The sequence below is a fragment of the Lissotriton vulgaris genome, chromosome 6, assembly GCF_964263255.1.
Source record: "Lissotriton vulgaris chromosome 6, aLisVul1.2, whole genome shotgun sequence".
Taxonomy (NCBI): domain Eukaryota; kingdom Metazoa; phylum Chordata; class Amphibia; order Caudata; family Salamandridae; genus Lissotriton; species Lissotriton vulgaris.
The window spans coordinates 1,440,065,740-1,440,642,455 of NC_141694.1; the positions used below are offsets into that span (position 1 = coordinate 1,440,065,740).

The window sequence follows — 576,716 nt, forward strand, 5'->3', positions numbered from 1 at the left end:
TGTTGTAGGGGCCGTTGTGGAGATTAAGCAAGCTATTGCCCAGAGTTGCGGCGTGGGACCCATGATTAGAGTAGGGGGCAAGGCGAGAATCATCGAGTCCACGAACATTGAGCCCAAGACCCAGCCGCGTCGGGACTTGAACCCTGGTCCCGGTTCAGAGTCTGCCGCTCTAACCAGTGAGCCACTCGTCTGTTGCACCGGTTTTACAGGAGACGGGTGAGGAGGGTGACTGGGAGGGGTCTGAGGACTGGACATATGAGCTTGGGGAGGCCAGTGGTATTGACAATTCGCCAGACACTGGATTTGTCTCCTCTCCCACCGTGGCTTCGGAGGAGGGGGCTGCTTATAGTGTAGTGTTGACGAGGGCGGCCAAGGCCTCAAACCTTGAGCTCCCCGTCGCGGCCGTGAGGACTAACCTCCTCACTGAGGTACTCAAACCGCAGGCAAGCTCCAGTGAGCCTCTACTGCCGTTCAATGAGGCCTTGTGTGACGTTCTTGTGGGCACTTGGTCCAAGCCCGCCACAGGTCCGCCTGATAGAAACGTGGCCAGACGCTACCGCCCGGCCCCGGGTGACCTTTGCTTTTTGTCCACCCATCCTACCCCCCGAGAGCCTGGTTATCCAGGCCACTACTTCCCAGACCGCATTCCCGACGACTCTGCCCGATCGGGAATCCAAGAGATATGAACAATTCGGGAAGAAAGTGTTCTCGTCCCTGAGTTTGGGGCTGCAGTTTGTCAATACCGTGTGTCTCTTAGGCCGCTACACCCACACCCTGTGGGACACGGTCGCGGACGTGCTGCCACAATGTCTGGAGGAGGTCTTGGCTAAACTCGCCCAAGCCCTTGTGGAGGGCTGAGATGCAGCGCGATATTCCATCTGATGTGGGCTGGATACCACGGGCTCACTGGGCAGGGCGATGGCAACGACGGTGGCTGTTCGACGCCACGCCTGGTTGAGGTCAGCCAACTTTTCGGCCGATGTCCAGGCCACACTTCTGGACATGCCGTTCGATGGCAGTCGCCTCTTTGGCGGCAAGGCAGACCATGCGCTTGAGCGTTTTAAAGACTCAAGGGCTACGGCCAAGTCCTTGGGCCTCTCGACCACACGCCAGCAATCAGGTGCTTTTCGCTCCTTTCGTGGCCACGGGAGGGGCGCCCCCACAGGTGCTGCCAGCTACGCACTGCAAAATGTTCAACAGCGCGGTGGCGGCCGTGGAAACTGCCGTGGCGGCGGTCGGGGATAACGGCGAGGCCAGTCCACACCTCCCTCCGCAGCACCTGCCTCAAAACCTTCTGAGTTTTCAGGCCCATGTGACGCCAGTGGGGGGCAGGGTTCGCCATCACCTCTCCCACTGTTGCACTGTCACATCGGACAGGTGGGTGCTGCAGATCGTCCGATGGGGCTACTCCCTCCCCTTCGAGGCGACCCCTCCAGCCATGCCACCGCAATTCCACCGCGTGTCGGGGGATCACTTGCAACTTCTGCAAGAGGAAGTCACGGCCCTCTTGGCCAAGGGGGCCATCAAGCGCATTCCTGGGCCAGAAGTAGGGTGTGGTTGTTACTCCCACTACTTTCTGGTACCCAAGAAGGGCAAAGGGGGCCTTTGCCCTATCTTGGACCTACGGAACGTCAACGGCTTCCTCCAGAAGGAGAAGTTCAAGATGCTGACTTTGGCTCAGGTCTTAGCTGCCCTGGAGACTGGCTGGTAGCGTTGGACTTGCAGGACGCTCATTTTCACATCGCCGTCCTGCCGGCCCACCGGCGTTACCTGCGGTTCACAGTAGGCCACGAGCACTTTCAGTTTACCCTGCTCCCCTTCGGCCTTACAAGCGCCCCACGGGTGTTCACGAAGGTGATGGTGGTGGTCGCAGCTCATCTGCGCAAGTTAGGGGTGTCCGTCTTCCCCTACCTCGATGACTGGTTGTTGAAGGCGGGCTCGCCCCAGACAGTAGTCGGCCATTTCCAGACTACAGCCGACCTCCTGCACTTGCTGGGGCTCTCCATCAACGTGCCGAAGTCGCACCTGTGTCCCTCTCAGAAGCTCCTCTTCATCGGAGCGGTTCTAGACTCGGCACAGTTTCGGGTTTATCCTCCCGAACAGCGGGTTCGGGATATTCAGGCTCTGATTCCAATCTTTCAGCCTTTATCCAGAGTCTCGGTCAGATTGACGCTGCGGCTTCTGGGGCTGATAGCCTCCTGCATCCTTCTGGTGCATCACGCCCCTTGCTGGATGCGGGCTCTGCAGTGGGACCTGAAGTTTCAGAGGGCCCAGCATCAGGGCAACTTGTCCGATCATGTCTTGATCTCGGAGGGCACTGCAAGGCAGTTGCAGTGGTGGCTCACGGACCGCGATTGGGTCAGTGGCAGATCCCTCTCCGTACCCCACCGGGAGCACGTGGTTGTGACGGACGCGTCCCTCCAGGGCTGGGGAGGCCACATGGGAGAGGCGGAGATCAGAGGCCTCTGGTCTACGGCGGAGTCCCGGCTCCATATTAACCTTTTGGAGCTGCGGGCGATCCGACTAGCACTGAAGGCATTCCTCCCCTCTGTCCGGGGGAGTATAGTGCAGGTGTTCACGGACAACACCACCGCCATGTGGTACTGCAACAAATAGGGCGGGTGGGGTCATGGACCCTATGCCAGGAGGCTCTCCGCCTCTGGCAGTGGCTGGAACATCAGCGTGTGACCCTAGTGGTTCAACACGTGGCAGGTTCTCTGAATGACAGGGCGGACGAACTCAGCCGTCGGTGCGAGATGGATCACGAATGGCGTCTGAACTCGGATGTGGCGCAAGGCCTCTTTCAGCAATGGGACGAGCCTTGGTTAGATCAATTCGCCACAGAAGAGAACGCGCAATGTCATTAGTTCTGCGCGTTGGAATTTCCAAGGCGGCACTCGCTCGGAGACACTTTTCGTCGCGAGTGGAGTTGCGGTCTATTGTACACCTTTCCGCCTATACCACTTCTGCCCAGAGTGCTGAAGAAGATCAGGCGCGACCGGGTCCAGGTTATTCTTGTGGCTCCGGACTGGGCACGAAGATACTGGTATCCTGAGCTACTCAGCATGTCAGTCGATCCCCCGATTCATCTGCCTCTTCGGGAGGACCTTCTGTCGCAGCAGCAGGGGACGGTTCTGCACCCAAACCTGTCCAGTCTCCACCTACAAGCTTGGAGATTGAGCAGTTGAGGCCATTTGACTTGCCTCCCGAAGTCTCTGATGTCATTCTGGCAGCAGGCGTCCCTCCACAAAGTCGTTATACGCCTGCAGGTGGAACAGATTTGTGGCATGGTGCACAGCAAAGGCTGTGGACTCACTCTCTGCACCCCTTTCTGAGGTTCTCCTCTTTCTTCTTTCTCTTGCCCAGCAGGGCTCTGCTCTGGGCACTATCAAAGGGTACCTTTCTGCCCTTTCCGCCTTCTTACGGCTACCTGATCAGCCTTCCTTTGTTCAAGTCCCCCATTGTAAATAGGTTTTTGAAGGGCATCACACACATGTTCCCTCCTGTTCTCTTCGTGATGCCCCAGTGGGACTTAAATCTTGTACTTACTTACCTAATGTGTGTTCCCTTTGAGCCGCTCCATAACTGTCCTATCCGTCTTCTTACTTTGAAGACTGCTTTCCTTGTGGCCATCACCTCTGCCAGGAGAGTGAGTGAGCTGCAGGCTCTTTCTTCTACACCTCCTTTCCTCTCTCTCCATCCGGACAAGATTGTGTTGCGGACGAGACCCTCTTTCCTGCCCAAGGTTGTCACGGCCTTCCACATCGGGCAGTCCATTACCTTGCCCACCTTCTTTCCGCCTCCGTATCCCTCGAAAGAGGAAGAGAGGCTCCACCGTCTGGACCCAAAACGTGCGCTCTCTTATCTAGATCGCACACGCCAGTTCCCGGTGGATGACCAACTCTTTGTTGGTTACGTGGGCGCGAAGAAGGGAAAGCCGGTGCACAAGCGGACCATCTCGCGGTGGATCATCTTGTGTATCCAGGCATGTTACTCCTTGGCCAAAAAGGAGCTCCCTGTTGGATTGCGGGCTCATTCTACTCTGGCCACGGCGACTACAACTGCCCTGGGCCGAGGAGTGCCCTTGCAGGACATTTGCCAGGCAGCTACGTGGGCCTCGCTGCACACGTTTGCAAGACACTACTGCCTGGACAGAAAGTCCGGAGGGATGGCTTCTTTGGCCGTTCCGTCCTCGAGGACTTTCTGGTGTGATTATTGGTTTGCAGACCCACCACCGGGGTTGGTATTGCTGGGGTATCTATTCTAAGGTAAGGAATCTATCACTAACGTGTCTCTTTCAGATGCACAAGTTACTACTTGTGTAACGATATATCTGTAAGAGACATTAGTTAGTGATAGATTCCTTACTGACCCACCCACCCTGGTGATTTGTTGAAGGTATTCCTTCTGTATGAAAACTTTAAATTTAGTAAAAATTGTTGACCTCTGTCCGGCTAGACATGTCGCTCCAAATATAGAACTGATCTCGTCTATATTCATGGTTTCGTATATAACTTGTATGCATGGGACCGCTGTTGTTCTACAAACTCTGGTATGGCCAAACATGCCGCCCGCCTGGGGCTGGCGACACTGGCAGACCTCTACCCTGGGAACACATTCTATTCTCTCCCTGCCGCCTCTGGCCGCATGGACACTCTGCTTTTTTACCAGTTGCGGGCTATCTGTAGGGAGCTGCATCCCACGTGCCCTCAATCTCCTCCTTCGATGTCTACTCTTGACTTCATATACTCATCCCCCACTCCCCGGAAGTTGGTTACCAAACTTTATGCCCTTACGCTGGCAGCCACTTCCACCTCCACTAACAGCGCTCGTATGGCATGGAGCGAAGATCTTGGCATGGCTATCTCCCAGGCTGATTGGCTCTATTGCTGCCACCAAATGACGAAACTATCACCTAACTATCGCCTGCGTCATATACACTTTAAATATTTACTCAGGCTTTATCGGACCTCCATTCCGCTATATAAATTGGGACTCATCCCCAGCGATGGGTGCTTGCGATGTTCTGCCCCTGCCGCAGACTTCTCTCATCTCGGTTGATTATGCCCACGGGTGTCCTACTTCTGGCGGGGAGGTCTGTGCTGCCATTTCCGAGATCACCTCCATTCCGGTTCGGCCCGACCCACAGCTATCCTCCTAGGCTTTAGGTTTTGTCCGGATGTCTCCCGCCGCTTGACCACTATGCTACTTGTCCTTGCACTGCGTAGGGTATCCATATGCTGGGGTCGCAGACCTGCGCCTAAGTTCGCCCAATGGCTCGAAGATGCATCGCAATGCCAGACCCTACTATCTGAATTCTGGGACCTCATGCCTGCGAGATCTCGCCCACTCGACATAAGGGACCCCCTGATGACATACCTTCAGACTCACTCACATCTGCGCCAGACTGCCTCTCCCGCGCTCCTGCTGGCACCCCAACCGCTGCGGCCGCCAGTGCTGGTCAGTAGTCTCCTTCCCTGCCCTCAATCCCCTCCTGAAGGCCCTGCTCCTTCCCATGCAGTATTGTCACTCCATCCTACAACTATGTACTGATCAATAGTGCTTCTGTTGTTTTGTACAAGATATTGCTCATTGCCGATTGGCTTTTTGGACCCTCATTGTACTCCATAAATGATCCAATGTATACGGTGCTCTGATTCGATGCAAAAAAGTACTCTGTTCATGCAAATTTGTCAATAAAGGTTTTGAAAAGGGAAAAAAATAGTTAGTTACGCAGCGGGGTGACCTGACTTCTCTAGTGGTCAGATTTGTAAACACACTATACTCATATACTTATAAAAATCCAAGAATTAAGACACACTTCAACAGTTGAAGAGGATGGTGATGGTTGTCACAGAATTCCCCCACAAATGGACTGAAGGAGGCACAATAAGGAGTTTAACCCATCAATGGCCCTGTTGCACTCCCGAGTCACTCCTAGGTTTATCTCCTGCCTATGTCATATACTAGGACTATAATAAATAAATATAAATCCCCTGAAGACGCCTCCGCTTGTTTGACTTGCCAGCCGAAGCCATACTCTGTGATTACGCAGGCAGTACAGAGAAGATTGAAGAACCTTTCCACTCCTATTTCTGTGCCTCTGGACAAGGAGGGCAGACTCTTAGATAATATTTGCAATTGTTTTCCAATGTCAGGGCTGACGGAGCAGGAAATTCGCTGTCTCCTTTGGGGAGGTATGATCAGCAGCTCTGGGCTCGCATCGCTCCATATAAAGATCAGCTTCCAGAAGAGGCGAAAACTGAAACAAAAAAGATCATGCAAGAGTGGGAGAGGAGGGAGGCCTTTGTCCTATCCTAGACCTGCACTCTCTTTCCTTCCTCAAGAAGAATTTCAAAATGCTTATTTTACCTCAGGTCCTGTCTTCCCTGCACCCAGGAGACTGGATGGTAGCATTGGACTTGCAGGGTGCCTGTTTCGTATTCCTGTCCTGCCTGCCCACAGGCGTTCCCTGTAGTTCACGGTGGGCCAAACCCACTTTGTTTTCTGTGCTTCCCTTTGGCCTCACCAGCGCACTTCAGGTGTTCTGCAAGGTGATGGGCATGGTTGCAGCTCATCTGCGGAGATCGGGTGCCAGTATTCCCCCATCTCGACTAAAGGCAGGCTCGCTCCAGGCTGTCGTCGCCCACCTGCAGACTACAGAAGACCTCTTGCGTTTGCTGGGGTTCTCTATCCTTTATAAATAAATAAATAAAATAAATGTGCCGAAGTCACATTTGACTCCCTCTAAGATGCTCCCTTTCATCGGAGCAGTTCTGGACACGGTGCGGTTTCGGGCCTACCCTTCCAAATGGCAAGTCCAGAATATTCAGGCTATGATACAGATGTTTCAGCCTTTATCCTGGATTTTGGTGAGATTGACTGAGGCTGTTGGGACTCAGGTCCTCCTGCATCCTGCTGGTGACACATGCCCGCTGGCATATGACGGCTCTGCAGTGGGACCTAAAGTTCTAGTGGGTGCAACATCAGTGAAATCTCTCAGACATGGTCCATATCTCGAAGGGAACTGTGAAAAATCTGCAGTGGTGGCTAACAAACTGCGGTTTGATCAGCGGCAGACTCCTCTCCCTTCCTCCAACCAGATCTGACAGTATTGACAGATGCGTCACTTCTGGGCTCTAGGTTAGAAACACTTTTTGTCTTCAGTGGAGCTCATGCCTCCTTTCCGCCCAAACCACTCCTACCTAGAGTTCTCAACAAGGTCAGGAACAACCTGGCCCAAGTTATTCTTGTGGCTTCGTACTTGGCATGGCGATCTTCTGTGACAGCAGCCGGGGAGGGTTCTCCACCCTCACCTGTCCATGCTCCTCTTTCTTGTGTAGAGATTGAGCAGCGACCGCTGATGGCTTCCAACCTCCCACCCGAAGTCTTTGACTTCATCTTAGCAACCAGGCATCCCTCCATGACACTTTACCCCTGTTGTTGGGCATCATTTGTGGCATGGTGCACAGAAAGATAGTTGATCCCCTTTTTGTCCCCTTTTTTCAGGTTCTCCTGTTCATCCTTTCCCTTGCCCAGCATGGCTCTTCTCTGGGCACTCTGAAGAACTTTCTCTCGGCCACGTCAACTTTTCTGTGGCTGTCTAATCAGCCATCCCACTTCTAATCCCCCTATTGTACATAGGTTTCTGAAAAGTTTACAACATTTGCTTCCACCTTCTCCATTTGTTATGCCTCCGTCTCATCCTCACTTTCCTTGTGTTCATTCTTTTGAGCCTCTGCACAATTGTCCCCTCGGCTCCTTACCACTAAGACTGCCTTCCTGAATGGGATCTGTTGACTGGGCGTGAGTGTTTGATTGGTTCAGATGCTCCGTCCATCACCTCTCCCTTTTGTACTGCTGTGTTCGCCATAAGTTGGCAGGGTATGCTCAGACGCGAGTCCCTTGCTCACTTTGTCACTGGATTCAAGCAAGCCTGGCTGAAGACTGCTGTAATGCCAGAAACCAGTCCTAGGAAGCTTGTTTCCGGTCCAGGGAAGGCATGGCTTGGCAGTTCGTGCTGGACTGTTCCCATGAGGCACAGGGTCAGACTGATTTGCATATGGACATGTCTGAACTGGGGTGGGAGAGTGGGCTAAAGAACAGCGATGGATTAAACCCAGATCTGTTGACTGGGTGTGAGTGTTTGATTGGTTCAGATGCTCCGTCCATCACCACCCCCTTTTGTACCGCTTCCTGGTTGGGATAGCATCTGCCCATAGTGTCCGTGAGCTTCAGGCTTTGTCATCCAACCTCAACATTTATGCTGAGAAACTTTTGCTCTGCACAGGAGCCTCCTTTCTTGTTAAAGTGGTAACTTAATTTAAGTCAATACATTACGTTATTAATTTTTACGCTCCTCTACATCACTCCAAAGGTGAGCAGCAACTCCACCATCTGGACCCAAAAAGGGCTTGGTCGTTCTACCTTGACCACACATAAGAGTTCTGGGTGGACGACCAATTCTTCATGTCGGAGCGAAGAAGGGACAGGCTGTGGCTGCTACTCATTGGCTGAAAAGCAACACCCCTGAAGGTTTACGTACTCATTCCACCAGAGTTAAATCTGCACCAATTGCGTTACCTTACCGAACCACCTTGCTCTGCGAACGGATTTCTAGGGACAGGGTTTTTCCCATTTCAGGTCCCTAGTTTTCTACACCAGTGGTCATGTCATATAGCTAATTCTTTTCTATATACTGTGTTAAGTTAGCATGAGCTTATTAAATGTTTAAACGCCATTTTACCTTTCTGCCTCATTTTGCACACGACACATAATTGTTGTTTTAGCTTTCAACCCAGAAGAGCTTCTTGATTTACTTTAGAAATAATATGTTATTGCTCTGATATCAGTTTGCTCGGTACACTGTCTGCACAGTGAGTGCTGAAGGCTGCAAGGATAACTTGACACAATGTTGTTTGTGAGGTCTGATCTTCGCACCTCCATAGACATAACACACATGCTGCTGCCAAAATCTGGCTCTAGGCGGGTTTTATATTGTTGTGCTGAACACACACGTAACACACTTGATGGTGCTTTGCATGCAGAGAGCTGGTAGAAGATGATGTGATCCTCTGCCACTGAGATTCTGAGGTGTGGGCCCGCCCTGCTAAAACCCAAATGAGACCTTCATAAAAATAAAATACTATGCTAAATAGGGAGGGTGTGAATTAGGTGTTGTTAATTCCTATTTATTTCAGCATCTTAGTATGCTGTCACCATTCGCCTTTTATGGACTAATAACTATGCTGATAACTTTGTTGCTTATAATATGTTTGCTAGTATTGTACAAGATACTGCGTTTGAGAACCATGCATTAGTAAATAAATATTTCAAACATGCACGTGTCCTCATTTACTCCATGTTGTGGTTTGCAATGATTATATAACGAAAGAGTGTTCATGTGTTCCACAATACCGGAGGTAATCTAAGTTCATGTTCTGGTCTGTCTAAGCATTGGGAGTTTGTTATGACCAATGAGACACTGTAGATTGCTAGCTATTTAGGTAAGGGGATTTTGGGTACTGAGTTGAGTTTTGGGGCATCCTAATTCACCGAGGTTCCAGGTCTCTATGCACAGTTCGGTAGGAGAACGGAATTCCCGCTACAGTAAGTGTTCTTTAGGTCTCCACGCTTCTGGCGTGTACAATTGCAAAAAGTAACTCAGGTCAGCGTGCCTGGGTGGTGCCTATATAGGAACAGCGAACGTCACTTCTAGTCCAGATGATGCCACGGGGAGCGAACGATGCCACCTACTGGTACAGAGGGGTACTGCTTAAGAATTTCCAGATACAGTCTAATGCCTGGGCTTAATTCAAAGGTACGGAATCTGCGGCTAGTTGATCTGTGCTAGATAAGGCATTACTGAAGGTTAGTAACTTGTTTGTTTCCCCCTTCTCTCTTTGTCATGCCTCAGTGGCACCTTATGTTGATGCTAATCTTCTTTATGGTTCCACTGGTTCTTCGGTACTTCAGCTCAGTGTATTACTGAGCTGCAAGCTTTGTCCATTTGTCCTCCCTTTAGATACCACATATTTTCTGGATAAACTGGTTCTTCGAACCAAATGGTCACACATTTTCAGGTGGGTTAGAGCATCACTGTCCTGACGTTCTACATGCCTTCTGGGTTCACCAAAAAAGAGGAGAGACAATACTGCCTGGATAGGAGAGCTATTTCAGTTTTCGGGATCCTTGTAGCAGATTCTAGAATTGAGGAATCTGCAGGAAGAGTATCCGTAGGAAAGCTAGTTAACAAATATAACTAACGTGTTCCTCGCTGGAGATCTGCTGTGGTGGAAGAGTGACTTTATCTTTTCAGTTACCCAATTATTCATTTAATTTTAAGATTGTTTTTTCTATTCACAGTGGGAGACGGAAGAATGGGATATCCTGAAGAAGCTCCTTATGATGCTATTCACGTAGGCGCTGCAGCTCCTGTTGTCCCACAAGCAGTAAGCATTTAATTGTGGGATATGTGAACTTACTACTAGAAAGTTGCAGTGTTGTACAGTTACATCTTGTTTAGTGACAGCAAATTGTTTTTATTATTTACAAGATGCATAAAACCACAGTTGCAAAGTGTTTTAATGAATGTATCTGTGGTGAAACCGACAATACTTGATAAATGTGCACAATGTATTACAGTGGATCTATTGGTGATGAAGAAAAAAATTGATCACTTGGCATGACTAGAATCTTACCCTATCAACTTATGGTACCCATTAATAGGTTTCATTGGCAAGAACACCAGATACCTAACATTTTCCAGAATGCTACATGCTCTTAAAATCTTACAGCAGGGAATCCTTTGAGACGTGGGTCATCAGCTAGGTCCGCAACATGGACTAAAGAATAGGTTGTAGTTTTGAACATGCGTATCTTTGAAAGTCAAGAGTATGTTATGGTGGGACATTTTCTCTGGTCAAAGAAATATTCAGACTTGGAGTTGGCTAACAATGTTTCACTCAGTATTGTATGTTACATACATTTTCCAATCCTTTAGAAAATTGAGTAACTGAGTGAAAACATTTTCTACCTTACTTCTTGTTTTCAGCAAAGCCCCAAATCCCAAAAGTGAATTGGCCTTTTTAGTGGTGAAAGTGGAGCACCATAGAATACAGAGGACCCTAACCACATGCAAAAGCAGATTCACTAGTTAATGCTTGGCATATATGTGTTATCTAAGTCCCAAAGTGAATTACGGTCTGTTTTTTTAAACTAGTTATGTTAGGAAAGCGCATTTTGTTACTATTTCATATTTACGTAAAAGAAATTTCAAGCCCAGTTTGTCAAAACATTACCTTAAATGTTATTGATGAATAAATTGTCTCTTGTTCTAGCTTATCGATCAGTTAAAACCTGGAGGAAGATTAATATTACCTGTTGGTCCTGCTGGCGGAAACCAAATGTTGGAACAGTATGACAAACTAGAAGATGGTGGCGTCAAAATGAAATCTCTGATGGGGGTCATCTACGTGCCTTTAACAGACAAAGAGAAACAATGGTCCAGGTGGAAATGATTTTCTGTTCCACTCTTTCTTCTAAATCCAGAAAAGGTGAAAGGGTGTAGATTTTAGCAGGTGGATTGCAAGGTTTGCTTTTGCTGCTTGCACTGCATCCTGCCACAGCATACTATTTACATGGTTGCTGTAAAATTAGGCTTTAATGGCATAGAATCTTATGCTAACCTTGCACATCTTTATTAAAACACTTCTGATTATTATCTTTTCCTTTTGCATGTTTTTTTTAACCTTATAATGCATTTCTGCTTTCTATAATTCACTTCTCTCCGTTATCAATAAGTTCACAGTTGAAAGATGTTGTCCGTTCACCATAAAAGTCATTTTTCATTCTATAAATCTTGCCACTGTATAAGTGGTGCGTACAACTTTCAGTAAAAGCTTATGAATCTTTTTATGCGATTAAGTTAATATTGACCATTTAGAGACTCAAAAAGCACGCTACAGTTGTGTAATAGAGGTAGACTGCAGTTATTAAATCAAATTGCTTGGCATTTGTCGAAATTTACCCTAGGTATTTAGCAAGCTCGTTGTAGATAGCCAATGGACACTATAGAAATGTTTTTAAAATACATTTTTGAGAGTTTGAATTAGTCTGATGAAATGTGTGTGCTGTTTGACTAAATTATTTTTTGGTAGTCTGATGATGATTTATGGGCCTCTTTTACAGACAGAGCGTTCCGATTAACACAACTCCAGCATTTGATGTTTCATATATTCACATGATTACGTCATTTCACGCTGGGACTCCCTGGTAATCTTAAATAGCAGTGAACTGTGTTAAAATGGCCATCGGCCTCAACAACCGTGATTGTTAGTGGCATATCTACCGCATATGAAGCAACCCGAACTTCAACCAATAAGTTGGGAGTGCCCACTCTCCTGCTCCCCATAGAAGCCACAAAATATCAGATTTCTATTTTATGTTGTGTGTGAGGGAATCCCCAGGCTGATCTCTGTGACCTTATACTGACACTTTTTCTGGTCCCCCCAAGGACTAAACAGGTCCCTACCTAAAGAGTTCAGAGTAATGCAAGTTGTTTTTTAGGGAACATTTATCTTTCTGGGCAAGGGAAACCTGTTGTTTATCCTCAACTGTCACCATGGCGTACAGAGAGAAGAATCCCTGTTTAAGTCCTGTTCAGTTTGTGGCCCTAAAAAAATGTTGTACTGAAGACTCATGATAAATGTATTTATTGCCTTGATCCAGCGCTCAAGCCTTTACGTTGTGACAGTTGTAGTGCTTTTCAATATGAAACTATAAATGAGACCGAAAGGAGGTTCGCCCTTTATTGGAGAAGAAAAAAAAGACCCTACTAAGGGGGTTATTCCTCAATCTGCCAAGGGCTCCTCGAAGCACTTCCACGAAGGTGGTGCAAAAAAGGAAACCCAGTTTTCTGAGGTCGATCTTCAAATTAAAGAGCTCCAACCAGTGCTTCTCACAAAAGGTTTGGAGATTCCTAAAACAAAAATGCTTCAAACACGATGATCACCCTCCTGTGCAAAGAAATCTGTCAAAATAAAGCTTGCTGGACCCCTTAACTGATTTCCAGCCTCTTCAGATGTCCGCTTCGTTGATGTTGAAAAATCTTGTGTTAAAGACCAGGTTAGTTATCAATGGTGCCACCTTCCATGTCAAGACCACAATAAACAACCAGACAATTGTTGAAGCAGTTATCTGACTCCTCAACAATTAACTGCAGTTTTTTTTCCATGATAGTCACTTTTTCAGCTGTTCAAGTGACAGCAAACCACCCAACACAAATCGGATGGTGAATGCAGTGAACAGGATGCTTCACATACTGCTTGTAGCCCCACTCAGTTAGATGCCTTCTATTTACTAGAATATTGCTAAAACAATAGTTAAAGAAGGTGCACTCATTTCTGCTGTCCTTTTTGATGCTGCAATAGTTGTCCCTAACACAGGTTTACAACAACTCGCAGGAGCATCTGCATTAAGAAGACACGCATGACTCCATTCCACTTCGTTACGTCCTGAAATGCCAAACAGGGGACTGAACATGTCCTTTGATGTGGTCACTTTGGCAAACATGTTGACACTTTACATCATATCGAAACATTTCTACACAGTGAAATCCCTGGTAGCCCTCAAATAGCACCGCACAGGTTTCTGCAATTTTCAATGGCTTATGTAGACCTCCGACATGTAGAGGATGTTTAAATCACTTCAGACGTCAAGGGCATCAAAACTACCCTCAGACAAGGGTATGGTAGATCATCTACATGAAGGAGCGCATTCCAGTCTAGCTCCCAACACAATCAAAAAGACTCTTGATTTCTCACAACAGAATTTACCTTTTTGCCCCAACACTGGAGTCGATAAGTCAATTGATGAGGCACGTTGTTCATTTGATTCATTGCTTGAAGTTTATTTAAAAGCCACCTATTTGCGCACCAAGAAAAGAACATCTTCATTTGAGGGAGCTACAAAAACAGGATTGACTCCTTCGCCTAATCAAAGAAGCGATCAAGCCAGTCCTGAAGAGTTAATGGAATAAAGGATTTTATTCCTGATTATTTCTTGTAAAAAAAGAAGGCTGGTCAATCGAGACCTATCATGGACCTCGAGGAACTCAACAAATCCCTTGACAAAAAAACCTTCCACATATCGCTCCACAAAGTCCTCTTGATGGTCCAGGGAAAAAAAAACTTCCTGACGTCCTTGGATATTCACAATGTTTTTTCACATCCCAATGCACTGGGAAAACCGACAATACCTTCTCTTTGCAGTGACAGACCACCACTACCAGTTCAAGTCTGTACCATTCAGCCTCAAGTCAGCATCGCAGACATTTGCAAAGTGCATATCTCTAGTTACTGCTTACCTTCGGCAACAGGGTCACGAGGTATACCCGTACTTGGACAACCTCCTTGTCAAACGTGGAGACAAATGCTTCGATGGCTGCCTACCAAAATCCAGAGCTTGGGAGTAATATTAGACACACAAGTGGAAAAAGCTTTCCCCTCCACAGAAAGATAATAAAAATCTCAAAGCAAGGTAAAGATCTTATCTGGCAAGCAGTGTCTTCCATATAATATAAATCCCTGCTGTGTCTGATGTCTTCATACATAGGTCTTAAATCCTATTGGAGTCTCAGGTTGAGACCCGTCCAGCAAAAACTGAGCGGTAAATGGAAACAGTTCACAGGCCGTGGGATGGCACAGTCAAAGTCACCAGATGCTTAAAGCAAGTTCTACTATGGAGCTGGATCTCTACAAATCTCAATGCAGGGCTTCCACACCATCATATATCCTACATTGGGCATAGTGGTACTCAAAAATGATGCTGTGATGGAAGGCTAGGGGAGAACATGCAAAAACGTATGACTCAATCCTTTTAGTCAGATATAGATTAGAAGCGCCACATAACTATCCAGGAATGTCGAGCTAAAAGAATGGGTCTCCAAGTGTTCCTTCCAAGTCTGACAGGTAAAGTGGTCCTCATAAAAACAGACCATGTTGATGTTTTTCATCACCAACAAGGAGGAATGAGTTCCGACCTCTGTCAGAAGAGGCACAGTCACTGTGTGACGGGCCTGTCTCCAGTCAGGTGGACTTTGCCATGTAGAATCCCCCTGGATAGCAAAACAATGATGCAGTTCAAACACTATCGTAATATCATGAACGGGAACTCCACTAAGACTAAGCGGGGTCAACCCATGCTGGATTTGTTAGCCAACCTAAACAAAAAGAAATGCTGGTATTACACCAGCAGGTTTTGGCAACCAAAGTCCAAGGGCAATGCCTTTTTGATCAGATAGTTGAGCGTGCTTGCATACACCTTTCCACCATTTCCCCTGAGGAAAGCAAAGACAGATCATTGTACCCTGATTCTCATTGTCCCTGCCTGACCTCACCAGTACTGGTTTACAGAGCTCTTAATTCTCTACATGCCCTTCAATACCACTAAAGATGCACTCCAAACTACCCTTCAGCCCTAAGCAAAACATTCTGCACCACAATTTTAATAGTTGAGCCTGACAGTATGATACCGACCTAAAGTATGATCATCCTGATCTCTCGGCAGAATGTAGAAACATTCCGGTGCAAGTTCAAGTGTCTGCTATCACAAGAACTTACAATGTCAATGGAAATAATTTTGTGTCTAGTGCAAAACAAAAGCACTCCATCCAATGACAGTAATGCCTCATCAATTACTTCCTTATTCACTGAACTTGGCAAAGGATAGCCTAACATACTCATCAATTCGAGTTCATCTTGCAACAGTCGTGTAGTTCCGGAGTACAGAAAGCAACTCAGTCCCGCTTTAATCGCAGAGAATCATGAAGTGCCCTTTCAGAGTCTTCATCTACAATACCCTGGGAAACTAAATACTGTTCTCAGAAAACTAATGTTGCCTCCATTTGAACCTAACTATAAGGGATATTTAAGGTTCCTCTCCTAGAAAACAGAAACATGAATTTGCTATGAAGGAACCCTAACTCTTATTTCACAATGGACAAAGTTATCTTGCAAACCAATCCCAGATTTATTTCCAAGGTCCATACTGACTTCCTTCTCCTCTTGTGTTGCTATTCTTTTTTCAAAATTCTACAACTTCATCAGAGAAGTCTTTACACTCACTTTTTATGTTGGCAAGATGAGCCATTCGCTCTACGGACTCAATGTTTGTGTCCTTTAGCCATCTAAAAATAGGCCAACCCCTTTGTGAGCAGGGAATAGCATATTGGTTATATCTTGCTTTAGGGAAGCCAATCGTCCAGTCCAGAAGGCGAGAGAGGACAAATTCCACCTTGAACATGGCAACACAAGCAGCACTTTACACTGGTGTGCTTTTATGAGACAACTGCTGTGCTGTTATTTGGAAGTTGAGTGCCTTTTTTCCATCTTTTTTTCAGAGATGTCCCCAAAGAAACCCACTGCGTTCAAAGTCTTTTGGTACCTGTCATCTACTGATTTTGGTGACTGACCCAACTTGGTGTGTCTGTGGTTCCTGTAGAAGGACCACGACTCCACGTTGTGTGCAGGGTGCAATATTTTGAACCCCAAGGCCATCTGCAAGTGGGCCAGGAAGCTCTAGGCCTCTCACCAGGCATCTCCACACCACACCAGGTCTTGTTCGCGTGGGAGGCCTCTGTTCATTTCTAGTCACATACCAGAACTTCTTCAGGTAAGTCCCATAAGAAGTCAAAGCGCTCTTCAATATCTCTGTTTCGTTCCCATGTTGCGTACCACGCCAGGGAACAAAGCTACATATCGACCTGTGCCGCTGGAGTCGGAAACTAGATCCTTTCTGCCCTTCCCCAGATTTTGTGGGGCCAGAGCGACGCCACCCATTTCCAAGAGTTTCATGAGGCTTTGAGCCTTGATTTGGGTTGTTAAGACACTTCTGGAGCAGTTTCTGATCCTACGAGGTCTTCTACTTGGGCTCAGCCAGCAGAGTCTGCCCTCGGCGCCAATCGACCCTTCTGTGGATTGGCTACGTCTGCATGACCTCCTCCCTCCGTGGCTACCTCCTTCCTTTGTGACGACCTACTTTCCCCATCTCTTTGGTGACCTCCTTCCCCACCCCCTCCTTGGTGACCTCCTTCCCCTCCTCCTTGGTGACCCCCTCCCCCTTCTCCGTGGTGACCTCCCCCCCTCTTCCTTGGTGACCACCTCCTCCTCCTGGCAACCTCCTACCCCCCTTCCTTCTCCGTGGCGACCTCTTCCCCTCCTCCATGGCGACGCCCCTCTCCTCCTTCAACCTCTGTGGCGACCTTCTCCGTGGTGACCTCCTCCGACTTACATACAGAGCTGGACTGATTTCGTCCAGCACAGTACAGGCCCACTCGCCCAGAATTGGAGATGGAGCCTTATTTCACTGAAGGCCTTTCTGAGGAACATTAATGGAGGGGATCTGAGGATCTCTATACGTACAATCACACCTCTACCCCTCTAGCAGAAGGCCATGGCCAATAGCAACTAATTTGAGGACCTGACTGACGCTAGTGGTCTGGACAGCTTACCAGACACTGGTCGTCTCTCTCTTCTCACAGTGGTTACAGAGGAAGGGGCTTCCTTTTGTAATGGTGGGCCGTAGGGTGGCTGAAGGTCTGGACCTGCTGCCCACGGTTAACGACAGAACAATTGTCTTGATGGAGGTGCTTCAACTAGGGGTATCCCCATTAGTACAGTTACTGCACTTCAATGAAGCCCTCCCTGAGGTCCTGCTTGGGACCTGGGCCGAACCCTGCACAGGCTCTCCTGTGTACAGAACCATTGCGGTACACAACGGTTACCACGGATTTTTTAGAACGTGGTACCGTTACCACGCTACTTTTACCACGCACGTCGTTACAACGACATGCGCTGGGGGGCGCTCCAGGATAGTAAATACTTTAATTTACTATCCAACTCTTTTCCCTAGAGTCCACGGGGACTGGAGTTGGAATAGTAAATTAAATAATTTACTATCCAGCGCCCCTCCACGCAAGTCGTTGTAACGACTTGCGTGGTAAAAGTAGCGTGGTAACGGTACGCGTTGTAAAAGTACGCGTGGTAACGTCATACATCCAACCATTGCTCATCGCCATCGCTCGTTTCATATGGGCCTAGCCTTCATTTCCTATCACCCTACCTCTGAAGCCTAGTGGTCCAGGCCTCCACTTCCCGAATCAATCCCAGTGTTTTCCCTACCACACCACAGGATAGAGAATCTTAAGAGGCTGGATCCCTTCCGTAGGGGCATTTTCGCTTCTGCCAGCCTGGCACTGTGGTCCATGAACACTGCATGATTATTTGGCCATTATTTCAATACTGTGTGGGATACAGTGGTACAAGGGCTACTGATGGCCCCTTATGAGGCCCGGGCCATACTCTAGCCCGCCATTGCTGACTGGTGAAGCACAACAAAGTTCATGATCAGATGTGGTTGCATACAACCTGCTCGCTGGGCCGGGCCAACGCTTCTTTGCCGGCGCTTCTTCATCATGCCTTGTTGAGAAATACTGTCTTTTTGTGGCATGTTCAAGCCTTGCTCATGGACATGCCCCTCAATGAAACCCACCTTTTCGGTGACTAGGCAGATTCAGCTTTTGATAGATTAAAGCACAGTAGGACCACTGATATGTCTTTGGAGTTCTCTGGGGCCAAACAGTTGCATTCCACCTTACACCCCTTCTGCAGCAACGGAGCATCCAGTTGGTTGCGGAATCCAACCCTAAAATATTAAAAAGGTAAGTGCAAATAGATAAGTATAGATTTACTATTCTTCACTCTAAATCTGCATACCTTGAAGATATATACATCATCAAGGTACATATATAAGGAGATATATATATAGATGGATATATAGAGATATATATATATATATATATATAGTAAAATGTAACTTACGTAATTTGCCTTCACAATATTTGTGTTCTCTATATTCTTGACACGACTTTTTGATCCACGATATTTCTGTTTGTTATTCTATCTAAATAGTGATAATTACAACAGAAAACTGGGTGCTCTAGATTGTCCAATGGGCTCCCCTTCCAACAAAGCATGTTGCCTCTTCCTGCGTCCCCAGATCAGCTGGGAAAGGAGCGCTTTGCGCTCTTTCGACAGGAAGTGCTTGTTCTTCTGGCCAAAGGAACCATCAAGAGAGTGCCACTGTGAGAAGTAGGTCATGGTTGCTATTACAGCTACTTGCTGGTGCGAAAGAAGGATGGAGGCCTCCAACCTATATTGGATCTGCACCCTTTCAATTGCTTTTTGAAAAAAGAAAATCTTGGGATGCTCATCTTTGCACAGGTCTTATCTACCCTCGACCCTGGTGCACAAGGGATGCCCAGCTTCGAGGCATGCGGTTCCTGTACCGACTGTTGTCGGTGATGGATCCGCCCCACGTGTGCTTCTACTGCCTGGAGTGCGGCCATGACCCCAAGTCGTGCTCCCACTGCCGAACCGTGGCCCCGAAGCGTGAGCCGTCCCGGAAAGCTCCTCGAGGCCTGGCGTTCTGCTTCGCTCAAGGCCCCGGTCGCATGGAAGGTCAAGGAACCGATCGTGGAGTCATCATCCCTCCTCTATTAAGTCTTGGCACTTGGTCGAAGTACACGAAGTCAAGGAAGCATTGTCGCTCTTTGACTTACCCTCGTCCGACGGCCAATGCGATGAAGGGTGCGGGTGGTGCCCCTCCTGCGGCTCTGTGTGCAGAGCCTTCAGGTTCAACTCCAGCCTTCCTGGGAACAACCCCTGCCCAGCTTAATCAATTTTAGGAAGCGATGCATGCCATCTTTAGGTGGCCCAACTCCGTGGTACTTTTGTTCTTGTGTCCCACCCTGGGCATTTTCAGCCAGATTGACAACCAGAGGAGGGTGAGGAAGACTGGGATGGGTCTGGTGACCCTTTCAGACCAGTTAGATTACGATCCAGACTGGCGAGAGGACCTGGGGGACGCCAGTGGTCTTGACACCTCTCCTGACCTTCGCATGTTGTCTCCTACCGTGGCTACGGAGGAGAGAGCGTCATGTAATGTGTGTATATTTGTAAAGCGCACTATCACCTAGAAGGTATCTTGGCGCTGTATACCGCTGTGGAACCCTTCCTGGCTTTCCCTGTGAGATGCCCCTTACTGGGCACCTCCAAGGTGAGGCCAGGCATCCTAGCGCTTTTGGAGCCGATGTGGAGATTAAGCAAGCTATTGCCCAGAGTTGCAGAGTGGGACCCATGATTAGAGTAGGCACCTAGGCGAGAATTATCGAGTCCGTGGACATTGAGCCCAAGACCCAGCCGCGTCGGGAATTGAACCCTGGTCCCGGGCCAGACCTCTGCCTTAGGGTCTGCCGCTCTAATCGGTGAGCCACATTTCTCCATACGCAGTGGTGTTGCATAAGGCTGCCGAGGCTCTCAACCTCGAGCTTCCTACGGTGGTGGTCAGGACTAAACTCCTGACAGAGGTCTTTCAACCAGCAGCGAGCTCTTTGGAGCCCCTGCGGCTGTTTAATGAAGCCCTTACGGACATCCTTTTGGGCACGTGGTCCAGGCCCAACACAGGGGCTCCTGTGGACATGGATGATTGCCTGACGCCACTGCCCGGCTCGGATGACCCCACTTTCCTCTCTCAACACCCCACCCCTGAGAGCTTGGTGGTTCAAGCCTCCACTTCTAAAGGCGCCTTCCCTACCGCACCAACGGATAGGGAATCCAAAAAGCTGGACCACCTTAGGAAGAAAATGGTTTCTTAAGCCAGCTTGGGACTGTGGTCGGTAAACACTGCATGTCTGTTGGGCCATTACACCGACTCTGTGTGGGATATTGTGGCGCAACTGCTGCCTCAGTGCCCGGAGGGGGCCCGGGCCACACTCTCCTGTGCAGTTGCCAAGGGGAGAGACGCAGCAAAGCTTACCATCCTCTGTGGGCTGGATACCGCTGACTAACGCCAGTAGCCTTTCGACCCTACGCCTGGTTGCGTTGGACTGGTTTTTCCAGGGATGTCCAATCCACCCTTATGGACATGCCCTTTGATGGCCGTCCCCTTTTCAGGGACACAGCAGACAATGCGCTAGAGCACTTTAAGGACTCTCGGGTTACGGCCAGGTCCTTGGGCCTCTCCACCACCTACCCTACACAGTCTGCCTTTCACCTCTTTCGTGGCTATGGAAGGGGTGCCCCGCTAAGTACCGCTCAGAGCCACAGGCCGGCGCAAGCTGTTCAGCCCCAGCACGGCCGGGGACGTGGGAACCAGTGGTTCTGGGGGCCAGCAGGTGGGCCAGTCCACCATAGGCCCCTCTGCAGCAGCCTCCAAATCCTCCTTATCCGACCTTTCAGGGCCACCGAATGCCAGCGGGCAGCAGGATCCGCCATCACCTCCCCCACTGGTGCACCATCACGTCGGACAGGTGGGCTTTGTAAATAGTCCGAAGGGGCTACTCCCTCCCCTTCGAGACTACCCCTCCCCCTCCCTCCATGCCACCTCGGTTTGGAGGATCACCTGGTCTTTCTCAAACAGGAAGTTTCGGCACTCTTGGCCAAGGGTGCCATCAAGCGGGTTCCTGCCTCAGAAGTGGGTTGTGGTTGCTATTCCCACTACTTTCTGGTACCCAAGAAGGACAAAGGCCTGCATACTATCTTGGATCTCAGGAACCTCAACCGCTTCCTCCAGAAGGAGAAGTTCAAAATGCTGATGCTCACTCAGGTCTTGTCTGCCCTCGACCCTGGAGACTGGATGGTAGCGTTGGACTTGCAGGACACTTACTTTCACATCACCGTCCTGCCGGCCCAACGACGTTACCTGCGGTTCACGATGGGCCACGAGCACTTTCAGTTTACCGTGCTCCCCTTCGGCCTTACCAGTGCCCCTCTGGTGTTCACAAAAGTGTTGGCGGTGGTCGCAGCTCATCTGCGCAGATCAGGGGTTCCCGTCTTCCCCTATCTCGACGACTGGTTGTTGAAGGTGGGCTCGCCCCAAGCAGTCGTCTTCCTCCTCCAGACTACGGCCGACCTCCTGCATTCGCTGGGGTTCTCTTTTCAACGTGCCAAAGTCACACCTGAGTCGCTCCCAAAAGCTCCTCTTCATCAGAACGGTTCTGGACTCTGCGCACTTTCTGGTTTATCCTCCCGAGCAGCGGGTTCAGGATATTCAGGCTCTGATTCCCAAGGTGGTTCTGCCTTTTATATCGGCCAGACCATTACCTTGCCCACCTTCTTTCCGCCTCCGCATCCTTCGAAAGAGGGAGAGGTTCCACCGTCTGGACCCAAAACATGCACTTTCTTTTTACCTGAACCGCACACAACAGTTCCTGGTGGACGTCCAACTGTTTGTTGACTATGTGGGTTCTAAGAGGGGACTGGCGGTGCACAAACGGACCAACTCTCAGTGGGTCATTTTGTGCATCAAGGTCTGTTATTCCTTGGCTAAAAAGGATCCTCCTGAGGGGCTGCGCACCCATTCCACTCTGGCCACGGCAGCTACTACTAGCGCCTTGAGATGGGGACCCCCTTTGCTGGACATTTGTCAGGCAGCTACGTGGGCCTCGCTGCACACGTTTGCCAAGCACTACTGCCTAGACAGCCAAGTCTGGAGGGATGGCTTCTATGGCCGTTCGGTTCTCCAGGAATTCCTGGTGTGATCTTGGTTCGCAGACCCGCCACTGGGGTTTGTATTGCTGGGGTATCCATTCTAAGGTAAGGAATCTAACACTAACCTGTTTCTTTCAGATGCAAAACTTACTTACCTTCTGTAACGATATATCTGCAAGTAACAGTAGTAAGTGTTAGATTCCTTACCCCCCCACCCATTCTCCCCGTTCTGCGAACCGATATCTAGCGTTAAGGTTATCCCTTTCAGGGCCCTAGTTTCATGACACCAGTGTCAGTTTCCTGCATGGCTCTGCATTCCTGGCGCGGAAAGCTATGTACAGAACTGACGTCCTCGCGCGAGGGCGGCATCCAAGTACTTTGACAACGTCCAAGTACTCCCACGACGTCATCCCGGCGATCACTACGCCGACTATGGACGAGGAGCCACAGACGACGCCTACCGACATGCAGGGGTACTGCTGACGAAAACTTTCCCGGATCCAGTCGGTCGCCTTGAAGGACTGGGTTCTTTAAGACCCAGCGGTGCCAGGGCACAACACCTGAAACCTTCGTGGGTAACCTGCTCCGGCGTACGAATCACAGAGACACGGGACACTTCCTTCGGCGTCAAAGATTCAAGGTTTATTTGCTGCAGGGAACACAGAAGTCACGACAAGTACACCACGTGCAACTTGGGGAGACTGCTTCAAATTGGTTCTGTGGATCGCTCCTTTTATACAGTTTTTACCCATAGGACAACATGGCACACAAAAGTTTACAACCCGGTTCCCATCATTATCCCCCAGAGGGGTCGCTTTGGTCACTTTGAAACACATGAGGTCCGAAACATAAGTGCGGAAACATTTGGCGGTTCCCAACTGTAAAAACCCATCTTCCCACCATTAGCGAATTCCAATCAGCAGTAAAACAGATCGAAATAGGAACAAGGACAGGTGTAGAGGAAGACGGAGACAGTGGGGAGATCGGAAAGGGTGTAAAAGGGGAGGTATCGGGAAACACGAGATACAGGCATCAAAGGGACGTGCCTAATGAGATGCACGGCTGAGACAATAAGTCCGTGCGGCAAGATGAGCCTCGAGCGGCACCATCTGCCTTACAGTAGCATCCCCCTCGTCATAAAGACACTTACAAAGAACATGTGTCTTCCGCAAATATCTTGGGAGTCCCAGGGTCGCGAAGCGGACAACGTCCGTTCGCTGGCTACTTGAGGGCAAGAGACAAAATGGATGCCGTATCTAAGATGGAACCCGAGGGTACAGATGAAAAACCCACATAACAAACGAACGGTTTAAGTTAGCACAGCGAAACTGCGCACACTTACTAAACTCGTCATTTGCGGTTCATAGATACCAAACTCGACCATATTCGTATGAGTCGAAAACACCACTTACAATTGTCACGGAACCTCAGACGCTCCTTTTGCCCTCATGTAGGCAAGCACTAGTCGGAATCATATTCGATATTCATCAGACCATCGAGATGTTGCTGCAGCATAGCTCTGTACAACCGAGTCCCCTTGGTAACAGGTGGTTGTCTTATACACGTTGTAGCACAGAGGCCACATAAGGCAGGACCACACTGCACACAAAGGCAACACGTGAACAGGAACACTACAACGACTCCGATGATCATCAGAATCTTCCAACCCCAAGTCGACATCAGGCCCCAAAACCACCCAAGTAGCGTCCAATCCCCTACATCCACGTGTATGGATTCGGAGATCTTATGCAACCTCGAGATGGCTTGATAGACAGTAGGAGCGTTATCTGGAATGAAAATGCAGCAGCTCGAATGGATCACCTTACATACCCCACCTCGATCTGCTAAGATGACATCTAAAACCATACGGTTTTGTAACGTCATAAGTCTATCCGCCTGAAGTTCAGTGGTGATATTACCCAGGGCACTGGCAGTAATATTAGCTGTCGATTCTACCACTCGAGTCAACTGTCTCAGGTTCCTACTATTAACCATAGGTCCCCAAAACGGGAGGAAACCCTTGAAAAAGTCTCCTGCCTCTTGACCGGCAGTATCCTCTTCGCTAATTACGCCTCGCACAACTCTAGTCTTATGATAATCGGCATCTACGGTAAACGTCGGAGGCAACAGATTTGCAATGAAGCATGAGCCCATGAAGTCAGCGGGCAACCATGCATATGCACGATCATAGCAGATAAAGTATGTACCCTTGGCAGCCAGAAACACAGGGGACGAGAACATCGGCAGAATGTAATTTTCAGTGCAAGCACTTGCTCCAAGTCGGGCTTGCGATCTTCGACCACGACCCATGAGACAAAAATTACCAGTGTGGGGTACGACCCATATCGGAGGCGAGCTTTTAAGCTGCTTTTCGCTAGTGAACGCACTATATTCACCTCTACTTAGGACCCTATAGGCTTGTATCTCTTCTTCGGGAATAAGCGAGGGATCATAGATATCACTATCTAAATCCTCTATGGCTATCGACAAAGGTTTTTGATACGAGGTAGGACCAGAGTAGGGGGAACGTGGTTCTCGAATGGGGTGGAAACCCAGTGTGCTTCGAAACATTGTTTGAAATGCTCGAGCTGACCCTTGGGAACTATACGGTAACACCAGATATGGAATTCCCTTATCCGTAGTATGTGGCATCAACCCACACACCCAACAATTAGTAGTGTTAACCACTAACTGATGCTGATGAAGGAGCTGAATAAAGGAATTGTTGCGGAATTCTACACGTCTAGCCTGCTCGTGTTCCGGTAACATGTGAAAGGAATGGGGAGAAACAGTAGAGGTAAGTTTAGGGTCAGGAGTAGGAGTAGGTGTAGCAGAAGGCAAGAAGTAAGACAGCATGTAATACACCCCACCCGCCAATAATGCAGAAGCAGTCAAAAACAATACAAACAGTTGAAATCTAAAACATTTGGTACGACTGAGTTGCTGCAGCTTGAATCTGTGAACCTGAGCTCCCTCCAAATCATTCAGCTTCGAGAATGCCATTCCCTACGACCGTCCGCAACGTTTCTTGACGCACTTCGTTCTGTGTAGCAATAGTCAATCCCTAGGAGTTCCCAGGAACCGACGGCCTTTAACCTAGCGTCAAGACCTACTATCCAGAAGGAAGTACGCGCGCGGCCCTACGGCCTTCAATGAACAATATATATGTATGCAAAAACAAAGTCTCTCAGCTGTGGAAGCAAAAAGTACAAGGAATGAAGCTCAATATATATACAGAAATAATTACAGTAATACGAAGGTTCAAAACTGATCACGGAAAACGAGATAATGCAATTGGCAATACAGAAAAGCAGGATCTTTTATTTGTCCTTAGTGCGAGATCGCAAAAAGTATCGGGTTTTCCCAGGACGTGTCTGCTCGTCAAACAAAGGATCCGTTGAAGAGACAGCGTCCTGCTGATCAGTTGAGTGTTCTGGTCTTGAGTCTTTTGATGCTAATTGTTTAACAGCGTCTTTCTGCTGCGCTGAGGATTCTCCAACAGGCTGTGCGTCGCTAAAGGGTACAAACGCCGGCAATGTTTCTGTTTCAGTTGATGCAATGCCTCTCCTTACCCACGGGTCTGCCGGCAAAGGAATAGGGACTTTCTTGGTGTGCGTGGCATGCACCCAATTCTTACGTCCCTCGAGACGAACGGCAGTCCTCGTGGCCAGGAGCACTTGATAGGGTCCGGTAAACCTCGGGTCCAGGTTATTCTTGCGTGAAAAATTTCTCGTCACCACCCAGTCTCCGGGCTGGAGCTGGTGGCCTGGACCCTCCGTCTGCGTCGGCAATGCGTCGTAAACCTGTTGGTGAATTAACCTCAGTTTAGCAGTCAAGTCATGTAGATAATCGATCAACATTGGGTACTCAAGATCAGAGAACATTCCTGGCCTAGGAACCCCCCACACATTCGCAGGACGGCCGAACACTATTTCATAGGGACTAAGCCCTACTCGGGAGTGTACAGTCGCCCTAGTTGACAGTAATGCTAAAGGTAAAGCGTCAGGCCACGAAAGACCAGTCGTAGCCTGAATCTTCGCTAACTTTAGTTTAAGGGTGCCGTTGTACCCTTCAACCAATCCAGCTGACTGGGGATGATTGGCGCTGTGGAATTTCTGATTAATTCCAAGGCCCTTACACACACTCTTCATCACACTTCCAACAAACTCACTTCCGTTATCTGACCACACGACTCTAGGCATTCCATACCGAGGAAAATATTCCTTCAGTAGGATTTTCGCAGTAGACAAAGCAGTATTGTCTTTGAGGGGATAGGCCTCGATCCATCGGGAGAATGCGCAAACCACAACTAAAACGTATTTCAGGTTATTGCATCGCTCCATATGGATGAAGTCCAATTGAATCACCTCAAAGGGACATGAAGGGGGAGCAAAACTGTCAGGAGGAGTTGGGGTTCCTTTGCCAGGATTGTACATCATACACACCATACAATTCTTCACCAGACGTTCAGCACATTTCGTAATACCATCATTCTTCCATACAGGGGATAGCAACTTGCAAATACCTTTCGCGCTAATATGTGCTAACCCATGCGCCATTGTCACAACGGCCAGCACATACGCATCAGGCAACATCCATCTTTTCTGATCAGTCAAATCAATCCAACAACCATTCGCATCCAACTTTCCCGTGCTTTCTTTCCACTTCGTCTTTTCAGTGTCGGTGGCCTCATTCTGAATTGCTTTCACACTCTCGATAGTGTCCTCACACATACTCGATTCTGTAGGCCACCTAACCGAACTCGTCACATACATTCGAGTGCTAAGGTTCCGGGCAGTCTCCTTAGCAATCTCATCCGCAAACGCATTACCACGACCAACATCATCCGTCACCTTACGATGCGCACTACATTTAACAATCGCTACTTGCGTAGGCAACGTCAATGCATCCAAAAGATCATTCACAAGCTGGCCATGCTGAATCTTCGTACCATGCGACGTCAAGAAACCTCTCTCTCTCCACAATCGTCCAAAACTGTGAGCGACGCCAAATGCGTATTGGCTGTCGGTAAACACATTCACACGTTTCCCTTTCGCTAACACACATGCTCTAGTGAGAGCAATCAATTCTGCAGCTTGGGCAGAATTCTGATTCAACCTTGCAGTCTCAACGACAGTATTCAATGTTACAACAGCATAAGCAGTAGTCACATCGCCATTCGGCAATTTAAAACATGACCCATCCACATACAAAGTACCATCCGGATCTTCCAATGGGGTGTTTTTAAGGTCCACTCGACCTTTTGTTTCTTCTTCGGTCCTCAAGTAGCAATCATGTTCTGCTACTTCATCGGACTCTGTGCTAATTAGTAACAAAGTTGCCGGGTTCAAAACATTACAACGTTTTATCTGAATGTGGCTTGCCAACAGCGTCAACTCGTACCCAGACAACCTCGCACTCGTCAAGTGCTGAGTTTTCGTTCGATTCAAAAGAGTGTCGACTGCATGCGGAACCATCACCGTAAGCATATTATCCATGACCAATCCTGCTGATTGTCGGATGGAGACCGCGGCTGCCGCAGTTGCTCTCAAACAACTCGGCAGTGCTCTAGCTACCGGGTCCAAAGTCGAGGAAAAATATGCACATGGACGTTGCTTACCACCAAAAGGTTGCGTTAAGACACTCAAAGCACAACCTTCTCTCTCGTGAACATATAACGTAAACGGCTTGCTGTAGTCAGGAGTACCTAACACAGGAGCCGAACACAATGAATCACGCAGTTCAGAAAAACTTTTCTGACATTCTTCCGTCCATGGTAAAGGAGTTGAAACATCCTTGCACGTAAGAGCCACCAATGGTTTCGCTAGCAATGAAAAATTAGGAATCCATTGCCTGCAGTACGATGTAATACCTAGAAAGGCACGCACATCTCTTTGGGTTGTTGGCACAGCCATTCGCGCAATCGCTGCAATTCTCTCTGGGGTCAACCTCCTTCCCTCCTTTGACAATAAGTGACCTAGGTAGGTTACTTCTTGACAACAATATTGGAGCTTAGAAGGGGACACCTTATGATTCAACTCACAGAGATGTTGCAGCAATGACACTCTAGCAATTTTGCAAATGTCCTGAGTATCAGCAGCCACCAATAAGTCGTCGACGTATTGGATTAAGGCCGCACCGACCGGCAACCTAAACGCATCCAGTTGACCCTTCAAGGCTTGGCTGTAAATAGATGGACTTTCACAGTAGCCCTGAGGAGCGCGTTTGAACCGGAAGCTGCGTCCACCAAGAGAGAAACCGAAAAGGTCCCTGCTCTCCTCGGCAATCGGGATGCTGAAAAACGCATTTTTCAAGTCAATCACCGAAAACCATGATGCAGAAGCTGGAATCAGAGTCAGTAGCGCCGTAATGTCAGGCACAACGGGGAATTGAGGAACCACAATTTTATTCACCTCCCGTAAATCGATAACAAAGCGATAAACAGGCGGTTTTGAAGGATCAGTACGTTTAAGAATGGGCAGTACAGGGCTGTTGCACACGTTTCCCCAAGTCTCCTCAATAACGTCTTTCTCGATCAAATCATAGATGATCGCTAACAGTGCTCGTTCACCATCAAGGGAGATACGATATTGGGGAATACGTGGCAATCGCACATTCGATTTCAACTGAACAACATAAGGGGAGATATCAAGTAGGCCCACATCATTTGGACCCGTTGCCCACAGAGACGCAGGAAGAGAACTCAATTCCGGTGGGAGCTTATCGAGGGACAAGTACATGGGAGAGACAACCCTCTCTCCTAACGTAAGCTTTACACCCGCAGGAGAACAATACAAAGTCGCATACAAACGTTTAAGCAAATCCAGGCCCAGTAGATTTTCACCACAACCTGTGGTTAGAATCAATGGAGCTTCTAGCTCACGTGGCCCAATTTTGAGGGGCAAAGGGCGCGAAACTGGATTGCGAACGGGGGCGCCAGAGAATCCAACGGAAACATTTGTTAAGCCAGACAAAGGTGCGCCAGGGAGTTTCGAATGCATGATAGAACTTTTCGCTGCACCAGTGTCCAACAGAAAAGGCTCAACGACGCCCGATGTAGCAACTGCGACGTAAGGCCCTCTCTGATCAACCGGAACTGATACCACTCCCTCTCCTTGTCCTTGGCTGTCCTAGTAATTACAGTCGTCAGTTCCCTGATCGACGTAATAATCGTCTACATTGTACTGTGCAGATCGTCCTTGCGACGATCCACGTTGATCGAAACAATTATCGGAATTTGATGAGTTATCTGAGCGATCGTTCTGAGCACCACGACCTCTACCACGCGATGCCTGCTGCGAACCACCACGACCTCCTCTAGATGAGTTACCACTGTTACGTTCATTTAGAACGGGACAATTGAATTTAATGTGACCCTCTTGTCTGCAATAAGCACATTGATTGTACCCTAACGAAGATCTTTGGGAAGAGGAGTCAGTACGATTTTGAGATCTATTCGATTGTGGCTGCGATCTATTCTGTTGCGAATTATTCTGATTCGAACGTGGAGGATACGCTTGCTGAAGCAACACTTTAGTTTTGAGCTCTTTCGTCTTTTTATCCGCACGGTCGCTCTCTTCCTTTTCTCTATTCTCATAATATTGTGCCGTAGCCAATATCTGAGCTGAGGTAGAAACGGCCCATGCACTTTCTGAATTCTTCAATTTATTGCTCAAATCGGGCAATAAGTTCGAAACAAATTTATCCACGAACAACCTTTGACCACCCTCAGTGCTCATATCCTGCCCACTATGGTCGATGAATGCTTCCTCGAACCTCGTAAAGAAGTCGGAAACACTCTCGTCCTTCTTTTGTTTACAAGCTGACAATTTGTCCCAATTTACCCTCATAGCTGGCATAAGAGTTTTCATTAGCGTTATAATTCTTTGAGGAAGGGCAGCGATCAACTGCTCGGGTTTAGCACCACCAACTTGTCGCGCATCTGCCGCCACAATGGCAGCCCAAGCACCACCTAATTCGTTTGCGTGATTTTCCTGACGAATCTTAGCCCATACCGGTTGCGGTACGACATTGCCGAACAACATATCGATATCGGCTAGATTCATTATCGTAGCATCTACGAGCTGCGATAATTCTTTATAATACCCTGCAGGGTTTTTGCGAGGGTCAGGCAAAGATTGCTTCACCTGTAACACTTCCGATCTCTTCCATGGGAGATGTATCCATACTCTCTGGAAAAACGGCGGGATCGGAGGGGCAGCTGCAGGGTTACCTGGCATCCAAACCGGCGGAACTTCACGCATGGGATATTGGCCAGACTCATCTGTCTGTCTTTCGACATCCTCGACAAACAAGGCTTGAGGTATAGGAGTGGGACGAAAAGATAGCAACCGTTCAACAGCACGTCGAACATTAGTATCCACTATCAGTCCAGTCGAGAACTGAAGCTGTAGATCAGACAAAGCGGTCAGCACCTCGTCAGGCGCGTCAGCCGATATCTGATCACGAAGAACCTTACACATTTCCTCAAACACAAATCTCTGGGTTGGTATATTGAACTGACAAAACGTGTCGAGTACAACACATGGTGGATTTCTAAGGGGGTGCGTCATCCAACCCATCGCCATATTATATAGCGAAGCACGTTCCCTATTACCAGGAAGCTGACTACGTCTCTGAGGACCATCGGAACCAGCGGACCCTAGAACAGGTCCAAGCGAATGAAAAAAACTAGCCGCAAGAGGAGAATTACGACTACGAGTAGAGGGAGGAGTATAGGACACAGGACTGACAAGTGAAGGAGTAGAAACAGTAGCAACAGTAGGGGTTAACAAAGCAGGAGCAGTAGCGTGAGCAGGAGTATGTGGAAGCGGAGGAGCAGTAGGAATGGAAACAGACGAAGGAGCAGGAACAGTCGGAAGAACGGGTGCAGGTTGAGGAACAGGCAAAGGAAGAATAGGTGCAGGAACAGGTACAGGGGGAATCACAGGGGCTGTGGTACCCTGTACGTATGGAGGTGGCGACTTCATAAGATAGGACATTAAAGGATCCTCAACTGACTCATCCTTCGTTTCCGACTCCGTAGGCAAAGCGGGATAACATTTATCTACGGTCATACGCTGTAATCTGTCAAACACTTCCTTTTCCCTAACCTCCTTATCATGCTGGAACTGCTTTGCTTTCTTTACAATGGTACCAGCAGTATCTCGCTGATTTCGTTTAGTCTGTCTGATTTCTTTCTGTCGGGCTTCTTTAAGCCACAACCGAAAGGCATCAAACATGGCCGGCCTTGACTTTTTCGCGAACAACTTAACCTCTAGATTATCTAAGATCGGGGCCTCGAAGCTACCGTGAGGTGGCCAACGAAGGTCACCATCCTTTTTTGTATATTTGATCCAGTATTCATTAAAAGTAATCGGGCCTAGCCCATGTTTACTGTAGCGCTCATAAGTGGGAGTTCCAACCGGAGGTATCGGACACGAGTCCTCCAGTCGGGAATCCGTACCACAAGGCCTGAAACAACTAAACAAAGTACTACGACCAGGCATCTTGCACACTAGCCGAGTTTCACAAACTTCAAGGGTTACGGGATTTACCAAGTCCCAGCAAAGAACAAAACCCTCGGTTTTTGGCGGCTGCAGTCGTCAAACAACACAACAAAGTACGCTAGCAAAGTGTCACCGACAAAAACACTCACACAGCGTTAACAACAAAAACACTCGCTAAAGCGTCAACAACCAAGAACTCTGGGAGCGACCCACAAATACTTAACTCAAAGATCAATGGCGTCACCAGGAAGGCCCGTCAATCGTCTCGCTATACCAAGGTCTACGCCAGGCGCCAAAACAGGTCTACAGTCAGGGCAGCAGTCCGTCGCAGCCGTCAGGAGGCGGGAATCTTCGCGGGAAAAGTCTTCGAGCCACTTGTTTCGACAACAGGATCGATGAAGCGGAGTGCACCTTCCCTCGGAGATTTCACACGAAGTTCCTCACGATCGTCGGGCTTGGACCGGTACCACTGATGCAGCCCAACGTTGGGCGCCAACTGAAGGACTGGGTTCTTTAAGACCCAGCTGTGCCAGGGCACAACACCTGAAACCTTCGTGGGTAACCTGCTCCGGCGTACGAATCACAGAGACACGGGACACTTCCTTCGGCGTCAAAGATTCAAGGTTTATTTGCTGCAGGGAACACAGAAGTCACGACAAGTACACCACGTGCAACTTGGGGAGACTGCTTCAAATTGGTTCTGTGGATCGCTCCTTTTATACAGTTTTTACCCATAGGACAACATGGCACACAAAAGTTTACAACCCGGTTCCCATCATTATCCCCCAGAGGGGTCGCTTTGGTCACTTTGAAACACATGAGGTCCGAAACATAAGTGCGGAAACATTTGGCGGTTCCCAACTGTAAAAACCCATCTTCCCACCATTAGCGAATTCCAATCAGCAGTAAAACAGATCGAAATAGGAACAAGGACAGGTGTAGAGGAAGACGGAGACAGTGGGGAGATCGGAAAGGGTGTAAAAGGGGAGGTATCGGGAAACACGAGATACAGGCATCAAAGGGACATGCCTAATGAGATGCACGGCTGAGACAATAAGTCCGTGCGGCAAGATGAGCCTCGAGCGGCACCATCTGCCTTACAGTAGCATCCCCCTCGTCATAAAGACACTTACAAAGAACATGTGTCTTCCGCAAATATCTTGGGAGTCCCAGGGTCGCGAAGCGGACAACGTCCGTTCGCTGGCTACTTGAGGGCAAGAGACAAAATGGATGCCGTATCTAAGATGGAACCCGAGGGTACAGATGAAAAACCCACATAACAAACGAACGGTTTAAGTTAGCACAGCGAAACTGCGCACACTTACTAAACTCGTCATTTGCGGTTCATAGATACCAAACTCGACCATATTCGTATGAGTCGAAAACACCACTTACAATTGTCACGGAACCTCAGCCTGGGGGTTATTCTAAGGTAAGGAATCTAGCTAACGAATGTTTCTTACAGATATATTGTTACCGGAGGTAAGTAACTTGTGCAGTAGTGCTTGTTTTGGGTTGGAATGTGATGGGGACTACTGTACTGCTCGGAAACTGTGCGCAACCCAAAGTTCTCCACGGCTGTCAGCCCCGGGTTTCAAGCTCTTCCACAAATGCTGCTTCAACAATACTACTGCTATTCTCAGATTAGAAACCAGTGGGCATTCTTGGGCCAACTGCTGGCAGCCTTGAGAGATGGGTGCCAAGGTCATCTGCTGTGCAATCTTTGTGAACCTCTGCAAACTGGGAAAAGAGAATGCCTGTCAGGAAACAGTCAGTATCCTTGGTGAACAGTTTACACCACAAGTCAACCCTAACTCTAAAACTCTGGTGCCTATAGTACAGTAAGGGAGGGGGTGGGGGAGGTACCAGGATGCACTCTGTTCGCACTTGTGCAATCTAAAGAGCTTGTTTGCCACCACTGGTATTGAAGATGAGCTGGGGCTCAAATCATTTTTGAGTGGTGACCCTTCGAGCTACAGCAGCTCCCCCTTGAAGAAACTCCATGCCATGCAGGCGCCAGGGCAGACCTTCTTATGTTCATAACCTGCTCTTTTGTACCAGCCGCCCATTGCGCCAACATACACAGTGCACCAGCGAGGCAACCATGGCAAGCCATCTGGGCAATCTGTCTTTCCACCCTCTGGTATCCTTGAAAGTTCAGGCTCTCCCAGTAACTCACACAGTTCTGTTTTTAGGTCTCGCACCTGGCGACTCAGCGCGAAGCACTGTCACCAGCGAGATCTATTGTTGCTGACGTGCCTCGGAAGTGGGATAGGAGATGGGCAAGCGCAGTGCGATTGGAGCCTGTGAACGCGCTCGTGAACACATACGTTGCGCGGTGTTCCCCTCTCCTGTCCCTCTTCCGTCTTCACCAGCCTCATGTAATTTCTTATTTTTTTTAAATGCGAAAGTGTGCTCTAAAGGTACAGCATTCCCCACTTACTAGCTCTTGTGGGGACTTTGCGCTGGTCTCGTGTCTTCAGTGGCTTACTGCAGCACCACGCGGGGCTCTGTACTGATCACAGGAGCCCCGCCTGAAATCCTGCTTTGGCTGCATCATGCGGCAATCACAAAGGCGTGGTGGGCTCCCGCTGGACTTCTGCTTTGTTTTTCCTTGGTCGCTTTGGACAAAGGAGCACAGGAGCCGCGCAGCACTCATTAAAGTATGGCGGCTTTTCAAGTCTGCACGTGCCGCCACTGGGCACGAGCCGCAGAACCCACGAAAGTTCCAGGTACAGCGCATGCGTGGGCACCCCTCGCCCTCCCAGGTCTCCTCCCCAGCCCGGATGTGGAGCTGCTTTCTGATTTGCTTATTTGTTTTTCCATTGAGATATTTGTATCCAGAGTGTTGTAGTCCGAAGCGAAGACATGGCACTAACCTACAATATTGTCTATAACAATTAGGCAGTGAGAAGCTTTACTTGGTATGGAACTATAGAATGGTAACACCACTCGCCGGCAGTTACACTGTATAAGAAGAGCATTTTCAGCCATTGCTTCCAAATACGTTTTTGATTTCGGTTTCTGTGCAGAAGGTGCATTAACCATCCATGAGTTGTGTGGTAGGAATGTTTCATCCCCTGTGACGTCTTGCCTAAAGTAGCTTACTTTGGCCCTTGTAACAAATTGCCTAGAGTGATGCACCTAATGTTTGGGGTTTCTCTGGGCCCTGAATTATTGGGTCTGCAAACTCTGGATCTGATAAACCGGACTACATGCGCAAAAGCTTTTGTTGATGGCAGACACGTTCTTTTCCTTAGCATCGCATGACAGATTCACACAGTTTCATGCTGTTGGACCAGCGTTTCTCTAAAAATCCTGCTTTTACTTGTGGTGGTTGATAGTGACAGAAACCGGTCCCCGGAAGCTTGTCTCCTTCCCAGTATAAGAATTGGCTTGGTAGTTTGGTTTGCCCTGTTCCCATCATGCACTGGGACAGGAACAGACTAATTTGCATATAGCCAGGTTCTGAGCTGGGATGGTGCAGTGAGCTAAAAAACGGTGATGGATCAAGCCCTGATCTCTTGACTGGGTAGGAGTATTCTGCATCATTCAGAAACTCTGTCCATCACCTTTTCCAAAATTGATTTTATCCACACTAAGTGTGGGAGGGTATACTCAGACGTGAGTCCCTTGCTCATTGCACCATCAGGATTCAAGCAAGCCGGGCCGATGACGGCTGAAATGCCAGAAACCGGTCTCCGGAAGCTTGTCTCCTTCCCAGTATAAGAATTGGCTTGGTAGTTTGTTTTGCCCTGTTCCCATCATGCACTGGGACAGGAACATACTAATTTGCATATAGCCAGGTTCTGAGCTGGGATGGTGCAGTGAGCTAAAAAACGGTGATGGATCAAGCCCTGATCTCTTGACTGGGTAGGAGTATTCTGCATCATTCAGAAACTCTGTCCATCACCTTTTCCAAAATTGGTTGATAGTGACAGGACAGCACTTCGATTTCGAGAATTGTTGTACAAGCTAAAGACTTTACTAGAGCGCTTCTTCTCTTTGGATGTTGATACTACCTGGGCTGGAGGTCTGTGGCATCAAGTCAGGCTTGAGTTATTGAGTTTACGGCCAGCCCAGGACGTGGCCTTTCATACTTAGCACTGCATATATGAGAATCCATCCGATCCTGCACTGCGAGCTGCCAGAACACCATGTATAACTTGGGCAAATAAATGTAGGAGTTGTGTCACATAAGGAATGGAACTACAGTACAAGCATCACAGCACGTTGATGAGCGTTTCACTTGTGAAGCAGGAAAGGCCCTGGAAACATTGTTATACAGGTATGGATGTGACTCACTGAGAAGAACATGTGTGTCTGAGGTGAGAAACGTACAAACCTGCATTCTGGACGTCTTAGTTTAGTGAAGTTAGACAGGCTTGAAACAGGTTTTCATCTTTAGACCGTGCCGCACGAAAAGCTGTAAAGTTTGGGAATATTAATAAAGGCGTGGTGTAAAGACTGAGGAAATGGGGAGCCTAGTTAGGGTCTTGGGTTCAGCTTAATTAACATTCTGTGATTCTAGGCTAATCACTTTGTCACCCCTGCCTAATACAAGCATTTGCAATGCAATAGGTCTCGCATTTACGCGAGTTTGAGCTATTTCGCATTCTAAATGACAATGTCTTTTATTTATGTTTTAGTTTTTAGAACACATAAAAGGCATTGTCATTTGCAATGCTAGTAGCTTAAACTCTTGCAAATGCGAGACCTATTGCATTGCATTGCAAATGCTTGTTTCATTTGCATTCGGGCACCTGCAGTTTATCCAGTCTAAGCCAAGACTAGAAGTTCGAAAATGCACAGAAACTGACAGGATTGCCAATAGTCACTACTTTTCGAGAAACGTCCGACACTTGGTTGTTGGTGTCTTTCTGTGTATTTTTTTTATTTTAATTTTTTTGGAGTTCAAACTGTTTTATTGCATTGTTCATACAGTACACCGCTTTTTTTGGCCTACAACCCGGAGACTGGCAGCCTGATATTCAAAGCAATATAAAGATAGCAACTGGCGTGACACAGCCTTTCTTACCGGCATCCCGGAGGCCCGGTGGCGTTTTTGTGTTAACAGTAATTACTTGTACTGCATAATCGGCAAATATTTTTCTAATATGGCGTCACAGTAGAACATTTTGTAGATTTGTTATGTATTAACATCCTTAACTTTTTTTTTTTTTCCTAAACCTATTCTATTGGCTTTTACATGGTACATACAACACTTGACATTTCGGTTTAAATACCGAGCACATGCCATATATTCTTCGCAGGGTACCTCACTGTCTCATACATCAGGTAGAATGCAGTTATCCTTTGGTACAGTTAGAGATACCTCAGCACATTGGGCCTCGGGTGCTCCCAAACATCAACCTAAAGGGAGAGGGATATCTGTATGTCTTTCATATTTATTCGTTCCCCTTCAGGCCTGTTGATAGCTATCTAGGGTCTATGGTTCTTCCTTTGGCAAACATCCCCCCCCCCCCCCGGGTCACTGTGTCACTAGCACGTCAAGGCATTCCCTTCACGGGCTACTTTCAATATCAGACAGTTCTTGTGGGGGTCGCACAGCTGGCCTCTATATTCATTCCATTTCCCCCATATTTTAGTCCATTTTTTGGGCCATCCTCGGTGAACATACACTGCCTTTTCTGCCAACATAGCTATGTCCATATCTTTTCCCCACTGAGTGCATGTGGGTGTCACCCCCGATCCCCAATTCCTGGTAATGTTCCGTTTAGCAAGGGCTATACCCAAAGTTGCCCATGTCTGCAGTCCCCGATTCATGTCCGTGGGCGACCAAATATTTAATAAACAACATCTGGGTTCTCTTAATAATTCAACACCACTCTCTTCTGATATTTCAGAGAGTATATGGCCCCAGTATGATTGGATCCTGGGACAGTCCCATAGGGTTTGGAAGAATGTGCCCGGGAGGCTGCATCCTCGCAGGCAGATAGGTTCCGGGATGCGGCCCAGCCGCTGTAGGAGTGTGCGGGAGTAGTATATTCTGTGTAATATTTTCAATTGCACTAATTTGAGTCGCGATGGGATGGAAGCCTCCCTGGCAGATGCCAGCGCGTACAGCCAATCCTCATCTTCTCTATCCCCCAGTTCTATTTCCCATTTGCTCCGAAAGACAGCTGTGGGGTCGGGCATGTTATTGATAAGCTTGCGATATGTAAGGGAGATCGCTTTTTTCTCTAGACAGTCAGTCTGTCCTCCAGGGGGGAGGATTCAATCAATTGTGTGTCTGTCGGAATTGCCCCTTGTAGTGCATGCTTGATTTGCGCATAGCGATAGTGCTCGGTGTCTGCCATCCCGTATTTTTCTTTAAGGGCTGGGAAAGTGATTACTTCACCCCGTTCCATAAATCCCCTATTTTGGATATCCCAATAAAGTCCCACTGCCGGAACCCCTTTGTGTTTGCCAGTGTACCCAGACGCCGCGTCTCCCAAAGTGGCGTGGCGAGCGTGAGCACTCCCTCACATCCCAGGGCTCTCTGTGCTACATGCCAGATCTTGATCGTGTGGGCTGTCGGGCCTGTAAAAGCGTGGCGTCGTTTGTTCGTGTATAGCGCCCGCATGAGTCGGTCAGGTGGCAGCACAGTTCGGTCAAGGCGGAAGGCTGGGTCAAGTTGTGGGGCGTGCAACCATTGATTAACCACTATTAATTGTGCCGCCCAGTAATACAACTTAACACTCGGCAGGGCGATCCCGCCGTCATACCAGGACCTTATTAATTTGGAGTGTGCTATACGGGCTGGCTTTCCATCCCACAGTAGTGCTGAGATTTCCATGTCTATGGACTTAAAATAAGTGAGAGGGACCGGAAAGGGCGTGTTTTGCAATGCGTAAAGAAATCTAGGGAGGGATAGCATCTTAAATAATGTGGCCCTCCCCAGCAATGTAAGCGGTAACGAGCGCCAGTGTGTGACGTCAGATTTTAGCCTCAGTAGGGGTTTCAGCAAGTTTTCTGTCCTGAATAACGATTCCAGTGGCGTGACATAGATTCCTAGGTATTTGAATCCCCCGGTGACCGTCTGTAGGGTGCAGTCAAGAGGCAGCGTCGGTGTGTTGCCTTTTAAGACATAAAGAAGTGATTTGGTCCAATTAATTGTGTAACCGGATACCTCACCGTAGGCCCTGAGTAGGTCCATCAAAGTTGCCAGGGATTGGGTGGGGGACATCAAATAAATCAAGACATCGTCCGCATAGAGGAAGATGCGATCTTCCCAGCCAGTCCCCCATGTGATTCCTCTAATTACGGAGTCTACTCGCACCTGCACCGCCAGGGTTCTGTGTATTTTTTTTTTGGTTTATTGCACTCTATATGCTTTCTTATCTTATGCATTTTCACTGTCTACCATGGATAAAGTGCATCCTAGTTTGTCAAATTGTGTTCTCTAGGTGAATGTGTATAATTTAGGCTTACGAGAGTAAGGTCCTCCAGTGCATCTCTGTTGATCAGCACTATAATCAAAAAATAACTCGTGTAGTGGAAATTTCTATTATATATATATATATATATATATATTTATTTATTTATTTATTTATTTATTTATTCTATAGCGCTGCTGTAGCAAAATTGTAGTTTGTGTGCTTTACATATGCTGATAGATTACAGTGCAACATATTGAATATTTACAAGAATATAAACACTGTAAACCGAGACAAGCTGAGAGGATCTTTCAAGAGGACCCTGAAAACCTTGAATAAATGTGTATTTTAGCCAACTGAAAATACACACTGACCCTGGCCAGAGAACTACTGAGCAAGTCTAGAGGGGGACCTTTTCCTGATCTTTGCTGGGGGGCCCCTCAAGTTGTTACACCACTGACTGCCAGATCAGCCCTCTCTCTTTAGGTCTCCAATTGTAAATAGGTTTTTGAAAGCGCTGGCTATCTTGTTTCCGCCCACACCCTTTGTTATGCCGCAGTGGGACCTTAAATTGGTCCTCACTTTTTGTGTGCTCCCTTCAAATTTTTACACAACTATCCCCTCTGGCTGCTTAACTTCAAGACAGCCTTTCTGGTGACGATAACTTCTGCCCTGAGGGTGAGTGAGTTGCAGGTTCTATCTTATACGCCTCCTTACATGATGTCTTTCTCATACAAAGTTGTGCTTCGCACCCGTGCTTCATTTTTACTGAAGAATGTGACCCCATTTCATGTGTTAGTCTATAATGCTACCCACCTTCTTAGCTCCCCCTTGCCTTCTAAGGAGCTTCTCCACACATCTGGGCCCAAAAAGTGTTGTCGTTCTACCTTGACCCCACAAAAGGTTCCAGGTTGACTACCAACTCTTTGTGGGGTGCATGGGAGCGAAGAAGGGTCGGGCAGTGCAGAAAATAACCTTCTCTCGCTGGGTCGTTTTCTTTATTAAGATCTGCTATGTCTTGGCTAAGAAGCATCCCCCCTGAGGGATTAAGGCCATTCCACCAGAGGTGGGGAAAGGCTGGGGGTGTCCCAGTCCTGGACATCTCTCAGCAGCAACGTGGGCATCTTTGCACATGTTTTCCAAGCACTACTTCCTGGACAGTCAGGTCCGCAGGGTTGGGCATTTTGCTCTTTCGGTCCTGCAGGACTTCCTAGTGTGAGGTTTTGGTCTGCAACCCACTGTCTGGAGAGTATGGCTTGGGTGTCTAATTTAAAGGTAAGGAATCTGTAGCTAGAAGTCTTTATCGGATGAACAAGTTACTTACCTTCGGTAAGGCATTTGCTGGTAGAGACTATCTGAAAGAAACAGGTTAGTGTTGGATTCCTTACCTTAGAATATCCCCAGGCGTCAGACTGGATCCGGAAAGTTTTCGTCAGCAGTAGGTGGGGATCTCTGTCCCCACCCCAACCGGAGCACGTAGTGGTGACAAATGCGTCCCTCCATGGATGGGGGGCCACATGGGAGAGGCAGAGATCAGAGGCCTCTGGTCTCTGGCGGAGTCCTGGCTCCATATCAACCTTCTGGAGCTGCGGGCGATCCGTCTTGCACTGAAGGCATTCCTTCCTTTGTCCGGGGAATTGTAGTGCAGGTGTTCAGGGACAACACCACCACCATGGTGTACTGCAAAAAACAGGGTTGGGGGGAGTCGTGGACCCTTTGTCAGGAGACTCTGCGCCTCTGGCAATGGCTGGAACACCAGGGCGTCACCCTGGTATTTCAACACCTGGCAGGTTCCATGAACGTCAGGGCGGACGAACTCAGCCACCGTTGCATGATGGATCACGAATGGCGTCTGAACTCTGACGTGGCCCAAGGTCTCTTTCAACAGTGGGGAGTACCTTGGTTAGATCTATTCGCCACTGAAGATAACGCGCAATGTCATCGGTTCTGCACGTTGGAATTTCCAAGGCGACACTCTCTCAGCAACGCTTTTCGTTGTGAGTGGAGCTGCGATCTGTTGTACGCCTTTCCGCCTGTACCACTTCTGCCCAGAGTGATGAAGATGATCATGGCCCAAGTCATCCTTGTGGCTCGGGACTGGGCACGAAGATACTGGTTTCCCAAGCTACACAGCATGTCAGTCGATCCCCCGTTTCGCCTACCTCTTCAGGAGGACCTTCTGTCCCAGCAGCAGGGGGCGGTCCTCCACCCGAACCTGTCCAGTTTCCACCTACTTGTGTGGGGATTGAGTGGCGACAGTTGAGGCCATTTGACTTGCCTCCTGAAGTTTGTGATGTGATTCTGGCAGCCAGGCGCCCTCCACGAAAACGGTATACGCCTGCAGGTGGAACAAATTTGTGGCATGGTGCACAGCAAAGGCTGTGGATCCACTCTCTGCCCCCCTTTCAGAGGTTCTCCTCTTTCTTCTTTCTCTTGCCCAGTAAGGCTCTGCTCTGGGCACTATCAAGGGCTATCTCTCAGCCATTTCAGCCTTCTCAAATCTTCCTGATCAGCCTTCTCTTTTCAAGTCCCCTGTTGTAAATGGATTCTTGAAAGACATCACACACACGTTTCCTCCTGTTCCCTTCGTGATGCCTCAGTGGGACTTGAATCTTGTTCTAACGTATCTGATGTGCGCTCCTTTTGAGCCGCTTCATAACTGTCCCCTTCGTCTTCTGACACTTAAGACTGCATTCCTGGTTGCCATCACCTCCTTTCCTCTCTGTCCATCCTGAGAAGGTTGTTCTGAGGACTCGTCCTTCTTTCCTGTCCAAGGTGGTCACAGCCTTTCATATCGGGCAGTCCATCACCTTGCCCACCTTCTATCCGCCTCCGCATCCCTCGAAAGAGAGGCTCCACCGTCTGGACCCAAAACGTGCTCTCTCCTTCATTCTAGATCGCACAGGCCAGTTCCGGGAGGATGACCAGCTCTTCGTTGGTTACGTGGGCGCAAAGAAGGGACGGGCGGTGCACAAGCGGACCATCTCTCGGTAGGTCGTCTTGTGCATCAAGGTTTGCTACTCCTTGGCGAAAAAGGAGACTTCTGTTGGGCTGCGCGTTCATACCACTCTGGCCACGGCGGCTGCTACTGCCCTGGGTTGGAGAGTCCCCTTGCAGGACATCTGTCAGACGGCTACGTGGGCCTCGCTGCACACATTTGCTAGATATTACTGCCTGGACAGCCAAGTCCGGAGAGATGGCTTTTTTGGCCGTTCTGTTCTCCAGGACTTTCTGGTGTGATCTTGGTTCGCAGACCCATCCCCGGGGTTGGGAATGCTGTGGTATCCATTCTAAGGTAAGGAATCTAACACTAACCTGTTTCTTTCAGATGCACAACTTACTTACCTTCTGTAACGATATATCTGCAAGTAACAGTAGTAAGTGTTAGATTCCTTACCGCCCCACCCATCCTCCCCGTTCTGCGACCCGATATCTAGGGTTAAGGACATCCCTTTCAGGGCCCTAGTTTCTTGGCACCAGTGTTGGTTTCTATCATAGATCTGCGTTACTGGCGCGGAAAGCTATGTACAGAACTGACAGCGCGCGAGGGCAGCGTCTAAGTACTCCGACAACGTCATCCCGGCGATGCCGACGACATGCGCAGAGCCGCAGACGACGTCTACTGACGCTCAAGGGTACTGCTAACGAAAACTTTCCGGATCCAGTCTGACGCCTGGGGATATTCTAAGGTAAGGAATCTAATACTAACTCCTGTTTCTTACAGATATATCGTTACTGAAGGTAAGTAACTTGTGCATATAGCTGCAGATTCCTTACAGGCCCACCCATGCCTCCTCGCTTTGTGGACTGATTTTGTTAAGTCTAGGGTTACTCCCCCTTTTCTAGTTTTGCACACAACTACATCAGTTACTTCGTGGCTCTACACTTGAGGCGTAGAAAAAAACAAAGTCCTGACGTCAGGCGCCTATATAGGTGACCGTGACATCCTAAACGATGCTGTCGATGTCACGCGGAGCCAGTATGGAGCCACCTGGTGGCGCGCGTAAGGGGTATTGCTTGAGCAAAACTTTACTTGAGTTAGTAGTTAATGTTGATTTAGTAAGAAGGAGTTAGGACACAAGATAAAAGTTAACTATTAACGTTGTAGTTGTTATGGCACAGCCACTGTAAAAAATGGTTAATATTAAGAGATTTAATATATATATTTTTTTACGTTTAACCATGTTGTATTTCACCTTTATTACGTGAAAAAGGATAACTTGATTGAGAGATTTAATAGTTTTATATGTTTATGAAAGGATGCATGATGATGTGACCAAAGTTTTGGAGTGTCACTGTAGAACATTGTTAAATGCTCTTTGCATGGGTGCAGGATTGTTGGTGTATGATGCTCTGTGCGTGTGTATGTAAGGATAGGCAAGGACCGGCAAACGAAGGAGATTTATGTAGAGCAGGATTTAATTTTCTATATGCTCTTTTAGTGTAGTACGCAAGTCTGTGATTTCAGGATAATGCCTCTTATCCCTATTGTCTCTTTAAATGTATGCAAAAACAACAGTTGATGGACAGAATGCAGATCAATGTCATACATTCACCCCAGTACAGAGATCTGGGCCTAAATCCATTTTGCTCACCAAGCCACCCCAGTTCAGACATGGCCATATGCAAATCAGCCTTCCTGTGCCTCATGGGAACAGTCCAGCCCGAACTGCCAAGCCATGTCTTCCCTGGACCAGAATCAAGCATCCTAGGACTGGTTTCTGGCTATCATCCGTCATCAGCCAGGATAGCTTGACTCCAGTGGCGTGGAGAGCACAGGACTCACGTCTGAGCATATCCCCGTCCCAATCTGGGTGACAAATGCAAAAACAGTTGATGGACAGAATGCAGATCAATGTGATACATTCACCCCAGTACAGAGATCTGGGACTAAATCCATCGTTTTTGTATGGCTTTCAGCAGAAGGCTCAGGATAATTCCGCCTTATCACGTCTCCTTGGGGCCAACAAAGCCGGTCTCTCCTATCGCGTCCTTGCTTCCTCGGGGTCGTCCCCTCCCGATGGTTCTGCGGTTCGTTATGAGGAGAGGAAAGATATGGAGACTGAGGTTTTTAGAACTGTTACGAGTGAAAGGAAAAGGAGTGAGGGACCACCAATGCACAATCACACAGCTAGTGAGTGTAGTGTGAAGGGGATACGAGGCCCATGCAGGATGATGGGAGCTGTGAAGTTGGCCTGGTATATGGTGTTCACTATTCTAGTGATCACCCTGCTCCAGTCCAAACAACCCTTATGGTGATGGTTGTAAGTCAACCTTAAGGACCAGCTATCCTAGTGGTAGCGTGGACAGAACAGTCTTAGGCAAAAAGACTAGAGGCCGTGTAAAGCCAGCTGTTTTACCATATGTAACCCCTTGAATATCAAATGAAAGGTCACCACACAGGATATATTTAAAATATATATGTATTTATTTCTAACACACTCCTCTGAACTCTTTGAGGTCAGAGGCCAAAGCACATAACAAGACGCTCAGTTATTATACGTTAAGTTGCACAATTTACGGTTAGGCCCTAGGGGCGAAGCAAACCATATACTAAGAAAGTGATATAAGTACCACGTCACGAGAAAAGGAAAGGCCTAGGGAATCGCTGTGGCTACACTGTCTTAACAATAGTTTAGAAGACGGAGGCCCACAGGTGGCGCGTGCAGGGTCTTTACATACATGCGGGATTCAATGCAAAGTCAATGGGAACTTAGAAGTTAGATTTAGAAGGATTTAGGACACTTCTGGTTTGGCTAGGAGGAAACAACTAGAGACTTAGACACTTGGATAGTCAATACCCTTCGGAGCACCGAAGTACTCGTGTTACCTCACCCACGGACGGCAGGTGCATAGGTGTGAAGATGTGTCTGGTTTCGTCATTGAAGCCTATGGAAACCTGAAGAAAGATGCTGCAGGCGACCAGGAGGAAGATGCTCGGTTGGATCCAAGGGTGGATCGAGGATGAAGAGGACCTGAAAGCAGAGGGGACAGAGACTGGATCACTAGCCAGTGACCGTGTGGAACCAGGAAGGAACCGGACGACATCGAAGAGCAATCGGGTGCTGTCTTGAAGCTTGTCTTGGCAGCCACGTGGACCAGGAGGCGACGACCACCAGGTGCTGGAGACGGGCTGTCCCACGAAGGATCTTGCAGATGGAGGGGTTGACTTCTGGATTGGAGTCGACAAGCCTTGGCAAAGGCAACCCACGCAGGATACACAAAAAGGCTTCTGGTGCAGACCAGCAAGGTCTGGGGTACCTCACCTTTGCAGGGAAGCAAGGGCCAGTCTGGAGCAACCAGACCAGTGATGTGGTTCAAAAGGATTGTCGTCACAGAGGCTACTAGCCAAAGGGCCAGCAACCGGACAACGAGTCGAGCAGAACAAAAGCAGAAGGGCCCCACGCAGGTCTCTTGGAGTGTGGGGGGCTAATCTTCGTCGCAGATGGAGCTCGGGATCGGGGCTTCTCAATCCCCAGTGCACAGCTTCAAGGGTACCTCAGGAGCTGAACAGGTAGCAAGTTGCAGGCTTTTCAAGATGTCCGGTCCCACGTGTCTCGTCGCCATCACGGATCTCAGCTCAGCTATGCTGCAGTTGTGAAGGGAGGATCAGAGAGGTCTGGAAGTCTGGGTCTTGTCAGGCTCTGTGCTCGGGTTCCGGCGGGAACATCGACAAAGCAAGCCGTTGATTTGCTGGATGGTGCCTGGTTGCCCAGGGTGGTCACCTCTTGGCCACAAGGGAAATTCTTCAGTCTTCAGCTTCAGCAGAATGTCGAAGGTCCAGAGTTTTGTGTCAGGTTTCAGTCAGGATCAAATCTAAAGTCTCAGGACTCCGCTCCTACCTTTATACAATTAAAAGGGGCTGGATTACTGACTAGGTCCCTCCTGTGGGTGGGACCAGGAAGTGGGGTGGTTACACCCCCTCTCCTCTATCCAGTTTCGGGCCAGAGCTGGGGCTGGAGTGCCCCAGCAACCGGTTTGAACTGGGGTATGCATGGAGCACCTAGTGTGCCCCAGGCAGTGTCTCATTCTATTCAGCCCTCCCTGTCCCAATACACAAAGTCCTGCCTGGGGTGGTGCTCGCACCTTCCCAGGCAGGAAATCTATTGTAAACCTCCGTGACTGGAAGGACTCCCAGCAGCAGGAGGTCAGACTTGTGTCGGTGGCAGCAGTGTCCATTTTGTGACGCTGGGGCTCTGGTTAACTTTAACAGGGATAGTCGGCAACAACATGTCTTCTCCCTCTAGAAGGGTGGAATGCTACCCCCGTCGCCAGAATTGGCGAGTGGTAGTATTCCAAGGCGTATGACTCCTTACACGACATGTTTGGATAAAGCCAAACCAAAGTTAGCATTAACCGCGAGGATTATAATGCACTTAAGAGTATATCTTCTGATAGATACATCTGCCGTGTGGATTCCTCACCTTGTGAATATCCCCCTTGCGTCAGCAACATTCGGAAATTCTTTTCGTAGCCTCACGCCGACGTGGTTAGGACGTCACAGAGACACGGCTCCGCTCGCGACTCCGCTGACGTCACCGACGCCTATAATAGGCCCACGCCGGCGTGATGACATCAGTTCCCTTTTTTCCGTGTCGTCGACGCTAACGGTTATCGGGAATCTCTGTAGCCAACTGGTACTTTGTTGCCATTTTGTTGCAAATTTCTGCTTCTTTGTATCCTGTCTCTTCGACAATGTCATCCAAGAAGACCGGCTTCAAGCCCTGCAGGGAGTGCGGTAAAATGATGTCTATTACCGACCTGCATGATGACTGCATCTGGTGTTTGAGTTCCGACCATGATGTGGAAGATTGTTCTTCATGTCGGTAGATGAACCCGAAGGCCCTTAGGGAGAGAGAGGCCAAACTCCTGGTTGCGAAGATGAAGGCTGGGAAGGAGAAATCGTCGAGGTCTCGTTCTCGAAGGGCGAGGTCTGGTTCTCGGGAGGGGTCGTCTTCGAGGTCGGCATCGGATCATGTTTCGAAGTCGAAGAAGAAACATAAGAAGAGGAGACATGAGTCCCGACGTCGTTCTGGTAAGGAGTCGGGCTCGAGGTCACCGAAGAAGGTACGTTCGAAGGTGGTTGCTCTGGAAGTCTCTGAGCCTGAAGGTGAGGCCTCACCTTCGGAGTCGCATGGGCGATCTCCCACTCCGGCTCCGAATCCTTCTCCGGCTCCGAATCCGTCTCCGGCGCCGTCCCCGTCCCGTGAAGTGGAAGAGGCTCGGGAGGATGTGGATTCTGCGCCTGTTGAAGAGCCGAATCTGATCCCTCCTCAGGACCTGCCTGATGGTTTTCAACCGTCCTTTCCTGCCCCAGGCCAGGACCCTTCAGAGTTTCTTAACGCTATGTATGGCGTCTTCTCAAGGGCGTGGTACCCCTCTGGTGCACCTTCGGGTCCCATGGGTCCTTTGGCTTACAGCCTGGGAGTTCCTCACTCCTATCCTCCGGCTCCGTTCATGCCTTACATGCCGGCTCCGACGCCACATTAGCAATTCCCGGCTCCGCCGAAGTCGTCAACGCCGATTCCGGCGTCGCCCGCTCCAGATCATCCTCGAGGGCATTCCTCTGCCATCGGATTCGATACCGGCGTCGGCCCCGAATCCGACGGAGCCGCAGGTGGATCCGGCTGCGAGGCGTGTGAAGGAGAGGTCCAGAAGGGAAGCTCAACGCCTTTTGGAAGAGCAAAGGTACCTGGATTCACATTCTGATGTGGAGGAAGGTGAATTGGAGGAGAGCTGTTTTGAGGAGTTGGCAGATTCAGGAAGTCTTGATTTCTCTCCAGAGTGGGAGTTGCCCTCAAGCTCTGGTGCTCCTTCTAAGGATATCCAACCTTATCATCTGGTTATGAGGAAGGCTGCTGAACTTCTTCAATTGACTTTGCCAACGGTGGAGTTTAAATCCAATATCCTCACTGAGGTCTTGCATTCTCCGAGTTCCGTGGCTGAGCCTTTGCTTCCATTTAATGATGCCTTGACGGATCCCATTATGGAGGTGTGGAAGAAACCATTGTCTGTTCCTGCGATTTCTAAGAGTGTTGCGAGAAGGTACAGGGCTTCACCTGAGGACCCGGCTTTTCTGTCTTCTCATCCTTCGCCAGAGAGCCTGGTCATTCAGGCTGCCTGTTCTAAGAAGAGTCTTAGTGCCTTTCCTCAGGTTCCTTGTGAAAAGGAAGCGAAGAAACAAGACCAGGTTGCAAAAAAGACCTTTTCTTTGGCAAGCATGGCGTTGAAGTCAACTAATGCCACTTGTCTGATGGGGAGATATGTGCATGCCCTGATGGATTCTTTGCGTGTCCTGGTTCCTAAAGTTCCTGATGCCAGCAGGAAGGATGTTGAGGAAGTGATCTCTGATGCTCAGGCGGCAGCTCGCCAGGTTATTCAAAGCGGTCTGGACACTGCCGACTCTGTGGCTCGTATCATGGGCACTGCTGTTGCCACTAGGAGGTCAGCCTGGTTGAAGTCCTCAGACTTTTCGGCTGATGTTCAGGCGACTTTGCTGGATCTTCCTTTTGATGGTTCTGGTCTCTTTGGGAAGAAAGCGGATGCGGCCCTTGAGAGATTTAAGGATTGCAGAGCGACAGCTAAGTCTTTGGGTCTCCAGATCAGAGGCTCTTCGACCAACAGGAGGTTCAGGGGCTTTGGTCGCTCCTTTCAGAATTTCCGGCAAGGCCAACAGCAGCAAAATTCTATGTACAGATCGTACAGGGGAAAGCAAAGAGCGCGTCCTCGTGGACGTCAGGCCTCTTCCTCCTCCACCTCTTCCAACCCCCATGCCACAGAAAAGCAGCCCTAGATCCGCTGTTCAGGATCATGTGGGCCGGTTGGGGGTCGGCTTACCCATTTTCTACAGGATTGGGAATCTGTTACATCAGATCTTTGGGTTCTCAATCTTGTAGAAAATGGGTATGCCCTTCCCTTTCGGGAATTCCCTCCCAATTACCCTCCTTGTCAAGGCTTTTTCACCGAGGAACATCTGTCTCTTCTGCGGGAGGAGGTTCTAACTCTGTTATGAAAGTGTGCGATAGAGTTGGTCCCAGAGCAGGAAAGGGGTCAGGGATGCTACTCCCGGTATTTCCTGATTTCCAAGAAGGATGGCAGACTACGTCCAATCCTGGATCTCAGGATCTTGAATCTCTATCTGAAGCGGGAGAAATTCAAGATGCTCACCCTTGTTCAGGTTCTTCAGGCGCTGCTGGAAGGAGACTGGATGGTGTCGCTCGACTTGCAGGATTCGTATTTCCATCGCAACACTACCAGTTTGCGGTCCTTCCGTTTGGTCTTACTACTGCGCCTCGAGTCTTCACCAAGGGGATGGCGGTGGTGGCAGCTCATCTCAGGAGGTCGGGGATACCTGTGTTCCCTTATTTGGACGACTGGCTGATCAAAGCAGAGTCGTCATAGAAGGTGCTCCATCATCTGCAAGAGACAACTCAGTTGTTCAGGTTGGGTTTTTCGATAAATGTACCCAAGTCTCACCTGGTGCCCTCCCAGCGCAACCTGTTCATAGGTGCTGTACTGGACACTACTGTTTGTTGTGCATTCCCTCCTCCTCAAAGGATTCGCGACATTCAGGAAATGATTCCTTTATTTTTCAATGGAGCGGTCGTTCCAGTCCTGAAGGTCCTTTGCCTGCTCGGTCTGATGGCTTCTTGCATTCTGTTGGTCAACCATGCACGCTGGCACATGAGGGCACTCCAGTGGTGTCTCTGCAGGCAGTGTTATCAGCACAAACGAGATCTCGGGGAGTCAGTGAAGATCTCCAGAGAACTGCAGCGGATCTGTCTTGGTGGAGCGTGGAAGGCAACCTGTCGCAAGGAAAGCCTTTTCATCTACCTCCATCGGTGGCCACGGTGATAGCGGATGCATCCACTCTAGGGTGGGGTGCTCATCTGGGGGATCTGGAGGTCAAGGGTCTTTGGTCTCCAGAGGAAAGTTTGCTTCACATCAACCTTCTAGAGTTGCGGGCGATACGTTTGGCGCTCAAGGCCTTCCTCCCTTCCCTTCGCGGTCCGTCGATCCAAGTCATGACGGACAACACGACCGCGATGTGATACATCAACAGGCAGGGAGGAGTGGGGTCGCAGTGTCTCTGCACAGAGGCTCTGCGTCACTGGTCCTGGGCTCAGGACCACCAGATTTGTCTGATGGCAAATCATCTGGCCGGAGTTCAGAACGTGCGTGCAGACAGTCTGTCGGCAGTTCTCTGCCGACCACGAGTGGAGGCTTCACCCGGAGGTAGTTCGTCATGTCTTTCGGACGTGGGAGATTCCGCGGGTGGACCTGTTTGCCACTCGCGAGAATGCTCACTGCCCGTCATTCTGCAGCCTCCAGTATCCGAGGCAAGGAGCCTCGGGGGGGCGCGTTTCAGTTGCGTTGGGGAAGTCAACTCCTTTACGCGTTTCCTCCCATACCCTTGATTCCTCGGGTTCTGAGGAAGATTCGCCTAGACCGGGCCCAAGTTATATTTGTTGCCCTGGACTGGCCAAGAAGGGTGTGGTATACAGATCTACTCCACCTCTCCTCTCACCCGCCGCTCCGTCTCCCTCTCAGGGCAGACCTTCTCTCTCAGATGGAGGGGCAGGTTCTACACCCCCACCTCCAGTCATTGCACCTTCATGCCTGGAGATTGAGCGGGGCAACCTGATTTCCTATTCTCTCACGCCTGACGCGGTGGATGTCATCTTGTTAGCCAGGCGTGACTCCACTAAGACTGTCTATTCGTATAGATGGTCAAGATTTGTCACTTGGTGTGGTGAGAATGATATTGACCCTTTAAGAGCCCGTTTGTCTGATGTTCTCCGGTTTGCACTTTCTTTGGCGCAGCAAGGGCTTGCTGTTGCCACGGTTAAGGGCTATCTTTCGGCGCTGTCGGCTTTTATTTGTTTGCCTGACCAGCCCTCTCTTTATAAGTCTCCTGTAGTTTTAACGTTTTTGAAGGGTCTCATAAACAAGTTCCCTCCTACTCCTTTTATTGCGCCTCAGTGGGACTTGAATCTTGTCTTGACCTTTTTGATGGGCGCTCCCTTTGAGCCTCTTCATAAATGTCCTATGAGGCTTTTAACCTTTAAGGCAGTTTTCCTCGTTGCAATAACCTCGGCAAGGAGGGTGAGTGAGCTTCAAGCTCTTAGTTCCAAGCCCCCGTTCCTGACCATTCATGCTGATCGAATGGTTCTAAGGACCAGGGCTGCTTTTCTTGCTAAGGAGGTGACTGCTTTCCACCTTGGTCAATCCATTACCCTCCCTACCTTTTATCCTCCCCCGCACCCTTCCAAGGAGGAGGAGAGGTTGCACCGTCTGGACCCTAAGAGGGCGGTGTCTTTTTATTTGGACAGAACTAAAGACTGTCGCTTTGATGACCAGCTCTTCGTTGGATTTGCTGGCTGCAAGAGAGGGAGAGCAGTCCATAAGAGAACCTTGTCAAGATGGATCGTTCTGTGTATAAAGATCTGCTACTCTTCGGCCGGTAAGGAACCTCCAGAGGGTATTAGGGCTCATTCCAGTAGAGCTAAGTCGTCAACCTCTGCGTTGTCTAGAGGTGTTCCTGTTGAGGACATTTGTAGTCCGGCTACTTGGTTTTCCCTCCACACTTTCGCGAAGCATTACTGCTTAGATGCCGAGGTGAGGAGGGAAGGTCACTTTGCCCGCTCTGTCCTTCAGGATTTCCTGGTTTAGAAGAGTGGACACCCTCCTCCGGGAGTGGGGACTGCTGTGGGACTCTATTCACAAGGTGAGGAATCCACACGGCAGATGTATCTATCAGAAGAACAAGTTACTTACCTTCGGTAACGCTTTTTCTGGTAGATAATATATCTGCCTGTGGATTCCTCACTGACCGACCCGCCTCCCCGTTGTCCACTCTTCTTTACCAGAGTTACTGTTATGTATTGTTTATATATTGTAATGTTAAGGAGTTGTTTCGTTTTGCTTTCTTGCATTTGCTTCACACTATGTGTGTTTCTCCTTGGCAATTGTGTATTGTGTATACTATGTATATTTCTACTGTCATTGGTCCGTCCGTGTGCCTCGATGGCACGGAAAAAAGGGCGGAACTGATGTCATCACGCCGACGCGTGCCTATTATAGGCGTCGGTGAAGTCAGCGGAGTCGCGAGCGGAGACATGTCTCTGTGACGTCCTAACCACGTCGGCGCGAGGCTACGAAAAGAATTTCCGAACGTTGCTGACGCAAGGGGGATATTCACAAGGTGAGGAATCCACAGGCAGATATAGTATCTACCAGAAAAAGCGTTACCGAAGGTAAGTAACTTGTTCGAATGGCGATATCATAGAACAGCTATAAGGACATGGTTCCGAAAGCTTCAGACGGGCTCAGCTCATGCTAAAGCCACATCTCACACATAACCAAGCACTCTGCCTCCAGGATTGTTAAGGCCTGTCGTAGGAGTGACTTATAGGTTACTATGTGTCTATATATAAGTAGGTATAGAAATACTATACCTAAGCAAGGGGTGATTACACGACCTTGCCCCAGCTGAGTGATCAGCCAGTTGTGTCTATTTGAGTGGCCAGCCAGGGGTGGCATAATACATGAGGCAGCCCCTGGTAGGCCTTAGTTACACCTATGCCCTGAGTACCTAGGGTATACTTCTAAAGGGGCTGACAAGGTGAACCAATTCCCAATTGTGGATGTACCTAGAGTACATGGTCTAAATTTAGAGAGAGTGCGTCTGTGCTGTGGGTCTGATTAGCAGGCCCACAGCCATATCCAAGTCGAAAACCAGCAAAGCAAAAAGTGGGGGTGACCATAGGAAGCAGACCCTACTCTCCTACAGGAGCTGCTTAAAGAACAGGCTTCCTTCCCACCCACCCCGGGACATGGTCCTGTACCTTGTGTAGCTACGCTCCTCCGGGAGCGTGGTTGGGCGCATCACCGTTTTGGAGGCCTCCTGGCTCCCTGGTCAGTACCACCTTTGCGGGTTTAAGCAACAGCAGGCTTCTGTCTTTCGATTCCTCCAGCTCCCCGTTTCTCCAACTCCTCTGTCTTACGGCTTCTTACTTGTTGGTTTACCGGGCACCCTCTAATGGCTAGCTGCTGTATACCTCATCGTGATGTTGTGGGTCTCTGAGCCCTCTGCTCCGGTTAAACGGATCGGTCTCTATTACTGTCTCCTGTGGGATGCTGCCCTACTGGATGCAGTCTTCAGACTGGGGAAACAGAAAAGGACTTGCTGGGTGAGTGACATCTCCCTCAACTCTCTGTTGTCTTTGAGGGTCCCGAGGGGAGGTAAACCTGTGACACACCCTCTCCCCATGTTTCTCCCGTTTGGGGAGAGGCGGTACTCGCAACAAAAAGTCTGTGTTACCATTGTCATACACCTCCTATGTTTCACCTGAAATACATATGGCTGAAGGGACAAAAACCACTGCAAGGTGCGGGGTTGTGTCCTTTGTTGCGGCACATCCATTGGAGTGGGGCATGGTCTGTTTAAAGAGAGAAGGGGCGGCCATCCAGGTAATATTTCAACTTTTCAATTGCCCATTTTACCGCCAGACATTCCTTTTCTATGGTTGGGTACTTTTCTTCCCGGGCAAACCGCTTTCTACTGATAGAGTAGGGGGTGTTCTATCCCCGTAGGGAAGTGTTGAGAGGACCGCTTCTATTTCTAATTCTGAGGCATCAGTATGTAGGAGGAAAGGCTTACTAAAGTCAGGGGAGGCAAGTACCGGACTGGTGGTGGTAGCTTCTTTCAGTAGAGAAAAGGCTTTTTCCATCTCTTCGGACAGATGTAGTAGGGTCTGGGATTTCACATGGAGTATGTCCGTAAGGGGGGGCAGCTATCTCGGCGAATTGGCGTATAAATCGCCGATAGTACCCTAATAGTCCCAGAAATGCTCGGACCTCCCTCTTGGTGGTTGGAAATGGGGTGTCAGATGGCTTTGATCTCACTCAGAGTTCCAGTCCTGGACATCTGCCATGCAGAATCATGGGCATCTCTGCACACGTTTACCAAGCACTGCTGCTGGGACAGTCTGGTTCGTAGGGACTGGCACTTTTCCAGCTTGGTCCTACAGGACTTTCTAGTGTGAAATCATTCCGTAGACCCTCCTCTGGGGAGATATTGCTTGGGTATCTATTCTAAGTTAAGTTGTGTGCAGCAAGACGTCTGTAGCAGATGAACAAGTTACTTACCTTCAGTAGCGCCTTATCGGGAAGGGACTGTATCTAGCCACAGATTTCTCATTGACCCATCCATCCATCCGTCCTGCTCTGTGAATGGTTTTATAGCGTTTTAGGGCATGTTCCCCTTTGAGGGCCCTAGTTTTCACACACCAGTGGTTAGTACTCTTTTTGACTCTGTGCTTCTGGCACGTCACATAAAGAAACTGATGTCCGCACTCTGTGGTGGCACTAATATAGGCCTCGCTCTTGTTACTGTCAACTCAGACAACACTGACAACGACACGAGAAACCGAACAGCGCCAACGCTGGCACACAGGAATACTGCTTCGCAAAAACAAAATCCGGATCCAGTCTGACACTTGGGGATAATTCTAAGCTAAGGAATCTGCGGCTGGATACAATCTCCACCAGATAAGGCATTACTGAAGGTAAGTAACCTGTTCTTTAGTGTCTGAAGAGTATATTCATCCAGTTGTAACTTTAGAGATCCAATATAAAGGGCTAATCAGCATTCAAGAAATCCTCTGCTAGATGAAGGTTGAAGGCAATTGCTTTTGATTCTCATATTAGCCCCTAGACAACCATACATATTCATTTTTTTGGGACCAGTGAATGATGTCTTGTCTTCACTAGATACCAGGTAGAAACAAGCACCTCGACATTAATAAGTCTTAAATGGTCTCCTTTAAGGAAAATAGAAGCCTTAATTTTCAGTGAATGGTACAAGAAAGTCGCAAAGGATTTGCTTCAATACTGTTAGTGTGCCTTAGTTTGTGCATGGTTTGCGCATTTGACTAAACAAAATAATGAATTTAATTTGCATAAATGCTGACATCTAAAGAAGAGACACTATATCTAGTTTTACAAAAAAATTCTACATAGATCAAATATCGAACAGTAGAAATCATTATGGCATCCCCTTATCAAGAGTTTTCACCCTAAAACGGAAAGATCAACGACATTTGTGCTGATAATTTCAGACCGCTACGAATAAGTTAATGCAACCATTTGCTGGCATGCACAGTACTATTGCTTGCTAAATAGTTTTATATTTTTGTTTGGGGGTTGTGCTTGTTTATGTGCAATGGCTTTTGGCCTTCCATTTTGTTTAACGGCAACCGTTCTAACTACCACTTTCATTTCTTTTGCAGGGGTGAATTATAAAAACTCCACCCGTTTGATCCAACCGTAGTATTACAGTGGGATACTCATCTCCAATTCGAAATGCTTTTTGAAACAGCAATGCAGCTTTTTTGGACTTCGTTGTGCTGTTATGATCGGCATGGAAACGTATCGTGTTGTATCATTTTTTTTTAGAAGCTGAACGTGCTAATCTGGTAGAGAATGGTTCAAAACAATAATTCGGCAGCGTTTTGTTTACATGCCTTTTATTTGTCTAAAGAAGAGGAATCTGTCAGATTTTATTTTTATTTGTGGACACTTTCAATTTTAACTTAACTGTTCAGAATATTCGTGGTTCTGTTTGCTCATGCACTCCTTGACACTACAGTACGTGCACATTGCCAGATTCTATATATATCCAGACGTCTGCTAAATGCTATAGATAAAACCGAGATGAGCTTCCCTTTTCAATCATTTGAAGTGGTGTCATCGAATAGCATGTAGTGAATACAACCTGCTGCTTTGCTACATTTACACAACCCGATATTTGTACATAATAAACTTGAATAAATTCGGGATTTTCGCTTGTTATTGTAAGCTCCGCTGTTCAAAACGGGTATAATAGACACAGATTTTCATATTTCACTTTGCTCGATCAACTTCCTGATTTACTCTATTCATGTTCTGTGTAAGCTATGCCCATGCTACTGAACAGCGTATGCAATGATGCTTTGCCAAATAAAAATAAAAGCAAAACAAAATGTGTCCTTGCCTTTTGTGTTTGTGCACACAAGGTACAAAAGAAACATGCCATTCACGAAGATAAGCCTCATTAGCATTCGTAAGCAACAAACGCTTTCCAGCCCCCCAAAAAAAGGCCTTGGTGCATGGACCAAGACCTGCATTCTCCAGAACGACGACTCTTTTATTTTAAATACTTGGGCCTGGTTTATTTATTGTCCCATGTATCCTATTTGGACGAGTCATCTGAACACCGAAGTAAATTACAAGTACGTTAAAGATATCCATTTATAAGCGAGAAAGTTGGTGTTATATGTTTCTGTACATCAAAAGGCCACTAGTATTTTGTTATGCTTTACACACTTGTGTATTCAGTGCTTTGACTACAGGTAAGCTTGCTAGCGTATAGTGCTGATCCTCGCGAAACATACAAAGTGGCTAAATAAGCGCACTTGCACAGAACTCCTTTCCAAAATTCGGGGGTGGTGCCGTAGCAAAATCTTTGAACTAAGAAAAACAATGTGGAATATGTTGTGAAAATATGATCAGCACCCACCAATTATCATGTCAAATATGTGAGCATTGCAACATTGATTAAATACATAGCGCATAGACTCCATCAAAGTTTTTCTAAAAAAGATTCTTTTATTCTCATCTTCTTTAACACCTTAACCGTACGATTTACCGCGGTGTGCTGAAGATTTTAAAAACCCACTTTACATGACGAGCTCAGCTCGTCATCAGCATACGAGCGCAGTAGCTGATGACGAGCTGACCTCGTCATCAGCAGCGAAGGGGTTAAAAAACTTTTCTTCCATGTAGCAAACAAGTTTTGTTCCTTAGCAGAGACTTCAGGGATACAAAATAAGGACAAGATTTTAAATCATTTAATAAAATGCCTTACACACAACACCATTTGCCTTGGTACACATAGCGCAAGTTTGCAAATTGTACAGCTGAATACTGAACCATTGTGAGAACTTAAATTGCTATCCTAGAAAACCACAATCCCTGTGTACAATGTTATTCTAAAGTTCGACTCATCAATACTCTAAATACTGTTCTTTTCTTGAGGCTACTACACATCGTATTCAAGTCAGAATTATGCTGTACAAGTAGCACTGTTTATTGTTTGGGGAGCCACCCTGACCCTTTATTCTCTCATAACGATTAACACGTTATCACACGTACCATATTCCTCCAAATTTGCCAATTTAACAATCTACCTTTTAAATTCACGTCCTTTTTTCGGTAGAAAAGCTAGTTGATTAACTTTAATTTTCACATTCATGGATTTTAGCGTTCTTTCTCAAGTTTCTTGGATGAGCACCAAGTTCCTTTATCACATATCCTAGTATATACATATTTACTTTGACTTGTATTAATTGCTGTTAATCTCTCTTGTGCATTAACCCCTTCTAGTCCTCGGCAGTGGCGCTGGTGTGCCAAGGAGGTAACCAATACGTCCTCTGCACACAACCCAGAAATCCCTCTGCTGTAAACAGCAAACAGGAGGCATTTTCTTTTTCTTCAAAGTAATGTGAATCGAGCGCATGGTGTACTGGCGTTATTACATAGAAAGTGAAATTGAAATGAGCTGATGGGCTCAATTCCTGTTTCACTGCTTAGGTGCTCGTGGGGCTATCTCAGCTCCCCGAGCACCGAAACACAAAGGGGGGACTCCGCCTTCCAATGATACACTTCCCTAGTGAATCCCTGCTCGGTGATGGCCGCAGGAGGGTGATTCTCCAAGCAGGGTGCCACCACTAGACACCTGGGAGGGGGAAGCAGCCCCTTGGTCAAAGGCCTTTGCTTCCATCCCAAGTTTTTGGGCATAGTCAGTCTTTCTGCCTATGGGCAAATGAGGGCAGTAGCCCCCGATCTGCCTCCCTGGGGGGTAGGAAACCCGGGACTATTTTCTTTTTAGTAGTTATGGGGTGAGGGCTGCCCAGAATGGGGATGCCTGTGCCCCCCACCCCCAAAGTAGCCACAGTCTGGGAGCAATAGCCCCCATTCTGCCTCACTGAGGGGGGCAGAATGACCACTAAGTAACAGGAGGTTTTTTTTTAACCAGAGTAGGAGTGGGTGCTGCCCGGCATTGGCATGCCAATGCCCGACCCAAAAAGGGGCACAGTCTTTGGGGCATATGGGGTCAATCACCCCAGATCTGCACCCCCAGGAGAGCAGAAAGCCCATAGGCATAAGGGTCCTTTTATGTTTGTATGGTATGGGTGGGGGCTGCCCAGAATGGACATGCCAGTGCCTCTTTTCCCCACCCTTAAAAAATAGTGTAGGAAGTTGGTTAGTAGATGATGCTCACTTATTTAAGTGAAGCACCCTGCACAAATCCAGACAACCCTTATGGTGATTTTAGTGGTCTTAGACAACCATAGAAAGCTCTCTTAAGTGGTAGCTGTGGAGAGCAGTCTTCAGGCTTAGTCCAGAAGATGTGTTAAGCAGCTTGTCTTACCAGAACTAATCATATAGTGTAGGTTAAGTGAAAAAGAACCACACAGTGAACTTATAAAAATAGATATTTATTATAAACACTTACAAATTGGTATATCTCCTACTCGGACATATGAACACAATACACATAATATTTCAAATGTAGAACAGGTAAGTAGCACAAAAACACAATGGTCTCCAGGGGGAGACTGAACCATGTACTTAGAAAGTGAAATGCGGACTACGACTGAAGTCGGGACTGGACCCAGTAGTCTTAGAAGAGCCGAACCAAGGAACCAACCATGCAAGGTAAGTACCCTGGGACCCCACAGAGACCGTGTGCAGAGTGGAAACATGACCACATACTCAATACAAGTCAATGGGGAAGTTGCATTGCAGTTTTCAAGAAGAACCATTACCAGAGGACTCTGAAGAAACCCTGTGGAAGATGGAAGGTTGGAGAGTCACCCCACCCGTAGCTACCCCAGGAATCAGGATACCTACACCAGGGAAGCTGGGTGCATAGATGTGAAGTGACATCGGAAACCGCCGTAAACCACAATGGAGAACTTCAGTGAAGAAGCCGCTGGCCAAGAAGGTGAGAGTCCGGTGGAATCCAAGGGTGGATTCTTGAAGAGGACTACCTTCAAGCAGAGGGGACAGAGTCTATGCCACTCGGGAGTGACCAGGAGGCACCAAAGACCACCGGCCACAGATGTTGAAGATGCAGGAGAATTGACTGTGATCTTGATGCTGTAGCTGTGAGGACCAGGCGACACTGTGCTGTCCCACATCGGAAATTGGGAGCCAGGGGGTTGGTGTCCAGCAGGGGCACCAGCAAGCCTTGGCAGCAGCAACAGATGAGGAAAACAAAGAAGGTGCAGTGTTGGGACCAGCAAGGGACTCACCAAGTGCAAGACAGTCAGAGGAGGCCCTTAGGATGCAGGGAGCCCACTGGAGCCAAAGAGGACCCACAGGCCAAAGGCACAAGAGGACCTCGAGCAGCTCACCAAGAATGCAGGCCGAGGGTGCAGAGGATGTGGGGAGGACAAAGATCTTGGCAACACAAGGTGCTGGAGGCTTGTAGAGTCAACAAGCCTTAAGTCAACACGGTGCACAGAGGTACTGCTCCAGCGGTTCCGACGAGGGATAATGGCTTCAAACTTGCTGAGAAGACAGTGCAGGCATCGAGGGAGTTACAGATCCACCACCTCTGTTACTGAGCCTTTCGGAGCATGGGAACTCAGGAGCAGGAGACCGGTCAGCTTTGTTGCAGTGCCTGCAGATGCAGGGGAGTGACTCCTTCACTGCAAGGGAGATTCCTTTGGGTGTCTTTGATGCCCACAGGCTGGGAGAAGAACATAGATAGAGCACAACCGACTCAGAAGACTGGCAGGACGACGAGACCAGGAGCAGCAAGAGTCTTCCAGATTCAGTCTCTGCTCCCAAGGTGAAGTCCAAAGTGCCCAGATGATTAACAATGAACTGGTTTCGGATCTGAATCTTGTTCCCCACGACGAATCTAAAGAGCCACCCATAGGTAAGCCCTTAAGTATCCAAAGGAAAGGGTTGGGACAATCCAGGGGTCCCTCCCAGAGGAGGGGCTGGACAGAGGGGAGGATACCTCTCTGTCCAGTTTTGCACCTGAGTGGGAGCAAACTGCTCCCTGAACTAGTTCCAACTGGAGTATGCAAGCAGGGCACCAAATGTGCCCTTCAAAGCAGTCTGGTGGCGCTGCCAAGCGCCCCTCCCCAGCTCAATACACTGTCCTGTCTGGAAGGTTGTCACACCTACCTGTGACAAGAAACCTATTGTTCCCCTGCTCGAGCCTGGCTCAGCAGCAGGAGGGCAGAATCATGTCTGTGGTTGGCAGCAGCACTAGTTTGCTGTTGGACCCTGAAAAACTCCACACGGACAGTCAATGTCAGCCTATAGAAGGAAATTCAAGTTACTGGTAAGTACGGTTAGAATTACTTTTCAAGATCAGTACTGGGCTCAAAGATGCAGCACTGAGGTCTCTCCTGATAATAGGTAAGTAAATCGGAATTCGTAGTTCAGCTGATTTTAGAGGAATATTTGTAAGTTTCAAAAATCAACACAAAAACTTTTTCAGCAAAAAGCAGGCAATGATATCTATCCTATGGAAGGAAATTCAAGTTGCTGGTAAGTACAGTAAAAATCACTTTTCAGGATCCGTACTGGGCTCAAAGATGCAGCACTGAGGTCTCTCCTGATAACAGGTGAGTAAATCGGAGTTCGTAGTTCAGCTGATTTTACTTCGGTCCAGTATATATAGAGCCACTTTCCTACACCATCCCCTCCCTTCACCACTGCGGAAACACGCTCTGTGGCGCGTTTTAAACTGGGGAAATAATTCCCCTTTATCCCTGAGAGTCCCTAGAGTCCAACTAGCCCACTAGGTACATCCAGGAAGCGCCACAGAGCTGTGTAGGAGAGAGATGTAAAAAGGGGCACTGCCTGCACCACCTCTCTGCAACGCAGCAGCGCTTCCTGGAAGTACCTGGTGGGCTACCTGGCCCCCATTGTCCCTCAGGATTGAAGGGGAATTTTTTCCACAACTTAAAACGAGCCACAGGGCTTGTTTGCACACATTACCTCGGGCCCTGTCCCCTCCCTTCACCATTGTGTAAACGCGCCCTGTGGCCGTTCTAAGTTGAGAGATTAAGTCCCCTTGAATCCTAAGGGTACCTAGCGCCTAACTCGCCCACTAGGTACCTCCAATAAGCGCCAGAGAGCTGTGTTGCAGAGAGGTGTAAAAAGGGGCGTGGCCTCTGAACACCTCTCTGCAACACAGCTCCCTGGCGCATATTGGAGATACCTGTTGGGCTATTTAACCCTCAGGGACCCTCAGTATTAAAGATAACTAATTCCCCAACTTAAAACGTGCCACGGGGTGCGTTTGCACAGTGGTGAAGGAAGGGGGCATGACCTGAGGTGACATGTCTGCAAACACGCCCTGTGGCGTGTTTTAAGTTAGAGAATTAATTCCTCTGATTCCTGTGGGTCCCTGGGGGCCAACTAGCCCACCAGGTACCTCAATATGTGCCAGGGGGCTGTGTTGCAGAGAAGTGTTCATAGTCCACGCCTCCTTTTACAAAGCTCTGCAACGCAGCTCCGTGGTGCTTACTGGAGGTACCTGGCGGGCTAGTTGGCCCCCAGGGAGCCTCATGATTGACAAGGAATTAATTCTCCAACTTAAACCGTACCACAGGGTGTGTTTGCACACATGTGAACTCAGGCCCGCCCCCTCCCTTCACCACTGTGCAAACTAGACCACCAGGAACCTCCAGTATGCCCCAGGGGCATGCGTAGCAGATAGGTGTAAAAAGGGGCGTAGCCTCATTACACCTCCCCTGGTGCATTTCCAGAGAGGGAACTAAATCCCCTTGAAAACTGGGGGTCCCTGGAAAAGCAATCTGAAGCGAGAGCAGGTTTCCCTGCTCTCGCTTCAATGAAGCAAAGCAGTTTGCAATGACAGGGTGAGAGCCGCGAGGCACCCGCCCTGTCATTGTAAACTACAGTAACCGGGGGGTGGGTGCCCCGGGACACTGCAGGAGCCGGCCAGGGGGGACGGCGGTCCCCAGGGCCACCACAAGGCTCAAGGAGGGGGGCCACGCAGCCCCCCTCATATATTTTACAAAGCCCTGGCTGGTGGTGGTCCACGGGGCTGGAAGGTCCGTTACGGACCTTCCGATTTGAATCTTTAGTGCCTCGGGAGGTGGCGGTCCCTGGGGCATGTGGGGGGGTTGAGCCCCCCCACACAGGGTATTTATTCATTAAAAAAAACCAAAGGTGGCAGTCCCAGGGGCTCGGGGGCCGTGTGCCCCCGCAATTATTCATGCAAAAACCACAGTTGATGGACAGAATGCAGAGCAATGTCATACATTCACCTGGTCCAGGGAAGGCATGGCTTGGCAGTTCGGGCTGGACTGTTACCATGAGGCACAGGGTCAGACTGATTTGCATATGGCCATGTCTGAACTGGGGTGGTGTGGTGTCCAAAAAAACGATGGATTTGGGCCCAGATCACTGTACTGGGGTGAATGTATGACATTGTTCTGCATTCTGTCCATCACCTGTGGTTTTTGCATTTGTCACCTCGAGTGGGATGGGTATGCTCAGACGTGAGTCCCATGCGCTGTCCCCACTGGATTCAAGCAAGCCGGGCTGAAGACGGCTGGAATGCCAGAGACCGGTCCTCGGAAGCTTGTTTCTGGTCCAGGGAAGGCATGGCTTGACAGTTCGGGCTGGACTGTTCCCATGAGGCACAGGGTCAGACTGATTTGCATATGGCCATGTCGGAACTGGGGTGGTGTGGAGTTCAAAAAAACGATGGATTTGGGCCCAGATCTCTGTACTGGAGTGAATGTATGACATTGTTCTGCATTCTGTCCATCACCTGTGGTTTTTGCATTTGTCACCTCTAGTGGGATGGGTATGCTCAGACGTGAGTCCCATGCGCTCCACACCACTGGATTCAAGCAAGCCCGGCTGAAGATGGCTGGAATGCCAGAGACCGGTCCTTGGAAGCTTGTTTCCGGTCCAGGGAAGGCATGGCTTGGCAGTTCGGGCTGGACTGTTCCCATGAGGCACAGGGTCAGACTGATTTGCTTATGGCCATGTCTGAACTGGGGTGTTGTGGAGTGCAAAGAAACGATGGATTTGGGCCCAGATCTCTGTACTGGGGTGAATGTATGACATTGTTCTGCATTCTGTCCATCACCTGTGGTTTTTGCACACACAATTATTCATTCTTTGCCCCAGGGTGGCAGTCCCTGGGGCAGTGTGGGGAGATTGGCCCCCCCACACTTTATTTTCCACATGCCCCCGGGACTTGGCCCCCCCCCCAGTGGCTAATTAGCATTGAAGCGCGGGAGACCAGAGAACCAGGTCAGCAGAGCTGCTGTAGAGCCAGAGAACCAGGTCAGCAGAGCTGCTGTAGAGCCAGAGAACCAGGTCAGCAGAGCTGCTGTAGAGCCAGAGAACCAGGTCAGCAGAGCTGCTGTAGAGCCAGAGAAACCAGGTCAGTAGAGCTGCTCTAGAGAGAGAGAGAGCCAGGTCAGCAGACCTGCTCTAGAGGTCAGCAGAGCTGCTGTAGAGCCAGAGAACCAGGTCAGCAGAGCTGCTTTAGAGCCAGAGAACCAGGTCAGCTGACCTGCTGTAGAGCCAAAGAATCAGGCCAGCAGAGCTGCTTTAGAGCCAGAGAACCAGGTCAGCAGAGTTGCTCTAGAGCCAGAGAACCAAGTCAGCAGAGCTGCTCTAGAGCCTGAGAACCAGGTCAGCAGAGCTGCTCTAGAGCCTAAGAACCAGGTCAGCAGAGATGCTCTATAGCCAGAGAATCAGGTCAGCAGAGCTTCTCTAGAGCCAGAGAACCAAGTCAGCAGAGCTGCTTTAGAGCCAGAGAACCAGGTCAGCAGAGCTGCTCTAGAGCCTAAGATGGCCGCCTGGTAGGAGCTCCTGTGAAGAGCTCCCGGGGCTTGGGATCCCTCAACGGGCATTATCCCTGCTAGCACCCACCGGCACGACCACCAGCACGACGGAACGGAAACAGAAAAAGCAGCTCAAGAAGCCGGATCGCTCACTAACTGGATTAGCGGTAGCTGGAGTCTGAAAACGCAGACACCACCATCGCTGGAGCACCGGGAGCCTGCTGAACCCTCACCGAGGATCATCCTGTCATAAGACCAGCACTGGCAGCTGGAGTCTCAAAACGCAGACACCACCATCGCTGGAGCCCCGGGGGCCTGCTGAACCCTCACCGAGGATCATACTACATCACCTGCATCGGAGGGCTGAGAGAGGACCCCCTCCCCCCCCTCCGCCCGCTCAGCAGATACGTGGGCTGGAAAGTAAAGGAAAGCACCGGAAAGTAACGAAGGAGCCCCAGAGGCACCGGGGGACAGAACGGACTCAAAGGACTCACGGCAGTACAGGGAGGCACCCCCCGAACCGCAGAGGCGGCTGAAGCGCCGGGGGTCTGCCTAACGGACGTCGCCCGCACGCTCCTCAGCAGGGGAACAGTGAGTCACAGGGAATCACGGAGGCTGTGGAGTGGTAAAAAGACCGGCCGCGCAAAAGCAAAGGAGCCCCAGCAGCATCAAAAAGGCCCCCTCCCGCCCGCACCACGGGGGAGGACGTTGGCCACTGTGACTGCAAGGGACACTGCAGCAGACCCCCGCTCCCCCCCCCCCATCACCCAGCAACGCAGAGACGACGACGGAGGAGTAGTGACTGCCACCGACTGCCCCAGAAATTGGATGTGATCGGAGGATGTGGCGCCCTGCCCTGAGGAACGAGAGAAGTGAACCCCGAGACCAAAAAGAGCTGCAGGGGCAGCAGAAGTCCGCAGCATGCCCCATTGTCACTGTTGGCTACATGTAATCGTCTGACCGGCCTCATAGGGTAACGCGGAGCCCTGATTTGGCATCACGTTCACACAGTGCACACAGATCTACGAAGGAGATGGGTCTGAGTCATTTTCGGAATACAACATAACAGTCCTTCTGCAAAATTCTGCAAAACTCTGCTGGCAAGCGCAACAGGCACACAGTGTCTCAAGGTATTTATTTCTCCCACTCGCCCACCTAAAAAAACTACCTCCTTTGTTCAAAATGGCTGGGGCCATAAAAGTGTAGCCATAAATCCCTCCTTCCCCTTCCTACCTACCTCTGATGTCCACGAGGCCCCTCAGCTAACTCCCCCACACTGAGATAAGAATTCCTCTCAGCCAGACTGAGCATGGCTTGCTCAAACAGAAACAGAAAGCTACCCTTATGCTTAAAACAATAGCAGCAGACAGAGGACTGCGAAGGGAAACTGCTCCTCCCTGCTATCTAGATAACAGCAACAAACAGAGGACTACTGCCTCTATCTCACCTTTGTGTCGGCCATTTTAGACTAGTCTCTCTCCTGGGCGGCCATCCTGGTCTAGTCATTTTCGTCATTTTCATCAGTTCTGAGTTCTCTGCTCAGTGATCTATCTACACCTCCCTGGGAAAGGATACCTGCTCACTATTGCAATTTTGTACTTCCACCTATATTTTGAACACTTGTGTACCTTTATTTTGAGCATTTGCAATGCACAGATGGATACCTCATATTTAAAAGAATGTCTGCCTATTATTGTAGTATTATAGTTCTGCCGGGATTTTGAACAGTTGTAATGCACGGATTGCTACCTCATATACCTATACCTATTACGCAGTAGTTCCTACTGGTAATGTACAGAGCGCTACCTCAACTTCTTCTGGCTGCTCGCTAATGTCATTTCTGCCTCACGCAGATTTCTGGCCGCATCGGCACCTAGTCTCAATATTTCATTCCGGATTTGTTTAATGTACTTTTGTAAGTTGCACTATACCATGAGGTATACCTCGCACACATCATCATGCAACTCTGTGGTTGCACCGGTATCTTGTCTCAGTACATCATTAGTACTATTCTTGTATCTGTTTATTGTTCATTTGTAAGCTGCACCTATCTCACTTTTTCCTGGAATGCACCGATTGATTCCTCATATATTTACGTATATTACTGTAAACTATATTGTGTGCCACCTCATATTTTTTCTTGCATCCCTCCCTTATATACTATCAGGATTACACCTACACTTACACCTTGTAGTTTACCGTATGCTACCTCATATCTATTTTTGTATCCTGCCCGTATATTATATATTATCAGTTTTGTATCTACATTTACACTATGTACTCTGTAATTTACCATATGTATTTGCTCCACCGCACACGCTTATAGTCCTGGCTGTGGTGGGCCATCACTTGCACCACCTTGGTAATTTATAACTTATTAATGTGTAACCCACTGTACGCATTTGTCTTTCTGCATATCTGTACCACTATAGTGCATTAGTGCACTCTCCCATTGTACCCTACCCTTATAGATTATCAGTTTTATGCACTCTCCCATTGTACCCTACCTTTATATATTATCAGTATTATGCCTACTCTTACACCTTATGCCTTAGAATTTACTGTATGTACTTGCTCTATTGCTCTCTTATATACTGGTATGCTGCTTGATTACTACTGACACTTTGGTAATCTATAACTTATTACTGTGTAACCTACTGTATGCACCTGTTGTTTTGCACATTTGTTTTTCCGCACATCTGTACCACTATAGTGCACTAGTGCACTCTCCCATACCCATCTAACCCTTCAACGCGACATGGACTCTATCGGCAAACACACATACAAAATCAACTACCCACCATCACTCACCAAAAAAGCCGCCAAACGCTTTAAACACAACTTCCTTAGGTCACACCCGGAAACGCCCTTTGCTGACACCTACTTCTCACCGGTCAATGGATCCCTGAACACTGATATCATCTTCCACACCACACGCAGAGCACAATGGAGAAAAGCGTTCTTCACCCTACTCACCGTCTCCTCCACCAGAAAATCCGCACATAGTCTAACTCTCTCCATCACACCATCCCAAGTCTTCCCAGGCAGAGCCACCATCACTATTTACAATAACGGGATTGTCCTATCACAATCGACAGACAGGAACCTGGAACTGCTAGACAACTTGTTCCCCACTTTCAAAGAACACCTCTCCAACTCACGGACAAACACTCACACCTCCCCCAGTCACACCAATCATGACCTCACAGCTACATACGCTTCAATCAGGGACATACCTACCACCCCTGACCTCCCATCCCCTACCCACAACCCCACTACCGCAACTCAGCACTCACACACAGAGACAGATCCCCCCCCCCTTACACCGCTCTCTCCCCCGCCCCTTCTACCAACCCGCGGACCTCCACACATACCTTCAACACTCCTATCACACATACAGCGGGCATCAACACCCCGCTCGTCGCTGACAGCACAGCTCCCACCCATAACACACCTAACGTAGTCCAGCACCAAAATAACACGCACTCCGACAAGTCCCCCCATTTATCCCCCCCATTCTCAGTCCTCAGTACCCTCCAACCAACTTCGCCGAACATACCCAACCTCTTAATTTAACTCCCCCCCCCCCCCCCCTCAACAGGACCATCTCCAACCCCGCTTCCCCTCCTACCCTCAGCCCCCATTACCCTCCCTACACCCCCTCCACGGCTATCAGGCTCCCAGTCTACACCTTGACCCCCCCGCCTACCACCAATGCCCTCACCCATAACACCAACCTCCTCGCTACCTCATCCACACCCCTCAGCCACACCAATGCCCTCACCCATAACACCAACCTCCCCCCTACCTCATCCACACCCCTACCGCCCAAAACCCCTTGCCCTCCTAACTCCATCCCTCACACCAACACAACGCAGACCTGCTCAAACACCAGCCCTCTCTCCCACTTGCACACGAATTCCCTGGTCAGCCACTCACCCTTGACGGTCACCCCCACCCCCATCACCTGCCCTTCGATGGAATACATCACGGCCACCCTCACTCAGATCAAAGAAGAGATACACGCCATCAAAGAACTACTCTCCAAACACCCCATACACCCCCCACCCACTTCCACCTCCCCTCCCAACTTGTCCCCTACTCCGCCGGCTGACTCCCACCCTAATCACGCCCCACACCAGGCGTCAATCCCGGCTCATAGGCACAGCAACTGCCCTCGTCCCCCGCATCGCCCCCGCAACCTCTCACACATCAACACATCCCCGCCCAACTTGTCCCCCACCCCTCCGACTAACTCTCGCGCTCAGCTAACCCACCCCAATCCGACCTCAATCCCAGTTCTTAATCGCAACAACCGCCCTCGCCGCACCCACAATTCTTCCTCTGACCTCGACACACTCGTCCTTCTCCGCTCCTATGACCCAACACCCGAACCTCACTCATCCACACCACACCGCAACATTCCCACAATACACCCAAATCCCCTTAGACCACCTACACTAAACAGCAGATCCTCTATCCCCAATAACCTTAGAAAAATCCCTCTCTCCATAGAACCATCTAACACCCTCTACACACCCAGCCTCAAATGCACTCTTCTCAACTGCAGATCGGCCACGAAACATTCCGCCGCCATTGCTGAACTACTCTTATCACAGGACCTTGATCTAATCGTCCTGACTGAAACGTGGCTAACTGAATCCTCGACACCCATAATGGACATTCTGGTCCCTCCCAACTATCACATTATCAGGCTCGACAGAAAAGGCCAAATAGGTGGTGGAATCGCATGCATCTACAGGGACAACATCTCTGTTCAGAAAGTCAACTCCACATCCCTACCATCCCCAACATCCTGGGAATACATCTGCCTCGACATCATTAGTGAGGGCAAACCGATATGCTCTCTTCACAGCATCTACCACCCACCCAGGGACAATCTCACCTTTTCCCAAGAAATCATGGATATGATCTCAACCAATTCCGGACGGCAGCTCACCCAAATATACCTTGGTGACTTCAACCTCCACTGGAATGACCGCAACGACGCAGTGGTAAATGGTCTTAAAAATTTCCTCGCTGCCCTTAACCTCACCCAAATATGCAACAGCCCAACCCACAAGAAAGGCTCGACCTGATCATCTCCAAAGAGGAATCTATCCAACTCGAATCCATCCAACCCTGTGACTGGTCAGATCATTATATTATCACATTCTTTATCAATGAAAAAGTCAAAGACATCCCGGCTCAACTCTCCAAGCCCAAAGTCTGGAAAAGAGACTTGAAAAAACTCAAACCAGGCTCTTTGCCCCCTAACAGTTGCAATCTCCTACTCCCACCTACAGGCGCCACGGACGTCCAAACTCTGACTGACCACTATATCAACGCTATGACCTCTATAATTAATGAGGTCGCACCTATGCAGCTAAAAAGAGTCTCTACTAAAATCTCCAAACCATGGTACGACGGGAGTCTCAACGAAGATAGACGAGAAATGCGAATGGCAGAACGGACCTGGAGATCAGCCCCCTCTGCAATGCACTTAAAAGATCTGAAGAAAAAGAGAAACGCCTACTTCAGGAAAATAAAACGCTCAAAATCGGACTTCTTCAGCCTCCAACTCGACCAAGCAAAAAACCGCCCGAGAAAACTGTTCGAGCTAATCAAATCACAATCAAAGGAGCAACCGCAACCACTAAACACTGGGCGTGAGGCACCCTCCTGTGAAGACTTCGCTGCTTTCTTTATCCAAAAAACCGACAAAATAAAAAGCGATCTCCTCATTGACGCAAGCCTCTACTCCAAACCCCAATGCCTAGCACCCACTGAACCAAAAAACAATGCTACATGGTCAACCTTCAGCATATACTCGGAAGAAGAAATTGGCAAACTGCTCAGCACCCTGAAACCATCCAATCACCTCACGGACCCCCTCCCTGCCTCCGCAGTAAAAGACTTTACCCCTTTTCTTCTCCCTCTCTGGACTAAAATTATCAACAGCTCTCTCCAACAAGGCAGCATACCTGACTCCCTCAAAGTTGGCCAGGTCACACCTCTACTAAAGAAACCTACAGCCGACCCCTCGGATCTCAACAATTCTCGTCCCATCACCAATATCCCCACTCTCGCCAAACTGCTGGAAAAATGCGCACAACTACAATTGTCTAAACACATTGAGCAATTCGATCTCCTCAACCCTCACCAGTCAGGCTTCCGAGCAGGACACAGCACAGAAACTGCTATGACTCACATAATTGACGACGCACTTCAAATGCTAGACCAAAACGACACCTGCCTCCTCATCCTTCTTGATCTCTCCTCAGCATTCGACACCGTCAAACATGAGAATCTACTAGAACTACTAAACACAAGAATGGGCCTATCTGGAACTGTCCTCAAGTGGTTCACTTCCTTTCTTCACAACAGGTCGCAAAAATTCAAGAGCAACAACCTGATGTCCTCGCCAATACCTGTAACACTAGGCGTCCCCCAAGGATCTTCTCTATCCCCAACTTTGTTCAACCTAGTCATGGAACCTCTCACCACCTTGCTACAAGCATCCAATGTACGCTTTCACATGTACGCTGATGACACCCAACTTTACCTCAAGTTACAATCACCCAATGACATCCTGCTCCTGAACTCAACGATCAGTTGCACCCAATCCTGGCTTGCCGATAACCACCTCAAACTCAATGCCCTGAAAACAGAGTTCCTTCTGATCTCACCTCCAGCTAAGATATCAACCACTCAACATTGGCTTAAACTCCTAACCGCACTCAATGTCCAACCCACCATCGTGGACTCAGCAAAATCTTTAGGCATAACACTCGACACTAATCTCAACATGCAGCAACATATCAGCAAGGCAACAAAGGGAGCGAACTTCCAGATCAATACTCTGAGGAAACTCAAACCCTACCTCCCGGCCAAAGACTTCCAAACTGCAGTACAAGCACTAGTCATCCCACGAATTGAATACGGCAGCACCGCCCTCTGCGGACTCCCCCTAACTACAACCGCACCACTAAAAGCTTCTCTAAATGCTGCAGCGAGACTCATCACTGGGTCAAAAAAGTACTCCCACATTACCCCTGACCTGAAATCCCTGAATTGGCTGCCTTTTGAAGGCAGAATACAGCTGAAAATCGCCTGCATGACACACAAGGCGGTACACCTAAACTCACCCGGCTACCTCGCTCAGAAGTTGACAATCTCTGGGGGAATTAGAAACACGAGAGGCACAAACAATCTCCTGCTGAAACCTCGAAGATTCCGGAAGGAAAAAACATACAAGCGCTCCTTCTCAGGAATAGCGCCTAGGATCTGGAACTCACTCCCTCCCGAAACCAGGCTGATCTCCTCCACTACACTCTTTAAAAAAGAAGTAAAAGCTATCCTCATGGCTAAATACACTTGAGCTACTATTTCGAATCCTATTAACACCTCGCACCGTTATGTATTACATGTTTGACCCTTGACTTATTTGTATGAGTTGTTTTATCATCCACATGAGTGGTTTTGTCACTTAGTAGTACTATTATACTGTGATTTATTGAGTTACTCGTTTGAATATGCTCCCCCTTGCACCCTTCTATGTAAAGCTTGATTTGCCTGTTTGACTTTGCTCCCTCATGTACCCGTCTATGTAAAGCGCTCTGATATCTGTGAAGATCTTGTTTGCGCTATATAAAACTCTTTAAATAAATAAATAACCAGGTCAGCAGAGATGCTCTATAGCCAGAGAACCAGGTCAGCAGAGCTGCTGTAGAGCCAGAGAAACCAGGTCAGTAGAGCTGCTCTAGAGAGAGAGAGAGAGCCAGGTCAGCAGAGCTGCTCTAGAACTAGAGAACCATGTCAGCAGAACTGCTTAAGAGCCATAGAACCGGTTCAGCAGAGCTGCTTTAGAGCCAGAGAACCAGGTCAGCAGAGCTCTGGTAGAGCCAGAGAACAGATCATCAGAGCGGCTCTATAGCCTAAGAACTAGGTCAGCAGAGCTGCTCGAGAGCCAGAGAACCAGGTCAGCAGAGCTGCTCGAGAGACAGAGACCCAGGTCAGCAGAGCTGCTGTAGCCGACACTGACTGACTGACTTACTGATTGACACGACTGACACCTCTCTACTACTCACTCTCTACTACTCTCTACTATTCTCCCTCTACTACTCACTTTCTACTACTCTTTACTACTCCCTCTCTACTACTCTACTACTATCTCTCTACTACTCTCTACTATTCACTCTCTACTACTCTCTCTACTACTTGCTACTACTCACTCTCTACTGCTCACTCTCTACTACTCCACTACTACTCACTCTCTACTACTCACTCTCTACTGATCACTCTCTACTGCTCACTCTCTACTGCTCACTCTCTACTGCTCACTCTCTACTACTCACTCTCTACTTATCCAGTATTTGGGTGTCTTTCATAGATTCACATGCCTGAATCATTCCCCGTCGTCGAGACGGGAGCCTCCGGTATATAAAAAAGTAATGTCCTGAGACATACATAAAGAGATTAGGTCTAAGGGTCTCACCTTAGTAACCTATCTAGGTCCTTATGCAGAAAGAGTAGTAGAGAGTGAGTAGTAGAGAAGTAGAGAGTGAGTAGTAGAGAAGTAGAGAGTGAGTAGTAGAGAGTGAGTAGTCGTAGAGAGTAGTAGTAGAAAGTGAGTAGTAGAAAGTGAGTAGTAGAGAGTGAGTAGTAGAGAGTAGTAGAGTGAATTGTAGAGAGTGAATAGTAGGGATAGAGTAGTAGAGTGAGTAGTAGAGAGTGAGTAGTAGAGTGAGTAGTAGAGAGTGAGTAGTAGAGAGTGAGAAGTAGAGAGAGTAGTAGAGAGTGAGTAGTAGAGAGTATAGAGAATGAGTAGTGGAGTAGTAGAGAGTGAGTAGTAGAGAGTAGTAGAATGTAGTAGAGTGAGTAGTATAGAGTAGTAGGGAGTAGTAGAGAGTCGTAGAGAGTAGCATAGTGAGTAGTAGAGTGAGTAATAGAGAGTGAGAAGTAGAGAATAGTAGAGAGTGAGAAGTAGAGAGAGTAGTAGAGAGAGAGTAGTAGAGAGTGAGCAGTAGAGAGTATAGAGAATGAGTAGTAGAGAGTAGTGGAGCAGTAGAGAGTGAGTAGTAGTGGAGTAGTATGGAGTAGTATAGAGTAGTATAGAGTAGTAGATTGAGCAGTAGAGAGTAGTAGAGAGTGAGTAGTAGCGAGTAGTAGAGGGAGAGTAGTAGAGTGAATAGTAGAGAGTAGTATAGATATAGTAGTAGAGTAGTAGAGAGTGAGTAGTAGTGAGTAGTAGAGAGTAGTAGAGAGTGAGAAGTAGAGAGAGTAGTAGAGAGTGAGTAGTAGATAGTATAGAGAATGAGTAGTAGAGTAGTGGAGTAGTAGAGTGAGTAGTAGAGAGAGTAATAGAGAGAGTAGTAGAGAGACTAGTAGAATGTAGTAGAGTGAGTAGTAGCGAGTGAGTAGTAGAGAGTAGCAGTGAGTGAGTAGAAGAGTGAAATAGAGTGAGTCGCAGAGAGTAGAAGAGTGGAAGAGTAGTAGAGAGTGAGTAGTAGAGAGTGAATGGTAGAGTGAGCAGTAGAGAGTGAGTAGTAGAGAGAAGTAGAGTGAGTAGTAGAAAGAGTAGTAGAGAGTGAGTAGTAGAGAAGTAGAGAGTGAGTAGTAGAGAAGTAGAGAGTGAGTAGTAGAGAGTGAGTAGTAGAGAGTAGTAGAGTGAATTGTAGAGAGTGAATAGTAGGGATAGAGTAGTAGAGTGAGTAGTAGAGAGTGAGTAGTAGAGTGAGTAGTAGAGAGTGAGAAGTAGAGAGAGTAGTAGAGAGTGAGTAGTAGAGAGTATAGAGAATGAGTAGTAGAGTAGTGGAGTAGTAGAGAGTGAGTAGTAGAGAGTGAGTAGTAGAGAGAGTAGTAGAATGTAGTAGAGTGAGTAGTATAGAGTAGTAGGGAGTAGTAGAGAGTCGTAGAGAGTAGCATAGTGAGTAGTAGAGTGAATAGTAGAGAGTGAGAAGTAGAGAATAGTAGAGAGTGAGAAGTAGAGAGAGTAGTAGAGAGAGAGTAGTAGAGAGTGAGCAGTAGAGAGTATAGAGAATGAGTAGTAGAGAGTAGTGGAGCAGTAGAGAGTGAGTAGTAGTGGAGTAGTATGGAGTAGTATAGAGTAGTAGATTGAGCAGTAGAGAGTAGTAGAGAGTGAGTAGTAGCGAGTAGAGAAGTAGAGAGGTGTAGAGGAAGAGAGGTAGAGAGTAGTAGAGAGAGAGGTAGAGAGTGAGTAGTAGAGAGAGTAGCTGAGACTGAGTAGTAGAGTGAAAAGTAGAGAGTAGTAGAGAGTGAGTAGTATAGAGTAGTAGAATGAGTAGTAGAGTGAGTAGCAGAGAGTAGCAGAGAGTGTGTAGTAGAGAGTGAGTAGTAGAGAGTGAGTAGTAGAGAGTGAGTAGTAGAGAGTGAGTAGTAGAGAGTAGTGGAGTAGTAGAAAGTGAGTAGTAAAGAGTAGTAGAGAGCAAGTAGCAGAGAGTGTGTGGTAGAGAGTGAGTAGTAGAGAGAGTAATAGAGAGAGAGTAGTAGAGAGAGTAGTAGAATGTAGTAGTGTGAGTAGTAGAGTGAGTAGGAGAGTGAGTAGTAGCGAGTGAGTAGTAGAGTGAGTAGTAGAGTGAGTAGTATAGAGTAGTAGGGAGTAGTAGAGAGTAGTAGAGAGTAGTAGAGAGTAGTAGAGAGTAGCACAGTGAGTAGTAGAGTGAGTAGTAGAGAGTGAGTAGTAGAGAGTGAGAAGTAGAGAGTGAGAAGTAGAGAGTGAGAAGTAGAGAGTGAGAAGTAGAGAGAGTAGTAGAGAGTGAGTAGTAGATAGTATAGAGAATGAGTAGTAGAGTAGTAGAGTGAGTAGTAGAGAGAGTAATAGAGAGTGAGTAGTAGAGAGACTAGTAGAATGTAGTAGAGTGAGTAGTAGCGAGTGAGTAGTAGAGAGTAGTAGTGAGTGAGTAGAAGAGTGAAATAGAGTGAGTCGCAGAGAGTAGAAGAGTGGAAGAGTAGTAGAGAGTGAGTAGTAGAGAGTGAGTACTAGAGAGAAGTAGAGTGAGTAGTAGAAAGAGTAGTAGAGAGTGAGTAGTAGAGAAGTAGAGAGTGAGTAGTAGAGAAGTAGAGAGTGAGTAGTCGTAGAGAGTAGTAGTAGAAAGTGAGTAGTAGAGAGTGAGTAGTAGAGAGTAGTAGAGTGAATTGTAGAGAGTGAATAGTAGGGATAGAGTAGTAGAGTGAGTAGTAGAGAGTGAGTAGTAGAGTGAGTAGTAGAGAGTGAGAAGTAGAGAGAGTAGTAGAGAGTGAGTAGTAGAGAGTATAGAGAATGAGTAGTAGAGTAGTGGAGTAGTAGAGAGTGAGTAGTAGAGAGTAGTAGAATGTAGTAGAGTGAGTAGTATAGAGTAGTAGGGAGTAGTAGAGAGTCGTAGAGAGTAGCATAGTGAGTAGTAGAGTGAGTAATAGAGAGTGAGAAGTAGAGAATAGTAGAGAGTGAGAAGTAGAGAGAGTAGTAGAGAGAGAGTAGTAGAGAGTGAGCAGTAGAGAGTATAGAGAATGAGTAGTAGAGAGTAGTGGAGCAGTAGAGAGTGAGTAGTAGTGGAGTAGTATAGAGTAGTATAGAGTAGTAGATTGAGCAGTAGAGAGTAGTAGAGAGTGAGGAGTAGTAGTGAGTAGTAGAGAGTAGTAGAGAGTGAGAAGTAGAGAGAGTAGTAGAGAATGAGTAGTAGAGAGTAGTGGAGTAGAAATGCGTTACTTACCTGTAACTGCAGTTATCCAGTATTAGTGTCTTTCATAGATTCACATGCCTGAATCATTCCCCGTCGTCGAGACAGGAGCCTCTGGTATATAAAAAAGTAATGTCCTGAGACATACATAAAGAGATTAGGTCTAAGGGTCTCACCTTAGTAACCTATCTAGGTCCTTATGCAGGAAGGACCAAACAGAGTAGGCTCCAGGGTCCCACCTTGGTAGCCTATCTGAGTCCTTTTGTAAAAAAAGGACCAAAGTAAAAGAAACAACCAATCAGCTACCACCTCCCTCTAGAACCTTCCTGTGAGGAGCCTCAGTCTCTCAGATTTTCTACCGCACGTTGTGCTAGGGAGTCTCCACCTGAGTTCTCCTCAGGAATATTGGATTTTCTTCTAACTTCAGTTTTTTCGACTTTCTTGCTATGGCTGATGTCAAGAAGAGAGCACTTTTCCGTCCCTGTGCCTCCTGTGGTAAACTGAGGCTTCACGTGGACGACGAACATGAGGAATGCCTATATTGCCTCTATCCTCACCACCAGTCCATAGACTGCAGGATTTGCCGTAAGTTCTCCGTCAAGACCCAGAAAGACCGGGAAGGGAGACTTCTAATTTGGCTAAACAGGCTTAAGGACAAACCGGAAGGCGACCTCATTTCCGAAGGTGAGAGCATGTCTGGCGCCTCACAGTTTTCCCTGAAGAGGCCTAGGGCTTCCTCGCCTGGCCACTCAGCAACCCCTCCTAAGAAGTCCAAAAGGTCTTCAGAGGGCAAGCCTACCGTGTCTAGCAAGGACCTTCCTGTCCCCAGGAAGCAACCACTGCTTACGGTGACGACGGCGCAATCGGCGACCACCTCATCGCTAAAGACCGTCTCTACATCGACAACGACGGTATCGACGACGATGGCATCGTCGGCGTCCTCCTCATCGACGACTCTAACTCACTCGTCGTCAGCAGGAAGACCGCTTTCATCCTCCGCTCCGTCGACGACACGACCGTCGACGAGGACATCGACGACGGCACCGTCGACGACGGCACCGTCGACGAGGACGTCGACGACGACACCATCGACGAAAGTCACACCGTCGACGAGGCCGCCGACGAAGGGCACTCCGTCGACGAAGGGCACTCCGTCGACGACGGCGCCGACGACGAAGCAGTCGACAGCGGAAAAGTTACCTAAGGCACCGTCGACGAGAGCGTCGTCGACGGACGCACCGTCGACGAAGACCACATCGACGGCTGCTGGTACCTGGAAAGAATCCGAGCTCCTATCACATGCGATGGACGCTCAGACATCCCATGTCTCCATCAGAATCACCAAAATTCCGATTACTCCGGAGATGACATCGCCTAGTAAGGTCCAACAGCTGACGCCATCCTGCTTCTTACAGGACCAAGAACCGGAGGAGATGTTTACCCAGGCCACTAGCCCCTCAGACTTGATTGTCAAGTGCCAGAGTACGGACGAAGAGCAGGAGGTTGAAGAATCAGTTCCTCCAGTTGTGTCTACCCAAGTTCACACCCAGGTGACCCCAATGGTGTGCTTGCCTGCCTCCTTAGTTTCAGACTTGCGCTTCCTCGTTCAGGACTACAAAGAGCGGTTTCCACAGAAAGCCGCCCCTGCTGTTCCGCCAACTCCGCAGCCAGCTGTGACCGTTCCTGCGCAGGTGCCAAGACATAAGCCCCCTCCACTGGTTCTTCCTAGGACACAGGACCCTGCTCAAGACCCCGTCTCGTCCGAGGAAGAGGAAAGGGAACATGAAGAAGGGGAAGTCCGAGATGATGATACGGACGTGGATGCAGACCAAGACTATGTCACTCACAGCCAAAAGGTTCCATATGTCCATGGAATCTCAGGAAACTGAATGTTTCCTCTATGACTTTAAAGAACAAACAAAGAAAACTACAAGATCGATCCCGATCATTGATTATCTACTTAAACAGGGCAAGCAGCTCATGCAGTCTCCAGCCTCCCTGCAGGTGATCGTACCCAGGCTGGACAAAAAATACAGAGCTACGTCGTCAGCTCCAGCATGCCTTACGGGTCACCCCAAGGCGGACTCTGTGGTCACCCAGGCGGCGCAGAAGAACTCGCGTAACCCTGCATCACCTTTATCGACACCACCAGATAAAGAAGGCAGGAAGTTGGATGCAGTTGGGAAACGTTTTTCCACTACCTCTGCGACAACGGTGAAGATCGCCAATTCCATCGCCCTTCTCTGGCGTTACAACCGCCAACTCTGGGCGGACATCGCGCCCTACATTGCCGACCTGCCAGAAGATCTTAAAGTGGAGGCACACTCGCTCCTCCTCGAGGGCCAAACTTCGGCTTCAGAACTGATCGACTGCGCCATTGACGTGGCCATGACTGGATTCAGGCAGCTGGCAGGCGCCGCTGTCCTAAGACGCCAAGGCTGGCTTAAGGCCACCTCTTTCAGACAGGAGGTCCAGACCAAAATTCTAGATATGCCTTATGATGGTGATCATCTGTTTGGCGAGAAGATTGACGAAGCCCTCACCGCAATCAAGAAGGACACCGACACAGCCAGAGCCCTAGGCACTCTGCAATCTCGCAATCAGTCCTTTCGTACCAATAGGGGGAGGGGACAATCCTCCTATAGAGGCTCTTATCAAAATAAGTCCTCTTACTCATACTCACAGGGTAAGACGCAGTTTCAACAGCGCCAAAACCAGTCTGGACGTCAGTCTTCCTTCAACAAATCATCCTACAGAGGAAAAGGACAGAAGAGACCCGCAGGCAATCGCCAATGACTCTACCAATTGGCCAGCCCCTCCACCATCGCCTTCTTTGCGACTTGGAGGAAAACTTTCTTTTTACCTTCAAAATTGGCGGCAAATAACAATGGACCTGTGGGTTCTACAGCTTCTTCAATTCGGCCACTCTCTGGAATTCCTCTCAACCCCCCCCACGGACACCACCCGTCAAGCGCCCTCACAGACACCTGCGGCTGCTTCTCCAGGAACTGGCTTCCATGCTCCAGAAGGGCGCAATAGAAAGAGTTCCCCACGCCCAGAAGGGGAGGGATTTTATTCCCACTTCTTCCTCATCCACAAAAAGGGGAAGAAATGGCGTCCGATCCTCGACTTGAGGGCTCTCAATGGGTTCTTAAAGAAGCAGTCGTTCCGGATGGTCACGCTACAAGAGATCCTGGGACTCCTGGAAAAAGGCGACTATATGACATCACTAGACCTACAGGATGCCGATTACCACATCCCTATCCTCAAGGGACACAGGAAGTTCCTAAGGTTTGCAGTCGCAGGGGTACACTACCAATTCCGCGTCCTCCCCTTCGGCCTCAAATCTGCTCCAAGGATCTTTACGAAATGCCTTTCTCCTGTCGCAGCCTTTCTCCGCCAGCAAGGACACCAGGTCTTCCCTTACCTGGACGACTGGCTGGTAAAGGCTCAGTCGAGAGCAGCCGCAGCCGCATCTTCCAGCGCCTGTCTGCATCTTTTCCGCCGCCTCGGCTTGACTCTCAACAAGGAAAAGTCATCCCTAACACCAACCCAAGTCATCACCTTTCTGGGAGCGACCCTGGACACGGAATGCACCAAAGCCTTTCCATCACAGGAGAGAAAGTCGAAACTCATCTCCTTGGCCAGGTCAGTGGCATCCAAAAAGACTCTGACCGTCCGTATCTTCAAGTCGCTCCTCGGCATGATGTCGTCATGTATCCTGCTCATCCCGCATTGCCGCCTAAAAATGCGCCCCCTGCAGGAAGAACTGTCAAAACAGTGGACACAAACGACGGGATCCTTCGAGGACCGCATTCGAGTCACACAACCTATGATCAACAGTCTACAATGGTGGAGATCAGCCAAACACCTGTCGCGAGGACTACCGTTCCTGCTTCCGGCGCAACCACATATCATCACCACGGACGCATCCTTGGAGGGCTGGGGTGCAGTCCTGCAAGAACTACAGACCAACGGAAAATGGACGCCACAGGAATCCAAACTCCACATCAACATTCTAGAGCTACGAGCAGTCTTCCTGGCGCTCCAATCGTTTCTCCCGCGCATCCGAAACTCCCCAGTGCTAGTCAGGACAGACAACACCACGACGATGCACTACCTGAACAAACAGGGAGGGACGCGCTCGCTCTCTCGAGAGAGAGAGAATCTCAGAGAGTTTGGAACTGGCTTCTACAACATGGCATCACCCTCAAAGCCGAATACGTTCCGGGCAAAGACAACGTCCTGGCGGACGCCCTCAGCAGAGAACAGTCCCTATCCCACGAATGGGAGTTAGACGAGAGTGCATTGGGCTACATCTTCGCGAAGTGGGGGACACCTCAGATAGACCTCTTCGCCACCATGGAGAACGCCAGATGCCCAAGCTTCGCAAGCAGGCTTCCCCAACCAGGAACACTAGGGAATGCATTTTCCATAGCTTGGCAGAACGTGTTTGCTTACGCCTTTCCGCCATTCCCACTGATACCCAGGGTAATCAGGAAAATGAAATCGAAGCCCTGCACCCTGATCCTCATCGCCCCATCCTGGCCGAGGCAGCACTGGTACACGGAGCTCCATCGTCTATCGGTCCATCCACCTCTTCGCCTACACAGTTACCCGACGCTACTCACAATGTCTCACGGACAGGTTCTCCACCCGAACCTGGGCCCTCTGAAATTGTCAGCTTGGCTCCTGAATACCGCGAGTTCAGTCATCTAAACATACCGCAAGAGTGCAAAGACGTCCTGTCCAACGCTAGAGCTGACAGCACAAAAAAGACTTATACTCTCAAGTGGAAACGCTTCTGCGTCTGGTGTGAGAAGGAAGGTCTACATCCCTTCCAGGTCACTCCCCAACAACTCCTGCCATACCTCCTACAACTGGCGCACTCAGGCCTTGCCCATGCGTCCATCAAGGTCCACCTGGCAGCAATTTCTAGGTTCACTCGAACTTCTAGGGGTCCCTCCCTGTGGGCGGACAGGCTCATCAAACAATTCCTAAAGGGCCTTTTTAGGTCCTTCCCTAGACCAAAACCAGTCCCTCCAACGTGGCAACTCAACGTAGTTCTTCACCAGTTGATGAAGCATCCCTTTGAGCCTATCCACAAATCGGATATCAAATTCCTATCGTGGAAGACAGCCCTCCTACTGGCACTAACCTCGGCCAGAAGAGTGGGCGAATTGCAAGCCCTATCCATTCAGGACCCATTCTTACAATTCAAAGAGGACAGAGTCATCCTGCGTACTAACCCACGATTCATACCCAAAGTCCCATCGAACTTCCATCTAAATGAGCCCGTGGTTCTTAAATCATTCTTTCCGAACCCATCTACTCCGGCTGAGAGATCACTACACTCTTTAGACCTTCAGAGATGCCTCAAATTCTATCTTGATAGAACAAGACACTACAGGAAGTCATCCCAACTCTTCGTCGCATTCAGCAGACCTAGGAAGGGCATGCCCCTATCAAAGCAAAGTATATCAAGATGGATCTCTTCAGCTATAACTCTCTGCCACGAACAGGCAGGACAACCTCTGGACTCACGGGCCAAAGCCCACTCCACCAGGGCCATGTCTACGTCTGCGGCACGGTTTGCTGGGGTGCCACTCCTGGACATCTGTAGAGCGGCGACCTGGAAGTCCCCGCATACATTTACCAGGCACTACTGCTTGGATGCTGAGCTGACGAAAGACGCAGCAGTGGGCAGAGCGGTGCTTCGCCATCTATTCCAGTGAGGTGAGCCCTCCTACTTCCCACCATCCTGGACTGGTATGCACATTTCTTTATTACTAGATTCTGCATGACATTGTATGCTGTTGTTTATACAGTCACAAATGTTCCTTATTTGCAGGTGTATATGTTCTGTATCAACACAGGATGTGCATATTGTATTGCTTGCTACTCTGATTCAGGCATGTGAATCTATGAAAGACACCCAAATACTGGATAAGAAATGTGTTACTTACCTGTAACTGCAGTTATCCAGTATTAGTGTCTTTCATAGATTCACATGCACCCTCCCGCCTCCCCTGGCAGGACTCACCTCTCTCTAACAGGTTTACACCTAACCAACTTGGTGCGTACGAAAATCTGAGAGACTGAGGCTCCTCACAGGAAGGTTCTAGAGGGAGGTGGTAGCTGATTGGTTGTTTCTTTTACTTTGGTCCTTTTTTTACAAAAGGACTCAGATAGGCTACCAAGGTGGGACCCTGGAGCCTACTCTGTTTGGTCCTTCCTGCATAAGGACCTAGATAGGTTACTAAGGTGAGACCCTTAGACCTAATCTCTTTATGTATGTCTCAGGACATTACTTTTTTATATACCAGAGGCTCCTGTCTCGACGACGGGGAATGATTCAGGCATGTGAATCTATGAAAGACACTAATACTGGATAACTGCAGTTACAGGTAAGTAACGCATTTCTACTCCACTACTCTCTACTACTCATTCTCTACTACTCTCTCTACTTCTCACTCTCTACTACTCTCTACTACTCACTACTACTCCTCACTCTCTACTACTCTCTACTGCTCAATCTACTACTCTATACTACTCTATACTACTCCACTACTACTCACTCTCTACTGCTCCACTACTCTCTACTACTCATTCTCTATACTCTCTACTGCTCACTCTCTACTACTCTCTCTCTACTACTCTCTCTACTTCTCACTCTCTACTATTCTCTACTTCTCACTCTCTATTACTCACTCTACTACTCACTATGCTACTCTCTACGACTCTCTACTACTCCCTACTACTCTATACTACTCACTCTACTACATTCTACTACTCTCTACTACTCACTCTCTACTACTCCACTACTCTACTACTCATTCTCTATACTCTCTACTACTCACTCTCTACTACTCTCTCTACTTCTCACTCTCTACTACTCACTCTACTACTCACTCTCTACTACTCACTCTACTACTCTATCCCTACTATTCACTCTCTACAATTCACTCTACTACTCTCTACTACTCACTCTCTACTACTCACTTTCTACTACTACTCTCTACGACTACTCACTCTCTACTTCTCTACTACTCACTCTCTACTTCTCTACTACTCACTCTCTACTACTCTTTCTACTACTCACTCTACTTCTCTCTAGTACTCACTCTCTACTACTCACTCTCTACTACTCTTCCACTCTTCTACTCTCTGCGACTCACTCTATTTCACTCTTCTACTCACTCACTACTACTCTCTACTACTCACTCGCTACTACTCACTCTACTACATTCTACTAGTCTCTCTACTACTCACTCTCTATTACTCTCTCTACTACTCACTCTACTACTCCACTACTCTACTACTCATTCTCTATACTATCTACTACTCACTCTCTACTACTCTCTCTACTTCTCACTCTCTACTTCTCACTCTCTACTTCTCACTCTCTACTTCTCACTCTCTACTACTCACTCTCTACTACTCACTCTACTACTCACTGTGCTACTCTCTACTACTCTCTACTACTCTCTACTACTCTCTACTACTCTCTACTACTCTCTACTACTCCCTACTACTCTATACTACTCACTCTACTACTCACTCTACTACTCACTCGCTACTACTCACTCTCCTACTCACTCTACTACTCACACTACTACATTCTACTACTCTCTCTACTACTCTCTCTCTATTACTCTCTCTACTACTCACTCTCTACCACACACTCTCTGCTACTTGCTCTCTACTACTCTTTACTACTCACTTTCTACTACTCCACTACTCTCTACTACTCACTCTCTACTACTCACTCTCTACTACTCACTCTCTACTACACACTCTCTGCTACTCTCTGCTACTCACTCTACTACTCATTCTACTACTCTATACTACTCACTCTCTACTACTCTCTACTTTTCACTCTACTACTCAGTCTCAGCTACTCTCTCTACTACTCACTCTCTACCTCTCTCTCTACTACTCTCTACCTCTCTTCCTCTACACCTCTCTACTTCTCTACTCGCTACTACTCACTCTCTACTACTCTCTACTGCTCAATCTACTACTCTATACTACTCCATACTACTCCACTACTACTCACTCTCTACTGCTCCACTACTCTCTACTACTCATTCTCTATACTCTCTACTGCTCACTCTCTACTACTCTCTCTCTACTACTCTCTCTACTTCTCACTCTCTACTATTCTCTACTTCTCACTCTCTACTATTCACTCTACTACTCACTATGCTACTCTCTACGACTCTCTACTACTCCCTACTACTCTATACTACTCACTCTACTACATTCTACTACTCTCTCTACTACTCACTCTCTACTACTCACTCTCTACTACTCCACTACTCTACTACTCATTCTCTATACTCTCTACTACTCACTCTCTACTACTCTCTCTACTTCTCACTCTCTACTACTCACTCTACTACTCACTCTCTACTACTCACTCTACTACTCTATCCCTACTATTCACTCTCTACAATTCACTCTACTACTCTCTACTACTCACTCTCTACTACTCACTCTCTACTTCTCTACTACTCACTCTCTACTTCTCTACTACTCACTCTCTACTACTCTTTCTACTACTCACTCTACTTCTCTCTACTACTCACTCTCTACTGCTCACTCTACCATTCACTCTCTACTACTCACTCTCTACTACTCTTCCACTCTTCTACTCTCTGCGACTCACTCTATTTCACTCTTCTACTCACTCACTGCTACTCTCTACTACTCACTCGCTACTACTCACTCTACTACATTCTACTAGTCTCTCTACTACTCTCTCTATTACTCTCTCTACTACTCACTCTACTACTCCACTACTCTACTACTCATTCTCTATACTATCTACTACTCACTCTCTACTACTCTCTCTACTTCTCACTCTCTACTACTCTCTACTACTCACTACTACTCACTCTCTACTACTCTACTACTATATCTATACTACTCTCTACTATTCACTCTACTACTCTCCCTCTACTACTCGCTACTACTCACTCTCTACTACTCTCTACTGCTCAATCTACTACTCTATACTACTCTATACTACTCCATACTACTCCACTACTACTCACTCTCTACTGCTCCACTACTCTCTACTACTCATTCTCTATACTCTCTACTGCTCACTCTCTACTACTCTCTCTCTACTACTCTCTCTACTTCTCACTCTCTACTATTCTCTACTTCTCACTCTCTATTACTCACTCTACTACTCACTATGCTACTCTCTACGACTCTCTACTACTCCCTACTACTCTATACTACTCACTCTACTACATTCTACTACTCTCTACTACTCACTCTCTACTACTCCACTACTCATTCTCTATACTCTCTACTACTCACTCTCTACTACTCTCTCTACTTCTCACTCTCTACTACTCACTCTCTACTACTCACTCTACTACTCACTCTCTACTACTCACTCTACTACTCTATCCCTACTATTCACTCTCTACAATTCACTCTACTACTCTCTACTACTCACTCTCTACTACTCACTTTCTACTACTCACTTTCTACTACTACTCTCTACGACTACTCACTCTCTACTACTCACTCTCTACTTCTCTACTACTCACTCTCTACTTCTCTACTACTCACTCTCTACTACTCTTTCTACTACTCACTCTACTTCTCTCTACTACTCACTCTCTACTACTCACTCTACCATTCACTCTCTACTACTCACTCTCTACTACTCTTCCACTCTTCTACTCTCTGCGACTCACTCTATTTCACTCTTCTACTCACTCACTGCTACTCTCTACTACTCACTCGCTACTACTCACTCTACTACATTCTACTAGTCTCTCTACTACTCTCTCTATTACTCTCTCTACTACTCACTCTACTACTCCACTACTCTACTACTCATTCTCTATACTATCTACTACTCACTCTCTACTACTCTCTCTACTTCTCACTCTCTACTTCTCACTCTCTACTTCTCACTCTCTACTTCTCACTCTCTACTTCTCACTCTCTACTACTCACTCTCTACTACTCACTCTACTACTCACTGTGCTACTCTCTACTACTCTCTACTACTCTCTACTACTCTCTACTACTCTCTACTACTCTCTACTACTCTATACTACTCACTCTACTACTCACTCTACTACTCACTCTACTACTCACTCGCTACTACTCACTCTCCTACTCACTCTACTACTCACACTACTACATTCTACTACTCTCTCTACTACTCTCTCTTTATTACTCTCTCTACTACTCACTCTCTACCACACACTCTCTGCTACTTGCTCTCTACTACTCTTTACTACTCACTTTCTACTACTCCACTACTCTCTACTACTCACTCTCTACTACTCACTCTCTACTACTCACTCTCTACTACTCACTCTCTACTACTCACTCTCTACTACACACTCTCTGCTACTCTCTGCTACTCACTCTACTACTCATTCTACTACTCTATACTACTCACTCTCTACTACTCTCTACTTTTCACTCTACTACTCAGTCTCAGCTACTCTCTCTACTACTCACTCTCTACCTCTCTCTCTACTACTCTCTACCTCTCTTCCTCTACACCTCTAGCCTCTCTACGTCTCTACACGCACATATATATGCATATATATATATATACATATATATATACACACATATGCATATATATAATCTACATATCTATATAAATACAAATATAAATGCATGCATACATATACATATAAGCATACATATGCATGTTATGTACATGAAAGTTTGAAAAACACTAATAAAAGTAAAGCTAAAAAGCCACCTAATTACAAACAGAATTGCTTTAACTTAAACGAGGGCAGACCTATTGCATTTCAATGCTTGCTTACTTTGGTTCCATTAAGAGGGCATTCAGATGTATCGCATATTTGCCATTAATTGTGAATGTTAGCACTCTAGTTGCTCAATAGATCACTGTAGTAAAGCTACTGCTCACAAGGGAAGTATGCTGCTGGTATTCAAAGTGCATGTTTCAGCCTGCATGTTGGAAGACTCTTAGCGCTCTAGTTGTTCTTTAGTACACTCTGAGACATTCTGTCATTGGGCTATACTTGGGCTTCATCTGGGTGATATTTGTGCTACATTTGGGCTCTTTTGTCCCTGGCGGCCATCTTGGGAGACTTATTTGTTATGAAGTTTCCTAATTTCCTCCTTTCCTCCTTTACTACAGTCTCCTCAGTAGGAAATACTTTCAGTGTTTTATATTGGTTCCATCAAGAAGGCATTCAGATGTGTCACACATTTGCCATAAATCCTGAATGTTAGCACTCTAGTTGCTCATTAGATCACTGTAGTAAAGCTATTGCTCACCAGGGAAGTCTGCTGCTGGTATTGAATGTACATGTTTCAGTCTGCATGTCAGAATTTTTTATAATGAAATAGAAAAGGGTTTAAGAAGTCACTCAAAATGTGCCCTAATTTATTTTTCTGCAGCACTAATCGTACTTTCTATGGCAAAATGAACAACTCATTTTGTTGCTTTTTAAATTAAATGTTTTAAGAGTTACCACTTTATTCCAATCAAGATGGTTTCAGATGTGCTATACTTTTGTCATAAGTAAGGCTGTTCGCACTCTAGTTGTTCTTTAGAACACTCTGGGAAGCTACACTAGAACACAAAGGAATCAACTGACAATCTTTGCCCTTGTTGGATTTACTAAGAATATCAGACTTCATTCCCACATTACTGAGAAATATGTGAATTTACAGAAAATATGCTCTCGGTTTAGCTTATAGATCACCTTCCAAACCTCTGTGGGAAAAGCATGAGAAAACTGCTTTCTCTCAAACATGATTCATGATCTTCCAGCAGAAGGCTTTTTCACATGGTGAAATCACCTTAGAACACACCACAATTCCTAAAATGAGTATGGTACTATCAACAAATGATTTAAAATGTAACTAAAGTCTTAAAACCTATTAACTGCAATGCTTTTTAATGAGGTGCTATCATGTATATTGGTCCCAAGATGGCTGCCAACACTTGGACCAAGTGCTGACAGCCAATCAGATCTCACGATGAGATGTGTTGTTAGGCTCCGCCCAGATATATATGTATTTTTTCCTTTAATATCTAAAAAACTACTGAACAGATTTACACCATTTAACCAAAAGGCACGAGTGTGAACCAAGGACTACCTCTTTGCTAAATGTGGTGTAATTCCGTTCATCAGTTCGTGCTGTAGCTGCGATTAAAGGTTCCTATGGAAAATTACCTGGGGAAAACACGTTTTGAGACCCCCCTTTTTCTCAGCCCCCTCTTGATGAATCACCCGAGACTTTCAGGATAGGAGCGGACCGGAGCTGGCCATAATTTTTGAAAAATTCGCGAAGATTCCTCGACTGGTGCCAAAGTTATTTCAAATAGAATGTTTTGAATTTCCTATGGAAAATAGGTCCTAACTATAACTACCTACTGGCGACAGCCAGTAGATGATATATCCACATTTCAACAAAGTTCCAAAATAAGTAAGCTCTCAACCATATGGAATACGCAGGACAATCCACTGTTCAAGGGTGTTTATTTCGCCTACAACATGTTTTGGCTTCAAGAAGCCTAGTTCACGTAAGTGAGTGCCCATGAAAACCAACTGATAAAGCTTTATGCAAGATATGGACATAAACATAGGACTTGTAAATTCATACAGACACCAGGGAAATGGCTGACATCTTTGAATGTGCTGAGCATCAACAGTTAATAAGGTAAATACCACATGAATACAACTGAGTGTAATAAAAGAATAACAAAAGGTAAAAATAAATAAAATTCACAACTTTCCATTTCCGTGTGAATACACTACAGATGACGTACTGATTCATAGCCTCAAATGTCAGTCATTACGGAAGGTGTAACGCAAAACCATGGATAAGTGCAGTTACCTGATACGTGAATGCAGAAATAAAAGCATGATCAACCGGACATTTGAACTCCCACTTTGCAGAAGGTCATAGCAACTTGACATGTAAAATTGAAAATATTGGTTGTGAGAAGTTGGCCTGATATATGATGTGCACTAGTTCTAGTGGTCACCTTGTATCAGTCCAAACAACCCTTATGGTGATTGGTTGTAAGTCAACCTTATAGACCAGCTATCCTAGTAGCGTGGACACGAGCAGTCTTTAGGCTAAACTCTGAATGGCATGTGAAGCCAGCTGTTTTACCACATATAACCCCTTGAATACCAAATGAAAGGACACCACACAGGTTGTTATAAAAAATAAACCGATATTTATTAACTAACATACACCTCTGAACTCTGTATGAGATCAGAGGGCTAAGCACATGACAATACTAAAAATGAAATACGAGTTGGCACAATATTTACACGTGCACCCTAGGGCACGACAAACCATATACTGGAAACAATGGAATGCGAGGAAAGAAAATACTGTAAGGAGAGCCAGAGGCTGGAGGATCGCTGGGACTACGCTACGAACTAGGTAAGTAAGGAGCAGGAGGCCCACGGGACTCACGTGCAGAGTGGAAACTCTCACGCAGGATGCGTAACAATGTCTATGGATACTACAGTTTACAAAGTTACGGATTCCGGACGAACCCGGCTGGATGGAGGGAAAACAGTGGACCTGGACACTAGGATAGTGAACACTGACTTCAGCACCTAGAAGCTTTAGTTACCTAACCCACATGCTGCGGGTGCATAGGGCTGAAGTGGTGTTGGGTTTGCTGCGTTGATCCCGGTGATGCCTGAAACAAGGAGTTGCTGGCAGGCAGCCAGATGGAGGAGTCCGGTGGTTCCAAGGATTGAACTAGGAAGAAGTCCTGAAAAGGAAGGGGACAGAGTCTCGGTCACTAGCCAGTGACGGTGCTGGAACCAGGAGGGAACCAGATGCTGTCGCCGCGTTCAGGTGGAAGAAGGGTCGCTTCTCTCTGTAGCTGCGCAGACCAGGAGCTGTTCTTTACGACCAGGCTGGAGGCACGAGCTGTCCCACGTCCTCTGCTGCTGTTGGCGGTGTTGGATCGTCGATCTGGTCAACAGGCCTTGGCAAGTGCAAGCTACGTGGTGCAACAAAGATGGCGTCTGGTGCGGACCAGGAGGGTTCGGGGTGCTTCTCCTTTACAAGGAAACAAGGGCCAGTCTGGGGGACCAGACTAGCAGTGGTGAAATCTTCGGGTCGTCGTCTGAGGTCACTAGCCAGCCGGCAAGTGACCAGACAACAGGAAAAGCAGCAACCAGGCAAAAGGGCCCCACGCAGATCTTGTGGATGCTGGGGGGCTGGTCTTTGGTGCAGGAGCTGCGTCGGTGTGGGGCTTCTCAGACCCCAGTGCACTCACTCGAGGATCCCTCGGCGGTCGTGCTGTGCAGGTTTCTTCAAGATGGCCGTCTCCAAGTTGCTCGTCACACCCACGGGTCCCAGCTGTGCTGTGGATGTGGGTAGAGGTCAGAGGAGTCTGGAGGTCCGGGTCTCTTCGTGCTGGGTCGTCGGGTTCCAGGAAGGAAGGACTTGCAGCAAACCACACAGGAGCTTGATGGTGCTTGCGAAGCAGGATGGTCACTCCCTGACCATAGGGGAGATTCTTCAGTCTTCTGGTAATCAGGAGGTCGAAGGTCAAGAGTTTCTTCGTGGAAGTTGTCAAGATTAATCTAGTTTGGAATGGGACCAGCTCCTACCTTTATTCAGCTAAAGGGGGCTGCACTACGACTAGGCCCCTCCTCTGGGTGGGACCAGGAAGGGGGGGTGGTTACACCCCCTTTCCTTTGTCCGGTCTTGCGCCAGCTCTGAGGCTGGAGTGCCCCAGGAACTGGTTCAGACCGGTGTATGCACAGGGACACCTTGTGTGCCCCAGGCATGTCTCATTCCTTTCAGCCCTGTCCTACCTAATACACAAAATCCTGTCTGGGGTGGTGCTGGCACCTCCCAAGGCTGGAAACGCTTTGTCCGAGCCTCCCTCGCTGGAAGGACTCCCAGCAGCAGGAGGTCAGACTTGTGTCTGTGGTGGCAGCATCCATTTTGTGATGCTGAGGCTCGAGTCAACTTTAACCGGGGTTTACAGTTACATATACATGTCGTGTCCCTCTAGAAGGGTGAAATGCTACCCCCGTCACCAGAATTGGCGAGGGGGTAGTATTCCAATTCGTATGACACCTTACTCGACATGTTTTGATAATGCTATACCAAAGTTAGCATTTGACCGCGAGGTTCATAATGCACTTAAGAGTATATGGTATAGCGTTATCATGGAACAGCTATTAGGACTTGGTTCCGCAAGCTGCAAACGGGCTCAGCTCATGCCAGAGCACCATCTCACATAATTCCAAGCACACTGCCTTCAGGATTGATAAGGCCTGCCATAAGAGTGACTGATAGGAATATATGTGTCCATTTTAGGGTTAGATATAGGGATACTATATCTACAGCAAAGGGTGATTACACCACCTTGCCCCAGCTGTCGTGCAGCCAGTTGTGTCTGTTTAGTTGGCCAGCCAGGGGTGGCATAATACATGCTTCAGCCCCTGGTAGGCCCTAGGTACACCTATGCCCTGGGTACCTATGGTATACTGTACAGGGACTGATAGGGTGGCCCAGTACCAATTGGTAAATGCACCGAAGGTACACGCTTGTTAATTTAGAGAGAGAACAGCTAGGCTGTGGGTCTGATTAGCAGGCCCACAGCCAGGGAAAGTCATAAACCAGTGAAGCAAAAAGCAAAAATCGGGGGTGACCATAGGATTGCAGACCCTACTCTCCTACATTGGTCTGAAATACAAACAATATTGTAATTAATTTACCGCCTGTATGTACGTGCTAGACAATGTGTCCAAGATTAAACATGCAGTAAGTTCTGCTTGCTTGATAAATATAAAGCTGGTGGTTGTTGTGTTATCACATGCGTAACAACAGCTCAGAAATTATAAGCCACGACAATATGGAGCCCTAATTTTCCAATGGTAACATTAACTCTCATAGGGATAGAAGAGTGGAAACATCTCGTTACTAAGTAAAATACTTGTGTTCCGCTGCTCAGGGTAATAGTGTATAAATAATTTGCCTCTGTCCTGCTCAGTAAATTGTAAGCCATGACAAAACAAAGCCCACACTTACCAATGGTAACATACTTCTCAAAGGGCTAGGAGAGTGAGAACTTCAAGTTACCAAGTAAAATACTTGTGTTCTGCCACTCAGGGGAATGGCACATTTATAACTTGTCTATGTCCTTCAGAATGATATTTACATGGGGTTATCACAGTAAAGTAACAAGTGCAAACGCATATAGTTCTGCTGTATAGTCCATAGTACTTGCCACAGTTGCCCATCAGTGAAGGCGTGCTTGGTGATAAAAAAGTGTTGAAATGGTGAGAAGGGAGGATGCCTGTGATAGTGAGTGCGGTGAATGGGTCCCTTCTTGTTGTCCTTCTGTGGGAAAACATACAATAAAAACATTATTAATTCCATTAAAATGAATGTATAAAAAATGGAAATGTTCATATGCACTAAGACCGAGGGGAGAAGAGAGAAGGTGTTGGTTGTGCGTGATGCATCGCGATATTAAACATGCATATTCACACCAGTTGTTTTCTCCAGTATAAAAACACAAACCGGAGGGGTCACTACTCTTCCCTCAAATGTATTGCAAGTTCCTCGTCCTGATTTAAACCCCCTGGGTCCTTCAACTGAAAGTCAACAATGTACTTGGATTCCTTCTGTCTCAGTTTAATCACCCTGTTGCCACCCCTGGGGCTCCTGTTGATCTGTTCTAAGATGAAAAAACTGAGAGATGCAGTGTTGGAAAAGTGCTTGTCCCTGAAGTGTCTGGCCTCAGGGAATATTCCTCATCATTATGAGATATGGCCCGACTATGTTCTAGGACACGTTTCTTGGCAAGTCATGTAGTGCTCCCTATATACCACAACTTACAGGGACATTCAATCACATAAATCACGTGGGTGGAACTATAAGTGAGAAATTGATTGATGTATTTCTTAATCCCATTGTATTCAACCGCCTTCCCGAAAGTGCTGTTTTTACATGCTTTACAATGGCCACAAGGAAAAATCCCCTGAGGCTATGTCTCTGTTCTGTGGAGTGAGTGGTGATGTCACTCCGCACCAGCATATCCCTGATGCTCCTACCTTTCCTGTATGTGACACTGCGTCTGTCTGGAACATCCTCCCCAATTATGTTATCACACTTTAAAATGTCCCAGTTTTTGGATAATATCTTCTGAATATGTTTGGATTCAGCATTATATGTCAAAATGAGGCGGGTGTTGTGTCCCCTATCTTCGGTAGTGGTCAGAGTGTTTGTTGCCAATGTAGAAGATCTTGGAATGCCATCGGCTCTCTGTTTGGCCTTCCTAAGAACCCAGCTGGCATAACCTCTGATCTTGAAGCGCTCTAGCATCTGAGTGCATTCTAGTTGGTATGCCATCTCCGTGTTACAATTTCTTTTTGCCCTCAGCAGCTCCCCAAAAGGGATTCTCCACTTGAGAGTTTCTGGGTGACTGCTGAGGGCATGCAAAATGCTGTTGCCAGCCGTTGCCTTCCTGAAAAGTGTGGTTTGTAGTTGATTATCCTTGATGTCAACTTTGATATCAAGGTATTCTGCTGAAACCTTGCTGATATGACTGGGCTGGTAAGGGTGTACTAAGGGGGTAAATGTTAATATTCAGCATGTCAATAAATTGGATGGCTTCAGGTTCAGACCCCCTCCACACAATGAAGAGGTTGTCTATATATTGCCACCATGTGGCAACATGGGCAAGATATTCTGCAAAGGTGGGGTCAGCAAAAATCATCTGCTCCCAGTATCCCAGGCGGGGTCAGAAAAAATACTCTGTTCCTAGTATCCCATAAAGAGGTTCTCAAAACTAGGAGCGAAGCATGAACCCATCACGGTTCCGACCACCTCCTGTACATGACCCCATCAAAGAGGAAGATGTTATCCATGAGACAGAACTCCATCATTTCTAACAACATTTTGTTATGTTCCCTGAAGCGGAGAGGACGAGCATTAAGGAAGTGTTCACAAGCTGCAAGACCCTGCTTGTGGTCAATTATGGTGTACAATGACTGGACATCCAGTGTCATGAGAAGGCATTCATCATCCCACTGCATGTCCTGTACCTTAGTAAGGAAATCCTTGGTGTCTTTGATATAGCAAAGTAATTCACTAACCCAGTCTCGCAAGTAGTGGTAAACATATTTTGAGGCATGTTCTGACACAATGGGCCTTCCAGGTGGGTTGTCATGATTTTTGTGTAGTTTGGGTAGAAGGTAGAGTACAGGGAGGATTGGATGATCATTCTTGAGGTACCTGTACTGCTCCCACTCAAGAATGTCCCTATCCTTCCATACAGTAAGTTTCTCCCATAGATTGGTAATGCTACTGTTGTATATGTCATGCGTGAGGGGGATGTAAAAGTTAGTCACCAAGTTGCCTGTGTGCCTCCGCAACATGCTTGTCCCTGTCAAGGATGACAATGTTGCCCCTTTTGTCCACAGGGCGAATGACCACACTGTCATCATACATAAGGGATTTGAGAGCTTGTCTTTGTACGAAAGAGAGATTGTTGTCAGTATACCTGTATTTTCTTAACTTGTGCCTGTGGCTACAGAACAGTTTGCTGACACATTCATGAAACGTGCCAATAGCATCATGAGCACGCATGGGAAGGAAAATATACTTGGGTTTAAAACCTGAGATGGCACTTCTGTCAGTGATAAAATCTGCATTCTGTAGTATCTGTGTGTTACTGGTAATTACAGAGCCCCCTCTCTATCATAAGGGTGATTGTCATTGACTGTGTCCGATACATCCCCTCCTTCCTGTTCTAATTGAAGTATATTTATGAGAGTGCCGACTTCTCCTATGGTGAAATTATCTGAGTAGCTGGTAGTGTGGGGTTTGGTTTTCTTAGGACCTCGTAACCTTTTTAGTTTGTGCCATTTCTTTAACTTAAGCTTGCGCACAAACTAAAAAAGATCTATCCTGGACTCACTATAATTAAATGGCATAGATGGACAGAAAGAGAGCCCTAGACTCAAGGTCATTTTTTCTACATCACTAACAAAATGTTGTTAGAAATGATGGAGTTTTGTCTCATGAATAACATCTTCCTCTTTGATGGAGTCATGTACAAGCAGGTGGTCGGAACTGCAATGGGTTCATGCTTCGCTCCTAGTTTTGCGAAACTCTTTATGGGGTACTGGGAGCAGAAGATTTTCGCTGATCCCCACCTTTTCAGAACATCTTGCCCATGTTGCCACATGGTGGTGATTTATAGACGCCTCTTCATTGTGTGGAGTGGGTCTGAACCTGAAGCTATCCAATTTATTGACATGCTGAATATTAACAGTTACCATATCACCCTTACCAGTCATATCAGCAAGGTTTCAGCAGAATACCTCGATGTCAGAGTTGATATCAAGGATAATCAACTACACACCACACTTATTTTTTATGCATTCATTTTAATGGAATTAATAATGTTTTTATTGTATGTTTTCCCACAGGAGGACAACAAGAAGGGGCCCAATCACCGCACTCACGATCACGGGCATCCTCCCCTTCTCACCATTTCGACACTTTCTTATCACCGAGCACGCCTTCACTGATGGGCAACTGTGGTAAGTACTATTGACTTAGCGGCAGAACTCTGTGCGTTTGCACTTATTACTTTACTGTGATAATCCATGTAAATATCATCCTGCAGGACATAGGCAAGTTATACATGTGCCATTCCCCTGAGTGGCAGAGCACAAGTATTTTACTTTGTAACTTGAAGTTCCCACTCTCCTAGCCCATTGGTTAGTGTGGGCTTTGTTTTGTCATGGCTTACAATTTACTGAGCAGGACAGAGGCAAAGTATTTATACACTATCACCCTGAGCAGCAGAACACAAGTATTTTACTTAGTAACGAGATGTTCCCACTCTTCTATCCCTATGAGAGTTAATGTTACCATAGGAAAATTAGGGCTCCATATTGTCGTGGCTTATAATTTCTGAGCCGCTGTTACGCATGTGATAACGCAACAACCACTGGCTTTATATTCATCAAGCAGGAAGAACTTCCTGCATGTTTAATCTTGGACACATTGTCTAGCACGAACATACAGGTGGTAGATTAATTACAATATTGTCTGTATTTGCGACCATTATTTTGAATTTTACATGTCAAGTCGCTATGACCTTCTGCAAAGTGGGAGTTCAAATGTCAGGTTGATCATGCTTTTATTTCTGCATTCACGTATCAGGTAACAGCACTTATCCTGTGTTTTGGGTTTCACCTTCCTTAATGACTGACATTTGAGGCTATGAATCCGGACGTCATCTGTAGTGTTTTCACACGGAAATAGAAAGTTGTGAATTTTATTTATTTTTCCCTTTTGTTATTCTTTTATTGCACTCAGTTGTATTCATGTGAAAAGCGGCAACAAGAACCTCCCACTGCTGGAGGGGAAATTAACCAGAACTTTGTGTGCAAAAGGGAGGTGTTCCAACTATTTATATATCTTATATTACGCAAGTGTACCGTGCAAGGAGGTACACTAGGACTTACAACACCTTTATTCAGTATGAATACAGAAGCAGAAAGCTGGGCACTGGCAGTAACATTACTAGCATGAGCGCCAGGAATAGGAACGGGCGCTGTCAAAACCAGTAACCAAACCGACACATCACTGAATGCTAAACTGAGGCGATTGGAGAAACTCAAAAAATCTGAAACGGCTTAAAGGTGGGAAGCCATTTCTCTACAAGACTATGTGGACAAACATATGGTCCCTAGAGGTCTTTGTATTTACATTATGCCCTCCTATGAATCCCTGAACCCACAATTGTTGCAAGACTGGCAAGAGAGTTCAGCGAATAGCTCTAGAACAATGCTCAACATACTAACTAAATATGCTTGGGAGGATAGGGATGTTATCCTGTCCGAAATAAGCACATTAGAAGAGGAATTATCCCAGAGCAGTGAGCAAAATGCTATTAATACATTTCTAAAAGATCTGAAAACGAAACTGGAACAACAGGAGGAAGATATCAAAAACCGAAAACAACGGAAATTACATAGACACTGTGTGGATTACGAATCCTGCCACATTCTTACATATAGCAATAACTATGATTACCTCTATGATGATCTACCTAAACCTAAAGAATCAACTGTAGAAGTGACAATGGAAGTTAACAATCCCATGACAGAAGCAAGTGGATCGGATACCGATATCTCAATCTCCAAAGTGAGCTCAATTTCGGAAAGACAAGTCCCATCAAGAATGGCGACTTTTTTAGACGAGTTCAGGGTCCTACGAAAGGGCCTCCAGATACCAAGGTCAACACCCCAATCACCATCAGGAAGAGGGAAACAGCGGGGCTGAGGCCGTGGAAGAGGGAGGGGAGGAGCAAACAGACGCAAACAAAGAAAACAAAGGGAAACAAAAGAATATCACAAAAGTGCCCATGGGAAGCAAGACACGCGGCTCCAGAAGCAAGAAATAATGGATCTGGACACGGAAAACAAACCGATTGTTAATTTGAGCAAAAGGGAGTTGACAATCTCTGAGAAAAGTACATTATGCCTAGGTCTAACTTTTTGTCCTTCTGAAGTTTCGAACTATGCAGATACACGCATCGATCTATACAAATTTGTTAGAAAGGCCAAATTGAAAAAATGGCATCTTCTGTACAAACGTGACAATGGCAACAGACCGCCGAGAGATGACAATGTCAATTGTCTCTTTCCTAATCTTTATATTGAGGATGCCCAACTGTTACATGATATGCATGACCTAGCCAGAAGACTTGATCCTGATATATCTATTTGGAACGAAGATTGGGAGTTGGAAATACCTACAGACTCTATCACATCTACGAAATTCAAACCTCAGTCTGTGTTCTATCCAAATCTCCCTCACGACAATATAGATACCCTTCAGGAGGTTGTAACTCAAGCTTTGCTGAAACTCAAACACAGAACGAATAAGAACATTCAGTTCAATTTGTCCACCAAACAAAAAGAATTTCTCAAAATACTGGCCGATGATACTGATATCCTTATTTGCCCGGCTGACAAAGGGGGCAAAATTGTCTTGTGGGGAAAGGAAATGTATTTGGCAGAGGCACAAAAACACCTAGAGGACCACAATTTCTACATGAAAGCGAATATGGATATGTACAATGCTAGTATCGTTGACATTTGGGAAAAAACTCAAAGAATGGGAGCAAAGGGGACTTTTAACATGGGAAGAATACTATTTTTTAAAACGAGACTATCTAAAGTTGTCTATTTTATACCTTTTGCCTAAAATCCATACAAATCCCACTATACCACCAGGGAGACCTATAGTGTCATCTATAGGCAGGGTCTTAGAAAATGTCTCAAAGTATGTAGACTTTTTCCTATGTGAATATGTTACAGAACTCCCATCCGATGTGAAGGATAGTACAGATTTCCTTGGCAAACTCCAAGGGGTAACCTGGGAACCTGGTGATCTCTTGATTACCCTTGATGTCAATTCTCTTTACACTATCATAAACCACACTGAAGGCATTGAAGCATGTTATCACTATTTACAAAATAGATCCATCGAATACTTGGAACATACAAATATGTTATTGGAAATGATGTTATTATGTCTCACCAATAACATATTTATGTTTAATGGCGCCCTATTTAAAGAGATTCGTAGTACAGCGATGGGCACATGTGGTGCCCCAAGTTTTGCCAACCTTTTCCTGGGCAAATGGGAGGAGGACATCAGACAGGATGGCACCTTAAAGCCATATTTCACCAAAATAAAACTTTGGCTTCGGTATATAGACGACCTTTTGCTTATCTGGACAGATACTGAAGAGCAGGCCTTGGAATTTATCAATAAATTAAACATCAACACCAGTAACATAACCCTGACAAGCAATATGAGTAGGAACTTCATTGAATTCCTAGACATTCTTGTAACACCTAAAGACAATACCCTTGAAACCAGTCTTTTTAGAAAAATCACAGCTAGCAATACACTTCTCCACGCTCTCAGCAGCCACCCAGATACCCTTAAATGGAGTATCCCTTATGGGGAGCTGCTGAGGGCGAGAAGAAATTGTAGCAGCATTGCCACATTTGAAGATGAGAAAGAAATCATGATTAAAAGATTCCAAGACGGTGGGTACCCTAAATGGGTGCTACAAAAAGCTATCAACCGAGTAAATCAAGTTGATCATGTTCAAACCTTGATTCCTAAAGAGCATAAGAAGAATACTGATAATACCAATAGCCCTGAGCAAACCAATAGAGTAATACTCACATAAAGTGGCAATCATGGAAAGATACATAAAATATTGGCTGATGAATGGGATATACTCACAAGTGATCCCATTATTGGACCCACTCTTCCTCGACGACCAAAGATAACGTATAGAAAAGGTCGGAGCATTAGAGATATTGTCCACAACGACAAAACACCCAGTAGACCAGTTAGCAAACACAATCTCACAGGTTTTTATCCCTGTGGGCACTGCAAAGCCTGTCGTAATAGCAGTATGGTAAAAACTGTTCCTATCCCAGGTTATAGTTCACCCAAAACCATCAATCAATTTTTAACGTGTAGTTCTACATATTGAGTGTATGTTGTGGGATGCCCATGTAAAATGAGGTATGTGGGGAGTACCACACTTATGACAAAAAAACGAGTACTTGAGCACATTCGTGCCATAAACTAAAAAGACCCACATTATCCAATTTCCAAATATTTTGAGTTGTTCCATCTGTCTAACAAATCTTTGCTCAGTTTTTTCGCATTGGGACAAGTCCATACTGGCCCCAGAGGAGGGAACAGAACTTTGCTTTTACGTAAACGAGAAACCAGATGGATAATGGAACTCAAGACTAAATATCCAAAGGGTCACAATCTTGATGAGGAATTGTCCTCACATTTACGCTATGACTGATCCTGATTATCCCATATGTCCTGTCCTGCTATAAGTGCTATTACCTGTATTCAACTGTTTAAATTATTTGAAGTATTTTATGATATTGGTACTGAACTATGATGCAATAGTTTAGAACAACTGGATTTTAATATCACTTTCTAATTTTCATTTTCTCCTTACATAGGAGGAAAGGAAGGGTTGCTGTAGCTGCGGACTGTGTCATCCGTTCCAGACACCCTACCCTTTTCTTCCCCTGCCTATGGGTCCATCACATATAAGATTTCCTTTTTTCACTTAACTTGATTCTTTGGGCACCTCTTTTACTTCAGGAATCTTGTGCAGGCTAATTTGAATCCCATAAATTTTTGACTAGATGTAGTCAGTCAGTTTCTATCATCTGGAATTCTCAATTCTTACATGATTTTGTGTTATAATACTGCATTGCCTGTTTATATTTTGGTTGCCTTGAGAAATTGATGACTGCCTGATTTTGCCCTTTGTTCTTTTCTTTGATTTTCTTCTCATTTCTTTTACATACACAGCTGTTCATTTTTTTTTCTTTATTCTTTCTCCTTTGCCTTACATACTGTGATGCGCAAGGGTTACTGGCCGTTTTGAAAAAATTTAGCATGGTTTTCTTTTTCCTTCTGGTGTGGCAGGCAGCCGGGGCTCATGATGATTGCCATCATTTAGGTCTCACCTGATTGCTCGAAGAAGGGGGGGGGGGGCACTTTTATTGAAAAGACGGGCACTGGAAATTTATGTACTCACTTTTTCACTTTTTACACACATACACACTTACATTTAATCTTCACGGCATTGGACAGGGCTTTAGGCGCTTGGCTATCCATCACCTCTTCCTACTTTTCTCTGTCTTTTGTAAATGGCTAATTTAGAAACACTAAGAATCGTTTGTGTCAATATCTTTGGGCTTAACGATCACTCCAAAAGACACAATGTGGAGCTGGGGCTTTGATCTCTGGGGGGGACATCAACTGCTTGCAGGAAACCCATATCGAAGGCTCCCAGAAGCACTTACTAGATTCTTTGGGGTTCAAAGTACTGGGGGCTACCACTCAGGGCTCTAAAACTAGGGGGGTTGGTATTTTGCCTGAGAGAAGACTCTCTCTTAACACCCCTTGGGTCAAATCTGACTCTCTTGGCAGATGGGTTATAACCGAGTGCCATCTCTTCAACAGCCCCCCCTTCACCCTGTGTTCAATTTACGGCAGTAACTCGGATGATCCTGGAGTCATCAATCTGGTTTCAGGGGAACTAGCGCATTGGCCCACCACCATCATACTCTGTGGCTATCTTAATCTAAATCTGCCTTGTAACTGGGAGTCAGACAACAACTGGAAGTATAAGGGCAGGAAGCCCCTGGTATTTCAGGCCTTGGTCAATCTTGCACAGACACATGGCTTATGAGACTCCTGGGCCAGGTTAAATCCTTCTCAGCCCGGCTTTCACTTTCTTTTCTGCCCCACACCACACCCTTGTCAGGGTGTGGTGTGGGGTAACTTCTTTCTCTCATCCTCACTCATCAACAATAGCACCATCGAAGTGGCTCCACGCTTTATGTCTGACCACAACCCTCATCTTTAACATCATGGGGCTGGTTAAATCAAGAGAGGCCTCCACTTGGAGTTTTGAGAAAGCTCTTTTGCAGGACCTGACATATCAGACACATATGCGAGGAAGATTACAGGAATTTTTAGAAATTAATATTGGTTTGGCCTCCCTAATGAATGTTTGGGACACGTTGAAAGCAGGAATCAGGGGCGAGACCCTTGATTTCTCAGCATGTAAAAACAAGAAACAGAAGCTCCTGATAAGCAACCTGAAAGGGAAGCTAAAGCTAGCCGAAACCAAATTAGTTCAAACTGGACAAAATACGGAGGCTGTCCAGCAGGAAGTAGTCTTGGCCAGAGCTGAAATTGGGCCGATTTTTGCAGAGAAAACCGCTGCACAATGGGCAAGTTCACGCCAGAAAAATTATGAATGTAGCGACAGCATAGGACACCACTTGACAGCCAGGACCCGGCAACAGGTCTCTAGCAGCGAGATGCATACAATCAAACTCCCATCGGGATGTGAGACAAACGATTTTGATCTTATACGTAAGGGATTTCTACTCCAAACTATACACCGAGGAGAATCAACGGCTGAATAACACAATTGAGAGTGACAACACTCCTTATCTAAGTGAGATTGACATTAGTCTCCGATGACAGCATGCAGCAAGCTCCCGGTTCGCGGCCCCCCTTGTCTTTTCTTATTAAATTCAAGACCTTAACTCGGCCTCTCCTCTCCTCGCGGCACGCCACCTCTCCTGCCCCTTTGTTGAGATATCATATGTAGAAGAATCCTACCTCCATTAGACATTAGAACTCTTACCTCGGATAGCAGCGATCTATTAGATCTAACTCCTACTTGGGAGGAGATAATGGAATCCCTTAGTAGCCTCCCCGATGGGAAAGCCGCCGGCTTGGACGGCATCCCAGTAGAGTTCTACAAAATCTTTGCCCCCCCCAAATTAAAACGATCTTTACTGAGGTAGTAATAACTATTTTTAATGGGGCTTTGCCTCCAGCCTCCTGGTCCAATGCTAGAATAGCAATATTCCCTAAAAAAGGTTAGAGATGAGCTCCTATAGACCTATAACACTCATTAACTGTGACTCGAAGATCTTTTCCAAAGTGCTGGCAAACAGAATCTCTTCAGTGGTAGAACCCTTAGTGTCAGAGTGGCAACACGGGTTTATCCCGAAAAAAGGCACCACAGAGCATGTCAGACGTGCCATCACCCTGTTCGACGCCGCACAGGCGTCTGGACACCCCTATGTCCTTAACACTCTTGGACGCTGAAAAAGCCTTTGACCGGATCTCCTGGCGATTCCTGTGGGCGGTCATGAATAAGATGGGCTTTGGGCCGAAGCTCATACAGGCTGTACAAGCTCTGTACTTGAAACCAACAGCCTGTGTCTCCATCAATGGTCAACCTACCGAACAATTTGAAACCTCCTGTAGGCACTAGGCAGGGCTGTCCTTGTTCCCCTCTGCTGTTTGCCCTTTATTTGGACCCTATCATTAAGCAAATCGAAAGATTACAAGGCAGTAATACTAAAATATTGGCCTACGCTGATGACCTGGCTATCACTTCACCCGATCCTTCAAACGCTATAGTGGCTTTAGAAACTGAGGCAAAAAAAATTGGGAGGCTCTCTGGTTTTGCCCTGAACAAAAACAAAACTCAAATAATAATACACAGCCAAATTTCTTGGGCCGATCACAGGGTGGTTCCTAAGGCAAAATACTTAGGAGTCTCTATTTCCTCTAATTTAGATGAGATTGTTACTGACAACCTAGTACAGCTTGCCACACATACCAGGATGGCATTGAAACAAATCAACAACCTGCACTTAACTCTTGTTGGTAGATGTAATGTTATAAAGATAACTTACTTTCCCAAACTTCTTTATTTTTTCCGCACAATACCCCTGGAATTCAGTAAAGTAAACTTGCTGAAATTTCAACAAATATTCACACAATTTATCTGGGCATATTCCCAACCCAGGAGGGCACTTAGACAGTTAAGCATACCAAAAGAACGGGAGGCTGGTCCTTCCTCAACATCACGCTGTACTACTGGGCCTCGGTTCTGCAGTACAGCTCCTAACTGATAAGAGAGTCACCTGTCCACCAATCTTAAGGGCTGTCCTCTCCTTTTCAACTCTTGTTGGGAGAACAGCACTGAGGCGGTCTACTGCGAGAGACCTCTTTTGGCTATTTTAAGCGGGTGAGATTTAAGACACTACTAAATTCTTTTAAAGTCTTTCGAAGCATCCGCAGAATTTTTGGGCTGGGCAGACTTAATCATTACACACCCACCTTTAATAATGATAATCTTCCTGCTATCTTTGGAAGGGCCTATTTCTCGGACTGGCACAAGGCCAGTATTCAAAAACTAGGAGATCTCATCTTCAGCGAGGGAGCCATACCTTTCTCTGATTTGTCAGCCAAATTTAGTCTCAAGAAAGAGGATGCATTTAAGTATCTCCCTATTTATGATTTTCTCTCTAGGAAGGATGGGGGTGCCACTGGATTTATGGAAGTCGATCTCCTTAACGCTCTGCGCAACCCCTTGGCCCCTCGAATTGGCCTACTATACAACATCATAAATGGACAGACTCCCAACGACTTACAAACCATAGCTGGTAAATGGCATAGCAAACTGGACTCCCCCAGCAGTGTTTTTTTTATTCACTCACTCTCTCGCAGAACATCTTACTTTCAGCCAAACTAAAGGCCCAACACTTTAAAACTATATTTTTCTTATACATTACTCCTAGCAAGATTGCAAAGTGGGGGTCTGGCCAAGGTACTCTCTGCCTGAGATGTTCGGAATTTGGGGCCAATTCTATACATATATCCGCCACTTGTACAAAGCTTATACCACATTAAACCGCATACAGGAATTCTTAAGGGAAGTTACTACTCAGCCAACAACACTGAACCCCACCATTATCATGTTAGGCACTCAGTCAGAAACCTTGCGTGTGAAAAGCGAGGGTTTAATTTTCATCGCAATGGCAGTATGGAGGATCTGTGTGGCCACTGCTTGGCTCAATCCTGAGCCCCCTTCATTCTCTGACTGGCTTGCTAGATTTGTTGCTACTTATCATTTAGAAATAGCTGTCTACGCCAAAAAGGGATGCAAGGGCCGTAAAAAGGGCCTTGATGTGTGGGAAAATCTTACAAATTGGTTTGCACCGTTAGGTTAATTTTTGATTTTTGATGGCTTTACTCGCCTTATCTTCCTTAATTTGATGATTTTTTCTTCTCAAGGAAGTATGATTTCTCTTCACGAGCTGACTCCTGTCCTTCGCCTATTGTATGCCATTTCAATCACAGGATTCTGTTACCAGACAACCTTCTTCTCTTTCCTTTTTTGTCGTTCTTCTTTTTTCTCTTTCTATTCCTTTATTGTGCCTTTATTTTCACCCACTCAAAGTCTTTCTCCTCGGGGGGTTGTTAGGGGGGGGCGACGGCTCCCTTCTTTTTTTTTTCTCTGATGTGATTTTCTGTATTTGTACTTACTTTTGCAAAATAAAAAAGAGAAATTGATGACTGGTATGCGCACACAAGTTATGGATATTACATAGGCACTATGCCGCATGTAATTTAGTGCGTGGGAGATAAGCATATTGATTGTTCATTTTGACACTATGTCGAATATATGCATATATTTTGGGCACTATGTCTGTCGCATCCCTTATGTCTTTATTTTCGAACTTGCCTCGTAACCATACTGCAGCGTTTTCAGTTTGTATAGGCAGCATGGATACCAGCATGTAGTAAGCGCAGGTAGCTATAATGCATATCAATTTTAATTTCACTAATTGTACATCGTAAATAAGACATTTGTTTTGTTCTAAACTACAAAGGTTGTATGATATATAATAACATGTGGAACAGAGATCCATATAAAATTTATATATTTTCATGTTCGTGTAACGTTTAGAAATGGCCGCTGTGGTTTTCACCACCACTAGACAATTATGAGTCCATCTTCTATGTTAGCGCCTATGTATAGACTTCCTGTAAACACATTTTGTGTGAACAAGACAACTTGCTGTTGAAACGCATAACCTTTTGTGGAATAAATCCTGTTTTTTTCAAGTACTTCTTTGAAAGAGATTGCTGTGCGACATATATATATATATATATATATATATATATATATATATATATGCATATATATATATATATATACATACATATTACCTACTGGCGGTCGCCAGTAGGTAGTTATAGTTAGGATTATTTTCTATAGGGAATCTGCAACATTCTATTGGGAATAACTTGGGCGTTGATTGAGGGATCTGCCTGAAAATGTCCTGAAATTTGCCTCCCTGCGCTCCTTCCCTGAAAGTTTGGGGGGGGGAGATAAAAGGGGGGTCCCAAAACGTGTTTTCCCCATGTTAATTTCCATAGGGCGGTTGGACTCACTTTTAGCCCGAACGGCTGAATGGATTTTCACCAAACTTGGCAAAATTGTAGGGACTGGTAGCCTGATGTGCCTTTGCTATGTGCTCCAGTGGATTTTGAGTAATTTAGGTTTAAAAAATATATATATCTATAAGCACGCCCCGGTACGTGCACCGGGGCGCGCACCAGCGCGCTACGCGAGTTTGCGAGCGGAAAGCTGATTGGCTCTTGGGTGTCTGTCAACATTCCAAACAATCCGGAGCGGCCACCATCTTGTGTCTCGGTAGGATCGAGACACGAGGTGGCAAAAACAAAGGGGGAAATGACCAAAAGGGGGCAGGGTAAACCCCCCCGACCCCGTAGGTTTGATGTGGGGGCCATTTTTTTGATTTGCGCGGGGGGAGCGTACCGGGGAGGGTACCATGGGGAAAAAAGAATGACAGATTTTTAAAAAAATGTAGCATTTTTTTATAATTTGGAGGTAGTTCTAAAAAGAACTTTTTTTAATTCTTTTTGTTTTATATTTTTTTTATTGTTTTTTGGAACATTTTTTACTTTTTTTGGCTTTTATGAACAATTTTATATTTTTTTTGTTATTTTTATGGGGACAAACAAAAAACAGGGAATTGTAAACAGCTCAACTGGAGCAAAATAAATCAGGAAAAAATTAAGGTTTTTTTGGGCACTTGTGGTTGTCACCAGCATGGTTGATGAGTTTAATGCTTTGCTCACCATAGCAAATTATCCTTCCACAAAATATGCAAACTATTTTGAAAACTCCAAACTGGGTTTGGATGTTTGGGACCATCTCCCTTGTCTCTGGACCCAATAGAGTGGGTTGCTTACTTTAGGAGGTGCTGGGAGAAGATTGGGGAGGGTTTCTGGTCAGTTCCCTGACCTCTGCCACAGCAAAGTTGTTTGGGTGCCGGCGTTGCATGTGGCGAATCATGGTGTTGTTGCCAAAAGAATACTTTTTGGCAGGGTTCCCCCTGGAAAGTACAGTGCCATAGATCATACAAGTAACCTTTGGCGCATTAACTTTTTTGAGGCCCCTTGGGATTTTAAAAAACTCCCAAACAATGTGCTCCTTTGGCTTATAGGTGGTAGTATCTTCAGGCAGCTACCGCCTCTCCTCCTCTTCTTCTTCTCCACCACTGTGGTGGTCCTTGTGGTGGTGGTGGTGGTGGTGGTTGAGATGCTCCTGCTGCTGCTACTGTAGCCATTTCTAAGTACAAATAGGTACAAATAGGTCTGCAAACAGGTCTTCCTCACTCAAAGTACAAAGTGAGAATGAGGAAAAAAGGTGGGGGCTTTCATCATTTGGAAAACAAAACTGTCCTGAACCAATGAAAAGTGGTATTTTCAGGTCACATGACCCGGGCTTTCATCATTTGGAAACCAAAACTGTCTTGAACCAATGAAAAGTGTTATTTTCAGGTCACATGACCCGACGCACTTACGTTATGCGCCCCGGGGCGCGCCCAGGGCCGCTTTCGTAGCGCGATCGTATGCGCTCGAGTGCTTCCGGGTGCGCTTACGCTGTGCGTATCACTTGGACGCGGCTACGCGATACGTCACGATGATGTTTTCGTTCATGGAAATAGCGCAAAAGGGACGCTCACAGGTACGCGCAACCGGGGCGTGCCATAAAGACTGCGCTTACCGGTGCGCTCACCGGTATGCGCACCGGGAGCGCTCCAGGGCAAAAAAAATAAAAAACCATGAACAATATACATTAAAAAAATAGTATTACATAAATATACAATATAGGATTAATTATAATAAATATATTTCATAGCTATAGAAATTTGCTAATGAAAAACCTTTGAAATTCACTGAAAAAAAATAGGTTTGAGGCCCTATATATAGTTAGGAATTAGCATTTAAAAAACCTATGAAATTCACTGAAAAAACCATAGGTTTAACATCAGTTATAGTTGGGAATTAGCATTTAAAAAACTTATTAAATTTACTGAAAAAACCATAGGTTTCACACCAGTTATAGTTAGCTGGAAATTTTACTGACATAAAACCATTGAAATTCCCACGTTATAGTTAGTTGGACTCACTATAACTTGCGCGCCTGCAATGCACTGCTGATGACACCACATATTACGTCACTCATGACCCAATGTAAAGCCTGTAGTTTCAGCAGCAATAGGACCCATTTTGTAAGCCCCTTTCGTAAACATCCAATTGCCATCTCCAAGAGGCTCACCTGCAAGACAGAATTCGCCATCTATGTGTTGGAGTGTCCGTGTGGACTCCAATACGTGGGCAGTACCAAACTGCCAGCCCACAAACGGATACTCCAACACATACGTGCAATTTCGGGGCACAACCAAAATTATCCGGTTGCCAGGCATTTCCAGGAGAAACATCTAGGCATACCAGATAAACTCCAATATTTTTTAATTGACTGTGGTGTAGTTTCAAGGAGGGGAGGGGACCGTGAGGCTAAACTCCGTCTCCTTGAAACTAGATACATATTGGAGCTTAACACCAAAAATCCAAATGGATTAGATGACAGGGAAGACCTTTATACCTGCATTTAAAACTACCCTGTATGCCCATAAGACCTGTCCGGATATAAAAAGCATTCCATCTTCATTATGTCATTTTTCCATCTTTGTTAATTTTTGACATAGTGGTGACTCGTCTGCATTCATTTTTTTTTTAAATTATGACTTTTAGCACTTTTTAATATTAACAGGAATATCTGTTGTCACTCTTTGCACTACATATTGCTATTCTTGCACAATCACTTTAGCACTTTATTTGTTTCTAGCAGGCATTGTGGGAGGCCCACTTGGGCTCTATTTAGATTGATATATCTTTGAATCATAGCATGTAATGTGGGAAAGACGTTAAGGAGCTAGTTTCCAGGTTCCCCCCAACATGATTGTTGTTACAGTTTATCAGAGCATAATACATGGCTTACTGGATTACATTATTACTTTAAATGTTTGCATGTATATAATGGGTCGATACTCTTTGTACATACATACAATTATTTGTCATGTTCTAGCATCATCCCATTATTTAGAACGCTATGTAAATATGTTTGTAAATATATCAATTACTAATTCTGTTTCATACTATGGGGAAAAGTGTTTGGAAAATATATATGTTCCTCAAGGATTTTCCGCCATTGAATCAGTAACAACATCGTCATTTTGTATAGTATTTTTATCATGTCTGATTCAGTTTTATGCACTTCCACTTTAAATGCTCCGCTCTATGACGAGCAGTTTGTCATGTGATCAAGCCTTGTTCGAAGGCGAAACGCGTCATGGCGGCAGCACTGGCTTTACTGAAATAAACCACCTTGCACCAGCACTCTATGGGTCGACTCTTTGTCACTAATGAATGGGCAGTTGTTCGCTGTCGTTGGAGTGACAAGCCTCGTGAATATATATATATATATATATGTAGTTATATATATATATCCAAACAGAAAGATTGCCCTCAAAGAAGACGCCGCACACAGGAGGTTAACACCTTTACTTGAAGACTGCAGAGTTACAGTTGTCCACATCAAATCCTGTTCCACAAAGCCCTACGCGTTTAAGACATGATTGTCCTTGTTCACGGGCAAAAGAGATGTGCAATGGCAGCCGAGTGTGGAACACCTGATAATCATTCCAAGTCCCACCCTTTCGGGCGTATGCCTAATTGCATGCTGGTACTCGTAGCTCCATCACGAAATAGTTCCCAAGTGGGGGCTCCCATGTCACCCCAATAGTTCGTAATCTTACCCCAGTGGGTTGATTTAGAAGCAGGAAGAACTGCACACTTTGTTAATTCAATGTCTTTCAAAACGGACCTGCTGTTCCATCCGCACATTGTAATCAAGTCGCTGGATCTGCACTGGAGGCAGCGAGGAGTCTTCACAGCCGGACCAGCCGCTAACATCCAAACAGAAAGGTTGCCCTCAATGAAGACGCCTCACATAGGATAGTTAGCACCTTTACTTGAAGACTGCAGAGTTACAGTTTCTCACATCAAATCCTGTTCCACAAAGCCCTACGCATTTCAGACATGATTGTCCTTGTTCATGGGCAAGGGAGAAGTGCAATGGCAGCCAAGTGTGGAACACCTGATAATCATTCCAAGTCCCGCCCTCGTGGGCGTATGCCTGATTGCATGCTGGTACTCGTAGTCCCATCACAAAATAGTTCCCAAGTTATGGCTCCCATGTCACCCCAATAGTTCGTAATCTTACCCCAGTGGGTTGATTTAGAAGCAGGAAGAACTGCACACTGTGTTAATTCAATGTCTTTCAAAACGGACCTGCTGCTCCATCCGCGCATTGTGATCAAGTCGCCGGATCTGCACTGGAGGCAGGTGCGCGCCTTTGTGGCCATACCAGCCGCTAACATCCAAACAGAACGGTTGCCCTCAATGAAGACGCTGCACACAGGAGGTTAACACCGTTACTTGAAGTCTCCAGAGTTACAGTTTCCCACATCAAATCCTGTTCCACAAAGCCCTACGCGTTTCAGACATGATTGTCATTGTTCATGGGCAAAAGAGAAGTGCAATGGCAGCCGAGTGTGGAACACCTGATAATCATTCCAAGTCACACCCTCGTGGGCGTATGCCTAATTGCATGCTGGTACTTGTAGTTCCATCACAAAATAGTTCCCAAGTGGGGGATCCCATGTCACCCCAATAGTTCGTAGTCCTACCCCAGTGGGTTGATTTAAAAGCAGGAAGAACGGCACACTCTGTCAATTCAATGTCTTTCAAAACGGACCTGCTGTTCAATCCGCGCATTGTAATCAAGTCGCTGGATCTGCACTGGAGGCAGCGGGGCGTCTTCGGGCCGAACCAGGCGCTAACATCCAAACAGAAAGGTTGCCCTCAATGAAGACGCCGCACACACGAGGTTAGCACCTTTACTTGAAGACTGCAGAGTTACAGTTTCCCACATGAAATCCTGTTCCACAAAGCCCTACGCATTTCAGACATGATTGTCTTTGTTCACGGGCAAAAGAGAAGTGCAATGGCAGCTGAGTGTGGAACACCTGATAATCATTCCAAGTCCTGCCCTCGTGGGCGTATACCTAATTGCATGCTGGTACTCTTAGTTCCATCACAAAATAGTTCCCAAGTGGGGGCTCCCATGTCTCCCCAATAGTTTGTAATTTTACCCCACTGGGTTCATTTAGAAGCAGGAAGAACTGCACTCTGTGTTAATTCAATGTCTTTCAAAACAGACCTGCTGTTCCATCCGCACATTGTAATCAGGTCGCTGGATCTGCACTGGAGGCAGCGGGGCGTCTTCGCGGCCGAACCAGCCGCTAACATCCAAACAGAAAGGTTGCCCTCAATGAAGACGCTGCACACATTTACTTCAAGACTGCAGAGTTACAGTTTCCCACATCAAATCCCGTTCCACAAAGCCCTACGCGTTTCAGACATGATTGTCCTTGTTCTTCCTGCTTCTAAGTCAAACCACTGGGGTAAGATTAAAACTATTGGGGTGACATGGGAGCCCCACCTGGGAGCTATTTTGTGATGGAACCTAAGTACCAGCATGCAATTAGGCATACGCCCAGGAGGGCGGGACTTGGAATGATTATCAGGTGTTCCACACTCGGACGAAAATGGGAAAGAAAAGCCACATATCTTTCCACAAAGATTGTAACTTACCGGTTGTTGGAGTGCGGTCTTGCCTCCTTGACTTTGAACATTCTGATTCAAAGTCAAGGCCCTTTATCAAGCTTTTTTGTTGTAGCTACTACCCCGGCCAAAGGCAGTGGGAAATTTGCGCAGAAGAGGAGACTTAATTTCTTGCTCCAAGTTGTCAACTTGCTCACATCTTCTTTTATATTTCCATTTTAAAACACACACACACACACCAACATTTAAAAAGTTCAAACTTTATTTAAAAAGGCAGCATAGCCCTGTATTGGTATTTTTCATAACTACCTCCAGAGTCGGTGAGTGGGTAATTTGTGCTTCTGCTGCCTTCGTTGGATGTGGTAGCCGTTTTTCAACAGGAAACAGACTTTATTTCTTCTACCCAGTTGTCAACTTGCTCAAATCTTCTTTTAAATATCCATTTTCAAACCTGAAAGATTATGCATTCTGAGTCATGCAAAAAGTTATGGCTGTTTAAAAGAAACCAGTGAAAGGACGCCTGGAAGCAATAGTGTCGAGCATAAATTCCTATTTTAGTTCACTAAAAACACAACAATGGATAGTTGATAATGTTGGTTTCTATAACATGTACACATGTACATCCAAAATAGATGTGAGCTGGTTCTACACTGGTAAAGAAATAAACTTCTTCAAAGAAAAAAAACTTTCAAACATCCCAACACAACAAGAGATGGCAGGACTATGGAAAGCATCTAAATCTACAGCACTACATGCCAAAAAGAAATGCTTACTGTGTAAGTGACATTTTCCATCTGTAAGATGTAAGATCTGTGAGTAGTAAATAAACATGTTCTCAGTGAAGTGAAATGAGTTATTGTGATACATTGAAACTCTTTTCACAACTTCTTTACTGTTGTTTGATGTTACAGTTTGTGGTTCTCACGTTCAATATTTTGAGCTACACTGCAACTATTTTCACAACTTCTTTACTGTAATATCTAGGTTTGTGGTGCTCACATAAAATATTTTGTGATACCTTGAAACTATTTTTGAAACTTATTCACTGTAATATCAGTGTTTGAGGTGCTCTCACAAAACATTTTTGGATACATTGCAACAATTTAAAAAAAATCTTTACTGTAATATCAGTGTTTGAGGTGGTAACAGAAAATAAATGTGATACATTGAAAACATTTCGTAACTGTAATATCCGCATATGTGGTGGTTCATATGAAATGTATTAAATTATCTTGGAAATGAAGCAACAATATTTTGTACTTGAGTATATATTATTTTGAAAATATTCGAAAAATAAATAGAATAAATACAGTGTCCCTATGCATTGTGTCAAGTGCTTTATTTAGGATATACAGGAATATAATACCTTTGATTGTCATGACACACAAACCAAGACAAGATAGAACACTGCAACTCAAGCGCATTACATAATTGTACAAAGCATGTCATTGGAATGTTAGGTATTAGGATGGCATACAGGCTTCACTTATAAAGTGATTTCAGAAACTTGTTACTTTTTCGATGGTAAGGGTTGGTAAGGTCTTTCCAAGAAGTTTTGAATATTTAAAAGGGGAAAGTAGGAGGTGAAGAAGAGAGGTAGAAGGTTACATCTCAGGATGCAAGAATGGATGAAAAGGGTGGTCCAAGGTCTGCATGTACAATGGCCGGTGGAGACGTTTTGAGGGCGGGTACACTCAAGGTGTTCTATATTGTGCAATATGTGGTGGCGGTACCACCACACAGATGAAAATGATGGATTGTATGTCCTTGGACTATGATGACAATACACTGTAGGAGGACCACGGTCAGGTGCAGTGATTTAATACTTAAGACATAGCAAAGGAGGTGGCAACATAGACCAGGAGGGTCCAAGAGTGGTGGAGGCTGGGTTTCTTAACCTGTGTCCTACCTACTGTGTTGCAAGCTTAAAACAGTGACGACAGCAGTGCCTTACTTTGACTCCCCCCATTACGTTGTCAATTAGGGTAGAGGGAGGGAATGGAAAGGAGTAAACTACATGTCTTCAAATGTACTGCTATGTTCAGGACACTGGATCAAGCACTGAATAACCAAAATCAGATACAAAAGAAGATACACAAAAGAAGGTTGCACAAAAGATACTCCAAGGAAATCTGCACAAATAAGACAGCAGATCTTGTACACAAACTGGTAAGTCAGCAAAAGAACAAGAAGGCTAAGAACACTGCAACAGACGCTACACTGTGGAACTCATTGTGATGAGAGGTAGAAAGATGCTGTAAATAAAACGGAGTTCAAATAAAGAAAAAGTAAAAAAGATACATGGATGACAAAGACACTGGGGTAACACTCTTTTGCCCACCACAGAAAAGATTTTGCTGAAAAGATATGTTTGAATGTTTAAGGAGCTGCAAAAAGGGTACACAAACACCAGCACCCTAGTCAGCACACTGCGTTCTTCAGGAGCCGGCCCTGGGAGGTGGCAGACCCCAGGGCCATCAGAGGCTCCAGGACGGGGAGGTGGAGGTCCCTGGGGCTGGGGGGGTCCCCTGTATTTTAAATATTACTGCCCCGGGGAGGTAGCGGTCCCCGGGGCATGTGGATGGCTTGAGCCCCCCCCCCCCGCAACACATACTTAAAAAAATAAAAATGTTTAACTTCCCGGAAGGTGGTGGTCCCCAGGGCTGCGGGGGGGGGCCTTGAGCCTCCCCATACTTCAAAATAAAGCCCCGTGGGGTGGCGGTCCCTGGGGCTCGGGGGGCCTTACAGGCAGCCCCTTATAGAAAAAAATGTCCCCCGGGATTTGGCCCACCGGGGGCTAATTAAGAATAAAGCGGACTTCAAGGTTTTTTTTTCTTTTTCAGCACGTACGCGTACCACACGCGTACCCCGCAATTTATTTATTTTTAAAATTAAAAAAATGTTGACCTAAGGATTCATGTGGGACCCCCTGAGCAGGCCTAGGGGGTCAGGATGTTTCTACCCTGCCCCCTTTTCTTATTTTTCAACTTCGTTTTACTGTTTTCTTGTGACTCGGTTCTACCGAGGCACAAGATGGCTGCCAACACTTCCTGGTTTGGAGTGTTGACACAGTTGACAGCCAATCAGCATGCAGCTCTTACTCATAATTGTACTGTTTTGGGTACACTTACCGTACGCGTACGGTACTTCGTCTATAGATATATCTAAGATTTTACTTTTGATTTTCTCAGGAACTACTGAACGGATTTACACCATTTAACAAAAAGGGTTATCTGCGAACCGAATTCTACCTTTTTGGCAAATTTGGTGAAATTCCGTTCAGCCGTTCAGGCTGTAGGCCTGGCTAAAGGTCCTATGGAAAATTGCATGGAGAAAACACGTTTTGGGACCCCCCTTTTTTCTCGGCCCCCGCTTCAGGAATCACCCCCAAACTTTTAAAGAAGGAGAGGAGCGGAGCAGGCCATTTTCTTAGAGAATGTAGCGTGTATTCGTCGACCGGCGCTAAAGTTATTCCAAATAGAATGTTGCGTATTTCCTATGGAAACTTGGTCCTAACTATAACTACCTACCGGCGACCGCCAGTAGGATGGATATATATATATATATATATATATATATATATATATTTTTTTTTTTACACGATCTTCAAACCTCCACATGCAGCGGCGAAAGAAGAGACGGACCCCACGTTGTCCGAGTGCCTTCCAAAATGCAACATTTCGAGTACTGACGTACTCTTGTTCACACACGTGTATATATATATATATATGGGTTTTTTTTCCGATAAAGGGCCTTGACTTTGAATCAGAATATGAAAATCAAGAACAATTGATAACCCCAGCCAAGAAAGGCAGCAAGTGAGCAAAATTCCCACTGCCTTCGGCGGGGGTAGTAGCTACAACAAAAAGACTCGATAAAGGGCCTTGACTTTGAATCAGAATATGAAATTCAAGAATAATTGATAACCCAGCCAAGAAAGGCAGCAAGTGTGCAAATTTCCCACTGCCTTCGGCCAGGGTAGTTGTTACAACAAAAAGGCTCGATAAAGGGCCTGCACCTTGAATAGGAATATGAAATAGAAGAATAGTTGATAACCACAGCCAAGAAAGGCAGCAAGTTGGTGTGTGTACATGTGGATGATGTGTTGATTGAGTGGAAGATGAATAAGTTGAAACATAAGAAAGGCTGCAAGTGTGCAAATTACCCACTGCCTTCAGCCGGGGAAGTAGTTACAACAAAAAGGCTTGATAAAGGGCCTTGACTTTGAATCAGAATATGAAATTGAACAATAATTGATAACCCCAGCCAAGAAAGGCAGCAAGTGCTAAAATTTCCCACTGCCTTCCGCCGGGGTAGTAGCTACAACAAAAAGGCTTGATAAAGGGTCTTGACGTTGAATCAGAATACAAAATTGAAGAATAATTGATACACACACCTACTTGCTGCCTTTTTTTGCTGGGTTTATCAATTATTCTTCAATTTTGTATTCTGATTCAAAGTCAAGACCCTTTATCAAGCCTTTTCTTTGTAGCTACTACCCCGGCGGAAGGCAGTGGGAAATTTTAGCACTTGCTGCCTTTCTTGGCTGGGGTTATCAATTATTCTTCTTGTAATTCAAATTCAAAGTGCAGGCCCTTTATTTTTCTACTGCACAGTGTGTGTACTTTGTGCACTTGCTTGCCTCCTTAGATGTGGAACCCATTTCTCAGGCTCCCAATGCGGAATCTGACGCCTTCTACTCAATCAACACTTCATCCACACATACACACACCTACTTGCTGCCTTTTTTTGCTGGGTTTATGTGTGGATGAAGTGTTGATTGAGTAGAAGGCGTCAGATTCCGCATTGGGAGCCTGAGAAATGGGTTCCACATCTAAGGAGGCAAGCAAGTGCACAAAGTACACACACTGTGCAGTAGAAAGGACGCAAGAAAGGATGTAAGTATGCAAATTACCCACTGCCATTCACGGGTAGTAGTTACCAAGAAGGCTCAATAAAGGGCCTGCACTTTGAATTTGAATTACAAGAAGAATAATTGATAACCCCAGCCAAGAAAGGCAGGAAGTGTGCAAATTTCCCACGGCCTTTGGCCGGGGTAGTAGCTACAAAGAAAAGGCTGGATAAAGGGTTGTGCAAGTCGTGACAGCTGAAGGAAGTGTGTCTCAACATTACTACAATAATCCAGACACAACACTAGATGGCAGGAGTATGCAAAATATCTGGGAAGGTCGCGTGATGTGGATGCCCGATCCACCACGGTGCACTGCACTATGGACGCGTGGTCCCGTATTGCGACCACCCTGGGGCTCGCGCAGCTTTATTCCCCGGCATTGTTTCTTGCATATCACCCGAAATTATCCTTGCTACAGGAGACTGGGTTTCGGACTATGTGCAAACAAAACGGTGTGCTCACATGGGGCGACCTCTTTCTTGAGGGCACTTTTCGTACGAGGGACCATTTCTTCCGTGGAGAGCCACCCTCCCCCCTGGAGATTTTCTACTATGTGCGGCTTCGGCAAGGTCTACGCGCTATACTCCCACAATTTCCGAGTGAACCTGGGGTTGCCTTACCATTACGTGCCCTATTGGTGTCTGATGGCAGACATCTGGTCTCTAAATTATACAACACCATTAGGAAGCAGCGAGAAACTCTGCCTAGTCATGCGAGAGGACAGTGGGCTCTTGAGTTGGGTGTAGATATCACTGATGACCAATGGGCATATTGCTGTGGCGTTACTGCTAATATCTCTTCGAGTTGCAGATTGAAGATGATACATTATAAGTTTGTGCAGAGGTTTTACTATACACCTGTTCGGAAGTTCAGGTTCCGCCTAGCGGACGATGATAAGTGTGTCCGCTGTCGGGCGGAGGGGGCTGGTTTTCTACATCTGGCCTGGGAATGCGATGCGATCCAGTCCTACTGGATCCAGGTCCATGAGGCGTTAGATGTTATGACTGAAAAGGCTGTACTGTTTGATCCCATGGTTATGCTGTTGGGATACACGTGGGACAGGCCTCTTCCCTATCGCAGGTTTACAGATGTGGCCATGTTGCTAGCCAAGCGCAGGATAGCCTGTAGGTGGGGTAGGGGTAGGGCCCCGAAATTTAAGGACTGGCTGGATGACATGATGTATTGCCAAGACCAATATAATATTTATGCTGAATTGATGCCTGTACGGTGCAGACCTAAAGATTTCTGGAGTCCACTGCAAATTTACTGGCTGACCAGACCTGCCCACAGTGATGATTCTGATGATGCTGGCCGAGGGGAGCTGCCGTAGGGGGTTTCATCCCTGCTGCCGTTGCAGCCCTATTTTTTTTTCAGATTGTCCTTTGCTGATCTGTGTGTTGTATATTCTACTGGGTTGAGATGGGCATGTCATGATTGGTGCCAGTCGCTGCTGCTGCGGTGCTGTTCCCTACTGCTCCCACTTTTTTTGGCCTTCCTGTGTGCCCGTTTGGCACCTGCTATCAGCTGAGGATTGTTACTGTGACTCACTGCTCTGCTTACTACCTTGTTTTGTGTGGGACCCCGCTGGACTTATTGGCCTCCCTCTCCGGGGTGCCATGTTCCTACTGTGCTAAACCGTCTCTATTTCATGCTGCCTTGTGCCTCCAGGAACACTATGTATTATGTGATTTGAGTCTACCCGCATTCCAATTTCCTTATTGACTTTACTGTGTATCTGACATTGTACCTGGATTTCCTGTGATCAATCTGTGTATGTGCCACTGTATGGTTCTTTGTTTGTAATAAAGGTTTAAAAAAAAAAAAAAAAAAATCTAATTAGACATCTTGCATGCGATTACATCTTTACTTTAAGACATACATTTTGTACATTTGTAACCAGCAAAAAGGTAACCAGGATGTTACATTCGTTTTGATACATTCAAGGTGGACCCATCTGCGGCATTCGAAACACTGGGCCTGTTGGGAAGATAGTGAAAAGTAACTGTTATAACATTGCATTGTTTAAAGGTCAATAGCTTTTTGAAATTAACACTTTATATGTATTTACATAGTAAATATAGTGACCTCTCAACAGTCATTGGGAAAGTGGTAATGAGTCCATAACTAGGAAGGGTGCATAGCCAGCTAACCAACATGGCGGATGCAACTCTGAAAAGATCCTTGCAAATGCCTCAGTTATCCGAGTCACACTAACATACAACCTGCATCAGACGAATGTGAACTGGAGACTTTATGTCACCAAAACACCCCAAGTACTTATATCACTTAATTTTGATCTTCAGTGTCTAGAGTCATTGAGGGTACTTACCATTAAGTTTTGCATTTAAATTGATGAAGTATCTTGGTTGCAGAAACCACAATACTTTTTAACAGACTCTAAATGTAAAAAAAAATGTACTATTGCGCATCATAACAGCAATGCTAACTATTCAAAACTTATTTTGCAATATATCATGCATGATTCTGGGTGTTTTCAGATTCAGGAATAGAGACAGTCACAACTGTTCCAAACATATTGAAATGGTTACACTACGAACATCATTGAAAATTCACAACCATAATGACAATATCTTACTATACTATGTTAAAAATTAATGATATGCCTTTATCTATAAAACGATTCAGAAAAGGGGGTGGTGATGAACAGAGTGTCTGAATTAAGCAGACCACTCTTACCCAGTCCAAAGATCATCAGGGCTTGATCCATCACCGTTATTTATCTCACTGCACCATCCCAGCTCAGAACCTGGCTATATGCAAATCAGTCTGACCCTGGCCCAGTGCATCATGGGAACAGGGCAGACTAAACTACCAAGCCAATTCTTCACCAGAAAGGAGACAAGCTACCGGGGACCGGTTTCTGGCATTTCAGCCTTCTTCGGCCCGGCTTGCTTGAATCCTGATGGTGCAGTGAGAAAGGGACTCATGTCTGAGTATACCCTGCCACACCTATAGTGGCCAAAAACGATTCAGAAAAGGGGGTGGTGATGAACAGAGTGTCTGAATTAAGCAGACCACTCTTACCCAGTCCAAAGATCAGGGCTTGATCCATCACCGTTATTTATCTCACTGCCCCATCCCAGCTCAGAACCTGGCTATATGCAAATCAGTCTGTCCCTGGCCCAGTGCATCATGGGAACAGGGCAGACTAAACTACCAAACCAATTCTTCACCAGAAAGGAGACAAGCTACCGGGGACCGGTTTCTGGCATTTCAGCCTTCTTCGGCCCGGCTTGCTTGAATCCTGATGGAGCAGTGAGAAAGGGACTCATGTCTGAGTATACCCTGCCACACCTATAGTGGCCAAAAACGATTTACAAAAAGGGGGTGGTGATGAACAGAGTGTCTGAGTTAAACAGACCACTCTTACCCAGTCCAAAGATCAGGGCTTGATCCATCACCGTTATTTATCTCACTGCCCCATCCCAGCTCAGAACCTGGCTATATGCAAATCAGTCTGTCCCTGGCCCAGTGCATCATGGGAACAGGGCAGACTAAACTACCAAGCCAATTCTTCACCAGAAAGGAGACAAGCTACCGGGGACCGGTTTCTGGCATTTCAGCCTTCTTCGGCCCGGCTTGCTTGAATCCTGATGGAGCAGTGAGAAAGGGACTCATGTCTGAGTATACCCTGCCACACCTATAGTGGCCAAAAACGATTCAGAAAAGGGGGTGGTGATGAACAGAGTGTCTGAATTAAGCAGACCACTCTTACCCAGTCCAAAGATCAGGGCTTGATCCATCACCGTTATTTATCTCACTGCACCATCCCAGCTCAGAACCTGGCTATATGCAAATCAGGCTGACCCTGGCCCAGTGCATCATGGGAACAGGGAAGACTAAACTACCAAGCCAATTCTTCACCAGAAAGGAGACAAGTTACCGGGGACCGGTTTCTGGCATTTCAGCCTTCTTCGGCCCGGCTTGCTTGAATCCTGATGGTGCAGTGAGAAAGGGACTCATGTCTGAGTATACCCTGCCACACCTATAGTGGCCAAAAACTAGTCAAACCTGATGACTCCATTGGGTCCATTGCAATTTTCAGTCGATAATTCTCCAGAAATATTAAGTTAGTAAAAATCTGGGCAACTGGCTGCTGAGTTAGGCAGCATTCTGCAAACTGAAAACATAATAACAAATGTATATGTTGAGCAAAAGTCCAACCTGAATGTTAATGTACATGAAAACAATTAATCACAAAAGGTTTGAGGTTGAAAAGCAATCATAGGTTTCAGAGCAACTGCGTTAGACCATATGAGTGGTCAGACAAAGTAATCTGTGAATAGCAATATGCTTCCAACGGGCACTATGGACATGGTCGGTAGGCTTTGTCAAATGTCATTACTAAAAGCCCTTTTTCCTATTTAAAGTAAGCTATTAACATAAAGTAATGTATCTTCAACAAATTAAGGTTTAAAAAAACCATAATGGAAGTATCAATACCAGCTTGCAAAATACACCATCATTGTAGCTGTCCTGTTGCTTTTGGTTACATTGTACGACTAACTGCCATTGGTCATACTCGGGACGGTTCAATTGCTGTAGGAAAAACACTTTAGAGATGTACAAATGGTTATGTTAAATATTTCATTATGTTTAATTTCATAAAGAGGAATCGTATTGACAATTTTATAATCATGCACTATAAGAAATAAAAAGAGATAAATGAGGTTTTTTAGGGAAAGGTTACCTCCAATTTAGTAAAAAGTCTCGATAGGTAAAAAAGTTGCTACTCAGTGAATCATGAACTATTATTGTCTTGGTTAAAGGTTTCGAAATCTGGAAGAAAAAAAATTGAAATCAGATTTTTAGTATGTAGAGTTTACATTTTATGGTAAAGAGCAGTGCTCTAGATACATTACAAAATCATTTAGAAATATTAGCATTTAAAATATTTGAAAAATACTTCTTGGGCAATTTAAACTATTGCAACCAGTCATTTTCCAACAAGAGCTTTCAAAATAGATTGATAAATGTAAAACAATTTGCACTTACCAAATGTATCCAATGACAGTCAGTATTTGTCGGGCAAAGAACAGTGTCTATTTTGTCAAAAGGTATCTGAAGAGTTAAAAATGAGCAATCATGAAAAACTGTATTATATAACATACCAAATACATATGTTTAGACAATTCGAAAACGTGAATCTCAACGCAATATATATTAAAAATCAAGAAACTTCCGTTGAAAAACAGCTTACATTTCTCACTCTTTAAAGCGTTATTTAATTCTATCAAACATTAATTCAAAGAATCACTAACTTTCAATATTGCTTTGCACCAGTAACACTGAAAAGTCATATAACAGAAATGAATATTTACCCGAAAAGTAGAAGAGCGATATTTGCAGAGGAAGATACAGGACGAAACTGTTGCTGATATTGCTAAACACTAAGGTTAAAATTAAAGGATTTCAGTACACACATTGATGGGAAATTATTACTTAAAGATAGGTAACTCTATTAGGAATGAAAATATACATACATTTGGTCTTCACAAACATATTTTTGAGAGGAAGGCATTGATTACCTGTAAAAATATATGAAAGCACATGAGCTTCTAAAGAGGAACCAACATGAACATCATACGCCATTAGCCATACTATACACAATTTACATGTAGCAGAAACTAACCTCATCAACTATCCATTGGTCCGTTTTAAGTAACCAAAAAGAACTGTTGTATATTTTAAAGCTCAGCACTATTGCTTTATAAGGCCTCAACATGTCGACATAAGTTGTATGTAAAGGCATGTAGCTACCATTGCACGCTTTCCTTCCATTTCGGAAATATTGTAGGGTCCAGTAAAGTTGTGCTCCAAAATCCCTCTTTGCCTCATTGTTCGCCTGCAATTTTTTAAAAGCACTAAATCTCCTTCGCTGAAGGGGCACAGCTTATATTTCTTCGAAACTCTATATATTTTTCTTTCTGCTTTTTCTGGGCAACCTCAATATTTTGCTTTGTCTGCTTCTGCAACTCTGCTTTTTTAAAATTAGCTGAGCAAAAAATAGATCTCATGTTTTTAACAAGTATTGAACAAGTACATATCACAAACATTTGTCGATTAAAATACCCATTGGACTACTCTAAATTTCACATTGCAATGATAAATCAATACTAAAAAAACAGTCAACAGTGAATTTTTTAGATAGTCTATGCAATCCATGCTTCTGGAATTTACTGCAACTATCAGGATACACATTACAGCATATATGACCCAGAAGCTCTTGGTACTCTATGGAAAGTGAAGATAAAAGGGAAAAAAAGTTGAACATCAGTGATGTCATGAGTGATGTCACTGACCATGTCATGAGTGATGTAATATGTGACGTCATCATCAGCGCACTGCGTGCACACCAGTTATAGTTAGCTGAACTAACTATAACGGGGGGAATGTCAATGGTTTCGTATGAGTGAAATGTCCATCTAACTATAACATGTGTGAAACCTATGTTTTTTCAGTGAATTTCTTAGGTTTTTTAATTTTTTTTAAACATCTTTTTATTAAACAATAATAAAGACATTACACAACTCAAAACTGACCAGAGCGCATTGAGTGACTGCAAATGTATACAGTGAGAACATAGACCTCCACCAGAGATACATAAACAGATTATAAAGAATATGAAGAACAGACTTAGGTGTCCTCGGGTTCCACACTGTCGGGATCCACATCAGGTGGCGTACAGATATCACCCCGGTAAGCGTTCTAGGCTCCCCAGACCTTGCCCCACTTGCGGGGTCGCCCCCTTGACACATACACAGACCTCTCCAGAAACATACACCAGTCGAGGTCCTCCATCCACTTCCTAACCCGAGGCGCACGAGAAGCACCCCAGAGTTGTGCAATATTACGTTTGGCCATCGCGCAAGCCAACGTGACCCAAACCTTGCCATGAATCGAAAGGTCGGTGGGCTCCCAAACATTCAACAGACAGCGACGCGCCTCCAACTCAATCCGCACTCCCCAACCTTCACTCATCTTCAGATGTATCCTGTTCCAAAAATCACGGACCTTCTCACACTCCCATAGGATATGAAGGTATGTACCAGGCACTCCACACCCTTGCCGACAATCCCCGGATACGGCCAACCTCATTTTCAACAATCCAGGACCCGTAGTGTAGGAGCAGTGCAGAATCCGTAATTAGACCAATCAGAGCCTCATCGGAACGGCCACTACCCTAGTGGATGACACCACCTCCCTCCAATCTTCCTCATCCAGGACCAAGCCATCTGCCACCCACTGTTCCAACAGTCTGTCTTCAAGCGGGGGGGCTACTGGGGGTGTCACTCCACTGGGAAACACAGCATGTAAAGCGTGACTGACCTGAAGGTATCTAAACCGTTCCGTATCATGCAGTTGGTACTTGGCCTGTAACTCCTCAAACATCATCACCCTATCTTTACCCCACACATCACGCACCTGAGTAATTCCAATCAAATCCCAACGGTCAAACCCTTTCGTTTTCCAGAGAGAGACCAACATCGCCGAGCTCCACAAAGGCGTAGCTAGTGTTATTCGCCCTCCCCATTTGAGAGCCCTGTTGGCCTCGTGCCATACCCTCGTCGCCGTAGATGGAGGACCCACCAAAGGGAAACGACCGCACCTCGCATACAACACTCTGGTGTACTCTCCCCCAGGCACCTGGCCACGATCCATCGCAAAGCCCAGGTCAACCGGTGAGCTGTAAATGGCATGATTGATAGGAGCCAGTTGGGACGCCCAATAGTATTTCTTGATATTAGGCAGACCAATACCCCCGTCATACCAAGGCAACATCAATTTTGACAATGCAATACGCGGCCTCCCCTCCCACAGCAGGCCGCGCTGCACTAAGCCAGAGTACCTCCCGAAGATAGCGAGAATATCCATAAACACCACCAGGGAACTGCGAGGGGAGGTCAGATACAAAAGGATGTCATCAGCATAGAGCGAGATCTTATCCTTCCAATCCGGTGTCCAACGCAGTCCCCTAATCGAACGGTCCCACCGCACCCAGGCCACAAACGGTTCCAGTGCAAGGGTGAACAAGAGTGGCGCGAGAGGGCAACCCTGACGAGTGCCCCTCCCAAGTGAAAAGTTGCGGGATCTATGGTTGTTAATGACCACATGAGACAGGGGTGCTGAGTAGAGAAGGCGAACCCAACCAATAAATTCGGGGCCAAACCCCAACTTCTCTAAAACCGCAAAGAGATATGGCCACTCCACCCGATCAAAGGCCATTGTGGCATCCAGGGACAACAACTCCGCTGGTTCATGGATGCGAGATGCACCCGCCACCACCCCGTGGAGTCGTCTGAGATTGAGGGCGGTGTTCTGATGTGGCATAAAACCGGACTGGTCCGGATGCACCAACGTCGTGATGACCTTCACCAGTCGGGCGGCGAGCAGTTTTGCTAACACTTTAGGCTCTACGTTTAACAGGGAGATCGGGCGGTATGATGAACAATCCAGATGCGGCTTACCATCCTTATAGATAAGCACAATATTGGCTATACGTTGATCGTAAGGCAACTCGCCCCGGTCCCTGCTCTCAAGATACATATCTTTCAGGTGTGGGGCCAAACGGTTAGCGTGAATCTTAAACAGTTCAATGGGGAGACCGCTTGGGCCCGAAGCCTTGCCGGAATGAACACCCCTGATAGCCATCGCCACCTCATCGTTCGTAAGGGCGGAGTCCAGAAATTCCCTGTGTTCGGCAGACAGAATCGGCATTGGAATATACCGAATCATATCCACATTTTCTACCTCAGTAAAGTCCCCTGCCGAGGTATAAATCTCCTCAAAATAACGGGCAAATTCGTCAACAATTAACTGGGGGTCCGACGTGACCGCCGCACCCGCGATGCGCAGCTCCGGCACCCACCGAGATCCCCAGTCACCCTTTCCCAGCCAGGCTATTAACTTCCCGGCCTTGTCGCCATGTTCATAGATTCTACGCTGCGTGGTAGCATGTTGCGTCTTTGCACTGTCACGTGTTAGGGTCATGTACTCGTCCTGAAGCAACCCGAGGCGGTGCCTCGCCCCAGGGTCACTTCTTGAGGAGACAGTGGCTTCCAAGACCAATAGCTCCGCCTCCACCCTATCAATTTGGGCCCTCCTCTTCTTCTTCTGCCCAGATACTAGGGAGAGAACCTCCCCCCTTACAACAGTTTTGTACGCCTCCCACAGGGAACACTTCGATGTAACTGAGCCTACATTCTCCTGAAAGTATTGATCCGTGACACACACAAGTTCCTTCCTAACAGTGGGGTCTTTCAGACGCCACGCATTAATCGGTGCCACCCTACCCACATCTCCCTGTCCCATCCGCAATCGAAGCCATATCGGTGAATGATCAGACACCCCCGTGCCAAATGAAGCACTTCCTGAATAGGAGCCGCCTGAGACGCTGGTAACAAAACATAATCTATCCTAGAGAGTGAACGACATCACTAGGGTGCATAAAGCGCCATCCATCCACCAAGCCCGATGCGGCGGTGAAATCTGCCGGCCATCTACGAGAAGGCAAAAGCAGACGGGAGGGGTGCCTGTCTAGTTCACCATCCAGTACAGCATTGAAGTCCCCGCCCAACACTATAGTTCCAATGGGCAAAGTCAGAAACACACAGCCCAGGTCGCGGAAAGTGTCCACCTGTAACGCTGGGGGGACGTAGATAGACAAAAAAGTGACAGTCCTACCCTCCCATAACCCCAAAATACCAACATATCGGCCTCTGTATTCCGACCATGTCGACTGGATGGTAAGGGGAAAGGAATTTTTAACCAAAATCCCCACTCCTCTAGAGCCGGAAGTAAAGCCAGCATGAGCCACTAGTTTATAGCCTCCTCTGTGAAGCGCCATACAATGCTTATCCAATAGATGAGTTTCCTGTAGTTGCACCACATCAGTCGAGTGCCTTCTAATCAGGTGATTCACCATAGTGCGCTTGATCTTATCACCCAGGCCATTCACGTTCCAACTAAGGACGGAAAACCCCAAGCCCAACCTTGCGGAGGCCATTCCTGTCTCCAAAAAAGAACAGAATATCCCTAGGCACCCATAGCGAACTCTGGTCACACAAAACGAACAACTCAACAATCAAATCCTCCCCCCAATAACAATCCCCCAACCCCCCTCCCTGCACCCCTGCATGTAGCAAAAGCACATCCCCAACTCGCAGTGTGCCTGTCACTCCCAACTAACTACAGGTATCTAAAAGAAGAAAACTGAGGAGGACCTTACAACAGGCCACCCGCCCCCACCACCCCGAACCAACCATTGTCCCCCCATTAAGAAATACACAAAAAGGGAACCCCAAAAAATAGTCCGGGGGGGAATAAAAACAACCCTGACCAGTTCCGTTACGTCACTAGTAACATTAATGCGGTATAGTCACAGCGACAAGTCACTGTTCTCCATCGTCTGACCGGGCCTGACCCCCAGGGTCCGAGCCCACAATCTGGTCCAGCCAGTCCGCGCGACCTCAGGATTGTCAAAAAACCAAGTTTTTCCATCATGTTTGATCCGAAGACGAGCCGAAAACATCATCGAGTACTTTATCTCTCGGTTCCTCAAGCGTCGCTTGATGGCCATAAAGCTCTGCCATTGCCTCTGCACCAACTGAGTGAAGTCCGGGAAAAATGATAGTGAAGCGTTCTCATCGGCCAACGGGCCCGTGGATCTTGCCGTTTGCAGGATAGCGTCTCGATCCCGAAAGTTAAGGACCAGAGCTATTATGGGACGGGGAGGTGCCCCGTCTTCAGGCGACCACCAGGAACTCTATGGGTCCTCTCAACCGTAAAAAATTTGCTGAGGCCCTTAGGCTTGAGATGTTCCAGAACGAGTTCCTCGACAAAGAGGTCCGGAGTCAACCCTTCCGACCTCTCCGGTAATCCCAAGATACGGACGTTGTTCCGGCACGCCCGTCCTTCATATTCATCGAGTTTCCGATCGAATTGGGTCCAGGCTGCCTTAAGGCCCCACACCTCTTTCTGGAGCTCCGATACATCCTCGATGAGGCTCGTCTTCTTGATTTCCAAGCCCTTAACTTTTTCCGCCGTTTTGGTCAGGTCAGCCCTTATGAGGCCCACCTCGATCGACACCGAGTCCAATTTAGTGTCCATCTTTCCAAGGATGAGCGGACCCCCATGATCGCTGCCATTAAGTCTTTCATTGTAGGGTCCTCGACGACCGAATCGACATCCCGACCACCAGTCGGGGTACGCTTCGCATCAGTTGGGGACCCCTTAGAGAGGGCATACTTGTCGATTTTGTTGGTGTGGATCTGCCGGTTATTCTTCAATGACCTCGGCTGGGGCTTCTCGGTGTCTCCTTTCGAAGCCATTGCCACCACCGATAGGGTCCTGGCTACTTCCTCAGTAGAGTGACCCTAGGCCAATGTAGGTGGACTCAGGGCACCCCCACCAAGACACTCTCGCGATGAACCAGGATCCGACCGACCACTTCCGGTCCCAGAGGCGGATGTTGTCGCACTCCACTACGGACCCCACCAAACTCTGGGTCCCGGCTTCCACGTCCGTAGGCCTCAAAATTTCAGACAACGGTATTATGACACCAGAACGTCCAATCGAACCAGAATTTCACCTAGTGACTCAGGTGCTGATCCCCTACCCGATGGCAGGGACGGGTGTCAGGATAATATGCCGGATGGCTAGTCAGGATGTGGCGGCCGGCGGGGCCGAGACTCAAGCGGCCATCTTGGTCGCTGGCGCAGCTCCTTCTCCCCCTAAGGTTTTTTAAATGCTAATTCCTAACTATAACATGTGTTAAACCTATGGTTTTTTCAGTGAATGTGCAAGTTTTTTTTAAATGCTAATTACTAACTATAACGTGGCTTAAACCTAAGGTTTTTTCAGTGAACATATATATACATATATATATATATATACATACACATATCTCTGTCCAAAGTGATCCTTCAACTCCGCGCGCTCAACTGTGGTGTTCGGTACACGGGCCGGATCCTGACCCAATAATGCAATTTTTCACCAAAGATGCAGCACTCAGGGTTTAAGTTTTAACAACAAACGTTTATTTACTTCTCCAGCTCGGACCAATGCGTTTCAGCCTTACACAGGCTTTGTTCACGGTAAGTGAGCTTTTTTCTATGTTTATATTTATCCCATTTGGCAGTTAGGGTGCATTATGGGACTAGTAGTTTTCCATCATACAATTATACATTTTTATAACATGCAGTGTACATATATACTCATATACATCATTTAATATGATATTATGCTTTAGTGCTACTTATGCTGTTTTGTACGTGCCAAGGTGTGTAAAGTTGATGCTTTTTACATCTGAGACATTGTTTGGGTATAGTACCCAATGTCTGTCTTGCGAGTGCATATTTAATGTCTTTGGTCTCGTTGTTGCGTGTGTCCGGGTATAGTACCCCGTTTTTTTATGTCAATCAATTGATGTGTATTTAGAATATTTTTTATCTAAATGTACATAAAGTTCTTCATCAAAGTTCACCCCACGCGGCATTTTCGTTTTAAGTCTGATTATAAGCTTTGATTCAATTTGTCTCCGTTTACGGTGTCTGTTGCCTCCTCGTTCGTCCACATTGACCATATAGATTCTATAGTAGGACACGGCTTTCCAATTGCTATTTTGACACATGGCCATGTGTTTTGCTGTGGCATAGTTCAAGTTCAGGAATTTGTATAGCGCACTACTCACCCAGAGGGTCTCAAGGCGCTTGAGGGAGGGTGGGTGCTTTACTTATCGAATAGCCAGGTTTTTAGCTACTTTCTGAAGATGAGGTGGTTCTGTGTAAGGCGGAGGTGGGTGGGGAGAGAATTCCAGATTTTGGCCGCTAGGTAGGAGGACATGACATTGTTCTTTACAGCCCTAATGTGTTCCAAAATTCATTTTTTCAAAGCGCAGGTTGTGCTTCCAATGTATTTTGATCCATATTTGCATTGTATAACATATACCACATGTGTGAAGGAACATGTGATTCTTCCAACAATGGTGGTGTTTTTCCATCGGGTTCTTAAAAGGAGCTTTTATTTTGGCCGATCTTGCATGCCTTGCAAACATTGCATTTTCTGAAGCCATTTTGCTGATCCGTGAGCCAATTATTTTTCTTTCCAGATGTATTTACTTTGAAATGGCTGTGGACGAGTTGATCCCTCAGAGAGGAGGTTTTTTTGTAACTTATCATCGGTCCATCTCCTACCAATTTGCCTATATCAGGATCCCCTGATATGAGATGCCAGTACTGTTTTATTTTGCTTTTCATGATGCCACTTTCTTTGCTATAAGTAGTCACATAACGGGGTCGCCCTTGTGATTCATCTTTATTTGTTGTTTGAGTCGCTAATATCGTAGATCTGGTCTTAAGTTGTACTTTATTTTTACTTTTCTCCAATATTCTTTCACTGTATCCACGTGACCTTAGTCTTTCAGTTGTTTCAATGATTCTCTTCTCTGCATCTGTTTCCATCGAGCAATTTCTTTTCATGTGAATACATTCGCCATAAGGTATGCTTGCAAGTAATGGTTGTGGGTGGAAACTTGTCCCATGCAAAATACTGTTTGTAGATGTTTTTTTGCGGAAAAGAGATGTCTGTATTTGGTTGTTCTCAATATATATTTTCAGATCTAAAAAGTCAATTTCTTTTCTGTTGGTAGCATATGTGAATTGTAATCCCATGTCATTGTCACATAATTTTGAAATGTATGAGTCAAATTCAGTTTTTGTTCCGTTCCAAATTAAAAACAGATCATCAATATATCGGACCCATAGAATTATCCGGTCCAGATCCATTTGATTTAACGGGTTCCATGCAATGGTTTTCTCCCACCATCCCATTGTGATATTAGCGTAGTTCGGTGAGAACGAAATTCCCATAGCCGTTCCGCATTCTTGTTTGTACAGTTGGTGGTGGAATAGGAACACATTATTGGTAAGGCATAATTTGATCCTCTTCATGAGCATTTCAGTGTGTTTAAGCTCCCCTATGTTCCGTTGCTTCAAAAAGTAGTGACATGCATTTAAACCAATTTCATGTTTTATTGAAGTACATAATGACATTGCATTGATTGTTATCAGTAGGTAGTTCTCATTCCATGTAATGTCTTTGATTATTCATAGAAAATCCCCAGTGTCTTTAATATAAGAACTCATGTTCTTAGCAATAGGTGCCAAAAATAAGTCTACATATTGTGATATGTTTTCATAGAGACTTCCACATGAGGAGACTATTGGTCTACCGGGTGGATTAATTAGCGTTTTATGGATCTTGGGCAGAAAATAGATCGTGAGGATCACTGGAAATTCATTAGTTAGAAATGTTTTCTCATCTTCATTCAGTAATCCTTTCATTTGCCAGTCATGTAATAATCCATTTAATTACAGTGCCATTTGATTTATTGATTTGTTTGTAACTTGCTGTAATTAGTGGGATTGTCCAATTGACGTTTGGCCTCTTTTGCATAGTCTTGTGTATCCATCAGGACAATGTTTCCCCCCCTTGTCCGCCGGTATGATGGTCAGATTGAGGTCTTCATTAAGTGTCTTTATTGCATTTCGTTCCTTACTTGTTAGATTTTCTCTGTTGTTTTCTTTTCTAATATTGGTTAGTTTCTCTATCTCCTCAATTATTGCTTCTGAGAACATGTCAATTCTATTACCTGGTGACAGGGTTAGACAGAATCTTGATTTTTTTCTTCAGGCCGCTCTTAACTCTTTGATCCGTTCTGATGTCCAAATCGTCTATTAGTTGAGTTCCTGATATTTCAGGGGTCCCTTGGTCATACAGTAGTCTGATGAAATTCCTGATCTCCAAAATATATTCGATCTGCCAATTTGAATGATTATCTGGTGGCTCCCCACCTGTTATTTCCGGGCTCTGCTTTGGTCGTCTTGCATGGATTTTTGCTAATTTCAATTTCCGTATGTACTTGCATAAATCAATTCTTACTTCGGTTGGGTTGAAAAGTTTTTCAGGACAAAAGGAGAGTCCTTTATTTAATAGTGATCTTTCTTCCTCTGTTAATACATGTTTGGATAGATTCACTATCAGATTTTCTACTTCCGATTTCTTAAGGGATATTCTCTTTTTTCGTTTTGCTCTTCTGGTTTTCCTTGTTTTGCGGCGGTTACATTTGACCCTCTTCCTCTGGTCTGGAATGTTCGTCTTGCGCGGCCCCTTCCTCTGGATAAAGTTTTGTCTAGGTTCCAAAGCAGCACCTTTTCTAAAAAATCACGACCAGTCTTGCTAGCTCCACTATCAGATCCTTCCGTTTCACTTCTTTCTGATCCGCTAGTGCTGGGGGATATACCTGTCGTGTTTTTTGCTGGAAAGTTCTTTTTGAGATGATCAAATCGTTTGGCAAACGTTAGAATCCTGCCTATTGCATAGTCTGTTTCATCCCTTTTAAATTTTCTTTCTTTACGTTCTTCTGTCTCAGTTTCATATTTTTCCAGTCTGTCATCCATTTCTTTTCTCCTTTTTGATGCCTCCTCTTTATTGATCTGTTGTTTGATATTACCTTCTAACTCATTGATTTTACTCATGATATCTGTTATGTCTATTTTGGAGTGCTTTATTAGGATATGCATCATGTTTAGAGAACATTCTGTATTGTTTTCTACCCAGTCCTCAATCAGTTCATTCTTGGTTTCTGGGTGTGTTGGCATTGTGAAAATTCTGAGCCCCCTTGGTATCCTCTTTACTTCAATATATTTTTGCAGTGCTATTACTTCCCAACTCTTATTTATTTCCTTTTTGTATAGTTTCTCAACTTGGTTGAACATTTGTTTGACAATCTTTGATTGTGGTGCACTCGCATTGGTTGCGCTCGGCATTGCTTTTCCCTTGCTGTCGTGCTTTTAAACATATTGTTAGCCTTATCTGAACATTTAGCTGCTCGCGCTTCCATCTTGTCACAAGTCTTAACGATTCCAATATGTATATCCACTTATCGCATGTTAGTTTCAATTGCTCTCAAAAACCGAGCGTTTGGAGTTAGTTGTAGTTTTTGCCTCTTAAACCCTCTTCTCGCTGGCCACCTGAAAACCTCAGTATTCTTTACGGATCCAGTTTCACTTGCAGGCTTCACGAGAACACATCACTCAATTGCTGTTTTATTTCGTATGGCTAACAATGCCACTCACCTTCAGGAGACTCCCAATTCGGCGGCTTCCTCCGACGCCGTCTCACGGCGCTCAACCTCCGGTGATTTCTGTCAATATTTCCTTCACACAGCAAAAAGCGGGCACACTGTAGTCACTCGTAATCTCTGTCCAAAGTGATCCTTCGGCTCCGCGCGCTCAACTGTGGGTGCTCTGCCAGGGGCCGGATCCTGACCCAATAATGCAATTTTTCACCAAAGATGCGGCACTCAGGGTTTAAGTTTTAACAACGAACGTTTATTTACTTCTCCAGCTCAGACCAACGCGTTTCAGCCTTACACAGGCTTTGTTCACGGTAAGTGAGATTTTTTCTATGTTTACTATTTATCCCATTTGACAGTTAGGGTGCATTATGGGACTAGTAGTTTTCCATCATACAATTATACATTTTTATAATATGCAGTGTACATATATACTCGTATACAAAATTTAATATCATTATATTATGCTGTATGCTGTTTTTTACTCGCCAAGGTGTGTAAAATTAATGCTTTTTACATCTGAGACATTTTTAGGGTATAGTACCCAATGTCCCTATTGCGAGTTCATATTTAATGTCTTTATTTAATGTCTTTGGTCTTGTTGTTGCATGTGTAATATGTATGTATATATATATATATATATATATATATATATATATATATATATATATATATATATATTTATATAACAACTTCGCAGGTAACCTCAAATCGAGTGGAGCCTCAGACACCAAAAATGCTTGCTTACTTTATTGGCGATTTGCACGCAGGCAGAGGACAGTTTAAAGAACACCACAGCCAAAATAATGCTAAACGCGTTTCAGGAAACAAATCCCTTCGTCAGTGGTGTGTGCTCATGAAGAAAGGCAAAGTCAATCACACACCTCCTTTTATTCAAACAACCTCCCTCAATGGGCGTGGCCCTCTCACGGCATTCTGGTTGTTGTGGTGCCAATATTCACTTTCCCCAGTGGGCATGCCTCTCTTCGCGAAAAATAATAATACAAAGTTCAAATCCCAAGTGGGCTGCTGTCTTCTTCTGCCCGCCGCCTGTTAAGCTTTTCAATCGCCAATGTAAGTCCCAAGATGGTGCCATCCTGCAACAGCACCAAAACTTGTGTGTCTCCCCTTACAGCTGGCACCGCGTGGTGCTCTGAAAGACCCGCTATAGCAGTGGGCTCCACTCACGGCTTGGTAAGAGCCGTAAATATAACAACTTCGCAGGTAACCTCAAATCAAGTGGAGCCTCAGACACCAAAAATGCTTACTTCTTTATTGGTGATTTGCACGCAGGCAGAGGACAGTTTAAAATAATAATACACGTGAAAGGGCCACGCCCATTGAGGAAGTAAAGCCAGCATGAGCCACTAGTTTATAGCCTCCTCTGTGAAGCGCCGGCAAGAAGACATGCTGCTTATTACTCTCGATGTGGAACAATTATACACGAGTATTGCTCATTCTTGTGGTTTAAATGCAGTCACTCATTTTCTTGGTCAACGACCTGCTGAATTTTATGAACACAATAAGTTGATCCTAGGCTTGATTGAATGGTGTCTGGGTAACAATTATTTTTCATTCAACAAGGAGATTTGGAGACAGCTAAGAGGTGTGGCTATGGGGGCCTGCTTCGCCCCCAGCTATGCGTGTTTACACGTTGGCTGGTGGGAGGAGCGGGTCCTCAACGTCACACATCAAACATGGGTACGGGACGAAATTGTGAAGTATCTTCGCTATATTGATGACATTTTTATAGTTTGTCAAGGGGATGAGAATGAGGCACGTTTATTTATTGATGAGATCAATCACAACCCCCTTAACTTGAAATTCACTTCTAACATTAGTGCCAAACAAGCGGAATTTCTGGATGTCAAAATATATATAGATGACAACAGCCGGATACAAACCACCTTACATAGAAAGGCCACGGCGGGCAATACCACGCTCCATGCCTCTAGTCTTCCTCCCAGGCACACTATCCACAGCATACCTTATGGAGAAATCCTAAGGCTAAAAAGAATAAGTAGTTCTGCTGAGGATTTTCATAAATGTGTCTCTGAGTTAAAAGTCCGAATGAAGGCCCGTGGATACTCAGACCGGGTGTTCAACCAAACATTGACCAAAGCTGAAAGTCGCTCTAGAGCCAGTCTACTTTCAGAAACTGCAAACAAGAATAATGCGGTCACCGACGGTACCGAAGTAAATAACTTAGACTGTCCTAGGTTCATCACGGACTACAGTAGTCAGGAGACCAAAATTAGACAAATAATTAACCAGAACTGGTCCACTGCCCTGACAGACACTGTTTTAGGATGCATGTTACCAAACAAACCTTTGGTCACTTTTAGGCGGGCACAGAGTATGGGTGCAATTCTGGACCAAAGCAGTCCAGAACTACAACAAAAACCTAATTGGTTATTATCAGCAGGGTTCCGTAAATGCACAACTTGCAGAGCATGCAAGTTCGGAATCAATACAACTCATTACAGAACTCAATTCTCTACTGCTGAAATTCCAATTAAAGGCAGCCATAACTGCAAAACTGAATATGCAGTATATGTCCTAACGTGCACTTGTGGCCTTAATTATATAGGCAGCACAAAACAGCAAGTGCACGTCAGGATCCTGCAGCATATTCGCGCCATCTTACACTGTGATCAGGCATACCCAGTGGCTCGTCACTATGAGAGCACACATAACAAAGATATCAATTGCCTCTCATACTATGTGGTGGCATCTGTCCCCAAACTTAGAAGGGGAGGCAATCGTGAGCTCAAATTGAGGCGGCTTGAGTCGAGTCTGATCCTCGAGTATGACAGTAAGTGGCCCAATGGGCTAAATAATACTGAGGATCTGCGCCATTTTCTCTAAAAACTCGCTTCAGCAAATAATGCCCAGATATTTCTGATATCCTAAACAGCATCCAATTTGCTCCCTAGATATGTCAGGTTCCCTGTGATCTAGGGAGTTGGTCAATGTACTAGTCTTCTATCTACATATTATTGCGTTTCCGTATAACAGTAGAAGTGGCTAGTCAAGTTCCTTGTTAGCCACTCTAATGTAAATTTCATAATTTCTGCTTCCTCTTGTATATAGTAATTCATTTTGTATTCATATATTTAATAATTCTAGATGTGTGATCTTTTTAGCACTTATTTTACACAGGGTGTTTTTATCTAATCTTTTTATATGATGATGTATGTATACCAGTATCAAATGTTTTATTATATGCTTTTAATATGACATATGTAAGGTCAATATTTTCTTTCGATGTCATAACCAGCATTTATGCATTACATACACAGGTTACTATCATCATGCACTTCTAGCACTGTTTCCTTTCCCTCTGATTGCATCTTTGCGCACAATATAATCACTCCACGAATTACAGACTGTGATTCAATGAATTTTGTAATTTGCACCAATTTTACCCGCAACCCCGTTGTTTACAGGTCGCTATTTTGCACATAGCATAATGTTTTCACAGGGATTTATCCCGAAATAGTTATGGAAATTACACAAAATAGACGGTTTTTAACTAAAAATGTCCGTTAATTATTTTCCATCATGTTAAGTTATTATTTCATTGCAAATGTAACTTATTTGGTATATTATCATATGCTTTCATCAACATTGTAGAGTCTTTTCTCTACCTTCATGATCATGTGACCTGTTTGAAAATTGGCGGGGAGGCGGGCTTCACTGCATTATAAATACAAAACAAAATCATTGTGTCATTGCATGTGAACAAGGGCTTTGTAAGCCCGAAACGCGTCTTGCCCTCTTGCCTACCAACCTTTCCTGCAATAAAAGACCTGTGAATTGTGAGCTGTGGTCCGTCTCCTGTTTGCCTCGCTGGTCCTGGAAGTGGTGTTCCTGGGAGTCTGCGCACATATATATATATATATATGCGTGCAATAAAGAAGTAAGCATTTTTGGTGTCTGAGGCTCCACTCGATTTGAGGTTACCAGCTAAGTTGTGATATTTACGGCTCTTACCAAGCCGTGAGTGGAGCCCACTGCTATAGTGGGTCTTTCAGCGCGCCACGCAGTGCCGGCTGTAAGGGGAGACACGCAAGTTTTGGTGCTGTTGCAGGATGGCATCATCTTGGGACTTACATTGGCGATTGAAAAGCTTAACAGGCAGAAGAAGACATCAGCCCACTTGGGATTTGAACTGTGCATTAATATTTTTTGCGAAGAGGGGCATGCCCACTGGGGAAAGTGAATATCGGCACCACAACAACCAGAATGCCGTGAGAGGGCCACGCCCATTGAGGGAGGTTGTTTGAATAAAAGGAGGTGTGTGATTGACTTTGCCTTTCTTCACGAGCACACGCCACTGACGAAGGGATTTGTTTCCTGAAACGCGTTTGGCATTATTTTGACTTTGGTGTTCTTTAAACTGTCCTCTGCCTGCGTGCAAATCGCCAATAAAGAAGTAAGCATTTTTGGTGTCTGAGGCTCCACTCGATTTAAGGTTACCTGCAAAGTTGTTATATATATATATATATATATATATATATATATACATATACATATACATATACATACATACATATATATATATATATATACACATATTACCTACTGGCGGTCGCCAGTAGGTAGTTATAGTTAGGACCTAGTTTCCATAGGAAATCAGCAATATTCTATTTGAAATAACTTTGGCGCTGGTCGACGAATCTTCGTGAAATTCTCCAAGAAGATGGTCAACTCCGCTCCGCTCATTCCCTGAAAGTTTCGGGGTGATTCGTCCCAAAACGTTTTTTCCCCATGCAATTTTCCATAGGGACCTTTAAGCACGGCTCCAGCCCGAACTGCTGACCGGAATTACACCAAATGTGGCAAAAAGGTAGAGTTTGGTTTGCAGATTGTGATGTGACTGACCATGTCATGAATGATGTAATATGTGACATCATCAGCATTGGATTGCGGATGCGCAAAATATATAGTTAGTGCAACTAACTATATGTGGAATTTCATTGGTTTTATATCAATAAAATGTCCAGCTAACTATATAGGAGGAATTTCAATGGTTTTTTATATGTTAATTCCTAACTATATAAGGCCTAAAACCTATGGTTTTTTCAGTGAATTTCCAAGGTTTTTTAAAGGCTAATTCCTAACTATATATAGTCTATAACCTATGGTTTTTTCAGTGAATCTCATTGGTTTTTTAAAAGCTAATATATAAGATCACTCATGTCACCTGTGGGCGGAAAACCAAACCTTGTACATCTTAGCGAGAGACGCAGTTTATGTGGCAGCTGAGATGTGTTGTCTAAAAGTGCAGCCATTGCTGATAAGTGCTGGCACTCTCCCATAAAAAGTATGGTAGGTCTACTAATGAGTGCTGGCCCTCTCCCACTAAAAACGAAGCAGTGCTGATGAGAAGTGCTGGTTCTGTTTATTGCTGGATTGAGTGATCTACAGTGAAGTGTTCATGCTACCCCTCACTGAAGAAACATATCTACAAGAGCTGTTACCTCTGTCCACTATGTATACATAGCTGCCCAGGTAAGTGCTGGAGCGGTCAGTTAGGAAGAACATATCTGGCTTGAAGTGCTGACTAGCGCACTGAAAGTGTTCTTGCTCTACTGAAAAGCGCTGTTTCTAACCATAAAACCACTTCTGTCTTCATGTGCTGGCGCTGCAAGAGTTAGTGCGACACCCGTATTGAGGGGTGCCAGTATTAATCTAGCATAGAGCCTGGTAAAGGTACCGGGCTTCACCACCAGAGTATTTATTTATGCGTTTTTATATAGCGCTGTTCTTGATCCAAAGGTGTCAGAGCGCTTCACAATAGAACCAGTTACATTACAGGAGGACTTCAGAGTACATGGAGTTATATAAGATGCAAAACAGATACACGAGTCTAAACACAAAAGGGAAACGTTACAGAGGGTAGCCCCTCCTCTCTGGCCACCTCCCCCACACGCCAGTGAGCCCCCAGAGTAATGTGTTCCCATGTGCAGTAATGTTTTCTTTCCCGTGTGCAGCGCCCATTACAAAATTTTCAGGGCTGCTCTGCGTGCCCAGCCCCGCCTGCAGTGGGGGCTGCTGTGAGAACGGCCTGACTCATGGCTGGCGGTGGAAAGAACAATGTTTAAAACGTCACACATAGCAATCTGAAACCTGAATATATATATCCACACATCCCAATCCCGAAAGAACAGGCGGAGGCCACTTCAGGGGAAACGTTGGGATTTCTTTAATTCTTGTGATTTATTCAGCTTTGCATAATGCATTTCGGCCTGCCGGCCTTCTTCAGATGCTGCTGGGTTACAGGAAGTACTTTATCACCCCACCTTAAATTGAGCCAGTGTCTCTCCCATAGGCGGAAGTCCGCCGACCGTAGTCACATGATGACAACTCCACTGCAGTCTGCGCCCAAACTACAGCTCCCAGAGTGCTGTATTTCCGGGTAAGTGTTGATGGAGAGGACTGTTGGAAAGACACAGTAGGTGTCGGAATCCTGCTGACAAAGGCACGGGGTGTGAAATGAAAAGTCCTTGTTAAGAACAGAAGATTTCCCTCGGGTCCCCTTTTCCACGTTCGAACCCAGAAGTGCGAGTGCCTGCCGAGCTGTGAGACAGAGGAGGTTGCCTCTGTCTCCTCGTTCAATAACGAGCTGAATCAACAGCAGTCCGTGGCATGGCATGCAATCCCAGGTGGACCGGAGCCAAATCGATTCCTCGAAACAAACAAACTGCAGAAAGCAGCAGATGCCAGTGATGCTTCAGTCTCTTGGCAGAACGGGACCTCCCACGCGCCTCTGGCCAGCGCAAAAATATCCACACATCCCAATCCCGAAAGAACAGGCGGAGGCCACTTCAGGGGAAACGTTGGGATTTCTATAATTCTTGTGATTTATTCAGCTTTGCATAATGCATTTCGGCCTGCCGGCCTTCTTCAGATGCTGCTGGGTTACAGGAAGTACTTTATCACCCCACCTTAAATTGAGCCAGTGTCTCTCCCATAGGCGGAAGTCCGCCGACCGTAGTCACATGATGACAACTCCACTGCAGTCTGCGCCCAAACTACAGCTCCCAGAGTGCTGTATTTCCGGGTAAGTGTTGATGGAGAGGACTGTTGGAAAGACACAGTAGGTGTCGGAATCCTGCTGACAAAGGCACGGGGTGTGAAATGAAAAGTCCTTGTTAAGAACAGAAGATTTCCCTCGGGTCCCCTTTTCCACGTTCGAACCCAGAAGTGCGAGTGCCTGCCGAGCTGTGAGACAGAGGAGGTTGCCTCTGTCTCCTCGTTCAATAACGAGCTGAATCAACAGCAGTCCGTGGCATGGCATGCAATCCCAGGTGGACCGGAGCCAAATCGATTCCTCAAAACAAACAAACTGCAGAAAGCAGCAGATGCCAGTGATGCTTCAGTCTCTTGGCAGAACGGGACCTCCCACGCGCCTCTGGCCAGCGCAAAAATATCCACACATCCCAATCCCGAAAGAACAGGCGGAGGCCACTTCAGGGGAAACGTTGGGATTTCTTTAATTCTTGTGATTTATTCAGCTTTGCATAATGCATTTCGGCCTGCCGGCCTTCTTCAGATGCTGCTGGGTTACAGGAAGTACTTTATCACCCCACCTTAAATTGAGCCAGTGTCTCTCCCATAGGCGGAAGTCCGCCGACCGTAGTCACATGATGACAACTCCACTGCAGTCTGCGCCCAAACTACAGCTCCCAGAGTGCTGTATTTCCGGGTAAGTGTTGATGGAGAGGACTGTTGGAAAGACACAGTAGGTGTCGGAATCCTGCTGACAAAGGCACGGGGTGTGAAATGAAAAGTCCTTGTTAAGAACAGAAGATTTCCCTCGGGTCCCCTTTTCCACGTTCGAACCCAGAAGTGCGAGTGCCTGCCGAGCTGTGAGACAGAGGAGGTTGCCTCTGTCTCCTCGTTCAATAACGAGCTGAATCAACAGCAGTCCGTGGCATGGCATGCAATCCCAGGTGGACCGGAGCCAAATCGATTCCTCGAAACAAACAAACTGCAGAAAGCAGCAGATGCCAGTGATGCTTCAGTCTCTTGGCAGAACGGGACCTCCCACGCGCCTCTGGCCAGCGCAAAAATATCCACACATCCCAATCCCGAAAGAACAGGCGGAGGCCACTTCAGGGGAAACGTTGGGATTTCTTTAATTCTTGTGATTTATTCAGCTTTGCATAATGCATTTCGGCCTGCCGGCCTTCTTCAGATGCTGCTGGGTTACAGGAAGTACTTTATCACCCCACCTTAAATTGAGCCAGTGTCTCTCCCATAGGCGGAAGTCCGCCGACCGTAGTCACATGATGACAACTCCACTGCAGTCTGCGCCCAAACTACAGCTCCCAGAGTGCTGTATTTCCGGGTAAGTGTTGATGGAGAGGACTGTTGGAAAGACACAGTAGGTGTCGGAATCCTGCTGACAAAGGCACGGGGTGTGAAATGAAAAGTCCTTGTTAAGAACAGAAGATTTCCCTCGGGTCCCCTTTTCCACGTTCGAACCCAGAAGTGCGAGTGCCTGCCGAGCTGTGAGACAGAGGAGGTTGCCTCTGTCTCCTCGTTCAATAACGAGCTGAATCAACAGCAGTCCGTGGCATGGCATGCAATCCCAGGTGGACCGGAGCCAAATCGATTCCTCGAAACAAACAAACTGCAGAAAGCAGCAGATGCCAGTGATGCTTCAGTCTCTTGGCAGAACGGGACCTCCCACGCGCCTCTGGCCAGCGCAAAAATATCCACACATCCCAATCCCGAAAGAACAGGCGGAGGCCACTTCAGGGGAAACGTTGGGATTTCTTTAATTCTTGTGATTTATTCAGCTTTGCATAATGCATTTCGGCCTGCCGGCCTTCTTCAGATGCTGCTGGGTTACAGGAAGTACTTTATCACCCCACCTTAAATTGAGCCAGTGTCTCTCCCATAGGCGGAAGTCCGCCGACCGTAGTCACATGATGACAACTCCACTGCAGTCTGCGCCCAAACTACAGCTCCTAGAGTGCTGTATTTCCGGGTAAGTGTTGATGGAGAGGACTGTTGGAAAGACACAGTAGGTGTCGGAATCCTGCTGACAAAGGCACGGGGTGTGAAATGAAAAGTCCTTGTTAAGAACAGAAGATTTCCCTCGGGTCCCCTTTTCCACGTTCGAACCCAGAAGTGCGAGTGCCTGCCGAGCTGTGAGACAGAGGAGGTTGCCTCTGTCTCCTCGTTCAATAACGAGCTGAATCAACAGCAGTCCGTGGCATGGCATGCAATCCCAGGTGGACCGGAGGCAAATCGATTCCTCGAAACAAACAAACTGCAGAAAGCAGCAGATGCCAGTGATGCTTCAGTCTCTTGGCAGAACGGGACCTCCCACGCGCCTCTGGCCAGCGCAAAAATATCCACACATCCCAATCCCGAAAGAACAGGCGGAGGCCACTTCAGGGGAAACGTTGGGATTTCTTTAATTCTTGTGATTTATTCAGCTTTGCATAATGCATTTCGGCCTGCCGGCCTTCTTCAGATGCTGCTGGGTTACAGGAAGTACTTTATCACCCCACCTTAAATTGAGCCAGTGTCTCTCCCATAGGCGGAAGTCCGCCGACCGTAGTCACATGATGACAACTCCACTGCAGTCTGCGCCCAAACTACAGCTCCCAGAGTGCTGTATTTCCGGGTAAGTGTTGATGGAGAGGACTGTTGGAAAGACACAGTAGGTGTCGGAATCCTGCTGACAAAGGCACGGGGTGTGAAATGAAAAGTCCTTGTTAAGAACAGAAGATTTCCCTCGGGTCCCCTTTTCCACGTTCGAACCCAGAAGTGCGAGTGCCTGCCGAGCACACATAGCAATCTGAAACCCTGGCAGCTATGGTTTTATATAGCGCGAACATGAATCCTGAATCAGAGCGCCTTACATTACACAACACCTTCATTTTGGGAGATTAAGTGATTTTTGCAATGACTCACAGGATGTTTAGCATCGATACCGAGTCTCGAACCCACATCCCCGGTTCGTATAGCGTGAACATGAATCATGAATCAGAGCGCCTTACATGGCACCAGTTACATTACATCTTTCCCTTTCATTTAACGTCCCCCAGGTGACCTATAAGAGGACTGTTCGGGCTTTATTATGATGCATGGTATTGTTAGAATTGTGTGTTAATTATTTTACCGTCCAAAGTATTTTTCCATTAAGACGTGGCAATCAACAGTTACATTACATCTTTATCTTTCATTTCACGTCTCCCAGGTGATCTATAAGAGGACTGTTCCGGCTTTACTATGATGCATGGTATTATTAAATTTGCATGTTAATTATTTACCGGCCGAAGCATTTTTCCATTAAGACGTGGCAATTACTTTCAAAAGAGGCTATAAGCGGATTCATATTGGCTGAGGTCCGATTAGAAAGCGGAGAGGGGGTTAACTGCGGCCTTAACCTAGCACCTTTTAAGCCCTCATTCTGTCAGACACGTTTCTTGTACGGAAAGGGGCAGGAAAGCCACTTGACTCCTCTTACACTCCCTCAATTATTTTCTGCGCTCGAGCAGAAAATAATGATACAGTGGGGGAAGTGTTAAGAGATTACCGGCCCGTTTGGGAATTTTTTTTTTTTTTTGGTAGATGTTCTGTGCTGAGCGCCGGTCATCCCCCCACGAACCGCGGCCCCATTATTGCATATTTTACACTTAAATACACTTAAATTTTACACTTAAATACAAGGGGGACATGCTCAGGATCCAAGGTAGTATTTACAACAAGGGGTGGTGAGGGACAGAGTCTCTGAATTAAACAGAATACTCTCACCCAGTCAAGAGATCAGGGCTAGATCCAACACCGTTTTTTAGCTCACTGCACCATCCCAGTTTCAGAACCTGGCTGTATGCAAATTAGTCTGTTCCTGTCCCAGTGCATGATGGGAACAGGGCAAACCAAACTACAAAAGCCAATTCTTACACTGGGAAGGAAACAAGCTACCGGGGACCGGTTTCTGGCATTTCAGCCTCTTCGGCCCGGCTTGCTTGAATCCTGATGGTGCAATGAGCAAGGGACTCACATCTGAGTATACCCTTCCACGCTTAGGGTGGACAAAAATATTTACAACAAGGGGTGGTGAGGGACAGAGTCTCTGAATTAAACAGAATACTCTCACCCAGTCAAGAGATCAGGGCTAGATCCAACACCGTTTTTTAGCTCACTGCACCATCCCAGTTTCAGAACCTGGCTGTATGCAAATTAGTCTGTTCCTGTCCCAGTGCATGATGGGAACAGGGCAAACCAAACTACAAAAGCCAATTCTTACACTGGGAAGGAAACAAGCTACCGGGGACTGGTTTCTGGCATTTCAGCCTCTTCGGCCCGGCTTGCTTGAATCCTGATGGTGCAATGAGCAAGGGACTCACATCTGAGTATACCCTTCCACGCTTAGGGTGGACAAAAATATTTACAACAAGGGGTGGTGAGGGACAGAGTCTCTGAATTAAACAGAATACTCTCACCCAGTCAAGAGATCAGGGCTAGATCCAACACCGTTTTTTAGCTCACTGCACCATCCCAGTTTCAGAACCTGGCTGTATGCAAATTAGTCTGTTCCTGTCCCAGTGCATGATGGGAACAGGGCAAACCAAACTACAAAAGCCAATTCTTACACTGGGAAGGAAACAAGCTACCGGGGACCGGTTTCTGGCATTTCAGCCTCTTCGGCCCGGCTTGCTTGAATCCTGATGGTGCAATGAGCAAGGGACTCACATCTGAGTATACCCTTCCACGCTTAGGGTGGACAAAAATATTTACAACAAGGGGTGGTGAGGGACAGAGTCTCTGAATTAAACAGAATACTCTCACCCAGTCAAGAGATCAGGGCTAGATCCAACACCGTTTTTTAGCTCACTGCACCATCCCAGTTTCAGAACCTGGCTGTATGCAAATTAGTCTGTTCCTGTCCCAGTGCATGATGGGAACAGGGCAAACCAAACTACAAAAGCCAATTCTTACACTGGGAAGGAAACAAGCTACCGGGGACCGGTTTCTGGCATTTCAGCCTCTTCGGCCCGACTTGCTTGAATCCTGATGGTGCAATGAGCAAGGGACTCACATCTGAGTATACCCTTCCACGCTTAGGGTGGACAAAAATATTTACAACAAGGGGTGGTGAGGGACAGAGTCTCTGAATTAAACAGAATACTCTCACCCAGTCAAGAGATCAGGGCTAGATCCAACACCGTTTTTTAGCTCACTGCACCATCCCAGTTTCAGAACCTGGCTGTATGCAAATTAGTCTGTTCCTGTCCCAGTGCATGATGGGAACAGGGCAAACCAAACTACAAAAGCCAATTCTTACACTGGGAAGGAAACAAGCTACCGGGGACCGGTTTCTGGCATTTCAGCCTCTTCGGCCCGGCTTGCTTGAATCCTGATGGTGCAATGAGCAAGGGACTCACATCTGAGTATACCCTTCCACGCTTAGGGTGGACAAAAATATTTACAACAAGGGGTGGTGAGGGACAGAGTCTCTGAATTAAACAGAATACTCTCACCCAGTCAAGAGATCAGGGCTAGATCCAACACCGTTTTTTAGCTCACTGCACCATCCCAGTTTCAGAACCTGGCTGTATGCAAATTAGTCTGTTCCTGTCCCAGTGCATGATGGGAACAAGGCAAACCAAACTACAAAAGCCAATTCTTACACTGGGAAGGAAACAAGCTACCGGGGACCGGTTTCTGGCATTTCAGCCTCTTCGGCCCGGCTTGCTTGAATCCTGATGGTGCAATGAGCAAGGGACTCACATCTGAGTATACCCTTCCACGCTTAGGGTGGACAAAAATATTTACAACAAGGGGTGGTGAGGGACAGAGTCTCTGAATTAAACAGAATACTCTCACCCAGTCAAGAGATCAGGGCTAGATCCAACACCGTTTTTTAGCTCACTGCACCATCCCAGTTTCAGAACCTGGCTGTATGCAAATTAGTCTGTTCCTGTCCCAGTGCATGATGGGAACAGGGCAAACCAAACTACAAAAGCCAATTCTTACACTGGGAAGGAAACAAGCTACCGGGGACCGGTTTCTGGCATTTCAGCCTCTTCGGCCCGACTTGCTTGAATCCTGATGGTGCAATGAGCAAGGGACTCACATCTGAGTATACCCTTCCACGCTTAGGGTGGACAAAAATATTTACAACAAGGGGTGGTGAGGGACAGAGTCTCTGAATTAAACAGAATACTCTCACCCAGTCAAGAGATCAGGGCTAGATCCAACACCGTTTTTTAGCTCACTGCACCATCCCAGTTTCAGAACCTGGCTGTATGCAAATTAGTCTGTTCCTGTCCCAGTGCATGATGGGAACAGGGCAAACCAAACTACAAAAGCCAATTCTTACACTGGGAAGGAAACAAGCTACCGGGGACCGGTTTCTGGCATTTCAGCCTCTTCGGCCCGGCTTGCTTGAATCCTGATGGTGCAATGAGCAAGGGACTCACATCTGAGTATACCCTTCCACGCTTAGGGTGGACAAAAATATTTACAACAAGGGGTGGTGAGGGACAGAGTCTCTGAATTAAACAGAATACTCTCACCCAGTCAAGAGATCAGGGCTAGATCCAACACCGTTTTTTAGCTCACTGCACCATCCCAGTTTCAGAACCTGGCTGTATGCAAATTAGTCTGTTCCTGTCCCAGTGCATGATGGGAACAAGGCAAACCAAACTACAAAAGCCAATTCTTACACTGGGAAGGAAACAAGCTACCGGGGACCGGTTTCTGGCATTTCAGCCTCTTCGGCCCGGCTTGCTTGAATCCTGATGGTGCAATGAGCAAGGGACTCACATCTGAGTATACCCTTCCACGCTTAGGGTGGACAAAAATATTTACAACAAGGGGTGGTGAGGGACAGAGTCTCTGAATTAAACAGAATACTCTCACCCAGTCAAGAGATCAGGGCTAGATCCAACACCGTTTTTTAGCTCACTGCACCATCCCAGTTTCAGAACCTGGCTGTATGCAAATTAGTCTGTTCCTGTCCCAGTGCATGATGGGAACAGGGCAAACCAAACTACAAAAGCCAATTCTTACACTGGGAAGGAAACAAGCTACCGGGGACCGGTTTCTGGCATTTCAGCCTCTTCGGCCCGGCTTGCTTGAATCCTGATGGTGCAATGAGCAAGGGACTCACATCTGAGTATACCCTTCCACGCTTAGGGTGGACAAAAATATTTACAACAAGGGGTGGTGAGGGACAGAGTCTCTGAATTAAACAGAATACTCTCACCCAGTCAAGAGATCAGGGCTAGATCCAACACCGTTTTTTAGCTCACTGCACCAGGATCCAAGGTAGACACGAGATGGGCTTGGCAGACACCCTGTTGCCACCAGCAAGCCTCAGAAAAGGGGGGAGGCCAATCGGCCCCCACGGACACTTGGCTCAACCTCGTCGGGCTCTGAGAGCAGCTCTCACCAGCGTCGATCCCCTAGCAACCAAGCTCGTTATTCGAGCTGCATCACATCGGCGCCCAGTAAATTGCACTTGAGGCTACAGTCACAGCACTCTGATTCTGGTGACTCGAGGGCACCACCCGCCTACCTATGCAAATGGCTAGTGCTCCCACGCACGCTCCTCCGCTCTGCTCATCAGCTTCTCCTCATTGTCCCGACAGCCGAGGAGCCGCGCCGATGACCCTCGCAGCCTCAGTTCCGCCCCCGGCCTGCCTGACTTCCTGGTCGCGGCCAGGCGGCAACAGCGGGGACAATTTCAGCGGGCAATGCCGGGTGGGCACCGGCCTGAAAGATACATAAAGCATAAAGCGCTCCCAAAGCGCTAGTGGCAGAGTACAGCGCAAAATTGCGGGGTGCCAACACTTCTTGGATGAACTGCTGACAGCCAATCAGATCTCACGATGAGATGCTGACAGCCAATCAGATCTCACGATCAGAGATATGTGGTTAGGCTCCGCCCAGATATATAATTTGATTCTCTTCTAATTTTCTCAGGAACTACTGGAGGGATTTACACTATTTAACCAGAAGCGTGATCTGCGTACCAGACACTACCATTTTGACAAGTTTGGTGTAATTCCCTTCAGCGGTTCAAGCTGTAGCCGTGTCTAAAGGTCCTATGGAAATTAACATGGGGAAAACATGTTTGGGACCCCCCTTTTATCTCGGCCCCCGCTTGACGAATCCCCCCCAAACTTTCAGGGAAGGAGAGGAGCGGAATGAGCCATCTTCTATGAGAAATTTGCGAAGATTCATCAACCAGCGCCAAATTTATTCCCAATAGAATGTTCGGGATTTCCTATGGAAACTAGGTCCTAACTATATATACCTACTGGCTACCGCCAGTAGGTAATATATATATATATATATATATATATATATATATATATATATATATCAATCAATTGCAGGATGCACAAAAGTGAAGGAGTCTTTACCCGGAGAAGTTGAAACACAGGCTTTATTTATCTTTCCTGCCAGCAAAAGGTCTCTGCATCCCATCCATTTCAAATATGCGCCGGACGCGTTTCAAGACAGGAGCAATTTCAATGGTTTTTTAAATGCTAATTCCTAACTATATAAGGCCTGAAACCTATGGTTTTTTAAGTGAATATATATATATATATATATATATATATATATATATATATATATATATATATATACACATATATATATACATACACATACATATATACATACATATATTTATACATACATATATTTATACATATACATATATTTATACAAAACAAGTTTCACAGCAAAAACACGTTCTGCAAATGCACTCCGCTCTGATAGAATTACCACATCCACGTAAATCTGCAAGAAAGGATTAATTTATTCCAACATGTTCAGTTTTGAGAGATGGAAAAAACCCAACGCGTTTCAGCGATCACCTCGCCTTGGTCACGGGTGATTAACACATGGAACTCAATACCTTAAATAAAGTTACTTCAAAAACAAAGTGCATGACATCACAGTGTGAACAACATAAACAAAGGACTTCAAACCAACATTCCAACATCGCGGCCATTTGTAAACATATAGTTTGTGTAACTAATAGCACTTTGATTTAATCTAGTTTTGAATCAACTGACAATAAAGGCTAGAAATTCATTGTCCCAGGTCAGAAAATTAATGCAGCTGAAGGAGCACAAGTTATACGCGGAGAAACAAGTTAGATGTATCCCCGCTGGAAACAAGTCGGGACAGACCTCGTCAGTCGAAACCTAATGATGCAATCAATGCGGGCAAGTAAGTATAAATATTCATGTATGCCCAATATTAAACAAATAATATCCAAAGTGGGAAAATTCAAGAAATACAGCAAAAAGGCAATAAATGCGTCAACCCATAGAAAATACATCGAGTTTCATATTCCCAGTGGAAAAATCATGAAAGACTGCAGTGTAAACAAGGTCATAGACAATGCATCAAATCTCACAGTCCCAGTGAAAAAATAGCGGAAGACTGCAGTAACTATATATAGTCAGTGTAGCACCCTCTTGTTGCTTCATCCCCAGTGGGTATAACCATTTGAAATTCTCCACATAGAAGCCTTCAAGCTTGCATGACCTGGGCATGTCTCAGATTACGGCCATGGTATGAATATTGACACATAACAAATAGTGAAAGATATCTGCAATCTGTGAATTAAAAACATCAGAGCTCCAACAGCAGCAGAAGGCTCAGAGAAACATATATCACTTAAAACTCCTATACATAAATTGATAACATTGCCAATAACTGATCAAACCAAAGGAAAGGAAATCAAACTCCCAGGTGCCAGGCTAATTCTTCTTCTGAGTTCAACCCGGATGGAATTCTAGTGTCTAGGTCTAAGATGTATCTACTCTCCATTTGACATAGCTTACGTATCCTGTCACCGCCTCTCTTGCTGGGGGGAATTCTGTCAATTACAAAGAACTTCAGCAAATTCCGATTGCTGTTGTGTTCTTCGAAATGTCTGGCAACCGGTGAATGTTGGTCCTTATTTTGGATTGCCCGCATATGTTCGAGAACACGTTTCTTTGCCGGAAACATGGAAACATGGTACTCCACACATACTTCTTGGCACACGGGCAAACCAAAATGTACACACACTAGTCAGACAAACAAGAGAGATGTTTGCTGATGTTTTTTTGGTTTCTTCTACAGGATAGAAGACTTTCTTGACATTGGAACTAAACTTGCAGGCCTTGCATGTCATACAGGTGAAAAAACCTTGTATGTCAGGTTTCTTCTGTACTGCCTTGCTGATGTCATTCTTGCTAAGTCTCGTCCTTAAAGAGTCTGCTTTGCGAAATGTAACATTCGGATTGTTACCCAGAACGTCATCGAGCGTAGACTCAGTTCTGCGGACTTTCCAATGTTTTTTCAAACATCTCTGTACCTGCCATGAGTTGGAATGATAGGTAGATACAAATCTAATTGTGTCATTGTCGTTAATGGATGTAGTTTCTAATTTTGAAGTTAATAGGTCAGCATGGGAGATCCTACTGGCTTTCAAAAATGTCTCTTTGATCATATTGGGTTGATAGCCTCTTTTCAAGAAGCGTTCTATCATACATTCACCTTCTTCAATGAAATCTTGCTCCTGGCTGCAATTCCTTCGAGCCCGAAGGAATTCGCCAAAGGGTATACTGCGTATGAGGGACTTGGGGTGACTGCTGTCTGCATGTAGCAGAGTATTCCCAGCGGTGGTTTTTCTAAACAATTTGATTACAAGTTTGTCTTTGGACACCCCGATTGATAAATCCAAGAATTATGTTGTACATTCATTTATTTTACCTTCCAGTTTCAGATTTAATTTGTTCTGGTTCAGAGTTTGGTTAAATTGTTCTGCCAATGTCTGGGGTCCATCCCAAATGATGAACAAATCATCAATATATCGTAGCCATAATTTAACATGACTACGATATACTGATTGTGTCCTCTCCACCTGCTGCTCCCAGCTTGCCATGAATAGATTAGCGAAGCTGGGAGCAAAGCAAGTTCCCATCGCAGTCCCTTGTCGCTGTCTATAGTAGACATCATTGAAGATAAAGAAATTGTTCTCCAGACAGAAATCCATCATCTGAAGAAGCATCTCAGTATGGTTCAAGAATGATATAGACCTAGTACTCAAGAATTGTCGACAGGCCTGGATACCATCTGCATGTCTTATTGAAGTATAAAGGCTGCAGACATCTAAGGTAATGAGTAGATAGCTGCTTTTCCACTGAATGTCCTTGACTTTATTCATAAAGTCTCTACTATCCTTCAGATAGGAGGGGAGTTGTTCTACAAAAGAGCGTAAGAAAAAGTCTATGTATTTGGAGGTTCTTTCCAGCAACGAGCCCATAGAGGAGACAATCGGTCTTCCCGGGGGCTTTTGAGGGTCCTTATGAAGCTTAGGTAGCAAATGTAGGATAGCTACCTTGGGGTTCCGATTTAATAGGAAAGAATACTCATCCCATTCTAATGGACCCGTTGTGTGCCAGTTTTTTAACATTTCATAGTATCTGTTGTTGGATTCTTCAATAGCATTGAGCGTAGTTGTTTCGTAACACTCTACACAATTTAATTGGCGCATACCCTCTAGTACATAGTCTTTCGTATCTAAAATAACAACATTCCCCGCTTTATCTGACTGGCGGATGACAATTGAAGGATCACATTCCAAAGCACGTATTGCCAGGCGTTCAGGTTTACTAAGATTGTCATTGGCCCAACTCTTCTTTTTCGCCAAACTTTTTAAGTAGTTTACCATAAGGGTTTCGAAAGTGTCAATGCTGCAAGCTAGTAGGATAGGATTAAAAATAGATTTTGGCTTGAAAGAGTTGGGGTAATTCAAATTGGTATCAAATCCCGACGTGGTTGCATTTATAGTTCACTCTTCCAAATCATCAAATTTTAATTCCTTCAGGGCGATCAGGGCTTCGACCTCCCCAATGGTTTCACATGCCGGTTGGGCCGTGTTAGCTTCTCTTACAGTGCCCTTGACTTTGTTTGTGCCATTTGTGTAACCTCAGTTTTCTGGTACACTTGAACAGGTTAATACGTTCTTGAGAATAGGAAAAGTTGGAGGTGGGACAGAAAGAAAGACCAAATTGTAAAACATCTTGTTCAATGCTGGAAAGTAAGCGTGAGGATAGATTTACCACATTCTTTTGGTTCATTTTCCTCTTCTTTTTTGGCCCCGTGTTTCCATTCCCACTGGGGTTGTATTCGCCTTGCCTCCTTCCGCCTCTCCTGACTTGTTTTTGGAGTTTGTGGCATTTCCTCCATCTTTGCCTCCTCCTCTTCGAAATCCCGTTCCCCTTCTGCGTCCTCGATCTATCTGCTAGTTCTGTTGCTGAGCTGATAGGTTCATCATTCGGAATTCCTCCCAAAAATGTGGCGGCTTTGGGGGGTTTTTGTTGACAGGAGTAGTGCCCTCCTCTCTGTTCCCAGAAGTTGTACCATCTTCTGAGATATCACTCTCACTGACTTCATCATCACCTTCCCCACCAACTTGTACTGCATCCAAATTAGCTTGTACGCCCTTTCTTTTCATATTGTCGTACTTGCGACCAACTGTGAAAATTGTACTCGACTGGTAGTCAATCTTTTCCCTTAGGAATTTCCTTTCTTTCTTAGCAACGATCTCATCCTCGTGTTTTGAAATTCTCTTGTTTAAGTCATCCATTTTCTTGGTAAGGAACTCTGGTGTTTCCTCTTTTTTTATTTCCTCTCTTAATTCAGCGATTTGTTTCAGTAGTAGCAGTCTATCTTTCCATGCATGTTTGATCAGTATGGACAACGTTCTGTTCGAACAGTCCATGAGATTTTCAGCCCATTCCTCAGCCAATGTCACATCAGGTTCCTCATAAGAGGGGGCAATAAGAATTCTCAGACCCCTAGGAATTCTTTTTTCTTCCTGATATTTTTCAAGCGTTATAGCTTCCCACCATTTGGAGGCTTCTTTTCTAATTAGCTTCTCCAGTTTCTGATATTTGTGCTGGATGGAGGTGGGTAGCGTTGTAGTTTCCTTTGTTTGTGACTGGTTGCCTTGTTGAATAAACATGGACTGTGCTCTGAGCCTTCTGCAAGACTGTTTTTTCATCCATCTTCTCAATTAGAAACAGTGCAAAAGCACTTGTATTGCATGCCTAAGTATTCGGAATGATAATCTTCAACAATCTTAGCAACTATGTATTTAATATTTAACGTGGTATAAATCTGAGGTCCCTGCTCACGGTAACCAGTCTTACTGTTTGCTGAAAACCAGGCAGAGAAAAGTCGCGTTATGTGATTGGCGCTGGTTCACAGTGGAGAGTGTGGAATGCTGAGAGTCTTTGTCGAGTGTTGTTTGTCGAGTGATTTTGTTTTTATACACCCTCCTGACACCCAATATGCCACTACGACGGAGCATATATATATAGACATATACGTATATTTATACATATACATATATATACATATATTTATTTACGAAGTTTCTCCTCCCAAGAAGACAACAACGCAGGATACTTCTGGTTGCTGAAAAGTGTTTATTTAGGCAAAAAGTGGAAACTGCCTACCGACGCGTTTCACCAGTTACGGTTTGGTCACCGTGACCAAGCCTTAACTGGTGAAACGCATCCATGTCAAATATTGCGCAAGGGGCTTGTAAATATGCCCCTCTATTTTGTATATTGTATCTCAATTTATGCCATTAGTAAAATCCTTTACGCATCTCTCACAGCATTTCATGTTGTTTTCTATCTGCTATTCCTATCCCTCTCCATACATTCACTGCTTGCATCCATGTTAAAGGTAGGGCAAAGCGCTTGTAAAAAAGGAGCATATTTACAAGACCAATGAAAGCATTAGTACTATCTCTATACCAGCATTGAATCCAAGCATGAAAAACAATTTAAAAATAAGTCTACCCTATAAGGTAAAAGATACAAACTGTAAGCACACACAGCTAAGATTATGGAAAAAGATGAAAATATAATTCCTTAATTCACATACACACTCAGTGTGATGCTTGTCAAAAATCTTAAAGCCAGTCATTTCAGCAAAAAACATTTAGCATGGTAAATTGTTTTAGGCACAGAGAATGAGATGACACATACACACCAACAGACAGATGGTGTAGGCAGAGATTGAGATGACACACACATACAAACAGAGAGATGGTGGAAGGAGAGAGTGAGATGTGGCAAGCAAAGAGGGAGATGGTGCAGGCAGAGAGTGATATTAGACACCCAAAGAGAGGTGTGAACTAGTGTTTATAATGTTTAGTTAATGTAATTGCTATGTGCTATGTTAGTAGTGGTCTATAATATGTCACATTTTTCTTTTCAACAGATTGTAAATATCTACAGAGTCATAATAGATTATGCCTACAAAAGACCGCCAAAAAAGACTTTATAAGAAAGCTTTATCGACCAAGAGGACTCAATTAGAAGATTCATGCAAAGGACAATCTTCAGAGAAAAGAAAAAATGCTCCTGGTAAGCAAACCAAGATTTTTAAGGAAATTGTTAAAATGCCGAAAAAGCCTAGAAAGTGTTTCTACGAAATAAAAAAGTCTAAATACAAAGAAAAAGCAGAGGTCACCAAAAAATGGTATAACGGTACAAGGAGATCATAGTGTGTCTGGTAATCGTAGGACAAATCAGTTTATTGACATTCGTAGACAAATGTTTCGTAACAGAGTCGTTTTGAATTTATAAAAAAATCTTAAGAAATACAATGTCAGGCTCCACCATCGTTCTTCTTCAGGATTGCGCTGAAAAGCCTATACCATCCCCCACGCGACATTCCCAAGAGTCTGGATTATAGTCACAGACTACTAGGATAGTCAACTGAGGGAAGGAAAGGTAGGGGGCAGCAGGGGAGGAGACCAGAAAAGACAACAACATACACTAAGTATTTTCTTTCAATAACCACTATGTTCAATGTCCGCTCTCAACCCCTATGATTAACCCCTGTATAGTTCTTATCCCTACCTGTAAAGAAAAATAGTGAAGGCGTAAATCAGGGTTGAGGAATGAGGTAGAAACAGTGATTCATCTACTGTAATAGAAAGCACATAAAACAAACAGGTTTATATGAATTGCCTATTGAGTATGTGATGTACATCTATTCTTATTCCTATAACCACATATACCGATATATATAGGAATACACGTCTTTGTAGATAAACCAATCCCTCTGTTCTCCCCTCAATCAGCTCCCCTGTATTTTGAACATAAGGAGAACAGCAATCGTGAAACAATGAAAAGGAAATGATAATATGTCTACGTTAATTATTCTTAACCTTGCACAATGTACTTTGCACCTTGGAAGTCTGGTGTCTCAAATGTTCCCCTTCACAACACCTCCTCAGAGGAATTCAAGTGACAATAATGAGTATGGTTGGAGCCCCAACCAATCCTTAATCCGTTCGAAGGAACACCACATTAAATGTCAGCAAAACTAGGTTGACTCCATTCATACAGAATCAGAAGAGAGCAAATGTTTCCTGTCTGCTCCCCGTCTTTACGAACAACAGAATGTCTAGCTCTGTATACACGAACAACACCAGAAAGTGTTCCTTTTCGACGAGATACGACTCGCCTGCAAAAGACCCCAATTCATACATCCGGTACCGTGTCCTCCGGATACAATCTCTTTCAATAATGAGGCAACGCTTACCGGGACTGTTGACAAACCAGTCTCTGACTCCAGAAGAATTATCGGCACCGCCATTGCCGACGAGCAGGTATTTACTTCCGTAAATGCGTGCCATGCGTCAAGCACGCAACGTCCTCCCCGAGCATGCCGGGATCTGTAGTTTCCGATGTAAGTAGTTTGTTCCGATGCCGGTTAGCGACCATATTGTCAAATCCTGACAGTACACCCCCCTTACAAGGGGCGCTGACCGGCAGCGGGCTTGCACGGGAACCGACGATGGAAACTCGCCACCAAGCCAGGAGCATGCACCGCATTGGCAGGCTCCCAAGAGTTCTCATCGGGAGTCCGTGTAAACGGACTATGTGAACCAAAAGGAGGTGGGCCAACTGACCTGCTGTAGGGACCTGATGGCATGCAATAAAGTGACCCATTTTAGTGAGGTAATCTACTACTACAATAATAGCAGTGTTCCCTTGGTCTTTAGGTAGACCAACAATAAAGTCTACCGAGAGTCTCTCCCAAGGGTTTTCCGGAGTGGGCAATGGATGCAGCAGTCCCTGTGGTTGTTGGCGATCAGACTTCATACGGGCATATTTGGAACACTCTTTCACCCACCGACACAGGTCCGGATGAATGGTAGGCCACCAAAACTGTCTTAATGCCTTATCAAGAGTCTTAGCAAACCCCATATGGCCCGCACATGGGGTTTCATGGCACCAAGAAAACACAGTTTTCCTCAACGTTGCGGTTGGCACAAGCACCTGTGTTCCTTTAATTGGTACACCTTGTCTCACTGTCCACTCTTTATGATGTCTCAACCAAGTCCTCCATACACAAGTTTGTGCACCTCTTTTCACACCTGACAAAAAGTTCTCTGTTCTGGTGACACACAGTACATTGGAGGGCGCGATGATGGCCCGGACAGGTTTATTGGCATGCATCTCCGGGTTTTCCTGTCGGGTTAGTGCATCCGCTTTTTTGTTCTGGGTCCCAGGTCTGTATGTAATGATGAACCGAAATTCCTCCAAGAACAACATCCATCGCAACTGGCGAGGTGTTAAATGACGTGCCGCACGCATGAACTGTAGATTATGGTGATCCGTATACAACGTCACCTGGTGTTTTGCCCCCAACAGCCACTGTCTCCATTCCAAAAATGCCTCCCGGATCGCCAGTAGTTCTTTTTCCGCGATCGTGTAATTCGTGTCAGCAGGAGATAGTTTCCGAGACATAAAAGCAATCGGATGAAGGAGACCAGTGGTTTCTTTTCTTTCGGACAACACAGCACAATCGCCACCTCAGATGCGTCGGCTTCCACGGTGAATGGAAGGTCGGGATTGGCATGCATCAGAACAGGGGCCGTAGAAAAGGCTTTTTTCATCTGGTCGAATGCTTCCTGAGCCGACCCATCCCATATGAACGGGACGTTCTTCCTGGTAAGCTGGGTCAAAAGTGTTAATATTGCTGAAAATCCCTGAATGAAACGCCTGTAAAAGTTGGCAAATCCCAACAGGCTCTGGATGTCCTTAATGTTCAGTGGACAAGGCCATTCTATCACGGCTTTAACCTTTCTTTCAGCCATGACTTGACCAGACGGGGTGAGCATCACCCCCAGGAATTCAACCGTAGCGACATGGAATTCGCACTTCGTGATCTTGCAATACAATTGGTTATCCATCAGGGCTTGCAACACCGGACTCGCATGCTCCGTATGTTTTTTCAGTGGTATCTGAGTAGATCAATATATCGTCGATATATACCACGACATATTTACCAAGATAGTTCCTCAATACTTCATTTAAGAAGTATTGGAATGCAGCTGGGGCATTACAGAGCCCAAAGGGCATCACAAGGTATTCAAACAGCCCATACCGTGTTTTAAATGCTGTTTTCCACTCGTCCCCTTGACGAATGCGTACCAGGTGGTAGGCCCCCCTCAGATTCAGCTTAGTATAGATCTTGGCGGATCGTACTTGTTCCAGCAAAACCGGAATAAGGGGCAATGGGTATTGATTTCTCACGGTGATGGTGTTGAGGGCACTATAGTCTATACAACACATTTTTTCTCCGTTGGGTTTCAGCACAAAAAACAAAGGGGATGCAGCTGGAGATCTTGAAGGTCTTATGAATCCCAGTGCAAGGTATTTATCCAGATAGGCACGTAGAATGTCATTCTCCGGTATCGTGAGGGCATATATCCTGCCATTCGGAACTACTGCCCCCGGAACAAGATCAATACGGCAGTCATACTCCCGATGGGGTGGAAGCGTTTCAGCCTGGGTATCACTGAACACGGTTTCGTATGCCAAATAGCATGACGGTAAAGACACGTCTTTCTCGGCCGCTGTGGCTATATGGTGTATGGAGGCCAGTGTTCTCGAGGGACTGATCATCTGTGGATTACAATGTTCTGTACAATAAGTAGAAGTAAACCGTACTGTTCCAGAAGACCATTGTATAGACGGTTCATGTTTTTTCAGCCAGGGGAGTCCCAGGATGATTCCGTAATGTGGAGCATGTATGAGGTTAAAGGACAGGCATTCAGAATGGAAGGTGTTGCAAATCAGTTCGTATTCCAGGGTATGATGTTTAATAGGCCCGGCTTCCAACTCTTTACTATCCACAGCATATACCGTGTCGGGTATTTGCTTAGTAATACGTCCTACACCCAGTCGTTCGGCTTCAGCGAAGTCCATAAAGCAACCGGTGGCACCGTAATCCACCATCGCCTTTACTTGTCATTCTTCTGAGGCACTAACCATAATCATATCAAGAAACAGATGGCTCTTCTCTTGTTCCCCACCTGGCGTTATGAAAGGGATAACGTGTTTGCTTAAGGGCACCCTCTCGTCCACCCTCAAGCATGACAGTTTTGCGATTCCAAATCTGCAGTTCCTGCGACGGTTTGCCTGGGTCTGAATCTCCCTGTCTTTGGCTTAATCGGACAGTCACGTAAATAATGACCCTTTTTCCCACAATAGAGACAGAGACCCTGCTTTCGTCGGTGTTCTCTCTCACTCGCAGTCAATGATGCCCTTATTGCTCCAATATCCATCGGTCCTGGAGCCGCAGCATGTCCCACGCTTGGTCCTCCACGATCTGAGGGCACCACTGCTCGATCCTTGGGTTTGTGATCGCCTTTCCGCTCCCTCATCCTATGATCCAGGCGCAGTGTTAACTCAATAAGTGCCGTGCACGTACGCGGTTGTGGATCGATGTGCGCCAGCACGTCTTTCAAATCATCGGTTAGGCCTTGGTAGAACAGGGCGGTCTGTTTGGCTTCTGGCCAGTCGGTCTCAGCCACCAATCGGCGAAAGCTGTTAAGATAGGTTACCAAATCGGTGTTCCCCTGCTTCAGTGCCAACAGCTCTCTATCTACGGAGAAAGTTTCGGCCCTCCAGTCAAGCGTCTTCTCAAATTCAGACCGAAACTCATCCCAATCAAAGAGCAGAGGGTAATCTCGTCGAACCACAGGGACTGTCCATTGTGCTGCCTCACCCCCTAAGTAGGATATCAAAAAGGCAACCCGAGCCTGGTTCGTGGAGAACATTTTGGGTTTGCACATGAAGTGCAGCATCACCTGGGTCATAAACACCTGCACTTTCTTAATATCCCCATAGAACCTCTCAGGGGGAGCCAGAGGCATCTGAGTGGGCATTTCCACCACTACCGACAGGGCAGGGGCAGCGCTGGCACCACCACTAGCGTCAAAAGGATTCACTGGAATCCTGTCCATCCTAGCTCGTAATTGGGCGGTTTCTGCACGCGAGGCAGCGCCCTCCCTATTAGAAGCCGCTAGCTCAGTCTGAACCAAAGCCAAAGCGGCGATGACGTCATCCAAAGTAGCCATCACCAGGTCAGCGCAATCAGGAAGAGATATATTCGTGGGCCGATAATTCTGTCAGGCCCCACCGTCGTTCTTCTTCAGGATTGCGCTGAAAAGCCTATACCATCCCCCACGCGACGTTCCCAAGAGTCTGGATTATAGTCACAGACTACTAGGATAGTCAACTGAGGGAAGGAAAGGTAGGGGGAAGCTGGGAAGGAGACCTGAAATGACAACAACATACACTAAGTATTTTCTTTCAATAACCACTATGTTCAATGTCCGCTCTCAACCCCTATGATTAACCCCTGTATAGTTCTTATCCCTACCTGTAAAGAAAAATAGTGAAGGCGTAAATCAGGGATGAGGAATGAGGTAGAAACAGTGATTCATCTACTGTAATAGAAAACACATAAAACAAACAGGTTTATATGAATTGCCTATTGAGTATGTGATGTACATCTATTCTTATTCCTATAACCACATATACCGATATATATAGGAATACACGTCTTTGTAGATAAACCAATCCCTCTGTTCTCCCCTCAATCAGCTCCCCTGTATTTTGAACATAAGGAGAACAGCAATCGTGAAACAATGAAAAGGAAATGATAATATGTCTAGGTTAATTATTCTTAACCTTGCACAATGTACTTTGCGCCTTGTAAGTCTGGTGTCTCAAAAGTTACCCTTCACAACACCTCCTCATAGGAATTCAAGTGACAATAATGAGTATGGTTGGAGCCCCAACCAATCCTTAATCCGTTTGAAGGAACACCACATTAAATGTCAGCAAAACTAGGTTGACTCCATTCATACAGAATCAGAAGAGAGCAAATGTTTCCTGGCTGCTCCCCGTCTTTACGAACAACAGAATGTCTAGCTCTGTATACACGAACAACACCAGAAAGGGTTCCCTTTCGACGAGATACAACTCGCCTCCAAAAGACCCCAATTCATACCTCCGGTACCGTGTCCTCCGGATACAAGCTCTTTCAATAATGAGGCAACGCTTACCGGGACTGTTGACAAACCAGTCTCTGACTCCAGAAGAATTATCGGCACCACCATTGCTGACGAGCAGGTATTTACTTCCGGAAATGCGAGCCATGCGTCAAGCACGCAACGTCCTCCCCGAGCATGCCGGGAACTGTAGTTTCCGATGTAAGTAGTTTGTTCCGATGCTGGTTAGCGACCATATGGTCAAATCCTGACATACAATAGGAAAACAGCTTTTTACAAGAAAAAGAAAAGCATAGAAAAGTTTGTTGATCAGGCTTTTGAAGTGAAGAGAAAGCTGTATATTTTAGTAATCAATAGAGTTTTACACTAGATATGGCAATCAATGATTTGAAATCAAAATGTAAGTGGAAAAGTGTAATTAATTGGACTAATTTTTGTGATGTTTTTTCGGGAGAATGGAAGCATAGTTCAAGTTGTGAGCCATTTTTTAATGAAGATTGTTACTTTCAAGATAATGTTTTGGTGCATGCAGTTGACACCAGTGGTCGAGCATATGAGGTGAAGGACGGTTGTCCAGTTGAAAAAGAAAAAATTGTGCCTAGAAATGCAGATGAGGTGTTAACTGATGAAGTTTTAGGGAGATGTCCTAAGGCTCCGGTGTATACTTGGAATTGTAGTAGTATTTTTAGTGTGCGACAGGATTCTATTAATTTGTTTTGCAATTTCTTACGTACATATAGTAAGAAAAGTCTAAAACAAAAGTTTAAGATATTGCAAGAATTAGATCCTTGCAGAGTGAGGGAAAAACAGGTTTGCATGGTCATTCACTGGCTTGTCTTTCTAGAAAAGTATGTCAGAGTACTTTTCACCATTTTAGGATGTTAGGAGTGCATCAAACTAAAGTGAGGAAAATAGTGAGAAGGTTGTATTATGCAAAAAGTCCAGCACTTAAGCTAAAACAGTTAAATAGTGCTCTTTTGCATGGATCTGAATTAGATGTGAAGAAGATTTGTGAAGAAATAGAGTTTTGTTACTTTGGTGAAAAAGAGGACACTGCTGAAAATGATACAGTAATAGAAAGTAATGTGGAAGAGAATGTACAGATTGTAAGTACTCAAAATTTTGATCATGAAATGACAAAGTTTAAGGTCATTTCAAGTGAAAGGCCAAATTTTTCTTGTGTGTGTTGTCGACGAACTCATTATAAGAATCAGACTCTGTTAGTTGATTTATATGTTAAAAGTGAAATGGAAAATAATAATGAATGGAAGGATTTTGCGACTAATTTGTTAGTTGAGAATTGTTTTGATTTGAGTTCTGATCTATATATTTGTAAATATTGTTATAATAAATTAAATGAAAACAGAATGCCTGCTAGAGCTGTACATAATAATCTTGAGTTGGTAAAGATTCCGTCTGAATTGATGGGTTTAAATACCTATGAGTGTATTCTGATTCAATGTGTGCATCCTTTTCAGGCTATTGTTCGCATAGAGCCTAAGACAGGGAAATTGCCTCCTTCAGATTTACAGAGAGGATTAAAGGGAAGAGTTGTTTATTTTCCTTTAGATTTAAAGAAAAATATTGACACCATTGGCGTAGAAAAAGTGGAAGAGGAACCTCTAGTTATTCTAGTTAATGTTGTTCCTACAACGAGTAAGAAAGTCTGGCAAGAATTAGTGGATGTTAGGAAAGTCAAAAAGCAACGTTGTATTTAGTAAAAAACAATCAGTACTACAAAAATGTATATGTAGGCAAAGAGGAAACATCTGTAGAAGAGGACAGTGATTCATCAGCTGGACAGATTGAAAAAGTAGATGTGTCTAGAAGTGAACAGATTTATGAGCATTATAGTGTTCATCCTCTGCATTCCAAAGAAGTAATGGGGAATGCTATTGAGTTGTTCCAAATGAAAGAAGCCAACGGAAGTCCCATAAGTGTATGGGAAGAAAGCTTGGAAGCTCGTTGTTTTCCTCAATTGTTTCCAACAGATCAAGCTGGAAGATATGATGTCCGACCTGTTCAAATTCCTGCGTCGGAATACCGGACTTTAAGATTATATGCAGAAGATCCAAAATTTCGCCACTGCATTCCATATTTGTTTCATCTTCTGTTTGAGAGTGACTTCTCTGGACTGTCTTATGCTGTGAACCATATACTGAAATCTGGAGTACATCTTCAAAATGTTTCGGCAAGGGACTTTATGGATAACCTTCAAGTGGAAGACAGTATTTTGGAAACTCAGCTAATAAATCTCATGGCATGTCAGCGTGGTACGAATGAGTATTGGTACCGTCGTCATGAGGAATTGAAATGTATGCTAAGAAACTTAGGAACTCCTACATGGTTCCTCACTCTTAGCTGTGCTGAGTATGCCTGGGAAGACTTACTTGAATTTCTTCGAGAGGCAAATGGAAACATAGAAAATATAGAATTCAAGACACCTGGAGAACTGTGCTCTTTGGATCCAGTTAATGTTTGTGGGTATTTTAATCATCGATTTGAAGCTATGATGTCTTTCATCACAAAAAAAAAATCCTCCACTTGGAGAGGTTTTGGATTTCTTTTGGAGAAAGGAGTATCAAGCAAGAGGTGCTCCTCACATACATATGCTGGTATGGATCAAAGATGCTCCCAAATTTGGAACAGATTCGGATAACACAGTGATGAGTTTAATTGAACAATATTCAACATGTGTTGTTCCAAAAAGTACAGAAGAAGACAATTTACGACATCAAGTCTTACGCTTTCAAACCCATCGCTGTGGAAAGTACTGTCGTCGAAAGTTCAAATCCAAGGAGAAGTTCTACACAAAATGTCGTTTTGGATTTCCACGACCAGTAATATCTAAAGGAAGAGTGAACAATTTTATGTCTTCACTGCGACAAGAAAATCACCGAAAAATGCGTACAACTTGAAAAGAAATGAAGAGTCCAAATACATAAATGACTGCAACCAGTCATTTTGTCCATGTGGAATGCTAACATGGATATTCAATATGTTGCTGACAACTCTATTGCTGTGGCTCGATATGTAACGTCTTACATCACAAAATCAGAAAAGACGGAACTGAAGGAAATGTGGGAGGATATTTCGCATGAAAAGAGCCTAAGTAAGAAATGATACAGTTACAGTTTGAAGATGTTGTCGCATCGAGAAATTGGAGCATATGAATGTTCAGATCGGTTGTCATCAGCAAGTCTGTATGCCAAATTGAGATACATCATTTGGGTGAGTCTAGGTCTGGCTGTAACACGAAACCGAGTTTTGAAGTCCGCACAAGAAATTGAGTATTTGGCGGAGTTTCAACCAAACAGTACAGATATTTTGAAGGCAAACATGTTGGATACATATTAATCAAATAGAAGTAGTCATCTTGAGAACGTTTGTCTCTATGAAGTACTGAAAAGCTATACTTTTAAGAGAAATATGACAGAAGATATCAATAAAGGAGTATATGCTGTGATTGGATCTGAAGAATGTCTGGTGAAACAAAGAAAAGGACATTTGATTAATCATCGTAAATTGAGTTGTGAATCTCCTGATAAAAGGGAATTTTACTATTTAGCTCTTTTGCAACTCTTTAAGCCATGGCGTTCAGAAAAGGAACTACTTGGAGATTTTTTCAGTTTTGAAGATTCTTTCAATGCAACCAAGGATACCATAGAATGTCCTGTTTTTTCAAATTATCTGCAAATGTTGAACGATGAAATACAGCAAGAAGCTACCATTGCAGCAGAGATTGCTAGAGAGAGCTCTCAAGACAGTCAAAGTTCTGTTTCTTTAAGTCAGGATCCACTAGGAGGACCAATTATCCAAAATGAAGCTGCCACTGCCATTGAAGAGGTGGAAAGAGCCATGGAACAAGCTCAGGAGGATGTAGTTTTAATTTAGTTAATTTAGAAGATTTGGAAAATCAACTAAACGTGGAGCAGAAAAACATATATAATGAAGTCACAGAACATATTGAGCATGGTTTACGTCATGATAAAAAAGAGTGCTCATGTACGTCATTTGAACCTATCCGACTGTATCAGAGTGGAAAAGCCGGAACTGGAAAAAGTTTTTTGATTAAATCAATTGCAACTTATCTGCAAAAAAGTCATCACTGTCTTGTGTTGTTACTGCTCCAACTGGGTTAGCAGCACATAACATTAAAGGGATTACTTTACATTGTTTATTGATGCTGCCAGTAGAGCATGATAATAAATTACAATACCACAAGCTATCTGGAGAAGCTTGTTGTGAAGTTGGTAGAGTCCTGAAGAAAATGAAACTTCTTATCATTGATGAGGTAAGCATGGTTTCAAATGTGATGCTTGCTTTTGTGCATTTAAGAATGCAACAAATTCTTAAATCAGAGTATGATGTGTTATTTGGAGGCAAACATATCATTGTCTTTGGAGATCTACTGCAGCTAACTCCAGTGAAAGGACAATCCGTGTTTAAGATGCTTACGCATGAAGATACAAGAAAGTGCCTAGGAAGCATTAGAAATGTGAATATCTGGTTATATTTTAAATATGCAGAACTGCTTCAAAACATGCGACAGGCAAAGGATGAAGATTATAAAAATATTCTACAAGATGTAAGAATTGGAAAAGTACCTGAACATGGCAAAAAAGCTTTGCAGTCACGATTAATTTCAAATTTGTTTCCAAAAGAAAATATTCTCCCAGAGATTATTTATCAGAAAATTGCTGAAAACAAAACTGTAATATGCTTGATGCCAACTCTTCGAGAATGTTCAGTCTTCAACAACAAAATGTTAGAGTTAGAAAATCAAGAGATTGTGAAACTGGAAGTTATTGATAAAATAGAGCACGAAGGAGTTACTATTGTTTTGTCAGAAAAGTTGAAATCAAAGTTGGATTCTTTAGAGGACAATTTCTAAAAGTGCTGGTTTTGAAAAGACTCTATATGTATGTTTAAATTGTCGTATAATTTTACGGCGGAATTTAAATGTGGACAGAGGTTTAGTAAATGGAGCAATGGGTCATGTTGTTGATTTTGTGAATTACCGAAATAGAGATGGAATTGAATTTTTGAAAATTAAATTTGATGGAATTGAAGAAGTACAACAGTTTAGTCATTGTTCTGTTCGATATTTGCTTGTGAAAGATTTATGTCTGCCAAAAACAGTTTACTGTTTCTTTGTCATATTCAGTAACTATTCATAAATCTCAAGGTTTAAGTGTAGATAGTGCTTTGATGAATATTGGAAGTTCTGTCTTCAAGGAGGGTATGGCATATGTTGCTTTAACTTGAGTCAGAACTTTATCTGGATTGTACTTGATTGATTTTGATGAGACAAAGATTAGTGCAGATCTAAGTTGTGTAAAGGAATATAATAGGTTAAGAAGAGAGTATGCTCCAAATTTACCTCAATATCCTCTATTTGAAAAGTGTGTGGTAGGCCGAAAAAGAAGAAATGAGAACAATTGTAGCAAGGCTGTAGCAAAAAAAAGAAAAGTAGATGAACCAGTAATTGTAAGCAGAAACAAAGAGCATTCTGTTGAAGATATTGTTGGATTTCAGTTTGAGAACAGTTCTGGTGTCAACTGCTATGCTAATGTAGTGGTTAATGTTGTTTTTTTTCTCCTAAGTTTGCAGGAACAGATTGTTGAAAATTGGGATCAAAGTTTTTGTTGTTTGTTAAAAACTGTGTTTGAGAAATGTAGCAGTGATAGCACAAATATAGAAAGTGTTTCTGATATTCAAAATAATTTAGACATATGTTCTGGTATAACTCAATTTTCTCAGGATATTCAGCAAGAATGTCAGGAATTTCTAATGTACATGCGTGTTGTATAGCAAGAGGAAGGTATAGATGTTGAAAATCTTTTTGGCCTTTCTTATAAATGGCAACATGTCTGCGATAATTGTTCCTTTTCAAGTACTACAACAGTAGATACTGAAAGATTTATATATTTGACTTTACCAGACTGCAAATCAGTGTCTTTTAATACTCTAGTTAGAGCAGCTGATCAAAACATGGTTTGTACCCAATGTAACTCTGCAATGCTATCAACATTATTTATACAAAGTTATGGACATTACGTAATTTTAATAATACAACGATGTAGACCTGATGGAACTAAATTAAAAACTTTAATTAAAAATTTTGTGGCGTCTCAATTATCACTTTCAGGAAGAACCTTTGTAATTGTAGCAATTATTTTCCATGATGGTCCTTCAACAGCATCTGAACATTATACAGCTTATTTAAAATGTCAAAAAGGCTGTACTTATGTAATGATACTGTTTTGACTTTCCAAAAACGTTTGACTTTTGACTTAAAAAATTCGTACTTAGTGTTTTTACAACCTAAATTTTAGGAAACGTAATTAACCTAGAAAGATTGGAGCAATTAATAAAAGTTAGTCATCAGGATACTATATGATGTTCAGATTCTGATAGTTTACTGGTTGTTTAAGGTTTCATGGACATGATACACATCCTTGGGTGGAGATATAAATATTGTTTGGTGTTACGAAAGACGTTGGAGCTTTTCATGCAGAAGGTTGGGAAATGGAAGGTCAAGAGTATTATTAAGTATTTTCCAAACCAAGGAATTTTTACATGCTATTTGGCCATGTGGGAAAGTATATCAATGAAAAATTAGATTCTCGGGTAAATGTTGATAATATATGTTTTTACATACGTTTGTAATGATACTCAATTGATTTTCAAACAACGTTTGCCTTTTGACTTAACAAATTCTTACCTAGTGTTTTTAGAACCAACATTTTAGTGAAAGTAATTGGACAATGAAGATTGGAGCAGTTAATAAAAGTAAGTGTGTTGTTCACAATTAGTTTGTGAGTGAAAGTGATCAAGATAATTAGTAAACTGGTAGTTGTCATAGAGGTAGTGCAAGTGTATCACATAGTGAGTGATATCAGTATTATAGGAAATGTTATTCAAGAGTAAGTCAGAGGTGTAAATATAATTATTGTTAGATGATGAAATAGATGTTGGACTTTTCATTCAGAAAGTAGGGTAAATGAAAGTTTAAAACTACTATTAAGTAATTTCTAAAAACAGGACTTTCTGTATACCATTTGGCCATGTGGAAAGGTATTTATATGAAGAATATGTATTTCGGGTAAATGTGGTTAATATATGTTTCTATATCACTTTAGTTTGAGAGTATAATAATGAGATACTGTATCTTACAAATTGCTGTTTGGAAGAAAACATTTAAGATATGTTTTTTCTAAGTTTTATGGGTTTTTTAAACACAATCATTTTGATTGTGTTTTTTTTTGCCCGCTGTGATATGATGAGTAGTATTGAACTCACTGTTTCTAGTGAAAATCAATATATTCTGAGAACAGCAAAAATAAACCATATAACATGTTGTACAAGTTAATTTGCATTTTCTATTGTAAAATATATATTATAACTGGTTTGTTTACTCTCTTCCACAGATATTACATTTATAAGGTAAGTTCGACTAATAAAAAATATGTTTTCATTACTTTTTTATTTCTGTTTCTCTCTATCCTTCTCTTACTGCCTCTCTTAACCTCACTGCTTTCATCCCTTCAGTTTCTCACTCCCTTTCCCTTATGTTCACTCCCTTTAACTCATCCACATTTTGTCACTGACTTTTTTTGCTCCTTCACGCAGTCCCCTTCTCTCACTCTTTGCTTCACTCCCTCTATTTCCTCACTCTTTTACTCTTCTTGTCTCATGCTCATTTGTCTTTATTCATCCTCTATCACCTCTGTTTCGTCAAACTTACCGTCATTCTTTTACCCTACATCACCCCTGTCCCTTTATTGTGCTTCCCTCACTTATCCCCCTTCCCTATACTTCACTCCCCTTCTTCTTAGTCTTCTCACCCACTCATGTTAAGTCAGTTCCTCTTTTTCACTCCCCTTCACCTTTCTTTCCTTCCTTTGCTCACTCACTAATTCCCCTTCTGTCACTCACCTAACTGCACTTCAAACACACCTTTACAAAACTCCCTGTGTCCTCTTACTTTCTCTGTACTCTTCCATCACTCCCTCTCTCTTAGACTCACTGTTGTTAACGCATGTGCACTAATTCCACCTTCCCTCACCCTCATTTCCCTTCCCTAACTCCTCTTTCCTTTTTCTCCTGCTTTGTCTCTTGTATTATGAATAATGTATTATAACTGATTTGTTTTTTCGTTTCCACAGATATTTCATTTATAAGGTAAGTACGACTGACCCCCCAAACTTTTTTTTCTTTTTGTCAATCCTTCCATCGCTCCCTGTCTCTTAGCGTGACTCTCTCCATCACCTCTTTCTGTCACTTCTTTTCCCTTACCTACACCACCTCATTTTCCGTTCTTTGATCCCTCACTGAGTCTCCTTCTATCACTCCTTCCTTCACTCCCTGTGTGTAGTCAATCACTCCCATTGTCTCACGCTCACTCGACTATATCCACCCTCTATCATTTGTCTTTCTTCAACTTCACTGTCCTTCTCTCACTCACGTCACCCTTGTTTCGTTAGGCTGCTTCCCTCAGTACCCTTTATTCCTGTCTTTCACTTCCCTTCTCCTTTCTTGTTTCCCCCACTTACCTTTTCTCAGTTTATCTGATTTACTCCCCTTCACCTCTCTTTCCTTCTTTTGCTCCCTTACTCATTAACCTTCCCTCACTCACCTTACTCCACTTCACTTACTCCTTCTGTCACTCCCTTTGAACTCTGACATCCTCACTTCTCTTTCTTCACTGTCTCTGTGTTAGCCTTACTTCCTCTGTCCCTTCACTGTCTCACTGCCCTTCCCTTACACTCACGCTCTTTAACTCACCCACACTCCATCACTTGTCTTTCTTTGCTCTTTCACTCAGTCCCCTTCTCTCACTCTTTCCTTCACTCCCTCTGTGTCCTCACTCCCCTTGTCTCACGCTCATTCGCCATCTCTCTTTTGACTGTGCTATGTCTTCCTTTGCCTGTTTCATGTTTCTCTGTGTGTGTAACTAACTGACTGAAGGGAGAACAACGGTCTGAAGAGTGTGACAGAACTTATCTATGCTTGAGCACTTACAATTCACCAGTTGTACATAACTGTCCAATCCCAGACTAGAGTACGGTTTCCATCAGCCCACCCATTTGGCGGAACTTCGTCATCTGGAGAACCAGGAGAGAAGGGTCACATAAAGCCAAGATAGTACATACAAAAGTACTGGACCTCCTACTCTCTGAATGACTCAGCCTCTATGTTTGTCCAAGGTATATAAGGACTGGTGGAGTGCAGTGCAAGTGATAAGTGCAAGTGTGATAAAAATGACTAGAAGGGCAAAAAATATGTTTATTGGGGATTGTCCTAATGCCATATAATAAAAACCGCCTGATAGTTTGGGAAACTTTTTACTATCATTTGGCTAGGAGTGAGGTCAACATGTTTCAGCCGAGAGGGTTAATGACCCGGCTTTCTTCAGGACCCAATGAATAGTGTGTGCTACTGCAAATACGTGGGAACAAAAGTAATAATATATTTCAACAAAGGAAATGAATCAGTGGTTATGAACCACCCTAGCAGACACATATCCCATATGTGTGGGGTTCCAAAGTTACTTCCTCATCCCTGAAACAAAAAAAGAATATTATCAAGGATAATGCTACTTAACTTGAGGAGGTGAACAGTAACAAGTGCCCAAAACAAGGAGGTTCTGTCTGTCACATAGTCATTCTTACATTGTACACGACTGGTCCCATTAGCCATAAAGTGCTGGTGGTGGAGATTGTAAATTTATTAAACGGAAGGTACTCACCCAGCTTTTTGTGGGGGTAAGCCTCACCTCACCCGGCAATTGCTCGGCGTATGAGGCCCCACTCTAGTGGTAAAAGGAAAAACAGGGGAAACAACAAGTGGTTACATATTCTAACTTGAATACCCCTAGAAAACTCACAAAAACCTTTATCCTGTGTGCCCACAGACCGTGTTATTCGAAAAGGCGGACCCACCTGACCCCCACTGAAGGAGTTGCTTTTAATCTGACCAGGATATTATTGTGCCAAACTCTGTGATTACCATCAAAAGTAGGCATAGAAAGATAGCTGTCATCCTAACCAGAAAAGTTCATGCAGTATTGCTTTCTGGAAAAAGATCAAGCTATCTAAATAATTACAAATAATAATAATGATAATGACCAGCTAAAAATTAATTGTATTAGTTAAAGGTGTTGGTCATAATACATTGAATAGAAGAGTGGTATACTCTGCTGAACATAGTCATGCTAAATGTAGCTTCCATGCCCAAAAGGGGCGAATGGAGGGCAGTCAGAACAAGTTGACCCTTTACTAAAACTGGCTAGAACGAAGGAAACAAAACACCAGGCTGTAATTCCTTTAGAGCAACAGAACTTAGGACTTACCTGTCCGTCGGTACCTTGTCGCGGTCTGCGAACAATGTGGGAGGTACAGAGGAAGGCCAGGAGTCCTCTCTTATACTGTTGCTGATTGGTGAATGAGATGTCGTTAATCAATTAACCAATAAGATACCGCCGCTGTCCGAGAGTAAAACGGCTAGTATCGTTCTCGTTAAAGCACCTAATAGGCCTGCGCAGTTTCGCGGTACTGTTCTGTTTCGCGCATGCTTGTTGCGTTTTATCCGTAATGCGCATGCGCCACTGACACACTGCGCTTTTTTGTATGCACTGGGCCAGGAACGCATGCGCTCTTCTAGGACACTAGTTGGGTGCGCCTAGATATTCACTCGCCCTTGTGTGCATTCACTGCATGAGAGCCTGATGACAGCGTCAGAACAAGTTCTGAACAGGCGGCAACTTCGACAAATTTATATAAGCCATAGTGTATTCAGAGGATAAGCAAAAATCCTTTTATATGCACTAAGAGTCTCGAAGTTCTCAGCGTGATCATAATTCAAAAGTCAAAATGATCAGCAAAGTGTGCATAAGGAACTGAAAGTGTAAAAGAAGAATGAAGGAAAATCCATTTCAAATACTTTGTAAGTGCAGTTCATTATGAGATGGGGGAAAATTAGATCCTGGATGTTTACACGCGAGACTGCCTAGCAGAATCATAGACCAAAGGTTATACCCAGCCCAATAAAACAAGCTCTAAATAGCTGTATGAAATAGTACTATAGGGACCGTATGATCCGTGTGTATAAATCAGAGTCCATAATCTTTTGCAGATCCCTTCAGACGAGAGTGGTCTTATAGCTCAACTAATTAGCATCGAAGGGTTGCTTCTGACAGCTGTTCTCTCAAGTCTAGAGGGGGATCCAAGATGAGTCTCCCATAGGTCATGTGACTGTCAGGTAAATAACCAGCTCAATGAGTGGGTTGCAACGGTATTGAGGTTAGTAAAGACACGTTGCTGGAGCAATTGCTAGTATTAAGTCTGGTTAACAGTTATTGATAATGGTATGGCACTTCAGATGTAACAGGTGTCGAGATCCAATAGAAATCAGATCTGTACCCAAGGAATACTGTCATTCAGACCTTCTGTATCAGTCCTGAGTCTGAAAATCCATCTTTGCTCCCTGATGAACAGGAATCTAGAAATATCAGTCACATGTTGCGGAATCGAGGGGTGTTCAAGTACCACCCATCTCATGTCGTCTGCCTGATGTATAGCATTTAGAAAATGATTGGTTAGACATGTAGCTTGCTTACAGCAGTGTATAGTGCTTTTGTGCTCGCTGATACGTAACTTAATTTTACGGATAGTATGGCCCACGTATCTCAAGGAGCACGGACAAGAGATTATGTAGATGACCCGGTCAGTGTTGCAATTAGTGTGACTACGCAGAATCCAAGGGCGGTCAGTCCCAATGTCCACGGATTCAGTCTTCATCGTCTGGGGACAGACTGTTAGGAATTGGGTCTAGTCTATCTTCCATGTCCATGCTCCACCATCACATGATTAGCTCTGAGGGTATTTAGGAACCGCCCTTACCTTTGCTCAGTGCTTGGTATCTTTTAGCTTTGAGTTCCAGGTTCTGGGTCTTGTTATCCACATTGAAAGAAAGTTTGGTTCACAGGCTCGTGTTCCTATTTTCCTTAGTCCCCTTTGTGTCTTTAGTCCTGTTGGTGCCTTGCCCTTCCCGTTTTCTGGTTGTTCCGTTTTTTTTCCCTTTTAGTTTAGAGTAGTTAGAGGAAGCCTTAATCCCACCCCGCCCCCTCCTTTTTCACTTCCACTTCCCTCGTTTCTGTGATTTGAGCTGTGGTGTTTGTTTACTCGAGGGAACTGGGGCTCCGGTCCCCTCGTATCACGGCTCCTCGGACAGACAGGGATACTTTCCCCTAGAGACGCCAGCCAGCGTGTTAGCTGCGTGGATCCTTCGCAGCGTCCTTCCGCATTTTGGTAGGCTATCCGCCTCGTTGTGTGCTGCTTGGGCGCATTCTGTCGCGCTGAGTACAGAGGAGCTGCAGATCCCGGAAGAGGGACTCGATTGTTTGTTGTGCCCCCCGCCTTGATTCTAGGACTATTATCACGTACAAGGACATCAGCTGGGGTTTTTTATGCCATGGTTTATGGCTTTTTCCCCTTGACAATCCCGTTTTTGGCAGACATTGTCCTCGAAGTACTATCCCCTTATCCCCTAACGTTATATGGAGTTGGATGCTCTTTGTTAATGGAATACTCATCCTACCTGCTGCCAAAGACCTCCCGAGGCTAATCCTGTACAGCTCACAAGTTAGGAGGGTTTTTTTCTTATTGTATGGTGGAGTGTGGTTATGAGAAGGAGGGGTATTCCTTTGAGTTGGGCACAGAAGTAATTGTGTTTACATTGTCTCACAGGTACAGAAGCGTGGAGGTGGTGGTCGAGTCTCATTGTCCAGTCCAGCTCAGGGGTGAAGCTTTATTTGACGTCCCTTTGATTTTCCTGTCCCCTGCCCGGGGCTCGGGTGTTCTCTCATGGTTGTCTACTTCATGGGAGGCATTTGAGTCAGGGCGGTGGATCTGGTCGTACCTCGTTCCTGCAGTGTCTGGGCCCGTGGAATCCAACACAGACACTGCATGAGCCACAAGGATAGTGGCCACGTACCGGTGGAAGTCCCCAGAGAGTGTTAGACCCAGATGTCACATGTCGGGTATGTACAAGGCTATCACGTAGGCTTGGGCCTCGTTTGAAGGCAAACAACGGTGGCGGAATCTTATCTGTGGCGATATTAAGGATACGCCAATGTCTGCGAACCGTCTGATGTATTTTATTAGACAGTGTGCAGAAGGTATTGACAAACGTAAGCCTATCGGTTACTGGTTTAGTCATGCTTTGATCAAGCAGAGCATCCTGATTGACATTGGAGGCTCTCTTCCAAGCTCTTCGTACCAAACGTTTGGGGTACTCTCGGGCCTGGAGTTGTGATGACAAAACTTGGGCATGTTTGTGAAAGAGTGCTGGTGTTGAATAATTTCTGCGTACTCTTAAGAATTGACCTACTGGAAGATTCTCGCGTAGGGCTCTGGGGTGATGACTGTCAAAAGCCAGTAAGGAATTTCTTGACATGGGTTTTTTGAAGAGTTCACATTGTAGTGCCCATTCTCTTCAAAGATGGAAATATCAAGGAAGGACAGTCTAGCTTTGCTGGACTCGACGGTGAATCTCAAAAATGAGTTCTGTTGATTAAGCCATGTATGGAAGGTAGTGATCTCGGTGGCAGAGCCTGGACATATCACCAGCATGTCATCTATATATCTCCTCCACGGCAACACCTCTATATCTGTGTGTGTGTGCCATCTTACTCTCTGTCTGTACAATATATGCGTGTGTCATCTTACCATCTGCTTGCACCATCTCACCCTCTAATTGTTGTATCTCACTCTCTGCCTGCACCATCTTACTCTCTACCTGTGGCATGTGTCCCTCTGCATGTGCCATCTATCTTTCTTGACTCTTAATCTCCTTCCTTCTCTCTTGTATTGTGAAATATACACTGTATGCATTATAATTTATTTGGTTCTTGTGTTTTACAGATATTATATTTTAAAAAATAATTTCTTTAAGTTTTTTTATATCTTAGAAGGTAAGTATAAGAAATAAAAAACTTTTTTCGCATCAGTGTCTAAGTTTTCATTATTTATAAGGTAAGTATGAGAATCAAAAATAGGTTTGTTATCACTCTCTTATTGTGACAGAATAACTGCCTCAGTCTTTCTCAGTCCCTTGCTCCCTCTCTCTCTACATGTCTCTCCCTTACAGTTAATCTTCTTTGCGCTCTCTTTCTACCACTCCTCCTCTTTACCTCAGTCAGTTTCCCTCTTTCTTTATTTTGTTACGTTTGATCTTATTCTCCTTCCTTCACTCTGTTATCCATTTCTTACCTGCTAGTAAACCTTCATTTACTGGCACTCCACTTCCTCCAGTGCACTTACTTCTCTCTGTTTCTCACACCTCTTCCCTTTTGTGTTCACTTTTGTTTACACTTCTTTGTTTTGAAAACAGTGCCGCAGGACCTTAAATATTCATTAGTTACCACCGAATACTATACGGCGTCAAGGCCCATAGGAATCAATGGCAATTACCGAATCAGTAAATACCGATTCGGTAAAATGACTGAGAAATTACATACATCCCATTTACCTACTCTTAAATATTGAAGTGGTATGATTTGGGGCCCGATGTAGGTAGGCATTTCATTTACCGGTCGGTAACGGCCGAATTTGGCCGTTACCGACCGCTAAATGTCTTTTCCTATGTAGGAGGCATTTATTTACAGATTTGGTATTTTTACCGATTCTGTATTTACCGAATCGGTAAAATTACGAAATCAGTAAATACAGACTCAGTAAAAATATCAAATATGTAAATTCTAATGTAGGTAGCACTGTTGACAGTGCTAGAGACGTCTAAGAATTCGTTATTTACCACCCAATACAATTGGGTGGTAAATATGGAATTCCTGTGTACATGCACATCTGTGCAGGTACACCTGTGCCATGTGGCACACATACATGCCCTAAGGGCATGTATGTGTGTCATATTGCACAGAAGCCCAAAACAGGGGTGCTACAGAGTGTCAAAGTGACACCCTGTTCCCACTGGCAGGATTCGGTATTTACAGATTCGGTAATTACCGAATCAGTATTTGCCATTGATTCCTATGGGCTTCAAGGCCCATTGGAATCAATGGCAAATACAGATTTGGTAATTACCAAATTTAACTGAATCGGTAATTAATTCAGTAAAAATACCTACATCCCCATTGCCAGTTCTTAAATACCAAATCGGTATGATTCGGTATTTAAGAAGTGGTAATTTGGGATTACCTACATTGGGCCCTCGGTATTTATGAGTAGGTAAATCGAGATTACATCCATATGGCCCATTGAGTTGTAATATATTTATAGACATATGTTACATTTCAGTGCATTGGAAGTAGTACAGTATACTATAGGTCAGGGGTACTCATAGTACGGCCCGCGGGCCGGTGGCGGCCCGGCAAGCCTGCCCTGGCGGCCCGCGGGCCTCGCAGACATCATACCCGTGTTTTAGGAACACATTTTTATTAAAGAATGTCTGCAAACACTGCCAGGTGCAGCGGCGACACTCGGAGAGAGACTGCTGCTCTGTGGGGCCCGGGTGATTAAATCCAGTGATAGGCAGAGCAGCAGAGTCTCTCTCACACACACAGCCGCACCCGAGCACTTCACACGTCTTTAGAAAGACAATTTGCATGTTAGTGGCGCTTTGTGAATTTCACCTCTTCTTTGGCCCCCGCAGCTCCGCTCTGCCTATCACTGCAATTAATCACCCGGTGCCCACAGAGATGAGCTGCAGGGGCCTAAGAAGAGGTGAAATCAACAAAGCTCCACTAACATGCAAATGGTCTTTCTTTTTTTTTTTTTTTTTTATTGGCAAGAAAAAAAAATTCTTTTTATTTAACTTTATAACCACAGTGCTTAAAAATGAATAAATAGTGTATGCTGCACTGGTTGCGGCAGTGACATGGAAAATTAAAACAGTTGGAGGGTTGCAATAACGCTGGCAAAATGTTGATCCACAACAATATACAATCCACAATATTGACTGCAACTATATTGTTAGGGAAAGTAGATAGGAGTTAAGAATGATACATACTTCCCTAAATATACACATGTGGACTATATAGCTTAGATGTGATCTTTTTTACAGGTCTAGGTATTGACTGAGATACTGTAACAAATACTCTAACTGCCTCAAAGAGTTGTATGGGACACCCTTCAACCTCGAGTGGCGAGCAAATACAAAAATTTTAGATTCCACCAAGTACTCTGGTTTCTCCTTTAAACTTGTTTATTGATTTTTATAAAGTAATGATACCATTTATCAGTGGTACAGTCAACATGTTTCTACAATTTAACAACGATGCAATAAAATAAGTAAATGCTAAAGACGTGTGAAGTGCTCGGGTGCGGCTGGAAGTGGGAAGCTGTCTCAGCCCTGGCAGACACAGTCATGTTAGCTACAAAAGGTGACATTTTACCACAGAGTTGCACTGCTCTATATGTAATGCAGCTAATTCCTTCAATATCGAGTCAAGGGCAGTTTCCGATATGGTGGTGGGGGTCATGCGCTTCTTCATCCTGCTTGGGAGTGCCCAAGAAGAGCATTTGTCTATGCTGCTTTTGGAGAAACATGCAATGATTTTAGCATTAGAATATAATGCATCATAGTGTGGCAAGGGTCTCGGAAAACCTCAGGGTTCACAAGGTTGGTGGCACTCTGTATGGAGTGAGGGCACGTAAGAGATGCTACTTTCAGAAAGTGATGTGAATCAAGATTAGCCACTGCTGAGAATTAGTCCTATTGAATAGGAGTTCATGGGGCAAGAACATTCTGAAGGTAGTGAAACTCTTTACGTCAAGGGAGGTAGAGGGAGGGAGACAGAGACAGAGGGAGAGGGAGGGAGACTGAGAAATGGAGATAGAGAAAGGGAGACAGAGGGCGGAGGTCGACGGAGGGAGGGAGGCGGGGGGAAGCAGAAGTGAGTGAGGGAGGAGGGAAGCAGAAGTGAGGGAGAGGGGGAAGGGGAGTGAGGGAGTGAGGGAAGGGGAGTGAATGAGGGAGTAAGGAAAGGGGAGTGAGGGAGGGAGTGAGGGAGGCAGAGGGAGGGAGGCGGAAGAGAGGGAAGGGGAATGAGGGAGGGAGAGAGGGAAGGGGAGTGAGGGAGGGAGGGAAGGGGAGTGAGGGAGGGAGGGAGTGAGGGAGGGGGAGTGAGGGAGGGAGAGAGGGAAGGGGAGAGAGGTAGAGTGGGAAGGGGAGTGAGGGAGACAGAGAGAGAGGGAGTGAGACAGTCAGAGTGAGGGCGAGAGAGTCAGAGTGGGTGAGACAGAGGGAGACGGGGAGAAAGGGAGAGAGAGGGAGAGAGAGAGAGAGAGAGAGAGATAGAGGGAGTGTGACAGAGATAGAGAGAGGGATGGAGGGAGGAAGACAGAGAGAGAGAGAAACAGATAGAGAAAGAGAGATGTGTGTATGCCGGGTCTGGTGGCTCAGTGGACGACAGCGTCCGCTGCAGGGACCTGTGTTCAACCTAATAGCCACGTTTTTTGTTGTTGTTGCTCTAGCCCCGCCCCCTCCCCCACTGACCCCGCCCCCACTGGTGCGGCCCTCGGACCCAAACCACAATGTAAATTCGGCCCCCGAGAGAAAGTTTGTGAGTACCCATGCTATAGGTAAACACCTTATAGGTTTATGCTGTACCACATCCTTATAGTTTTGCACTTTGACATTCACTATGACAAACTTTTACATACAAACATAGAAATTTAGTTCTTTCTTTAACCAGTAGAGGTAGTTCTAAAAAGAACTGTTTTTTTTGTTTGCTTTTGTTTTGCTTGAAAAACGATGTAAAAAAATAAACTTTTTAAGGCAGATAATTGTTCAACCGGAACAAACTATGAAAAATAAAGAAAAAAATTATGGGGTGCTCCTGTGCTTCCTGTTTTTTTGCAGGATAACCTGAATGGACTCTTGTCCAAAGGCTATTAGTTTCTGGCAACGAATGCATTGCATCATCAAATTCTTAAGTTCTGATTGGATATTTGCAACCATTGATACTTGCATTGGTGGTGCTGTTGATTGAGAAGAAGTGCTGGGAGCAGAGCCCTGCTCCTCTGATGATCGTTTCATTACAGCTTTACTCCAATTGTTTGGGTGTATATTCTTGACATGGCGTTCCATGCTAAAAGTTCCAAAGCTGTACTTCTTCTGTGGATCCCCTCTGGAAAGTACCGTGTCACAGATTTTGCATGTGACAAAAGGTGCATTTACCTTTTTCTGTCCTTCTGGGAATATAAAAAATTTCCAAACTATGGACTCTTTTGGTGATCTAGGGGTTTCAGGAACAAACTCAGGTTCCTCATGTCCAGAATTCTCAGATTCCTCATGTTCTGAATGCTCAGGTTCCTCATGTCCTGAATGCTCAGGTTCCTGCTGTTCAGACATTTCAACAGACTTTTCAGGAGCAAAGAGCTGATGAAAATAGGTGTTTCTTCCTCGAAAGCCAAAGAGGAATGATGAACATGGGAGGGGTCTTTCAACAATTGGAGTAGGAAGTATTAAAAACCAATTAAATCTTTTGTTTTGAGGTCACATGGTTGGACGTAAGCTTACGTTGCATTTACGCTCTATTTACGGAGCGCTAACGCCACCTTACGATGCGTTTCCATAGTACGCACTCTCGCGAGATTTATAATTGCTTAAATAAAGTTATATATGGTCTTTAAAAGTTTACAATAACAGGTTCTTTATTATCTCAGATAATGTGTACCTTTACATTGTGCAATTAATACGTAGATAAAACGATTCAAAGTTTATAAAACTTTCGGGGGTAAGAGCTCAAAGTTTTTACGGTGCGCGGACGGAGCTCTTACGTTGCGTGCACGTGTGACCTACCCTCGCGAGATTTGTTAGTACTTCAAAAAGTAATATACTATTGTTAAAAGTTTTAAAAATATTACAATAAACAATTGGTCCTCGACGACAATTCACCATATAAAATAATTATTGTATTTTGTTGGATCAATTTTCAACTCGTTCATGAATAAATCTGTACAATTAATTAGATAGGTATACTAGCCCACATTGTCAAATTATTACAAAAACATGCACCAAGAGAATAGGAATTCCATAGAAATCCAATCGGATTATCATATTTAATAAACAATTCAAAGAAAAAAGAGTTTGGCAAATCTTTTTACAAATATTTACATTTACAATGAACGAAAAATCGTTTCATAAGGTAAAAAAGAGAGAAGCGTGCACAGAGAAAGGTCAAAGTGTATGCTCAGGTGATTGATCAAATAGATCAGAAAAACAGAACGTGGATTATTTATATACAAACATGAGCCTGCCCTCGAAAAAGCTTGCAAAAAAATTAATTCTTTTTTACTAGCTAGTACTTTCTGACACAACACCTCAGTTTTCCTAAATTTGTACAATTAGCAATGGGATTTGGGAAGGAGGGAGGTGGGGGGGGAAAAGAGGGGCACAAACTGATAGGTGCAGGCTCCCACAAGAGAATGTCGACGTTTCGACCCAACCATTAACCGGGTGGTTCAATTCCTCAACACAGGGTCTTCATCAGGACGGGGACTTGGGAAAGGGACGCAAAAAGGCTTTCAAAGTGCACGCAGGTTAAAAGACCATTCACATTGGGTACCCTTATGCGAAGTATCATCAAAAGTGCGACATTTTGTCCGCACCGATTACTTTTGTCTTCACCATTATCACCATCAATTATTTTCTGGACGTGCTCCAATGGAGAGAAATGAATTGCTATTCGCGTTATGGAATTCCATAACGCGAAGCCGGACCAGTGAGTCGGTTAGCGCGGTGCAGAGAGGATTCAGTCTAACACGCCTTGGACAGGGCAAATAGCAATTCATTTCTCTCCATTGGCAAACGTCCAGAAAATAATTGATGGTGATAATGGTGAAGACAAAAGTAATCGGTGCGGACAAAATGTCGCACTTTTGATGATACTTCACATAAGGGTGCCCAATGTGAATGGTTTTTAACCTGCGTGCACTTTGAAAGCCTTTTTGCGTCCCTTTCCCAAGTCCCCGTCCTGATGAAGACCCTGTGTTGAGGAATTGAACCACCCGGTTTATGGTTGGGTCGAAACGTCGACATTCTCTTGTGGGAGCCTGCACCTATCAGTCCGTGCCCCTCTTTACCCCCCCACCTCCCTCCTTCCCAAATCCCATTGCTAATTGTACAAATTTAGGAAAACGGAGGTGTTGTGTCAGAAAGTACTAGCTAGTAAAAAAGAATTAATTTTTTTGCAAGCTTTTTCGAGGGCAGGCTCATGTTTGTATATAAATAATCCACGTTCTGTTTTCTGATCTCTTTGATCAATCACCTGGGCACACACTTTGACCTTTCGCTGTGCACGTTTCTCTCTTTTTTACCTTATGAAACGGTTTTTCGTTCATTGTAAATGTAAATATTTTTAAAAAGATTTGCCAAACTCTTTTTTCTTTGAATTGTTTATTAAATATGATAATCCGATTGGATTTCTATGGAATTCCTATTCTCTTAGTGCATTTTTTGTAATAATTTGACAATGTGGGCTAGTATACCTATCTAATTAATTGTACAGATTTATTCATGAACGAGTTGAAAATTGATCCAACAAAATACAATAATTATTTTATATGGTGAATTGTCGTCGAGGACCAATTGTTTATTGTAATATCAGATACCCAGATCCTTTGACTTTATTGGGTCAACCCCGTCTTTATAACAAAAGTTTAAAAAAAACATTTTCTACATTAAAGCAGATATTGTCTACCTTTAAAATCTACAAAGAAAATGTGGAAATTATGTTTGAGAAACGTTAAAAAATTTGTCGGGGTAAGAGCTCAGAGTGTTCACGGTGCGCGGACCCTGTAATCATAAAAAAAACTTGAAAATAAAAATGATATATATATTATATTAAATATATATATATATATATATATATATATATATATATATATATATATATATATTTTCACTGAAAAAACAATAGGTTTCCAGCCTTACATAGTTAGGTATTAGCATTTAAAAAAACCTTGCAAATTCACTAAAAAAATCATAGGTTTCAGGTCATATATAGTTAGGTATTAGCATTTAAAAAACCTTGCAAATTCACTGAAAAAACCATAGGTTTCAGGTCATACATAGTTAGGAATTAGCATTTAAAAACCTTGCAAATTCACTGAAAAAAACATAGGTTTCAGGTCATATATAGTTAGGAATTAGCATTTAAAAAACCATTGAAATTGCTCCTATATAGTTAGTTGTACTAACTATATTTCGCGCACCTGCAATCCACTGCTGATGATGTCACATATTACATCATTCATGACATGGTCAGTGAGATTACTGATGACATCACTGATGACATCATCCAGTGACTGTGTGTTTCTGTAAAGTTTAAATATATTTTACATATTGAAGAATGAGTGGATGTATAAGTGTCTGGATGAAAGATTTAGTAGGTACTTGACTGAATGTATGACTGAGTGAATAAATGTGTCTTACTTATTGACATGTATAAATTCTGCCGTAAAGTAAAACTAAGGAAATATTTTGCTGAGAAAAAGACTACAAAATCTGTGACTACAAAACGCATGGAAGAGGTATCTCCCACAGCACAAAGGGATTTATCAGTGATAATAACACTAGCATCAATTAAAGAAACACCATCATTGAGTCAAGAAGATACCACTAGCTCATTTTTAACTGATATTGAATTTTGCAAACAAATGGGCACACCTACGAATATGGGTGGAGAAAGTGGCTTGAATCCAGATTCTGTCCACAACTCCCGCCTGGAAATAAAGTCGATCTTTTTCATGAGGTAATGATAGAAGAAATAGCGAAGATCTCTGGGAAATCGTCCAACCTGAAAAAGAATACGAGCAAAGAGAACAACTTATCACCTGAGGAGTATCAAGCAATATCAGAGTTAAAGAATGATTGCACAATTATAATAAAGTCATCTGATAAGGGTGAAAACATTGTTGTGCAGAATACAACTGACTATATTGCGGAAGCAAACAGACAGCTGGAAAATAGAGATCATTACGAGCCACTAAAGAGCAATCCACTGGAAAAATGGAAAGAAGAATATCACTCTTTTGTTGGCATGGAAAGACAAAGGTCTGATTGACTTTGACGATTACTCCTACCTAAAGACGGACAATCCCATCACAACCACAACCTACTTTCTACCCAAAGTACACAAAGCACTTGTGAAACCCCCGGGTAGACCAATTGTGAGCTCAATTGGATCATTACTTGAACAACATCTAGATTTATCGACAGATTCCTTATGAACTATGTAACCACACTACCGTCATTCCTAAGGGACACAATGGATTTCCTGAATAAAATCTCAGGAATCAAATGGAAAGCAAGTTATTTAATGGTGAGTATAGATGTAACATCACTCTACATGTCAATACGCCATGAGGATGGGATAAAGGCCATCAAAAAAGCTTTGGAAGTAAGATCCATCAGTTATTTGGAACATTCCGCAATGTTGATAGAAATGCTTACTTATTGCTTAATGCACAATGCATTCTTATTTCTGGGGAACTTGTACCTGCAGAAGAAAGGTACCGCGATGGGGACATCATTTGCGCCCACATATGCGAACCTCCTGATGGCCATGTGGGAGACTGGAGTGATGGAAGAGGAGAAAAAACATGAATCAAGAATTAAACTCTGGTGTCGTTTTATAGGCGATTTATTTATAATCTGGGACGGAAACAGCAATGATCTCCAAACATTCATTGACTCACTGGAGAGAAATGATCTTAACTCCACTTTACTTCATCAATCAGTGCAACTAATCTGATCTTTCTTTACGTTGAAGTTTTTGTCAAAAAAGGAACCTTCTGTACAAAAATTCATAGAAAACCGACGTCTTGCAACAGTTTGCTTCACGCGAACAGTAGGCATCCAATTAAACTAAAATGGAGCATTCCGTATGGACAAATGTTGCGAGCCAAAAGGAATTGCTCAGAATTGGATGATCTTGAGAAAGAAATTGATGGACTAAGCAAGCGATTCCAGGAACGAGGTTACCCTGTAGAAGTAATCGCAACGGCACGGGAAAAGATGAGTAAGAAAAGAAGATCTCCTTTTACCAGTGGACAGTAAAAGGGATGGAATGAGACATGATTCAGACAAAAAGGAGAATGCAACACGTTTGATTGTTGATTATAACAACCAGAGTAATGAACTTAAAAAGGCTCTAAAAAGAAATTGGAATATCTTAATTCTTGATGATACTTTGAAAGAGAGCTTGACCTTCTACCCCAGTATCACCTATAGAAAAACTTCATCACTACGTGACATCTTAACTCAAAGTCACCTACAGTTAAAACTCCCTAAGAAAACATCATGGCTAACAACTCCAGGGTTCTGGAAATGCTCCAAATGCAAGGCCTGTGAACATGGTACGAATATTACAGAGTACAGACTACAATGCGGACGTATTGAAAAAATAAGGGACCACATAACATGTGAATCTCAATGTATGGTTTACAGACTTATGTGCCGTTGCGGAAAATTTTACATAGGGGGCACAATCAATAAACTCAAACTAAGGATCCTGCAACACCTATGAGCGATCAAAAATGAGGATACAAGCTACCCTATGGCTATACATTTTGCGAAATACCATCAATCGAACCCCAATTTGCTAAAATATGCTGGAATAAAACTTAGCAAAACATCTGAGAGAGGGGGTGACCAAACATTACTTTTATGCAAACTTGAATCGAGAACGATCTTAGCAATGGACACGGAATATCCCTTTGGACACAACCTGGATGCCGAATTGTTTGTACATCTATAAAGCTTTTCATGGAACTATAAAATGAACTGTTTATCTACAAATCCTTCTGTAAATTGAGCAATACAATTGTAAATAGTATGAGATTCTTGAAAAGATAAATCGCCACAAAAGAGAACAATTTATTTCAATCTATATACAACTCCGGGATAAATTAAAAGAATAAGCACATGGATGAAAATGCCATTATGTTGAAATGTAATACTAAGTCCACTTTGAACAAAGAGCTCATATTGTATATAATGTACTTCACAGATTGAAATTGCTAAAACCGTGGGGAATATTGAATTGCGATATTCACTTTGAAACGCAAAAATCCAACTATGGTAGAGGATTGGTCTCGTGGACGTCTGAACCACTGTGTAAATAATGTAGAATATGTGCAGATTAGGTGTACTTCACACATAGGAATGGCGTTCAGATTGAACATGTGGGGATATGTGGGAGGCTATGAATTATGAGTACTTGACTGAAACTTAACAACATAGAGCTGTGAATGTATCCTCCCTCATTTGCTGGAAATTGTATATAGGTTGTAAATATTTGGGTGTAAAGTGTATATACTGTAAATCAACTACAATGAGTACTTTACTGTGAGTGGATAATGTACAAAGTTTGATGATCACAATGCATGATAAAAACACCTACAAAATGGCGACCGCCATGATGCCATCAAGTAGAAGCAAGGTTGACAGTCTAGACATATAATTGAAATGGAAAAGGGTTTTTTTGTACTGCACATAGCACTTTAAAAATGGTCTAGACACCAGGGACTCTATGGTCCAGTGGAAGGCTTGTAGTAGCCGAAACGCGTAGGCCGTCCTAATCGATGCACGTTATTTTGCACATGGTGTGTAAATAAATAATTCTAGACTTCTATCGCAAGGAGCGAACTGAGAAGAGTCTAAGGAATATATACATACATATATACATAAACATATGTATATATATATATATATATATATATATATATATATATATATACACACATATAAAAATAAACACATATATATATATATATACACATATATACAAAAATATATATATACATAAATATGTAAATACATATATATTCACTGAAAAAACCATAGGTTTGACACCAGTTATAGTTAGATGGAAATTTTACTGACATAAAACCATTGAAATTCCCACGTTATAGTTAGTTGGACTCACTATAACTTGCGCGCCTGCAATGCACTGCTGATGACATCACATATTACATCACTCATGACATGGTCAGTGACATCACTCATGACATCACTGATGACACCATCCAGTGAATGTGTGTCTTTCTGAAAATAAATAGGTTTTATATATGTATATGTAAATGTCGATGGAAGAATAAATGTTTAAATAAGTGTCTTAATGGATGTTTTAAAAAAAATTGATTGGTTAACTGGCTTATTAAGTATCTTAGTGAATACATATATTAGCGAGTATTGTTGAAATGTTTGTATCAGTGTTTCACTTTGTGTATAAGTGGCTGCATGGATTGGTGAGTAGCTACATGTGTGTGTATGTGGGTTATTAGATTTGTTTTAGTATCAGTATGAGTGGCTGTATGGTTTGGTGGGGGTGTTACTTAGCACATAGATGCATCAATGACTGACTCACTGTTTGTATGTGTTTTGAAGTCAGCATAAGTGCAGGACTGTATGGGTGGATGAGTGTGTATATGTGTGTGTTAGTGAGTGAATGACTGTCTCACTAGTGTCTTTATCAGTAACTACATATGTTTTAATCTAGTATATGTGAGTATTGATGTATATAAGTGAGTATATGCGAGAGTGAGAGATTGAAAGAGTTCTTGTTTAAATAAGTATGTGTTTCTATAAGTGATTGTTTAAGAGAGTAAGTATGTGTAAGTTTCCTTAGAAGTAAGGTGGTAGTGTGTGTATAGCTGTATATGCAAATAAATGGATGTTCAATAGTTTATTTGCATGTGTGATTATGTGTGTGAGTAACTTTTGGATGACTGTCAGTGTGTAACAGGATGTATAGGTGTTTCACTACATATGATGAGTGACTATATGAATGAGTGACTATATATAACTGTTGGTGAATGAGTGGATGTGTATATAGATAGTGGTATTACTGAATTGGTTGTTGTAACTGGTATGGGTATCTCTATTTTTTTGAAATTTTAGTTTCTATTTTTGAATATGTGTTTCAAGGGTTACATTACACTGAAAGGAGGTCTGTCACAAGGATGGCGTCATCAGTGATGTCATGAGTGATGTCACTGACCATGTCATAAGTGATGTAATATGCGACGTCATCAGCAGTGCATTGCAGGCGCGCAAGTTATAGTGAGTTCAAATAACTATAACGTGGGAATTTCAATGGTTTTATGTCAGAAAAATTTCCGGCTAACTATAACTGGTGTCAAACCTATGGTTTTTTCAGTGAATTTCATAGGTTTTGTAAATGCTAATTCCTATCTATATATAGTGCCTCAAACCTATGTTTTTTCAGTGAATTTCAAAGGTTTTTTAATAGCAAATTTCTATCAAATATATTTTTATAATGAATCCTATATTGTATATTTATGTAATACTATTTTTTTATGTATATTCTTCATTTTCTTTTTTTTGCCCTGGAGCGCTCTCGGTGCGCATACCGGTGAGCGCACCGGAAAGCGCAGCCTTGCAGCGCCCCCCAGTGCGCGTACCGGTGAGCATCCTGTTTGCGCTATTGCCACGAACAAAAACATTATCGTGACGTATCGCGTAGCCACGTCCGCGTGATACGCACGGTGTAAGCACACCCGGAAGCACCCGAGCGCATAAGATATAACCGCGAAATATAGTTAGTACAACTAACTATATACAATTTAACTTATACTTTGGTTCCATCAAGAAGGCATTCAGATGTGTCACACATTTTCCATAAATTCTGAATGTTAGCACTCTAGTTGCTCATTAGATCACTGTAGTAAAGCTACTGCTCACCAGGGAAGTCTGCTGCTGGTATTCAAAGTGCATGTCAGAATCTTTTTTAATTAAATAGAAGAGGATTTGAGAAGTCACTCAAAATGATCCCTATTTTTTTTTTCTGAAGCACTAATCATACTTTCTATGGCAAAATGAACCACCTCATGTTGTTCCTTTTTAAATTAAATGTTTTCAGACTTACCACTTCATTCCAATCAAGATGGCTTCTGGTGTGCCATACTTTTGTCATAAGTAAGACTGTTAGCGCTCTAGTTGTTCTTTAGAACACTCTGGGACATTCTGTCATTGGGCTATACTTGGGCTACATCTGGGTGATATTTGGTCTACATTTAGGCTCTTTTGTCTCTGGTGGCCATCTTGGGAGACTGCATGTCAGAATTTTTTAATGAAATTGAAGAGGATTTGAGAAGTCACTCAAAATGTGCCCTAATTTCTCTTTCTGCAGCACTAATAATACTTTCTATGGCAAAATATACCCCCTCATGTTGTTCCTTTTTAAATTAAATGTTTTAAGAGTTACCACTTTATTCCCATCACGATGGCTTCAGGTGTGCTATACCTTTGTAATAAGTAGGACTGTTAGCGCTCTAGTTGTTCTTTAGAACACTCTAGGAGGCTGCAGTAGAACACAAAGGAATCAACAGACAGTCTCTGTCCTTGTTGGATGTACATGTTTTACTGAGAATGTCAGACTTCATTCTCACATGACTGAGAAAGATAATGTGAATTTACAGAAAATATGCTTTCAGTTTAGCTTCTAGATCCCCTTCCAAACCACTGTGGGAAAATCATGAGATATTAGTTTTCTTTCAAACATGATTCATGATATCACAGCAGAAGGCTTTTTCACATGGTAAAATCACTTTAGAACACACCACAATTCCTAAAATGAGTATGGTACCATAAATAAATGATTTATAATGTAACTAAAGTCCTAAAACCCTCTATTAACTACAATGCTTTTTAATGAGGTGCTGTCATGTATATTGGTCCCAAGATGGCTGCCAACACTTCTTGGATGAAGTGCTGACAGCCAATCAGATCAGATCAGATGTGTGGTTAGGCTCCGCCCAGATATATATATTTTTTTGAACCTAAATTACTCAAAATCCACTGGAGCACATATCTTGAGACATAGCAAAGGCACATCGGGCTACCAGTCCCTACAATTTTGCCAAGTTTTGTGGAAATCCATTCAGCCGTTCGGGCTAAAAATGAGTCCAATCGCCCTATGGAAATTAACATGGGGAAAACAAGTTTTGGGACCCCTTTTATCTCGGCCCCCGCTTGACGAATGCCCCCGAAACTTTCAGGGAAGGAGCGGAGCGCAGCGAGGCAAATTTAAGGAAACTTACAGGCAGATTCCTCAACCGGCGCCAAAGTTATTCCCAATAGAATGTTGCGGATTTCCTATAGAAAACAATCCTAACTATACTACTGGTGACCGCCAGTAGGTAATATACACACATATATATATATATATATATATACATATATATATACACACACATATACATAAATATATATATATATGTCTAGACCCAAACGCAAACAGTCCCACTTATGGTACTGTGAGGCACTCTCAATAAAAAAAAAGCAGTGCAAGGTACTTGAACGTATCTGGAGGCGATCGTATGACTCTGTTGCCAAATCCAATTTTAGAAGTGCCACTAAAGCCTATCATAGGCTTATAGAAAAGACGAAGGCTAGCTATTACACTGATCTGATCAATGCCACCACTAATCGCGCTAAAACTATCTTCGCGCTAGTGAAGTAGCTTACTAAACCACATGTCGGGACTAATAACATCATAGTGTCTGACTTACAATGTGAAAATCTGGCGCACTTTTTTATCAACAAAGTTCAAGGGATCTATAATACATTCAATTCTGGAGGCCCGTCTATGACTTATAGATCTGTTACAGATCCACCAGATCTTCCCTATTCCCTCGTAACTTTCCCACACATCTCTCAGACAGATATGGAACTCCTGACTTTAAGAATCAAATCGGGGTCCCCGGAAGATCCTGTCAAACCAGAGATGTTTAGATTGTGTCAGAACTCCATCATGACGGAAGGGCGGGAACTGATTAACAAATCTCTGCAGTCAGCCACGATCCCGAAATCATGGAAGCACGCCAAGGTGATCCCCTTGTTAAAAAAAACCCACCCTGGACTCTTCCAAGCCAGAAAGCTTCCGGCCTATCTCTTTGCTTCTGTACTTGGCCAAAGTTACGGAGGCTCATGTAAATTCCATCTTGACGGGTTTCTTGGAGACTAACGGGATCTTGGAGGAGTCTCAGAATGGATTCCGTGCTAAACATAGCACAGAGTCGGCTTTACTAGCCAAAATGGAACATCTAAAGGTGGCACAGGACATGGGCAGCACCTCAGCTGTGGTGCTGCTGGCTTTGAGCGCGGCGTTTGACACAGTTTCCCATGGGATCCTGCTTAGGAGACTGTGGGAGATAGGTGTCAGAGATGAAGCTCTGGACTGGTTCGTGTCATTTCTATCTGACCGTTCCTTCCAGGTTCACGCTCCCCCATACTCATCCAGCAGTTATCCATTAGGCTGCGGTGTCCCACAGGGCTCTGCCCTCAGCCCTACGCTGTTTAATGTGTATGTCCGCCCCTTGGCCATAATGGGCAGGGAACGTAACATCAAATTAATATCCAATGCGGATGATACGCAACTGATTTTTACCTTTTCTAATAACACCGTGGGAGATCAAGCCAAATTTCAAGAGGACATTCTGGCCATTTCCAGCTGGCTAACAGAGAACTGCCTTCAGCTAAATTCATCTAAGACTGAAGTCCTCCTTATTGGCACTGATACTCAAAAGTGGGATGAGCGGTGGTGGCCCCCTACATTGGGCCCCCCTCCCACGCCCAAGAGGGAAGTTAAAAATCTGGGCGTGATTCTAGATGACGCACTCACCCTGGATTCCCACGCAAAACGAGTCGCTGGTACTTGTTATGGTCGCCTGCGCTCTCTGAAACCTATCCTCGGCTTCTTTGAACCTTCCATCCGTCAGACAATTGTCCAAGCTATGGTCTTATCCCATCTAGACTATTGTAATGTTCTTATGCTTGGGTCCAATCTGACAGTCGTTAATAGACTACAAAGAGCCCAGAACGCTGCAGCCCGTACTTTGTTCGGTCTGCCGAAACGCTGCCACACTTCTCAGGTCTTACGTAGACTCCATTGGCTGCCCGTTAAACAGCGCATTCAATTTAAAGCCTTGTGTGTTATTCACAGAATGTTGCATTGTTTAGGTCCCCAAATCTTGCAAGGAATTTGTTCCTTTTATGTCCCGCCACGTGCCCTCCGCTCTGCGGCTCTTTCCCTTGCCTGTACCATCAAGATCTGGAAGTGCAGAGCTGGAGGCCGATCTTTTAAGTTCCTGGCTCCAAAACTCTGGAACTCTATCCCTCTGGATGTGCGCTCCATCACTAATCACCTTCATTTTCGAAAACATGCTAAAACTTGGCTGTTTTCTTCTATCTAGGGCTCCTTTTGAGCAGGTACTTTATCATATCCCTCTGGGTGTTATGTAATTGGGCTTGTCTGCAAGCGCTGGGACGCCTCGTTGCTGGGGTAGCCATGCGCTATATAAGCGTTTTATAACATAACATAACATATATATACATAAAAACATAAATACACACATATATATACCTACAGACATATATATATATATACATATATATATATATACATATACATATACATACACACATATATATATATATATATATACATACATACACACACATATATATACATATATATATACATTTATTTCAACAATATATTGCAGTAATCATTGAGAATAACAAGATCACCACACAATTGTACCGCAAACCCACAGCAGGAAATTCCTTGCTACATGCTTCTAGCTTTCACCCACAACATACCATCACTAGCCTGCCATATGGCGAATTCTTAAGAATACGAAGAGCTTGTAGTACCACCATAGTTATGACAACAGCGCAACAAGCAGCCAAAAGCAGACGGTTGCAACGTGGATATTCAGCCAAGTTGTTGGAATCTGCATTAGCTAAGGCCAACTCTAGGGACAGGAATGAACTGCTCAACACACAACAAGACAGGAGCCTGACACAAGCAGTGATACCGGTGGGAGATACATCCAATGCTGAGTCTAGAGTCAGCACCATGGCATCATGTAGGTTTATATCAACATATAGTAGACCGGCAAAGGCAATAAAAGGCGTTATCAATGCCCAATGGCCGATTGCACTCAATGATACGGTCCTGGCACAAACACTACCTATAAGACCTAACCATACCTATCGCAAAGCTAGACCAATGCGCAGTGATTTGGTTAGAACTAGCCCAGAACTGGATATCAACAAAAATTGGCTTACAGCTAGCCTGGGTTTCTTTAAATGCAATACATGCCGTGCTTGCAAGTTTGGTGTTAACACCAAGACATATACTACTGGCTTTTTCGAATGTCCTGGTAAAACTGAAAGGACATTACGCATGCTGCACAGACCATGCGGTCTATGTGTTAAAATGTGGCTGTGGACTCCGCTATGTGGGGAGCACTAAGCTTTCAGTCCACCAAAGAATATTACAGCACCTTCGGGCTACTGTAAATTCGGATAGTACATATCCGGTGGCCCGCCACATTAATGAAGAACACAGCAGTAATTTAAACATGCTTCAATATTTTGTCATTGACTGTGTGCCCATGAGCAAACAAGGTGGTGATCGCGAGAAAAGGTTGCGACATACTTGAGACTAAATATATTCTCAAACTCAATTCAAAGACGCCCAATGGGTTAAATATCTGTGAAGATATTCATAATTTTCTGTAAAGTCATGGCTATGACCCCAGGATTATTGGTGTACCATTTAGGGCTGTATGATTTTTCTGCACACTGTAACAAGCTTATACCAACTCAATTGATCTAATATAATGACTAAGATTGATTGTAGATCTCGAGTTAGCAATCTATTGCTTTTCTGATACCTAACCCTTTCTTGATTTAATTCTTCCAATTTAATTTTTCCATATCAATTTCTCTTTATATTTTTTGATTATGTCTGGACAAAAAAATCCTTCATGTTGATTGATTCTAGTGTCTTCCTATAAATTGCCAAACATTCACCCTCGTAAAGTGACCCTATATAGGTCCAAGTGGTGATAGACATCTTTATGGAAGATTTAACTATGCCTATCCTTCTCAACTAGCACAACTCCGTGTATGATACACACTTGTTGGTTTAGTATGATGAAAATCTTTTTTTAAATTAGTACACGCTTTTGCACATAAATATCACTTTGCACATATTGTTTTTCCATACTGCGATTATATTGTTGAGTTAAGGCGTTATAAAACTGTGGGCACCAATAGGTATTGGATGTTTTGATTGAAAAGTTGATTTGGGTCGAAGTAAGGCCTTAACTATAAGATATACCTGCAAGGTAGTTGGCTACAGATCTCCTGCATTTGTGCATAGAATTGATTTAAATCTTGTTTTTCCAACTCCTTAGAGATCAACTATATATAAATTAAATTATTTTGATACCTTAAGATTTATAATGTATAGCCTTCAATTGAATATGCACATAACAAGATCACAAGGCACCCTATAAACAATTTGGTTGATTCCATGTTTAAATTAGAATTGTATTTGTACAAGAAATAATGCCTTATTGACGGAATTGTTAAAATCTCATGTTTTCATTTTGACAACAAATGTATCGGTATAGATAATAACTTCGCATTGCCCAAACCAATGAAGGGTCAATACAATGAGCGTTTAATGTTTAATGTTTGTGCATTTGATTCAGAATGATAAATTAGAAAACTATTCTGTAGTTTTTATTGCAGTATGTTTTCACTTTTTATTACCTGTGTAGTTCCATTAATCATGTGATCACCTACACTAATGTATTTAAATTCAGTTGTCTGAGCAGCGAAGTTATGTGAGCAAGGCTACACGTTAGCCGAAACGCATCATCCGGTCTGACATCTCGCACTAACTTTAATAAAAGTCACTGCAGCCAGCAGTGAGCAAGTCAATTTTGGAGTCCGTGTCTTTCTCCGTTTGGTGGTTTCAAGCTCCGGAGCGGTAATTGGATATATACATATATATACACATATAAATATCTCTGCAATACCTCGCAGCACTCCACCGTTTCTTGGCGAAACACAAGGCAAGGATCACTTTTTGTAGTTCTGTAATTTTATTCACCCCAACAGCTTGCCATGACGCGTTTCGGCCGTCCCTGCGGCCTTGGTCACATGACGATGCCATAAACTCAGCCTCTTTTTAAAGTGCAAATGCTCACATATGCAAATGGACATAAAAAAATACTTTCTGTTTTAAATACATTAAATGAAATGGATAGTTTATAACCGTATGAATACGTTATATAGACAATTTTAAACCACTTCCAAGTTGTAAATAATTTGTACCTTGGTCAGAAAAGAATTGTTCCATCAAACATTGAGTTTTTAAACTAAATATATATATATACATAAATATGTATATACATATATATATATATATATATATAAACACACACATATATATATATATATGTACATATATATACACACACACATACATACATATATATATACACACACACATATACATATATATATATATACATACATAAATACACACATATATACATATATATACATACAGACATATACATATACATATATATACATTTATTTCAACAAAGTGCCCGAAGCATTTAAGAGGCACACAACAGTTCTCCGCCCTCCGGTCTTCCTATTTCAGCATGCCTTTCTACTCCTCTAAATTCACTCTGCCCGACGCGTTGCAGTCCGGCATGTTATATTTAAATTTGGAGTCCTGTGCTCAGGGAGTCCCAAAAGTTCAGATTTCCGAGCCTCGTTAGGCTGACAGATGCGTTCCAGTGTCAGCCTATGGCGGTGCACTCTTCACGGCCAAGCTGCCGTACAGGCAAATATTTCAACAAAGTGCCCGAAGCATTTAAGAGGCACACAACAGTTCTCCGCCTTTTGGGCTTCCAATTTCAGCATGCCTTTCCACTCCTCTAAATTCACTCTGGCAGACGCGTTTCGGGGAAACATCCCTTTCCTCATGGGCTGCAGTAAAACACTCGATATGCTTCATTAACAATTCTTGACCTTTTATTCAAACAAGCCTCCAAAGGGGCGTGTGCTGAGTGCACAGCTCGCAGTGGTTAGTGGGACTTGTGGTCCTTAATGATGCAGATTACATAGCTTTTCCTACAGTGAGGTTGAGTGTTCTTAAACAATTATGCATTTTTATTTACTACCTTTGGTAGTACAAAATGGCTAAAACCACATTGACAAAGCCAATAGACCTCTCATAGATGATACATATTGGCTTTGCCAGTGCTTGTAGTTACTACTGGGTGAAGGTCAAGGCCCACCTAAGTGGTATTTCTGGAGGAGCAGTAAATTTGGAGCAGAGTCAGTAACTTGCGAGAAAGTGTTTCTGAAGGACTAGTAGGGCTGAGGCAGAGTTGGTCATTTAGGAGATAGTCTGGTATTTCTGAAAAAACAGTTATGATGGAGCAGTCAGTCTCAGAGGCAGTACTTTGAGGTATTTGCTAGTCTAATTAGGGTCTGGGATATGTCATGGCTAAAGGGGGGCATCTAAATGACAGGTATGTTGGGGAACAGCTAGTAAAAAGCTAAGCCAGAGAGCAGAGTCATTTGACTTAATAAACCTAGGGAAGTGGACACTGAGTCAGGAGTGTAGTGTAGTGTACTGTAGTTCCGATTTTCCCAATAGGCTCTGTGCATTGAATAACATAAACGATAGTTTAGACGTAGGACTGAGGTCAACTAGGTCTCTATTGAATATGTTAGACTTAATTTAGGTTTGCCAGCTAGCTCAGAGGTCACTAGAAACTTTCTCGAATGAACAGGGAGGAGTGAACTTCCCTGATTAGACAAGAAGGGATTCAGCTTCTGACAACCGCATAAACATGACAACTTTGCTTCCCCAGAATAAGAAGTATATCTCCAGAGTCGTGCAAAAACAATAGATAGCTATTTCACTCAGTCAATTGTGCATAATTAGTTTCACCAGAGTGCAGAGAAATAGAGAGACAGGCATTTTAGAATGAAGGAGGTCTTGTATCTCGCTCTCAGGACTCGATCTCCCAGTAACCCGCAAGGGTGACTGGAAACCCTGGAGCTGGATTTTCCCGGCAGGAGAAAAAGACAGCGTCTCTTTCAGTGCTTCAAATGGGAGGGACAGCTTCCTTCGGCACTCGCATCAGCTGGGCTTCGGATAAGTAGATAGCCGCTCTGCTCCAAACCACTGTGTGTTGCTTAAGGCAAACGCTGGTATATTTATACCTGGAAGGTGCCGTGTTTGACGTAAGGTTGGACATAAGACGTCAATAAAAGATGTCACTAAGAACTGGCCGTTCTTTCAGTGCTCGCAGGAGTTCTAGGACAAATCAAAACAAAAGCATGGGGAATTCCCAGGTTGCTGGAGGTTTGGTTTGTTGAAAGAACTCGTTGAACTTTCTAGGAGTCTAAGGAAGTAGCCATGCCATATTTAGATTGCATTTGCTATTACTAAATATGTATATGATTCTCATGCCTTTATAAGGGTATGATTTGTTATAACCACATAAGGGCATAAATCGGGAATATTTAATTAGGGTCCTAGATACGATCACAACACCCACTCCACGTATAATGTCCATCATTACTAAATACTAAGCAATATATAAACATATAGGTATGCATGTGTTTTCCAGGCCACCCCAAAATACATCAAATGCATTTGAAATGGTATAGATACACGAAAATGAGTATTATACTGTACGCTTTCAAGCAGTGGTATCATTCAGATAATGTAAATATAAATATCAGCTGAATGAATTGCGGAAATTACATTTATGAAATGGCTCTTAATACAGAAAAGAAGGTCGAGACCATTTCATCACGAATTTACACAAGATTGTACATGTGCTAGAGGCTGATTCAAAATATTGTAGTAGAATAGTTCTACTTTAAGCAGAGTACCAAGGCCCAGGAGACTCTAGATATATTGCATTTTGTAATACTGGAAGTGTGAATGAATCTGTGTAAAGGCTATTGAATCTGATAATCTGTAGCAACATTAGGTGCTCTATCTACAATAGGGGGTTTCTTTTGTGTATTACTGTATGATTATCTCTGATGATTTATGAAATGTATTTCCTCTTTTTCTAATATGCTGTACAAGTGTAATTTTACTATGTTTTTTTAAATCTTCTTTTCTACTATGAGATGTTTTTACGCTAAATGTTTTCAGTAGAATCCTATTGACTCTATACTGAAATTTAAAAAATATATTCTTTAATAAAAAGACTGTAAACGTTATAATCTAGTTCGTGACCAGTGATTTGAGCAATAGATTCAGTACATGCTATGAGTGAATGAGATAGGAATACTGTAAGTTGGGTGTTAGTATTGCTATCTACAAACCTTTCCAGGGATAGCCCTTTGACTTTCTAGTGTCTAAAGTACCCTGTTCCCTGGAACTTGTGGGGTCTTCTCTCATATTCTTTACTCTAAGCATACTTTGCCTCCGAAGCCTTTAGGTATATTAACAGAAAGTGAAACTACAGGGGAGGAGGGTGGGTAGGGGATGGTACAAGCAAGGATGCACAGTGGGGCAGACAGACAGTAAACACATGCACTCTAATGGAGTGCATAAAGCAAAAAAAAAAATAATTTAAAAAAAAAAGCACCTCCAGAAGCAACCGACTAATGGAAGGATACGGGCTGTGGACAGGAAGTGGTACTTGGTCCATGCTCCATGCAAGTGACAAGAAAAAGTGAAACTGGGGTAGGTTTGAAGGTGAAGGCCAATGAGAATCAAGATCTAAAAAAAACTATCAGTGCTGTGGTTGTAGCAGTACTTTTACAGGAGGTGGATGTCATTAAAGGCCCAAGCCTTGGAGGAGCTAGCCCAAACAAATACAATCCCTCATTGCCATGGCAATTCTTCTGTGTTTTCAACTATATGTGAATTCTCCAGATTTAGGACTTTGTCACAGGAACGTTTTAAAATGAACATTTGATAAATTTCCAATATACTCTCGCACAATCATCTTACTCATATCCTTTGCAGCCTCACTTAACTAGCATTATGTGTGCTCATTTGACTGGGATCACACTACTGGTCATGAATTTCACAAAAAGTTGCCATCTCTGCAGGGTCTGGGTGTCTTATCATTTTCTCTAGGGTATCTGCTTCCTATTTACAGTGGACGAAATGTAAATCAGAATTAGTCACGTTGTAACCACGAAATGGTCAAATTATTTCCGCTCTTGGCATCTGGGTCAAGGAATAAGGATATTTTCTCACACTTGGTTCTGGGCTCTCATCTGGCACAGTATCAGCTTAAAAATAAAGGCCATTTCCTTCCACACTGCAGCTCTTCGTTTCATCCACAACACCGTGGAATCTAGGTCTCTGTTGTGGTACTGGTTCTACTGAATATGTAGTTGGAGGGGAAAATAAGTTACAATGCAGAAGCATCCGATATTTCCATGCACTTTGGAATGATGTGAGAAATCGCTGAAGTCTCTGTTCAACATGAAAAACTATAGAGTGGATTAAAAAAATTAAATAATTAAGATCGAGGGGATTTTTCTAGCACAATTTGAAGTGTCTTTATCGTATGCACAGCAGCACCGTCCCAGCACTCAACCGTGACATTTCTGGCGTCCGAAACTAAATGAATACCCAGGTTGTGCTGCACATTTGCATTTTGTATATGTGCACTGTGGAGCTCCACCGCATAAAAGGTACATTCTTTTCATGCCTCTATGTTTAGCAACATGTGTTTTAATGAAGTAGAAATGCAATACTGGAAACCATATGCTTCTGCTTTCTTATACTTTATTCAGAATACCCTTTGTGCAGCAACTTGACATAAGAAAAAAAAACAGTAGCAGGTGTACAATTCATAAAACATTGATACAGTGGTAGACACAAAAGTTACTATCGAAATATATCTTCACACGGCCGTCAACCCTGAAAATAAACTACTTTGCCAAGTTTTCAAAAGATTTTTTTAGAACATCCACTTACATATATGCTTTCACAACACCAATGAAACATTCACCCAACATAGGCCTTGACACCACAGTTTGCAGGTGCAGCATCTGTCTGCATAACGTGTTCAGCCTAATCCTGAGTTTCACTAATGTCTTTGCCAGTAGCGGCTGGCACGTATCGGGAGTGGCGAGGCAGAGGGAGGGGGTAAAGAAAACAAATAAAACGTACCTCCTCGCCGGGTCGTGTCTCTCCTCCGTCGTCTCTCCGCGTTTTCGCTCCACTCGGCCAGAAAAGGAGGCACCCTGACCGTTCACTATGCTGCAATGCAGCATTGTGATTGGTCTGAGTGCCATGGTTTGGCGCCCAGCCAGGAAATGGGAGCCTGGGCATGTTCTCAACCCAGGCTGTAATGCAGCCTGGGTGGAGAACATACAACGTGTGCATGGGTATTTTGCCAGCCCAAGAGGGCCAGCCAAATAGTCATTGCACACTTACGGAGTGCCCACCACTCCTCCACCTGCTCTGAAGGCAGAGCAGCCCCACCCAGCAAAAATGCTGCTGCAGAAACATATGAAATGATTACAAGTTATTATCATTTTATTTTTCCTTTATTTACACTGCTGAAAGCAGTGGGGTGATACTATTCTGGCTTAGCGGAAGAGCCCTACGCCTTAGCAGAGGAGCCTCCACTGGTCTTTGCCCTCATTCATTTCCCATTGGGTGCAATTCTAACTAGAAACTGCACACTCATATTGATTGCTCGATGTCTCCGCATTTACCAGATGCGTCATTTGCTTGTCACTCCAATGTATGAACTTCAGAATTTGGGGATTATGCACTAATAATGTATCTTAGTCCCCATTCCGAGGTGAGTAAACTGTGCTATTTGTGTGCAAAAGTTTCACAAAGTTCTACCTGGTGAAAATCGTGCAGGCAAATATGCAACGACTGTAATTAGTATCCAACTTGGAATCCTTATTTAAGCGCAAACCAAAGTTTACGCAGGTATAAAGGCTTGCACCAGACTTGGAACGGGGGGCCTTGCATTAGCAGCAGTATTGGTTAGAATAACAGCACTCATTCTGGAAGAGATGGTGGAATACGATTCATTTCAAAAGGCAGATATGTAATAATTGAATATCTAGAAGTTAAAATAAAGTCTGTTTCCAATTGTCACGAGGCAACAAACTCATTGTCCGCACTATAAATGGGGTATAGTACATGTTACAATCCTGTTCATGGAGCTGGAAAAATCTCCCGTTTCAGAGGAAAGGTTAATTTAAGAGGCTGCCTGAGAAAGATGTAGGGACATGAGTGAGGGACAATTGAGATGTCTCAGTTAGGCTATGTGGAGAAAGAACCAAACAGTAGACAGCCCTGACAGCAGACACAGTGCAACTATCTATTCAAATCTTTAATTTACTTATGTCCCCAAAAATCTATTTCATGAGTACAGTAAAGGTCACTGTAAATTCAAATATTTCTTTGCACTTTTAGGAAACACCAATTAAATTAGCTCATTCAGATGAATTTGGATCAACACTGTTTTTGAGGGAACACATCTTTTCTATCGGTTACCTTAATGTTGAACAAGGAGGTCAAAAGTGTAACCTATCAAGTGACTAAAAGCCTACAAGAAAGTGAGTTCAGTAGGACTTCCTGTGACATAAATTCAGGCTCAGAATGACTGAGCTTTTGCTCAGTCCTTGTGTTGTGCAAAACAAAGGCTTAAGCAAGATTTATCAAGCCATGAAAGCGGCGATTTGAACCGCCTTGCATAACTTTGAAGAAAGGTAACAACGCTACATTTGCAGTGGTAGGCATCCCAAGGTTGGAGCATGGGCATTGCAAAGCATCCACCTACGGAATTTGAAGTAGTCCCAGGTTTACTGAAATCAGTAAACCTGCAATTGCAGCCAAATGGTACGCCACCCCAATCATGGAGTAACCAGGAGAAATAGGTTTATTTTTCCTTGTTACTTCCTCTTTCTATGCATGATGCATTCTGCCTCTCACATAGAAAGAGGAAACTGCCTGTTAGAATTGTTTTTGCGCAGGCAAGTATAATTTCCATCACAAAAAATAATCCAGCCTGTAACACAGGCATATTTGCACCATGATGCACGCTTGCGGGCATTGGTGCTAGGCAGCAAAACAAAAAAAATGAAATCAAATTCAAATTCAAATAAAGAAATACTACTACGGTTGGTAGAGTAGCTGAATTCTGTACAATACTGTGTTGCAATCATGCTTCCAACTTGTTCACAGCAGTTGTGTAAAGTATCATTGAGAATACAGTAGAACAAATGCAACAAAACAAATTATTTAAGCTGTCAGGTTTATGTACAGTAATGAAAACTCTGATAAAAGAGTAGGCTTGTAGGAATAGCCTGGAAAAGGAAGATTCTTCAGGGGGTGATATGAAACCAATAATAGTTGAAATAATTGCACGAAATACTGTGGATATGATCAAGAACTTCAAGACAATATGTAAATATTACGACATTTACCCATTAACTTTTTTTCTGGATACAACAGATAAGTGAAATTTGAGTAGTATTCAATTATTCTGTTATATATGTAGTTTGGAACACATTTTTCTCAATTTACTGCCAGTTCAGCTTTTCCTAGGGGCCTTTCTCGATCCAGTAAAGCCCTCATTGATACATGTGTAATTGAAAAAGAAGCCCAAACCAAAAATGGCGTTAAACACGAGGTGAGTTTCATCGCGTGTAGGCTTGCTGGCCTGCTTTGATGCACTGAGGTCTTCTGCTAGGATGTTGCCCTCTGAGTAGTGCACAGTACGGTGATGGACACACTTTTGCAACAGCCTACCGTTTGAAACCAAAAAAGGCATTTCAAGGACATATGCGTGCCATTCTCAAACGTTCATACAAGCTGGCAATGGACGGCAGAATTCGGAGAGTGTACGGACTGAACTTTGATTAAAAAACAGCTTTTGAGAAAATTGGGAATCGGAAAATTGAAAGCAACCAATAAAAACTATTGTGAACGTTGTACTTTCTGAAGTTTTTTTTTAGCACATTCGCAACGTATAGCTCATAGAATGTGCTTAATAATGTTAGTGTGTGCTTTGGCGAATCCTGTAAAAAAGACTGCGGACAGTGACGAAGGACTGAGTCCCACTGAACTGATCGGCACACTGACCCACCGAGTGGATCGCGCTCACCGCAGTGCAGTGATGAATCACAACGTTTACAGTTTTGGAATCGTGCCACATTTTTTTTTATTTCATTACGTTTGGCTAGCTGTACATGCAGGTAATGTCCAGCGAATGCTCATTCTAGATGTCTTCAATTTTGAGCTTTAGTGCTTGGAGACAAAGTGCTTCTTGATGATGCTGGACCCTTCTTCCTAAAAGTTGCATTATTGTATGTACTTGCAGGTAACGCATCTCTGTATGGTAATGGATCAGCTTACATTTAACTAGTGCCAGGTGAGTGTTTGAGTCATTTCGAGATAGCCTGAGAAAAAAAATATAAAATTCGAAGCTAACATGGGAATGTTTCCAGTCCAGGTAATGATTTACTTTATTATCTTTCAAACCTCTTCTCAGAAACAAACATGCTGCATAATTCCAGAAGACCGCAACATAGTCCAGTTTTGGCTGTAGAGCAGAAGTGAAAGTACTAGTCTCTAATGTGGCTTTGGCCTTTCCTTTAGACCTGGTTGAAGTCGCCTCTGCGGCCACAGCTGTAGATGCTAGACAGCCACTGGAAAGCCAGACATTGGTAACGTGTCAAAGAGAAAATGTTGAAGACCCACATGGAGATTCCTACAGGTACATGCCATTTATGAGGTAGTCAGACTCCTCGGAGGTTAGTGGGCGGGCTTTTTTCAGTTTCTGCCTTACCAACCGCAGTCGGCATATTACCATAAGCAACAGCAAGGCGGTGATGGCCAAGCCCAAGGCCAGAGGCAACACAGCACCTAGTAGAAGAGAAGATATGAAAAAATCAGAACACTGACACACAGGCATCACAGCCACTTTCATCACTTTCAGGTTAAACCCCTTTACAGCTAAATTGTGCCTCAGAGTGTAGTGTGAAAAGCAAAATATTATAATGAAGTGGTCATTGTGCAAATAGTACGTAGTTCTTAGCCCAGTCCTATTTCCGTAAACACATGGGATGTCCACATAGCAGGTCGGATAGAATAGAGATATTTATGCGAAGTATGAAAATAGAAAACTTTAACGCCTGGATGCAGTGTACCCCACTAAAGTCTCAACTGGTTCTTTCCTGCACTTTAAACCACAGAGAAGTTGGAAAAGTAGGATGGAACATCTGAAGAACGTGCTGCTCTAATAGGAGAGTTGAGTCAAACTTTTATACTCATTGGAACGTGCCGTCGCCTTTCTCAGAGAAGTATCGAGGAGGCAGCCCCCAACGGGGGCCTAGGAGGCCGGCGCCATAACCAACGTGGTGCCCCCGTACACAAAACCGGTTTTCTTTGCCGCCAAAAGCGTCCCCAGAGCGGGACAACACCCCCCCCCCCTCCAGAGCCGACAGAGAGGCGCCAACCCGCCCGGCCAATGGGGGCCCCCGCGCCGTACGAATGGCCCAATGGGGAGACAACCCATCGCCAGGACGAAGGACGGGATATAAACCTGCTCCCCCAGGTAAGCTCCTATCTTCAGGAGCGGTGGAGCAGCTGAGTATGGGCCACAAGGCGTACAGACATATTACTCCGATGTAAGAAGGCTTAAGGAAAAGTGTGCTGAAGCTCACAAAAGCAGAAATCAACTACTGGAAATCATAGCTGCAAACACTGCTCAAAATAATAGCCAAACCTAACTAAGAGTAAGCCAGCCTTTGCTTAGAGGAACTATGTGGAATGCACATTTTACCAATGGTGGGAAGAGAAAGAACAAAGCAAGTTGGAGATACACAGGCCATTAAACGACGAGGCCAAGTGACAGACAGAAGAGAGTGCGTATGTTGTTGTTTGGGTGTGCAAGTGCTTGTACGGGTCTGTGAGTGGCTTTAGGGGTGTGTGAGTGGTTGTCTGGGTCTGTAAGTGGGTTTGTGAGTAGTTGTTTGGGTGTGTGAGTAGTTGTATGGATCTGTGAGTGTGTTAGTGGTTGTATGGGTGTGTGAGTGGGCATGTGGGCGTGTGAGTGGTTCTGTGGATGATGTAATCAGTGATGTCATTTGAGATGTCATCAATGAAATCACTGACCATGTCATGAGCTATGTTCCCTCAAGGCTATGCATGTGTGCGCGCGCACAACCTTGCTTCTTACAGCCCCCAGACACTCTGTGCGAGTGCACTCTCCCATTGAGGAGCAGAATACATAACTAAAGGGCAGCGTTAAAACGTCCCTTTCCAGAGTGGGCAGCGCACACGGAGGCCCAATAAATCAATGAAATGACAGAGGGGCTGTTTCCAGTGTTCAGAGAGGCCCCAAGCAGGCAAGGTGAAACAATACATATGTGAATGTGTTTCACACAGCAATGAGAGGGTGTGGATGTGTCATTACACCAGGTCTACTGACACTGGAACTGGGGAATATTTCAGGGTCAGCTCTAGGGCAAGTATATTAAAGTTTAAAAAAGCACCTGCTGCCTCGGTCCTGACAACAAACATTTTACAATATCTCCAGTGATTACTGTTCTTCCTGGAGTGAGATCAGAGTTTTGCTAGCAGACGTTTTAACTCATTGTCAGGTAGCGTAAAGAGTTAATATGCCTGATGCAAATAACCTGTACCATGCAATTCACCAAATTGTAATTATGAAGATAGCTCAGTGGGTTACTGCTTTTGTTAGAGGGATCCTTTAGTTACTTGCAGTTTATAAGTTAAAATCCTAAAACAGAACAGCAAGATATTAACTGTTCTCAACGAGCTGCATGCAAACTGCAAGGTATATATTAGAGCATTATGGTTTTCCCTCCAGTCTTTCATTTTACTAATGTTGCAAAAAAGATTTGTTTGGGTAGAAAACAATTGTTATTATTAAAGAGAACCCCCCAACCATGATGTTACGTTTTAAGTCCTCAGCTTGCACTTCTCCACACCAAGCACTCTTAAATTATGCTGCCTTCTAGTATGGATGACTTGTAACTGGTACACCTTGTAATCCTCGGTCTCATGTAACGTTTCCTATACCCTGATTACACACATATGATGGATTGTCTCTGTGGAATGTGTGTGTGATGTAAAGTGCTCTGACACCCTTCACTGATATGAGTGGCGCTATAAAACTAGTAAATGCAGTGAGGGAATCTCTGGCAGAGGTGGTCACTGGCCGCTCCACAAACAGTGTCACACTGGGCATCACCAGCGCTAAAGCCAGTGCTGAAAACAGGATTCAGTCTTAATGCTCAAGCAAAGAGCTCCAATACTTTCCAGTCGTAATTGCTAAAAAAAACTGTAAAAAAAACAAACCATTAAACTTTAATCTTAAAGAAGAGGCAAATACTTTTAAACTGATCCTCTTTTTTTATTCATCATCATAAAGAATGCATCTTCAAATACATGAATTCAGGCTTTGCAGTGTACAAAAGAAATTTGCTCCGTCTATAATTTTAACGAAGGCCACATATGGGTGCACATAACCCCTGACTTGTCTTTTAGTTCACTAATAGCACTGTCTTTTGCGGGGAGATGGTGGGGGAGAAGGAATGATTCTATTTTCATGTTTAATAAATACTTTGCACATAATCTGATGTTCTAAGATGAGGTGCTTCCGATAGTTTACTATAGTCTAACATAACCTGTGCTGCACGATTGACAAACCACATATTTTCTAGGCTTTACTTGTGTATGGATTCTTAAAAGCCATAGTGGACCCTTGGCTCATCTGTCCCTGTTAATTTGTTGTTTAGCCCACCTTTGCCTTTGCCATAGTACAGGCCACTGAAAATATGCGCCAGGAGAGGACCAAATTATGCAGCAGGGTTGAATTATGCGCAAGAAAAGGCAAGCTATGAAGCGTAATGCTGCACATTTTGTGATAGCATTACTTTAGTATTTTGACATTTCACATATGCTAACACTAACTGGGAAAATGCGTCTCCTCATTAGTACCAATTTAACATCCAATATAACAATAAGCAACAGAAAGGTGACCAGTCAACCTTTGCGAAGGGTCTCCCACTTCACTTCAATATAGGCAGTTTTAGTAAATTTGTATCCATTCAAGCTAGAAGCAATGCTCAAGGATTACAATCTGCACATTATACAGCAGATGATGGATTATGTGGTACATGTGGAAACTCTATTCTCATGCAGAAAAGGCCATGGATGCAATATCTTATAATTCCAGTGCCTGACCTTAGTACAAGGATGTGACCATTCTGTCAAGCATAGATTTTGTACTAGATTGGGATCCTTCCATTACAAAAAATATCCATTAAGACATCTTTCACTGCATCTGTGCTGTAAAGTGCATCACAATTGCAAAGTTTGAAAATTATTGAGACTTTTTAAAAATTACTCCACTGTTACACCTGCCTTGAGGGGACATCATTTTTTGGCTCAATTCCCCATCTATAAATGTTATTAGGTAGGGCTTTGCCTCCAAATCCTTGGACGGTAGCATGGGATTGCCCATATACTGCCAATGGTATGCCCCTGATGCAAAGTACCACAATTTAGTGCATAGTGCTACTTTGCGTTACAGTGGGAAGCTTACCTACACAAATCATGATGTGCCTTGGGAAGTAAATCCAACCACAACACTAGGTGCTGGGTGTGTGTCACTTTTGTGATGCAAACACAGAGTTAATAGATCTGGATCAGAATCTCTAAACAGGTACATGTCAATATTATGAGGATGATTTGTGTATTGCAAGCTGATATAAGGTTACCAAATGACCAATGCAGAGCAATTGTCGCTTTACTGTGCAAAATCAGAAGGCAATGACGATGCCACAGAGAAGGGGCCAATGAAGCATGAGGGAAAAAGGATTTGCGTCTGGCATTGAGCGTGGCAAATTTCTGTAGACAGGTTTCGTATTGAAAGAGAACAGGGATTGGAAAGTAAGAAAAGGTACTGGATAGGAAATTAGAAAAGTAGGAAGGACAGAAATAATAGAGAGATGGAGAGGAAAAACGATTTGGGAGTGTGAGGAAAAGGGGAGATATGAGTGTAGAGAGAAAAGGAAACATGTATGGAGAGGATGAGATATGGAAGTGAGATAGAAAGCACGAAAGGGAGAGGAAAATAAAGAAAGGGGAGTGAAACACAGAAAGGAAAGGAAAATGGTATGGAAAGAAAGAAGGAAAGGAAAAAACAAACTAAAGGGGATAGGTTGACCAAGACGTGGCATACAAGGATGTCGGTGCCAAGGAGAGGAGCACAATGAGAGAAAAGCACAGTCAAAGATAAAGATTTGACAACTTGAGGGTGAAATGAGCGATTATAGGGAGATTAGAGAAACTTTGTGGGAGTGAGAAGAGTAGGACAAAGTGGAGCAGAGCAGAAATAGAGGAAGAAAAGTGTGACTGTAAGGAAGAGCAAGGAGAAAAGAAAGGCTAAAAAGGGAGGAAGGCTATAAGGACAAGCTAGAAGATCAAGTGGAAGTGGAAAGAGATGCGAAAAGGTGAGAGGAGGAGATAATAGTAGCATGGAGATAAGAAATAGAGAGGATTTATAGGTAGAATGATTAGAACACAAGATGCAGTGGTACCTATGCCCAGAGGGTGCAAGGAGCCCTTTGCGCCCCAGTAATGGGTGTCTTTTAATACCAACCCAGAGGAGTGTGTGAGTGTTAGGGGTTGTTATTTTTTTACTGGTTCGTATTAGGGCCCATGGCAGCCGTATTAGGCCACCGATTTTGGTAGCTTGCACACCGCACATGCGTGTATGCTAAGTATTTGCTTATCTTCAGTGCACGCAGCCTTAGTTGCAGTGCACAAAGCATCTTTATTGCCCCACACAGAGAAAGAAAATTAGAGGGAACATTGGTCTGAATTTTAGTGGTTTGTACGGGTAAAATCTAAGCCCAACTATAATGTCCCAGAGACCATTGTTTTTTCCAGTGTATTCCTAAGGGTTTCTTTAATTCTATTTCCTAACTCACACGTCCCTGTAACCTTTGTTTTTTTCAGAGAATTTCTATATTTTTTTTATTTTTGATCTTAACAGTAGCCTGTCACTTTTGAGAGTGGGTGTGTGAGGAAGGTGAGTGTCTGTTTGAGTCTGAGTAGGTGCACGAGTACCTTTTGAGTGTATCTGTGAGTACCTGTGTGGGTCTGTGAGTCAAGCAATCAATCATGTGGTATTAGTATAGCATAGAGAATCACCCCAGATCTATCAAGGTACTGTGCTGCAGGTATCAGTCAAAGAGCCAGGTTTATGTCCCTACCTGAAGTGGTTCAGCGACGGAGAAGTGCAGAGGTGTAGGGTGTTCCAGGCTTTGGCAGTGGTGAGACTTGGAGCATCCTTCAGAACAGTGGATACGTGGTGTCTAAACAAGGGTCAGGTGTGCGGATCAGAGGTGAGTCTCATCGACGCTGTGAGCGTGTGCGCTCTGCAGCCTGAACCCCACTGTGAGGATTGTCCAGTGATCGTGTGCACCTAAATCCAAGTGAGTCTCATCGCCGCAGTGTGCGGGTGCCTTGTGCACCGGAGACTTTCACAAAGATTTGCTGTGTTATCGTGTGCACCGGAGTAAAGTGAGTCTCAGCGACGCTGTGCACGTGATGTTCGTGCAACGTGAGACCTGTGTGTGGAGTGCCCGGTGATCGTGCACCCGGAGTGAAGGAAGACTCAGCTACGCTGTGTGCGTGCGCTTTGTGGCAGCCTGAGATCTTCGTAAGTGAAGCGGCCCGGACCGGCAGACCCGGGGGAGCTGAGTTGCCGGGCCGAGCCATTGCACAAAGCTGCATTGGAGGCCCAGCCGTTGGATGAGGAGAGGAGAGTGGGTTCGCGTTCCCCAGGTAACGGCTGTCGACTCCTGGGGCATGGAGCGGGCATGGAGGGAGACACTCTCAGTCTCTCTCCCGTGTTGGCAGTGCGAGCCTCTGCTTTGGCTCGTATCGCGGCCCCTATTGCCAAGGGAGTGGTGGTACAGGGGCGAAGCTGCACTTTGGGATTACATCGTACTGTGTTGGGGGCAACTGTGAAAGGATGACTGCAGGTCAGAAGTAGAGGTGGAGAGACAGCCTAAGGCCCGGTGATCGGGGCCTGTGTGTACTACGTGGTATTCCATTTCTGCAGAACGGAGTACCTGACTGACGTATTACATATTGCATCATTTCTGTATTACGAACTACCGAATTGTCGTATGACGCATTGCCTAGTTTCTGCATAACGAACTACCTGATTAGCGTATTGCGCAATGCATTATTCCTGCATAAAGAATTACCTGGTTAGTCTATACGCACTGCCTTATTTTTGCAGAACGACATATCTGGTGGTTGTATTACGCATTGCATTATTTTTCCTTGCAAAGTGCCTGATTGTTGTGTTACGGGTTGCATTGTTTTCATTGCAGTGTCTGATTGCTACATTACGCGTTACAGTATTTTTACATTGTAAAAGTGCCTGATTCTAGCATTACGAACATCGCCAGAACAAGGGCTGGCTGGCCTAACAACCGGCCAGGAGAAATATTACACAACATCATATGTTGATTTTAGATCATGTGGTCTTATCGTATATCTTTTTATATAAAGTTAATACTCGTTTCATTAAACTCGTATGGAGTCTATTTGTGGTGTCGTCATTGGATTATTGTGAGCGTGGTTGCGAATATTTTACACATTTGCCTTGAAGATAAGCCTGGCTGCTTGTGCCAAGCTACCGAGGTGACCTTCTTTTCCTGGACGTTGGAACACGGGTCCCTACTTGGCCTAAGGTACCTACCTCAGCCAACCAGGGATCCCGGGTCTAACTGTAGGTATATTACCTATATTGCTTTGCACTGTCGAGCATGGTATTTCACATTAGTAGTCCTACTACTCCACATCAGTCAATTTAAAATGAACTATGACACACTCCTCAGATCTTTGTATAGAACGTATGGTAAAATGCATTTTAAAAATAGAGAGACAATGCATATCTTTATATTTTTTCCTTGTCTTCTATTTTTTAAGCACCCTTTGAACCTGCCTTTTTATATTTTGATGAAATTTGAAAAAGCAATCTGAGAGGGACTTGGTTCAAGAAAGACCTTCATTCAAATGCACGATTATTTAATAATCCACAGCACTTTGTCCCTGTACTTAGCTATGCAGCGGAGAGTAAGGCACTATAAAGAAGATTTCTAACAACAACAGCATAAAGTCTGTAAGGTGCCAAAACCCTTACAAACTTTCGTTCTGAGACAAAAATTCCCTGTTTGAGATTCATTCTTGTTAGACCGTTCAGCCTTAGGGTGGTCTTCCCCCAAACTTTTTGCCTACCTGCCTCCCATTTTTGTTGAAATTCGTTTTTTTGGCTTTAGGACTCTGTGCACTTTCCCATCGCAAACCTGGGCTCAAGTCCAAGTGCTTACTCCCCTAAACATGGTTTGATTGACATAAACCTAATTGACATATTTAATTTGCATATAAGGCACTTATAGAGTTGTATACCACATGCACAGGGCCTGTAAATTAAATGCTACCAGTGGGCCTGCAGCACATATTGCGCTACCCCTTTAAATAGAACCTTAAAACATGTACCAGGTCTGCCATTGCAGCCTAAATGCAATGTCGCAATGCCAAGTTGACTGCCGTAAACCCCCTTGAAAAGCCTTAAGCTCCCTTTTTATTACATATTAGCCTCTCCTAAGGTAGGCGCTAGGTAGCCCATATGCATTGGTTTTTCCATTGGCTACGTTGATGTGAACTTGATGAATACTTACGAAGAATTCTCTGATGTATGACGAGAAAAGATAAAGAAAAATAAAAAAGGAACTGACTTTTTGGACTATTGAAAGTATCTTTATTTTCTCTAAAGACTTTATGGAGACTTCTTGTGCTCGGGAACTATCTACCCTTAGCCCATAGGCTAGGTGCTGTGATATTAAAAGGCTGGACATGTGCTTTTCAGTTTTACTTTTAATAAGCTGTAATTCCTAATTGAGAGGAGGTAGATATCTAATGTTTGGTACCTATGAAATTGTAATGATATACTCTCTTTAACGATAAAGTCAGACTTTTCATTACAATTTTAAAACTCGCACTTTTAGAAAGTTGCCATTTTTCTGTCCTGGCCCCTTTGTACCTGCAGCCTGTTTTGGACCATATGACTGGGTGCAGCAGACAGCCTTTGTGAAGTTCACCCAGACTATCACACAATCGAGGGCTTAATTGTGCCTCAATAGGCCATTAACTGGCAGGATTGGGGTGGGGAGCTGAGCACAACCACACTTGCACCTGAATAGGCAGTGACCTGTCTCCACAAAAATGGGACTCAAGACCCTGCATTGTCACTTCAGCCAGACTTGGACCAGGGCAGGGGAGACAAGACATTCCAAGCACTTCAAAGAACCTTTACAGAAGCTTCTCCCACTTTCCAGACAAAGGCCACCAGGTTATAGGAATAGGACCTTCAGAACCACTCTTCAGTTCACTATTGGACCCATGGAAGGACTCTGAGGACTGCCTGCTGCTCTGCAAGACTGCTGCTGTACCTTAGAGGATTGCTTTGCTGCCTAAAGCCTGACTTGAACCCTTAGAGGCCAGCCCTACTGTTGAGCCCTGCATCTTCATCTGCAACCAGGACTATTAGATTTGACTCCAAAAACTAGTTTGATGGCCTCCTCTTCTGAGCCATAGAGACATAGAAAGGTACCCAACATCTTGAATCCTCAACTGGATCTAGTCTGAGTGAGTCCTGAACCCAAAGAGGTGTCCTGCCAGTGCTGGACCCTTGGTTGTGGTGATAAAGGTACCCAGATGGCCAATTTCCAAAACTGAGGACTTAAAACAAAATTTGGCCAAAAGGTGCTCTGAGAGCCAGGAGAGGACTGGGATTACCCTGCTCACCTTTCTGCCTGAGGTACATCGCCATTTGAATTGACTTTGCGACTTCTCCTGCTACATTCCACTCCAAAGCAGAAAATCAATTTTAGTGGTCCTTTGCTGAAGGGGTATCCAACCTCGTGGAACTGTTTTCGGCTAAAGCCTTCTGCCTCGCCGGAGATTTTTTTACTTCTATTTCGCCGAAGAGTCATTCAGAGGGTAAAAATCTTCATTGTGGCTTTGTTCCAAAGCCATGCAACAGTGACACTCCCTCCTCGGACACTCCTGCAGGTTTGACCCACTTAACAGCTACCTTCCGAGACATTTTAATTCAAGACTTTTTTTAAGTTTGAATGTAAGTGCTGACTGGCCCCAATCCATTTCTTGTATCCGAACCGCACATCATCACAATCTTTTTTTTTTAAACCGTTTTTATTAGCATTTTTCTCCAAGAACTGAACATTGCAGTCATCTCTACAATAAAGTGCACTTTGTATTTCCCCCCTACTCCCGCCGTCCCCCCCATTCATAATCCATATTGAAGCATACAGTTTACATACAAAAGTGATCACAAGGTGGGCTCTCCATAGTATCATCAACATTACAATTATCATAAAATCTCTTTGTCCTCCAATATGCGCCTCTCGTAATGAACCATTATAGTCCGGCATCCAGTCTGTGATAGCTTCTCAATTTCACCCACACTTTTCGGAACTTCTTAGGACACCCCCTTGCTTTGTATGTAACTCTCTCAGCCGCCATATACATATCTAGGCCTCCCCTCCATTCTTCCAGAAGTGGTATCTCCGGTGCACCCCCCAATATTTCGCAATGTCCATTTTGGCCACTACTAAGGCCAGCACCAGGAAGGTCAGCAGAGGGCGTGGAAGATCCACATTGATTGTCATGCCCAATAGAGCTAGCTTGGGGTCAGCCTGTAATTGACTCTCCAGTACTGCTGACAGTTCCGTAAAAACATCTGACCAGTACCCCTGTATTTTAGAGCATGACCACAGGACATGAAAGAAATCCCCCTTGGGGTCCTGGCATCGCAGTCATTTAGCATTGTCTGTCTTCCCCATCTTCTGGAGCCTCACTCTATCAAAGTAGGTTCTATGTAATACGTTAAATTGGATAAGGCGGAGTCGAGATTTAACTGCCACCTCTCTGGGATGTGTTAAGACCAGTTCCCAATCAATGTCCTCCATGTCTCCCACGTCCGCCTCCCATTGTTGTCGAAGCTTGGCCAAGTCCCCCAACATGTTATTCGTGAGGGTCTTATAAGTTAGAGATACCGCCTTCTACTGGATGTGTTCCTGTAGGAGCCTGCTTTCAAGTGGGGCGAATTCTGCCAGGTCTACGGTGTCGATATTCTGGACCCCCATGCATGTTTAAATCTAGTGTATTTGTACCTCTGTGTGGGGTGTAGGCCGAATTCCGTGGTCAGGGCCGCAAATGTTTTCAGTTGCCCTTTGGCAATTACATCTCCCAACGTAGAGATCCCTATGTCGTCCCACCTCCTGTAACCCGTTAATTTGTGGAGCTCCGTCAGCCACGTGCAGTGCCAGATTGGTGTTTTTTTTGTTGGCTTCCTGTCCCACCCCATGCGTTTCGTGGATGCCCTCCAGGCTACAAGGGTAATTTCGGTTGCCGGTAGAAGACGTTTCTGGCCATGTCCCCCATATAGATAGGAAAGGATGTATCTGGGTGCTAGTTTGTGGCGCTCTAGTGCATAAGAGGGATGGTCTGCCTGTGCGTGAATCCATTCGTTGATCGGGGCCAGATGTTCCACCCAGTAATATGCTTCCAGATTCGGGAGCGAAATCCCCCCACTATATTGGTGCCTCTGTAGGGTGCTCAGGGCCACCCTAGGTTGTTTACCCAGCCATACAAAGGCACGTAGGTCCACGTGTATCTTGGGGAAGACTTTTGGGGGGAGGGGATACTACTCATTTTGAAGGGCGTACAAGTACTTGGGGAGAATAATCATCTTGTAGATAGCCGCTTGGCCTAGGAGGGTGAGTGGGAGTAGTCTCCAGCGGTCCATATCTGCAATGGAGTTCACCATGATACGCTCAATGTTACGGGTGTATGAAATATGTCTATCCAGAGTGAGGTAGACCCCTAAATACTGAATGCCCTCTGTAGTAGTGAGCAGCCCGTCTGGAAGGTCCGACCATGCATCTCTCCCTGCTGGGTCGTATAAGACCGACTTATGCCAATTTATTCGGTATCCGGCATGGTTGCCGTACATTATGGTCGCCGTACATTTCTAGTTCGTGAAATAGCTGCGGGATCGACGTCTCCGGTGAAGTTATATATAGAAGTACGTCATCCGCATATAGTGAGATCTTTTCCTCGCTAACATCTCCTTCGGTCCGTTGAAATCCCCTGATGTCTGGGTTCTGGCGAATTCTGGCCGCCAGGACCTCTATCGAGAGTGGGGAGAGGGGGCACCCCTGTGTGGTCCCTCTTCGTATTTGGAATTCCCGCGAGAGGACTCGTTTACTCTCACCCTGGCCCTCGGTTCAGTGTACAGCAGTTGTACCCATTTCTGGAATTTCGGTCCGAAGCCGAATTTCTGTAGGACGCCCTCCAGGAACGGCCAATGTACTGCATCGAAGGCCTTTTCCGCATCCAGGGACAGGAACCAGTGCGGGTCTTCTCTGTCCTGGACCTCTTGCAGCCAATTGTGAGTGCGCCTAAGGTTCAGTCTGGTAGCCCTGTCTGGTATAAATCCAGTCTGATCAAGGTGGATCAGCTGCGATATCACCAGTCGCAATCTCATCGCCAGGATAGTGGCCAGTAGCTTCGTTTCCGAGTTTAATAATGAGATGGGACGGTAGGACTCGCAAAATTCTTTTGGTTTGCCGTCATTGTGTATAGGGACAATGGTAGCCATGGTCAGGTCAGGAGGGAGCCTTCCGTCCCGGAGGGCATCCTCATATAGACCCTTCAGATGTTTCACTACAAGGTCAGCCGTTCGTTTAAAGAATTCGGCTGGGAAGCCATTGGGGCCTGGTGTTTCCCCCGGTCGCAGTTTGGCCAGTGCCTCAGAGATGTCGTCGAGAGTGATATCGGAGTCCATGGTATTTGCGTCCTCAACGGACAGAGTCGGGAGATCAGTTTGGTCCATATATTGCAGTGCCTCTTCACATGTCCCTAAATCTCTAGACTCATAGAAGTGTTCATAGTGGTCTGCGAATGCCTCTGCTATATGTGTGTCTGATTGTAGTGTCGTTCCCTGAGGGTCTTTAATCTGCTCCACCCATCTCTCCGCCCGTTCTTTTTTGCTGAGCCACGCCAGGAGCTTACCAGACTTGTCCCCTACATTGTATAGGCGGTGCAGGGTAGCTAATGCCTGTGTTTTCGCCTCTCCTGTCACAAGTTCTCTATACTGTGATTGTCTATCTGTGAGTCTCCTGATTGCCACTGGGTCTCTCGAGTTCTGGCATTCCCTTTCCAAATCTAATATGTCCTGCTCGATGAGTTCGGCCTCAGAGTGGAGCCTTCTTCGTTCCTCTGCCAACCTATTCTTCGCCCTATCTCTCATGACCATCTTGAAAGCCTCCCATAAAACCACTTTCGAGGTCACCGAGCCCTCGTTTTCGGCAATATAGACTTTGATATCCGCTCTGAGTCCCCGTATGACATTTGGGTTTTGCAAATCCCATGCCGTCAAGTGCAATTGCTGCCCATCCCCCTGGCGTTTCGCCCCCTGTCTGATCAGCAGCGGTGAGTGATCTGATACTCCTCTAGCTTTATATTCTGCCATATCTTTTATTGTCAAGTGTTGTCGGGCCATAAAGACGTAGTCCAGTCTCCAGAAGGCCTGGTGGGCGCCAGAGAAGAACGAGTAAACCCGCGCCTCATGCGTCCGTGAGACCTAGGTTGGTAGACCATTGGGACAAAGGGGTCTGTGTCCCCACCCGCCGTGTCGTGCTTGATCTGTCCTTAGAGACATCCAATACGTCATTAAAATCTCCCCCTACAATGTGTAAGGTGTTGGTTGTTTCCAGCAGTATATCCGCTACTTTCTTAAGTGTGGAAGCCTGAAGTTTCGGCGGTGCATAGACTGAAACTATAGTGTAAGCGCATCTATTTGATATCCCCTTGATAGCCACGAATGTTCCCTGGGGGTCTGTCCATGTTTGTGTTATGATAAATGGAGTGGTCTTTTTCAGAATAATGGCGACTCCTCTGGAGTCTGACGTGTATCCTGCATGTGCTAGCAGCTTAAAACGACCTCTGGTTAGGAAGCCGCACTTAGTACCTTTGAGATGGGTTTCTTGTAGGAGCGTGATGTCCGGGCCTACACGTTTGAGATACGAGTTGACCAGGCCCCTCTTAATCTTACTGCCCAAGCCATTCACATTCCAGGACAAGATGCTAATCCTCCCCGGCTCTCCCGGTGTATGTCGTGGTCACCTAACATGATTTGGGCTTGATGAGGTCAGGCGGACAGCCCCCGTATGGTAGGGAGCCCGGACATTCGTGCGTTGTGTTGTGGCGTACCCAAGGGCACTTCTAAGCATGTGGGAATGACGTTCAGTACTTCATCACAATCTCGTCTTAACTTTTGACTTTGACCTAGTCTCACATGACTAGATAATCATGATTGGCGCTTTGAACTTTTAGGCATTAGATCTTACAAAAAAAAATCATAATATAGTTCTAATGAATTGATTTATATTGCTTTGGTGTCACAGCAATATAATACACTCTACTGGAATATACTCTACTCTATTTTTTTTAATTGGTTTGGTATTTTTCTTGTCTTGTGTGTTCGATGATTACGGTTTGTGTGCTGCAAAAATAGTTTACACATTGCCTTTAAGTTAAGCCTGATTGCTTTGTTTGTGCCAAGCAACCCAGGGTTAAGCATAGGTTCTTTTAGCGTCTTTTTGTGGTTCACTCTGTAAAGGATTGTGGATGTTGTTTGACCAGGGCACACACCCCAGTCAACCAACAACTCAGTTTCTCAAAATTCCTTAGTACGTGGTTTACTAGTTTTAGGAAGCAAGTAAAGACAATAAGTTCTTGTGTCAGAGAACAGATTCTCAGGAGTGGCAACCATATATTTAATCTAGACCTTGGTGTATTTTCTATAAATTGATGTGAAATGTAGGTGGTATCCCATATATACGTGAAACCATAGTATTTGTGGTAGGCAAAAGACAGATAATATTTCTGAATTCTGGGAAATTATCTAGATTATTCATCATGAACAGTTACAAATCCAAGCTTGTAAAATGAGTGTATATTTGTGATCTAAAAGTAATCTTTTCAATGTATTAAAAAGAACCCCAAGTATTTGGTGATGTACCAAACATTTGTTACTAAATGGAAAATAATGTTCAGTCTCAAAGAAGCTGGTTTATGAAATCATGAAAATTCTATGAAACAAGCCTAGACATATATAAATGTTTGCTGTTAGCAGACAACACTTGAAGTAGGATATGTGCATTCACTTCCTATCTTAAGAGCACAGGAACATATCTTGTGACACAATATAGGGTGTGACTGTGTAAATTTAATTGTTTCAATTTCATATTCCTCTGTTCAATAAATCATTACATGTACCAAATATATTATTTTTTAGACATTGTAATGAATGGGGAACATTCCAATATTATACTGTCAGAGAAAACAGCAATGGTAAACAGGGTTTGTATCCGCTGTTTCTACCATTGAGTTTCCCTGCAACCCATTTTAAAAGACACTCTTTACACTTTTTTCAGAAGGGCACATTAAACCATGACAAGAAATCCACAACAAGGAATGCTGTACAGATGCCAAAGCAAAGGCACCCTATATCATTATGTCCAGGACCTGCCCACATGCGTTAGGGTCATGGCCATGCTGCTGTGGAGAAGAAGACCATCCATGCTAAAATAACCCCTGATATGTTAGTGTTGCATAAGGCCCCAAAAGGCAACTTGCAAAACCTAAAGGCACACCAGGCAGGTGTTTTGTTTGACTAATGCCTTGACTAGATATTATCAGATAGTTGCAAATACTTTTGATATATTCCAAGATGGAATGAATAGAACTAGACACTGGTTAGGTGTCAATGACTCATAAACAGAGTTCTTATTTATTGGGGGTGTGCACTGGCTCGAGACCCATAGATCTGCAAACTGTTCTTACCAGGATGGGAACTGATATTCCTGTGAAAGCCTTCTCAGGCTATTTTGATCACAAACACTTGATGGATAGCCAAGGAAATATCATTACCAAATTCTCTATCACTTGAAAATGCGAAAAAAGGGAAGACGCTTGAATTCTCAGAAGGATATATCGTGTATGGGTCAAGCTGTTATTAGCTATGCTGTATCAGTGGGGACATCTAAGGTCAATATCAGTAAGTTACAATTGTTGCAGAAATCAGATCAGCTATACAAGCAGTATGTGACTTTCTGGGATCTGCTCAGGTTTCCTCTTGCCGACGGATGTAGCACTGGCTAAAAGAAGAGCAAAGAACATAGTTCAAGAATCTTAAAGTAATTCATATGGCAATGTTTGGTAGTGACGTTGGTTATTTGATGCAACATGTCACTGCCTACTGATCTGTTGGCAATCATCTGCTGGTCCCAACCAAATTTATCTGAAATGAAAAAAGGCTGGGGAGAAACCTTTATGTAATGACCCACACACTGTGAAAAGCTCAGAATATAGAACTAAGACAATTGAGCCAGCATTCATCTTTTAGGAAAGCCTTAAATACTTATTTATTTAAGTGAATTGACTTCCTCTCAAATTCTACACACTGTTCTGCTGCTTGCCAAGTTTTAGGAGCTTTATAAATCAATTTGATAATGCAGCTGGGGCGGTCTGCACCAGTATTACGCTTCTGACAGATTATAATACTTGCAACACTAGATAGTTGTTTGTATCATAAGTGGGGTGTAGATACTGTTCCCCATTACAGTATGAGCAATTAGCAGTGTGATTGTACCCTTTGCCAATTAAATGGCAGAAGGATTAGTGGAAGGCACTACTGTTGTCTTCTGTAGGTATATATGTTTGAAGACATTGCCACATGGTGCCACCCCTGCCAGTCTCTTTTGATGGCGTCCGTTATGTGCAGTCTTAAGGAGGAAGTCTCCTGACACGCTCTAAACACACCTCGGATGGTGAATGCATAGGTGGACTCATGGTGTTGCCTTCTGGCTTCAGTGTGTAAAGTCTAGAGTCTTCGAGCAGGCGAGGACCTCTTTGTGTTGATTATCAGGCTCTCCATAATATATTCATCTCAGTTCCTGAGAAAGTGTGGAGCCCACCCCCCACCTCTCTGTGCAACAGATGGCCTTGTATGCCAACATAAATATGATGACCTCTCTTTCTAACCCACCATGATGGTCTCTGCCATTAGTCACCTTAGTTTAGAAATGGCTGCACAAGCCCAGAAGTTGGGTATGGAACAGTATAATCTATATCAAGTGTTAAGAGACTCACAATAATGGAAGAGATCAAAGTGAGATCGCAAAACTTTTTTCAATTAAGACACCCATCAAACCACAGACAAATGTGCAGAACTGCTAGATACATAAACACGCCCACAATGCAAGGTCTCTCAATGGCCTTCTTCACGCTCCCAGGACCAGCTAGCTGACATGTTACTCCGGGCCTGTGATTGGGCTGCAGAATACTCTTCTCTTTTTTCATGGTCTATATGACTATGGGTCTCATTTGGATGTCGGTCAGTAAGCCTCCGACCAACATCCGTGGTTTGACTTCCGACCACCTACATTGTTATTAGGCACTCATTCCGGCCGGCGTCCGATGGGCTCAAGGAGCGGGTCAGCCAGACGGAAACCACAACATAATCGCCAAGGACTACGTTTCCGATAGGATTTTCATGTCGGGCTGTCGGAAAAGGACTTTGGGAGGCCCTAACAGGGCCACGTCCTCCCTGTGGTTTCTGGTTGGGGGCACCTATGGTGCCCCCCCTGTTAATCCCTGCACCGTGTGGCAGGCACCACGAGGCAAGCAGCCGCAGCACAAGGTCCCATAGAGAAATGGGACTTTATAATGCAGAACTGCCAACCTACGGTTGATCGGTTCCCACACCGAAAGGTTATCGGGCGGACTTACATCATAATTAGGGCATATTTTCTCACCTCAGGCTTGTAATCAGAGAATAATCTTAAAGACCAGAGCATGTCCAGTAAGTATGGTTCCTCATCTAATGTGTTTCATTTTACTGCAGTTGCATTGCATACTTGGGACTCACTTAAATCAGTTTCTCACCTTAAAAGAGCTATAGCTAAAATAAGGCCCCACAGAAAAGCAATTTAGGACCTGAAAGGCCAAATACTTCAATTACAAACACAAGAATTCACACCTCCTGACCCACTAATACCAGAATTAAAAAATGACATAATGTGAGCCAGTTGATAAAACACACACTGCTCTGTCCCCGCATGAAGTCTCTGCTATAGAATAATGTCAAAGCATGTTTGAGATAAATTAAAATATATATATATATGAAAAGTAATTCAAGATCATGATACGAGTCTAAAAAAGTTTTATTGAATCGTGTAAAATAATAGTGAAAGCATCCTAAGTAGTTTTCTTGAACAACTTCTTAATGAAAAGAGCGCTATTTTCAACAAAAAAATGAAAACTTCATAAAAACCTCACCACCCCACCGGGCCGCCCGATAGTCTCAGGCTGCGGCTCCATATTGGAACCTCTAGGTCAATTTGTTGATTCCTTTATCAAGGATTTTGTACCCGAGACGCAATGTTATATCAGGGACAGCAGGGCGATGATAAACATGATAGAACATCATCCGTTTAATCCTTCCACTGATCTATGTACATTGGATGTTGAATCACTGTAAACCAATATCCCTCAGGTCTTAGCCCTCACAGTTATTAAAAAAACTTTGGACTCCAGACCCAGACCACACGCAGTCCCCACACTTTTCATACTTCAATTGCTTGAGCTATGCCTCACAAGAAACTTCTTCACGTTTGATAACGAATACTACCAGCAAGTGAAGGGCACATCAATGGGGGCGGTTTTTGCCCCCAATCTCGCCATTCTCTTCATGGATTCCCCATAGACCACCATGATTCTGTCACCTCAGAACCTGATCATCTCCGACGTCACATTGTGGCGCCGCTATATCGATGATGTTTTCCTAATTTGGCACAACAAGGCCAGTCTACATCAGTTTCAGCATTTGCTTAATAACAACTGTCTAGGTTTGCAATTCACACTATCACTAGACCAAGTCTCCATTGCCTTCTTAGATTTGACTATATATCGCTCAAACAGAGAACTTCTCACTAGACTTTACAGGAAGCCTACTGAACGGAATTCACTTTTGAGGTATGAAAGCAACCATTTAAGGGCACTACGAGATTCATTACCTTACTCTCAGTTCTTGCGCATCAGGCGTAACTGCTACAAAAAGGAAGAGTACTTCCAAGAACCATTAGTTCTATCCAACAAACTCAGGTCCCGTGGATACCCGAAGCGTTTAGTCCGTAATTCCCTTAAACTGGCTTGGTATTACCCTAGGGAAATATTGTCACCTAAACCAAAAAGTTAAACAAACAGGATAGTCTGCGTCACTGCCTTCTCAACAGCATCTAATCCTGTCCGCAAATCAATTCTGAATCATTAGCCCACACTCAATGCAGGTGCTTTAAACATGGAGCGCCCCTTGTTTGCCTTTAGAAAAACCTGCAATCTGAAGGACCATCTGATACGGGCAGCACTCCCCATGGTGACACCTCCCCTGACATTAGATGCACACTGGGGGTTGACATCTCTGTTGGGGCATTCAAAGTGCTGAAACTGCAATATGTGCGATTTCACTTTGGAAGACAAAACCTTCACATTTGACAATGTTGTAATTCAGTTAAACAATTTTTCAAGCTGTAACACGTGTAACGTCATCTACTTGATTCAATGTCCATGTCAGAAGAATTACATCGGTCAACCCACACAAGAAATCAAGACCCGCATAGGACAACACCGCAGCCGGATCCGCTGCAACACCCCTAATGCACCTCTGGTTGAACCCTTTAACCTTCTTGGACACAAAGACACTGATCTAAAATGGACTGTGCTCAAAACTGTGAGGCTACCTACAAGGGGTGGCAACCTGGGGCAGCTCTTGAATAAAGAGAAACTGAAACTCATTATTCGCTTGGATACTATATTAAATGGTTTGAACTGTAATGAAGAATGGACTACTCTGACTTGAAACTACTGATCTCTCTAATGCAAGTCATTTTATCTGAATATGCCTCCTACTTTTCACAAGGAGCCACTGAACTTATACATTGTTTTCTCTATATGTCAATCATCTATGTAGTAAGTTACTGTGGTAACTTACCTTGAGTAATAAGTTTCTCCATGTCACACAATTTATTTTCTCCTTTATTACTTTTTCCTTTAACCTTCAATTGCTCCATTTCACTTTTAAGAAGGGTTCTATTTTTCTACTTATTATTATAAGCTCCTGCATGAACATCACTCACCTAAGATGGCCGCCATAATTGCAAAGCTAATTGCACTACTACACCTTGTGACGCGTCCGATCACGTGAGTGCCCTCTTTAAAAATGTAACCACACACCCACCTCCCTCGCTCACCGCCGATCCTGGCAGCAGCGTTCCTTCTCCTTAATCACGGTAAGAGAGCCCCGCAACTGCTCCGTCACTCCTCCCAGCCATCAGTCCCACATGCCCTTGATGCACCTTTCTAATTTCAGGTCCCTCGTGGCTGGCTCCGCGCAACCCCCACTCGTCTGGCATTTACTGCTGTGACAGCCTCACACTTCTGAACGGAAATCTACCGTTTTCTATCCTTGAGCTTGGGTTCTGTCCGAGACCGTTTCAACTAGGTAAGTGTGTGTTTCCCTTAGGCGTCATTCCTTCCCTACATCCATTCTCGCACACTTATTTTCACGCTTCCTTCCTCCTCCAGCAAATCCGTCGGACTTCCTTAATTCCCTGGGAGTTTTAGCCCCCACATTCGCCAACCAGGTGAGTCCTTGGCTCTGTTTCTAGGCACTGACCAAGTTCAATTTCGACACTCCTTTGATTGCTTGCTACAAATTGACATAATCGCAGCAGCGGATTGGCCTTAGAGAATTGGCTCCGATGCTAGGCACCGACCGCAGTCAATATCAGCACTCCTTTGATTGCATGTTACAATTTGGCAACCTCGCACCAGCAGAATGATCTTGTGCACTCGTGCCTACTTTTTAATATCTCCACTGTATTTTCAATACCTCAACTGAACTTCTACTACGGCCTCACATAAGCACCTTGTATGCAAGTGTCCCATTCCCCATCTAAACAGCGAACCTCCCTATTTTCTTTATTCTCCTTAGCACCTTAGGCTAACCACTTCACGCAGTGATTACAGTACCTTCATTTCAATGTACCGCTTTGTTTCTAGCCATGTTTGACCACTTCACATAGTGATTACAGTAAATGTCAATGTACCGCCTTGTCTCTAGCCTTGTTTTTCTTCTCACGGCCTTAGTATGACCTCATTATGCACTCTTGTCAATTTACTTATTTTTTTATCAGTTAAAAGCACTGCCCGTCGAAATGTTTTCAGTTATGGAGGTCTCATATGTCAATCTTTTTACTTTTACCTCTAAATAATTCTAATGCTTGGCATTTTGCTTCCTGCCTCCCTCCCCGTTCTTCTATTCACAGGCAGTGCTATTTTTCAGGCGTGTGTAAATTTCCGTCCGGATGATGATCTATGTACCTTGGTATAGATCAAAACGTCGTTGACTACTTTAGACGGAATGCATGTTAACCTCATAGATGCTATTAAACATTCCTCCCCAGTGCTGCGCTGTCCATTGGAACTAGTGCTGAATGGACGTCCAATGGTCGTGCGCAGCACTGGGGAGGTAGTGCTGCCGTCGGCCAATGCACCGAGGCAGCACTTAAGGGGTTAAACACATTTGTTAAAACTTGTGCATTATTGTCCACTCCTCTACAAAGCTTGCCCTCGCGATTCATGATTTGGCGATGAGCTCTTTTTCGTGCCTGAAAATGTTTTGTGTAACTGTTATTGTCTTTATGTTGTGAACCTTGAAGGATACAGGATTGTGTCCCATTCTATGACGCTCGGTCTTGAACTTTAGTACTGAATTTTTTTGTATCTATTAAATCAAACAATGTCCGGCTGGACATAAGCGAATCTATATAGTACTGATTCTGGTCTATATTTACTGTTGTATTGCATAAATTATTGAAGGACCCACTGTTCCTAATAATTAGCTGATACCCAGGGTCCTTCCTACCTTGTGGGTTCCTTTGTCTTTTGAAAACATAGAATAATGTCAAAGCACGTTTGAGATAAATTAAAATATATATATATATATATATGAAAAGTAATTCAGGAACATGATATGAGTCTAAAAAAGTTTTATTGAATCATGTAAAATAATAGTGAGAGCATCCTAAGTAGTTTTCTTGAACAACTTCCTAACGAAAAGAGCGCTATTTTCAACTAAAAGACCATGAAAACTTTACGGCATTAGTAACGTATCGTACAATGATGTGAAGACTTCTGGAAACGAAATATTCAAATGTGTTTATTTGCACATGAACTTTGTTTTCAGATTATTTTGTGCTGAATGCACTATTTTTCCTTTCATCTGCTGAGCCTTGAAAAATTGTCTGGTGATGGGCACAGTGTATGCAACTTGAGATCCTAGGCACATGGTTAAATTACTTTACATTATTGAAATTGTAAAAATGTTGTTCAGGCCTAGAATAGCTAAGGCTTTCTAATGAATGTGGTATCCCAGATAGTGATTTTTCGTCCACTGGGGCGTGGTACCTCAGAGAGGTAGGCCATTCACCTCCTAATAAAAAAAGACTGCGATAAGGCACAGTTTAGCAAGTGCAAGAAGGATAAGCGCCCCACAACCCCTCCTGCCCTATACTCTTGCAGTATGCACAAGCCTAATCACATGAAAACCACTAACTCTTGGAACAGTAGCCCAATTCACAAGCCCACATACGCCTGTCGCAGAGGACACCTTAGTTCACAATATTATAATGGAAAAAGGGGAAATGTGCACGGCATTTGGCAGACTGACATTGTAAAGCAAAATTTGTGTCCATTTCCATTCAAATAAGTAACTTCTCTGTACCTTCCTCTGCAGAAAAATTACAGTACTCTTGCATTTCACAGTGTAGTACTGTGGTATACATAATGTACATCTTATGTTACCAACACCCAAGACATCAGCAAGCACAAATCTTTGTAGTATGGTTTAGAAAAGACCTTCAAAAGCAAAATTTAAAAGGCTAGCAAAGTATTTTACAGGACATGGATCAATCAAGTACAAAATCGACGTAAAACAATTTTCTTTTGTTCATGGGAATCACAACATGGCCCACTGAAATGACCTTCAAAATTGTTAACATTTTCTTTTTTTTTTAACATTAGAGATTGCACTCAACAACAAAATGAGCCACAGCAAAATATTGCAATGAAGTGAAAATCAAAGAACATTTAGTCACTTTTTCAACCCAAAGCCGTATCTATAGATTATCCTATATCGAAGGCCCACTCCTGTCACTAACCTAACAAAATAGCCCAAAACTAAAATATACTACAGCCTAATATCATCAAAGCATCAAATGAAAGATTAGTGGCAAACTCTGTGGATAAAAGTCACCTGCAACCGCTCTTTGAAAAATACAGACAAAAAAACCCGGAACACATGAACAACAAATAGCGATGGAAAAGAAGATAGAAGCTCTCCAAGACAAACGCACCGATTTGGAAGACCGGTCTTGCAGGGACAATATACGCATTCGCAATGTTTATGCGAATAAAGAAATCCACAAATAATGGACTACTGCAGATATTTATTTTACCACAATAATTTGTGAAGATTAGTCCTACGTAATACCCATTATGCGAGCGCACTGAGCGGGTGCACTCAGACACCAGCTGGGTTTGAGGCAGGGAGACATAAGTGCAAAATTAGGCTTATTTGAGCTGAAAGGTCAAAAAATGAGAGAAGCGAGATTCAGAAGAGAAATCATATTCAGAGATCAAACTCTGGACGGTTCAAGACATCTCACAAACAACGCGCTATGGCCCTGATCACGGCGGAACTACTACAGACACATCTGTTACTAATGGACATTTCCTTTTGGATTATGGTTCCAACTACAAATCAGATCACATATGGTTTACACAGTGGAGGAGCCAAAAGAGCTTATAGGGCCAGCAATGGAAATGCCAGAAACCTCCCAAAAACATGGAGCTAAAGGTGAAAACCGCATAGTAAAACTCAAAATGAATTGGCGACCAATCGTTGTGTATACAGGGATGCACCACCTTGAATACTTGTCAGTGCTTTGATGCCAATTAGAGATGGTTCTTGTTTTACAAAATGACATGTAAAATGCAAATGTCCTAATGTTTGCGGCTTACCTGTTTCTGGGGCAGGGTGACCTCCTGCTACTTTGCCTTGTGATCTGATTTTACTATTGTCATTCGTAGTTTCTTTAACTTTTCCCAAAGTACCGATAACTGAAAAACAACAAACAGGAGTTTAGAAAAAAGCGTTCAAGGGACATGTGCAGCTAAATTGCTCAGTTATTCATTTACATAGCTGGACATGCAAAGACAAAAGCAAGTGAAACTATTCAGCAATTTTAAATTGAACAGGAGAAGAACTTGTGTTACACATTAGTGAAGTAATTTCCCCCTCAACATCTTCCTTTGAGGAGATTTTCTCTATTGCCCTCCAATGGGCCCTTAAATTATATTTGGTGAATGAAACTGCAGTAAAGGTACATAGGACTTTCCTTTTTGGCACTCCGTTTAAGCTTGGAGACAGAGAATATTAGGACATGGTGATTTTGGTAAACATTCCCCGATAATGGGCAGTGCAGAAGAAAGAACTACTAGGCCATCAAGATACTAAGAGACTTGCAGACTTATCTGGGGGCACAGTGATTAAAACTGAGGAAGGCAAATGTGTCATGAAGGATGAGACACATTTTTGTGACAGTTACTATCCACTGCAGAATGAGACATATACATCAGAAAAAGTCATCACTTTATCCCTTTGGTAATGATATGGCTCATACTCAGTTTGTATTTATGTCTGTGATAATCTGGACAGATCTGAGAGGTATAACGAACCACTGCTCAGGGGATGTATTGCTGGCCTGCATTCTTCAAGGTACATCATCAAAATGGTCCTATGAGATCACACCTTGTGCTCAACCATCTTAAAAAGAATACAATCCCACCAATCAAGCTGATTTATTATCTTTTTGTTTCGGTACTTAGTTTTAGGTTGGTTAGGTCGCGCCTAGGCAGCATGCAAGTGCTGCTTAGGAATGACCTCTTGGAATCACACAGGATGTTTTGGTAAACTCGTGCATGTACTGTACTGTTTCCAATGAGCACTCGTGTATGTATGGCGTTTACCTTGCGGGAGCGAGCAGCTGCGCCATATATTTCCAATCCTCACGTCCGCTCTTGCGTTAATTGGAAACAGATGGCGGTCGCGTTCACTTTTGCGGCTGCTTGTTTGTATTATCTCAGTCACAAGCTATCTCTTCACTCCACAGATGGTCTGCTGCCCCAGTGCTCTGTTTCGGGACTAGGCTCTGCCGTTAATTGAAGTTAAAGATCTGCATTCAGTGCATTATCCTGTCCTTGCCACACAGCTTGTTTTTTGTAAAATGCTAAACAGATCATGTTGTTTCTACTCCGCATTTATGTATTAGTCAGCTGTTTGGAGTGCAGGTTTTGTTTTGTTAGGTTTGGCAAAAGAAGTAGGTCTAGTTCTGCGATTTTGGTTCTCCCTGAGCTGGTACGGAATCTTGGAACATGGGACTTTTTTCGTCTCTCAGCACAGTTTTAGGACTATGGCACGTCCAATCGACATCTGTGTATGGCATTCAAGCACTCCCGCCAAAACTGCGACAGGCATTGTGTGACGTTATCAGAGTCCTTTCTTTCACTGCTGGCGGAAAGAACACGAGTTAACGCTGAATCCCACTGAGTTACACATCAAAATGTGCGCCCCAGCAGCACTACGGAAACACGCATTGTGATGTTTTTTTTGTTAAGAAAATGGGAGGGGATTCTGTCTCATACACACGTGTCCTCTGCTGAAGAACTTAATTTATATTGTGGAAAAAGGAAAGTGCTGAGGCCACAACACTCGGGCCTGGAGGCTGATATGCATCTATTGTTAGGTATTTTATTTTGTCTTTTTTTACCGAGGGTCCTAAGGTTGTACGCTTGTACGCTTGTATACTATACGTTAAAAAAAAATCAAAAGCCGAGTTTCTTGAAAGATACTTATGATACAACCCACGTAAATTACTTTTTATAAAATAACCCAGAATTAAAGTTTGAGGTTTGTGAACCATCAAACCCTTTCACAAAGAGCACAAGAGTAGAGTAGAGTGGAAGTTTGTTAGAGATGCAAGGCCCCAAGCACTTTCCAGAAATGTTACAAAACCGTGCAAGAGTGGTGATTCAGTCGTTTTATTGACACTTATAAGGTCCCAAAGGCGAACCCTATTGGCTATGCCAATGCTGGTTTTTCTCTTAGGGATGCCTTGTTTGGGAAAGGAGGACGAAACATGTAATTTTCACATGCTATGTTACCTGGTAACCTAACTCTTTCTTAGCTGATCTCTCGGACATGATAATTATAACTCCGATATTGGCCTCTACACGATTATAGCCCTACCAGAGGCTGGGTGAAAATCCAACTAGTCCCAATGGAGCACAAATAAGTTACTTACCCTCGGTAAAGCTATTTGGGGTAGATACTTCCTCACAAGGGGAGCAATGCGTAGGTGTTAGACTGGATCCAGGAAAAATCTAAAGCAGTACTCTATTTTGATCTGGAAATGACAACCGAAGTTTCATATAAGCAGCACCCATGCACACTGTACCTGTAAGGAAACGCATCATGAATTGTGATTTGAACAAGGATGACTGGTCCTGCAAATGTGAAAAGACCGGAAGAGCTAACAATGTTTTGCAGTGCACACAGCAAGTTCTTGCTGGATCAAAGACAAAACACACAACAATACATCTGAAGTTTGGCCTGCAAAGACTCTGAGTGGTACCACACCAAACCATAAACTTGTCCCAGTGCTTGGCATACACAGATTTCGTGGAACAATGTTTAACTGCCAGGATAACAACCTTGAGAGTGAATCAAATGGAATCTCCATGTTTGGAGGTAGGCTTGCGCAGGACTGGATGCAGGCATCACTGGAAGACACTCCACCAATTATGGGTGTAACTGCCATTCATGACCTGCTCGGTGTCTGTGGCTGAGTTGACCCACCCTTGCATTGAAAGACCCAACCAGGTGGTTCACATTCAGGGATATTCCTCGACGACTCACTCAGTCCCAGTCAGAGAACCTCCTGACACAGGACTCAAGACCCCACTGCTTGTTGCAGTACCACATGACGGTGGCCTTATCCATGAGAACCTGCATCATCCTCCTCTTGATGGTTAACAGGAAGGTCTTCAAAGCCAAGCTGATAATCCCCAATTTTTAAAAGCTTGATGTAGAGCAGGGTTTCCGCTTGACACCCAATAACTCTGATTCCTAGATGGCCTCTCAACCCAGCAGCACTGCGTCCGTCACCACCATCAGGTCTGGGTCTGGGAGGGATAAGGACAGGGGTCTGCCGCCAGTCCGATCGCGATTGAGCAGCCACCACTGCAAATCTTTTGCGGTTTCCTACGAAAACCTGGATGGAATCTGTTAAGTTTCCATGGAGCTGTGCCCACTGAGACCTCACCTCCGTTTGCAGAGCCCACAAATGTCACCTGGCAAAGTTGATGAACAGGAAGCAGGAGGAACGAAGGCCCAGACGTCGGAGAGCCAATAGCCTCCAGGACTGAGGCTGAAAGATCAGGATCAGAGTCAGAATGCCCTGGACTGTGCAGTCCAGGGAAAAGGCACAGAATTGCACCATATTCAGGATGGCTACGATGAAATGTAGCATTCATGAAGAAGTCAGGTGTGTATTTAGCATGTTGATAGTAGTGCCCTAATGATGTTAGAAGGTTTATCACTGCCCGCAGGTGGTCAACGACTGCCTGGGGCAAGTCCACCTTCAACAGCCAGTTGTCGAGGTAGGAGAAGACTTGAAAACCCAACCTCCGAAGGTTTACTGCAACAACCATAAATAACTTTTGTGAACATTCAATGGGCTCTGGTCAGGTCAAAAAGGAGCACAAGCTGAAAATGTTCTTGGCCTACTGTGAACCACATATAGTTTCTGTGGGCCTGTAGGATGGTGCTATGGAAATAGGCATCCAACAGGTACAAGGCTACAACCCTGTATCCAAAATCTAGGGCAGACCAAACCTATGCAAGTATCTTGAATCTCACTTTCACAGGTAGGCATTGAGAGGTAAAAGTTTAAAATAAGACGAAGACTTCCATACTTCATCAGTACAATGAAGTAGGGGGAATAATACCCAGTTCATATTTCTGAGGCTCGAACCCTCTTCATAGCTTCTTTGACCAATAAAACCTGCACCTCCTATTGCAAAATAGACATATGGTCCTCCGGCAGCGGTTCGGATATTGGTGGAAGGTGTGGCACGGTAGAAAGAGATGGGAAGGAGTAGCAACATCTGGAAACTTTGAAAGGCATCTGTCTGAAGTGATGTCTTGCACCCCTGGAAGAAATGGCCGCTCCTGTCATCTACAGGTGTGGAATTTTAGTTTGCGAGCTAAACATCATCTGCGCCAGCTTGTCACCCACGTACAAACATGCACGATCGCCATTTTAGGTAACATGGTCTCCCTGTCCACAATCAGTCGCCAGCGCGCTCCTCTCACCCTGCAAGCATCCTCCGCGCACCCTGGCTCCCCCTCCCTCCCCCTCATGAGCATGACCCTTCTGCATGACCCTGTCCTTGGGAGTCACGCCTACGCCTGACTAGCATCTCCTCTCCTCCCATGAATGCCCCTCTGTTGATAAACCTCCCCTCCACGCTCGATTGTCCATGCGGCATGAATACCACCCCTTTGATGACCCCTTCCCCCGTGTCCAACTGTCCACACAGGTCCGAGGCCATCGCCTAAGCCGGGAGATATCATTTACTGCCCCTTATTGTATGAAGTCGACCTTCCTCAAAAGGACCCTCTATTGATCAAGACCTCCCCACCCCCTGGGACATGATCAGGCGCGCACGCCCTAAGACTCAGTTGCGTAATGACCCTCTCCTCTTATCAGCAGATTGAGGACCTCTATTGTGGAGGTATATGGGGTGGGATTGACACGAGGATTACGGGGATGTTTTCACAATGTTATGATTGTAATAAAGAAAGGTCACATGCCATAAACCAGTGTATAAGAGGCCAGGCCTCCGAGAGGCTGTTAGAGCACCTCGAGACGATACCTTGTTGTCTGATCTGATGTGTTCTGCTCCGTCGGAATAAAACTTCTGTTTCCTGCCTTCTGGTCTCCGGCGCCTGCCTCATTGCTTGGTAAATTTGAATGGTACAAGGGCGGTTAGCGCCGGGCAAATCTTGAGAAAGGTCCTAGCCCTACCTTTTTCTACAATTGGCGTCCCAAAGCGTGGGGCCCATCAGCGACACGTGGATCCAGTGGGAGAGGTCCCGACGACAGAGTGAACGACTGCAACGATCGGGAAGAGCTTGTGTCCGATAGACCCTCGTCTGACAGCCGATCATCCGACCTTCACTAGTTCTGAACAGACCTCTCTCGAGTGATCTACGGTCCTGACTGGGAACCATCAGGAGTGCCACGGGCATCACGAAGGAGAGAGGACGATCGGGCGCTGGATCCAGAGGACAGGAAACCGTCCATGCGGTCCGGGTAAGGTCGTGTAAACACGACGAATTGAGAAAAGATTGTTTTGTTTGGATAATACTAGTATTACGCTTTGTTGAAACCTCTGGAGATTCGCTGTCTGCAAACGGAGAAAACAACAGGCTCTCTCTTTGCAAACAGTGAAGGATAGGTAACGCAGACTTTTGTCCCCGTTGTAATCCGTCGTGCCTATCTTCCTCCCCCACTGTTTCCCGAACTGTCGTTCGTGGATTATTGTCTGGAGATTCTTTGTCTGCAAACAGGGAAGAACAAGGTCTCTCTTTGCAGGTAGAGAAAGAGTGGGTAACGATAACTTTTCGTGCCCACTTATTCTCCCCACTGATTGTTTGATTGACCGATTGTTCGGTATTGGTTCGTTTGAGGTATTCACCGCCGGCAAACAACGGAGAATAGAAATATTCTGTCTAGTCTTTGCCCGCCGTGATAAGATAGGTAGTGCAGACTTTTGTCCCCGTTGTAATCCGTCATGCCTATCTTCTCCCCACTGGTTGGTAGCCTGTTTAGCCCGGACCGCTTATTGGAGATGAACCATCCAGCCCCATTGGAGGGCACCCCTAATAAGGACATGTTCACTAAACATGGACTAGTCGCTATAGCTTATACTAAGCTATGGCATAAATATACAAAGAAGAACCCTGAAAGTCAGTGGCCACTGATAGGTTCCTTTGATGATCATAAAATAAAAGCATTAGAGATAGCGCTCCAGAAAAATAAAACTACGCCCAGTATGCTCGACAGTATCGGCATGTGGCGCAAAGAAACGGAACAACGAAAGAAAAGAGAAGAAGCAAAAATAGGGAAAGAATTACGAAAGGCAGCCCACCTGGCGGCAAAGCAACTAGAAGAGGAAATAAAAGAAAGAAAGGAAGCTACACAAAACCAAGAATCAGGGTCGACAGGCCAATGTCCTGTTAGGACCCCCTCTGCGCTCTACCCTGAATTGCCCTCCAAACAGCGGGCGAACGATGAGTTACTACTAGGTCCCCCAATCATCTACATGCCCCCTCCGTATGCCCCCTGCCAACAACACCCGCAGGCCCTAAGTGCAAACGAGAACGACCTTGGCGCTAGTGCACCGGCCCTCACGGCCTCCGCACCAGCCACATTAACAACTTCGTCAGACGATCCCGAGGCTAGCAAACAACCACCATCCAGACCAAATAGGTTGAGCAAAGATGAGCGGGATGGGATCGACAAAATAGCAAAGACATTAGTAGAACGAAGGGAGAGCGAAGATTACACAATGAGTGTATATAATTCACATGCCGACAGCCACAGACGGCATTTCATCTTGCGATTCAGCTACCACACCCTGAACGCATATGAAGATAGGTATCAAAGTAAGGGTCCCGCTAAAGTAACAACGCTGTATAGGAAGATTGATGTAGGAGATGGGACTGAACGTGAGGCGACGGAGCTCTTCATGCAGATGCTTGAGGTCTTCCGCCACCTCACGGAACAAAAACCAGAAGCCAAGGTTACAGTCCCTGAAACGACCTCGGTAGAAGTAGCCAATACTATGATGCCTATCAGAGAAGCGGCCCCTTACTGGATCCCGCCACGTGGCCAGGGAACAAGCGATGATATTAATAATGCAGATGCAAAAGGGAGGGTTGTGTACAATTGGGTTTACCAACCATGGGACCGACAAGATATCCTAACCTTCAAACAAACCCTGCCCGATTTAAGAAAGAACCCGACCGCATTTTATACCGAATTAGGCACAGCCTTGGGTTCGACAATAATGACTTTAGCGGACATTGACTAGTTCTTTGGGTTATGCCTGCCAGCTGACGTGTGGAAGCAAATCCGGAAGGCTGACCACACGGATCTGTTTGGACATACCTGGGACCAACTCGGTAAACTAGATAGACAACGAGAGCCTGGAAGGAAACCAGTAAAAGACATACTGGAACTCCCAGACAAACTAGTCCAGAAATTAAAGACACTGATCCCAGAAAGAAAGGTAGATTGGTCGATAGTCACGGCCTGTCGACAGAAACCGCAGGAAGATGTGTCAGAATACTTCTCCCGATTCGAGAAATTGTTCTCCGACTACAGTGGCCAAGACATGACCACCGCAACCGGACAGCACCTGTTTGTACAAAATTACGTAAAAGGCCTAACACAAGAAGTCTCCCAAAAGCTGCAGACGAGCGAGAGTAGTTGGGGGGCCTCCAAACCCGCAGCTATCCTTCAGATGGCTCAGTATTACGAGCACCAAAAGAATGAGAATGATAGGGCGTCCGAGAAAAAGAAGAAAGATTTAAAAGAAAGGGTAATGATAGCCCAGATACAAGGTATAACGGTAGGACGAGAACACCAAAGGGGGAACTACCAATCAACCACCCCCAGAGATCTACCTCCTAAAGATCACACCCCAACACCCCACACTGGACGTAGAGACATTAGCAATGACCAATGCGCCTTCTGCAAAGGGTTCGGCCATTGGAAATCCCAGTGTCCGGTTTTGCTAGAAGTGAATAGAAATAGGGACTCCAGGGATGTGGCAGGTGGTCCGAGAAATAGAGTACAAGGACGAGGGCACACCAACGACACCAACAATGACAGATCAGGGAGACCGAACACATTTGACCGTCCCCGACAGAACCAATATCAGCTGTCCGAAGGTGAAAATGCCCCCGACTTTGCATAGGACTGCCAGGGGCAAGGGAGGGATCCAGTCGAGCTCTGTGTTGACCAGCAAGGTCCTTATGTCACCGCTAAGGTCCTGGGTACAGAGTCTCCATTCTTGGTAGACACTGGGGCGACACGTAGTGTGTTATCAAAACGACTGATTCCAAGGGCACCCTTGTCTGGCTCACACATAACGTCGATAGGTTTCGATGGAACGCCCTCCACTAACCCCCTGTCCGTACCTATTATCTTTGACCTAGAAAACAACACCACTGACGCGACATTTCTGCTCTCCTCCAACTCCCCTGACGCCATTATGGGCATTGACTTACTGAAACATTTTCGAGCTACCATTAGGTGTTCCCCAGATGGAATACGAGTCATCCTGTACGACAACCCAGACATGCCCAGATCCCGTCCCCCACGACACATGTGCTCCATAACTGACGCTGACCTGTCCCTGCTTGACACCCTGCCTCAGTACCTGTGGGCCAAAAATGACTCTGATGTGGGGCGAATGATGATTGATCCTATTCACATAACTGTACGACAGGACGCTATGCTCCCGAAACTCCCGCAATATCGGATATCCCCAGAGGGTGAGAAGGCACTGGTAGCGATCATTCAGTCTCTGGTAGATGCAGGAGTGGTTGAAGAGGTGGTTAGCAACGTCTGCAACAGCCCAATCCTACCTATTGTTAAGAAGCAAGGTGAAGGAGATGAGAAAGCGTACCGCTTCATCATCGACTTACGAGAGATTAACAAAGTGGTTATACCCCAATATCCTGTAGTCTCCGATATCACCACCATTCTGACCCTCATCCCGTCCACTGCCACCACCTTCACTGTTATCGACCTTAAGAACGCGTTTTTCTCTATCCCCATCCATCCAGACAGCCGTTATCTCTTCGGCTTCACTTTAAAATCCCGCTCGTACTGATTTTGTAGAGCTCCCCAGGGGTACACTGAAAGTCCCAGCATTTACAGCCAGTATGCCTTCGGGGTGGTCCACCATTTTGGACTCCTGTGGAGGGAGAGGGGATTCCTGACGTCCCACGGCACCCCGATCCTCCATGGAGATCTAGTCTCCGCTCTGATTGAAGCAGTTCTCCTCCCCAAACGATTAGCGGTGATCAAATGTCAGGCACACAAAAGGGTGACAGACTTAGTCGGACGAGGGAATGCATTGGCCGACATCACTGCACGAACCACAGCTGAGAATAGGACGGTGACACGCATGTATGTGACCAGGTCACAAGCAGAAAAATGGAGTGACACAAGGGTAATGATCAGAGACATACAGTCGGTCAGCACCCCTCACGAGCTGACTAAGTGGGCAAGGGTGGGTTTGAAGGATGAAGAGGGCTGCTGGCGAACGAAGGATGCAAACAAGTGGTTGCTGCCCGACTCATATCTGATCCCCATACTGACGATGGCACACTCCCCCGCACACATAGGATCTGCACCCATGATCGAACTCATTTCCAAAGTCTGGCACAACGACAAAATCCCTGACTCAGCCAGACGCCTAGTTCAGCAGTGCCTTATCTGTCTGCAACACAACCCCGGGAAAGGAACTGTGGTACCCCGGGGAGGGTTTGGGACCCCCAATCACCCCTTTGAGGTCCTTCAGATGGACTACATCCAACTAGAGAGATGCCAAAGCCTGAAGTATGTACTAGTCATCGTATGTGCCTTCAGCAAATGGGTAGAGGCCTATCCAACCCGTGACAACACTGCCATGACTACTGCCAAAGTACTACTGAAGGAATTCTTCCCTCGCTATGGCTTTTGTCGAATTTTATGGAGCGACAATGGCCCCCACTTCATAGCTGAGGTTATCCAACTAATCCTAAAGGGGTTGGGGGTGAAGCAAAGGTTTCATGCGGTCTTCCACCCCCAATCCGCCGGTCTGGTGGAACGCCATAATGCCACACTGAAGCTGAAATTGTCAAAAATAGTGGCCACCACTGGACTTAACTGGCCGGATGCCCTCCCACTGGCCTTGTTATCGATGCGTTCCACTCCCACCAAGCACCATTTGACCCCCTACGAGGTCATGTTTGGGCGACCGATGAATCTCTGGACTGCTCCCAAACCGACCTCCATTCATGACGTCCCAGATGTCCTACTATCTGATTATTTGTGCAAGTTAACTAAAACGTTGTCTGTCATTCATCAACAGGTGCAGCAGGCCATCCCCGATGCTTCCAGGGGCCCCGGCCACGACATCCAACCGGGAGATTTCGTCCTAATACGAAATTTCCAGCGGACCAAGAGTCTGGAACCTCAGTGGACGGGCCCCTGGCAGGTGCTGATTACCACCCGAACGGCGCTTCGAGTGGAGGGGAAGAAGCACTGGCTGCACGCGCATCATTGCCGGAAGGTCTCTGCGAACCTGGCCACGACAGAAAGTGTCAGCACCCAAGAAGAGCTCCTGAGCAAAGATCGACCAATATTGGACTGTTATCCCGATACTGAGGCACTCGAACTTGCAAAATTCTCTGATCCCACTGTGCCGTCCAGAGAAGGGTATTTCCTGCGTCGAAAGGAGGGAGTTTCGGCTAAGTAGGCCACGGACCAAGTTGAATCTCAGAACGGTGACCTAAGCACAATCAAGGGTTACCGGGAGAGAAGCTAAACGAAGTCTGTGGTTCTGCCCACTATCGAGCCCCTTGAAGGTGATGGAAGCGCCAGATAAGAAGATGATGGAAGCGCCAAATAAGAAGATGATGGAAGCAACAGGAAATACCCAGTATAGAAATCCAAAGACTGACAACTTGCACAAATCAAAGACAATCGCACTCTTCATTGTCTTCCTCTTCTGCCTCCTCCTCATGACCTCCTTCTGGATTCTGGAGGAAAACACACCGGCCCATGAGGCACTGCTACCTACGGCACAACCGACACCCCTGAAAGAGCATCACCTAATCTCTCTGTCGCCCCAGCTCCGAGAAAGGCGCAGGGAATTTTGGAACAATTCCTTCGTGCAACTGTTGCACCAACACAACCTCGCTGCAAATGCTACGAACTGTTGGATCTGCGGGTTGCTCCCGCATGCCACTGGACACTCCATCCCCTTCGACCCTTCTCCTTTCTCAGTTCACGGCTCTTGCCTCGCCTGGTTGATCCTCATGCAGGAGAGCCACAAGGACAACGCCACCTCCAGCCGGACGGTGTCGCACTTCTACTCTGGGTTCTGGCTGAACAAAACCGAAAAGACCTCTACTGCTCTGTGTCCTGCGCTCACGGGCGCCACCTTCCTTAAAGACATTCCAGCCAAAGAACGAGTCGAAGTACAGGTGCTCCACAATCCAGCCAGGACCACCTTCTCTCATCTGCAAAAACAAACTACCGCTACTCTGACTGTGGCCCTGTCTGTTATCAATGTCACAGGCCTTGTGTGTCTCGAAGGCCATGGAACGCAGCTGGTGGGTCACAGCGCCTGCCGAATCACCAGAACATTGGACTCAGTTGACCCCCCTTCCTTTGTTGCTTCTCCGAATATGTACTTTGTGTGCGGCACCAAAGCTTACACCTGGCTCCCGAGAGGTTGGAAGGGCGCCTGTTACATTGCCTTCGTTCTTCCACCCACATATGTAGCCCCTGCCAACCATCACCGGCAGAGGCGTGGAGATGACATTGGACAAGCCGACTCCACCGGAGCACAGTTCCTAGATGCAGCAAAGGGACTTGTTCCTCTGTGGGGCCCAATGGCAAACAGCCGCGCTATCCGTCACCTGACCCAGGCAGTAGAAACAACGATCAACATCACGGCTGGCATCCTCGCCAACAACACGGCGGAGCTTCAGGCGGTCCGCCTTGTGGCCCTTCAAAATCGCCTTGTACTAGACGTGGTCCTAGCCGACCGAGGAGGAGCATGCCGCATCATCGGATCCAGCTGCTGCACATACGTGCCAGATAACTCGCCTTCAGTCTACAAAGCCATTGAACACCTCCACAGACTTTCCTCGGAGGTTCACCAAGAGCAGGAAGGATGGTCGCTTGGGAGCTGGTTTTGGGACACCTTGAGGAACTGGGGTTGGAGGTTGTTTTCCTTTGTACTGATACCTGTGGTGATATTATGTGGGTGTTGCTTGGGTATTCAATGCCTACCCTCCTTGTGCAGCTTTGTTTCTAACTGTATGTGCCCAAAGACTTTGGACTTCCGAAATGAGCACATGAGCCCCCTCTATGAAGTAGAAATACGTGGCCTTATGGGGATAAATCCAAACTGACAAGTTGGCGAGACATGTTAAAAGGGAGGACTGTGGAATTTTAGTTTGCGAGCTAAACATCATCTGCGCCAGCTTGTCACCCACGTACAAACATGCACGATCGCCATTTTAGGTAACATGGTCTCCCTGTCCACAATCAGTCGCCAGCGCGCTCCTCTCACCCTGCAAGCATCCTCCGCACACCCTGGCTCCCCCTCCCTCCCCCTCATGAGCATGACCCTTCTGCATGACCCTGTCCTTGGGAGTCACGCCTACGCCTGACCAGCATCTCCTCTCCTCCCATGAATGCCCCTCTGTTGATAAACCTCCCCTCCACGCTCGATTGTCCATGCGGCATGAATACCACCCCTTTGATGACCCCTTCCCCCGTGTCCAACTGTCCACACAGGTCCGAGGCCATCGCCTAAGCCGGGAGATATCATTTACTGCCCCTTATTGTATGAAGTCGACCTTCCTCAAAAAGACCCTCTATTGATCAAGACCTCCCCACCCCCTGGGACATGATCAGGCGCGCACGCCCTAAGACTCAGTTGTGTAATGACCCTCTCCTCTTATCAGCAGATTGAGGACCTCTATTGTGGAGGTATATGGGGGTGGGATTGACACGAGGATTACGGGGATGTTTTCACAATGTTATGATTGTAATAAAGAAAGGTCACATGCCATAAACCAGTGTATAAGAGGCCAGGCCTCCGAGAGGCTGTTAGAGCACCTCGAGACGATACCTTGTTGTCTGATGTGATGTGTTCTGCTCCGTCGGAATAAAACTTCTGTTTCCTGCCTTCTGGTCTCCGGCGCCTGCCTCATTGCTTGGTAAATTTGAATGGTACAAGGGCGGTTAGCGCCGGGCAAATCTTGAGAAAGGTCCTAGCCCTACCTTTTTCTACACAGGGGGACCGTTAGCTGGAAAGGACACACTAAAGCAGACTTGAAGTTGTTGTCAGAAGGGCTGAGGATTGGGCCATGTGTTGTCCCTAATGTCCTGGACATTGCCGTTAGGAACAGCTACCTGAACTCAAAAACGCTGGTCGCACTGGCAGTGGTGTCTGGTGTTGTCAATAGGTCTAACCCATTGGCATATTTCGGAAATGGAGGACACTGCATGACAGTTGTGGAGTGACTCAAAGAGGTCTGGGGCATGACTCTCTTTGAACCAATCTAGGGTTGTATCTAGGGTTGTATCCAATTTCTCACCAATGTGGCAAAAGCCATCGAACAGCATATCCATGAAAGATGCCTAGACATGCCAAATGCCTAACCCAAGCAACTGTCTGTGCCAAGGCCAGACTGGATGATAAATGTAGCTACTCCCTTGCCATCCAGAATAGTTTGTGCTAAAGAGGTCGGCAAGTTGTATTGTGTCGTTGGTAAGATCTGACCAACCAGGTCCCACAGGGCATGGGTGCAGAACCCAAGGAGGCTGCTGGCATTTACTTAGTATAAGGCAAGGCTGGTGCTGGCAAACGTGCTTGCTAAATGCCAGTCAGTAGGTTTGGATTCGTGGTCAGGAGGGTTTGTAGGAAAGACATTTGACTTTGCTGGTGAATGCCTGAGCCACGAAGCACTCTGGCGCTGGATGCTGCATGAGAAAGTCAGTGTGGCTCAGAGCTGGTTTGTGGCAACAAGTGACCTGTCTATTGATTGAAGGGCTAGAACATGGTTTTCTCCAAGTACCCAAGAGAGTATGCACAAGGGCTTCATTAAAGGGCAGAAGAGATTCAGTAGGTGCATGGTGAGGCAGAAGGACCTCTGTAAGGACATTAGTTTTGACCTCCATTATTGGGAGCTGCAGGTCAAGGACCTCTGTAGCCCTTCTGATAACCACTGGAAATGATACACTCTCCTCTGTGGCTGGATCAGAAGGAGAAACTAATCCAGTACTAGGGAAGTGCCCAGACCACTGGCATCCTGTTGGACTATTTGCCAGTTCGCTTTGTCATATTGTCGGACAAATTCATCATCATCGAAAGTCTGACTTTGATCTGAGTCTGAGCCAAAAATTTGATTTAGTGGATGGGAGCAACTGTGTATTAAGGGTAGTATGATGGAGTTGTAACAATTGCCAACAAGTGGTGCAACAATGGAATCAGGGTGCAGCCTTGGCTGAGAGGATTTTGACTCCGAATCGGAAACTATAGGTTGTGGATCCTCCTCCTGCGGCATTGATGTTGAAAGGAGCAGTGTAAATTGTAGCACCGGGACCAAAGCCGGCACCAAAGACAGTGGGGAACCCGAAGTGTGTTTGAGGGGCAGAGACAGGGCTGAGGGTAAACCCACCAGTGGCATCCCAACTGGCGGCCTTTGTGGCTCCTTGGGGCCCGAAGGTGTGCCAGAGGGATCCAGAAGTGTGCCTACAATATGCACAGCATTACCTCCCTAAAAGCCTTGATTTGATGAGACATTGCCAATGGACCTGGAAAGGCAGGGTTCATTGATACCAGACTCAGAATCAGCTCCTCTGGAGCTTGAGATGGCATGTTGACACCCTAGTGTCTTCTCGGGGATCGAGAATGGCCGGAAGGGATGGATTCCTGCTTGGACTTCTGATGCTTTTTCTTGGATTACCAGACGACCACAACGAAGAACTGCCACAGGAACAAATTCAAGAGTGCGAACAGGACCTCACTCTTGACTTCGACCAGAAACAGCATGGAGTATTGGTAATGTTTTGCAATGATGAGCTTCTCTTTGCAATCTCGTATGGGCTTTGGGTTCATCCTGCCACAGGAGTCTCCAGTCTTGGAGTCGAGCTCCGACCCAAAACACAAGAGGCATATCCTGTGGAGATCTATCACAGACATGTGTTTGCAACAATCCCTACAAAATTTGAAATCTGTCCTTTTAGAAGGGGACATCTCCCTTCCACTCTCGAAAATATATGAGTTGGAAAATAAATCTGAAAAAATCTTATCAGAGATCAAAGAGTAGAGCTCCGGATCGGTGTCAGAATGAGTGGATAGAAAGTAACAGATGTCGGCTGGGAAGGGTGGTGCTTACTGACACGCAGGGGTAATGCTTTAGAGTTTTTCTGGAGCCAGACTGGTTTGGTTTTCTCTGCAGGTAGCCAGGAGCCAGAAATGCCTTAGATCAGTAGATATGATGCCTTGAAGCTTCGCATGAGGGGGGAATCGAAAACATGAATGTAAAACTTAAGTAGGCTGAATGAGGAGGCTACCACAAAAGCCTAGAAACTGCAAAGAATGCTTTAGAAGAAGAATGTATATGGACCACTGCACCCTCAAACCGCTGAGAAAGCTTACAGTAGGAAAGAGTCAGCTTACTGAAATCACTATGAACAAGTCATCCTTACCGTCTTCTATCTGGAACAAGCTAACCCGGTACAGGGTAAGAGAGCAAGGAAATAAATACCCAGTGCTGACAGTGAAAGGTCACATGTGTGGCAACAAGTTTTTTCAGATGGCTGGACTCTGGATTGGCATTCCACTTGGGTCACTTCATATACCCGACCCTCCCAACAGTAGTTCTCAGAATTAAGACGTGGTGACCTCAATATTTATCAATCATGGAAACTGTTCTTGGAGTGACAGATATTAGGAGGAGACTACACGCATTAAGACTCTTGAGATGAACAAATAACTGGGCCTGGACAGGTATAAAGGGGGTTTTTACAAGATCGTTTTCAGGTTAATTAATTTAGCATTTAAAAAAACAAAAGCTGATTTTTTTCCCCTCTGACAGCTGGGATCATGGAACCCTTGAGGAAAGGAGACACCTTTGTCAATCCTGAACTATGTAGAGGCCACAAGAAAACCAGTCATGACAACCCCACTGATACTATTACTTAGGATCTCAAAAGGTTCACAATGCATTTGGCCAACACAATAAGCCATTGACTTTCCCACTTTAAATAAATTGTGCTTAAATGTAGATCGACAAAAAATAATAACATACTGAGAAAAGTTTTTCTTAGATATTGGAGGGGAGGGGGAAGCTAGCAATTCTACTCTCTCTAGGATGCTTTTGAAACTAAGAATTGTCACTTTTTCCTCAGGTTCTTCTGAATGCTGGTAGAGACATTGACTGATGGCCAGTTCTGCCCTTCCCAGAGGGTCAAGCCTGAGTTGCTGGGCCAGGTCGAACTGAAACTGGAACACAGGAAACCCAGGACCGGTTTTGCCCTTATTAGGGCTCACCATCCAGATATAGCTTGGATCAAGTGGCACAGTGAGCACAAGACCACTCTGGGCATACCCGCCACACTTAGGACAGGAAAAACAAAGTGATGAATGGTATGCTTAAATTTATCTTGGCTGGTCTGCTGAGTCCAGACTGAGGTGGCATGGTGGGTGAAAACGGATGGATTGGAGTGCAACCTGAGTGATTGCCAATAGCTAAGATTATTTCAAGAATTCCATCCATCATCTTGTTAATGTTGCAGCTACAGCCCAAAGTGCGCTGGGTACGCCCAGATGTGGGTCCTGTGCTCACTGTGCCACTGGAACCAAGCTACATCCAACCAAGGAGCCTCAATTAGGGTGAAAACCAGTCTCGGCGTGCTTGTAGTCCAGTTCAGGGAGGGCCTGGCCTGGTAGCTCAGGCTGTGCTGTTCCTATTGGAGAAGGATAAAGACTGACTTGCACATGGCTCGGTCCAAACGGAGGTGGCATGGTGGGTGACAAATGATGGACTGGAGTGCGTCCCGAGCAACTGCTAGTAGCTGAGAATAGTTCAAAGATTCCATTCATGAATGAATGAAGGTATTTATATAGCGCAGCAGCTGCTCCAAAATGATCATCCCACTGCTTGTTGCTGAAAAAACACAACGGACTGTAAGTATTTCTCCTCAGGAGTCCTAGAGATTCCATGAGGTGAAAGGTACGGTGGACTATCTAATACTGCTGGCTAGATTGAGGCCGGTGGGAGTGAAGGGGACGGCACACGCTTGGTTTAAGTCCTATCTCAGCGAACGCACACAAAGAGTGATATTACACCCTTTTAAATCAGAAGCTAAACCCCTCTAGTGTGGGGTGCTGCAGGGCTCAGCGTTGAGCCCCCTACTTTTTAATATCTATCTGGCTCCTCTCTAAATGGGGAATTAAAACCAGCTCCTATGCAGACGACACACAGCTGGTGTTCTCCTTTAAGGACCTGTGATCGGCTTATTTCTTCGAGAGGTTTAGGGGCTGCATGTGTGATGTCTCCAGATGGATAATTAACAACAAGCTAAAATTGAACACAGAGAAGAATGAGGTTCTGTTCTTCGGCAAGAATTCCCCCCACCCCCTGGTCTGTGGTGGCCGGAGGAATGGGTTCCCCACCCTGTCCGACCTCTACGGCAAAAAACCTTGGTGTAAAATGGGACACTGATAAGAAATTTGCTTCCCAAATATGGTCCATAATATCCACTTGCTTCGGAATTCTGAAGGGGCTGAGGAAATTTCTTTATCTACTTCCGGAGAGTTGTTGAAAAGGAGTTGTTCATGCTACGGTAACTTCAAGGCTTGACTATGCCAACAGTCTGTTTCTTGGTCTTCCGGCATATTTAATAAAGAGACTGCAGATGGTGCAGAATGCGGCGGTGAGACTGATCAGAAGCGTGCCATTTAGACAAAACATATCTCCACATGTCAAACAGCTCCACTGGCTGCCGGTAGTGAAGCGTATAGAATTCAAGGCCTTGACAATTGCGTTCAGGGCCCAGAAAGGCAGCTGCCCCAATTACATTAAAAAACGCATCCACTGCTATCAGCAAATGTGTTCGCTACGTTCTAACTCACAGAATCTGCTGTGTGTTCCCCAATTCGCGAAAGCACGCATCGGTGGCAGGGCTTTCTCAGTAGGAGCAACCAGATTATGGAACTCCCTTCCGGACAGACTTCGGTTTAAACCGGATGAAGGGGAGTTCAGGAAAGCTTTAAAGACATGGCTTTTTGGCCGTAATTAGCTCGATTCCGTTTTGGTTGGAGATTCGCTCTCTCCCATGTTTGCTGGATCACGCTAGTGCCGGGACACCTCTGGTTGAGGTAGTTGTAGCGCTTTACAAATGTTGGTGTATTGTATTGTAAGGTGTAGAAATCAAGAAAGATCATATCTCTTTTAAGAGATGGGTATTAAAGCTAGTCTTGAAAAATGATCTCCGCAGAAATAGTCCAAATATGATCAAGAAGAGAATTCCATAGCTTCAGAGCCAGGACAGAGAAGGTTAGACCTCCAGTTCATGATTTGTGTATCTTAGGGACGCACAATCAAATTCTGGCGAGTCGAACAAAGGTTTCTAAGGGGTTGGTACTTTTTAATCTTGTTTTTTTATGTACAATGGGCCCTCCTGTTTCATCGCCCTAAATGTAAAAAGAAGGGTTTGATTCCTATTCTGTGGCTAATAGGTAGCCAAATTAGGGTCTTAAAGCTCTTCATAATTGAATGGCATTGTGGAATGTTCAGCACCAACACTGCAGCAGCAATCTGGACCCGCTGCTACCTGTCAGGTATTGGGGGACCCAAGAAGCAGGACATTTGCATAATCAAACCGTGATTTGTTTAATGTCTGGATGATGTCCTTCCATATGTTTTCTGTCAGAAACTTAATGGTCTTTCTCAATGCTTTCACTAGGGCAAAGCAAACTCCAGCAGTGGTCTTGACTTGGGACTTAAAGGAGAGAGTGATGTAAATCTTAACCCCCAGACTTTTTGCAACAGCAGTAGGGGATGGAAGGTTACCCATTTCTTATGGACAAATTCTAGTTATGTCAAAAGTGGAGGATGTGCCAATAATCAGTCAGATTTTTCGGAGTTTAGGCATACACATACTCACACAGCCACTGATTCAGTCACTCACACAGCCACTAGCTCACCTATAAAGCCACTCACATACCCACTCATGTATGCACACTCTTTGAGCCACTCACTCATCAACACACAACCACTTACATACACATTGACACATCCATACAAGCACTCACAAATCTACTCACTCACCCTTACAGTCACTGACACAGCCACTCAATCTTCAATATAGCCACTCACACACACCACTCAGTTAACCAAATACCCACTCAAACAGCCACTCATTCACCCATACAACCACTTCCACACCATCGCTCACCCATACAACCACTCATACAGCCACTCATTTACACATCAACTCACTCACCAAAAGAGCCACTCACTCACCCATAGTCACAGACACACCCACTTATTCACCCATAGTCACACACTCACATATTCACCCAAACAGCCACTCACACACCCATACTGTAACTCACACACAGATACAACAGTCATAACACCAACTCATTTAATATATTTTAGATATATTATCACCCATTAGTAGTCCACTAAGTACGCTAATTCAACTTTGGTGGCACCTTTGTATATATGTTTAACACTCCTGAACATGTAGAAAATATTCACAATTACTGGATGATGTCATCAGTGATGTCATTTGAGATGTCATCAGTGAGGTCATCATTGATATCACTGACCAGGTCATGACCATGTCATGAGTGATGTAATATGCAAGGTCATAAGCAGGGCATTGCGGACCATAAGTTATAGGTAGCTCAGTTAATTATAACTGCTGAATTTCTATGGTTTTGTCTTTGGATAATCTGAGCCTAATTATTACATCCCCTTAACCTTTGACTTTTTCATTCAATGTCTAAGGTTTTTTTTTAGTTTCATTTCCTAACTACAACAACCCTGTGACCTTTGCTTTTTTTCTGTGACTTTCTGCTTTTTTAATGTTATTTTTTAACTATAACATCCGTGTACCCTTTGTTGTTTAGCGCATTTTCAAGGTTTTTTTTAATCTTTTATTTCCTAACTAACCAATATCCTTTGAGAGTGGGTATGTGAGCAGCTGGATACGGTGTGAGTGGGTGTGTGAGTGGCTGCATGGATCTTGAGTAGGTGTGGGAGTGGTTTTATGGGTGTGAGTGGATGTATGGGTGTGTGAGTGGATGTATGGGTGTGTTAGTGGATGTATGGGTGTGTGAGTGGATGTATGGGTGTGTGAGTGGATGTATGGGTGTGTGAGTGGATGTATGGGTGTGTGAGTGGATGTATGGGTGTGTGAGTGGATGTATGGGTCTGTGAGTGGATGTATGGGTCTGTGAGTGGATGTATGGATCTGTGAGTGGATGTATGGGTCTGTGAGTGGATGTATGGGTCTGTGAGTGGATGTATGGGTCTGTGAGTGGATGTATGGGTCTGTGAGTGGATGTATGGGTCTGTGAGTGGATGTATCGGTCTGTGAGTGGATGTATCGGTCTGTGAGTGGATGTATGGGTCTGTGAGTGGATGTATGGGTCTGTGAGTGGATGTATGGGTCTGTGAGTGGATGTATGGGTCTGTGAGTGGATGTATGGGTCTGTGAGTGGATGTATGGGTCTGTGAGTGGATGTATGGGTCTGTGAGTGGATGTATGTGTCTGTGAGTGGATGTATGCGTCTGTGAGTGGGTGTATGTGTGTGAGTGGGTGTATGTGTGTGAGTGGGTGTATGTGTGTGAGTGGGTGTATGTGTGTGAGTGGGTGTATGTGTGTGAGTGGGTGTATATGTCTGTGAGTGGGTGTATATGTCTGTGAGTGGGTGTATATGTCTGTGAGTGGGTGTATATGTCTGTGAGTGGGTGTATATGTCTGTGAGTGGGTGTATATGTCTGTGAGTGGGTGTATATGTCTGTGAGTGGGTGTATATGTGTGTGAGTGGGTGTATGTGTCTGAGTGGGTGTATGTGTCTGTGAGTGGGTGTATGTGTCTGAGTGGGTGTATGTGTCTGTGAGTGGGTGTATGTGTCTGTGAGTGGGTGTATGTGTCTGTGAGTGGGTGTATGTGTCTGTGAGTGGGTGTATGTGTCTGTGAGTGGGTGTATGTGTCTGTGAGTGGGTGTATGTGTCTGTGAGTGGGTGTGTGAGTAGCTGTATGGGTCGGTGACTGGGTGTGTGAGTAGCTGTATAGGTCGGTGACTGGGTGTGTAAATGACTGTATGGGTCTGTGAGTGAGTGTTTGTATGGAAGTATGAGTGGGTGTGTGAGTTGTTTTGAAGATGTGTGAGCGGGTGTGTGAGTGGTCTTTTGCATCAGTGAGTGGGTGTACGGGTCTGTGAGTGGGTGTGTGAGTAGCTGTGTGGGTGTATGAGTGGGAGTGCGAGTGCCTAGATTGGCCTGTGAGTGGGTGAGTGTCTGTGTGAGTCTGAAGTTGATGTGTGATTTCCTGTAAGTGTCTATGAGTGGGTGTCTTTGTGTGGGCCTGTAAGTTTGAGGGTCTGTGAGTGGTGGTGTGAGTGTCTGTGAGTGGTGGTGTGAGTGTCTGTGTGGCTGGGTGAGTGGCTGTATGAGTGTCTGTGTGAGTCTGTGAGTGGTTGCCTAAGTGTCGGTGGGGGTTTGCGAGTGGGTCTGTGAGTGGATGTGTCAATGCCTGCATAGGTCTGTGAGTGGGTCTGAGAGTGCCTGCATGGCTTTGTGAGTGGGAGTGTGAATGCCTGTGTAGGTCTGTGAGTTTGTGTGTGACTGCCTGTGCAGGTCTGTAAATGAGTGTGTGAGTACCTGTGTAGGTATCTGAGTAGGTGGGAAAGTGTTTTCTTCCCAAAAGTGCGTCAAGATTCGTGAATCCATTGCAAATTTACACAGGGGGTCACACTGAGCCTCACATGGGTTCGGCGGATTCCAGAAGTGAAAACCCCCTAGTTATAACTCAATTTCATACCTAACATGGGTTCGTTTGACACTTCTCCAACACACCCATGGGGTAAAGGTACACTCCTCCTCCTTTAATAAAACTCCTGGTGAATTGCAATTATTTCAAGACTCGCTACCTCCTCTTTTACAAGGCGAACAATGGCTCCCCTCTGTGCCTTGATACCGACATCAAGGTAGCCACAGGGCTTCACAAGATGTCCAGTGGCAGCATCACCACACACAAATAAAGGTAGCGCAGAAAGGAAAACTCAGACACAAGGGAGTGAAAGTTTATCCCATTCGAAATCCCCAAGCTCCATGCCTTCTCGACATCACAGAGCTTATTTGTATTCGCTTTTCAAGCATCTTTTTGGTTATTGGGTGCAACAGTTCACCTAAACCTTGTTCCGCAACTTATTCTCCCTCTTGGTCAAGCGTCTCCCAGCAAATGGCTTTCCAGCCCCCTCCAATGCTGCTCCTCAAACCAGAATCCATCCTCTCCTGTAACTCCCAGCACGGCAGCCCTGCCGTGCTGGGAGTACCATACACTCCTCTATCTTCTCTTAGTGCACTGAACTGCACTGCACTATTATACAGCGCTCTATTGCCATCAAGCTTGTTGGAAAGGGACCCAACTATGGTTTCAGAAACATGTAACCCGGTGTTGAGTAGTGGGGTTCTCCGATTCTGTAGATTAGAGAATGATTATTATACTTTAGCAAGCCAAAATCCTATCAAATAACTTACATCTACTTATCACATATACAGCATTAGTACTACAATTATTAATCACATAAGACATTAAATTTGGTGCTTACAGTCCACCAGTGTGCTTGCACAGTGTGCACAATAAAACTAGGAAGGCGCATTCATTTAATGCACTTTCCCAGTCCAAATAAAGTCAAATGCACATTTCACTGCACTGAAAAACCTTTTGATTTAATTACCAGTTCCATGAGTTTGGTCATACAGATCAACATATTTGTTACAATAGGAACATTTAATCAAAGTGCTAAGCACAGGTTCTTTAACATCTTCACTGTCTGATTGTGGCTCTGTTAATATCAATGTAATACATTTGCAACCACTTAATACAACAATCAAATCAAACCTGGTTTAATGTTTTCGAGGGATGGGGCCTTTGTTTCAGCCTCTTCTTCCACTGCCCCTGGAAAAAAAAGAAAAGTGCATAGTTTACTTTCTGTGCACTCTATTGAAAACTACCTTTGATGTAACGGTCTTTATTAATACATCACATTTCTTGCCTGCCAGCCATTACTACTGTATTTTAGGGGCCTGGCCTGGTAAAATGGCTGATAGCATGTACATGTATGGTGCTCCAATAGAAGCCCTTGAATGTCATGCAGAATCCTGCATACACTATATAAATCACAAACCTCAATAAAACAGATCTGAAAGGCATTCTAACCTACTGAACCTAAGAAAGGGCCTCCTGTTCCCATTTTTTGGTGGACTGGTAAGATGCAGAACACTGCGATGCAACACCGAGAGCATAAGTTGCGCAAGGGAGTTAATAATTGAAGATTCTCTTCTGTCAAAACCTCAAACTTTAGAACTCTGAAGGGTATGTTTTAGGCACTCATTGGTTGGGGTTTGATATGCGGAAAAGTTACTACGTTATAGTGTCAACAAAGTGTGTCTAAAGTGGTGCAACTGGGGAACTACCGAAACTCCTAAACTTAGGCAAAACAACAAAACAAAATTACACAGCTGCTGCAAAAAAAGCAGAAAATCCTGAACAAAGCCGCCATTATAGGAGAAGGAACGATTGCCTGAGCCCTCACCAGCAAACCTACTCAATGTCATCCAATGGTCTAGATCCAGCCTAGAGAAAAAAAGATACAATGGCAGTACAAATGAACTTAATTATACTGACATCATCAAGGTAGAAAAACACACAGATTGAAGCACCAATGGGAGCTGAAACTGAAGATGTAGAATAGTGAAACAAGATTAGGAAGTTCAACAAAATAACCCAAATGTCGGATACGAGGGTGAAAGATGTGTTAGGATGGTCACGGCAAAATAATCTGTGCTTCACACAATTTCCTGTGAAAGTAGAGATCAGCTAAAAATAACAAATTCCTGGAGAAATAGGTATTAACATCCTACAGCTAAAGGGGATGTCTTCCTCTTTGGTTCTGCGAAGGCACAGTACTCGCTCTCTCCACCTTACACAGACAGCACCGTCTAGCACCATTCTAATCCAGCAACTCCACTTCAGGGATAGGATGAGATACTTCAGCATGTGTGTAGAGAGGTGAAGATACCATCTGAAGGATACAATATCATGTTATTTATGCACAAGGCATGACATGGTGGCCTTAGCGTAAGGGATCATGGAGTACTTTTGTCCATTCCCTCCTCTACGATGGGTATAGGGTTCCATGCCATGGATTGCCTTAGATGTTTCCTATCTGATATTGTATTGTAATTGCATTTATATACAGCTTACCACCCCTGACAAGGTGTTGAATCGCTTCCTCCTGAACCCATTAAGGATTAATGGTGATTTAGTATAGTGAAAGATGAAATAATTTGATTGGTGGATATGTTAGTCAGTTATTTGGGTTGAGAAGGATAGTGGAGGCATAGAAAAGGAAAAAGGTTTGCATTTATATAGCGCTTGCTACCCCTGATGAGGTGTTGAAGCGCTTTTTCGCCGAGTAGCACACTACTCCCGAAACCCATAAAGGATTAGTGGTGAATTAGTAAAGTGAAATATGAAAGTAATTTGAGTGGTGTAGAACACCAGTTGTCTAGATGTGTTACCCCAAGTTGACCTACTTCGCCAATAAATCCTGACATAATTGTTCTTTAAGGTCTACATGGTACTAATTAAAAATGTTGTCAGCCCAAACGTATGCTGTCACCCAAATGTATCTATGGGTGTCATTTGCTGTGGATGTGCACCACCTGTGAGGTAGTCATCCTTTTATCATGGATTGAGGGTTGCTGTATTTATTTGAATAAATATTTGATTTAAACTATTTTTCTGTTGATTACACACCTCCTGCTTTTCAAACATTTTAGGCCTGGCTTTTCGCATGGTCTTAAATTAGTACTTGCCCAATGCCTGTTCCTATGGTTAAATCTCTAATTTAGACTTCATCCCTTCTAGAATTTACACCTCACATAGATATACTGATTACAACATATTTACTAAATGGTTGTTTTGAGCTGTAACAAGCATTTCCTTGTCTCTTTGTATTTAAAGACAACTGCCAGGCCCTTCATTTTTATACATTGAATGGTGATCACCTTGTGGTAGGATCTATTTCCAGAAAAGTTAAAATTGGGCTTTGCTGGTCTTATTTCATGAACACTTGAATATTTCACTCGCTTCATTGATGATTGTATGTATGACTCCAATGTTTAAAAAAACAAGAGCCAACCATCAAACTCAATTATGGGAGAAAGTAACTGCCGACCATATGAGAAGGGAGACCGCTGAGCTCACTACATCAGGAGTAGGAACTTACAGTGCCAAGGTGCTGATACTCATTTCTCCTCTTCCGTGTAGCATTCCAATATCATTCTAAATTATGATCAGACATGTGCAGGAAAACAGATAAGAAGGTATGGAAGGTAGGCCACTTAAATGAGGAATTAACATCAGCCTGAACCAAATCTAAAATAAAATGTCATTGAAGGGTTGGCTTAAGTTGATGTACAACAGCTAATGCATGCTTCATTCCACTTTGCTAAGCAAGAATACTCCAGGTACAGTAGCGCTTTTAAGTTTTTGGCATGCTATAAATTCATAATGTATAGGATTAATGTATTACATTCCATTGAATACCCCATGTTAGCTTTGGATTCCTTGTGTTATGAAGAGAGAAATAGTTCATGAATCTAGCTAGATTACTTATTTTTCATGTGACTTTATTCACGGTTAGATTGTTTCTGGAAAATATAAAAATACTGGTCCATCGTTATTACATTTAGCATGCGCCACAGGAGAGGGGAAACATCGTTGGAAACTCAAAGAATCCTTATTGAGAATGGAATTTGATTGAACAGAAATTGAAGGTTTTCTTAGTAGAGAGGAGCAAATGTCATATGGTTTGAAGCACAAAACTAGCATATAAAAAATCCTCAAACATTGGAAAAGTATTTAAGAGAGCTGAAGAATACGCGCTTCAAAGGCTATAGATACTTGAAGACAAAGAAGCAAAAACTAAAATATAAAATGAATAATATACAAAGACAACAGAATGCAAACTAGTTTGTCTGAATCAGAAATAAAGTCAACAAGAAGACAAGTACTTGGAGATTACTAGCCTCAAATATCATATAAACAATACTAGATAAAACCACTTTTTCGTGAAAAGGAAGAACATTTGTGACACAATAAATTTTTTTACAGTAACTTGTATGTAACTAAAGAGTGCAGTTGGAGTACTGAAGACGACTATTAGAATAAGAAACATATCCCAACTATTAAAAAACCGAGAGACAACTCTAGCGCCAGTAACATAATTTGAAGTGAAAGAAGAAATGCAGAACTTAAAAGGGGTTAATTGCCCCGTCAAGGTGGCTTCAACAGTCTCTTTTACAAAATCATGTGCAGAGAGAAAGTTCTACTCTTGTTAAACCATATTAATATACTGTGGAAATGACAAGTTTACAGTTGAGAGAAAACATCTGCAAATTTTTATAAATCACAAAACAAGTAGGATCTGCTGACTAAATGCTACGCTTCAGGTATAGATCAAGATGTGAGGAAAATATTAAATAAGGATCAATTACTATTAAAAAAGGAGGTATATTCATGACATGATTGGCTTTATTTCAGGTATTGTCAAGAACTGTGAAGAGGCGGAAAATCTGAGTGCTGTGGTGATTTACAAGAAGCTCAAAGAACGTTTGATAATGTAAACTGGAATATCCTATTATCAGTTCTGAAGATGTAGTATTTAGGTGTAATTCTCTAGGACTGCGATCTCAACAGTGAATAGAATGATCTCAGATTGTTTTCTACAGTTTATAAAGCACTGGCATCACTATTATTTAATATCACCTTGGAAACGTTAACTCCCATTTTGAGGAATTGTGAGGGGGTGTAAGGTAATGAATATGGCCTAACAATGATTCAAACTCTGCATTATGGGGTTTGCAAATAACTATTAACTTTTGACTCAGGTAATATAGTTGTAGTCATTATGTGGCCAATATGTGACTTGAGAAATATTTCACAATGTACAGTGAAATGGTGTAAAACAGTAAAAACGTTTCTATTGAAAGGGGATGCCAAACCCAAATATTGAACTTGGCCCTTTAAGTGAGATAAATACTTTGCCATAGCTAGAGGTTGGGATTACAAAAGGCAGAGAAAAAAATAACAGAACAAAATAAATGTAAAGTTCCTTGGTTGAAGGCAAAAAGGGAAAAATGGAAACTCATAACACTCTTAGACCAGGTTTATAGGTAAACTAAATTTAATAAAACAGATACTCCAATCATAAATCACATAAATATTCACAATAACAGATAGTAAACCATAATAGCAAGTGCTAATCACTATTAGTACATTTTCTACAGGTCTTTTGAGAGTAGGAGAAATATTAATCTTGCCCTCACGCATATAGACCTTACTGCAAAAAGGGGCATTTGGTTTATGAAACATCAAAATACATGAGATTTTTCTACAACCATAGACAAGCTGAATGTTTAAAACTGAAGAAGATCTTATTGACATATGTTCTTGGGAGAAGTTAAGCAATCTATAGCCATTAGAATTCATTTTCTTAGGTAATCATTCAAGAGGAAAATGGTTAATATCTTTAGGTTAAAGTTGAAAAGAGGTGTATTCTACAAAAATGAAGAGTGAAAGTGCTTAACACCAACAAGGCTGGAACTAAGGCAAAGTGAGACGTCTCATACATGTTATTTTAATGTTAAATGACTAAAGTCTTCCAGGACAAAACATCAAAGAAAATGTCCAGAGTTCTAGGAGAAGAGATTATGATGGATGAGAAGTTTGTTCATTTAAATGATATTTCATTCATGCAAATAAATAATTGCATATAAAGCTATGGATCATAAACATTTCATTGCTTACAAAAACAAATACAACATAAAATGAAAAGTTGAAGGCTATACTCAAATTAAGGACTGTATTAAGAAACAATCTCATTAAGTGACTCTAGAAAGAGTGACATTTTCAGTGAGAAATAGAAGTCTCTTTATGGAAGGTACATTGGAAATATTTCAAAACGACCTTGGTTAGAAATTATATGGTGGTGCTAATAAGCTAGATGTCACTAGCGGAAGACTGAATAATTTGCATGCATTTCACTGCACATTGCCCATCACAGTAATTCAACATTTATGAATTGTTGAGTAACCAAGAAATGACTGACATATTGAGTATAGTCTGTGTGAAATCCTACTTGCACTGGCTCACTAGGTATTAGGCATATTCTGCAATATCCCAAAACTTCTGGATGTATGAAAGGCCCTGCATAAGTCAAGAAGAGAGTATACTTTTTACTCCAGAAAACAATAATTTCTCCAGGACATATTTTTTTCTGATGAGCAGTTGGCTGCTTGGTAAGGTTTTGAATTGTAACCTCCACCATAGATTCATTTTGGTTTGCTACCGATGCTCAGCGGTATTTAGTTAGGACAGCATTATCATTTAGCAAAAAGATCAGGAGAGAGAATATTTGCAAGATTCCAACTCTGAGTTCTTTGCAACTAATGCTGGGTCACTCAAATCTCAGAGGCAGGTTCTCCCAGAAGAGTGTAATAAATTAGAAGCTGGGGAGGATCAGGTTGGATTCACTTGAGAAGGAAATAAACAAGCTAAAACCTCCATTAGAGGCTAATAGAGCTAAATCATTTTAGGCAAGTTGACCACAAGCTCAAATAAATTCTCTGCTGTCCTGGAAAGGCAAACAGAACAGGTTTATGAATCAAGAACAATACCAGTGTTTGAGTACCACTGAGTTCGATCGGGTATAAAAACTTCCAAATCTTCAAAGTAAAAGTACATCTGAAAGAATTCTTGATAACAGCAAGGGAGCGCTAGGATCCAGTGTGTCAGAGATTCTGAAAGCATTGTAAAGCACTATGGTACTAGGCATGATGACGATGAGCCCATCATAAACAGCATTATGAATGGTTTGGGTTTTCCCCAAGGTGGATGGTTGGATCACTAGAGATACGATTCTATCTGTCTTGGGTTTCGAAGTCTTTATTTAAGTTATTTTGGGGGAGTGTGTCTATCACAGACATTTGGCAATTGAGTTACGTCGATGGCCTGATCAAAGAGCCTAGAACATATCATTCAATCACCCTATTGACCTGTGAATAGAAGCTCTTTTAAAAAACGTTAGGTGCTCAGCTCACTTCGTATCAGGGGCCCAGATGTACAAATATAAAGAGGAGTCTATTGCTTAAAGATGTCCGTCATTATTGGCACATACCTTGATTCAGTCCTTTGACAGATCTAACACAGACTTTCATATTGTCTATTTACATATATGGCTCAAAGCAAACACTTGACTATGTACACTGGACTTACCTATCTATTCAAGAAACTAGGAAGGGAACTGACCCACTGGTTGCTTAGTGTTGGGGATTCACATTTGAAAATACTTTGCATTTAAAGAGTAACCAGAAAGGCTGTCCTCTGTTGCCAATACTGTTTGCTGTGACAATTAACCCCCGAAATGAACAGCTCACGTGGGACAATAAAGCTCTACTCTTACGTTTCAAGATGTTTATCTCCTATTAAAATGTACATGGCCAATTTGATGTACGTAGTTGGTATACACTATCTCTGTTCTGCAGAGCTGATAAAGTGGAAGAATTGAAGTCTAAACATGTTTGAAGAAAGAGAAAATGAGAATTTTAGATTATCGAGTAAGGAAAATCCCAGACCGAGGTTGCTGGCTATTAGCTTGTAAATGAGAATTAGAGATCAAGAATGTATTTAATAAATAGAGCCCCCTTTGCTCTGTTTTACTAGGAGGATAAGTGAGACTTGTACTTGTAAAGTTTCTATGGCTAATGTTAGAATACTGGTCAGAGAGGCTGCACCATCCTAGAATATTCCCATGGTATGCAAGAGGTGACTGTGACCTTAGTGCCAACAGACCACCCTTTTGCACCAGCAGAGCGCCTCAAGCAACCAACTCTACTCAAAGTGCAGCAGCCAAATGAGCAAGACTTCAGAAAAAAACAGGACAGCTCCTGTTGCCATAACTCTACATAATCTGAAATGGGCGCCAAAGCTTCTTATTACAAAGTGATATGAAACTCTGCATGCACACATACACAAACGCCTCCCCATCACATTCTCCACTTACCATGGAATAAATATAAATCATTTTAGTGGAAAGTTAAAACAATAGGATTCTGGAAGATTGATAAAGTCACGTGCCCAACTAAAAAAACTGCATACATCTATGCTATCTGATTGAAGGAGACGGAGAATACAGCATTTTAGAAATGTCAGATGAAAAATAAGTGCATGCAATACGTTATATAACAGCATGATAGGTAAAATAATGTAAAGGGTAATTTTACCATGCATATATTTTTAGATGAGTACTGCAGAAGCCACACATCCAGCAAACTAAAAGGGTGAGTGATGATTTAAAGTAAACATGAATTTACCATGAACATCTACACATTCACTGATGCAGTCCGCCTCTTGTAGGAAGTTGTTTTCATTGCCTTTGCAGCCACCATAGAAGAAATGCATGCACGTGCCAGAAGAGACATCGAAGTACCAGCGAGAGAAGAGACCCTTGCAGGGGCCAGTGACAGGGGGAGCTAAGCAGCGCTCTGATCGATCAGAGGAACACACAAGAAAAAAAAATATATCTATCATATCCATGGAGAAAACGTTGAAGCATGACAGTAGTAACTCAAAGTGGCAACTAAAATGAATACAATATAATCAACAAGCTTGCGACAACAATAATGGACATTTTAATAAACCGAAGAATTAAACAGACATTAACAGGATGAGCAAGATGTTATGTCATCCCTGTGCTAATGCTACTACCCATTACGCTTGGGGTGTGCATTTAAAAAAGGAAAGCAAAAGGGGAAATGGAGTTTTAGATTTCATTGGAGAGTTTTGAGTCGTGTCCTTTGTAATGGAAGAATTAAGCAGCATTATAATTCAGGTAAAGTAGGAATGGAAAATTACTGGCCATGCTGTAGGTTTACACGTCTCTTAGCAACAACAATATTCAGTAGGATACTCGACATTCCCAACATCATAAGTGTTACGTGTAAATTGACCCAGCAGAATGGTTCTTCTGTCTTCATTATAACTACCAATTACAGTAAAGCCACTTTTAGGCAGGGGCAGTGGAAATGGGAAATTCCCTCATTAGATAGTAACTTGTTGTCGTCCACGCTGCAGTACTGGGTATTAGGTGGAATTTTTGATGCACATTTTTGAGCAACTGTCATAGCCCTAAACATTGTTTCAGATCGCAGATTGCTGAGTTTATAAACTTGCACATCCCTCAACCGAAAGGTCCTTCCTTAAATTGTGTTCTTCTAACTTTTCCTTTATTACGTTTTTCATTTAAAGAAATAACTAATCCTGCAAATATACAATGATCACATTTGTGCTTCATGCATAGATGTATTCGTTTACAATACCTTGGCAGGACATCAATGCTCAAAGTAATCTTGCTCCCATGATCAGTTTGGGCCAATGTTACCTTGCCCTGCTCTCAAGACATCTTATATTATTGCAGGTCTCAGTTGTACGGACACTTTGGCTGACAACTCACATCCCTCTCTAAAATAGATCCACAGCAAACGTAGAAAGGTGAATGTAGAGTTGTGCCTTCTTACCTGGTATAAACTGCTCACTGTTTTCTTTCATTTCCGGTATCCTATTCTGCTCAGACCTTTCTTCATTAGGTGACACCAAAGGCTGCTTTCCTTCCCTGGTTTGTTGGTCATTTACTATGTTAGCAACTTTATCCGTTTTAGCCGATTCCATGGTCTTCTTCTCTATGTTGCTGTCCACTGAATGAGTCACTGTTTTTCTATCAGGAGGACCAACTGAAGGAAAAAGAAAACACTTAGCACAGTTCTGAATCTATCTCCACAAGTGGCACTCTCATGCCTAGGAAGGCCTATCTGAATCTTTGCATTTGTATTTTTCAGAGACACATGACAATATCATCAGCACAGGGCAAAAACAGCCCTTCCTTTTGTGCTGCCATCTTTCTGAACCAAAAGTAATTGCTGGGAATCTTGCGGTCTGAGACCCCAGCAGTGCTTTCATGTAAACATATGCAAATATTACTGCTACTGTAAGTCAATGCCGCAAGGCCTCCTTCCACTAATTTATTCTTCTTCTTGAAACTTCATTGCGGCTATTACAGCCATAAAAGCATAATTTAAAAATACAGTTTTTTCCATCAATTAAAAAAATTCGGAAAATAATCAATATAAGAGTGCGAAAGTACAAATTACTCAGACAATTATAAGTTCGCTTTTAGGGGGGACGGCCAATAAGGATGCGGCATGGTGGGAAATATAATTACTATAAATATCTTAAAATATAATATATCTAAATAATAAAAACAATATAAAAATGTAATAAAAAATTGACTGAAGCCCAACCTCACCCACGAACCAATGGACATTTAAGAATCATATGATTCACAAGTGCCTAAGTAGAAAGCCACGTCTTGCTTAATCTTCCAAGGAAAGGTAGGTGCACTGTGAGTGTTAAATATTTGCATTACAATTATCAAGCAGACGCCTACGCTTAATCCACATGGCAAATAGAAATTTAGCAATCACAACAACAAAAACCGGGTCTGTGTGCGTTTTCAAGATCCTAAACATTTCTAAATAATTTCTAATGCCCCGGTTTCTGCACAATTGGATCACCCACCTAGATCTAGGGCTCTTATACGCCGGACAAAATAGAACCATGTGAATTACGGTTTCTTCCTCCTCTAAACAACCAGGGCAGAGGCAACCAATGCTACCTGCCCACTTGTTGGTTCTTACGAGTAGTGGAAGGGTCCCATATCTAAATTGAAGGAACAGTTTTTATGCCAAGACAGGTTGAATAGTGTCTACAGCCTGTTCAAACCTGTATTGGCACTTAAAGTCGAGAAACCCATATGTTAGACTGGAGGAGTCAACCCTCTGAACTATACGCGGCAAATTAAATTCCTTGATGGCACTTGCGAAGGATTATTTTTTACTTCCTGGGCACGTTATTTCGGGAGTAGTCCATAAATTTTCCCTGCCCATAGCTCTTAAGGTATCTCTTATAAAAGCCAGCCAGGGGATTCTGTCTGCACCCAGTATGGGCAGTGCCGCTTTAAGTTCATCCCTATAATGGGCCAATTCCGGGGTACTCCAAAGCCTACGCCGGTACATCAGTGGGCGTGAAGATATTAACTCTGCAATAGGGCAGATGCCCAAGTCCATTCTCAATGGAACAAGGGGTGTGTTCTTAGGCAGAGTTAGAATCTGTCTCATAAAATTGTTTTCTGTTACTGTGAGGGCATTCGCAGAGCGATGGCCCCACAGTTCTGCCCCATATAAGGTGGACCCCCTAACCTGTATTTTAAAAATTTCAACTGGCGGGCTAATGGCCTTTGAAACAGAAGTTTTTTGGAGTTTTAAAATCCCTCCAATGGCCTGGATTAATTTTAAATTAGCCTTGTTGATTTGTGGATCCCACCCCATTTTGTTGTTAAGGGTAAGTCCTAAATATTCAAAAATGGAGACCCTCTCTAGAGTTCTACCATCCATTCTTGGGTGTGGGCAATTGGACATTTTGCGTTAAAGACCATATATTTGGTCTTTTTGATGTTAATCACCAAATTCCTCCTCTTGCAGAATTTACTGAATTCGTCTAAGCCACGCTGCATCCCCATTGAGGATTTTGAGAGGAGCAGAGTGTCGTCTGCAAACATAAGAGCAGGGATTTTATGGTTCGCCAATTTGGGTGGGTCAATATCCTTAACGGCAAGAAGGTCTTTGATTATTTTGTTGAGAAAGAGGGAAAAAAGGGTTGGAGCAAGGACACATCCTAATTTATTACAGGGTGTGCTGCCGCAGTGGTAGGTCACAATACTGAGGTTGAAATGATGTCCTGCAAAAATATTACTTCCACAATATCGACTACTAATGTATGTCAAGGCAAGTATGTACAGGTACCTTGCAGCAGTGGCTCCTCCACTAAGGCAGAAGAGCATCGCCCCACTGCTTCAACTGCAAGCTCGACACAAACAATAAAATGATAATAAAGCTCCGTTATTATAATTATTTGTTTTGTTTTGAGCTTGACGTTGAAGCCAGGTTATGTTAGGGCGGGTAGGGCGGGGCGCGGCTGGGCTTCCGTGACCAAGAGGGAGGAGGAGTAGTGGCTGCACCTTAAATGTGCATGACAAGTTAGCCGGCAGTCTCAGGCATGCATGTTCTCCATAGGCTGTATTGTACACTTTTTGGCAGGTCGAACTACAATACAGGTCAACTATAATTTGGTGATCTAACACAGACAGTCACTTTTTAAATAAGACTCCTATTGATAGTCATGAAACAATTGTTCAAAGGGCTTCATCAGCATATATGACTTTAAAAATGGAGAGAAGCCTGTCCCATTGGTAAAAATATTGACTTGCTTCACTCTGGTTAAAAGTGGGGGGGGTGTTTTTATTTTCCCGCTACTCACTTGTTAATGTGATATTGTGGTATGCAGTGTGTTTACGTGTGGCATCTCCACATCATACAGATATCATTTTGAGCGACACACAACTGCTACTTGAACGTCGCAGTAGTAATTGTAAATTGTAGCATGTATTGTTTTGAGTGTAAGGTTCTGGAGAGAGTGCAATAGTGCCATGAGATATGCTTGAGATGTATATTGTCTTTGTAGTTATAGGCCAGGTGCCCCCAAAATAACCTGTGTAATAGTACATCCCGAGTACCTTCTTCAAGGGAGCTACAGGAAAAAAACACCTTTCTGACCTTGGTTGGCCAGTGCAGCTCTCTGCGAAGCCCCCGTAAACAAAATCTGACTCCCGATTTTAGGCCCCACTTGCTGACACATCCATAATGCATTCCCTATAGTGTGCCCATCACAGCAGCCCCTCTCTTCGTTCACCACCAGAGCAAGACTTCTTTAGTAACATCCCCACAGCAGTGCCATGCAAGAACTTCTTAAATACTCAGAGAGTACATAAAACCAATTCTTTGGGTGTGAGTAAGGGGTCAGCTTCCAGTCTCTAGCTAAGAAACTGTGATGTTCCGCAGTAGTCTAGAGGCAAACCCAAATTGTTGATATTGTTTCTCTGTCCTGATGATACAAAGGCCTAAACTGTCATAGCAGCAGCAGGAACAAACAGCACTGGAATGCTGCTGCAAATACACACCTGCGTGAGCACACTCACACCACAGCTGTCCACTGCCTTATTCTCACAACTTGCATGACTAATGGTTCCACAATAAGTGCATCCTCAAACTTTCTTTTCTGTTACAGTAACTGTAACTTTCACTAGCACAGGCTTCCACCAGAGGAGGTATAAAGGTGCTTCCTTACGCCACACTAAATAGTGCATCCTGCTGTTAGTTCCTTGCATTTTGGAACGTGCCTTTTCATTTTTGCGTCATAAATGCAGTAGTACAAGATTTCGATTAAAGAAATACATCAAATGATGTATACGCTTGAAAACTCTAAAAACTCATGTTTTAAACACCCTTTCCAGTACAGGGCTGATTTCGACCCTTCTTTGATGCAGCCTCACATGAAGGTATGGGGACTTGACTAAAATACAGGCTTTGTTTAGTTTCTACAGAACACTGCTATCCTATTTTAGTTCTGACCTTTGATTTGTAAAGCTTTCAAATAAAAATGGAAAGGTGCATGCATTTGAACTCAACCTTATTACGCAACACCCTGTTGCATAATACTTTACCATAGTGATAGCATTCAATTAATTTTGCGCAATGCTTTGTAATTTTTATCATGCACTGATCTGGAAACAGTCAGTTATAATTGAGTAAGAAAAGCCATCTTTGTGAGATCGGTGCCTGGCTGATCTGTTCAAGTTGGCTACTGTAATCCACTTAATACATCTTTAAAATAGACTAACTTATTTAATTTGGGTATTTAGTCTATTATCCATGTTCCTGATATCCACACTAGGTCACTTAAGCGATACCAAAAAGCTCAATAGTCCTGTGGTGTCACCTTCTGTAATGACACTTTTTCTAATGTCACATGCAAATTAGAGGGCTTCACATCTTCCCTTTCGTTCAGGCCCCAAAAATCCTAGGACTGGCCCCTTGCAGTGCTACCCCTCGACAGATGTCGCTACTCCAGGGAGCGCGTGCACCTGTCTGAACACTATGGTGCACTGGTGACTTGAAGCACAGCAGTGCACACTTCTAGACTCTGCCATGTGCCCCGGCTGCTACACTTCATATCCCCTTCAAATCAACATACATACTCTACAAAAACAGACTCCCCTTGTGCCTCGTTGTTTACTGAGGAAATGAAGTCATGATTGTGCCAAATAATGACATTTTTAAAGTGATGAACCAGCCTTTGCAATCACTTCAATCACTTTCTGAAAGGTAGTGAAAAAAACAAAAAGGCGAAATGAAACATTTAATCAAGACCCTTCTCATAACACGATGATATTATTTACACGAAGGTTAGAAAATGAGGAGCGGCCTACTGCGTTCGAGCATCATAACTATGTCATCACTGTAACTTTTTAAATTACAATTATGCCAAGTATTTTATTTACTAGTTTACCGAACATGAAACACACAAGCGCATCTAAAAGTAAAATGTTATGAAGTGAAAAAAGACAAACTAAAGGCACGCAGTCACTGTCTGCATCAAGAAAGCACTCCCACCAATTTGTATCTTTGTTGTTCAACGGGCTAATAAAAAAGTTGTTTTTCAGGTAACATTTTCAAGTGTTGGCTAACAAGTGTAAAATGTGTGGGCACGAATTTCGGACAAAGGTTTCCTCGGCAGGTTAACTTTACTGCACCTCTCTGCACTTTATCAAGGAGATTCATTCGCTACACTTAAATAAAGGCGAGAAGTGGCCCAGTGGCTAAAGCTGCAGTTCTTGAAGCATGGCAACCCTTGAGTCGGTTGTAAAGTGCTTCAAATCCCTGGGCCAGGTTCGCACTATAAATAAATGCAATAAAATGTAAAGAGTAACGGTATATCAAGCTGTGAAGACAAGTCATGTAATGGCTATGACAGGGCCTTGACATGAAATAAAAAGGCAAATACAGAGGAGGAGCTACGGGCCGGTCTAAGATGGCCGTGTAAGAGCTCGTCCCCGCCGGACCTGTCCCCCTGCCATAGATCCTGTTGCCCATCCTGACCTTGGATCCCAGAGCTCGCGAGCGGAACACAAGCGACACTCCCGGCGATAACTCCGGCCCTTTTGCCACATTAGGGGCCAGCGATATGAGACTTGGAAAATACGGCCCCCCATTGAGTCCGAAGCCGGGGATTGTGGCACCATCGAGGCCGAAACGAAGTGCAACATTATCGGGGCCGCAGACCGGAAATCACCGGTCACGCCCCAGTCTCCCGAACCGGCATCGGCGGGCATCGCGGCAATATTACGGTAGTGGGGGGGGGGGGGGGGGGGGGGGGGGGAGTGGTGACGTCTTGGGGAGAGGCCCTGGAGGGGAGAGAAGGGCGCCATAGCAGCTGAGACGCCGCAGCGTCGGAGTGCGGCAGTCCCGAGGGAGGGCTGGGAGTGAGTGGGGGGCCGCTGTTTGTGTCCCCCCCCATCAAGATAACAGGAGGGAGGTATACCGCATACCGCACGCCCTGGGAAGACGGCCTCTGCTGCTCGGTGGAGTGATAAACTGCCTGGCTGTCCCGAGGTAGAGTCCTGGAAGTGCTTGTGACCAGTGTAGAACCCCCCGGGAACTCCTCTTGACCTGGGAAGACCGCAGTATCTACTGGCAAGCCCTGAGGAGGAGGCCCTGTGAAGGGGATTGGTGACACGGCCCGGAGGCTCTTAGTTGGAGGGGTCCGAAGGGAGGGGGCCCCCTCGGGTGTGGACCCAGTGTAGTAAGGAATGTCCACACGTGGATATATTTCTAGAACTTTATTCGGTATCAATCACTAGAAGGTGCTCCCAGCTTGACAGGACCAAATCTAACAACATTCTAACGCTGCCTCCAGAGACAGCTACAGGTCATACCAAGTGTGCAGGAGAAGGGAGGGGGGGGGAACAGGAGAGAGTGGAAGATACCAAGTGCCAAGTTGCAACACCCAGGTTTTAAGCAGAGTCAGTGTGAGAGGTGCTGTCTCTGGACACGGGGATACTAGTTCCGCTACGTATACTACGGGCCCCGGGGTTGTGGCAGCGGCGGACCCACATAGGCGCGGAGGAGCGCTATGGAGCCTTCCGCGAGCATCGGCCGGACTCACCCTGGCAGGGGAGTGGTGAAACAGACAGCCTGCAGCGAAGAAACTGGCTGGTTTCCCGTGTGATGCATTTGACAGGGGGAATACTGCTGACGTGCCCAGAGAGCCACATTCCTGATGGCGACCAAACCAGACGTTGACAGGCATCCGCCCAGAACATCTAAAGGAGCGAGACAAGTCCAGACCAATAAACTTGACCGGTACACGATGCCCAAGGGTTCCCCAACAGATTCCAGACACACCACACCGGTAAGGGGGTGGGGGAGGGGGGGGATTCCCCTGGACCAGCATCTGAATTGATGCTGCTCGATGTCATGGCGACAATAGATGGAGTTAAATTGTCGTTGGGGCAGAAAAAGGAATCGTTGGACAATAAATTGGACACACTTTCCATAGAAGTTAATCTTATCCACGCAGACCTCACTCAAGTTAATGAAAAGGTCAAATCGCTGGATATTAAGACCGCCAGTCTGACTGATGATGTGGAGCTGCTACAGCAGGAAGTGCGTGGACTTAAATCTTCCCATGAACTGGCCGAGCATAAGTTGGACAAATACGAAGGGAGAGCCCAGCGCAATAATATTCGTATTCTGGGGGTGCCGGAAAAGTTTGAAGGCCCGACCCCAGACCTGTTTGTCGAAGAACTTATCCTAACGCACCTTAAGCCCAAGGGACTGGGTAACTTCTTTACCATCGAACGTGCGCACAGGGTGCCAGGAGGGCAGCCGAAGACTGGCGCGCCCCCGCGTCCGATGATTGTTAGGGTATTGAATTTTAGGGACAGAGAAGCTATCCTGCCGAAATCCACTCTGCGCTATGAGAATGCCACCCTCTCCTTTTTCCCCGACTTCACACAAATGGTGCAGAAGTAGCGCCGGAACTTTCTCGCGGTAAAGAAAAAACTGCAGGACAAGGGGATTAAATACGCCATGATGTTTCCGGCGCGCTTGAGGGACGATCGTGGCTCTTTGATAATCCGGAGGTGAGCAAGCAACGCCGGAGCAAGAATGAGAGCCGACAAGTAATATTGGGACTGAAAGTATGTTGCCAGGTATCGGAGTGTAGGCTCACTGTTGGGTTACCGGTCTAACTACAGGGAGTGCCATGACTGTAGTATGTAAAGTGAGCTTCAAGGAGGTAACTCTGCCCGAGGGGACACAGGGTTGGGGGGAGGGGATGTTGCATCGGCCTTCCTCCTCTTTACTACCTTTAGTCATATAGTAGTTTAGTGAGTGGGGTGACAGGCACTCTGCCAGTTGGGGATGAGCAAAAGCCATGAGCAGTGGTGCAGGGAGGGGGTGGGTGGGGAGGGGGTTGGCTGCGATTTTTGTTTTTGAGATCGCATTGTTTGTAAGAATATTCTTCAATTTCGACCTTCACTTGTTTACAGTTTTCGTTGTTTCGGCATCATTGAACGACAATGCAGAGCAGGTGACACTTCCAGACAGGCATGATGACGAGCGATAGACGGGGAGCGGGGTTCAGCGTATTGAGTTGGAACATGAACGGTCTGGGAGACAAAATGAAGAGGGGAATGGTAAATCAATTTATTAGAAGGCACACTCCGGACGTGGTCCTTCTCCAGGAAACACATTTAATTGGGAATATGTGTATGGCCTTACATAGAGGAGGGTATAAGCAGGTGGCGCACGTGGGATTTACCTTAGGGTCACAAGGGGGTTGGGATACTGATCAAAAACTCATTTCCTCTTGCTGTACAGGCTATGTGGTCGGACAAGAGGGGTAGCTATGTTGGGATATCGGGCCAATGGGAGGGGAAAACAGCCACATTTGTCTCAATATATGTCCCACCTGGCCTACAGGCGGACACATTTAAGGACCCGAGTTCTATCTTCTTATCACTACCGCTGGGCTTCTTGGTGCTGGGGGGTGACTTCAATGCGATAATGGACTGAGACATGGACCGCCACCCAGCTCGTACACTTAGGCCCGCACAAAGGTGCCTTTCTGACTATGTGGACACAATGGGGCGTGTAGATAGCTGGTGGGCACATAACCCAGGCAGAACACAGTACACACACTTATCATGCACACACCAAAGCTTGTCGAGGATCGATTATGTGCTAGTCCCGGCCGCACAGGCCCATGCTCTCCGGGAGGTACGTCACCTGGGTCGGGGTATTTCAGACCATTCCCCGGTGTGGCTCAAACTGGAATTTGAACAGGTTAATGCCGGTAGGGTAGCCCCCATTAACCCATGGCATTTGAAGGACCCCGCTACAAAGAAAATTATTGCCACAGTCACTGATAGATACTTCCAGGAGAATCAGGGCACGGTTGATTCAGCGCAGTGCCTGTGGAAGGCATATAAAACTGTCGTTCGAGGAGAGACCGTTTCCTTCATTGCAAGAAAAAAGAGGGAACGACAGGTCGAACTGGAAAGAGCAGAAGACGAGGTGTTAAAGTCGGAAGAGGAGGTGGCCCGAGCGGTAACCCCGGAGGGCCTTCATCTTCTGAAGCTACGGCAGGATGACTTCAGCAGTCTTGCCAGGGATAGGGCCAGGGCGCAGAGCAGAGAGGTTCAGAGTAGAATTTATGAACACGGAGATAAGGTGGGCAAGCTGATTGCTTGGTTGGATAGAAGGGAATGGGCGTCGAGACTGGTGCCCGAGATATGGGGTGGACACTCCAGTGCCATCACGGACCCACAGGCTATTGCAGATGCATTTGCAGGTCACTATCGCGTGGTGTACACCACGGCGGGTAGATTCACGGAAGCAGAAAATAGGGAGATGGTCAGAGACATTCAGTTACCCACGCTATCGGGTGAAAACAGAGACTATCTGGAGTCCCCGCTGACAGATGATGAAGTGGCGCAGGCTATTAGAAGCGTACACTCGGAAAAAGCTACGGGGCCCAATGGCATTCCTATAGAACTCTATAAATTGAGGTCCAATAAGCTTGGCCCTTACATCCACTGCATATTCGAGGGAAACAAGGAGAGGGGCAACTCCTGTATGACCAACAAGTGGCTAACATTGTGGTCATATATAAAGATGGCAAACCCAGTACTAGCTGCTCGTCTTACAGACCCATTTTGTTGCTAAACGCGGAGCCCAAAGTCCTTGTGAAATTGCTGGTGACAAGGCTGGCAAAAGTCATTACCACTCTGATACACCCTGATCAGTCGGGCTTCATGCCCCATCGTAACACAGCCCTCAATCTGCTTCGTTTGCACAGGGTACTGGGTAGGACCCCCACGATTATGGAGCCGGCAGACTTAGTATCGTTAGAAGCCCGTGTGGTGGTGAATAATCTCAAATCCCCCGATTTTCGCCTGAGTAGGGGCACCCGGCAGAGGTTGTCCCCTGCCCCCACTTCTTTTCTCCCTTGCTCTGGAGCCACTGGAGGCATGGGTTAGACAGGACCGGTCTATAGGTGGTATGCGGTGGTCATTGGTGTGGGAAGATAAGATCTCCCTGTAAGCAGACGATGTCCTGCTCTATCTCACTGATCCGTCAGGGTCATTAAGCTGTTTTATGGATGTGCTGGCAATTTTCGGCAGGCACTCTGGCTTCGCTATAAATAGGTCTAAATTGGCGTTATATGTCCTTCAGGGTGACCCGCCGGTCATTCCAGGCACTTGAACGATTCAAATTGCTCCTGAAGGTTTCAGATACCTCGGCATCTACATAACATGGACTTGAAACTCCGTTACATTCGTAATCTGACTCCCCCCCCTTGTCGAGACTCAGAAACAACGTCGCTCGCTGGAAAGCCCTTCTGCTCTCCTTGCTGGGTAGGGCAGTGCTTTTTAAGATGATGGCTTTGCCTCGGTTCTTGTACCTACTCCAAAAAACAATGGATCCGGTCCGAGCGTCCCATTTCAAGGAAATTGAGAGTCTCCAGAGGCAGCTCCTCTGGGATGGTAGACCGCGTATAGCGTTTTCAAAGCTGACTCAATTGGTACGACAGAGGTATAGGGTTGCCCGACCTCAGGAAATATTACTTGGAGTCCCAATTGGCGCCGATTAATCATGGAATATACGGATAACTGAGCGATCCGGGATTTGGCATGGATAGGTGGCAGCTCCCAGGGGGAAAATACACCAGAGCGTTATACGCAGGGCTTTCCGCTTACTGGCCCCACGGCGCATGCCGTACAAGTATGGCATGCAGCCAATAGGCACCTGAAGTGGGAAGGCAAATTAACATTAGCCACTCCACTCTGGAACTCTGAGAAATTAGGGAGCTTCTGGAAATCCAAAGGGTTTGACTAGTGGGATCTCATCGGGATCTCACAAATAAAAGACGTCTGGGGGCGGGAACTGTCCACACTTTCGATTCACTCAAGCTACAATATAGTCTGAATGATAGTGAGTATTTCCGTTACCTCCAGGTTCGGCATGCGCTACTATCCCAAATACCTAGGGAAGCAGCACTTCCAGACACCTCGCCCCTAGAAGACAGGGTGCTAGATGGACAGCTTCCAGAGAAGACCATATCGCGGATTTATAGGAAACTAATAAACAACATGGAAGATCCACTGCTTAATATCAAACGGAATTGGAATGAAGACGGCCTTGAATTAGATGACGAAGACTGGCAGGTGGTGGTTTCTTCCCCCCGTGTAGTGGCTATCCAAACCAGGCTGAGGCTAGTGCAGCTTAAAATACTACATAGGATGCATGTTACAGTTCCACGTCTAGTTTGAATGGGTCGTACAGAGAGCGGAGAGTGCAGGCGGGGCTGTGTGGAACTGGGGACATTTTTTCATATACTGTGGCACTGCCAATAAATACAACCATATTGGAGGGAGGTTCATCACACGTTGAGGGCGGTTATGGGGATTGACTTGGAGCTGAAAGCTAGTAGATGCATCTTAAATGTCTGGAAACCAACGGTCTGAAAACCCACAGAATGCAATGGGCAAACTTATCATTTATGGTAGCGAAGCGTAACATTGCTCAACTATGGGGCGCTAGCCAATTGCCTGGGATTGGGAAGCGGATGGAAGATCTGGACTGATGCATGTTTAGGGAGAAGTCTGTCTATATTGCTAAGGGATGTCCGGGGAAATGGAATAGGGTGTGGGAGGCCTGGAACCGTTACAAGTGGGATATTTGTACCCCACAGAATTGGGAAATGCTGATGCGCTTGGATCCCCCTGATCTACCTAATACTATAACTGTGTACCATTTTGAGATGTGTAATATGTGATATGTTGGAGACACCTGCTTGTAATCATTGGATGTGATTTGGTCGAATGTTCAATAAAAAAAATATATAAAAAAATAAAAAAATAGGCAAATACATTTGAGGGTGTGAAGGTACTACATGCCTGGATAAATGCATTTAGCTAAGTGGCAAGTGACCACTTCAAAATACCCAGATCTCCTAACTATATATGTCTCAATTTGAGTAACAAATTTCCGAATTGAGCCAAAAACGATCATCTGTTTTGAGGGATAGAGGTTTAAAGAATTCCTAATTAGCCGATACTCAATTTACTGTATGAAAAGTTGAAAACACAGTGTGGAGGAGGTCTGAGATATTAGGCCCGAGGTATTCTCCTGATCAGTATTTGAATAAAGGAGAATAGATGTATGCCTCGATTGTGTAACTAACTTATTTTCACGAGGGTCTCAATACAGGCATCAATACCAAGCGGGCGGTGGCCTGTGGCACTTAACAGGCCATCTTGTGAGCCTAGAGGCTCAATGGAGGCACATGCTTGGAATGAAGAGGAGATTGAATTGGTGGCACAGATTCTATGTCAGTACCGGAAGAAGATTATGTAAATGTAAATGTAAATGTAGGTGTACTTATATAGCGCAACCTGTCACCCAAAGGGCATCCTGGCGCTTGCTTAGGGAACCCGTCCTGGTATTCCCCTGTGAGAGGCCCCGGCAGGGTGTCCACAGGGTGAAAGCCAGGCATCCTGCCGCGAGGGGCCGTAGTGGAGATTAAGCAAGCTATTGCCCAGAGTTGCAGAGTGAGACCCCGTGAGTCGAGTAGGCACCGGAGCGAGAATTGTCGAGGCCGTGGAATTTTTGAGCCCAAGACCCGCTGAGGCGGGGAACCGAACCCTGGTCCACGGTCGATCCCAGCTTCCGGGTCTGCCGCCTCTAACCACTGAGCCACACTTCTCCACTATGTTATGCTTTCCTTTCTTCACTTAATTACAAAGCAGCCATTCAAAGTTAAACAAACTACTATTCCCATGAACCAAAGGGAATAACAAAACACAAAACAATAGAGTGTCCATGGATAGATAGTCCACTTCCAATGCACCAATCACAGGGCTCCCAGGAGTATGTAGTCCTCTGTCCCTCTTCAATCTCCCTCTTTCTTCGCTGCTTGCAGCCAGGATAAAGTGCCTTCTTTTTCTCTATGGCTTTATGAATGTTTGTAGTCCTATACTTGGCTTTGACTGGTTTTACTGGGGTTACGCCTTATGGTTAAATCTTCCTTGAATGTATTACTGTATTCAGCTGCTCTTGAGCTCATGCTGTGATTCTTTTGTTCCCATCAGCGCTCGAGCGTGCCGCACGTTTCCTCATCAGCGCTTATTGTATTCTGTTCAATTATTGCTGTGCTGTTGATCTGTTTTAATTTTTGCTGTGCTATTGGGTTTTGAGCGTGTTTACCGCTATTTGGTTTGCGCTCGGCTGTGGGAAGTTTTTGCTCTCCCTAACGGCCGTTTGTTGTGGTGCGGGCTCGTGGCACCTTCCTCCCGCTGCTAGATGGTGCCGGTGTGCGTCCTCTCGTTCAGCGCACGTCTCCGACATTCCGTGCATTTCTGAATCGGAGACGCATGCTGAGCTGAGCCCTTGCCTGCCAAATACGCCAGTCTGTGGCCTGATTTACTGCTTGTAAGCAGCGTTCTGCCCCATTACGCCCCAGTGAACGCTCGCCTGCTGTTGACGAGTCTGTATCTGCCGTTAGGCAGTTTTTTGTGAGTGGTGGTTCCCACCCTCTGGGGTCCATATTCCTAGGCCTTTTTCCACGCTCCCTTGGGAGTCTGTACAGGGACAAGTTTGTTGGCAGGCTGCCCTTGTATTTCTTGGACCAGGGCCGACAGTTCCAGGGTTTTTTGGCCCATTGTAAACGGGAGCACTTCCCGCCTTCGGTTTGGGCTGACACCCAGCCCCCCCTTTAACTGAGGTTTGTTCCGCCTCTGCTGTAACCCACTTACCTGTCTAGTGCTTCTTCGTTCTTGTTCATGGCAGAGTACTAGGACGAGTCCAACCAGGATGGTCAGTGGGAGGAGGTTCCCCTCACTTCCCTACAATGGGATGAGGATTTTTACGACGCTGTGGACTACTCTATACATAAGGCGGTGGAGCAGGCCATCGCGCCCTTAGAGGACCGCCTGTCTCGACACATTGAGCAGGCTTGTGAAAAGTTAGCCAGGGCTGCCCAAGCCCTCCCCGCTCTTTTGCCCAGCAACGGCGGTGCCCCCACCGACTCACAACCCCCATCTTCACAACCCCCGCCTGCATCCTAGGGAGTCTGGCGTGGACTTGGACGCTTTTAGCAGCCTTAAGCAGGCATTCTTACCGAGCAAGGCGGCCACAGGGGATAATGCAGTGGACGACGCAGATGACGATCCTTCCCGCCCATGGCGCCCTTCCCATCTGGACCCCGCTTCGGACCCGCAGAATCTCTGCTCTGACATGCTTGACCCCGAAGAAATTCTCCATCCCAGGTCTTCTGACTGGGATCCTTCGGAGAAGGTCGCCCAGTAGTAGCCAGCAAAATCTGCCGGCCGTTAGAGGCCACAGCCAGGAACTGTCTAAGGGCGGCGTGTCCCCGACCTTCGTTGGAGGGGAAGATGGCGGAAACCCCGGAGATAAATCCACGCATGGCCACCTTTCTCCAGAAGTTTGTCAAGGTCCCCAAGAGGGGTATTGACAGATCCTGTATTGTTTGCCAGGACAAGCTTCTCGATATCCTGTGCCCCGCTACCAAGATATTGGACATGGCTGAGGAGGCCAAGCAGTCCTGGTCCCTTATCTCTCCTGAGAATCTGTCGGCCTGGGCCTAACGCGTGGTGGTTTTCCTGGGGATCGCCAACTGCACGATTTCTACCGAAAGGCACAGGAGCTTACTCATTAAGGTTGACCCCAAGTTGGGGGACTTGACTGACTCGGAGGCTGGCCCCGTTGCCCAGGGGGGTCTCTTCGGGGAACCCTTTACTAAAGAGTTGGGCATATCTGGCTTCCGTACCAATATGAGCACGGAGACAGCGCTGCTAGAAGTAACGGAGGCAATTAAGGAGGTCTTGGACTCGGGGGGTAAGGCGATGTTGGTGATGCTTGATCTCTCGGCGGCCTTTGACACCGTCCCCCACAGCTGTCTCCTCTCAAGACTCCGGGAGATTGGTCTGCGGGGGGCGGTGTTCAGTTGGTTCGCGTCCTTCCTAGCGGACCGCTGTCAAATGGTCTGGGCCCCCCGTTCTACACCGTGGTGCCGCCTTTGGAGGTAGGAGTTCCGCAGGGCTCTATTTTGAGCCCTACTCTCTTTAACATCTATATGGCCCCCTTGCCGGCACTGTCGGAGTCTTATGGTGCCCAGATCGTCTCGTATGCTGACGAAACCCACTCCTCTTCTCCTGCGAGAAGGGTTCAGACTTCAATGGGGAGAGTATTAGAGGTTGCCATGGGGCTGTTTTCGAATGGTTCCAGCTTAATAGCCTCAAGTGCAACTCGGACAAAACCGAGGTGCTCTTCTTCGGCTACCCTTCTGACCCTCGGTGGCAGTCTTGGTGGCCCGATGCCATGTTTCCTCCCTCCGCCGCTTCCGATATGGCTAATAATCTGGGAGTGAAGATCGACAATGGCCTTACCTTGAAGCCCCAGATTCTCGGCCTAGTTGGGAAATGCTTCGGCCTCCTTAAAATGTTAAGGACATTTTTTCCCTTGCTTTCTCAGGCCCATAGAAAAATTACTGTGCAGGCACTAATAGGCTCTTGCTTGGACTATGCCAACGTGCTCTATCTCGGACTTCCGGAGTATCTTCTATCACCTTTGCAAATAGTCCAAAATTCTGCAGCGCGAGCCATTTTTGGCCTTCACCGGAGAGCCACTACAAAAGACCTTTTGAAAACCTTGCACTGGCTTCCAATTCGAAAACGAATTGTTTTTAAGACGCTCACTCTGGCCTTCCAGGCTCTCCACGGCACTGGCGCCAAATATATCAGGAAACGGTTGGTTTTTTAGCAGCCATCCAGATCGCTTAGGTCAGCCTCGCTGGCCTTGGCTTCTGTTCCGGGTATTAGGCGAGGCAACTCTTTTAGACGCCTGGCGCCTCAGTTGTGGAATGCCTTGCCGGTTCCTCTGAGAAAGACTGTCAACCTGTTAGCGTTTAGAAAAGATCTTAAGTCCTGGCTTTTTGTTCAGTAGTGTCTGGCATTTTTGTCCTGCTCCTGGTCCGCATCAGGTTCGAAGCGCCGGGACACTCCTCGGAGTAGCTGAGCGCTAAATAAAACTCACCATAACATAACATAACATAACATATTTGTTAATAAATTTAATTTAATTGCGGGTTTATATAGCGCTAGGAATCGACTCCCGGAGGAGTATCTCCACGCTTCGACCGCTGGGGAACCCGTCCTGGCTCACCCTGAGAGATTGTCCATGATGGGTATCTCTAAGGTGCGACCAAGCATCCCCGGCGGTCTTGGGGGGCCGTTGTGAAGATGAGGCAAGCTAATGCCCAGAGTTGCCGAGTGTGGTCTCTGACTAGAGCAGGCACCGAGGCGAGAATTATCGAGTCCGCTGACCCTGGTCCACGACCCTGCCGCGTCGGGAATCGAACCCTGGTCCCGGGCCGTCCTCTGCTTACGGGTCTGCCGCCTCTAACCAGTGAGCCACACTTTACATCCCTAGACAGGGCCCAGTATTCCATTCGTAAAGTCTTCCGCCCTCTGGTTTTTTGTGGGGCCGGATGAGGCAGGGGCCGCTCGTCCGGCCGTCCGTCCTAATCAAGGCGAAGGGCACAGCTCTGGTACCGGACAATATCAAGACCAGGCCAGATTCTGCAACTTTTACCCAACCAGGGGACGTCAAGGGAAGCACCGAGGCGGTGGAGCCTCCAACAATTCTGGTGAGTGTTCTCTCTTCTTCCCTTCTAAAAGTGGGGAGCCATCTGGCGCATTTTTTCCAGGCCTGGGCTTCTATCACAGGAGACGCTTGGGTGCTGCAAACTGTCTGAGGGTTTCACATAGAGTTTCACAGGGAGCCCTCACAGCCAGTGCCTCCTCGCCCTCTATCCTTCTCGGCTTCAGATGCCATCTTGGTTGACCGAGAGGTTGCCTTTCTTCTGGACAAAGGGGCGATAGTGGAGTCCCTCCCTCTCCCCAGAGGTTTTCTCAGCAACCTCTTTTTAGTGGACAAAGCAGACAGATCCCAGTGCCCGGTCATAAACTTGAGAGAGTTCAATGGGTGGCTCGTTTACCGCCACTTCAAGATGGAGGGGATCATCTTCTGCGCGACCTCCTCAGACCCAATGACTGGAAGGCTCACCTTGACCTGAAGGACGCCTACCTTACGATACCCATTTTTCCTCCCCACAGGAGTTTCCTGCAGTTTCCCTGGCGGAACAAGGTGTATGAGTTCACCACTCTTCCTTTCGGCTGATCTTCCGCGTCTTGGTGTTTCACGATGGTCCTTCGGCCCGTGATCGAATGTCTGCAGGTGCCCGGTATGCGTTTAATTGTGTATCTGGATGACATCCTGTTGATGGCTCAGTGTCCCCGGGCTTTGATGCAGCAGCTTCAGACGGCAGTCGACCTCCTTCAGAGCCTGGGCTTCGTGGTCAACAAAGCAAAGTTCACCCTCGTACCGGCATAGAAGGTGGTGTTTTTGGGGTTCGTCCACTCTCAGTGTTCGGTCCCGGAAGTTGACGAAGGTCCGTCACAAGTTTAGGAGAGCCCTGACATAGACTCGCCTGTCTCACAGACAACTTGCCCGGATCGTGGGGCTTCTCTCGGCCTCCATCCAGGCAATTTTCCTGGCCCTCTGCATTACAGGGCCCTCCAGCACCTCAAGGCCCGCCATCTGCACATGGGTCTGTCCTACTCCCGGAAAGTAACCCTCTCGGCCGATGCCAGAGGGGAGCTCCAGTGGTGGCTTGCCAATATGGAAGCCTGGAATGGACGGGCGATTTTTGGTTCCGCGCCCGATCTGGTTATCAAATCAGACACCAGCAGATCCGGCTGGGGCACGTGGTGTGGAAAGTTCAATACCGGAGGTGTGTAGTCTCCACAGTAGCAGCAACTGCACATCAGTTGTTTGGAGCTCCTGGCGGGCTCTTTCGCGATCAAGTGCTGGACCAGGGATTTGGTCCAATTTTGTGTTCTCCTCAATATGGACAATGTATTGGCCGTCCGGTACATCAACAATCTTGGGGGCACACGGCCGCGAGCTCTGTCGGAGCTGGCAGCCCAATTTCTGGCAGTACTGCCTGGACCATCATGTCTCAGTGACAATCAGGTGGCGGATTTCCACTCGCGCCACTTTCACAACGCAAGCCTGTGGAAGCTTCATGCGGAAGTCTGTGCGGACCTTCAGAGCGTTTGGGGCCCATTCTTGGTGGACCTTTTCGCTTCTCGCTTGGACTTCCAGATTTCCCGGTTCTTCAGCTAGAGACCGGATCCTCTGGCGATTGCAAGAGATGCGTTCCTGCAGGATAGAACAGCGGGGCCAGGATATGCGTTTTCCCCGTTCGCCATGTGAATGAGGGTCTCGTCTCAGGTTCATAGCCAGAGGGCGGATGTGGTGCTGATATCGCCCATTCTCCAATCCCACTCCCCCGGTTTACGACTCTTCTACTCAGTCAAGACAGAGTTCCCCATCCGCTCATTGCTCAGGGCTCTCTGGCACTGATGGCGTGGCGGATTACAGGGGACGTTGGGCAGTCCCAGGTCTTTCGGGAACGGCTGAGAAATTCACGTCCAAGGCCTGGGCTGACGGTACACTCAAGCGGTACCGCTCCACATGGAGACCATGGCAATGGGTTTGCTGGTGTACGCGATGGGGTTTTGATCCAGTGGCAGCGGATGTGACGGCTATCCTGAATTTCTTGGCTGCCTTGGCGGAAGACGGTTTGGCTTATAGAACCATTAATACCTTCTGCTCTGCATTTCTGCTGGCCATTACTTGGTAGATGGCTCCCCGGTGGGTGAGCATCCCTTGGTTTGTCGCCTCCTTCGGGGCATTCGTCTCTCGTTGCCTCCTGAGCCTCGCTATTCACTCCTGAGGGAGGTCAATCAGGTTCTCAATTTGCTTTTGTCCTGGCAGCCCAACAGGTTCTTGTCCAGGAAGGAGCTATCTGCCAAGTTGGCTATGCCCCTCTGTCTCATATCCTGCCGCCGCATTTCTGATGTTCGAGCCCTGGACGTGTCGGGCAGGATATTTTCCCCTTCAGGGGTTACGTCATGGTCTGGAGACGGACGAAGTGCGGGACGACTTCTATTACTTACCCGGCTTTCCCGGACTCTCCTAAGCTGTGCGTCGTAGCCTCCCTTAAGGCATATGAGGAGATGTCAGAGGAGTTCGTCCCGCCTGGTGAGTGGCAGTTGCTTATCGCCCTCAAGAAACCTCTGGTGCCCATTCTGCCAGAGGGGCTATGGCCTCTAAAGCATTTGCCCTGGGAGCTCGTCTGGAAGACATTCTCAATGCAGCAGACTGGTCTTCCGACTCCACCTTTAAGCGGTTTTATTTTAAACCGGTGTTGGATAGGACACATTTGGTGGTGAGCATGCTTTAAGCGATCATAATCCTCGCCTCCGGTCCCGACATAGAATGAAGAATTTCCTAGCTAACGTAATGGAAAGTTTCAATTCTATTAAGGACTCGGATGCAAGGATTATCCCACCCAGGGTACCTGTTTTCATGGTGATCTTCCCACCCTCGTAATGAAGTAAGTAACTCATTTACGGTTTCTATGATATGCTTCTTGGGTATATGTTGTGCTTTTCATCCCTGTCAGGTTAAATCCTTAGCCACTGCTGTCGCTTACATTGTGCTTTGCTTCCGCAGATGATGCCGGCAAGCAAGACTCGTGAGAATTTCAGGGTGGCTGTCCTAGAGCGACCAAAGAGGGAGACTGAAGGGACAGAGGACTACATACTCCTGGGAGCCCTGTGATTGGTGTATTGGAAGAGGACTATCTATCCATGGACACTTTACTGTTTTGTGTTTTGTTATTCCCTTTGGTTCATGGGAATAGTAGTTTGTTTAACTTTGAATGGCTGCTATGCAATAAAGAGAAGAAAGACCAGTGGGTAACTACATACCACCAAAATAGTTATGGAGAAGAGTGGCCTCTGCGTGCTGATATACATTTCTTGTAACTTTCTCCTCTGCGTCTTCATATGTGGAGTGTAAAACAAATTGTATGAGAGAGTGTGCTGAATTCCTAACTTGGAAACCTTTTAGATAGTAAAGAGACCACTCCAAAGAATGGAGAGACTGAAGGGCAGTGAAGAATCTGCAGTTATAAATAGTATCCACCAGAAAGAGCATTGCCAAAACTTCTAACCATAAATTCCTCACATTTAGAATACATACCATAGCAGTACCTCCCAAAGGTGAAGGGTCTGAGGAGTGGATTCAGACCAAAGAGCCCTGCAGGGGTAAGAAGATGAAGTGACTTTCCCACCAGACCTACCTGCTAAGGCAGCATTGATTCTTGAACATATGCACTGATGCCCACATCGCAACCTGGCAGACATTTAGAACAAGACAACTCATCCTAAACCTATCTGAGCAACGTTGGCCCTGGTAGAATGAGTTGCAGACCTTCGGATGATACTTCTTGGCCAGTGTGTAGCAGATTTTGACTATCCACCTAGACAGGTTTCTCCTTTGCAGCGTTTTGTCCTATTTTGCCCCAGAAAATCCCACCAAGAGCTGGGCATCCATGCAATGGACTTGTGTGTGGTCTTTCTGAAAGCTCATCACCTATCTTCCTCTTTCGAGGGGTGTGGAAGGGCAAACAATGATGCCAGAGCCATCACCCGGGTCCAATTTGTCTGGAAAGAAGGTGGAGTAGAAAGTTATATCTAAAAACCCTGTGGTTTACTCATGCACCCTGCAAATGTAATGGCAATAAGGAAGACAGTTCTTAGTGTTAAGAACCTTATGGAAAAGCTCATCTCAAAGGGCATACACAGGAAAAAATGTCAAGACCAAGTTCAACTTGGTCTTGACATTTTGAAAACGTGGTCTCAGGCAACTCCACTGGCTCCCCGTACAGACGAGATGACAATTCACGCTGCTGATTCATGCGCTCAAGGCTCTACACAACCAAGGACCCGCCTACATTTACCACCAACTAAACGTCCACCAACCGGTGAGGAAACTACGCTCCGCCTCCCTTTCACTTGCCCAGACTCTCCACATCTAACGAAGCAGAAGTGGAGGACGCTCCTTCTCCCACATCACAGCAAAGACCTAGAACAGTCTCCCCCCACACCTCCGGACCATCACCTCACTTCTGGAATTTCGAATGGCCCTTGAGACCTGGCTGTACGAATAAGCCTCTGGGACCTGCAAGTGCCTGGATGCCCTATCGGGCGATTAGCCGCGTATTATAAATCCTAATTGAATGAACTCCCATTAATGCATAACACTTTGGGGGCGGGAAACAAGGGCCTCAGACCTTCTATAAGCTGCAATATAACTGGTGCCTTAAACAATTTGGTAAGGCTGGTAAACAGAGAAAGGCTAAAAGAGTCAACAAAATAACTATTCCCTTTGTAAACCACAAGGCTTTGCTGGGATAACAAAAAAAATTGAGGATTGCTGCCCTGCAGATGTTCCACCTGAAGTGAAAGCTTGCTCAGAGAACAAATACTAAGGCTCAGGGGCTATAGGTACCACACTCTGGTGGAAATGCAAGCTCTTGATAGATGAGGTCTAGCAAGGGCACACCCAACTGATCAAAGATGCCATGAGTCACTCAAGGATGGAGATGCCACTCATAGGCTGCCAGACAGCGCCTGCTCAATTAGTCTACTTTGGCATTCAGGGACCATGCAAGGCTATTTGAAACTTGGAAGATATTTTTCTGGTCCAGCCACATCCTGATGGTTAATGTCTCCTGGCACAAAATCCAGGAAACCATTCCACCCTGCTTGTTGCAGTACCACATGGTGGTGGTGTTGTCTGTAGGGACCAGCACCAGCCCCCATTTTATTGACGTCAGGAAGGCTTTCATAACCAGGTGAATCACTAAAGTTCCAGAAGAAGGATACAGAGCTGGTGCTGTGACAGAGACCAAAAGCCTCTGATATTCTCCCTCCCAGATCGCTTCCCAACTCAGCAGATGCATCGGTCTTCACTGTGTTTTCTGGGCACGGAAGCAAGAGTGGCCGGCCGCAAGTCAGGGCTAGCACCGGTCAACCACCACTGTACATTCTGAGCTGTCTCCTACCCTGATCCTGGGCCCAATGGGATCGGAGGGTCTACTGAGCACCTTGCATGTGTAAGCTGACTTTTGGGATGAGGTGAATTAATAGGCCAGGAGACCAAGAAGACTCATAGAAACCAGTGCTAATCCCAAAATATTAGGATCATATTCTGAATGTACTGGGGCAGAGGAAAGGCCTCGAACACCACTGTGCCAAAAACTGCAGCCAACGAATCGCACACATTGCAAGGGGTTCAGGTGGGACTTTGGCCCATTGATGGTGAAATGCAATGACGCCAGGAGTTCCACCGTTATGCACAAGTGGGCTAAACTGACTGTAGATAGCCTGTCTTTAGCAGCCAGTGAGTCGTGCCCCCTTGGGGGACATAACTCACTGCAGACAGAGTCCAGGTGTTGGGGACAAGGTAATGGGAGCTTTTTCTGTCTCTGAGGGTCTGATCAGGAGGCCAGCCAACTAGACCTTGCAGTCACTTTGTGGTTCTGGGTTCAAGACGCAGGTCCAGTCCTTCTCACTCAGGCAGCATGGCAGCAGAGTAGCAGTCCTTCTTGAATAGCAACACAGTAGTCTTCCGAGTCTTCCACAGGTCCCTTGCTTGCTGTGCCACTGGATTCAAGCTAGCCTGGCTGATGAGGGGTGATACCGTGATACCGTTCCCAGGATGCTTGTTTCCGTTCCAGGGAGGATCCTACTTGGCAGTTCGGGCTGGTCTGTTCCCATGAGGTGCAGGGTCAAGATTGATCTGCATATGGCTGGGTCCAAACTTGGGCGGCATGGTGAGAGAAAGAACAATGGATTTAACCTACCCTAGGGGTGAAATATGTATCAAATAGGAAGGCCTAGGCCTGGTATAAGGTTTATTTTGCCAGGATGAAATGGCAGTTTAAAACTGCATGCACAGATTTGGGCCCAGATCTTTTGACTGGGGGAATGTGGGACATTGATCCACATTCGGTCCATCACTTGTTGTTTTTGCAATTGCCGCCCTAAGTGCGCTGGGGATGCCCAGACGTGGGTCCCAGGCACTCCACACCACTGAAGTCAAGCTAGCCGGGCTGATGAGAGGTGTTACCTCGAAACCGGTCCGGTCCTCGGATGCTTGATTCCGTTCTGGGAAGGACATGGCTTTTGTAGTTCGGACTGGACTGTTCCCATGGGGCAACAGGGTCAGAGCTGATTTGCATATCGCCATTGTCTAACCCAGGGTGGTGTGGAGTGCAAAAAAACGATGGATTTGGGCCCAGATCTTTTGACTGGGGGAATGTGTGACATTGATCCACATTCGGTCCATGACTTGTTGTTTTTGCAGGTCTTAGTACTAGCATTTAATTTATAGGCCATTGGTACCAGTTTACTAGGGACCTACAAGTAAATGAAATGTGACAATTGGGTGTAAGCTAATTTTTTCATGGTTAAAGGAAAGATGACAAGTACTTAAGCACTGGTTAGCAGTATTAAAGTTTGCAAATTCCTAAGGCCAACAAAAACGAATATAGCAAAAAACAGGAGGAGTAAGGCAAACACTTTGGTGGAAGACCACCCTAAGGCTGACAGGTCTAACAATAGCCATTTCTTAATTGAATTGCTCTTTTTAGAGTAAATATTAGGATAGATTGCAATAGAAGTTAATTAGGTCTGTAAGACATCAGTAATAAACCCTCTTATGGGAACCCAAAGCTTAAAATACCGATCTTCTCTACTTATTGGTTGTTCTAGATCAAGAACTCCCACTTTATTAATGTACATTGCATTACTCACAGTTCTGGCAAAATGCTTCATCAGAACCATCAGGACACTGAACCACTCTGTCACAAGCCAATGTGATGTCAATGCAGCAACCGTCATCGCAGGTAAACTGATAGCGAGAGCAAGATCCCGTGCAGCCTGTTAGAGCAGAAAATACAAATAGCAATCATGTTCCAGAACTATAGGGAAAAAAAACCTTTACATGTTAAATAAAGGGAGATTCAGAGGAAAGAAGATATATGAACCAAAGTACTTCTGACTTCCAAGCAAAGATATGTAACTAACAGAAAACAAATAAAAGTTTTAAACAGTTTACTAGATAGGATTTCCTAGGATTCTCAAATCTACATCAGGAAATGTGAAAAATACACAAGCTAATAACTCGGGAGCTGATTACGATGGCGGAGGGATTGCCACCGCCAGCAGTGCGGTGGCGGTCCCTCTGCCATCTGAATACCCATTTCCCCAACCACATCAGGAGGGGGGGGGGGGGGGGAATCGTTCCGCAAGCATGGCGAGCGCAAAGAGCGCCTGCCACGCTTCCACCACCGGCAATTGTTCCGCTGTGCCAGGCAATCGCATCAGACCGGGGATATGGTGGCGGTGCCTAGCAGGCCCCGATCACAATGCTGGCATCAGCCAGCCTTTCCATAGCGAGGAACTGCCATGGAAAGGCTGGTAGAGGCTGGCCCGTTACGGGCCCCCTCTCTGGTAGTGGAGCCAGTTGTGCTCTCCCTGCATTTCCATGCACAAGGTGGCAGGCACCGTGCGGTGCCTGCCACCTTGTGTAGGTAAATGCACAACATGGTCATTTAACATTGCGCAGGTACTGCAACAAGCAGCACCCGCCGCAATGTTAAATTGCCAGATGCGACCGCCTCGGTGGCAGTCGCATTGTAATTAGGGGTGCGGGACCGCCGCATTACAGGCGGGAGGTCCCGATCCCGCTACGATGGCAGGCGGACTCAAGTCCGCACGCCATTGTAAACGGCCCCTTAGAGTTGATAAAACCTCACAAGTTGATTACTGCAAAGGACTCATTTGTAATCAAATCTCCTTGCCTATTAAGGGCAAGAAATAACTTCGAAAATCTCAAAAGTACTGTTGGGTCAAAAGAACAAACTGTTTTTTTTAAATCCGCAATACAAGCTTTCAGTTTTCTCAAAACCTGTTTTTACACTCATGAAACGATGTACTCACGCAAAGATTGCCTAGGAGTAAATCTACAATCAAGGCGGGAAGTGGGCATCATATGCCTAGAATGCCCTGTAAGCTTGTTCACACCCACAAACTTACACATCTGTCTCCAAACCTCTGTCAATTGTGAAAGGCAGGAGTAGATCCCTATCCAGGGTGGAAAGGTGTAGGGAACACCCAAATAATTGGTGGTAGGGTCGGGAAAGGTGTTTCTCCAATGAGGAAAATGTTTTGGGTTGACAACCAAAGGGAAAAGTGCATTGGAAGTTGTGATGCCCATTTTATTCATGCAGAAATATATGCTATTCGTTTTTCTCAGAGTACATCATAAAACCTGCAGCAGCCTTGAGGCTCCAAGTGTAACCTGGAAACATTTTGTTAATGCCAAACATTCACAATTCTATATTTATGCAAGATCAAATACATGCAGCTGTAGAATTGATACCTTTTGAGAACAAGGCCCAAAGTATTTATTTCCTTAAATGTGTATAAGAAAAAGCATACATAACCAACACCACCACTCCCCACTGGGTTTACAATACATTTGCTGAAAGAGTCTACCACAAATAAATCCGATTAAAAAACTCAGCGTATCTATGTATTACTAGCTGCCACACTACATTTTCTTCAAATATTAATATTTTAAAATCCCCTCATACTAATGTATCCAAGTAAATATCTCAGTAAACATGGTGTTGAGTGCTCAGTCCATGGCACTTAGTGGATAGCAATACACATAGGAAACAGGTCCCTTAAAGCCTATATAAGCAGGCTCGGCAACCATACAGGTGACTACCAGGCAAAGGAAGAACCCACATATGTGTCTCCAGCACAGACTGACCAGGAGCAGCTAGCAAATAAGACTGCTCACAGATACACCCTCTACCCTTAACACAGTGGTATGATACCACAAGCCATAAGAACTATGGTGGAATGCTATTATGAGACTAAGGATTATTTTTAACTTTTATTGTCTTCCAACGAAGTATTGTATTTGATTCAATTGGTCTTTGACCATTTTTATATTTCCTTTTATTCTGTGAAATGTACATGTATTCCAGAGAATTGTTAAATGTGTTTTATGTCTATTATGATTTAATTATCGAATAAAGACTTTCTGACTGACTGACTGCTATTATGAGGCCTAGGCTTGCAGTGTCTACAGGTGGTTTGCTTTCGTAAAGGGAACACAATTATTATACTACTTCAGAAGTGGTCTAGAATTGATCTGCGGTTGATGCGGTTGAACTTGATCAACTTCCATGACTGAAGAGGAAAACATCAATTACAAAAGTCACCTTAAGCACATGAGTAATCAAAATAATGCCAGACAGAAATGATCTATGTGCAAAAGGTTTTCAGTCTGTTTTCTGCACCAGCAAAAGGTTATGAAATCGAGCAGTGGTTCCTCTTGTTATATATTTAGTGATGATTCAATTAGCAAGACATAAAATATTACTAGGAAAAAGAATGTAAAACACATACAAATCACTGATCAGAGGAAGGCACTCCTCCTTTAAGCTCCAGCATCACTTTAAGGTGAAGCTTCTACTTGCATGAGTACTGATAAGAATTATTTTTCTCGATCAGCTAATTAGGTCTCCTAGCACAATGTTTTGTCACAGACCCATCTTTATTCAGGTATCTGCAGAATGCCAGGCGGTGCCATGAACCTCATGGGTTACTTATTAGAAGATGAAACAGGGTAGTAAAAACGCACCGTTGTCCAGATTATGATATCCATTTCAAAAAGATTTAGCAAAACTACACCTGTTAATACTGAAAGCGTAGAGCAAATCTGCACATCTCTCATGTGATTAAACGCAAGATGCGCACCTTTCAGTATCGGTATTAACGTGTGGGATCATTGTACATGGTGATTTTTCAAGTTTGGAAATCAATGATACATATACATATAACATTACAGTTTCAAACACATCTTGGATTATTATATCGCCTGCGCACGTATTTGATGCAATTTGCCACTAGATCAGCTCCAGATACATCGTCCCTATATTGATCTCAAATTTTTTTTCGATTCAATTTTCCTATTTTTTTCTTTAGTGTCAGTTAGTTTTTAGTGTTAAAGAGTTTTAATGTGTTTCATTTTTTCAACTTATTTTATTTTCTGTCTTATTGATTCTCTTATACTTACTCTATTTTTTATATTTATTGCCCTTCTTCCTCACAATTATACAACCATCTGCATGTTATTTCAATTCAAAATAGATTTTATCTGCAAATTACCATTTTACAATCACTTACCTATACCTCTAATTAAGACAATATTTTTTATTATTAATAACATCATTAGAATTGTTCAATTTTGAGTGCTAACCCCAAAAGCCACTTATTTATGTTTCAGCTTGTTTGCAATATGTTGCCTTTAATATCTGTATTTGTAATTGTTGTCATTAATTGTAATATTTTAATGATGCATTTTTGTTTGTGAGCAATGGCCTTATTTGTATTTTAAACCATGATTGATGATATTTTTAAATAGAACAGTCACCTTTTTTAAATTATTTAACATCCTTTAATGTTATTAAATATTATGCTTTATGATTATGTTATTTGGAGGTAGCCCACCTAAAACTTTCCTTTATTTTTTTACATGTATTCAAAGTAATTTTGAAATGTAAAATCTTAACAAATTCGATTTTTTTCATTTTAAATTCATATAAATACTATATATTAATATTATTTGTAAGTCATTTTTAGGCGTGTATTATTTTAATTCACAGGTTGAAAATAAAAAATATTGAGTTGTATATAGAGGAAATATATTATCAATTGATCAAAATCCATGTCGATAGTAAACACTGTATTGCAGTGGCAAGTTTTGATAATATGTGTGTGTACTTGTACTTGTAAAGCGCACTGCGACTCCATGGAGTATCCTGGCGCTGAAGACCACTGGGGAATCCGTCCCGGTTTTCCCTGTGAGATGGTCCCTTTCTGGGTATCTCCAAGGTGAAACCAGGCATCCCCGGCGGGCCGTTGTAGAGATGAGGCAAGCTTAATGCCCAGAGTTGCCGAGTTGTTCCCTGGTTAGAGTAGGCACCGAGGCGAGAATTATCGAGTCCGTTTTGACCCTGGTCCTCGACCCTGCCGCGTCGGGAATTGAACCCTGGTCCTGGGCCGTTCTCTGCTTACGGGTCTGCCACCTCTAACCAGTGAGCCACACCACTCCACAACATCCCCCCGCTAAAGTGGGGTTAGTGGTGAAAGAACTGGGCTGTGATTTGAAAACTTTATGCAACGACAACACTAAAGACACAATGTTAATTGTTGAAAGGGACTATAACTGTGCCTTCTGTCCAAATGATAATGGAAAATTATGTGGTTGTACAAATGAGGAAGGGACCAGTAATGCACATTTTCGATACTCTATACTGGGGGAGATTTATAATGAAATGGTTTTTGGCCTTGACTTGGGTTTTGCAAACAAGCTATGTGCTACTACACCTGCTCCCATGAGCAACACCTTTAATGGCAGAGGTCAATGCACTACCATAGATTATATACTACTGCATAAAAGCCATGCATGGATACTTCGTTCTTTTTCTATAGATAACTCATTGAGCGATCATTTTCTATTGTACTGCTCTGTATTATTGCCAATAAGTAAGTCTGACAGATACGACAAAGGTGACCAGGCTTTAGCAAATATACTTGATAAGACAAATTGCTATATACCCTGCGCTGGTCAATGGTTGACCTTTTAGTGATCACCAAACAAGTGGTAGGTATATGCAAACTGGCCTTTGAGACATGCCTGAGAGAAACAGCTGCCCCAGACAGTATTCGGTCTTTCTTTCAATCTATATCAGGTGATATAAGGGAGGCATTATTTGTTTAGAACCAGAAAAAAGGAAAATCACAGGGATGGTTTGACTCAAACTGTACACAAGCTTATACCAACTTAAAACAGGCACTACATAAGATCCCTAGACATCCTAACGATGTGAGACAAGCGAGAAGGGAGTACAGGTTAGCAATCAAGGTAAGAAAACTGCCCTGCGAAATGAAGCATGGGAATCTCTACACAAGGCCTCTTTAATGGGAGATAGCTCGCTTTTTGGAAAGCTGTAAAAACACCCTTTTTGGCTCCTGGAGGTGGTCCGATAATTGAAATTGCTATAACTGAGAACCAATGGATTGAGCACTTAACAAGACTATATAATAGTGAGGGTAACCTTGATGTGCAAGCATATAACAATCATGGGGGAAATCTCCCTGGACTCTTCAACCCAATATTCCGATCTCCAGTTTACACTGGAGGAAGTGAATAGGGCTATCTCTGCAAGCCTGGGGGGTAAGGCCCCTGGGCCGGATGGGGTTCCTGTAGACTTGTTCAAGTCAAAAATGACTCTAAGGGGGCCAATTATCACTCAGGCAAATAAAGCTAGTTGTTGTGCCCCTTTTTAACACACTTGGGTTGAAACAACTATTGTGCCAATATTTAAAAAGGGGAACCACCTGGACCCTGGTTGCTATAGGCCCATTTCATTATTGGACTCCCTGATCAAAGTAGTTGGTCGAATAATTTTAGAACGGCTACAAGTATGGGCAGAAGATAACTAAGTCCTATCTGATATTCAATATGGGTTCCGTGAGGGCCTAGGGACAATTGAACAGAGCTTAAATTTAGCTATCTTTGTCGGGAAATACACACAGGTGAAGGAGGGCAGGTTGTTTTTAGCTTTTGTGGATCTCTCCGCAGCTTTTGATTCTGTGCAACATGGTAAGCTTTGGGAGCTCCTGGAAGAGATGGGGTATACATCCTAATTAACCATTTTCTTAGGCGCTTATATAGCGATGCGAAGGCACAAGTTCGATTTGGCCCGAGTGGTGATCGCACCGCCCCATTTCCAATAAGGAGGGGAGTTAGGCAGTGATGTGTCCTAGCCCCCTTTCTTTTTAATCTTTATATTAATGGCTTGGGGGAGGCGCTGACTAAAGATAATCAAGAATTCCCCCAAATAGCCGGACTTCCAGTACCAACCCTTCTTTACACTGATGACGCAGTTTTGAGGTCACTAACGCAAGTAGGTCTGCAGAGGGGGCTAGATAGTTTTTCTAATTTTATGAGTAATTTTGGTTTCAGGGTGAACACCACCAAAGTTTATAATGAGGTGTGGCCCGGGTAGTTGGAGGTGTAGGGATATGTCTGTGGAAGGACAGAAGATAGAGCCCACAAAGAGATTTTCATATCTTAGAATACTCTTTTGATCCAAATGACTCATGGGTTCAAGTTGTACTAGTAAAAAAACTAGTTTTTTTAAGGACTACTGCCCCACTTGTTAACTTTTTTCAAGAAAGTTGGGCAGGAGACCGCCAGTAGAGCTTATTCAGATTTACAAAGCGAAAAGTGTCTCCACAGCTGTGTATGGGGCAGGGGTATGGGGGTTTTGTTGACACATATCTGTTACAAACGATGGAAAGTTCCTTCCCGAGACATATATACTTTCTGTTCAGAGTAGTACATCTTCGTATGTGTGCTATGCCGAGTTGGGCTTACCATACATTTCTGATTTTATCAAAATGGAGCCTATTTTATTATGTTATGTTATGTTAAATTAAATTTATTAAGCGCACGTACGCCCGTGGGCTTCATGGCGCTGTTGGAAGATTTGCAGAGACATAACATATAACAGAGAGAGGCAGAAATTAACTATGGGTAGGCTTGCCTAAAAAGCCAAGTTTTGAAAGCTTGTCTGAAAGCCAGCAGGTCTTCATGAAGTCTCAGTGTCAGTGGCAGAGAGTTCCACAGGGAGGAGGCCAAGAAGTGATAAGAACCGCCTCCCTGGCGTTGTTTCCTAATGCGAGGCACCACTAACAAGTTCTTTTGACCTGAGCGAAGAGCACGAGAGGGGGTGTAACTAACAAGCAGGCTGCTAATAAATCCAGGGCCCTTACCTTGTAGAGCCCTAAAGATAATGCATCCAGCTTTAAATGTTGCTCTCTGCGTTACTGGCAACCAGTGGAGACTGGCCAGACCCGGCCTGATGGACTGCCATTTGGGAATCTTACAAATCAGCCTGGCCGCTTGGTTCTGAACCAGTTGAAGTCTCTTGAGCTGCCCAGCTGGAAGACCCAAATACAAACTGTTGGAATAGTCCAGGCGAGACAGCACAAGGGCGATGATAACTTGGATCAGAGCAGGGTGAGTTAATAGGTGGGCAATCTTCTTGATCTTACGAAGTTGAAAGAAACTTGAAGATACCACAGTCCCTACCTGACTTTTAAGCGACTTTTATGGCACATGATATGGACAAAAACAGAGACACAGTTCAATAGGGATATTTTAATGGTCAGCTTGAAATTGGAAGGGGTTCTAAAGATCCCCTGGGTAAGGTGTGTCCGAAATTTTATGCGTAACTGAGGTCACATGGAAAATTTTACTGACCTGACTACGATGCAGACCGTAACGAGAAAGGACCTAAAAAAAAGAGGGTCTTCTGTTACTGGACATGTGAAGAACGTCGGCTGGGATTATAAAGCCTAGTGTCCAGTATAAGCAATTGTTTCTAACTACTTTTAATATTCAACCATATTAAACATTTATACCTGGTGGTCCCGATAGGTTCTTATTGACTAGATTTAGCTTTGGCATCTTCCACGGACTAGTAAGCTTCCCAAAAATGAATGACTGGGCTCGAGAATTACAATTGTGTCCTTGTGATAATCACTCAGATAAATCCACTATACATGCAGTTCTATTTTGTAGATTCTTTAGTGAATACAGAAAAGCTTGGATTATTCCGATTTTAAAATCACTGGAGATTAGACAATGTCGCCCGTCCTCATTGTATTACAAATTCTTGATAATGTACATATAGTGTGGAGGACAGGAATGTTCCTAAAGAAAGTATTTAGTCACAGGAAAAGCATTGTAATCTAAGTACTGAGCCTGTAAAGACATACAGGCATATTGTTATTAACTTTGAATTTTATAACGATTTATATATAATACGCTCTTTTATTGCTATCTTGTGTAAGACATTGATTGTTTGTATGTGCTTTTATGATTGTATGATACAGCGATCGAGTAAAGCTGCTCTTGATTTGATTTTACTTCTAATGTTTGGTAAACATATTTTTACATGAGATAACTTGCATTCCTGTACAGTTTTTAGGTCGAAACCCACCAAACAGAACAGCTGTCTGCGGGCAAAAGCCATTTAGGGAAATGCCAAAAGCTTATCTAAAAATGCATTTTGTCCATTGCTTAAGGCAAGGATTTGCCTTCTGTCATTCACATTTGCTTATATTCTATTAGGTGCTTTTCTTTGTTTTTTAGCCCGAGAAGCTTGTGCTTGTCCCGCCTGTGGAGCAGCATAGCCTGTTTACCATCTCATTGGCAGCTTCTATTTTTCCCCTACTGCAGACTCTCCAGGAACATTTTATTTTTAGTGGAGCACTCCATGAGAATGCATGTCATTTCCAGTTGTCTCCCAAGTATGCCCTTCCCTCCCACCCCCTTTGTGCTTCATGTCACGCTCTCGCATCCATGTGGATCTCTGCCCCACCTTCCTTACTCCTCTGCATTCACACAAAAACACGCTTTTGCACATTTTTTGGTGATTACTATCTCTTATACTATTTGTTCTTCATTTACTCCACAATTTCTGATTTTATTGGAGCTTTTACAGAACATTTTACACTCTGGCTTGCACTATCCCGTGTTAGTTTCCACTCGGTACTGGAATACGTTATTAATATCTCTGTAAACAAATCTCTCTCTTGATCTGATCAGTCAGTAGTCTGGCCACTTTCCGGACTCCTCTTCCTCAGCCACGTTGGAAGCAGCACACTGTGTTTGGATTAGGCAATGGAGTTTGTTTTGCTGTGTCCAGCTGTTCCCACACCGCCGGGTGTGCAGCACACAGACGTTTCTTTCCCTTTTGGGCTCCCTTCAACAGTGGTACACCACCTGAACATCACAGACAATGACCCAGCCCCATCGCCTGTTTAGTAGGAAGCCAGAGAAGTCAGTCATCACCAAAGCACAAACGAACCCGCAGCCACAGTAGTTCAAGGATTGCAGATTTACATGGGTAGGTTTTGAATAGACATTATGGTAGAAAATGCACCTACGTGTGGAACATTGCTTTCTGAAATGAATGTCAAGAAGGAATTATCAGCATCACTTTTTGATATGCTGTCGTGGTCTGCGGTGTCACTTAAAACAAATGAAAATGGTACCTAACTGGCACCCAAATAGAAATAGTAGCTCCTGTGCTATGCTTATTATCTATCTAGATAAGGAACTAATGCAACATCAATGATGTTGCATCATACCACTAATATGATTACAATTAAATCGATAATTGTATTTGCTATTGTTATTGTAATTGCTAATGTTAATATTAGCTGTGGTATTAATATTCGCTTTCATTATACCTTTTGTTTCTTTTTATTTACTGATCCAAATCTGATTGATCGGTAAAGAAAAAAGCGCTGCAGTCAAACTGGGGTGGTGTGGTGAGCAAAAGAATGATGGATTAAACCCAGATCCTTGTGACTGGAGGTGAATGTTTGCATTGTCCAGCATTCCCTCCATCAATTGTTTCTTTTGCATATGTCACCCTAAGTGGAAAGGCTATGCCCATACATGGGTCCCTTGCTCACTATACCACTGGATTCAAGCCAGCCTGGCTGATGAAGGGTGATGCCTTGAAACCAGTCCCAGGATGCTTGTTTCCGGTCCAGGGAGGATGTGGCTTGGCAGTTCGGGATGGACTGTTCCTGCAAGGAACAGGGTCAAGACTGATTTGCATATGGCTGGGTCCAAACTGGGGTGGTGTGATGAGCAAAAGAATGATGGATTAAACTCAGATCCTTGTGACTGGGGGTGAATGTTTGCATTGTCCAGCATTCCGTCCATCAATTGTTTCTTTTGCTTATGTCGCCCTAAGTGGGAAGGGTATGCCCAGACGTTAGTCCCGTGCTCCCTACACCACTGGATTCAAGCTAGCCTGGCTGATGATAGGTGATGCCCTGAAACCAGTCCCAGGATGCTTGCTTCCGGTCCAGGGAGGACCTGGCTTGGGAGGTCGGGCTGGACAGTTCCCACAAGGAACAGGGTCAAGCCTGATTTGCATTTGGCTGGGTCCAAACTGTGGTGGTGTGGTGAGCGAAAGAATGATGGATTAAACCCAGATCCTTGTGACTGGAGGTGAATGTTTGCATTGTCCAGCATTTGCAAATCAATTGTTTCATTGCATATGTCGCCCTAAGTAGAAATGTATTTATTTATTTAAGTAGATTTGTATAGCGCTAGCTGGACCAAAGGGTATCAGAGCGCTTTGCAACATATACAGTAATGAACAGACATGTGATACTGGAGATTGGGGGAACATGGAGGTTAGGGCAGGCGAGGGACTGGCCTATGGCCACAGGTTCATCCATCCATAATTGGTAATTGAAAAGTTTATACATAGAAGGATTTCTTGAACTGTGTCAAAGGTATGAACTGATAGTCTGATAGTCAAAAAGTTTGTACACAAAAGGATTTCTTGAACTGCATCAGAAGGAAGGATCTGATAGTCAACCGTATGTAATCGGTAATCAAAATGATTATACACAAAAGGATTTCTTGAGCTGCGACCATGTTGTCAGTCTTGTGTATTAGTAAAGATGGAGTGTCGGTTGGGTGCCTAACCAGGGTATGTCAGTTCCCTCGAGGGCGGTCGAGGAAGAGGGCTTTGAGTATGCTCTTGAATTTTGGAAACAAGGGGATTGTTCTGATATGAGGTTGGATGGAGTTCCAGATTTTAGGTGCGTTACCAGCAAACAATTTGGCTGTGGTTCTGTGCTTGCGAGTTTTTGGCGGGATGAGCAGTAGAGACCTGGAGCTCCTGAGGTTTCTGGACTGGCCTGCCTTTTTGAGCTTGGCGGCCAGATATTCTGGTTTACCTCTATGCAGGGCTTTGTGCGTGAGGCAGGCTGTTCTAAAGCTGGTTCGTAACTCCACTGAATTCTTTGAGGGCTGGAGAAATGTGCCCGAATCTCTTAGTTCCGGTGACCATTCTTGCTGCTGCATTGAGTGTAGTCTTCAAGGGGGCAAGGCGGGATTTTTGCTGTTCCTGCCAAGGTAGCGATCCTGTAGTCTATTCTGGAGAGGACCAGTGCTTGGGTGGCTTGTTGGAGGCCCTTAGGTGGGTGGAAGGGTTTTATTTTGTACAGTAATTTTAGGTTGAGAAAGGCACTTATTGCGGATCTTGCGATGTGTTTCTTCATGTCCAGTTTAGGGTCTAGGGTGATCCCTAGAGATTTCACAGCGTCTGCCAAGGAGAGGTTATCATTGAGGGCATCAATGGCTTTGAGCCATTCTTCGATTTGTGGGTTATCATCTTTGTTGGAAATGAGTAGTAACTCTGTTTTTTCTTGGTTCAGTTTCAAGTGATAGGTTGTGAGCCAGGGTTGGACCTCTTTGAGCGTGTTGTTTAGTCTCTGGATGTCATTAATTGAGGTGGTTTCCAGATATAGCTGCGTTTCATCAGCATATAGATGAAAGGGGATGTTGGATTTTCTGAGTAGAGAAGTGAGGGGTTCAATGTATATGTTGAAGAGCTGGGGGGAGAGTACAGACCCTTGTGGAACACCTCTGACGACAGGGTGGAGGTCGGATTCAAAGTTTTAGATTTTTATTCTTTGTGAACGGTTGTGAAGAAAGGAAGAGAACCAGTGAAGGACTGTCTCTTGTAGACCAGCCCTTTCTTGAAGAACTCTTAAGAGGAGGTTGTGGTTTACTGTATCGAATGCAGCCGATAAGTCTAGGAGGATGAGAAGGCAGCATTGATCCGAATCGAGTGACTTGAGTAGGTCGTCTATGACATTAAGAATTGCTGTTTCAGTGCTAAATCCCTTTCTGAAGCCCGATTGGTGGACATCTAGTAGTTTGATGTTTTCTAGGTGTTGGGTTAGCTGTGGGAGTACACATCTTTCCATGATTTTGGACAAAAAAGGAAGGTTCAAGCCAGGTCTGAAATTGTTCTGATCTTCAGTGTCTAGCCCTGGTTTCTTTAATAGTGGTGTGACTTCCCCTACCTTGAGGCAGTCTGGTACGATTCCAGAGCTCAATGAGCTGTTGATGATCTTGCACCATATTGGCGCTAGGACTAGCTTGAGGTCTTTGGCCAGCTGAGGTGGTAGCTGGTCCAGGGTGTGAGTTGAGGGCTTGCCGTTGGAGATTAGATTGACTATCTCTGCTTCTTGGATGGAAATGAATGATGACCACTGTTTTGGAGAATTCACAGAAGCGTTAACAAGGGTTTTAGACATTTTTATCTCACTGGGGGAGATGGGATTTTAGCCAAGTGCGAGGTCGATCTTGGCGATTTTATCGTTGAAAAAGGTTGCAAAGCTGTCGCATCGAGCTTTGGATGTCTGAGTTGAGGGAGGTGTAGGTTTGGAGGTTTGATTCCTTATGATATTGAAAAGTTCTTTGGGTTAGTTTTTTGCACTATCTAGTGCCGAGCAAAAGAAAGCGGACTTTTTGTTCTTAATGTGCTTTTTGTACATCCTGCGTGCTACTTGGAGTTGATCACGGTGGAAGGCTGAGGGATTATTCCTCCAGGTTCTGCGGCTCTAAGTTGTCTTCTTTCGTCGTTGATGTCAGTGGTGAACCATGTTCTAGATGGGATGTTCCTATATTTCTTTCGTTTCAAGGGAGCAATTTGATCCAGGGTAGGCGTCATATTGGCGTTATAGAGAGAGGTGAGATCATTGGTTGAGAGGTGGTCAGTGGAGAAGGGTAGCAGCAAGTTGATTCTTTCTTCTAGGTCCGTTCGTGGTATTTGGGCTGTGTTCCGGACTCATTTTGGGGGGTCTAGATTGGAGATTGGATTGGTCAAGATCGTCTGGTTGATGTGAAAGAAGACTATGTGATGGTCGGACCAGTCAACAGGGAGGATGTGGTCGATGGAGATAGCCTTGCTTTCGGCTATAATAGGGTCAAGGATAGCTCCTCTGTGATGAGTTTCTTCTGAGCAATGTTGGATCAGATTGTTAGCTAGAAATAGGTTATTTAAGGTTTGAATGAGCGGGTTCTTTGTTTCATTCCACCTTAGATTGAGGTCACCCAGAATTATGTTGTTAGAGTTGCCTAATGCACAATGGGCAATTGTAGGAGAGTAGGGTCTGCTATCCTATGGTCACCCCATTTTTTGCTTTTTGCTTCATTGGTTTTCGACTTACTGAGGCTGTGGGCCTGCTAATCAGACCCCCAGCCTGCTGTTCTCGCTCTAAATTCATAATACATGTGCTATAGGTACATACCACAATTGGAAATGGACTCCTTGTCAGCCCCTGTACCATGCACTATAGGTGCTCAGGGCATAGGTGCCACCAAGGCCTACCAGGGGCTGCAGCATATCTTTTGCCACCCCTGGCTGGTTCTTAAATTGACACAACTGGCTATATCTAAACCTATATCTGGACACATATAAACATGTGAGTCACTCCTATGGAAGGCCTTATCAATCCTGGAGGCAGAGTGCGTGGTTTAATGTGAGATGGAGCTCTGGCATGAGCTGAGCCTGTCTGCAGCTGTCGGGAACAACTCCCTAAGCTGATCCGGGATAATGCCATACCATATACTAGTAAGTGCCTTATAATCCTCGCGGTTATATAGCAACTTTGGTTTGGCTTTATCAAAACATGTCGTGTAAGGTGTCATACGAATTGGAATACTACTCCCTCGCCAGTTCTGGCGACGGGGGTAGCATTCCACCCTTCTAGAGGGAGAAGACATGTTACTTTGCTGAAACGCGGTTGATTTTAAAAGAGCCTCAGATCCACAAAATGGATGCCTCTGCCACAGACACGGGTCTGGCCTCCTGCTGCTGACCGAAACTCAGCAAATGGTGGCCTGGACAAAGGGTTTCCTGTCGCAGGGCGATGTTACACCACCCCAGACAGGAGATAGTGGATTGTAGCAGGGAGGTTTCAAAGAAACCAGACACTGCCTGGGGAGCACAAGGCTGCCCCTTGCATAATCCGGCCAAACCGGTTCTGGGGCACACCAGCCCCTGTCCCCGCGCGGCGAGGATCAAAGGAAAGGGGTGTATCCACCCCCTTCCTGGGTCCCACCCATAGGAGGGGACCTAGCAGGTAATCCTGCCCACCAGATTCGAATAAGAGTGGGAGCAGTGCCAATGCAATGCAGATTATCCTGAAGAAACATAAGAAACAAAACTCTGGACCCTTCGACATCCTACTTAACGTAGAAGACTGAAGAATCTCCCTTGTGGTCAAGGAGTGACCACCCTGTGCAAACAGGCACCATCCAGCACCTCGACCCTTGCTTTGTTGCAGTTGCCGCCAGAACTCGAGCGACAGAGATCAAGCTTGCCTGCTTTCCTCCAGCCCGATCCACAGTCCCTGCAGAGCTGAGACCCGTGGAGGCGACCGGAAGCGTGGGGCACGCCATCTTGAAAAGGCCACAAGACGCTGACTGCGCAGCCCATGAGTGACCCTCGAAGCTGTGCACCGGGGTTTGAGAAGCCCCAACCCTGAGCTGCTCCTGCACCGAAGCTACCCCCTCCACACTCGGCGAGTGCTGCGTGGGGCCATTCTGCTGGTGTTGGTGTTGGCTCGACGCGTTGGCCCGGTCACTTGCCAGCTGGCTTGTGGCCCCTGTGCCGACGAAAACCTTTAACCGACTTGCTTTTCTGGTTGCTCCAGATTTGCACCAGCTCCTGTGAAAAGGAGCCCCCTGGTCTGAGTGAGAAGCAATCTCCCGGTTCCGCGTGGATTGCTTTTGCCAAGTGCTGTTTGCTGCAATCTTGAAGCCGACGGCGCTGACGGCGAGAGCCTGCGTGGGACAGATCGTGACCTGCTCCTGGACATCTCAGATGCCCCAGAGCCCACGTGACAACGGAGAGAAGCTCCTCGACAACCATCTGATTGCGCCCGACATTGCCTGGTTCCGTCCTGGTTCCACCCTGGTCACTGCTGAGTGACCCAGACTCTGTCCCCTCTGCTTTCAGATACTTTTCGACTTCGATCCACTCTTGGATCACACCGGACACTTCTGCTTCCCATCGCCTGCAGCATCTTCAGCTCCAAGCACAAAGAGCCGCTGTGTCAAAACCCGACGCCACTTCGACCCTGTGCACCCACTTCCTGTGGGTGAGGTAACATTGCAACGCCGGTGTTCCTACACTGGTACACACCTCTAGGGTCTGTGTCTTAAGTTTTGTTCCTCTAGGTTCAGCGGAAGTATCCTTAAACTAACTTTGTGTAACTTTTACGCACCATGGACTTTGCATTGGTGCAAGCCGCACTTTACGTGCTGCACCCGAATCCCGCGGGCTTTTCCCGACTTCAGCATTGCTAGTCCTGACTGCTCCCAGCGATTCCCTAGGCCCTAGGCCTAACCACTGTTCAATTGGTATCTCTTATACCACTTTTTTAATATATGGTTTGAGTGGCCACCCGCCCTCATCCATAATTGTGCAACTTTGTATGTTATACTGTGCTTTTGATTTAACGCTTGTGCCCCTTTGCTCATAAAGAGTGCTGGGGATTATTTTAGAAATAAACACATATATTTTTATAATATATACTTGTGTGGTGTCCTTTCATTTGATTACAGGATTGTATGTGGTAAAACAGCTTGCTTAACACGACCTCTTAAGTGAAGCCTTTAAGGCTGCTTAGTCCATGCTACAACTAGGATAGCTTGTCTAATAAGGTTGACTTTCAACCAGACACCATAAGGGATTGTTTGGACTGATACAAGGTGGTTCCAGAATTGGAAACATCATATATCAGGCCAACTTCTCACAGCAATCTAGTCGGAGAGGTGAACCCCGAATTTTGAAGAGTTGCCTGGGGGGTGGTAGAGAAGATGGCGGAGTGTGGGTCTGGTATCCTGAGTTTTGATGTTGACCGAGAAGCATTCAAAGGAGCTGTAAACACAAGAGGAAATTTCCGTGATGGAGATGTTGTTCTTGTGGATGATCGTTATGCCCCCGCCTCTATTTCCTTTCCTGTCTTTGTTGATCATTGTGAATCCAGGAGGTACTAGCATATCCATGTTAGGGTAGGAGAGGTTGTTGAGCAAGGTTTTTGTTATTAATGAGTCATGTGAGAGTATGGCTTCCGCTAGTTCAGATGTATGCTTAGAGGCTGGTCTGCAGTTTATGAGCATGCAGTTGATGGGGGGTCGTCAGTTGGACTTTTGGGAGGAGGGCAAGGTGGGAAGGGGGTCTGGGGGCTCTCGAAGGAGGGTGTTTGCTTCTGAATCCCGTGATTACTTGGATCGTGGATTTAGGGGAGGAATTCAACGGAGGGTCGTAGGGTGCCGCTGTGTGTAAAATTCCCTGCGGGGAAAGTGAAGTGGTTGTTCTTCTAGGTCGTTCCAAGGAGCTGCTCTTCCCTTTACTGGGGTACCTGGGTTTAGGTCTGGGGGAACGTGAGGCTTGGTGGGGGGTGTTACCTTACCTAGGCTGGTTTGGGTGAGACTAGCTAGCTCTAAAAGGTGGCTAGGAGGACTTTCGGGTCAGGGAAAGGATGGGTAAAGTTTCATTCAAGCCTCGAATCAGGATTTCCAACTGTGTTTCTAGTAGGGAGAGGCGCTGCGTCGTGTTGTCTATGGAGGGAAGAGTCCTGATCTTGATTATTCTTGTGGAGGGTGCTGCCTGGATAGTTTTTAGTGGGGTTCAAGGGTTTAGGGAATGATGCCTCATGACAGGAGACAAGTCCCGAGTGACGAGGGGACGGAGGGCTGTAAGTGGGCTTAGCTGGAAGGTGGTGTTCCCACCTGGGAGTTAAGAGAGGAGGGGCAAGGATGGACGGGCTGTCTGATAGTCGGGAATGGTGCCTCATGGCAGGTGACGGATCCCGAGTGGCGCAGCGACAGGAGGCTGTGATTGGGCTGACCTGGAGGGTGATGTTCCATCCTGGGAGTAAAGAGAGGGGGTGGGGAGGGGCCTGAGTGATCGTGTTGCCTGATTGTCGGGGGGTAAGTGGTGAAGGGAGGGATAGAGTTACAATGGGGGCCTTAGGGTGATGGCTGTCTGATAGTCGGGGAGTGGGTGGGGAAAGGAGGGATGGAATTGCAGTGAGGGCCTCGGGTTGATGGCGAGGGGGATATCGGGGCAGCTGAGAGATGGGTCCAAAGAGTCTCATGTCGTGGGAGTCTCTTTGAGTGGGAGGCTGGGGTAGATCCTAATCCTGAGGTGGACAAGAGGGCTTTTTTAGCGAGGGGAAGAAAGAATCGAAGCTCTCAAGGTGCGTGTTTTTGGCCTGAATTAGGACTGTGCCGTTCGTGAAGATGGTTATGGAGATATAGCCACTCTTCAACTGGAGATTCGAGAGGTTGTTAAATTGCGACTGAGGGGGGTGGTGGTGGTTTTGGAGATGTTGAGATGTGTGTTGAGAATGTAGTGCCAGAAGTCAGGTCTGTCCGTGTGAAAGATGTGATCCATTTTGATCTGCCCTCTGGAGAGCCAGTGATAGGTGTCTGTGAATAGAGTCTCCGGATGTTGTCTGAGAAGTCCATGTTTGAAGAGTTTATTTGCTTTGCTGGAGAGTTTGGGGGGAAAAGCGATTGCGAAGGAGTTCGGACCATGGGGAATCAGGGGGTTTGGAGTTAGCAGGATGGCAGCAGGATGTGAGCTCTGTGGCATTTTTCTGTATTGTGAGGGAGTCGGGTTGACTTCAGAGGGTGATGGGGCGGGAAGTTGTTGAGGCGTGGAGAGTGAATTCTGGTCAGGCGGGAGGGGGTGAGGAGGGGGGTTGCTTTTCGAGAGGGAAAGTGGGATTGCCTCTTGTGGAGGGTTCTCTCACGTGGGGGAGGGGGGGAGTAGTAAGGTAGGGGGCGAGTTGGGAGGGGCTTCTCTGGACCTGGGATTGGGCGATGTGTTAATTGCTGAAGATTTGTGGTCTGTGTGGTATTGTTGGCGGATTCATCGAATTGTAGAATTGGGGGTTATGCTGGCGCTTGACTGGTTTCACTGTCTCTTTTGCCGGCTATTTTTGGGAAGAGGCGTCTTGAGCTCAATACATCAACCTTTTCTCTGCCGTAGCGCAGGAGATTTGGACTCTTTTGATAATCTTTGTTGACTCGTTTTTTCCTTTTATTGCTGTCTTAGCTGATAGAGACCATTTCAGACTTGGTTGTTGCTCAAAACTTCATTTGTTGACTAATTATGGCCTTTTTTACTGTCTATGCTGATAAAAAGCAATTCAGTTTCAGTTGTTGATCACAACTCTGAATATTGCTAGTTGTTGATTGATTTTTCAAGATTCTGTTTCTTGCTGGTTATTGGTTATTTGTGACCTTTTTGCTTTATTTCCTGCGGAGATTGGCTTTTGAAAGTTTGGGGGCTAGGTTGGTATTGGCTTGCATTCGATGTCTATTCTGGCGGCAATTCTGGCGGCCATTTAGGCCATTTTAGGAACAGGTGTCTTACATTAACTGACTGAGGTGAGAGACCCCAATGCCTGCCCTTGCAATGGCGCCTAATCCCCATCAAACAAAGGGCAGAAGCTTGCGCCACAGATCCAAGCGGCCTTTGTTTCAGTAATCCGCTGCCACCGCTCAACAGCCCGAGGCAAACGGGCCCAGAACACCTTCAATACAGACCCAGATATGCACCGGAGTTCATCCCATCAGCTCCTTCCCTGCCGCCATCTTGCCACGTTTGTCCCACGGGATTCAAGCTAGCTTTGCGATGAAGGGTGATGCCCTGAAACCGGTCCAAGGATGCTTGTTTCTGGTCCAGGGAGGACCTGGCTTGGCAGTTCGGGCTGGACTGTTCCCACATGGAACAGGGTCAAGTCTGATTTGCATATGGCTGGGTCCAAACTGGGGTGGTGTGGTGAGCAAAAGAATGATGGATTAAACCCAGATCCTTGTGACTGGGCGTGAATGTATGTATACGACGGCAAGATCTATGGGCTTCATCAATGCATATTATTAATTCAATCAGCACAGTAGCAATTTAATATGTGTATGTGATTGTGAACGCACAAACTGATTAAAGCAGGCAAGACCATGGGTCAGTTTTAATATGTAGTGACATATAGGAGGAATACACATTGTTGATTGGAGTGTCAGCTCCGCCTTTGAGGGCATGATATGTCACGAAGAGTCAGGAGGTACAAGTATGTTGCCAGTACTAAAGTTCATTATCTGAGGCGAAAGGGCACACTTCAATTAATTGGGCAAACCAGCTGGCCATACATACAAACTGGTGGATCGACTCAGACCGGAATCGCAATGGCGTAGGCAACTATATTGCACTAGGTTGAGCTTGCCTCGTGTCAAATTTGAATTTTATTGGACAGGTACTGAAGACATACTGCAAATTTTAGCAAATCAGTGGAAGTGGCAAAAGGTGTGCAGAAAACCGAAGTTGTGCAGGTGCGACCATCCAGCAGGATACCAGTGAGGATGAACACCCTTTCACCAGACATGGTACAGCCCAACCAGAGCTACCAGGCACAGGACAGTCCAAATTATAACCACTCCTGCACTAGAAAGAGGACCATCTTCTGCTGCTACTTCTCACATAGCCCCTGCAACCACAGCGGCTCTTGCTGCCACCGCCCAGATCGGTTACCGCTACTCCCGTGTCCGCATCAACATCAACAACAGCTCCTAACGCAATTGCTACAGCAAGCCATGCTGCTATAGACACACATGCCACTGCAGTCACCTTAACAGCTCCTCCTGCTGACACAACAGCCCCCTATGTATGTGCCACAGCCACTGTTGCCACTGCAAGAGCTATTCTGCTCCTGTCTGCACTGGAGCTTTCATCATGCCCAGGGAGGTCTGTGAGGAGGTAACCCCAACCCCACAAAAGTGACTTTGTGTTAGCCTCCATGAAGGAGGAAGGTGAGAGTGCTCCTCTCTTGGAGCATTCTGCCATTCTAGAGGCTTTGACTCCTTCACTTCCAGTGCACAAGGACACATCTGGGCCTTGCCCCGCCTCCAGATCCTATTGCACCAGTAATGCAGGATCTCGGACAGCTTATGGCAGCCACAGAGGGAGAACATGCGCCCCTTTTAGAGCCATTAGCAGATGGCAGCGTCCATCTCAACACTGACTTGAATATGGCACATAAAAAATCTGATGGGATCTATGAACCAGAAGGGGGCCAGATCTACACAGACTACACCACAGTCGCCAGATCAGGTTGGCACAGCAATATCCGGTGTAAGAACAGAAGTAGAGACACACAGTCTGCCGTGCATTCAACAGACTGACTGCATCAATCCGTGCCTTCACCAACCAGAGGGACAGGCAGCACTGCAAGCAGGACTGAAGGGGCTAAATAGGACCCTGGAACAACACAATATTCTGCAACAAGTAGGGTACTTCACAGCTTGGAAATGTAACAACACTCCTCAAACGCTGAATCCATCTGCTCCACTTTCTAATCCTCTTGGGCCCTCCCCATCCAGATCATGGAGGAGAACGTCTTGTGCTGTCCATCTCACAGGGGCAGGAAATACCCCTTCAACAAAGAGTGCTTAAAGGGATCACAGACCATAAGGGTGTTTGACAGAGCAGCTGGGCATGGGATACAGTGTTATGTGAGTGCAGTTTGGGGCATCCAGTAAATTACTGTAAATGGCTGGTGCAAGAAACCTCGCTATGACCACATTCGCTATGTGTGACGTCAAAGAAAGAGAATATACCAGTGGGTGGAAGGACCTTTGGAAAGGTGGGCTGCGACATGTCATGCAACAACCCCACTGGGTTCTGGTGTGCACCTCTATTAAAGTAGTGTAGTCCATGCAAAGTAATGCAGTTTTTACATGATGGGAGGTTGGCAGTCCACATGCCAATGTTTGTGCTCAGTGGATCCCCATTGGAAAAGAAGCGGCGTTGTTTGGCGGCCACAATCAATCAATCAATCAATCAATCAATCAATCAATCAAAGCATTTGTATAGCGTGCTACTCACCTGGAGGGTCTCAAGGCGCTTGGGGTGGGGGGGGGTCTGCTACTGCTCGAACAGCCAGGTCTCGAGTTGTTTCCTGAAGGAGAGGTGGTCTTGGGTCAGGCGGAGGTGGATGGGGAGGGAGTTCCACGTCTTGGCAGCCAGGCAGGAGGAGGATCTTCCTCCCGTTGTGGCTCTTCGGAAGCGGGGAACAGCAGCGAGGGTGGGGCTGGTTGATCGTAGCTGGCGGGTGGGAGTGTAGAAGGTCAGGCGGTCGTTGAGGTATCTGGGGCCTTGGTTGTGGAGAGCTTTGTGTGCGTGGGTGAGGAGTCGGAACATGATTCTCTTGCTGACGGGGAGCCAGTGCAGGTCTCTCAGGTGTCCGGAGATGTGGCTGTGTCGGGGGATGTCCAGGATGAGTCTTGCTGAGGCGTTCTGAATGCGCTGGAGCCTTTTCTGATGTTTGGCTGTGGTTCCGGCGTAGAGGGCGTTGCCGTAGTCCAGTCGGCTGGTGACGAGCGCCTGGGTGACCGTCTTCCTGGTTTCGGTGGGGATCCACCGCAAGATCTTCCGTAGCATGCTTAAGATGGTGAAGCATGACGCGGAGACGGCGTTGACTTGTCTGGTCATCGAGAGGGAGGAGTCCAGGTTGAAGCCCAGGTTGCGTGCGTGGTCCGTTGGTTTGGGTGCGCTGCCCAGAGCAGGGGGCCACCAGGAGTCGTCCCAGGCGGAGGGTGATGATCCCAGGATGAGGACTTCCGTTTTATCTGAGTTCAGTTTTAGGCGGCTGTTCATCATCCACTCGGCAACATCTTTCATCCCTTCGTGTAGGTTGGTTCTGGCGGTGGCGGGGTCGTTGGTGAGGGAGAGGATCGGCGGGGTCGTTGGTGAGGGAGAGGATCAGCTGGGTGTCGTCGGCGTAGGAGATGATGTTGAGGTTGTGTTGGCGTGCGATGGCCGCGAGGGGGCTCATGTAGATGTTGAAGAGGGTGTGGCTGAGAGATGATCCTTGTGGTACGCCGCAGATGACTTTGGTGGCCTCTGATCTGAATGGGGGGAGGCGGACTCTCTGGGTTCTTCCGGCGAGGAACGAGATGATCCACTCCAGTGCCTTCTCTTGGATTCCGATGTTGCTGAGGCGCTGCACTAGGGTGCGGTGGCAGACAGTGTTGAACGCTGCGGAGAAGTCCAGGAGGATGAGGGCCGCCGTTTCCCTGTTGTCAAGCAGGGATCTGATGTCATCAGTGGCTGCGATGAGGGCGGTCTCTGTGCTGTGGTTGGCTCTGAAACCAGACTGCGAGTGGTCGAGGGATCCATTCGTCTCGAGGAAGGCGGCCAGCTGTCTGTTGACGGTCTTCTCGATGACTTTGGCAGGAAAAGGAAGGAGCGAGATGGGGCGGTAGTTTTTGAGTTCGGTGGGGTCCGCTGAAGGTTTCTTCAATAGGGCGCTGAGTTCGGCGTGCTTCCAGCTCTCTGGGAAGGTGGCAGTGTCGAAGGAGGCGTTGATGATGTCCCGGAGATGGGGTGCGATGATTGAGTCGGCCTTGTTGAAGACGTGGTGAGGGCAGGGGTCGGTTGGTGATTCGGAGTGGATGGAGTTCATCATGCGGATGGTGTCTTCGGTGTTGATCGGGGTCCAGGCGAGGAGGGTGGTGGTGGGGGGCGTTGGTGCGGTCATAGGGAGCGTCGGTTGTGTGCTGAAGCTGTTGTGTGTATATCTGCGATCTTGCTGTGGAAGAACGAGGCGAGTGAGTTGTAGAGGTCTTGCGATGGGGTGATGTCATTGTTTCCGGCGCTAGGGTTCGAGAGCTCTTTGATGATGTTAAGAGTTCCTTGGTGTTGTGAGCGTTGTTGTCTAGTCGTTCCTTAAATGCGGTTCTCTTGGTGGTGTGGATCAGCTGGTGGTGTTTTCGGGTGGCGTGCTTGAGGGTGGTCATGTTGTCTGTAGTCGGGTCTCTGCGTCAGGCTTTCTCGAGGGCACGGCAGTTCTTCTTGGAGCTCTTGAGTTCGTCGGTGAACCAGGATGCTTTCTTGTTTCCGGGTCTGACGGGGGGGGGGGGTCTTCTGTGGAGCGAGGTCGTCTGCGCAGTTGGTGATCCATCTTGTGAGGTTGTTGGCGGCTTGGTTGGGGTTCGCTGATCTGGCGGGAGGGTTCTGGCTCAGGGATGTGGCGAGCTGGTCGGTGGTGATCTTGTTCCAGCATCTGCGAGGAGCCTGTTGCGGGTGGTAATGGAGCATGGTTCTTCTGAAGCTGAAGTGAACGCAGCTGTGGTCTGTCCAGTGGAGTCCGGTGGCGTGGCTGAAGGAGATGTCCTTGCTGGAGGAGCAGACGGGGTCAAGCGTGTGGCCGGCGTAGTGGGTGGGGGTGGTCACCAGTTGCTTGAGTCCGAGGTTGGCGAGGTTGTCCAGCAGGGTGGTGGTGTTGCTGTCGTTGTTGTTCTCTAGGTGGAAGTTGAGGTCCCCTAGGAGGATGTAGTCAGCGGAGGGGAGGGCGTGCGGGCTGATGAAGTCGGCGATGTCTTCGCTGAAGTGTGTGCGCGGTCCCGGGGGTCTGTAGATGAGGGTGCCTCTGAGGGTGGTCTTGGGGTCGGTGTGTATCTTGAGGTGCAGGTGTTCGGCGGCTGTGAGGGTGTTGTCTGAGTTGGTCGTGATGCGGATGGTGTTCTCGTGGACGATGGCGATGCCTCCTCCTGTTTGGTTGACGCGGTCCCTCCGGGTGATCTTGTATCCGTCCGGGATGGCGATGGCGATGTCGGGCGCTGAGGAGGCATTCATCCAGGTTTCCGTGAGGAAGGCGACGTCTGGAGATGTAGAGTCGAGGAGGTTCCAGAGCTCCACGGCGTGTCTGTGGACGGAGCGGGTGTTGAGCAGGATGCACCTGAGGTGGTTGGTACTGGGGGTCGGCTTGGCGGGTGTGGTGCAGGTCCGGATGCAGGAGAATTTGCAGGATTGGCAGGTGAAGGGTCCGTGGGTGCGTCCTGGGGTGGCTCGGTGGCAGCTGGCGATCCGGACGGTGTTGAGTGCGTTGAGGGTGGCGGCGTCGTAGGTCCGGCTGGTGGGCTGGCATCTGCGGGGGCCAGGGGTTTTGGTGCTGGGCGCGGTCCAGGCGCGGACGGGCGCTGACGGGCTTACCTTTGGCGCGCCTTCGGCGCACAATCGGCGCGCCCGCTGCGCGTCAACCCTGCAAGTACGCATGCCCTCTGCCATAAATGGAGAGTTGGGGGGCGGGCGAGGGAGGAGCAGCTGGGAGGCGGGAGCGGGGTGGCGAGTGAGGTGGGGGGAGCGGTGTGGTGATGCTGGAGGGAGCAGGGGGGGCCGCGGGGGAGCAGCGGCAGGGAGCGGGGTGGGGCAGCGGCAAGGGAACAACTGGCGCACAGGGGGCAGAAAGCGACGAAACACAAAAATTTACAAAATACGGCAAAACTCAGGCGAAAACAGGCGGAGGGGCAGGGGAGCAATATCAGGGCAGCACAGGCAGCAGAGACTTAGAAAACAGCGAGGAAGCAACAGAATACTTAGCCCACGTAGCGGGCGGCAGGCAGAGAGGAACGGGCAAGGGCAGGGGTCCAACCCACACAGGGGCAGGGACACAGGCGGCGGCAGCAGCAGGAGAGGACCGGGCACACTCGGGGTGGGCCACGCGGCGGGAGGAGCGACTGGGTCTGACCAGGTCAGATCAGGTCACAGCTCCTAGCCCCGTGAGCCTACCCTAAGTACTCTTGTGGGAGGGAGGAGCAGCTGGGAGGCAGGAGCGGGGTGGCGAGTGAGGGGGGGGGGAGCAGTGTGGTGATGCTGGAGGGAGCGGGGGGCCGCGGGGGAGCAGCGGCAGGGAGCGGGGTGGGGCAGCGGCAAGGGAACAACTGGGGCACATGGGGCAGAAAGCGACGAAACACAAAAATTTACAAAATATGGCAAAACTCATGCGAAAACAGGCAGAGGGGCAGGGGAGCAATATCAGGGCAGCAGAGGCGGCAGGGACTTAGACAACAGCGAGGAAGCAACAGAAGAAGCAACAGAATACTTAGCCCATGTAGCGGGCGGCAGGCACAGGGGAACGGGCAAAGGCAGGGATCCAACCCACACAGGGGCAGGGACACAGGCGACGGCAGCAGCAGGAGAGGACCGGGCACACTCTGGGTGGGCCACGCGGCGGGAGGAGCGACCGGGTCTGACCAGGTCACACATAACCCAAACGAAATCTCAATCTCGGATAACAGCATGGTCGGGTAGTTCATCCATGGCCTGTCAACAGGGGAGCTTCCTCTGACATCTTTGGACCAGTAGTGTCATTATTTGTCTTGAGTTTGCTCCTGCACAACCAACAGGATGACATGCTAGATCAGAAATCATTTGTGCTGTAGCTCACTATGAGGAATGGATATAAGGTGCGTCCATGGTTGTTCTTGCGAGTGAGTGTTACTGTAGACTGCATAGGTATGGCTCAGTTAAACTGCAGTATGGAGGAGATATTTCAGCCAGTTGGAAATTCGTTGAAGTGAGGAAAACTACAACCTTGGATTACTGGGTTCAATAAACATCACTTGGCTTCTAATTGCAATATTAATGTTGGAGGATAACTTTAGCCCTATTGTCCCGGATCACTCTCTGTCTGGAGAGTCCAGGCCCAAATTCCGCCTAATCCGGCACCAAGGTCGAGGCCAGTAGCCAATCAAAAACTGAGGGTATTATAAGATTTGTAAATGTCATTTTCAATCATTTTGTTTATTATTATGACCCTTGTCCTTGATACCTGCAATCTCTTTCCAACAAGTGCACAATATTAATTGCTATCATTTCATTTTCCTACAACCACTGGTAAACTCTTCAATATTTGTAGACCTCCACTTGTATTCACTGCGAGTCTGTTTCTGTGGTAGCTGCCTATGGTTACTTGTCACTGACCCTGCTTTAAATAATCACAATCGTTTTGCTGCTGTTTTTCAATATGTGCAGCTTGCGGCTACTTTCTGCCTCTGCTAGGGCGGGTTCCTCTTTGTCAGTTGATTCATATCAGTGTTGTCATGTCACTAAACCTCATATAATACATTTCAACAATTGAGACTGCCCAATCGCAGCACGGTCGCGGAGAAGCTGCAAAAGTGCCACTTACGCCATTCAAGGTTCCGGGTGCAGTTAGCGCCATCAGGGAAGGTGAGAAGAACATAGCGAGCATGACAACCTCATTTCAAGAAAGATGTAAAACGCCATAAAACAATGTAATCTACCGTTCATGATGCAACAACAAACTTGATCGGTCACTATCAGAGGTCCCATTAACGGTGGTCTACTGCAGTGACAACTCTCACTATGTGGTGTTAGCCAGACATATTTCTCGAGCCCAGAAAATGTCAATTCTGTGCAAAGTATGACCTAGTGTGCAATACAATTTCACTTACAATATATCTATACAAAGTGTACACATAAGTACAAATAGTCTTGCATGAACCAAAAAAATAAAACAAGCATTTGGCACAGCCAATAACTCTTGCATTTGGGACCTATTGCCTTTGCCAAAACTTTTTGCTGATGCTGACCAGCATCGGCCAAAAAATGGAAAAGAGTCATGATGTGATGTGTGCATGTGTATTGTGACGCTATTGGCACCCGCGATATTCAGCGGGTGTCAACAGGCACGATAGAGCTTGCATGTGCACTTACTGGACACAACAGTAAATCCAAGATGCTTATCAACATACTTGAGCAAGCGGAGTGGCATTGCAGCATATGAGAGCTACTATGTCTTTCAACAAATGTTAAAAACGTGAGATTAAATAAACAAAAATAATTCCGGGTGGAGGGGATAAAGGAGAGGAAAAGCATCATACAAGGTCGAGAGCAACATAACATGGTGGATTGGGAGGGGGGTATTTCGAGGGGGAGAAGCGCACAAGGGAGTGATCCGCAACACATGTACTCTCCTGGAGTGCTAATGAAAAAGAAAAAAAGTTGTTTCCTAAAGTGAGCAGTGGAAGGATACAATTCAGCCATTTGAAAGGATGGTACAAAAAAGCTACGCTCCAGGGAAGAAACAAACACAAAAAGAGGGAGGAAAGCCACAGAATAAGAAACAAGCAAATAGGAGTGACAATATCAACCAATGGTATAGCCCACAGAGGCAAGGCTAAAAAATAACAAAATGTGAGCGATACAGCAGAGTGTCATGTCTGCTTTATTTTTCTAGTGACCAGCCATCCAGTCATTGAAGTCCATTCATCTTAGGAACTTGAAGCAACACCATTGTTACTTGCCACTTTTAATGTAAACTCTCTGGCAGGCTGCACCTTGTCTGTAACAAAGGGTATCCTTTAGTAGAAACTGAGGAGGCCAACGCATGTAGCCATACTCTCTCTAGTTACAGAAATGGGGCTTTTTGTAAAGTCCTCCCGCAAACAAATGGTTGGCAGTCTTTGTGCCTCGCCCTGAGGAGCAGATGAGTGGTTAGGATCTGGGCGCACTCAGGGAAAGCTCATAGTCTGGGCATGCACATGGGGCTTATACGCCCAGGTGACCTCAAGTTGGTCCTATTTGTTGCTGCTCTCCACCCGGAAATTTCTGAGAATGGGTATTTACCACCGACTGGTCCCTTTAATTTAGTTATCATAGAGGATTCCATTAAGAAATATGGTAGAAATAGCGACATGCTTATTGCACCTGCAAGTGGTCTAATATGAATTTGAGGTAGGTTTGAAGCATGCTTGAGGTGAGGGTGGACTGATGGCAGCCTTAACCATTTAGCTCTTCACAGGTTTTATCACATTGTGGAGTTTCCGTTTGCTGGAAGGGACTTGATTGCGCTTCATCAAAGATGGCTCCCCAAAATTATTTGAGGTCAAAGTTTTTACATTTCCGGATTTGCTAAAGTGTAAAAGAGTATATATATCATATGCACATTACATTTACTAATGGTGAATCATGTTTGAAAAAGTGCTTAAATCAAAATGATTAAACAATGCTAGTCGCATTTTGTCATGATGTTTATCCATCATGCGTCTTATCTATCACAGACACCAAGGGCCATATGTATCATTCCAAATTGCAATCGCAACGCCGAAATTCGCAGAATTTCTGCGTTTGCGATCGCAATTTGGCTCAGTGGTATGTATAAAAGCAAAACAGCCTCACAAAATAAGGAATCACAAAATTTGTGATTCCTTACTTTGCAATTGCATTTAAGGAATCGCAAATTTCTATTCCTTAAATGCAATGTATGAAGCACAAAAAAGTGCAATTTGGCCTTAAGGAATCGCAAATTACCACCAACTTCAAGTTGGTGGTAATGTGCCATTTCTTTGAAAAATGCACTATTTTGCATTTTTCAAAGTGCCATGTGGCGGTCATGCATGCCCTTAGGGCATGTTTGTGTGCCACATGTGCACACATGTACATTTCAGGGGTGCAACAGGGTATCCTTTTGACACCCTGGCACCCTTGAAATTGCATTCTCAATTTGCGATTCTCTAATTGAGAATCGCAAATTGAGAATGTCTTCCCATTCATTACTATGGGCCTCTAGGCCCATAGTAATGAATGGGGAGGTATTCCTTTATTGCGAATTGAAATTTGAGATTTGCAATTAAGGAATACGTAGGATTCACAAAATTATTTGCAAATCCTACATACATAGCGTTTTGCGATTCTCAAATACAGATTCTCTAAAAATTGCTATTTCAGAATCGCAAAACCAAAGTTTCATACAAATGGCCCAAAGTGTTTCTGGCAATTCTTTTACCTGGTACTTCTCAAGTTGATATATGACGTAGTATAATAGGCTGAAGCCAAATCTACCAAATTGAGATCCTGTGTGTGAATAATACCGAGTGCCTACTAATGAGTGGTCTTGCTGCAATTTCTGTATTCTACGAAATCCACTTGCGGGTCTGTCTTCCAGCATGGTTTTTGTTTTAGCTATGTGTCCCAGGGCAAATCCTACCGTCTGGCCAGTAATGCATCTTTCATTGTTGTAGATTATTTTCTTAACTGTTGCACAGTGAGTAAAAAGTCTGGGTAAAAGCAAACCCTATTATTATAGTACTGAATATCTCTTTTCTCTCTGGCTGTGTGCATTATGGTTTGCCAGACATTGCGATTTTGCACCTGATATTTTTCTTTCTTTAGTTTTAATACAAAATGCAGCCTAGGATTAGGTTTCTAAACCTTCAAGCGAAAGTGCAGGCTCAATGACAATTTACCACCTTGAGACAGTAAACCTGATGGACTGTATCCCACAAACCGCCTGCACCAGTATTTCAGAATTTCCTGCTTTGGAAAGATGGAACCATTCCCTATTCTCTAAACCCCCCCCCCCCTCTCGTCTCTAGCTATGTTGTCTTAGCACCAAAGGGGCCTCTTTGAGTTTCTATGGTGGCCTGTCACTCGCATACCTTTACAGAAAAACAGATATGTTCTTCTGTATTGAGAAGGTCGTTCTTTCAGCAAGCCATGAAGGCCAGGCTGGCTCCTAGATGCCTGACTGTGGCCCTCATGAAGGAGGTTTATAGCTTTTGCTTGCTTGAACTGAGTTTCTCAGGAAGCCGAAGATTTCCTCTCTGCCTTGAACTTGCCTGAACTTGACCCCAGCTCAATTCACTTTTCTGATTATTTGTTAAAGGGCAGGCCTCACATCATATGCTGTCAAATGCAATATTTAACATATTAATCTAAAGTTAAATTAAAGTGAAGGAGCTTGCTAATGCTCTCGAAAAGTCGAAGGACAAGGCTCTGAGAGGCCCAGGTGCCTGCGCAGAGAATTTCAAGGACTGGGACAAGTCAGATGTGGAAAAGGTGGTGCCTTTGATGAGGGCCGGTCCAAAGAGCAGAAAGAAACCATCAGTCCTGTGGTTTTCTAAGAGCTCAAGGATCCAAAGACAACGTAGGAGGCAAGAGCGTAAACGGAGACTAGCTCGGGAGCCGGCAGAGAAAATAAACTGATGAAGCTCAATCTCAAATATAAAAATGAGATTAAAAAAGCCAAATCCGTGTATTTTCCCTTAGGATAAGGTCAGCCATCAATGTCCCAAGAGAACCTTTTAATACTGGATGTCTCTTGATGTCACCTCCCATGTATCATGGGGGTAAAAAATTCCAAGGTCTTCTGCAATAAAGTAGCTGAATTCTTCAAGGATAAGATCACAAATATCTATGCTGATTTTCCGCTGATCCTGACAAGCTCTGTAGACTCTGGGATATTGGCGCCTCTTAGTGAGGAAGGTGGAGCCCCTGAGCCTTTTAACCTTGAGGATTTAGCCAGATTCTCCCCGCTGACTGCACCTAAAATCTTGTTATCTGCCACTACTGTGGGTTCTCCCGATAGCCCCGGTTCCCCCAAGGTCCAGGGGCTAGTTCCAGATCTTATGACAAAGGCCTTGGAGAAGACTTACTAGGATGCCCTGAACGCAGGGGTTTACCCCCAGGGCTGGAAGGAGGCAGCGGTTGTTCCCTTAAAGAAATAGCCAAAAAGAGACTCATGAGATTTGAAAACCTTTCGCCCTATTTCCTTACTACCTGTTTGTGCTATGATCTTGAAGAAGCATTTAAACCAGGAATGAGCTAAGCACCTATTGGATCAAGAACTCCTATACCGTTCCCAAAATTGGTTAAGGAGAAATCATAGTACTGAATCAGCGCTTACAGATACCTCTGATATTATCCGGAGATAAGTAGATCAGGGAGGCGCACCAATCCGGCTTTTGCTTGACTGATCAGCATACTTTGACACCATATTTCAATGTTTATTGGTGCAACAGCTGCGACGGGCAGGGCTGAAGGGGGTGGCTCCTAGACTGTTGGAATCTTTCTTATGGAATAGAACGATCACAGCCGCAGAGAATTTAGAGCACCCCCCTTTCAGATTCCATGTGGGGTTCACCAAGGGTCATCCTCAAGTCCCACTTTATTTAACTTGTATGTTGCCCCTTTATCAAAACTAGTATGTTGTTTTGGTTTCCAGGTATCTTTCTACAAGGACCATACCAGTTCATCGTGTCCATATCTGATGCCTGGGATGAGGTGGCAGAGAGGTTCATGGCTTGTATGCGAGAGATCAACAGATGATGAGGGAGAACTGGCTGAAAATGAATACAAAAATACAAAAAAAATAGAGATCTTAGTGTTTGGAGCGGACAGCTCTATCTGGAATAACTGTTGGTGGCCAGAAACAGGTGGAATTCTCCCCACTCCGGCCGGTGGTTGTGGCAAAAAATCTGGGAGTGATTTTTTTTTTTTATAACACCTTGTCGTTCGACGCCCAGATTAATAGAACAGTGAGTTCCTGCTTCTGGATGATTGGTATTCTGAAGAAAATATGATATTTTCTTCCAAAAGAACTGAAGGTGGCAGAGGTCATTGCTCTTTTCATCTCCTGCTTAGACTTCTGTAACGCCCTTTATCTAAATGGCAACCATTATTCCTTAAATAAGCTCCAAATCATTTAGAATGCTGCCGTACGCCTGGTTCAGGGTATAAACAAATTCTCCTCGGTTAGGGAAGGACTGAGTGCTCTTCATTGGCTGACAATAAAGAAGAGAGTTCGCTTTAAAGCACTCTGCTTGACTCTCAAGGCTCTCCAGTCTCAGGGATTGAGTTGTCTCAGGACAACCTTGTCCTTCAGAGACCATTGCGCTCGGCTGGTCAGTATATGGTGATGGTTCCTCGGTGTAAGAAAGTTAGGTGGAGGGAACGGGCCTTTACGGTGGCAGCTGCCAGGTGCTGGAACTCTCTTATGGCGCATATCAGGAGCCTTAGTTCGCACCTGCTGTTCCGTAAGCAGGTGAAACTTGGCTTTCTGCCGATTAATACCTCTTCGGGGAAGGGGGTAGTTTTCTGCTGTTGCTGAGCTGCTTTTTTCTTCTCAGTTCTCCCTCCTGCATAGTGCTTTGATGCCTTGATTGGTCTAATGCGCTCTGTTAATCCTACAAAATAATCTTATTGCACCTTCGTTTAATTCAATTTAACATTTTAAATCATGTGAATACACACATGAATAATTGATGAACTAAAACTATTGTATACTTTATACACGTGCAAACAATACTAATTGAAGTATGCCTTTTTAAATGAGAAAAGAGCACTCAAATAAATGAATATATTAAATATATGAAATGCAACGGAGGAGTGTACACAAGCAGAAAGCATGAAGATTACGTCAAACCATTCCATTGAGTTGGAGTAGAAACCTAAGGCTACTGCTTGGTACTGGATTTGGCACCAAGTAGGTGTTAGATCTTTCAGTCAGACACCCCTCTGTCAAGTTAACTTGAGGATCTTCCCCATGGATTTCTCAACAAATTACTCTATGGTGTGAATTCTTATTTTCAGGGAGCCATAACATATGGTCGTCGGTCCAGTGAGTTCTCCCTTCCTACTGAGTTCACTGGTCTCCCATTTCATTGCTGTTAGGGTATTTTATCTGTTGGTGAATAAGGTTCGATTTAATGTAGGCCGTGTCCACTTTTCTCTCGAATACATCTTTTTTCAAATACTACTCCAGGCACAGATGCTAGACTCGATTCGGTCTTATCTTCTGTACTTTTTTTTATACTTTTCAAGACTGATAAAAAAAAGACAGCCTTGTGGGATTGTGGGCAGTGGGTGTAAGTAGTTTACATCCTTTAAGCACTTACATTTTCTTCTGTTTTAAATCTGACTTTCAAGTGTTGTGTTAAGGACAGGCTACCACATTCAAACATCCAAATATTTCACAGTTTCCATAAAAACAAGAAACTTCAGTATTCCGTTTATCGTGCAGTGATACAGAATAGTTGTGATAAATCTGCTTAGCTAAGAGGTTCAGATGGACTGACGATTTCAATCTGTGGTGCAAAATGGTCCCGGGTTGTGGCGGCGATTATTACATGTAAAAGTAAAATGAAATTAAGCTAAAGATCTTTTCACCACTTCTTCCTTTTCCCCTCATTTTTCAACAAGGGTTTTTGTCACTATTTTGGAAGGTGTGTTTTAGAAGTTACCCTATATGTAATATTTTCTTTGTACTAACATCAATTAATTTAAAAATACAGTTACGACTGCTGGTGAATTTCTAATAAAAGAATGGAATGTCCACAAAATGCCACAACGAGTTCATAAACTGACATTTGTGATTTGCAAATGGTTTTCCTAGCTTACTCAGGAAATACCCAATACAAGACACTGGGATCAGTAATCATGTGAGGTAACACTTGTTTTATTAGAAGTGAGTAACAACTGCAGCTGGTTGCAATTAATATAGGACTATAAGATGATATCAAGGCAAAATACTTGTCATGAGGACTATGGATTACTAGTTGACTATTTAACACATTCAAAAGAGCGAATGTCATGTTTCACCTTCTTTGTTCCGTTAGCTGAAGATATAAACAAATACATCAATTATATACATAGGAGATTTAACAATCAGTGGAAAAGGAACTTGAATTTTTTTTTTCCGGACATTGGTTCTAAAGGCGAGAGACCAAAAGATCAGTATTCCAACCTCCGTATGGTTTGTCGATTGTCTAACTGATATGTTTACAACTGCATGAATGTTTTTCACATTATCTGCTGCTCTTAACCTATGACGAATTAGGAGGTTCTTTGAAGTTGCACTTATGGACAAACGTTGCATTACACTTCTCATGCGGGTAACTCTTAAACTGTATTGGGCACATAGAAATGGACTTTGTTGTAAAGATCATGAAAAGACATCACCAGGTTGAATTCTGGTTCTCAGAACTCTACACTTAGGGTAAAAACAGTGTATGTCTATTTTGAAAACAGAATTACAGTACAATACTCTTGCATTAAGCGAGATCATTTTGTTTAACAGAAATAAATATACAACTTTTGCATTTATATAGTGATATGTAGAAAATGACGTACATTGTTATAGATTATAGCTCACTGTTGGACCTGGCCCTTTCTGAAGGGTCACCCCCTAACTTTTGCATTGCTCATCCTCCCCTTTTTTTGATGAATGCTTTCTTTTGAGTTTAGGACTCTGGGCACTTTACCGCTGCTAACCAGGTTCAAAGTTTAAGTGCTCTCTCCCAAAAAAAGTGATAACGTGGACTTATCCACAATTGGCATATTTAATTTACTTCTTTCCTGCCTCCCCTGCCCTGGCTCCAGACTAACTATCTAGGCATGTAGTCCTATGTGTGGTGGCAGGACAGAGCCAATTCATGTTTAAGTGGGAATACACAAAGACCAACTGCCAGCTACACCTAGTCATGTAACCCAAAAACAGATTGTAGGTAAAAAAAATTGATAAGGCATAAAATAGCCAACTTTCTAAAAGCTGCATTTTCAAAACTGTAATTCAGAATCTGTCTTTACCATAAAAGAGGATTGTTCATTACAATTCAAAAGAACTCGGTACCTGTTCCCATTTGGACGCAATCAAAAAGGCAATTTGCCATTAAAAGTAGAACGACGATAACCGCAATGTTGGTTCAGATTGCATAGTGACTAATGTGAACACTCCAGGTACAAACATTACAGTTACCATCCGTTGGCCGTTTGACTACTAAAATGTTTTCAACCCTTCCACTGCCTAAAACTTTGTAAAATTCTAGCCACCTTTTATTCCGAACTATTTCTAACCCGGAGCTCCTTCCTTCATGAGAAAGGGAAGGACAGATGGCCATGGAGAATCAAGGAGAGAACGAGAGAAATGAGAGAAACTGGACACGCACAAATAATGTTGATGACATGTTCACTGCATGTAAGCAGTTTGTAGTTCGGCTCTCTTTCATCGCTGGTTCAGTATCTTTTGAAACCTTGGAGGAACAATAAATAACATTTAAAACTAGGAGAGTTAGCACATCTCTACGAATGCCAATGTGGTGGTCACCTAGCAAAAGAAATGGAATTTCCTGTTGTGCAGTGAAACCTTCCAAACTACCACATTGCTTCTTTCAAACCCAGTCGTTCTTCAGGATTTGTTTGAAGATGTCACTGAAGCAGTGTGTGTGTCTACTCTTTTGTGCCGGACGTTTGCCTTTCTCGTCTTGGATTCTGTTTCCAGGACTAGACATCCCTCTTCTGCATTCGTCATGATTGCTATGACTGTCGCCTTTTTTGAGCTACCACTTTGAAAGGGGGTACAAAATGAATTAACAATGCCAGTGGTCACCAGTAGCCCCACAGGACGTCTTCCAAAGATAAGGAAGTATGTAATAAACTATCTCAGATATTTCCTCTTTTGTAAACTAGAGACATAAGAGCCTATGTTTGGCCAATCTCACCGAAGAGGTCAGTTGTTCACAGATGTGACTGCACATTCCTGGAAGTTAGTGTCTCTTTTGGTTTTCGCCATTTATGTGCTCTGTAACATAACATATTTCATACTGGTACTCATTACCTGGACCTATATCTTTCACCTGTGGATATTTTTATGCCCTCCTTTTTAACCTCTTTTTAGCATGGTCACTTTTGTTTCTATGTTTTGACTCATTTTCCACAAATCACTAAGAGCAATCGGTCAGAGTAACTCTTCCTTTAGAACTACCTCAGTATGTGTGTTTGGTTCCTACTTTTCACCTCAATGCAGCTTATCCACTGTCATTCTTCAAACTGGTGGTGATACTTGCCGCCAAGGAGCAGGAACAACCCCATTCAGCTGTAGCACCAGTGAAGGTACTGGCTCTGCCGGGCGGTGCGCAGGCAAGGCCTGCAGGTTGAGGGACCCGCTATGCTAATGATGACAATAGAGATAGTGGGTGCCCTGACTTGATCCTGTAGGGACATGGCAGAGGCCAGGAAGTGCTGTAAGCACAAAAAGGAGCAGATGTGGGTAGGTGCCAGATGGCATCAGTGGTTGTGTGTGGAGTTAAGGCACAAGGTCAGAAACCTGACAACTGATTCTGATGGGTTGCTACATATGTGGATGCGTGTAAGAGATTGTGATGTTGTGGGGCCCGGATGCACAACCAGTGCTAACTGCACCAAATCCTGTTACAACAGTTTGTTGATGCATTGATTCGAAGTAAAATATCATGCCATGCTGTAATGTGATGCACCTGGTATGACTATGAGGAGGAAGGAATGTTTTGAAGGTAGACAGTAAAAGACAGCAGATACTTCAATGACTTGTGGTTACTCTTCTCAATACAGGTCCTTGTGCCAGCTCCCCCGTGACAGTTCTCCTGTCCAGAATGCCCACAGTCTGCTACCCTCTGCTGCCTGTCTACCTGCAGCCCTCTGTTTATGTCTCATCTGCTTGTTACTTGCTCTGTTTTGGCTTCTGCTCGTTTTTCTGCCCTCTGTTCAGCCTTTCTGCTCGTTTTTCTGCCCTCTGTTTTGCCCTCTTCTGCCCTGTTTTGTCCTTTCTGCTCGCTTGTTTTCTGCCCTCTGTTCTGCCTTTTTCTACTGTTTCTTCCATCTTCCCTCCGCTTCCTCAAGACCTGGCTTTTGACAGTGACCTCGCACCTCAGCGCCCAGACACCCCCAGGACTGACAGTGCCACGCTCTACAAATGCTGATTGATTGATTGATTGATACATGCATCTGATGCATAGTGGCTACACAACCAGACCCGACACATTAAAAATGGTGGTAGAGGGCTCCGTGCCACGCATTCCTTCCACCCCACACAATATAATTAAGTAGGCGACAGTAGCCACTTGAGTACACTTTACAATATTTGTTTTTAGGTCGAGCAGACCTACATTCAATGCGTAAGCATTGATGGTGTCTGCTTTGGACCTATTGTCACCCGTATTTAGGAATGAAGACACGAGTCAGATGCGCGCTTTTGCAGTCTCAGTTTTGACCGCGGGAGCGCGCGTCTGAGCCGCGCTTGCGCAGACGAACTCCCAGCCCCTGCTTTCGCTTCGCTCGCATACATTAACGGCGCACACACACACAGACACAGCCAGCCCCCACCCCTCTGCATGCACGCACACACACACAGGCGCGCGCATGCACACGCAGGCACACACATACAGGCACACAGCCCCCCCCTTACCTCACCGGAGTCGGACTCGAGCTCGCACCATCTGTCAAGGGAGCCCCGCAGAGCACTCTAGCTCCTCTGCCACTCTACCAAGAAGCGGAGCTCTCCCCATAGGCATGGGGGCCCGCAGTCTCCCGCGCTGGTCTTCACCCGGGCCCCCTCCTGGGACCCGGGACTTCATGCGGCACTTCTCTTCTCCGGGCTCGCGCTCCGACCTCAAAACAAAACTGAAGAGTGGCGCGCAGGCAGCCCCCGCCCTCCCACAACTCACAGGCCGGCAAAGAGCTGATGGCAGCGCAGGACTGGTTCAAGTATTTTATTGATTTTTTCAAAAGAAATATATTCAGTGGCCAAATAGAATAAATATATCATTTGAGTATATATACAAAACTGATTGTTCGCTAGAAATCTATGATTATTCGTGCATCACATGTTTATTTGTAGCTCTTTACCACTTCTTTTGCCAGCACACCCCATGTTATTTCCTCACCAGAAGATAACGTGTGGTATGGTTTTGTCTGCTAGCTTCCTTTAATGCCCCAAGTTGCATGCTCCAATAAATGAAAGACATCCAACCAAAGTACGGTGTAGAAAACAGTCTTAGGTGCGCATCATATCCAAATAGCTACTTGACATTATCTCTACGCTCATTCCTCTGAAAACACTTGGGCGATTAATGCTCATCCAACTCACTAATTGCCTATCACCATAACCTACCAAATCAACTTCAATCTGTTTTTGGCCAATTGTGTTAAACCGAGATGGCGACTGCGCAAGCATCTGTCCACCACCACCTCACGTCTCATCCTCCTTAACCTCTCTCTAGTTTTTGGAAAAGTGTACATCACACCATCCTTGCCACTTACTTAAGGCATTGTTCGCACAGAGTTAAAATGAAGTACCATTTAAACTGCTGTTTCACCACCCCTAGCTGTTTATCACTGCCCTAGTTCCCTCCCTACCATTTGCCAAGAACCGGCCCCTAAGTCTCTCCTATTCTTATTTTGCACCGTGAACCATGTTATTTTGTGCATTCTCTTTTTAATTCCTTAATGATGACACACAGATCTTTTTCTCTGTATCCCCCACCTCCAAAAGAAACTCTTGGATTGCCTTGTAGCAATTAAACACTGGACAGATCAAAATCAAAATTCTTGTCTTCTCCGATCCCGCAACGTAGCACTGCTTATTCCTCAACTCCCAATTATATTTTTAATTCCCCATAAGGCCCGCATACTCTGTGTACAATGGTTGACCTCGTTCACACAAGTCCATCTAACCTTCTTTGCCAAACCTCCCAGATTCAAATTTCTTAGCACCTCCTTTTCATGGAAGTAAACGACTAAGGATGCGCAAGGAAGGCTCATGTGACACCAGGCTACCATATCTGCCACAGCACTCCTTCTGCACAAGAATATTGTTCATTCGCTCCAGAGACAGGCCCAAGCCAAGCTAGATGACCCTTTGCCAACACACTCACTACACATTTATGGCACACACACACACTGCGCTGCCTCACACACACACTGCGCTGCCTCACACACACACTGCGCTGCCTCACACACACTGCACTGCCACATAATTACACTGCACTCAATGCAACATACACTACAAATACAGCTCAGTGCCGCATAATTACACACCACATAATTACACTCTACTGAATGCAACACACACTCCACACAATACCACTCAGTGCCACATAATTATATGCTACATAATTACACAGGCACTCAATGCAACATACAACCCAAACAATACCACTCAGTGCCACAAAACTACATGCCACACAATTACACTCTACTGAATACAACATACACTCCACACAATACCACTCAGTGCCACATAATTACATGCTACATAATTACACTGCGCTCAATGCAACATACACTCCAAATACCACTCAGTGCCACATATTTACACGCCGCATAATTACACTGCACTCAATCCGACATACACTCCAAATACCACTCAGTGCCACATAATTACACAGCACATAATTACACTACACTGAATGCAACATACACTCCAAATACCACTTAGTGCCACACAATACACACCACATAATTACATTGCACTCAATGCAACATTCACTCCAAATACCACTCAGTGCCACATAATTACTCTACTGAATACAACATACACTCCCCATATTACCACTCAATGCCACATAATTACACGCCATATAATTACTATTCTCAATGCAACGTAAATACACTCCACATAATACCACTCAGTGCCATATAATTACACACCTCATACTTACACTACTCAATGCAACATAAATACACTCCATCTATCGCACTCACTCACTCTATCTATCGCCATCACTCTGTCTATCTATCTATCGCCATCACTCTGTCTATCTATCTTTTGCCCTCCCTCTATCTATCTATCGCCCTCCCTTTATCTATCTATCGCCCTCCCTCTATCTATCTATCTCTTCACCACAGTATCACTCAGCACCACCACAACATCACTCATGGGAAATACAACATCACTAGGCGCTACCATAGCATCACTGAACGCCACAACCTCAATCAGCACCACCTATTGCATCAATCTGTGCAACGATTCAACAACTGGTTCAAATATGTTCTCTCAATGTTTCAAGCTTTATTACAAATGTCACAAAAAGATGTTAATATTTCACTTCTGTTCTTGGATTTTCGTCACAATAAAATACAATTAACATAATCTTCCCAAAAATTATTTACAAAAGTTTAAGCTATTGCCAATATAAATGGCAATATCTTTTATTTAAGTATTAAATATAAAAAATGTAAAAGCCATTGTTATTTGTAATATCAATACATCTAAGTCACGTACATACAACACATATTGCATTACAAATGCTATAGGTGTCACATTTGCGAAAGTTAAAACTATTAGCATTGTAAATGACAAAGCTATTAAGTTCTCTATTTTCAAAACTAACACAAATAAAAACTGTGTAATTTACAATACCAATAGCTCAAACTTTCCTAATGCGAGACCTATTGCATTACAAATGCTTGTTTTCATAGTTGTAAATTTCCCAAAAATGGTTTTAAGGAAAAAACATTCATAGTAATAATCCAGGTTTACTTTCTAACTGCATTTAGATTACAGCAGAACAGCAATGCTTACTATGCATTGCAGTGATAAATTACAAGGTCAGAACGGAACGTACAGAAGGGAACCGCCTGGTGTTTATCCAGGGACTACAAAATATATTTGCACATTCTTTCTGCTCTCCTTGAAATAGTCCCACCTGTTGTCATCTTATCTTTGCAGGCTGAGGCTTTGAGAAAAAAAATGTCTGGAGGCAGAACGCAGGGCCGCAATGCACTACACGTAATGTGCTTTTGACTGCCCATTGCAACACCTACTTAGCACTACCTTCTAATTATAATGTTTATACGGTCTGGGGGAGGCTACGTGGGGGGGAGGGGGGCAGTCTTTGCTGAGGGCAATCTGCCTTATTTAGAGAGTCCCATCTGCCCTGAGGGGATCTCTGTGCTGCAAAGGAAGTCCCAAGCGGTTTGCATGTTTAAAGGGCACGATCGGCATTTTTTTCTATCGAGTACACTCCTAAAGAAGGCGTTGTTTTTTCAACACAAACAAATGGCCCCATCAGGCGTGGAGTTTTCTTCTTGTATGTGGGGATCACTTAAACATTTTCCCTACCCATGTCCCCATGCTTACAATGGGGAACCACCAAGGGAAAATGAGTGAAAGCAATCGAATCTCAAAAAAGTGAGAGGCACCGCAATTGTGACATGGTGGCTCTAGAAGACAACCAGGCTGCCAGGTTGGATGTTTACATTGACAGAGCCCACGGACGCAGTGCCGACGTAAGACAGGGCTTGCCTCCTGTCAGCAGACCGAGGGACCCGTGAGTTTGGAAGGAAGAAGTATCGCAGCTGTGCTCCTATTTCTCCTAACACTAGATGGATCCCAAGTATTAAGCAATATTTGTGAGCCGTTGTTAAAATTAGGCCTGCACTTTTTAATCCTATTTGTCCATGCAACTACCTAGATGCAATTTATTTTAGCAGAAGTAGTCATTTTCAGTTGGACATGGTTCATCTCTCGGACACGGTTATAATGTCTTAATGTGCCTGACCTTAGGTACACTCCTCTCAAACAGCTGCCATTTCGACTTTATAGGAGTTACTGTTTGCTCTGTCATCATGTCAGACCACATATCCGTTGTTCGGAATCCTTAGTACACGGTTATTATTAGATGTGCGAATTCCTGTAAATTAGTGGCCTATAGCTCAGTGTACATGGGGAGAGGATGTGGCCTTAAGGACAGAGCTGCTGACTTTGGAGCTGGAGAACCAGGTTCAAGCCTCGGAGTCGGCTCAACATCTTGTGATCCTGGCAAATTACTTCATCTCCCCGTGCTTACCAAAACTTAATGTGTCCTTGGTAACGTAACTGGTAGTTATTGCTTCAAGGGCCCAAAACCTTTGCTTCTTCAATTTTAATTTAATGATCAGCACTACATCATCTACGTGCATGTTTGTACTGATGATGATCCTCAGTAATTGGGGTCGAAATGACAATTGAGGCAGCAGTGTCTTGACTTTCTACATGATTATATATTTTATTTACCTTATCATCGTACTCATCATGTACTAAGATTTCTTTCAAATCTTTTTATGTATGCTGCCTTTTCTTTGTTTTTAGGTCTCGCATGCGCGCTTCAGAGGAAAAAGACCTTTAGCCATCGATTCAGGTTTGCTGCCAAAAACGTGCACATATTGCATTGCTTTGCATGGCAAGGCATGCACGTCTGGCAATTCCCTTGCGGGAGCAAGGTTTGACAGATGGTTCCTGCTCGCTCCTGCAAGGGAAACCGGCGCAGGCCCCCTCCTCTCTCCCCCTCCTTCCAACGCGAGGCGCGCATGCTTGATGCATGTGCCTCCAGATAAACTGTGCCTGTGTGTAAAATACTATACTGCAACATAAATAATACAAACGGCGGCCGCTAGAGGGCAGTAATGTCGTCTAAAAGATGTGGAAGTTAGAATAGTTTCACTTTCATTTCTCAGTCAAAAATGTCTTATCGGAGGGGTTATGTTGTGGGAAAAAAATGAAGGCTTCTGGCAGCACCAAGGAGAGAGGTTACTCGGGACCCTCCCCTGCTCAGCACCGTGATGGGTGGCCGGCTGAAGGAAACCCCTCAGAGGTAAGGGCAGAGTGGAGGAGGGGGAATGCAGTCCAATTTAGATGTGACATTCCGCTGACATTCTGCTTGCTGGGTGGTTTATTTGATCCTGCACTAATTACTAATTGTAGTCCACACATGGCATTCTCTTAAAATGTGACCGTTATTATCAATGCACCGCTCACATCTGAAGAAGTTCCAAAGTGCCAGGTAGGCGAGACAAGCCTTTACTATTATGAATAATAGAGCATAAGAAATCTAGAAGGAATTTTACTTAACTCTGCTTTCCTCCGTGTTCTTTTCTTCTAGTCTTGTCTTGGTGGTGGCATGGTCAGACATCTTATTTTCCTGATACTAAGATGGTTTCCAAGTCAAATCAGATCACATTTTGTTACCAATCTAAGAAAACTTTGAGAACATTTCCTCTAACAACAATTTCTGTCTAAACCATAAATAAAGAAAATAGTAGTGGGGAGGGATGTGTCACAACACACTTAACTTCAAATTTTTCATCATGAAAATCGCACTTGATGTACATTTTTGCCCCTGGCTTTTTTGCAGCCATAATCTTGTGGATTCCTGAATTTCAGAAACTTTATTGTTGACTATTCACTACCCAAATTAGCTGCAGGTTTACCTGGACTGCTTTTTGGGTGAGAAACGCTGCTGTTGGGCTCTCCATAACCGCGACTTTGCCCGCCCGCCTCCCGCTGACAGAACCCATCACCGGCAGTGGAGCGCGGCGCTGAGGCAGGAAACTACATTTCCCATCTACCCCAGCGGCACCGGCCGCGTCAGTTTCGCGCCAGGAGGCGCAGAAATACGGAGACACCCCGGCCGAGGGGGTGTAGCTGCAGGTTTACCTGGACTGCTTTTTGGGTGAGAAACGCTGCTGTTGGGCTCTCCATAACCGCGACTTTGCCCGCCCGCCTCCCGCTGACAGAACCCATCACCGGCAGTGGAGCGCGGCGCTGAGGCAGGAAACTACATTTCCCATCTACCCCAGCGGCACCGGCCGCGTCAGTTTCGCGCCAGGAGGCGCAGAAATACGGAGACACCCCGGCCGAGGGGGTGTAGCTGCAGGTTTACCTGGACTGCTTTTTGGGTGAGAAACGCTGCTGTTGGGCTCTCCATAACCGCGACTTTGCCCGCCCGCCTCCCGCTGACAGAACCCATCACCGGCAGTGGAGCGCGGCGCTGAGGCAGGAAACTACATTTCCCATCTACCCCAGCGGCACCGGCCGCGTCAGTTTCGCGCCAGGAGGCGCAGAAATACGGAGACACCCCGGCCGAGGGGGTGTAGCTGCAGGTTTACCTGGACTGCTTTTTGGGTGAGAAACGCTGCTGTTGGGCTCTCCATAACCGCGACTTTGCCCGCCCGCCTCCCGCTGACAGAACCCATCACCGGCAGTGGAGCGCGGCGCTGAGGCAGGAAACTACATTTCCCATCTACCCCAGCGGCACCGGCCGCGTCAGTTTCGCGCCAGGAGGCGCAGAAATACGGAGACACCCCGGCCAAGGGGGTGTAGCTGCAGGTTTACCTGGACTGCTTTTTGGGTGAGAAACGCTGCTGTTGGGCTCTCCATAACCGCGACTTTGCCCGCCCGCCTCCCGCTGACAGAACCCATCACTGGCAGTGGAGCGCGGCGCTGAGGCAGGAAACTACATTTCCCATCTACCCCAGCGGCACCGGCCGCGTCAGTTTCGCGCCAGGAGGCGCAGAAATACGGAGACACCCCCGCCTCGCGGGACGCGAGCGGGAAGCCGGGCTAAGCCCGGGCAAAGGGCGGGCCCTCTGTGGCCCTCAGTGGCCGAGGTAGGCTGGGCTGGGCCCGGTTATTTACATTCTGTTTTTGCCTAGACGAACTTGTTTTTATTTCTGCCGGTTTGAGAACGATCCATGTACTGACATTATTACACCGTTCTTCATACTAACTTGGCCGGACAGGGATTGACGTTACTCCAGGTTCACATAAGTTTTATCCTTTTACGAAATATCATTTTACTCACTGTACATTCTCCCTTGGAGTTTGTCCATTTCGATTAAGTTTATCTTTGTGGAAAATAGTACGGAAAATGTCTAAAACTCTACGCTCAGGAAGGGTAGTGGGAGAAAAACCTGGCAGAAAATTAACTACTACCCGCACAAGAAATAAATCCGTGAATAACCCACCGTTGAAAGGTCAATGCCAACTATCAGAACTTTGGGATCTATCTGCTGTAAAAAAATCTCAAATTGCTACTCCTGAAAGCTCTGATACTAAAGCCCTGGATGTTCATACACCAGCCTCCATAGACCCCCGACTGCCTCTGGCACACCCAGGGGCCCTACAATCAATGGTGGGGGGGTCTTCCCTGCGGGACTCAACAGAGGGGAAGGTGATGGCTGTAGGTGATCCTGTGCATATACCCCCGATGCCTCATTCCCCTTTGAATGATAGGCCGGGGGGCGATTTGTCTGCACTATCTATTGACCTGGAACTTTGGGGACGCTACGTAAGCCCAGCTAAAGTGGAGACTTTGGAACAGTTTAAGTCCTCAGGGGGTGCCACCCCTTCTGGGTTACTGCTGTATAGTAGCACCCCTTCGTTAAATGGCCATGAAATGTCCGACTTGTTAAATGTTTCAAGGAGCCCTGATCTTAATCTCTTGGATAATCGTTGCTCCGTGGAAGCAAGAGAAAAGCCGATCTCAGAGTCTATGATCGCCCTGGAACAACTCCTAGCCTCAATCTTACTTCTTCTGGGGAAATTTGTTGGCAGCTCGGACTGTATTTTGGAATCAGTCACTCAAATTTTAAAGACATTGCTGCAAAAATCGCCTGATATGAGGAATGCTTCCCCCCCCCCCAAGTCTGAGTATTACTTGTCTGAGGGGAAAACCAGAGACACCAGAGGGGAACTTGATAGGAAGGATGTAACTCCTACTCTGGAATCACACAAGGACATGCCTTTAACTGCAGCTCCCAACTGCATTAAAAACTCAGCTCTGGAGATAGAGGAAGATGATAATCCTTTGTCTGGCCCTAAAGTGGCCCAGGAGTTATTTCCTATTTTTATGCCTGAGATTGAAAAAGAACCCCTGGACGATAAACAGGAGGTAAAAGAAGTCAAGGGAAAAAATGGTAAACATATAAATAATAAAGGGAACAAGAGGAAACCAATTTGAAAATACAGAAAGAAAAAGCAGCGCAGGATTATTTTCCAAAATATTGCAGCGACAAGGGAGAATGATGAAATTGATGTGGAGCCCTCTTCTACTTCCCTAAAGGTGGACATTGATTTGAACTTAACTACCTTAACCTCTGTAAAGGGGGAAAATGAGCAATGTAGTTCTATGACTCAGGAAGTTATACCTCAAACGGGGGGCTCTCTCCTATGCTCTCCTCCACGGAGCGCTTTAGGAGAACCAATTTCATATCCACCGGGGGCTCTTAACCCTTTGGCCCCCCCCTTTACTGTAGCATTAGAGTCCGAAAATCGCTGCCCTCCTGCCCGGTCTTTAAATATTACTAAGGCCCCGGTGGATGTGCGTGTGTTAGACTTCTTACCTTTATTTGATACTGACCTATTGTTAAATAGAGCTTGGCTTCTCAAACGGTTTAGTGAGATTGAAAGTCTCTACCATATTCAATCTAGGGACATAGAATTGGTATCCCTGTTGGGTGGAAGTAGGGTATTGAGTATACGGGTGAAATTTTATTCGCCCATTATAGTAAATTTGATACTAGAACAAGCCGAAAATTTTCAGCGTTTAGGTATTGACATTCTCCCTATCTCTAACCCAGGCAAGCCAAATCTTTTATGTAACCAGGTGTTTGGGGGTGGTGAGCAAAACGGGGTAGCATCTCCCCTTAGAGACCTAAAAATTTGGGTCTCTAGGGGAAAACGCTCAGTTTCGCACGTGAAGCCACTTCTACTAACTGAGAACTCTTCACTTATAGATGACAATAACCGGTGGAATTGGCTCCATAGTGCGTTATCAACAAAAACAAAGGATAACCCCAAATTGTTTCATCATCTTTAACACCTCATTAAAAATAATTTCCTGGAATGCGGCTGGGTTCCACAGCAGCCCAGAGAAATTCGCCTTTTTATCTTCTCTGGGTGCGGATGTATTGTGTATTCAGGAAACATGGTGCATTGATATGCTAAAGCCATCAAAAGATTTCTATGTCCTGGAAGTACCCGCTGCGCCCTCTAAGAAAGGGCATGCCAGGGGGGGGATTGCCTGCTTATTGTCAAATAAACTGCAATGGAGATTCTCCCATTATATTGATCCTAGTAGACTTTTCCACACAATAACCCTAGAAAATTTGTTCCATAATGGCAAAAAATATCCTATGGTAATTTTTAATGTGTATATACCCCCTGAGGAGTCTTTTAATGCTAGTTTGCAGCAGGTTCTCCGATATATTGAACAGATAAAAAACACCCCATCTTCTCCGGTAATCTTGCTTGTAGGGGATTTGAATTGTAAAATTTCTAACGCTAGTCTGGAACTCTTCAGGAACAAAGTTAAGGAAGAGGTACACTTTATTCCCCAGACGCTTTTTCCTGAGAAGCTGGTGACAAACAAAAGAGGGAAGATCTTGTTAAAAGAATTAGCGACTGGTGATGGTCTTATTTTAAATGGAAGATTTCCATCCGACGTCCCCGCTAATTATACTCATAAATCCCCCTTTGGGTCGTCTATTTTGGACTATGCTATTGCAGACTATGGTCTGTTTCCCTATATTCAGGACCTTAAGATTATACCAACGTCACTCAGCGACCATAGTATATTGCTTTTAACAATGTCTTTAAATCCTTTGAATACTGTGTCTTGGTCGCTTAATGGCAGCGAGGCTACCTTCCATACCTCTTCTGGAAGGTGCTTCTGGAACTCTGCCGCTATTAATGGGGTACAGGACCTTTTGGCCGATACCCTAATGGTAATAAATGAGTGGAATGGTAGCGAATTAGTTTATTTTGAAGAATTTATGCGAAAGATTTTATTGTACGCAAAAAAAACTGTTCCCCCTAGGAAAGGAGAAGTGGTCCCTAATATATTGCGTACTCTGAATAGGGAAATAAATAAACTAGTTCGCGAACAGTATTTAGACAGAGTCCTGGAACGTGGGAAAGAAATTGCTAGGTTAAAAAGAAAGAGAAGCAGACTCAAGCAAAAAATTAAAAAGGAAAGGGAGGACAAAGTTTGGATTAATCTGAGGGAATCTGCTGTACATGGTAATATTAAAGATTTTTGGGCAATAATTGGGAAGGGGTGTGGTACGCGTCATAGTCCCACCCCCATTCCTATACCAGAAGAGGTATGGTCCTCTCATATCCGAGAGCTCTACGCAGGGAACGGGACTACAGGTATTGATAACTCCATATATGCTGCACCTGAAGACCTTGTATTCTAACCCTCAGAAAAAGAAATCGAGACAGCTATAAAAAATATGCGTCCCTCTGGGGCCATGGGCCCGGACGAACTCCCTATGACGGTCCTTAAACAAGATCCCTTAAGATGGAGTAAAATCTTGTACCCCTTGTTTAAGGCGTGCCATCTCTCCAAAATTGTTCCTGCTTCCTGGAGAGGAAGTATTTTGGTCCCCATCTTTAAGAAGGGTACAAGGGATAGCCCTGGTAATTACCGCTTGATTGCGCTCCTCGACTCCATCGGAAAGGTCTTTGCGAAATGCCTTCTTAGTTCCCTTTCTGATTGGGTCGAGGAAGGCAATATTTTGCCGTTTGAACAGACCGGTTTCCGTAGGGATCATGGCACGCTAGATAATCTCACCGCCCTTCATGTGATCACAGATAAATATGTCCAGGTGAGAGGAGGAGTGGTGTATGCCGCCTTTATTGATTTCTCCACAGCGTTCGATAAAGTAGATCGTGGAACGCTGTGGAGAAAATTGGCGACGCTTGGTGTCCCTACCCTCCTGTTGGAACTGGTTCGGTCTCTGCATACTGAGACCTGGTGCAGGGTCTTAATGGGGGGCGAAAGGGGGCTTTCTGCCAAAATACCATCTCGGAATGGCCTTAAACAAGGCTGCTTATTGGCTCCCCTTTTGTTCTCCTTATATACGGTTGACCTCCCTGCCGCCGTGTCTGCCAGTGAGGGGATTGCCCCGATGGTAGGAGGGACTCCAATATCCTGCCTGATGTATGCCGATGATGTTCTTATTCTTGACTTGACTCCAATCGGTCTTGCAAATCGGCTACAGGCTCTCCATGCTTTCGCTGGTGATCATCACATGAAGATTAACATTACCAAAAGTAAAGTGATGTGTATAGCTGGTAAGAAGAAGTGCCGCTCCACAAATTTCGGTTGGGCTATTGGGGGGCATAGATTGGAGGTCGTAACCTCCTATACTTTCTTGGGAAAAATATTTACGGCCAATATGAGTGAGAAGCTCCATATAGAGCATTGCTCTCGCAAAGCTCTTGCCCATGGCAATGGTTTAAAATCTCTATACCAGGCAACGGGGAAAAGGCATTTTTCCAGTCTTCTAGAAGTTTTTAGAGCAAAAATCCCCGCAACTATCTTGTATGGTATTGAATTAATAGAGGTGAAAAACTGGGACTTTTGCCATAAGATTGAGGGGAAACTCTTAAGATCCCTCTCTACTCTAAACAATGCTTGCCCACTAGCCGCTTGTAGGCTTGACTTTGGACTCAGGAGTACCTGGGTTCAGGGTCTATGTGCCCTAATAAGATGGGTGGCCAGTTTGGCTAGAGCGGGAGTAGGGACCCTGCGAGTCCTCCTCAAAAGCGAACTACTGGGCAACTTTAAAGAGTTCTCTAAACTCGTAAGTAACTTTAGAAGGGCTGTAACGCTACTTAAACTTGATGAAAGTGTTCTGTTCTCCTACTCTCCCTCACAGTTAAAACTTGTCCTTAAGGAGGCTTCGTGGGAGTTTTGTTTCCTCTCTGATAAAAAGTCAGTTGGTGACAAAAGGAACGTGGAACCTCTCATTTCTTCCTATAGGTTGAAGCAGCCACAACCCTATGCCCTATGGAATCTACCGCATGGTATACGTAGATTTTGGTTTTTGTTACGTTATGATTTAATTCCACTAAATCTACTGTTATCTAAATGGCATGGCACTTCTGCTTTGTGCAATTTATGTAAACTGAACACCCAGGACTGTATGCATGTACTATTGATTTGTCCCATGCTCCGTAATTTGCGCAATCGATGGCTAAAAGTAATTTGTCTCCGCCTTAGCATTGTCACTTTAAAGGACTTTCTTCATGCACTTTATGGCCCTCCGAACGAAATGTTCTGTTCTTATATTTTTAACTTTTTTAAAGGATTTTTAGCTATTTATTAATATGTAACTGGAGATATCTTGTCTGTCCGACCTTGTAGATTAATTTTCCGGTGTATATCTATTGTGGATTGAATCTTGTTCCTCAAACTTTTGGATTTTCTGTGTACTTGTTGTTGTTTATTGTATATTTTTATGTGGCCCTCTTTGAGAGCCAAAACATAATAAATAAATTTGAATTTACCCAAATTCATGATAGGGTTGGTACCTTAATATTACTCCTACTTTTATTGTTCTTTTATCAAGAACTTGAGACTGCCTAAACGTTATTGTCTACCCCTAAGGCATTTTCCTCTCCTTGGGACTGTTTCAAGAAGACATTAGTCACATTTCAGGTGTCTAGCTGAGCAGGATGGCACCAAGGCTACTGGCAAAGGTCACCTTGCATCCACTACAGGATTTGTGTTTGACCTCATGGTCACATGTTAGAATTTCAGAGGGTACACTCAGTCCTCCATCCTTCCAAAATTGATGATAGAGTTCAGTGATTTGGGTAAGAATAGTCATTCGTCAAGATAATATGCAGGGTGAACGAGTGGTTTACAAATACACGTTATGTTTATGTTATGGCAGGCAATTACAGTTAAACAGAAAGGACAGACCTCTTGGTCCAGCTCTTGACAAGTTGCAACAGTTTCAGAAACAACTGATCCATATGAATTTATCTCAGGGCATGGCTCACAAACTGCAATAATGGCCACAGGAACAGCAGCAACTTTGTATGGAAAATGTGCCCTGAACCAGACACTCACGGTCCTCTGCACTGATATTCAGGTAGTGCCATCTTATACTACCCATCTTTTTAGAGACTCTTTAAAACACAATGGGTTTTTGGACACTATTATGGAACATTATGCCCTCCAACGTGCACAGTTTGTTATGTATATGCCTAGGAAGGATGTATGAATGGGCCTCTATCTGGGGCAGTGCTGGCCTTGGCAACACTTTTAGTAACTGCCTCTGACCAATGTGTGGACAGCTATACTGCACTCCCTCTAGCATCTAAAAGAATGTCTGTTTAAGCACCCTGTTGTTGAATATTCTGCAGAATAGGCACGTTGTGATATCCTCCTAGGGTATATGGATGTTTTAACCTATGTCATACAGTCCAGTCAATTAGCGGCAGACACTACTTGGGTAAAAATAACCTAAATTACGTTGTTTCATGGTAGCTCAAAAGATGAAATAATGATGAATTATTTGTGGGTACCTCCCTGCCAAACCTGCTGATTTCATCAATGCCTTTATGCATATTCAAGACTGACTCCAAGAAAGATGTATTGAACAGAGAAAGTGTTGAACTGCATCAGCTGGCCCCTTTTAAGCCTTCCCTTCGAGTGAGGCAGACTGTACAAGTAATGTTTCGGTTCAAAAAGATGGCGGAGCCCTGGACTGCTTACACTGTGGTGATTCTGGACATTTGGTTCAAGCTTCCTCCATACACACGCAATGGTCCTTGCAAATTTAAACACCCGACCCTTATGAGGGAGGAAGAGATGGGTGAACCTATACTCCTGTACATGGACATGTCTGTAAATATTACAGATGATCAATTGTCCCTCCTACAAATTACCCTAAAGACCATGGAGGATTGGCTGTTAATATTTTTGCCATCTTCGATTGTTGATCCAGTGGTATGTTCATAGCGCATGACTGGGCCCTCAGAAATATTATTCCCACATTATCTAAATAGGTCCCAGACGTTGGTCATACAGATGGGATGGTACGGCCCAGGCTTCAGGAACGGTGAAAGATATTTTATTTTGTTTGATAGTCTCTGTTGGTGACCACAGTGATGCTTTCTTTTGATTTAATAGTATCTCTAATTTATAATATATGTTTTGCTATACCCTCATTCAAGGGACAAAATCCATATTAAAACTGGGCCACCAGACTGATTTCATTGTCTCTGCTGTACTGGCACGACCAAAGTTATGATACAGGAAGTTACAGGTCACCCATAGAGGAAGGTAAGGAAGTCAAAATAACAACACCTTCAAATGTAGCAAACCTCCCCTAGTTTACTTCTCTTTATCATATATTCTCTGCAGTCTTCATAAAACCATCAGTTCACTCCTTTCCTCCTCATCTGGAGTTTGCCTGTTCAATCCCTCTAAAACCAGGCTTCAATGTTCCTTTCAAATTAGTCTGTTCTTTTTCGGAAAAGGAACATGAGGTCCTCAAACCATACTTCCAGGGAAATCTATGGAATCAACTCCTTGTCCATTCTTCAACCTTCAGCCCATGTATTAAGTGTCGAGAGTAGAATCAGATTACCACTAGAGATAAGTACCATCTACACCCTCATCAAAGACATCTTAGGTAGAGGAGCACAAGTAGATACCAAGGTTAATCTGCACAGTGCTTGTCTTTTGCGCCTAGATGTGGCTATCACCTCCATTTTTAAACTGTCATTTCCTCAAAAAACTTCTGATTTTGTATGTTGTGTGGAGCTTCTGTTCTAGCCACACTTCTCCAGATAATCAATTAATTTAGCACGCCCCCCGCCCTTCAAATAACAAAAAAGCTTATATAAATTGTTAACGAGAACGACTGGGCAAAAAGTAAAATTCAACTATCATTATAAACCAAGATCCTTACTGAATACGTTTTCTGCTCAAAATCACTAGCTTACTCACCGATTCCACGTCTTTCCATAGGTAGAACAGTGACCGTGATATTATCAGAGCTCCGTTGGCCAGCAGTGTCAGTAACCGTTAGTTGAAAGGCGTAAGCTCCCTCCTGCAAATGAGAGACCTGAAGCGTTCCTGGCTGGGGCACCTAATTGGAAAGAATTTAAAAAAAAATCAAAATTAACCAAGGCTAGTCTTGAACTTTGTCCTGGAAAAAAAAATCGTAATCATTGCTTGTACATGTTAATAGTGAAATGGCAAGAAAGTAAACAATATACACTAATGACTCTGTAATTCATATTGAAAATAATCACATTTAGCATCACAAACCGTCTTTCAGGGGTGCTCAGCTTTGGATACAGGAGAAAAGTTCAGAATACCTACATGGGATGCAATTTATTCTGAAGATCAATTAATGAACATTTTGTAGGAAGTGAGATACATTCAAATTACAGACTTACATCTATGTTTAGATTATATTTCTGTTTTTCGAGTATAAAACTCCGCAGGAGAATGTAGACAACCAAAATGAGGAGGTGCAATGAATTAGTGTATTTTCACAGAAGGCAGTTCTTTTTTTATCTGCACAGGGAAAAGCAATTTGCTTGGGGGCACCTGAGCTCCTTTCATCTAGGAATTTATTTTTCAACTTTTAGGTAAGCTACTAAGAATCCAGAAAAATAAGCTAGACAAGTCCTAAAGTTGAGCAAGCAAAACCGCCTGCACCCAAAGCCCTACACTGGCAACCAAGAATGAGAAGAATCACTCTGCATTGCACAGCAGGCGATCTATGAAAGCGGATCCATCTTCCTACACGCAAAACCCACGCTGTACATTAAAAAAAGAATCCTAAGTTCCAAAATAGAGGCTGCTTCTCTGTTCACACAAAAACAGTCGGGAAAAAATTCCAGAAGAGAAGAAAGATCATAGAAAGCCATCTAGAACTTTGATAAGCAATAACAACTTGGCTGTTTCCTAAATGACTAGTGAGCTGACTTAATTCAGTTTTTAGACGTTTTCACTTTTTGCTGGGTTACCACGTTTGCATGGTTGTAGAAATCAAGCAGAGGAGTAAGACTGTTGAATATCATACTTGTCAAAATCATTTGAACTCCAGAAGAAGAAAAAAATACTTGACCCTGAAGAACCAGGGAGTGATGAATAACGAAAAGTTGACCAGCATTTGTTCAACATTATGACTGAAATGGTTCATAAAAATCGGAAATAACCAGAAAGGTGGCAAATGACTAATTAGGGTGGGGAGGAGGAGGGAATCTACAATGGAGGAAAATGAGTTGTCCAGACTAAGGTAAGAAACTAAGGTTGAAAGTTCCAATCATGGCTGCAGGGAGAAAGATATCTATGCAAATCTGTGACCTTTAGATCCAATATGTACAAGACTTTGTGCAGGCCTCACCAGGGAGACAGGAGGGAAACACAAGATGTTACCACCCACCTTACAAGTGAGAAGTCATTATAGGTTGAACTGCGCCTTTAAACTAATACTTTTATAAAGGAAATAACTTACCGCCAACATTGACAGCTGATGCCACTAGAATATTGGGTATTGATTAAGATGAAGATAGCTAAAGCTCCCACAAAGCAAAACTGTTTATTTTATGATAGGTGCGAAGGCGCCAAAGAAGGGCGTCTTCACAACCAAGAAAGGTAATGGGCAGAAGAGGCGAGAAGAAAATTACTCTATTACATTTAGATGGCAGTTACTTTTAAAGTTCCTCTATCTCATCTAGTGTACTTTACTAATGAGTTTATTATTGGTTGTGGCTTGCTGGGGGATGCTCAAGCTATTTACTACACAATGGGGAGTATGAGGTAGTGCTGTTGTGGTGCATGTCCCGAATAGGATGAGTGGGCACAAGCGCTTGCCACGCTTTAAGGGGCTCAGATGCCTGGAGGGTGAATTTCAAAACCTGCCCAGCCTGGTCATTGGCCTGCTGGATGTGCACCTTTCAAGCCTGTTTTGTTGCCATTTTTACCTCGCCCTCTCTTTCCTTGCTTAGGGGGCAGAGATGCCAATTCCTGGGCATTGTCCCTCTGGGGCCCACTTTTCCAGGCCTTAGCGTAGTTTAACACACTGGCACCTTCAGCCTCCCTTAAGGTGCCCGCCTCTGTTCATCCATGAGTAAACCCGTTTTTGGGATTATTCATTTTCTAAATGTATTGCAATATTGAAGAATCAGGCCGCATCTCACTCAATGTGTCATCCATGACAGTGAGGGCTAAAAATAAAACAGTAAGTATACTGCTGGTAGAGTCTATACTATTTGCGTTGCAAGGATTGAGGGCTAAAGTGGGGTCGATGTTTGGGGCATAAATTGCAAGGGCTGGCCAAGCTTTGAGCCGAGGAGTTGCTGGCTGAGGAAGATAAGCGGCGGGTAAGGGTCCAGATAAGTATGTGTAGTTGATTCAATGGATATAAAATCAGTAGAATGGAGTAAACAGAAAGTTAAACAAGCATTTCCAATGCAATGGTCTCGCCTTTGGGACCTTATACTGTATTTAGCTATGCAGCACATTAGCCTGGGTGCGGAAACATCTACTGTTCTTTAACATAGAGAGAAAGTAAGCACCAAACTGCATGACAAGGCCGGTATAGAAACAAATGGAGAGAAATATTGCCTTTCAGCGGGAAATGGTATAGTCCAAAGCTCCGTTTTTAATATAAAATCAGGGCCTTCGGTGGCCATATCATTGAAAATACAAGATTTGAAAAAAATATTATTGTCTACTGGTGCTCGTGGAAGACAATTTCTATGGACTGGAATCTAGAGAATGCTAAAGCGATTTGGGTATTTTACTAACCTCTGCTGGTCGTTTTCTATCAAGAAAGTTAAATGGAGGCAGTTGCCAAAAAAAAATCAAAAAAAGAAAGTCCCTCAGCAGAAAGCAATTCTGGTAGTTGACTGACCTCTGCTGGTCGTTTTCTATCAAGACAGTTAAATAGAGGCAGTATTAGAGAAAAAAAAGTCCCTAAGCGGAAGCAAACAAGTCCTAGGGCTGATCTCCAGAGCCCACAAAGTACATACACATATAAGTATATACTAAAGTATATACAAGAGGTGTTGAATGCTCGATCTAAAAAGTAGATGGTAAATATTAGCTATTCACAAGACTCAGTAACACGTAGTTACACTAATTATAGGTGATTAAAACCTGGAAGTTAAAAGCAGAAAATGTAGGTCTTATATAAGGGGTCAAAAGGTTTCGAAATATTAAAGCAGACGCCTTTCAAGACAACCGCCGAAAGAAGGGAAGACATGAGCTGCAGCAAGAAGTAAAACTAGTCTCTGCAATACCAAGGTTAAATCGACCTGCAAAGTACATTTCTACCTACCTATCTGATAGGAAAGTAGCGTTTGTTTTCTCCATGTGTTTTTCCAAAGGAAGGGTTGCTATGGCAATGGGAGCACCAGCGAGGAAATAAAATGTGTAATGCAAATAGGAGAGCTGTGAATGGCATTTCTTCTCAGTTTGGAGGTCATACGCAGATGGCTCAGGGAAGTGCCTTTTCTAACACAACTGAGCACTGTCAGCTGACATGAATCAAACTCGCCGAAGGTCAACTTTCCGTGTGTGTCTAGGTGCCACTGTTTGAGCAGAAATCTTACCTTCAGGTATACAGTGTTCCCTGTAATGCAGAAAGCTTACCTCCAAGTATACAGTGTTCCCTGTAATGCCTCATTGTATCCACAACTTTTTAAATCATGAGACAAAACTTCAAAAAACACAGTCACAAAAAGTTCTAGTAAACGTTTTAGTTTCAATAAAATCTGTTGCCAGAGCAAAGTGCAAAACTGCATCGCCTCTCTTTTTAGATCTTGCCTATTAGACAGAGCATGCTTCCAGTGGGCTTGTAGCTCTCCAATTACGTACAATTAGTGACTTCAGTGTTAATCTCATTTACTTGCTTCTTATTTTCTAGGTCGTGTGGGCTTTCCTTCTTCTTGCGTTTGTCCAATCCCCGGACTATGGACGCATTGATTGTGTCCTTCCAATGCTCGCTTTCCAAGCGCTACTTTTTTTTCTTATAAGCACTTCACGAGAGTGGGTGCGTTTTCCAGTGGACTTCCTCATATACTTCTCTCCCCCCTTAGCAGTGCTCCATGTTCCTCTCTCTTTCCCCAATGCTTCTCCTCAATAGCTCTAGAAGGCTCTCTTTTGCCAGTTTGCTCCCCAGTCCACACCCTTGTGTTGCTTAACCCCCACCAGGCACCCCGTTTTTCCTTCTGTCCTGCATTCATGTGTTGCTTCCACCCCACGGTGTTGCTTCGTCCCACCACCTGTGGTCCCTCATCGCTTCCACGCCAGCTGTTGTTTTAGCTAAACCATACTGCTTGCCCCAGCTTAAAAAAAAGCCCTCCTGCTTGTTTCTTCTTTTAGTTACTGATCCAACCCGAACTGGTAAATGAATAAAAAAATGAAAAAAAATTACATCCATGTATTTCGAAGGCATGCATCAGTGGTGCTGAATGGCGCAGCTGACCACATCAAAGGGATCTTCTTTTTAAATTCTTTAGCCATGCTGCACATCATCCAGGACGCTGTGCAGCATAGCAAAAGGAAACTGGCAAAGCCAATACGTCCCTAAGACCAGAATTACTGGCTTTGCCAAGGCTAGCTTCCCCAAGATTTTAGACACCATCTTTTTCTTGGTCTACCCTACTTGCCCTAGATAGCCTTAATTTCCATACTCACTCCACTGGATTGGATTGTGCTTTCAAAGTTCCATGTTTTCAACTACAACGCTGCCTTTCATTGTTGCTACCTGCAAGGTGAATACTACAAGGATGCTCTTGAAGTAAGGGTTGAGGGCAGGTCCCATGGAGAGATTTGTAAATCAGCCTAAACCTAAACATTAGATTACATTTTTTGCCCAACTGGCTGCCAGCTTATCTTGCCTCAGCACACATTTTGTGTGTTGAAATTGCCTCATACGAGTCTGGCATATGCACATTCAAATGACAGAAACTAACTGAAAAAAGAACACGCAGCACCCTTAGGTACAGCATTCTAATAAGGGGACATGGCCAAAATAAGAACGACTAAACCTGATCACAATTCCAAAGCAGGTCCGTGTGTAAAGGTCTGTGGAAATCCCATCTCTATCCTTGATGTGGAAAGTGCAGGCTCCTCAAGATGAATCCAACATACATCACTAAGCTGTAGAAAGACTTAGGTTTATTTCAGCAAGAGGCTCTTTCCACCAGTCTTCAACTAACTTTTCAGTTTCCACTGCTCACAGTTCCTCTCCACCTGTTGCATAGGATACTTCTCGAGAAGCACTGCAGTCAGCATTTTTAGCCCGACTAAGCTAGGCAGCTGCCCCGAGATACTGCACATCTCCTGAATCAAAAATAACGCACACAAGACTACTTGTGGGGGAAACAGGGAAAAAGGAATAGGAAACATGTAACCATGGCAGAATTAGGCAATAAAAATAACTCGAAAAAATAACTGCATGATACATGAGAAACCTTCAGTGAAAAAAAGAGATCATGAACTGACAAGAAAGTTTCTCGGATATCCTGGACTTCGCAGATCTTCCTCAAGGCAGCACTCACGTTGTGTGGTTGTTTTTTTCTTCTCGCGAATCCAAATCCAAATCTTCTGACCCAACGAGAGAGGAAGTTGCATCATTGATAACATATTTCTACTTGGAGAGATTGTTCCTTCTCTGAGAGGGCTCAGCTGCTACAGTGAACAGTGCTTAGTAGACCACGGACAATGGCTGTGGATATTATTCCATTAAGCACAAGAAGTGGCATGAGCTCACGAGCAACGGCATGTTCAACGTGTGTGGAGTGCCCTCATAGGCTGTGGCATACTCCACTGTTATCTAAAACACTGTTGCCGCTACATGCCAGCAGCGGGCAAGCACATGCAGAGTCACCCTTGACATAATCTGGATCCACAAATAGTATTTAGAGGAAGACCGCAAATGTCTGAATCCGACAATAGTAACCATAGCAAAAGTAGTGACCACAACGTTACCGAGAAGATGGCAAGTACCCTGAAGTAGAAGTCTTCTGAGACAACCACTTAGAGGGACCAGATTAGTTGCTCGTGAACATATATGGCAAGTGCTGACCCCTCAAGACGAATCCAACACAAAACAGTTAGTTGTAGATGGCTATAAGAACATTAAAGCAAGAGGGTCCATCAACAGTCATTCTCTCAAATGCCAGTTTCAACTGCTCACAGTTTATGTATTTTTTCACAACTGGTATTGCATAGTAAAGTTCTAGAGCAGAACTTCGATCAACATTCTTAGTGCCACACGAACTAGACCGCTGCCCTGGGTACCACAATGAGCTTGAGTTGATAGGCTAATTTTCGTACATTTTATTAAAATTAATTCATGTGAGTAACATGCCAACCCACTGTTTTTCCATTACTCTACATTCTGAGATCTGAGATTCTGCAGCTGCAGTCACAGATCAGAGGCATAAACATTAGTGTACACTGGGGGCCCTCAAGATGGCCCAAAGGATTACAGATTCAGCCAGGCAGTGCCAGCCACCACCCTAACATGAGCTTTGACTAAGCTCCCACGCAACCTAATCAAAGAGACCCACAAGGATATCTCACACTTTCCACAAAGGGTACCTCCTGGTTCACTTTTTGGTTCTTTGGCTTTGAACAAACACTACTCTGTGAGATGGATCTTGTCAGGAACATCAATTAAAACTATATGGTTCAGAAATCAAGGAGATAAACAGCTATATGTCATAGGAAAAAATGGTGCATACCAGAATATCATGAGTGGACACAACTATGGAAAGAGAAAACCATTGTATTGACTCATCAGTATAGAGTCCCACATATATCTCAATGTTTCTTCTCACTGATTTCTTCATGCTTGATCTCCCAACTGGATGTCTCAGACTTTTCCTCAGCCTCTATAATCCATATTCTCTTTGGCTTCCTTAGGAGATTTTGTAGATATTCTCCGCTCTTACATAAACATAAAACCAGTATCAGGGTCTTTGAGTCAGATTCATGAAATCGTTTCCCTTTTCCCTGTCTTGGTGCCTGATTGGTTCAAGGGAGAATTTGAGTCTCCTTGCCCCCACTCTCTCTCTTAATTATCAACATACTTGCGTCACTAACATTTCACCAATACATATGCCCAGCACCAATAGTGAGATGTGTTAAACACAAAGGTGTGCACTACCTGCCTGAAGCAAAGGGGCTCCCAACAGACCCTGGCAGAGGGGAAGGCAGCACCCTTCTCCCATTGGTCGCTGTGCTCAGAAGCATCCCCATCACTCTCGTGGCAGTGCTACTTTGTAATGGCTCAGGTCACCTCCGGCTAGCACTTCTTCTTTGGGCTCCACGCTCCTCTCAGCCTCCTCCCTTCCACGTTATTATCTAGACTTTTCTTTATCATTTCTTTGCATGATTCTAGTTTCCAACACACAAACTTGTCTTACACGCCCTTATCATCCTGCACTTCTGCTATTCTGCAGGTTGGCGTCTCTGACCTGGAAATGATGTCACTTGCGGATCTGGGATGCATTTCTTTTTCAGCTAGCAACACTGATGCGGGGTTCTCTCACAAAGTTTTGATAAATTGGAGTCTCTGTTTCGCCATATTTGTCGACTTCCACGCTGTTACATAGTAAAAATCAAATGCTAAACACAAAAACTTGAAAAGTGTGAGGTTCCTTTCACAAGTAATAAAGTGAAGGTAAATGATTGTTTTATAAAAACAAAAATCAATATGGGAAGGAAAAAAGGGCGGTACTATCACCTGGACCTACAGTTCAGGTTACCATCACTCTTGATGCAGGTGATCTGAAACAGTTGGCACTTACAGTTGTACAAGGATTTTACCATCCAATTTAATCTTTGCAAAGCAGCAAAAAATGGGCCTTGTTGCATGAGGCTAAATGCTGTATCTGAACAGATTTCCACATTTCTGGATATATTAAGGAGGAGCCATCAGTGAATAGCTTGTAAATAGCTCCAGCTGACAAAAGGTGCCTTGCAATGGCCATAGGATAATTCATGGTTATGAAATATCCTTTTGACAAGACCTGTTTAGTGAGGGTTCCACACTCAAGAAGTGGACATTGGCACTCAAACTGGACATTACATCAGATCAACACAAGGCACATGCTCTGTGCTTAAAGAACATATCTTTAAAGCTGCAAGACAGTCCCAAAAAAATGTTTTGTCCAGTGGAAGAAGCAGTAGCCAGTAAATCTTCAGGAGTCATTGTAATAATTTTGGCCTACTTAAACGTACTTTCTGTAGGATTGATGCAAGCCAAACAATTGGTCAAAAGATCTTTCTCAAACTGTGCTAAATGATCACAGGAGGAACTTTTCTCTGTAGGCCTCTCTATTCTGCACACCTCTTGGATATGGGATAAACGGAATGCCAAACAGGGGAGATCTGTTAATGATAAAGAGTGGAATGATAAAGAGTGGTATTAGACATGGCACCTTGGCGTGGGTCTCCCTTCCATTTTTTGCTGTTGCCTCATGTGTTTTTGCTGGTTATATATGCTTTGGGCACTGTGCCACTGATGTCCAGTGCCACAGTGTAAGTGCTCCCTATGGCAAATTGATGTATGTATTAGTGATTCCATGATTGGTGGTTTGGTTTACTTGTCAGACCCTAGTAAAGTGCACAGAGTGTGCCCAGGGCTTGTAAACCAAAGCTGCTGGTGGGCCTGAAGCAGTGGTTGTGCCACCCACAGAAGCAGCCCGTAAAAGTGTGTCCCAGGTCTGCCATTGCAGAGCCTGTGTGTAGTCTGGTACTGCCATGTTGACTAGGCAAGTGCACCCACTTGCCAGTCACTAAACCTTCCCTTTTCTGCATATTAGTCACCCCTATGGTAGGCCTAAGGACAGGGTGCAATGTAAGCCCTGATGTGTGTGGCATGTCCTAATAGTGAATTACAGCCATTTTCGGTTTTCACTATTGCAAGGCAGCTGTTCCCCATAGGCCAGAATGGGCAGTTTGATTATTACATCTTATAATCCTAACTGAATCAGGGAACTAGGTAGAATTTCGAGTTTAGTATGCCTGAACTCAGAATGATAAAATACATCTTTTAGTGAAGTTGGTTTTAACATTCTGTGTTTGAACATACCACTTTTAGAAAGTAGGTATTTTCTTGCCTAACTATTCAAGCCTGCCTCTTCTAGGTTGTGTATTCCTTGTCTGGAGTTTGAGTGACAGGTGCTGGGGGATTCCGGGAGACAGTGTGAGTCAGCACAGGGCTGAATAGAGAGATCTGCATGTAGATGGGTGGGAGGAGTTGCACCTGGGACCTGAATAGGGCTGTGCCTTCCCTCCACAATGCTGGCTCCACCTCCTGTGGTGCGTCTGATGTCCCTCGCCTACACTGCGAAACGAAAGAAGGAGTCTTGTCAACAAAGTGCTCCAGGACTGACCAGAACTGGTTTAGACTAGGCAAAGGCCTCTCTGCCTTCAGAGAACAAAGGGAAATGACTATAAAGAGGGGACCCAAACCCCAGAACTTTTGATCACTTTTGGGAAAAAAGAAGAAACCTTTGCTGAGGAGAGGAACCACAGTAACTGAGGAGTAGACTATCCCTAATCTGAGTGCTGTCTGGGGGATTGGCCTGCAGTGGTTGCCTGACTGCCAAAGAAAGGAGAAAGGACTTTTGTGCTACTTTCATTCAACTTGTGAAGGATCTCCAAGGGCTTGAGATAGAGCTTGCCTCCTGCTGAAGTCTAAGGGACAACAGACTTCACTAACCAGCTCCCCAAGAGTTTGTTGGAAGTGCCTGCTGTTGTGTTGGGCCTTCTAAGGGACTGCGTGTCGCAAGGAGCTGGAAGCATGACTCACGAAGGAGAAGCGTGTTGCTGCAGCAGCCACTGTCGTCGCATCACTGAAGAAGGGTGTTGCCGCTGCCACTGTCGATTCACAATGCAGAAGTGCCTCGCATCGCCTGAGAAGAGGATCGACGTTGCATCAGACGCCGCCGCATCATCGGAGAAGCGTGTCGCCGCAGCCGTCGTCGTCACATCGCTGAAGAAGGGTGTTGTGATGCAGCTGTCGCATCGCCAAAGAAGAGGATCGACATCGCATCAGACGTCGCCGCATAACCAGGAAGCATGTCGCAGGGCCTGTCTCGGCTCAGAAGGATCGTTGAGTCGCTGCACAGCTGTCGGGCGTGCACGCATCGTGTGGCATCAAGAAGACAACGCCATTTTGTTCATTGCACCAGATCTTCATCGCATCACGGAGCTGCTGGTGGCATCACCACGGAAGCACAGTAAGAAACCGACGCATCACCTCCCCACGCCGAGAAGAACCGACGCATCCCCTACGCATCAGTAGGGATCCGACGCATCACCATTCTTGCATGTAAGGAACTGACGCATCACCTTCCCTGCAACACTTTCGTTGTATAGCGTTATGCATCCAAAGATACATTGAACTCAAAGTGTCGCATTTGTCATCTTAAGAGAACTAAGCTATTCCAAACAGTTTTTAAAGTACCGTATTGTGGATTTTTGTTGTTTTTGGTCTTGTGTTAAGTCTATATAAAAATACTTATTTTTATACTACAACTTGTGTGGTGTCCATCTGTAGTGTTGTCACTGGCTTACTGTATGTGTTCAGAAATGCTTTACACACTGCCTCTGAGATAAGCCTGTCTGCTCGTGCCAGCTCCTGCCAAGCTACCAAAGGGCGTGAGCAGGGGTTATTTTAGGAGTGTACCCCCTTACCCTGACTAGAAGCAAGGGTCCCTATTTGGACAAAGGTCCTTACCCCTGCCAACTAGAGACCCCCAAATCTAACAAGTGGAATGCCACTATAGTTTAACTTCATTCTTTCACGGAATGCTTGTTTTAAAAATAGCCAATGCAATATCTTACATAGGGCATATTTAGCCACTTCTATATTGCATGAGCTATATACTGCCGTAACACCTAGGTGCCCAAGATTTTCTTTTGATGAAGCAGGTGTCATGCATATAATCTGTTCATGACCTATAATTGAAGATAACTGGAAGCACATAACAAGTACATCAACAGCCCTCATGGACTAGTAAATTTGTGTAGTTCAGGGTCTTGCCTATTGGGACTGTACCCTCGCACAGCAACTGGAAAAGTCATCTCTAGGTTTGTCAACCTTGCACTTCAGTTAGCGAAGAGTATGACTTCAATGAAACAGAAAGCCATGGGGTTGGCAATCAGATGTGCAGACATGGACAGAGACAAAACTATTCGAATATACCTCGAGGTAATTAAAGGCTTTAGAAAAAAGCCAATACTGGGCCAGTGGCAGAAGGTATTGATTGACTTGTGTGACATGGGCAAAGATGATGCACTTCTGCCCTGAACAATTCAGTTTGCACACTTCATACTGGTGTCTACGATATCATACATATATTTATTTATTCTGATGGAAATGTTAGACATAAACTAATGCTTGCAGTGAGCAGCCACATGAGATGTAAAATAGTGTAGTCCAAGGTGTCAAATGCAATCTGCAACCCACACCAGCATTATGCAATTGTCATTATCGCACTTACATTTCTGATTAAAGGATTAGTCAGTTACAAACTGTTAGTATTGGGTCTCTAGTTGGCAAAGGTATGCACGCGGTCCAAGCAGGGACCACCATTGTTGCCGGGGTAAGTCAGATACACAATCTAAATTGACCTGTGCTCACCCTCTCGTAACTTGGCACAGACCATCCAGGCTTAAGAGGAATGTGTAAAGTATTTGTGCACACTTTAATTACAGTAACACAGAGAAAACACCACAAAAGACTCAACACTGGTTTAGAGAAATAGAGAATATTTATCCGAATCAAACAAGACCAAAAAGACAAAAACCCAATGCGTAGAACTCAAGAAATGATTTTTTAAAGGTTCATTTTTTAAAGATTAATTGTGTAAACAGTGCTTTGAAGCCACTAGCGGTGAAAAGGTTATTTGAGGTCGCGAGGGACCAGTGCAAATCCAAAGTTCAGGCTGACAGCCATGCAGGGCAGACCAGCTATCGAACCCATGCAGGGTCCGCTGAAGTACAATATATGGAGCTAAGCTTCAACAACACATGCATCAGATATGATCCACACAGTCGGACCACTGCTTTGTGGTCGATCCTCGCAGACAGTGTCGAAGGATCACCTGTGATTAATGGCTGCTACTTTAACGGCTGCTGCTTTCAACTCGCTGTTTCCCATCTCAAGGTTTACTTTAATATGTTGTAAGATGTATGTCTGGAAATATGACAACTGAAGGAATTTTGTTACTGTTGGCAACCACAAACGAGAAAACCTGGCTGGGAGCCTCCATCCTGCAGCTGTGTAATCTCCATGATCCTCCTGACCTGACCTCTTTAATGTTTTCCTGCCAAGATCATTGCTGTACATTGTATTCTATGTAATCCTGAAATGTATGTATGCTTGTTACTTTTGTCTGCCAACAGACTCTGGTCGCAAGATGCAGAGACACTCATTAACCCCTTCGCTGCTGCGGCTATTCCGCCGCAGCGCTAAAGGGGCGGGGCGGCCGCGGGGCGGCCGCACGGCGGCCACATGCTGGTGACGGAGCCGCTCCGTCACCAGCCGCGGTTGAGCTATGCTGGTGACGGAGCGGTTCCGTCATGACCCGCCCCGCTCATTAGAACGCCCGCTCAGGCGCGAAATCAGCGCCGCGCAGGCGCGGCCGCTGGGCCATGACGGAACCGCTCCGTCATCAGCACAGCGCACCCGCAGCTGATGACGGAGCGGTTCCGTCATCAGCATGCAAAGGGTTAAACTAAACATGGTTCAGTTTTCTCATGTTGTTGAAGCTTCTTGGATTCATGGGGTTACCTCAGCGCAAGTTGCATAATTGATTTCCCTTATCGGAGCTAGCAGTCTAAGTGCTCACATGATAGTAACCATATTTACAGATAGTCAGTATGGCTTAGTTGTTGTCCATGTTTTTGGGCAATTGTGGTTACTGAGAGGATTTCTGATGGCCTCTGGTACTCCAATAGGAAACGGAATGCATGTTAAAAATTAGCTGGAAGCGTTACAGTTACCAGACAAAATTGCAGTGGTTAAGTGTTCAGCTCAGAGTGGCAATGGCTACATAGTGCAGAAGTGTGGCTCACTGGTTAGAGGAGGCGGACCTGGAAGCACAGGTCATCCCGGGACCAGGGTTCAATTCCCGGCTCGGCGGGGTCTTGAGTCCTAAAATGTCCATGGACTCGACAATTCTCGCTCCGGTGCCTACTCGATTCACGGGTTAACACTCTGCGACTCTGGGATATAGCTTGCTTAATCTCCACAACGGCCCCTTGCGGCGGGATGCCTGGCTTTCACTTTGTGGATACCCTGCCGGGGTTATCTCACAGGGGAATACCAGGACGGGTTCCCTAAGCAAGCGCTTAGAAACCGCTCGGTGATTTGCGCTATATAAATTGCTTTACATTTACATTTACATTGTTATGGGAAATAGATACCTTATTCAGAAGTTTGGTATTGTGCTCTGTTGGCCTACACAATAAATGAAAATTTCACATGCAAGTCAGAAGAGGAAACCTCTTTCACTTTGTTAATGAAAGTGACGGATATTCGGGATGAATTCAAAAGAGTACAGGAAAAAATGTTTCAGAAACAGAGCAAAAAAGTTGGATTAAATGGATTAAAACAGGTTGTAAGAAAAACTAAGGGCATTTAGATGTCAGCTGATGGGATACGTGTGTTGCCAGACAATGCGTTGTTTCCAATGACACAGTACTATCACAGATATGCACATTTAGGCAGAGATACCATGATTAGGCTTTTTCAACAGAATTGGTTCAGTCTTCGATTTAGGATTCTGGCAGAATAATAATCCACATTTGTAAAGCGCACAATCACCCGTATAGAACAAATTTGTCATAGATGTGTAATATGTGAAAAACTAATGCAGGAAAAGAAAACAAGTATTATACGGAGTCACTTAGGGAGATCAGGTGGTCTATTCAACAGAATGAAGATCAATTGAACCAATTGCTTGCTTACAATGAGCTAAGATAAATCCTAGTCATAGTTTGTCGCTTCTCGAGATGGGTGGAAGCCTACCCAACCAGAATCAATCACTCCGGGAACTGTAAGCGCGCTACCCACCCTTAGGGGTCTCAAGGTGCTGGGGAGGGGGGTCAGAAGTTCCGTTCAGGTTGTAAGAAAAACTAAGGGCATTTAGATGTCAGCTGATGGGATACGTGTGTTGCCAGACAATGCGTTGTTTCCAATGACACAGTACTATCACAGATATACACATTTAGGCAGAGATACCATGATTAGGCTTTTTCAACAGAATTGGTTCAGTCTTCGATTTAGGATTCTGGCAGAATAATAATCCACATTTGTAAAGCGCACAATCACCCGTATAGAACAAATTTGTCATAGATGTGTAATATGTGAAAAACTAATGCAGGAAAAGAAAACAAGTATTATACGGAGTCACTTAGGGAGATCAGGTGGTCTATTCAACAGAATGAAGATCAATTGAACCAATTGCTTGCTTACAATGAGCTAAGATAAATCCTAGTCATAGTTTGTCGCTTCTCGAGATGGGTGGAAGCCTACCCAACCAGAATCAATCACTCCGGGAACTGTAAGCGCGCTACCCACCCTTAGGGGTCTCAAGGTGCTGGGGAGGGGGGTCAGAAGTTCCGTTCAGCCGAAAAGCCAAGTCTTGAGAGTGGAGGGGGACGTCTGATGTTGATCAGGAGCTCGTTTCCAGTCTTGGCCATGATGTAGGATAAGGATATTCCCCCAACTTTGGCTCTGCGGATGCGTGGTGTTTTAGTGAGGACGAGGTTGGCTGATCGGAGGTTTCTTTTGGGTACGTGGAGGGTGATTCGGTTGTTGAGGTATTGGGGTCCGGTATTGTGCAGGCATTTGTAGGCGTGGGTGAGAAGATTGAAGGTGACTCTTCTCAATGGGGAGATAGTGGAGCTTCCGTAGGTGTTGGCTGCTGTGCTTGTGTCGAGGGATGCCGAGGTCGAGTCTGGCGGCGGTTTTCTGTATCGTCTGGAGTTCGCGGAGTTTAAACTGGTTTATGCCGGTGTAGAGGGCATTTCCGTAGTCCATCCTGCAGGTGATGAGTGCGTGGGTGACTGTCTTCCTTGAGAGGGGGTTCCATTTGAGAGTCTTACTGTGGATGCGGAGGGTGTTGAAGCAGCTGGAGGCGACAGAGTTGACCTGTTGGTTCATGGAGAGGGAAGAGTTGAGTATGATGCAGAGGTTTCTGGCATGGTCCGTGGGGGTCGGTGGGCCACCAGGTGTTGTCCCATGCTGATGGGGCGGTTCCGAGGACTAGGACTTCAATCTTTTCAGTGTTGAGCTTTAGTCAGCGGTTTGTCATCCAGCCTGCAACATCCTGCATTCCTTCTTGGAAAGTGAGTCTGGTGGTGGCGGGGTCCTTGGTGAGAGAGAGGATGAGCTTGGTATCGTCGGTGTAGGATACAATGCGGAGGCCGTGTTGTCGGACGATGGCGGCGAGGGGCTATGTAGATGTTAAAGAGGGTTGGGCTGAGTGTTGACTCCTGACCCAGCAGTCTGATCCTTTGGCTTCTGCCGGGGAAGAATGACCGAATCCAGTCGAGGGCGGTTCCTTGTGTGCCGGCATCATGTAGTCTGGCTACGAGTGTGCAATGGGAGACAGTGTTGAATGCTGCCTATAGGTCGAGTAGACTAAGGGCTGGGGTGTGGCCTTGGTCAAGGAGGGTGCAGATGACGTCTGTGGCAGTGAATAGGGCGGTCTCGTGCTGTGGTTGCTTCGGAATCCAGATTGAGACGGGTCGAGGACGGCGTTGTCTTTGATGAAACTTGTCAGTTCTGAGTTGACGGTTTTCTCAGAGACTTTTGCTGCAAAGGAAAGGAGCAAGATGGGCCGGTAGTTCTTGAGGTCCATGGGATCGGCTGAGGGCTTCCTAAACAGGGGCCTAACTTCTGCACATTTCCGGTCATTGGGGAAGGTACCTTTCTTGAAGGTGGTGTTGATGGGGTAGTTCGGGTGCGATGGCGGCTCTGTGGTAGATGTGTGGTGGGCCGGGGTTGTGGGGGCCCCTGAGTGGATGCCTTTCATGGTCGAGGTGATCTCTTTGGCCGGGATCGGTGTCCAGGTGGAGATGGTGGCTGGCTGGCTGCGGAGTCAGGAGTATGGTCGTTGAAGTTGTCAGAGAGGTTTCTGATCTTCAAGAGGAATAATAGTCTCAATGTTGCAAAACTGCTACGTATTGCTAGTTTCTCTTGAATCAGATAGGGGGACCCATTTCAATAATGAGGTCCTGAAGACGATTTGCACAGCATTACAAATTGAGCAGTTACAGCCCTGAAGCTTCTAGGATCGTTGAATGAGTCAATGGTACTATTAAAATGGCCAATACCTTTGGTATTGATGAGTATCAGAAGTATCCCAGATAGAAAGACTGACTTATCGCCCTACGGGATTTTAGTAGGCAGGGCAATGAGACTGCCTGCTGTACCTGCAAATGCACGTTTGAACATCACAGATGATAGGATACTCGATTACTGCAAAGGGTTGGCTGACATAGTCTGTTCTGTTCCCTATCAGGTTACAGCTATCACAAGAGAATCAAACCAATAACAGTGCCATGACCTCAATCCAGTTGATTGGGTCATGACCAAGAAGCACGTTCAAAAGACTTGCTTGGAACTGAGATGGATAGGCCCCTTATAGACAATACTTGTGACCAACACTACTGTTAAGTGTGCTGGAGTTCCAAACTAGATTCACGCTTCTCACAATAAAGTGAGAAACCCAGAAGAAGCAATTGTGGTCTTTGATCCAGAATGAAAAGCACTGGTGACTGCACTACCACCTGAGAGAATACCTAGACCAGTGGCAGCCGCCACAAGAACAGAAGGAAGAAGAGAGGGGTGAACATTAATTTGAAAGTTGGAAAACAGATTCAAGTGCCTGAAGTTACACAGAGTGGCATCAAAGTCTCGAACGAAATAGAAGCAGAGACTGTTCATCAAAATGGGGACATTACTGAAAATCAATCAGTGCTACTGGAAGATACAGGTGAGAGAACACGCACTGGAATAAGGAGAATCACCTGCAGAGCTGAATGGCCACACTCCTATGAACCAGAAAGATTGAGAAGTACATTGGTCGGTCAAAAACCAGCAACCATACCTGAAGAAACCGGGTCAAGTAATTAAAGTGGTATAGAGCAAAATAAACAATCTCTCAGAAGCTCAAAGAGAGCAAGGGTACCTTGTCAAAGGTATTCAGCACCTGAATGGACTTACTATGTTGATCAAGTACTGAACGTCACATTGGATGATCTGGGTGATGCGAGATCAAAACTGTATGAACCACCCTGATGCTTAAACTTTGAGAAAATTGGGAAAAGCTATGAAAAATAACTGAGAACTATCAAAAGCTGAAAAGAGAACAATAACTGAAAAATGAAAAAGAACCATCCTGTTGGACCTTCATTGTTTACATTTGTTATGTTACAGATCAACATAGGCCAGAGTCTGCAGTAGAAGAGCAGCGATAACAATATAGAAAAACATGGAGTAGGATTAAAGATTGTTTAATTAGAATGTGAAGTGCTAATGATGGAGCAAGGATTCAATAAGAAGAAACTTGCTCGGAGCAATCCTTCATTAACTTTTATTAACCATTAAAACTGTAGATGAGACAAAACTAATACGCACCAGACACCAACACATGGGGAGAAAGCTTTACGCATGCTTAATTAATGTGGAATAAAATGCAACGCAACTAAAACCTGCTTTAATTCAGAAATACGCTTTGCGCATGTGCAAATCAGAATTATGTACGGATAACGTGACTAACCAGCTTTGAGAGGGAAAAACTCTCACGCATGCTCAAGAAGGACTAACATGTGATCGTAAGGCACCACATGCCCAGCACATGCTTGCTTTAACTTAAAAGAAACCGGTTGTTGTTAATGCTATTGCTCAGAGAAATAATACTAACATGAGATAGAGTAGAAGTGTGTGGTGAACAGTGAAAATTATAAGTTTAAGAACATAATATCTGTTTATGATTCGTTTATTATTAGTGTGCATTTGGGCCTGCTATGCCTCTGACAGAGGGAGGAAAATGGAGGTGGATAAAAACGAGTCACTCATACTCAGTGAATTTGTGAGATGACACGATGACCGAAAAGCTAAATAGCTGCCAAACACCAAGGACAGAAGACATGAGAAAACGAAGACGTGCATCACTTGTCTGTGTAGCCTGTATTGAATGACATTATTAAAATGGCAACAATATATGTATGGTAAGAAAAAATCATCAATGAGCTAAAAGGGAAGGGTTTGCAAGACAATAGTACTTTATTAAAAATTAATATGTCAGTATAGTGTGATGAAGACTCCCCTAGACTTGTTCAATCACATTTCGTACTTTACTAATATTTGCAACTATTGAGGGTGGGATATGTTGAAATGAAGACTATAACTAGAGTAACTTAAATAGAGAGTGAGAATTCGAGAGCACAGAGAGAAGAGAACAAAGAGAGCTGCTGCTGCTGGGTCGAGAGAAAGAAGTAGACAGCAGTCTGGTAAGATTCAGGTCCATGAGACAGCCTGATTAGATTTGAAGATTACGGAAGAACATCGAGGAGGGAGAGCGTGTAGGAGAGGGATATGCCCTGGTGCGTCGGGTTTGTAGAGAAGATTAGTAAGTAATCTGCCCTGTCCGGATCTTGTCCTATAGTCTTTGTCTCCTGATTCTAATTCAGGGGATCGCCACCAGTCCTTTGGCCAGAGGGTGGTTTTCAGTATTCCTATTAGGTAAATATTATTCTTTCTAAAGATTTGCATTTTCTTTTGCAAATGTATTTTGATTTGCATCTTTTGTGTCTTCATCTACCCACTCTTATGCATTGATTTGTTGAATGAGTTTGTGTCAGTTAATGTATTCGCTAAATGAACTTTTCTCTCCCATATAAAGAATGATGGAGTTTGCACTGTGAAATTGTATTAATGAGCGTTCAATTTATGACTGAAAATCTTTAGATAAAATGTATGAATCTTACCCAGAGTCTTTGGTTATTTCGCAGAGATCTGTGAATTAGTTAGTGAACTGTTAATATCAACATCAACTAATGGTCCATCGACCAGAGAAAAGAGAGCTGATTTGTGAAAGATTAGTTAGGCATTGAATATTATATGAATCGTTTGTGGTTGGTGGGAATTAACTAATCAGAACTTAAGTTAGTTCTAAAACTTGACCCCCAGCGAATCTACGAGGGAGTGTGGATGAGCATTTGAGTAAATGTGTATGGGCCCCATTGAGACATTTGTTTTATGAAGTGTTCATCCCTGGGTTTGCACTGGATCACTAATACTAAGCCAATTTTTATAACTACTACTAACAAAATTCTGCTTTACTGCTGAATTTTTATTACCTAGCCTGATTAGAGAGAAATGTGTTGCATAAAGTAGAAGTGTTAATACGTCATGGGTTAGATTTTTGTAATTACAGTAATATTGATAAATATATTATTAGTTGGATTTCATTTAACACCAGAAGTAGATCACAGAACAAATAATACAACTAAGCCACATGTATACCTTAATGATGAAGACCAGCTAAGAGCTTTGTTTATTAGATACAAGAAAGGTGTTTTTCCACTAACGGCTATTCTAGACTACTACAAGAATACACTCATGCTATTAATGGAAAAGACAGCTATGTTTGCACTAATTTACCCATATCTGCATTAGAAGTCACTTAATTTCACATGCCATTATCATATGCCCTTTCCTGTAGTATTTTGCTTTCACATGTGTATAGGGGAAGACACTTTAAGTATATATATTCCAATTATGATCTAATTCTTTCAAGAGTACATCTGGAAGAGAGTATGAATTTACACCCAGAAGCTAAAGAAAGGGATACTGATCGGTACTATTTATTTCCCTATAGACCTAGTGAAAGTGTTAAGACTTTCAAAAATAATGTAAACTTCTTGATAAAACTTTAGAAAAATCTTACATAAGGGTGTTAGAAGAAAGATACATGAACATAACAAGTACTTAAGATGAGCATACTGATGTTTTGAAAAGTGTGTGGAAGAAAGAAGAATATACATTTAGAAATAAAATGATTTACCCCAAATTGAGGTTAGACACTCAATACAAAGGGAAAATGTAGGTTTACAGAAGAACACCCCCCAAAAGAACAAGACATGTAGGGATTGTAGCTTGGAACACACGTTTGAATTAACAGGGGGAACATGGCAAAATTTATAGGGAGAAGAATATGGGAATCATTAAGTTTATTTTATTGGTGGATAGAATGCTTATTTCTTGCTACCTGGTGAATGTGAGGGTATTGGCAATTCAGGTGTATTAATTCCTAAACTGTATCATGACCAGAGCTTAGATGCATTAACAATGACAGCCGCACACAGACATAAGCGTAGTACTGAAACAAGAGATGAATTAGTCGGCAAAATATTTGGTGCAATCATTCAACCTGTAGGCATCATATTAGATGGAGAAAAGATAAAAAAAATTGCATTAGACCTCTTACTCACAGAAAAGAGAAGAGTCTGCAAGACTCGACAGATGAGGAGTGCTCTCTGAACGAACTTGCATGTGAAATACCTTTAGTGTGATGGTTAAGATAACCATCAGGTGGGGGAATTGTTAAAGTATAACATTTGCGTAAAAATCAATTATCAACAATGAAAAACTGCCTCAGGTATTAATCTGAAAAACAGATCTTAAAATGACACGTAGTAAAAATGTGCAAAATGCCCCAGGCATTCATTTCCACTGGTAGGCCTCAGATAAACTTCTCTCTTAATAAATAGATGTTTTTACGGAATGCTGAACCATGCACAAATGTATTTTATGGTTTAACTTTAAAGTGACTTGCTTAGATTTTGTAATAACTGTGGAATGCGCAGAGTTTATAAAATGTATTCCTTTCTTAAGCCACTTATTCTTGATTGACCAAGCTTGAACTGCCTATCTCATGTTCATATAATATTGAATAGAGAATCGCACATTTAAACATTAAACGAATACTTACAAAAAATACCAATGCCATTACTTAACTCAAGATCTGCAAACAAATGCTTCTGTCTTTAGTGTAGTTCATTGTTCCCCAGTGAAACACTGAATAAACAACAGAATAGACACTTTGGAGGTGATGCTTCGTTATCCTTCCCTATTCTAACAGGTGTAGTTACTGCTGCATCTATTTCCCTTGTTTCTCCGTTGCGACTTACTTTGTACGGTTTGCTACTGCAACTGTAAACTGACGCTGAAGGAGAATTGAGACTCGGCTGAGTTTCATGAACTACTCTTTATGGGAAGTTCCATTACTCAAATTCTGACTTGGATTTTAATACTCCCTTCATCTCACTCTTTTTCTGGACTCTTTAAGGGGTCTATTTAGGTTATGTTTCCTCTTAGATAGAATAGGGATTAATTCCTTTATGGAACACCCTTTATTGATGACTCTTACTACATTTTTCATGATATTTTCTGAAAAATTATTTATTTCATTTAGTAACTGAATAAAGGAGAAATAAAATTAACTTACTAAACTCTTAAAGAGAATAAAGTTTTAAAAATCTACATAAAACTCTCATCATTGACTGAACTTAAACTGTAAATTATGATGACGATTGACTTGATTTAGCTTCCATTCAAAAAAGTCATCTTGAAGAAGAAGATTTAGCACGGAGTTGAAGCCCATTCTTGTAAGTCGCAGATTGAACTGGTACTGGAGAGAAAATGTGGACTCTTTCCACGCTATCACTGCCGTTAAAGCCTCCCCAAAGAAGCAACAGAAAACTCAGTGCAGTGGTCTACAATACAGTCATCACAGGGCAGAAAAATGCAGGCACAACTTGGAATCTTTCAACACAATCCGTGTGAATAGCTTATCCTATAGATAAGAACAATAGATTGTATCTAGGATTTGCAATTGAACTGCTCAGAACGGATGTGTTTATAAATTTCAAAATGTATTGTCTGTATTTGTATCTCTGTCAAATGTTTGTTGGCACACACTAGGTATCAAAAGTTTTTGTAATCACTTCTATGTTGAATTATTGTGTTTTTTCCCCTTTATGTATGTAACAAAGTATTTTAATGGTATATGAATTGGATGTCCTTTTCAGTGTAATTAGATGTATAGTATGTTTTAACCATATCAAGTGACGATTTTTAATAAAGCAATTTATTTTTTAATATAGATCTCACAGTTGTGTAGGAGTATCTTTAACCTTGCATGGTTTAACATATGGACTATAACTGTTTGTGCTGAGAATCTTGAGACCCAGTACTAGCTTATATTTCCACCAAGGGATTTTTACTTCTACTTGTTAAGAGTACCCTATTCCCATGGTCTGGTTAAATGGGTCCCTCATTTCTTTTACGCAACTTTGAATCTTCCAGGCATGTAACATGGTCCATCCAAGTGTTTCCTTTCCATTAAGCCCATACGAGTGGTCCCTTTCGATCTACATAAGGTAACCCATTATAGGTGTGTCACAATGACACCATGCTTCTGTTTCCGAATTTTCATTTAAGTCACTCAGGCATTCTGGGAATATTAATCTTCACTGACATAAGCCAAATTAATTGAGCTGAAGTATTGTATGTAAAAAAAAACCAAAAAAAAACACTGCAGCAAATGGGTTCTGGTTACATTAAGCCAAGCATACTGTGCCTCCCTGCCCGAATTTCTTTTTTTTAAAAAACATTTGTGCTACCAATGGCTGGAGTTGTACAAGATCCATGGTACAAGAGTAGGTAGCAGGTGTTCCATCAGCACAAGAGTTTTATAACGTCTCAACAAACACCAATTGAGAACGAGAGAGGACAATGAGACATGGTCTAACATTGTTTGCTGGGATTAGACTGTAGCAATCGTTTTCACTTATAAGTCAAAGACTGCAAGTACCACAATGGAAAAAGATTAGGCATGGAGAAGCCAATGAAAGTGAACGTTCACAGCTCTCATTAAACCTGCGAGTTGACCATGTGAAACCAGTGTTAATTAGATAGCAGGTTTGATTTGCGTCGACATACAGATGCTTATGGATATGTATTGGCACACTACCATGCCTTTCTAAAATATCAATGATTTGGCTTGGGGAAGCGTTTAATAATATCGAGAAAATAAACAGGTACTAAAGTGTATGCTATAACGAAAAATAAAAAAGCGTTTAAATGCAAAAAATGTAGTAGGTGACCACATATACTCCCACTAGGCCTCAAATGGCTGAAGTAACAGTGTCTGACAAGCTGACATGACTAGAAAATGCTTAATGTGCATAAGATGTTTATTTCTTGACCTACCCATCTACATGTTTTTCATAAGGAATAACAGTTCGGTAAATGCTTTAATCAAACTCTGTAAAATGTTTCTACTTACACAAAGAACCCTGTTAACTAATGATTAGAGATTTGTCATTTAGTGAAGTAATGAAGAAATTCACAAATGAAGATGCCGCATTTTAAAATGGAATGAATGATGTGAAAGTCTAAGAGAGTTAACATTGTATTTGATAAGAAATGTTTCACTCAACATGCGGTCTTTGGTCTACTGTACTCTTGGTGAGAAGACAAGGAGGGAGCCTGTTTCCATGAGAGCATCAGAAGCTGACTGGTCGACAGAAGAGAGAAGAAGCAAAATGAAGATTGCAACAATAATTTGTTGATATTAGTATGTGTTCTTAGAGTAGGTTACCCTCATTCATTTTCAGATCTCTCCAACATCCTTCCCCACAGCAAATCCATTTCCATCATGCTTTGAGACTCTACTAAGTTTCTTGAACCACTCATTATGGGAAGTTCTGCTTGATCAATGCTGAAGCTTTATGCTTTCTCTCTCACTCTCGAGCTGGAACTCTTTATGGATTCTGACTGACAACTTTTCTTCCTATTCGTAGAATAGGTGTTATTTCCTTTATAGAACACACTTAATGCACACTAATGTGATTTAGTAATTGCTTAGTGATTGATTATTGACTTCTAATGAGATTATAATGACTAAAATTGATTCATTCAACTTGTGATTTTAATAAAGATGACCTACAAAAGATCTGGAAAATAAAACCCTTAACTCACAACAAACTCTCACTGTTGACCAAAATTAGATTAGTAAATTGTGTTTATAATTTCATGTGATGTACAGCTCCTGATTATCCTTACTCAACGTCAAAATTCCATCGGCCCAGAGACAGCGGGGATTAGCACTGATGCTCGTGAACCGAGATTTTAATTGAAACTAATTCCTGTTACAGCAGGATCCATCTCTGATCTCTTTCTAAAGGTTTCAGGAGGGTTGTCTTGCATTTATATGTGCTAAGTACTACCAGAAGTGTACGGATAGGCCTTCACTTACAACTACTTTCATAATGTAAGTTTATGGTCTCTGCAGTTCCTATTTTAGTGAAAATGTCAAGTTTTTGTCAATTCTTGGAATGAGAGCCCTTCATAGGGATGAAATGTAATAGATTATTGGCTATTGTTTTTCAGAATTCACATATTGCTTTACTGTATGTTTTTACACCTCGTGTTGCCATCAATAGTTGCATCAGAATGTATGTGTAAATTGCAAAACAAATCAGACAAGTTTCTTTAAAAGAATCATTATACTTGGGTTTCTCATGTTTGACTTTTGAAATTATATTTGTGATAAAATTCAGAGGCGTCAAGTATGTCTGGGAGACAACACTCGCCTGCCACTTTCGGCTTGACTTTGTGTTCAATTTGGCAAGGTTTTAAGCATGGCCTTCCATGAAAACAGGATCTCACCGAAGTGGTCACCAGGTTGTTAATAACGCCTTGTTTTGATCTGACATTAGGTGAAGGATTTTAAGTTGCAGTGTCCACCTACCTTAATTCAACCTGGTTCTTAGTTTCTATTTCCTCCGTCCCTTACTTAGAAACATTTACTTTTTGGTAAAATACCAACAAAGTTGTAGTAGGGCTGCCTGAATGAGGATACGCTCGACAATAAAATCATGAGGCCACATGGATCTTCTCAGGACTCCACAGCCAACCACACGAAGGCTTATGGTTAGACATCTCAGTCATCTTCCAGGGTTTTCATCTCAGTAACCCAGAGAGAACAAAGAAGGGCCCAAATACCTACCACATTTGATAACAGTGAAGTAGCAAACCAGAAAAGTTGTAAATGTATCTATTTCTATGGAATTTGTAATGGCCCCATAGAACATTGGTGTTGTTTAAGCATTTCTGCTTCTGTGGGAAAAAAGTAGCTTATTTTATGTTGAAAACACTATTTATAAAAATATAACTGGCAACAGTTCACAACACATATGGTACAATGTGGTGTTCTAATGAAGCACCGCACATTTTCCTGCTGACAAGTCTGAATGTCACCAACAGCATCTACTGCTGCAAATTTCAAATACCTCAAACACAAATCTGTTTATATGATATGGCCATTACCATCAACAAATTCAAATACTGCAAATCAAACATATTCTCATAATAGTGCCCGGTATGATTGATTGTCATTTTCACAATGACACAATTTGGGTGCATTATAAAAAGTGAGAGTGAAGGTTCTACTAAGAAACCAAGCTGATTAAGACACACCATTTATGAGAAGTGTATCCAGGGGAATAAACGATCCCTCCTAAAGCAATCAAATCACTGGTACTGATTCTGGGAACAACAGGGATGCCTGCTGCTTTCTGCAGGACTGAAACACGGATACAGCACATACATAACTACTACCATATGTGCCACTAGGGTTGCTCCTTGTCTATTATTTTACAGGCTATATATAGAATACTATGCAAGGAAAATAAATGTGTTACATAAACATGTTATTTAATGCAACTGTCCTATTATACGAACATTAACACATTACTACAGTGTAAAAGGTCGAATTGCAATTATTTACCAGAGCAGAGCGAACTTGACATACTGAAAACACTGTTAACTGCCTAACTTAAAGCAAAACTGGATATTACAATTACTTAACAGTAAAAATGTAAACATGAAAAACGCCATGTATTAACCAGTGGTCTTCAAACTTTTTAATACCGCACCACTCCCTCATGGTGTAATAAACAAAAATCAATGGTATCTTGCCGCCCCCCAGAGTCACAAACGTATGTTTTCACAATAATTCTTTAACATTGGCAGGTCTTAAAATAGTTTGCCGTTCCAACAGTTCAGCACTGTCCAGTTATCCATTTAAAATGTTTTATCAAATACATATTTTCCACACTGCCATTGGCAGCCTGGCCTCAATAAGGTGCAAATGTATCCACAGTGTGTTCTTTCATCAGAAATGGGTGGGGGAGCGGGACTTTGACCGTTATTCAGAACCCCTCCCCCTTTGACAACAACTCCCAGCCAGGGCAAAAAGGGACACAAGATGTTACTTTTGGCCCATTTCGAAGTCACTCACTGACGCTCTTTTTCCCCCTAAAACACTGCACTGTTTTTAGCATCATACTCCTCCTGGCCAGTGTCTGGTGCACGCCCCAAGACCAATTTAGTCCCCCGCCTGGCAATATGAAGGCCTCAGGCATAACCATATATGCAGATGTGCAGAGTGTAGTATGCTATTTATTACCATCTTGAGACAGGCATCGTGACTTAGTTGTTGCTGGACCTCGCTTGAATTACGGCAACTCCCCACACTAAAAAGCTCAGTAATAGCTTATTATACTCTGTGCAGCCACATGTGTTTCTGCCAGAGCTCTCCAAACGGGGGAGGTCTGGGGCTGAAACTGATCGGGGAGGGAGGAAGAGTGTGGGGGAGGGGGGGGGGGTAGTTGCGGGAGCGCCAGGTCAGGTAGCAGCACACACACAACACCAGTATAAAAAAAAAGTGAGATGAGATTTTTATTAGAAATTAAAGCTAAGCGAGGTACCCCCTGGTGATTTGTACACAAAATAAACAAAGGCAGAAGTCCCATGGTGAAAAAGAATATAGGTATTTGTAGAAACACATATTCAAGCCACATTTTTGGCCCTTACAAAATATCGAAACATGAGCAAATGGCGGAATTGTATTCTTAGAAAAAGTAGCAACTTGAGCGGCTCGTACAATGTTGCCTAAATTGTTACCCCATTAGATACACATTGGTATATTTTATTGTATCAATTAACAAAAATTGTTACAAAAAGTGTCCTATAAAATATCCACAAGACTTGCTTGCTACAGTAATCATCGTTAACTGCTTCAAATTTGGATGCACTAGATCCTGTAAAACAAATCTAAAAATACAGATCATAGATAATAAAAACATTAAAACCCATGTGTCAATTATGAATTCAAGGCATTCAAAGGCCTATTTTGGAAGGGAGATTCCAACAAAGTGCAAAATAGATACAGCATGTCGCAGCGTGCAAATTGCAAAATAGATACAGCTTGTCGCAGCGTGCAAATCATTAGTCATTAGTTAGTTACACATTGGTATAAACAACTATGTACTTAACAAAGTGCCACTTAAAATCGAGGAATGGTTAAGACGACATAGAAAAGCGCCCTTCTGCTCGGCGTTATAATTTACTAGCACACTTCTCACACCAAACGGGTTGCAAGACGATTTAAAGAACGGCTGGCAAGCCCAAGCCCTCAATGCAGAAAGGTCACCAGCAGCCAAACCGAAATGTAGCTGGAAAGAGATCCGTAGCTCTGGCGAGTCCAGGTTGTACCTGCAGCATGAGTGCACCCGAAACAATTCCTCCTCAGAAAGTAGAAACATGACCCCGGGGACCTCTGTCATTTCAGACCCCCGTTATTCAGCCGCTGCTTTCTGCAGCCCAGCCCTTTGCTTATTTAGCTCAGTAAATATGACATTCATCGTGCAAAGCTTGTGAAGCAGCGAAATACATTCATGTTACTGGGTAATGGCTGCACGAAAGACATTATTCCCTGGTGGTAGACATCTTTAGGTCTGAGGTGAGAACTCGAAACTGGCCAGGAAAAATTTGAGTGCCCCACCACATAGTACCCTGCAGGAAACAAGGTACAACCACTTTTCTTTTAAGGACAGGAGATACAATGATCAACCCATTGTTTTAGTTTCACGACACTGTCAATATAGTCCACTACCTTGCACATAACAGTGTGACTGAATTTTAATTATGTCATTCTCCCGTTAGTTTTAACCGTCTGTAAAGATGCAACGTCTTTTTAACGACTGTAATGCTTGGAAATATGTATGTATGTATTTTTATGTTTGTACTTTTATGATACATGTATCGAATAAAGTATTACAACAACAGTCCACGACTGAAGCGTTGCGCTCCTAATACCTTGAAGCAATCCTAAAACCCTAACCAAACATGCATTCTTGACAGCTGAATGAATTGCTACAGCTATACAGTTCTCACACAAAGTGTACACGACTTTTCGAAATGTTCACATTTCTTTGCCTTAGATCCAGAAATTAAAAGAGGTGCTTTGTTCTACAGTCCATGACCCACAATTTCCAAGTGAAAACAATTTTCTAGAAAGCTTAAAAAAAAAAAAAAAACGATTAAAGATTTAAAAAAATTAAACAGCTTTGTTAGGTAAGCATTCACCACCATTTGATAGCAATCATAATTGTGTTCAATAGTAACCAAAGGCCTTAAAAAATCACATCACCTCCACCGGTGTTAAAATGCAAGGATGCACTTAATTTCAGTATAAATTAAGACGTTCCTGTGGGTTCTCTTAATTGGGTAGTGCACTTCAACACAGACTCAAACTATTAGGTCTCAGAGCCCTTGGACAGGGGATTGTGAAGAACTCAGTTCCCACGTGCAAGAGGACGGAAAGGATGGCCGATTTTCATGGCGAGATAGAGAGGGTGGAGAGGATAGTCCATGGGTAAGGAAACTAGGAGTCACACAAAGCAAGAGGTGGAAACAAGTAAACACTTCTTTGTCACATCTAGCAGTCTCCATAGCACCAGCCATCACTTAACCAGGCTAGACAAGTGGATACCGAGCACAGCAGGCATAAACAGCCAAAAAATGTGTAGAACAGCTCTATTGTACCTACTACTTTGAACTCGTAGCTTTGTTTTCGTTCCTCCAATTTCCTGGGGGCCAGGTTCCTTTACTTCCACGCCATTCCTTCAGGGAGGTCTTGTTTCCCCTCCTTCTAATCTGTTCCCAGCAAGACTATCCGACAGCTTCTTAAAATCCAGCTCACTTTTCTTTGGATCCCGAAGAGAAATCCCTGTAAGCCCAAGGACTTGTCACAGCTTCAGTTACCCAGAACATTTATGAACCAAATATTGTTTCTTGGTTATAATTGCGTTTCTGGTACAGGGATAGGGGCAGGATTCATTGTTGGTCATCTTATGTTCTCATATTAACCTAGATGGAGGCCAGAGTTTCTAAACGGGGATGGGAATACCCTCAGTACTCTGGTATGCTGCCCGGATACCTATGACAACATTAAGAGCATTTGTGTTTCTCTCTATCCCTTCACCCCCTTGTCCCCATTTTATGCTCGTTATTATAAATATTCTATAAATGGAAGTAAGACTGAACCTGGGAGGGGAGACAGATGGATCTACTTTGTATCCTCTCTACTACCTTGCACATAGCAGTGTGGCAGGCCCAAACGTTCATGGAATGAATCCTGAAATCAATCCATTGTAGCCCACGTCCCATACCAATTACAAAGATTCCATAAGGTCTCAAGGTTGCATGGCAGCATCACACCTTTTTGGGTACAATAAATCAGCTAGTAACTTGATCCCAACCTCACTGGGGCACTTAGGAGACCAGATGCAGCTTACTGCAAAAGGTGAATACGGATCCACATTCAAGCACTGGAGGGCAAGTGAGAATTACATCATGCAGCTCATTAGGAACAGCGCCTCTGGAAAAGTTTTCAGGGGAGTAAAAAATACTTCAGTCCATCATAGTATAGTGTACGTATCTCTTCTTGCTGAACAGATGCAGTTACAGACTGATCACAGCAAAATTACCTTTATTCTTTTGTGTACGTTGAAGAATGCCTTAGTGTGCACAGCTCCCTATTTGCAGACCATTGAATCTTTGTAGAAAAATCTGAGGCAATCTTTGGGAAAAAGATATACCCAACAGGCTGCCCAATTCACGATTTAATTTTAAAAAGAAGGCAGAGATGTAGTCTCATACATTAGTCATTTTCAACAATTGGCCAGGAAAAAGCTTGAGGCTTGTTTACAATCTTAGCAGATGGCATACTCTGTCAAAAACATGAAAGATGTCCAGTCCGCCAAAAACAAGTTTCATAGGATATTATGGAATTGCAATTTGGCGGACGGGGTGTCCATCACATTTGTGATGGAGTAACCCCGTCTGCCAAGATCGTAATGTTATGTTATGTTAAAAAGGGTAAACAGCGCTTACCACAAATCCTTTTCAACGCATGTAATTGCAACGCAGTTGTTATAATGACGGCGTTGTAACAACGGATACCATTACCCTGCAAGTCGTAACAACAACTTGCAGAGGGGGCAGAAGTTGTTGGATTTTATATCCAACACTTCCCTACTGTTGCACAGACTAGAGTTGGAATAGTAAATTATACTATTCCAACATCCAGCGCCCCATCTAGAGCGTTGTTAGAAAGCGGTGGTTGCAACGACCGCATTGCAATTGCATGCGATGAAAAGGCATGCGATGTAAGGAGGCATATTTGTTAAAAAGACTTATATAGCGCATGGCTGCCCCACCGACGGGCGTCCCACTACTAGAAACCAGGTACAATATTGCAGGGTGGGGTGCACAGGCGGTATGGATTAGCTCGGGAAAAGCCAGGTTTTTCTGGACTTTCTGTAAGCCAGATGATTCTGGATCAACACCCTAAAAATGCGCTCCCCCAACAAATCCCCCCCCCCCCCACCGATTCTTGCTCTTTTAACTCAGGGAATACATTCTAAGTGCAGGTCCGCTGAATGCAGCGTGCATTGCAGTAGATACGGCACTAGCAGATCAGATAGAATAGGCGGCGCTTGTTGGGGGAGAATTTTGTGGGCAAAGGATAAGGTCTTAAAATGGATTCGCTTATCGATTGTCAGCCAGTGTAATTTAGTCATGAGCTATGATATAGAGCAACATTTTTGGAGTGCAAAAAGAGAACGTGCTGCTGCGTTTTGTACCCTCTGCAAGCGCTGAGTCCCAGATTTGTTTGCGCCTAAATAAAGAGAATTGCAATAAACCAGTCTAGATAAAATTGTAGATTGGATAATGATCTGGGATGTTTGTGGTTCAAAAAACCCTAACAGGAGCTAAGTCCACGTAGAAGCCCAAAACAGACCCCTGCAACCACTTTTGTTTGTGCTTCGAAGGACAAGGAACTGTCCACCCATACGCCATATTTTTCAGAACCTCCTTGGGCGGGTACGTGGACCCCAACGCGTCTGGCCACCATTGTTCTGTCCAGTGATGTGTATCTTTCCCTAGCAGCAGAATTTCGATTTACTGGCATTTAGCTGCAGGTAATCTGGCCCTAGGACAGACAAATCCATCGCTGCTGCATTTATTAGGTGTTAAAATGCAATTTAGAAGAAGCTTTATCTATGGTAGTCCAAGCCACTCTGATTCAACATTCTGAATTAATGCCCAGCCACAACTACAAAGATTTGAGAGGCAATGATTTCTGAGACACCAACCAGAGCTGTACAGAGACAGCATATGCTGACATCTATGGAAGCAGAGATGCCCACATCTATGCAAGAACTATGCAGATAGGCAATGTTTAACATAGAGCGAACAAGGACACAGGCACATAGATGTTTTTGTTTTTACTGTGGCAAGTTCAAGCATTACACCAATAATTGTTGCAATCTGTTAGGAAACACATCTGATCAGACGTAAGAAATAATATCTGGATTTAGTAAAAAAGTAATCTTGAGTTTTAGGTACACAAATTGCAATAGACTCACTATGCAATTTACTACATCGGCAAATTAACCTGACAGTCGATTTGTTTGGCATTCTAGTTTGTGTTAGCTAACATTTGTTTGCCAATATGTGGGCCAGTACATTAAAACGTCCCAGTAAATTAAAATGGGTGGCACAGCCATTTTAGAAGGGTGAAAACTGGAAATGAGAAGAGAATTGGATTTACCAGTATGAACTGCTCCTTGGTCTGTAACAGGCAATGTAATTTAGCATGTGATTGATAAAAGGAGCCCAGAAATGAAAGGACATATGCAATTCAGATTCTGAAGTAATAAATATATCCTAGGCCAGAGCCTCATTGTACAATTTGCTAAATAGATACCTTATTGGGGACTGACTTACCAGTTGTTATTCCTTGAAAGAGGCAGCATCTCTGGCTGCCAGCTGCATTGCAGGAGAAAATGAGCTTTCCTTAGACATGCTGTCTGCGCCCCCACCTAGCAGATGCACAGGAGGTCGGTTCAATTAACTGCCATGTTGCATGTGCAAAGACAACTGGACTGCCACCAAGATGCCATCTATCAAGAAGGGCACGCCGGGAGACTATAAACAAGGTATAATCCGGGATTTGTAAATGTAAATGTAAATGTACAGGAATTTATATAGCGCAAATCACCGAGCGGTATCTAAGCGCTTGCTTAGGGAACCCTTCCTGGTATTCCCCTGTGAGATAACCCCGGCAGGGTATCCGCAAGGTGAAAGCCAGGCATCCCCCCGCGAGGGGCCATTGTGGAGATTAAGCAAGCTATTGCCCAGAGTCGCAGAGTGTGAACCCGTGAATCGAGTAGGCACCGGAGCGAGAATTGTCGAGTCCATGGACATTTTAGGACTCAAGACCCCGCCGAGCCGGGAATTGAACCCTGGCCCCGGGCTGACCTCTGCTTCCAGGTCTGCCTCCTCTAACCAGTGAGCCACACTTCTCCACGATTTGAGACAAGCTATTCAAGGCATGAGACTATTACCACTCCTGGATGACTAAAGAGCATAAAATGGGTTATTGTGCATCCTATAGATCAGGGGTCTCCAACCTTTTCCTGTAATAAGAGCTACTTCTGTTCAATTAAGCTTATTGAGAGCTATTAATATTAATTATTGCTGTGATAGTGACCATTTCAGACGAGATTACATTATTGCCACCATACGCAAGACAACTACCTCCTGAGTGCATCAGGCAGGGTTGCCAGCAGTAATGTAAAAAAGGCTTTGTCCATCGGGAATGCCTCTACATGAGTAATACATAACAGTCATTGCTGCAATGTCTCTTGCACCAAGGTAATAACATTTGTAAAACGTCTTCCCAATGCCAATTAATTCATGACTCAAATATCAGATTGTAATGCATTTTGGAAAGTTAGGCATTTTTTCCAAATTTCAGCTTATGAGTTCTGAAACTACACACACATTTTCATCTTGAATATACACTCAATTTTAGTATACATACATTATTTCAAACAAGCAAAAACTTCCAATTTAGTAGGCTGGTATAGCCTGGGCTGCACACATGAGCTACTTACAGGTAGATGGAGAGCTACCAGTAGCTACTTACTGGAGAAGCCTGCTATATAGAGATTCTGTTATATTGATTAAGAATAGTTAATGTTGTCTATAGACTGACAACATAAATACTATTTTTTATTCCACAAAATAGATTAAAAACATGAAAAGAACAAATCTAACTATGGCATGCATACAACCATAAAATGTGATCGTTTTCTGCACCTTCATGTCAAGTGAAGGATCTCCATGGAGCAAATTCCATTCGTATCGGATAATCCCATGGTCGTCTATGCTCTCTCGCCCATCCAAAATTGCCCAGTCTGTCGGTAACTGCAGCACCACATCTTGCCCCGCATTGCTACGTGGAGGTTCATCGATATCTGAGGGGAAAAAAGTACAGTAGATGAGGGAGACAGAAACGATTTCTGTACATAACAAATTGCATTGACCGTATTTTGAACATTTTGTTAGAAATAATAAAACTAGTTTTAGGTGTCAGAATGTGGAAGCCAGACACTCTTGGAAACAAGATAAACATGATTTTTTATGAGACAAGGTCATTGGAAAATAGAGAAACAAAATTTAAATGTAGCAAAATCAAAGAGATATACACCCAAATAATAATATAGTTGCAAGATAAATAATACGTTTTATGTTCTCTTTTAGAAATGTAATTTATTTACATCAATAGCATATTATATACATAAAACTTTATTTAGTCAAAAGCCCCGAGTAACAGATTTCATTGTAATGCCTGTAGTGAATAATCAATCACCGCTTTTACAAAGCAACAGGTAAAGTACCTTACTGTGTCTTAATGGAGTTTTGGGGGGACAATATGTAAAGAAACTACAAATTCTAAAGAAGGGGTTTGTGTGCAGTGGAGGGCAATAAAGTGTAGTGAAGTAGAGGGACTGGACTTATTAGTTGGTTATTGGTTTGTGCTTACCCTAATGCTAGTCATGAAAGGGCTGGGGAGGGTTAATGGACCTCGATCACAAATATAATATTATCTTCTTAATTTTTCCTTATATTGAGAACCATAAACTCACCAGGAGAATGGCTTCACCCCCATCACTGTCCCTTATATGCTATAATGTTCCCTTCAGTAACACAGCATGCAAATGAGTATTTTAACCTTTATGCTTCTTCCACGCCTTGCAAGATTTATTGTTTTACACAATTATTCCTAATAGCGCAACTAGGGGAGGATGCCACTTTTTGTTTGCTTGCCCAGAAGCACTTTGCCCCACCTCACACGCCCTTGGTCGAATTCTGTTTCTGGCAATTATTTTATTCTGAAAGATGTGAATTGAGAAATGCTTAATCTGCAGATCTTCGTTTTAGTTGGACGTTTCCATGTCAGGTTCTGGCATTAGCTCAGGTCAATGTGACCAGAGCTGTGGAGTCCTTCAGGGCTCACAAGGGCAGCAATTAGCTATATTCAGTCTGGAGGCATAACAGATCTCAACTCGATGGCTCCTCAAGGCTGATCAAATAGCTTTGGCATTACTACCTACATACAGCACGTAAGATCATCCACTTCTACTCTTGCTTATAAACCCAGAACGCTTACATCGGTGGCCCTAACTTTATGGCACTATTCTGAGAAGATCATCAGTGCAACCACCTTAACAGTGGTTTCTTGGAACTTCTAATACTTTTTCAGATATTACCTTTTCCTCAGTTGTTTTTTTTGCTCATCTTTACTGCCACCTACATCATCCTTACCACCACTTTCCTTGCCATCTTGCTCAGCTTATTGCATTTCTTATTGAGGGTCTCTGTATTTTTCACCGGTTTCATGGCCATCTTGCTCAGTTTATCACATTTCTTATTGAGGGTCTCTGTATTTTACACCGGTTTCATGGCCATCTTGCTCAGCTAATCACATTTCTTATTGAGGGTCTCTGTATTTTTCACCGGTTTAATGGCCATCTTGCTCAGCTTATCACATTTCTTATTGAGGGGCTCTGTATTTTTCTCAGTCTTTTAAAATATTCACAGGATATTTATTTTGGATGCAGACAAGTAACTGCAAAAGCAGCATTCTACTTTCCTATGCATCAACTCTGCTAAAACCACTCCTCACAGAAAAGTCATATTTTTCCCTTAAATGCTATCTTCTCCTAGTGTATCTCCACAGTTTATTGTTCCTGGCATTTTCTCTCTGCCACACTGGTCTCTGCCGTGCATGCGCCTGTGCATCTCTTCAGCTCCCACAATCCAACCATTGAACAAATCCCCAACGACCCACTAAGACGGGCAACCGGCTGTAATCTTTGGAGCCAGATGGTATATATCTGTAAGTATATTTCATACTACTCTTATATTTACACATTTACATGCACATATAACAAATTACTAGCTAAATTGGTGCTATTGACTTTGGCTGTAAATTATATCCAATCCCATTCAAGTGGAGGGTACATTTATAAACAGGCCTTGAACGTTCATTACTCCGAGGTCCGCAACAAAAAGAAACTCTTCCTATCCACTAAAGTTGAAAAGGCGAGAAACAAGAGTAAGGAATTGTTTAAAATTGTTAAAGACTTTACATCCCCGAATGCCATGAACTGCCCATTTCCAACCAGCGACTGGACTAACTATTTAGCGCATTATTTCTTTGAGAAGATTAAAAACATCCAAGATTCTTTTAAGGATCTTCTCCGGGTGGAGGGATTAAACACAGCTGTTCCCCTCAGAGTTAATTCTACGCCAGGTGTGTCTCTCTCACAATTCCCGCCTATCCCACTACATAAATCTCTCGAGATAATGAAGGTCCTAAAAGCCCTGTGGATCCCTGTCCAGCGCTAGTGCTGGCGCAAATTGCTGAAGTGATTAACCCAGCGGTGAATTGAGTTCTGAACGCCTCCTTGTCGGAGGGAATAATGCCTGAGAGCTGGAAACACGCTAGAATTCTCCCTCTGTTAACCCCTCCCCTGCTGATGACGGAACCGCTCCGTCATCAGCTACAGTTGGGCTGTGCTGATGACGGAGCGGTTCCGTCATGGCCCAGCCGCCGCGCCTGCGCGGCGCTGATTTCGCGCCTGCGCGGCGCCGATTTCGCGCCTGCGCGGCAGTTCTAATGAGCGGGGCGGGTCATGACGGAACCGCTCCGTCACCAGCACAGCTCAACCGCGGCTTGTGACGGAGCGGTTCTGTCACCAGCATGCGGCCGCCCCGCCCCTTTAGCGCTGCGGCGGAATAGCCGCCGCAGCGAAGGGGTTAAAAAAACCTACAGCAGACCCTCTGATAGCATGTAACTATAGGCCAATTTCACTGCTGCCTTTTTTTTTCAAAGTTTTGGAAAAATATGTAAACTTAGTGACTACGGAGTATGTGGAGGCTAATAACATAATGCATCAGAGTCAGTCAGGGTTCAGAGCAAACTTGAGTACTGAGACAGCTTACTAGAAGTCTCTGAAACTATCAAAACTACTTTGGATAGTGGGAGCAATGTGGTATTGGTGCTATTAGACCGATCTGCGGCCTTTGATACCGTGCCCTATGACCAACTCGTGGAAAGACTTCAGGACTGCAGTATTGGTGGCATGGTTCTCAAATGGTACACTTCCTTTTTAAGTGTCCGCCAGCAAACTGTATGGTCCCCCCTTTTTCAACCTGTATCACATCCATGAAAGTAGGAGTACCCCTGGGCTCAATTCTTAGTCCGGCCCAGTTTTATTTGTATATGCCCCCCCCCCTTGCACTCTTAGCGGAGAAATACGGTTCTAAAATTGTATCTTACGCCGATGAGACACAACTTCTGTTTACCAGCGAGAAGTGTACTATGTTCAGATGTAGTGAGATAAACACCTGCCTAACGGAGGTATTTTCCTGGCTCAGAGGGAACCATGTAAAGTGCAATCCCGAAAAGTCGGAGATTCTTTTTTTCTGTTCCAATTCGAGTGAGGTGTGGCACCAGTTGTGGCCACTAGACATGTCCCCGAGAAGTGCTCTGTTACCACAGAAAAAACCTTGGGGTGAAGTTGGGTTTGGACCTGTCCATGAATACCTAAATTCAAACTGTGGCCAGTACTTGTTTTGAGCTTTTAAAAATGCTGAAGAACTTCCTCCCCCTGTTCTCGGTCCCCCTCAGAAAGACTATTTCAGGCCCTGATTGCATCTAGGCTGGACTACGCAAATGTCCTATATTTAGGCTTACCAGAATATCTTATAGGTCGCCTACAGGTGATTCGGAATACGGCGGCCAGAGTTATTCTGATGGTAGGACCCAGGGCTCATATGACTCCCACTTAAAATCTCTTCATTGGCTTCCGGTGCATAACAGGGTTCAGTTTAAGGTTTTTACCTTGGCCTTTAAGGCCTTACACAATTCAGGGGCCCATTATTTTAGGAAAAGGATCCAGCACTATGCCCCTCAATGGACATTGAGGTCCTCGATGCAGTACCTGGTGACCATTCCTAGGTTTTTCCAATCTCGCATGGGCCGCCGCTCTTTTCAAGTGGTGGCATCCCGCTTGTGGAATGAAGGTGTGTTCAGGAGGAAATTTAAAACTAGGCTATTTCAACAGTAGTACTAGCTAGTAGCTGTGAGTTTACTCTGCCTGTTTCAGTGGTCTTTAGCGCCAGGAAACTCTGTGGAGTACCTGTGCGCTTTACAAATACCCAATTACAATTACAAAGGGTTGTACCCTCTCTTCTATAATGATGCACGTTGCATATGATAATAAGTTCCCCATCTTTTTAAAAAGTTTTTTCTTCACTGTTTTTGTGCATGGTAGGGCAATAAAATTAATAGCATTAGAGATGTATACATAGCTCAGGATTTTTTGGGAAAGTGGCAATTCCCACTCCTCTTCACTTGACATCAGGTTTATCAGTCAGGTCATCCTGTGGGCTGTGCAAGGCTCTGCTCTTGATGGAGTTCCCATGTGCTGACAAGAACTGCACGAATAGTTTGCTGACCTGGTTCCCATGCGCATTCACGTTCTGATAGATATAGAATGAACATTTGCTTTTATTTTACTGCTCATTTTCATTTCTTGTCCACAAAGGAAAAACTGATACTATATTTCCTTTAAATTTAAAAGAAAAGCCATGAGCTAGAACTGATTTATAAGCCTTGTAGACTGTAGGAGTGACCATCTGAAATAGAGGGAATCAGAATGTATATAAAAAGTTGAGAAAATGTCCCACCCTTAACAGGTTTTCAAAAGATTTCCAACAAAATGGAAAGATATGTGAGTTTTTTGTACACCACATGGAAAGAACTGAACCTCCTGCACAAACAGATTTTGTGTTTTAGGACGATGTGAGGGTGAGACAAGCATGTGACTAGCAATGGAAGATATTACTATTAATCACCATAGATCTCTTGAAGTAACAAATCTTTTATAAAGATAAGACAACATATGTCAGGAGTCTACTCTTATAGCCATTTTGAAAATTCTACTTCATTTGAACTCGGGCAATCTGTAACAGCACAATCAACAACAGAACTACAGGCATCATCACTACCAATTAAGAATTGGATTACATTTCCTTTGTTAGAAAGCAGCTCGGAAATCAAATATTTGGACACCGCCTTCCTTAGATGCATGATTCATCTCTAGTCACGATGTGGAAAATGGAGCAGGCCTCCAAGAAAGTACAAATAATCATGGAGGAGTGCTATGAGAGGGTGGGTTTTTGGAAAGAAATGCCTCCATTCCAGTTGGAGTTAACAAGACTGGACTGAAATTTAGAGTTGTATTCACTTTATGAAAACCTGTAGCTTGGATTAAAATGTGTGTCTGTTTTCTATCCACATGTATCGTTATTTGTTGTTTGAGTTTGTCAGGTTTAATTCATAGTGATTCATTGTTGATATGGCTGACATGGACATTGCAGCATGGTGTTTGCTTTTTGTACAACCAAGGAGTGACCAAAGGATGTAGAAGCAAACACAAGGAGATGATGGACTGAGCACTAAAACTTTTCAGACACCCCCAGTCACAGATCTGGTTTGAATCCATCATCGTTCTTTAGCTCACTTCGCCACTCCAGTTCCGATGTAAATCCAGGTATAAGCCATCCTCAGTATAGTGAGGGTTGGGCAAGCCATTACAATCATCCTCAACATCCTGGGGAGTCCTTTGCTCCAGCATAGATTCAAAATCAGAACCAAAAAGATAGTTAAGCCTCTGCTGGTAAATACTACATGGCAGAGGTAGTGCATTAGAGTAAGGTTGCATAACGACCGGTTGAGATTTTGTAGTACAACATCAGTCTGGCTGAGCCGAATTTAGTTCAGGGTTCCAACACTGACATCAACACTCAATCATCTTCCGGTGTCATTGTGTAGATGGGAATGGCTTTAAGCTCAGAGCTGAACTAGAAGTCCATAAAGGTGTCAATGCTGGCCTGATAGCGGATCCCAAGGGGACAGTTTTGCTGAAAACGGACCCACAGGCGGTAACCCGATTGATGGCCTTTGTAGTTCCCTGGGGTCCAAAGGTGTGCCAAAGCGAGTCAGCAGCACACTGAAAATTTGCAGTATTACCTCTTTGAAGGTCTAAATCTGCTGCAGGGTCAACAACAGCCTGGGAAATATGGGGAGCGCTGACACCAGCTGAGAAGTCAGTTTCGTGGCTAGTGACCTCAAAGGAGTGCAACTGACATCATGACACCCTCAGGCCTTCTCTTGGTTGTCAACGTGGCGGGAAGTAGTCGAGTTCCACTATGCGATTATACTTGTGATTGGACTTGGACTTGAGCAGTCCCATGAAAAGGATCAGGAGTTATTTGGGTCAGGAGCAAGAGGCAAAGGCCACACCTTCTTCTTGTATTTGGTGTCATACACCTTCAACTACAGGTCTCACATTGTATTCAGGTACATGAAGGCACACTTACTGCACGACTGACGTTGTAGCCGAAAGCCAGACACCAAAGACACACCTTTTGTAGGTCCGGACGGACATCTGATTCCTGCAGACACAGCATGGCTGGAAACATGTCGTTTGGGTTGGGCCATCATTCCCTAGCCCACTTGTCTGGTAAAACAATTTAGGAAGTCATTGGAATAAAACAAACCAAGGTGGGAAAGAATCTCTGGATTTGCATTGGAAAGCGTAGAAATAAAAGGAAATTATATCAGCAAGCAGAGGTGGCGCTTGCTCAGCTCCATTATTTCCACAATGGTGTGGAGTTAGTGAAGAGCCACATGGCACTACCTAGTCGCAGTTGTGAAGTTTTCCAGATCTAGTCTGATTCCGTGGGTATTCTAAAGTGAGGAAAGTGCAGTCAGACGTATCCATCAGAACTATCTTTTTGTTCACCATGAAAATATTTAAACAAAATAGATTTTAAGGACACACTGAGAAGGAGTAGGAAGGAGATCAAGAATTCCAAAGATCATCAGTGTCACTGGATTCATTCTGAGCGCCCCCAAGTTTGACCTGGGAGCTGCGCACCCCTTGAGTTAACCCGTGGACACCTGTAACTGGCAGTTGTAGCAGTAGAATTACTCAGTAATATGCTTGGGAACATGATGAATCTATTCACCATTAGGGAATAACATGGAATCAGCAATTCCGCACCAAATTACCCCAGTTACTCCTCATCTACCCCATATTTCATACAGATGGAGTCTCCAGGAGAAAGACACCAGATTTGCAGTTACTGCAGATCTCTTTCCTCATGGTCAGGCCCCATTAGAATGAAAAGGACACCCGCAATAAGGACCTGTTTAACCAGGTGTCCAATCAAGGGGTTCCAAGAACTCGCACACTGCTGCACACTGCTGACAACATCACAGCCTTTACTTGGTTTAAATGGTGTGCCAGCTACCTTGTGTAATATTAACACCTCCAGCTGATACTACTTCCATGAATGCTCATATTGCATTTACTTTCTGGAATCTAGACATGCAGGCTAGTTTGACCTGACAAAAAAGCCTCTCAAAATATATCTTTGGCTACCTGCCAGAGTTAGGGTCTCCATTTTATCTGGCAATCAGGGTCCATGTTTTAGGTGTTCATTGGCATCCCCGATGAGTCAAGGAATTTTTTTTATATATCGCGAGGTGTGACCCAGTTTTGATCAACAAGTAATAGGAGATGGTACTCCAGCTCAGACCTGAAGTAAGTCCAGCACCGCCCATGGTCACCCACTGGTGCTGCAAAAACCTCCTATTGAACGTAATGGAAGTAGGGACCTAAAATAAAAAGGCCAAAGGAACTGATGTTAAATTCAATTAACTTATTTTAACTTTTTAGAAATATAAATAATTTAATGTTAAACAAATGTTATATAAACATCATTAGTTTATTATAAAATTTGGTAAGAGCCTTTTTTAAAATTTTAAATTAATGCAACATCAATTTTTAACAATATAAAGAAATTAATTCTATACATAACTTGTAAAACTCATTAGAACATTAAAAATTACTTTTTTACATTAGGTGGGACTTTTTAATTTGAACCTTACGAAAATGCTTTTAATAATATAAATATTTTAAATTATTTTACATTAATTTATATTTATCTTAAAATATTTCTACTACTTGGATTTAAGCTTCAATATTTATTTTTATTTTTTTTTCCTTCAACATACTATAAGGAGATCTCTGCTCCAATTACGGATGTCTTCACCAAGTGTGTTGAAAGAAAAACGACAGTTCTAACGGCACTACTAGTAGTAGCTTTTCAGGTGTGTATGACCATTGTACAGCCTCCACCCCATGATTCAGGAAGCAGAGACATGCAAGTCTACCACTTTGAATAACTTTACACTCAAAAATGGTGAACGGCCTAAAGCAGTACATTTACTCAAAAGTATAAGAGTAAACATAGACATGTCTATTTACTCGCATGTAAGTTTGCCTTTGTGAACAGCCCTTATGTGTCAGACCTACATCAATTTTACCAACATAATCGAATATTAGGTTTGTGAACATTCAGATGCCCACTTCATCTTCCTATTAAGCATAAACCTTCAACTCTACAACCTCTACAGGCTGCGACAAATCTACTCACACACTCGCTATGGTGGGTCAGATTTTATCAGAGTGAGCTATATTTAGGGCCTACTCGCCCGTTGTAGTGATCTGACAACCGGTTGTTCAGTTTACTAACAAAGTGAAGGAGCATAAAATATTTCTTTAAATTTTGTGTCCAGATGCAAAGTTAGTTTACATCTGCAATTACTTTTCTTTCTCTGACTGCAAAGTTTGAGGACTTTATAAAGTGAACTTTCTGACAAATGTGCTGTACAAGAAGTGTGAAATTAAAGGCTGGAGGATGTCATGTGTTCTTACAACACATTTAAATAGCTAAAAGGTAACTATACAAAGATTTAAAAATACACTTCAGAATACTTTAGTTGGCGATGTCCAAATGAATAATGGTTTGTTGAAACCCGATTTCCATAGATTATTTTTATGCACTATATCGTTTGTTATATATTTATTAAAAGCGAGTTTTTAAAGAAGAACTGAGAAACATTCCTGCCCGATGGCAATGCTATTAGTGAACTAAGAGGCACGTCAGGGGGTATGTGGGCTAGATTCATAATATGCATGGAGCAAACCGTTAGTCTATTAAATCAAACCAAAAAGTTTTTTTAGACATATTGGAAGGTGCTCTTGTATGTGATAGTGAAGAAAAAGGTGGATCTGCAAAATAAAATATTTGCCTAGGGTGACATTCTGAGACCAGTTTATGGGTCAAGTACATTAATTACAGTTAAGCTGCGTAGAATATTCTAGCAGGTCTAGTAATCTTTTTATGATTTTTCGAGTCCTGCTTGATCGTAACTGCTTGAATTTGAGGACACTAACAGATAGAACAAGAATTTGCAAAGCCAAACAGTCTCACTTTACCAATGCTGACCAAGTACCGTAACTGGCTTTGCCACTCTATGGCCGAGTCCAGGAGCCATAAACTTAATTACAATAGAGGGCTCTTCTAAACAAAAGAGCTGGCATTCCTTCCAACCCAAGATCTATACTAAATTTGCGTTCTTGAAAGATCCAGGCACTATAATATTCTCAAAAACCAGCGATATTAAAGGACTGCAAACTCCATTGCTACCGAGCAATTTTACCTTCTCCTCTGAGACCGAAACAAAACCAAACTTAAAACAAACAGTGGTACAAATCCACACAATAGAGCCACAAAAAATACATCAAATGCAACAACTGGATTTGAGTGGGTCAAACAACAGGCACTCAACTAACATCTTGTCCATTAAAGAGCACAAATTGCATGGCAACCCAGAAAGGCTAAAGGTCTTAGAGCTGGAACCAGAAAACGTAGCGGAACCCAGCTCCGTAAAACAAAAAATGGAACTTGGGGACCCCGCAAAGCATTTCAACATAGAAAAAGCTCAAACACAACACCCTGCCTCTCCATACCCACAGGCTGCAAGATGGTCTATTAAGTCGCTGTTCACGACAAACAACGAAAATGAGCTAGCCACACAACCACCATCACGGCAAATGGCTACAACAACTATACCTCAACAGTACTCTGCAAAATTAGAGGACTCACACCTCACAACTAATACTTCTACTCTAGAACTACTAGGACCAACTCCAGTTGTTCATGCAAGCATGATTCAGGAGAGCGTAAAGAACACAGCACAAGCAAGAGATCAATCCCCTAGTGTGCAAACTACTAGTGGCCTTTCCCAACATTGGCCAACCACCAACGAAAATAAAGTGCGAACAACTGATGAAAACAGTACGCCTGGATCTAGCCAGGCGCAAATTACTAATGGTCTGTCTCAATGTTGGCAGTCTACTCAAATAATTGAATCAGGCCACAAATGGGAGGAGCTAGCGGCCACATACAACAAAGACTCTCAAAACAAAACAAAAAGCATAAAAGCAGAAACTAGTGAAAAAAATAAACATCCAAAGACGCTTTTTGGGAAACAGTCCTCAGCACGATGCAATATTCAACAGCAGCGCTTCAATATCAATCACGCAAAATGGATTTACAACTTACAGTGCTTCAAACCCTAACAGAGTTTACTTCTGCAATAGACAGGAAGCTGGCGGACTTAAATTGACTGATAAAAAGAGGACAGGAAGCAGCCTTCAAAGATAAACTACTACAGCAAGATTGTACCTGTGCCCCAATTATAGACAAACTCTCCCAGCTATCATCATTACTCGGCGTCTTACTATCTATTGCAACAACAGCGACTGGAACAGCAGGAAGCACGGATCAACCAGCAATGGGGGGGAACAGAATTAGAACATGGTCATATAGAGAAGCCACCGCCAAAGGGGTCTGAAGAAATAGGAGAGCATAGGTCTCCGCTACATCGAGAGGTTGCCACTCCAGATAAAGAAGTAACATAACTATTCGAATCAGGCAAAAAACTGACGCCAACGAAAATCGGCCGCTGAAACAAAAGAAAGGGGAGGAAAAGGAAAACTACAGCCCAGGCCCAACATCTGTCCAATTGGTTATCAAGGCAACCTACTGATACGAATCCCAAAGTCATAAGTAATCAATATTCTCCAGCATTATCCTCAAAAGAAGGCACCGCAGGTGACCTTATGAATTGCATACAAGGCCACAAGGCGATTCATACTCCTTATCTAAAGAAAAGCAAATGGAGGCAAACGGGGTAGGAAAGGAAAAAATTAATCCAAGTAGCCAATTAGAAATATTACCAACACCCAATACCCAGCTGTTTCCACACAAGATAAAAGCCCCAGTCAAGCTGTCCCTGGCTCAAAATCTAGAAAAGGAACATGGGAGTATAGTTACATCAGATCTCACGATTAGAGAATTATGCCAAGACCCATCAAAAAACACACCCCTAAGTAGAGCCCCGGAAGCAAATGCTTGGGATTGTCAAATCAAACGAACACCAAGTAACGAAACCATCGGAAGGACTTCCCTTGTCTCAGTCACCTCCAGTTTACATCAAGTTGGAGGCGCAGTAAGCCACAACCCTGCGCATCAGACTCAGTACCTCGCACAAGAGGAGGAGCCCGACATGATCATTTTTATTCATTTATACAAGTCGCGAGGCCGAATAGATACCCTAAACAGAGGGAACATATTACGGCTCTTGCAAGCCATCCCCAAGCTAGCTAACATTCAAAGCTCCGATCTACTGAGTGTTGAGTTCTTACCGAACAATGGTCTGCCAAACTCAGACGCCTCCAAAACTAGATGCAAAACTCTGGAGATAGCCAGAAGAATCACCCAAGAAAACATAAAATTTCAAACCTGGGGGATTCCATTAAAATCAGTCCCCAAACCACAATACCCAGCTCCATTTATAACCACAGACAGCCCCCTCCAACCAGCGACTTCAGTCCTAAGGGGAGCAAGGGGCCAGACTCCAACAGCAAGTCAATCCTACCCAAAGGAACTCCTGGTGACGAATGGAAGGCAAGGGCTTCAACGCACTGTCCTTTTAACGCACTCAAATTGACACAGGAAGCTACTAACACCAACACTCTGCTTGGGCCTCAACCACGTCAAAATCTGCATATGGAACATCAACGGCTTAAATTCAAAGTTGAGCGATCACGACTTCTTGAACAACCTCAAAACCTTTGACATTATACTACTCCAGGAGACCTGGGAAGATAAACCCTTCGACTTACAGGGATACACCACTAGCTTTACCTCTGCTATTAAACACTCCATATTCGGACGCCGATCGGGGGGGGTTTACTCCTTCTCTCCTCTATAGCAAAAATTGGTGAGACACATCCTATACAAACTCAGTTTACCGCCCCAAGCTGTATTCAGGCTTTAACGACTACGCGGTTCTTCAGCACAAAAGGTAATTTTGATAAACAGCTACCTCCATCCAAAACCCAAACTACAAGCAGCAAAAGAAGCAATTAAAGATGTAACGAGAATTATAGAAGAGGCTGACACAGACAAAGTCATCTTGGCAGGAGACTTTAATATGCATCTTTTAGGGAATAACCCAGAAGATGACCACATGCAGGATCTAAATGTAATATGGGACATCCCGTCCCAGGTCCGCACAACGGTAACAAAACCATCAAAGAGCTCAAATGACTTACTCTCAGAACTAGAACATCTGAATTTGAGGGCAGTTAACGGCCGCCTAAAGGAAGATAACCCTCCGGCACCCACATTTCATTCATCTAAAGTATCCTCCTATCTTGATTACACCTTTACAACACTGTCTATGTTCGACAAAATAACCTCATTCGAAATAGGTAACAGTACACTTAGTACTACAGCAATATTATTTCAGGAGGCCGAAAAATCCATTGTTACAGTAGGAACAACCAACCTTCATCGTATTAGGTGCAATTTAACAAACATAGAAAGAGTAGCAGTAACAGCAAAAAAAGTGCTTAAGGAAGTACATGACCACTTGGGTCACCCGCTGGAAACCTGAGAAAAATTCACCGTCGCATTTAGCAAAAAATTTAACATCAACAAAGGTCCAAAACGAAAGAGCGCAAATGAGCCTCCAAATTTGATAGCAACGAGCCCAACCTCAAAGAAACTGAAAACATCAACAAACCAATTATTACGGCAACTCCAGAGGTCACCTGGAAATCAAAATTTGCAGCAGTCTTTACGTGCCTCAAAGTCCCTTCTTAAAAGAAAGAAGATGGGCCTGGAAAATGACAGTGAACAACGAATTTTGGGCTAAACTGTATCACGATGCCAAACAGAAAAACAGCGCCAAATTTTGGCAAACAATAAATAGACTACACCGGCCGAACCATCACGGAATCAACTCTAACATCTCCGAAGAGGTTTGGACAGTGTTCCTCTTTAATCATGTTAATAACAAAGAAGAAACAGTCTCACAACTCAAAAGTCTAGAGCTTGTGAACTGCAATAGTGAGGCAAAAGAGTAAGAACCACTCTGTCAATCCCCTACTGAAGATAACAACAGATCTGTACTAATCCAAGAACGAGTACTAACAAAATCCCAAGCACAAAATGCCAAGTGGAGATTAAAGGAGGGGCACACTACCCAATCAATTAAACAGATAAAGAAACAAATATCAAGGGGCCGACTGGCAGGAACCCCGAGTCCTAATGGAATTCCACCTATGCTGTTTAAAAATGATCCGGACTACTGGAGTAACGCTCTTGAACCTGTTTTCAAGTACGAAATTAGCCTAATTTACAAACAAGGAACAAAGGCTGACCCGAAAATCTATCGCCTAATAGCTTTGATTGACATCGAGAGTAAATATTTTGCAGGACTTCTCCTAAACGATATAACCATCTGGGCTGAAAAGAATCAAATAATACCATTAACACAAACTGGTTTTCGGAAAGGGCAAGGATCCATAACCAACATAATGGCCCTGACCCTACTCATGTACGCAGCTAAACAGAGGGATGTTGTTTGCTGGACCAAAACAATTAATCAAAACCACAATTAGAAACCCTGCGGAGAAAGGGGGTAACGACCTACCTAGCTATAAAGCCCTTAAAGAAGTTTTTACCAGACCTGACATTCGACCCACTACTAAGGATCTTGCAAGCAAAACTCCAGCCAACGATTACTTACGGGAGCGAAGCGCTGAAGGGAAAAGATGCAACAACTCTCGACAATATAATATCTAGATCATACCGCGCAATTTTACAACTCCCGAAAACGGTCTCCCCAGCTTAAATTCGACTGGAAATTGGGCTCCAAAAACAGTCCCTCGAATGCATGGGAGCATTTGTGAAATGTTGGCACAAAATTAAAGGGGATGAAAAGGGAACCCTGAACGACCAAATTTGGACGGAGCTTTCCTGCCCAGAAAAATCACCAGCAAGCGCTCACCTGGAGGAATCTATTAAACATCTAGGTATAAGAGAGCTGTGGGACGTTCAGGTAATCCATTCAACATAAAAAAAAAGGTGACAAAGGTAACCTGTTTATTATCCACAATTGAGGACCAGAAAACATTAGCAAAACGATCACACGGCTGGATGGTCCTGCATACATACAACAAATTAAAACCCCAGTTTTACCTGAAGATGGGATTAAAAATTAATATCAAGGAAAGATTCCTAAGACTCCGACTGGGGGTCGGCCTCTTTAAACGATTCCTGCCGCCTTGGGAGAGAAAGGAAGGAGCTCAGCAGTGTAGTTTATGCGGCAGCGGTGTTGAGGACGCAATTCATGTTATTTGCATCTGCAACACGTTAAAAGATAGAAGGGTTACTCTGCTAAAGCCAGTATTCATACAGTACGGAGCCAGATCATGCAGACAAGCGCTAATGCTGTGCTTCAACCCCAATCTGGTTCAGCTAAATTGCCAGCTAATTAAATTCCTCGATATTACCTGACTGACTAAAGAATAAAACACGGGAAAGAGCTGCAAAAAGACTAATCTTTACATGAACTGACTGGATTGCAACAAGAATAGCCATATTCAAAATAATATTAGTAATGCGCAAGGCAAATTTACAGAATGTCTTAATTTGTGTTATTTTAATACGACGTAAAACCTTTTTTATATAACAATTTTTTAACGCAAGACATTTTATCCTTTGTATGCAATGGTTTTAATTAATCAAGCATAATAAAATAAACTTCAAACTAAACTTCAAACTTCCCTGTGGTAATTCACAAACAGTCATGTTGTCTCAAGAAAATTTAGCAGAGGCCCTCAATGTTTTCCATCCTTTTTAGGACAGAGTAGTCTAATTTCGAGTCCTGACCATTGCATTTCTCTATGAGTTCCGCTAACATTGCCTTCGTCCAAACTTGCTTGACAAAGGACGCTCTAGTTTGGGTGACACCTTCAGTTTTGATCAGGAGTCCTAAGCTACACCAGTATAATGTGTTCATTGACTAATTCAAGGCTGTCTTCAGACAAGGACAAGCTACTCATTCCACTCATACTGGCTTGCTGTCTTTACAACAAGGCTCTAAAGATATCAGTACATATATCAGCTTGTTCAGTCAATTAACATTGGACGTACCTTGAAAGGTTTAGTTTTCCACCACAGAATTAGATCACGGGCGAAGAAAAGACCTAATGGACATGTTATTAGCTATGGTGAATTCTCCCACTATTGCAATCGATAACCAACAAAGAGAAAGATGGTTAAAAATATGAAATAGTGGATTTCAAGTTTTCTTATGGAAATTCCTCCAGTTATGCTTGTTGAAGAGCCCATGCCGATAAAATATTTACACAAGCCCCCTTATAAAGTCGAAAGGAAGAGCATAGATGAAGGAGCAGACAATTCATTTGTTGTAGATAAGCAGGCCACTTTGTGACAAAATATCCTCAGCGGCAGAGAAACAAGAACAAGCAGACCAGGGTTGGCTGATTCCTGCATTAAAGTGTCTGCTGAAAGTAAAGCACATTTTCTGTTAAATGATATACTGGTGAATAGTTAATTAAGGCCCTAAGTGTGGTGGACATTAATGGACTATGAAGCCACAGGTTGTCTCATGGGTAACAGAGTTGCAGACTGCCTGATATACCCGAATGATAGAAGAGCAAACATGAACCTATTAAAGGAATTGACATCTGTCTTTTAATTGAAGGTAAAGTCTGTAAAGAAACGTATGACTTGGTGATTGTTACAGACTAGGGGTATTGTGAACCCACTTAGATGTAATTCATTCATCAAACTTCCATATTGTGCTTTGGACTTCATGGCTACATCAGCACAGTCCTTTGCTGAGAAAGGAAATTGCCAAGTTTCCATCTCACTTCAGAGTACTCCAAAGGCAACTGTTTTCCTTGCAACACATATCTATCCTTTAACAAGGTGTTCACTTTGAACCCAGAAGAAAACAAAGACAGTCTTTGAAGTTTTTACCAATTTCCCACATGTTTTTAGGGAAAAGGTGTGGACATCTAACCTCTTACTAGATTACTGAATCAGTGGATCTTCTTACTGATTGATGTTATTTTGTATGTCATAATTGTTTTATTAGATGTCACAAGATAAAGAATATGACAGTGAAAAAATGGTACATCAGTACATCATGGTGCATAAAGTTGGTTGAAACATGGTGGATACATCTGTATGCTGATGGGGGAGGTGTTGGAGGTTGGGAAATGTGGGGTTGGAGGGGGAGGTGGGTAAGAGGAGAGAGGAAGAGGGTGGAAGGTAGTTGAACTTATACAATTGGGAACATCTTCAAGATCAACATTGTAACAACTTGGAGCATTTGATAAGTGGTGGCGTTTGTCTGGAGGCAGCAGGCTTCATAAATGGTGTCTGAGGAGTATCCTCCGGTGAGATCTGTGCTACGACCTCTGTGGTGAATGCTCTAGGCGAAAAGAAGGGGAAGGTCTCGTGTTGGTGTAAGTCGTCAAGTGAAGGGGGTCAGGAAAGAGGGGGACAGATGGGTAGGGACTTTCCCTTATTGGATTCGGGTGTGAGAGGCATTGTGAATATCGAGGGTGGTGGTAGGCGTTGAGGTGAGGGGATGAATGTACAGTGTAACAAGGGGAATGTTTCTGTAGATTGATGTGAACATAAGTTTAGTGCACTGCTAGGAGGAAGGAAAAAGCAGTATCCCCAAGCGGAGAATTAGTGCGCTAGATTTTGATTATGTGATGATGGCGATCCGCATTGGGTTGTAGAAGGAGGTAGAAGGTGCCTGCCTACGCGTCCGGGTACGGATTAGGAAGTCAGTCAGGTAAAGGATGAGGTGGTTGGAGGACAGTGGGGATGTGTAGAGGGGTGTGGGGGGGACGGGCCAGAAGAGGGGGAGGTGAAGAAGAGAAGCAGGGGGAGGAAAAAAGAATGGTGGGAAAACACCATTGTGATTGCCTGTAGCTTGTTATCATAGAATATGTATTGCTGTAGATGTCCAGCTGTGTAAGAAGAAGGCTACTAGATGCACAGCTTCAGTACTTGGGGCGGTCTCTCCCAGGCTACTTATCTTCCAGGGCAAACAAAGATGAATCAGTTTCTGTTATGAATAGGAGACTATGATCTTATTTTTACAAACAAGTCATCCCTAAGGTTTCCCCTAGGTTCCCCCAGGGGTAGGGTGCCTTGTAACTATAAGCAGGACATTATAACATATATTTTATATTCCCCGATGATGGAAAAACTTTCCATTTCGTATTCCCCCATTGTAATGCACAGGCTCCGTAGGCTAACAAGGGAATACGTTAATAACATGTAAATATTGATAAGAGTGAACTACAAGTATAATTCAAGGACTTAAAAGAATAGTTATGATAAAGCCAACAACTTGCCATTCTTAGATTTGTTATAACTCTTACTGAAAATAAGTTATAGAACTTTATTTTCAGTAAGCCTAAATGCAGCCTTCCAGCTGCCCTCTTCTGATTGGTGAGCCTCTGCCAGGCTGAGCCAAGCTGTCTTAATGAGGTGTGAAGGGGCCTCCGAAAAGAAACAGCATGAGCAGGTCGCAGGAAGGGGTGGCATAGCCAAACTGGTCTTCAAAGAGGGAACCCCAGCCACAAAGGAGCTCCTGTAGTTAGATTAGTAAAGTGCCTGGAAGGAGAATGTTAGAGAATCTTAGTCATGTCAGAGGGCTGGCTTAGCCACATCTAACTCTTTAGAAGAGACCTTCTCCATTTGGATTTTGGAAGAATGGTGCTTTCTGAGAATATGCCACACTTTAGAGGACGCGGTCATACACCTGGGTGGAACCCTGTATCCCACTGGTCAGGGGTGACCACCTGCTTGACACCCAGGAACACTGGATAAATATGTAACATCTGCATGGGAACTCTGACTGCTGCCTGGAGAAATCAAGAGAAGAAGGACTGCCCTGCTGAAATCCCTGGTCTGCACACCAAGAGGACTTCAATCGTAAGGGCTGCATCTGCTGCACACTTTGGTATTAAAATCCAAAGGACTTTGAGTTGCTTCAAAAGGATTGAGGAGGGGCTGCCTGAAACCAAACATGAACAAACGAGCTGCCTAAAACAACAAGGAGATATAGGAATGTCCTGCTGGAACCCTAATCTGAAATTAAAGGACTGCACTATGAAGGACTGCACTTGCTCCAAAATGTGGTACTATAGCCCCAAGGACGTTGCCTGGCTTCACAAGGAGTATTTGAACGGTGTATTGTGGGAATGTTAGTCCCAGCATCCCTATGACCATCTCAAAGCTTTTAGACCAGAGGTCTTCAATCTTTTGGATGCCGGGACCCCCCTGTCAACATTTTGAGGTGTAAGGACCCCCTTATGACAAACAATTTCTAAACCTGTAGGTAGGGCTACTAGAATTATGAGGTAGGTGAGGACAAAATTACGCGACAGGCTTGACTAAATAGTTGTGGGAAGACAATGTAAGTGATGTTATGTGATGCCTCCTATTTTGGGATAGCATTGCTTCATTATTTTGACATTTTTTACACACAGTAACACTGAGGAAAGATTTCACCCCATCAGTACCCGTTTATAACCAAAATACAGCAATTAACATCAGAAAGATTTCTAGTCAACCTTTGAGCAGGGCCTTCCACCCCGCAGGAATACCTGCTGCCAGATTCGAAACTCACTTGGCCCTGGCCAGGAGAAGCAGGGGTCCCTAAAAACCTGGCAGTTTTGTGCAGAGCTAAGCAGTTTATCCATGCAGCTTTCCTCTCAGCCCCTCCCTTCCATTCCTCTCTACTCTCCTAACCCCGGGTCCCCCTCTCACTTCGCAGGCTATTTTCTTTCATCCCTTTTTACAACACCTGAACTCTGCCCATTCAACCTCTCACTTCACCTTTAATAACCTCTTGCCATTTTGTCTTTTCACTGCCCTCATTTCGAACAGTCTCTCACCTTTATCTCATAGCCTCTCTGGTCCCATCACCTCCCGTGCCCCTCAGCACTTCTCATTCACCTCGTCTCTCAACGTTTCAAATTTTTGTCTATTTGTATCTTACACCTCTCCAGTCCCCCCATTCAACTTTCCCATCTCCCCTTTGTTCTAACTTCCAGTGCAAGGAATGGGAAGTGCTTGTGGTTTATCGCCTCACTTATCGGCTGGTCGGAAGTGAAGGTGGCGCTAGTGAGCAGTGCAGTGTGCAGTGAGTCGGGAGAGAGCTAGGGCGGCGGCGACGGCGGCAGCAGCAACGGCGTGCAGCGTGTGCTAGGCTGCAGCACCTGCGCCAGCCGTGTTTTGTCGAAACCGGGTCCGGGGCTTCTCGTTGGGTCCGCGACCAGAAGTCAGAGAGCCGGAGGCAGCCTCTGCACCAATAAACTGTTAAGAAGCCGCACAGGGTCCGGCGTCCTGAGCGTCCAGAGCTCACGTTCAGAGCTCACGATCGCGGAGCACAGCGCGGCGCCGGAGTGGAGTGCAGCGAGTGGAGGGGCGGCTGTGCAGTAGTAACTGTGCGGTATTGTGCAGCATAGACATTTTAACTGAGCTCGAGAGCTTGAGCTTCGAGCATTGCGAGCCGTGCTGCCTATTGGGAGGTACTAGGAGTACTGGGGCACTTTGGAATATCGGGAGCCTGGAGCGTTTGGAGTGTCTAGAGTCTGACTGCAGCCAGTGCGGGAGGTAAGTGGCAGTGGCGAGCGTGGCCACCATTAGAGGCAGTCGCAAAGTAAGAGCCGAGGGTGCGGACCAAGGGGTTGCTTGACTAGGTCTCCCAGCCCGCGGCCCCCCTGTGTTCACCACTTGCCGCCCCCCTCTCCCCCTGTTAAGACGCTGACCAGTACAGTTCGCGTGGAGAGGCAGAAATACTAACCAGACTCACACAAGTAATATAAGGCCCCCACAGGAGAGATACTCCAACAAGTAAGCACACAGGAAAACGAACTTCACCACGTAGAGTCCCAGTTCACGGCGCTTAAAGGATGATGCTCAAAAAGATCAAGTCCAGCTCGGAGGAGGGGGCGGAGGTGAACCCTGAAAACACCGCACAAAGAAGAGTAACTAGAAGAATTAGCACCCAAAAATCTCAGGACTCAGTCTCGGGCAACTCCCTCCCACAGGGTCTCATTACACATTTCTTCCAGGCCCCCAGTGGACCAACAGCCCTGGACGTGAGACAAACAGGACCCGAGGGCAGTGCCAAACCGGGGTTGCCAAAGGCAAACCAAGATCAAATTGGCTGTCACTCCAGCGAGCCTTCCTATACCGAAACAATCGGAAGCCCGACACCAACCTGTCGCCAGGGTGAAGAGCCCGTTAAGGATCATAGCTGATGTTCACACGAGACCCACTGAGGGGGCACACGTGGATACAGGCATTGCAAAGCAAAACACGGGTACTGCACCCTCTCCCCCAAAGAGCACTGGGATGCGACCAAGCACAACGGTGACACCCCGGTCAATAACGAAGTCGACCACTCCGGGTATGGTCGCGCTAACGGCAATGTTCCTACAAAAATTAGAACAGTCAATAGAACACGCACTTGAAGATACACCTATAAACTCAGGTAGAATCAATGCCAGGAGAACATCGCAGACGGAGGAATGGAGCCCCTTGGGCCTGACACAACATCAAGACTCTATTGACCAAGTCACGGTCAAATGGGTAGGGCCTTACTATGGCAGTCCACGAAGATGGAGGTTCAAGTCGATCTCCTGCACTCAATTGCCCAGCACCTGGTGCGTCAAGATGACAAATTAGCAAAGCTAGAAGCGCTGTTCGAAGCCCACGAGGTTAATATGAACTCTTGTGCCGCTATTATAGAAAAATGGGCAAGTCTACCCGAAGTCTACCCGAAGTTTTGAAAGACATGCCAAGGGCCTGGGTGAGAGGTCTCCTCAAGTACAGGCGGCACAAAAGTCACCAGTTCTGACGAAAGTGCATGACGAAATGACCGACCATTGCACCGCGGTTATCAGCCCACCAAAAGTTCTACTGGTAGAGCCATGCAGTAATCACCGAAAGTGACGACTCATCCGCCAGCATACCTCTCTCGGAGAAGGTCAAAGGCGCACCGGCTAGAGAAAATGCTCCGCTGTCAAGGAGAGCCAAAAAAAGACTAAAGAAACAACTAAAAAATCTAAAGTCAAAAGCAGGATCATCCGAAGGAACAATCCAACGTGGAGGTTCAATTAAGGTCTTCACAAGTGGTAACCGGTGGACAACCCAGCACCAACGGCCCAACTGGTTGGGCACTTCAACATAAGACAGAAACAAACCTTTCACTACACCAGGGGGCGCAGTTGGGACCGCCCTGCCTGGTAGGCCTACCAACTGAGGTACCTGGCAGTCAGCAGCCAGGAGTTACATACAAAAACCTCCCATACCAGAATGCAATCAATGATGAGTGGCAAGGATCGTCAAGAGAGGTAGGACTACCAATCGTGGCGTCGGACAGACTGCGGCCAGGAGACACCCATAAAAACCTTCCACATCTAATTCATCAGAGGCCCACGTCCCTGGGAGAAGGGGTACAACGGCGCTCCACCGAATATAAAAATCCATCAGAAATACATGAGCTGCTGTTCACCCCTAGATTCATAGCCATAGGCTCCTTTGACATCCTGAACAGGTCCAATATTGTTCGACTCTTCCGCCATATTGATTCTCTGGCACACATCACCTCGGAGATGATCGAATGGGTGATGTTCAAGAGCCTGGAGACAGACACCCACGGTGACTCCAACATAGTCGGATTTGTGAATCAGCAAGTCCGACAAGCTGTCCTCAATGAAGCAACACAACTGGCAGAATGGGGCATAGAAGTCACCGCCCCCAGGGCACCAAAATACCCGCATGTCCTCAGACCGCATTACAGCCGTCAAGAACCTATCTCTGTTCTCAAAGGCACAAAATCCACCAGTCAAGACGGGGGATTGAAATCAGGGAGGCCAAGAAACCCGCTAAAAATGAAAATCCTGCTAAAAGAAAAGCAGCGCAGCGTGCAACGGCCTCAGCAAGGACTGGCTCACACGGAGGACACATGGAGACAGGGCTCCTAACCCCGCCTACACCCATGAAAACAGAGCACGCGTATATCCATTAAGGGGCCAAGATCGCAAGTTAACCATCATTTCATGGAACATCGCGGGGCTAAATAATATCCGCAGGGACACAACCACCCTTGATTATCTGGCTCAGGGGGACATATTATGCATCCAGGAGACCTGGGCGAGGTCAACGACCCCAATAGCTGGCTTTTACGAACATTTTAAATCAGCAACCAAAAGGACGATCTTTGGTCGTCCGTCAGGGGGTCTTTCCATCTTCGTAAGCCATGCCTGCAAATTTAACGTAAAAGAACTAAATCTGGAGTCACCCGAACTGCAAGTCATCACAATAGAAGGGTTGAGAGCGGATCAAACACCCATGCCCGCTTTTAATAATCAACTGCTATCTCAACCCAGCAAAACTTCTTTCCCCTCACGCCTTGGAATCACTTACCATCGCCCTCGAAGACCTATTAATAAGCCGCTTGCACTATGATGTAATAATAGCGGGTGATTTCAATCTGAGAGGCCTGGACCTGATCCCTGTGGCACCCCCAAGTAAGAAGTCAGCTCCATTGATTGAACTTCTAGCAAACTACAATCTGCAATCCACCCACGGGACACAAAAAATGAGCCACCCCGCATGGACCGCTAACCCGAACTTCAGGAATGTCTCCACTATAGATGACATCTTTACCAATGAAGGACTGACTCACAAACTTTGCAATTTCACCGTGGATGACAGAGTCGAAAGTGACCATAGGCCCCTCCGTGCCACATTCAACCCGACACGAGAACAGGCGGACCCCTACGAAGTAATTAGTACGACCACAGGCGAAGAACATCATCTAGTTCTCGAAAGAATAAAATAGTTGACCAATCTCATCCATAGACTTTCGGCATTTGTAGCCAACAGGGTGGCAGAACTAAGGCCACAAGACAGTGAGAACACCATACACATATGGGAAACACTGACCAAAGATATATTGAAGTGCCTGGGCACCACCTATCAACCAAGAAGTAGTCAAAAAAAACACCAGGCCATGCCGCCTAAAAACACAGAGCCTGAATCAGATTCTGCATACACTCAACAAGGCAGTGAGAGCGAAAAAGAAAGGCATCCACCTGCCAGGGGGGCCCCCCATTGCCATTCTGCGAGCCATCTACAAAAAGAAAATCTGGGAATTGAAAAGAAAGCGGACCGAACAGAACTGGCTGACAGTGTTTTCCTTAATCAAAGAAAAAGATAACAGCAAGCTCTGGCGCTATATCAACAGCTTGTCATCTGGAGGCGCATACAGGGAAAACAGTGTTGAAGGTAAAGTATGGGAACAGTATGCAAAGGGGCTGTATACCTGTGTGCCAAATCGGCCAACTCTCTGCAACACTGCGTGGTCCAAGGCGGCAGCCGCTACCATCAAAACTGAAAGCGGCCTGACAGAGGAATTAAGATCGACCCAACCCGGAAAATTCTCGGAGGCGGAGATAGTAAAGCACATCAAGGCCATCAGAACCGACGGCGCCCCTGGCCCAAACCGGATCCCCGCCCACGTTTTTAAGACCGCCCCAGCCTTCTTTGCAACCAAACTTACTTCTTTATTCAACCACTCATTCGCAACCACAATCTTGCCAACTTCCTGGAGAGGCTCAATTCTATTTCCAATTCATAAAAAAGGTGATCACTCGAACCCGGCTAATTACAGACTCATAGCCCTTCTCGACATTGAAGCTAAGGTATATGCCCGCCTTCTCCTAAAGGACCTGGAGACCTGGGTGGATAAGAATGGCATTCTTCCGCCCTCACAGACTGGCTTTAGGGCTAACAGTTCCACGCTGGATAACATCATAGCGCTCACTTACCTCGCGAAGAAGGCTAACACAAGGAACAAGTTGCCTCTGTTCTGTTGCTTTATAGACTATTCAACAGCCTTTGACCGAGTGAACAGAAGCCGGCTATGGGCAAAACTAGAGACCTGGGGGATCCCCAAAGTCCTGCTAAAAGCCATAAAAGCACTTTATGAGGGGACCTGCGTCCAGGTGAAATTAAGCCCTACAACAACAACCACAAGAATCGCCACCAACTCTGGTTTAAAGCAGGGGTGCGTCTTGGCCCCCCTACTTTTTAATCTGTACACAGCGGACATGGGGCAAGCCCTGAAAGATGCCAACCTAGCACCCCCTAGACTGGGGAAGCTGGTCCTGGGAACGCTCCAGTACGCAGACGATACAGTAATAATGGACCACACCAGGATAGGGCTTCAAAGAGCCTTAAATAGCCTTGCCACCTACAACAAGGAGAATGAGCTATGTATCAACGTGAGAAAGACTAAGATAGTAATCTTTGGCAAATACCATCACAAAACAAAAGCTTCATGGTCTCTGGGGGAGCACCGAATCACCACAACCCCATCCTACAATTATCTGGGCACATGGGTATCTGAGAGGGCCACTGCAGTTAAACACCTGAAGGAGCTTAAACCAAAAATAAACAAAATAATATCGTCTTTAAGAAGCTTAAGCCATGGCCTGGCCAGTCATTCTGCAGATCCGATGTTGACAGTACTCAGGGCTAAACTGATCCCCGCCATCACGTACGGCCATATAGCCTACCCGAGGGCTTTTGAGAAAGTGGTCCAAGCGGCCCAGGTGAAAGCATACACAATGGTGCTACGGGCCCCTAGACAGGCACGGAACAACAGGCTTAGACTAGAAATAGGCCTGAAACGACCAGAGCTGGCACTACTGGGAGATGTGCTAAAATATTACATTAGAGTACTGAAATCGCCCGAAAACACCTTAACGCACTCACTAGAAACCATCTTTGGTGATGCAGGCTCCCCATGGCACTCCAAGGTGGAACTAGCCATTGAAGTTCTGAAAATCGAGGAAAGGAGTCTGTATCTTCATAAAATTCCATATTCCGCCTGGGCCCAAGCCGATAAGCGCCAAGTCCAGTCCATTTCTTTTGAGCTTGATCTTTCTTCGCTCCGGCATAACCCACCAACTCTGGCCCTGGACAAGTCCTACATCTCCGGCAAACCCCAACCATACCTGCATGATTCATTAACAACCCAGGCAAGACAGAAAATTTTGTTTATGCGCCTCTTGGCCCTCAGGATCGCGGACTTCAACCCAATTTGGGCACGTACGGACGGAGCCATTGCTTGCCAACTTTGCAACTAACGCAGAGAATCCTGGCTACATCTGCTATGTTGCTGCACAAAGTTGGCCAGCGACCGACAGCGATTGATACGTCCGGCATTACGGAATCTGGGCCATAGAACATGCAGAGAGGCCTCGGACTGGTGTTTCTCAGAAACCACGACCTGCTTATTAGCCAGGGTCGGCAAGTTCATCCATCAAGTTAAAATGGCACTCGATTCCCAACTAAAGGCTACAGATCCGATGGGCCCCGACAGTGGGCTTAGCGCTTTCCCCGTCGCCCCAAAGTTGTCAGCCTTTAGTTAACCCAGGGAGTCGTCGAAAAGTAATTGGAACCATCGGACTGAGGTACTTAATCTGGGTCGGCTAAGGGTCTAATGCAAAATCCATCAGCTGTCATCTGGCTCCGCAGCGTGTGTGTGGATGTCGAATTTCTATACGTCTCTCAGACTCTAGCAGGCGTGGTCTCATGGAGAAATTATAACTCTTATTCTTTTAATAGAACCCTGACTGGACAATAGTAGTTAATACAGTCAGTCTTGTAACTATATAGTTGCACTAATGGTTTTACTTGGTTTTGGCCGAGAATTAGGGGGGGGTATTTTATTGCATTTTATTGTAGTTCATTGTATCTTACACTGTAAAGATTTTAAGTAATCGCACAGTTTACTAATAAAACACCTTTGTTCTAACAGAAGCCCTCACCTTTGGCTCACACTCACTTCTTGCGTGTCCACGCTTCTCTTTGGAAATTCACATTTCTCCTCATCCCTGTTCTCTTCAATCGAATTCTCTCACTCCCTTGCTATCTTCTCTCATCTCTCCTCACCAAGCATACAGGTCAGACTCTGCTTATTGTTCCCTAATTCAAGAGCGCATGAGTTGTTGTTGCATGAGGACGCCTCAGGGCAACTGCTGCGCTATATAAAACTGCTTTTCATTTCATTTCATTGTCTGTCTCGCTGTTTTGGTGCAGGCCGCGCAGTTATGGAACATGCACCCTTCTTTGCTTCGCTCCACCAAGAATCTATTATTCTTTAGGAAGATATAAAAACCTTTCTCTATGCTCTGTAGGTTACCCCATTTGGCTGGTTCTCCTTCTGTGTGTTTCTCATTTGCCTAAATGCAGGAGATGATTATTAGCCCCAGGACATCTTTTGGTAACAGTAGTGTACTACAAATGTAAATAATAATAATAATAGCCAGAAGCCGGGGAGTCACTAGACCAGAAATTCGGAGGGTACTAACATTCCCAGCCAGGGCTGGCCCTAACACTGGTCGCACACGGTGCAACAGTCTTCTTTTCTTTTTTGGTGGCCCACCCCCGTTTCCTCTTTCTCTATGAATTCCTTCGCTGCCACGCACCAACAATGCACCTTTCTGACAAATATTTCATTTTTTAGAGCGCTATTCATAGTTTACTCACACTCAGTTCTGTGATCTGCATGGTGCACGTTCTTTGTAGCAGGCACATTAACCCTCTGCACACTGTGTGTGTGACAAGAGTGCCCATGTGAGTGCACGGTGAGCGATGCAACAGTGCGAGAGTAGGGTAAGAGGAGTGACTGCAGGGTGAGGGAGGTGGCGTATGAATTTGGGTGCGGATGCAAGTTCAGAATAGGACGAATGAATGTATGATTACTGATGGGCTTGTTTGAGTGAGTGGCATATTGAGCAGTGAATGGGTCAGGTGAGTGAAGTGTCACATGAGTGCAGGATGAGTAGTGTCCTCATGTGACTCCAGGGTGAGGTATAGGGTGAACAGCGCAGAGTGATCACTGTGAGTGCAGGGTGAGCGGGTGAATGGTGTGAGTGCATGATGATCAGTGTGAGTGCAATGTGATCACTGTGAGTGCAGGGTGAATTCTGTGAGTGCATGGTGATCAATGTGAGTGCAGAGTGAGTGTGAAAGTGAAGGGCGAGAATGAGGAGTGAGTTGTCTGAATGCAGGGTGCATTCCCAGACACTTGAAGTAACTCCGCATGTTATTGACGGCGGTGTAGGGTTTAAGATCTAAGTTAAACTACTGCGCATTAATCGGGGATCGAAGGTGGAGGAAATAAATAATTTGCTGATCCTGCAACAAACTTACAGTCCAATGGTTAGGTTTGCCAGCAGATTATTTTGATGGCCCAGTCGGTACAAAAATAAGCAGTCACCTAAAGCTGTATTTTCAGCACTTATGTGCATACTTCGAACAGCAAATATAAATAGAAAGCACTTTTAATTGTGTTCTAGGGCTGCCTCAATGATTTATGACTGACAAAGAGAAAAAACGACAGAAAAGTCACATAACTAATGCATACATACATTTGTATTTAAACGTCCATTTAGTGTCAACAGGAGGTCTTTGCAGGCTCTTTAAACAAAACAGGCAGGCATTTTTATTTTGGCAACCCTACTTTATATTCCTTTTCATTAAATGCATTCTCACACTACAGAAGTAATTGTAAATTACAAATGTAAGGCACAGTGGGGGCCCAGGAGGTACTGAAACCAGGAAAAAAACTAAGCCTTTGTAACCAGTTTACAAAGGCATGTAAATATGCAAATGGTCTTTAAAGAACTGTGAAAAACATGGGCCTGCCGGAGATGACTTCAGACACTGCCCAGCCGAGCCCCCAGCAGATCAAGTTGCACTGAAGCAGCAGCCTGGCTGAGAGACACGACGAGGGAGGAGGGGGGCTGAAGCCTTTGGGCCTGGGCAGAAGTTTGACTGTGAAGGCGCGACCCCCTTTGCATCACTCCACGGCCCCCCTGGGGGTCGCACCCTACAGTTTGACGACCCCTGTTCTAGACCCTTGGGTTGGTGTTGTGAACACTTCGAACCCACAAGAGGAACTTCAGAAAGACGTTTCAGAAGTTTGTAGCAACTTTTGTAAAAAGCTTCATAGGTTGATGAGATACATTGTGGGAGTTGTAGTCCCAACCCCCAAGAGGCAAATCAGAGCATATGAACGAACCCTTGGCCGGTGCTGTGGACCACTATCCTGAATCAAGAAACACTTCTGGAAGGAAGTGTAAAAGTGTTACATCGTGGGAGACCTGTCCAGAGTGACCATTGTTAAGACATAGAACGCTATTTACTTTTAAGAGCTAGTTTTACGTTTAATCTTTAAAAATGCATTTCTCTGGTTCTACACATTGGATTTGTGTCATTTTGGCCTCTATTTGTTCATAGGACTATAACCTATTTCTTTATAAATTGGTGTTAGATTTTTCTTGTGTAATGGGTCTTACTTATTTAATGCACTGGTGTTTTTAAATGCTTTACACACCTGTGTCATAAGTTAATCCCGCCTGCTCATTACCAGCTACCATGGCTTGAGCAAGGGAATCATTTATTGAGACCTTGACTGAGGCTACTAATAAACCACTTTCCAACACAGATTTTTCTGAAGCACCCTGTGTAACACTGATACCATGTCCGAAAAGAACTACAAAGACTTTGAAATCATTCTTTGTGAAAAACTGTATAAATGTATTTTTTGAGACACACTTAGTGGCCTTCCCAGGCTTAACATTTGAAGATCAAGGCCTTAGTATGAATACACAAAAGGTCTGGATATGGGGAATTACCTGGTCAACATAACGTAAAAGACTTGCAAAGGTTTCTATGATTCACAAACTGGTACAGACACTTTATTGAGGTGTTTCTAAAGCAGTATTCCCTCATTATGCGCTTAACCAAGAAATTTACATCCTTCAATGGGGACCTGACACATCAAAAGGCGTTTGAACATCTCAAGATTGTATTTAGTGCAGCTCCTATTCTGAAGCACGTAGATCATATTTACAAAAAGGGGTGGTGAGGGACAGTGTCTCTGAATTAAGCAGAAAGCTCTCACCCAGTCAAGAGATCAGGGCTAGATCCAACACCGTTTTTTAGCTCACTGCACCATCCCAGTTTCAGAACCTGGCTGTATGCAAATTAGTCTGTTCCTGTCCCAGTGCATGATGGGAACAGGGCAAACCAAACTACAAAAGCCAATTCTTACACTGGGAAGGAAACAAGCTCCCGGGGACCGGTTTCTGGCATTACAGCCGTCTTCGGCCCGGTTTGCTTGAATCCTTTGGACTGGGTAAGAGTGGTCTGCTCAATTCAGACACTCTGTTCATCACCACCCCCTTTTGTAAATCGATTTTGGCCACTATAGGTGTGGCAGGGTATACTCAGACATGAGTCCCTTTCTCACTGCTCCATCAGGATTCAAGCAAGCCGGGCCGAAGAGGCTGAAATGCCAGAAACCGGTCCCCGGTAGCTTGTCTCCTTTCTGGTAAAGAATTGGCTTGGTAGTTTAGTCTGCCCTGTTCCCATGATGCACTGGGCCAGGGACAGACTGATTTGCATATAGCCAGGTTCTGAGCTGGGATGGGGCAGTGAGATAAATAACGGTGATGGATCAAGCCCTGATCTTTGGACTGGGTAAGAGTGGTCTGCTCAATTCAGACACTCTGTTCATCACCACCCCCTTTTGTAAATCGATTTTGGCCACTATAGGTGTGGCAGGGTATACTCAGACATGAGTCCCTTTCTCACTGCTCCATCAGGATTCAAGCAAGCCGGGCCGAAGAGGCTGAAATGCCAGAAACCGGTCCCCGGTAGCTTGTCTCCTTTCTGGTAAAGAATTGGCTTGGTAGTTTAGTCTGCCCTGTTCCCATGATGCACTGGGCCAGGGACAGACTGATTTGCATATAGCCAGGTTCTGAGCTGGGATGGGGCAGTGAGATAAATAACGGTGATGGATCAAGCCCTGATCTTTGGACTGGGTAAGAGTGGTCTGCTCAATTCAGACACTCTGTTCATCACCACCCCCTTTTGTAAATCGATTTTGGCCACTATAGGTGTGGCAGGGTATACTCAGACATGAGTCCCTTTCTCACTGCTCCATCAGGATTCAAGCAAGCCGGGCCGAAGAGGCTGAAATGCCAGAAACCGGTCCCCGGTAGCTTGTCTCCTTTCTGGTAAAGAATTGGCTTGGTAGTTTAGTCTGCCCTGTTCCCATGATGCACTGGGCCAGGGACAGACTGATTTGCATATAGCCAGGTTCTGAGCTGGGATGGGGCAGTGAGATAAATAACGGTGATGGATCAAGCCCTGATCTTTGGACTGGGTAAGAGTGGTCTGCTCAATTCAGACACTCTGTTCATCACCACCCCCTTTTGTAAATCGATTTTGGCCACTATAGGTGTGGCAGGGTATACTCAGACATGAGTCCCTTTCTCACTGCTCCATCAGGATTCAAGCAAGCCGGGCCGAAGAGGCTGAAATGCCAGAAACCGGTCCCCGGTAGCTTGTCTCCTTTCTGGTAAAGAATTGGCTTGGTAGTTTAGTCTGCCCTGTTCCCATGATGCACTGGGCCAGGGACAGACTGATTTGCATATAGCCAGGTTCTGAGCTGGGATGGGGCAGTGAGATAAATAACGGTGATGGATCAAGCCCTGATCTTTGGACTGGGTAAGAGTGGTCTGCTCAATTCAGACACTCTGTTCATCACCACCCCCTTTTGTAAATCGATTTTGGCCACTATAGGTGTGGCAGGGTATACTCAGACATGAGTCCCTTTCTCACTGCTCCATCAGGATTCAAGCAAGCCGGGCCGAAGAGGCTGAAATGCCAGAAACCGGTCCCCGGTAGCTTGTCTCCTTTCTGGTAAAGAATTGGCTTGGTAGTTTAGTCTGCCCTGTTCCCATGATGCACTGGGCCAGGGACAGACTGATTTGCATATAGCCAGGTTCTGAGCTGGGATGGGGCAGTGAGATAAATAACGGTGATGGATCAAGCCCTGATCTTTGGACTGGGTAAGAGTGGTCTGCTCAATTCAGACACTCTGTTCATCACCACCCCCTTTTGTAAATCGCACGTAGATCATAGTCTCCCATTCACCACAGAAACATATTCATCTCCGTTTGCCCTGGAAGCTAAGTAGTCTGAGAGAGACCCCCAAAAAACCGAAGATGTGCATATAGTAGCCTTCTTCTCACACACCTTGACAACGACAGAAATACATATTCTATGATAACTAGTTACTGGAAATCAAGGTGGTGTTTTCACACTGGTGTCACCCCTAGATGGGGCTCTGTCTCCAGAAAGGTTTACAGCCAGATCATAAAAACGTTGGTTTCTTGAAATCTATGAAGTGTTCCTTCTCTGGGATTGCGAGATGGATTTTATTTTTAACCTCAGTTCAGTATCAGATTACTTATAGACCATGGAACCGCCATGGAGAAGCTCGTGCTTTATGTCAACAGGCAAAACCAGAAAAAGCCAGCTAGAAGCACCATAGATTTTTGCTATACTGAAAATAAATATATCAGAATTGGAGAATTGCTTAGATCCGAGATAAAACCCTGGAACAAGGCTAACTGAATTCGGGAGGAACCTCAAGAAAGGATTGTCATGGAAGGACTTTTCTTACATAAACACAAATTGTTTCTCCCTACTAGAGATCTGGAAGAGACAGCACTATTCTGGTGTCATAATTCTCTAAATGCAGAACACTTTCTGGAAAGAAACATTATAGACCTATTGAAGAGACATTTTTGGTGGCCCTCGTAAGATGTTGGGCGGTATGCAAGAACATTTTTAACCTGTGCTCAAATTAAATTTTCTCATAAGAAGATCTTCAGCAGGTTGATCCCTTCAACAACTCCAGATAAACCTTGGCAAAAAAAGATCTCCATTGATTTTATTGCTGATTTGTTACTGGATCCATCAATCATTAGAACAATATTTCTAGCATTACACCATCATGAACCATCAGGAGCAGTGGATCACATGTTTGACATTGGCTGAGCTAGCTTCTAACAACTCACTGCTTTTGAAGACTCTATTTTTATGCATTTTTGGTGTTCATCCAGTTACTTCATCTGTTACTTTAGTCACAGCTCTCCTTCCCAAAATTTCCACAGTACAGGCTAGAACTCTTGTCTATTTGCCACTCGCCGACTTATTTTAAACATTTCATTACTCGCCATCGCCAACAATCACCACTGTACAAACAGTGGGACTTGGTCTGGCTTTTCATCAATTTCTGGTCCTTGCTAGGATTAGACCCCACGTTTACACTGCAGTTTGTGGATCTCTTCCTCATATTGCAACTAGTGGGTCAAGGAGCAGAGCCTCTAGATCACCCAAATGGGTGGCGGAATAATCCAGTATTCCATACTTCAAGAATTGGGCTAACAACACCAGAAACTACTGTCCTCCCCCACACCAGTTATTACAGATGGGTACACAGAGTTTGAGGTGAAAGCCATAGTGCATTCTAAGAGAGTTGAACGAGATTTGCGGACTGGGGCAAATGAGGGGTGTGGAGTCCTGTCAGGAATCAAAGAGGGACGTGAAGACTTGGAACTGCCCCAAAAAACACCTAAAGTTAAGGGTGAAACATTTCATGAAGAGACTGTGGCGGACTTGCCTACAGAGGCAGGGGTGCTATGACATCTTTCAGAGTAGTAGAAGTGAGAAGTGAGTGGTGGGATTTCCAGGATACTGTAGGCAGTGGCATGACAAACAGAGAAATGGCAATAGGAAGCTTTTGGTGTTGCACTGCCATTTTCGCTTGCTTTTACAGTTAGCTCACCATTGTCCCAACAATCACCTTTTTTCACGGACGTTGGTTCTTGGATTCCGATTTGGCCTGGTCGCACTTGCTGTGCATTTTGTCTTGTTAGTTTCGCTTTGCAGAATTACCTTGATCTGGTGTTTGAGTCCTGTCTTACTGGTTTCCTTCCATGTTTGCCTAGACTCACAGTAGCCAGCTTTTTCGAACCTGCGAGTACTGAACCCATTGGAAAATACCGGATATAGTTTCTGAGCAGAGTTGTACTTAAGAAGACCTGCTTGCTATCTCCATCTCTCTCTCTCATTCCACCTTACCTCCAGTATTTTGTGTAATTACCATCGTAAATAACATCTAGAGAGTAGGACAGTTCATCATCAGAACTAGCTGCCAAACACTTACTAATCCTAACATCCAGAAGCAGTTATCAGGGGAGAGGATGGGAATGAGTGGGCAACTACAGGGCCACAACCTTTGGGGTACAGAGGCAGAGCAGTGGGTGGGGGGGGTCGGGGACTCAGGATAGGTTATCTCAATACACAACCTAACGTCCGACCTATCTCAAAAGCTAATCCAAAAATATAATAGAAAATCCATGTAACAGTCATGAAATGTTATGGCCTTAGATGACAGTCCAGCCAACCCCTAGCAACTTTTAAAAACTTCAGACAGCCAATGGTTGAATGAGGTAGACATATAGCTACAGATGTCTGAAGGCGAGGCCAAGAAAAGTAGTAAATCCTGTACTGGGTGAGGAATGAATCAATGGAATCACAGCCACCTTTGCCACTTCCAAGAATCTCATCATATTTTATAACTTTAGATTTTCCATCGTGGTACACCACAATTCAAGGATTATGGCAGTGAGCCCATGGAAAAAAAGTATTAACAAAGTCAATCGGTTTTGTATTTGTATGGCAAGTGGATTGAGTGTGCAAATACCAAACAAACATCATACCTACAGAAAAATAGATGCAACATGAACTAATGGAACCCTTTTTTGGGGCATGCGTTTTTCAGACTTTTTGAGATAATTTGCTCAGAAGTGCTATTGATTTCACACATTAAATAGTCACTCATGCGAGCCAATGGAGGCATAAGGACACCCTAAAAATGCAGATAGAAAAATGGTGAGAATAAAATGCACCTGTGGCATGACCCAAGATGTGAATGTCAGTGCCTCAAACCAATGGCTGAAATGGCTGAAGGTACCAGAGCTAAAGAAGCACATGAATGAAGGAGCCTAAAGCCCCTTAATGTCAATAAGGAATACAATTTGATCGCCAAGAATAGCTTAAGCACCCTACACATTCTCAAAAACAAGATCAGAAACAGAGAACACAAGGATGGCTTCCGTGATAGGACATAAAGTAGAAAATTAACATGCCGATTACTGTGGTATCTTCAGTGTTAAGAAAAAGAAATGAAAAAAGGCAAACAGAAAAGTCAAGTCAAGTCAAGTCATAAAATTTATATAGCGCACTACATACCCAGAGGGTTTCAAGGCGCTTAGGAAGGGGAGGAGGATTATTTGTCAAATATCCACGTTTTAAGCTGCTTTCTGAACGCTAGGTGATTCTGGGTGAGGCGAAGGTAAGCGGGGAGTGAGTTCCATGTTTTGGCAGCCAGGTAAGAGAAGGATCTGCCTCCCATGGTGGTCTTGTTGATGCGAGGTACAGTGGCGAAGGCTTGGCTGGAAGAGCGTAGTTGGCGGGAGGGGGAGTAGAAGGACAGTCGAGAGTTGAGGCAATCTGGTCCGATGTCGTAGAGTGATTTGTGTGCGTGGGTGAGCAGTCGGAAAGTAATCCTCTTATTGACGGGTAGCCAGTGGAGATCTTTAAGGTGACCAGAGATGTGTTCGTTGCGTGGGATGTCTAATATGAGCCTGGCTGAGGCGTTTTGGATTCGTTGTAGTTTCTTCTGGAGTTTAGCGGTGGTACCTGCGTAGAGGGTGTTTCCGTAGTCCAGTCGGCTCGTGACCAGAGCATGGGTGACTGTTTTCCTTGTTTCGGTGGGGATCCAGCGAAATGTTTTTCTGAGCATGCGAAGAATGTTAAAGCAGGAAGAGGATACGGCGCTGACTTGTCTGTTCATTGATAGTGAAGAATCCAGGATGACGTCAAGGTTCCGTGCGTGGTCTGTCGGGATGGGTGCATTTCCGAGGGCTTCCGGCCACCAGGAGTTGTCCCATGCAGAGGGGGATTTACCTAAGATGAGGACTTCTGTTTTGTCTGAATTCAGTTTCAGTCGGCTTTGTTTCATCCATTCGGCGACTTCTTTCATTCCTTCGTGAAGGTTAGTTTTGGCGGTGCTGGGGTCCTTGGTGAGAGATAGGATCAGTTGAGTGTCGTCCGCGTAAGAGATGATGTTGAGGTTGTGTTGGCGGGCGATGGCCGCGAGGGGGCTCATGTATACGTTGAAGAGGGTGGGACTGAGTGAGGATCCTTGTGGTACGCCGCAGATGATTTCAGAGGCCTCGGACTTGAATGGTGGGAGGCGGACTTTCTGGGTTCTTCCGGTGAGGAACGAGGTGATCCATTCCAGTGCCTTTCCTTGGATACCGATGTTTCTGAGGCGTTGTAAAAGGGTGCTGTGGCAGACTGTGTCGAAGGCTGCAGAAAGGTCGAGGAGGATGAGGGCGACTGTGTCTCCATTGTCCAGTAGAGTTCGAATGTCGTCTGTTGCTGCGATGAGAGCGGTCTCAGTGCTGTGTTTGGCTCGGAAGCCAGATTGTGAGGGGTCGAGTGAATTGTTGGCTTCGAGGAAGGCGGCGAGCTGGTTGTTGACAGCTTTCTCGATGACTTTGGCCGGGAATGGAAGAAGCGAGATGGGGCGGTAGTTTTTGAGTTCGGTGGGGTCTGCTGTTGGTTTTTTCAGAAGGGCGGTGAGTTCAGCGTGTTTCCAATTTTCTGGGAAGGTAGCGGAGTTGAAGGAGCAGTTGATGACGTCTCGGAGGTGCGGAGCTATGACGGAGTCTGCTTTGTTGAAGATGTCGTGAGGGCATGGGTCTGTGGGGGATCCAGAGTGGATGGAATTCATCAGGCGGATGGTGTCCTCAGTGGAGATAGGGTTCCAGGCGTTAAGGGTGTTAACGGGGGGAAGATGTTCAGCTGATGGTAGGGTGGGTTGGCTTCCGGGTTGGTTGTCAAAGCTGTTGTGGATGTCAGCAATCTTGTTGTGGAAAAAAGAGGCTAGGGAATCGCAGAGGGTTTGAGAGGGGGTGATGTCGTTGGAGTTGGCCGAGGGGTTGGAAAATTCCTTGACGATGTTGAAAAGTTCTTTGCTGTTGTGGGCGTTGTTGTCAAGTCGATCCTTGAATGCTGTTTTCTTGGCTTTTCGGATCAGTTGGTGGTGAGTACGGATGGCACTTTTGAAGGCGTCCTTGTTGCTGGTGGATGGGTCTTTTTTCCAGGCCTTTTCAAGGGAGCGGCACAGTTTCTTGGACTTCTTGAGGTCATCGTTGAACCATGAGGCCTTCTTGATGCCAAGTTTGTGTTGACGTTTTTTCAGTGGTGCTAAGGTGTCGGCGGTGTTGGATAACCAAAGGGTGAGGTTAGAGGCGGCTTCGTTGGCGTTAGAAGAGAGGGCTGGGGAGGTTTGAAGGAGCGATGTGGAGATCTGCTCCGTGGTGATTTTGTTCCAGTTTCTTTGTAGAGTTGGTTGGGGGTGGACGATGGGTTTCGGTTTGTTGTAGGTGAAGTGAACGCAGCTGTGGTCAGTCCAGAGGAGATCCGTAGTGTGGCTGAAGGAGACATGGCTGCTGGAGGTGAAGATGGGGTCGAGTGTGTGACCTGCGATGTGGGTGGGGGAAGTGACCAATTGTTTAAGTCCGAGGTTGGCTAGGTTGTCCAAGAGGGTGGCGGTGTTGCGGTCGTTGATCTTTTCAAGGTGGAAGTTGAGGTCTCCCAGAAGGATGTAGTCTTTGGATGGGAGCGCGTGTGGGGTGATGAAGTCCGTGATGTCTTCACTGAATTTTGCGCGGGGTCCTGGTGGTCTGTAGAGGAGGGTGCCTCTGAGTGTGGTCTTGGGGTCGATGTGGATCTGGAAGTGAAGGTGTTCGGAGTTAGCGAGGTTGGCGTCAGAGCTGGTTGAGATGCGGATTGATTTCTTATGGACGATAGCGATTCCACCTCCTGTATGGTCGGTGCGGTCCTTGCGTGTGATCTTATAGTCATCAGGGATGGCAATGGCGATGTCAGGGGCGGAGGAAGCGTTCATCCATGTTTCCGTTAGGAAGGCGACGTCAGGAGAGATGGTGTCTAGTAGGTTCCAAAGGTCAATGGCGTGTCTGTGGACCGAGCGGGTGTTGAGAAGGATGCATTGTAGGTGGTTGGGGTCGGGAATCTGTGTTGTGGTCGTAGCGGAGATGTTGTCGGTGCCGATGAATTTGCAGGAGAGGCAGGAGAACGGTCCATGGGTGCGTCCAGGAGCGGCTTGGACGCAGTTGGGGGCGCGACCGGGGTTAAGGGCTAGGAGGGAGGCGGCATCGTAGGTAATGCGGGGGGGCTGGGCAGCGCGAGGAGCAGGGGGTCTGGCGCTGGGCGCGGTCCAGGCGCGGACGGGCGTAGACGGGCTTACCTTTGGCGCACCTTCGGCGCGGATTGGGCGCGGATTGGGCGCGGTCGCTGCGCGTGGACGCTGCGCGCGGGAACTACTGTCATATATGGATAGTGGGGGGGGAGGGGCGAGGGCGTATCAGCTGGGAGGCGGGGCGGGTGCACGAGGACGACGAGGAAAACAAACAAAATGGAGGCGGAGGGGGGAGGCACAGCGTAGCGCTACAGGAAAATGCGCTGAGAGCGTAGGGGAAGCAGTTGTGATGTAACAGAGCGCAAATGAAGGCACAAAGCAAGCACAATGTCAAAAGCGGCACAATTTCACAAGCCACAGAGCGCCAATGCTAAATACACTTTGATCAGCTTAAACAGCGCAGATCAGGCAAAGCGCTACTTAGCTATGCAGCAGGCGAGATGAACCAAGTCAATAAATAAGGCAAACGAGGCAAAGCAGCGCGGAGAAACCAGCTGTCTGCAGGGACAGTGGGAGCGACTCCTCAGCTCGTGGGGAAGGAGCGAGTCACGGCGCTTCCAGGGGCAGGGAGCTGTTTGAGGACAGTGGGAGGGCGTATCAGCTGGGAGGCGGGGCGGGTGCACGAGGACGACGAGGAAAACAAACAAAATGGAGGCGGAGGGGGGAGGCACAGCGTAGCGCTACAGGAAAATGCGCTGAGAGCGTGGGGGAAGCAGTTGTGATGTAACAGAGCGCAAATGAAGGCACAAAGCAAGCACAATGTCAAAAGCGGCACAATTTCACAAGCCACAGAGCGCCAATGCTAAATACACTTTGATCAGCTTAAACAGCGCAGATCAGGCAAAGCGCTACTTAGCTATGCAGCAGGCGAGATGAACCAAGTCAATAAATAAGGCAAACGAGGCAAAGCAGCGCGGAGAAACCAGCTGTCTGCAGGGACAGTGGGAGCGACTCCTCAGCTCGTGGGGAAGGAGCGAGTCACGGCGCTTCCAGGGGCAGGGAGCTATTTGAGGACAGTGGGAGGGCGTATCAGCTGGGAGGCGGGGCGGGTGCACGAGGACGACGAGGAAAACAAACAAAATGGAGGCGGAGGGGGGAGGCACAGCGTAGCGCTACAGGAAAATGCGCTGAGAGCGTAGGGGAAGCAGTTGTGATGTAACAGAGCGCAAATGAAGGCACAAAGCAAGCACAATGTCAAAAGCGGCACAATTTCACAAGCCACAGAGCGCCAATGCTAAATACACTTTGATCAGCTTAAACAGCGCAGATCAGGCAAAGCGCTACTTAGCTATGCAGCAGGCGAGATGAACCAAGTCAATAAATAAGGCAAACGAGGCAAAGCAGCGCGGAGAAACCAGCTGTCTGCAGGGACAGTGGGAGCGACTCCTCAGCTCGTGGGGAAGGAGCGAGTCACGGCGCTTCCAGGGGCAGGGAGCTATTTGAGGACAGTGGGAGGGCGTATCAGCTGGGAGGCGGGGCGGGTGCACGAGGACGACGAGGAAAACAAACAAAATGGAGGCGGAGGGGGGAGGCACAGCGTAGCGCTACAGGAAAATGCGCTGAGAGCGTAGGGGAAGCAGTTGTGATGTAACAGAGCGCAAATGAAGGCACAAAGCAAGCACAATGTCAAAAGCGGCACAATTTCACAAGCCACAGAGCGCCAATGCTAAATACACTTTGATCAGCTTAAACAGCGCAGATCAGGCAAAGCGCTACTTAGCTATGCAGCAGGCGAGATGAACCAAGTTAATAAATAAGGCAAACGAGGCAAAGCAGCGCGGAGAAACCAGCTGTCTGCAGGGACAGTGGGAGCGACTCCTCAGCTCGTGCTAGTTACTTTGACACAGTTCAACTCTATGCATCGGAACTAACTATAATCGAACTTGTAACTCAATCAATCAATCAATCAATCAATCAATCAGTATTTATAAAGTGCGGGAAATCAACCATGAGGGTGTCAAGGTGCTGGAGTTGCTAGTTGCTCGCTGGTGCGAGGTGGTCTGTTCATTTGAACAGCCTGGTCTTGAGTTTTTCCCTGAATTGCTTGAATGATGGGGAGGTCCTGAGGTGCAGGGGAAGGTTGTTCCAGAATTTAGCTACGAGGTGTGAAAAAGATCGTCCTCCACTGTTAGGCGGATCCAGGGAGGCTCTGAAAAGACTGCGGTAGGTTATAGGTGTTGGGTCAGTTAGTAAAATGTCCTGCATTTGTTGATGTATGCTGGTCCTTCGTTGTCCAGGGCTTTGTATGCGTTGGTCAGCATCTTGAACTAGCATTACTTCTGGATCAGGAGCCAGTACAGCTTCTTGAGGTGGGGAATGATGTTGGTCATTCTTTTGGGAGGTCAAGGATAAGTCTTGCCGCTGAGTTGTCTCTAGTCTCTAGTCTCTTCAGGAGGCGGTCAGTGATTCCTACGTAGAGAGTGTTCCCGTAGTCTAACCTGCTGGTGACAAAGGCCTGTGTGGTGCTTCTGGTGATGACTCCGAGCCATCTGAAGAGCTTTCGGAGCATGCGTAGGATGTGGAAGCAGGCTAGTTACCTGCATTAACAGGTCTATTCATAGATATCTTGCTGTGCAGGATGATGCAGAGGTTGCAGGTGTAGTCTGTCAAGGTGTGGGGGGGGGGGGGCTGAGTTCTGCGGCCCACCATGCGGTGTTCCAGGACGAGATTTTGTTCCAGAAGATGAGAAATTTAGTCTTGTCTGTGTTGAGTTTGAGATAGTGGTCCTTCATCCGTTCAGCGACCTCCATCATACATCTGTGGAAGTTGGCTCTGGTGGTGGAGAGGTCTTCTGACAGTTAGAGGACGAGCTGGGTGTCGTTAGCTTAGGAGATGATTTTGAGTCGGTGTGATCTGACGTGGAGGCCAGGGATGGGGGTCATGTAGGTGTTGAAGAGGGTAGGGCTGAGGGACGACCTTTGGGGACGCCGCAAATGATCTTCAATTCAGAGATGAATTGTGGGAGATGGTTTATCTGGGTTCTTCCCGAAATGCAAAAGTCAATCTATTAGAGGGCGTCTCCCTGGATTCCGATGTGGTGGAGTCCGTTGATCAAGACATGGTGGGAGACAGCGAAGAAAGTGACAGACAGGCCTAGAAGGATGAGAACTGCCATTTCGCCGCAGTCTTAGAGGGTTCTGTTGTCATCGGTGGCTGCAATCAGGGCTCCTTTGGTGCGGTGGTTGACTCGAAATATGGATTGAGAGGGGACCAGGAGGTTGTTGTGTTCTATGTGTTCAGTGAGTTGCTGGTTGATTGTTTTCTAGAGGACTTTTGCTGGAAAGGGGAGCAGAGAGATTGACCGGTAGTTATTCAGTTCTGCTGGGTTAATGGATAGCTTCTTCAGGAGGGGCGTCACTTCAGCGTGTTTGCAGACCTCAGGGAAAGAGGCCATGGTGATGGAGGTGTTCAGGACTTTCCTGGGCTTGTCAATGTCAATGTCAAATGCTTTTATATAGCGCACTTATCACCAAAAGAAGTCTCAAGGCGCTTCTCTCTAATCATCTTGCTCCAGAGATTAAAGATGTGGTGGGGATAGAGGTCCATGGGTGCTCTAGAATGCACAGAGTTCATGATGGATATCCTGGCTTGAGTGGTGAGGAGGTCCCAGTAAGTGAGCAGGTGTTTGGGGTATGGGTTTGTGGGTGCGAGCAGGTTGATGTGTCGGCAGCGGGAGTTGGGGTTTGACGGTTTCATAGATGGCTGAGATCTTGTCATGGAAGAAGTCCTCCAGGCTGTCAAATATATCTTGGGAGGGGGTAATGTTTTCGGTGGTTTGAGAACTACTGCACATTGGCAAAGTAGTCCTTGCTGCGGTCTGTGCTGGCTTCAATGTGGCCTGCTCGGGCGTTCTTCTTTGTTTCTTATAGGAGGGGGTGGTACTGGATGGGTGCTCTTTTGAAGATGGTGTGGTCTTCTGTCTTTTTGCTTGTGCGCCTCTTCCTTTCTGTCCACAGTTGCATTTGGTAGATGTGATGGTTTCCAACCCTCACAAACCATCGACCAACCCAAAATGGCCGCCGTCGACCCGGAAGCGGGGTCGGCGGTCTTGTGTCGGAGGTAGGACAACGAGAGGAGACCAGTGAAAAGGGCGTCTGGCATCCGGAAGGGCGTTCAGCTGTTCTAAAAGCGGGAAGAAGAGGAGGACACAGGGGGCGGAGCTAGCCGGCAAGCGAAATGGCTGCCTGATCCCACGGCTCCGCCATGCACAGGCTTTAATATCCTAGATCATCCTTAGCCAGCAACGATAGAGCGCCGATTCCGGGTCCCACAAGCTTTCCAGCACGTGAGGATAGTGCGGGCGCCCCGGCGGCGGCGAGGGAGAGGAGGCACGGCTGTGCGGAGCAGCAATCGCGTCTCCTAAGAACCAGGCCAGGAAACCACGGGCCAGAGTTTCTACAGTGTCCGGCCGGCGTAACGAGGCGTGCGGCTGTGCGCTGCACAAGGTGCCGGTCCAGTGGTCTCCCCCTCGCCCGTGTGCGGGGGGCACACAGGAGGGGTTTGGGAGTACTGCGGCGTCCCCAGCGCCACTGCTCATCGGAGCGGGACCCACGTGGCCTGTCCCCGCGCCCACGAACAATTGCTGTGGGGTGGAGAGGAGCCGTGGCCCCTCCCGGGACGACTGGCGGACGGAGGTCCGGTCTCGGCTAACCAAGGGGGCATACTGACGGATAGTTAACGTCGGGGGCCGCACTGGGGGCTCCCACCCTGGTAGACTTGTGTGGTGAGGCGGTCTACCCCCGGAGGAGTTTCGTGCCATTTCCTACTAGCTCACGCATGGTGAGACAGTGAACCAAGGCAATTTCGGGGATGAACAGGCCATTGCGTCTGGAGTGCAGAGTGCCCCCTGGTCGGTATAGGGCTTGATATTCTGGCGACTGAGAAGTGCTTTGGGCCCTCCATTCCATCACTCCCCTGGCTGGACCTCCATTCGGGACCTCGGCCCGCTCTACTTGGCAGCAGAGACACGCATTCGGTTGGTCTGAGCCGAGGGTACACTCGGACCTCGCGGTGAGGCGGCGATAGCATTGGGCTGGACATTTCTCCCATTTGGCTCACAACAGAAGGCTGGTTGGGGGTGCGAAGACGACCTTGAGTGGTATAGTCCTGTGTCTATGCGTACTGCATCCTGCTCCAGACACTCCACGCTTCCTTGCGGACTGCAGGCGATCATTGCGGCGTGATGGGCAAAGGCGATCGCAACCAAAGTAAGCTGCCCTTCTCGCAGAAGCGGCTACTACAGCAAAGCCCGAATACGGAGGATAGCCCTACGACGCGGTCGGAGGAGGCACGGAGCACTGATTCGGACATTAAAGCCATGCGGCTCTCTATGGAACAAGGCATACAGACTAGCATCTCTGCCCTGGGGTCCAAGATAGACACCATGTCATACAGAATGGACTGGATGGCGGAACGGCTGGATAAGCACGCCGAGAGACATGATATGGCGGAAAGAAGGATGACGGAAGTGGAAGAGGCGCAAACGGACCTAGACACTGCGCAAAAAAAGATGGAGAGGATGATGCGGGCCCTGAGCGACAAGACAGAGGATTTGGAGGCGCGCTCTCGGCGCTGCAATCTACGCATCACGGGCCTTCCGGAGAGGACATCCACCGGCCCTATGGAACGCTTCGTGGAGCAGCTACTCACGAAACTACTGGGAGACGGAGTGTGTTCAGCAATGTTCACAGTGGAGAGGGCGCATAGATCGTTGGCTCCCCGACCGCAGCCTGGAGCGCCTCCACGCCCTATAATAGCGAAACTTCTCAACTATAGGGACAGAGACACCGCGCTCCGCCTGGCGAGGTCAAAACAACACCTGCAATATGAGGGGTCCGCCATTTTGTTGTACCCAGACTTCACAGCGAAGGTGCAGGAGGAGCGGAAACAGTTTATCCCACACAAGAAGCATCTACGGGAGATGGGCCTGGACTATGCCTTGCTGTACCCGGCCAAGCTGCGCGTCAACAAGGGGGGGCATTCTCATATCTTCACGGACCCCAAGGCACTGCAACAAGCTATGAAGAGGTGGGCGAAAGAACAGAAAACTAGCTCTGAAAAGAACCCCGAGGACGAAGAGGCTGAGAGTCGGCTGGACGATCAGGATTGATCTCTTTCTTCGTCCGATTGCTTCCCTTGCGTCTAAGCACCGATGCCCTGGGACATACGTGAGCAGCTTCCTCCTGGAGAAGAGATGGGACAATCGACGCACCTTATGAAAATTGCAAGCTATACAGATAAGTGGTATAGGTGGGGGGTGTACAGGGCAAGGGAGGCCACTCTGGTTACAGTTTAATACACATTTGGTCCCTGTACACTCTGGGGTTTAACACATGAGTCTACTTGGTTGACATTCAGTGATGTATGGCCTGGAACTGGGAACATTTACCGGACATGGTCTTGAGCGCGCTCTGCAAGGGCGAGGCGCGAAACAGACAATCTTCACAGTTATGAAACGTTGCGCTACTCATGGTTAATGTGCATGGCGGGAGCGGGTGGAGGGCACACAAGCGTTCTGAGAAATAGGTAGAGACTATGTCACTTGGCTACCTGGTCCCCAGCCCGTTAAGCACACTGTTGTGGTGGGTGAACCTAGTTGGGGTGGGATTGCTGGGGTGTGGGGTGGGCAAACTACTGTCGGAACGGGTTGGGGTGGGTCTGCTGTGGGCGGGGGGATGGAGTGCAGTATTTTGGGTGTTAATGTTTTTGTGGGGGGTGGGTGGGGGTCGGGGGGGAAATGGACAGTTCGCAGGATGTTCGCTGACTTATTCAGATGACACGAGTGAGGATTGTAGTATTGAAGCCGTGTACTATTGTATTGCATTATGTTGCCTCCGATGTCTAATGCCCCTGTGAGGAATTTGTAAAATCCTGTTGATGCCTTGCGAGTGTTGACTTGGAATGTCAGAGGCCTAAATGATCACAGGAAGTTGAGGAAGGTGCTCCACTATCTACAGAGACATCATATAGACCTGGCTCTCATACAGGAGACCCATTTACCACTCACAAGCAAGATGCTACAACATAGGGGACTGCTAGGGAACTCTACAGTGGCGGGTTTCACTACACACTCTAGGGGAGTTTTGACATGGGTGAACCCACGTTCCAATCTAGGTCTGCGGCTCATTAAAGCTGACACTGAGGGCCGCTATCTAATTTCGAGATGTGAGGGTAAAGGGCACGACTTAATAGTAGTTAACGTCTATGGCCTGAATTACAACTCCCCTGATTTTTACGGCCAGTTAGCTCTGAGCTGTAGAACATATGCCTCGGCTCACATGCTCTGGGGAGGCGACTTTAACCTAGTGTTGGACCCAGAGTTAGACAGGTCCTCCGGGCCCATGCGTAGCCCGGCTGCAGCGGTGGTGACTCTCCAGGCTGAGCTGCTGACGCTGGACCTGGTTGATGTGTGGAGAAGCAGGAACCCGGGCAGGGGTGGGTTCACTCACTACTCTTCCTTTCATAACATACACACTAGGATTGACTACTGGTTGGCCTCTTACTCCCTCACTGGCCAAATTTTGGAATGCACCATACTAGCGCGTACTTTGTCGGACCACTCGCCGATACTACTGGCCCTAGAGACACCGACTCGTATGATCCCCCCATTCACCTGGCGATTCCCCCTGTACGCCCTGCTAGATGACACCTTTAGAGGGGAACTAGCAGAGGAAATCGACCTCTTCTTTGAGAAGAATATAGGATCCGTGGATACCTTCCACACGATCTGGGAGGCGTTCAAGGTATACATTCGTGGTATTGCTATGACCAAACACTCCAGTGTCTTAAAGGCCATAAGACGGAGGCTGCGCTCCCTGGAATCCCAATTAGCTGACCTGGAGACACAACTTGTGACTGACCCAGATCCCTCTACAGCGGATAGACTAAGATCCCTTATCTCGGAATTCAATGAGGAGGCGGACAGGGAGGTTTGCTACATGGGGAAGTATGCCACAGCGAGGACTTAGCTCGCTATTAGCCAGAATACTGCGCTACTCTGGGAGAACTCCCAAAGTGACAGAACTTGTCACCTCAGGGGGACACACGGTAACGACAGACAAGGAGATTATCACGGAATTCCACGACTACTACTCCAATTTATACACTACTAAATCAGTAGATCTAGAGTCAGACATGGACGACTACCTGGAACATATACAACTACCGTTTCTAGCTCAGTCGGACAGGGAGTTCCTCATGTCACCCATACAGGCAGACGAGATCTCTGAAGCGTTAGTTAGCATGCGTGTGCACAGTGCCCCAGGGATAGATGGCTTGACAGTTGGGTTCTACAAGACATTCAGAGATAAACTCATTCCTCACCTGCTGTCCTTGTTCGACGAGATATGTGAGGATGGGAGCATGCCCCGCACGATGAGAGAGGCCCTATTGGTTACCATCTTGAAGCCGGGCAAACCCCCTAATGTCTGCAGTGCGTATAGACCGCTATCCCTACTGAACGTAGACGCCAAGTTATACGCCAAGGTCCTGCCACCCGGCTGTCCCTTATAGCGCCGGAGATTGTGGCCCCAGAACAGTCTGGATTTGTGCCTGGAAGGAACTTGACCTACAATATACGCACTGTGCTCGGCACTATGCAACATGTGCGACCGGATGTGAAGGCTGTCGCAATTTTCCTGGATATGGAGAAGGCGTTCGATTCGGTAGAAAGGCCGTTCATTCTGAGGGTCTTGCGCCGGATGGGACTGGGAGAGCAGTTCCTACAAATGGTTGGTGCGCTGTATTGGAGACCTGTCGCCAGGGTGAGACTGGGGGATCGAGTATCGGACCCTTTCAACATCAGCAGAGGAACAAGACAGGGCTGCCCCCTGTCTCCGCTGCTATACGCCCTCGTTGCTGAGCCACTGGCGTGCGCGTTGCGTGAATACCACTGGCACCGGGGGGTGAGCTTCCCGACATATAAAATAGTCATTTCGACGTACGCGGATGATACATTACTTTATGTGCGAAACCCGGAAACGAACCTGTCCCCCGTTCTGCGGGAGGTGGTGCGTTTTGGCGCGCTCTCGGGTCTAAAGGTTAATTGGGAAAAATCAGTGGTACTTCCACTGACCCCGGTGACGGATCGTTTTGAGATGGACTACCCTTTACACTGGTCAACGGACCCGGTGCGATACCTTGGCATTAGGATTCACACGGACACGGAGGTGTTATTTAGTGAGAACTTTGGGGTGGCTTTCAGCAAATGTGAAGACGACGTGGAAAGGTGGTGTAAGCTCCCACTCTCCCTTATAGGCCGCATAGCAATTATGAAGATGGTGATACTACCGAGATTTCTCTTTCTGTTTAACACTCTGCCTTTATACTCTCGAAAGCCTTCTTTGTGAACCTAACGAAACTCATTGTTCGATTGGCCTGGGGTGGTGGGCAGCCGCGGGTCAAGTGGAACACGCTCACGCTTCCGTACGAGCTGGGTGGGCTAGGTGCGCCTGATCTAGTGAGATACTACAGGGTTGCTCAGGCCACTCATCTGCATACGAGGATTCATGGTGATAGGAACATCCCACACGTGCGGATGGAGCAGCTTTTTGCGGACCCCCTTCCGCTCCCAGCCACGATCTGCACCCCAGCAGACCGTAGGGTCGGAATTCTTGACTCGATCACGGCTACAAAGCACGCCTGGAACGAGTTACTAAAGGCCAGGGAAGGAGAGATGCTCTACTCCCCCTCGATGGCGGTGGAACGGCTGCAGTGGTTGGGCCCCATTGGGGACAGAAATGTGATCCGAGCCTTACATGAGCTGTGGCTTAAGACTGCGGGAGAGCTGTTTACGGACGGGAAAGCTAAAACGTGGGACCAGATCGTTCAGGGAGTGGACAGCCCGACGCTGTTACAGCGGTTTCAATTCCATAGAATCCGGAGTGCCTTGAAGGATGCTCTGGGCCCAGATCTGGCAGAGCCGCCGGACCTTCCGGAACTCTCACATGTTATTACTACTGAATCTCCAAAACATATGACAGCGCACCTATACAAGAGCATAGTTTCCCACAGAGCGCAGGTACCTTCTAAGGCCCGTTTGGCCTGGCAGAGTGACCTGGAGATTGAGATAGATGACTATGTGGTCATACTGTTGCGTCAGCACTAGGAGGATATCACTGAACGGGCGTCACAGATTGATACATTTTAAATTCTTGCAGAGGGTGTATCACACTCCAGAGCGCTTACACCGTTACGGTCTCCGGCAGTCCCCTGAATGCGAGCGCTGCCATGCTCCGGTGGCGGACTTCTTACACTTGGCGTGGGGCTGCCGTAGAATACACGAGTTCTGGGTGACGGTAATCTCGGAACTAAGTGAGATACTAGATCACAAACTCCTGGTCGATCCGGCGTTGGCACTGATGGGCTATTCGAAGCCCCTGCCGGTGGCATACAGGAGATTGACAGATATGGGGCTATTGCTGGCGAGACGTGCGGTGGCACAGTGTTGGATGAGGGGGCCGACACCGACCAAGAAACGGTGGGCTAGAGATATGGTATACTGCTGCACACAAGCGGAGCACTACAGCGAGCTCCTCCCTCCCACTAGCAGGACGAAAAACTTCTGGGGCCTATATAACACTTTTAGATACACTAGGGAAGACACGGCGGACACACAACGGGAGGGGGCGGAGGATACGCACTAACTTTCACGCAGACGATAGACCCCCATGGAACCATGGAGTGGGGGGTGTATCCGACACCTGGGGAAAAAAGCGACGGCTGGGTGGAGTGTTGAAGCTCGGCTGTCCAGTGTTGTGAGATGGGCAGTGACACACACAGGATATTAATCAGGTGGGGAGTGGGAGGCACACCTGGCGTTCCGATGGGAACACACTCGGGGTGGGGGCTATGGACATTAGCACATGCTACAACGTGACATTCCTTGCAACACGTAGGTCAGCGAACTGGTAGCATAACGGGGGGGGGGTGATTGCTTGGGAGTTCGCGGTTGGGGGGTGAGGGGAGTTTACTCTTTAGGAGGGGGGGGGACTCTTATAATATAAAATACACCTCCATTTCTCACTTAGCAGCACGCGGCCTACACGGACCAACTTCTATGCGAATGGAGGCTTTAACATTTGTTTTGTCACGGCACCTGCAGTTTCTAGCGGTCCGAATGCCTTCCTTAAGGTTCTAGTGCGCCGCCGTACCCCAGGGTTGACGGCATATGGCTGTGTACTACGAGATGCCTGTTTTATTGAACAAATTAACTACTATCGCAGTGCCGGCCCGAGGGGGTTGTAGGCGGTATGCTGTGTATGTCCTAGTCTGTATTAATAAAGGTGTTTAAAAAAAAAAAAAAAAAAGAAGAAGAGGAGGACACAACCGGAGCCGAACGAGAAGAACAGGAGGGCACCACGACCCCGACGAAGGAGGAAGACGCCGAGAAGGTCTTCGCGGGAGCCGATCGGGAAGCACGCAGCAGCGGACAGGAGCCAGGGAGAGAAATCAGCTCGAGGAGCACTGCGCCCGGGACCAAGGGGCCCCGTTACTTTTCAGCGACTAATGAACACTATACTGACCCCCCCCCCCCCCATCACAAATTTGCAGTTGCCTAACTGGGCGATATTGTCTTGTATAGACCTGATTGGGAAGCACACCTGGGACACCTGAAAGCGGTGCTTCAGTCGTTAAAACAAGCAGGTCTCACCCTCAATCCCCAAAAAAACACTTTTGAAACAGAACATATAGAGTACCTAGGATATACTATCAGCGGAGGTTGTATAAGGCCACAGGTTACCAAAATAGAAGCCATCTCCAAGATTCCCCATCCCTCTTGTAAGAAAGATGTCCGTTCATTCCTCGGGTTGGTGGAGTATTACAGGATATTTATACCACATTTCTCTGAAATCGCCAGTCCCCTCACCGATCTACTCACAAAGACCCACCCACACAGGAAAACACCTTCCTTGGCTGGCCTCCCAAGAGGAAAGCTTTCAGAAAGATTCTGTGTACCCCTACTGTGCTTACCTGTCCTGATTTCAGTAAAACATTTGTTCTCCAAACAGAAGGAAGGGGTCTTGGGGCTGTACTGTCACAGTCCCAGTCAGATGACCCCGGGGACTGGCGCCCTATTCTATATCTCAGTAGCAAATTGTTTCCCAGAGAAACCAGATGCGCAACGATTAATAAAGAATGCTTAGAACTGAAATGGGCAATGGAGGCGCTCCAATTATATCTTCTGGAACGTTCGTTTCTTGTATTAACTGATCATGCTCCCCTTCTTGGCTATCAATACATAAGGACTCTAAACCTAAAGTTTTTAGATAGTTACTTGCATTGCAGCCCTTCACTTTTGAGGCCATATATGTACCAGGGAAACTCCAAACAAATGTGGACTATCTCTCCAGATTTCCGGTCCTTGAATGGCCAGACTGTCCATTCCGAAGGGGGGGGGGGGGGGGGTCAATGTGATGGTTTCCGGCCCTCACAAACCATCGGCCAACCCAACTTGACCGCCGTCGACGTGGAACCTAGAAGCGGGGTCGACGGTCTAGTGTCGGAGGTAGGACAAAGCGAGGAGACCGGCGAAAAGGGTGGCTGGCGTTCAGCTGTTCTAAAGCGGGATGAAGAGGAGGACGTGACCAGAGCCGAACAAGAAGAACAGGAGGGAACCACGACCCCGAAGAAGGAGGAAGATGCCAAGGAGGTCTTCACGGGAGCCGAGCGTGAGTCACGCACCAGCGGAAAGGAGCCAGGGGGAGAAATCGGCTCGAGGAGCACTACGCCCGGGACCATTGTACTCCCCGGCGGCGAGGAGGCTTGGTCTCCCAACACCACGGCCCAGGAGGGTCGTGGGAGCAGGCAAGTACCGGCTGCATGCTCAGGGCTTGTCCAGGGGTTGTGGGCGCACACAACTGGGCACCATTAAAAGCACCATTGTTTCCCCCTCACGTTAGGCACAGCACGATAGGAACGGGTGACGGTGCACTTTTCCTTACCTCCTATATTCATTGCTTAACAGGAACTGTAGACTGAACCCGTTTTTGTTTTCATTTCTTTTGGGTCCACGGTCGCATGCCACATAGAAGGGGTCGGGAGCCGAGGCGAAGGAGTCTTCACTGAAGGGCCCCCACATCCAACCCCTCGACCTGTGTTCTTGTTTGTTCTACGCCGAATGTTGCTAACCTAAAGAAAGCCCTTTTGTTGATATCTACATCCTTAAAATAAACCAAACCTATAAACTTACATAGCCTTGGGACTACTTCAGTACCAGAAATGGGAGGGGGCGGACAGACTGTTGAGGGTCCCGACCACTGTAGATTTCAGGTCCATGGTAAACCGTCTGGCTCTTCTGGTAGGCCCTTTGAATTTGGCTGGCTGTGCGGTGGCAATTAAGTCAACGCATTCTGTGATCCACTGGGAGAAATTCTTCCCTGCCTGTTCTGGGTTGGGTGTTGTGTCTGGGAGTTTGGAGTCGAGAGCGTTTGTTCCACTGGTCTTCTGACATTTTTCCAGTCTCCGCGCGTGGAGCTGGAGGGCACGGTGCTGGTGGGTCCGGAGATGGTGAACTGGACACTTTAGAGGTCGTTAAGGGTTTTTCTTGGATTCCTTAGAGCAGACAACTGTATGGAAAAACCATGTTAACTAAAGCAAACAACATCTACCTCCAAACTAACGTAAATATTACTTGGAAGTGTAGAGCCTTCTGTGCCATATTCATGCAGATAATATTTCGCTTCATATGAGCAAGTGAGATAAATCAGCAAGCTAAGTGCTTGTCCCTGAAATTTGTTAATCCTTCTATACAACAGGGCTGACTAAACATTCATGCCTATGATGCTGAGGAACGGAGTAGCACTACAGTGATTAATTCTGGGTATTTACAGCACATAAAACAGCAAAAGATGCATTGTGTTGCCAAGAAATAAATATATCATGGAGTAAAAATAACCTAAAACTTATTATTGGCACAAAAGTAATGTAGAGTTCAATCAATCAAAGAGCTTTATTCGATTTTAGGTAGTAAAATCATAAAAGCATATACATGTAAAACAATTCATCCTCAATACATCTATATACATCAGTCTATTTTATCACAATAACAGTTTCAAACATTACTTCTCATCTTGAGGATCAAGCTAACAAAGACCCAGTCCACAAAATTCAATGATTATTTACTTTCCTATTTTTCATCACGTTCTTTAAAAACGCTACCATAGAGCTGATACAATAAAAACTATCCAACATCTGTAGGTAGATGAAGGCAGGCCGACATGGTCTCCATCCTCCCCTTTTTAGTAATGGCTTTAACCATCTTTGTCTCTCTGCGTGATAATACTTGCAGAATAATACCACGTGAATCGTGCTTTGTTGTGATGCATTATCGCACGGGCAGTGGCATAGATGTCTGGTCCAATCGTTAATATTTGGATATGAGACAAGGTGAAGAAGTGTTCCAAATCTAAACCTGGTCAGCAGATATCTTTCGTATCCGCTCAATACATGTTGCAGATATGGTTGAATTCTGCATGTAATAGTGATCTGCTGATGACTAATCACAGTTGGTTTATTCAAGGCAAGGGCTAAGCTATATGCATCTAAGTGTGCCATGATGATCCCTTTAAAATCTTTGCGTGTGATAGCCTGTAGGGATTCCGGCGTAGAAAAATAGTCAGGGTTGCCAATATCAGAAATGAAATCTTCCACGTATTTTAGCCATGGAATTTTACGGTTCTTATCTAGCTTCAAGGCATCCCTCATTATTTCCCTGTTTAAGGTGGTGTTCTCTGTGATCCAAATTCTATGCCATAGGAAAACTGGCTGGGCCCGGATTGTGTCAGAAATGTATGTAACCCCCAGCTCAGAATGACAATTAAAAACATGTGCGCTATTTGGCACACTCAGTAGAGCCCTCAAAAAGGCATTTTCAGTACGCTGGATTGGGGTACAATCTTGAAAGCCCCAAATTCCTGCCCCGTAAATGAATTTCTTAGAGCAGACAACTGTATGGAAATAAACATGTTAACTAAAGCAGACAACATCTACCTCCAAACTAACGTAAATATTACTTGGAAGTTTAGAGCCTTCTGTGCCATATTCATACAGATAATATTTCGCTTCATATGAGCAAGTGAGATAAATCAGAAAGCTAAGTGCTTGTCGCTGAAATTTGTTAATCCTTCAGTTAATTTTCTATACAACAGGGCTGACTAACATTCATGCGTATGATGCTGAGGAACGGAGTAGCACTACAGTGATTAATTCTGGGTGTTTACAGCACATAAAACAGCAAAAGATGCATTGTGTTGCCAAGAAATAAATATATCATGGAGTAAAAATAACCTAAAACGTATTAATGGCACAAAAGTAATGTAGAGTTAATAATCCTTGGTGCTATGTCAGTGTGATAACATGCTACCAGTTTCATCATTCTGCCTGGCCTAGTATGTTTTCTTGTGTAGGCGACAGAAACATTGTGGGATACGTCTCCTGACAAGTGCTCTAAAATGCTTTTGGTTGTTGCTTTAGGCATTTCTCATCTCTTTTTAACAAGGGTAGCTCCATCTCTATGATCAGTCCATGACACATAAAACATTACGCAGTTGATTATGATTATAGAATGGGGTACAGCCTCTTAATCTTGACCCAAGTGGGGAGACAACCTACTGGCTCTTTCTTGAAAATATGTGGAGTCTGCCATAACCGGGTTCCTTGCTTACCAATTACTGTATGTGGTGTGCCGGAGAGTGCTTGGGGTACCCACGAGCAAGAACGCCCCGACAGGTATGTAGTCACTAGGATTGTAGGGCGCTCCTTGTGATTTAGCTGTTGTTAGTACTGTAGTCTCCCTCCACTGCTTCTCCAAATCTGTTCTCTCTATATACATCTTTGTGAAGCCAAGTGCATCTGTTTGACATTGGATCCATATAAGGTGAATGGAGCACTATTGATCTTTTATTGCACTGGGCCCCGACTGTGCCAGTTCCAATCAGTCAAACTCCGGCCTGACAACAGCAACACCTAAACAATGAGGTGGCAAAAAGACATGTCTAGTCTACACATCATATACAAAGAAAATAGACCACCTTCCTAATCCTCAAATCTTATGTTCTATCGTGATAAAGACAGAACCCCAGCAACCACCTCAATTGGCCAGAAATTTTTCAGGAAACTAGTACAGAAAATGGGAGAGTCTGATCACCTGTGTCTTGTAGCCACGGAGCTGTGGCAGACCTGAAAAGAAAGTGTGCTTTGTTAATAATGGTTCACCTCTAAAAATGGGAGGCTAAATCTGACTGGGAAGTTAGATTTGAGCCTACAAGCCTAAGACAGAATGTAAGAAGACCCTTTTTGTGCATACATCGTTCACCTCTACATCAATACGCTCTGCACCCACTAAGACAGGGGACAGAGGCAGATTCCTGGATGCCTTCGTTCTAAGAATAAATGACATACCACCATGACTAAAGAAAATACTTGTGACCATGAAATTCCCTGCAAATAGACCACCTGCTCAGTTTTGCCCAGAGGCTAGATCCAGCAACCCTGAGCCCTGCTGTCTGGAGGATGGCGAGACAGTGAGCCTGCAACTTTGGCCCAGCTTGACATGGACATTCACCCTCTCTCGAATCTGCTCCAAAGCTCTCTATGCGCCACACTGATGCCACTATGTGTGAGTTGTATCAAGCAGAGTTGATGTCTGCGAGCCTGTACATTGCAATGATGCCAATCTCTCAGAGTAATGTTGATGTCCATGTGAGGGTTTTGGGCCCTGCATCAGAAAACAACCTTACTTCACACAATATTGACACCACTGTGCTGTCCGAGTGCTGCACCATCAGTATTCCCTCTGTGACTCATTCCCAGGTAAACAGCCATCCAGGCACTAATGTCAGGGGACCTTTGCCTGCCACTGCTATCCAGACACTTCTCATTGCATCCTTAGACTGCTTTTTCTGTGTCCCCAGCTGTCTCAGAAAAAGAGACCGCTGCTGACCACCAGCACAGCTTATACCCGGTGACACCTGTTAACAACTCTTTTAGAGCCCTAAAAAAGCCAGTCGAAGAGAACGGAAATGGTTAGTACACTGCACAGAAAACACTAAAAAAGATGACAGTACACTAGGCTGCAGAGATGGGATTAGCCAAACTTCTGTATTCCAGATAAGTGTGCAAAGGTATAAGACACAAAGAGCTCGCAGAATATCAGAGACACACATGCATTAGAATGAATCCCATAAAACCTCTTGAAGGTACTGAGAAAATTGCCTTAATGACAATAAATCCTTGTATCTTGTTCTGTTAGAGAATAAGATAACTTTCACATTACATGTACAGTAGGTGATACAGGTGCTTTCAGAACATGTTGTACCCAAAGTACCGCCAAGAGTAAGCCTGACTAACTACCACACCACTAGCCCTTGAAAGGCAAAGTTAAAGATTAGGTATTTGGCAATTACGTAAGCTTGCAGTAGTACATGTTTCCTTATTTCCTACGTCGACAGCAATACTCGTCACAGGAGTGGCCTAATCGTCTTTAAGTCACACAGGCCCAGAGAACGGGCCTGACAAGGAGTTTGGACAATGGGAAATATTTCTAATTGCTTGGAGACAGACCCAACCAAACAATGTACTTTTTCAGGTTTATAGAAAATGTGGCTCTTCTTAATGTGCTTACATTTCTAACATTCAGAAAGAACGATAGAATCTATGCCACCAACATCATGCGGATAATCCATTGCAATGGAATTAACTAAACATTTTAATTGGCCGTTTGCTTTCACTTAAACGAATATCTGCCCTTTAATTCGTATGATGGAACTATATTTTAAGTAGCTCAGCCTTCATTGATTATATATACATTTTTCAGGGTGTAGGGTGTTGTCACAGTCCTCGTGGACCTCTGCATGGCCTTTGATCTGGTTCCACGAGGGAAACTCTGGTCTGTCCTCTTGGAGTTAGGTATCCCATCCCCACTTTTGAACATAATAATGAGGCTTCACAAGGAGAATTTTGCACGGGTTAGATATGGGAAGAATGGATCGTTATCATCAAGATTCCCCGTTGACAGGGGGGTAAGACAGGGCTGCGTCTTAGCACCGACCCTGTTCGGCCTCTTTGTCAATGGGGTAATCGCCCACTTGAACGGGGTATTGAATAATGACGCACCCAAGCTTGCGGGCAACAGGCTGGTGACGAGTGCCTGGGTGACGGTCTTCCTGGTTTCCATGGGGATCCATCTGAAGATCTTGCAGAGCATGCGCAGGGTGTTGTAGCACGAGGATGAGACGGCGTTGACTTATCTGGTCATTGACAGGGAGGAGTCCAGGATGAAGCCCAGGTTGCGTGCGTGGTCCGTCGGTTTGGGAGCGGTGCCCAGGGCCAGGGGCCACCAGGAGTCGTCCCAGGCGGAGGGTGATGATCCCAGGATGAGGACTTCCGTCTTGTCCGAGTTCAGTTTAAGGCGGCTGTTCCTCATCCAGTCGGCGACGTTTTTCATCCCTTCGTGTAGGTTGGCTCTGGCGGTGGTGGGGTCGCTGGTGAGGGAGAGGATGAGCTGGGTGTGTCGGCGTAGGAGATGATGTTGAGGTTGTGCTGGCGTGCGATGGCTGCGAGGGGGCTTATGTAGACGTTGAAGCGGGTTGGGCTGAGTGAAGATCCTTGTGGTACGCCGCAGATGACTTCGGTGGCCTCGGATCTGAACGCAGGGAGGCGGACTCTCTGGGTTCTTCCGGTGAGGAACGAGATGATCCATTCCAGCGCTTTTTCTCGAATTCCGATGTTGCTGAGGCGCTTCACTAGTGTTCGGTGGCAGACGGTGTGGAATGCCGCAGAGAGGTCCAGGAGGATGAGGGCCGCTGTTTCCCCATTGTCGATCAGGGTTCTGATGTCGTCGGTGGCTGCGATCAGGGCGGTCTCGGTGCTGTGGTTGGCCCGAAACCCGGACTGCGAGGGGTCGAGGGATCCGTTCGTCTCAAAGAAGGCGGCCAGCTGTTTGTTGACGGTCTTCTCGATGACTTTGGCCGGAAAAGGAAGGAGCGAGATGGGACGGTAGTTCTTGAGGTCGGTGGGGTCCGCCGTTGGTTTCTTCAGGAGGGCGGTCAGCTCGGCGTGCTTCCAGCTCTCCGGGAAGGTAGCTGTGTGGAAGGAGGAGTTGATGGTGTCTCGGAAATGGGGTGCGATGGGGCGTCGGCTTTGTTGAAGACGTGGTGTGGGCACGGGTCGGTTGGTGATCCGGAGTGGATGGAGTTCATCATGCGGGTGGTGTCTTCGGTGCTGATCGGGGTCCAGTTGCAGAGGGAGGTGGTGGCGGGCGTTGGTTCGGTGGTAGGGTGCGTGGTCTGTGCGTCGAAGCTGTTGTGTATGTCGGCGATCTTGCGGTGGAAGAACGAGGCGAGTGAGTTGCAGAGGTCTTGCGAGGGAGTGATGTCGTTGTTTCCGGCGCTGGGGTTGGAGAACTCTTTGACGATGCTGAAGAGTTCCTTGCTGTCGTGGGTGTTGTTGTCCAGTCGTTCTTTGAGTGCCGTCTTCTTGGAGGCGCGGATCAGCTGATGGTGTTTGCGGATGGCGTGCTTGAGGGCGGTCCTGTTGTCTGTGGTGTGGTCGAGCCGCCAGGCTTTCTCGAGGGTGTGGCAGTTCTTTTTGGATTCCTTGAGTTCGTCAGTGAACCAGGGGGTTTTCTTGCTGCCGTGTCTGCTGGGAGGTTTCTTTAGTGGTGCGAGGTCATCGGCGCAGGCGGTCAGCCACTTGGTGAGGTTGCTGGCTGCTTCGTTGGGGTCTGTTATGCTGGTGGGAGTGTTCTGGCTGAAGGAGGCGGTGAGCTGCTCGGCGGTGATCTTGCTCCAGCATCGGCGGGGGACCTGTTGCGGGTGGTGGTGGGTTGTGGTTTTTTTGAAGCTGAAGTGGACGCAGCTGTGGTCGGTCCAGTGGAGTACGGTGGCGTGGCAGAAGGAGATGTGCTTGCTGGATGTAAAGACTGGGTCGAGCGTGTGTCCGGCGTAGTGGGTGGGGGTGTTCACTAGTTGCTGGAGTCCGAGGTTGGCGAGGTTGTCCAGCAGGGCGGTGGTGTTTCTGTCGTTGTTGTTCTCCAGGTGAAAGTTGAGGTCTCCTAGGAGGATGTAGTTGGCGGAGGGAAGGGCGTGCGGGCTGATGAAGTCTGCGATGTCTTCGCTGAATTGTGTGCGTGTCCCGGTGGTCTGTAGATGAGGGTGCCGCAGAGGGTGGTCTTGGGGTCAGTGTATATCTGGAAGTGCAGGTGTTCAGCGGCGGTGAAGTTATCGTCGGAGTTAGTTGAGATGCGGATGGTGTTCTTGTGTACGATGGCGATGCCTCCTCCCGTCTGGTTGACGCGGTCCTTCAGGGTGATCTTGTATCCATCCGGGATGGCTATGGCGATGTCGGGTGCTGAGGAGGCGTTCATCCAGGTTTCGGTGAGGAAGGCGACGTCCGGTGCTGTCATGTCGAGCAGGTCCCAGAGTTCCACGGCGTGCCTGTGGATGGAGCGGGTGTTGAGCAGGATGCACTTCAGGTGGTTGCTGCTGGTGCAGGGCTTGGCGGGGGCCGTGCAGGTCCGGTAGCAGGAGAAACGGCAGGCTTGGCAGGCGAAGGGTCCGTGGGTGCGTCTCGGGGTGGCTCGGTAGCAGGCAGGGTTCCAGCCAGTGTTGAGTGCGTTGAGTGTTGCGGCGTCGTAGGTCCGTCGGGTCGTCTTGCTTCGGCGGGGGCCAGGGGTCCTGGCACTGGGCGCGGTCCAGGCGCGGACGGGCACAGACAGGCTTACCTTCGGCGCTCAATCAGTGCTCCCGCTGCGAGCGTCCGCTGCGCGTTCGCTCAGGGGGCGTCATAAGTAAGGAGCCGGGAGGGAGGAGCAGCTGGGTGGCGGGAGCGGGGCGGCGAATGGAGTCGCAGGGGGGCGGGGCCGCAGGGAGGCAACGGCGGGAAATCCAAGGGTCTGCGGGCAGCGGGGATCCCAGGAGCTGCGGGCGGCGCTCGAGGGAAACTGCAGGCAGGAGGCGGCAAGGCAAGGCAGGCAGGAGCGGCAGCAGAGGGTGGAGCGACCAAGCCCTGAGGAGAGCTGAGCGGTCACCCAAACAAGATTTCACCCACCTTTGTCAGTCACTTTTACTGCCTTTGTAAGTAACCTTGTTGTTCTAGCCTTCTTCCTTTGCTTTGGCTGCTCAGCTTGAACCCACTTCAAGCGCCCTGAAACAATACCAAGTACATTTGCATCTCTACAAAATTACTACATCAATTAATAAACTAAATAAATGTTATTTTCCAATCAAATGATATACGTATAGAGTGATACTTAGATAAACCAAAATGAGAAAGTATAATAAATTGTTCATCGTGGGACGCGCTGAGAGACTTGCTGCCTACCCATTCTTAAGCAAAACGGAGCAAATAAGAGCGAAAACAAATGTTCCAGGGTGCATAAAAGAAGAGATTAAAAGAATGAATTGTGACTTTGTGACTGCACCTGCTCCCTTCCCTGTTTACTCCCTAATCTCTAGAGGCAAAAGGGCCTCGGTGAGCAGCCTGAATGACAGATGGCAACAAACACAATTGACTGCAATTTCAAAGGAATATGCAGTATGAAGCCTCGTGGCGTTAACTTGTAAGCTCTTCTGTGATAGGTTAGCACCACTTCATGGCAAAACAAAGACACAGGTAGGTTCGAATACACAACCTAAAACAAGACAGCCCACGCGACGCACCGAATGTATTTAATAAGCATTTCACAGTGAATGATCCAGCAAGGGAGGCCTCTGACATCAAACTGTGACCACTCATCGACCACCTCCTGCTCGGTGACAGATTTGCATGACAGTGTGTGCCAGAGTGCTATTTTGAGGAATTTCTTATCTGGCAGACAGGGCAACAAATCTGCAAGCGAAAGAAATGTCAAATCAACCTGTGCTGAGACGAAAAGGGAATTGTTTCTCGTTTCCGATTGGTTGAGAATTCTTCTGCATACCCAGCAAAAGCTCAAATCATTTAAAAGGGAAAGTTGGATTCATTATGCCTGGGAAAACCTTAAATCCCTGTTCGCACAAAAATACGCAGGGACCAGAATTCATGCGTAATCCAGAAATTATTTTAGTATATTCCGTGGCAACACCGTCAAAGATAACGCGAAGGCAAGCTGAACGGCAGCTGCAAAGCACAGTCCTCTGTATGCCATTGTGTAGCCATAGCTTCCAAACAGACAGTAAGTATAAAGACGTTTGACATTTCAAGCACAAATGCTTTCTGAAATATTACGCCCTATTTTCATAAGCACGAGCGCTAGTAATTACAAAATATCTCTGCAAGAGCAGAATTTGTGAGTCAACAGTAGCAGAACCTGCCAACATGCCTCCTAAACCATTTGAACAGCCTAAATCACAATGTCATATATAGTTTGAATACTCAACCAACTCTTCTCAGTATGATTCTTTATGTTTATTATTTGAAAGACAAGTCTTGTCCTAGAGCTATTTTTGGACTATACGTTTGCTTACGCACCTTTGAAAATTAGGAACTGGAGTCATTTTATTCATGTAAGGAGTTAAGGCGGTGGTTGAGGGAGGAAGGAAGCCCGCAGCTCTCCCGTCTTCTAAAATGTATGCCACTTTTCCAAATGAACTTCTGTGATGTGCCCACAAGAACCCTGGCGAAGGCAACATAGACTTGCAAAGCTGTATACATCCCAATCCCCCAAAAAGCTCATTGCTACAAAAAAGAAGTCTTTGGAATGCAATAAGTCTCGAAATTGCGAGATTTTGTGCGATTGGCATTGTAAATGGCAATGCTTTTTACAATAATAAAATGCATTGTCATTTACAATACATATAGGTCAAAGTCTGTATTGCAGAGCGCGGTGTCCCTGAAGCGGGCGCCGCACTCACCATTGAGATAAAAACAAATATTTTGAAAGTAAACAGAGCGCAGGTCCCTGAAGCGGGCCATGCTCATCATTAAAGTAAAAACAACAAAAAACAGAGCGCGGTGTCCCTGAAGCGGGCACCTCGCTTAACATAAAAGTTTAAAAAAAGAAAAAAAGCTGAAAGAAAGTGCAGTGTACCAGAAGCGGATGCCACATTCAGCTTAAAAGTGGTAAAAAACAATAAGCATCTGCCATTGTATTGTGAGTGCTGTGGGCGTAGGAGGCAGCCACTTTTAAAGTTAGAGTTAGAGCAGCATAGCGCTCCATACGAGAAGAGACCACCATTGTCCTAGGTGGGCGCGCTGCAAATACAAGAGAGGTTATGATATAAGTTTTATGCTTTATAATTTTTCGAATTATCAGTTGTGTTTAGATTTAACTTAGGACCTGAGTTTATTGAACAGTGTTTCCGTAAATTTTATAAAATATGTAAAGAATAAAATATTATTGTAATAACTGGGAATGTAAAATTAAACTATACATTATATTTTATTTTCAGAAAGTTGTTAATTGTCTTGAGAAAGGCGCTGGCCGCCGAAACGCGTCGACACACAACTTACTCTTCTATGCTCAAGAATTTTTATGTTATGATTGATGTAAATTCAACTTTTTATGACTTGTATATTTTATTTATTGTTTATGTGATTGTAATAAACTTATGTATTTAATTGGAAGCTGTTCATTCTCAGTGTTGGTCCTTTTCGTATTGTGTTTTTAATTTTAGAATTACTGCCTAGGTGGTTTTCTCCATTGATTTATTTCCCTGACCTAGGGGTTGATTGTTAATTTTCATACAGGGAACCCTTGTTGTTTTCAAACAACTTCCAGAGGCACCACACATGGGCCAAGCACTCCAGGAAGGACAAAACTCTCTCAGTAGAGCTCAGGGGAAGCTGGGGGTGAAGTTCTTTTGTTCCTGGGACTTCAGAACAGGGAGCCAGCTCTTCTCAGGCCCTTGGAGATTCCTTCAAGCAAGGGGACACAGCACAGCAAAGTCCTTCCCCTCTCCTTGGCAGCAAAGCAACAGCAGGGCAATCCAGCAGAGCAACAGCTGGACAATATTCCTTCTTCAGTTTCCGCTTTCTCCTTGGCAGAGGTTCCTTCTTGATTCCAGGATGATCTAATTTTCTGATGTCAGGGGTCCTGTGCTTATACTCCTAAAAGTCTTTGTTCTCTTTGTGCAAGTGGGATGCGCCCGGTCTGAACCAGTTCTGGATGTTTCTTGAGCACTTTGTTTTCCTGGCTTCTCCTTTCCTTTCAGAGTGAGGGGCAGGGTCGTCAGCCGCCCAGCAGGAGGTGGAGCCGGCATTGTGGAAGGCAGGCACAGCCCTATTCAGGCCCAGGTGCTATCTCCTCCTACCATTCGAGTTGCAAATGCAGTCATTCAGCCTAGGGCTGACTCAGCCAGCCTCCTGGGCAATCCCCAGCCCCTGTCACTCTCAAACTAGACAATCAATACACAAACAGGCCAAGGCACACAGAAAGGTCAGACAAGAGAACAGCAACTTTCTAAAAGTGCTGTTCTCAAACACAGGATTCAAAAACAACCTTTACTAAAAGATGCGTTCTTAAATTCTGAGTTCAGGGATACTAGACTCTTATGTCCGATCTTGTTCCTATGGGAAGAAATGCTGGTAGCCACTGTAGCCAGCATCCCCCATGTTACCCTATGGAGCAAGATAGCCTTACAATAGTGAAAACGAAAATGGCTGGAATTCACTACCAGAGCAGGCCACCTGCACCAGTACATGCTCTACCTTTCACAAACACTGCACCCTGCCCAGGGGGGTACCTTGGGCCTTCCATAGGGGTGACCAATGTGCAGAAAAAGGGAAAGGTTAGGCCTGGACAGTGGGGACACTGAACAGGAGGACATGGCAGGTCACAGGCTGCACACAGGCACTGCAGTGGCAGGCCTGAGACACCATTTTAGGGCTACTCATGTAGGTGGCACAATCAGTGCTGCAGGCCCACTAGTAGCATTTGTCATCACCAGCCCTGTCACACCCAGTGCACTTTACTAGGGACTTCATGGTGATACAAATATGCCAATCAGGTAAATCCAATCATAATAACAATTTACACAGGGAGCACTTACACTCTGGCACTGATCAGCAGTGGCAGAGTGTCCAAAGCATCTAAACCCGCAAAAATGAAATCCAGCACAGCATCAAAAATACAGGAGGTAGAGGCCAAAAAGACAGGGGAAACCACGCCAAAGATGCCAGGTCTAACAGGCAGTAACCAAAAACAAAATAATTCCTTACAAAGGTAATCAGTGGCAATGCCTATCTGTAGGCTTTAACACAGTGAAACAACAATTTACACTTAAATGCCTATTTACATATTCTTTTCACAATAAATAGGTCAGGCCTACTGACTTTATTGTAACTTTTCATTATAAACAATCAGGCCTATAACCTTTATCATTAGCTTGTCACCATAACCAACTCAAGCACAATGTACTTAGTAATGAATGAATGACCAACTTATAAAGCGCAAACAAATGCCCGAAGTATAAACTTTCTACAACACAACCATCCATATGGCAACAGTGATAAAAGTACAAATGTATACAAAATTAAAACTGCTGACAGAAAATACAATCTCTCCTAGGACAGTATAACAAGATTATTTGTAATGGATAGCTCCTAGTCCCACAGTCTGTTCCGGTGGACTACCACACCAAAACAATTGTAAAATTCCTTGTAACAAAATACCTGCCTACAAGTTTTGCACTGTGTAATAACAATCCATCTTTAAAATCCTTATCAAATTATCTATGTCCTGTAACACAACGTAATAACAACCAACGGTAAAGGCTTACTGTCCTTAACGTATGCTTTTCACAATTAATAAGCAAGACCAACTGCCTTTGTCATTAGGTTTCATAATTCGCAGATCAGACCTTTGGCAGCAGACAATGTTTCCAGTGCACAAAACAGGCAAATAGCTTGTTATTATAACCAACTCAGGTCCACAGTTTTGAGCGCAAACTTTTCCACAAGGCAACCATCTGACACAGAGTCATTAAAAAGGTGTAAAAATTACAGTTGGCAAAGCAAAATACTCCTTCTCCTAAAAAGGCCTAATGAGAATTCTCACAGAGCAAATCTTCTATATCCATGGTTTGTCACACTGTGTGCCCAACACCAGAAGCATTGCCTACTAGGGTAATCTGTGAGAATCCATATGACAAAATACTAATCTGTAGTTTTACATTCCACACTTAACCCCTTCCATGCGGACTACGAACCCCAGCCGTCATGCACTACGGTGCTCGTGTGCTGATGACGGCTGGGGTTCGTCACGGCCCGCCCCTGTTCGTGTTGTTTACAGCACACCAGGGGAATCGCGGCCGCATGGAAGGGGTTAAATGCCGATCAACCATAACATATGATTTTCACAATAAAAATTTCAAACCTAGTGCCTTTGTCATAACATATCAGGCCTGTAGCTATGATCATCGGCTTGCCACTTTAACCAATTTAGTCCTGCTATATGGAGTATAAAATTTGCCAGAAGCCAAAAAAGTGCAATGCAAGCAGTCTTTTTAGTGGAACCACATAAATTGGACTCAATCAAAGCCTGTAATCAGAGGTATCAATGTGTGGATGGATCCTCAATCCCTATCTCAGAAGGACTCTGAAAGCTCTTTTTTGGTTTAGAACATAGGATTTGGCACTCTTTCAACGTTCAAGGCAGACCACAAAATCCATGTAGACTAGTATATCCCTGGGCTCAAACAAAAACCAGCATTCAGAGGTCTTGAGTTAATGATTACGTTCCTCCCATCTGTGCTACAGCCAGAGTAAAAAAAACGTCAATTATCACTTATCTAAGACCAGGGCAATTGAAATTACGCGGAGGAAGCAAAACTATGTGCAAGGGCTGACTAAATTATGTGGCAAGAAAAGGGAAATTATGCGACATAATACAGCATATTTTGACAATATTCACTCATTATTTCATAATGTTTACACAGTTTGGGTAAAGGTAAACGCCTACATACAGAAATAAGCAACAGAGGGGACCAGTCAACCATTTCCAAGAGACTTCTAATGCGTAGCAACACATGATTGCATGTTTTAGTAATCATCGAGGCAAAATCGAATTATTTCAGAGGTCTTGTCTAAAACAACATAACAGCACTGCAGTGCATTTTGTATGCCTTTGAAAGTTCAAGATCAGACGGCCTTAGTGCTACTGGCGTAGCCAACTGGATAAATAAAACACAATGTTCAAATTTGCTTGGAGGGCACGCATTTTATGTGGTAGACCATACGTTGTGCACAATCAAAACATGTACTCCGGCTACCAACATATGGGTTGAGCCAAATCCCCTTTCCTAGTAGTGCTGCTTAAAGCTCTTGTTTAAGCTGATCACCTAATGTCTGGCGACAGCTTCTGCGTTAAGCCAGGCCTAAAACATATGGAGACATGTAGTCCATTTTCTCAACAACCTAACCTTAAACACTGCGGGTGTGCTGTGCCACAGGTGCCAAGTTGCACTTTAAGCAGCTGGTTGCTCTTACCCTCCTGCTCTGCGGTCAGTGCCAGCCTCTGCAGGGCGTTGCTGGGGGGCTCTCTCTGGCGGGTGGCACTCTCGTTTACCCGGGAGCTGGTAAAGCTGTTGTAGCCACGGTGTAACGAGAAGGTGCAGACGCTGTGGCCCCGGTACGTGCAATCGAAGAGGTAGCAGCTCAGGGCGGGCACATGCTGGTGGCTTGAAGAGGTGGCCAGCTCCACCACAGCCACAGAGCAGCGTGGCTCTTCACAGCATGCCCCCATGCACTGATGCCAGGTCGTCACACCCCCGGGGGCGGCCAGAAAGGTGGCTCCGGCAGCTAGCGAGTCTTTGGTTCGGATGATATAATCCTGTAGGGTGGTGAAGCGTCCCTCGCAGCCGTCCTCGCCCAGCTGCGGTCGCCCCTCTTCCTGCACGTGTTGCAGGTGGTGCAGGCCTTGCTCGTCCCCTGGCACCCGCAGGTTGTTTTCGGTACCCGCTGTGGAACCACCCCTTTGCTGTATGTCGACTGGCCTACGTGCCTCCCCTTGCACACGGTGGACTGCTCGTGCATCATTTTGGGTTTGCGGTTCTTCCTGCAAGTGGTGCACCCCTTGAGTCTCGCTTATCCCCAGAGGCTCCCCCTGCAGGCGGTGCAAATCCGGCGCCTCCTCGGGGCTCAGCGGCTCTCCTTGCTGACGGCGTAGGCTCTGTTCCTCCCCGGTGCTCAGGGGCTCTCCCTGCCGCTGCTGCTGCAGCTGCTGACGGAACTCCTCCAAGAGCTCCTCCACACCGGACACCTGAGCCCGGAGCTGCGAGAGCGGGGCCGCATCGTCCTCGGAGGCCCTGCACTCCCCGGGTCTCCAGGAGCAGCAGACCAGAAGCATCAAAAGGAGCGCCGAGCGGAGACTGACCAGGCCGGCCGCCGGCCCCTGCATGCTGCTGTCAGACGCACCTGCTAGGATGAGCCGCACCTCGGAACAAGCAACATTCACCGGCCGTGCCGCACCCGGCGCTGCTAGTGTGTCGGACCCGTATATTTCTGTCCGCCGTTCATTCCAGTCCCCTGTATGAGGGAGGCAGAGATTAAACCCCGTCACGGCGCTGCTCGCATCTCCCCCTCTCTTTACTGTGTGCTGCTCTCTCTGTCTTCCATGACCCGGAAATAGAATCAACGTACAAATTAAGTCAAATACTGTCGTGGAAAACCTGAGCTTCGCAGCATCTGCGCACCTGTCAATGTGGTCGGAATGAATGGGAAAAGAGCGTGCGTGGCTAGAAATTTCAATAGAATTATTTAATGAGTAAAAAAAATCCTTGAACAATGCAGCAGCCCTGATGCACCTTGCCTTTATTTTTTTTTTATTTTTGTATTAAACTGGATACTTAAGGGGCGGCGGGGGGTGCAGCCGACCTTAGGGAAGTAATTTAGAAAAGTGTAGTGATCAGACGACTGCTAGGTTTTGGGTGTGTTTTGGGCTACATATCGGTATATAACCGTACATTTTAAGTTACCGGTGTAGTTAGGAGAGGGGCGCCGTATTTGCAAGTTTATTATGGTTTTAAAGCACCTGCTGCCGCATTTCTTTCCTCCAGCAATTTCCGGTTCATATACCTGTTGCAAAGAGTACCGTAAAGATTACCAAGTGAATATAATGTAAATAGGTCAGTGAGTTACTGCTTTCGAAAGAGACAACCTTTTACTACTTGCAGTTAAAAGTTAAAATCCTAATAAAGAACAGGGAGCTATTCATGAAAGAACTGCATGCACACTGCAAAGTATAGATTGGAATATAGATTAATGTTGTAGATAGGGTACCAGGCGCGGTTCGTCCATTGGGGTGTGGGGGCGTAGCCCCCCCTGCCCGACTTCCCCGACGCCGCCCGCAGCTCCCTCATGACAATCATGTCAATGAATCAACATGACGTCAGACCGCCGGGCGGGCGTCATGTTGATTCATTGACATGATTGTACAGACGGCAACACAAGTACGCATGCGTGGGGGCGGAGGGTGAATTTTTACCCGTGCCCACGCATGCGCACTTGTGTTTTGGCGGCGTTGCGCATGCCCATCAGGAGCCCTAATGGGTGTGCTGCGGGCGAGAGGGTACCTGTGCCCCTGGCGCCAGGATTGGCCAGGGGCGCTGTGAGCCTGTGACATGTGCGGGACCGGCAGCAAGGTAAGAGTGTGTGTTTTTCGGTGTTCCAGTAAACTAGCTTGCACAAATGACTTGAGATAGTTCAGTGTGTTAAAGCATCTGCTGCAGAAATGTGTGTGTCTATTCCAGGTCACCCGTTTATTTCACGGCATGGGGTTTTGGAAATGTAAAAATTCTCGGAATTTCTTTTTTGATAGTTGCAACAACAGCCTTCAACAGATTTCATTTTATAAACATTTTCCAGAAAATGAGTTAACAACTGTCACCACAAATATAATGTACTCTTTGAACTAAGGTTATAAAATTTAAAAATGTTCACTAACGGTAGAGGCGGAATAGCATGATATATGCATTTATTTTTGCATGCATGTTGGTGTATGTTTGTATGTGAATTTGTATAGTACATACCTAGGGCTTACAGGATGGCAAATACATGGGCGGTAGAAGGTTTCCAGCATAAAAAGGTAGGGGTGACGTAATATGTAAACGGGCACATCCTTCAACATCGATCCTAAAGGCTTGTTAGAGTCCATAATTTATTTGTATATGGTCATAAAAATACATGAATGATGGATGGATGCAGGGTGGGTGCATTAATGGTTGTTCGGTGGATGGGTGGGTGGATGGGTGCATGGATGGATGCATGCATGATGGGTGGATGGATGCATGAATGATGGATGCAGGATGGATGGGTGGGTGGATGGGTGGATGCATGAATGAATGATGTATGGATGCAGAATGGGTGGATGGATGGGTGGATGCATGCATGATGGGTGGATGCATGATGGGTGGATGGATGCATGAATGATGGATGCATGGATGCATGCATGATGGGTGGATGCATGATGGATGGATGCATGATGGATGGATGGATGGGTGGATGGATGGATGGGTGGGTGCATGAATGAATGATGTATGGATGCAGTATAGGTGGGTGGATGGATGGGTGGATGCATGAATGATGTATGGATGGATGCATGCATGATGGGTGGATGCATGATGGATGGATGGGTGGATGGATGGATGGGTGGGTGCATGAATGAATGATGTATGGATGCAGGATGGTTGGGTGGATGGATGGGTGGATGCGTGAATGATGTATGGATGGGCGGATGGATGTATGGATGCATGAATGATGTATGGATGGATGCTTGCATGATGGGTGGATGCATGATGGATGGATGGGTGGCTGCATGAATGAATGATGTATGGATGCAGGATGGGTGGGTGGATGCATGAATGATGTATGGATGGATGCATGCATGATGGGTGGATGCATGATGGATGGATGGGTGGATGTATGGATGGGTGGGTGCATGAATGAATGATGTATGGATGCAGGATGGTTGGGTGGATGGATGGGTGGATGCATGAATGATGTATGGATGCATGCATGCATGATGGGTGGATGCATGAATGAATGATGTATGCAGGGTGGGTGGGTGGATGGATGGGTGGATGCATGGATGCATGCATGATGGGTGGATGCATGATGGATGGGTGGGTGCATGAATGAATGATGTTTGGATGCAGGATGGGTGGGTGGATGTATGGGTGGATGTATGAATGATGTATGGATGCATGCATGCATGATGGGTGGATGCATGATGGGTGGATGCATGAATGAATGATGTATGGATGCAGGGTGGGTGGGTGGATAGATGGGTGGATGCATGAATGATGTATGGATGGATGCAAGGTGGTTCGGGCTCGCTCGCTGCGCTCGATCGCTGCAGTGCAATATGCAAATTAGTTTACGCTCCACCACTTTCAAATGTCACCAGCCGCCCCTGTAGGGTACATTTGGGTCGAAATGAATTCTTATTATTAAAGATAACCCCAACTATGGTTATCCATTTTAAATTCTGAGTTTGTGGTTCTCTACGCCAAGCACTCTTAAACTATACTGCTTACCAGTATGGATGACATGCCACTCCTACAGCTTGTAAACCTCTGACTTATGTAACATTTCCTATGCACTGATTTAAAAATGTACGATTAGATGTCTGTGTAATGTGTGTGTGATGCAAAGTGCTCTGACACCCTACACTTTAAGTGGGCCGGGTCTTGCCGGTGCTGAGCTCCAGCAGTTCTAAAAAGCAGGTGCCGAAATGGGTCACTATCGGGCTCTCCATTTTTGCTCTCACCCTCTATGAAAAAAAAATTCTTAACTCTGCAGCAGTACCTCTCTTCACAGCCTATGAGGTAACTTCAAAGAGACTCGTTATAGTTCTTATAGAGTCTCATTTTAGAACTGAAGTTTTTTCAGTCTTATATACCACGAAGCCAAAGCTGTTGCTTATGTATCTTATGCAACTAACAGCCATTGACAAAGCCAATAGCCCTGACTTGTTGTAGGTAATCTTACTTATTGTATTATATATCTGTCCCTAAGCTTCCTGGGTCTGCGGCCTGCCAGGGTCGCGCTGGGCCCCTCCAGGTGCTGTCTCTCCCGCCCTCGCTTGCGCCGGAGGTTAAGGCAAAGGTGGCTGTCCACCGCTTGAGACATAGTTTGATTCGACAGGCGGGGCGCCGCTTGTCAGGTGGACGGCTTCCTCGTCATCCTTCCTTTCCTGGCGAGTGTACGCTGCTTGACCTGAGTGGAGGCCGAGGTACGCCCTGAAGGGGAATCAGTTGTGGACCACCACCTGGGTGAAGACTCCGGCTTGGATCTAACCATCGGGGGCTCTCCGGAACCCGGCTGCCAAGAAAAGACAGTGTGCGCGGCAGTACTTTGGTGCCTGAGTCCTCCTCCTGCGCTTAGGATGACCAAAGACAAGGATCCAAAACTTCCCAGACAAGGGAAAATGGATAAATACACTAAAAGTAGTTACCCCACAAGACACTGCGCAACCATTGCCAGATGCGGCTACTATACTTCATGCCATACAATCATTCAGAGAAGCGCTGGAAAAGAAGATCGGAGAGGTATGCTCAGAGGTTACACTACTGACGCAGGACCTTCGAAACGTCTCTGAGTGAGTCACAGACATAGAGAACCAAGTTTCTGAGGTAGAGAACTCTGTCAAAGACCTGCAGAAGGCAGTGATGGAGCTCCGTAGTTCAAACAATATATGGCAATGGCGTATTGATGACGCCGAAAGCAGGGCATGAAAGAATAACCTCAGCATTGTGGGTTTTCTGAAGGGGAATGAGGGGTCTGACCTGCTTGCGTTCCTGACCACTTGGCTGAGAAGCATTATCCTACCCAAACACTTCTCTCCCTGCTTCGTGCTCGAACGGCCACACAGAGCGTTGAGTGAAAGGCCTCAGCCTGGTGCCCCCTCAAGGCAGATCATAGTTAAAATCCTTAACTTCCTAGATCGAGATATGATTTAACCGAGGCACGCAGGTTGTGGGGACATTAGATATGAGAACTCTAAGATCATGATTTTTCCAGATTACAGCAGAGATGTACAATGGCAAAGAAGGACTTTCAACTCCGTCAAAGCCAAACTAAGGACAATGCAAATACAATATATGTTATTATTTCCAGCAAAACTAAAGGTCCTATATAAAGGCAAGGCACATTTCTTTCAGACTCCGGAGGACGCGTGGGTGTGGATCGAGGAGAGGCTGGTATTCTGCCCCCTGGATGGGCAGAATGGAGACGGCAGCCGGTCTCAGAAATCCAGGACCAGACCGGCAGATAGCCAGCGCCGCATCAGAAAAAGTAAAACCGGCCTCAGGCGAGCAGGCCAAGCAAAACCTTATGTGCTCAGGGGTCCAGCAAAAAACCAGAGGAACCTGCCAATGAGTCGGCCCGCAACGAAACTATGGAGGGTGAAGAGATGCGCTGGTCTAGTCGGCGGGACACACAGGTAGACTCAAAGGATTTGAGAGACTCCTCCCGGGACGAGAGTACACACCCCTTGGTTGCAGAAGTAACTGCCCTGGAGGGTGGCCTATCTCTGCCAATGGGAGACAAGTAATTGTTCCGTTTTCCCCATGGGCGTCCGCAGGGGAGGGCAAGGGGGGCACTTGCCCCCTCCTGGAACGCCGGTCCGTCACTATTGACAGACCCCACAGTGATGTTTGTCTGCAGGGCCGTCAATTTTAAAAGCGTGAGAAAGCGCTTAATGACGGCCCTGCTTGATGAGCAGGAAAACTGCTGCTGATGGGCAAGAGAGAAGGTCGGGGCCTGGCTGCTCCCACAGCTTGAAGCAGAGGCGCACCTAGAGTCAAATTTCGGGGGGGGGGGAAGGGGGGGGGCGGTTGACATTTTCCAAGCTAAGGAAGAGTGGAGCTGCAGCTAGGGGCCCTAGGAAGGGGTGAAAACCATCAAAGCCTCATTAACGCCGGCACCGAATTACGCAATTCGCCCAGAGATGCAATGGGTGTGTCTGCCTGTTTTTTGCGAGATCAATTGGAAAGTCCTTATGTGCACTCGTGATTTATTCGTACTCAAGCTATATTCCTTTCTTTTATTGGTGCTACTACATCCTGGTACCTAGTCTTTAGGTGCTCTTTCGTACACCATATCGTGTGTGGTGCAGACACTTCTGTTCCGATGCATGTGTGCACTTTTCAGCGAACATTAAAGTTTCATCAATTTCTTTTCCATGGTAATAATCAGTTTTAACTCTTTTTCAGTTATCAACAAAATATTTTAATTCATATTTTGGTTTCCATTGTTAACTGTTGTTATACGTTTTTTAATATACCCATTATTTCTAAACTAAAATAATGGATATATTAAAAAACGTATAACAACAGTTAACAATGGAAACCAAAATATGAATTAAAATATTTTGTTGACAACTGACAAAGAGTTAAAACTGAACAGAAGTGTCTGCACCACACACGATATGCCTGTTTTTTGCACCATAAGCACTAGTGATACAGAAGGGTCTGCAGATGAGATGGATTAAAGAGTTTACGCCTTGAGCTCCAAAGGGGCAGTCCCTACTGTTCATTACAGCATCGAGTGTGGCCCCTGGACCACTGCCTGTACTCACTGTCGCCTAACATGATTCCCGAAGGGAAAGCTGTCCCACAGAGACAACTTTTCTTTTCTGAATCATGTACCAACTGCAGCTCAGTGTTGGTATCAGATCAACGGTTTGCGACTGCCATTGCGTTTGAAAACCATTGATACATGTCATTGTAAATTGCAATTTGAAGATAGCGCCCTTTTCACTGCCCCTCCAAAGTCCAATATGGAGTAAGATGAAGAGCCCCTTTTGTCAATCGTGAAGGTTATACACAACTCTAAAAAGGGGTTTTGCAGTAGCAACCACTGTGATGCTGCAAATTGTAAGCTTTATGACCACAACATCCTTTTGTATATGCGGGCCCTAGTGATTTAGATAAAGCAGGAAGTGCAGTGAAAGGAATAACGTTACAAATGAGTAGTGCCTTTAATGCTCTGGAATTGCTAGGTTCTCCAATCTACCTCTCTACCTCTCTACCTCTCTCTCTCTACCTCTCTCTCTCTACCTCTCTCTCTCTCTCTACCTCTCTCTCTCTCTCTCTCTCTACGTCTCTCTTTACCTCTACCTACCTCTCTACCTCTCGCTATCTCTCTCTCTCTCTCTACCTCTCTCTCTACCTCTCTATCTCTCTCTCTCTACCTCTCTATCTCTCTCTACCTCTCTACCTCTCTACCTCTACCTCTCTACCTCTCTCTACCTCTCCCACTCTGTTCTCTCACTCTCTACCTCTCTCTCTACCTCTCTCTCTCCACCTCTCTCTCTCTACCTCTCTACCTCTCTACCTCTCTCTCTACCTCTCTCTCTCTACCTCTTTCTCTCTACCTCTCTCTACCTCTCTCTCTCTAGCTCTCTCTCTACTTCCCTACCTCTACCTCTCTACCTCTTTCTCTACCTCTTTCTCTACCTCTCTCTCTACCTCTTTCTCTACCTCTCTCTCTACCTCTCTCTCTCTACCTCTCTCTCCCTACCTCTCTCTCTCTACCTCTACCTCTCTCTCCCTACCTCTACCTCTCTCTCCCTACCTCTACCTCTCTCTCCCTACCTCTACCTCTCTCTATCTACCTCTCTCTACCTCTCTTTCTCTACCTCTCTCTCTACCTCTCTTTCTCTACCTCTCTCTCTACCTCTCTCTCTCTCTCCCTACCTCTCTCTCTCTCTCTCTCTCTCTCTCTATCTGTACGTCTCTCTCTCTCTACCTCTCTCTATCTCTCTCTACCTCTCTCTACCTCTCTTGCTCTACCTCTCTTGCTCTACCTCTCTTGCTCTACCTCTCTCTACCTCTCTCTACCTCTCCCTCTCTACCTCTCTCTCTCTACCTCTCTCTCTCTACCTCTCTCTATACCTCTTTACCTCTCTCTCCCTCTCTGCCTCTCCTACTCTATCTCTTTACTTCTACCTCTACACCTCACTCCCTCTACCTCTCTCCCTCTCTCTCTCTCCCTCTCCCTCTATCTCTATACCTCTCTCTCTACCTTTACACCTCAACATCTCTCTCTACCTCTCTCTCTCTCCCTACCTCTACCTCTTTCTACCTACCTCTACCTCTCTCTCTCTACCACTCTCTACCTCTGTCTCTCTACCTCTCTACACCTCTCTCTCTCTACCTCTCTACACCTGTCCACCTCTCAACCAATTGAATTCCGGGAAGCCCAAACCATCAGTATTTCAAATCTGCGCATGAAACGTGGGTAGGATGAGCCGTGCAGCACAGAAAGGGATGTTCTTTTTACATAATTTGTATTTAATAGAATTGGGAAGCAGGAGAGTAGTCTCACAGTTGAGATAGGGATTAACATACACTGGTGACAGCTTTTGAATTGGCTTTAAAACCATTCAAAGATGGCTGCAGCATCTACGTGTGATGTGGTGGACTAAGTGGCAGCCGGAGCCATATAGCACTGCTTGTCATTTTAAAAAAAACAGCATTGACATAGCCAATAGGTCTCTTCTTTGAGACCTTATAAGTGTTTAGTTGTCTAGGACAATATCCTTGGTCAAACAACATTAAGTGTTGCATGGCTAAACACTTATAAAGTCCCAAAGGCGAAACCTATTGGCTATGCCAATGCTTGTTTGTTTTTTCCTCTGTTTCATTGTGGTTGCCAGGTAATCTGCTGTGAAACCTCACATGATTTTCCTCCCACCCCATGGGTTTCTTTGTTTATTTAAGCTCTTTGTCTTATTAGATTTTTTTATTTGTTTATTTAATACTTGTGCTCAAACGTGTCGGTGGATGGTGATAAAGTAAAAATGTTGCCCCCCCCTGGAAAAATTTCTGCGGACGCCCATGGTTTTCCCTCTCCTGAACTCTAAAACCAGGCATTACTTAACCAGCTGGGGACTGGTAAGCTCCAAATAAAGCAATTCAACATGCAGCCTGTCCTTCCTGGCGGCACTGTTGAGAACAGTGCTGAAGTGAGGTCTGCTAAAGATTCCTTCATTGAGTCCCTTACATAAAAGTTGTATGCAGCAGGGGCTGGTAGGGCATTGTTTTGTTGATCCTTGGGGGGTGGGCGACAGACCTCTGTGTCTTTTCCTACACGAGGTTGTTGTACTATTACAGGTTTGAGTTTAGAGGAAAGAGTTAAGGGGTGGGGTAGGGGGTTGGGAGGGGGAAGAGAATGTCAGTTCAAGAGTATATGTTGTTTGCACCAGACCGTCAAACACCAAACGCACACCTAGGGGGACCTGAATACAGACATGGGCAAACATGGGTAAGATTGCCTCTCTCACAATGCGCTATTCATGCCATCTCATCTAGAAGACCGGACCCTATCTGTCCTGACCTGGAACATGAATGGCCAAAGGGACAGGATTAAACGCGTACTAGTCACACAATACATAAAACGTCAGTGCCCAGACGTCATACTGCTCCAGGAAACACACCTAATGGGCACACACTGCAATTTCCTCAGGAGGGCAATGTACACAGTTCTGGCACATGCTGGCTTCACATCCTGCTCAAAAGGTGTTGCTATCCTGATCAAAAAATCACCCTCTTTGAAATAACCAGCAAATGATTAGACCCAGATAGTAGGTTTGTGGGGTAACAGGTATATGGGGCAGACGTAACACCACCATTATTTGTGCATGCTCACCCCGACTGCAATCGCCTGTGCTCCTCAAGGTAGCAGATATTCTCCTGGAGACCCCCTGTCCTTTCATGTAATAGGTGGAGACTTTAACGATGTCATGAACACTGAGATGGATCGATCGGGAGGGTCAGACAGAAACAACACCACACCCATAACCTGCTTCGCAGACACCTTACCGACGTATGGAGGTCTCAACATCCAAGCACCAACAATATTCCTACTTTTCTGGGGCTCATGGGGTATACTCTAGGCTGAAATATTTTTTTTGCCCCCACAGGAGAGCTAGGGATGACCGGCAAGACGGACTACCTCGCTAGGGGCCTGTCGGATCACTTGCCGCTCTAGGTTTCACTAGGGCTGAAGACCCGAGACTCTTGTGCCACGTGGAAACTCAACGCATTGGATTTACATAAAGATGTAATAATAAAAGGTCTTCAGACTGAGACTGCGATTTTCTTTCAAGAAAACCTTGGTACAGTGGACTCTGGGGCCGCACTTGGGGAAGCGTACAAAACTGTACTGCGGGACCGGACACAGAACCTGATATCATGGGATAAGAAGAAAGAGCGGGAACAAATAGAGCAGATGGAAAGCCAATTGCTTACCCTAGAGAAGAACGCTTTAGATAGGCCAGACCCATTGACCCCCCAACAATTAGATGCCCTTAGGATAGAGTATCGTGAATTGGCTTAGGAAGAGGCAAAGAAACAGAGACTTGCGACTCTGCATCGCTTATACGAGGTAGGGGATAAGGCTGGGAAACTACTGGCCTGGCTCAGCAAAAAGGAAACTGGTGCCAGATGTATTACTTCCATTGTGCCGGGGGGAGACTCACACTACGGACATACAGATATCATCAGCATTCGCTCAACACCACACAGACTTTTACAACAAGAAAACATTCAGTACCACTGACGAAATAACAACTATCTTGCAGGTATCTCCACCCCTAGAATAGATGAGGACAACATTAAGATATTGGAGGAGGACCTCACATTGGCAGAGGTGGGGGATGCTGTGAATTGGCTAAGACCCGGCAGATCTCATGGCCCAAACGGACTCCCCGGCGAATTGGAAAAAAAATGCAACAATCTCCTGGGCCCTCACCTCCTGGGCCTTTACTGAGATGCCTACACAAAAGGAATTCTACCGCCGGATCTCCGAATTGCCACTGTGGTGGTCATCCCCAAGAAGGGCAAACCTAGGGATAGGTGCAACTCATATCGCCCAATATCCCTGTTGAGCACGGAAGTCAAAATCCTTGCAACTATCCTGGCCACGTGACGCCTGAAAGTTGTAACTCTCATCCATTGTGACCAATCTGGTTTTATGCCAGGTCAGGTGACCAGATGGAACCTCCGAAGAGTACATAATTGGGTTATGGCCGTTCAGAATCGTACCACTCCGCACGCCTTTCTGGCTCTAGATGCAGAAAAGGCCTTTGATTTGATGCGGTACCCTGGCCTTTCCTGGATGCCGTCCTGGTTAAATTTGGCTTCGGCTCGAAATTCAGGAAATGGGTTACCATTTATACACAGAACCGAATGCAGCAGTACGATTTAACAGCAGACTCTCCCTTGCTTTCCCCATTTTCCATGGGACCAGGCAGGGATTTCCCCTTTCTCCACTGCTGTTTGCTTTTTGAATAGAACCCCTAGCATGCATAATTAGACAACATTCTGGGGTAGAGGGTTTTTGGACGGCACCTGCTAACCAAGGGGAGTAAAAAATCTCTCCATATGAAGATGATACTTTTCTTCATCACAAACATAGCCCAGAGTGTTTAAAATCCTGGGAGAATATGGCAATTTTTCAGGGTATAAGGTCAACTACCGTAAATCCATATTATACAGCCCAAAACAAGACATGGCCTGGTCACCGCTACCTGGAGATCTGCATATCGCCACAGGAGGCTTCCTTGGGATCTTTCTAACCCCTAACCCAATGATTTGGCACACACACAACATACAGAGGGTACTATCTAACTTTAAACATGGACAGGAGGAGAGACCTACCACTCACCATAATGGGGTGGGATGCCATGTTTAAAATAATTTCCTCGTCCCAATTCCTCTACACATTAAAAAATACATATTATACCCTCCCCAGATCGATATTTAGGAAAATTGAATCTGAACTTCGTGGGCTACTCTGGCTGAAAGGACACCCAAGAATTGCCCTGAAGTCACTACAACGTAATCCTTACAATGGGGGACAAGCACTTCTGGACATCAAGGCATATTACTGGGCAACCCACCTTGTACCCATAAACGACTGGATACTCGCACCAGGAGACCATCCCACCTGTAGATTGGAAAGGGAGACACTAACACCAAATACATTTATGCACCACCTATATGGAGGGAAAGGGACTCATACACTGTTTCCTGCTGTGAGAGTTACTATAGTGGTCTAGGATAGGACCACTAATGTTTTGGGCTGGACCCACAAAATAACCAGGACTACCCCTCTGTGAAAGGGAACATGGTTCAAAGAACTGAACAGGCTCCGGGGATTTGAAACATGAGACTTTCCCGGGATTTCCATTACTGCTAGAGGTAAACTTAAACCCTTCCCCGCCCTCCAAGCAGAATTCCATCTCCACACTTCCTAATTTCTTAAGTATGCCCAACTGCGACATGCATGAGGTGCAGAAGATATAGAGGACAAGGAATTCCCAGAATATGCATCACTTGAAGGGAGGATTTACCAGGAAGAATTAACAGCTAAGGCAGTTTCTGCCAGCTACAAAACAATAAATAACAATATGCCCGATACTCTGGGCAAATTAAGTGGGACATGGGAGGGAGACCTAGGGTAAACGGAAGATATAGACTGGGAGGCTGCCCTGTTGCACCCTAGTGAGGTCCCGATCAAGGCTAGGCTCCGCCTCATTCAATTTAAAATCCTCCATCGGGTCTACTATGTTAGAGAGAAACTGCATAAAATGGGTCGTGCTGAGTCTCCACGATGCCCGTGCTGCCAGGCCACCTAAGGCAACTTCCTTTATATAGCTTGGGATTGTTCACAAATTGGGGCATAGTAGCGGGAGATAATCAATGAGCTGGATAGAATCCTGGGAATCTTTCACTAGGCGACAAATTTATCCTCTTGGGAGTCCCATTCAACATTGACGTACTCCGACCCTAATTACTCCTCAGTGTACTAGGCCTGTGGCCAATAGGGACATTACACAACACTGGGGCGTGCAGGAAATTCCCACACTATGAGAATGGAAGTGGGGTATGGATCTCTACATGGAAGGAAAAAGGGTGGCATATAAAAGCAGAGGGTGCTAAAAAAATTACAAACAATCTGGGGCAGCTGAATGAGATACTATGGCCTAACCCAGAGCATTGGGAACTCACATATTGCTGCAACGGAGACATTGGACTAAAGGGAACTTGTTGAATCTAGGAAGTATGGGGGAAGCGAGCTGGGGGTTACAGTCCAATTCCGTTATATACTGGGGTTATGGATGTGATTCTGCTTTTGCTATGTACCATGTTGATTATACGGTCACCAGAAATGAGGGACAAATTGAGCAAACGTGTACGGTCTGGATGCAACTTGCTGTTACTGTTATGTAAACATTTTACATTTTTACAGCTATTGGATAGAGTCAGAAAGGAAACAAGCTTAATTGAATAGGAAAGTTTTTATTATATTCCTAAACTGAGTAGGGTTTTGAAGGCTACACAGCTCCAGGGAAAAGGAGTTCCAAGACTTAGCTGCTAGATAGGACAAGGAGCTGCCCACCTTTCATTTCAGATGGATTCTGGGTATGGAGGCCAGGCACATGTTCGATGAGCGTAAGAGTCTGCCCGGGACATAAAACGAGAATCGTTTCCTCAGATACGCTGGGCCGTACTCGCAGAGCGCTGCATGGGCCGTAACTAAAGCCTTGAACATGACCCTAGCTTTTATCGGCAGCCAATGCAATTTGCCTAGATGTTGCCTCATGCTAATGTGTTTGGGAAAGTCCAGCAGCAACCGCACAGCGGCGTTCTGCACAACATGCAATTTACCAATAAGGTAGCCCGGGAGACCCACATACAATGCATTAGCATAATCAAGACGGGAGATGACTAAGGCCCGGACCACTGTTTCTTTGGCTGGGAGAGGCAACAGGGGCAAAGATTTTCTAAGAAGCTTCAAAATGCTGAAACATGTACCTGTCAATTTACTGATGTGATTGACAAAGCTGAGTTTTTCGTCAAACCAGATCCCAAGGTTTTTCACTGGAAGACCCGAAGGGGATGGTCGAGCGGCATCAGCAGGCCAGCAGTCATGCCAAAACAACTGAGGGAATTCCCCAAAGAACAGTATCTCTGTTTTATCTTCGTTGCATTTCAACTGGGCAGAAGTAAACCAGTTGAACACAGCAGTCAAGAAGGTTCTGACGTGAGAAGTAGCAGACTAGTGCTTTTTCCAGGTGAATAAGAGCTGAGTATCATCAGCATAAGCTACCACTTTAGGGCCAAGATCGTCGGCTAGCTGGATTAGAGGGATCATATACAGGCTAAAAAACAAAAGGCTCAGTATGGATCCCTGAGGAACCCCTGTTTGCACAGCTTGGATAGTAGATGCAAAAGTGGGGATCCAAACTTGCTGGGTTCTACCGTCGAGAAAGGACTTTAACCATTTCCATGCGGCACCAACGATACCTAGCCTCTGAAATCGAGCCAGGAGAAGAGCACGGGGGACAGTATTGAGGACGACAGAGAGATCCAATGGGACCAGAACTGCCCTACCCCCAGCATCTAACGTCTCCCAGATGGCCTCTGTAATTTCCACCAAGGCAGACTCAGTGCTATAGGAAGCACGAAATCCAGATTGAGCTGGATGCAGCGAACCCTGCTGTTCAATGTAGGAGGTCAGATATTTATTACCAGTTTCTCACAAACTTTGGCTACGCCCGGCAGTAGAGAGATAGGATGATAGCTGGATGGAACGTGGGGATCCAGAGTCGGATTTTTTATGAGAGGAACCAGCATGGCCTGCTTCCAGGTGGGAGGAACCGAGGCCAACCCCAAAGATGCGTTAATCAGCAGGTTCACCAGAGGATTGATGACTCCAGCTGCACAGGCAATGAGTGTGGCGTGACACAGATTGAGAGGGGAACCAGATTTTAATGAGGTCAAGGCAGCTAATGACTAGGCAAAGGGTATGACGGAGAAAGAGGAAAAAACAGCTTCTGTGTCAGAAGCGGAATTAAAATTCGCAAGCACCTGCGTGGTCTGGGCTACTGGTGTGTTAAGGAGCAATTGGAGTGATATAACTTTATTCATAAAAAAGTCAGAAAGCTCTTCACACCAGGCAAGGGAGGATGTGTGGGCATTGTTCGTGGCTTTCGGAGAGATATAACTTTTAACAATATTAAACAGTTCCTTGGCATTATTGCCCGACATGGCGACTCAATCGGCGTAGAAACAGCGTTTTGCTGCAACGATCGCCGCGTAGTAGGATTTTGGGGCTTTTTTCAATTCAGTCTTGTCAGCTATGCTGTAGTTCTGTCTCCATTTTCTTTCCAGCCATTTACACTGCTGTTTCTGGGATTTAAGCAAAGGCGTAAACCAGGGTTTGGACAGAGACGTATTAAGGCGTCGAGGTGTGACTTGTGGCGAAGGATCACAGACCACCTTTTCAATCCAAGTATTAAACTGTCCCAGAGCCGAGTCCAGGTCCTCAGGGAGATGTGGCCGACAGTCGGCTAGCACACCGCACAGAGCCGCAGGATCGATTTTGTGGGGAGCACTACGTGTAGTAGCACAGTGTGGCCTAGACGAGGAGGAACACTTGGCAATATTCCAGGAAAAGGAGATTAAATAGTGATCTGACCAGGTAACGGGCTGCAGGGGGTTCACCAGCAGTGGCAAACTGGAGCAGACTACGTCAAGCGTATGGCCTCCACTATGAGTTGGAGAGGAGACATACTGTTTAAGTTCGGTCGAATGCAGCAAGGTTAAGAAATCACGCGTGTCATTCTCATCCAAGTTATCCTTGTGGATATTACAGTCCCCGAGGAGCAGGAAGTGAGAGTAACACAAAGCTCTGGGTATGATCCAAGTATCCAGCAACTTTGGGAAAGGGCCTATAGGGCCAGGAGGACGGTACAGCACAATCCCACCCGGGCAGTAGTGGGTGAAATTTTTTATACAAAAATCCAAAGCTTCAACATCAAGAGAATCCATAAGTTCAGTGAAAAGACACTCAAATTCCTCTCTAACTACCACTGCCACTCACCCCGCTCGTTTTTCCGATCCGCATGGGCAATTTTAAAGCTGGTGGGGATGGAAATTTAAATGACTGGACAAGAGAATGGAGTAAGCCAAGTTTCTGTCAATAAGAGTATGTCAAGAGACGTATCAGTGATTAGCTCAAAAATGTCCTGGCAATTAGGGCCGGCGCTAGGCATGGGCAGATTGGGCAGCTGTCCAGGGCCTCACACTCAACCCACCAGCATGGGGCCACGCACCGGTGATGTGTCCTGTCGGTTCCCTGGCGATCCATTTCAAAGAAAGGTGTCACCTTCCTTTGAAATGGAGGGCCCCCCCTCCCTTGGCCTCTCAGGGATGGTATCTGGATACATAAGGGAGGGAGACGCTCCCTTCAATTGAAAGGAGACCCATTCACAGACACTGTGGGAGGCCCATTGTCCATCATTTTGGCGCCCCCATAGTTTTAACTTTTAGCCCACAAGAAATTCTCACACCTATCAGACTGAAGGTGTGAGAAATGCATGTGGGCTTAAAGTTAAAACTGTGGGGAGCGACAAAAGGCTGTACAATAGGCCTCCCAGTGTCTGTGAATGGTCTCCTTGCAAGGGGCCACTTATCGACATTAGAGGGGCCTCGCACATTCCCTTTTAGCCCAGGGCCTCACAAATCCTAGAACCGACCCTGCTGGCAATGTTTAGACATAGAGCGGGCATTTATAAGTATGGCCTTAATAGTGACCGGCCCCTTTCCTGTCCTGAGCTGATCAACAGAGAAAATGGGGGACTGGGAAAAAGCAAGCTCACACTTAACACAAGAGTAGGAGCGGTTTAACGTAGCATCCCATCTCACACAGTTATATGACCAAAGAATGAGACAGAATCGGTAAAGATAATTCAGGAAAAACATTTATCTATCACCTCTGATTGCATGAACAGATCAGAAACACATTTGACATTGGATTTATTGATAGGTTTATTAACCCCTTCGATGCTCATGACGAGCTCAGCTCATCATGAGGTACACCTCTTGTACGCTCATGACGAGCTGAGCTCGTCATGATTGCATTGTTTTCTAAGTTCTTCAGCACAGCAGGGGAATTGCTGCAGCAATGATGGTGTTAATGCAAGTAATCACACCGTTTTGCATAGATCAATTTTAACAACAACAATTCAGTCTACAAAAGAGCATGAAGTGGAGTGGTGTGGCTCACTGGTTAGAGGCGGCGGACCCGGAAGCAGAGAACGGCCCAAGACCAGGGTTCAATTCCCGACGCGGCAGGGTCGTGGACCAGGGTCAGCAGACTCGATAATTCTCACCTCGGTGCCTACTCTAACCAGGGATCACACTCAGCAACTCTGGGCATTAGCTTGCCTCATCTCTACAACGGCCCCTCACATTCGCTGGGGATGCCTGGTTTCACCCTGGAGATACCCAGTAGGGACCATCTCACAGGGATAGCCAAGACGGGTTCCCCAGTGGTCTACAGCGCCACGACGCCTCAGGGCAGCAGCGCGCTTTACAAGAACACATACATTACATTACATGGAAAGGATACAGATTAAGTTTATTAATCATACAGATCAAGCAAAGCAGTTCGATGCAGGTCTGTCCTCAGAGAACTCAGTCCAAGTTCAAGCTTCAGCATTGCATACAACAGCAGGAGTCAGATAACCCCTCAGCCGAAAGGTTATTTCCCGCACCCCTTTGCCAGCCCGCAAAGCACAGGATTAGAGGTTGCAGATTGAAAAAAGTTCAGTGCATCTGAGTCTTTCATCAAGAGTAAGGGGTAACGGACGTAGAGTGTGATAATAGGAATTCGAAAGTCAAACAGACAGCATGCCAGGCAGGAAGATAAAAATGACAGCCAACCCCTGTCTCCTCCTTTATGGGGCAATTATAGTCAGAATGTTCCAGGTTTACACCCCTTAACGTATCAATTTCATCAGTCCATTGGGTTTTCATTGGTCACTCATGGTGGGTTGTTGTGGGGTGATCAGTAAATCATAGAATTCTGGATGAGTTAAGTAGTCCTTTTTTGAAAATCTCATTAATATTCATTTACTCCATTTGGTTAGAATTTCATCACTTCCACAGAAGTAGGAGGTACTTGTATTTGTCCATAGTTCGTTCCTGGGTGCCTTTCCCTGGGTTTGCAACAATATTTGTTACAGTTCAATGGAATATGCTTCTAGTGAGAAGTGATTTCATTGTTAATCAGACCAGAAGTGAAACTTTGCAGAAAGTTCTCATAGGACTTAGGTGACTACCTCACATGATTTTACATTAGCGTAAATTAATGGAAAACTCTGAGGCCTACATGAAAAACAGCTGAATCATTATCGCGTTAATATTCATTAAAGGAAAAGTCATACATTTGCATCTTCATTTAATATTCATTTATTCAGTTATGACTAATTCCCCGAATTACATGTCAGTGTTAAGCAGTAATAAAAAATGGCCTGCCTCGTCTTTATTTGGCACATTATCAGGCAAGCATCATTTTTCAGTGCATGTATTATTTTTTCATATGCGTTTCCAAGACTCATAATCATTCTATGTCAATTTTTCCTAGCAAAGAACATTTTCTACATTTCTCTAGTACAACTATGCATATATTGCATTCCTGTTAATGCACATTTGATTGTTAGTCACACAATTCTCCATTTTAATTTCATTTTCATCTTTTCTCCCATCACACAAATGCATCCGCATGAAATTCTTGTCTTTTCTTACTTTATTTATATTTTCATATCATCATTCGTCTGAAACTCTGCATGCTTTCACAAAGCAGTATGCAAACTCATGTTCTCGACGAGTACGTTATTATGTCTCATCCAGTAAAACGTGTCGTAAATGATTTTTCCAGGTAGGAATTGGTAAACATAGATGCCAGAGAACATCCACACTCTATCAGGTGTGCTAGTAGTGCTCATTGTGCTAAGTATGACAAGTGTCCTGCTAAATCAGCTAAATGTTTGGAATGTGGCTTGATAGGACATTTTGCTAGGGTGTACAAATATAAGGAGAAGAAGATTAAAAGTAGTAAAGTCGCATGTGTCAACAGGAGCGATGAAGAAGACTCCACATCGTATGAAGGCTTTCCCTATTATGGGAAGGGGTTGTAAGGGAACTGACAGTGGTTTGTGTGGATTTTTCTTCAGGCAGATTTCACACTCTTGGCAGTATTTAGCAATGCTTGCAAAAATGCTGGGCCAATAAAAGTGTCTAAAAATATTCCGGGTGTTTTTTCAGCACTAGTATGTCCTGCAAGGAGATGGGAGTGGGCGAAAAAAAGTATTTGCTCCTCAAAAGTCACGGGGACTACTAGTTGGGGTGAGTCATTTTTCTTTCCTATGCAGTAAAGGAGATTGTTTCTAACCTCCAACCAAGGGTACGTATTTTGGAGGGAAGTGTTAGTTTTCTTGGCTTGTTGCCATGCCATCTGAGGCATGGGGTCATTGGCTTGGGTTTAGCGAAAACTCCTATCTGATGAACAAGGATCCTGTGTGAGAAGAGTCGAGTGGGCATTGGGTTGGGCTTTCTGAGTATTCATCTTATACATGAACAATATTATAAAATGAATGTTATCTGTTCCTATATTGAGTTCTTCAGGGATTGCTTCTAGAAAATCTACCCTAACTAGAGTGGTACTCTCATTGAGATTTTCAGAGGAATCTCAGCCAAAGGATACACCTTAATATCACCATGAACACACATTATGGACACTTTCTCTCTGGGGATAAGTTGGGACTTATCTACTAAATTGGTTTGGATGACTGACTGTCTACACCCCAAATCTAGTAATGCCGTAACTTTCTTATTATTTACCCATAGACTTACATAGACGCAAGTTCCCAGTTCTTCTGTAAAAAGAATGGACTTAGGGAGGTAACTGAAGTTCATGAGTTCCTCCGTACTCCGTACTCTTTTTGAGGGGGCAAAACCGAGTGATAAGCCCCCAGTCCCCACAGTAGAAACACTGAGGACACTGAGGACCCCTGGATAGGAAGGTTTCAGTTTTGTTATTTTGGGGCTTTGTTAGTTCCGGTATGGCTCTTGGGGTTTTCTTGTCTGTTTACATTGTTCCTGTAGCGGGACGTTGGTATTTCTGGTTTTTCCCAAGGAGACAACTGGGACTAGGCCTGGAAAATGGTCGTGGCCATATCGATGGCTTGTTCAAGTGTTAGGTGAGTGTGCTAGTGTACCCAGCATTGAGTGAGAAATGGAAAAGTTTCTAAATATTGCTCCAAATAAATGAGAGCCATTATCTCTTCTTTGGAGTTTTGAGCAGTTTTAAGTCACTTATCGGCAGCGGTCTTTAGCCTTTCTTTTCTGAACTTAACTCTATACACTTCTGAATCCATGCTTAAGTGGTCCAATATTATTTATTTAATCTTTGTGTAAGGGGTGTTTCTGCTAGTGTTGACCTCAATACGTTGCTTGGGCTTCTCCCATTAAAAGGGGGGCTAAAAAAATGGAAATTTTGTGAGTAACCACAGGCTCTAGCAGCTTTCTCATAGTTTAGCAAAAAAGCTTTGGGTTCCTCCCCTGGTATAAACTTTTGAAGCACTAGGGGCCCGATGTAGGTAGGGCTTTACCGATCGGTATCGGCCGAAAATACCGATTTTTGGCCCTTACCGATCGGTAAACAGCCATCGAGATGTAGGGGACCAAAAACAGAACGAATCGGATAGAAAACCGATTCGGAATGTGTACCGAATGTGAAAGAATCCGATACGTACATACCGAAAATCGGATATGTAACGAATCGGAAAAACACCGATTCGGTTACAAAGACCGAATCGGTCCATGTACCGAATCGTTAGTGACACCGAATCGGAAAATCACCGATTCGGTCCCACTACCGATTCGTTAGCGACACCGAATCGGAAAATCACCGAATCGGTCCCACTACCGATTCGTTAGCGACACCGAATCGGAAAATCACCGAATCGGTCCCACTACCGATTCGTTAGCGACACCGATTCGGAAAATCACCGATTCGGTCCCACTACCGAATCGGAAAAAATACCGATTCGGACATGATCCGATTCGGAAAACATGCCGATTCGTATAAATCTCCGATCGGGAAATTCCCCGATTCCGACAGTTGGGGAGATGTAGGGAGGCACAGAAACACCGAAATCGGCTCAAAATCGGTAGAATTCACTCGGTATTTACCATGGATTGCAATCAGGTGGTAACCAACTCCAACCCATATAAACAGTCCCAAAATGCATTGCAACTTGCAGGATGGCAGCTTTCTATGTCATTGCGAGGCGGCTACGGCTACAGCAGGAAGGACTGAGGGAATGGCTAAGAAATGAACAGGTCTACAGACAGAGGATAACCCTGTTCATGCTCACTGAGGCTGAGATCCTACAGAGATACAGGCTGGACTCTGACACCATACTTGAGCTCATCAGGGACCTTAAGCCATACTTGGACCACCACACCCCAAGGGCACACGCCATCCCTGCGCACGTCCAGGTGCTATGCAGCCTACACCTGGTAGCGTCTGGCAGCTATCAAAGTGGAGCAGCAGCAGCAGGAGGGGTGAGCCAGAGCAGCCTGTCAAGGTTCTTCCACATATTCCTTGACGCCATGATAGACAGGATGGACCAATACATCTCATTCCCTGCAACCCACGCAGAACTGCTACAAACCAAAGCGGACTTCTACCAGATGGCACACTTTCCCCAAGTCATCGGTTGCATAGATGGCACGCATATTCCGATTTGCCCACCAGCGGACACCGAATACATATACCGCAATCGGAAATCGACACACACCATCAACGTGCAGGTGATCTGCAATGCCAAGTGCACCATCACAGACCTGGTAGCAAAATTTCCAGGGAGTACCCATGACTCCTATATATTCCAACAGAGCGGCATATATGCACGGCTGATGGCTGGCGATTTTGGAGAAGGATACCTCCTAGGTGAGCCACATCATCAGACCCCCATAACACATAGTAGGTAGGTGTAATACATGTATGCATGTGTCTAATGTGACCCCTTTCTCTTCCAGGCGACAGTGCATATGCCCTCCGCTCATTCATACTCACCCCCTACCTCAACCCCTCCACACCCAGCCAAAGGAGGTATAACCGTGCCCACATACGCACCAGGAATGTTGTTGAACGGACCTTTGGCATCTGGAAAAGTAGATTCAGATGCCTGCACAAGAGTGGAGGTGCAAGGCAGTATACCCCCATCACCTGCTGCAAGATCATAGCTGTATGTGCAATGTTACACAACCTTGCGGTCAAGAAGGGCACTGAGGTGGAGTTGTCTGACTACGAGGACTATGACGACGACGAAGCTGTGCCACTGACACAGCCAGCTGGGGCGTGTACGCCATGTGATGGCAGATACAGACGTGAGGAGATCACTGAGAACTATTTCTGACTGAGTACAGATGCAAAGACAGCTAAATGTTGGTTGGAAAATAAACTTTTTAATAGTGATGCACCACAGTTACATCACTGAAGTGCATAAAAAAATGGAGTCTGTCAAAACAAATAAAGTCCAGGCTTCTGGTATGATCACCCCCCCTTGCCAGCCTATTTTTTGGCCCGCTTTCCAGACCCACTGGGGTGTCCCTCGGCCCCCTCCGAATGGCCAGCAGCATCAGCGGAGCGCCTGGTGCTCCTCCTTGGCTCTGATGCAGCGCTGGCCGGGCTGCTGCGGCTGCTGCTGTCACCAGCATCACCCAGGTCCAGGGCAGGATTGGAGGCGGCGTTCGATATTAACATGGCCTCCATGGCCGTGGTGATCTTGGCCATCCCCCTGGTCAGCTCTGCAGTATGCTGACTCTGCACCGACTCCTGATTTGCGCTACGCTGGCACAGCTGTGCAGTCGCCGCTGCAAGGCGGGCCATGGCCCGGTTGAGCACCCGGGCATCCCTCCTGCGCGCAACCTCATGCTCCTCCTGCCTGGCAGAGGAGTGGGTGATGGCAGTGGTCAGCCTGCCCAACCCTGCTGCCACCTCCTTGTTGCTGTCCACAACAGCCTGGAACCCCTTCACCAACTCCCCCATCTGCAGGTTGTGCTGCAGGAGCTGGCGTTGGCAGGCCATGGTGGATCTGGCCTGTTGGCGCTGGATTTTCACCATCTGGCCCTCCAGGCCCAGGAACACACTGCCCTCCCGTGCTGGTGCAGCAGTGGTGGTGGTGGTGGTGGTGGTGGTGGCACGGCGTCTGGCACTGCTGCCTCCGGCCTGCTGAGTGGGCTGGGGTGCCACTGGTGGTGGTGTGGTGCTGGCCGGTCCCGGAGCCCCTGCTCCCAGGACAGGTAGGACGGGTGGCAAGGCCACGGTTGTGGCAGGAGATGTTGTCGGCGGAATGGTCTGCCGTGTTGGGGAGTTGGATGGGGAAAATTCCAAGGGGGGTGAGCTGGGCAGTACTGGGGAGTGCACTGCCTGGAAATCAATCACCAGGACTCCCTCCATTCCAAGCCCTGGGGTGTCTCCTTCCTCATCCTCTTCCTCCTCCTCCTGGCCAGGCTGGCTGGTGCTCGGCCCTGCCACTGCAGTATGTGAAGTCGTAGCTCCCTCTGCTGCCACAGTGGTGCCGCCTGATGGTGCCCCTAGGTACAAAGAAGCATTTGTAAACTGAGTGCCGATGTATTACAGTCAGTACAATTATGGCATTCCACATGTCCTTGCATCTCCTTACACCGTGTCACACTGTTTCCTGTCTTGTGATTCTGCACTGACATATTTGGCTAACTCCTGCTGACTACATGTACCATGATGCTTGTCTCTTGTATGTTGGTGACAGTACAGTGCTGGTGTTTGCCTATGCATTGTGTATAATGGGGAGGTGTCTGGTAGGGTGTGTCATGATGCGCATGCTTCTTACCTGTAGCTGTGGCCATCGCTGTGCTGTCCAGGGTCCCGATCCCTACAATGCTCTCCCTCTCGATGGTGCTGGAGACAATTTCCTCCAGCTCGGTGAGGGGTGGCGCCGGGTTCTTGCCTCCTCCGGTGAGTCCTGCCTGCCTTTGGAGGTCGGCCAGCTTCCTCTTGGTGAGGCTGCGGAGGTCATAGAACCTTTTCTTGAGTTCCTCAATGGACCTGGGGGTGACTCCAGCAGCATTTACCTTCTGGGCGATCTCTGCCCACAATCGCCTCTTGGTGCTGTCTGGCACGTTGAGGGACAGCTTGCCAAAGAGCTGGCGGTGCACCCTCACCACCTCCTCAACCAGCACCTGTAGTTCTGTGGTGGTGAATTTGGGCTTCCTCTTTTGGGAGGACTTCTGGCTTCCTGCCTGATCTGCCATAATCTCTTGCTCCTGCTCAGTCTGCAACCTCCTTCTCCCACTGCTGCTAACTGTGTGTTGGGCTCAGGCAGGCTTTCCAGAAACTTCTAGAAACTTCTTAATTGGCTGCACCTGCCAGGGTTGCCACTCCCTGTTTGGGTGGGGGAGGGGGAGCCACCTCATTGGCTGAATCGCCTATTGCCGAGTCTGGTTTTACCGATTCGGTAAAATCCGAATCGGTAAAATCCGATTCGGTAAAATCCGATTCGGTAAAATCCGATTCGGTATTATCCGAATCGGTAAAAGCCGAATCGGGTCATGCAATGCATTCCTATGGGCTTTTTCGCCATGGGTCTATGATTGCCGAATCGGTTTTTACCGATTCGGCATTTACCGAATCGGTATTCGCCGAATCGGAAATATCCGATTCGGTGGTAGCCGATTCGGTATTTTCCGATTCGTTGTTGGCCGATTCGGTACTTTCCGATTCGGACCGAGCTGAATCGGAACGTACCGAATCTCATTACCGATGCCGACCGAATCGGTCTTCAGTCGGTATTTATTTCCTACATCTCGTTTTCCGATTTCAGAATACCGATTCGGCCCGCCTCGGTATTTTGAAATCGGAAAATCCCGTTTACCTACATCGGGCCCTAGATTCGGGATTCCTGTGTGTTCACCTTTCGGGCTCTGAATGGGTGGTAAATTGTACCAGATTCCCTGCCACTGTGTGGATCCATTCAACTTGCTGTGTCATAGAGTTCTAAAACAAGTCTCTGTCGGCCTCTACCAATGTCATTTGCCTTTCTCGGGTCCATTCCAGCTTCTCCTGCCCTTTTATGAGTTTTAAATACTACATATTCGCAGTCCAATGGAGTGTTTCCTGCATTCTCCACCACATGTGGGGAATTAGCTATTAAAGAAAGATAGAGGAGCGTTAGAGGTTTCTTGTCACTATTTTATTTCATAGTAAAAACGTCACATGAAGGACTGTAATTATACTCCTTTCTTCTCTTCTCTTTGTTTCTCCTTTAGGGTCTTCAGGGAACTACCTCCTTCTGTCTTCTGCCAAGCGGTGTGGGTGCCTCAAAAGGAATGGAAACACTGGTCGGTATCCTTTAGAGCCAGTGTATGTAACAAGGACCCCCTGAACATTAATTAGTTAAATTCCTAGGTCAGGGAAAATTGATTGAGGAAAAATAATACCTAGGCAATTGTATATACGTGTCTACACAGTGGTATATGGGAAAATTAACAAAACAAGGAAAAGTCTGTCTTTACCGTCCACATTTTAATAGTTCGCAACAAAGTATTTTTGTATACACCAGTTAAAAAACTGTATAAAAATACAGTATATAATACATAGCACATACAGTTGTAATAAACAATTCATTAAAAATGACAGTATAAAAAACACAGATAAAAAATACAACAAAGGAAAAGATAAGTGGCAAAACAATTATCGACGCGCGTTTCGGCGAACCAGCGCCTTCTTCAGGAGTAGCCACAGATTATTGGGCATACGTTTATTATGGTTGTTGATAAATAATAAAAATGTCATCTGCATTCATTGATGCAAGAATTTCCCTGTTTTAAACAGAAATCACTGCTGCATGTGTCTTCTGGTAGACAGCATAACAATGGCTCCATGGAGATCACTAAAAGAATGGAGGTAAGTGGAGGGCGCTGTCAAGTCTCCCATTCCACCGCAAACGGTTCTGACAGTAATCTGTTAATGGGAAAGAAATTTCACCTGAGATGATCTATTTAACAAACCAAATAGTTTTAACCTGTGTTCACCCAGCCCGAGTCTGCGCAGTGTGGCCAACAAAAATGGCCATTCAGGAGGCTCCATGTTACGAGTAGACAAAGTATTGTATCGTGGACCATGTAATTTGTCTGTATGTATAACTACGTGCTTTATAATTTGCATATATGTATATGTATTTACTTCCCCCCCAGTGTTTTATATAGCGCAAAATTGACCAGAAGGTATAAGGTGTCAATGCTCCGTCTATGACTCTTCGGAGCTGTGCTGAAAGACCTACACCTTCCCCCGTAGAACTACCCCAATGTCTGAATCAGAACACAGATCACTAAGGCAGTTTCACCGGGGAGGGAAAGGAAAGGGACAGCGGGGAGGGAGATCTGCAATGACAAAGGAACAGGCTATTAGAACAAATCCCCCCGTACCCGCCTTACTCTAACACTCCTCCTAATTAAACACAATACATTTGCTACATACACTTCCTCATACTTGTAAAGGAAAAGAACGGGGAATAGTGTGAGGAGAAGAGACTCGAGGTGGTACCAGGGATTCTGCTTAACTGTGTAAGAAACAAAAGAACGTGCATGAGACCCTGCTTCAAACGACCACTACGCTATATGCACATAACGCTCCACACATACCATCTCATGGATGCACACACCACTGTAGCAGTACCTCTTGACTTATACCCCTCACTCGATTCTCCTGCTTGGAAGAGAAATAAACAGGGTTGTGGAGAAAACAAAGACAGCAAACAGGGTAATTCCTCCTTAACGTTGTTTGCAGAACAGAAGTTTGTCTGCCTCTATTCCATGTGCTAGCAGAAGTCACTTGAGCAAATCCGGCTATCGATATAGCCTTGAGGTACCACAGCACTTCAGTGTCTCAACAAGAAACAAGAAACAATCCCCGGTCAGGTTATCGAAGTGCGTCTTGTAGGGCACAAATAGGAACAACTCTCTCAGCCGACAGATACACGGGCGTCTGGAACACACGCTGTCTGCGTGTTCAAGTCTGGAGTTCTCAAAGAGCCGTTTGAAATATCCAGTGCACAAGTAACAATGATCCGAGGGCTTACCACAATAACAGCTTACTACCTTCACCTCTGGGATATTCTGAATTATCGGCGCCGCCGATGGCTCTGGCGCGGTATTTATTTCCGGGTTTGCGACGAGTTCAGCGTCTCTTGTGTGACGCGATTCTTGGCAATGCCGGGAATTGTAGTTTCAGTTCCGACCTCATGCCGGGAATTGTAGTTTCAGTTCCGACCTCGGAGGTCCGCCACTGCACGGCGGCGCTCGGCAAACAGAGAGAGAAGCCGCGGCTCTTCGCCCGTCCGTGGCGAGGTTTGACATAAGGTATCAGAGCGCTTGACATGACCAATGGACTTTGCTGCAATTTATTTTCTGAAAGATCAATGGTAATGTATATTAGTGAATATGACTGTTAAGGTTTTTAAACCAATACGTTCTATTGAAAAATGACAGAGTAGAATGAGTTTATAGGAGAGGCAGAACCCTCCACTAACACCTACACCCTAATCTGAGCCAAGGGGAGAGTGATTCAGGAGGCAGCAGGTTATGGACCTTTTCTGTGTAAGCGCTTAGAGACCAGTGGTGATTTGCCCTATAGAAAAGTTCTTTAACATTAACATTAACAGTAGTTAAGTTGATTTGAAAGTAATCGAACCTTGAGGTTTTTGACCCTTTTTTTACACAAAGTTTAATGGTGTTTATGATGATGGTTGTGTATTTTTGATTTATATTCAATAAACTTAGTTTAATTTGATTTGCTTTAGCACTAAACAACTGTCCAAATATTAAGTTCTCTTGCAGGATTTTTGGATGAAAACTGTCACACTTTAAGAGTGATTTTGTTTTCAATATGTTTTGTAAGCATTCACCCCATCTGCACGACCAGTTTCTCACGCACCAAGGTGATGACAATGGAGAAGTAATTTGTATTAAATGGGCAGACCACCTCCATTCAAAGGGGCAGATTTACAAGACCCTTGCACCACTTTTGCGTCACTTTTCCCATGATAAAGTGACTCAAAAGTGGAGCAAGGGGTGTTGAAATCTAGTTTGCGACATCAACATTATCGGCGCCATCTTGTCCCTTTTTAGGCTCATATGTGCGCGTAAGTAGCAGCCATTTTGAATGTCATGGCCTCTCTGCCCACTGCCGATAGCCAGCGCGTCTTTCTCTCTCTCCCCCTAACCTCGCAAGCATCCCCCGCACGCTGACAGCCCCCGCTCTCACATGCTTGGGCCATAAACCTCCCTTTCAGCGCGACCCTGCCTCGGATCCACATCCCATACCCAGCCAACACCTCCCTCCATCCCTTTCATGATCATACATCCTTTGATAAACCCCCTTTCCTCTGTGCCCGATTATCCTGCTCGTTCCCAGGCCACCACCTGGCCCTGCGGATACAGGTTATTGCCCCCATACAGTAGGAAGCTTCCCTCTTCAAAGGATCTACAACCGATCAAAGCCCCCACCCCATGAGATCCGATTAACTGCACACATTCCGGGAACCGGCGGAATGTCCAGCAGCGCGACAGTCATTACCTAATGAGATCGGAGTGGGGACTTCTACTGTAAATGTGTGTGGGAACCGGTTTGGAGCGGGGATTCCGAGGATGTCTTTCCGTACTTCAAAGTGTTTACAGGAATGTGTCACTGTGATAAAGATCATAAACTTGTGTATAAGAGGCCAGGCCTCAGAGATGCGAGAGAGCACCTCGAGAAGATACCCTGTTGTCTGATTTGATGTGTTCTGCTCCGTCGAAATAAACTCCTGTTTCCTGCCTTCCAGTCTCCCGCGCCTGCCTCTTTGTTTGATAATTTCGAGTGGTATGAGAGGCGGCTAACGCCGGGCAATTCTTAAAGGTTCGTGGTCGGCATCGGCCCTACCTTTTACAAATTGGCGTCCCAAACGTGGGGCCCATCAGCGACACGTGGATCCAGTGGGAGAGGTCCTGACGACAGAGTGAACGACTGCAACGATCGGGAAGTGCACCTGCCCGATAGACCCTCGTCTGGCAGCCGATCATCCGAACTTCACCGGTTCCGAGCAGACCTCTCTCGAGTGATCTACGGTCCTGACTGGGAACCATCAGGAGTGCCGCGACAATTACGGAGAATAGAGGACGATCGGGCGCCGGAAGAGGAAGACGAGAAACTGTCCATGCGGTCCGGGTAAGGTCGTGTAACACAACAAATTGCGAAACGATTGTTTGATTGTTTGAAAATACTAGTATTGCTCATTGATTGTTTTTGAGATATTCTCTGTCTACAAACGGGGAAGAATAGAGATATTCTCTCTTCCTTTGCAGATAGTGAAGGGTAGGTAACGCGGACTTTTGTCCCCCGTTGTAATCTGTCGTGCCTATTTTTCTCTCCACTGATTGATTGATTGTCTGAACATTGACTGTTCGAAGTTGGTTCTTTTGAGATATTCTCTGTTTGCAAATAACGTAGAATAGAAATATTCTGTCTAGTCTTTGCAAGTATTGAAGGATAGGTAGTGCGGACCTTTGTCCCCCGTTGTAATCTGTCATGCCTATCTTCTCCCCACTGATTGGTAGTTGGTTCAGCCCGGACCGCTTATTAGAGGTGAACCATCCAGCTCCACTGGAAGGCACCCCTAATAAGGACATGTTCATGAAGTTAGGACTAGTCGCTATAGCCTATAGCAAGCTATGGCACAAATATACAAGAAAGGATCAGGAAAGTCAGTGGCCACTGATAGGATCCTTCGATGATGATAAAATGAACGTGCTGGAAACAGCCCTTCGCAACAATAAAACAACGCCCACTATGCTTGATAGTCTCGGCATGTGGCGCAAAGAAACAGAACAACGAAAAAAGAGAAACAAAGTCAGATTAGAAAAAGAGCTATGAAAAGCAGCTCACCTAGCTCCCAGAAAGTTAGAGGAAGAGATAAAGGAGAGAGAGGAAGCCAAGCAGAAGCAAGAGTCCGAAACATCGAACCAGTGCCCCGTTATAACACCCTCTACGCTCTACCCCGAGCTACCCTCGAAACAGCGAGCGAAAAATGATCTATTACTAGGTCCTCCAATCATCTACATGCCCCCTCCATATGCCCCTTCCCAACCGTTAGTACAGCACCCACAGCCCCCAAGCACAGATGAGAATAGTACCAGGGCCTCGGTCCTCATGGCCTCTGCGCCATCTGAACCCCTTGCACTCAGCGCAGCGCAAGCAGCAGCATTAGACAACCCTGAGACCTGGAAGAAAGATTCCACTAGAATGAACAGGTTGAGCAAAGATGAGCGAGCAGGGATCGATAAAATAGTAAAGACACTGGTGGAAAGGAAAGAGAGTGAGGAGTACGTAATGGAAATGTACAATTCATATGCCGATGGCCACAGACAACACTTTGTCGTGCGATTTTGTTACCACACCCTCAATGCTTATGAGGACTGATACCGAGACAAAGGTCCCGGGAGCCTAACGACCCTGTATAGAAAGGTTGACATCGGGGATGAGGACGAGTGTGACGTGACGGACCTCCTCACGCGAACGCTTGAAGTTTTCCGCCACCTCACTGAACAGGGGTTGGAAGCTAAAACTACGACTCCTGTAGCGACCGAACCTCGAATAGAACAAGCTAATACAATGATGCCTATAAGGGAGGCCGCTCCCTACTGTGTTCCTCCACGAGGTCTGGGAACGCACGATGATGTTAACCATCAAGATGCGAGAGGGAGGGTAGTTTATAACTGGGTCTACCAACCATGGGATCGACAAGATATCCTGGCGTTCCGAAAATCCCTACCCAATTTACGGAAAAACCCCACTGCCTTTTACACTGAATTAGGTACAGCCTTAGGTTCAACGATTATGACCCTAGCTGACATCGATTTGTTTTTCGGGTTATGTCTGCCAGCTGATATGTGGAAGTAAATCCGGAAAGTCGACCACCTAAAGCTGTTCGGACAGACCTGGTCACAACTCAATGGCATAGACAGACAACGAGAGCCTGGACAGAAACCTTTGAAATCCATTTTAGAACTCCCAGACAAGATCGTGCAGAAACTGAAAACCCTGATTCCAGAAAAGAAGGTGGACTGGTCGATAGTAACTGCCTGCCACCAGAAACCCCAGGAAGACGTATCAGAATACTTCTCCCTGTTTGAAACGGTGTTTTCCGATTACAGCGGCCAGGACATGACCACTGCAACCGGACATCATCTGTTGGTTCAGAATGATGTTAAAGGTCTGTCGCAGGAAGTCTCTCAGAAACTACAGGCTAGCGAGAGTAGTTGGGCGGCCTCCAAACCTGCGGCTATCCTCCAGATGGCCCAGTATTACGAGCATCAGAAGAACGAGAATGATAGGGCGACTGAGAAAAAGAAAAAAAGTACCTGAAAGAAAGGGTGATGATCGCGCAATTGCAAGGAGTGACTATAGGAAGAGAGCAGTACAAGGGAAATTATCAATCGAATGCTCCTAGAAACCCACCCCCTAAAGACCGTGCACCGTACCCTATGTTGAACATAAGGACATTGACGAGAACCAGTGTGCATTTTGCAAGGGATTTGGCCATTGGAAATCCCAGTGTCCGGTCCTGTTAGAAATGAATAAGAATAGGGACACAAGAGATGTAGCGGGTGGACCTAGAAATAGAGGACAGGGACGAGGGTCCACGAACGACACCCATAATGACAGACCAGGCAGACCGAACACATTTTACCGTCCCCGACAGAACCAGTACCAGCAGTCTGACTGCGACGACGCCCACAACTTCGCATAGGCCTGCCAAGGGCAAGGGAGGGATCCAGTCGAGCTCTATGTTGACCAGCAAGGTCCTTATGTCACCGCTAAGGTCCTGGGTATGAAGTCTCCATTTTTGGTAGACACTGGCGCAACACGTAGTGCGTTATCTAAACGACTGATTCCAAGGGCACCCTTGTCTGGCTCACTTGTAACATCGATAGGTTTCGATGGAACGCCCTCCACTAATCCCTTGTCCACACCGATCTCCTTTGACCTGGAAAATAACACCACTGACACAACGTTTTTGCTCTCATCCAACACCCCTGATGCCATTATGGGACTTGACTTACTGAAGCATTTCCGAGCTACTATTAGGTGTTCGCAAGACGGAGTTCGACTCTTTCTGTACGATAAACCGACTCTGCTCAGACTTTGTCCCACCCGACGCATGTTTTCCATCTCTGACGCTGACTCGTCCCTACTTGACTCTCTACCTCCATATCTGTGGGCCAAGACTGACTCGGACGTAGGGCGAATGATGATCGACCCAGTGCACATAACTGTTCGACAAGACGCAATACTCCCGAAACTTCTGCAATATCGGATATCGCCCGAGGGCGAGAAGGCATTGGTAAAGATTATCCAGTCCCTAATAGATGCAGGAGTGGTAGAGGAAGTAGTTAGCAATGTTTGCAACAGCCCTATCCTACCCATCATAAACAAGCAAGGTGAGGGAGATGAGAAAGCGTACCGCTTCATCATCGACCTACGAGAGGTCAACAAAGTAGTTGTACCTCAGTATCCTGTAGTCTCAGACATCACCACTATCCTGACTCTGATTTCTTCCACGGCCACCACCTTCACTGTCATTGATCTTAAAAACGCTTTCTTCTCTATCCCCATCCACCCGGACGGCCGATACCTCTTGGGCTTCACCCTAAAAGCCCGCTCGTATAGATTCTGTCGAGCACCCCAAGGCTACACTGAAAGTCCCAGCATCTATAGCCATTCCCTTAAGAGACAACTGGACGCAGTCCAGTTACCCGATGGAGTGGTGTTAATACAGTACGTCGATGATATCCTTTTGGCGGCCGACACCACTCCACTTGCAGTCACAGCCACCATCCAACTCCTGCACTTCCTTGCAGAAAATGGCCACAAGGTCTCCAAGAAGAAGTTGCAATTCTGACAACCCCAGGTTACCTATCTAGGCCACCTCTTGTCCAAAGGCGGGAGAAAGCTTACACCAGAATTCAGACCATTCTAGAAACTCCTGTCCCTAAAACCCAGAAACAAGTCTGCTCCCTGCTAGGCCTCACCTCCTTCTGCCTACAGTGGTTGCCAAATTTCAGCCTCATTGTGAAACCACTGCTTTCCCTGCTGGCTAAAGATGTCCCCTTCCCGCTCCCTTGGACCCCTGAGTGCCAATCCTCCTTCATATAACTACGAGATGCCCTCTGCTCAGCCCCCGTCCTAGGAACCCCCGATTACACAAAGCCCTTCTCCCTCTACACTCACGAAAGGGAGGGATGCGCTTTGTCTGTCTTGACCCAGTCCATTGGCCCAAAACAATGCCCATGTGCCTACTTCTCTGCCACTCTTGACCCCGTAGCCAGAGCTTTGCCTGCCTGCCTTTGAGCTGTAGCTGCCGCTGCTATCTTTATCAGACAGAGTGAGGGGATGAAACTCTCGAAGTCCCTCACAGTGTTAGTACCCCATGCGGTCGACACCCTCCTGAACCAGACTAAGACGCAACACCTGACTCGTGCACGACTGACTGGGTACGAACTAACTCTGCTTGCACCCCACATCACACTAAAAAGCTGCACCACGCTGAATCCGGCCACTTTGCTGCCCCTACCTGAGAATGACCCTAATGTGTCCCCTATACATGACTGTGTGACCCTCACGGACAAACAGACTAGGAGTAGGGTTGACTTCCGAGACACTGCCTTCCCAGACCCTGACGGAGAACTATGGGTGGACGGCTCTTGCATCAAATCCCCGACGGCACCACCTCAGCTGCTTATGCAGTTACCACAGCCCGAACTGTAGTAGAGACAGCCCGCATCACACAACGATCTGCACAGGCAGCAGAACTGATTGCCCTCACACGAGCATGTATCCTAGCAGCCGGGACGACAGCAAACATTTACACCGACAGCCAGTATGCCTTTGGGGTGGTTCATCATTTTGGGCTCCTATGGCAGGAGAGGGGATTCCTGACCTCACACGGCACACCCATCTTGCACGGAGATCTAGTCTCCGCCCTGACTGAAGCGGTCCTCCTTCCCAAGCAACTTGCAGTAATCAAATGCCAGGCACACAAAAAGGTGACAGACATCATTGGGCAGGGGAATGCACTGGCCGACATCACTGCCCGAACCACAGCTGAGAATAGGACAACGACGCGCATGTATGTGACCAGGTCACAAGCAGAAAAATGGACGGACGCTAGGGAAACTATCAGAGACATCCAGATGGCCAGCTCACCACACAAATTGACTGAATGGGCACGGGTGGGACTGAAAGACGATGAAGGCTGCTGGCGGACAAAAGACACAAACAAATGGTTGCTACCCAATGCATACCTGATCCCCATACTGGCCATGGCACACTCTCCTGCACACATAGGATCTGCCCCTATGGTCGAACTTGTCTCCAAAGTTTGGCACAATGACAAGATTACAGACTCTGCTAAACGTCTGGTCCAGCAATGTCTGATATGCCTGCAACACAACCCTGGGAAAGGAACTGTAGTACCCCGGGGAGGGTTTGGGGTTCCCAACCACCCATTTGAAGTCCTGCAGATGGACTATATCCAACTAGAAAGATGCCAAGGTCTGATATACATACTTGTTGTTGTGTGCGCATTTAGCAAGTGGGTGGAAGCCTATCCAACTCGCGACAACACTGCCATTGCCACTGCTAAGGTACTACTGAAAGAATTCTTCCCTCGCTACGGCCTGTGTCGAATTTTGTGGAGCGACAATGGCCCCCACCTCCTAGCCAAAGTTATCCAACTCATCTTGAAGGGGTTGGGTGTAAAACAAAAATTTCATGCAGTCTTCCACCCCCAATCTGCTGGGCTAGTTGAGCGACATAAAGCCACACTAAAGCTCAAACTAGCTAAGATAGTGGCTACCACAGGACTGAAATGGCCAGACGCTCTCCCACTGGCATTGCTATCGATGCGTTCCACCCCTACCAAACACCATTTGACACCTTACGAGGTCGTTTTCGGCCGGCCCATGAGCGTCTGGTCTGCACCAAAACCAACTTCCATTCACGACATCCCGGACGTCCTAATGTCTGATTATTTGTACAATCTGACTAAGACACTGTCTGTTATCCATCAACAGGTGCTGTATGCCATTCCTGATGCTTCCAGGGGCCCCGGGCACGACATCCAACCCGGTGACTTTGTGTTAGTCAGGAACTTCCAGTGCGCAAAGAGTCTGGAACCCCGGTGGACGGGCCCCTGGCAAGTCTTGATTACCACCCATACAGCTCTTCGAGTGGAAGGAGAGCGGAATTGGCTGCATGCGCACCACTGCAAAAAGATCTCCTCAACCCTGACGGCGACCGAAGACGTGGCCACCCAAGAAGAGCTCCTGAACAAAGATCGACCATCCCTGAGCTGTTACCCTGATACAGAGACACTTGAACTGGCAGAATTCCCCGATCCCACTGTGCCATCCAGAGAAGGGTATAACCTGCGACGAAAGGAGGGAGCTTCGGCTAAGCAGACCACTGACTAAGTTACAATTCTCAGAGCGGTGGCCTAACACTACTAAGGCTGCAAGAAGAGAAGCCAAACGAAGTTTGTGGTTCTGCCCGCTACCGAGCCCCTTGAAGATGATGGAAACGCCCGATAAGAAGATGATGGAAGCGCCCGATAAGAAGATGATGGAAGCCCCCGGACATCCGAAGACCCCCTACAGAAACTCAAAGACTGACAAAATACACAGCTCAAAGACTATTGCCCTCTTTATCGCCCTTCTCTTTTGCTTCCTCCTCATGACCACCCTCTGGATTATGGAAGAGAGCGCACCAGCTCATCAGACATTTCTAACCACCGCACAGCCTACCACAATGAAAGAACACTACCTGGTCTCTCTTTCACCTCAACTCCGAGAAGGACGTAAGGAGTTCTGGAACAACTCCTTCGTGCAATTGCTGCACCAGCACAATCTTGCCACCAATGCCACCAACTGCTGGATCTGTGGGTTGTTACCCCACGCCACTGGACATTCCATCCCCTTCATCCCTTCATCTTTCTCTGTTCACGGTTCCTGCCTTGCTTGGCTGATCCTCTTGCAAGAAAGCTACAGGGATAATGCCACTTCCAGCAGAACTATGGCACATTTCTTTCATGAGGTCTGGCAGAACAAAACAGGGAGAACTGCTGCACACTTTTGCCCTCTGACATCCAACGACTCTATTCATATGGACATCCCTGTCAAAGAACGGATTGAAATGCAGGTGTTCAACAACCCAACCAGACCCACCTTCTCCTACCTCAGGAAATGAACAGCTGACACCCTGACTGTGGCCCTATCGGTCGTCAATGTCTCAGGCCTTGTGTGCATCGAAAGACTTGGGACACAGCTGGTAGGCCACAGCGCTTGCCGCATCACCAGAACTTTGGACTCAACTGATCCACCCTCTTTTGTCACTTCTCCGAATATGTACTTTGTTTGTGGTACAAAAGCTTACACCTGGCTCCCCAAAGGCTGGGGGGGTACCTTTTACATTGCCTTCATTCTTCCGCTGACCTATGTGGCTCCAGCAAACCATCACCGACAAAGGCGAGCAAAAGACATTGAGCAAGCCGACTCCACCGGAGCACAGTTCCTGGACGCAATGAAGGGACTTGTTCCACTCTGGAGTCCGATGGCGAACAGCCGTGCCATCCGACATTTGACCCAGGCAGTTGAAACGACAATGAACAGTACAGCTGACATCCTCACAAACAATACAGCCGAGCTTCAGGCGGTCCGCCTGGTGGCTCTTCAGAACCGCCTTGTTCTAGATGTAGTTCTAGCGGATCGTGGAAGAGCATGCAGTATAATTGGGTCCAGCTGTTGCACCTACATACCGGACAATTCACCCTCAGTGTACAAAGCCATTGAACACCTCCACAGACTTTCCTCAGAAGTTCACCAAGAACAAGAAGAATGGTCGCTTGGTGGTTGGTTCTGGAGTACTGTAAAGAACTGGGGGTGGAGGTTGTTTACGATCGTATTGATACCGGTTGTCGTAATATGTGGATTCTGCCTGAGTATTCAATGCTTGCCGCCCCTGTGCTCACTTTGTGCAAACTGTATCTGCCCTAAGACTCTGGACTTCGAAGCCGAACGCATGAGAGCTATGTACGAGGTCGAAGTGGGCAATATAATGGGGATAGACATAGATTGACAAGCTGGCTAAATATGTTGAAAAGGGAGGACTGTTGAAATCTAGTTTGCGACATCAACATTATCGGCGCCATCTTGTCCCTTTTTAGGCTTATATGTGCGCGTAAGTAGCAGCCATTTTGAATGCCATGGCCTCTCTGCCCACTGCCGATAGCCAGCGCGTCTTTCTCTCTCTCCCCCTAAACCTCGCAAGCATCCCCCGCACGCTGACAGCCCCCGCGGGCCATAGCCTGCGCGACCCTGCCTGGGATCCACATCCCGTACCCAGCCAACACCTCCCTCCATCCCTTTCATGATCATACATCCTTTGATAAACCCCCTTTCCTCTGTGCCCGATTATCCTGCTCCTTCCCAGGCCACCACCTGGCCCTGCGGATACAGTTTATTGCCCCCATACAGTAGGAAGCTTCCCTCTTCAAAGGATCTACAACTGATCAAAGCCCCCACCCCATGAGATCCGATCAACCGCACACATTCCGGGAACCGGCGGAATGTCCAGCACCGCAACAGTCATTACCTAATGAGATCGGAGTGGGGACTTCTACTGTAAATGTGTGTGGGAACCGGTTTGGAGCGGGGATTCCGAGGATGTCTTTCCGTACTTCAAAGTGTTTACAGTAATGTCTCACTGTAATAAAGATCATAAACTTGTGTATAAGAGGCCAGGCCTCAGAGATGCGAGAAAGCACCTCGAGAAGATACCCTGTTGTCTGATTTGATGTGTTCTGCTCCGTCGGAATAAACTCCTGTTTCCTGCCTTCCAGTCTCCAGCGCCTGCCTCTTTGTTTGATAATTTCGAGTTGTATGAGAGGTGGCTAACGCCGGGCAATTCTTAAAGGTTCTTGGTCGGCATCGGCCCTACCTTTTACAGGGGTCTGCCCCAAACAGTGTATGGTCAACAGTGGGCCATGCAGGGAAGAGCGGTGAGCCCGGTGGGGGTAAATAATACATTTTCCCTCGTCGTCTGTCGAAATCCCCCCAATCCCCCAACCGGGTCTCGCCGTTCTTATCTGCACGGGCCGCAGCTGTGTATCGAAATACAAAAGTTGGAAGAACAGGGAATAGTGGCAGCTAGCGTTTCACAGTCGAAATATCAGTTTCTTCTGAGAACTGAAAACACAAAAAAAGGTTGTCTCTAAGGCAAACATACTCAAATCCACCACACAGAAATGTTACACAGAGGAATTGTAAACATAAGGGTATCCGGGACCACAACCCTAAAAGAACAGGAAACCCTAAAACTTGCTGTGCTCAAATTTAAGTCACTCACGAATATCAAAGTCAAAATCCAACCTTTTTGTGTTTTGGAAAAACCATAGAAGCACAATAATACACGACTATGGGCCAGATGTAGGTGGCCCAATACCGGTCGGTAACGGCCGAAGTTACCGAATTTCGTCTGTTACCGACCGGTATTGGGCATTTGGGATGTAGGTGGCCTAAATTGCAAATTCTTTTTTTTTTTAATTTTTGGAAAACCTTTATTTTCAAATCAGTGCACACAGCTATTTAGCCTTACATCCCGGAGGCTAGGCAGCATATTATCAGTCCATCGGCTGGTGTACAATGAGCATATTACCAAATCGTACAGAGGTTTTTTTTTACTTTTTGAAAAATAACTAAGATGGAAAAAGGGGAAGCACCAAACTAGTGCTAGGAAAACAAGGCAATTAAATATTTGTGTAACAGAGCCCGATCATAAGAAAAGCTAGGCCTAATAGCAGAAAAACAATGTGATCAGCACCAATTGCAAGACCATGGAGGGGGGGAGGATACAGGAGACATCAGCTAATAGGACGTATGTTGGAGCCATAGGCTACGGGGACATTCGTTCTTCCAGGGGGGCGGTGTCAGGCGGCAGGCAAATGTCACCCCTATACTCGTTCCAGGCCCCCCATATCTTTTGCCACTTTTTGGGTTTACCCCTGGCCATGTACACCGTCTTTTCTCGGAACATGCACCAATCCATGTTGGCCTTCCACTGTACCACCTTTGGGGCTGTAGCAGCACCCCACATCTGAGCAATATCTCGTTTCGCGACCATGTTCCCCAAGGTGACCCATTGTGTTTGTGCACTACTATAATCAGTAGGACCTCACACATTCAGGAGGCAGCGCCGGGCCTCTGCCATCAAGTCTACCCCAGTCACCTCACTCATGATCATATGTACACGCCTCCAGTAGGAGGCGACCACCTGGCACTCCGAGATAATATGCATGAAGGTGGCCAATGCGCCACAGCCACGCCTGCAGAGGCCGTCCACTGAATGACCCATGTGTATCAGCCTGGGACCCGTCACGTACACTCTATGGAGAATCTTTAATTGAACCAGCCGCAACCTGGCCGGGATCACCACCTCCTTGGGGGAGGACACTGCATATTGCCAGTCTTCATCATCCAGGTCAATCCCATCACGCACCCACTGGTCTCTCACCCCAAGGAGGAGGGCTGTACGGACATTGATGAGTTTTTTGTATAATAAGGAAATGGCACTGTCTGGCATATGGCCGTCCAGCACCCTGTCCTCCAACGGGGAAGACTCAGGGATCTTCTCGCCCTCCGGTATCGCTGCCAGAATGGCATGACGCAATTGGGCGTACCGGAAATATTCTGTTTCACCCAACTGGAACTCTGTCTGTAAAAGAGTAAAGGACTTTATCTCCCCTTTCACAATCATATCTTCCATCTTGGATATGCCTATCATGTCCCACCTGTCGAATCCCTTCGTGTGCCATAATTTGCCCAGTATTTCAGATTCAAATAGAGGAGTTGCCATCGTAAGCCTACCCTTCCACCCCTGTGACTTTGTGATTGCCCGCCATATATGTACAGCTGTCTTCGTCGGCCCCGACATCCTACCATCCAGAGATCTCGAGTGTAGCGCTCTATAATACTTCCCGTCGTCTAGGAGCCACCGATCCATGGCATAACCTGGGCTTACTGCTGGACCGTAGAGGCCGTGATTAAGGGCCGCTAGCTGAGAAGCGCAATAATATCTCCGGATGTGAGGCAACGCTATGCCTCCGTCATACCATGGGAGCGTAAGCTTCGTAATAGCGATGCGTGGCCTGCCATCCCAGAGAAGGGCCCACTGTAAACCCTCGACCTCCCTAAAGTAACTGGATGGGACCGGATCCTGGGTATTTTGGAGAGCATACAGGAATCTGGGCAGGGACATCATTTTAAACAGTGCCGCACGCCCGGGCAGGGAAAGCGGGAGCTTCCGCCATCCCTCTACGTCATGTCGGAGACATGCGAGAGGGGGGAGCAAGTTATTCGTGTAGCGTACCTTGGGATCCGTTGAAATATAGATCCCCAAGTATTTGAATCCCTGCCGCGCGACCTGTATGTTGCATTCCCTTGGAAGACGAGGTGTCCCACCTCTCAGCACGTATAGGTGTGACTTCGACCAGTTAATAACCAGGCCGGAGTGCTGACCAAAAAGACATAGCACATCACACACCACGATGAGTGACTTACAAGGAGAGGTGAGATATAGCAAGATGTCGTCTGCATACAGCGACACACGGTCCTCGAATCCAGGGGACCAGCGTATTCCGTTTTTATCCGGGTGGAGTCGCAGCCACGCCGCCAGCGGTTCAAGCGCCGATCAGGACGCAGATACACGTACGTTGGCAAGCGGGCTAGCGTACAGGAGCTTGACCCATCCTATGAATCCCGGACCAAATCCGAACTTCGCCAACACTGCCCACAGATAGTTCCACTCGAGGGAGTCAAACGCCATCGTAGCATCCAAAGACGCCAAGACTGCAGGCTCCCTGAGCGTGTGGACCCTCGCGAGGGCCCCATGTAGTCTCCTGAGGTTAAGGGCAGTGTTGCGGTGTGGAATAAAGCCCGACTAGTCTGGGTGAACCAAGTCGCCAATCGCTCCAACCAAACGGTTGGCAAGCAGTTTAGCCAGAATCTTGGGTTCAGCATTCAACAGAGAGATGGGGCGATACGATCGACACAGGTCTCTGGGCTTCCCTTCCTTATGAATGACCACAATGGTGGCCAGTCTCTGGTTCAAGGGAAGCATGCCTGTCTCCCGCGCCTCCAAGAACATGTTCCGCAGGTGCGGGTAGATGGCATCAGGCTTAATCTTGTAAAGCTCCACTGATATTCCATTGGGGCCGGGCGCTTTGCCAGATCTCAGGGAACGTATTGCAAAGGCAATCTCATCGGCGGGAATATCCCTATCCATGTCATCCCGCTCCGCTTCCGACAGGCACGGGAGCTCCGCATCTGCCAGGAGCTCCCCAGAGTCAGTCTCGGACATGTCGGAGACCGAGGTGTAAACGGTCTCGAAATAGTCTGCAAATGCCATGACTATGGCACTCGGGTCGGTGACTGTCACACCGTCCCCCCCCAGCACCTCCGGGACCATACGGCTGGCTCTCTCTTTTTTATCCAGCCAAGCGATGAGTTTGCCCGCCTTGTCCCCGACATCATAGATCCTACCCTGTTGCTCTCTACCCATGACCTTGGCGGCATCAGTAACAGTAGCTCGATACTCTGACTGTTTAAGTGAGAGAACATGGAGTAGGTCCGGAGTCGGGTCGATTTCCAATTGGGAGTCCAGATCTTCAATTTCAGATTCAATCCGCACCACATCCGCATCCCTGCGTCTCCGAACCTCAGCTATAAGGGAGAACGCCTCACCCCTCAAGACCATCTTAAAAGCCTCCCATAGGGAGATAGCCGATGTAACTGACCCCGAGTTTTCAGAGAAATATAGCTCAATAGCCTTAGCCATGAGTCCACGAGTCTTGGGGTTGCGGAAGTACCACGGATTAACCGATACCACCCTCTCGGTTGCCACGATGTCGAAGGACACCCAGACCGGAGAATGGTCGGAAATGCCCCTCGCCAGTAATCGGGCCTTGGAGACTGCCGACGCGTGGGCCGCTAGAGCCAGAACATAATCGATTCTGGAGAGGCTTCCGTGTGCCCCTGAGTGGAATGAGTATTGACGCTGGGTAGGGTGCATGAGCAGCCAGCAGTCAATAAGTCCCATAGTGTCCAGGAAGTCGGGAAGCCAGGATTGCGAACCTCGGAGATCTCTGGATGGATGTCTGTCTAGGGTCCCCGAACAAACTGCGTTGAAATCTCCTCCTACAATAAGCAGACCCTCAGGGAGACATAAAATGGCGCCCCGATGTCCTGAAATGTGTTGTTTTGCAACCCAGGGGGAACATAAACCGAAACCAGAACCAGGGACCGTCCCTCCCATCTCCCCGAGACGGCAACGTACCGCCCCCTCTCATCGGCAACACTGGAGTCAATCTCAAATGAGAGAGACGCGCGCACCATGATCCCCGCGCCCCGGGATCCCGAAGAGAACCCCGAGTGCGCCACCATCTTGAAACCCTTCCTGTTAAGCGCTTGGCATGTGTTCCCCACCAATTGTGTCTCTTGTAGCAAAATAACGTCGGGCATACATCTTTTAAACAGTTGCAAAACCATACCTCTCTTTATGCGATCCCCCAGCCCATTGACATTCCAACACAATACTTTTAGGTTCCTACCCCCCATCGTCGAATTGTGGGCCTTCGCCAGTCCCGGCAGGCATCATAGTTACAGAACCAGAAGAATTACAGTTTTTACATTGCCTTGGAGAAGAGAAAGGGAAAAAGGGAAAAAACATACAACCAACAACCAAACCACCCCCCACCCTGCACCCCTGCATCAGACTAAGTAGCCCCCCCAACTAGCAGTGTGCCTGTCGCCCCAGAAAACTACGCTACAAAAAGACCCTAGAGGAGAATGGAGATCACACAGGCCCCCCGCCACCCTCCATAACCAAGTGAAGGATATTCATTATAAAGTGCAGGAATGTGATACCGGTTGTCACCAGCAGTCCCATTGTCCGACAATGTTCCGAAGATAGACTCTACTCCTGTTGTTCAGCGCCTCCCGAAGCGCCCTCCGATTGTTCCTCACGTTCATCATGTCTCTGCGGCAAAGTGTCCAACCACTCGCTGACCACTTCAGGCAAATCAAAGAATATGGCACGGCCATCATGTTCAATGCGCAGTTTCGCGGGGAACATCATCGAGTACTTCATCCCCAGTTCTCTGAGTCGCCTCTTCACCCCGTGAAGCTTTGTCGCCACCGCTGTACCGACCAAGTAAAGTCCGGATAAAAGTTTATGTCCGCATTTTGTAACTTAAGCGGCCCGCCTCTTCTTGAAGCCTGTAGGATAGCATCCCGATCCCTAAAGTTGAACAGCCTTGCTGTAATGGGCCACGGCGGGGCACCCAGTTTCGGGCGTCCCCCTGGCAGTCTAGGAGCTCGTTCCACTGAGAAGAAACGGCTGAGGCCCGCAGGGGCCAGATGAGTTTGTATCAGGTCTTCCACGAAAAGATCGGTGGCTGAGTCCTCTGCCCCTTCTGGTACGCCGATGATTCGGATGTTTTGTCGCCTGGCACGTCCTTCAAAATCATCCAGCCGTCTCGCGAAAAGATCGTTGGCCGATCTCAAGTCTCGGACCTCTGTTTGTAGGTCCGATACATCGGTGGTGAGGCTCGCGGTTTTAATGTCCAACGATTTGACCCTATCGTTGGTCTTGCCCAGGTCGGCTCTAAACAAGTTGACCTCAATCGCCAGGGTGTCGACTTTATGCGTTAGGACCTCATGTTGTTTATGCATCTCCGTTTTGATGCCCGCGATGGCGCCCATGACGTCCCGGAGTGTCGGGTCCGACGTGTCTGGCGACTCGTCCCGATTTGAGTCCTTAGGCCGGGCAGCTGCACCCGTAGAGCTCTTCTGCTGGGCATAGCGATCCATGATATTCGATTGGGAATACGTAGTTTTCCTACTCACACGGACCCTCGCCTTGTCCGACTCGCCTCTGCCCGCCATGATGGTTTTGGGTACCAGCACAATGGATCACACACCGGGGCCGCTCCGGCTCTTCGATGCGACTATTGGGCGTCACGAACACCAGTTGCTGTTCAGCACCGTCCCACTCCGCAATTCCGCGTGCTTCATTGGGCCAGCGGAGTGGACACTCACACACCACACCGCTTCCGTGCGATACTGTCGCCGTCATCAACCACTGCACGGGCAGTAGCACGTCCCTGGCACGAATCTTCTACACAGTGTAACTCCACCTAGGAGGGTCGGATTTTGAATCGGACAACGAGTCCTGCCTCAGCAACCGTTCACCCACAATATTCCACAATCGTGGATCAGGATTCTCATCAGGATTTATGTGGAGGATCGGAGGGTCTCCGGAGCTCCGAGCTTACGTGGCCATCTTGCTTGCCCACGAAGCTCCTCCCCCTAAATTGCAAATTCGGTAATTTACTGATTCGGTATTTTAAGGAATCAGTAAATTACCAATTCCTTAAAATACAGAATCAGTAAATTACCGAATTTGCATTGTAGGGAGCACTCAAATGAGTGCTTTTCCCATTTTAGCATTCGTTATTTACCACCAACTATAAGTTGGTGGTAAATAAGGAATACCTTTGAAAATGCAAATCAGTGTATTTTCAAAGGTGCCATGTGGCAGACATACATGCCCTTAGAGCCCATGTGTGCCCATACCCATTCGAGGGGTGCAACAGGGTGTCAAAGTGACACCCTGCCACCCTTCAATTTTTTCCCCCTTTTACCGAATCAGTATTTACCGATTCGGTAATTGCCATTCATTCCTATGGGCCTCCAGGCCCATAGGAATGATTGTCAATTACCGAATCAGTAAATACCGATTCGGTAATTACTGGATCTTACCGATTCGGTAATTTTTAATGAAAAATGACCTACATCCCTTTTACCTATTCTGAAATACCGAATAGGTAAAATTCAGTATTTAAGAATAGGTAAATTGAGATTACCTACATCTGGCCCTATATGTTTGAAAAACAAATGCATGCGTTATAAACACAAATCACATAAAAACCTAACACATTTACAGTTGTTTCAAAATTAAACAGCTTAATACCGCATTGTAATCCAATATAACAAAACTAAAAGTGCAATAGATAATACAATAGTTAAAAAAAGAATAAAAGATTGGCTCAATTTCATCGCACCAACTGATAACCTACCCTCTCTTAAATGAATTTATCAGACTAAAACAGCATTCACTTCCCAAGTACTCTAGCAAACACACAACTGAGGCAATAAATCGATATATAATAATGTAGACCATCTTCATCTGAAGCTGTTGCAGATAAAATAGTGCTTCTTTACACTTTCTAAAATTAAGGTTACTCACAAGCGATTTTAGAGGATTATCAGTCATTGGACACATAGTAAACTGGAAGGAGATTGGCAGTTCCTAGACATCACACCTAACAATGACATTACAGACCTGGCACAGGCTATAGCCTCTAATAAACCATTCAGATCTAATCCAAAATATACAACTCCCTCAATAAAAAAAGTTCTTTGGGTCTTTGGCTGGCTCTCATGGAACATTTCTTGACTATGGGAAAATTGTGATACAGCTGGGGATGAATTGAACGAACTGTTGTGAAACACCAATCCATATGCCTCCAGGAGACTTTGAATACTGTTGGCCTGAGGATCATCAATTTTCAACCAATAAAAAAAACTGGCTAAACCTGGCACCAGTGGTCAACAATTTATTGAAGTACAAAACTAAATTAATTTCAGCTATTTCAAAGCAGATTTTGGTAGTCGAAATTAAAATGGGAGGCATCAAATTGCTGGTAAAATATACATTTATAATCAATATTTATCTACAATCTCACCTGAAGCTCAAACTACAATCAAGTTCTAAGTTTCCACAAATCTCTTAATGCTCCTTACAAATACAGGCAATTTTAGCTCCAGTCTCTTCCTAGAGTAAACCGTATGTGAAACCCTACTAGAACAGAATACTTACTACCAGATGCTCAATCAGCTTAATGCCACAACAAATGTCCACTGTGCAAGAAAACACAACAATCAAGATAGCGTATAAAGCCTAAGGTGTGTTTAATGCAAAGTAGCCAGCGAACAATCAAGAATAATGCCGCTACCATGGACCAGAGCTTCGCTCTTGATCAGTTGGAGTATATAATGCCAAAATACACACAACTTGTACACGTTTTTATACATTTTCTCCCAATGCAACTGAATGGTAGTGAGACCACATGGTAAAATAGAAGTTTGAAGATAACAACTAATGACCAAATGTCAGGATCTTCTTGTGCGAAGGAATGTGAGTAATACTTGGCAGTGTGATCAAGTAACACTAACAGGAGCTAACTTCACTATTTTCTAAAATCCTCTCTTTGGTGAGCCAACCTCAGATTGAGGCTACTTTAGGCTACTTGCCTTGTACTTGAAAGGTAGAATGTTGCCAAATTCTTAATCGGAAAGCCAATAGCATGGTATAAAGAGAGCAGACTACTGAACTTTACTCAAACAGGTTTCTACTCCCAGTAACATAATTAAATTAGCTGTGTTGGCCAGCAATGGACAATTTACCTTCAGGAGAAACTTTCTGGATGTTTTGTACACTTTGGTGAAGCAATCAAGCTTGACTGTGGTCTAAATTGCAGGTGTGGGTAATTAACAGAGCATTAGTGACTTTAATATTACTATTTCACACTGGAATGTGGATGAGGGTGAATTATGTACCAGGCAGCATACCACCAAAGAATCCAACACTTACTGGACTGAAAAATGGGTGCTTTCTTGCACCTGTACTCTATTGCCTATACTTATCTGATCTTCCTTGATTCTTGAACAAAAATACAAAATGTTGGCACACAATCCATTTCTAGCCTAACATGCGCAAATGAGAGACTGCAAGGTGATTGAATGTGTAGTTTAACTTTAGGGCCATTGCGCAAATTGGTGGGCTCCTCTAGTTATGTGTATTGCAGTTTGTGCTTTGATCAGGCTAGAGTGTGATATATGAATCTGGGGTGGCATTGTGGTGGCAGCTCGCCTGACTGTATACATTTCTGTCTTACACGCACCACACACTTTGTGGCAGGAAGTGAGAGTTACTGTTTGTTAGACCAGAGATCTTTGGTGTGTGTTTCCCATGTCTTTTTTGCTTCTGACCGCCTGTTTTTGATTGTGTGCTGCATTTTGTTTTTGCTGGTTTTAGGACTCTGGGCACTTTACCAGTGCTAAAATGCAAGCGCTCCAGTGCTACCTGTGTTAAATGTATCAGTAATTGGTTTATCCATAATTGGCATATTTGATTTACGAGTAAGTCCCTAGTAAAGTTCACCAGGTGTGCCTAGAGTGGTAAATCAAATGCTATAAGTGGGCCTGCAGCACTGATTGTGTCACATACATGAGTAGCCCTGAAAACACATCTCAGACCTGTCACTGCAGTGTCTGTATGGGCAGTTTTGAACTGTCATGTCGACCTGGCAAGTGCAACCACTTGCAAGGCCCTAACCTTCCCTTCTACTACATATGAGGGACCCGTAAGGTAGGCCCATGGGCAGGGTGCAGTGTATTTAAAAGGTAGGACATGTACTGGTGTGTTTTATATGTCCTGATAGTAAAATACTGCTAATTTTGCTTTTCCCTATTGCAAGGGCCATCTCTCTCATAGGTTATCATTAGAAGTAGCCTTATTACCTTTTAAAAGTGTAACTTCCAATTGGGAAGAGATAGTGATTTTGATTTTGGGTTTCCTAAACTCACACTTTAAAAATACATCTTTTAGTGAAGTTGGTTTTTATATTGCGCGTTTGAAAATGCCACTTTTTGAAAGTAGGCCCTTTCTTGCTTTACCATTCTGTGCCTATGCGTGTCTATAGAATCCACGCCTGATTTAGGCTGTTTGTGCATTCACTCTAGACAGTCACACAAAGGGAGCTAAGGTGTGCCTTATATATCCTGTTGGGAAATCACCCGGCTGATGGGCTTTCCTTAGCTAGAGTGGTGGGAGGAGTTGTCACTGACACCTGAATAGGGCTCTGCCTGGCCTCACATAAACCTGTCTCCACCTCCCTGGAGTGTGTCTGGATCCAGGTCAGGGAATGGCAGGGTCTTGTGCACTACAGAGACTTTCCTTTGAAGTATGCCTACTTCAAAGGCAGAAACTGGTATAAGTACTGGAGCAGTGACACCATAACTTCAGAACACTTCTGGACTAAAGGAAATTCTCCCAATAAAATGAGCTGGATTCTGTAGGATGTACTGACACTCTGCTGGTTGTTTTGTTGCACTGGCCTGCTGCTTGTTGCTTCTGTCTTGGGCAGTGAAAGGGCTCCAATGTTCTACAAGGGCTTGTGTGTGATTGCTTCCTGTTAAGAAGTCTCAGGGTCATCAAAGACTTCACCTACCAGTGCCTGGGGTCTTCTGCTGAGAGCCCTGACTTGCCAAGTTGTGCCAAATCCAGATCCTGCACCCCTGAAAGTAGAATCTGGTAAACCTAAGAAGAAAATCCCTGCTTCGACTCTCAGTGCCCATTTTCCAGATTCACCACTGTCATGCAGCTGAAAAATCAACGCATTGCAGCTGTGTCGTCGAAGAATCGACACAGCACCTGCAGTGTGGATGAAGAACTACCCGCTCTGACACAAGCCCTGCTGTGCAGCTGAAGAAATCAACGCATCACCTGCTTCATGGCTGTGAAGTTAACGCAGTGCCTGCTACGCTGCATCAACACAGCGCATCTGGATTTCCGACGCATTGTCCCTGAGCGGCAAGTTCTTCTTCGACCTTGCCCAGCTGTGAAGAACTGAGGCCGGGTGTCCGAAGATTGAGGCTTCACCTCTCCTCACAGTAAGAAACCGACACATCACCTCGCCTAGCAGTAAGGAACCTATGCATCACATCCCCTGGAAGGAAAATTTCCAGCCAGTTCACATCCTGGATTATCCACCAGCATTTAGTGGAAGCCTGGAGGGAATTTCACCCAATCAAGAAAGAATGCTCCCACTACTCCAGCAAGCACCAAATCCATACTAGATAGGAAATGCTTCTGTTTTGACCCTAAACTGAGCTAGATATTGGTGACACTGATGACAGACCTTTGTCACTGCTGGTGGAGTGCAGCAGACCCCACCCAGCAGTGCTGACTTTATGACTACAGGTAGAGGTGCTTTGGATACCCCACCTAAAGCAGTAGTTGGCGATTCCATTACTCCCTATTTCACAGAAAAATAAGGGCACAGGTAGGAATGTTGCCATTGAGACAAGTCCGACACTCACATCTTTAGATTTTATCAGGCACAAGAGATAAACAGTTTTCTTATGAATGCTGTTAGCATTCTACAACTGGAAGACAGAGCTATGTTTAGTCTTGGATGACATTGTAGCATCCTCCCCTGCCCCGTTACTCGCCAATGACTTTGAGACTCATGGATCTTATTATAACGTCCTTATTCTTCGGCGTGTAACCGCAAACCCAACATTCTAAACCTGCATTCACATCTCTACGCTTTAATGCTTATATCACAGTTCCACAGAGTCCAACAGGAGCCATAAGTGTTCCATCATTACAAACTCACACAGCACTGCTGACATGATGGTTGATTTCCTCATAGTGGAAAGACTAGTGATGAGGTTTGCCACTGGTGTCAGTACAGAGTGAAAGTTCATTTCGGCAACAAACTTTGCAGTCTTCACTATAAGTTCCTGTCAGTTCATGACACTGCTCATTCCACAAAAGATAACAGGAGCAGTTGGTGTTGATGGATTGCCTTCCTTAGGTCTTTGATGTCTGTATAGGTCCTGTGATGCATGCCTGCTCTGTCAGTAGATGACTGTGAACAGTTCTGGTAGTGAAGAAAGTGCCATCTTTGCAAAAGGCAGCACCATAATTCCACTATTTGCATATGGTCATTTTCCGATATGAGAGATGCTGAGAACGCTCCCTCAGCTAGAGCTTGATTCACAGCTTCATGTTTGTGTTAAACCACCTATAAATCCTGTCTCTCAAACTACGGTTTTGTCATAGCTTATTAGCCGCTGTACAAATCCGAGCTTTTCTTTCAAGCAGTGAATGTCTATGATGTTATATATGACCCTTGCAAGATTATCACCTCTGTCGACTCTAAAAAATATATAGAAGCTGGAACATCCGTGTTGGCACCGAATGTTGCCAAATCCCGTAGCTCTGTTTACGTGTGTGGCATGCATGGCCGGACTGGGAACCAAAACTGGCCCTGGCAAAGCGCTTTGCTAGGGCCGGTTTTCAGCCGATTTTGTTGCAGGGCCGATGCTGCAAAAACGGCCCTGTAATAAAATCGGCCCCCAGGGACTCAAAACCGGCCTTTACCCTTGCGGCGCACCAGGGGATTGCCCGGTGCCCGCTATGGCTAGTCCGGGACTGGCGGCGTGGTTTACTTAGGTTTGCATTCAGCACGTTTTCAGCTTTCCTTCAATGCACTTTTGCGACGGGACTGAAACATTGCCAAAGGTTGATATATGGCAGTGTACAAGATCAAACTATTTCCTTAATATTTTATGTAGATAAAAATGAGTGTCTTATCCACAGTTGAATTTTCATATGGGTCCTTGCCACAAGTGTCGAAGTTATTCAGAGAGCCTCCCAGGGACAGGGATGTGGCAGAGGTTATTATAAGACTCAAGGAGTGTGAGCTGTTTGCACTGATAAAGTACTGCCCATGCTGCTGCCTGGCAATGCACTGGAGGTGTCTGTGGCCAAAGCCCACGTTTTCTTGAACTTTCAGCTACAAATGGAAAGTACAATGCTGCGCTGATAATGTTTGGAAATGGTGATTAATGCAGACCTGATCTCTTCAAATTAATTTCAGGTCCTGTGTCTTAAATGTTCAGGCTGATACTTTGTACTTGGAAACAACCTTTACAATGCAGTCATTACATCGCACTACACTTACAACGCAGTCATTCCTTTGCAACATCCTTTACAGTTCATGTCACTACAACACAGGCATTACAATGCATACCATTACAACGCATGACAATACATCGCATGTCACTACAACGCAGGCATTACAACGCATACCATTACAGCGCATACCATTACAACGCATAGTACCCCTACACTATCCAATATTTACCCTACTGTTGCGTTGACCTGGCAAGCCTAAAGCTATTGTTCCACGGAACTGTGCCTCTATTATCTCGTATTTAACTATGTCTGTGGGAGCACTAACAGAGGAGATCCAAAATGCTGAGGAACAGTTGGGTCTGGGGCTGAGCAAGCAGCCTCGAGCATGTTACCAGCTGCTGCTTCACTGTACGTAACCTTATGTGAGGCAGCTGTTACTACCACGGAGCAAGTTGTTTTAATGCAGGGCACGCAGGACCCATTACGGGGGTCATCCATAGCGGAGGGGGTAAATCTGTTCGGGGCTGTTCCTCCTCCACCTCACCTGCTCATGACCCCAGTAAAAAAGAAAGGGAAGAAGAGAGGTACAAAATCCGGCTCAGCCATGGTTGAACTTCCGCTGTGCCAAGACCAGGGAGGGATCCTGGACTTTGATCATTTATTACATCCTGCTGTGAGACCTTTTTCAGTCGCGCTTGAAACCACTTCTTGCAACACGCCTGGAGGATATCTCCGAACTCGTTAGGACAACGGTAGTGGGGCTGGCGGGGAAAATGGCACGAATAGAGACTCAACTGGTGGATTTGAACACTAGGGGTGTGAATAAAACACTCTTGATGCACGCATTTTGATAAATACCACTGATAGTAGAGGGGGGGGTCAGTGAGTCAGGAAGGTCAGAGCACCCCATGCCCTGGCTTCGCCATCCATGATAAGGTGAAGTCTGACGAAAATCTAGGTTTTGGGGTGGCAGACACGAATACCAATTATGTGGGAGTTCACATTCCCTCAGAAAACCAACTTCATGCTGGGCATGGTAAAATACGCACAATTTGGATTGTAAATAGGATTGCTAATAGCTGTAGGTTACATCTACCCCCTGAAGCCACCCCTTTGGTAGCAGTATTAACAGGAGTACCCCCGCTCAAAGATAAAACCATTAAAATCTACTGAAGAGCTCATGGGTAAAACAAAATGATGGTGTAAACAACTGTCAGGAAATGGGCCTCTAGCGTCCATCCATAACATCATAGCCATACGGGTGGGATGGGATGGCTGGAGAGAAAGATCCAGAGATGGTGACTGCATTATTATTAATTTCGACCAGCTCAACATGGCAGGGAAGTTGATTCAGGGAGGCCTAAACCAGGGCCCAGGGGTTTTAAAGCATTAAATCTTTTTTATCCCCAGACAGAGGGCACCCAGGTTAAAGGCTTGAGCGATCCGTGGAGATTAGTCCCCGAGCCAGCGAGGGTAAGACCGGCAAATAGATCAAAAATCAGGGATTGCCTCCCTCTTTTGGCCGATTTTTGCACTGTTCTAACAGCACCCCAAGATCAGGGGAGTTAAATGGGGGATGGGTAGGGGATAACAGACCTGAAACTGCTAACAGATTCTTTCCTCTGAGCCAGCTGGATAACAATGATTTACTGGCTTAATTTCCTCCCCACCTGAACCAGAGAACGGCTGACTTAAGAACTACCATCCCCTGCCCCATTAAAAGGAATCACGAGGGAGTTAAAACACATCTAAGGGTTCTTAGCTGGAACATAGCGGGACTGAGAAACAAAAGAAATTATCCCAGGTGGTCTGAAATTTTGAGGGAGTATGATGTGGTGGGCCTACAGGAAACCTGGGAAAGGGAAAACAACTGGATGGATGGGTATACAACCTACTGGGAACCCCCACGACCCTCCCCAGCAGGTAGAGCAAAGGAGGGTTCAATAACTTAATTTCCCTTAACCTCTCAGGTACCGATTGCATATTGGACTCTGGCTCCTGTAAATGTTTAGTGAATGAAATAACGCCTGTCCATGCGCCAAAATTACTCATTGTTAATTTTTATAATTCTTTTGTAAGTACTTTTATGAATGAATATTTATCTAATTTAAAATGTTTTTAAGACTCATATAGGGAGAAGCAATCCACTTTGTATTCGGTAATATTATTAGGCAATTTTAATATACATTTTTTGCACAATGAATTGTCTTGTCGCTGATGTTCTGGGCCCTGAAAACTGTTCTAGCCTGCATTTTGATTATAAGCAGTAAGGAGGGTTTCGTCAGGGCCTTTTGGCTGATTTCGATCTATTACAAGCAAATGTAAACCCAGGAGAGTCCAGGATCCCCACCTTTAAGAGGAGAGGCTTGAATTCCACAATTGATTATATCCAGGCTTTCCTTGTTTTCAGTTTCTATTTTTGGTAAATTCTGGTGGGGGTTTTTCAATGTTTTACAGTGAATTCAATACTTTAAGAAAACTGTGGTTGTCAGTGGGTACACATTTTCTCGCCATTAAAAACAGCAGAAGCCGTATTTTTCCGGTGTTTATGGAATGTTTTGCTTTTATTATTGCTTGCTTTCTTCACTGATAGTGTGTGGTGTATATACACAGTGTACTTTCAGTGTATATGTGGATCAAATACATTTTCAAAAATCAAACTTATTGTAGTCCAGTATAGACTACTTCTTTAGTGAGTCTTTGGTCATGCATGCTCACTCTTCCTTCCCATGTAAACTTTATCTGTAAAAAGGTCCTTTCAACATTGGCACTTGAGCGAGGCAACTCCAAAACATCCAATACACATGTTGCTAACTCTGGCCACTGACAAAGCTTTCCATGCCAATACTGATGTTCCTGAAGATTGCAATTCTCTGGGACAGGTTCTGCAACATATGCGTTGAACTGGGTGCATATGCCCTTAGAGTTATCAACTCAGTCAAAAATGAGGCAGTACTTTTAAAAGTCAGGAGAAAATTCCCTTTAGCTAGATCGAGAACATGTGCAGACTACCACAGTGAGGCTTCATTGACTTCAAATGCCATCGTTAGTAAAGGGATAATTCTAAGTATCCTTGCAAGCCATTTCTCTTGCATTGTAAAATACAATTTCCTGAATTGCTTTTCAGCATTTCTTTGCTTACCAAGAAGTCTAACATGGAACATGTTGTAGTGCCAAAGTCACTAAAAGTGTCATCCAGCCTAGTCTGAAGGAGATGTTTCAAATCCACACCAATTACTCTGAACACTTGGTAAGCAGCAATCATGTTTTCCTGTAAAAATCTAATAAATGCAGTAGAGTGTACTTTTTCACATCACTATCAAAATGTGACCGAAGATCCTCACGTCTTGCCTTTGGCATCATCACTTAGCAACATTTCTGTAAATGGTTGCCACATAGATAATACAGCATTCACGACCTTTAGGACTGAGAACCACAGGCTAAATGACACAGTTGGCATGACTCTTTCTTTGATGCCACACAAAGCACAAAGGAGAAATATTTGCATTTTAGTTCCCACGCATGACAAAACAGTGCTCTAGAATTGACAATAAAGTCAATAGCATTCTTCATTAACACTTAAGATTGCACAGATGCTTTCAGCATACCATCTAGCAAGTGGCAAGGATCTCTTACAGTGAAGCACTTCAGCTCAGGTATCGATTTTGACAGGTCATCACACAACTTTTTCATATACATAGCCGAATACCTACCAATACAAACAACATCACTCCAATCTTTGTTGAACTTGGTAAGAACATTTTGCAGCAGCATTCCAATGGGCAGTGTGTTGCATGCTTCTACTACATCTAGATCTGCCACGATGGTGTGTCGGAACCACCCATTTTTGCATCGCACAATGTGATTAACACTGCCACTGCTGGGTCGCCACACATCTCTGGAGTTTCATGAATAGTAACAGAGATCCTTACATCACCTTGGAGTAACGCTGAAATATATTAAATATCTTCGGGGGACACCTCTGGTAGGTATTTCTCATACATTTGTGTTGTTTTTACAATGTTTTGCACGTTGGTTCACACTTATGAAACAGCAATTGCTGCTTGGTTGAATAATTAAACAAAATGAGCCCTGGCTGTCTCTTTTATTCTATGTGGATAACATTTAAGAGGAGAAGATTGTGGTGAAAATTTGAGAGGTTAGCCGTGGGAAGAGGCAAGAGAAATGGCTAATATTCTAATTTTGTGCAGTGCAGCACTGTCTGAGCAGAAAATCAGCCAGTTACTTGGGCTAAAATGTTTTCCACTGCGAGCAGCAATGCCAACCCAGTGCCAAGTATGGAGTCAAAGATTCACTAATGCTGCAGATACGATAATGATTGACAGTCAGCATCTGCTCAAACAGGAGTGCCCACCATAGGGTGAGAAGGGCCAAATCACCGTCAGATCTCCTGGACATCCACATAAAGTTGCATAAAATAAATTAAACGTTTTCACCTACTGAATAGTAGTCCTGAAAATGTGCTAGGACACTCTACTAAGAAATGCCCTATACACAATGCTCTAAGGCAAGATAAGTTTTGCTTTTGTTAACATCAAGAAAGCATGTAGTGCCAATTTAGGAAGAATAAGATTTTAATTTGGAAACACAGACAATATAGGTGGCTAAGCATTCCACGTTCCTCTACATGGAGGAGTGAATATTAAATGGATCGAAGTAAAAAAAAACATTCAGGCAACAACCTAACAATAATCACCTCCATTTTTTGTCAATATTTAAGAATGTATTCTCATCATAAAATCTGGATGACAGAATTAATTGTGGGATACTAAAAACAAAGGAAGAGGTGTCTTAAATGAATCCATTCTATACCCGTGGTTGTCAGGCTATACATAACATGAAAAGTGACAAAAATTAAAAGAACGGCACTAGCTGTGGTTAAACTGACAAGAAAGTGCCTCAAAAAAGAAAACGTGTTATCTGACATTGTGGGGTTTAGCCTGAGGGGGTGGCAGTAAGGATTTGAAAATCAGAAGAGGCATAGTCTCTATACTAACATCCTATAGATTCTTTTTGCATCAGGTGAAATAACATGCTGGTTGAATTTCAGGTTTATAAGTGATTACCTCTCCAGTAACTGACTACAACACAATGTGACAATTTCCCTTGCAGTGGTGAATGATTTTCAGTATACCTTCGACCCAGTTGTAACTGGAAAACAGTTACTGAGCGGTGGTGTGGCAAGTCTTTCCCACCGGTTTTGAAGCACGTTTCAATATTCCCCTCCCTCCGCAGTGTCGAATCCCCTTCACTTCCCCATAGACTTCCACGAAATGTCCCCTGGTGTCAGGGGTCACATTCAGTTTCCCACGAGGTCTTTCGCAGTGTCAGCCCCCAGGTCACCGCCGTGACTCAGGTGCAGCAGGCACTGCATAGTTAAAAGTTAACAATTTGCACATTTTTAGGCAGAACGAGTGCTGGTTCTAATTTACCATAAAAATCACAGAACTGGATACGTTGCCATTAGATATATGAATGAAATATGCACACGTGGGCAGGGACGGACTGGCCATAGCAGGCATCGGGCAATCCCCCGGTGCGCCGCACGGGTGGGGGCCGATTTTGGGCCCCTGGGGCCGTTTTTGTTACAGGGCCGTTTTTGCAGCATACCCAAAATCGGCCGAAAACCGGCCCCGGCAAAGAGCTCGGCTGCACCTCCAACCCCCCCGAGTGGTGGGGGGGGGGGGCCACAGGCACGTTGCCAGGGCCGGTTGTGGTTCCCAGTCCGGCCCTGCACGTGGGCAACTGTAGGGGTAACAATTGGGGTGGAATTCTCTAAAAGGGGATGGGGATTGGTCTGGGCAAAGAGTCAGACAGTAGCTCTCGCCCATGATACAAACAAACAACCTGTGCACCCCAGCCCAGGCTGCACTGTTTATCGAGCAATTTACCCAGGGACTTAAATAGGAATTAGCAAAGTGGTATGGATTTATAAGTGAAGTTGAAGACAAAACGAGACTCCGACTGCACAAAGGATAGAAAGGAAACTTGAAGAATGAATAAATGATCTGTTAAAACACTTTAATCCATTGTTAATCTACCTGCTATCAAAAGGAATCACCTTTTTTACTTTGCACAGTGCTGTCAAAATGAGGAGGTAGGGGGCAGGGAGAGTACATCAGCATCCATGGGGGTGAGGGGAGGAGGCAGATGAGGTGTGCGTTCAGCCATCTTCACTTCAGTCACACTCTCCCCCCATCTGAACCAGGCTGTGGGAGTCAGGCGTTGCTGTAGCCCATGGGCCATTCACACCTTGGCATCCCATGTGTCAGACCGGCCAATCAGCAGTAATTTTCCCCTGACGCCTTCCTGGCAGGCCACCATTTTCAGGCCCTAGTGGGTGAGGAGGAAGAAATATGCATGGGTCTCGCTGGGGGCCAAGCATTGTCACTTCGGCCCCAGTGCGTTTAAGACCTTGGTGGAGGGGTGTGCCTTTGCTACAGCCTCGCTGTGACGCCACTTTTCCTAGAGAGAAAAATAGAGAGGACTGTTTCCTCTTGCATTCAGTAACACCCCTCCTTTAGTTTCGTATTGCAGGTAAACTTTTAGGCGGTGTACTTGAGTAGTGTATGGGTGCTGCAGCATCCTTGGGCCCACCCTGTTAGCTTGGACAGAGCCCCCTTCCTAGACTGGATTAGGACAAAGGCAGACAGGCCATAGCTTGCGAGAAACACCTGGGACCCAGGTTTCATTGAACAAGACTGGTGCCCAACACCCCAATGGAAATCCTTGCCTGTGTGCTTCATTGTGCACTCTACTATAGGGCCTTTTGTCATAACGGCTATAAACACTTTTAAGATCTAGGGTCATGACTACACCAGAGGTGCTAAGGCTTTCATGTTTTCTGTCGATTTTACTTCAATCCCTGAGCATCTTCTAACGTAGATAAATGCATTCCATATTCCATCCTTTTTAAAAGGTGTTGCCCTTTCATGAGTCTGATTACTGTCTCTTCTGTATTCCGGTTCCATACCTTCTTCTTACTACTGGAGTATGCATTTCACTGCTCACTTCCCAAGGCCTTATAAGAAAAATATATTAGATTTTATGTTATATAATTGGCACACACCTAAATCACTCCAATGCCTTTTGACCGAGATCACATTATATAAATCTACATAAAGTATCCAGCGTTTGACCATTCTAGACCCTTCTTAAAGTCTAGTCGAATGCACTGGCTCACTATCTGGCAGCCTGCAGGGTGCTCTGCAGATTTGCAGGGACGCGCAGAGGGACAGTGGTGAAAAGTGGAATAGTTCAGCTCCCTTGCAGATCTTACCTGCTGTGTCTTGGAGCGCTGGCGGTCGTAATTTTCTTGGGTGTGGATAGGTCTGTGGGGCCATAGTCTGGACAATAATTAAAAGAGGACCTGACCCCGCCCACCAACCTTGCCAAACCAATGTGTCTCCTAATTTAATGAGGGTGACTCACATTGTGTCTAGTTTCTAAATTGCCGTTTTCAGTACAGTTTCAGTATGTTTGTACTGCTATGGCTCCCCCAAGTGGCCAAGGAGTGCAACAAATGTGAGAAATCAGTAACACTCGGTTTAAACCAGGTCAGCTGATTTTCAGTCGGTATGGTACTGTCGGGGACAAACAGGTTAAACCGATTTCCGGACAGCCTAATTATATCTTCATTACTTCAGGCCTGTTATCCCAGGTAGTATCCTACACCGCACAGTGGTCACATTTTAGTGATCATAATCCTATATACCTTATATTGGGTGGGGGTACCGGAGTAGTTGGAACATCTAGGGAGCCCACCACTGGTAATTCTCCAAAGCTAAAAGACCAGGGCCCTAGGCTGAAATGGAGCAAGGTCACCCTGGGCCCTTTTCTTAATGATTTGTATGAAATCTCACAAGGGAGGATATTGGTCTTTGTCTTGATAACACTAAGATAGGGGTATAAACCCTTACATCCTTTGAAAGGATTTGCAAACAGGTTGCTAGACATCTCACATACCCAAGGAGGAATTGTAAGGAAGGAGGTGAGAGGTGGTTTAATCATGAATGCACTGAAGCCTACCAAAAGCTCTTTAATGCCCTAAAGCAAGCACCTCAAGATAAACCCCAAATAGCGGTTCTTTAAAAAACATATAAGCTTGTGATAGAAAACCGTAAAGTCGAAAACAAACAAGAAGCCTGGAAGGATTTACTCTCTGTGGACATTCTTAAGAACAGTGCTAGGTTCTGGGAGATTGTACATAAACCCTTTTTACTGGGATCACCAACTCCCCAGTGGAATGTAGCATATCTGAGGATCAATAGTTCACTCATTTTAAACATACATATGATGACCAGGAAGATGTTGGAACCCCAAGTACCCCTATATCGAATACGGGTACACATAGCCTGGTTTTTAACAAAGAGGAATTAGAGGCGGCAATTATGCAGATGACTAGTAATGAAACTCCCGGTCCGGATGGTGTTCTGGCTGACCTTTATAAGCTGAACACAGCACTTTTGTCTAAAATTGTAATGTGGCTTGTCAGCATGGTTTCCGAGTTCTTGGTCCCAATCTATTATTAGTCCTGTTTTTAAGAAGGGGCAGAGGGAGATCTGCGATGTTACAGGCCCATATCATTGATTGATTCTGCTGCGAAAGTATTGGGGAGAGTGATCCTTAGCAAATTAACTGAATGGCTTGAAGATAGTCATGTAGTATCAAATTAGCTGTATGGTTTTAAGAAGGGTAGGAGTACAACATACCAGTGTTTAAATCTGCAGCTGTTAGTTGAGAAATACACAGTTGCTAAGACCGAGACACTACATCTGGCCTTTATGGACCAGCCCTGACCTTTGACCAAGTAAACAGATCGATATTATGTGTCTTAATATTCGAAATGGGAATGGACCGGTGCATAGTAAATTGTTTGCCAGATCTGCACAGGGATCTCTCGGAGATAGACCAGAGGGGTAATCATACTGAGCACATTCGCATTGGAAGAGGAGTTAGACAGGGGTGTATTCTAGCTCACCTTCTTTTTACTCTATATATAAATAATCTTGCCTCCTCTCTGTGTACAGCCTGCAAAGATATCTAACGAGTGGCTGATCGGTTAATCATCACTCTCTTATGATTCAGTTTTACTAGCGCGCACAGCGGTTGGGCTCCAGAGTCTCCTGGATTCCTATGCTGATTTTCACGTACCTAGGGCTATTGTTTGACAAGAGGGGCTCATGGGTACCACTAAAGAAAGCAAAAAGGCACGCTATGGCAAGATCTACAGTAGCGGTTCTTGATTTTGCACGCAGGCTCGGGCCAAGCCAATTGAAGCCATGCTCAATATTTACAGAGCTAAATGCATTGCCATCTCTAAGTATGGTTACACAGAAAGGGTTAAACCCAGTAAAGTCAAGGGACCTGGGTAGTTGTAAGGTATAAGGGAAAGGGGTCCCAGACAAAGAACCAATACTTGCAATTTAGTGTACTTATTTCAAAAAAGACAAATTATTCGATGCAAAAAGATTTATTTCAAAATTGCATTATTACCTTTCATTGGTTATGTTTCATCAACAAATCAACAAACTTATTATATATGTGCCCACATACACAACAGGGGAGGGGGGTGAAGTGAAAGAAAGTGTCAAAGGTAAAGTGGGATTAAGGGGAATAGTCAGAGTCATTCGTGACAGGTATTAATCATAACTCCAACATATAATATTCATGTGGTGCCTTGAACCAAGGGCCACAGTATCATGCTCGTATAGAGTCCAGAAATCCAATGATGTATACCACCTAACTGTCCTTCAGTTGCTTTGGTCTAGCTTGGGGGTAGGAGTTGGTGAAGTTTGTACGGTCTACGTTTCGACCCAAAAAGTTGCGTAGGATAGTAGTCCTTACCAAAAGGGTCTTCTTCAGGACAGAATGGTTGTGGGTGGGCAACCTCCTATCGCACAGGAAAGAAAGGTTGTTGTTCCTTAGTTTTTATGGGCCTTGTAATTAGTTCCTCACAGGTGCTTGTGTGTGCTATTGAAAACTCTCAGGAGGCAGGGATCTTGACGTGTTTCTGATGTAACCTCAGGTGGTTTTTGGAGGAAGCAGGCACAAGGAAAAATCGATATACTTGCTCTCAGGGTCGCAAACCTCCACAAAGATGAAGGGACAAATGAATCGCTACTCGTTACTCTCGAGACTCGAGGCTTCATTACATTGATTCCTGTACTAGCGTTTCAGGAGGGCTCGTTTGGTTTATTCCACATATTGATGCGAAACAGATCCCCCCTTCTTTTGAGAGTAACGATACGGAGGTTTTGAAGGAGACTCCCCTAACTACACTGCCTCCTGTACCAGCGGTTCAGGAGGGCTCGAATGGTGTAAATCAGATCTCCCCTTCATTGAGGGTATCAACATAGAGGTTCTGAAGAATACTGCCCTGTGTTTTCATTTTGACGCAGGCGATAGTGGCATTTTTGATTCATTTGTCCCTTCATCTTTGTGGAGGTTTGCGACCCTGAGAGCAAGTATATCGATTTTTCCTTGTGCCTGCTTCCTCCAAAAACCACCTGAGGTTACATCAGAAACACGTCAAGATCCCTGCCTCCTGAGAGTTTTCAATAGCACACACAAGCACCTGTGAGGAACTAATTACAAGGCCCATAAAAACTAAGGAACAACAACCTTTCTTTCTTGTGCGATAGGAGGTTGCCCACCCACAACCATTCTGTCCTGAAGAAGACCCTTTTTGTAAGGACTACTATCCTACGCAACTTTTTGGGTCGAAACGTAGACCGTACAAACTTCACCAACTCCTACCCCTAAGCTAGACCAAAGCAGCTGAAGGACAGTTAGGTTGGTCTACATCATTGGATTTCTGGACTCTATAGGAGCATGATACTGTGGCCCTTGGTTCAAGGCACCACATGAATATTATATGTTGGAGTTATGATTAATACCTGTCACGAATGACTCTGACTATTCCCCTTAATCCCACTTTACCTTTGACACTTTCCTTCACTTCACCCCCCTCCCCTGTTGTGTATGTGGGCACATATATAATAAGTTTGTTGATTTGTTGATGAAACATAACCAATGAAAGGTAATAATGCAATTTTGAAATAAATCTTTTTGCCTCAAATAATTTGTCTTTTTTGAAATAAGTACACTAAATTGCAAGTATTGGTTCTTTGTCTGGGACCCCTTTCCCTTATCTCTAAGTATGGGTCAGAAGTCTGGGGCTACAAGGAGGCTGAGGAACTACAAATCGTGGAAAACAAGTTTCTCAGAAATCTGCTCTCGGTCTCGCAATCCACTCCCTCTTATATTATTCATCAAGAACCAGGTATAGGCTTTGTTTCCAACCTGATAGGATTGGCACCACTCATGAGCTGGATAACTATCTGGAATAATCCAGAATTGGTGGAGAACCGTGAGATTGCCCAGAATTGCTTATCCATGGATAGAGCACATAGCATCCTGTGGTTAAGGTATGAGAAGAACGTAACAAAGAAATTAGGGTGAACCGAACTTTTTGAGTCTCCAACCAATCTTAGGAAAGAGGACCTAACTTGGGTTAAAAAACATTGTTTAAATGTGATGCAAACTGAAAGAGAGGCTAAAGAGCTAATTAAACCCATGGTACGAGCCTATCTTTTGCTGAAAACAGCCCCAGCAATAGAACCATATCTAAATGCAGTAACAAAGCCTTATCACCAATTTCTTTTAACCAGATCTAGATTCAATCTTTTGCACTTTATATTGGCTGAACCTCAGGGATGAAGAAAGGTGAAAAATGTGGGTCCTTGTTTGTGTGACAATTTCGCTGCCCAAGACACCATGCATTTAACTATGTTCTGTGACTACTTTCAGAATATTCGTAAATGTTTTTTAGTGCCTATTTTAAAGGACACAGGTTTTATTCAGGTAACACCTGCATTAGTATATTAACAGATGGTGAGCAATACATGGGAGAGTTTAAATATGGCTAGTTTTTTTTTGTTGCAGTCGTAAGGGAAAGGAAAAGATGACCCTCCTTGTCATGTAATGTTGTAGAGTACTTTTTTAATGAATTCTGTGATTAAATGTTTTTTTTTTAAATTGGTTGTCTTTTGTGCCTTAGGGAAATTTTTTCATGAATTTTTGTTTATGCTTATTTCAAAACAACTAAAAGGCTGAGGACAGTTTTCTTGCTGAATCTTTATGGTGCCTAAGATTATTTCAATATGACCCTTGTATATGTATTAATGTAGTGCATAAGATGTTCTTAGTGTACTTTTATGGCTTTTATTAACAGAATAAAGTGAATATGACTGACATATTACTACAGTAAAGTACTGAGTGCAGACAAAAGCTTTTACTGTTTAATATTATATTGTACCTGGATATCATCTCTATGTAGTAGGTGCAGCAATTAGTGAAATATCTTAAATTATTTCTTTACGGTGTCCAATCACTGATCAGTGGTCACCAGTCAAATTAACATAAATCTCCCTTTAAACATCCGGTGCTGCTCAATAGTGGACTGCAGTGTCAAGGTGGGAATTGATCCTAATGTGCCACCTATAGAAATGGTTTGTAAAGTTACCATCCAGTAGCACTGAAACACAGAAGATGGCGGCTGCCACGTCTTACCACAGTTGTCTTGTGGTTGCATCTATCCAACTTTGATGTTATCTCATAACACATTTCTTCTATTTTGTTTATTATTTAAGTGCAAGTCAATTACCTGTGTATTTCTACATTTTAGAGAGCTATAATTCTGACTATCCATTGCACAATTGTAGCGAAAATCCATGTCTTATGAAGATTCTTCTTGCTGGATGATGATGTAAAAAGGACGTAAAAGGCAGAATCATCAGATGTCTGATGGTGGTACATATGAATGCTTAGTGAAATTAACTGAATTGATGTCATTTAGAAGCATAATTCTCTTAAAAGAAAGTGGTGTTTGTGTAGCACTGCTGGCTGTATCCAATATTGTGAGATGTGTATTATGTTCGGTTTTACAACCTTACCTTTCTCAATTAGAGTTTCTGTTGTAATAATAAGTGATAAACTGCTTGGAAGGTGCAGTATGGAACAATGAAAAGACGACAATGCCATAAACATTTTTTTTTAATTCGAGCCCCAGGCTCATTGTATAAACAGGTGTTTTAAACTGAGTCTCATATGCATATTCTTTCAGCCAATATCCAGGAAAGCTGCAGTATTTGCTGTTCCACTGCCTTTTTTAAGAAGTCCACGTGGGAAATGCAAACTTTAACACCTCTTGGCTGGCACACCAAAATTATTGGAATATTTTCTTAATGATCCTTCAGAACCTCTGGCATTGTAGCCAGTTACGTTAAAATAGTGCAATGAAATGCGCCATTTATCCCTATCATTTCCAGAATTTTCTCTGGACATCCCTAATGACACTTGGAGTAGAAGTGGGGCCTATTTGCTGTGCCACATGTGAGTCCTATTATCCTCAATGTATCAGCCTGACCTATATTCATATAGAGGTAAGAGAAATAAACCTTTTGCCCGCTGCACACATTCGTAAAGGAGGAAGTCTGGCTTGCCTGCTAAGCCAGGAAATTTCCAATATACTTTAAGAATTCTTGTTCAAAACATATGAAAAACTATTGTTTTTCTGTCTTTTAAAATCTTTTGCTGGAATATTCATCATTTTATCCCATTGTTTTTTTAAAAAAAGATATGCACAGCAAATGGGGACTGGCTTCCCAAAAAATGCTGTGTCCCCTTAAAATGAACCCCAACACTGCCCACCGCGCGCGGCCCAACCCCACCACTCTCAAATTTCACCAGCCGCCATAGCTTCACTGTATATCCCAGTTAACACATATCATGGGAGACTTGTCCCAGAGATGCATTTGCTAGAAGTCTACACTAGTGTCATTAAGAAAGTGTGATATTCAAGTTGTGAGGATCAAAGATGTGGTGGCCTATGAACCTCATTTAGATATTATTTCCACCCCTTTTGACCGTACCTTGTATTTCAAGTTTCGAGTGGGGACTCTTCCAGTAAGCGAGGTAGTCGCCCGCTGGAAACGGCCTTACCAACTTTCCCCGTTCTGTGCGTTTTGTCCCACTCGAGTAGAGTCGGTAGCCCACATTTTCTTCGAATGTCCGGACTATTGTGCACCCAGGACCCGGTGGTTAAAACTTTTATGTAGACTCTTAGGCACCCGTCAGTACACAGTGGCGATGCGTATTTTAATGTCTGACACATCCACTGTGATTGTTTGTGCTGCGTCAAAGTTTTTAAAATGGTCTTGGTTGATTCGTACAAGAAGGCTTTCTTTGTCAATTTAATCCGGTTTAAACTATTTTAAATATTTCTTTCTTTGTTTAAATCTTTGTGTGTATTTAGAATGTGATTGATATTGACGGTATTTTGTATTGTTGTACAAGCTTTTATGGTATTTTAATATCGAAATAAAGCCTATCAATCAATCAATCGATATTCAAGTTTCTGCTCTGTAAGCACGTTAGTCACACTCCTAAAGTCTCCAAGTGTTGTATGAGTTTAGACAAGTCCTGCCCGGGCTTGATGGGGATGGTGGAATTACAATGTTCCTCAAGTAGTTCCACAAAGTTCTTGTGACCTGCTTCACAAGTTAAATGGGATATGTGTTTGCATTTTAGGTTGTAACAAGGATTCAGCTGCAGTGGTTCTGGAATTGCTAATATCTGCAGCACAGTCCGTGGAATGACAAACTCCTTCAAAGCAGTTAACAGTCTCACTACCACTGTGTGGAACATAGGTGGACTTTGGCCCTTTTTAGAATGTGGCTGGACATGAAACGGAGTTTGAGTTTCTGTGTCCTCTTTTATTTTTTGTCTGCCATTCCATTTTAACCGCTGCATCTATAGAGCAAATGCTGTCTTCTCTGCTCATGCAGCCAGCCCCCAGTGTTCAATGGCTAAGATGCTGAAATCTTTTTAGGTCGAGTCTGCGAGGCATGCTGTATTGAGGTATGGAATAGAAGCTCTGCCCCTTTACCGCCCATCTCCTGTTACTGTCCTTTCAAAATCATTGCTTTTGTTTGATAAATAGGCTTACTAGTCTTTCCTTGGTACCACCTTGCCTGCATTTGTAACCTCCCATAAGGACTGGACTTTTTACTTGTGCTGTAACACGGACTGCTTTATCTAGTGTGTGAGCACTATTTTCTTTAATGATCTTCCACTATTCAACCCACGACCTGCTCTACTACAAGGCAGCACGGCACCTGCTTTTATATTTTTAATAGTAATGGCGGCAAATCCGCTTTAACTATAACGGCTGCGCCTATTTATTTATTTAATTTGCAGTGGCTCAGTGAAATCTACAAGATTTCACTCAGACACTTTTGGGCCTATGCTGCGTCAAAACCCTGCGCCTGCTTGAAGCAGGCGTAAGGATTGACGCAGCATTGTGGAGACAGGGGCCCCCAGAGCATTGCTGGAGCTGCGTCTCGCTTTGTGATGCAACTTCAGCAATGGCCCAATTTTACGGCACAAATGCGGGACGCATCTGTGCCGTGTTTGCCCCATGGTGCGCCTCATTGTAAATGTGGCGCTTCAAGGGTAGCGGAGCTGCGGCGCACAATAACTGGTGCATCCCTGCTGATATGCAAGGATGCGCCAGTTACTGTAAATCTGCCCCATAATCTTTACACTACTCTTGACAAGCAGACCAATCAGTCCCAGTAACCAACCAGTATTCTCTCTGTAAAATAAAATGAGAATCAAAGTTTTGTAGTTAGAGGTATTTTAATGAGCTTTGAACTTGTTAGGAAGAAATTACAATTGTAAAGTGTAATGGTGGGGATGCAATTATTCTATGCCTTGAAACATGAGAGTTAATTCCTCGCTAAAAAATAAGGTTGGAGTAACTCATGTTTTGAATTTCCCTGCTTCGTTTCTGCTTTGAATTTAATGAACCTGACCTGAACCTGACCTGACCTTGTCAGAGCCGGTCGCTCCATCCGCCGCGTTGCTCCTCCTGAGTGCACCCAGTGTCCCTCGCTTCCGCCCCCGTTCGCCGCTATCCCTGTGGCCAAGGTTCTTGCTTTATTCCCTGTCTTCTGTTTTCTCTGTGCCAGCTTTTTTCGGATTGCCTTTCCCTGTGTTGTGCCCCTGAATTAGCGTTTTTTGTTTCCTGCCGCCTTTTCCCGCAGTTTACCTCGCTCCCCGCTCCTTGCCGCTGCTCCCCTGCAGCCCCACCCCCTTCTTCCTTCTTCCTTCTGTACCTCTCCCCTTACCTCTCGCCACCCCACTCCCGCCTCCCAGCTGCTCCTCCCTCCCACTGGCCATTTAAGGACGAGTCCACGCAGCGGAGAGCTGTGACCTGACCTGACCTTGTCAGACCCTCCCTCCTCCCTCTGGCCATTTATGGCGGAGTCCGCGCGTACGTACAGCGGTCACGTGCAGCGGGCGCGCCTTTTGCGCGCCAAAGGCGAGCCAAAGGCAAGCCCGTCTATGCCCGTCCACGCCCGTCCACGCCTGGACCGCGCCAAGCGCCAAGTGCCAGGAACCCTGGATTTCGACGATGCCAATGCACCCGTCGAACCTACGATGCCGCCACCCTCCGCGCACTCAACACCGGCCTGAACCCCACATGCTACCTGGCTACCCCGAAACGCACCCACGGACCCTTCACCTGCCAAGAGTGCAAATTCACCTGCAGCCGCCCCTGGCCGGCACCCGCCAAGCCTACCACCAGCAAGAATCACCTTAAGTGCATCCTGCTCAACACCCGCACTGTCCACAGAAACGCAGTCGAACTCTGGAACCTCCTAGACACAACAGCACCCAACATCGCCTTCCTCACAGAAACCTGGATGAACGCCTCTTCAGCCCCCGATATCGCCATAGCCATCCCAGACGGCTACAAGATCACCTGGAGGGACCGCACCAACCAAACCGGAGGAGGCATCGCCATCGTCCACAGAAACACCATCCGCATCACGACCAACTCGGAAGACATCCTCACAGCCGCCGAACACCTGCACTTCCAGATACACACCGACCCCAGGACTACCCTCAAAGGCACCCTAATCTACAGACCCCCTGGACCACGCACTCAATTCAGCGAAGCCATCGCAGACTTCATAAGCCTGCACGCCCTCACCTCCCCAGACTACATCCTCCTAGGAGACCTCAACTTCCACCTGGAGAACAACAATGACATCAACACCACCACGCTGCTGGACAACCTCGCCAACCTCGGACTCAAGCAACTAGTAAACACCCCCACCCACTACGCCGGCCACACGCTTGACTTCCAGCAAGTACATCTCCTTCAACCACTCCACCGGACTCCACTGGACAGACCACAGCTGCGTCCACTTCTCCTTCAGGAAAACCACGATCCACCACCACCAGCAACACGCACCCCGCAGAAGCTGGAGCAAGATCACCACCGACCAGATCACCACCTCCCTCAGCCTGAACCCTCCCAGCATCACGACGGACCCCAACGAAGCAGCCCGCAACCTCGCACAATGGCGCACCAACTGCGCCGACGAACTCGCACCACTGAAGAAACCACCCAACAGACCCCACAGCAAGAAAGCCTTGTGGTTCACCGAAGACGTCACAAACTCAAAGAAAACCTGCCTCTCCCTGGAGAAAACCTGGCGCCAGGACCAGACAACAGAGTACATGACAGCCCTCAAGAGCGCCACCCGCAAGCACCACCAACTGATCCGCACCACCAAGAGAACTACATACAAACAACGTCTGGACAACAACACCCACAACAGCAAGGAACTCTTCAGCATCGTTAAAGAGCTCTCCAACCCCAGCGCCTGCAACATTGACATTACACCCTCGCAAGACCTCTGCGACTCACTCGCCTCGTTCTTTCACCGCAAGATCGCCTACATACACGACAGCTTCGGCGCACAGACCACGCACCCAACAACCGAACCAGCGCACTCAACCACCACCCTCTGCACGTGGACCCCGGTCAGCACCGAAGACACCGCCGCAACAATGAGCACCATCCACTCCGGCTCCCCTACCAACCCTTGCCCCAACCACATCTTTAACAAAGCCGACTCCGTCATCGCACCCCAACTCCGGGATGTCATCAACAGCTCCTTCGCATCCGCCACCTTCCCAGAGAGCTGGAAGCATGCCAAGCTCAGCGCCCGCCTGAAAAAACCCACCGCAGACCCCACGGACCTCAAGAACTTTCGACCCATCTCGCTCCTCCCTTTTCCTGCCAAAGTCCTTGAGAAGACGGTCAACAAACAACTCTTCGCCTTCCTCGAGACAAACGGATCCCTCGACCAGTCTCAGTCCAGTTTCTGAGCAAACTACAGCACCGAGACCACCCTCATCGCAGCCACTGACGACATCAGGTCTATGCTCGACAACGGGAAAACCAATGCCCTCATCCTCCTGGATCTCTCAGCAGCCTTCGACACGGTATGCCACCACACCCTGATACAACGCCTCAGCGACACTGGAATCCAAGGAGCTGCCTTGGAGTGGATCATCTTGTTCCTCGCCGGAAGAACACAGAGAGTCCGCCTCCACCGTTCCGGTCGGCAGCTACCGAAGTCATCTGCGGCGTCCCACAAGGATCCTCGCTCAGCCCCACCCTCTTCAACGTCTACATGAGCCACCTCGCAGCCGTTGCACGTAAACACAGCCTCAACATCATCTCCTACGCCGATGACACCCAGCTGATCCTCTCCCTCACCAACAACCCGGCACCGCCAAAGCCAGCCTCCAGGAAGGAATGAAGGACGTCGCGGAATGGATGAAGCTCAGCCGTCTGAAACTGAACTCAGACAAGACGGAAGTCCTCATCCTGGAACCATCCCCCTCTGCATGGGACGACTCCTGGTGGCCACCTGCCCTGGGCACCGCCCCCAAACCCACAGACCACACACGCAACCTGGGCTTTATCCTGGACTCCTCCCTCACGATGACCAAGCAAGTCAACGCTGTCTTGTCATCCTGCTTCAACACCCTGCGCATGCTCCAGAAAATCTTCCGGTGGATCCCCACCGCAACCAGGAAGACGGTCACCCAGGCCCTTGTCACCAGCCGCCTAGACTACGGAAACACCCTCTACGCCGGAACCACAGCCAAGCTCCCGAAACGACTACAGCGCATACAGAACGCCTCGGCAAGACTTATCCTGGACATCCCCCGCCACAGCCACATCTCTGTCCATCTGAAAGATCTGCACTGGCTCCCCGTCAGCAAGAGAATCACATTCCGACTCCTCACACACGCACACAAGGCTCTCCACGAGTGGGCCCCATGTACCTCAACAACCGCCTCGCATTTTACACACCAACCCGCCAGCTCCGCCAGCCTCGCCCTCGCCACCGTCCCACGAATTTGCAAAGCCGCCGCCGGAGGAAGATCCTACTCCTATCTGGCAGCCAAGACATGGAACTCCCTCCCCACCAACCTCCGGATGACCCAGGACCATCTCGCCTTCAGGAGACAACTCAAGACCTGGCTGTTCGAGAAGTAGCAACCCCCCCCCAGTGCCTTGAGACCCTAATGGGTGAGTAGCACGCTTTACAAATTCCTTGATTGATTGATTGATTGAATTAATTTTTAAACGCATTATTGACTTTACCGCAAGTGGCGAGATTTTGCAGTATTCCCATTTCAGCAATATAAAGCGAATATCAATTTACAGGCCATTGTTCGCATCAGGGCACAAGTACTAAAAAAGGAAGTGGGGTGACTAACCTCGTTAATCAGAATGCAAGTGGCATCACGGCATGTGACATCACGGTGTGTGACATCGAGGCATGTGACATCGCGGCGCGTGACATCGCGGCGCGTGACATCACGGCGTGTGACATCACGACAAATCATAAGAAGTTGCATGAAAAGAAGTGACCTCTGATCTTGAGCCCTCACATATATCTTTAACATGTCTATCATAAGTACATTGGAGCACATTTCGAGTATACACGCAAACCCTCCTGATTGAGCCAGAAGATTCACACTTTTGAAAGCTATGCACAAAACAGTGTTGACTTTTGTCAGCGCAAACTTCCTCTACCGATAGTGCTTTACAAGAAAAAATAGTGGTACTTAAATTATTTCAACGCCTCCTCAGGGGTAGTAAGCACTATATAAATTACATTTATTGTGTGTAAATACAGGGAAAGACCAATGCATCTGACATTCTTGCAGTTCATGCATATCTTGTAAACAGGGACTGAACAAAGTGAAAAGCTGCCTCTCTTAATAATGTGTGAAGTGCTAGCAAGGTGTGAGCCTTTGTTTCCGCTCTGCTGCATTTGCTTCTAAGTGTGAGGCTCCTGACTGCTCGGAGCCAGAAGACTGGAACAAAAGGAGGCCTGATGACCACTCAGATTCGGCCTTAGTTGTGGGCCCAGCAGGAGTCTGAACTAAGAAAGCCACGTCCCACCCTGCACATTGTTGCGATTGATAGCACACAACAACGTGCAAGCGCTGCTAAATAAATGTGTCCTGGTGTTTTCAAATAACGCCGGGACGAATTCAGCATAATTTTTAGTGGGGCCCAACGTCTTGGCAGGGTGGACACCATCCACCCTGTAAAAATAGTGGGCGGACGCAGTCCATCCCCGTGTACCCCTGACTCGTGCCCTGGTTCACATACATTTCCCACAGTGGCGGCTCGAAGAGGGAGTGCTGCAGGGCGGTGCGTTGGGGGCGGGGAGAAGTAAAGTTGGACATACGACTGCCGATGGAGAGGATGTGGTCCGTCGGCTAGACTGCCGACTTTGGTGCTGGAAACCAGGATTCGAGCCTTGGGGTCACGTCCACATCCTATGATTCTGAGCAAATCACTTAATCTCCCCGTGCCTGAATGTGTAATGTAAATACGGTGCTCATGTAAAGCGCTCCAATACCTTTGGGTCGAGTTCCCGCTATATAAATATGCAACAACAACAAAAATACGACGACCAGGAGTAAAGTAAGTAAATAAATAAAACTATTTACCTTGCGCTCGCTGCATTGTGGAGTTGGTGATGCAGCGAGCGCAAGGTAATTAGTTTTATTTATTGATTTACTTACTTTACTCCTTGTCGTCCTATGTAACCCCACCCTGCCCCTCCTCCGCCGCGCCCCACCGTCCTGATTACCCATCATCTCTTAGAACCTAAAATACAAGTGAATGGAACCTGACGTCTTGTCATTTGCAGCTACTTACCATAAGATGGCAGGCCAGGACAACTTAATACCGCTAGCTATTGGATCTTCGATATTCAATGAAACGATGATGAAGTAGGATCCACTATTGCGCGTACCAGGTTCCTAATTTCTATTTCCGGACGATCATAATTTAAGACAATGCCCCCGATTTGTTGTTGAAACATGTGGACCTGTGCTTCCTTCTTCTTTGAAAGCGTGCATTATTTATTTTCCAAAACTGCTGCTGATTTACTATGTTTAAATGCAGCAATCTTATCAACTTTTTATGTGCCAGCTCTCCAAAAGGAGTTAGGAAGTTGCTTACCGAAAAACAGATTTAGATTCTTTAAAATATTTTTAGTTCATAACTTGTCATAGAATTCATATGTGAACTTAGTCACAGATAAACAATACCAAAACAACCTAGATATTTAAGCTTCCAGAAAAGCAAAAGGTTGTGCGGTTCGTTTGTTGAGGAGTCTGGTAAATGGAGAACCCCCAAAGTGGGAGAAGGATACAGGTGAAGTAACTGAGGGATGTGACAAAATTTTACAGAACAGGAATTATTCTGGTATCAGCTTGGATTGGAGTAACTCTGATAAGGGTGCAGGGATAACCGTATCCAAATGAAGCTGCTGCTTCCATTCACAAAGAATCTTACAGCTAGATTCATGAAGCATTTTTGCGGGCGCAAACGGTGCAAATCGCAGAGTTCGGCCGTTTGCACCCGCAAAAATGGCATTTGAAATTCATCATTGGGTCATGTACTCGCAATTTGAGAAATCGCAAAAAATTGCGATTTCTCAAATTGCGATCGCATTTAAGGAATCTCAATTTGAGATTACTTAAATGCTATTCATGACCCAATAAAAAATTGCGAATTCACTATTTTTTCCCGCTATTTACCGCGAAGTCAGACTTCGTGGTAAATGGCGAAAACTGAGAAAAATGCACTTTTGTGCATTTTTCTCAATTGTATGTTACACACACACATGTCCTTTGGACATGTGTGTGCGCAACATGAGTGTAATTTACATTTCAGGGGTGCTACAGGGTGTCCTGTGGACACCCCTAGCACCCTTGAAATCGCATCCTTATTTGCGATTAGCAATTTGCTAATCGCAAATATGGAATGTGTAGGAATCGCAATTTACTTTGCGATTCCTACATGAATCCCGTTTTGCGAGTCTGTAATAGCGATTCCTTATTATTCGCTATTACAGACTCGCAAAACATGCCGATGATGAATCGGGCTGATTGAACGGCTCTGTTCTGAAGGAGGCAGCATAAAGGAAGAAGCAGAAATGGAAATGGTGGAAAGCAAACTAGACCTGGGTAGATGATGCGATGAAGTAGTAACAAACAATGTAATACTAGGTTGTATTGTGGTAAGCTCTGTTAGAGCCGCTTTAACTCTATTGTGTGGTCGATCTGTGTGACCATATTTGGATTACTGTGTTCCATTATATTTACCAAACTATACAAGCATTTAAATAATTGGGACAATAGGTAGAAGGATAGAAACGTTGATTCAAGAGCTTATGATATCGATAAAAACAAAACTCTTTCTTATATTAAACTTTTCACTGCCAGGGTGTTTGCGCACATCTGTGCTGGACTTTTACTCAAAAAGTCAGCATCAAGTTGTTAAAACACATGTACCTCTTTAGTCTGTTTTTGCACCCAACATGCTAAATCGGTCAAGAACTGGACTCAAAAAAGGTATCTGTAGTTTCTTAGTCGGTTGCTACTGCTAGAGGAAAGGGCGAACCCCCAGCAGCCACAGTGCGACCCTGCACTTTAACACACATGCGAAAGATGCCAAGTGTCTCCATAGGAGGGCCGCAATTAGGAGGAAAAAGCCACGAGGAGACAAAAACACTCCTCGCATGACACATGTATGACATTTTTGTGGCTTATTTATTTAGGGCACGCTCTTACTAACATGTACCCAATTCCTTGACCTGGGAATCGCCCAGGTGGGATCTGGCCTCATCCTCCCTCGTTCGTGCCTACCTGTCGTGTCAACTGTTCTCACATTGCAGGTTTCACAAACATTGTACATTCCCCCGATCAACCTAGATTCCAATAGGTGCTTTCATGCCCACTTATAGGAGCTGAAGGTCCTTGGGGTCAGTACGATGCTCACAATAGCCCTCCTACAGATGTCACTCATTCTGGGTACCGTATTAGCACAGAATGTTAGTAGAGCCCAGTGAGGGAAAGGGGTGTTTACCGAGAGCGGGGAAAGAGAACTGACAGATGAACAATACCAGAATAGTTATGTTGTTAGGACCTCCTCCTAAACCCTTTCTTCTAAGCACTTCATTATTGTCAGTTTGTACTGCGCTGTCACACCTTCTTCTTGTTTTTTAAATCAATATGTTGTTTGTGTCATTGTGTATACAAAAATGCTCTTGAATTATTTAAACATTGGTAAATATCACTTCCAACTTGCACAGAGCTTGAAACTCAATATTTATTTGCCAGTAGAGAAATAATTTGATAGCACAATCTCTAAAGTCCAATTAACAATCAGGGTTCAGCAGAAGTTTCAGCACCCTAATGTAAGAAGTCATAGGGCGATGAATTCTTTTCTCCAAGTACTTTCTCTTTTCAGTTTGTTGGTTTAATCATCAATTGTTCTCTTTTCTGTGTTGTCAACACCCAGCAACCTGAGGGTTACAATGTAAGACACCAATCGGGAGAAGTGTGGCTCAATGATTAGAGCGGCAGACCCTGATGCATAGGTCTAGCCCGGGACCAGGGTTCAATTCCCCGCCTCGGCGGGTCTTGGGCTCAAAATTCCGAGGACCTGATAATTCTTGCCTCAGTTCCTATTCCAATCATGGAGTCCCACTCTGCAACTCTGGGCAATAGTTTGCTTAATCTCCACAACAGCCCCCACAACACTAAGGATGCCTGGCCACCACCTTGGGGGGTGCCCAGGAGTGGACGCCTCACAGGGAAAGCCAGAATGGATTCCACAGCGGTATTCGTACAAGCGCCTTGAGACCCTTGCGGGTGAGTAGTGCGCTACACAAGTATCAATTTACATTTACATTACATTTACCAATCGGGACATCTCCGAAACCTAAAATCTGTTTGTTGTCACAGTTCGCCCTCTTGTGGCCTTTCTTATTTTTACACTTTCACACAGTCCAAACAAAAGCGTGTATTTTCTTCCCACATACGTAACATTATAATGAGCGCTTTCAAATACATGGGTTTCCTGGGTCATTATTGGGTCTCTCAATCTGAATTGCCAAATACTCCGAGTTCCAAAAAAAACATCATTGTCTGGGGCAACTGATTCATTCCATTGGAGTCTCCTCTACAGCATAAATGCCTGGTAATTTACAGGTAATCTTCATTACTCCAAGTATTGTCTTCCTCGCCGCATGAGTTACAAAGTGAGCTTCAGAACCCTCCAAAGCAAAGTTAGCATCCCATGCCTCCCATCCCTTCCCAACATGGCCGACCACCATAACCCTTGAACCAGTATAAGGGGAAGGTCGGCCTGAAGTACCGAAAATTATTTACCACCTCCCAATTAGAGTTATTTTCACAACCAATCCCATTCCCATTACCAATAATCAGTCGGTTGGCAGTGCAGAAGGTCCAATCGTTTATTATAACAAACAAACTCTCACAGAGGAGCTCCTTGCGACCTAACCCCACGAGGTCCGCCAAGAAGACTGCTGGCACATTATCAGAACATCACATATATACAGTTACATTCTCGAAACCATTACCTAAGATGGAAAAATACAAGATGGTACAGGTTGGTGCAGAGGGAAAGACCATATATGGTAGACAAAGAGCTCTTGGTTTAGCTCATCCTAGATTAGCAAGGTCGTACGGGTGACTCCCTTCTGCTAACTCCGAGAGAGTCTGCCCCGCACCCCTCCCGGAATGTGCCAATCGGGCCTCCTCCTGCTACCTATAACCTTGACAGGCCTAACGAGCTGAGACAGCACTATTGCAACAGTTGGGCTATTTCTCAGGGGAACGACTTTGGTGTAATAATTGAATACGGTCTGCTAATGTAGGGCTTCGAGCGAGGCCACAAAATGGCGTCGGTTAAGTCAAACAAGTGAAAAACGTGCAAAGCGGTGTATGTTAGAACCCTAAGTTACTGCAATTTGGGTGTATGCTAGTGTTTGCGTACTTTGCGGTAAGTAATCTAGATACATCATGCTAATTCTAAATAATCGATTATATGCTTTACATAACCGGAAATCAATTCCGGTTCCTCAGGCCACCCCACTACCTGTAGAACTACCAAGCCTCAAAAACCAATGAAGCTGATAGAAAAACAGGGAGGGAGGGATTGGAACTCATGTGGAGAGGTAGACCATACTCAGAGTAATGAAAATTATCAGTAAGTAACCAGGGCATTACCTCCTCGTAAGTCTTCCTCGTCACCATAGTTACAAAGTGAGCACATATCCAAGCCAAGCGGCTTCATGGAACACACAAGAAACCACTGACAAGTAGAAGATGCAAAAGAACACGTTTAAGTCCCAAAAATATAAAACAATTGAAAAACAACCAAGAAGAATCACAGAAGGCGGAGACATTAGAGCCCAAAGAACAAGCCCAGAGAACTGCCTCAGCAAAACCCCCAGCCGAAGGACCACCCAATACCAACCGGTAGTGATCCATGAACATGTGTGGGGAGGCACAGGCCGCAGCCCTACAGATATCTTCAGTAGACACCCCCTTGAATGAGGCCCAGGAGACAGACAGCGCCCTGGCAGACTGACCCTGCACCCGGGCTTACACCTCAGAACACTGAGTACCAAAGGTAAGCAAGATAGCCTGTTTATCCACCTACTCAGGGTGGAAAGAAAAGGCTTATGAACAGACCGGACCGGAACAAAAGTCACAAACAAGCTGTCACAGCAGCAATAAGACACAGTCCGCTGCAAATACAACACAGCACGACGAACATCCAAAAGCGAGAGGTCAGACTCCACACCAGACCCAGTGACCAGAAGCAAAGAAGGCAACACCACTCACGGGAGTGGTTGACAACCGAAGGGACCTTGGACAAGAATTTAGGATCCGGGAGCAATACAATACAGTCTGGCAGGACCTGCAAGAATGGAGGAGAATGCAGAAAGGAACCCAGCTCCCTGATCCGTCCAGCATAGACGATGGCCGCCAAAAATACCACCTTCATGGTGAGGAACTTTAAATCCACGACCCCAGGGGCTCAAAGGGACCTACATGAAGGACTATTAACACCGACGGAAGATTCCAGGAAGGTGCCAGGCAAATAGCCCTAGGATGCTACAAATAGCAATTCCGAAGCAAACGGGCCACCAAAGGATCCAACCTGTCCACCGGAGAACTGCGGGAAGCGAGCAAGGCCACCCACTGAGCCCGCAGAGTAGAAGGGGCCAAGCCAAAGGCAAAGATGTCGGAAAGGAAATTGAGCACACTCAAAGGATCCACAGACACAGGGTCCAAACCCTTAAAAACACACCACCAAGAAAAGACCCCCAATTGTAAGAATAAGAAAGAAGAGTAGCCAGGCGGGGGGAGCCCTGAAGCAGTCCACCAACTCCAGGGAGCAACCTAGAGATCATCCTTTCAAGAGCCAGGCCTGAAGATGAAGCAGACGCAAACTCCAGACAAGACAGATGGACGTCCCTAATTTCCTAAAAGTTGGGCGAGCATCCTGCCTGCAGGTGATCCCACTGATCCTGCACAAACCGGGAATCCAATGTTGCCCCCAGCCCAGGAGGCTAGCATCGGTCAAACCCACCCAGGAAGGGGACACCAGAAACGGAAGACTCTTGGAAAGATGGGACTCCACCAACCACCAACCCAGATAGGGACGAATCTGCGGGGACACAACCACAGGGAGATTGTAATCTGGGGAACAGGGCACCCACCGGGGCAAAAGGTGGTTCACCAATGGGTACAGATGGAGGCATGCCCAGGGAAGCACATTGATAGTAGCTGACATCGACCCCTGCACCCTCTACCACTGATGGAGAGAGGCGTAATCCAGAGCTAGGAGACAACCCGGGTCCCTCCATAAGGTAGCCTTCTGTTCCACAGGCAAGAACACCATCCCCCTGACCATGTCCAGGCGACCTCCGATGAACTACAAGTCCTGGGTAGGTTTCAGATGGGACTTCTTGAGGTTGATCAGAGACCCATGAACGGCCAGGACCTCGCAGACCCTCTGGACATAAAGAGTCCCCTTAGAAAAAAAAGAGGCAGATATCAGCCAGTCATCAAGGTACGGGAATACCATAATGCCTTCCCTGAGGAGGATCCCAACCAAAAGTGCTAAAACCTTCATGAAAAAAACACTCGGGCAGAAGACAAACCAAAGGGGAGGACCAGGAACTGGAAATGCTTGCCCCATACACAAAACCAGAGGAAACGCTGAGAAGACAGGTGGATGGGCACATGGAGGTAGGCATCCAAGAGATCCAAGGAAACCACCACATCCCCGTGAACCAGTAATGGAAGGATTTCCTGCAAAGAGAGCATCTTAAATTTAACATGAGGGATGAAAGAATTCACCCACTTCAAATCCAATACTGGACGGAAGTCCCCAGAAACCTTTCTCACCAGAAACAGGATGGAATAAACACCAAGACCCCTTTGACAAGCCGGAACTGGATGAATGGCCCCTTTCATGAGAAGATTTTGAACACCTGCCAAAAGTGCCTCCCTTTTCTGCATGGCTAAAGGCAGGGGAGTGAGAAGGAAAGTGTCCTTAGGGAGGTAGTCGAAAACAATTGAGTAGCTTTCTTGCACAATCCGCAGAGCCCACTGATCCGACACTGAGCACTCTCAGGCTGTGGCGAAAGACAAAAGCCGACCCCTCCCCCCCCCACCAGAACCCCGACAGCTGGGACACGAGGATAGTCAGGATTTAGACCTCGAAAGGGCATGAAGTAGGAGCAAAAGCCCTCTTGGGACCAAAGAAACAGCCCTGAGAAGGACGGACTGGTGCCAACAGTTTCCTGTCCTCTGTGGATATTCTTAACATATGCTTCAGAGAAGAACCAAATAGTTTTCACCCCAAATAAGGGATCTTCATAAGAAATGGCTTCTGGCCAGCGTCTGCCTTCCAGTGAGGCAGCCACACCTGGTGACGAGCCTGAATAGCCTCATACCCAGCTGCGGCGGCAGCTCCCGAGGTGTTGAAGGAGATATCAGACAGCAGCCTTGTCTGCTGCTCAATGATCACTAGAGTAGGCAAGACATCAGCTCCCTGCACCAACAGTTTGGCCAAAGTTTGAAAGTCCTTCAACAGAGACTAGACAGTATAAGATAAATAGGCAGAAGCCCTAATGGAGAAATTGGCTGCAGCATAGGAACGCATAGCTGCTGCCTCAACTCTCTTATCAACAGGATCTGAGGGAGACGCATCCTCCGAAATGATGGACCCTTGAGAACCCAGTCCTGCCATCAGAGAATCAACCTTCACTGAAGATGGAAAATCCTTGGCAAAATCCTGAATGGCATAGCGCTTAGAGAGGTAACGTGGGAAAGCCTGCTTGTCCACCTCCTGCCACTCATTGTCAACCACCCTTTTGACTGAAGGATTCAAGGGTAAGGACTCGGGCTGCTTTTGCGGATACTGAAAGAAGAAATCCTCCTCCAGCTCCTCTACCGGGAGAACAGAGGAGGCCATGTTGTCCTTGATGGGCTGAAGGACCTCTCTCAATTCTTAGCCCTGCACATATCATCCCCTGAGATCCTCCTCCACACCTTCAACGCAGGGGGGAGGATCAAGTCGTTGTCATTTTGGGGAAGAGGTGCCCTTGCGCTCTTTGAAGGCTGCTGCCACCGCAACCTGAATCATGGACTGTATAGCCTGAAGAGACAGGGAATCAGCTGCAGGCTGCGAACTGGGCCCTGCCACCATCGGAGGATCCTCACCAGGCTCCATCGCCGGGACACCACAGGAAAAAACTGCAGGGAAACAGACCCACTCAAGAGCTACAAGGTAGACTGCAGAGGACTGCACCGTCCACCAATATGTACTCCAATATGTTGTGAAGTAGAGTGAAGCAGCGAAAATCAATCAGCAGCACTTGTTGCCAGGCAACCCAATCAAGCAGGAAGCGGGCAGTGTGAGACTCCGCCTGCTTGGAGACAGGATAGGCAGGGAGACATGGGAGGTCGCAAAGACTTACGGACGCCATACTGCTGTATTTAGGATATGACACGTGAGACTGAGCGTCTCGCGTCCCCAGCTGGAAGAGAAGCAGTCAGCTGTGGGAGGCATGAGCTGCGCCTTCCCCTAGTGCAGCTCAGAGAAAGAAAATGCTGCCAGCTCACATCTCAGCAGGAGCCAAGAAATGAGCACGAAGAGTAGGCAGGACATCCCACAGGGTAAGCCTGATGCTTGCCGCCGTGGGCAGAATCAGCCGCTGCAAGCCCGCGTCTCAGCATGAGCTGTTACACGAGCACGACAAGCCTAGCCTGCTGTTTAGGGACAGCCGCGGGAAGCCCGGGTGCTCACGTCTCAGCTGGAGCCGAGACATGAGTCAAACAAAGAGAACTTGCCCGGGCTGCCTGATGAGCCTGCCAGTCGCCATTGCCCTCTCATGCAGGACCGCTATGGCCGCAGAGCTGGCAGAGCCCCCACACCCCCAAGGCTCGCTAGAGGTGCGGGAGAGGGGGGATACCCCAGGAAATTAGGCCACTTGGGCAGGGTCTCCACCTCAGGGTTGTGGGTCCTGCTAGAGCAGGAGGACCTCGACTTATCTGACAAGCGCACATGGAGAGTACAGTGTAAAACAAAAACTAACAGGTGGTGGGGTGGGCCGACCCTCCCCTTATACTGGGTCAAGGGTGAAGGTGATCACCCATGTTGGGGAGGGATGGGAGGCATGGGATGCTAATTTTGCTTTGGAGGGTTCTGATGAGGTGCTGAAGCTCACTTTGTGACGAGGTGGCGAGGAAAACTTACGAGGAGGTAATGTTCTTAAACTTATAGAGCGTGACCGATGTCTACCTCTCACTGGGATATCTATACAATAGTAAGCCATGAGATTTGGCATAGCTGCCAAGTTTTCAGATTGCATCTGAGTGACATTATCATCTTTTAACTGTGCTCGTGAGTGACATTCCATGTCTTTTGTGTGACACTTAGAATGAATCTTAGTTGTGATTAAAAACAAATAGAAAAATCACTGTAATAACATATATATCAAAAAGTATCTCCATTTTTGCAACATGCTTGGAGATGTATGACAATAGCTCCTCAATCCTTTATTATCGGTTGTAGACTTTTATAGAAGCTGCCGTGATAAATGAATTAGTTTCTGGGTGGTACAAACAAGGACTGCTGCTGAGCTCAGTGGATCCCTCAGTCTTGTGTGACAAAGTGTTCCAGTGCGGGGATGCATAAAGGATTAACCATTTCCGTTAGCATGACCCTTAATGCGTGGAACTAAGCAGGGCTGTTTTGGGTGGGACCGCTTTTATCGCATAGACCGACCCAAGATGGTCGGAACGCTTTCCCTTCTGGCACTAATATTTCTATCTGTGAAATCTAAGACTAACATTCCCCTATGTGATTGCTTCTTTTTGGACTGATGAGCATGGAAACAGTCGGACCACCAATGACACCAAAGTGAGCCCAGATGAGGCAGACCACAAAGATGTCTCCTTTTAGGCTGAATACTGGTTCTGTGACTTACCTGGCTATACACGCCTCCATCCACTAAAGTGGTCTTAGAGTTGTGGCATGGCTGAACCCTGACACACTCAATAAATGGCTCTGTTCAGGACAAGCCAACTGCATGCCTTATGCTTCTCTTTTGAGCACTGAATAATTCAGTTAATTTTTAGTTTTCGCCTGCATAGCACTTGTGCTGTGCTTGTGAAATATATTGTATTCAATGTAAATCTTAAAGGGGGCTTATATCCTGCCTCCTTGTTTTTCATTGATTCATGTGCTGTCTCTCACTTTTCCTCAATTTCTATTGGTTGTAGCATGCTTTTGTGTTGTTCCTCTGGATATTTCTCTTTCTCTCCCATTGGCCAAGTACTGTGTTCACCTGCTTTGGTGGAATTTCTTTCTAGTGTCTCAGCCTGCTGTCACTACAAAAGCTACACCCTTGCTTTAAAGTTACAGCGCTGCCCAAGTGCCATGGGCTCAGTGCACGTAGACCTTGTGATCCCAGCTCTGCGTGCTGGAAAACCAAGCTCTGATCACAATGGCATCCACCAGTCCCCCCGGGGCAACACACACTCACCAGTTCCTCCGGGGTTGAAGTCGGCATCCACTCCTGGTTTTTTTCCCGATTGTTGCTTGTTTTGAATCTGTTTGCCTACTGCAAAATGCGCGTATCTCATCTTTTTTGTTTGAGTTCAGAAAAATAACAAAATATAATTGAAGTCTAAAAATGAAAAGAGCATGGCCTGCTTCAGGCACTGGGTGAGTTTAATCACACATTTCGGCATACACAGTGGCTGATTGCCTTAGGAGAGCTGTGAAGTGGCAATCGCCGCGTTGCTTGTCGACTTGAAAGGCCCACACTAGTTTTCCTTCCTTCTGCGCCCAGTTTTATCACACTGCACAACGGCACTCACCAGTTCCCTCGGGGCAAAGAGCACTCACCAGTCCCACTCGAGTGCTCCATTTCATATGCTGACAGTTATTGAAAGCGATACAAAAATACTTGTGGCTATCCAAATTATATTATCTTCAGATAGCAGTGCATGAAAACTTACACTAAAAACGTATCTGTTATTGTTGGTCACACACATCCAAACAGCACTATTTTATCCTTGCTTTGAATAAAGATGGCGGAGATGAGCGTCTAACTTGAGGGAGGCATGAAGTAGTGGTAGGACTTTCCTCAACACCATTTTCTTCGTGCCATTAACAAAGATGTCAGGAGTGAGTCTGTTCAATGTGGTCTACCTTTTACCCAGAACTCCGCTCTGCTGCCCCTGAACTAAGATGGCGGCAATGAGCCTACTTAGGGCAGCTTCGGTTGTTGCTACGAGGTTAAACACCCTGAAAAATGCTGTACCCGAGCAAATCTGCTGGGTTGGAGTGGATCGAAGATACCTATCAGTATGAGAATTTAATAAATAGGAGTACGGTTGCTTCCTTGCACATTGACATGCTTCACCAGCTTGTAAGACTTTGCTGAGGACAGGATTGACTGGGAACGTGCCTGCCCACTCGAACTTTACAATAACACCTTTTATCGCTGGACAGACAGTGGTTTTGGGTGAATGTACTAGTTTCTTGCACAGTACACCCCGCTTATAGCTGACACAGTGAGCTTCTGTTTCTATCCATGCCTCTTCTCACGGAGCTCTTGGCCCCTTTGGCTGGTGCATCTCCGGCCACAGGCCTTCTGTCCCTTCTGAGTTATCCACACCAGATCCCACTTGCTTTTGATGCCTGATGCAGGGAATTGTTTCCATGCTGCCCAGCTGCCCAACCCAACATTTCAGCCTTCGGTCAGTGTCATCTTTGTTTGCTCTGCAGCCTGCATATACCCGGAGTCGGCCGAATCTAGCTGGAGTGCTTCCATTGCAATGCATGGATGGACAAGTATACTCCGAAGCAATCAACACAGCCGACATGCCACACTTCTATTTTTTTTAAAACATGTTGTGCAGTGGCACTAGCTGCTGTACAACATTGCTATGACGCGACCAGTGTTGACCGCATCTTATGGCTTTTTTTGATCTTTAAGCCATTTTGCACTGCACTTGCGCTGCTATGTAGCATGTTTAAGAACATTGACAAAACCTAATCTCCACGCTTTATGTTACTTGGCTTTTTCAGCAGGTGTACCCCCAGACTTTTTGCTGTTTTTGACCCTATTTTTGTTGGTTTTAAGACTCTGGGCACTTTACAAGTGCTAGTCAGTTCTTAAAGTGCATATGCTCTCCTGATAAATTATGTAAATGGATCAGTGTTCCCATGTTTGGTTTATTTGATTTACTACTATGTCCCTAGTATAGTGCACTGTGCGTGCCCTGGGCCTGTAAATCAAATGTTGCTAGTGGGCCTGCAGCACTGGTTGTGCCAACCACACAAACAGCCTTTCAAAGGGTTCTCAGACCTGCCACTGCAGTGTCTGTGCGCAGTTGTGACTGCCATATCGACCGGGCAAGTGCACCCTCTTGCCAGGCCCTAACCTTCCGTTTTATTACATGAGACTCACCCCTAAGGTAGACAGACCCAAGGTACCCCTGTGGGCAGGGTGCAGTGTATGTGAAAGGTAGGACATGTACTGGTGTGGGTGACATATCCTAATAGTGAATTACACTGTATTTAGTTTTTCACTATGGAAAGGCTATCTGTCCCATAGGATAGAATGGGAGATACTTTGTAACATCTTACACGTATAACTTCCCATTGGGACAAGATCGAGAGTTGGAGTTTAATATGCCTGAACCCAGAATGTTAAAATGCATTTTTTAGTAATGAAGATGTTTGTGTTGTGTGTTTGAAAACACCACTTTTATAAAGTGTGTATTTTCTTGCTTAGCCATCCTGTGTGCCTCTGCTGGGTTGTGGATTGACTGTCTTGCTTTGGAGTGACAGGGGCTGGGGATGTGCATTCACTGTAGGCAGCCACTGGGGGGGGGAGGTTGAGGTGTGCCCCACCATTCCTGGATGAATTGGGGCGGGCTGAATAGACCTGGGCGGCATTCAGAGTAGTGGGAGGAGTTTCACTAGCACCTGAATGGGCCTGGTCTGCATTTAGAGTGGTGGGAGAAGATTTACCTTACACCTGAAAAGACCCATCTCCCTTGCACAATGCTGTCTCCACACACGGCCAGGAAGCTGGGGCAGAACTGGTTTGGACTGAGCTGAGAGACTTGCCACAAGGGAACTAAGGAAATGTGGTATAAAGATTGGGGCCCAGACCAAAGAACATTGGATTACTGCTGAACTAAGGAACCTGCCAGAAAAAGGAGCTGGAAAAGCTGTCAGGAGGAACTGCCACTTTACTGCATGCTCCGCTATGCTGGCCTACTGCTTGCTGCTTCTGTCTTGGGCAGGGAAATGACTGGATTGTACTTTAATCATCTTACTGGTAGAGTTTTCTCCAAGGGCTTTAAGTAGAGCTTGCCTCCTGTTGGAAGTCTAAGGTAGAGAAAAGACTTCAGAAAACTCACTGGGATCACAGAACCTGCCAGGAGAAGAGATGGAAGACCTGCCAGGAGGAATAGTGCCCCTTTGCTGTTTTGTTGCTTTTCTGAGTTGGCCTGCAGTGGCTGCTTCTGCATTGGGCAGTGAAAGGGCTGGACTGAACTGTCTTCACTTGTTGCTGAGTATGTCCAAGGGCATGAGCTATAGCTTGCCTCCTGTTCACGAAGTCCCAGGGACAGCAAAGACTTCACTTTCCTCTGGGAACTGCTTCTGGGACCGCGTGTCTCAGTTGCCACATAGGGAAAGCAGTAACTGGACGCCGCCAACAAGACCGCTGGTGGTTTTGTGACCTGAAGGCACTGCAGAGGGCACCGCCGCACCGGAACCGTGGTCGCACCGCAACCCTGGTCTCACCGACAACGATGGCTGCTGCCGCCACCAAGCCGCTGCCTCGCTTCCCTCCGCCAACACAGTTCCCTCTCAAACATCTGTATCGTCGCTCACATTATTGCTTGACGGATGCCCCGGTGACGATGGTCGGAAGTCCGGCACAATGTCGGATGCCTGAAAAGTGCCATCTGAGGAGTTCTGGATTCTGGTAGGGCTATGACTCTTAGCGGCGTCCAGTCACTGCCCTCGACGCCGGCAACCTCTAGACTGACTGCAAATTCCTGGCTTCTTTGGCATAATCGTGGAGGAAACCAGACAGGCCCCCGGTGAACCTCTTGCATCCAACGAATCCGTCGCTTCTCCTGCAGAGAAAAAAAATAACATTTTGCCGCCGTACACCACCCGTAGCTTTGCTGGAAAAAAAAAAAACTTTATTGAAGGTTCAGGTTTGTCATATGGCGCTTCACGGCTGAAAAGGATCACCTTTGCTCCTGCACCCTCTGCGTATAATCCGGGTAGATTGAGATTTGGCGCCCCTCATAATGCAGCTGGCCTTTGTTATGAGACAACTGCAGCAGTAAGTCCGGATCTCAAAATTAAGAAAGCTGGCTATTATAGCCCTGGGAGGCGCCCTCAGCTTTGGAAGGGGGACCAGTGCCCGGTGCCCTCTTTCCACTGTAAAGAAGCGTGAGGGTTTCATTGGAGCTAAAATGCTGATCATCCAGGAACAGCTCTGTCGATGGGCCTTCCACTTTCTCAAGGAATCTGATAAAGCAGGGATTATTTCGCTGTGACCACCCATCAGCGTCCTGGGCCTGTGGATCCAGTCGTACCAGTTTCTGCTGCAAATTGATCACTGTGTCCTTGAGCGCGTGCAACTCCGTTTGGAGCATACCCACAATCTGCTTGGTGGTGGTCACTCGTTCTGTGACCTACCGCAGGTCGCAACGAAGCAGATTTAAGTCAATACCCACGGAGTCAATCTTGATATTCAATTCATCCTGCGTGGCGTGGATAGCCGTTAGTACCTCCGCTATATATAGAGGCCGATCAGCATTCTGCGCCGTTGGCTCCGGGTTCGTGGGTAGCATTGACATTGGACCCCCATGTTCCAGTGGTAACGGCTGGGTGTAATTGGAGATCTTGTTGGTCTGGGCTGTTTTGTTCCCATTATCCTTGACCATGGTTGATATGCGGCCGAGCGACAGCAGCAAGGAAGGCCCCAAGCAGTTTATAGCTTCTGGAGGCAACAGTCGACAATGACAATGACAGACCTATTACTCGTGGTGAGCCAGCCAGTTATAATACCACTAATGCGCAGTGCAAGATGTTATCTGTGGCATGAGTAGTGGTTTCTGTCAGTAATTACTGCTGGTGGGGGAGGGGTATCCCAAACATATGTCCAAAACACCCATATGGGCTCCAGTTATGGGCTTAAGTGTGTATAATGTGGTTGTTGTTATCTCCGTGCACTCCTTAAGTGTTGAACAAAGTTTAAGAGGTTTTATTAAGCGCGATCCTTGTCGCACTGTGCCTGTCAGTGCCTTACGTAATTGGGAGAATATGTGATTCGGAGATCACAAAGGGCGCGCTCATTTAACATGAAACCCAGGGGTTTTTTCACTCATTTAACTTGGCTTGGTTATCTTTAGTATTTCCAAATTAAACAATCATGTCGCTGTTGAGATCATCATATATTTTTATTCATTTCAAATAGATTTCTTTGTCAAAATATTTGATGAAGTTCATTTAGATCATAAACAATTCATTGCATTACTTCATGCCCAATGCATTACGGGTTGATTAAAGTAACCCTTCGTCAGGGGTAAGCATGGGCGAATTTTGCGGATCTCGCGTTCGCGGATTTTGTGGATTTGCGAACTCGCAATCCGCAAAATCCGCGAATTCTCGCAAATTTGCGGATTTTTTTTATGTTTGCACGGGTTTCTGCAAGTTCGCGAGGGTTTTGTACAATTTCGCAAATTGCGAGATTGTACAAAATGCGTGCGAACTTGCAGCAACCCGTGCGAACACAATAATATGAAGAGAAAGAAGCTCCTGGTCACAGGAACAGCACGGGGATTGCGCTCATGAAAGTCAAGGATGCAAAGGTCTCTACCCAGCATCACAGCTGATTTTCCACAGTAGATTTGGGAAGAGGCACACCTGTCCCGCCTCGAAGACGCTCATGATTGTTTTTGGGCTAATGAATGAGTCACTGATTTTGAGCATCAACTAGTTCGAGCGACCATGTGCGTGTTACTATGCAATCGCCCCGAAGGGCGCAGGGGTCCCTTGAGTGAGCTGTCCATCATAGTGGGTGAATGGCGGGAAGACGGTGCAAACCGCGAGTGTGTGGGCTGGGCCAAATGGGCAGGGCTACCATGTGAGTTCACACATGCTTTTAGTGTGTATAAAAGGTCAGAGAAAGATCAGTTCAGCAGATGAAGAGAAATAAGCTCCTGGTCACAGAAACAGCACGGGTATTGCGCTCGTGAAAGTCACGGATGCAAAAGCCTTTATCCAGCATCACAGCTGATTTTCCACGGTAGATTGTGAAGAAGTCACAGGAAGGGCATGGTAAATATTTTAGGATGGCGCCGGCAAGCTGCCAGCGTGATCCTAAAATAGTTACTAAATTAGCTTCAACAGGAAGCTCTAATAGATAAAATCGAGCACCTGCTTTATTTTATCTATTAGAGCTTCCTGTTGAAGCTAACTTAGTAACTATTTTAGGATGGCGCTGGCAGCTTGCCGGCGCCATCCTAAAATAGTTACAACAGGCAGGCTTCAACTTTTGCCCCCGGAAAAATCCGCAGCTCGCGGATTTGCGAATTCTCGGTAAATTCGCGGGAGTTCGCGGATCGCGAATTTACCGAAAATTCGCAAAATCCGCGAGCGGAACGGATTTTCCGCTCATACTTAGTCAGGGGCCTGTAAATGAAAGCATACAGGACCTTAGCATTCAGAATATGAACCATAAACATATGTATTCACATTACAAATGAATTAAACTACGTGAATTGTATCTTCAAACATTTTCAACCAAATAGACGAAATTGACATTCATAAACAATGGAAATACATTGTAGACATCCAGCGAACTACATGTAACGGCAAAGTGTTGCATGTGCTCTCGATTTAATTCTACTAATAATACAAGAACTCTCCAAAGTACTAAAGGAAATCAAATCAGATTTGGATAGTATGAAAAAAGAACTTGACAAATTACCAGATTTGCAAACAACTCTAGAAGATGTGAACAAAAAATTGGACAAGTATGCTAAAGAAGTGAATGACCGAAAAGTCAGAAAGTATAAAAGAGACACAATTGACTATAAATACGATGAAGTGTACACCTGGGCTGAAATCTATAACCAAAAGAAATGGCAACAACCTAAACCAAAGCCATCCGGTAATTCATCACAAGAAAGCTTAGTTTCAGAATCTGACATCTCTCAAACCAGACAGCCAATCGATAAAACACAACAACCAAGTACATCAACAAAAAAGAAGCCTTTTTTAGATATAAGCCCAGCGGCCAACGCACCACCTATCGGCACAACAGGAGGGGCAGAAGAATCTCCGGAAGAAATAGCAAAAAGAACTAGGAGTCAGAAACCAACAAAAAAGACTTAGTGATCAACATGTCTTCTAAACATCTAACTCCTGCACAAATGGCTGTACTTAACAAAGGAACATCTTTCGTTCCCACATACAAGACTAACTTGGCTGAAATTGAAATCGCACTATTCAAATTTTTCAGAACTCTTAAACTAAAGTATTTCTTTAAGGATGCACCAATTTCACCAGCAACCAGTAAAAAAAATTAAACCAAAGAGCACGTTCTGTGCACCATACTCGCACAAAACTATAGAAGCATTTGAAAGATCAATAATCTCTGACATACAAAAAATCAATTTCAGCAAAAACACCAAAAGCAACTTGTCCAAAACAGAAATGAGCAGTGTTATCAATTTATCAAAAGATCCAGAACTCACGTTCCAAAGAGCTGTCAAAGGAGGGGCTCTTATCATTATGTCACTGTACACATCAATTCCACACAATGAAGGCCTTGAAGCTCTAGAATGGAACTTACTTAGAGATGAAGAATGTGAAGCCAATAACATTTTCCTCATTGAATTAATGCATTTTGCGCTATACCATAGCTATTTTGAATGGAATAACAAATACTATAACCGATGCAATGGCACTTCAATGGGCTTTGGGGGGGGCTCCCTCATATGCTAATCTGTTCATGTCTAAATTCAAACATGATAACATCTTAAATAACACCAATTGGACTGACCATTTAGTGATATTCAAAAGATACATTGATGATCTATTTTTGATCTGGAGAGGAGAAAAGGAGCAATTACTGACCAACATCACTGAACTCAATCAGCTGAACCCCAGAATCAAGTTTACCCACACCATCCATAAGGAAACAATCTCGTTCCTAGATGTACAAATTACAATCATCAACCAACAACTACAAACTCAAGTATACAAAAAAGCCACAGACCGCAACTCCAGTTTACTTTTTCAAAGTTTCCATCCTGAAACTCTTAAGAAACATCTACCGACATCCCAATTCATTTGACTGAAAATAATCACCTCTGACTCTCATGTTTTGGAAAAAACTATGGAAGAGCAACAACAATACCTTGCCTGAGGATATCCTAAAGAGATTCTAGAAGAATCACTCAAAAAAGTAGCTAAATTATCGAGAGAGAGTCTATTGACGCCCACACTCCAAACCACAGAACAAAAAACAGTATGCATCTTGAAATTTTCTACAGAAGCCAAAAAGATCAAGAGAATCATTAATCGCCATTGGGCTCTAATCAAAGATGAACCAGACCTGCAAAACTTGTATAGTGACCAAATAACTTTTGCGTTTAAAAGATCAAGAAATTTAAAGGAGGTTCTCACTACTAAAAAAGAAATTAAAACCCAACATAAAGGTATGTCCAAATGCTTGAATTGCATACACTGCAATAATGTAATAACCGGAAAAACCTTTATGCATCCTACAAAAGGTCACAAAATCGATCTACAATATACTGGAACTTGTGACTCCAAAAATGTAATTTACGCTATCAAATGCCCAAGTGGCAAAATATATGTTGGTCAGACAGAAAGGAAGATTAAAATACGAATGTCTGAACATAAAAGTAACATTCGCACAAAGAATACGAAATCAGCTGTGGCCACTCACTGGCTTGAATGTAACCATCAAATAGCACAACTACAATTTACCATACTGGAGATACTCCCACAACGCTGTGACATGGATCCCGTTAAACAGCGTTTACAGGCTGAATTTTTCTGGATTAAAAAGTTAATTCCCTTCAACCTACAGGGATAAATGGCAGAATTGAATTTTTATGTTTTCTTTGACACTTTAGCACAACTTTGGATTTTGAGGTCCCTTCGTTCCCTCACCATACTAACATGAGATATCAGCTCGTTAGACTTTTGATTGATAGATTACTTGCTGTTTACACCACCCACCATTGTTTATATTGTTTTGAGGCATACCTATGCTTGTTTTATTTTATGTGTATCATATTGTATTATAAGAGAATTTATTACGATAGAATGTGACATACGCTTAATTTCCTTATATTATATATGCATCCTTAGTTTGCTTCTCAACTCATATTCTTCTCGGTTTTTCCTGACACATAAGTTACTACATGTCCCTAACATTATGCAACGTCTACTGTTACTTTCTATCAAGTCCACGTTGCGATCGGTACTCGGATCGCACCTACATGCATTTGTTTGTTTACTTCCTGGTTTGATCATCACGTGATACAAACCTGCAACCTATCATCACACAGTTTTCTAGTCCACACGGTGTTTGAACAGTTTCGTAAAAATTTTTAGTTTCTCCTTTTTTCATGTTCAACCCGCTTATGATATCAGATTAGTTCACCACTGCAGTGTCCATCAGCCGTTTTATATACCGGACTTCTTTTTCTTCGTGCTCCCTATACCACGTGACTACATCACAGGGCTATAAGAAATCTCCCGATTGGCTCATTGTTAACCTGACCGGTTCCGCGTTTGGAACGCCGAGAGCCCAGTGCGTTACTTTCACAGTAAGTCCGTTATGCTGTGCCTTGACCTCGTTTCTTCCGTTTTGTACTCCATTCCATAGGTTTCCTCCTTTAGTATATCCCACCGTGTATCACGTCCTACTTAGTCCTCATTGCTTCACTAACTAGAGCTGATAATGCTATGCGATAACCTGCAACACTTTGCCGTTACATGTAGTTCGCTGGATGTCTACAATGTATTTCCATTGTTTATGAATGTCAATTTCGTCTATTTGGTTGATAATGTTTGAAGATACAATTCACGTAGTTTAATTAATTTGTAATGTGATTACATATGTTTATGGTGCGTATTCTGAATGCTAAGGTCCTGTATGCTTTCATTTACAGGCCCCTGACGAAGGGTTACTTTGATCAACCCGAAATGCATTGGGCATGAAGTAATGCAATAAATTGTTTATGATCTAAATGAACTTCATCAAATATTTTGACAAAGAAATCTATTTGAAATGAATAAAAATATATGATGTTCTGAACAGCGACATGATTGTTTCATTTGGAAATACTAAAGATAACCAAGCCAAGTTAAATGAGTTAAGAAACCCCATGGTTTGATGTTAAATTAGCGCGCCCTTTGTGATCTCCGAATCACATATTCTCCCACTTAAGTTGTGTATAGCCAGCCACAGTTCTCCCCCTTCCGTAGCGAGGCTGTCAGCAGTTCCAGGAGGTTCATGTGCCCAAAGCAGTATTAATGTCCGGTAACAGGCAGCCCCACACTCCCAACAGGGTAGCTGGAGGGAAATGGTCAGCAGAGTATGCTTCTCTGGTTGGGAAGCCGCCACCGAGATACTGCGTCCACCGGCTCAAGTGGTATCACGCCCGTGGCCCCTGGCCGTCGGATGTGTTTTTAGGCCTCGGCCCAGCGTGGATCACCTCCCGGCTCCCCTCACGAGTGGTCCGGGTCTCGGGAACCCAGTCCTCTTCCAACAGGATCCGGAGCCTCAGTAAAGTGCCACACAACAGTCATGATGGCAGGCGGGAGCAGCCCACTCCTCCCAGGTGCCCCGGCGTAGTGCTCCTCTGCTCGCAGCACAGTGCCAGGGGGAGGGAGACCCCCGGTGAACTGCACGGCTGCCAGGATCTTGCAGTTCACCTCTGGCACCGCCCACCACCAGCATCCGTTAGCAGGAGTCCACCAGCTACAGCCAGTAGTCCGCCTCCAGGCGATCAATAGTGGGTCAGGCCTATGGTGCGGTCACGTCGGCCCTCACGCCGGGTCCACAAGATGTCAGCCAGGCTCCAGCCGCCGCAGTCAGAGACCCTCCGCTATTCCCGGCACTACAGGTCAGTGCTCCAGCGATGCTCTCCCGGACAGAGAAAGGGGAGACTCATAATATGCGGACAGTAGTGGGTCGTTTACCACCGTCAGGATGCTTACAGGATACGAATATAGTGGGAGCTCTCAGAGAGTGTGATTACTCCACCATCTTGCTTAGCCACTCTCCCCTTTAGTCGACTGCTTGTTAGGAAGACAACGTCAGTTCCATGAGGCAACTTAGAACAACATATATTTTAACTTCTGCTAATCCTATGATTTCTTTCACTTGTTGTCAGACCTCCATCGCCCTAGTTAGCTGGCCAGGAGTGCACACTTACTATGCAGTTTCTTTGTTTTTTCCATGAGCTTCCATGAAGGGAGTGTTGTTCTTTGGCCTCTTATTCCTAGGAAAATATAAGTTGGTCTGGTAGATGTATGGCTTTGTTTCATTGGGTCTCCCGAGTGTCTGGATGCCTTCCTAATGGAAATGGTTTGGAATTCACAAAATGTACATAACACTGTAAAAATAATGGGTTACTAAATGTGAAAAGCTATGATATGATACAGTAATTTTCCAATTGCATCTTCCCGCTCTTTTCAAGGGACGTTGCTGCTTTTCTAGATTTTTCTGCACTTTGAATAAGCCTACCAGAAATGTAAATGAACATTTAACAGGACATGGGTTGTTCTTGCCAGATGAAGAGTAAGGGGTTAAGTATCAAGTTGAAAACCCTTTTTTCCTTATGTATTAAAAAGAAAATGGCATAATTTATGTCTAACAATACTTGTGTTGGTGACATGAAACAAACAAAAATAAAACCAATATCATGTACTGATAGGACTAAATAACTTTTCCTTCTAAAACATAGTGTTTCACCTACAGATTTAATGATCTCTCGTATCTCCTTTCTTCCCAGACCTTGCAACATTTTTTCATACATGCATTCTGTGAAGTAGATCGCACCCTACTGGCATAATGTCACTCTGAGAGACATGGGGCATTCTTGCTCCTTTCTCCTTGCTGGTCGTAAAGAAGACTGGAAATAACCACGATGTGGAGCTAATGTTATGTGTATTTGTAAAGCGCACTGTCACCCTCATGGGTATCCTGGTGCTGAGCAGATGTGTGTGCCTAGCACTGCCTACAGTCCATTGGTTAATTGAAAAGACAGGACGAGGAGGCTCTGATGTGGATTGGGTGGTCGTTCCACGCTTTAGGAGAGATGTAAAAGAACTTCCATTCTCCTAATCTGTTTCTGCATATTCTTTGAATGAGTGTGAGTAGGTGTCCTGTGGAGTGTTTGTGTATGGGTGGTTGGTGGAAGAAGATGCAACTGTTCAGATAGGTGGGGTCTGAGTTATGTAGTACTTTGAAAGTGTATGTGAGGAGTTTGAATTGATCGTGTTTGTGTATTGAGTTCTTGGTGGTCTGTAGTCTTCTTGTAAGTTGCTTGATGATCCCGCCATAGAGGGTGTTCCCATAATGTAACTTGCTGGGGACTAGGGTATGAGTGACAGTTTCTCTAGTGTTGCTTGGGAGCCATTTGAAGATCTTCCTCAGCAGCTTCATTGTGTGGAAGCAGAATGCAGGGACGGTGTTGACTTGTGTGATTATATCCAGTTTTCTGTTCATGATTATTCTGAGGTTCATGGTATGGGTTCTGGGTGTGGGTCCAAGTCCTGCCGGCCACCAGTTAGAGTCACATGGTGAGATGTTCTTGCTAAAGATCACTTCTTTTGTATTGTTGGTGTTGAGCTTGAGACACATGGTTTTCATCCAGTTACTGACTATGATCATGCAGATGGTGAACTTGTTCCTTGTTTTTTGGGTCTTATCTGAGAAGGAGAGTATGAGTTGTTTGTCGTCTGCATAGGAGAAGATATTGATGGCATGTGCACAGATGAAGTTGGACAGAAGGATCATGTAGGTGTTGAAGAGGGTGGGACTGAGCGATGAGCCTTGAGACACTCCACAGATGAGTTTGCAGGCTTTGGAGGGATAAGGTACCAGGCTAACAGCCTGCGTTCTTTCAGTTAAGAAGGAGCGGATTCAGCAGAGAGCGGGTCTTAAGATGCCAATCTCATGCAGGTGCCTCATGAGGATGGGGTGTGAGATCGTGTCAAATGTTGCAGACAGGTCCAGGAGAATGAGGACTGCTGTGTATCCTCCATCAAGAATCATGCAGATGCTATCTGTAGGAATGATGAGTGCTGTTTCTGTACTGAGGTTGGGAATAATTTACTGACTGAGTGACGTTGAGGAGCTGGTGGGTGCCAATGTGGTCAGTGAGGTGCTGGTTCATTAATTTCTCTAAGACCTTTACTGGGTATGGTAGGAGGGAGATGATACTGTTGTTGGTTGGGTCAGTGAATGGTTTCTTGAGCTGTGGCATGTTTCTAGGTGTCTAGGACCGTGGCTGAGAATATGGAGGTATTGAGAATGGGTGATGATGCTTCGCTGATCAGTAGGAGCCCCTTGGTGAAGGCTTAGTGTGGGCAAGGGTCAGATGAAGTCCCTGAGTGCATGGCCTTTATGGTAGCAATTATTTTGATGGTGGTGATGGCGGACTATGATGTCAGCTGTTGAGGTTTTTTATGCATTTCAGCAAGTTGCTGGTGTGCCTGGCTGGTGCTCGGAGAGGGCGGAGGACCACTACTCTTCGGAGAGGCTTTTCCAGCTGTGACGGGTGCTTCTGGAGGTGATAAATCTATGATGGTGCGGGATGGGTATGTTGAAACCAATGTCCAGGTCATAGTTGCTGGCTTGTTGACTATGATGTTGCTGATTGAGGAGAAAATTGGGTTCAGTAGGTATCCAGCAGAGTGGGTGGGTTCAGTAACGTGCTGGAGGAGGCCAAGGTTTTCAAGGATTTCTATTGGACTACTGATCCCATAATGCTTTGCACATGCTTTTGATCACCTGAGAACAATATTTGTGTGTTACAAAGAGGGAAATAATTGGCTGGTAATGCTTGTTGTGTGCTGCTGGTTCTTCCTTTGAGAAAGGGAAATGGGATCGGAAACTCATCAGGCATGAGAACCTTGCTGTTTTGTTTGTGCAACTCATCGTACACAGTCTTTGTGAATAAAATGTCCCTGTTTTGATGAGTGCACTTCGCCTGGGGGCAACTTCTTTCATTTCATTAATACGTCTGGTCCGGCCATGAAGTGCACTCCCTCTGGATCCTTGTAGGCCGCAATTTGCTCATTTAGGCAACATTGTTTGGATCAACAGGGCACCATAGGCTGAAGGTAGTTGTGGTGTGAATTGTGCTGGCACGAAAAATACATTTCTGCCACATACAAACAATGCAAACCCACAAGGGTAATATTGGACTACCGATCCCTTAATGCTTAGCACATGCTTTTGCTCACCTGAGGACAATGATGTGTGTTACAAAGAGGGACAACATCGACTGGTAATGCTTATTCTGTGCTGCTCGTACTGCCTTTGAGAAAGGATAATGGATTCCGAAACGTGTCAAGCATGATACACTTGCCGCTTTGTTTGTACAACTTACTGAACTCAGTCTTTGGGCCCAGATGAGCTCAAGAAAATGCGCAATCACAGTGATGTAGCATAATGATAGCTCAGGAATGGAAAAGAGCACCCTACGCATTTCAGCATTTAAAATGCCTTGCTCATGGGTGACGAGTACTTTGCATAACTTGTATCCAAGTGTGTGAAAAGTAAATAAGGACACGCAGGCCCCATGTAATTGTGCAATCTGTAGCGCCCATTTTAAACAAGTAGAATATCAAAGGAAAAGTTGTGTACACAAAATAAAAGATCAAATGAGTACAATACACAAAGGGGTCGATTCCGATTCGGGAAAAACCGCTCCGAAAAGCCGTTCGGAGCGTTTTTCCCGTACGAATCGTACCCTGCAACGTCCCCCGTATGTATGATGAATTACGTTTCGTACCAGGAGCTGGACTCCGTACGAATCGTACAGAGGCCGTACGAATTAAATCCCCGTACAAATCTCCCTCTGAACCCGATGTACGCGACATCGGTACGGTTCGTGGCTGCTTTTTCCGACCCGGCAAGTATGATTCGTGTAGGGTACGCACCGTTCGACCCTTTTTCCATGGGAGCTGAAAACAGCCGTAAAAGCAGAGTTCACCCCGAAACAGGTACGGAATGGCCCCCCGGGTATGGTGCGTATACCCCATGATCGCAGGGGTACGGTGCGTACTCCTGTGATCACGGGGTGTACGCACCGTATCCCGCGATCTTGGGGTGTACGCACCGTACCCCATGTTCGCTGGGTGTACAGTGTGTACACCCTGCGATTGTGGGGTACGGTGCGTACACCTCAAAATCGCAGAGGTACGCACCGTACCCCTGCTATCATGGGGTGTACGCACCGTACCGTGTGTAAGTGATTGTGTGCTTTTCCGTACGAATCGCCCTTACCTGACGTGGACCGTACGAATCGCGTCCTCATACCCCGATCCGTATAGTGCTCGTCGGGTTATACGTCATGTGTACGAGTCGTACGGTTCACTGTTTCAGCCTTGCAATACGTACAGATCGCGACAATTTGGATGGATTGACGGAATACGGATCGTACTACGCAACTCGGGCGGACAGGTATGAATCGTACGGCGATAGCTCCGGATAAAAATCGTACAGACGTTTTTTTTCCAGGATAGGGATCGGCCCCAAAATGTATAAGTTTACTGGTATTATTCAGTAATCAATAATTAGTGCATGAAGCAGAAACTTGATGGTGGGAGAGAGGAAAAAATTACAAAGGAGATTCTGAGAAAAGACCCAACAATCCCCCGAAATTAGAGTGGAACTACCCCAAATAGACAGCTTCAGAATAATGAATAAAAATAACTGAAATCATCTAATGAGAATCTGGCAACAATATCATATAGGCCTGGTCCTGTGGATATGAGATCTCCTCACTATCTCCCAACAGCTGTTACTAGCATTCTTCAATGTGCTCCAATAACAATTCAATTATGTAAGCAAATTTGCATGCATTGATAGGACCACAAATGTATATATGTATATATATATATATATATATATATATATATATATATATATATATATATATATATATATATATTTATATATTCACTGAAAAAACCATAGGTTATAGACCATATATAGTTAGGAATTTGCATTTACAAAACCTTGAAAATTCACTGAAAAAACCATAGGTTATAGACCATATATAGTTAGGGATTAGCATTTACAAAACCTTATTTTACTTGCACAAAACCATTGAAATTCCATATATAGTTAGTTGCGCTAACTATATATCGCGCACCCGCAATCCACTGCTAATGATGTCACATATTACATCATTCATGACATGGTCAGTGACATCACTGATGACATCACTGATGACATCTCAAACGACATCACTGATGACATCACTGATGACATCTCATTTGACATCACTGATCACATCACTGATGATATCATTCATGTGATAATACAATGAACATCTTCAGACTCTAATATAACCTTAGATACAATCAGTATAAACAGACACTCACAGACTGTCACTTATCCATGGAGTTACTCACACACCTAGTCAGTTATGCAAACAATCAATCACACCTCCATTTCCTCAACTATACAGTTATACACACCTTACTTATTCAAACATATACTAACACATATTTACTGTCTTATACAATCCCTGATACAAGTTCACAATGATCCATACAGCCACTCACACATTCACTGGCTCTTATGCACAGTTATTTATATATGTCAACTCTCACATGGACTGTGTTTTACATATGTACTTACTTTGACATGTAGCACTGAGATATCCATTCACTAACCAATACACTCATGCACACAGTGAACTGTCCATACAGCTGTTTCCACATGCACTTTTGAACCCATACATTTAGTGAATCAACTGCTCACACATCTATGCACAGAGTCATACACCTCCCAGCCACCCACACACATACTCAGTCTCCCATACAAATACTTGGGCAACCATTCAATAACCCATATAGTTACTCATATAGCTACTGATTTAAACATGCAGCAGTTTACAGAACAACATATATAATGATGCACAAATTAAGACAGTTTAGTCACTAACCCATGCACTCAGTGAGACACATTTAATCATTCTCTCATACAGTCAGTCATGCACCTACTAAATCCTTCATCCAGAAACTTATACATCCACTCATTTTTCAATATGTAAGACATATTTTAACTTTACAGAAACATATAGTCACTGGGTGTTGTCATCAGTGATGTCATCAGTGATGTCATTTGAGATGTCATCAGTGATGTCATCAGTGATGTCACTGACCATGTCATGAATGATGTAATATGTGACATCATTAGCAGTGGATTGCGGGTGCGCGATATATAGTTAGTGCAACTAACTATATATGGAATTTCAATGGTTTTGTGCAAGTAAAATAAGGTTTTGTAAATGCTAATCCCTAACTATATATGGTCTATAACCTATGGTTTTTTCAGTGAATTTTCAAGGTTTTGTAAATGCAAATTCCTAACTATATATGGTCTATAACCTATGGTTTTTTCAGTGAATTTCATTGGTTTTTTAAAAGCTAATATCTATAGCTGTAAAATATATTCTTTATTACGTGACGTATCACATAGCCCGTGAGACGCCTCATGACGCATCGCATAACCGTGACGTATCGTCTCTGCAGCGCAAACAAAACCCGTAACATAAGCGCGCCGGAGCACGCTTACAGATATATATATATTTTTTTTACCTTAATTAGACAAAATCCGCACGTGCACATATCTTGAGGCCTTGCAAAGGCACATCAAACAAACAGTCCGTACAATTTTGTCAAGTTTGGTGGAAATCTACTCCTTTAAATTTTATTTTACTGTTTCTCTTGATTTTCCCCTTGTTACGCTTACCGGAACGCTACCCGGTATGCAAACAAACGCTCCAAAAACACAATATGTCGGACTCCCGTTACGCTGCCGGTTAGCTGCCCGGTTAACGTACCGGGAAGCGCCTCTACCGCGAAAAATCGCAATTTTTTTTTCTTTTGCCCCGCGGGGAACTTTAATAGCCCCCTCATCAATCCTAGGGGTTCAGGAGGGGTCTACCTTACCCCTTTCCTTCATTTACACCTATTTTTTTTCCACCTCTTGTCTCTCGATCCCACCGAGAGACAAGATGGCGGCCGCTCTGGACTGTTTACAATGTCAACAGCCAATCAGCTTCTCCTCAGACTCCCGTTACGCTGCCGGTTAGCTGCCCAGTTAGCTGCCCGGTTCGCGTACCAGGACGGGCCTCTACGGCGAAAAATCGCATTTTTTTTTTTTTTTGCCCCGCGGGGCACTTTAATATCCCCCTCATCAATCCTAGGGGGTCAGGAGGGGTCTACCTTGCCCCCTTTCCTTTATTTCCCCCTTCGTTTTTCACCACCTCTTGTCTCTCGATCCTACAGAGAGACAAAATGGCAGCCGCTCCGGACTGTTTACAATGTTGACAGCCAATCAGCTACTCCTCAGACTCCCGTTACGCTGCCGGTTAGCTGCCCGGTTAGCTGCCCAGTTCGCGTACCAAGACGCGTCTCTACGGCGAAAAAATCGGATTTTTTTTTTTTTTGTTTTTTTTGCCCCGCGTGGCTCTATAATATCCCCCTCATCAATCGTAGGGGGTCAGAAGGGGTCTACCTTGCCCCCTTTCCTTTATTTCCCCCTTTGTTTTGGCCTCCTCTTGTCTCTCGATCCTACCGAGAGACAAGATGGCGGCCGCTCCGGACTGTTTAGAATGTTGACAGACACCGGAGAGCCAATCAGCTTTGCTTCGCAAAGTTTCGTTACGCGTCAAGTACGCGAACCGGAGCGCTGCCCGGAGCGCTGTCACAGATATATATCTTTTTTTGAACGTTAATTTCTCAAAATCCACTGGAGCACATATATTGAGACCTAGCAAAGGCACATCGGGCTAACAGTCCCTACTATTTTGCCAAGTTTCGTGCAAATCCATTCAGCCGTTCGAGCTAAAAGTGAGGCCAACCGCCCTATGGAAATTAACATGGGAAAAACGCGTTTTGGGACCCCCCTTTTTTCTCGGCCCCCCCTTGACAAACCCCCCCAAATTTTCAGGGGCTGCTCAGAAACAAAATGTGCCATTTTCCTGAAAATTTCAGCCAATTCCGTCCACAAACGCCAAAGGTATTAGACATAGAATTTTCAAAAATCCCATAGAGAAAAAATCTGCCTCTACGGCAAAAAATCGCATTTTTTTTTTTTTTTTTTGCCCCGCGGGGCACTTTAATATCCCCCTCATCAATCCTAGGGGGTCAGGAGGGGTCTACCTTGCCCCCTTTCCTTCATTTCCCCCTTCGTTTTTCACCACCTCTTGTCTCTCGATCCTACAGAGAGACAAAATGGCAGCCGCTCCGGACTGTTTACAATGTTGACAGCCAATCAGCTACTCCTCAGACTCCTGTTACGCTGCCGGTTAGCTGCCCGGTTAGCTGCCCGGTTAGCTGCCCGGTTCGCGTACCAAGACGCGTCTCTACGGCGAACAAATCGGATTTCTTTTTTTTTTTTTTTGCCCCGCGTGGCTCTATAATATCCCCCTCATCAATCGTAGGGGGTCAGAAGGGGTCTACCTTGCCCCCTTTCCTTCATTTCCCTCTTTGTTTTGGCCTCCTCTTGTCTCTCGATCCTACCGAGAGACAAGATGGCGGCCGCTCCGGACTGTTTAGAATGTTGACAGACACCGGAGAGCCAATCAGCTTTGCTTCGCAAAGTTTCGTTACGCGTCAAGTACGCGAACCGGAGCGCTGCCCGGAGCGCTGTCACAGATATATATCTTTTTTTGAACGTTAATTTCTCAAAATCCACTGGAGCACATATATTGAGACCTAGCAAAGGCACATCGGGCTAACAGTCCCTACTATTTTGCCAAGTTTCGTGCAAATCCATTCAGCCGTTCGAGCTAAAAGTGAGGCCAACCGCCCTATGGAAATTAACATGGGAAAAACGCGTTTTGGGATCCCCCTTTTTTCTCGGCCCCCCCTTGACAAACCCCCCCCAAATTTTCAGGGGCTGCTCAGAAACAAAATGTGCCATTTTCCTGAAAATTTCAGCCAATTCCGTCCACAAACGCCAAAGGTATTAGACATAGAATTTTCAAAAATCCCATAGAGAAAAAATCTGCCTCTACGGCGAAAAATCGCATTTTTTTTTTTTTTTTGCCCCGCGGGGCACTTTAATATCCCCCTCATCAATCCTAGGGGGTCAGGAGGGGTCTACCTTGCCCCCTTTCCTTCATTTCCCCCTTCGTTTTTCACCACCTCTTGTCTCTCGATCCTACAGAGAGACAAAATGGCAGCCGCTCCGGACTGTTTACAATGTTGACAGCCAATCAGCTACTCCTCAGACTCCTGTTACGCTGCCGGTTAGCTGCCCGGTTAGCTGCCCGGTTAGCTGCCCGGTTCGCGTACCAAGACGCGTCTCTACGGCGAAAAAATCTGAATTTTTTTTTTCTTTTTTTGTGCCCCGCGTGGCTCTATAATATCCCCCTCATCAATCGTAGGGGGTCAGAAGGGGTCTACCTTGCCCCCTTTCCTTCATTTCCCCCTTTGTTTTGGCCTCCTCTTGTCTCTCAATCCTACCGAGAGACAAGATGGCGGCCGCTCCGGACTGTTTAGAATGTTAACAGACACCGGAGAGCCAATCAGCTTTGCTTCGCAAAGTTCCGTTACGCGTCAAGTACGCGAACCGGAGCGCTGCCCGGAGCGCTGTCACAGATATATATCTTTTTTTGAACGTTAATTTCTCAAAATCCACTGGAGCACATATATTGAGACCTAGCAAAGGCACATCGGGCTAACAGTCCCTACAATTTTGCCAAGTTTCGTGCAAATCCATTCAGCCGTTCGAGCTAAAAGTGAGGCCAACCGCCCTATGGAAATTAACATGGGAAAAACGCGTTTTGGGACCCCCCTTTTTTCTCGGCCCCCCCTTGACAAACCCCCCCCAAATTTTCAGGGGCTGCTCAGAAACAAAATGTGCCATTTTCCTGAAAATTTCAGCCAATTCCGTCCACAAACGCCAAAGGTATTAGACATAGAATTTTCAAAAATCCCATAGAGAAAAAATCTGCCTCTACGGCGAAAAATCGCATTTTTTTTTTTTTTTTTTTTGCCCCGAGGGGCACTTTAATATCCCCCTCATCAATCCTAGGGGGTCAGGAGGGGTCTACCTTGCCCCCTTTCCTTCATTTCCCCCTTCGTTTTTCACCACCTCTTGTCTCTCGATCCTACAGAGAGACAAAATGGCAGCCGCTCCGGACTGTTTACAATGTTGACAGCCAATCAGCTACTCCTCAGACTCCTGTTACGCTGCCGGTTAGCTGCCCGGTTAGCTGCCCGGTTAGCTGCCCGGTTCGCGTACCAAGACGCGTCTCTACGGCGAAAAAATCGGATTTCTTTTTTTTTTTTTTTTGCCCCGCGTGGCTCTATAATATCCCCCTCATCAATCCTAGGGGGTCAGAAGGGGTCTACCTTGCCCCCTTTCCTTCATTTCCCCCTTTGTTTTGGCCTCCTCTTGTCTCTCGATCCTACCGAGAGACAAGATGGCGGCCGCTCCGGACTGTTTAGAATGTTGACAGACACCGGAGAGCCAATCAGCTTTGCTTCGCAAAGTTCCGTTACGCGTCAAGTACGCGAACCGGAGCTCTGCCCGGAGCGCTGTCACAGATATATATCTTGTTTTGAACGTTAATTTCTCAAAATCCACTGGAGCACATATATTGAGACCTAGCAAAGGCACATCGGGCTAACAGTCCCTACAATTTTGCCAAGTTTCGTGCAAATCCATTCAGCCGTTCGAGCTAAAAGTGAGGCCAACCGCCCTATGGAAATTAACATGGGAAAAACGCGTTTTGGGACCCCCCTTTTTTCTCGGCCCCCCCTTGACAAACCCCCCCCCAAATTTTCAGGGCTGCTCAGAAACAAAATGTGCCATTTTCCTGAAAATTTCAGCCAATTCCGTCCACAAACGCCAAAAATATTAGACATAGAATTTTCAAAAATCCCATAGAGAAAAAATCCTAACTATATATACCTACTGGCTATCGCCAGTAGGTAATATAGATATATATATATATATATATATATATATATATATATATATATATATATATATATATATATATATATATATATATATATATATATATACAATAATATGCTGGTGCGTTGGTACCATACAAAGAAGTAGATTAAAAAATCAAGGACCAATAACAGATGGGAGTGAGATGACCAATCACCTAGGTAGGTGGGCAGTGAAATAGGCAACAGGAATTATATCTACATCATGCTCAAGTGAGCCTACCCATTATTGCAAATAGCAGCATCTGCCTGGTCCTGGAGTGAAGGGAAGGTTCCAAGGTAATTTAAACATAATGCACCAGTGAGCCAGCACATACCATATTATCCATAAAATAACTCTTTCACGTAAGCGTCCTTGCAAAGGGATCCACAAATGCAAATTGAGAAATTTGAAAAAGAAAAAGTTTCGATATCTAGGGACGCGGTGGAGTCACGACCCTTCCCGAGCACAAGCCAGACTGTGATTGGCTGCCAACACTTCAAACCAGGAAGTGTTGGCAGCCATCTTGTGACTCGGTAAGAAAACATCCTGATCCCCTAGACCAGCTCAGGGGGTCCCACAAGGACCCAGAGGGCCAAAAAAATCATTTTTTTTTAAAACAAATCAACGAAATTCACGCTGGGGTTGCAAATCCTGCCAAATTCATTTTAAAACATGAAGCGCTTTATTTAATTGAGGCCCCCGGGTGGGCCAGGTCCCGGGGGGATTGCAAAAATAAATTAGCGGGGGCCCACGGGAACTGCCACCCACTGGGGCTTGTTTAATTTGTGGGGGCGGCTTTTGTCAAATATTGGCGGGGGCACACAGCCCCTCCCTGCAGCCCCGGGGACTGCCACCCCCGGGGCTTCTATTTTTAAAAAAATTTAAATCTGTGTGGGGGAGCTTGAGCCCCCCACACATGCCCTGGGAACCACCACCTCCCCGGGGCACTAAAAATGTAAAATGGGGGGTTCGTTATGGACCCATGAGCCCTGGGGACCACCACCTCCCCGGGGCTATGTAAATAAAGGGAGGGGGGCCATGCAGCCTCCTCCTGGAGCCCTTGATGGTCCTGGGACCGCCACCTCCCAGGGCCGGATCCTGCAGTGTTCTGGAGTGCCCAGCCCCGGGACACTGCTGTTTGCTATGGCAGGGCGGGAGCCGTGCGGCTCCTGTCCTGTCATAGCAAACTTGCTTTGGATTTTGGAAGTGAGAGCAGGGAAACCTGCTCTCTCTTCCAAAATCCAAAGCAGATTGCTTTGCCAGAAGGGGAGTTGCATGTCAGCAGCTCCCCATATGGAAAAGCAATTCCGGCTCCTGCAGGACACGGGAGGTAGGACTGGGGAGGGGAATTGGGGTCCCCCCACAGTCCCCAATGGATAGGGCCGTCCTCGAGGGATGGGGTCTCCGGTGCTAGAAGTGGCACAGGAGGGTACCTTGAGTAAGTACAACAGAGTTGCATTGCAGAGAGGTGAAAAAGGGACGTGGCCTCAGAACAACCTCTCTGCAATGCATCTGTGGCGCTTACTAGAGGTACCTAGTGGGCTAGTTGGCCCCCAGGGACCCTCAGGATTTAAGGGGAATTAATCCCCAACTTAAAGCCTGTCAGGGGGCGTGTTTGCACAGTGGTGAAGGGAGGGTACGGGACTGATGTGATATATGTGTACTTATCCAATCACTCTGCCAAAACTCAAGCACTTATAAATTCACCATGCACTCTCCTTGCAGTACTCCAATCATCCAGTCAGTACCCATGCACTCGTGGAATGGCCCAGGCACTAACACATGCACTGCTACAATCCCTTAAGCACTTCTCATTCTGACCTCTAACCACCTACACACTACTAATTCACTCCTCCAATTAACCAGGTAGTACCCATGCACTCCAGAAATCCCTCTGTCACTACCCATGCACTCTTCCAATCACCCACCAGCACTAAGTACTTATCCAATCATTCCGCCAAAACCCACACCCTTATAAATTCACCATGCACTCTACTCGCAGTATTCTAATCATTCAGTAGTACCCATGCAGTCCCACAATCACACTGACACTCCCTGTGCACTCCTCTAGTCACCCAGCCACTACCATGTACTAATCCAAACAATCCTCCATTACCCAAGCACCTGTCAGGTAGAACACATTAATAAAGTCAATTGGTGATCCTATCTAGACAGTTTTAATTCACACCCTTCCTTCACACAGCGCTGCATAATTCCTCACTACAACCCATCATTACACATATGGGATTACCATCCTACCCCTGAAAAAACATCTCTTAGCTCCTTCCTTAAAATCCTGAAGTAGTAGCTCCCAGTGGTGACTAGGGTTTCCCCACTTGTAACGAGGCCCCATATGATGAAGCATGTCACCCTTGGGTGAGTGAGGGGTCTTATCCTTAAGGGATGCCTTCCCCTGTGTATAACACAAATTTGAGAGTTGAGAGATTAATTAGGGTGTGTCTTCTTACATTGTACACACATGTATAAGACCGTAGGTGTATAGAGTGTTTTTTCAAAATATATGAGGGAATATACACTTACATGTCTATAAACATTCCCTTTAGACCCCCAATCTACGGTAATGTTATCAGTAAATTTACTATTCCCAAACCAGTCTGTGAACCAGTAGTGGAAGCGTTGGACTTCAGAGAGGTAAGATTTACTATTTCTACTCCAGTCTGTGCAACAGTAGGAAAAACTTTGGACTTTGCAGGGGTTGAATTTACTACACCCACTACATTCTAAGCAACTGTAGAAAAAGCATTACATTTTGGAGGGGTTACATTTACCATTCCTACTTCAGTCAGCACATCAAAAAGGAAAGTGTTGACTTTTGGAGGGGTAAGATTTATTATTCCCACTCCAGTCACTCCAACAGTAGGGAAAGTATTTGGCTTTAGAGTGTTTAAATGTACTTTTCCCACTCAAAACAGCACAACAGCAAAGATGAAGTGATGAACGCCAGAAAGGTTTAATATACTATTCCTACTCAAGTCAGTGCAACAGTAGAGACAGTTTTGGACTTCGGAGGGGTAAGATTTACTATTCCCACTCCAGTCTAAGCAATAGTAGGGAAAGTACTTCACTTAAACACTCTGGGGCAGATTTATGAGGCCCTTGCGCCACGTTTACGCCGCTGTTGCGTCACGCAAGGCGGCGTAAACGTGGCGCATCCCTACGAACGATTTACAACGTGACGCATCTAGGCAGATGCGTCACGTTGTAAAGCCCTGCGCCGCTTGTGGGCGTTCCGTCGCAGGGTGGGCGTTCCGGGGCAGGTGCGCCTCGCAAAAGTGGCTGAGTGAAATCTATGAGATTTCACTCAGTCACTTTTAAGCCAATGCTGCGTCAAAAGCCTGCGCCTGCTTGAAGCAGACGTAGGTCTTGACGCAGCATTGTTAACATGGGGCACCCCCGAGCCTTGCAGTAGCTGCGTCGCGCTTGCGACGCAACTCCAGCAATGCGCCACATTTCCGGCACAGATGCGTCACGCATCTGTGCCGTTTTTGCACCATGGTGCGCTGCATTATAAATGCGGCGCACCATGGCTGGCGGAGCTGTGGCGCACTGTGGCGCATGTTAACTGGCGCATCCCTGGGGATGCGCCAGTTAACATAAATCTGCCCCATTGTATATTTGAAAAACCCTATTAATTTAGAACAAATATAAAACTAATATTATTTATATATCTATATATATATATATATATATATATATATATATATATATATTTTCGGCATAAGACGTCCGCAGCAGCATGCAGCAGCAGCAAAGTAGACGAGGCAAACCCAATTTCCGTGAACGTGGTAAGTTTTATTTAAGTAAATCACTCATCACCACTCCGCCATGACACGTTTCGGTGCACACAGCACCTTGATCACATGACAATCGCTGCAAGGCGGGCGTGCTCATTTTAAATTGCTTGGAGCCAATCAGAGAAACGTCATAGATATAGAAGACGTATGTTACAAAAGATTACTGCATAAATGCAATGCTGTATATGTACACATGAATGCGGCAATATTGAAACTCATATAGTATTTACACACTGAAATAAAATTGGTAAAACTATTGAGACATGTGCAAAATCATGCTGTGCAAATGAATTTAAATTTAAAATCCAATAAATAAATAAATACATATAAATATATACTTCTAAAATTTCGAAGTTCATATATATATATATATACATTCACACATAATTAATTAATTCAACAATGGCAGTACTAGGTTAAAAATTAAATATAAATAACCACTTTGATAAAGCTTAAAACCCTTTCTTTGAAGAATTCTATACTGCATGAGAAAAGTGCATGATACAGTAATAATCATTGCATAAAGCATTTACTGATCCTATTATATACACATTATTGCCTGCTAACATATACAGTGCATTAAATGTATTTTCTCGGTTGCCTACTCCAAGACAATTGTGCTACCCTGTGAAAATTAAATAAAATAGTGATAATTAAAATGTGATATGTGGTCTGAGGCAGAAACTATGAACTTAAAATATAGATATGCTAAGATGGACCAGACTAGATTTAGTTACAGAAACGTATGGCAGTCCTCCCCCGCATTAAGGCCATTCGGGCTCTTAGTGTCGAGTAAGATAATGTGTCGTGTTTCTAATCTGCGTAATAATAGGTCACGGTCCCCACCCCTTCTCTGGGGAAGGACTGTGTCTATCACGAAGTAGCGCAGATCAGCAGCCTTTTTGTTGTGCATGGTCTCGAAATGTCTGGCTACTGGATACGTTGTGTCACCATTCGTGATGGCCCTGAGGTGTTGGAGTATCCGTTTGAATACTTGTGGCCTTGTACTTCCCACATATCGTAGGCCACAAGGGCACTCCAACACGTACACCGCGTATTCAGTGCGACAAGTCAACTTATACCTGATGGTAGTCGGTATTTTGTTGAAAGGCGTAGTGTATTCCTTCTTACTGACTCCATTCTTGCAAGCCTTGCAAGTTGGACAGCGTAAGAACCCTTTGCTCTTATCCATCCATGGAGTCTCAACACGGGTTTCAGGACTACTTGAAACCAGACAACTGCCCAAAGATCTAGCACGTTTGTAAGCAATCAAGGGAGCCCCCTTGAATTGGTTACCAATAACTGGATCGCTAGTAATTAGTGACCAGTTACGTTTGATAATGTTTCTAATGGTACGGTGCTGGTTACTGTAAGTTAAAATCAGTCTGGTTGTATTATCATCCTGCTGTTTGGTTGTCTGTAAAACAGTGGAGCTTGTCACAGTGGTTAAGATAGGGGCACTAGCAAGGATGTTTAATAATGAGGCTCTTGGCTGTGAGTTAGCACGATTCATAGCCCTCATTATTATTTTGTGACTGTACCCTCTTTCTTTAAATCTAGCCGCGCAATCCTGCTGTGCAACCAAACAACTTTGTTCTGTACTACAAATCCGCCTGATGCGGAGCATTTCGCCATACGGTATACTATTGATTAAATGGACAGGATGATGGCTACTGGAATGGAGGATACTATTGCCGGCTGTTTTCTTTCTAAAAAGCTTGGTTTCCAATTTACCTCCATTTACAAAAATCTCCACGTCAAGAAAACTAATGGAAGTGTTACTGATTTGACTGGTAAACTGCAGATTCATGTTGTTTACATTCAAACTGTCAATGAACCCTTTAGCTTCCTGTAAACTTCCATCCCAAATTACAAAAAGGTCGTCTATGTACCTTAACCAAGAAATAACTTTGGTAGCCATAATCTCCGAGTAGTTTACCGATAGGACCTGCTCCTCCCAGTACCCCATATGCAGACAGGCATAACTGGGGGAGAAGCAGGCCCCCATTGCTACTCCTCTGGTTTGTTGGAAATATTGCTTACCGAATAGAAAAAAGTTATTTTCTAAGCACAAAGTGACCATATCCATGATCATACGTGTGTGAGTTTTACAATGGTTCGGCCTAGCACTGAGATAATGCTGCACAGCTCTAAGGCCATCCCTGTGGTGTATGCTGGTGTATAATGCAGACACATCTAATGCTATCAACAGGTAACTTGGTTTCCTTTGCACATCATACACTTTCTGAGAAAGTCGCTTGTGTCAAGTACATAAGATGGTAAAGATTTGACAAAATTTTGGAGAAAATAGTCCACATATTAATTGTGTTTTCCAGTATACTATTGCACGCAGAAATGATAGGACTTCCTGGTGGCACACTAATGTTTTTATGTATCTTAGGGATGAAATATATGACAGGAGTAATTGGATTGTCATTTTTCATGAATTTGAATTCATCCATCGTGATTACTCCAGCACTTCTCCTTGCCATAAGTTTAGAATGTATTAAGTTTCTTGATACCATGACCTCATTGTGATCTGCCCTTCGATAACACGTGTGATCATTCAATTGGCCCATCGCCTCTTCTAGATACATTTGTAGTGGCCACAAAACAACATTGCCACCTTTGTCGGATTGTCTTATTACCACCTTTGTGTTACTCTTCAATTTCTTGACACATTGGTGGTAGGCAAAGTCTTGATACTTAAATTTGTTTACAACCTCATTGCGTTTGAGATAAAGTTCCCTTATTTCTTGTGCAACTTTATCTTGAAATTGGTCCAGATTGTCCTTAATCATTAATGGGCAAAATTTCGATTTTGGCTTAAATGTAGTAGTTATAGAGAGTTGTTGATGACCCGGGCCCGGGTCTGACTGTGAAGATATAGGTACCATCTGCATATCACATATAGTAGTTGAAGGACTCTCATTCAACATTGGAATTGATTGTGAAGTCACCTCGGCTGTAGTAGGCAATGTCATCGGTTTACGACCCATATTATATTTGCGCAACTTGAGTTTGCGGACATATTTAAACAGTTCTATCTTTGTGTCCGCATAATCAAAATTTGCTCTTGCGCTGTAAGATAAGCCCAATGATAGCGTTTCTACTTCCTTTGTTATCAGGGTTAAGTCAGTGAGGTTAACAAAAGTTGGAGATTTAGTTGTGTTATTGCTGTTATCAAAGGCTGGGATAGAGGAGGAAGAAGCTAGCGCCGACTCCATTGATTGCGCTTCGGCTGCTTTCTTTGTGGTTTCTTTTGCGCGTCTACATTTGCCATGCTTTCTCCTTGCTGCGCGCTTGCTGTTTGTGTTTTGCTTCTAACAGCATTTTGCGCACCAGAACGAAGGGTCTGTTTTCTGTCCTGTTGAACAACCTCCAGTTCTTGGGCTGGAGTATATTTGCGAAACCCCACCCGCTGAATTCTGCTTTGCTCGTTATCCGACCCACTTTCAATACTTGACATCGCATCAACAGAAGACTGACTTACAGATCTGTCTGGCCTTGATGATGTATTGGGTTGTGAGGGTAGATTTGCAATGTTAGGCTGTGTTTTCTTAATGTTGTCATATTTCTTTGCGAAAGTGAAAATCTGTCCGTTTTCATAATCTAGCCCATCTCTTTGAAATTTGTAGGCTTTTCGACGTTTGATTATGTCCTCCTCTCGCTTGAGCCTCACTAGCATATCCTCTTGGTATTTAGTAATTAATGGGGTGCATGGTAGTTTGTCTATCTCTCCATTAATTCTATCCATTTCCGACAACAGCTTAACCCTATCACTTTCAGCATATTGTATTAAAATTGTCATAAGTCTTTTGGATGAGTCGAGATTACAATCAGCCCAGTCTACGAGCATTTTGGGGTCAGGGTTATCGTAAGACGGTGCCAAAAAGATCCTTAGTCCACGTGGGACTCTCCCAACCTCCTATATATATATATAGCAAGAAAGTCGAACTTCCCAAACGTTTTCAAAGGACGACTGCGGACCCAAAGTTGAGGTGCAATTTCGTTTATTTGTGCTCAAAACCCCCGTACCTAGCCAACACAAGATGGCGGACGCTCCAGACTGTTTCGAATGTTTACAGACACCTGAGAGCCAATCAGCTTTCTGTGCGCAAGTCGCTTGGCGCGCCCAGAGCGCTCCCCGGTGCGCGTACCGGGTCGCTGCCATAGATATATATATTTTTTTGAACCTAAATTACTCAGAAAGCACTGGAGCACATATCTTTAGACATAGCAAAGGCACATCGGGCTACCAGTCCCTACAATTTTGCCAAGTTTGGTGCAAATCCATTCAGCCATTCGGGCTAAAAGTGAGGTCGACCGCCCTATGGAAATTAACATGGGGAAAACACGTTTTGGGACCCTCCTTTTATCTCGGCCCCACTTAACGAATCCCCCCCAAACTTTCAGAGAAGGACCGGAGCTTGACGAGGCAAATTTGAGGAAGTTTTCAGGCAGATTCGTCAACCGGCGCCAAAGTTATTCCAAATAGAATTTTGAGATTTTGCATTGAAAAAAATCCTAACTATAACTACCTACTGGCGACCGGCAGTAGGTACTATATATATATATATAGCGCCAAAGTTATTCCAAATAGAACTTTGAGATTTTGCATTGAAAAAAATCCTAACTATAACTACCTACTGGCGACCGGCAGTAGGTACTATATATATATATATATATATATATATATATATATATATATATATATATATATATATATATATAGTACCTACTGCCGGTCGCCAGTAGGTAGTTATAGTTAGGATTTTTTTCAATGCAAAATCTCAAAGTTCTATTTGGAATAACTTTGGCGCCGGTTGACGAATCTGCCTGAAAACTATATATATATATATATATATATATATATATATATATATATATATATATATATATATATATATATATATTCACAGAAAAAACCATAGGTTATAATGGATATATAGTTAGGAATTTGCATTTACAAAACCTTGAAAATTCAATGAAAAAACCATTGGTTTTAGGCCATATATAGTTAGGAATTAGCATTTACAAAACCTTATTTTACTCGCATAAAACCATTGAAATTCCATATATAGTTAGAAGCGCTAACTATATATCGCGCACCCGCAATCCACTGCTGATGATGTCACATATTACATCATTCATGACATGGTCAGTGACATCACTGATGACATCACTGATGACATCTCAAATGACATCACTGATGACATCACTGATCACAACATCCAGTGATTGTATGTGTCTGTAAAGTTTAAATATGTTTTACATATTGAAGAATGAGTGGATGTATAAGTGTCTGGATGAAGAATTTAGTAGGTGCATGACTGACTGTATGAAAGAGTGATTAAATGTGTCTCACTGAGTGCATGGGTTAGTGACTAAACTGTCTTAATTTGTGCATCAGTATGTTTGTTGTTGTGTAAGCTGCTGCATGTGTTGATCAGTAGCTATAAGAGTGGCCATATGGGTTATTGATTGGTTGCCCAAGTATTTGAATGGGAGGCTGAGTGTGTGTGTGGGTGGCTGGGAGGTGCGTGACTCTGTGCATAGATGTGTAAGCAGTTGATTCACTAGGAGTATGAGTTCAAGAGTGCATGTGGAAACAGCTATATGGGCGGTTGACTGTGCATGGGTGTGTTGGTGAGTGAATGGATTTCTCATTGCTACATGTGCAAGTAAGTACGTATGTAAAACACAATACATGTGAGAGTTGACATATATAAATAACTGAACATAAGAGCCAGTGAATGTGTGAGTGGCTGTATCGATCACTGTGAGCTTGTATCAGGGATTATATAAGAGAGTAAATATGTGTTATTATATGTTTGAATAAGTAAGATGTGTATAACTGTATAGTTGAGGAAATGGAGGTGTGATTGATTCTTTGCATGACTGACTAGGTGTGTGAGTAACTCCATGGATGAGTGACAGTCTGTGAGTGTCTGTTTATACTGAGTGTATGTAAGGTTATATTAGAGTCTGAAGAGGTTCATTGTATTATCACATGAGTGATGTGATCAGTGATGACAAATGAGATGTCATCAGTGATGTCATTTGAGTTGTCATCAGTGATGTCATCAGTGATGTCATTTGAGATGTCATCAGTGATGTCATTTGAGTTGTCATCAGTGATGTCATCAGTGATGTCATTTGAGATGTCATCAGTGATGTCATCAGTGATGTCACTGACCATGTCATGAATGATGTAATATGTGACATCATCAGCAGTGGATTGCGGGTGCGCGATATATAGTTAGCGCTTCTAACTATATATGGAATTTCAATGGTTTTATGCGAGTAAAATAAGGTTTTGTAAATGCTAATTCCTAACTATATATGGCCTAAAACCAATGGTTTTTTCATTGAATTTTCAAGGTTTTGTAAATGCAAATTCCTAACTATATATCCACTATAACCTATGGTTTTTTCTGTGAATTTCATTGGTTTTTTAATAGCAAATATGAAAAGCTTTAAAATGTAAAGTACGTGATAGATAAAAACATTTTCGTATTTATGCACGCTGATGTGCTTTGAACGCTGCCCCCCTCCCCTCTTTTCTCTTAGTAGTACTCTCTCTTTGTAGATAGTGAAGAGTAGTTAACGCAGGCCTTTACCCCCGTTGTAATCCGTCCTGCCTGCTTGTCTCTCCATTTGATTGATTATTATCCAAGCATTTACTGTTTTTCAATTGATTCTCTTTGGTTCATTCTCTATTTACAAACAAGCACAAAGTCGCAATACTCTGTTTAGTCTTTGCAGATCGTGAAAAATCGTGTAAAAAAATAAAAGTAATCGAGCAAAATCAGTAGGCCACTAATTGGATCTCTTTTTGACCTCGCTAAAATAGAAATATTATAAACAACCCTTCATGAGAAATACGAAAATAGTGAGATGAACTGAGCTCCACACCATGAGGGCTGCAAGACAGCTCGGCTCCGTCACCCACCCCGCCCAAAATAACGACAAACCCTATGCAAATATTAAAAATATAGACAACACACCAGCAAAGAAACAGGGTAAAACATTTTATTAAATAACTATTTACATAACGTTGGTTTATAAGATGATGTCAGTAGTGGACCGATGTGTGAATAGGTCGGAAGCAGCACAAGGCGCCAAGATCCGGATGGAAAGTCCTGGATATTGGGTGCCATAGTTCAGAGTTCTGAGTTTGAGCCTTTTTCAATGCCTGTGCTTTGTTGTTTCCCCTCCATCAAAAACAAAAAAAATATATAAAACTGTGCAAAAATACAAAAAAAACAAAAAATGTTTACAAAAGCAGTGCTTGTAAGACTGTCTGAAGCTTATTTCCACCTACTGCAGCTTCACTATTCCAAAGTAAGTGAGGGTCGTTTGTGGACCTGACTGCATTTGAAAACAATGTTATATGGTACCTCCCTAAACCGCTTGACGGAGGCCCCCGAGGGGCGGTGTGATGACACGGACTCGGAGAAGACGCTTGGCTCCGACCCCCTCCCCAAGTCTTATAGCACTGGTGTAGCCTGAGATCGCCCCCGACATAGGCGGCCGGCTCCCGGGGTCCGGCGGAACTTTTTGCCTTTTGATGACTCTTCTATTCTGGACTTTGTCCCACAATACGTTTGACCTGAAGACACGCTGTAGTGGGGCGCCCCTTTACCGTTTTAGTTGCCATTCCGCCCGCTTTTGCTACACTGTGCCTCTTCCGCCATTCAGCTGTTTACCGCCCGCTCTTGCGACTACAGCGTCTCGCTCACCATGTAGTTAAGTTGCTCCCGCTCTTGCGGTGCAGCGATAGGCGGCTGCCACAGGACTCTCAAAATGGCGGCCGGCTCTTCGGTTTTGGGCCTGGTCCACTAAAATAGCCCTGGGACACCTTGGAACTCGGACGCTTCCCTGATAGGGCTTGGGTCCCATTCTCGAAAAGCGTCCCCTCAGCCGTGAAGATTCTACAAAAGTCTTGGGGGCCTCCGACTCCCGCAGGCTTCTGGTGGGGAGCGGCTGCCATGATTGCTCGTGGAATGGCCACGACGGAGCTACGAGATGGTAGTGGTCTCATGCTGACGCCAGCTTTAGTCTGAAACATCCAGAAACACTATAGACTACCAATTCGATCAGTTCCGGTAGCGCCCCAACATGACCCGGAAGAGAAGAATTTGCCCTCCCCTCTTTGACTGATGGTTCTTGTTGCCTGTCCCCTCTGTTGTCATTTAACAGAACTTTTTGGACTGCTGAAAGGGGTTGTGTTCTGAACGCTGGTTGGTGGAGACATTTAGACTATATTCTTGACCTACGTTGTCGCGTAATGCGTTTTATGACACGCCGCGTTAGCGCACCCGGAAGTGATCCGAGGCGCGGCGCGCAGCGCGTAACGTAAGCATAACAGGTCATGTGACTTGTTAATAAAACTTTTCATTGGTTCATTTTACTTTTGTTAATTTAATGATGAAAAGCTTGGTCATATGACCTAAAAATTACGCTTTTTATTTTTTTCGAACATTATTTTTTTTTCAAACATATGTTATAATATTCCAGGCTAATGTACTTTCCCGGAAAATTTACAACTGTCCTGCAAGTAAAATATATTCCTTTTTCGAGAAAAAGGGCGTTTCTTCGTTCCATGACGGAGCCGTTGAGTAAGAGACTCGGCCTGCTGTCTTAGTCGCCGATACGCCTGATTATCAGATTCTTATCGATCACTTTATGTTGCAGAAATGAAAAACACAACTGCCCTTGACCATTTATCTTTACTGCGTTCCTACATATTATACCTTTTATCCGTCATGTAATTGGACTGCTTTATTTCACTTGCCTTTTACTGATTCGAAAACAGTGACTAAAAGTAAAAACTTTACCAATGTAAATACTACTACCGTGTTTTGTTTTAAAAACCTTTATTGTGAAAATATCAGTATACAAATACGGGCCTATAACCACGTGGGCCGGCCACGGAGCAAACTGAAATCGTATATGAGGAGACATTTACACTGTAGAGGAACGTAACGAGCGGGCCATTAGGTTGCAAGAACTAAGGTGTCTAACAGTTGCGGAATCGGTGGACGTACATTTTGTAATTAAAATAAGACAGGGCCACTTACAATAACATTTTCTAGATATACATTTGCGGGCAAGGAGTTACGAGTCCCATTTATACCGGCGCCATTTTGGGCGAGGCCGGGCAGGTCCAAGATATAGTCAAAATGTCTTCACCAACAATCGGCCAGACCAGAACCCCTTTCGGCCCTTTATGCTACAAGATGGTGTCTTCCATTCAGAAAATATTGTTGGCAGCATTTTGAAAGGAAAGATAAACAGCCGTTCTCCTAGTGAGTCTCACATTGTTACATTTAGGAAGAATGTTGAAGAGTAATATGTGGAAAATCTGAAGCCATTTTTCTACAAACTCTCAATCAGCCTAAGTCATGGGCGATCTTTGTCCACACCAGGGCAATAGTGAAGCTGCAGCAGGTGCGAAGGAGCTTCAGACAGTCTTACAAGCACTGCTTTTCTAAACATTTTTTTGTATTTTTGCACAGTTTTATATATTTTTTTTTGTTTTTGATGGAGGGGAAACAACAAAAAACAGGCATTGAAAAAAGCTCAACAGTGCAGGGCGCCTTGTGCTGCTTCCGACCTATTCACACATCGGTCCACTACTGACATCACCTCATAAGCCAACGGGGCACCCCACACTGACTTTCGGCGCAGCATTGTAGGATGGCCACACCAGTGTGGCAACTTGCTGGACACCACCTCGGTGCCATCCGGATCTCGGAGCGTTCGAGTCACTGTACCGCAAGAGTGACCGGAACTCAGCTGGTCACGCCGTCTTTCGGCTCAGCATTGTAGGATGGCCACACCAGTGCGGCAACTTGCTGGACACAACCTCGGTGCCATCCGGATCTCGGCGCGTTCGACTCACTGTACCGCAAGAGTGACCGGAACTCAGCTGGACACGCCGTCTTTCGGCGCAGCATTGTAGGATGGCCACACCACTGCAGCAATTTGCTGGACACCACCTTGGGCAACAGTGAAACTGCAGCAGGTGCAAATAAGCTTCAGATAGTCTTACAAGCACAGCTCAGAACTCTCAACTATGGCACTCAATATCCAGGACTTGCCATTCGGATCTTGGCGCCTTGTGCTGGTTCCGACCTATTCACACATCGGTCCACTACTGACATCACCTCATAAGCCAACGGGGCACCCCACGCCGACTTTCGGCACAGCATTGTAGGATGGCCACACCAGTGCAGCAACTTGCTGGACACAACCTCGGTGCCATCCGGATCTCGGCGCGTTCGACTCACTGTACCGCAAGAGTGACCGGAACTCAGCTGGACACGCCGTCTTTCGGCGCAGCATTGTAGGATGGCCACACCAGTACGGCAATTTGCTTGACACCACCTCGGTGCCATCCGGATCTCAGCGCGTTGTGCTGCCTTCGGCCTATTCGCACATCGGTCCGCTACTGACGCCGCCTCACGTGCCAACGGATTTTCTACGGTTTTTGTAGCCCTATGCCGCATAACAGGTCATGTGACTTCTTTATAAAACTTTTCATTGGTTCATTTTACTTTTGGTTTCCTAAAGATGGAAGGCTTGGTCATATGACCTAAAAATAACACTTTTCATTGGTTTAGAACATTTTTTTTTCCCAAACGATGAAAGCCCCACCTTGTTTCTGGATCATTCAGACTGAAGCTGGCGTCAGCATGAGAGCACCACCATCTCGTGGCTCCGTCGTGGTCATTCCGCGAGCAATCATGGCAGCCGCTCCCCACCGGAAGCCTGCGGGAGTCGGGGGCCCCCAAGACTTTTGTACAATCTTCACGGCTGAGGGGACGCTTTTCGAGAATGGAGCCCAAGCCCTAGCAGGCAAGCGTCCGAGTTCCAAAGTGTCCCAGGGCCATTTCAGTGGACCAGGCCTAAAACCGAGGAGCTGTCCGCCATTTTAAGAGCCATGTGGCAGCCGCCTATCGCTGCACTGCAAGAGTGGGAGCAACTCAACAACATGGTGAGCGAGACGCTGTTGCCGCAAGAGCGAGCGCAACTCAGCTAGATGGCCGCCACCTGGGGAGGCCCGTTCACGCCGGCTCCCCCACGCCCCCCCCCCGGGCCGCCGCACGCCAATTTTCGGAGCAGCATTGTAGGATACCAAAACCAGTGCGGCAGTTTACTGGACATCACCTGGGTGCCTGTCGTACATGTTGTGTCAGCCATGTGACACTGGACACAGACCGCTACTGACGAGGCCTCCCCCCGCACCACCCGGGACGCCCCACGCTGTTTTTCTGTGCTGCATTGTAGGATCCCTAAACCAGTGCGGCACCCAGGCGACATCACCTGGGTGCCGTCCAGAACTCTGCACGTTGTGCTGCCTTGGGACTATTCGCACAACAGACCGCTACTGACGAGGCCTCCCCCCACCCCACCCGGGACGCCCCACGCCAATTTTCGGAGCAGCATTGTAGGATCCCTAAACCAGTGCGGCACCCAGGCGACATCACCTGGGTGCCGTCCAGAACTCTGCACGTTGTGCTGCCTTGGGACTATTCGCACAAAAGACAGCTTCTAACCATTGTTGCTTTTTGTGTTGAGAAATGTTTAAATGTTTTTAGTTTTTGTTCCGTTCGTTAAAGTTAGTAGTTAATAAAGTTTTATAACCTTACTTTGTTGGAGTGTTATCTATTTTTTTAAAAACGGGTGAATGGGACCTTGAATCGGGTTATTGTCATGTGTGGGCTTTGGAAGTGTGCTGCTGCAGGATCGGACATTTCAAACTCAAATGCACGTTCTTTTTCTTACCTTTCCGAAGCATGGAGCGCAATAGCAGGCAGAGAAAGGGTGATGCACGTGTTGAACACTACCTGACCTGGCGAGTTGCTGGCAGTGCCCCCCCGCCCACTCCTGAAAGAGGGCACACACACACCGCCGCCCCGAGTACTTCACAAATCTTTAAAAGACCATGCGCTTGTTCATGAGGCTTAAATGGTTTATCACCTCTTCTAGAACCCCTGCATCGACCCTCTGACGTTTCATGGAAAAATTACCATGTAACACAATACCAAGCCCTGTCAGCTGAAACCCCCAAGGAATCGTGGGGCATATTATCAAGGGGGTTTATCTCCGCTTTTTTGGCTTTAAAAGCCATGAAAGCGGAGATAAAATTATTTCCCTATTACCAAGCTGTCGCTAACACCAGTTAGTGACAGCTAAAAGGAGATAGCGACCATCTTGGGCCCCGCTTTGCATGTCAGTGATACTTATCACTAATGACATGCAAAGTGGCGTGCCAAGATGTTAGCGACTGGAAACAGTCCCTAACATCGCTACCTTCTATTACCAACTTTTGGAGATATTCGCGCTGAGCGCGAATATCTCCAAAATCTAACACCTGCCCTGAGCAGTTCTTAGCCATGTTATCCAATGGGAGGTGGATAACATGGCTAAGAGCATTAGGTCGATAATACATGAATATCGCTGACTTTTCTGCGATAATAGCAAGGTTTATCTGCGATAAAAATCGCCGATGTGCGGCGATAATTTTTGTCTCTAAACAAGTTAGAGACAAAAATTATCGCTAGTTCGTAATATGCCCCCGGGTTTTTGCTTGCAGAAATCGGGAGGCGGGAGACTAGCACTGAAATCAGTAGTCACACGCCTGAATCAGGAGGATTGGCATGTCTGAATTCTCTACAGCTGGGGCCATAAACTACATCCGCAGGGTTAGGTGATAGCCTGGGACCAGCCTGGCATCTAAAATGGCTGCCGTGCACGACAAAATTGTGGCATTCGAAAAAAGGCAAGATGGCGCAGCCGCTGGAAGAGATGTATCAACATATATCAGCCTCCTCAGCCACCCTCAGGAAACATAGGGGATTAGGATACGTCTCCCGCACCCTCTTATACCTAGTACTTTAATTAACGAAGCACAAAATGGCGAATTCCCGTTTCGCTACCAGTTTGCGGCCCAGTTCGCGGCCCGTGAAGCGCTTCTACCGTGAAAAATCATTTTTTTTTTATTTTCCCCACGGGACCCTTTAATAACCCCAACAACATTCCTAGGGGGTCAAGAGGGGGATACCTTGCCCCCTTTCATTAAATTCCCCCTTAGTTTTTCACCTTTTCTTCTCTCTCGATCCTACCGAGAGACAAGATGGCGGCCGCTCCGGACTGTCACGCAGCAAAAAAAAAAAAAAGCTCACGCACAGCCGCTGGAAGAGATGTATCAACATATATCAGCCTCCTCAGCCACCCTCAGGAAACATAGGGGATTAGGATACGTCTCCCGCACCCACTTATAACTAGTAATTTAATTAACGAAGCACAAAATGGCGAATTCCCGTTTCGCTACCAGTTCGCGGCCGCGCTTCTACCGTGAAAAATCATTTTTTTTTTATTTTCCCCACGGGACCCTTTAATAACCCCAACAACATTCCTAGGGGGTCAAGAGGGGGATACCTTGCCCCCTTTCATTAAATTCCCCTTTCGTTTTCCACCTCTTCTTCTCTCTCGATCCTACCGAGAGACAAGATGGCGTCCGCTCCGGACTGTTTAGAATGTTGACAGACACCGGAGAGCCAATCAGCTTTCTGCGCGCAAAGTTCCGATAAGCGAAAAGTAAGCGGACCGGATCGCTGCCCAGAGCGCTGTTACAGATATATATCTTGGTTTGAACGTTAATTTCTCAAAAACTACTGGAGCACATATATTGAGACCTAGCAAAGGCACATCGGGCTAACAGTCCCTACAATTTTGCCAAGTTTCGTGCAAATCCATTCAGCCGTTCGAGCTAAAAGTGAGTCCAACCGCCCTATGGAAAAATGAATGGAAAAAACGCGTTTTGGGACCCCCCTTTTTTCTCAGCTCCCCCTTGACGAAACTCCACCAAATTTTCAGGGGCTGCTCAGAATCAAAATGTGCCATTTTCCTGAAAATTTCAGCCGATTCCGTCCACAAACGCCAAAGTTATTAGACATAGAATTTTCAAAAGTCCCATAGAGAAAAAATTCTAACTATATATACCTACTGGCTATCGCCAGTAGGTAATATATATATATATATATATATATATATATATATATATATATATATATATATATATATATATATATATATATATATATATATATATATATATCCACCAGGGCACATGCACAACCATCAGCAGCGTGAAAGACCGACCACTCCAACATGATTCCAAATCTTTATTTCCAGGCAAGCAGCGTTTTACAAGCAGGGCAGCATGACGTGTTTCGAGGTTAGTAACCTCTTAATCATATCCATGGTTGAGGGGGGTGGGGTCGTTGCATATTTAAAACGGGACTCCAACATTGAAGAAGGACTCATGTTCATTTGTTAAAGAGGCAGTCTTTTTATCGCATTTTCGAGGTTCTTCTTTTGTTAAGGTCTAAGTACTCGTTTTTATTCTTTTATAATGTTTAGTACATATAGTCTCTTTGAGTGTCTTTCAGTGCACCTTAAACTTAATTCACTTAAGCTTAGCTCCGTGTTCGGACTACAAGGTCCACAATGCCTCTTGTTGGAAATTCAACTTTTAATTTCATCTTCAATTAAGGTTTTGGTGAAACATCCCAATGTCATTCTCTACCAAATGCTGCACGTTTTAGTTTGGTCAAGTACCTTTTGCAACTGCATCCGATGTCACAGGTAACACTGGGAAATTTCACGACCACCCCCATTAATCACTCCTTACTTGCCATTGTGGAATTATATTTTGTCTCCATGTCGTGCTTCAAGAAAGGTTCTTTTAGCAAACTCTGGCTGTTTTACAAAGTTCACATCCATGGTGAGGCGGGCATCTTAACGTGACCACTTCCATTCAGCCCTTTCCGTGTCTTTTGCTTCAGCCGGCGGGTGCTCCTTACTTTGTTTCACACAAAAGTTCAATTTTTGACAAATGAAGCACCGCATCCCTGTGAGTCGGGCCGGTTACAGGTGTGTCAGACACCTCAAAAATCCACCAGGGCACACGCACAACCATCAGCAGCGTGAAAGACCGACCACTCCAACATGATTCCAAATCTTTATTTCCAGGCAAGCAGCGTTTTACAAGCAGGGCAGCATGAAGCATTTCGAGGTTAGTAACCTCTTAATCATATGCATGGTTGTGGGGGTGGGGTCGTTGCATTTTTAAAACGGGACTCCAACATTGAAGAAGGACACATGTCCATTTGTTAAAGAGGCAGTCTTTTCATCGCATTTTCGAGGTTCTTCTTTTGTTAAGGTGAAAGTACTCGTTTTTATTATTTTATAATGTTTAGTACATATAGTCTCTTTGAGTGTCTTTCAGTGCACCTTAAACTTAATTCACTTAAGCTTAGCTCCGTGTTCGGACTACAAGGTCCACAATGCCTCTTGTTGGAAATTCAACTTTTAATTTCATCTTCAATTAAGGTTTTGGCGAAACATCCAATGTCATTCTCTACCAAATGCTACATGTTTTATATATATATATATATATTTATATATGTAATTAAACAATGTACATGATTATTAAACAATTTAATAGTTAATTAGCACTTTTTCTTTTTTAATGTATTGTTATTTAAATAACTTCCCATCCTAGATCCCTACATCCTTAGCACTCCACACTTAAAATATAACTAAAATGAATACGTATAACACAATTTACATAATTGGTAATCAATCAACTAAGTATTCAACAATTAATAATTAATTGTTCATTATTTGTTAGTTAATTAACTTCCATTCCTATACTTCTACAAACCTAGCAGCCCCAAACTAAAATATAGCTAAAATATATCAGTATTGCATAATGTACATAATGTACATAATGTGCATAATGTACATCATTAATTATCAATTACATAATTATTGGTAAATAAATAATTGTTAATTAATTATTACTTGATTGACTTTCCACTCAATATCCCTACAACCCCAACATCCTGCACCTACAATATAACTGAAATATAAAGTTATTTCACAATTTACATTATTATTAATCAAATAAGTAATAATAAATGAGTAAATAATAGTTAATTAATTATTAATTAACTTCCCATCCTATACTCCTACAAATACAGGAGCCCGCTCCTAAAATATAACAAAAGATAACATTATTACACAATTTATATAATTAGTCATCAATAAATGATTCATAAAAATTAAATTTTTTATCAATTACTTAATTAATTTTCCAACATATAACCATAGAAACCCTCCAGCATGCACCTAACGTATAACTAAAACATAAACGTATTACACAATTTACATAATTATTGATCAATTAAATAATTAATAAATAATTGTTCATTAACTATTACTTAATTAACTTCCCATCCTATACCCCTACAAACCCAGTGGCTGGCACCTAAAATATAACCACAAAATATACTTAGTACACAATTTACAAGATTAATAATGAATTGAATAATTAATAAGGAATTAATCATGAATTGTTAATTAATTATTACTTAAGTTACTTCCCACCCTATACCCACACAAACCTCGCAACCTGCTACAACACTATAAATGACTATTACAAATTAAATTAAAAATCATAAATCACTTACTTTGAAACTATATTTAAAACATTGATTAACTATTGTGCAAGTAATAACACAAACAATGAATATATCAACTAGAACACCTTCTGATAATCAAATAAACTATTTTTTTATAACCATATTATTGAACCCAATATTAACAAAAATTATATTCTTAACAACTATATTACGTACCTGAAAAAATTATATTCTTCATAACAATATTTCCGCATCATGATATTTTTGTATCACAATATTTGTTTTCAAGATTTCTGTCATCTGATATTTAAAACTCGATATTTTGTCCAAACACCATTCATCCGACACCACTCAAATACTGTTGTAGTGCAGGACACACTTTTCTGACAGATGTGTCCAGACAATGCACAGAAACATTGATGACTCACCATGGAAGGGGATCCACAGATGCACGCCCTTTTTATCTGTGACCTTCACAACAGGAGATTGATGCATCTCACTTTATAAGTTTCCCTCCTTCTTGTTTCCACGCTGTCAACGGGGCTGGAAGGCCGTTTCTATTTTGGTGTACTGTGGCGCATGTTATTAAATAAATGGCAGGACATCATTAAATGCTAGCCACGATGTAACATAGGGCGCAAATAGCTTCAACTGGTTTTCTCTGAAATATTCAATGATGGGGAACAATGAGAGGGACCAACTGGCAAACATTGCCAGCATATACTCTAAGGTATTGCATTTAATCAGCTGAACTCTCACTGAGTTTATATATTTTTGCACCATACTAAAGTTTTTCAGTGGCATATAATGACTGCAGAGTGTGCAAGATTCAACAACTATTGTGGAGAGGGGTGTACTCTTAAGGAGAGATGGCTAACAAGAGGCCTCATTTTGTGCATCGGATTCGTTTTGTAGATGTTCTTTTGGGAAGGATATCATGTTGTCGCTGTAAAGAAGAAATTGCAGGAGAAGTTGATAACGATTCCCACTCATTATAAAAGGAAACAAAGGAGAGGAAAGAACAGGATACCTTGGCCTAGGCTAACATGAAACCCCAAATAATTTTTATATCAACTATAGCATTTGGAACCCGTGACCATGGCCTTGCACAGAAAGGCAGGTTAGGAGTTACAGGAACAGCTTTTCTGCTCACAGATTAGTCAGGGCTGCTCTTTGCTCAGGATGAGAGTCACTAAAAGGCACATGCATCAAAGGATTTTGCGATTGCAAACGGTGCGAAACGCAAAAATCGGCCGTTTGCGATCGCAAAATCTGCTTTAAGAATGCATGAAGGTTGAAGGCCCTCGCAATTTGAGAATTCGCAAATATTTGCGAATTCTCAAATTGCGATTGCATTTAAGGAATCGCATTTTGCGATTCCTTAAATTCAATGCATGAAACTTTAAAAAATTGCGATTTCGCAATTAGGGGGAGCAAATTACCATGAGGTTGAACCTCATGGTAATTTGCGAAAACTTTGAAAAATGCTTTTTTGTGCATTTTTCAAAGTTTCATGTTGTGCACACACATGCCCCTAGGGCATGTGTGTGCACAACATATATGCACAGATTGATTTCAGGGGTGCAACAGGGTGTCCTTTGGACACCCCTGCACCCTTGAAATCGCATTCTGAATTTGCGATTCGCTAATTGCTAATCGCAAATTGAGAATGTAGTCCCATTCATTCCTATGGGCTTCTAGGCCCATAGGAATGAATGGGGAGGTATTCCTTAATTGCGACTCGCAATTTGCGAGTCGCAATTAAGGAATATTAAGAAATCGCAATTTTTTCAGCGATTTCTTGATGCATTGCATTTTGCGATTCCTTAATTGCGATTCCTTAATTAAGGAATCGCAAAAAGCAATATTGATGCATGTTACACTTGGTAGAACTGGATTGGTGAGAAATTCTGTACTTTGTGCAGTCCTCCTGCAGCTGCAGAGCATGTGGGAATGGTGAGGTTGTAAAAGTTGGGATCCGCCTACTGATAGACTAGTAAGCAGTTAAGACATGCAGTGACATTGCAAGATGAACAAGTCTCACAGGGACTTCTTTATAAGCCACTTTGTGCCGCCGGTGCATCACTTTTAATATTGGAAAAAGTGACCTTCTGGCATCGCAAGGGGCTTGCAAATAAGCCCTACAGTGGCTGTTCTGAGGCAGAGCCTGGGGACATTATACAGACACACTGAGCACATTTCAGGAAATAGTAGGTCCAGTCAGCATGTCTGGGCCATATACTGCATGTGGACTTCTTCATTTGGCACATTTTCATCACTACTGATATTAGGGTCGGCCTGACTGGGCACACACTCTTGAGCCTCGGTACTATTCAAATCAGTTACTCATCAGCACTGATTTCTAATTGTGATTCCTCTATGTCTATGGCCATGTACGTTTCTGCCACCTGTTTAGCTTTGTATCTCTTTGACATTTTTCATAAACGTGTAAGAGTTTGTTTAAATTATGGATCACATGTATAAAAGATTTTTGCATTCCAAACGGTGAGATTAGGTTACATTGTCCGTTTGCGAATGCAACATTGCCTTTGATGTATGAAAGGCTTTGTAGTCACAATTTTAGGTAGTCGCAAAAAATTGTGATTACCCAAAGTTGAGACTACAAATAGGGAATCAAACATTGTGATTACCTTAGCACAAGATTGAAGCCTTTTCCAAATGCAAACTGTGCATTTAGGAATATGCAATTACATCATTTTCAAGTTGATAGTAACCATGTGCAAACTTTGAAAAATACACAGAACTGCATTTTTCAAAGTGTCACGTAGCGCACAGTTGGGTATGTGTGCGCTTTACATGTGCACATTTATTTTTTGGGAGGCACTTCAGGGGGGCCTTAGGTCCCCGGGCACCCTTGGCTTTGCATTAGCTAATTTGCGATTACCAGTTAGGTAATCACCCATTAGCTAATGCAATACCTTTCACACATATGGGCCTTTTGGCCCATCAAAACAAATGGAGTAATATTACCTAATAGTGATTCGCTATTTATCAAATCACAATTAGGTAACATTAAGGAATCGCAAAATATTTACTGATTCCTTACATACACTGCATTCTGCAACAATTGTGTAAAAATCACTATTTGGAGATTGCAAAATGATTTTTTGATAAATGTGGCCCCATGTGTTTTGTTGACTCAGTGTTTGTTATAAGGGAGACAAATTAGCTATGAAACACGAGACAACACATATTCTGGAGATCTGCAATTTATTTTGATTGCCACATAATAAAGAATGAACTCTTTAAGTGTTGACTGGTGTACTAATTCCAACTGTATGTGCTTGTGTGTACATTTCAGGGTATGTGTGATGGATGAGTGTGTGTAGTGATGTGAGGTGAGAAAAGGAATGTGGCAATATTATTGGGAGAGCATGTGTGAGAGAGATGTACTTGTATTAATGAGGAAAGTGGGTGGTGTCTTTTTTCCTAAAAGCAGTGAATGTGAATACTGTGTTAGAGGGTTGTGGCCTATGTTAAAGTGTGCTGGGCAAGGGTGCTGGCTGAGTGAGTGCAGTAGTTTTAGGCAGTGTACAGAAAAGTAGATTTCTGCCTGAGCATTTATGTATGCATGGGTTTGTGAGAAAAGTTATATATGTGACACGCAGGTGCATTTTTGAGAGGTGTGAGTGGTGTCTTTTTTACCAAAAGGTATGAATGTGCTTAATGTGTTTGGGCAAGTGTGGCCTGTGTCAAGGGGTGCTTTCCTGGGTAGTTATGATGGATGTAGTTGTGTGAGTCAAGATGCGGGATTGTGTATGTGTCTGTATGTGTGTGTGTGCGCGCACGCACGTATGTAGAAAGTCTATGGTTGAGTATGTGTGTTAGCACCTTCTCACTTAGGGTGATGAGTTTAGTTATGGTATATGTGGTAAATGTAATGTGTATTGTTTATATGTGCATTTGGGTATGAGCGAGACAGAGAGAAAGTTTACTCAGGATCCTTGAATGTAATTTCGCCTGCGTAGAGATGTGCATGTATGTGTAACAGAAAATCATTATGTCTGATGGAACAATGTAGACCAGAAAAGGTGTTATTTGCACACAAAAAATGAATTCGTACTTTTTTATTTTCTCTTTCTCTCTCAATTTAAGTTTGTCACAGAGACTACTGGTGTGCCCCTTTCACAAAAAATCTCCCCTCCCATGATCTTTTTAAAAAAAATTATTATTATTTCACTCTCCCTAGCTATCTGAATTCCGTCCAGACCATATCTGTTTGTCCCTGCAAACAAAAATGACATTTGAATCCAAAGAAGACTCTGGGCCATATTGTCAAGAACAGGCGATAAAATTATCGCTGCTTTATCGGCAGGAAACTGCCGCTAAAGCAGCGATAATGGGCTTGATAATATGTACTTGTGAATTCCCATAGCAGCCCAGGTTCTGGTGTTAACCTGGGCTGCTATGGGAATTCACAAGGGCATATTATCAAGCCCATTATCGCCGCTTTAGCTGCAGTTTCCTGCCGATAAAGCGACGATATTTGTAACGCCTGTTCTTGATAATATGCCCCTCAGTTCTTGCCCCAACATCAATCACCACACTGAACACTCCAAGGAATATGAAGAACAATCCTTCAACAAAAACTCAAAACTATCGCCATAGATGAAGGCTTCAATCCAAAACACTCCTACAACTTAATCTGGCATTAGCATTTCAACGAAACCTGGGGGCAGTTTTCTCATTATTTCATGCAGCAAAACATCTTGCTGTGCTGTGTGAAAGGCAACGGCAGGAATGTGCCGTATTTAACATGATACTGTGGATTCCTGTCCTTTTCTTGCGCTGACGCTCAATGTGCTGTATAGCGCCTATGCAGGCACCCTTGCGCCATGATGCAAGGGTGCTTGTGTTACAGACAGGATTGTTTTCGTGCAGGAAGGGACACCTTCCTGCTCAAAAACAATCATCTGAGGCATTTTCCTCTTTCTACATGTGCTACAGAAAGCAGCACATATAGAAAGTGGAAAAAACAAGGGGGCATATTACCAAGCAATAGCGATAATTATCGCTATTGCTTGGTTAGCGTGAAACAATTATCGCCGAGCTGCGGCGATTTTTATCGCGGATAAACCTTGGTATTACCAAGGTTTATCGCAAATGCGATAAAAATCGGCCCAATGCATGAATATCGCTGAAAAGTCAGCGATATTCATGCATTAGCGAGCTAATGCTCTTAGCCATGTTATCCACCTCCCATTGGATAACATGGCTAAGAACTCCTCAGGGCAGGTGTTAGCTTTTGGAGATATTCGCGCTTAGCGCGAATATCTCCAAAAGTTGGTAATAGGAGATAGCGATGTTAGCGACTGTTTCCAGTCGCTAACATCTTGGCACGCCCACTTTGCATGTCATTAGTGATAAATATCACTGACATGCAAAGTGGGGCCCAAGATGGTCGCTATCTCCTACTAGCTGTCGCTAACTGGTGTTAGCGACAGCTAGGTAATAGGGAGATAATTTTATCTCCGCTTTCTTGGCTTTTAAAGCCAAAAAAGCGGAGATAAAGCCCCTTGATAATATGCCCCAAGGAGAAGTAAAGATATTTCTCCTCGTTACACCTCCCCTAAGAATGTGCAGCATTTTTAAGCATTCCCAGGTCTACTAGTAATGGTAGATCTGGAAATGCGCCTAAATCCATAGGTGCGCGGGAACACCTATGCTCAACGCATGTAACGCTGCCCTGGAGTAACACACTGTAGCGATTTGCTCTGCGTTGTGTTCCTCTAGGCGTGTCAAGCCACGCAGGGCCCAGCAAGGAGGCCTATCTTCCCCGTTGCGTGGCGCAAGGGCAATGCATCACTGGGATAAATGTATCCCCTGACGTAGAGATCGTTCATTCGCAGCACAAACCAGCATACTCTGGAACACTCTCTCCATCCAGCTGATGAAACTACAAAACCACTTTGCTTTTAGGTAGTCTGTAGAGCATTACTGTTTTCATTTTAAGCCACTTTAATAATCCTCAATCAACACTCAAGACAGTTCTATGATCCCATGATTCCATGGGTGATTGAAATCATTCATAGAATACATTAAGCGTTAATTGACATCTAAGCTTTCAGCTCTTCTACTTCTAAGATTTTATTTAGGGACGATTTGTTTTGGAAACGATCAAAGCAGGCACACGTCATAAAGTGCTGGTTTTTCCAAATTATATTTTTTTGTCGTTAGTTTTGGGGTTGGCTCTTGCACCTTGACTATAATACGTTCTTGCTTTTGCAAACATTGACTATAAAGAAGTAGTAACTGCACGTTTTAGCCTACAGGACCAGCAGTTTTCAAAGATCTAACTTTTTTGGCATCTGGGGTAGTTTCTGTCCACCAGGTGGCAGCCTCTGACAGCTTTTATACAATACAGAATTGAATCATCAAAAATACTGCCAGCCTTTGAGAAATGTAATGCCTGAGGATGCTGTAAGGGATCTATATATTTCATTTTCAGTGAACATTGGTTCATTGTTTCTTAATATACAATTATTGGACATAACTATTATATTCAGCTTCATAGATTCTGAACTCGTACCTGTTTTAAGGCTTCCTTTGTCATACAACATATTTTCATTTAAACAATACTAAAGCATTGCTTCGTTAACTATAATTTGTGCCCTAAAGTAACTAGAACCCGTGCCCCCACGACAGCGGACTCGATAATTCTCTCGCCTCTGTGCCCACTCTGATCAGCGATCACACTCGGCAACTCTGGGCATTAGCTTGCCTCATCTTCACTAACGGCCCCACCAGACCGCCGGGGATGCCTGGTCTCACCCTGGAGATACCCATTAAGGGACCATCTCTCAGGGAAGCCAGGAAGGGTTTCGCAGCGGTCGAAGCGCCTTGGGACCCTCCGGGTAAGTAGTGTGCCATATAAATGCCTATACATATACATACATACATACATACATAGAACATGTCACGAGTGTTGTACAGTGTGAGGTTAAATTAGCAAGGCATGGCGAGGGCGCAAGTTAACTTTAATTGGTGAACTTCAGTGTTTTTTTTGTTTAAACCGGTATATTTTAACTGACATTTTCACTTAACTATAACGTCTCTTTAACCTTTGCTTTTCTTCACTGAATTTCTACGTTTTTTTTTACATGCAAAATAATGTCACTTCAACCTTGATTGTTTTCAGTGAATTTCTAGGTCTTTTTTTTAACGCAAAGTCATATTTTATTATCATATGTAACGTCAACCACACACTGTGCACAGCCTTCTGCCATGTGTGGCATGCAGTTGACCACAGAGCCTGACATGCCCAAACACCTGCTGTCCCGGTATCCCCACCTGCGTCCAACCCCCTGCTGCGCACCAGCCATGAACCACAAAATCCCAGTGGACACGTACAGCTAAATATAAAGGGTCTCATTTTAAGTAATACAGCAAACAGTTGATGGACGGAATGCTGTCAATGCAAACATTCTCCCCCATTCAAAAGATCTGGGTTCGTTCGATCCATCGTTCTTTAGCCCACTACACCACCCCAGTTTGGACCCAGCCATATGCAAATCAGTCTTGACCCTTTGCCTCATGGGAACAGTCCAGACCGAACTGCCAGGCCAGGTCCTCCCTGGACCGGAAACAAGCATCCTGGGACCGGTTTCACGGCATGTCACCCTTCTTCAGCCAGGCTAGCTTGAATCCAGTGGCACAGTGAGCAAGGGACCCACGTCTGGGCAGACCCATCCCACTTATGGCAAAAAGTGTTACAGCAAACAAATTATGGACTGAATGCTGACAATGCAAACATTCTCCCCCAGTCAAAAGATCTGGGTTAAATCCATCGTTATTTTGCCCACTACACCACCCCAGTTTGGACCCAGCCATATGCAAATCAGTCTTGACCCTATGCCTCATGGGAACAGTCCAGACTGAACTGCCAGGCCAGGTCCTCCCTGGACCGGAAAAAGGCATCCTGGGACCGGTTTCAGGGTATGTCACAGGGACAAGACTTTAAAAGGAGGGGGCCCTTCCATCAGCTTCTTAAGACCCTGGGGCCCCATCCCCTGGGGCCGGCTCACAGACTGTGTCCCAGGGAGCCCACCTCCAGGATACAGTAGATTCCCTGCCTGTATAAGTGTGGGCAGGGACACATATGTTTGCTCCCACCTGGCGGGAGCATTTTTTAAATCTCCTTCTTGATGGGAATGAACGTGCCTTCCCATTCTGCAGGAGCTTAAGCGGGAAAGTCAAGTCTGCTCCCACTAGGCTGGAGATTTTAAATGATCCAGCCAAGTGGGAGCAGACTTCTGTTTCCCTGCACTGCCGATAGAGAAACACAGATTGTTTCTGCCCGGGGGGAGTATGCAGAAATAGCTGCTCCCAATGGGTGAGAGCGCAGACTGACCATCAGTGTGCGAGGAGCCAGCTGTGGCTGCGAGTGCCTTGGGGCTTCCCCTGTGACCCCCACCTTGCTGTTTGGGTAAGGCCACTAGTAGGAGTGCATCTTAGGTATATTTTTCTCTTCTAATCCCTTTCTGCATCCAACCTCTTTCTTTTTATGCTTATTTCAAGAATAGACGGAATACAATCTAAAAGATGAGTCCTAGTTTCTCCTTGCTTAGATGTTTGTCAACCAACTGCTGCCAGTGAGCTATCACCCTAGCTGCACCTCGAGAATTTAATGAACTATCTTTAGGCTGCCCGACTGGTGATTTTTTAGTTGATCCACATAGAGCTGGAATAAGCTCTACAAGTCTTTGAGAAACAGACACCTTCTCCTGAGTGGACCGATGCTTTCAAACGTTATCTTCCAGTGACCCCAGCTCAATTCAAGAAAAGTTCCAGGATTGTTTTTCCGTGGTTGAGTGACTGAACTTTAGGTAAAAGATGTTTAGAAGGTTTTTTTTGTTTGTTATAGTTTCTTCTTCTCAGGAAAGCATGATGACTTGGACCCTCCACGAACCTATTTCCTAAATGCCCCGTTCAAATCACCAAAAGTCAACTTGTAAGCCAATAGAAAGTCTCTTTTTTGCACCAATTTGAGGGTCTACTACAAAGCAAAACTTAGGGTGAAAGCACAATAAATCTGTTTCAGAGCTCCTGAGCTAGTCCACGAGTGTTCCTGTAACAGCAGGTACTAACATAAAAAAATAACAAAATCAAGGGGGAGAAGAATATCAAGACCAACCCATTGCACACAGCCGCCTATTCAGTTCTTCTAAGGATGAGGGCTTGGGATTGAGAGCCCAGGGACAACATGTACGAAGAAAGAATCAAACGATCACGGCCCCCTTTCCAGCTGGTACTCCATTTCCCCCCTGTAATGACTGTATTAGCTTTACACTCTATTGCACGACTGTGCCCCCACTTATCCCGCTACCCTTCAGAAGTGATAGTACTTTCGGGGGCTCCGAGGCTGAAACCCACTACATTGCGAGCTTGCATAGATTGTGGAGGTGAAAACGCAAAAAGAGTAGGAAAGTGCTGGATGAGGTTAGTGTGCTGTGTAGAGGGGCTAAGTGTGAAAACACACACCAGGCACCACACACCAGCCGCTGACATATGTTCTACCAACATGGCCACCTGTCTTGTGCCTCTAATGAAGGACCCATTGTGATTTGATCTGAAACACATGTGATGATTCTGACCAGGCTATGTTCTGTCCCATCTCCTTTGCTCCCTAATTTCTCTTATCTTTTAGGTTACAAAGTGTGTGCACATTTATTGCTTAAGACACACAGATGATGGAATGTAGAGCAAATCAAACATTCACCCCAAGTCAAGAGATCTGGGTTAAATACATTGTTCTTTTGCTCACTTCGCCACCCCAATTCAGACCCAGCCATATGCAAATCAGTCTTAACCCTGTGCCTCATAGGAACAGTCCAGCCCGAACTGCCAAGCCAAGTCCTCCCTGGTCCGAAAACAAGCATCCTGGGACCAGTTTCGGGGCATCACCCCTTATCAGCCAGGCTAGCTTGCATCCAGTGGCACAGTGAGCCCGGGATCCATGTCTGGGCATACCTGGCGCACTTATGGCGAGAAAGCAAAAGACACACAGATGATGGGTGGAATGTAGAGAAAGTCAAACATTCACCCCCAGTCAAAAGATCTAGGTTAAATCCATTGTTCTTTTGCTCACCATTCTACCCCAGTTCAGACCCAGCCATATGCTTTGACACACAATTAATCGTATGCTAGTGACAATTCATCAAATGGTTTATTTTAATGAGGAATGTTGTTATCTTCTACAATTGGGGTATCACTTAACACACTCAGGTTTTCCACTTACAAAAACGTGCCTCTTTCTACATCAAATTCCTGGTCGCAGATGTATCTCATAGTTGTGGTGAGAGACTGGCACTAGTGGGCTTCTGTATTGGAAAGATATTGGACAATAGTAGACACGAGTAGCTCATGTGGTGCTGCACTATGTGCCAACCTTCCCGTTGCCTTCTTAACACTCTGGGACAGAAGACCTGAATCCTGGGAGGATTCTGTCCCCTCTGTTGGGATGCCTCGGTAGATTTTTTGGCCAATGCAACGATGCTCAAGGCGACAATGAAAGCAAACATTAGCAGTGACATGGGCATATAACTCCCACTCTCCTCCACCCCAAATGGCGTAAGGGAACCAAGGACTGGCGCTGGGACTTTGGAACTGGGGAGCCAGGTTCGAGTCCCGGCCTCGGCTCAAAGTCCTGTGTTTCTGGGCAAATCTCTGAATCTCTTCCTTCTTTAAAACATGTTTGACTTAATCTGGTTCTCTTGTAATGCACAGAAATAAATGCCTTCGGGACAAGTTATAAAAATAAATGCAAAAAAGTGGCGCCCTGGAAGGACTGATGTCACAGCTAAGCTGCTGGCATGCATTGTAGAAAAAAAAATAGGGTGCACCCACTGCCTTCCTACACATCTCAGTATGTGCTGCCCAGCACTGGCAGCACTGTGATGACGAGCCTGAGTAGAAATTCTGGGAGTTACATGTCTGGGTGTGAATGCAGTGAGTCTGCAGAACAGGAGATAAGATAAGGTTCTTGTAAGCAGTCTGGACATGACAGATACCGAAACCGAAACCGTTCGTTTTGTGCCTGGGCCGGCCCAACACAAGGAACGCGAGAGACACAATAGTTAGAGAAATCGAAGTGAAGCAATCAACATATTCCCCTGATTGAGTTGTCTCTTACAGGTATTAATTGTCTTTTTTGCTCAATTTTCATCAGGTTTTGCAATCGTGTTACTTTTAATTTTAAAATGTAATTTTATTCTTATGGTACGAAAGCCCAAAAACACTTTACAGTCAATTGGACAGAATAGAACGGTTCTTCCATGACACCCCGTATCTGTACTCACACTGGCACTTGCCCCATACCTCTGCTGCGGTTCCGGCTCCTATCCTTTGTAAACCCTCTGATATGACACTTGGAAACTATTTGCCATGAGATATTAATAGCTGATCCCATATATGTGTGCGCAAAAATCAACCTCCTGACTTCCCCACTAGCATCGCTCTTTAATCACTCCCCTACCACAGACACCTCTTCACCCTGCTTTTAATCTGCAGTAGTCAAAACGCTACTAAAAAAAATCATTGACCCTTCCACTGCTCACTAACCACCCTGTCTCTATGCTTCATGTCTTCTCCAAAATCCTGAAACAACACAAAGGTAACTTTACTCACCTTCTCTCATGAGTCAGTTTTCATCAGCTCAGCCCACCACAATCACCACTCCTCTATTTTCATATGTCTTGATCTCTCTGCCACATTTGACAATGTTGATCTCACCGACTTGACATTAAACTAGTGTTCATCCTACTTCTCTGGCAGCTTCTCATGATCTTAATGTCTCATGCGCCCCTCCTTCCTCTATCATCCTGGGCCTCAAGTAGCCAATGTGTTGCAAGACTCAGTCCTGGGATATAACGTCTTCTCATCTTTTCCCACTATACCTCATCCTTCAGCCAAATCACCACTTATTTTGGCATCTCCTATAGCCTCTATGCTGGTGACACCAATATCTTTCTCTCTTTTCCCACCTTAATTCTCCGCCGACAAATGAAGATCTCGAACTGCTTCAAATTCATCCATCACATCCCTGCATGCCTCGAAAAATAATCTACTTTCCAGCCTCTTCTTCCCCTGCCTGTCTCCCACCTGTCATCTTCTCACTCACTCACTCACTCAGAGACCCGTGAGGCCACTTAAATATTTTTACGAACATTGATAGAGTCACAACCAACACAGCTGCAGCACTTACATGGCGTGGAGATATGAGAACTGGCCCATTCAGGCCTCCCTGCTATTTTTTCGTGCTGCTTGCATTAATGTTCAGATGCTCCCTTCAACAGCCCAAGTGATACTAGGATGTTTCGACACAAATCCCCCCCAAAATATGTGCAGACATTGCTGTGTTAGACACTGATGTTTTGTTGAAGTTAGAAAGAATGTTTGTATACTGCATTTGTTACCCCTAGCATTGCTTTGCTTTCACTGCTCCCCTTGATCCACATTTCGAACCCAAAGGGCACCCAGAATCCCCCATGAGGCCACTGCCGTCTTCTCCATCACTTCTGATGCACCCCTCCCACACTACCTGATTATGCAAACAGTCCCCATTAGGGTTCAAGAGAACCTAGATCAACCCCTCCAGGTTTGTCACCATCAGTGAATCTCCTGATCCACATCTTCTTAATGGCAGGTCATCATGACATGCTGTGCATAGGTCCTCCTTGGCATGAGCCGCCCTTCACCATCAAAGGCTCCACTGACTCCCACCTGCATTACAGTCCAGATCTTCCCCTCCATTACTTCTGCTCCCACACATCCAATACCTCATCTTCCAGCCTGCCACACTGCTCTGGCTCTTCCTCTCCTTCTCTCGCCAAGTATCCCTGACTTCTCTGAGGTCCAACACTCCACAAAGCTGGTACACAGAAACTACCAACTTCGTCCCCCACCAGGACACATCTTGAAGAACCGGTGTTTAACCCAGCGGCGTCAGGGACACGCCTAAGATCTTCGAGTTCACCTGTCTTGGTATACAGAGACACGGAATACTTCTGGATGGCATCAGAGACCAAGTTTATTAGCTGCAGCTAGTAACAGTGATCCTAGAAATACATCAGTGTGTAAATTCTCAGGAGACTGCTCATTTTACTAAGGCGAGACGTCTCCTTTTATACCCAATATTCACATTATAAATGTACACCCACTGCACAAAATTCTAGCCAATAAGGTACATTTTCAAACAAAGTATCACATAACAAAAACTCAATTTACAGTATCCCAACCCAAAAGTTAATTATTAGGAATGTCCCAAATTCAATCTCCACAAGCCGGACAAACCTATAATTGAAAGCATAACCCATGTAATGAAGAAACATAAAAAAGAAACAGTAACAGATGCTGAACAAGATAAGGCATGTGCAAGGAAACTAAAAGTTAACGATGTCCTGAACATTGATTGGCAATCATAGACAAAGATCGATCAGGGAAATTGGCTTTGCGAGGTTAGTTTCTTACAGTTCATTTAAGAGTCAAAAAGAAACCTAGTTAATGTATACATGAACTAAGAAGGCCAGGCCACTTTGTTCACCAGGCTACCTTCACAGGCCTACGTGAGGGCAACCCCAATTCCTCCTTGATTACAATCCACTACGAAGTATCAGGATCTGACCAGCTGCATTCCTACTGTCTCCCAATGTAATATACACCTTGAAAACCTGCAATAGGGTCATGCAGCTGAGGAAGGTCATGAATATAGAGGTAGGGTATACCGACAGCCTCCACAACTGCTACAGGAGTGACGAGGGTGACAGGGTCACATTTCAAGAGGGCTAACACATGTCAGCTGAGGCCTAGCTCCTTAGTCTGAGGCCTCTTAATATCGGCCATCTTCTATTGGTTATAATCATGTCATCCAAGCACCATTTGGCTTGCGTTTGTGGAAATAAGGTAAGTGTGATAAGGACAATCATATTCTGAATAAACAAATTAACTTAGAGATTAGAACTAATGACTTTTGGCGACTACTGCCAGCCACTGGCACAAATTAAGTATTGTGTGCTGGCACTGACTTAAGAGGCACATAAAAGTGGCAACATTTCAAGCAACTGGATTTGATTTAAGAGCAACATTAGGTACTCACTTGAAGTACTGTATTCTTGTGAAAGGGTTTTGAAACAATTGCATCTCATCTGACTCTGATCTGAGGAGCGGGACATCTAGTAACACTGTGTGGTATTGCAGTTGTGACTGTCTTGCCAGCCATGTTTTCAACAAATTATAGTTACAATAAATAAATATTTATAAATAGGACTTTTGATCAAATATTTATCCATTGCTTTGTTCAACTCTCAATGACATTTTGATCCCTTCTAACACATCAAACATCATAGGGAAATCAGTACGCCCAATTGAGTCATAATCTCTCTTCACTACAAGCAACTGCAATATATCTATTTCCACAAGAAGTGGCATCACTTTATTACCCATCATCCATCTGTATAGGAAGTGACATCCCTTGCTGCAGTCTTCCTATTGGAATCTATTCCTTAGGGCGTCCCAGTACACGGGTGTCCTTAGCAAAGTGCAGTCACAGACAACAGCATCCCTGTTTGGGTCTGGCAGGGTCATGAAGGGTCTTTGGTCAGAACCTCTATTTCACTGAAACAAGAGAAGATATAACCATGTGCCTCATGCAGCACCCCATACTGCCATTCCCACAATCACACTCAGACCTAAATGACCCAAACACTCACATAGCCTTCGCACAACACACAGACCCAACCATGAATACATCCTACTAACGTTGAACAATCTTACACTACACAACACAACATGCGCTCCAACTTATGCTCACCGCAGACCTCATCAGTTATTGCAAGATTGATGCCATCTTTGTCACAGGAGACGGGTTCACCCCCACATCCTCACACATCCCAGATATACTGCTTTCCACAGGCTACAGCATCCATTGTGTGAACCATACACATAAAAAGGGAGGAAGCCTCACTGTCATCTTTAATTCCTTCTAGTCCTGCACCCTAATCTAGCTAGTAACATTCAACTCAATAGTGCTGTTGCCGTGCCATTTGCAACTCTCAGTAGCTCAGAAAGCCGCCTTCCATCCCAGGCCTACTTTCCTCCTGAGCAGAACAATAACATCATTGATAAATTCCCAGGTCTCTTATTCACCTCATCCAGTTGAAAGACCCATACCACCTTCTTGGGTGGCTTCAATCTTCAACGCAACCCCAGTTAAAAGAAAACAAGAGACACTTTCCTCAACCTTGTTAATATGGATAGAATCAATGCCAATGTTCATAATGATACATTTGCACATAAGAATGAAGTTGTATCACTATTTTCAACGTTGCCAGTCATAAACTCTCCATCAACCCCAACTCCAAAATGTGTGGTCAGGCAGGCTCTGCGACCTAGGCCTGAGCTTACTGATCGACAGGTCACAGGTGGGGTGGCACATATCCGGCAGACAAATATGCGAACAGGAAACTCAGGTCCATCCCCCAGATAAGCACAGCGACACCACAATGGTCCAGGGAGATTGGCTGCAATGAAGCATACATGGCAAGAGGGGTGTGCACATTCCCAAAACACCATAAAGTCAGATGCCACATGAAGGTAGGAATACACAAGCAATCAGGACACAGCGCACACAGTACATGCAGTGATCACTCACCCCTCATGCCAGACATCTGCCACCTTCGACACGGTCTGCCACCACACACTACGAACACGCCTCCACAACGCCAGGATCCAAGAGAAGGCCCTGGACTGGACCACCTCCTTCCTCTCCAGCAGGACAAAGAGCGTCCGACTTCCCCCTTCCGCTCCGAAGCCACCAAGATCATCTGCGGCGTACCCCAGGGCTCATCCCTCATCCCAACTCTGTTTAACATCTACATGGCACCCCTCGCCCACATCGCCCGTCGGCACGACCTCAACATCATCTCCTACACCGATGACACCCAGCTGATCCTCTCCCTCACGAAGGACCCCCACATCGCCAAAACCACCCTTCACGAAGGAATGAAGGCCGTCACTGAATGGATGAAGAACAGCCGACTGAAGCTGAACTCGGACAAGGCAGAGGTCCTAGGATGACTCCTGGTGGCCGGCGTCACTGGGAACCGCTCCAACACCCACCGACCATGCACGCAACCTAGGGGTCATCCTCGACTCCACCCTCTTCATGACTAAACAGGTCAACACTGTCTCCTCCTCCTGCTTCAACACCCTCCACATGCTCAGCAGGATCTACAAGTGGATCCCCACTGAAACGAGAAGAACGGTCACCCAGGCCCTCGTCAGCAGCAGGTTAGACTACGGAAACGCCCTCTACGCAGGAGCCTCGGACAAACTCCTGAGACGGCTCCAACGCATCCAGAGCACCTCTGCATGCCTGATCCTCAACATCCCTTGCAGCAGCCACATCACACCCCACCTGAGAGACCTGCACTGGCTCCCGGTCAACAAGAGGATAACCTTCAAGCTCCTCACCCACGCACACAAGGCACTCCACAACACCGACCAACTCAGCTTCTACACCCACACCTGCTAGCTCCGCTCCGCCAACCTCACCCTCGCCACAGTCCCCTGCTTCCGAAGAGTGACCTTCGGCGGCAGATCGTTCTTCCACCTCGCCGCCAAGACGTGGAACACCCTCCCCATCCACCTACGGCAGACCCAAGACCTACTGACCTTCAGAAAACTCCTCAAGGCCTGGCTTTTCGAGCAGTAGCAGCATTCCCACCTCAGCACCTTGAGTCCCTCACGGGCGAGTAGTGCTCTTTACAAATTACATGATTGATTGATTGATATATTCATCAATGGGGGTCATGCATCACACTTATCTTATGCTCTTCCTGGAGAATGCATGGAAGGACATGAGAAAGAGATGATTAATAGACTGTCCTGTGGCACCCTGTTAAAAGTATAAATGTGGTTTATTGAAGGATTATTAATACAAAGTCCTCGCCGCAGAGAACCAATCGAGGGAAATTTTCTCGATTGTGCACAACCTGGCATTCTCTGACAGAACCACCTTGAAACCCACTCCTTCTCCAGAACTCTGCCACTCTCTTAACAATTTCTTTATCCAAAAAATTGCCACCATCAAGGCCAATATCCCTCCCCCCTCTCCTACGTTTGTGGATCCTCAGTGCCCTCCCCCCAAGGGACAACTTGATGCCCTCCCTCTCCTGACTAAGGAAACCCTGACCTCAATAATTCCCTTAGTCAAATCTGGTTCCCCCCTAGACCCTTGCCCTTCCCACATTCTCCGTCACATTTTTTCCTCTTGTCCTGATCCTCCCCTTCACCTTCTTAACAGTTCACTCTCTCAGGGTGTGGTACCCGCCCCATTGAAAACAGCAATCATCGTCCCCATTTTCAAGAAACCAGGCGCGGACCCTTCGGTCCCCGCCAACTATCGTCCCATCTCCCTCTTACCATTTTTGGCAAAAGTGCTTGAGCGCCACGTCACCCGCACCTTGAGCACTTTTGTGGAGATGCATGGGGTCTTAGCCCCCCGCCAGGCCGGTTTCGGCCCCGCACACTCCACTGAGTCCGTAGTACTCTCGGTCCTTGACAACCTCAGGGAGGGAATGGACACCAACAAGACCCAGGCCTTGGTCCTTCTTGATCTCTCAGCCGCCTTTGACACGGTTGATCATACCGTCTTACTCGCCCGTGTCAAGGCGGCGGGGATCGGAGGTACCGCACTGGTATGGTTGTCCTCCTTCCTGAGGGACCGCACCCAGACAGTTCGCCTGGGTGACTTCACTGCGGACTTCCAGAAAGTTCAGTGCGGGGTCCCCCAAGGCTCCTCTCTTTCACCCCTTTTGTTTAACCTTTACATCGCCCCTCTTATTTTCTCACTACAGCAAAAGGAGGTCGCAGTATACAACTATGCTGATGACCTCCAACTTGTTTTCAACCTGTCCTCTTCCCCGTCTTCTATTTCCAACTTTCAATCTACCATGATTCACATCCGAGACTGGATGAACCACAACCATTTAAAACTCAACCCAGACAAGACTGAGCTGGTGTTGATGGGTGGTTCATCCAGTCCCTGGTCTTCTCTGTTTTGGCCCCCTTCCCTTGGCTCCCCACCTGCCCCCTCTTCCTCAGTAAAAAACTCTAGGTATCAAGCTTAATCCTCAGCTCACTCTTCACTCTCAGGTCAGTTCCGTGGTGTCCTCTTCTTTTCTTTCACTGCGTACTATACGCAAGGTGTCCCGTTTTTTTTCTTTTCATGCTTTGAAATTGATCACCTTGGCAATGGTCATCTCCCGCCTGGATTACGGCAACGCCTTATACGCTAGTATACCTGCATACAGTCTTAGGCGGTTGCAACAGATTCAGAACCAGGCGGCGCGCCTGGTGTTCAAATTACCAAAATCCCACCATGTCACCCCCCTTCTTAAATCTTTGCATTGGCTCCCAGTTCGTGAATGTGTCCAGTTCAAGCTAGCCTCCATCACTTTCCAAGCGAGACTGGGCACGGCACCGGCTTTCATCTCTTCGGAGATTATTCCTTATGTCCCTACCAGAGAACTTCGTTCTTCTACCCAATCCCTCCTCACTGTCCCGCGATTCCGGAGGAAGAAATGGGGATGCTCGAAATTTGCGACCCTTGCCCCACTCCTCTGGAGCTCCTTGCCTCCTGAGCTCATAGCCTTGACTCTATATCCCCAGTTCAGAAAACAACTTAAAACTTACTTGTTTACCAAAGCCTTCAAATAACGGTTCTCCTGTAGTTTGTACTTTTCTTTTTTACTTTACATTTGCCCTCTGTCTTGTTTTCTGTAAGTTGTAGCGCCATGAAGCCGCTGGCGAACGAGCGCTTTATAAATAATTTTAAATTCAAATTTAAATACAAGATCAATTGTGGGGCTATTATAGCGATTAGGATACACCATATATTTCTTATTTCGTGGATTGTCTTGTTTGTGATATAAACTGATAAACCTTTCACTATTGTATGTTAGTTAATAATTTAATCATTGGTAGTGCATGTAAAAATCAGCTATCTTCTGAAAATTGGTTGAAACTGATGGTCAGCTGACCAGTACTGTCCCTATTAACAACAACATATCAATTAAATACGACACATGATAGTTCATAATATTTTATAACAAATACATAATTTCATGCCTGCTGTGAGCGAATAAAATCTAATGAATTAAGGCAACACTCTTTATTTGCTCTTTGCTAACTAGAATGGAAATAAAGATAATTATTAACAATGTTGTAATAATGGGAACCAGGCAGCTTTCGGTTCAGGCAAATATTTTAGAAAAGTCAATTGTTCAAAATAAAAAGAAGACTATCATATGAATCAAAATATAAGCAACATCAGTAGAAATTATTACTTAAATGTACCACACATGCGCACTACAGACCAAACAACAGATGACAATTTGAAACCACATAAAAGACCAACATAAGTAAAATAAATTAGTCTTCTACCTCACAGTGATAAAAATGACCTAACTTATACAAGGGCATGGGAACATTGTATCAAATGATACTAAGTTTTTTAAGACCTTGCTTTAAAATGGCTCGACAAACACACCACAAGGAAAATAAAAAACATGAGACTGAATACGCAATCGGAATGCTCGTGTCATATTTCAGTCTCGTAAAAGCCTGCGTGCAGTGTTTTGTTCCGAGATTTCTGCATAAGTGCAAAAGGCATCGGTGTCTCACCCTCTTGTACCCTTTGGCAGAAGAATAGTACGTGATAATCTGCCTCGATGCATTATTACATGCCGGACATTCCGTAGTTGATGTACACCCCCTCCCTAACCCCCCCCCCCCCCCCAATTGTTTGTGAAAACACGTAATGGAAGAACCCAAGTACCCCGTACCTGGACTGTAAATAAAGCTTTTTGGCAAGGGCTGGCTGGATATCATCAAGAGCAGGCTCTAACCTACATTGGCTTTTTATTGCTAAAAACACTGCAGTCAATTCACCAGACGTGGGACTGACCTGCTTTCCGGAAAGATTAAACTCCCTGGAGCTCTCTATCAAAGCTTTCCTAAATGTTCTCCAGCAATTTTCTTCAGGGTTAACCCACATATTACCCATTCCCATTGCTGCTAAAGTGTTTTTGATAAAGGCCAGGCATGGGATTTTGCTCACTCCCTGAAGGCTCAGCACTTCCTTCAGCTCTTCTCTATATGCACCCAAATCTGGGGTGCTCCATAGGCGTCGCCAGAATAGAAGGGATCTGAGAGCAACCTCCTCTGCAATTGGTC

General features: G+C 45.3%; 2 protein-coding genes across 4 annotated transcripts in view; one reads left to right on the forward strand and one right to left on the reverse strand.

Annotated features, from left to right (window-relative positions):
* The window catches only part of LOC147708968 (protein-L-isoaspartate(D-aspartate) O-methyltransferase), a 254,816-nt gene extending 198,357 nt beyond the window's left edge, over positions 1–56,459 (forward strand). Inside the window, exons 6-8 of one of the 2 annotated variants that reach the window (XM_086927565.1) lie at positions 10,366–10,451; positions 11,340–11,509; positions 55,728–56,459. In XM_086927565.1, coding sequence (XP_086783691.1) covers positions 10,366–10,451; positions 11,340–11,509; positions 55,728–55,740 — 269 coding nt within the window. In that variant the 3' untranslated portion in view covers positions 55,741–56,459. Of the gene's footprint in view, positions 1–10,365; positions 10,452–11,339; positions 11,556–55,727 lie in introns of both variants that reach the window. The other variant, XM_086927566.1, reaches the window with a different exon arrangement.
* A 141,142-nt stretch (positions 56,460–197,601) lies between these two features.
* On the reverse strand, positions 197,602–432,832 carry LRP11 (LDL receptor related protein 11). Of its 2 annotated transcripts, XM_086927567.1 has the most exons (9): positions 431,700–432,832; positions 366,476–366,633; positions 332,842–332,983; positions 280,698–280,823; positions 256,945–257,157; positions 255,742–255,912; positions 248,204–248,260; positions 225,150–225,248; positions 197,602–201,731 (listed from the first exon to the last, which is right to left on the reverse strand). In XM_086927567.1, the coding sequence occupies exons 1-9, from the start codon at positions 432,607–432,609 to the stop codon at positions 201,577–201,579; spliced, it is 2,031 nt and encodes a 676-aa protein (XP_086783693.1). In that variant the 5' UTR covers positions 432,610–432,832; the 3' UTR covers positions 197,602–201,576. The 2 variants fall into 2 exon arrangements, with proteins under 2 accessions (XP_086783693.1, XP_086783694.1); XM_086927568.1 differs by lacking the exon at positions 255,742–255,912 and having other exon boundaries at positions 431,700–432,819.
* Positions 432,833–576,716: the final 143,884 nt, after the last annotated feature.

What these genes read in the sequence shown, in the direction of transcription:
- LRP11 (XM_086927567.1), bottom strand. Translation starts at nt 432,609, where the DNA reads ATGCAGGGGCCGGCGGCCGGCCTGGTCAGTCTCCGCTCGGCGCTCCTT. An exon ending in TATGGAAAGACGTGGAATCG is followed by an intron (nt 280,824 to 332,841) that starts GTGAGTAAGCTA and finishes CTGCTCTAACAG; the next exon opens with GCTGCACGGGATCTTGCTCT. An exon ending in TCACCCTGCCCCAGAAACAG is followed by an intron (nt 201,732 to 225,149) that starts GTAAGCCGCAAA and finishes CTCTTCTACTAG; the next exon opens with GTGCTGTGTTGCCTCTGGCC.